The following is a 576,716-nucleotide window of genomic DNA, read 5'->3' as shown; positions in this document are numbered from 1 at the left end:
ATCTACCCGAACGAAGGATCCCCAGGTGCACCTCTCTTCGTGTAGTTTGCTTATATTAGTATCATGGGTGTGTGGAATGCTTGTTTTTCACTGTAGATAACCCCCACTGTACTAGGGTATTGACCAAAGACCCTAGGGGACTTTGTCCCTCAACAGAATTTGGTGACTCCACTATGGAAAACACTATTGTTGTCCCTAGTTTGGGTTAATTTAAGCTAATCAGGGCTCGGCCTTTGATTTTCTTGCTGTAACTAAGTTGTCTATTCCTATAAGAACTCAGACTTTAAGTCTGAACAGTTTCTTCAGACCCCTTTTTTTCTTTTTCTTGTGAACTGTTATGTACGCAGTTTTGCCCGGTTATAGAAGTGTATGTACGCAAGTTTCCCCATATGAACCCGCGTATATGTAGGTTTCTTTGGGCTGAATCGTGTATACACGCAACTGTGAATTGACACAGTCAAATATACCCTAATTTTTCAAGATTTTTGCAAATATTTCTTGTTCAGTAAATTTGTTTGCTAATCTGAGTACTCCCTGAGCAGTCAAGTTTGGTTGTCAGTCTCTGTTTTTACAGCAAGTTTCTGGTTTCGAATTCTCTCCGTTTGTGGAAATTTTTGGTCTTGTTTTGTTTTGTTGCAAGTGTCATCATTTGTGTTCAAGAACACAAGATTTCTCTCTGAGAATCTTGGTGGTTCTGGTCTTCCAGAACAGAAAGATTGGTTTCAATCTTTGTGGCAAACTTTATCTTTGTGACCTTCCTTCTTTGTGTCAAAACTGCATCTTGTGACCATTTGCTTTTCTTGCTTTTTGAAAGTTGTTGAGTGACGATTTTCAGAGTTGTCTTTCTTGATCTTTTTATCATTGTCACCAAGCTCTTTTTGCTGCTTTTTGGTTGTTGAGAGCATCTTGAAACACCTATTTTGTTGAGTTTGTGCCCATTTTGAGTTGATAACTTGCAAAGTGTTTTGGTCGCTTATTCTTCGATCTCAAAGTTTTCAATAGTATTTGGAGCACTTTTGAAAAATCATTTTTGTTTTTTCTTTTGAAGAAAACTTCTTGAAAATTTGGTTTTTGCATTCTTTGGCCTTGTTTTGATTTAGTTTGTTTTTTGCGAATGAAAGTGCATTTTTGTTTGTCTTGTGATTTGCTTTTAGTGGTTGGATGAAAATGAGCATTAGCAACTTATATTCTATCTAAACATCTTAAGTGGCTAATTAGAATTGATAATCAAACTACTTTCATTCTTTGATTTAGAGTAGTCTTAAGTTTTGCATCAGCATATACTCATTGCATTAGGATAAACTTGTGCATCTTTTAGGGCATCCATAGTTTTGTTAATTTTTGTGAGTGTGAAGCTTGAGTAAAAGAAAAGAAAAGAAAAATTTATTGCTTTCTTAGAAGTTCCTTAGAACCTAGTAGAAATTTATTTCATCGAAGAACAAAACGAGTGAATTTGCATATAGTTTGGTTTTTATTAATTTCTTTTGCGTCGAAAAACACCACAAGTCTCATTTCTACTTATCCCTTGACTTAAGAACATCCCATTTAAAAACAAGTGCTAATTAAAATATACTAGAACCTTTTTATATATTGTCAATTTAGACACACCAACAAGTTTTAGGATATTTTAGGGCCTTGGATTAGGTGTGTGGAGAGAAAACTCTCCAAGGCCATTTTAAACAATCAAACATAGAAGTTTGAATAGCGAGTGAAAATCCAATAGTGTTAGGGAGACCAAGAAAGCTCCGGATCTGGGAGTTAAGCACGAGGGTTTTTGAAGATAAGGAAGAGAGATACCCCCTCTCCTACTTGTCGGATCTTACCTCAAGACTGTTCCGCCTGGCTTCTGACACGAGTTGGTAACCTTAGTTGCTTCTCCTAGGGATCTACACAGGTGGCTGTGGAGGGGAATCCCGTGGCACCTGAGGTCGACATTGTATCACTCTCAACAATACTTCTGGAGGGCACCCTTGCGAAGCTTGGGGGCTTGCACCAGCACAAGCTATTGTTAGGAGGTCAGCGTAACTTCCTGTGTTACCTTCGCTGGTAGGATTGGGCTGTCATTATCCCAAACTATCTTCGGAAGGCCCCTTACTTCACTTTCTTGTATTTTGGTGTCCGGTCCTCATCACCCGGAGAAGAAATACTTGAAAGTTGTTTGACTGGCTAACATCTTTTAGGGACTTTTTAGTGTGTGCTCTATACTCTTAGTTGGCCTGGATTTTATTTTTTCTTGAGCCTTTAATTAGATCTTAATAAAAAATTCAAAGTGGTTGACCAATCGCCTAGATGGTCTCGAAGACTTCATGGCCTTTCACCACCAAATTTAGAACCTTCTCCTAGAAGGTGCAGAGGTAATACTATTAGTGGCTTTCATCCCATGGTAGCTGATGCATCAGGGATTGATCCTCCCCCCGGAGGCATTAGTGTTCAGGATAGGCTTGGTACTTCTATAGAACTAGAAAGGAACACCCCAATTCTTTCTCGAGTTCTCTTTCAATCGAAAGATAACATTGAGGTAGAAGAACTCCTAGAGTCGTTAGCAGCTCCGAATTCTCCTCTACCTTCTAGTCATCCAGACGTGTTACAATACGTTGGGACTTCGATGCATAGACCATCAAGTCCAGGTCATATTACGCGCTTACCTTCGATGACCACCATTGGAAGCATGGCTTCTACCACAAGTGCTACAACCATGCAGACTCCAACATCAATACAAGGGGGAGGAACTATTTCCATCCCCTCTGCATCTTTATTTGGGTCTTTTGCTAGCACATCCTTAGTTGGGTCTACCTCCATTCCTTCTACGAGTGGAAATTCCCAAGCCAATGCATCTAGTTTTGGATTTTTCCCGTTTGGCACCCATTCACAGGGTATTCCATCAGTTCCATTTAGTGCCTCCACATCCATGATGGGTGGGTCGGCTTCATTTCAGGGTTTTCCTTTTGGAAGTGGTCATATACCACATTCCAACCCGACAATAGGATCTATGCCTTTTTCTTCTACAGGACAAGGCAGCAATCCCTTTCAAGGTTGGACTAACCCTGCGGTTAGTGGCATAGGAACTGGGAATCCATTTTTCGGCCAACAAGGGAATAGGCCATACTCCACAGTTAGTTCATTTCAAAGTATTCCTCCCTTAGCTTCTGCTTGGAATCCTTATCAGGGGTTATCAACTCCTTATAATCCTTTGGGAGGGAGCTTCGCTGGTTATGGAGATTTTTTGGACAGATTTGGTCAAACTCTGAGTTTTGCTGGGTCACAAGGTTTGCCTTTTAGTTCAACTGGTTCTGCTGGTTACTTTGGGCAGCCTGGTGCCTTCCAAAATCCAGGCCATTCTTTTCAAATCTTTGGGAACCCCACCCAATCTGGGTGGAATTCCCAAGGTCCTCCTAGGCTTCCTTTTCTAGCAACATTGAATTTGCCAGATCTCACAAAACTAACAAATGATCCAATCAAATACAATCCGGCCTAGCCTCCTGTCCCAACCAAACTCCCTTCAGACATTCCAAATTTTGAGGGGAAGGGCAATGAAGACTCGGGTGACCATGTAACCACATTCCATTTGTGGTGCTCATCAAACTCCTTCATCGATGACTCGGTTAGGTTGAGACTTTTTCAACGCACCTTAATTGGCAATGCGGCCAAGTGGTATATAGAGTTTCCAGGGGGTAGCTTTACATCCTTCACCAATTTGGCTAACATTTTCCTAAATCATTTCCAGTTGCCCGTCTATTATGATGCCAGAACTGAACTTCTGGCCAATTTTCGTTAGGATATGGCAACTCACATTTCTGATCATATTCAGGAATGGAGATGGAGAAAGAGGCTCATTAAAGTTGAAATTCCTCCTGAATACTGTCTCAAATGGTTTTTGAAATCCTTACAACCAGAGATCTATAAGGATGTCTCTCTGTCCGGAGTCTATTCTGAAAAGCAAGCTATTCTTAGGGCCCAACAGTTAGAATTGATTTACTCTCAGTCTAGGATTCTACAAAAAATCTTTCCTGATGCTCCAGGGACTAAGGTTGATATAGCCAAGTTAAAGCCAGGTCCCCATGCGGATGGTATCATTGGATTCATAGACACAAATGCGGTGAACCTGTTAAGCCATTTGCAGCAGCTGTCTTTGCAAGTTGCTCCTACCAACCAGGTCACATTGTCTAACACTTCGTCTTCTCAACCCTCTTCTGTTAATGTCGTCCAATCTTCCAAACCCAAGGGAAATCAAAATTCCAATGGGAAAAAGAAAGGAAGGAGTAAGAAAAAGAGCCAAGATGGGAAGACTGACGTAAATAAACCTGGCAATAATGCTGGTGGTGGTGGAAATGAGTCTAGAAAGAAAGTCAAGTTTCCATGCAAGCCATGCAGTGGAGATCATTTAACTCATCTCTGCCCAAAAATTCAAGATGCTCAGCACTTGTTAGGGTAGTAAGGGACTTCTCACTCTCAAGCTGTGTTAACCAACCCTTTTCCCCAAGGGAAACAGATGCTTGCTGGCGCGAGTTCAAATCCTTGTACCTCGGCAGGGGCAACAAAGAAGGGGAAAAATCATCAAATGTTTTCATGATGGGTTCTAATGTCCACGTGGCCACTCAATCATGTGATTATGGTGAAAATGAAAAACCCAAGGACAAAACTGCTCTCAGAACTATCGACCTTGATATTGAGCGACCCTCTGTCGAGAATATACCATGGATACTGAAAGGTTCTGCTAAACATTCGACTATCAATCCTAATGCTAAGGCTACCTAGAATTACTCCATTGTTGAGGATCTAGCTCAGAGTCTATGCACTATGTCCGCTTTAGAGGTCCTCTAGTTGTGTCCAGCTCAACTAAGTGCTTTGCTTTCAGTGATAGGGGCAGTTGATCCAAATAACTCTTTAGTTCTCACTTTCGACATGCTTAATGTCAAAACGTGACTCCCTCATCACATGGCTTTTCAAATAAAGTCTACATACCGAAAAATTAACATTTCTCGAACTATTATTGATGAAGGAGCTTCCACATGCATCATGTCGATGTCATGCTGGAAGACCATTGTATCGCCTTCGACTGTTCTTTCACCTACCCTCTTGACAACATTTGACGGGCATTCTCATAAGCCGCATGGGATTATCCCGGCCTTTCCCATATGTGTTGGGGGAAAGGTCGTCAATATTGAAGTAGAAGTCATTGATGCTAACTTAGATTACAATCTCCTCTTAGGAAGGAGCTGGGTATACGAAATGGATGTCGTTGTTTCGACTCTGTTTCATGTCATTTGCTTTCCTCATGAGGGGAAAATTGTTAAGGTTGATCAATTGGATTATACTCTAGTTGATCCTCGAGTAACTTCAGACTTTACTATTCCCTTAGTGGATAACCCTCATCTGCCAATCGAGAATTTGGGAGTTGGGATGTATTCTTCACTAATGGGTACATTTGATTTTCCCTCTCCTATTGCTAGAATCAATGTCATTTCATCATCCGAGTCTTCACGGCAAGAGTTATTCCAGACTCATTATTTTTCAGACCCTTGGACCTTGCCTTCACCTACGACCACATTAGATGAAGGAAAAGTTGGTGGAATGGAATTTCCTATGTCTGCAGAGAGCTTAGATATCAATCTATCGTCAACTCTGCAGACAACCATTCTACTCCTTTTTCAGAGGAGGAGTTAGATGGTGATGTGGCCCTAGCTAGGACCCTTGATTCTATTTCCACTATGGAATGCTTAGATACAGTTTTACCATATGAGGAAGCAATCCTAGAAGTAATGATGGGTATAGATCGACCTTGGGAAGACTTAAACTATCATTCATATTTTCTTCCTCTGTTGCAAGAAGTAGAATCTAGGTTCTCCAGCACACTTTCGTGCCGAAGGTAATATGTTGGTGATTCAAAAACGATATCTATAAACATCTCTAGTAACCCTAATGTGACTGAGAATCTCTTCATTGGAGCTAAATGTTCCCCTGAAAAAATTGAAATTTACACCAACCTTTTTAAGAAGTTTCAAGATGTATTCGATTGGTCTTATGAAGAAATGCCTGACATTGATCCATCCATAGTTCAACATGAGATCAAGACGTATGAAAACGCTAAGCCGATTCATTAGAAGCTTCAACCGGTTAATACTAGGAAAGCACCAGCTATTAAAGCTGAAGTTGAAAAGCTGCTCAAGGCGGGTTTTATATACCCTGTTCCTCTTACGGATTGGGTTTCTAATCCAGTCCCTGTAGATAAAAAGCAAGGAACAATCCGAGTATGCATTTGTAGGTTTTAACCCTATACAGAAATTACCTGCATACGAATTCTTGAACAAAGAAAATAAACATTGCGAGAGCATAACACATAAAACACATATGCACAGAGATTTTCCCCTGGATCCCAAAACCGGGACTAGCAGCTTCATTTTTTCATTATGTTCCTTTCAATGTTACAATACATATTTATACATGCCGAAGCATCCAATACCATGGACCGAAATCCATCGCGTCCAATACCATGGAAAGTAAACCATCGCGTCCAATACCATGGACAGAAAACCATCGTGTCCAAAAATCATGTGCGAAAATCATGCACAGAACCATAGGTGGGTCCGCCCAACCTAACATAGGGTCCAAAACGTGGCCACGTGGACAAATCATCCAAGGGGAAAAATCATCAAATGTTTTCATGATGGGTTCTAATGTCCACGTGGGTTCTAATGTCCCGGACCCCATAAAGTGGGGTTATGGGTGTCCTTCAAACCCCCTATTAACTATGTGGAAAGAATATAACACAACCCAACAATCTCCCACTTGTTTTTTTCTTTCCACAGGGGGCCACAGGAGAGCTTAGTCATTTTTTAGGCTTGAGATGCCCATTGCTTCTCTACACCAAGAGAACTTCTCAGAGCTCATAGATTTTGTCAATGCATCTGCAGTATTCTTCAAAGTGTCCACCTTTACCAGCAACACCTTTTTGTCTTCTATCATATCCTTCACAAAGTGATACTGAACATCAATGTGCTTTGTCTTTGAATGATAAGCAGGGTTCTTTGCCAAGAAAATTGCACTTTGGCTGTCACAGTCTATTCTTATAGCTCCCTGTACTAACCCCATACTTGAACACAATCTCTGCAACCAAACTGCTTCCTTGCTTGCATGAGTGGCTGCCATGTATTGTGCCTCTGTAGTTGATAGTGCCACTACAGATTGTTTCTTACTCATCCAACTGACTGCACCTCCAAATAGGTTAAACACATACCCACTTGTAGATCTTCTCTGATCCAGATCTCCAGCCCAGTCTGCATCAACAAAGCCATGAATATCCAAAACTCTGTCCAATCTTGGTCTTCCTTGGTAGCACAAACCATAATCACTAGTGCCATGCAAATACCTGAAAAACCGCTTCACTGTTGTCCAGTGCTCCTTCCCAGGTTTTGACATAAACCTGCTTAATACTCCCACTGCATGTGCAATGTCTGGTCTAGTACAGACCATTGCATACATCAGGTTACCCGCTGCACTTGCATATGGAACACGGGACATGTCCTCTTCCTCTTCTTGTGTCTTGGGACACTGTTCAGCAGATAACCTCACACCTACAGGAATAGGAACCTTCACCGGTTTACTATCCTGCATATTAAACCTCTGCAGTATTGTCTCGACATACTTCCTCTGGTTTAACCAGAGCTTCCTCTTTGCCCGATCTCTTTTAATTTCCATGCCCAAAATATAGTTTGCAGCACCAAGATCTTTCATGTCGAATTTGGAGGACAATTGGGTCTTCAAATCCTGGATAATTTCTTTGTCATTTCCAACCAGCAACATATCATCCACATACAAGACCAGATAAATAACACGGTCACCAATTAATTTAAAATACACACAATGATCTGCTTTGCTTCTGGTGAAGCCAAGTCCCCGTATAAATGTATCAAATTTCTGATACCACATCCTTGGTGACTGTTTTAACCCATACAGAGACTTCTTTAACTTGCTTACCAGTTCTTTCTTACCCTTCACCACAAAGCCTTCAGGTTGCTTCATGTAGATTTCCTCTTCCAAATCCCCGTGAAAAAATGTTGTCTTCACATCCATCTGTTCTACCTCAAAATCAAAAGCAGCAGCAACAGATAAAAGTAATCTAATAGAAGTTACCTTGGCAACAGGAAAAAAAATATCACCAAAATCAATTCCTGGCACCTGGGAATAACCTTTTGCTACCAATCGAGCTTTGTATTTCTCCACCATTCCTTCTGCACTTGTCTTCTTCTTGAACACCCATTTGCTGCCAATGGGTTTCCTTCCAGCCGGCAACTCCACCAGATCCCAAGCTTCATTTTGTGCAAAGATGCCATTTCATCAACCATGGCCTCTTTCCAGAGTTTTCCATCCTCTGAATCCACTACTTCCTTCACAGTTCTGGGATCATCATCAGTAACAGACAAAGCAAAATTTGAACAGAAAGCAGATGGACTATACCTTTTTGGCTGCCTTCTTTCTCGAACTGATCTTCTCACAGCCGGAGTTTGTGGCTCTTCATCTTCTGATTCCTCCTCTGCTACAGAGTCTGATTCTTCCTCCTTTAGTTCAAACTCTATCTTCACAGGTTCCTTTGGTTGGACTTCATGTTTAATAACATCTTTCACCTCTCTGAACACCACATCTCGACTGTACACAACTTCCGTGTGACGGGGTTCCAAAGCTTATAACCCTTTAAACCATCTTTATACCCAATAAAGATGCACTTTTCAGATTTAATATCCAACTTGGTTCGCTTCTCCTTTGGAACATGTACATATGCATCACATCCAAAGACCCTCAGATGTGAAAGAGAGGGTTTCTTACCAGTCCATATTTCTTGTGGAGTCTTATCCTCCAACGCTGATGAAGGTGACATGTTGACCAGGTAACATGCAATATCCACCGCTTCTGCCCAGAATTCCTGTCCTAACCCGGCACCACTGAGCATGCTTCTTGCCCTTTCCATCAATGTCTTGTTCATTCTTTCTGCGACTCCATTTTGCTGAGGTGTATATGGAGTAGTCTTCTGCCGTGCTATACCACACTTCTTACAGAATTCTTCAAATTCCTTGCTACAAAACTCTCCACCATTATCTGTCCTCAGCACCTTTATCTTCTTCTCTGTCTGATTTTCCACCAAAGCCTTAAATTCTTTAAACCTGTCAAAGACTTCAGATTTCTTCTTAAGGAAATATATCCATGTATTCCTTGAGAAGTCATCTATAAATGATACATAGTACACAGAATTACCCAGTGATGGAACCTTCACAGGTCCAAACACATCACTGTGCACAAGCTCTAATATCTATTTCATCCTCTTACCACCAGAGGGGAAACTCACCCGATTCTGCTTCCCATATACACAATTTTCACAGAAATCAAAATTGAGAGAACTATTATTCATACCTTTACCATGAAGTATTCAAAGGCCCTTCTCTCCAATATGTCCAAGCCTTTGATGCCACAACATGGTCTTCTCTCTAGAGACCACTAGATTTTCTACTTCATTTTCAGGAACCATAGAACTATTGCACCCATCAACAACAGTGTTACCTTGCAACTTGTACAGAGTTCCAATCCGAACTCCCCGCATCAATATCAGTGCTCCTCGAACCATCTTGCAGGTATCTTTCTCGAACACTGTCTTTACACCTGCATTATCCAACTTGCTTACAGAAATCAAATTTCTGGCCAATGCAGGAATATGCAGAACACCCGGAAGTGTTCTAACCCTTCCACCTTGCAACTTCAACTTTACTTTTCCGCGACCAATGATTCTAGCCTTCCTATCATCTCCTAAGAAGACATCACCACCATCGTATTTCTCATACTCGCAGAACCACTCTCTATGGGGAGTGAAGTGAAAGGATGCACTTGAGTCAATCAACCATGCCTCATGATCTACATGCGTACTTGAAGAAGCCAAGTACACATCCCCACCTTCATCTGAGGTGGTTTTCGCCTCTGCAGAAGGAGCATCATCAGATCCCTTTCCTTTATTAGGAGCTTTAGATTTACAATCCCTTCTGAAGTGCCCTTCCTTTCCGCATTTCCAGCACACCACCTTTGTAGGTTTTCCTGGAGATTTAGATCTCCCTCTAGATTTAGATCTCCCACTCGATGACTTATTTTTGTTTCTGTTCAGGGACCGTCCTCGTACAGACAAGGCATCACCATTCTAGCTCTCCATATTTTTTCGTCTCATCTCCTCCGTCAGCAAGGCTGAGACTATTTCATCAAACTGCAAAGCAGTTGCATTGCTACCTATTGCAATAACCAGACTATCCCACGAATTTGGTAGAGAACACAACAAACTGATGCACTTATCTTCATCTGAAATTTTAATCTCAATAGATGATAACTGACTTACCACAGTATTAAACGCATTCAGATGCTCTGTCACTGAGTCTCCATCTTTCATCCTCAGGTTATACAACTTTTTCCGCAGGAACAGTTTATTCACCAGAGACTTAGATTGGTACAAAGTCCCTAACTTGTCCCACAAAGCCTTCGTCATAGCTTCCCCTGATACATTCAACAATACTGAATCTGAGACACACAATCGTATTGTGCTCTTTGCCTTCCGATCCAACTTCTTCCATTCTTCATCGGTCACTCCTGTTGGTTTAGTACCCAGATCTACCGTGATCCACTGATCTTTATCCACCAACAGATCCTCCATCTTGAGTTTCCACAACTCAAAACTCTGACCATTGAACTTCTCAATCTCTATCTTTCCACTGCTCGCCATCTTCTTTCACCACCAGAATCGATATCGCAGATCTCCCACTGAACAAGGTCTACCACAGGCCCGAGCAAAAAACCCCTTAGCAACAAAGGCGTCCCCTTGAAGCCAAAACAGCGCTGATACCAAATGTAGGTTTTATCCCTATACAGAAATTACCTGCATACGAATTCTTGAACAAAGAAAATAAACAATGTGAGAGCATAACACATAAAACACATATGCACAGAGATTTTCCCCTGGATCCCAAAACCGGGACTACCAGCTTCATTTTTTCATTATGTTCCTTTCAATGTTACAATACATATTTATACATGCCGAAGCATCCAATACCATGGACTGAAATCCATCGCGTCCAATACCATGGACCGAAAACCATCGCGTCCAATACCATGGACAGAAAACCATCGCGTCCAAAAATCATGTGCGAAAATCATGCACAGAACCATAGGTGGGTCCGCCCAACCTAACATAGGGTCCAAAACCAAAATTTTCTGGGGCACTGCCCCAGACCCCATAAAGTGGGGTTACGGGTGCCCTTCAAACCCCCTATTAAATATGTGGAAAGAATATAACACAACCCAATAGCATTGACTGTAGAGACCTAAACAAAGCTTGTCCCAAAGATAATTACCCCACGCCATTTATTGATGAGATTATTGATGAATGTGCAGGTAATGAGATTTTCTCCTTCATGGACGGTTTTTCGAGTTATAATTAGATCTCTATCCATCCTAAAGATCAGCATAAGACAACAATTATATGTCCTTGGGGTACCTTTTCATACAGAAATATGCCTTTTGGTTTTAAAAATGTTGGAGCTACCTTCCAGCGAGCCATGTCATATGCTTTCCACAACATTAAACATATCATCGAAGCATACTTGGACGATTTAGTTGCTCGTTCTTGAAAGAGAACTGATCATCCTAGTCACCTTCGATTGGTTTTTGAGTGATGTCGATTTTACTAGATCCAGTTGAATCCCAATAAGTGCATTTTCACGGTTACATCTGGTCGGTTATTAGGGTTCATAGTGTCAACTGAAGGGATTCAAGTTGATCCCTTCAAGGTAGAGGAAATAATTCAGTTGCCTCCCTCGTCCTCAATTCAACAACTTCAAAGTCTTCAAGGGAAGGCTAATTTCTTAAGAAGGTTTATAGAAAATTATGTTGAGATCACTAAAGGGTTTATGCATTTGCTACAGAAAGTAGTTCCATTCGTATGGGACGACTTTTTGTAGCGGTTGTTTGATGCCTTGAAAAAAGCATTAGTCTCTACCCCGCTTTTGAGTCCACCAGATTATGGTAGGGATTTCCTTTTATATCTCACTACTACAGAATCAACCATTGGTATGGTTCTCGTTCAAGAAGATGATGCTCTCATGGAGCATGTGATTTATTACTTGAGCCGAGGCTTGGTAGGTCTTGAACTTCACTATTCTCCTATTGAGACGTTGGCTTTGGCAGTTGTCCATGCTATCCAGCGGCTCCGCCATTATATCTTGCTATGCAAAACTTTTGTATTAGCGGTGGTCAATCCATTCCAATTTTTCCTCCGTAGGAGAGTGATTGGGGGCAACTATAATCGATGGATAGTCATTTTACAAGAATTCGATCTCCAGTTCTTGTCCGCCAAGTCTAAGAAATCTATGGTTTTTGCGGAGTTAATTTTCGAGCTACCTTATGGAGAGGATATTGTTTATGAGGAAATTTTTCCTGACGAACATCTATTTCTCATCTCTTCACTTGACCCTTGGTATGGAGATATCATTGTCGATCTCCAGACTTCGAAGTTTCCCTCTACTTTCTCTAAGTATGAACACCAAAAATTACATCACTTGGCTAAGAACTATGTCATCATTGGTGATACATTATATCGTCGAGGGGTTGATTCAATCCTTCAACGTTGTTTAACCTTAGAGGAAGCAGAGTCAGTGCTTAATGATTGCCACTGTGGAGCTTATGGTGGTCATCTTTTAGGGCTTGCTACAACCCAACATATCTTGCGTGCCGGCAACTTTTGGCCTTTGCTCTTCAAAGATTGTGTTGAAGCAGTCAAACACTGTCACCCTTGTCAAGTTTATACTCGGAAGATGCGTGCACATCCAGCTCCTCTTTTCCCCGTTGTCACTATTGGTCCTTTTACTAAGTGGGGTATTGATTTTACAACTTGTAATCCGTTTTCAATAGCAAATCACAAGTGGGCTGAGGCCATGCCCACTTATAAAAATGATAGTTAAACAGCGACATTGTTCCTTTTTAGTCAAATTATCTCAAGGTTTGGTATCCTGAGAGATATTGTCACTGACCATGGAAGTCATTTCCAGAACCAACTAATGTCTGAATTGGCTCTTAAATTGGGTTTCCGGCAAAAGCACTCGTCTCCATATTATCCTCAGGCCAATGGACAGGTCGAGGCAGTGAACAAAACCCTTAAGATGATCTTGCAAAGGATGATCGACAAAAATCAGTCCAATTGGCATCTTATGTTGTATCCGGCTCTTTGGGCTTACCGAACCTCCGTAAAGACTACTACATGTTTTACACCTTTTCAGTTATTTTATGGGATGGAATCGATCTTTCCTGTTGAATGTGAAATTCCATCTCTTAAGTTAGCTATTGAGCTTCTTCCAGAGACCTCTAGTCTCAAAGAGTGCCTCCTTCATTTGGAACATCTTGATGAGAAGCGTCGAGATGCTGCCACAATCAATGAGGCTCATAAGAAAAGGGTTAAAACTCAGTACAATAAAGCTATCCGTCCTCGAGTCTTTTCTAAAGGTGACCTTGTCTTGGTCTATGACCAAGATAAGGATGCCTTGGGGGCAGGCAAGTTCAAGCCTATGTGGTACGGTCCCTTTATAATTAAACGAGTTTTAGAAAAAGGGGCATATGAGTTAGTCAATTTTGAAGGAAACAAGTTGGCAGAGCCCCAAAACGGGCTCTACCTCAAGAAGTACTTTGCTTAAGTAGCAACTAGGCAATGGCTTCTTTGTACATTTTGTATTTTTGTACATATCTCATCAGGAGTTTTTGATATCAACACTTTTTGGCCTACTGTGGTAGGTGTTGATGGATGACTTGGTCTATTTTGGATGCACCGATGGTGCTAGTCAGCACACTCGGAACCTCGCTTCCGCAGCTTGGGTAATCTACTATCCAATTGGTCAGTTGATGGTGTCAAGGGGAGTACACATTGGTCCCGCTTTAAATAATATGGCTGAGTATACTACCGTCATTAATTTACTATCCGAATCAATTTCTTATGGAATCGATTCATTGGTAGTCTATCTTGATTCACAACTGATAGTGTCACAATTGAATAATATTTATTGGGTAAGGGATCCATGTTTATATCGCCAATATTTAAGGGTGAGGTTGTTGCAAAGATCATTTACTTACATTAATTATTTGCACATTCAAAGATCTCATAATTGGTTAGCTGATTCTATCGCTAATCAAGCATTACACTGGCACATCATTCATTCATCACAATAAAATCAAGCATCAAAAAGTCAAAACTGTATATATATATATATATACATACATACATACATACATACATACATACATATATATATATACATATACATATACATATACATATACATATATCATAAAATATCTCGAGTGTACATAAGTGTGTCCAAAATAATATACAAAAATTGGGACTCAAATGTGCATAATCATGTCTAGTACATCTAATACCCCAGCTTAGGATGAGCGGCTAAGTATGTGACTACTGCTTTGGCCACACGCCTAAGAGTGCGAACCCAGTCTCGTGGCATGCCACCCACATGACACTGCATGTCTATGGGGAGATCCTCTACAGCCTCCATCGGTACTCGATGAGTTAGTCTCACCAAGTTCCGCTGAATAGTGTGTAGGAGTCGCTCTGTGTCGGCAGTCGCCTCTTCAGCACCTCGGCCGCGACGTCCATGCCATGCGAACCCATCTAATCGTACTAGCCCAATATTTGGAACATGATCATCATATTAGTCATTTGAATCCTATCAAAAATATTTTTCAAAGTTCATTTTTATATTTGAAAAATCATAAAAAATCATAAAATCAAAAACATTTATTACCTATATTTCCCCATGCAGCGTCTGGTGGTAAAGCTAGATTAGGATCTCCTCGGAAGTCCAAACCGGCATAAGGGTAATCATCGACTGTGATGATCTGCTACTCCCACCAGGAGAAGAAGTCATCATCGAAAGCAGTCCATGGAACGTCCCCACCTCCTAGTCGTTTCATCAGGTCAGCCCACCTACCCATTCGTGGATTCCGTGGGGTGCTGATTGAAACTGATACTCTAGGACGGAGTGTTGGGACCCTCTCAAAGAAGAAAGAGCATAAAATAGATCCATATCCGAAGTTTTTGGTCTGGGCCTTCTTGATAGAAGTAAGTTGGCTCTTCAAGTTGGCGAGAAGAGGAGTACACCAATCAAATACTGTGGTGAGATAGTCTACCACCAAGCTCATGGCAAGTTATGAAGCCTGGTGTAAGGAAGTTGATCTGTTCACTCTAGCTATAGTGAACAGGATGATCCTCAATGATGAACTCTCCACGTGCTTGATTGGAATTTGACTTCCAATCTTTTCTAGATGACTTGGTCAATAGATATGCACATAGTCCTTGATAGAGAGGCTACCTCGTGATTTTCCCATGGAATGTACTACCTCTCCCCTCTGGGAAGGGGTAGTGATGAAATAAACATCCTCAATATCTATCTTGAGTGGCATTTGATCAATCATGAATGAGTCATCCTTGATGCTCCAGTAGTGAATAAGCATTTCGAGCAAGCATGTGTTTGCTTTCATGTTTGGCATTTTGAAGAACTTTAGCAAACCACATCCTCTTAAGGCTTCCAGGAAATTAGGATCGTTCATAACCTCATCATCCACTAAGGCATGCTCTCTTTCCCTCCAAGTGAGTGGCATCCTGAAGAAAAAACAAGTTTGGACCATTGGATTTTTTGTTTTGAAGTTTTCGCGGCGTATACGCGGGTCTGTTTCATACACAGTAGCGTCTAGGGCCTACGTATACACGGGTTGCACATAGCCAACCCACGTACACGCCGTGACAAATTTTTTGACATAAATTCAACGGTGAAACTTGAATTAAAAATTTTAAAACCAATCACAAATGAATGCAAGATGAGTTTAAGGGTTACCTGGTGATTTTGGGAAGATTTGAACGGTCGAATTTAGTGAATGGCAAAGCTTGCTCATTTTTTTCACTCCTTGTGCTCTCAACTCAAATGGTGATAATGGTGAGTCAAAAAACTATTTTATAAGCTTTAAAAATGTCGAATTTTTTCAAAACTTGATTTTGTTTTGTCTCATGTAACTTTTAACTTGGGAGCTTGGAATGTCGAGAATGGTTTTATTTTTAGGACATTTTGGATGCTTTTTTGACAGTTTCGAGACGGTTCCATGACTGTTGACTCATCATGGTAGGTATCGTTTTCTCACTGGCATATAGGTTAGGGAAGCCATTTTTTCGTTGCATTATGCATACTAGCCTCCATTTGCCGATACACTTGCCATAGGGTTGAGCCCATCGTGTTATGGTTCGTAAACCATCTTCACTCGCCGATTTTAAAAATCATGGCATGATGATACAACCATCCTTTTCATGGGCATCGTAGTTAGCACCTCACTGACATTTGTTGTCAATGCTACTTCGATTTGAGTAGGCTCGAGAGTCCTTTGTAGTCCTGCCATGACTTATGCAATGAAGACTCATTCCTCTTTGTTTCTTCATTTTGTTCGGGCCTTATAGCCTAGAGGCTCCTTCGTGTTGAGTTGTACTACTGCATTGCATTTTGACCATTTGCAAATTTTGGCCTTGATCTAGCTTCACTTGGACTCGTGTTTAAGCCAACTTGTGACCATGACATCTGTAAAATCCAACTTGCATCCCCTTGACTTATGCAACTTAACACACCCTGACTCGTGGAAGGAACACACCTTTGAGTGTCTTTGACCAGTTTTCGCCTCCCTAAATTAAGCATAGGATTGTTCCCATCCTAGGAAATAGATCATCTGTTTCACTGACACTCATTCTTTCCACTGTACTATAGCATTCTTTTATTCTTTTTCCAGCTTAAAGAAAAAGACAAAAAATTTATATATTCCAAAAAAGAGCGGGAACGAGACAATATTTCCACTTATTATGGGTAGTAGAGTTAGTTGTGTCGCCCTTGAACAAAGCACTCAAAATAAAGTCTCCTCCATTTGGACGGGATTTAGTTTGACTTAGGTACACCTTAACTGTGTTATTGAATCAGTTCTCCCTCAATTAGTTATCTCTTCCAATCATATGGAGGGTTTGTTCATGCCTCCTGCATGACAAACTTGTATAGAGTCATCATATGCTGCCACATAGTCATCATTAAGTCGTGCTTTTGTTCAAGGGAAGTTAGCTTGAGTCGGCCTCTTTGCAGTGTCTCTTGACTCATTTTTCAGTTGGCCATCCCTGGTTGTCAGTGTCTTGTCTATCATCACATCAACTATATTGGTCCTTTACTCTTGTTGGTTTGAGAAGGTCCCTATTGGCTTCTTGTTGGAGGGTCTTGTCCTTATCGACGACGACATCTTGCTTTGAGGACAGGCCTAGAGCCGCACCCTAGCCCTATTTTCATTATTGATAGGTCACCTTGTGCTCAGCATCGATCAGTATCATGGGTCTTTGATTGAGTGGTTTCCCTTGTGTTCGACACCAGCTTATACTATCACACATTCGGATTCATGCAGTACCTTGGTTTCCATTTGACCCTATTGGTGGATACCTTACCTCTATGTTAGCTCTCATTATTGGTTGGTTCAAATGGTTTCTGTCGTGCGCTAGCCACATCTTGTGTACGCTGGAAACGTGCTTCGGTTGGGTTACTACATCTTTTTCGTTCGATTCCTTCCACATTATTGGCCTATAGGTTACACTCACACTAGATTGATGAAGGATGCCTTAATGCCTTCCTTCTAGCAGATCTTTCCCTATCGACTATGACTCATTGCTCTGGGGCAAAGATCTAGAGTCCATTTGTTAGTACCTTGGGGTTTGTAGTCATTAGTGGTAGATCCTTCGCTATCAACGGTGGGAAACCATCATTGTTTCCTGATTAATAGATTCTTACAGGTGTTCGACTCTAGCTCATCTATTCACACTTGTTAGATTGTACTGGGTACCTTGACGCTCATTATCACTATCAGTGAGTAGTTTCGTGTTTGTTAGTGGTATACATCAATGACCGGTAATCAAACGATTTCTCACATGGTCGACTTCAGATCATTTATTCCCATGGTGTAGAAATGTACCACGGCAATCGGTGAAGACCTTGGTTTGCATCAACATTTTATTGGTTCACTTGACAGTTACTCCTGTTGTGGCTAGTTGATACCACTCCACCTTATATGTTGCAGTCATTCATGGCGACATTTTATATGCTGGCGCCTGATTTTGTAGTGTAGTACCACCTTACCCCATCATGTTCATTTGGTACTTTTGGGATCAGTCTTTGATATCAGTGATCAGTTTCATCCTTCAGCATCATTGACATTCTTATATGCGATATTCAGATATGTACTTGTTTGATCGTGATCAAATGATCCATTATGTATTTTCCAGTCTTCCATACTTGTATACTTAGTGGATCCTCTTGTACTTGATATGCGGGCATGCTTTACTTTCTCTGAGCATGCGTATGCCCACCTCAGACATTGTTTCTTTCTGATCTCCTTTTGTGGCTTAGCAAGCTAAATTTTGGTGAAGTCCTTCTCAGTTTTTGACAGGTTTCCTTTCCATGCACTTACTTAATACATTTCGGCCATCATGTACCCCTTCTAACTTCATATATTAGGGGGCATTTGTTATAGCTCCAAATCTCACTCTTGATGTTTGTGATGCTGCACTCATGGCCTAGGGCAACCCCTCCTTCCAAACCTGATCCAGATACTTAAAAAACAGTCTTTTACTCCCTATACGCGACATTGCCCTGAGCTAAACGCGTGTGTACACAGGTTTGTGTATACCAAATTGCGTATATGTCTTAAAACACTTTAAAAAATTAAATCTCCTTAATTTTGGGCGGAGATCATAGGTTTTACGTGTTGATTAGCTATTAGTGTCCGTAGCCCAATTGTTCCCAACGAATTCCCAACTAAAAAACTACTTTGGGAGAAGTATAAAAATGCTTCAATGGGAAGGCCTAAGGGAGGAGAGAATAGAGAGAAAATCACTCTGCTGAGATTATCACTGATCAAGTCTAAAGATCCTTGTGCTTCCAACACTTCCCCCCATTTTAGGAAACTCTTATTTCCTTGAGCTTTGATGTTATTTCACTAGTTGAGATACTTTGGTATGAGTCATGGAAGGAGTTTGTTGAAGGTTTGAGATTGGATGGACCCGGAGGATGGTTCCGCTTGGAGCCAGCGAGAGGAAGACTCAGGTGAAATCATTCCTTATTGTATTTTAGTTATCTGCAATAAAGAAACACTTATCTCATTCCTGAAATTAATATTCTTCATGCTTATGATGTTAATGTTATGATTTGCATATGACAATAAACATGCACCAAAAGGATTGGGCTGACAAATTATTGGAAGCGTTGTGGGCCTATCGAACCACTTGGAGAAACAGCATGGGACACACACCATATGAGCTAGTGTATGGGAAACAAGTCCTCTTGCTGATAGAATTCCATATCAAGACTTCCAGGACTGCAGTCCAATTGGGGCTATATCTCTCTAAAGCACGACAACAACGCCTTCTACAATTAAATGAGTTAGATGAAATCCGAAGGGATGTTGTTCAGCAGAACATCTTGATTCAACAATAGTGCAAGAAGTGGCATGACAAGTCCATTTATAAAAAGCAGTTCCAACCAGGTGATTGGGTACTCCTTTACGATTCAAGATTCAAAAATTTTAAAGGAAAAATCCATACACGCTAGATGGGACCCTATGAGGTGATCAAAGTGTTCGAAAATGGAGTGGTAGAAATCGAAACTATTGATGGACATAATTTTGTGTTCCTAGTAAATGGGCATAGATTGAAGGTATATTTTCAGCCCCTTACTAAAGGAGATTTTATGCAGCAAGTCCAAAAACCATTTGAAAAGGAGTTGGTAGGTGATAATACCAACTTGTTGAAGAATTGATTCCTTCTTGTCCTTGTTGAAAAAATTAATCAAAGAAAAAAAATGACAAAAATAAAAAGTATAAAAAGAAAAAATTCCTGTAATTGTGAAAATCAGTTGACTGACATGATTGCATAAGGATCAACCTGAAAACCAACATGATGGTAGGAAGATCAAAATTCTAATAAAAAGGGAATGATTACTTGATTTTTAGATATGTTGGCTGCCACCAAGAAGAAGCAGGTTCACGAAACAAATCACTTACCCAAGTTTGGGGTAACTAGCATGGACATTTTTATCCAAGTAAACGCTTACTTCCTGATGCAGTTATTTTTTCCTGCACAAGTGCAGGCAGATTTCAAGGTAAAAATATTGTCTTTCTTCTATTTCCCATTTTGAAATTTCCCACTAAGTTTCTTTTCTAAATTCCCCATGAATTACCTTCCTTTTCTTCTAAGAGACTAACCTTACCTGATTTCGTAGAATCCCTCTCTTCCCTTGATTTTTTTTCCACATCCCATTTCGTTTATCCCTCTTGGTGATATTGTTTCTGAAATCCCTGTTGTAATATTCCTTCCCATTCTAAAATTTTTACCCCCTTTCCCACTTCTTTATTCCCTCATAAGTTGATTGCAGAATTTGATGCAGTCATTCAAAAGGCATGTCAAGAAGCACCAAAGGATGGTGAATAAATTTTTCTTGTATAATGAGGCAAATTTTTAAAAAAGTCTAGCTACAAAAGTATGTCCTATCAGATTCTTGTTTGGTAAAAGTCTCTAGTGCAAGCACAATAGTACAAGCAGGTCTAATGCAGAAATATAGTTGAATATGAAAGCAATTTACACAGTCCTTAAATGGTTTATCAAAGATTTATGGGCTTGTATTTTTCTGCACATGTGTTGATATGATATCTCATTCCATGTGTTTAATTGATGCTTTGTTTCATTAATTACTAATCCAGGAAAAAATCTTTAAAGTGCAAGATGTGTAAGGTTGAAATCTAATATTTTTTTTTAATGTATAGTTTCAAGTGGATTTATCTTTTATACTAGTCTATCCCTAATAAGAAATGTCTTCATGTTCCTAGATAAAACAACTCCAAGACTAATCACATGGCCAATTGGGGTCAAGGATAAATCAAGGTGAACTTTGGTGACAGTGGAAAAATGGATATGTCTACCTTCCTTAATGGTTAAAATCAAGAAACTCAAAAATCAAAGCGAAGGAATAATTCATCATGGTTTAATGTAACATTTTGATGCTTTGTAAATTTTAGCTTTTGTTAGATCGACAAACGTATAAGTGGAAGAATGTATATATTGTAGAATTTTGTTTATAAACTTCAAGGTTAAAATTATGTCGATAGTCATTGATACAAACTCCATTTTGACCATATCCACTGGTTTCAACTCACTTATATAAATCATTTATCTAAACTGATCTTTAACTTAATATCGTAATTGCCCCTCCCACATTTTCCCAAATTCACAAGCTTTCCAAGGTAAACATGAGATGAGTGTCACTATGACATGACCCAACCTCCAAGTTCCAATTATGGAAGTCGGGGCGACACACCGACAACTTACGAACATCCCTAAGGAACTACAAACCACTAAGGAGCCTGCACACCACCCCAAGTGATCAATCCCTGAGCTAGAGTTCTTTTCACAAGGAAAACTCCCCAATCGCATGCACAACATAGCATTAGTGCAGTTATGAGGTTCAACCACACCCATAAGGCCTGCTTCCATGCTGTTATGACCCAAAAACTCCAGTTTTGTGCCAACAGTTCCAAGATTTGATCCACATTTTCAGGTTAGCCTCCATACCACTACCCAAAACTACCTGTAACTTTCCATAAACATAAACAAGATGCTAAATATGCTAACTATTCAAAACTCAAGCAAGAAATTGACCTCGACATGCCTAATTCATGCTAGATTTTTCATTAAACATTTGGTAAACATGAAAGCTACAAGTCATGAATGCATATGTAATCATAAACTTCTGAATTTCATTTGAGAATCAACAAGAAGGCTCCAAGCACTTTCTAGCTAGTTGCAATAACACCTATTAGCCCATGCATTATTCAACCATTTAATGACTTATCAAAGCATGTTAAGAGTCATAGATAAAATGCATCATATAACCAACATATAAATAGAAGGGAAACCATGGGAAATCAACCATAAAATCACCATCATAATCACTAAAAATGCTCATAGATCACAATAAGAAAATATCTCATATTAACATGTGAAAATGCCAACCAAGTCAAGGACTTCCACATATTGCCCGACCATAGATTGGGATGAACCAAATCTCTTTTTCAAGCAATGACTCCTGTTCCATATTCCAAACATGAATGTGGGATTTCATGGGTTAAACCAAAACAAAACCAAACCAGGGCTTCCAGAGGCCAAACCAACTCAACCCTCAACAATGATATCACCTATACGGTCCAAAAATCACTAACATCAACCAAATTGGTCTCTACCCAAGTTTAATAGGGCTCCAGGAACTAGTAACTCAACCTACAACTAACTCAGGGCTCCAGATCGTTTGTTCCAACCCTGGCTCTAGGGACTAGTAACTCAACCCACAAGGCGCCAAAGCGTTTGTCCCAACCTGTAACTCCAGGAACTAGTAACTCAACCTAGTTGTTCCAGGGCTTCCAAAGCATTTGTTCTAACTGACAACTACAGGGAACCTGAGCACCAATCAGAAAAACAAGTGGGAAACCCACAACACCATGGCTATCTAGGAAATGGCAAGGTAAGACTGAAACCACTGTCAATCCAGGAAAGTCTCCATGTCAGTGACAACACATAATCAAGGAATCACATACATATACCATGCATTCAGAAATCAACAACAAAATCACACATGCAACCTGTTGCTTGCAAAGTATCTATGTTGTAGTTATTGATCCAACTGTCTCCTTGCACTTCCTTGCTTTCCTTTGCTTTCTTTCTCGAATCCAAGTGAATGCAAAAGTGCTCCAAAAATACTCTAAGTGTGCAAGAGTATGAAATAATGAAAGTAGAGAGCTAATATTGAACTAACAAAGGTTGTGAAATGATTCTCTGATGCCTTTTTATCATTGAGGTCTCATTTTTCTTCATTTCCCTTCATTTTTCATCTAATTACCCTTGCATGCAAATTTGTGTCTCTTTACCTTCCTTTTCTCTTTTTTTCCTTTATTTTCATAATTAAATACCAATTTACATATCCATTAATTAATCCACAAGTGATGCCCACTATCAAGGCCCCAAGTTGGCACCATGGCCAAACAGGAACCCATGACCACTGATAGACACTTAAAGAGTTAAAAAATTGAACCGAGTGGGCAAGTCGCACAATGAGCGCGCTCACACGAAGGGTGGGCACCCAAGGGCGACACACAACATGACTTGGAGGAGTTGGTGACGTGCATGCCCAAGTCACTCGAGCGAGCGAGGCGGGTGAGTGCATGGAAACCGAGTACGTTAGTGAGGGGTGAACCAATGTGCGATGTACTGACAAGTGCGCAAGTCGAACAAGCGCATGAGCACAAAGATGTGCATCGAGCTAGTTGGTTAGATGAGCGTGTTAGAGGAGCACACCTACACATAGTGGAGGACTTGTTGGAAAGGACATGCACTCAAAATTTATAGCAGTTGAGTGAGAGGACCCACGCCCACTAGCGTGACCGCACCAAGGTGGGGAGCCCGAGCATCGAGTCGTGATGGGGAAGTGATGAGCGAGCGACAACGACATGGCATGTGGGCAAAGGAACGACTGATGGCAGTGATGGATGGTTTGAGCGTGGAGCAACAAAGTTAACATGAATGCCAAGCAAGTGGCACGCCCACCCACAAGGGGTACTTGACTGCCCACTAGCAGGTCAGCCTAGGGCACGCCCAGCCACGGAAGTGGCATTCACCCACATGTTGGCAGGTCAGCTGGGGCATTCGAACAACATGTTATGTCGACTAACAAATGTGAAGGGACATCGACTAAACATGAGGGGCAATGTTAAAATTGGTAACTAGGGCCAAAATCCATGTGGGTCAGCTTATTTGTGGTAGCTAATATTTTTATTAGATCCCTCTCATCGAGAGGTGTAGGATTGATCTAAAGATCATTTGATTTTGATTAGTATTTATGAAGTTATGAATTTATTTATGTTATGGACAAATTGTTAAGTCAGCCAACAACTTATGTAGGCTCAAAAGCCCAACAATCATTTCTATTCAACCTCTACTTTTTAGTATAAATAGAAGAGGACTTCAAGTCATTTCTATACACACTTGGATCTCTTTCTCTCTCTACTTGTCTTTGGGTTTTAGTAGGAGGAGAGATCCTAAGGAAAAGCCAGAAAAGCCGGAAAAGTTAGAAAAGCTGGAAATGTTGGAACTATTGGAATTGCCGAAAAAGCCGAATAGCCAGAAAATTCGGAAAAGCTAGAACTGTTGGAAAAGCCAGAAAATCCAGAATTGCTGGAAAAGCTGGAAAAGCAGGAAAAGACGGAACTGCCAGAATAATTAGAAAACCTGGAAAAGCTGGAACTACTGAAAAAGCCAGAAAAGCAAGAAAATCCAGAAAAGACGAGAAAGCTAGAACTGTCGGAAAAGCCGAAACTGCTGGAAAAGTCAACACTACTGGAAAAGTCAGAACTGCTGGAAAAGCCAGAAAAGCTAGAAAATCCAGAAAAGACGGAAATGTCGAAACTATCAGAACTGCTGGAAAAGCTGAAACTGCCAGAAAAGGCGGAACTACCGGGAACTGCCGAAACAACCAAAGCATCTATCTCTGAAGGAAGGTAGCATGATGTATGAGATCATGGGTAGCATAATAAGCATCATGATGATATGAGCATAGGAAACATAATGATGCATGATGATATGAGCATGGGCAGCATAATGATGAATGAGATAATGAGCATGGGCAACTTGATGATGAATAAGACCATGGAAGATGCAGCATGATGAGCAGCATGAAGATGGGGGCAGCTCAGCCATCAAGGTTCAACACATGTGACAGTACAACAAGGTGTCACACGGTAATGTGCAGCAAATAGACGAGATGCAACACTATGATAGGTGAACGAGTCACCTTAGAGAATCAGTTGAAGCAATATGTCTTCAATTGATCTCATGACGATATCAAAAGTCAAAGTGATTGACTTCTATTGTAAATGTACTATCTCTCTCACTTTCTCGACTGAACTTTGAAGAACATAAAAGAAGAATTGATCAAGGGTTTCCCCACATTGTGGGGTTTGTCTCTGGCTAGCGCCACATCTTGTGTCCTCTTGTCTTGGCTTGTCTTCTGCGATTTATATTTATGTTCTATCTGCATTTTACTTTATATTGATATGATTGCTAATGTGGAAAAGAAATTGAAATAAATTTCTCTAGCGTAGAACATACCTAAAATTAACATGATATTAGAGTTGATGTGAAGACAATGCCCAAGCAAGAGTGAAAGAGCAATCACCAAAGACATTAGGGACAAGGATCAATGGGTTCCACATCTCTCTTCTAAGTTCACAAAGGGTGAAGTCGAAGCAGAGCATATTATTAGAATTGCACAGTGGAAAATCACTTCATTGGGAAGTTTAGATCTAAGGGTGGAAGGAAAGGTAGATGCCTTGGTTGCAATAAGTTTGGCCATCATGCAAAGGAGTGTCCGAATAGTAGAGACACATCCCTTGATGAAGGTAACAATCATTCCAGGGACATCTTCAATGATCAGAGGAATGATAAGTAATGCAGGTCATCAAGGAAATGGTTGACTCTTCAAAGAAAGCAAGGAACCCCAGAATCTCTTTTATGTACCTGATCGCAAGAAGAACCTGGTGTCCATCTCAGAAATGGAAGTTTAAGGTTTCAAGGTGGCACTCATTGATGGAAAGGTACGTGTTTGAAAATAGATTTTTCAAAGATGTTTTAGAGTTCAGGGTTGTATCAAGTCCACTGGGGACCATGTCCATTGACTCAGCATCGAAGGTATGTGAGTTAGATGGTGACCGCGATGCCTGAATTCAAAAGGAGCATGAAGGTACATCTCTAAGATGTACCAAAGGAAAAATCTTACAAGGGGACCATTCCCCTCATGTAGCAGGTCCACAGGTTTGGAACAACCCATGGAGTTTGAGATTCATGAATGGGAATCTCATGTATACAGGTGGAAGAAAGCCCTCTATGGCTTGAAGCAAAACATGCCGGGCGTAGTATGAGAGGATTGATAGTTGTTTGATGAAGCTGAGATTCACTAGGAGTGAAACCGATCCAAACCATTACCTGAAGGTTGTGGATGATAGACCTCTCATACTGGCACCTTATAAGGACGACCTATTTCTGACAGGTGCAGACCCTCTCATTTGCAGAAGTAAGAGGGAGTTGGATTTCGAATGTGGAATGATAAACTACAAGCCTGTGACTACCTCGAGGATATTAACTTTCAGAAGTTTTATGGTGGTAATGTCAGACCAGATTTGGGAAATGCCTCTGAGTTTCATAAACTCAATCACGTTGATGTTCTTGGTGAACTTCCATCTGGACATATGTTTTGCAGTTAGCATGGTGAGCTCATATTTGGTTGAGCCTCATTGGATTGGTGTCAAGAATCCTCTAAGATATCTTCGGGGCACAATCTCTCATGGATTGAGATACACTACCAGAAATATGAAAACTGCATGATTATTCGAATGCTAACTGGGCAGGCAGTGTGGAGGATCGCTAGAGCACTTCTCAATGCTGGTTCTCTTTGGATTCTACTTTGATATCATGGATGAGCAGGAAGAAGAAATTGGTTGTTATAAGTACCACCGAGACTAGATACATAACTACGAGTATGACCTCATATGAAGTTGCTTGGCTGTGGAAACTCTTCAGTGAGTACACATGATGAATACCACTGTGATTCTCTGTGACAACCAGAGGTGGGATTTAATTATTGAGGAATCTCGTATTCAATGATTGCTCTAGCAGATAGACATCCGATACTGCCTTATTTGGGATATGTGTGATGCAGGAAAGTGTTCCCTCTGTGAACAGAGGCAACCCCTCTAGCCCTAGAGTGGGTCTAGTCACAAACAAGGATAGATCAACAATAACTTTCCTTAAACAGTCATAGTTGGAGGCCTACCTCAACCGGTGGTCAATGGAGTTCCATTGCATTGCTCCAGCTTTCGCTTCCTTCTCCTCAATGAGTGATCAACTTGAAACAATGTAAAGGAAATACAATAAAGCACGTGACTGAAAAACAACAATGATCTATTTACTCACAAAGTCAAGAAGTCATTAGCTATCAAGTAAATTACATACAAGACATAGGAAAACATCATTGATTGCATTAATAATGAAATAAGAGAAAGCTTACAACCAAAGTCTTGACGTCGCAAGCCTTCTCAGAGGAATCCAGTCAGCATGTTCTTCAAGCATGCACTCTTTGAAGATGGATCTCCCAACACACAAAGTCTCTATCTCTCACTCATAAGTTTTACATAAGATCAAGGGCACTTCACAACCTTCCACAAGCTATCAACACTCTCACACTTGTCACACCCACACCAACTATCTATCAAACTCAAAAGCACTAACAGGCACTACTCAATCCAAGAATTTACCAACTAGCCAACTAGCCAACCATAGCAAAGGTGAGTGTTTAAATAGGAGAAGGAGTCTCAATGAAAGGTGGAAGAGAGAGCTTATCTCCAAGGAAGGTAGCACAATTGACGGAACTGCCATGCCAGAGAAGGAAGGGCGACACAAACTATGCCAACAACCAAGTTTGGAGTCATCCAGAAGGCTGACTGTTGGAACAAATTTGCCCAATCTGGATCATCGCGAGTACATAACTAAGCTTTAGCGCTGACATCGCTAGTGAGCAATGTAGCCAGTCAAACCATCGCTAAATATAATAAGTAACCTCACGCTGGAGCATGAAATCAGACCATCGCAGGAATCAGATGTACTTCTGCGCTAGCAGTGCGGCTGGACTATTTATGAGCGCCCTTCAGCGCGTATATTAAGTCCATAGTCACGATGAGGCAGATAACTTAGGAAAAGTGGGTCAATTGGCAGCATAAGAGAGCATTTGTTCAGTATGAGCATGTTTGACTTGGACACATGACACAGTAGATGGATTGGGATGAAGGTAGTGACAAATTACTGTGTAACAATATGGTAAGTCGATGAGCAAGGAGGCTCCATCACACTGAGATGATGTACAGGTCGCTACACTTTGTCAAAGCCCCGGGGAAAGATCAAATTTGTGATTTTCCCGAATGACTTGGAGTCATCGAGAGACGCTTGTAAAAGGGTTCTGCATGTTGTATACATTAAGTTCTGGGAGCTCTGGGGGCTTGTGGTTCTTATTGGAGCAACATACGACCATAGGATGATTCACCCTCCCTTGGTGGTGCGCACTGGGACAAGATGATTCGCTCTCCTATGGACAAGATGATTTGCTCTCCTATGGACAAGATGATTCACTCTCTTGTGGGACAAGATGATTCGCTCTCTTATGGGACAAGATGATTCGCTTTCCTGTGAACAAGATGATTCACTCTCTTGTGGGACAAGATGATTCGCTCTCTTGTGGGAAAGGATGATTCACTCTCCTGTGTAGCAGGATGATTAATTCTCCTGTGAGGTCTGGATGATGTGTTCTCCATGATGATTGTGTAGCAGGATGATTAATTCTCCTGTGAGGTCTGGATGATGTGTTCTCCATGACGATTTTGTAGCAGGATGATTAGTTCTCTTGTGAGGTCTGGATGATGTGTTCTCCATTACGATTGTGTAGCAGGATTATAGTTCTCCTGTGAGACCAGGATGATGTGTTCTCCATGGCGATTGTGTAGTAGGATGATTAGTTCTCTTATGAGGACAGGATTGATTAAGTTCTTCTGTTGAGGCATCCTACCCATGTAGATTGGGACTCATGGGAAGTACCTCTCATCTGATCAATGAGCAGGGAAATGAGGATAGGGACCATAGTAGTACTGATGGATGCATCGCTGTATCTACCATACTCCCTATGCTAGGATGACCTTCATTGATTTGGGATCAATGATACTGGTCTAGGACCAGTGGTAGGAGTTGTACCTACTATGGCGCTGACTTTGGGTTGGTTGAGATTGGTCTGGGACCAGTGGTACATGCTCTGAGACTGACTTTGGATCAGTGGAGGACTAGTCTAGGACCAATGGTAGGAGTTGTACCTACTATGATGCAGACTTCGGGTCAGTTGAGACTGGTTTGGGACCAGTGGTACAAACTTTGAGACTAACTTCGGGTTAGTGGAGGACTGGTCTAGGACTAGTGGTAGGAGTTGTACCTACTATGACGCTGACTTCGATTTGGTTGAGACTGGTCTGGGACTAGTGGTACATACTTTGAGATTGATTTTGGGTTAGTGGAGGACTAGTCTGGGACCAGTGGTAGAAGTGGTACCCACTATGACGCTAACTTTGGGTCGGTTCAGATTGGTTTGGGACCAGTGGTATGCACTCTAAGACTGACTTTGGGTCAGTGGAGAATGGTATGAGACATTCTCGATCAATTCTTCTTCTTCATAGTTCAACAAAGCTAATCTAAGCAGAGTAGAGCTGAGCAAAGCCAACAAAGCTGAGAAGAGCAGAGCAAAGCCAGCGAAGCTGAGCAGAGCAGAGTAGAGCCAGCAGAGCTGAGCAGAGCCAGCAGAGCAGAGCTGAGCCAACAGAGTTTAGCAGAGCCAACAGAGCTGAGCAGAGTTGAGCAAAGCTAGCAGAGCTGAGTAGAGCAGTGTAGGGCATTGATGGCATAGATAGTATAGTCGGACATATGGATCAACGGATGGAGTTCTCCCTAGTTGAGAGGGAGTGTTAAAATTGGAAACTAGGGCCAAACTCCATGTGGGTCAGCTTATTTGTGGCAGCTGATATTTTTATTGGATCCCTCTCATTGAGAGGTGTAGGATTGATCTAAAGATCATCCGATTCCGATAAGTATTTATGAAGTTATGAATTTATTTATGTTATGGACAAATTGTTAAGTCGGCGAGCAACTTATGTAGGCTCAGAAGCGCAACAGTCATGTCTATTCAACCTCTACATTTTAGTATAAATAGAAGAGGACTTCAAGTCATTTCAATGCACACTTGGATCTCTTCTTCTTTCTACTTGTCTTTGGGTTTTAGTAGGAGGAGAGATCCTAAGGAAAAGCCAAAAAAGCTGGAACTATCGGAATTGCCAGAAAAGCTGGAATAGGCAGAAAAGCCAGAAAAGCTAGAATTGCCGAAAAAGCTAGAAAAGTCGAAATTGTTGGAAAAGCCGGAAAAACCTGAAAAGCCAGAATTACCAGAAAAGTCGGAATAGCCGGAAAAGCCAGAAAAGCTGGAACTGCCAGAAAATCTAGAAAAGCAAGAAAAGCTAGAAAAGTCAGAACTATCGGAAAAGCCGGAAAAGTCGGAACTGCCGGCACTGCTGGAAAAGCCAGAAATGCTGGAAAAGCCGGAAATACTAGAAAAGCCAGAAAAGCTGGAAATGCCGGAAATGTCAAAACTATTGGAACTGCCGGAAAAGCCGGAACTGCCGGAAAAGTCGGAACTGCCAAAAAAGCCAGAACTACTGGGAATTGCCGAAACAGCGGGAGCATCTATCTCCGAAGGAAGGCAGCATGATGTATGAGATCATGAGCAACATAATAAGCAGCATGATGATATGAGCATGGGCAGCGTAATAATGCATGATGATATGAGCATGGGCAACATAATGATGAATGAGATCATGAGCATGGGCATCTTGATGATGAATAAGACCATGGAAGATGCAGCATGATAAGCAGCATGAAGATGAAAGCAGCTCAGTCATCAAGGTTCAACACATGTGACAATACAAAAAGGTGTCACACTGTAATTTGCAGCAAATAGATGAGATGCAGCACTATGATAGGTGAATGAGTCACTTTAGAGAATCTGTTGAAGCAATATGTTTTCAACTGATCTCATGTCGATATCAAAAGTCAAAGTGATTGACTTCTATTGTAAATGTACTATCTATCTCACTTTCTCTGCTGAACTTTGAATAACATAAAAGAGAATTGATCAAGGGTTTCCCCACATTTTGGGGTTTGTCCCTGGCTAGTGCCATATCTTGTGTCCTCTTGTCTTGGCTTGTCTTCTGCGATTTATATTTATGTTCTATCTGCAGTTTACTTTATACTGATGTGATTGCTAATGTGGAAAAGAAATTGAAATAAATTGCTCTAGCATAGAACATACCTAAAATTAACAGGTGTCAACTCAAACACGAGGGAGGCGACCAACTTGTATAAATATGAGTGGGACGAGTTGGAGGAGATCATCATCAACAAGTTCACACAAACATGAAGTCACAAGGTGAATCGTAGAACCATAGGATGAACAAGAAGGAAGGTCACACGACTTAGTAAAATCGCAGGTTGGGCAAACGACTAAAGGAAAAGGGACCAAACTTTTGAAGGGTCAAATTTCCACAAGAGGGGGGCAAGACTTGGTTACTTTTCGTGCAAATTTCTTGGGGTTTCATGTAGTGCGCTAATGACAGATTGGGCACATGGTTGGGTCACTTTTATAGGTGTGCACTGCGTGAGGGCATGGCACTTATGTTATATTTTGTAGAGGCAATGTGTTGCATATTGGCGTGACTGACCTATTGTAAAGATACTTTGTAACTTTAAAGATTTATAAAAGTTGGGGCAAACTACGTAGGGAGTTGCCCTCTCCCATCATATACTTGTATTCTTTGTTTACGATATCGCATTGTTGTTGAACTATTATGTTTATTAATGGATATCGCACATTGATGACTAGATGTAATATGAATTGAATTAAATGTAATTCCATTGCATAATTGAGTAAAAGAACACTTGTACAAATAATTGACTAAGTGTTGGAAGTTAGGCGTAGTCCGGGTAAGAGTAATTTGAAAATGTGAAATTGTGTCGGTGTCACACCATGCCCACGAGCGATCTTAAGGCATCATAGTTGAGGCCATGACACTCACTATACTATTTTGCCCAACATTCAACTTGGAATATGTCCCATAACATTATTCTTATTTTATTTACATGGAAAATCAACTATTACAAATATATTTTAATATAATAACTATCATCAATTTTTATTAAAAAATAAGTAAATAAATTAAATATTATTATAAAATACATAACTTTATTGCAAATAATCAAAATAATTTTACAATAATCAAAGTGAATATTATTTATGGTTTTTTTATTAACTTATTATTATTTAAAAAAAAAAAACCAAAACTTAAAACCTACTAACATTTATGAAAAGTGAAAGTCTTAGACCTTACCAATCATTAATAATTTTTTTTAAATAATTAACATAATTTTTTAATAATGATAAAATATCAATTTACATTAAAAGTAATACTTAATGATTATTACTCACCACTGAATTATAATAATAATTTTTTTTAAATATATATAAATGAATACACTATCTTAAATTTATTTCAAAAAGTTAATATCACTATTGTAATTAATAACAAGTAAATTGAAATACTAATTTATTTGTGAAATAAAAGCTATAATTTATTTTATCATTAATTATAAAAGCTATAATTCAACCAGTAAGAAACGAATCGTACAACGGTTATTATTTCTGGAGAAGTTGACCAAATCTGGCTATCCACAGAGGTAATAATGGAGTTGGAGTTGATTGGCATTCCACGGAAAACATTAAATCTCAAATTCAGTTGTCATAAAAAAGTAAAAAAAGTAAGGGAATCAGGGCAGCCACGTGACAAGTCAACTCTGATTGGTAACGGTAGTATTTTCATGTGTCCAACAGTTCATAACTGTTCAAAACATTCGCTCACATAACCCTAAAAGAAATGCTCCCTGCCGGTTCGGATGTTGATGGTAAAATCCAATACTCTGTTCCAAACTAATCCATATCGTAACTAGTAGCTGACACTGCGTCAGGAACGAACAAGACTCCCCAATGATTTCCTCCGATCTTGTTCGACGAATGATATCTCGAAAAGCCCTCCTGGTCTTTCTCTTCGATTTTACCCCTTTCCCCATTTCATGAAATAGCACCCATCGTTCTCACATGCTGCACGTTTTCAGAAGCAAAATTAGCACTTTAAGTTAAACACATAAGGTTGATTTCAGGGCAGCCAATATTTATTATGCTTTTGACCCATTAATGCCTAGCAGTTGTATATGCCCACAGTTGTGTTTACTTGGATTTAAACAAGTATATGTTTACTTGGATATGTTTGGATTTAAACCAGTACGTTATTAAACAGTCGACATATACAGGGCCATGCATTAATAAGTCAATAATACTACAAATATTTGTCATACAGAAATGTTGGTTGCTTGATTTCAGCTTCAGTGCTAAAGTTGGAGATCAAGCATATCCGTTTTATCCAGCGGACAAAAGCCTCAAATAGTAGCCCATGAGCATGATGATTCTAAAAATGAAAAAGGGAGTGAGATATTAGGGGCCTAGTATAATTTGTATTGGATTTCGTTTCCAGTAATGTATCCAATTGTACTCGGTAGTGGAGTATATGTAAACGTGGGCAGAGTTGGCGTTTTGTTCAGTACTCTTCTGGGAATTTGTGTGACGCTTATCGCGAGAAATCTAGATACTGCATATAGTACACGTTTGGATCTAGTGGCCTCTTTCCTTTTTCCTCCTGACTGAAAGCTGCAGATGCTGGTTAGCTTTGCTTGGGTATCTTATTTTAGAAGCCCCTCTCTAGTCAATTTTCTGGCCTTTGATGGTCTCCCAGCTGATTCCTTCCAGCCATTCTCACTGTCAGTGCTTTATTGATCCTGTTCAGGCAGATCAGTTCTGATTACACAATTGCAGAGAGCTCAAGGAGGTTCTGCGTTGTAAGTCCTGAGTTTGGGAAAGAGGAGCAAAAATGAGAGTAAGTCCAGACACTGAATTTAGTGCATATACATTGATAGGAGTCCCTAGAAATGATACCCATCAGCTCTTCTGATCTGAGATAGTGATGTTAATTATGATATGAACACTAATATCTAAAGCCCTGTTTGTATTGATTATTGGAGTTGAATATTGTTTTTTGACTCCCACTGGTTGGATTATCAAATGATATTTTTTAAGCAGCTGAGGAAATCCTCAAGGCCATGCAATCAAAGGACTATAAGTACTCTGCATGGTACACACCATGTTTAGTTAGCGCATTTAAGCATTCTCAATTATAATAGTTAATTTATTGCGTTGCATTGGCTGGTCCCATAGAAGCAAAATTTTCCGAGTGTAGTAATGTACCTCATATTTTAATGGTGATGTCTTTATAACTTGTCGAATTATACTGTAATGTCTTTATTTGGTTGGTGATTATGATTATACTGTGACGAATTTTTCAATGCAGAGAACAATATATGGAGATTAGCATCCAGTCATACACTAGTTGTACATATAATGTCATAGTTTGTGGAAGTAAGATCGGATCAATATATAAAGCAGCATGCAAAATATCTATCAAAATCCCTAGGTTACTGGGAAATCTAGTAGGCTATATGCTTTGATCATAGGTCTACACTGACTGTTTGAAGCTACTATATTTATATTAACTCAATTTATGGGTGTGTTTTTGTCAGATCTTCAATTGGGTTCACAGAAAGTTTCGTCAAAATCCTCATGATTATACTGCCAAGGATTCTTTTAATGGTAAGAAGCTAATCTAGACCTCATATAAGTCAAATTGCTCCCTATAGAATTCCATATAGGCTTAGATTGGTTTTAGAAACCTATGAAATCTGTTTGACTCTTGAACTTATCAAAATTGTATTGACAGCAACATCTACTGATAGGTATTAGATTGAAAGCTGTGTTATTCTGCCTTTTTCAATGTGTGTATGTTACAATAGGATTAAGATATTTGGTTAAATAATTTATTATGTATTCATGTGAATCAGGACACTGGTCGGGTATTCTTCAGGACAGTCCACTGTCTTCAAAAAACTCTCTTGATGAAAGAGCCACAAGGGTCAGAATCCCACACGAAGATAAAATTACTGACTGCATTCAAATCGACCCCAACTGCTCTCTGAATAACAGTCATGATAATATCGATGCAAAGAACGAAGATACCGAGGCCTTGTTGGGTTCAAGGGACAGTAAAGTAGCAATGCTGTTGAGAAACTGGGAGAATGGCTTGCTTACCATTGGAACATTTGGGATTGACCAAGGAAACTGTTATGGGTCTCTGGATGGTGAGAATTTCGGAATCAGTGAAACAGATAATGAAGAAGAGCTTATTGATCCGATTGAAATGGAGGTTCTGGAAGAAAAGCTGGAGGAGGTGTTTGGGTCAGCTGGGAACAGTAAGATTAGTGACGATTACCATATGAAAGCTGTGAAGGCCCAGCAATGGGAGAACAAAGGATATACTATCACAGACTGCAACAAAGAATGTTCCATCAAAGATTTACTAAACTCTGGCCATGGCAATAACAGTGACGATTATAATAACAACCATGGGAACAAGATTTATCCTTTGCAGGAATACTTTGAGGTTCCACTGTTAGCTGAAACGGTCAGAAAGAAAGAGCATAGAACCACCTTGGCAGATCTCTTTTCTCGAAGCAAAAATCAAGCCAGTTCTACTCATTATATATTGGATGATGGAGCCAAAATAGAATATGAGCGTTATTATGAGCAAAACAAAATCAAACAAGATGAGAAACATATGCCAAAGTCTGGTCGTTCGTTTGTGAAGAAGGTTTTTAAATGGAAAGGAGGAGGAGGAGGAGAATATCGTCCCAAAAAGGTACTGGACTCCATTCTCATGGCTTTCTTGTTATGAACTGTATCTCCTCATGGTTTTATTGTTGTTATCTGAACACTGTATGCTTTTAGATTTAGGAACCAAATGCACTCTTAAGGCATCATAGTTACTCTCAACTTATTCTAGCCAGATCCATTGCAAAGCATTTTATATTGATTGAAATAGGTTATAGTATATAGATTTCCTGCAACAGGTACAATTTATTCTGTGGTAAGATTTCAGTTTAAGTACACAGTACTTCTCTAATCACATCCTGGCCTTGAAAATTACCTTCTGATCAAATTGTACCCAGTTGCTCTGATATCCAGATGAAAGTTTGATTATTTTGGGCATAATTTTCACTTACCAGTTTCACTTTTGATGCTCTTTGCGTTGTTGGAAAGCTCTGGACGAGCTCTGCAGTGTGAAAATTCATCTTGACAACTATACTGTGGCCTGGACCCTAAAAATCTTGGTTCAGGAACTGAAATCGTCAATGTCTGCTGTACCATATGCAACCTTGGTAGGGGAGATTTCAAGTTTTGGTGGGTGGATGGAATGCTAATAAATGACTTATAATCTGCACTTACCAAAATATTAAGATTTGTATTTAAATTTTTCAATCTTAATAGGTGTTTAATAAATCCTAATAAATTTTATATTGTCTTGCGATACATTCTTGTATAACATGCTTGTGCTGGTGCTGTTCAGTGAGAAGCAGCGATGATAATGCGATCAGATTTTTGTATGAATTGTTAAGATCGGGACTTCTTAAATTATACTCAGACATTGCTTTAGAAATCATTATATTTTAATGAATGGCATTAATTATGGTCATATTATAACATTCATCAATAGTATTTGTTTGAAGTTAATAAATAGGGGAGCATTTATTTTGACTTGAAAATAGATTTGGACTGAGCTTATGTACTAATTATGCCACTACCTATAACAATAATTTCGGCGCTTCATGTTTGCAGTGGGTTATGAAAATGTTGAGGAAAAAGATCTACCCAGAAACTATAGATGATTTGCATGCCCGTGAACTTATGGATGGACATCTTGATATATCAAAAACCTTTGTAAATGCAACAAAGCTAAAGGAATTGCAAGACTCCGACAAGAACTCTGTCATGAGAAGCACAGATCCTAAAAGCATTTCGGCAAACCCAGATTATGAACTGGTTTCTTTGCTTCGTGACAGTTCTAAGGGAAGTCAGGAATGCTGGATCAAAACAGACTCTGAATGTAAGTTTATATGTATTTCATCACAATTGCAAATGCAAGGATGCAGTCTTAGCACACACTAATATAAAAATAAAAGTCTTTATGCAATCCTGATTTCTAATATTGAAGGCCAATTAGTAGTCTCAATACTTGCATCAAGAGGAGGTACACTATTCAGCCTGGGGTGGAAGAGATGAGTCCCCTTCGTCCTTTAAGAAAAATAAATAGAATGAACTCTTTTAAGCAGCGATAGGATTCACCCCTGTTTTTTGAATTCTTGATAGCTTTAGGTTTACGATTATCTATATTGTCGGAACCAAGGCTTCTGTGAGGAGAATTGAATTGAGTTTGATTTTCAGGATCCTTCACATTAAGAATTTGTTGTGCCAAAATTTCTAACCCTCAAACGTGGTTCATCATTTTTTGCCAGGATGATGAACCACATTTGAGGGTTGTAAACATGGCGCAACAAATTCTTAATGTGATGAATCCAAGAGATGAAACTCAAATTATCTATATTGATTTTATCTGATACAGAGATCATAATGTTTTTTGTTGGTTTGTTTTGAAATTCCTTGACAATTATATTTTTCTGATTTAAACTTCTGTCTAAGTGCATGCAGATAGATAGATACAGATATATCAATGTGCAGAACAACCATCTATAGTTAACCCACTTTTTGATTTGCAGATGTTGTGCTGGAGCTGTAAACTTTGGAGTTTAACAGTGAGCTCTAGTTTACAAAACTGTTAAGCAAGCATTCTATCACGAGCCAATCAGCCTTGGATGATGTTGTGGCTTTTACCTGCAAGTATTTCTAAATTACATTTCAGATTCGCTCATAATAAGGTTTATCTGCTTCAAGGCTTGAATAGTTCTGATATTCTTCCTTAACTTGCAGAGGCTGTTGATGAAGTATTGCTATCATGTTTATTATTGGAGTGTCCTCTCATCTCGTATTCAGACGGAAATTATCTAGTAAATTAGGCAGAGAACTAATCTGCTTTCTAATTTCAATAGCTATAGGCTTATAGACTTCTTTCAGGACATTGTTGTAAAATTATTAGCTAAACCCTAAACCTATTTGAGTCTATTAAATGTATTAGACACTTAGTTATTATGTCCCTGGTTAAATTCCATGCTACAATTTTAAAAATATATATATAGCTTTCCTACAGTCTTAGCACGCACTAGAATAAAACAAAAGTCTTTATGCTATTATTTATTACAAAAATCTTGAATTGCTTTCAATGGCATCCATGGTATCCTCCACTTAAGCTTGCTAATAATACATTGTTGAACACATGCTGTGATGCCATAGTCGATCATTTTCAAATGATTCGAGGATCTTGAATTGAACTTATGATTGAATGCTAGGGTTTTCAAACAATCTAATAGTTGAGTCAGTTCTGAACTTGATGAACGATAGGACTTGCATCTCATAATTAAGATGAATATATTTATGCAGTGTCCTCAATATCTGTATATTTAGTTTGCAGCCGTGTGTAATGTATCCATATATTTGTCTCCATATGGAATCAAGGTCGACTTAATTGTTCTCTTAATTGTTCTCGGACGTTAAGCTTAAGACCCTGGGAATTTCGTGTTTTGTTTGCTTCATCATCTGCTTGCTCGTTTTCTTTTGAAAGACGCCGAACGGAATCTCTGGCCAACTGCCATAATAAGATATTGTAAAGAATATATATGAAAGCGTTAAGATGAGGTTTGGTTTTTGTTTTGTTTTGTTTTGTGAGAATTCTCAGTTTGTTTGACATGTAATTACTAATAAATTTTGACATATAATTACTAGTAAAATTTTGGATTTTATGATTTGTCTTTCTTTCTATAAACCAAGTCATAACTTGATGATTCAAGTCGAGGATTTGAACTGTTTTCCTCCCATAAACTAAATCACAATTTAGAAATTCAACTGGGGCATTTGAACCGTATTCCTCTCCATAAACCAAGTCACAACTTCTAATAGAGATTTGAATTTGAAATCTCTTAATTTTCACAAATTTTATATTACTGAGATCACTTATTAAATTATCCCTCAACCAATCAATTTCTTATACATTATAATACTTTTTATTCATTATAATACTCTTGGAACAAATTTTCAAACCAATAAGTATTCTGATACATCATTTTATCTTTTACTTGCTCTTTGGTATCTGGGCTAAGTGCTCTTTGTTTGTCACTATGACCAAAGAAGGAAAAAAGAAGTTAAGTGAGCTTTTCCAAACTGAAATTGAAAGAATTTTACTCGTATAATTTTAGGGTATTATTGAAATGTGTGCATGGTATAGTTTTAAAGTATTATTGAAATGTGTCAGTGTTTATATTAAGTTTATTTTTGTTTTTTCGTTGTAATGATTTATAAATTATATTATCATTATAATGCTCACTCTTGTAACAAATTTTCAACCCAATAAGTATTCTGATACATCATTTTATCTTTTACTTGCTCTTTGGTATATGGGGCTAAGTGCTTTTTGTTTGTCAATATGACCAACGAACTTGCTCTTTGGTATATGGGGGGTAAGTGCTCTTTGTTTGTCAATATGACCAAAGAAGGAAAAAAAGAAGTTCAATGAGCTTTTCCAAACTGAAATTGAAAGAATTTTACTCGTATAATTTTAGGGTATTATTGAAATGTGTGCATGGTATAGCTTTAAAGTATTATTGAAATGAGTCGGTGTTTATATAAAGTTTATTTTTGTTTTTTCAGTGTAATGATTCATAAATTATATTAAGAGTTGTTATTATAATGTAAGAGTATGTTTAATAATTAGTGAGTTAGATATATGTGTTAATAATTTGTGGTTGAGAATGTATTTTCTTTTACAATTTTATGGTAATAAGGTAGAAAAAATGTTTAAAATAAAATATTGATGTTGCATTTTTTTTTATGTTAAACAAATGATTTTTACTTTTTCTTATTCTAAGAGAGGTTTAATGGTTATGGTTGAATTTAAAAAAAAAATTATTTAATTTTTTGAGAGTGTTTTAATTTAATTTTTTAGAGTGCTTTAATCATTAAGATTTACACATTGTGAACTAGATGTAGTTCTGTAATTCAAAAAATATTTTTTTCACCATTGCATTTTCATTATTTTTTAAGTTTTTGAATATGAATATGAAAGGGAAAACTATTTTTGGATATTCTATAGCTAGATATTCTCTTTAGTTTGTTATTAGGATTTGAGTCAAAGAGGTTTGGGAATGCCATGGTGGGAGGTGTTTGCATGCCAAAGTGTGAGGAGGGTTTGTGGGTTTGTAGAACTACCTTAGTAGTACTTTTCTACATGGGAAGAAGGTGCTTTTGTAGAATACAGTCCCCAACTCTTGTGTCTAGTTTGGGTGTAGTTTTTTGGCTTTACAATACAATTTTGGTCATTATTGGAGTGCATGTCTATGAACATTAATAGCTTTATCTTCCAGGAGCTCACATATTTTCTAAATCTTGGAGCTCATAATAGGATTTTTCTTTGTGTCACTTGAAAAATACCTTGAGGACTCTTTTTCCATTTAGGTTGGGATTGAGAAGATGAAATGGTCAATTAGATATATAAACCTTCTAAACACTTGCTTCTCCTATGGACCCTTAAATTTTTTGACCATTGTGTAATGGTCCAATGCAATCCTTGAGTGAATCTTGTTGCTTGGGAAAATTGTTATGTACCAAATACTTAAGATATTATAATATAAAAAAATACAAACAAATTGTAGACAAGCATGGAGCACAACCCCAAGATAGATAATAGCGAAGAGTTCCACAATTACTCTTAAAATAATAAACCTCCTCCAAAGTCCCCAATACATTCATATAACTAGATCACTTGTTCATCTCAAAAGTGGCTACATGGCATCTATATATACCTATTCACTCATTACCCACGTGGTTCTTTTATTAGACCAACCCTATCACATATAATTATTCTAACACTATATATACATTTAACCCCATTTATGGCATCCCAGGGTCTTCATAAGTCAAGTGCGAAATGGGCATGTGACTAAAAATGGAGATTATGGTGTTTGGATTGAAGTGGTTCACATGAAATCTCAAAATATTAGGCCTATTGTTGTTGTCAAAGTCCTTATGACCTCTAGATCTCATTAGAGCTTATCTATCATTGTGTTCAATGTTAATGTTGTAGTTCACCCTACACTATCATCCTCTTTGTGAAGGAGAGGACTATGAGTGCGATGCTTATCTGATCCAGACTTAAACAGGAACGCAACAAATTATAGAGATAACCATATACACAAGGATGCAGCGGAAATAATACTTCATTTCATTAATGGAAAATACTGAAATATGCTTACAACCAGAAATGGAAATAAACCAGTTAGGGCGATGGTAGCTTATCTCTAAGAAGAGATGTGTGGCTACATGCCTCTGAACTGTGTTACAATGAGGCTTGAAGGCCTATTTATTGTTGAGAAAGAATGGAAAACCCTTCACATTCCAAAACCTAACCCTAGAAGATGAAACACCAAATTGTGGGCCCCGTTTTTGGGTAAGTTGGTACATCAACTTCCCGAGGTCGCGAATTGGTCGTATTATCTCCGTTTGACGCGCATGATAGGCCGTTGGAAAGATCTCTCCGAGGACTACGACGGAAAAGATGATTTTTTTGACGGAAAAGACAAATTTTTGATAGAAAAATCGCTGGCGGTAGATTTCAAAAAAAACGTTGTTTAGGGCCTCAAAACGGCTCCGGAAGTTTAGGACCCGAAAAACTGCTAAAAATAGTAAATTGTGCTACAATTTAGGAAACTGAAAAGACTAAAAGAGACAATTGTGGGGGTCTAAATGGGATAGATGGGTGGCCACCAACATCCACCTCGATCATTATCTCCTTTACAAAATCCTCTACCTAACAAAGAAGTCAATGGCCTAAATAAAAAACCAAATCCTATCAATTTGGGTCAATGGTTGTCATAGTCAAATGCCCTAAAATAGCAAACCCATATTGGGTGTTATATGTCATTAACAAAGATAATGTGGATGAAATGGACTATATCTATGCCTATTCTTATTAAAACTTGAATTATGGAAAGTTTGAGGGTTGCCAAACTTTGATAGAAAAGATATAGTCTTGCAATTTTAGAATCTTCTGAAGGATCTTGATATTATTTGCCTTCAATAAGTTAAATGTTTTTCTCTTTGAATGGCCTTATAAGTGATCCTATAAAGAAACATCTCTGTAGAAAATCCTTGAAATCTTACAATTGCTAATGAGAGCAAATCGATATGCAAAAGACACAAGATTTCATTACCAAAATTTTGTGTAAATAAAATAATGAATAGAAACACAATCACACAAAGAAATTTATTTGGGGAACCCAACTGGGAAAAACCCCTCTTGCTTGTATTATCAACTGAGAAATCTTATCTATTACAAAGAATCTACTTTAAGCTTGAAGCCCCTGCAATACTAATAAAATCTCTACAAGAATTTCCCGACACTTAGGCAGAAAAGGCCTGCTAGGAAGCTCTTATTTCCTAGCGCAAATCTGCCTCTAAAAAATAGGAATTTCTCTTACCAAGAGAAATTTCTTTCCTTAATCCTCAAGCCTCTTTCTCTACTTTCTTCTCAAGATCATGACCACAAATACTTGTGTATGAATAAACAGATATGTGCCTTCATCCAGTCTCAATAGTAAATTCCAATTGCATGACCTATTAGGGCTAAATTTAGTAGTTGCAACTAGTTAATTGAGAGTTAGTTGAGTTAGAAAAAGTCGGACTACTTAACTAAACTCAAGAACTCAAGTCTATCTCTATTCTAGAACTAGAGATTAGTTAACTGACATAAACTAGAGTTTAACTCCACTAGATAGCTAAATTTTACCTATCAACTAGTAAACAACTCACTAAAATCCATATAACTCGAATTAAATGACAAAACTAGTGATAGACCACATCACACATGTTAACTGACAACTAACTCAAGTATTTATGAGACTAAATTCGAATTAACATCTTTGAATAATGCACAAGTCAAAGAACCTATTCCTTGCTACATTTTCAAAACTCCCTCTTAGCGAGGAAGGACATATTGGAAGAACCTTGTCCACTTGGATCTATCTTCAACTCTACCAAGTTCTCTATTGCTGCAGCTGCTCCCTCTTAACTAGGAGCCATGTACCCTATGTACTTGGGTTTTTGCTTCTTGATGCTAAGAGACTCAAATCTCTTCTGGGCTCCCTTAACCATACCCTCTGCCCACTTGGCTCAAAATATCCTTATACTAAAAGTCTTTGATTGGTCCTTATCATCATCCTACTGTTCATCCCAAATGCCAACTAGCTTAGACTGAAACTAAGACACTGGCTAGGGCTCCATCTTGAGAGCTCTATCCCACTCTCACTCAACCACCACATCTCTACTCTAAGGACTCTCTGCCTTGGTTCTTAAGGATACACATGCATCTACCTCTAATTTGTAGAGTCTCTCGATCCTAACACCAATCTGCTTGACCTGAACTAAAGAAAAATGCTTGAGGTAGGTCTTCCCTTTACTAAATACTAGATCATACCCTTTGTCTTCAATCCACAATTTTTTGATCAAGGCAAGTGTTTTGGAATCACTGTTACTTTCAAACAGATCAATAAGGGCATTCCACCTATGGAATGGTGTATCCTTTCCATGCAACTATGGAACAATATGGTCCCTGAATCCTTCCAAAATCATCCTCCTATCTTTGGCACTAACCTTCTTCCATTGAGTCAACTATTGTGCATCTGATGTAGAAGGTTTAGAAATATCAATCTTGATTTATTCCAAAACCCCATTATCATCTAACACAACCTCCATTCTGCCCTTACATGCATAAAAATTCGAAGTCCCTTCTAGGGTATGCTCTGTCTTCAAGCCATAGTCTGGCATGATTCATGCACGTGTAGAATTACCACACCAACTGACCTCTTCTTCAATGTGCTTTCAATCTAAACAAGGAACTTGGTATCTATCTTGTTTTCATCTATGATACCATGTAGAAAATCCTTGAAACCTTACAACTACTAATAAGAGAAAAATGATATGTAAAAGACATAAGATTGCTCAACGAAAATTCCATGGAAAGAAAATAATGAATATAAACACAATCACACATAGAAATTTATTTGGGGAACCCAATTGGGAGAAACCCCTCTTGCTTCTAATATCAACTAAGTAATTTGATCTATTACAAAGAATATGCTTCAAGCCTAAAGTCCCTGCAATACTGATAAACTCTCTATAAGATTTTACCAACACTTAGGCAAAAATGCGTGATAGAAAGCTCCTATTTCCTAGCGCAAATATGCCTCTAAAAAATAGGAATTTCTCCTATTTCCTTCCACAATTTCCAAGATAAATTGCTCTGCTTGATCTTCAATCCTCTTTCTTTGCTTTCTTCTCAAGCTCTTCACTACAAAAACCTGTGTTCAATGAATAGATAGATTTGTGCCTTCATCCAGTATTAAGAGGAAATTTGAATTGGCATGACCTACTAGCACTAATTTTAGTAGTTGCAACTAGTTAACTCAGAGTCAGTTGAGTTAACAAAAGTAAAACTATTCAACTAAACTCAAGAACTCAAGTATATCTCTATTCTAGAACTAGAGATCGGTTAACTGATAGACACTAGAGTTTAACTCCACTAAATAGCCAAATTTTTGCTATCAACTAGTACACAACTCATTGAAATCCATACAACTCTAATTAATTGAAAATAAATTAGTGATAGGCCACATCACACATGTTAAATGATAACTAACTCAAGTATCTATGAGATTGAATTCAAATGAACATCTTTGACTAAGGCACAATTTAAAGAAGCCATTCCTTCCTACATTTTCAACAATCTATTTGTTTTCAAACTAGAAGTTTGTGAGAATTCAATAGGGCAATGTCTATGTTAATTATCTTTAACTTGATAATTGTTTGTGTTACCTTTTTACTTATTAGCTTTGATATTTATTATTCCAATGTGCAATACATCAAAAAACTACCAAAACAATAAGAACAGTGACACAATATATAGGATGCAATCCAGGGCCAAAACCCCTCCTATTGAGGGAAAAACCCAAAAATATCTTCTTATCTTTTAGATCTTTCAATTGACGAATACCTTGTCCTAGACTCAGACAAACACACTCCAAGATCAAGTATTCCTTGGCCTCCAGCTGCAATATCTTCAATCTCCTAGTAGATTCGAAATTCTACTCCGTAACAACTATTGTAACTGTTGTTGTTTCTTAAGGAGACTTCGATCTCCCTCTAACTTATTTTCCCTTAACTTCACTTGCCTTGTTTTGAGTCCAAGGACTAGTAGGAAACATTAAGATAACTTCTCTTGCCTTCTTTCCATTCTTTCTTTCAAATCAAACTTTAGACTTTCCCAGTGCAGAAACCCTAACTTCACACTTCCAAAAAAATTTGCTACTCAGACTTTACACTACCCTAGAAGATTATGCTGCCCAGATTTCGAATTGCCCCAGAAGATTCTGTTGCTGCCTTTTTCGCATGAGAGATTAGTGAATGAATGATCCAAATGTAGGACGAGTTCCTCTTATATATAGGCTCCTTCAAGGGTGTATGTGGCTCTTCATGTAGGCTGATGTGACAACTCATTAGGTCGACTTGATCTTGGAGGTATTTTTGACATTTTCAAGACAAAATAAATTTTCTTTTACAATTTACAATGTGCCCATAGGGTCTTTCATATATGACAATGAATCATATACCTAGGACAAACCCTAGAAGCACTCAATGGGTGCTTGACCTATAAAATAAATTCCTTGGGCAAGAAACCCAAGCTCAATCATAATAATAATAATAATAATTTATTTTTCATTTTATATATACAAGAGTACATTTCATAATAATGAAGACCAAACCTAGTTACACATTCTTCAACACTCCCTCTTAACTAGGGAGGTATTCATAAGAGGTACATGGCTATTCTCAATATGAAGAGATCTCATAAGAAGAGTCAGATTGGTAACCAATTTTTCTAGCATCTTAATAAACAACATTGTCACATAGCAAGGCCTTAACTAACAACTCTATCTCTCCACAAGATCAGAGCAGAATGTTGATGACACTAATGATGTATAGACACCATCATCATTGTCTCTCCAAGGTACATACTCCACTTAGGTGTTCACAGAATATGCCCTCTCGTTGGACTATTCTTATCATGGGTAGCTAATCCTCAAAGAATATCGGTCCATGACTACACTTATCTTGAATTCCCTACCACATTCTCAAAGAGCATCGAATGCCATATGGTTACCAAATCCTCCATTCTTTCTTCCCAGGTGAAGACAAAAATGTTGTGTTTATCTCTCCCTCTCAATTAGGGAGGACAAATTCACCAAACCAAGCTTGTCCCTTAAGTATATAAGCTTTTTGTTTGGAAGTGATTTCGTCAATATGTTAGCTACCTGCTCATCAGTGGAGATATACCATAGATGCACCACACCATTTTGTACTAGTTCTCATATAAAGTGATACTTGTAGTTGATATGCTTTGTCTTCCCATGCAACACTGAGTCCTTAGACAAACAAATACAACAAGTGTTATCACATTGTATCACTGTAGGGTTCATTAGTCCTTTAAATAAGTCAGACAACAACTTCCTTAACTAAACTGCTTCCTGACTAACTTCACATGTTGCAACATATTCTCTAGTTTCCTTTTCATGTTCATGGCCTCCTTATCTAGAATCCCTCTTAATCTTAGGTATATATGTTTTATTCATGCTTCCTCTGGGAGATCAATTTCTTCCTTTCGACATCGAAGAATCTTTCATGGCTTCAAACCATTTCATCAGAGTTATCATCATCCCCATCATGCCTATCACATCAATGAACATCTTCACCAAGTTGATGATTGTGTACCTGCACAACTTTAATCTCAAGTACAACCAATTCTACAAAAGAATGATGTTAGCCATATTAGAATCATGGAAACATTTCAACTTTACACATATCAGATACCTAGACTTAATTATGAACAAGAGACATATAATTGTTAACATCTTCGCTAGGGAGTCGTCATAACAACATTTCATTCCGTCTAGGGTTTAAATGTTTCTTCCAAAGGTATGACATACCTTACTTCAACATTTAGCAAATCCTAGAAAATGTTTACACAAATATAGATATACAAAGCATCTAACAACATTTCAAAATACATATGTTAGACTTATCACTAGGGATTCATACAAATCCTAGATTTCATACAAAAAGGATCAATCAAATTCAGCTACAACTTAGTCACTGACCAACCTCCACTAGGGTTAGCTCCAAATCCCTTAGATTTTCAATCAACCATTAATGAATCACTAGGGTTAGTTGCAAACCCTAGATTTCCGAGAAATCATCAATCTCAACCAAAAAATCAAATTTCAACACATCTCAGGTTGAGATATGAGTTTTTATGTGTTTTATGTGGATGTGTAACAAGGTTTCATGTAGGCTTGACATGAAATAAGAACCCAAGGGCTAGTTGTTGCACACCCTAAGTAAACATATAAATAGAAGAGAGGAGCAACCTCATTTGACACATCCAAGAAGCAACACATCAAAGGAATAAAACTATGAACTATATGAAGATCTAAAAGGAGCTCAAGTGAAGGAAAGGAGGGAAAAGTTTGGTGTCTTCTCAAGACTGTTTTGAGGGCTGAGTAGGATAGAGTGAAAGTCGAGGCTAGTAGAATATTTTCTAGGTATTTATGTGCCAAGTTTAGTGGTTATATTTCTTATGAATAAGGTTTGAGTTCTCTGAAGCATGCCCTAGTTATAGGTTGATACCTATAAGTGTAATTTTGGATGGCCAAAATTTTTCAACAGTGAGCTAGCAAGAGGATTAAGGGGTAGCGGAGGAAGGGACTTGTAGAGGAAGGCTAGTCGTAGCATTTAAGAAAAATTTGTCCTTAATTATGGGGTTGTGACTATATTTATAGTAAGCCCTAATTAGAGGGCCATGATTAGAGAGTAAAGGAACATAGGCCAATGTCAAGAAGGGTAGAAGTACTAAGGAACAAGGTTTGTTTATCCTTTTTGAATTGATGTTTTTCTAGTGAATGAATTGCCCTAGTTTAGGACATTTTGTGATGGACATCCAAAGTTCTATAAGAGGGCAACAGTAAGGTGTTCTATGCAGGTGTATATCAATTGTTAAAAATGAAATTAAAAAGTGTAATAAAGGTGAAGTAAATTGGATTAGTGGTTGATCCCTTCAAGGAAGAAGTGGCAACCTAAGGGGGCTAATGAATCAACCTTAGGTTGATGGTTGTAGAAGGAAATTTGACAACCATACTGGGAAATCCCCCATGCCCTATATTTTCCTCATGAAAGTAACATAGCAAGGAAATAGTGGGAAGAAGTCCCTAAGAGCTGAGGACTAGCAATGGGCAGTCAAAGAGTTTCTCACAAATGTAGTTGTGACCAACTCACAAGAAGACCCTATGTGTTGATTCGTTGAAGGACTAATGACTAGCTAGAGGGCATATCCATGAACCATGTTCAATGACATAAAGGAGTAGGATTAGTTGATAGCGACATAGATACACATTGAGAGGAATATGCCTGATATATGCATTTAGGACAGATGGACTGTAAGGGTTGAGGGGCACCACATCAACAAGTAGGTCAAGAGTTGTCTTGTTCAAAGCAGATTTGTTGTCAAAGGACTGACACCAAACCCTAGTTTGTATTCCTTGTATTAGTGATTGTATGAGGGCCATGATCCTTGGTATGGGAGCCCTATATTTTTGTATTATAGATTGATAATATAACGAAGTTGGGTTATTAAAATATTGTAATAAAAGTTATCTATTTGTGCACGTGTTGATTTACTACTATTTATATTCCACTATGAAAAGTAGTTTGTTGTGCCATTTGAGTTTGTAGTGTCAGAGATTCTAATACCCTAAACTAGATTTTATAGTCCCATGGAATCGTAGCTACTTTCAAGGGCCAGTGAATGAATGTGCATAACAAAGCAACTCAGAGGGAGCTACGATTGTATAGATCATGGAGCAAAGGTTTGAAATGAATACATGGAGATGTGATCTTGAATAAATTGGAAATGGGATAGGCTAGGAGTTTTGGTGGATTGGTTGTGAGCCTGGTGAATAACCATTTGTTGTGTGGTAGATTATTGTTCATGGAATTCCTTTAACTTGCCATGGATCATTGGGAAAAATCAAAGATTGGTTTGGTATGGATGAGACGAGTATGATTGAGATAGCTTCATGTGATGGACATGATCTTGCATGCTAGTTTATTATTTAGGAAGTGATTTTGAATATTCAATATTGAGAGGGAGCATCCCTATGGAAGTGTTGATGTATTCAAGTAAATATAACAAGAGGTAGAGGCACTATTGAGATACATGGTTCATTCTACAGAGTATGCTGCAGTGGTGGATGCTAGATGGGCAAGTGTCATCGGTGACAAGATATTTCCTAGTGTTGGAAGTACCTCCATCACTAAGATAAAGTGTTGATATTGGTGACTTGAGATGTACTCCAAACCCTAGTTTACTAAGTGGTGGAGGAATTGGAACCACAAAGTCACTTGTGGGCTAAGAACCGAAGCATGGGTGTTTTGAGCCCAAATTTGTGGGTGTGAATCCATAAGTATATTTGTTGACTTGGTGTTGATCAGTGGCTATCATTGATGTCAACCGAAGTAGCACCAGGGGCTACCACGATCTTGCATGGTTATTTTGACTTGACAACTCATATTATTGTGTATCAAAGATCTTCTTGATGGATTCTACTCATTAATATGTTTCCGTTGATATATGGTATGCCTCCCAGTTCTTCAAGGTTTGAGAGTTTTTTGCATTTGATGTTGGAAACTCCCATTAGTGGGCTAAAACCCCAGGGGTTGAGACATCACCTTATTCCCCAACGATTGTCAATATATGATAGGGATTCTCACCGTAATTTCACCTTGTATAAGTTGAATATATTGAAAATCCAAAGGCAATGAACCAATCATTGAATGAATACGCTCATGTGTCACCTACATCACACACCAAAAGGGTTAGTGTACAAATTCCTTAGAGCTTAAACAAACAATTTATCAAAAACTATTAAATTAAATTAATTTTATTTAAAAAAAGAAAAAGAAAAAAATGAAGCCCTATCCAATAATTATGGAGCCCATATTTTCTCTCCAACATTCACCTCACATCCCCTCCTAAATGTTCAAGTGATAAATTACATCTCTATAAAAGAGACCATGAAATCCTCCTAAGGAAAATGAAAAATTTAATGAAGATTTGGTGAATATATAGCTCAAAATTTTCATTAACCCTCGAGCTTCAACGCTGCATTCTTCGTGAGGGTTAGGTTTTCTGTCATCTTGTCTTGGGTGATTTGTTGGCATTTTTGGTGCAATATGTTGTAGCATTTTTTGGTTTTGGTAAGTTAGTATCAATTAGTCAAAAAATGAAAATATATTTCAAAAAATGTTAAGTTAGGATATGGACAAAAAGAATATTAAATAAAAAATGTTAGGGATATTTTTATGAATGAGTCCATATCGAATAAAATGTTAGAATAGATGCCCTAAAAAATGAAGGCAAAAATAAAATGTTAGGCTAGAAAGAAAAAACAATAAACTCTGAAAGTGTTGCAAATCCAAATGCCACTACTCTTAGTCAATTTTATTTTTGCAAATAAAAGTTATGTGCAGATTGTTTAAATGCCACACTCAGTTCATACAATCCAATTGTATAGTTTAATCATAATTGGATTTAATTTAAATTGTTTGTCAATAGGTAGAAAATAAAATTGGATCAATAGTTTAATCTGAGCTAATGGAGGAAATAAGGGATAGATGTAGACTGGTCATTAAAAGGAAAATATTGAGTTGCTAGCCTAAATGCACTCAAAAAAACTAAGTGAGAAAATGTTAGGAAAGATAAGGGTAGGTAGACAAATGAAATACTATTGGAGCATGAAAGGATTTTATCCTAAGTTATGAAATTCAAAAGATGTGCATATGGTATGGGATTTAATTAACCATAATCCTAGATCGCGCATACTCCCCCGAGATCTGATGGCTTACATCGCTCCTCGGCCCTCTTTTTCCGTCTGAACTCTATTGGCGAGGTGCGTAGGGTGGGGGGTGTGGTTGTGGGGGGGTCTGGAGTGGGCAGTTTTGGAAACCACCCGCTTAAACCACTTTTCTCTCATTCTAGTCTTTCGGGACTTAAAATCCCGAAATATATTACCACCTCAAGTTGCTCCTGAATGCGGTTTACGTTTGACCATTTACTGCCGCTCCAACGTCACTGTCCACGTCCGCTCCATGTCACCTCCTCTCTCCAATCAACCGCCGCCTATCCGTTATTCATTTAATTCGCAGTCCTGTGAATTTATGCCCCATAGACCTGTTTAATAATCCCGTTGGGTAATTAATGAATACTTAGTCGTTCATTAAACAATCTCGCTCCATTTTTTCCATTATAAGCCCTTTTCCTTCATGAAAATTGTTACACGATGCATTTCTATAACTAAATTGATCACTGAAGAGTTCCTCCTTATAGCTCAATGACCATTCGACACTTAAGCAGTCACTTTGTCCTATTCAGAAGAAAGCCGACATACAGGTCCACTTGTCTCTTTTCAGTCATATTGTTTTTACTATTATCACTCAATTTCAAGCCAATTTTTCCATTTCCATCACTTTCAGTCTACAATTCATTTAACAAGATGCCTCCCAAGGGAAAAGAAATTGTAGAAATCCCAAATCCTCTTATTCATCCACAAGTTGACTTCCATCATACTCCCCCGGTCAATAGAGATTGTAAAATCATTGAGTCTTCTTCTCAATTTGATTTATATGAAATTTACTGCTGGATGGAGGATCGATTAATTGATCAGACAAATGAAGTAGGACTGTGGGACTCCCTCCTTCCCCACTACATTTTCCCTAAGATACATTGAGCACTGGAATTTGTCAGAAATGACATGAGTCCTATGATCCCATTCAAAGAGCAATCATTTCACCCACAGGAGAAATCCTTTGTTTAATCAATGTTGAATCCATGAATCTCCATGAATCAAGCATAAAAATATTCAAGAAAATATTTTTGGCCTAGAAAAAAGGAATTAATTCCTAGGAAAATCGATTTCTTAATGAAAATCGAATCATGGTTCAAGTTGGTTAAGAGAATGGGGGTTTTTCGAGGAGAAAATGTCAGAAAAAATATTTTTGGACCAAGAAAAGGGCAACATCAAGGAATTCACATTTTCTCTCAAGCAATCAATGGTGGAGCTCATTTTGACATGGATCAAGCATTTAATGGTGCACTTTCATGGAACTAGCCGTTATTCACTTGGAAGCCTCTAGAGCTCTCGTTTTTTCTATATAAGGAAGCATATGCTCCTCATTGTATCATCTCTTGATGTTGTGCTCTGGCTTTTGGTCTTGAAACTTTCTCTATTTTGGAATAATAATACACAAGTCTTTGGGGTGAAAATTTGTGGCTTTTCTCTTATGGATATGTAATGAATTCTTGAGCTTAATTTCCTACTCGTAATTTTATTTGTTACTTCATATGCTTACATAGAACTACTAGTGTATAGCTATCTTACACTGGTAATTAGATCTGGAAAATATTTTAGGATTGAAAGTGGCTAGTGTGCTTTCGTTTAAGTTGCTAGAATTTTCTTCCATTATATTTTTCATGTCTCATCTGAAGCTAACAAAATATTTCTGAGGTCTATAGAGAATATTAAGTTGAAACAGATCTCAAGCGTAAGGGGATGTTTTTTCTTAAGTTAACCAACTCTTGAGTAATTCAGTAGGAGAGCCCATTTTATTTCACCTGAAAGATTTATCTGACGAATTTGTTGCAGGGTCTCTAGACCTTAGCTAGAGGAAAAATTTATTTATCTCATTTATCTCTTTTAAAATTATTGTGCTCAATATAACAAATCTGCTATTTAAAGAGCTAGTTACATTGTAAATGTTTGTAAATGATATTCGAATTATTTTTGTTTTAAATTTTTTGTAAATATAATATTTGTAGGTATTTTACTTTAGTCTTTATAAATATTTCAAACTTCATAAAAAAAAAAAAATTAATAATTAAATAAATAATTAAACAAATAAAATAACAAAACAAAAAAAGGAAAAAAATAAAAAATAAAAAAATTATTAAGTTTTAGTTTTTATTTGACAGTTAATTGAAAATTTGTTATTTAAGAAGCCAATATTATGATAGCCTTGTAATTTTTGTGAATACATTTTTCTATAATCATTTCTACCCATAACCATATTTATTTATTGTACATACATGCTATCTATTTTGTTTTCCTTGCATGTTTAGAGAGAGCGTGGAGACTTTATTTTGTTTGTAGGGTTCGAAGAGGAATAAATGAAATTTATGAGGGCTGTAATAAAATTGAGGCCCTTCTCTTAAGCCACAAACCAAAATTTGCAGGGATTTATGATTTCGATTCTGGAATTGAGAAGGCTGTGTTGGAAATATTGAGGTGGGGGGCTGAATCAGTATTTCGTTTTCAATTATTATCTTTAAAAGGAATGAAACATTTATATTTGGAACACAGAAATAGATAACAAGAATAGATGCCTTTATTAATGTGATCTTTGAAATAAATCAAGTACATATATATATATATATATATATATATATATATATATATATAGGTTCAATAAGTTGCCAAGCACCAACTTGAACTCTTTGTGAGGCTCCAACCTCTAGAGCACCAACTCCCAGGACACCAATCCTTTCAGTTCTGAGGCACCAACCTCAAGGGCTCCAAATCTCTGCTGTAACTGTCTGGATCTGTTTGGTTGTAATTCTTTGCTCCCAACCTTGCTGAGACTATGACTTACTTCTGACCTCCTGTTCCTTCCATTTCTACCAGAGCTTCGACTTCCTTTATTTTCTTACAGTTTTCCAGTCGCACTAAACTTTCCTTGTTCTCTATTTTATATTACTGATACCCCTAACCTTTGGCTTCCTTACTCCGCTGGCTCTTCGGCTTCCCCAACGCTCGCTTGATATTTCAGCTTCCTCTAGTTCACTCTTCGGCTTCCTCTATCTCTTCAAATCCATCAATACACACAGGACACGTTAATGTGGAAGACAGGACGAATTACAATAGTGTTTCATATTAAAAAATATCAGAGAGACCCTTTTTTTTAATATTCATACAATATACATTAATTGTTCACAAAAACCATATAAGAGAGACTATAGCCATATAGAGGCCCCACATGCCATGTCATCCTTTTATCAGAATCGAAAGTTCTTGAGGTCTTTTATAAGTCGTGCCCAAAACATAGCTGATGGCTGATTCCCCTTCTGGATGCGATATTATTATAAACTTTTTTTAATAACTTCGTCGTGTCCATCTATATATATATATATATATATATATATATATATATATATATATATATATATATATATATATATATATATATGTATATATATATATATATATATATATATATATATATATATGTATATATATATATATATATATATATATATATATATATATATATATACATATATATATATATATATACATATATATATATATATATATATATATATATATATATATATATATATATATATATATATATATATATATATATATATACATATATATATATATATATATACATATATATATATATATATATCACAATCGTATATTTAATGTGCCATCCCTTTATAAATTATGATATGATATTAAGCGGTATTCCTCAACGATTCTCCACTGTTGATCTGCTCATGATTTGATGGTCAACACTTAACCCGATCAACCCAAAACCGTCTGTTGATCCTTCACTGTCGATCAACCTGCGCTGGATCCAACAGCCTGCATGAATTTCGGGTGAGCAATTTGCAAGGGAAATAACCACCCGAAAAAGTGGTTTTCTCTCTCCACTTGAGTGCTACGTGTCACCCATTGAATGGAATCAGGCACTCTCCTCTAAATACCACTTACCACCTAGCGTCCGCCCGAAAACCACTGCCACTATTACAAACCCGCCTTTTGGAATATAACCACGTGCATTCACTCTTCATCCGTCTTCTTGATTTCTGCCGATATTATATACTCCTCCGCTCTTTTGGCTCCTCTGTTAACTTCTTTGGCATATATTACATGCGATACTCCCGATATGGCCCCTCCTCAATCTCCCGCTCTTACACTTACTTGGATTTCCTATGGCTTCCGATACTTGGATTTCCTGTGGTTTTCTCTGCTTTGATAGCTCTGCTCATAAAGCTCCTATAACTTCCGATATTCTCTTCAATTGCTTGACTTTCTTGGCTTTCCTTTGGTTTCTCCTCATGGCTTCTTATTCTTGTTTCTTCACGGATCTGTTCTACTTCTCCTTGGCCTCACATCATTATTTACTCATCCAAAATATTGCCATATTGACATCAATGATAATCTAGGTCAACAATATCCCCCTTTGTTATTGATGGAAATATTCTTCTTCTCTCCCCATTTGACATCAATGGAAAAGGAGTGCTCAGGGACTCCCCCTATCGAACTGATTCCCCTATCCTGCAACACCTTTATGAATCAACTTAAATGATGCTAAAGAGATAACTCCCATCTTTTGATGAAGATGTTCAAATGCTTCTCGAGGAAGAGGTTTTGTGAAAATATTAGCTATCTGCTCCTTAGTATTGATATATTCCAAGATGATGTTTTGTTCAGCTACTTGTTCACGAATGAAATGATACTTGATTGGTATATGTTTGGCCTTTGAGTGCATCACTGGATTTTTGCTGAGGTTGATCGCACTTGTGTTATCACAATAGATGGTAGTTGGTTGATTTGTACCTATGTTGACATCTTTTAGAGCTTCCTTCATCCATAGTATTTGAGTACAACAATTTGTAGCAGCTATATACTTGGCTTCAGCTGTAGATAGTTATATGGATGTCTGTTTTTTGCTGAGCCAAGATACTAAACAGTCTCCCAGGAAGAATGCATTTCCACTAGTACTTTTTTGATCATCAACACTTCAGGCCCAATCAACATCGGTGTATGCAGTCAAAGTAAGAGTCGAGCTCTTAGGGTACCAAAGACCGAAACCAGGAGTTCCTTTTAGGTATATGAGAATTATTTTCATAGCCAACAAATGGGATTGTTTAGGAGCTAATTGAAATCTTCCCACTATTCCTACTGCTTGCATAATGTTGGGTCTCATAGCACTTAAGTACAAAAGGGCTCCAATTATTGACCTGTAATGAGTTGCATCTACTAGAGGGGACTCAACATTTTTGCTCAATTTTCAACTTGTGGTCATAGGTGTGCTCATGGGTGCACAGTGGTCCATCCCATATCTTTTAAGCATGTCTTTAAGATATTTGGCTTGAGATATAAACATGTCTGCCATGGTTTGAGATACTTGTAGTCCAAGGAAGTGAGATAACTCTCCTATCATTGACATCTTGAACTCTTTTGACATATTTTGAGAAAACTCATGGCTCATCTCATCATTATTACCAGCAAATATCAGATCATCAACATAAACAAGTGTGACTAGTAACTTATCCTCATCTGTCTTTATGTAGAGATTACTTCCTGCCACCCCCTTCTTGAAGCCTTGTTGTTGTAGATAGTGATCCAATCTTGTGTACCAAGCTCTAGGAGCTTGTTTCAACCCATATAATGCCTTTTTCAACTTACAAACAAAGTCTTTTCCTTCTGTTGGATTAAACCCTTCTGGTTGCTCCATGTAGACTTCTTCCTTGAGTTCCCCATCCAAAAATGCTGATTTTACATCCATTTGATAGATTTTTAATCCTTTTGATCAAGAAAATGCCAAGAACATCCTGATAGCTTCCACACGAGCTATTGGTGCAAATGTTTCTTCAAAGTCAATTCCTTCAATTTATGAATAGCCTTTACAAACAAGCCTTGCCTTGTTTCTAATTATTTTTACATCTTCATTCATTTTGTTCTTAAACACCCACTTGGTTCCTATTATGATTTTGTCCTTTGGACGATGTACCAGCTCCCATGTCTCATTCTTCTCAATTTGAGACATTTCTTCTTTCATGGCTTTTACCCAATGAGGATCCTCACTTGCTTGAGTAAATGTTTCTGGTTCTATCATGGATAGAAGAGCAATATTATTTTTCTTTGGTGTATTTATCATCCTTCTTCGGGTTTGCATCCCTTCATCTATATTGCCAATAATCTACTCTTCCAGGTGATATTTTTCGAGAAGTTTCATTTTTGAAGGAGTTGGAGATGGTTCTTTTTCCTTGGGTATTTCTTGATTTTTTTCTTTTCTTTAGGTTCTTCTTCTTCACTGAGAGGATCAACTTCATGTTCTTCAATTTCTTTCTCTGGAAGTTCTTCATTAATTTTCACATCAATGATTTCCACTATTTTCTGTAGTCGGTTATTGTAGCACTTGTAGGCTTTGCTCTGTGTAGAATATCCAAGGAATATCCCTTCGTCAACCCAAGAATCAAACTTTCCTAGTGAGCCATCATTGATTTTTATGAAGCACTTGCTTCCAAAAATCTTAAAATATTTTACTGAAGCAGGTCTTCCTTTCCATAATTCATAAGGAGTCTTTTCATTCTTTAGTCTTAATTGAGTTCAATTCAGGGTATAGACAGCTCTCCCGACTGCTTCTCTCTAGAATTTTGGTTGTAAGTCAACTGCTATTAACATTGTTCTAGCCATTTCTTAAACTGTTCAATTTCTTCTTTCAACTACCCCATTTTTCTTGGGAGTTCTGGCAGCAAATAGTTCTCTTTTAATTCCATGTATTTTACAGAATTCATTAAATTCTTTTTATGTGAATTCTCCCCCTCTATCTGTTCTGAGGCACTTAATATTTGAATCCTTTTCATTTTCTACAAGAGCTTTAAGATTCTTCAAACACTCAAATGCTTCGGATTTATATTTTATAAAATATATCCACATCATTCTAGTATAGTCATCAACAAATAAAGCAAAGAACCCTTCTCCTTGGAGTGCTAGAGTTCTAGTTCGTCCACATAAAGCAACATGGATGATCTCCAAAGGCTTTGATGTAGAAAACTCCTTGGTCTTGTCGCAAGTTCTGGTTTGCTTTCCATGTTTACATGGACCACATATTCCTTGATTTAGTTTGAATAACTTTGGAATGTCTCGTACTGTTTTAATCTTGCTGATGTTGATCAAGTTATCGAAGCTTGTACGTCCAAGTCGCTTGTGCCACAACCAAATTTCATCTGTTTGACTTAAGTAGCTTTTGTCTTCTTGAATATTGTTCAGAATGTAGATGTTGTTTGGTGTTCTAACCCCTTTTGCCACAAGTTCCCTTGAGGAAGAGTTCCTTATTTCACAGTATTTGGTGCTAAAGACAACATTATTTCCTTGATCATAGATTTGGTTAACACTCAGGAGGTTGTGTTTGAGCCCGTTTACTAGCAAAGAATTTTGAGCTTTTCCTTTTCCATTTATAAGAGTAACAGTTCCTTTTCCAACAATTTTGGCAGTTCCACTTCCAAAGGATACATTTCCTTCCTTTTTGTTCAATGAGAAAAACTTCCTTTTGTCCCCTGTCATGTGTCTAGAGCACCCACTATCCACAAACCAATGCTTTTCATCATTTTGAGCACATAGAGCTAGGCCACATTTATTCGTGTTGGGATTCTCACTTCTTACTTTTCATCTTTTGAGTGGGAAATTTTTTTCATTGTGTCCATTATTGTTACATAATGAGCAAATCAGATCAAATTTGGCCAAGGGATCAAAAGAATTGTAGGTTTTGGTTTTTCCTTTCCCTTTGGGGCCATATGGTTTGTTTATTTGATCATTCAGTTTTGATGTCATTCTTACGAGCCATGCAATGTATAACTTGATGACCAAAATTTTACAATGAAAACAATGCCCAAAAAAGATAGGTTTGTACCTGTTGTAATAGCCATGATTTGAATCAACATTCTTCCTTGGAGTTACTCCCGCATTATTCTTTGCATTTGAGATGGGCCTTTGATGAAGTATTGTTTTGTATCTATTGTAACATCCATGATTTGAATCAACATTCTTCCTTGGAGTTACTCTCTCTTCATTCTTTGGATCTGGGATGAGCCTTTGTTGAAATAATCTTTCTTCTTTTGTGTTGTTGGAAAGTGCGTCAACATATCTTTTTGCATTATTCTTAGCACTTGATGATTGTCCTTTAAAACCTATTCCATATTTGTCATGTTGAGGTTTTTGATTATTTAGGATAGTGTCAAGTATTTGAGAGCTTTTCCAACCCTTTTTAACTTGCTCCAATTCCTTCCTCAAAGATACTATTTCAGCTTCACGTTCTTCGAAAGCTTCTTCTTTTTCTTTTAGCTTATTTTTCAAGAGATCTTACCTTATTTTTAATTCCTCGTTTTCTACCTTGAGAGAAATGATTTTATTCCGTAATTTCTCATTTTCTTCAATGGCACTTATTAACAGTTCATCTACATTTCCATCTAGCCCTGAGTCATCATCATTTGTGAATGCCATGAATAATACTTCTTGGCTTCCAGCATGATCATGTTCTTCATCTGATTCTTCATTACCTACTTTGTGGTGAGGGAACTGGTTAGTTAATTTCTTTTTTATGACTACAAATTCATCTTCATCAGACTCATCTTGCTTATAAAGGAAATTCTTCTTATTGAACCCTTTCTTTTTGTAGACCATCCTTTTAGAATTTTCTTCATCATCACTATCATGCTTATGAGGACATTTTGCAGCATAATGACCTATTTTTCCACATTTGAAACAAATAAGATGGTATTTACCTTTTAGCTTAGATCCTTTCTTCAGTCTTCATACAAATTATGCCAATTCGGATTCAACATCAGAGTCATCACTACTGCCATTCCTTTCTTTCCCCTTTTTTGATTTTGAGGCCTTGAATGTTGCATCTTTGGAACTTGGGCAACCTTTTCTCATCTCATAGACAATGAGGATTCCATGGAGTTCATCCATCTTGAGAGTATCTAGATCCTTCACTTCTTCTATGGCACTTACTTTGGAGTCAAATCTGTCTGGGAGAGATCTTAAGACCTTTTGAACAATGGTGCTTTCTTCAATGTTTTCGTCCAATCCTTTGAGAGAGTTGACCACTTCAACTACTCAGAGAAAGTATGATGCAATATCTTCTTCATCATCTATTTTCAAACTTTCAAATTTCCTTCTATGAGTTTGAAGCTTTGCCTTCTTGACTTTGGAGTCCCCGTCGTATAAGCTAATTAGCTTATCCCATCTTTGGCAGAGTTACAATTGATGACTTTTGCAAATTCAGAATCAGTGATTCCACTAGTGATGGAGTTTAAGGCTTTTGCATTTGCAACGTAGACTTTCCTCTCATCTTGATCTATTGGAAGAGTGGAAGGAGTTATGTACTCATTTAAGACCGAATGCCAAACTTCAGGTCCAAGGGACATTAAGTAGTAGGACATTCTCTTTTTCCAGAAACCAAAATTTGTGCCATCGAACAGAGGAGGTCTTCCTCACACTTCTTGATTTCTCATCATGACTAAGAATCCTTCTTCAAGCTGTTAGGCTGATATGAAGAAGCCTTCTCTAATACCAATTGTTGGAAATACAGGGGGGGGGGGGTGAATCAGTATTTCTTTTTCAATTATTATCTTCAACATGAATGAAACATTTATATTTGGAACACAAAAATAGATAACAGGAATAGATGCTATATATATATATATATATATATATATATATATATATATATATATATATAGTTTCAATCAATTTCCAAGCACCAACTTGGACTCTTTGTGAGGCTCCAACCTTAAGAGCACCAACTTTGTCTTGTCAAGGCACCAACCTTGAATTTAGGAGCACCAACTCCCAGGACACCATTCCTTTCAGTAACCTCAAGGGCTCCAACCCTCTGCTGTAACTGTCTGGATCTGTTTAGTTGTAATTCTCTACTCCCAACCCTGCTGGGCCTATGACTTACTTTTGTCCTCCTATTCCTTCCATTTCTACCAGAGCTTCAACTTCCTTTATTTTCTTACAGTTTTCTAGTCACACTAAACTTTCCTTGTTCTCTATTTTATATTCCTGATACCCTTGACCTTTCGCTTCCTTACTCCGCTGGCTCTTCGGCTTCCTCAAAGCTTGCTTGATCTTTCAGCTTCCTCTGCGCTCACTCATCAGCTTCCTCTGTCTCTTCAAATCCATCAATACACACAAGGCACGTTAATGTGGAAGAGAGGCCGAATTACAATGGTGTTGCATATTAAAAAATATTAGAGAGGCCCTTTCCTTTTTTAATATTCATACAATATACATTAATTGTTCACATAAACCACATAAGAGAGACTATAGCCATATAGAGGTCCCACATGCCACGTCATCCTTTTATCAGAATCACAAGTTCTGGAGGTCTTTTATAAGTCGTGCCCAAAACATAGCCGATGGCCGATTCCCCTTCTAGATGCCATATTATATTAACTCCACAACTTTATCGCAATCGGCAAATTTTCACATAACATAGCCAATTCCCCGATACCCAGATGCGATATTATTATAAACTATTTTTAATAACTCAGTCAAGTCCAGATATATATATATATATATATATATATATATATATATATATATATATATATATATATCGCAATCGATGCTTTTAATGTGGCAAGGCTTTACAAGAGGCTTGCGATATGCAACGGATGAGATAATATATTAAATCATATTGCAATGGTCTAGTCGGGTCCGTATACATGTTGCAATCGACACTTTCAATGTTGCAAGGCTTTACAAGAGTCTTGCGATATGGCAAATGCAATGTAACATTAAAGTGTATTACAATGGAATCCTCGGGCCCGAGTATTGTATCGCATCTATATAATATTTATATATATATCGCAATCGCATATTTAATGTACCATCCCTTTATAACTTATAATATGATATTAAGCGGTATTCCTAAATGATCCTCCATCATTGATCTGCTCATGATCTAATCGTCAACACTTAACCCGATCAACCCAAAACCATCCTTTGATCCTTTGCCGTCGATCAACCCGCACTGGATCCAACGCCCTACATGAATTTCGGGTGAGCAATTTGCAAGGGAAATAACCACTCGACAAAGTGGTTTTCTCTCTCCACCCGAGTTCTACGTGTCACCCATTGAATGGAATCGGGTTCTCTCCTCTAAATACCACTTACCGCCTAGCGTCTACCCAAAACCACTGCCACTATTACAAACCCGCCTTTTGGAATATAACCACGTGCATTCACTCTTCATCCATCTTCTTGATTTCTAATGATATTATATACTCCTCCACTCTTTTGGCTCCTCTGTTAACTTCTTTGGCATATATTACATGCGATACTCCCGATATGGCTCCTCCTCAATCTCCCGCTCTTACACTTACTTGGCTTTCCTATGGCTTCCGATACTTGGATTTCTTATGGCTTTCTCTGCTTTGATAGCTCTGCTCTGATAGCTCCTATGACTTCTGATATTCTCTCCAATGGCTTGACTGTCTTGGCTTTCCTATGGTTTCTCCTCATGGCTTCTTGCTCCTGTTTCTTCGCAGATCTGTTCTACTTCTCCTTGGCCTCACATCATTATTTACTCATACAAAATATTGCCATATTGACATCAATGACAATCTAGGTCAACAGGTTGTAGCCTTAGATGCCTTACATTTCTCTCCAAAATTGAATATCTGACAGGGTAGCAACGGTTTTATTACAAATTTGTGGCTTGAGATTATTTTGACATCATTTTTCTTGAAGTTGCAGGGTTCTGAGTCACTTTCTTGGTCTCAAACGGATTTCTATTTGAGTTTTCGATTTTGTTAGCTTCCTAAAATTTTCGTGCAAAGGTTATCATTTAAATTTGGGCAAGAAAATTTCCTTTTGCAGGCTTGTTTCATCAATATTCTTTTAGAGAAAGCTGCATTCCTACCTGTGAATTGTGATATTATATGCTAACCCTTGATTTTTTTTTTTAAGCATTTAGGGATTCACCATCAAAATTTCTGAAAATCAATTTCTGAGTTTAAATTTGTGCTGACCGTAGGCATCAGAGAGTTTCTTTCCAGATTTTAAAATCAAAATTTCTCAAAGGTTTATCACTTGTTTAGGCATTAGAGGCATCATATATTTACTACAATTAATTTTTTCAAAGCTAATATTCTTACTGCATGCCTGAATTCATTGATTTTATGGGTTTTTCATCAGTTTGTTTGGCATAAGTCTCATTGATCTAACTGAGTTTTCTTTGCAGAGGTCAAGAGCCCTAAGAGATAGCTTCCTCTCTGACTTTTTGAAAAATTTTGTTAACTTCTGAGGGCTCTTCCATAAAAATTTCAAGCTTACCTTTGTAAATTTTCCTCATTTTATTTCCTGTTTAAAATTGTGTTTTTGCTTTCCAGTGTGGGGGTTGCTCTTATTAAAGGCCAAAATCCTTGAAAGCCTTATCAAAATCCCTTTGAATTTTTTTTTTTTTTTTTTTTTTTTAATTTTGGGATATAACCATGAGGGTTTAGGGCTATTTTCTCTATGTCCTTAATTGGTTTCTAGAGCTGTAATCTCTGTTGACATAGTTTGTCATTGATGCCAATATGGCCATATAAGAAGAACCAAGAGGAGCTGCAAGAGGAGCCATATCGGAGGAGCATTGCTTATAATACATGCCCAAGAAGCACCTACAGGAGCACTGCCTATAATATATGCCAAAACAGAGCTATCAGAGCCATACTTATAGACCATACATATGTGCCAAACAAGAGGAGAAAACATAGCAAACAGAGCCATGGAGGATGCAAACAGAGCCATCGGAGAAATGGAGGAAGCAGACAAAGGTTTCGGGAGCAGATAGGGCATATTACACTATCGGGAGCACATATCATATATATGCCACAAACTCATGTATCAGCGGCAAAAAACATATATATATATATATATATATATATATATATATATAGATATATAGATATATATATAGATATATTTGTGTGTGTGTGTGTGTGTGTGTGCATTCACACTATCGAAGGTAGAAAGACTTGTATATATATGCATTTACCCGTCAGCGGTAAAAACAATACATATATGCGTTTAACACTATCGAAGGCCAAAGCATATATATAAGCAAATACACTATCGAAGGCAGAAGACTTGGCTGTATGGAAAATACACTATCGGATGCGGAAAGCGGACTTGAAAACTTTATGCACAGGAGTGTTGAGTCGTATCGGGTCCGACACACAATATTATATTGCATAGGCACTTCGGGAGCGGGAGTTACAATGTGTCAAGCGGTCCATTGCGATCACCGATAGTGATTATCGATGTCGCATCGGACCTCTGCCAAGGGCAACCCCCGATTGCGATACATATACACGCAGACCCGCCACAACATTGTGTTATGGGTTAGTAATGGATCACATCCACCCATCTCTATGCTATACAGAGGGTTGTCCGACTACAAGCGCCGATTGTGATTATACTGAGGACCATATACAATATAGATGCGGGTGAGAAAACAGGAGCACTGTTACAGTTTGTGGAATATGTGTCCTCTGCATATGACTCAGTCCTCGCCATTTGAATCAACGCGTCTCAGGAGTGCTGGTGAAGCACGAAGAGATAGAGGAAGCCACAACAACCAAGGAGAGAAGGAAAGATCAAGAGAGTCAGAGGAAACGACAATTACTGAGGAGGAAGCCAAAGAGGCTGTGGAAAGCGGAAACGAAGATTCAAAGGCATTTGAAATACTTAAAAATAGAAAAGCAAGGTGAGATGGGTATTGATGCGTGATCTGAAATTGATCTAAGACAATTAATAAGGTATTACAGACTCATGTGCATGGATGTGCCTATGTTATTTTATGCAACGGATTGATAAGATTGTGAAATACACAGGTAATGAAGCAGTTAAAGAAACATAACAGGAAAACATATAAACACAATAAGTTTAATAATGAGTTCACCCAATACTATTGGGCTACGTCTCTTGGTCTAGCCTTTAGTGGTGGCCTCTCTATTATGTTTTCGTAGCAGAGTTTTTACAACAATGAGCTCAATTTGAGTCTCACACAATAGGTATAAATCAGTAAGACTTTACTTGGATCCTCCAAGTCTCTGGAGTACACAGACCCTCCTCACTGACTCTTGACCTCTATTGGTCATGGTAGTATGAGCCCAATTTGAGACTCAATACATGACAGGCATATACAGAGGAGTTCGCTTGAACCTCTCAAGTCTTCTCTGGAGTACATAGACTCTCTAACCCTCTCTGTCTCTGTCCTAATCCTAGCTCGATGCTCCCTTTGCTTATGTAGGTCAGCTCCACTTCTTCTCTCTGCTTTCCTGTTCTTCACTTTTTTCCCTCTCTTGCAGTTCATGGCTTTTAAGACAATCTTCTTCCTGACTGTTCATTTCCGCTTCTTGGCTTTCCAGATCCCCTGCCTCTATCCATTTGAATCCCTTTGTCCTGCATAATCAGTCACTGTATAATGCCTCACAGGGAGATGGCCACCTATTTCATAACGGATGAGTGTCAGTTCTCTTGGACATATTTGAAACAAACGTTTTTTCTGTTAAGTCCAAGAATGCCTGCGAACCACAACCTTCTGTCAACGCATCATCCATATCGAACTTCAAATCCTATGTGATCTTGCTTTATAATCTTATCAAATCTAGTCATCCATCGGAACGCGTCTCCGTCGTTGGTCTGGGGGCCCTAGATCCTATGGTTGTCGTTCATATCGGGTGGTTAAGTAGCATGATGTTTACTCGTCTGATGTGAGCGGTTCTCTCTCTCCCCTACAAGACGCGTGGCGATCGCTATGTGGAATCAGGTGGAACTCAGTCGAAACTGCTTACCGCTCAAAGCCCATCCAATATCCTACCAATTTTGTGGAATCATGCTTTGACGGAACCGAAACAATATTTTCCACATTTTATAATTAATTTAGGTCCAGATGCTTGGGGCTTCTCTTCACTAAGAGGTTTGCCCTACGATATGCGAATCGCATATCGAAACTACCTCTACTGCTTAAATTTGTCCCTGCATTTGCTGGTTGGTGTCAGCGCTTGTTACAATGGTCCGCCGCTCTGCGCACTAGATCGACGGCCCTCGTTGATCCACATCGATCACCATTGCAACTATCTGAGGATTCCCTTTGATAGCTTGATCTTTATAAGACTTTGAATCTTTGGTATAATTTTTAGAGAGTTCATGAAAACTTAGAGAGTGCTCTAGGATCCATTTTGGATTACGCCTTCCCACTAAAAAAGCTTTTGGACCACCAAAAGTTGGTTTTTAAGCATCAACCAAGTGAGGATATAGATTCCTTGCTTGCCCAATTTCTATCCATCTTGCATTGCTTAGTTTTGAACCTTTGAGTCCAATCCTTAGATACTCAACATCTCCTCTACGCGTTGTCCTCACCTTCCTGTCCAGAACTATATCTTCTTGCAGCTCATTGAGGTATTCAGGAAATAGATTGTCAATGGAAGGCAATTGACTTTCTCTTCAAGATCTTCAATTAATGAAAGTTCAAACAATCTTAAATTTTCTGAATTCACTATTGAATAGATGTGCATGTAAGCTGGAAAATCAAGGCGAAAATCATTCTCACCTATTTTCTCAAGTATCTTGAAAGGTCCATACCTTATTGGCTTCAACTTCTTACCTTCACCTTGCATTCTGTCTTTGTTGATATACAACCAGACTTGATCACCAACTTGGAAACTATGCTCAATTTGATGCTTATCATGCCTTGCCTTGTACTTGGCTTGGCTCTTTCCCAGTTGTTCCTGCACTACCTGGTGAATTTCTTGGATTTGTTCAATGAACTTGGTTGCCTTGTCCACATCACTATGTCCATCAACTGCTATGTCTTTATTAAAGACAAAATCCAAAGGAGACCTTGGTATAAAACCAAAACAGGTCTCAAAAGGAGATCTTTGTGTAGAATAATGTTTAGCACAGTTGTAAGCATGTTGCACATAACATAAATGTTCATCCCAAAGCTTGGGATACTTGCTGCAATAACCCCTGAGCAACTGGATCACTGTCCAGTTGACTACCTCTTCTTGGCCTTCTATCTGTGGATGAAAGGTTGTACTTTTCTTTAGTCTGGTGTCCATTAACTCCCAAAGACTTGACCAAAACCTCCCAAAAAATCGGGAATCTTGATCAAATACAATGGAAGTGGGTAATCCAAAATGAACCCATACATACTGAAAGAACAACTTCGTTGTTTCTTTAGCTGTAATTTATTTGTTACAAGGTATTAAAATACACATTTTGCTAAACCTGTCCACAATAACATATAAATAATCACGATTGTTTCTAGATTTAGGCAATCCCCCAACAAAGTCCATGGAAACACTTTCCCAAGGACGAGAAGGGATTGGTAATGGAGTGTACAAACCTAGTTTTCTATTGGTGGGCTTGTTGTTAGCACACATGGTAACCCTCTTACATATTTAGAAACCGTTTCATGCATTTTTGGCCAATAGCAGTATCTTTATAGTTGCATAATTGTTTTGCTTACCCCAAAATGACCTGATATCAGAGAAGTATGTGCTTCCCTAATTATGTTAATTCTCTCTGTTTGTGGAATGCATAGCTTTCTCAATGATACAAGAGTCAGTCCTTAATATATTAATCCACTTCTTCTACCTTTTTTCCATTACTTAAAGCTGCATATACATCTTTAAAGTCTATATCTTGATCATATTGTTCAATGCAGCTCTCATGCATCATTGAGCTATGCTTAAGTATAGTATATGCATTTATGATTGGTCTGGACAACATATCTGCAACTTTATTGTGTATGCCCTTTTCATATCTGATGACTAAATGAAACTATTGTTGGAAACCCATCCACCTATAGTGTCTTGATTGTTGCAACTTATTTTGTGAGTATAAGTACTGAAGTGGTTGATGATCAGTATGTATTACTATTTCTTTGCCCATTAAGTAATGTTTCCACTTTTCTACACTCTGAACTAATGCATACAATTCTTTATCATATGTAGGATAATTAACTACTGTAGAATTAAAAGTCTCAGAATGGTAGCATATGGGTTTACCATGTTGCATCAACACTACTCCCATGGCATAGTCACTGGCATCTGTTTCGATCTCAAATGTTTGTTGAAGATTTGGTAATGCTAGTACTCGTGTTGTACTAATTTTTTCTTTCAAGGTATCAAAGGCTTTCTGTTGTTTGCCTCCCCACTGAAACACCTTGTTCAATCCTGTCAATGCATGTAAAGGAGCTGCAATTAAGGAAAAGTTAGCAATAAACTTTCTCCAATATTGTGTTGCCCCTAGGAAGCTTCTAACTTCAGTAGCAGACTTGGGTCTAGGCCAGTTTACAATGACTGCAACCTTAGAGGGATCTATCTTCAATTCACCACCCCCTACTATATGACCTAAATAATTCAAAGATGTTTTTCCAAATTCACATTTTGATAATTTAACATAGAGATTTTCCTTTTTTAGAACATCTAGAGTCTGGTTTACATGCTGCAAATGTTCTTCCCATGTTTTACTAAATACAAGAATATCATCCAAATATACAATTAAAAAATCGTCAATAAAAGGCCTGAGTACATCATTCATTACTCTCATGAAAGTGGCAGGAGCATTAGTTAAGCCAAAAGGCATAACTAGCCATTCATACAGCTCTTGCTTTGTTTTGAAAGCAGTCTTCCATGCATCTTGTTCTGCTACTCTGACCTGATGATAACCACTACGTAGGTCCAACTTGGAAAAGTAAACAGCCTCTTTCAGCTGATCCAATAGACCATCTATGCAAGGAAGGGGATAGTGATTCTTGATCGTTATTTTATTCAGTGCTCAGTAATCAATGCACATCCTCCACAAACCGTCCTTCTTTCTCACCAACACGATTTGAGATCTGCATGGTGATGTGCTTGGTCTTATGAACCCTTTCTCGAGCAGATCCTGTACCTGCTTCTTGATTTCTGCATTCTCTAAAGTGGATAACATGTACATTCCAACGTTAGGCAATGGAGCATCTTGCTACAAATTAATATCATGTACAATTTCCCTTTTTGATGGCAGACCTTTAGGTTCTTGAAATGCTGTTTAGCATCGCAACCTTCAAATATATTGTTTTTTTCAGGTTTCTTTTCCTTCACAACCATCAGTAAAAATTGCTTGCATGAATTTACAATCCTTTTCATCTGCCCTGAGTTTATGAGAGTATAATTATTTTTGAGTTTGTGAGGTCTTACAATATATTCTATTCCGTCTTTAACAAGTTGATACTTATTTTCTGCTCTATAGAAAATTGCTTTTCTATCATACAAGTAAGGACTTCCTAAAACAATTCCCATTATATCCAAGGGAATTACATCTAACTCAACCTCATCTATAAATGATGAACCAATAGCAAACCTAAGTTTGCATTGTCTAGTCACTTGTAGCTTTGTTTTATCACATAACCAACCCAATGGATATGGCTTTTTGTGAGGTGTGGTTAGTAATCCCAGTTTCTTTACGATTGCTTCAGAGATTAAGTTTATGTGTGAGCCACTATCAAACAAAGTATCAATCTTTTGATTCTTGGAAATAACTCTAATATGAAAATTCTCATGTCTTCTTCTCTCATTTTCTTCACTATCAATAGTTTGGGCAGAATTAATAGAAGATGCTTCAGAATTTTTACCTTGTATACTTGTGGCTGTGATGGTTGTTTCATCACTTGAGTCTGACCCCAAATCTCTCTCAACAGTAGTAGCAACCTTCTTCTTCTTGCCATTGAACTTTTTTGGTTTCAGCTCTGGATGCAAAGACCAACAATGTTCATCATCATGTCCATCCTTCTTGCAGTGAGTGCATGAAGGTTTGGTCTTTTGTACAACATTGGCCTTCCTCTCTTTCCATTTCTGCTTCCTCTTTTCCTTGTTCTTGCTTGCAGTGGGTTTGGATGATCCCCCAACCTCTGGGACCACATTCTTGCCTCTAGCCTCTAGATGGGTAGCTTGAATAGATACCTCATCTATGCTAGTAGGGTTAAACATGAGAATGGTATGTCTCAAATAACTATGTAGACCACCTATATACTTCAGCAAAGTTTCAGGTGAGTCTAAAGAAATGCCTAGAATCAAATCTCTTTTTCTAAATTCTTGGGTGTAACTTTGTACACTTTTCCCTTTCAATTGGCGAAGAGTTTGCCAACTCATCATGGCTTGCTGCATATAAGCTAGTGGATAAAATTGTTTTTTAATTGCAGACACAAATTCACTCCAGACAGAAAGAATTTTACCATGTTTCTTCAAGTCAGCTTGTGTTCTGCCTTCCCACCATACCAAGGCAGTTCCTCCAAGGCATAAGCTGGCTAGCTAAATTTTACTACTGTCTGAATCAATATTCTACACCCTGCAATACACATCAATCTGTCTGATCTAGTTATCTAGCTTCTTTGCATTCATCTCTCCATCATAAACAGGCAAATCTAATTTAATCAAAGATGATTTCTTCTTTTTATTTTCAGGACTATCAGGAGGTGTGAGATGCTTTTCTTCTTTCCATTTGCCTTTAGAATGGTCATTTAGGAGAGATTCTTCTGCTCCTTTGTCATGGGAAGTTGAAGAATATTCATTTCGACCTTTCTTAAATTCTCGATACATTTCTTCTACATTGGCTCTCATAGTCATGAAACTATCCATGAATTGAGAGTTTGATTCCAAGGGAGTTTCTTCTGACATTTTCCTCCTAGTATAGACTCTACCAATTTCTAGGTTAGATTCAACCAATTCTCCTTCTCCTAATTTAAGCTTTGACCTAGTTAGCATTCATAAACAGTCCAGCACAAGCTTGTCTAACCTTAGCAACCTAAAGCTCTGATACCACTTGATGCAAAATTGATCTAAGACAATTAATAAGGTATTATAGACTCATGTGCATGGATGTGCCTATGTTATTTATGCAACGGATCGATAAGATTGCAAAATACACAGGCAATGAAGCAATTAAAGAAACATAACAAGAAAACATATAAACACAATAAGTTTAATAAGGAGTTCACCCAATACCCCTGGGCTACGTCTCCTAGTCCAACCTTCAGTGGTGGCCTCTCTATTATGTTTTCGTAGTAGATTTTTTACAACAGTGAGCTCAATTTGAGTCTCACACAACAGGTATAAATAAGTAAGACTCTACTTGGATCCCCCAAGTCTTTGGAGTACACAGACTCTCCTCACTGACTCTTGACCTCTATTGGTCACGGTAGTATGAGCCCAATCTGAGACTCAATACATGAAAGGCATATACAAAGAGTTCACTTGAACCTCTCAAGTCTTTTCTGGAGTACACAGACTCTCTAACCCTCTATGTCTCTGTCCTAATCCTGGATTGATGCTGCCTTTGCTTCTGTAGGTCATCTCCGCTTCTTCTCTCTGCTTTCCTGCTCTTCACTTTTTTCCCTCTCTGTTAGTTCATGGATTTTAAGCCAATTTGCTTCTTGACTATTCATTTCCTCTTCCCAGCTTTCCGGTTCCCCTGCTTCTATCCATTTGAATCCCTTTGTCCTGCGTAATCAGTCACTGTATAATGCCTCACAAGGGGGTGGCCACCTATTTCATAATGGATTAGTGTCAGTTCTCTTGGACATATTTGAGACAGTCGTTTTTTTGTTAACTCCAAGAATTCCCGTGAAACACCACCATCTGTCAATGCATCTTCCATATTAGACTTCAAATCCTATGTGATCTTGCTTTATAATCTTATCAAATGCAGTCATCCATCGAAATGTGTCTCCGCTATTGATTTTGGGGCCCTAGATCCTATTGTTGTCATTCATATCAGGTGGTTGAGTAGCTTGATGTTTATCCGTCCAATGTGAGTGGTTCTCTCTCTCCTTGTCGGGACGTGATCGCTGTGTGGCATTGGGCAGAACTCGGTCAAAAGCTCTTATTGCTCAAAGCCCATCCGATATCCTACCGGTTTTGTGGAATCCCACTCCGATGGAACCGAAACAATATTTTCCACGTTTTATAATTATTTCGTGTCCGGGTGCTTAGGGCTTCTCTTCACTAAGAGGTTTGCCCTTGTCGCTAATCGCATATCGGAAACTACCTTCGTTGCTTAAATTGGTCCCTGCATTTGTTGGTTGGTGCCAGTGCGTGTGACCATGGTCCATTGCTCTGCGCGATAGATCGACAACCCTCATTGATCTGCGCTAATCACCATTGAAACTGTCTGAGGATTCCCTCCGATAACTTGATCTTTATAAGACTTTGAATCTTTGGTATAATTTTTAGAGAGTTCATGAAAACTTAGAGAGTGTTCTAGGATCCATTTTGGATCAATGCATGTATAATTAGTGAGAGAGGAAGCTGAAGAACAGGGAAGAGGCAGGAGAGCCAGAGAGATAAGAGAACAGGAGAAAAGTAGAAGCTCAGCAGGCTTGGGAGCAGAGAACTACAGTAGAACAATTTATTTCAGGTTTGGGTTGGAGCCCAAGAGGTTGGAGCCTCAGAACTGAATAGGATTGAAATCCTTGGGAGTTGGTGCTCCTAAGTGCAGAACTATTGCAAGACAGATTTGGTGCTTTGGAGGTTGGAGCTTCACTGAAGTCCAAGTTGGAGCTTAGCAATTAATTGCAACTAGTTATATATATATATTGTATTTATTTCATTGCATTGTTTTGTGTTAATAAAAGAATTAATTCCAGCTATCTATTTCTGTGTTCCATATATATGTGTGTGTGTGTGTGTGTGCTTTTGGTAACAACAAGAACAACAAAAAAGAAATATTGATTCACCCCCCATCAATATTTCAAAAAATTGGTGTCAGAGCAGGCTTCTTCATATCAACCTAACAACTTGAAGAAGGATTCATATCCATGATGAGAAATCACGAAGCATCAAGAAGACCTCCTCTATTTGATGGCACTAATTTTGGCTTTTGGAAAAATAGGATAACCTACTATTTTATGTCCCTTGGACTTGAAGTCTGGCATTTCGTTCAAAACAAGTACCAAATTCCTCCCACTCTTCCAATGGATCAAGACGAGAGGAAAGCCTACATTGCCAATGCAAAATCCTTGAACTCTATCACTAGTGGAATCACTAATTCCAAGTTTACAAAAATAATGAATTGTAACTATGCCAAAGAAATGTGGGATAAGCTAGTTGGCTTATATGATGGAGACTCAAAAGTCAAGAAGGCAAACCTCCAAACTCACAGAAGGCAAAGTCTGAAGATGGAATATGAAGAAGATATTGCAGCATACCTCCTCCGAGTAGTTGAAGTGGTCAAATCCCTTAAAGGATTGGATGAAAAGATTGAAGAAAGTAAAATTGTTCAAAAGGTATTAAGATCTCTTCTAGACAGATTCAACTCCAAAATAAGCGCCATAGAAGAAGCAAAGGATCTAGATACTCTCAAGATGGATGAACTCCATGGAATCCTCACTACCTATGAGATGAGGAAAGGTGGCCCAAGCTCCAAAAATGCAGCATTCAAGGCTTCAAAATCAAAGAAGGGGAAAGAAAGGAATGACTGTAGTGATGACTCCGATGTGGAATCCAAATTGGCTCAATTTGTACGAAAGCTGAAGAGAGGATCTAAGATAAAAGGTAAGTACCCTCTTATCTATTTCAAATGTGGAAAAATAGGTCATTGTGCTGCAAAATGTCCTCATAAAAATGATAATGATGATGAAGGAAATTCTAAAAGAATGGCACACAAAAAGAAAGGATTCAGTAAGAAGAACTTCTTCTCTAAACAAGTTGAGTCTGATGAGGATGGGTTTGTATTCATCAAAAAGAAATCAGATGAGGAAAGTGACCATGATGAAAGCCAAGAAACATTATTCATGGCTTTCACAAATGATGATGACTCAGGGCTAGAAGGAAACATAGATGAACTGTTAATAAGTGCCATTGAAGAAAATGAGAAACTTCGCAATAAAATCATTTCTCTCAAGATAGAAAATGAGGAAACAAGAAGAAGATAATATCTCTTGGAAACAAATCTAAAAGAAAAAGAAGAAACTTGTGAAGAACATGAAGCTGAAATAGTATCTCTGAGGAAGGAATTGGAGCAAGTTAAAAAGGGTTGGAAAAGCTCTCAAATACTTGAGACTATCCTGAAAAGTCAAAAACCTCAACATGACAAGTCTAGAATAGGTTTTAAAGGAGAATCTTCAAGCACTAAGAATAGTGTGAAAAGCTATGGCGATGCACTTTCTAGCAATCCAAAAGAAGAAAAAGTATGTCATAAAAGCTCATCCCAGATCCAAAGAATGAAGAGCGAATTACTCCAAAGAAGAATGTGGAGTCGAATCAGGGATACTACAGCAAATACAAACCAGTGTTCTACCAAAGGCCCATCTCAAATCCAAAGAATGAGGCGGGAGTAATTCCAAGGAAGGAAATCGACTCAAATTGTGGTTGCTACAATAGGTACAAAACTATCTTTCTTGGACATTGTTTTCACTGTAAAAAATTCGGTCATCAAGCCAGACATTGCATGGCTCACATAAGTGAAACACAAAAGCTAAAGGACCGAAGAATCAATTCATATGCCCCAAAAGGCAGGGACAAATCAAAACCTTTAACTCATTTGATCCCTTGACCAAATTTGATTTGATTTGCTCATTATGCTATAATAATGGACACTTTGAACAAAACTGCCCACTCAAAGGAAGAAAAGTGACTAGTGAGAAACCCAACATGGATAAATGTGGCCTGGCTCTATATGCTCAAAATGATGAAAATCATTGGTTTGTGGATAGTGGGTGCTCCAGACACATGACAGGGGACAAAAGGAAGTTTTTCCCATTAAGAAAAAAGGAAGGAAATGTGTCCTTTGGAAATGGATCTGGTAGAATTGCGGGAAAAGGCACTATTACTCTTATCAATGGAAAAGGAAAAGCTCAATATGCTCTGCTAGTAGACGGGCTCAAACACAACCTCCTGAGTGTCAGCCAAACCTGTGATCAAGGACATAAGGTTGTCTTTAGCATGAAAGATTGTGAAATAAGGAACTCTTCCTCAGGGGAACTTGTGGCAAAAGTGGTTAGAACACCAGACAACATTTACATTCTGAACAAGATTCAAGAAAATAAATTCTACCTGAGTCAGACAGATGACAGTTGGTTGTGGCACAAGCGACTTGGACATACAAGCTTTGAAAATCTGATCAATATCAACAAGATTAGAGCTATACAAGACATCCCAAGGCTATTCAAACCAAATCAAGGAGTATGTGGTCCATGTCAACATGGAAAGCAAACCAGAACCAGTCACAAGACAAAGGAGCTCTCTATATCAAAGCCCTTGGAGATCATCCATGCTGATTTGTGTGGACCAAGTAGAAATCAGGTACTCCAAGGAGAAAGGCACTTTGTGTTATTTGTTGATGACTATACTAGAATAATGTGGATATATTTTATAAAATATAAATCTGAAACTTTTCAGTGTTTTAAGAATCTAAAAGCTCTTGTAGAAAATGAAAAAGGCTAAAAAATTAAGTGCCTCAGAATAGGCAAAGGAGGAGAATTCACATCAAAAGAGTTTAATGAGTTTTGTAATATTCATGGAATTAAAAGGAATTCTCTGCTGCCAGAACACCCCAGCAAAATGGGGTAGTTGAAAGAAGAAACAAGACAATTTAAGAAATGGCAAGAACAATGTTATTAGCAGCAGACTTGTAGCCAAAATTCTAGAGAGAAGCAATCGGGACAGTTGTCTATACCCTAAATCAGACTCAATTAAGACCAAATTGTGAAAAAACTCCTTATGAATTATGGAAAGGAAGACCTACTTCAGTAAAGTACTTCAAGATCTTTGGAAGCAATTGTTTCATAAAAATCAATGATGGCTCACCAGGAAAGTTTGATTCTCAAGTTGATGAAGGGTTATTCCTTGGATACTCTACATGGAGCAAAGCCTACAAGTGCTACAATTTTTGACTAAAGAAAATAATGGAAAGAATTGATGTAGAGATTGATGAAGACCTTCTAGAAAAAGAAATTGAAGAACATGAAGATAATATTCTCATTAAAGAAGAAGAACCTAAAGAAGAAGAAATAGATCAAGAAGAAGAAGAAGAAGAAGAGGAAAAAGAACCACCTCACACCCCTTCAAAGATGAAGTTTCTCTAGAAATATCATCAATAAGAGCAGACTATTGGCAATAGAGATGAAGGGATGCAAACCCGAAGAAGGATGATAATTACACCAAAGAGAAACGTTATTGCTCTTCTATCCATGACAGAACTAGAAACATTTGCACAAGCAAGTAAAGATCCTCATTGGGTAAAATCCATGGAAGAAGAAATGTCCCAAATTGAGAAGAACGAGACATGGGTGCTGGTACATCGTCCAAAGGAAAAAAACATAATAGGAAACAAATGGGTGTTCAAAAATAAAATGAATGAAGAAGGACAGGTTATTAGAAACAAGGCAAGGCTTGTCTGCAAAGGCTATTCACAAATTGAAGGAATTGACTTTGAAGAGACATTTGGACCAGTAGCTCGTATGGAAGCTATCAGGATGTTCTTGGCATTTTCTTGCTCAAAAGGATTCAAAATCTATCAAATGGACGTAAAATCAACATTTCTAGATGGGGAACTCAAGGAATAAGTCTACATGGAGCAGCCAGAAGCGTTTGATCTAATAGAAGGAAATGACTTAGTCTATAAGTTGAAAAAGGCTTTCTATGGGTTGAAACAAGCTCCTAGAGCTTGGTATGCAATATTAGATCACTATCTACAACAACAAGTCTTCAAAAAGGGAGTCGTTTGAAGTAATCTATACATAAAGATAGATGAAGGTAAGTTACTAGTTACTCTTGTTTATGTCGATGATCTGATTTTTGCTAGCAATAATGATGAAATAAGCCATGAATTTTCTCAAAACACGTCAAAAGAGTTCTTGATGTTAATTATAGGAGAGATATCTCACTTCCTTGGACTACAAGTATCTCAAACTAGAGCAGGATTGTGTATATCTCAAGCCAAATATCTAAAAGACATGCTCAAAAGATATGGAATGGAGGACTGTGCACCCATGAGCACACCTATGACCACAAACTACAAATTGAGCAAAGATGATGACTCCCCTCCAGTAGATGCAACTCATTACATGTCAATAATTGAAGCCCTCATATACTTAACAACTACAAGACCAGACATAATGTAGGCTGTAGGAATGGTGGGAAGATTTCAATATACTCCCAAACAATCCCATTTATTAGCTGTAAAAAGGATTCTCAGATATCTGAAAGGAACTCCTAATTTCGGTCTTTGATACCCTAAGAGCTCAAAGATGACTGTAACTACATACACCGATGCTGATTGGGCCAGAAGTGTAGATGATCAGAAAAGTACTAGTGGAAATGTGTTCTTCCTAGGAGACTGTTTAGTATCCTTGCTCAGCAAAAAACAATCATCCATATCATTATCCATAACCGAATCCGAGTATATAGCTGCAACAGACTGTTGTACTCAAATACTATGGATGAAGGAAGCTCTAAAATATGTCAACATAGGTACAGATCAACCGATTACCATCTATTGTGACAACACAAGTGCTATCAGTCTCAACAAAAATCCAGCGATGCACTCAAGGACCAAACATATACCAACCAAGTATCATTTCCTCCATGAGAAAGTAGCTAAAAAAAATATCGTCCTAGAATTTATCAGTACTAAGGAGCAGATAGCTTATATTTTCATAAAACTTCTTCCTCGAGAAGCATTTGAATATCTTCATAAAATGATGGGGGCTATCTCTTTAGCATCACTCTGTTAGCGCTTGAATTTGGCCTCAGGCTGAAAAAGACAAAATCCAAGGCAACATCAAACCACTTAGCCTCGTAGCTAGCCCTACGGGGACAGGAGAGGGATCTCTCCGGGTCTATCTCGGCAAAAGGTCTTCAAAGGGCTGAGATGACCAATAAAGAACACTGATTTTAGGCTAGTAAATTGATTAAAAAGGGGTTTTAATAAAATGATGGGGTTTTTCTGGGCTGCATGGGGCAAAGAAACAGCTTGAACAGAGAAATATAATCAAAAACACAGATTATCTCCTGAGGCAAGGTAGGCAAGAAAGTTTAACATCAAATTGAGTTTAAATGGAATGGAAAGACTGCTGAGGAGCTCACAAGGGCATAGAGGATGAATCCTTGTCAAACAGAAGAAAACATTAAATATGAACAAACTTAAAGGCAGAGCATACAAAATATTAATTCTACCTTAACACTTCATTTGTTCAAATGGAAATGATCATGAAATGACATGAACACATAACAGGCTACATATGAAACAAAAGAGGACACAAATGTTAATTTTCATACCACAGGAATCTCAGGGGTCAGAGCTGCATTTTTTAATTAAAATCTTTGTCAAAATCTGTGCAATGAAAGCTCTGTTCTCTCTCCTCCACCAGCGCTCAGAACTCTCTCCCCCAACTCTCTCCTTACAAAATGTTTTTTAATACAAATAAAAAGCTCAGGAGAAAACTGATACATGAATAGATGGAACTGTTTCAACTGACATTATGAAAAATAGTAAAAAGCCACTCATCGGTTCCTAAAGAACAACACTACATTTTCTGTGACCAATACAAAGGCGGAAGCCGTAGTGTGAACCCCCCAAACCATAACTGAAGACTAGGATAAGCAATATGTCCCTATTTTTCTGCTCAGGTTGATAATTTGTGTTTAATCTAAGTTTGACTTTACTCTGCCTTTGAATAAGAACTAATCTTTAATAAAAATAGCGCAATATCTTCTCCAATATCAGCGCATACATATCTTGTAAAATAACTGAAGTGAAAACTGTGTATTTTCTATCTCATCCATCATGATTTGCAAGACTGATGAATAAAACAAGCCCACCATCAATCCAAGTTTCTTGTTTCCGTGGGTTAATTTGTACAAAGCGAGATGGGGAGTTGAAGGTTGAAACTCTCACCTCGTTCCACATAATTTGACACGTTATATGTCTGCATTAAGATGTCATCTTTTGCAAGAAACTCTTTAGTGTTTCTATAGTTCCTAATTAAGCCACTAAATCAATGCAAGAGCTGACTTCCTACGTGCTTTCTGAACTGCATGTCTTGGGCATCAAAGCCACTTCCATAGCCTTGATCATGACTGTCGTGGATATTATAATGGTGATTGGAATCTGCTGCTGCATCATCTCTAGATATATAAAGACCATTGCTATACTTCTCTTGACCTCCACTGTGGCACAGGCCCAACGTTAAAGACACGCCAGCACTCCCAAATCGAGGTGTGAAATCCTCATGTGAATACCTTCCACCCATGGCGGAGCTATGGTTGTATGAAGAAAAATCAATTGTATTTTCAAATCCTAGAAGCTTGTTTCTCTCATCATTCCTAAATATTTTGGAGCCGTGATGAAATTTGGAACCTCCGCCTTCAGTAGCAGATTGCCTATCTGACCCTCCAAGGACGTAAAAACATGCTCCACCGATGCATTGATGAAAGGAATGGTTCTATTTGGTTGAGTGCCACTGCCTGCTCCACCCCATCTCCGTGATAAATATCAATATCGATATAAAGCACTCGTTGATGGACCTTAAGAATTTCAAGAGTAGCCAAGAAAATGTCATTTACATAACAAAAGCCAGATGCCTCACACTTTTTAGCATGGTGGAGACCACCAGACCAATTAATGGCAATATCTTCTTCCTTGATCTGCACTAAAATTAATTCCTGCAGTTTCATTGGACTCACCATTTTCCTTCTTCTCTGAGTTCTTACCATCATCATCCCTAATTTGTAGTTTAGTGTCCTTGTCTAAGGATAAATCTGTTACCAAAATATTACTATTGTCATCATTAGCAATTCTGATCATTCTGTTCCGCATATTACAGCTCTCCATACTAGCACTTTCATCTATAGTCTCTTTAAGGCTACCAATTTTAGGAGTCTCTTTGCAATTGTATATAGCAGGGAGTGGATAAGGAAAATCCTTTAATTGTAATAATTGCTCAGATTCAGAAGCAAGCCCAGTTGCTGCTATTTCCTTCTCGTGTTCCAAAGAAATGTCACTTTCTATAGATGAAGCTATTGTTGTTAATCGATAAATCAATGCTCCCACATCAATTCGCATTGATGAAAATGAAGCAGCTCCAACATTTTTCTCATGAGGAAACTGTGTGGGGTGAGATTCCTCAAAAATTTGTTGTGGCACTTGCCCAAATTCATGAATCTAAACTTCAAGCCCAGCACGTTTGATGGGATCGTCTATCTTCTCCAAATCAACTGTACCCTCATATGATAGAAAATGAAATAAGTTATCTGCCACCAAAGCAGCCATTCCACGCTGCTTATAACCAAAAATGAGGTCTATCCATTCATGCAGATGTTGAGAAACATGCTCACATTCCAGAGCTTCTCTATGTTTAATAATGAAATCATCTGCATCATTTGCCCATGCCCAATGTTGCAATTTTCTTTGCTGCATAATCCATCCAACCCTCAGGCCGAGCATCCAGGTACTCCCTTGTCAAGACTGTGGTCATGTTGCGATACTGCTCCTAGAGCAATATGGTCTCACAAACATCAAATGGGTACTTCAGTGGTTCATAAAATTTGAATTGTTCATTATACCAGGTGTTGTTTGTGCCTTCATGGTATGCGAGACTAATTTTACAGTGGTCCACTATAGTTGCCGTAAGCCCCAAACCATTCCTTTTCATGCATTTTTTGACTTGTTTCTGGAAGTCATAGAAAGTCTTCGTATTGTTTGTTTCATGCAATCCACAGTTTCAACATTGTGCTTAATCAAAACCAAAGTTGACACTTGTTTCAACTGTTCGCTCTGTCGTTCTGGAAGAAACTCCAGCAATGAATTTAACAGTCTTTTTATGCTATAGCGTTGATCTGAAACAGAATCATGTGTTGATGTGAAATCTATGTTCTTTGTGTTTGTGTTTTTGCAGGGATAGGAGCTGATGAATCCTGGCAAGGTGACCAAGGCCTGCTTTGACATTCTTCATGAGGGCAGACTTTTAAAAATATACTTATTGCAAACCACTAATTTGCCAATTTCTTCTCCAAAACAGGGTTTTGGAGAAGAATTATCTTTGAAACCTTTGAAATAATGAACCTTCTTTTGGCTTTTCACATGTTATTGAAACATTAGCTCTGCAAACATCTAAGTTGTGGTTGGTGAACACTGGTTGACGTTAGCCTGCATATTTGAACTGAGATTTTGACAGCCACCTGTCAATTTGACTCTGACAGAGAGCTTTGAGAAGACAAAGTCTAACATTGGCTCCAATTGGGATGGCAGCTGCCACTTCGTGGAGGTGCCAAGAACCGCAGAACTTTGGGAGAGCAGACAGTGCCTCCATCCATTGGGCAATGGAGTCCATTATTTCAACAAATCGACACAAATCTTGACTTAATTTTCAAACTGAAACTGAACTCAAACTGATTCGGTCTCAAGACTGAAATGACTGAAAAACTGGCTTAACTAACTTCAAACTAAAACTGTAATGAAACTGGAACAGAATGCTGCCTTTTGGCTGCTTATTTATTTACAAAATCTACCCTACTTTGCTGTAAAAATAGTAAATCAGGTAATATTAAAATGCCAGATCAACCATTCCAGTAAACCTGAGAATGATGCCGCTTGAAAATGCTTCCACCAGGACACAGATGTAATTGCTGGCAACCCTTCATGCACGTAAGGAGCCTGGTCACGTACAAGATAGCCTGATCTATCAATCAAACTTAAAAACATTTCCATGTATTTTGCTATTGGATCGCGGAAGCCGGACCCTGTTGGCTGCCCCAACTCTGCAATACATACTTCCAGCTGCACACTGTCAATGTAAACATCTGTAGGCAAGTCCGTTATTTCTTGTTTCAATGGAGGAAGGATTTCCAAGAACTTTTTAGGGTCTTGGAAATCATATTACTGGATTTGCTCATCTAAACATTGAATCTCCTTTTCGATTCTTTCAACAACTAACTCACAAAATCTAGTTTTAATTTCAAAAGGGAACTTTGGAGATTTCAACCAATGAAGCACGACACTGAAAAAATATTCATCAAATTCAGAATCTGCTAACTCATTTCTTATTTCTTCTATAGCTTTACAATGTGCAGGGTTTGTCACATACCCCACCATTGCATGAATGGATCAGCAAGCACTGGAATGTCTGGATCGAATTGGAGTCGCCAGGTGAATGGTTCAGCCTGCATATGTGTCTGACTGCTGTGCACGATAAGCATCAGATCTGCAATTTGATTTCATGTACTGGGACAAGACAATCAACAAGTCAAATGTTCTCCCCAGTATGGTCGCCAATATGTTAGCGCTTGAATTTGGCCTCAGGCTGAAAAAGACAAAATCCAAGGCAACATCAAACCACTTAGCCTCGTAGCTAGCCCTACGGGGACAGGAGAGGGCTCTCTTCGGGTCTATCTCGGCAAAAGGTCTTCAAAGGGCTGAGATGACCAATAAAGAACACTGATTTTACTCTAGTAAATTGATTAAAAAGGGGTTTTTAATAAAATGATGGGGTTTTTCTGGGCTGCATGGGGCAAAGAAACAACTTCAACAGAGAAATATAATCAAAAACACAGATTATCTCCTGAGGCAAGGTAGGCAAGAAAGTTTAACATCAAATTGAGTTTAAATGGAATGGCAAGACTGCTGAGGAGCTGACAAGGGCATAGATGATGAATCCTTGTCAAATAGAAGAAAACATTAAATATGAACAAACTTAAAGGTAGAGCATACAAAATATGAATTCTACCTTAACACTTCATTTGTTCAAATGGAAACGATCATGAAATGACATGAACACATAACAGGCTACATATGAAACAAAAGAGGACACAAATGTTAAATTTCATACCACAGGAATCTCAGGGGTCAGAGCTGCATTTTTTAATTAAAATCTCTGTCAAAATCTGTACAATGAAAGCTCTATTCTCTCTCCTCCACCAGCGCTCAAAACTCTCTCCCCCAACTCTCTCCTTACAAAATGTTTTTTAATACAAATAAAAAGCTCAGGAGAAAACCGATACATGAAAAGATGGAACTGTTTCAACTGACATTATGAAAAATAGTAAAAAGCCACTCATTGGTTCCTAAAGAACAACGCTACATTTTCTGTGACCAATACAAAGGTGGAAGCTGTAGTGTGAACCCTCCAAACCATAACTGAAGACTAGGATAAGCAATCTCTCCCTATTTTTCTGCTCAGGTTGATAATCTGCGTTTAATCTGAGTTTGACTTTACTCTGCCTTTGAATAAGAACTAATATTTAATAAAAATAACGCAATATCTTCTCTAATATCAGCGCATACATATCTTGTAAAATAACTGAAGCGAAAACTGTGTATTTTCGATCTCATCCATCATGATTTTCAAGACTGATGAAGAAAACAAGCCCACCATCAATCCAAGTTTCTTGTTTCCGTGGGTTAATTTGTACAGAGCGAGATGGGGAGTTGAAGGTTGAAACCCTCACCTCGTTCCACATAATTTGAGACGTTATATGTATGCATTAAGATGTCATCTTTTGCAAGAAACTCTTTAGTGTTTCTATAGTTCCTAATTAAGCCACTAAATCAATGCAAGAGCTGACTTCCTACATGCTTTCTGAACTGCATGTCTTGGGCATCAAAGCCACTTCCATAGCCTTGATCATGACTGTCGTGGATATTATAATGGTGATTGGAATCTGCTGCTGCATATTCTCTAGATATATAAAGACCATTGTTGTACTTCTCTTGACCTCCAATGTGGCGCAGGCCCAACATTAAAGACATGCCATCACTCCCAAAATGAGGTGTGAAATCCTCATGTGAATACCTTCCACCCATGGCGGAGCTATGGTTGTATGAAGAAAAATCAATTGTATTTTCAAATCCTAGAAGCTTGTTTCTCTCATCATTCCTAAATCTTTTGGAGCCGTGATGAAATTTGGAACCTCCGCCTTCAGTAGCAGATTGCCTATCTGACCCTCCAAGGACGTAAAAACATGCTCCACCGACGCATTGATGAAAGGAACGGTTCTATTTGGTTGAGTGCCACTGCCTGCTCCACCCCATCCCCGTGATAAATATCAATATCGATATAAAGCACTCGTTGATGGACCTTAAGAATTTCAAGAGTAGCCAAGACAATGTCATTTACATAACAAAAGCGAGATGCCTCGCACTTTTTAGCATGGTGGAGACCACCAGACCAATTAATGGCAATATCTGCTTCCTTGATCTGCACTAAAAGTCATTCCTGCAGTTTCATTGGACTCACCATTTTCCTTCTTCTCTGAGTTCTTACCATCATCATCCCTAATTTGTAGTTTAGTGTCCTTGTCTAAGGATAAATCTGTTACCAAAATACTACTATTGTCATCATTAGCAATTCTGATCATTCTGTTCCGCATATTGCAGCTCTCCATACTAGCACTTTCATCTATAGTCTCTTTAAGGCTACCAATTTTAGGAGTCTCTTTGCAATTGTATATAGCAGGGAGTGGATAAGGAAAATCCTTTAATTGTAATAATTGCTCAGATTCAGAAGCAAGCCCAGTTGCTGCTATTGCCTTCTCGTGTTCCAAAGAAATGTCACTTTCTATAGATGAAGCTATTGTTGTTAGTCGATAAATCAATGCTCCCACATCAATTCGCATTGATGAAAATGAAGCAGCTCCAACATTTTTCTCATGAGGAAACTGTGTGGGGTGAGATTCCTCAAAAATTTGTTGTGGCACTTGCCCAAATTCATGAATCTAAACTTCAAGCCCAGCATGTTTGATGGGATCATCTATCTTCTCCAAATCAACTGTACCCTCATATGATAGAAAATGAAATAAGTTATTTGCCACCAAAGCAGCCATTCCACGCTGCTTATAACCAAAAATGAGGTCTATCCATTCATGCAGATGTTGAGAAACATGCTCACATTCCAGAGCTTCTCTATGTTTAATAATGAAATCATCTGCATCATTTGCCCATGCCCAATGTTGCAATTCGCTTTGCTACATAATCCATCCAACCCTCAGGCCGAGCATCCAGGTACTCCCTTGTCAAGACTGTGGTCATGTTGCGATACTGTTCCTAGAGCAATATGGTCTCACAAACATCAAATGGGTACTTCAGTGGTTCATAAAATTTGAATTGTTCATTATACCAGGTGTTGTTTGTGCCTTCAGGGTATGCAAGAATAATTTTACAGTGGTCCACTATAGTTGCCGTAAGCCCCAGACCATTCCTTTTCACGCATTGTTTGACTTGTTTCTGGAAGTCATAGAGAGTCTTCGTATTGTTTGTTTCATGCAATCCACAGTTTCAACATTGTGCTTAATCAAAACCAAAGTTCGCTCTGGAAGAAACTCCAGCAATGAATTTAACAGCCTTTTTATGCTATAGCGCTGATCTGAAACAGAATCAGGTGTTGATGTGAAATCAATGTTCTTTCTGTTTGTGTTTTTGCAGGGATAGGAGCTGATGAATCCTGGCAAGGTGACCAGGGCCTGCTTTGAAATTCTTCATGAGGGCGGACTTTTAAAAATATACTTATTGCAAACCACTAATTTGCCAATTTCTTCTCCAAAATAGGGTTTTGGAGAAGAATTATCTTTGAAACCTTTGAAATAATGAACCTTCTTTTGGCTTTGCACATGTTATTGAAACATTAGCTCTGCAAACATCTAAGTTGTGGTTGGTGAATGCTGGTTGACATTAGCCTGCATATTTGAACTGAGATTTTGACAGCCACCTGTCAATTTGACTCTGACAGAGAGCTTTGAGAAGACGGAGTCTAACACACTCAAGATCATTCATAAAGATGTTGTAGGACAAGGGGAGCAGTTCTACAGGGGGAGCAGTTTGACAGGGGGAGTCCATATGCATTCCTTTGCCATTTATGTCAAATGGGGAGAGCAGAAGAATATTGCCATCAATAACAAAGGGGGAGATTGTTGACATAGCTTGTCATTGATGCCAATATGGCCATATAAGAAGAACCAAGAGGAGCTGCAAGAGTAGCCATATCGGAGGAGCGCTTCTTGTAATACATGCCCAAGAAGCACCTACATGAGCGATGCCTATAATATATGCCAAAACATAGCTATCAGAGCCATAATTATAGACCATACATATATGCCAAGGAAGAGGAGAAAACGGAGCAAACAGAGCCATGGAGGATGCAAACAGAGCCATCGGAAAAATGGAGGAAGCAGATAGAGGTTTAAGGAGCAGACATGGCATATTAAACTATCGGGAGCACATATCATATATATGCCACAAACTCATGTATCGGCGACAAAAACATATATATACGTGCATTCACACTATCGAAGGCCAAAAAGACTTGTATATATATTTATTTACCCATCGACGGCAAAAACCGTACATATATGTGTTTAACACTATCAGAGCCACAAACAAAGGCCAAAGCATATATATAGGCAAATACACTATTGGAGGCAGAAGACTTGGCTGTATGGAAAATACATTATCGGAGGCAAAAAGAGGACTTGAAAACTTTATGCACAAGAGCGTTGAGTCATATCGGGCCTGGCACACAATATTATATCGCATCAACACTTCAAGAGTGGGAGTTACAATGTGTCAAGCGGTCCATTTCGATCACCGATAGCAACTAGTGATGTCGCATCGGACCTCCACCAAGGGAAACCCCCGATTACGATACATATACACGCAGGTTTACTGCAACATTGTGCTATGGGTTAATAATGTATCGCATCTACCCATTGCTATGCTTCACAGAGGGTTGTCCAACTACAAGCATTGATTGCGATTATACTGCGAACCCGATACAGTATAGATGCGGGTATAAAATTTCTTGAAGTCCGCCTTTAGCTGTTTTTGCTTGTTTTGCTCATATTTCCTCTGTAATTGAATGTTTGGCTTACATAGCATTTGGAGGTGGAAATACACTACAGAATTCTCTCGATAGTTTAGGAGGCTGCACTAACACCAATGGGATCACAATCAGGACGTGGCAGGTCTGTTAAATGAAATAATCTCTGTGTATGCCTGCTATCATGAGAAAACAAGAGCATTGTTACAGTGTTTGGAATATGTGTCCTCTACGTATTACTTGGTCCTCGTCATTTGAATCAACGTGTCTCAGGAGTGCTGGTGAAGCACAAAGAGACAGAGGAAGCCACAACGACCAAGGAGAGAAGCGGAAAGATCAAGAGAGTTAGAGGAAACGAAAACGACCGATGAGGAAGCCAAAGAGGTGGTGGAAAGTGGAAACGAAGAGTCAGAGGCATCTGAAATACTTAAAATAGAAAAGCAAGGTGAGATGGGTATTGATGAATGTATAATCAGTGAGAGAGGAAGCCGAAGAATAGGCAAGAGTTAGGAGAGGCCAGAGAGGCAAGAGAACAGGAGAAAAGAAGAAGCTCAGCAGGTTTGGGAGCAGAGAACTGCAACATAACAGTTTATATCAGGTTTGGGTTGGAGCCCAAGAGGTTGGAACCTTAGAACTGAACATGATTGAAATCCTTGGGAGTTGGTGCTCCTAAGTGCAGAACTATTGCAAGACAGATTTAGTGCTCTAGAAGTTGGAGCCCAACTAAAGTCCAAGTTGGAGCTTGGCAACTAATTGCAACCAGTTATATATATATATTGTATTCATTTCATTGCATTGTTTTGTGTTAATAAAAGAATAAATTCTAGCTGTCTATTTCTGGGTCCCACCCTAACCCCCTTATTTATGTCATGGGATCACATCATAGTCAAGAGTCAATAAAGCCCATATTAATATTTGTAAGTGGTTAACCCACAATTAATGACGGGACCACAGTTAGTTGCAAATGGGCGGTAGTATTAGATAGATGGTAAATGGGAAGTAGTATTAGATAGATGGTATTAATAAAACCCACGGTATTGGCCCGTGGTATTGCATGTATGAGTCATATGTAAAGGATAGAGACTCCCTGAGGAGTATCGTGTCTTGTTTTTGTGATCGAGCTCTGCTCTATTGGAGGTTGCCCCCTCGAAGAGGCCTGTGAACATTTCTCTCTGAATAATAAAATCATTGCTATTCTGTGTTCTGGGTATCTTTTCTTCGTATATTCTATGTTCTGGGTATTTTTCTTCGCATATTCTGTGTTTGGGTATTACTTTGCAAGTTAAGAGCATAACAAGTGGTATCAGAGCACTTTCCAGGGCTCGGTGGGATCTCCAATTTTTAGCAAATTTTTTTTTGGCTAGAGATGTGTTCCGGCGTCTTTAAACCACGGGATCTGTCGTTAAGCGCATAAACCTGCGGATTTGGGGAGGCATGCACGCAGGAAATACAAGAGGTGGTCACGTCTATTGGACTCCCTTGTAACCTCTGTGGGTACCCCTTCGAGTAGTAGCGCATTAGACAGAACCGCGCACGGACTGTCTTCCACGTACCCTCTGGGTATATAGGAAGCCCCCTAGCTACCTTGAAGCCTCACCATAGATAAACCTTCGGCCGTCTTGTGGCTACAGTACACCGAGAACAGCACTCGGAGAGATTACTCGCCCGTACGATCGGGTAGTCGGGTTGTACGGCTAAGGGTACGGTCGATCCTCCTTAGTTAGAGCCCTGAAACATTGGGCCGAGTACTACTGTCAGACCCTTATGTATATTGCGATCTGTAACACCTGACACTCCTCAAGACCATAGTTCCCTTTCTATCGGGGGATCACACCTCATCTATTCTAGATCAGCAAGGGCAGCAGCAACAGACATCAGTCCCGCAACTCTATCAGATCAGCAGCCGCAGTGTTCCACCATTCAGATATCTCAGATCCACCAGATCAGAGTAGTTGTGAAGGGTTCCTGTACCTGGGTATCAGATCAGCAGCAGCAGTGTTCCACCATTCAGATCTCTCAGATCCACCAGATCGGAGTAGTTGTGAAGGGTTCCTGTACCTGGGTATAATTTTCGCAGGACTTTTGGCGGCATTGACATTTTGAGGATTTGGCGACTGCAGTATTGATCAAGAAGGAGTAAAAATCCGTTAGGAGTTTTCCAAAAAAAAAAAAAAAAAGTCTGAGATCTTCCGAAGTGCTTATTTGTGATCTAGCCCATCAGCATTAGGACAACGAGCTGAGCACGGTGGTACCATTCAATTTCTTAGAAAAAAAAAAAAAATTGGCGGTCCCAATTTTTCATCAAGTTGGTGTATGGTAGAAACTAGAGCTCAAGCAATGGCCAATGAAAGACTGGACAAAATTGAAACAGATATGAACGAGCTCAAAAATACGCTTGATGGACTATCGAGCCTGGTACGGCAAGCACTCAATAAGGGCAAGGAGCTAGCTCTCGAGGAACCCTATAATGACCATATACACCATGAGGGTGAGTCTAGCCACTCTCCTCACGTCTGGCACACCCATCCACCACCCAGTCAGTGACCTCCCAAGTTGGATATGCAGAAATGTGATGGTTCTAACCCGTCCGCATGGCTAGCACAAATGAACCAGTATTTCAAATTGAATCGTCTCCAAGATGATTGGACTAAGATTGGAGTGGCGACCATGTACTTGGACAATGAACGATGGCAATGGGCGGAATGGCATCAACGTCGCAATGCACCTTTTTCGAGTTGGGCCCAATTTTCCAAAGCTCTTCAAGATCGCTTTGAACAGGGAGACTCCTTTTTGGGCTGTCTCACTAAGCTCCGACAGACGGGTACAGTGGATGAATATATCACCGCTTTTGAAGCCTTAGCCTTCCGCACTCAGCATCTCTCAGATGAGTTCTACACGGAATGTTTTATCAGTGGTCTTAAAGAAGCCATCAAAGCTCAAGTTCTACTCCACCACCCTCCCACATGGACGGAGGCTTGCCAGGTAGCCCGTAAGGTGGAACGTGCCATAACAGCCCAATACAGCCGCCCCAATTTCCCCACTAAAGGTCGTCCCCCACAAGCTCATACCACGACTCAGACACTTAAGGTCCAAAAGGTGTCACCTTAGGAAATGGCCGAAAGAAGGAAGCAAGGAATATGTTACTAGTGTGATGAAAAATATTCCCCTAGTCATAAATGCAAGGAGCCCAAGTTTTTTCAAATAGATGCCACTGACTACAGCTCCACCGAGGAAGATCCACCTCTTGAGGAACCGGAGGCAATCGAAGAAGACAGCCAAAAGGAGATTGTATCTGATGACCCAGTTATTTCGCTCAATGCGTTGGCAGGAATCTCTTCCCCTCAAACTCTCAAAATCAGGGGTTTTCTTAAACATCGCCCAGTAATTGTCCTGATTGATAGTGGAAGTACCCATAATTTCATCCATCAAAAAATCGCCGAAGCAGCGCACTGTTTTGTAAGGGTAGTTTCTAACTTCCAAGTCCAAATTGCAGATGGGGGCACAATGAAATGTGAAGGCCGCTGTGAAAATGTCAAACTTCAAATGGGGGATTATCAGTTGAAAACCCACATGTTTGCCATACACATGGGGGGATGCGACATTGTCCTAGGTGCTGAATGGCTCCACACACTTGGGCCAATCACAATGGATTTCCAGGAGTTATATATGAGTTTTAAGCAGAACAACTCCACACATACCCTCCGTGGCCTCCAGGTGGGAGCCCCCTCGGTCATCAGCTCGCATCGGATGGAAAAATTGTTAAAAAAGGGCCATCATGGAGTGGTAGCGCAATTTAATGCCATCCAGGTAGTCGAAACCAGACCTCTGCCAATTCATCCTGAGATGCAGCAGATTTTAAATACCCATCGGACGGTCTTTGACAAGCCTCATGAGCTTCCACCCTCGCGAGGGGAACATGATCATAGCATCACATTGGTTCCAGGGGCTCAACCCCCAAATGCGCAGCCATACCGATATCCGTTCACTCAAAAGAATGAAATAGAAAAAATAATCAAGGAATTGTTGGAAGCAGGCGTCATTCGTCCCAGCATTAGACTTTATTCATCCCCAGTGGTCATGGTCCTCAAGAAAGATGGGGAGTGGAGGATGTGTCCCGACTTCAAGGCCCTCAACAAGTTGACAGTCAAAGATAAATTTCCCATTCCGGTGGTTGATGATTTGCTAGACGAACTCAATGGGGCTCAATTCTTCACCAAGTTGGTTCTTCGCTCCGGCTACCACCAAATTCGCATGAAGGAAGTCGACATTCCCAAGACGACTTTCAGAACTCATGAAGGCCATTATGAGTTCCTGGTCATGCCATTTGGTCTCTGTAATGCCCCTTCTACTTTTCAGAGTCTTATGAATCACATCCTCAAACCATATCTCAGAAAATTTGTTCTTGTCTTTGTTGGTGAGGTAAATCCCCTCTGCGGACAGAGGCGATCCCACTAGCCTAATACAGAACTAGCCACAAACAGTCCGCGCTGCCGCGCAAGTTCCTACTTATATATTAAAAGTGAGTTGAAGGGACCAACCTTTAGTCCACGCTATGGTTGAAGCAGTTGAGTTCGTATCCCCACTCCCTCGTTCCGACAAGTCACAGTCCTCACGATCCTTGTAAGTGAGCTCCTGAACAGGCAAACGAAGAAACAGATACAAGCATACAATTCACTGATAATAACAAGTATACTTCAGTTGGAAAGGAAATAAATCACGTTACTATGATAAATAACAAGATTGGAACTATAACAGCAGTCGCTCATTTATTAATGATAGAAAGGAAAAATTACAACCAAGTTCCAACGCTGTGAACTTTCCCTTTGACTGGGCGAGCAGCTATATGTCCTGCAGCAGCATTCTCCCTCTCTCAGAATCTCGGCAGCATAACCCCTCTAGCATGACTCTGACAACTCAATATCTACAGCACTCTTACTCCAGAAGCATTCCAAACTCTAGCTTGTCTTAATGGACAATGACAAGCTCGATGTACAAGGACACTCTGATCCATGAAAAGCTTCAGATGGATAAAGCTCGACACTGACTTTTTATCCTCAGAAAAGCTCATGTAATGAAGGAAACAATAGTCGGACGTGCATTAAGGCAAAAAGCATGACTAAATTTGGTTGGCGTGACTGTTGCTCTAAGACAGGGCGCCAATGGTCGCGCCCTCTTTTGAGGATTTTCATCATTGGCGCGGGTGTAATACTGTGAACTGGCGCCAATGGAAAAAGATCACTTTCCAGGGGTAATCAGCAGAAGATGTCTTCAGGGAACTTGAAATACATGCTCAGGGGAACATAATGCAAGCGTTTTTAGACTTTGTCACTTCTTATAACTCCTGGGATGGGTCCTCCAAGGTATGACAAGAGGAGCAACAGGGATGGTGACAAATTACTGTGTAACAGATGCCCCCCAAAGCATGAGGCCCGAGCGAGAGAGAGGGGTGAAAAGCTTTGCAAGAACATATATAGCCGCTGCCGAGAACCTGTACTGATAACCCAAACATATGACGTACGTGGCATGGTCGCAGCCATCCATAAGAGAGTACATAACAAAATAGATCCATAGCATGGACGCAGCCATCTAATGAGGATCAATGAACTGACTCAGGTATGGTCGCAGCCATCCAGTGAATGAGTCAAGTACCAAGAATCACGCCTGGATTACAACAGACACAATCCAGGGTCTTGCGCTCCATCTCGACCCGAACAAGAGTACAAGTCCAAGCATGTGAATATACGAGCTGAAGTCGAACATGCATGAACATCGCCTGATTACCAGTCAATAATGGAAACTGTTAACAGACGCGAGAGGTACCACCAATAATGACAATGGCCCTCAAGGTACTATAGGTACAATCTACGGCATGTGAATTAATGAGCTGAAGTCGAACACCCGTAGAATCATTCGATCGGAGGCCAACGATGAAAAACTCACGTCGAACACGAAGAACCTGCCATTGAGGCATGCAGGCTCCAAGGCACCGAAAGGGAGTCTCTAGGTCAACTTCCTGGATAATGAGCTGAAGTCGACAGGGAGTGACCTTGATCGAAGGTGGGCCATAATGTTTCCCACATCATCGACACGAGACAGAGACAGAAAGTTGTGGAATCAAGATGGTGTGAACTATCAGAGGGAGATTGTTTTTCCAGAGGTCAACTTCTCTTGAACATATCGGCGGCACATCAACGGAATTGGCAGTATTTGACATCAATGTATCAAAGGTCATTATGATGAGGCAATGAGTGAATGAGAGGTCAAATAGGGTACCCAAATCCATGGAAGCAAGTGAACGATATGAGATGAGATATTCCCACCCTGGACACGAAAGCAAAAAGTGCCATGTTCAAGAGCGACATACTGCCGTTACGGTAATAATTACGGTTCCAAAAATTTTATTTTCCCCCACCATTTCTGGCGAGTACCCCAGTTATTTTTGACAAGCTTGATGGGGATAGCATATGCTTGTGTTGGGACAAAATCCGATGTCATTAAGTTTTAACGAGTCTGACAAAGGAAGAACTCGGCGTCTTTTCACGTTTAGAGAGTTTGAAAAGACCGCAAAAAGGAAACTCCAGGGGTGTCCTTTTTCGTAAAGTTGTGTCTCTCGGGCCCGAAAAAGTATAAAATAATACCTGAAAGAACCGCCCGATCATTGCAATCGAGGAGTACTTTTCGTAAATAGTGATTTTGACCCGAAAAAGTAAAAAAGCGGTCAAGACCACGTCGCTTCATGACCACTAACGAGTTCGAAACGACAAAACCCGGTAATCTTTTTAAGTTTTAACGGTCGACAAAAAGAACTTAAAACGACCGCCCCTTATTAACATTTAACGAGTCAAGAGGGAAAACTCGGCAATCTTTTCCTCTTTAAATGGTCAGAAAAGAGCTGAAAGCGGACCTCCATTTTTATTTTCTTTAACGAGTCAAAAAGGGAAAAATACTCAGCAATCTTTTCATATTTTACGAGTCAGAAAAGAGCGTAAAGGTGACTCGTCCTGAAGGAACGAGTGGTATAAGGGACAGCAACTGGTTCCGGTAATGGTGGAACTTTACTTGAAACACGTAAAGGTTAAGAGGCTGGCTAATAAAACCACTCACTGCTGCGGTTCCTCAGGAAAGGATAAACAACCAAGTGAAAGCATATGATCAGCCAAAGAGATGGTGGCGATGGAATGAAACAACCAAGGCTCATCTAGCAGAATTTAGCAGATAAAAGGAAATCACGGGATGTAAATCAGGTATAGGTTCATTTTTACACAAGCTTGAACCATAGAGAACTTTGCTTGGAAGTAGTTTCATTTTTACACAAGCTTGAAACAGAAAAAAACTGTGCTTGATGCCCCCTAAGCGTAACTGCTAGAGTGCGTGCCCCACAGTTTTATTTCATTCAACCAGATGGATGAAATGAAGGTTCATGAACGAGATCGTTTGAAAGACCCGACCTAAACTATAAGAAAATTATGCAAAACTAACTACCCTAAATACTCAACTTAACATTTAAGATCTAGTCAAACTCTCGATTCAAGTAGAGGAGGATTTGTTTCATTTTTTAATGAGCTTGACACAGGAAAAGAACTATGCTCGGCTAGACCTAGTTTCATTTTCTAAGGAGCTTGACATAGGAAAACGAACTATGCTCCGCCACCTAATTTCATTTTTTAAGGAGCTTGACATAGGAAAACGAACTGTGCTCCGCCACCTAATTTCATTTTTTAAGGAGCTTGACACAGGAAAACGAACTGTGCTCCGCCCGAACTTCATCATAATGAACAGGAAGTCGGTGCTTCCAAGAGTGCCACTCCCGGTGGAAGGACAACATCTCAGAAGTCAAGACCCAATGCCCCCAGGACACTATGCACGACGGTGGCATCGCTGGATACAGGCACGGGATAGGTGGCCACGTAGTTGACCTGCGGTGAGGCAGATGCAACTGGTGGATGAACACCAGGAGGGGATGACGACTGCGCAGGGGGGGCCCGTGGACTAACGAACGATAATTGATCGATAGTCACAATTCGTCCATTGTGTGGAAAGCAAACCACATGGAAAAGTGAAGAAATAAGGGCCCCCATGGCATAAACATAGTCACGACCAAGGAGAAGATTGAAATCTAAAGCACCTTGGGTAACCAATACGTCTATATAGACGGTCTTGCCTCCCAAAGTAATAGGGAACTTTGGAAGGATCCCTAATGGTTGGCTATTTCCTCCATCAAAAGCAGTCAGATTCGATGCTACGGGCACAAGCTGTGGGGAACCCAACGCTTGCCAAGTAGTAGCAGACATAAGACTAACAGATGCACCCTCATCCAAAACAGTGCCAGGTATTGCCTTGTCATAGGCATGTACCATGACCCAAAAAGGCACATGAGACGGGAGGCGGAAGGTAGTCAAATGCCTCCAATCGAAGGAAGCGACTGAACTACTTGGTGGGGGAATCGTATGATTGCCCCCCTGCTCGAGGGAGAGCGCAGTAGGACTCTCAGATGTAGGGGTATTTCCAGATGTAGGAGAATCTGAGGAGACGAGAAGAACATGAGTTTGATGCTCTTCCGAAATAGAGTGGTCGGCAGGTGGTGAACTCGAGTCGACGCTCTTTCCGACCAATGGTTGGTCTGGAACAGGCTTGGCAGAGCCAGATTTTGGAAGAGGGGGCTGGACAAGAGAGGAATCTTGGTTGATTTCTTTGTCAGCAGGGGAACGTTCTGCAATTGCAGAAAGACGTTGATAACCAGTAGGAAGTTGGGTTGAGGGAGCTGTAAGACTTTCCAATACAATAGAGGCTCTATCCATGAATGGACAAAGGTGAAGGGGATGATTGCCTTCACAAAGTTTACAAGGGATTCGAATCTTCTCTTTTCCCTTACCGTTTCCAGGTGATAAGGTAACATCGCCACGATCTACCGAGGACGATGCAGGGCGGTCTGGATCATGAGACCATACTTCTAAAACCCTGGGAATGCCAGGACAATCACGGAGAAGGTGGTCTTCCTTGCACAACTTACAAGGAAATTTGACCTTCCGCGGAGGAGCACAAGGTGGCTCGACTTGGGTTATACCTTTAACTTCTGGTTTAGGAGTCTTCTTCTTCTTGGTCTTCTTCTTCTTTTTCTTCTTAGCCACCTAGTTACTTGAATCCAGAGTTTCACCAGGCAAAGTAGAAGATGAGGACGCATCAGTAGGCGAAGAAGGGGAAGGGTCCACCTTGGAATCAACAAGACGTTGTTCGAGTGGAGGAGGTGGTGGTGGACCCGAACTGAACGAAGGAGCACTAGAGGGTATCTCAGGCTCCTTCCCGGTAGATGGCGGGTAATCTTTTGTTCGAGTACTGATATTGATGGGTATCGTTCCAGCCATAAACACTTGAGAACCAAAGGAAGAGGGAGGCTGAGATAGGTCAGCCACCATTTGAGTTTTTTGAGTGTGTTGGGTGGGAAAGGGCTCTTTGAGCACCGCAGGAGTCCCCAGGGTGCCTTTTAACAAACGACTAACTTCGGACCACCTCAGGCAATCCTTGGTATAGTGATCCTCATCGCAGATAAAACAAGGATACTTGGGTTTGCGTTTAGTGCCGTCCTCAGGTTGAGGTTTTGGGGCTTCCTGTTTGGGTTGTTCTGGCTTATTTTTCGGTTTCCCTTTCTTCTTTGCTTTCGAGGCTTTGTTTTCCGTGGTGGTTTGGACGGCATTGACCTCGGAAGTAACATTTGAAGTGGGTATTACCTGGGAGGTGGGTTCATTCAGAGCAGAATTTATCACACTTGAGACCACCGAATTTGAAAACAACCATACAGGCAAACCGATGGTTAACCCAGGCAAAGACAATGTTGCGATATACTAAACACCGACATTTCCAACAGAAGGAAATGGACGAGGGTTCCCATCAGGAGGAATACCTTGGCCGGTGGGTGCCGGGAAGGCTGCCATCGAACGAGAAATAATCCTACTCAGGCTAACGCAATCAAAATCTAATTGGGTAGATGTTATCGTGGCCAATAAATTTTAAGACACTAAACTTAACCTTTTCATTTTTTAAGAGTCGAGAAAAGGATAAAAGATGACTCTAGTCTCCTTCGAATGTTTAATGAGCACGAAGTGACAAGACGCTCACAGGCACCTTTTCGTTTAGGGAGTCCGAAAAGGATCAAAAGTGACTGCTCTGGAATTCTAGGTAGAGGGTGTGCCAAACTTTTCGCAAAACCACAGAATACTTTTTAGGGTACGGGTGGTCGATCTTCGTGAATGCTGTGTTCACTGCATTGCGAATCGTAGGGCGGCTGACACGGCTTCCTATGGATAAAGGCTTTATTCCTATAGGGGCCTCCCAATATATACTCGACGGTACGTGGGAGCACAGTCCGTATTGGCAGCTACCGTTTCACCGTGGAGGAATCACCCAACCACTCGACGATAAACCACCAGGTTTAACGACGCCGGAACACGTCTCTAACCTATACCTCTAGAGTGTTTGCGTTATGTTCCAATGCGTTGTTATGTTCATTGAGTTCATTTTAAAGTTTATCTTTAATTATGTCTCTGTTTCTGGTCCTACCGTATGTGGTCTCCCCAAAGTTCCTAAATGCAATCTATATGCTGTAATTATACCGTTTTGTTCGATGAATCCTACGTACAGAAGAGTAGAGATCTTTTTCAAACAAAATGATTATCAAACAAGCACCACAGATCCTAATGCAGCTACTAACAGGAAATAAAAGTTTTTCTTTTTCCTTTTTCAAAAGCAATAAACAATAAGAAAAGCTAACTAATAATGCAAAAAGCTCTTTTGTTTTTTGATTTTTTTTCAAAATGGCATGATGCATGTAAACAAACTTTTTAGGAGATATCCACAAACACAAACACAACTTAGTCAATGGACACAGAACCGATTCAGAAACAAGAAGACGAACTGTCAAGCAAAGGAACACGAAGACGTTCAATCAAGTCAAGTAAGATCCAAGCAAGATAGAGGTAACTCACTCGAAAATATAGGATATCAAATTCCAACAACTACCAGATGTGCGCGGGAAACAAATGACCAACTGACTCGATAATCGACATGTAAAGCCACACTAAGGTCCAGCACACTCCCAGAAGCAGGAAAAGATATGAAAAGCAGAGTTTGAAGGGCTGTCAAGTACTAAACAAGCAAAATTCACAGGGTTGGCGCGACTGTGAACCTGCAACTCGCGCTAAGAGGGAATTGGCGCTGGTGTATGTGGAGCAACCTGCGCCAACTGGCGCAACTGTGAGAAGAAAAACCGCGCCAGGCGAGTTGACTGAAACAGGAAGTAAATAGGACAGCCTAGGGTCTGACTGATAATGACCAGAAGATTCACACAGCAAGTAGAAACCTCAGAATCGACCCAGAAGGTTTATGACAAGCGAGAAAGACTGACATGCAAGGCATAGAACGACTGACATGCGAGACACGGAACGAGTCCCCACCGGAGTCGCCAATTTGTTGGTGAGGTAAATCCCCTCTGCGTACAGAGGCGATCCCACTAGCCTAATACAGAACTAGCCACAAACAGTCTGCGCTGCCGCGCAAGTTCCTACTTATATATTAAAAGTGAGTTGAAGGGACCAACCTGTAGTCCACGCTATGGTTGAAGCAGTTGAGTTCGTATCCCCGCTCCCTCGTTCCGACAAGTCACAGTCCTCACGATCCTTGTAAGTGAGCTCCTGCACAGGCAAACGAAGAAACAGATACAAGCATACAATTCACTGATAATAACAAGTATACTTCAGTCAGAAAGGAAATAAATCACGTTACTATGATAAATAACGAGATTGGAACTATAACAGCAGTCGCTCATTTATTAATGATAGAAAGGAAAAATTACAACCAAGTTCCGACGCTGTGAACTTTCCCTTTGACTGGGCGAGCAGCTATATGTCCTGCAGCAGCATTCTCCCTCTCTCAGAATCTCGGCAGCATAACCCCTCTAGCATGACTCTAGCTTGTCTTAATGGACAATGACAAGCTTTTATAGTTGAAGGTGGTAGAAGGGTTCGATGTACAAGGACACACTTCTGTGAATGGGAAAAATCCATGAAAAGCTTCAAAAGCCATAAAGATGGATAAAGCTCGATAAAAGACTGACTTTTTATCCTCAGAAAAGCTCCATGTAATGAAGGAAACAACAGTCAGACGTGCATTAAGGCAAAAAGCATGACTAAATTTGGTTGGCGCGACTGTTGCTCTAAGACAGGGCGCCAATGGTCGCGCCCTCTTTTGAGGATTTTCATCATTGGCGCGGGTGTAATACTGTGAACTGGCGCCAATGGAAAAAGATCACTTTCCAGGGGTAATCAGCAGAAGATGTCTTCAGGGAACTTGAAATACATGCTCAGGGGAACATAATGCAAGCGTTTTTAGACTTTGTCACTTCTTATAACTTCTGGGATGGGTCCTCCAAGGTATGACAAGAGGAGCAACAGGGATGGTGACAAATTACTGTGTAACAGTCTTCTTCGATGACATTCTCATCTATAGTGGCACCTGGGCAGCACATCTTCAGCATGTAGATCTACTCTTGCAACTGCTCCGCAAGCATAAATTATTTGTCAAAATGTCTAAGTGTGCGTTTGGCATGGAAGAAGTTGAGTATTTGGGCCACATTGTGGGGCGTGAAGGTGTCAAGGTGGACCCCAAAAAGATCCAGGCAATGCAAGAATGGCCTCAACCTAAGACTTTGAAGAGCTTGAGAGGATTTTTGGGTCTCACAGGCTATTATCGTAAATTTGTCCACAATTGTGGCCGCATAGCGAAGCCCCTCACTCAACTCTTAAAGAAAAATTCCTTCTTCTGGACCGAGGAAGCACAATAGGCATTTACCGCGCTCAAAAACGCCATGTGTACCACTCCAGTCTTAGCACTACCTGACTTCACCAAATCCTTTGTCATTGAAAGTGATGCTTCGGGTACAGGTATTGGGGCGGTCTTAATGCAGGAAGGGTGACCATTGGCCTTCACAAGCCAACAACTCAGTGGGAGGAATCTGGGCCAATCTACCTACGAGAAGGAAATGATGGCCATCTTACATGCAGTCGAGACCTGGCGACCTTACTTATTGGGGCGACGTTTCCAAATCCGCACAGATCATCACAGTCTTAAATATTTTTTGGAGCAACGCCTATCCTCCCCACAACAAAACAAATGGTTAGCCAAAATGCTGGGATATGATTATGAGATCATTTACAAGAAAGGGAAAGACAACAGGGTAGCAGATGCATTATCGCGCCAATTTGAGGAGGAAAGTACTCTGCTCACAATTTCCCTTCCCATTCCAGACTGGATTGAAGAGGCTCGCAGGGAATGGTTTTCACACCCAGGGCTCTCCCAACTCATTTCTCAATTGTAGGTAGATCCTAATTCCAGCACGGGCTACTCGTGGCAGAATGATATTCTTCGCTACAAGGACAGAGTCGTCATATCACCAACATCTACCCTCAAAAGTTGCCTTTTGGCAGAATTGCACTCATCTCCCATTGCAGGACATTCGGGCTTTCAGAAGACGTATGCTCGCACCAGAAGATCATTCTTTTGGACAGGCATGAAAAAGGACGTCCTTACTTTCGTAGCCAAATGTGATGTCTGTCAACGCCATAAAGGGGAAACCGTAAACACACCAGGCACCTTACAACCATTTCCCATTCCGGCCTCAATTTGGACGGAGGTTTCTATGGATTTCATTACAGGTCTTCCAAAGTCAGGGAACAAGTCAGCCATCATGGTGGTTGTGGACTGACTGTCGAATAATGCTCATTTCTACACCCTACCCCACCCGTTTACACCAACCTTGGTTGCTCAAACTTTCATGGATCAGATCTTCAAATTACATGGCATGCCCACTTCAATAGTGTCCGATCGCGACCCGATCTTCACCAGCAATTTTTGGCAGGAACTCTTCAGACTACAAGGCACTCAACTCAAACTCAGTACTTCATATCATCCGCAAACAGATGGTCAAACCGAAGCTGTCAACAAATGTCTAGAAACCTACCTTAGATGTTTCACTTCAGAAAAGCAACACCTTTGGGCACAGTGGTTACCTCTGGCTGAATGGTGGTATAACACCAACTATCATGCTACCACCAAAATGACTCCCTATGAAGCAGTATATGGTCAACTTCCGCCTTCCCCTACTTCTTATCTCAAGGGATGCTCCAAAGTACAAGCAGTGGATCAACTCCTACAACACCGCGCAACCATGCTCGCCCATCTTCGCGAGAATCTTCATCAAGCTCAGAACCGCATGAAGCAACAGACCGACCAACATCGCTCAGAGCGCCAATTTCAAGAAGGGGATCAGGTCTTTTTGAGGCTGAAACCATATAAGCAAACATCACTCAAAGATAAGGGTTGTCAAAAGCTCTCTCCAAAATTCTACGGACCATACCAAGTACTTCAGCACATTGGAGAAGTAGCTTACAAGTTGGCTTTGCCACCTACGGCAAAAATCCATCCAGTTTTCCATGTATCGTGCCTCAAGAAAGTGATTGGGAACAATTGCCGAGTTCAAACCAGTGTACCTGAGTTAGACGAAGAAGAGTCAATCTGGCTTCAACCTGAACAGGTTCTAGACACTCGAGACAAGCACCTGCGCGGCCACATGATTAAGGAGGTCCTCGTCAAATGGAAAGACACCTCTCCGGAAGATGCAACTTGGGAACCAGCCACTATTCTTCAGCAGTTTCCGCAGCTTCAGCCTTGAGGACAAGGCTAGTCTTAAGGGGGAGGGCATGTTAGGGTCCCACCCTAACCCCCTTATTTATGTCATGGGATCACGTCATAGTCAAGAGTCAATAAAGCCCATATTAATATTTGTAAGTGGTTAACCCGCAATTAATGACGGGACCACAGTTAGTTGCAAATGGGCGGTAGTATTAGATAGATGGTAAATGGGCGGTAGTATTAGATAGATGGTATTAATAAAACCCACGGTATTGGCCCGTGGTATTGCATGTATGAGTCATATATAAAGGATAGAGACTCCCTGCGAGGAGTATCGTGTCTTGTTTTTGTGATCGAGCTCTGCTCTATTGGAGGTTGCCCCCTCGAAGAGGCCTGTGAACATTTCTCTCTGAATAATAAAATCATTGCTATTCTGTGTTATGGGTATCTTTTCTTCGCATATTCTATGTTCTGGGTATTTTTCTTCACATATTCTGTGTTTGGGTATTACTTTGCAGGTTAAGAGCGTAACATATATATGTGTATGTATATATATATATATATATATATATATATATATATATATATATATATATTTATATATACATATATATATATAATAAATATAAGAAATACTGATTCACCTGCCCTCTCAGTATTTCCAACAATCTCATTGTCTTGTAGGGATAAATATTAATACTTGTGTGCAGGACCTTATATCACTGTTTTTTTTCTTCTTTTATAGCAAAGACCCGATACACTTGTCACCTATTTCATTTGAAGGGAGCTGGAATTTTAGTCCTCCTATTTGGAAAAGGTCTCCTCCCAAATGTGCAAAATTCTGAAAAAAGGAAGATTTATAGTGATTGTTTTGAAGGATTTCTTAGTAAATTCACCTTAAAACTTCAATAATTTCAAGACTAAAGCTTAATTAATTTCTTAGAAATTTTCTTGACAGACTATGAGCATTTGAGCCCGAGCCCTTGCCTACTTCTAAACCCCTGTGGAGGCTCGTTCCGCGAGGCTGCACTTCAAGGCGGCCTCCAATGTTGTTTCTAAAATTGATAAATTAAGGAAGGACCCATTTGAAATGGATCCTATCCAATGAATGATTAAGATTCCTATATGATCTTATGCAGTCATAGGTTCCATCGTTTCATAGCTTCTATCTAAATGCCCAGGTCTTCCCTCCGCAATTTTTGTTCTATGTTTTGGGCTGAAAGCATTTTCAGCATTGGTGCAAGGGGACTACATATAAGTTTCAAGCTTTGGGAGCATTGAAATTTTCTTTTGAAGATGTTAAAGGCTTGAATGACTTGAGAAAATCACTGTATTTTTTATTTTATTTTATAGGGTGTAGGGTTTCAAAAGTTTGGGAGAAAGTCATTTGTTGTTAGAATCTATCACCTATTGACTTATAATCTTGTTTTTTGGGTATACTGAGGTTTGAGGAGTGATTGGTCATTGTAAAAGAACTGTCATTCGTAATTCTCCTCAAGACATCAAAAGGCATTTGTCTCTATCAAAAGGCTTATGCATATTTGTAACTCTCATTAATAAAAGTTTATCTTTCTCTTGGGGAGCTTGGGATTTTCATCCCATGGCATCTTGTTTCTCCTTGTTTAAAAAGGAGAGTTTGTGTTTTGTTTTGTAACTCACTAAGCTGTTCTTGCTCATGCAACTCATCTCTTTAGCATGCTAGATCTAACTTCAATATTTGCATCTAAGTGTTTGGTATATTTCTTGTCTCTATTTTAGATGCAATTGTAGATCTAAGTGGTAAGTTCTTTAATTTCATGTTAGCAATCTCATCTGCCATAATTTGCTTTTGTTTACATCATATAAGCTAAGTGAAGAACATCTTTAACTAGGGTTTCTTAGAAGCATTCTGAGTTTTTCTCTAAGTCAGCATTGTCCTTGTTGTTTCATTGATCATTGTCATTAACAAGTAACCTTGTGCTTTGAAGAATTTAGCTACTTTGTGATTACAAATTTATTGGCATTTTACTTTCCTTGAAGCAACATTGTTATCATTGTAGTCCATTGAAAATATTGCATTAATATTTTCATTCTAAAGTTAGATTTTTCCTTCCACTTAACTTAGTTTGCATCCTTCTATCTATCTTTGTCTAATTTTGCATATTGTTATTTTGTGAGCACTCTATCTTTACTTTAATTTTCTTTCTCATTGTCCATTGATATTGTTACATTTATTTCAGCATCTCTTTGAAATCGAAGTACAGGTTTCTTTTATTCTTGCAAGGTAGATTTTCTGCTCATCTTTTAATATTGTGTCATTTCCAATACTAATACTTGTCTTGCAACATTATTTATCTTGTGAATTGAAATATCTTTCAAGTGTTGAATCTATTCTAAGCATTGTTACAAGGCACTAGTTTATCATTGTACCTAGTCATTGTCTTATTTATCTTATTGGGATTGCCCTATTAAATATTTACTTTGCTCTTTTAGTAATCAATCTTGCTAAATAATTTTAATCAAGTTGCTTAGATAAAGAATTGCCTTTCCCTTAGTCTCCTAGACTTGTTGTTGCAACAAGTTTTCCCTTTCTAACTATCCTTAGCGACTACCCCCCTTAGCTTTTCTAGGAGAGATCTTAAACGGAGTGTGTAGGGAATAGGTGACAGCCCCTACTCAGAGGGTTGTGCCTTAAAGATTATACCTTGTGGGGTTAGAAACGTTTCCCGCACTTAGGTGTACATCTTAGTCGACAACATTTTTTGGCGCCATTGCCAGGGATAAGTTTACTTTGACTCGGTTTATTCACTAACTTTCGGTTCTTAGCATATTGGGTTTTTAGAGTTAGGTTCTTGTTCAATTGGCGGTTCCACTTGTTACATTTTCTGCAAGGATCTCTACTAGAAGGAATCCAAGTATTTTGTATAATCCTATTCCAGATCCTGAAAGGGTTCTTAGAGTTCAATTACAAAAGCTTCTTTCTCGTAGACTCCTTGATAATCTTGGATAGGAAGCTATCCCTGATATCCATTTGCTTTTTCTTGATTTGGTTGAACAGGACATCATGGACTTGTTTGCCCCTTGTAACTTTGCTAACATTCAAGGTTATCTGAATGATCTTCCAGATAATGTTCTTGACAAATTTCCATCTTTTCAAGGAAATAATGTGGTTAGTGTTAAATCTCATCTCAAAGCTTTTAGCTCTTGGTTGGGAAAATATGCTAGAGGTCCCGAATATAATCATGAAGATGTGAAGATGAGCCTCTTTGTCCTTTCTTTGGAAGAAGATGCTTTGGATTGGTTTACAGAAAATCCTGATAATTCGTTTGATTCATTGCAATTGATTATTACTGCCTTTAAGGATAAGTATGGAGATAAAAAAGAAGAAAGGCACTTACTTAGAGCTATCAACACCATAAAGAAGAATGCAAATGATACTGTGGAAGAATTTAATAAAAGGTTTAATGGTATTGTTAGAGATTTACCTCAAGATTATAAACTTATTGATAAGTCTCTTTTAGAATATTATCTCGATGCATTTAACAATGATACATCTTATGAGCTTATACATGCTAAACCTAATGATTATAGGGCTGCACAAACTTTGGCTGAAGAAATGGAACAATGTACGAAAGCATCTAGGAAATCTGAGATTCCAGGTTTTGATAGGGGTCCAAGTAAATATCGTGATTCTAAAGGAAAAGAAATTAAAGAAGTTGATCATGATCCTATTAAAGAATTGACGCAAGTGATTAAGAACATGGAAATTAATCAAGAAAAAATGATGTCAAATCATGCTAAAGAAATTAGTGCCATGCAAGCCAGGTTGGTTCAAATGGAAAGATCGCAAGCACAAAATATCAAAACCTAGGAATCATCAAAATGATAATACTTGGCAAAAGAGGGGCCCAAATGAGCAGAGACCGCCAAATCCACTTGAGTTTGCTCATCTTGTGGAAGAAGCTCCTCCTTATTGTAGAGCTTGTGATGCCCTTCATGATGAGTCTACTTGTCCTACTGTAAGGAGAATTATGGATAGTGGAATGATTGGGACAAGTAATCAAATTAATATTGTTGGTGATGAGCATCACTTATCCATGCAAGATTGGATGGAAGTTGTCGAAAACATTCATGATGTGAAAAATATTCAATCTTCATATAGTATTAATACCTTTAATGATGAGAAGGACATGATATCTGAGCTATTTGGTGAAAATCCTTCTTCGGAACAAATCTTGGAGATCACTCGAGATAAAGGATTAACTTATTAGCGGAGAAATAAGGCGCAATGTGAAAATCAAATTACTCCCAAAGTTACTAACCCTGGTTTGAATTCTAACTCTAGATTGAATTATGATTTGGAAGTTGGATCAATAATGCTAAGATCTTGGTTCTTGTCACAGAGATAATAAATATTCCCTCCCAGAATACTAAGTTATTGAAGGTTATTGTTGCTCCTCGTGGTGATGTTTTACATGAAAAGGCTCCTGAAGTTGGTTATCAAGATGCTCCGGTATATTTGCAAAGTATGGAACCAAATAATAAAGATCATCAACCATTCTATATTACTTTACTTAATAATGGTTTTCGATTGTATAACTGCATGTTGGATTCTGGTGCATTGGCGTGTGTCATGACCAAAAGGGTCATGGAACAACTCAAGGATTTCTAGACCTTATCACAACATTTATGCCATGGATTCTAAGAGAATTGAAGTGCATGGTTTAATTAAGGATTTACAAGTGCATTTATTTATTTATCCTGATATAATGATTTCCATGGACATCGTTGTGATTGATGTGCCTAACGCTTGGGGCATGTTACTATCTAGAAAGTGGGCTTCTGATCTAGGAGGGAGTATTCAAATGAATTGGAATTATGCTTACTATTCCTTCTCCGAAGGCAATGGTTTTGTAAGGCTTGATAGGGAGGTTGAAAGAAGATTTCATGTGGAAGACCCCAAGAGGCCTCATAGTGAGATTATAACAGAACAACCTAGCCTTCCGAATTATGCTACTTTGTCTAACTCCATAGTTCCCTTGGATGAAAATATTGTTGATTTAAAGAATCAAGTATGGTATATGTATTTTAATGGTGCATCTTCTAGACATGGCAAAAGTGTTGGAATTGTGTTAAAATCTCCCCTTGCTAATATTTTCAAATTTACCTATAGATTGGATTTGAAGCTACTGACAATGTAGCTGAGTATGAAGCTCTACTATTGGGTCTCCAATTGGCAAAGGATTTAAAGATTAAATTGCTTAGTATCAAGGGAGATTCAGATTTGGTCATTATCCAAATCAAAAACAATTTTTCTTGTAATAATAATAGACTCAAGAGATATCGAAATGCAAATTGGGACACTATGTGTTAGGCCCCTATACTACTAGTGTAACCCCTTATTGGTATTAGTACAACCCACTTATTATATTTATGTACCCATGTAGTGCCCATATTGTTACTATTGTGCCACATAGAAGCCCACTATTGTTATTATTGTACCCTTACATTATTATTGTTATGTCAGCTCTGATTATGTTATGTCCCCTTAGACTCCGATATATAGAAAGGAGGTCTTTTCATTTGTATCATCCAAGAATTGTTCATTTATGTAATGTAAAGGAGGTTTCCCCCTCGAAGAGGCTAAATGTTAAGGCGTTGATCTATCTTTTCTATCTTTTTCTTGAGCTGGTTTCATAACATTTGGTATCAGAGCTTTGGATTCTAGGGTTTTGCTGCTCCAAACAGAGCATCGTGGCATTTTCGCTATAAATTTTTTCTGCGATGTTTCAGAAGTTGCAAAAAAAACCCATTTGATAAGAAATCTCGTTGAACCTCGGGTCCGAATTTCAGTGCTTTTCGCGCTATATTTGCGGTGATATGATCTGAGGAAGTTGGCCTTTTTTACAGACTCCTGAATTACATTCCAAACAGGTGACCTAGGAAAATCATCATAACTTTCTCTCTGGGGATCGGATTGAAATTTCGTAAGAAGGTATAGAAATAGGACGGACTTTAGTTTCTTGTATGCATTTTTTAGATCCAAAGGTCGAAACAGTGACTCGTGGCACGTCATACAATTTCGCTCTACTAAACTAGTCTATAATCAAGTCACTGTGGGAGATTTTGCATAACTATTTCTTGGAGAATCCAATTTGGATTACGTTGGTGGCATTAGAAAGAGGACATAGAGGGCTACTACAGGTCGTAATTTCATAACTTAAAGTGTGAAAGTACAGAGTTACATTTGTTTCAAGATCGAGCTCCTAAAATCAAGAAAAAGCAAGATGAGGAAGTTTGATGGCAAGGATCCAGTAAATTGGATACTTCAGATGGAGCAATATTTTGATCTACATGGTGTACCACTATTACAAAAGGTATGCATTGCATCTTCATATTTAGAACCAGATCAATTTTTATGGTATGAAGGGCTTTTTTCTCGTAAACAACTTGTTACGTGGTCAATTTTCACGGAGGAAATGATAGCACATTATGAGGATACAAAGAGCAACACCTTCTTTAGAGCAACACCACAATAATTGGAAAGAGTAAAAGGGCTTTGTGACATAGTGGAAAGAAAAATTATGGAAACCAGGAAGCATACGCCTCACAACTATAAATATGGAAGTGTTGTTTCTCCTAGCCTTCCACAACCTACAAGGGTTACACCACAACAATTGGAAGAAAAAAGAGAAAAAGGGCTTTGTTACAATTGTGATAGCAAATGCACTAAAGGTCATAAGTGTGCTGAGAAGAAATTATTTTACATAGAATATGAAGAGGAGGAAGAAAAGATCAAGAAACATCAAAAGAAGAAGATATACGCCAGGACCCCACCCCAGAGAAAGAAGAAATTAATCAAACCATATCTTGTAAAGCATTGGCAAGAATTACCACTCCTCAAACTCTCAAGATAGAAGGGCATATCAAGAAGAAAAATGTGCAAGAAGTGAAAGATCACATCGAGAAAGAAGAAACGAATCCAACCATATCTTGTAATTCATTGGTCGAAATTACCACTCCTCAAACTATCAAGATAGAAGGACATATCAAGAAGAAAAATGTTTAAGAAGTGAAATATCACATCGAGCATCAAGAAATGAAGCTGACGATATCTTGTAAAGGATTGGAAGAAATTACCACTCCTCAAACTCTAGAAATAGAAGGACATATCAAGAAGAAAAAGGTTCAAGCAAAGAAAGATCACATTGAGCATCAACAACAAGTTCTCCAACTTTTAAAGGATAATTCCACTTCAGTGCAAAATCAAACGAAACAACAGGTAGATCAACATCGTAGTGAAAAATGTTTTGATGTAGGTGATTTAGTATTTTTACTGCTACATCTCAAGCAAGCTATTTATGAGAAGGAAATGTTGGCAATACTACATGCACTTAAAAAACAGCGACCTTACCGAATGGGAAGACTCTTCAAGGATGAGGATGTGGAAGCATTGTTTTGTGCTATTTCTATTATCCAACTAGAGTGTATAAACGAAGCAAGGGATGAATGGAAGAAGGATGAAGAAGTATGGCCACCTATCAAAAGTTGCAAAAGATCCCAATTCAAACAATATTGCTAGAAATTAAAGAGGAAGGAAAAATCATATTGGAACCTGGAGCAGTCATAGAAACAAGAACCCGACAGCTACGAAATCGATCAATTTCAAAGTATCTCATCAAGTGGAAGAACTTACCCACTGAAGATTCCACATGGGAGGACAAGAATTTTACGTTAGGATATTTAGACACATAGGAAATAGTTAAGTACAACTTGGTCTAGTATAGAGTTAGGTATAGAGTTAGGTAAAGTGTGTTTCTTTACCGTTGTACATTTTGTAACTTACAATCCGATGGTCACGATATGTAGTGATCCGACGGTTCATTCTCTCCTCGGTATTACCGACACTTGATCCATGGCTTGACACCCGATTGGTCCATGATTTCTATTTAAAGCGCATGGAGGGTCATTTGTAGGGTAATCCGTGCATCAGAGAAGCATATGTAAATTTTCATTCTTTTATTAATAAATTGCCTGAAGTGGCCACGTTGGCTCAGGTAGTGGACTGTTTCCCTCTTTGAGGGTTTTAACCACGTCAAAAATACTGGTGTATTGATCTACGATCTGGTTGTGAGTGGTGTCCTTTGGTGTTCTATCTGAGGAACTTACCCTGTAAATTCCTACATGGTATCAAAGCTATTTAAGGGCCGCGTCCATTGGTGATCCAAATCTGAAGGCGGTAGAACTGCATCCGACTGTTGTTTCCTAGATCTGTTGTTTCTGACTGCTTTTGGGCCGAGAGGACTACTCTGTTGTGTTGGGAGCATCTGTTCTAGTGAGGAACCCCTTTCGTTTCACGCGAAAAGGTTTCCGGTAGCCCTAGCTGCGTCATTTTTAAGATCTGGAGGTATATAATGTTTATTTGTAGTTTACTGTTATTTTCTCTCTGTTTATTTCGGTTTCGGTTTATTTAGCCTTTTTTTATTACCAAATCTATACCTTTCATTTCTGCGTATGCTCTTTGCCCTGCGACTCTGTGCGATCTGGGCAAATCAGAAACAGAAAGGAAGGATTTTTCTCATGCGTATGCTCTTTTCCCTGCGCCTTAGGGTGATCTCGGAAAATCAGAAACATTGAGGAAAATATTTAGTTTTCGGCCAAAGCTAACTTTGAGCCGCAAGGTTCATTTTTGAAAATATTTAGCTTTTTGGTTAAAGCTAACTTCGAGCCGTAAGGTTCGTTTTCTTTGCATGTCCGTGTTGGGTTTTGTGTTTTTTGTTTTGTAGGGAAAAAGAGCCTTCTCAAACCAAGCACGCAACCCAAAGCATCAAACCCCCCTCTCTCTCTCTCTCTCTCTCTCAAATTTTTTGTATAGCTCAATTGGTTCAAAGCTATTCTAAGAGAGTAGAGGTCTTGGGTTCAAGTCTCCATTTTTGGGGGGCGGATTTTTTCATTTCCGCACATTCCCGCACTTCGTCGGCGACTTCATCAACGTTTTTCAAAAAGCCATAACTTCTTCATCTGGAAGCTGTTTTCAGAGCCGTTTTTTTTTAACCAGCCTAATTTTTCGAGATCTATCCATTGGAACACTTATTTTCAACATCTTTAGCTTCAGTTTCCATTGAAATGGAAAGTCAATACCAAGCTACCCTTGATAGCACCAACTACTTCCAATGGTTTTCCTACATTGAGGATTTACTTAGAAGTAAAGGTCTCTACCGAATAGCCTCAGGACAAGAAAAAAAACCAAAGGATGAAGATAAGGCTGCTAAATGAGAAAATAGGCAAGATCAATCACGTGGATTGATAGGGATGTCTATTTCTCTAGATCTTAGATTCCATATTGCAGAACTTGATACTCCTGATGAAGCAATGAAACAAATCAATAAAGTTTTTGGGATTAAAAATGAACTTAAAGCCCATCAACTTGAAAATGAGTTGCTTACATTGGACCCTAATAATTTTTCTTGCATTGAAGATTTCTTGTCCAAATTCAAGACCCTTAGATATCTCTTGGAAGGTGTTAAAGTTAAGAAAGAAGATAGTAACCTTATCTATTCCATTCTTACTAAGTTGGGACCAACCTACTCTGTGTTTGTTTCCACCTTCCATTCTACAAGAGAAGCCTTCATTTCTCAAGGAACAGACTACAAGCCCCCTTCCTTTGACTCTTTTTGTGATTCTTTAATAAGAGAACAAGAAAAACTCTTACACCTTGGTCTTCTTAATCTTGGAAACTCTTCCAAGAAAGCGTTAGCTGCCCAGCAGGAACCAAATTCAAAGAATCCTAATAAGTCATATCCTAAAAAGAATGGTCCTAAACCAAACAAGGGTCCTAAGAAATTTCAGCCCCAAAATGAAAAATCATTTCAACAAAATGATAAGACAAATAAAAACAAAGGGAAGAAGACTGATAGACATTGCAATTTTTGTAATCGAGATGGCCACTTAGAATCAAAATGCTTTAAGAAGATGGAAGCCTTGGAAGCAGCAATGAAGAAGCATAACATCCATTTGGGGCAATCTTCAACTTCAACTTCATCTTCAGGAATGGCACTTTCTGCATGTGGTTGTCAAGCATCTCGGTCTGGCTATGCATTAAATGTATCTTCTTCTTCTCATTCTCATGAGTGGCTCATTGATTCTGGAGCTTCTTATCACATGGCTAAAAACAAAGCCATGTTTTCTTCTTTAAATGGTTGTAACACAAAAAATATATATGTTGGTGATGATAGATCTCTTAGTGTTGTAGGGACTGGAACTGTTCATCTAGACAATGGTCAGTTTAATGATGTATTATGTGTTCCAACCTTATCCTGCAACCTTCTATCTGTATATCAGATAACTCATTCAGGTGAAGGTAAAATCATTGAATTTTCACCTCATGATGTTGTAATCAAGGACCTAAGAGATCCTAAAAATATTTTAGCTACTGGCATTGCTGATGATTCTACAAGGTTGTATAAGTTTCACAACTTTGGGTCATCAAATCTTCCCTCGGTATTTGTTGCTCATAACGATGAAGTGAGCAAACTTTGGCATGAGTGATTTGGTCACTTAAACTATCGCTCCCTTCAGCATCTATGTAAAGAAAATATGGTGACAGGTCTTCCTATGGTATCTTGCAGAGATGGTGTTTGTTCCGGATGTGTACTCGGAAAACATCATCAGGACAGTTTTGAAAACGTGCCTCTTGGCACGCCTCAGCCCCTTTACAGCTCGTGCATAGTGATTTATATGGTCCACTTCCTGTTGTTTCATCCTCTGGCTGCAAGTATTTCTTAACTTTCATTGATGATTTCTCGAGACGCACTTGGGTATACTTCTTAAAACTCAAGAGTGAAGTATTTAACACATTCTTGGCCTTCAAAGCCTTTGTTGAAAAACAATCTGGACATCAAATTCTTAAGCTAAGATCTGATAATGGCAGAGAATATGTTAAAAACACATTCATCAACTTTTTCACTGAGAATGGAATACAAATGCAACATACTGTTCCATATACTCCACAACAAAATGGTGTAACTGAAAGGAAGAATCGCACCTTAAAGGAAATGGCTAATTGTATGCTACAATCTAAAGGACTTGGTCTTAGTTTTTGGGTAGAAGCAATTAACTGTGCAAAGGACATAATAAATCGCACTCCTACTAAGGCTTTAAAGAATATCACTCCAGAAGAAGCATGGAGCTCAATCAAACCAGATGTAAGTCACTTTCGTGTTTTTGGAAGTGAAGCATGGGACCATATTCCAGATGAAAAGCATAAAGCTTTAGAACCTAAGAGTGAAAAATGTACTTTTGTTGGATATTCTGAAGATGTCAAAGGCTATAGACTTATTCCATTTAAGTCCAAAAATGTTATCATTAGAAGAGATGTAAAATTTGATGAAAATATATCGGCCTGCGAGCCTAGTCCGACGGTTGTGCCACCTCTCCCTATCTCTTCTACTTTTGAAAACATTTCTTCTTCAGATGATGAAAGTGAGGATGACAATCCTCCCCCACCATCTCAGGATCCTCCTTCAGCCCCTCAGCTTCCAAAATGGGTTTGTGCTACTCGAGATGCAGCAGGTGATCTTGCCAGTGATCCTACAGATCAGCGACGTACACGTTCTCAGTTCGAGAGAGCCTCTTCGTACACGTTCTCAGTTTGAGAGAGCCTCTTCTTTACTGGCTCAAGCTCCAGTAAATTGTGATATTGACACCTTTGCAGAAGCTTCAGGCCATCCAGATTGGGAAGCAGCTATGAATGAAGAATATCATTCATTGTTGGAAAATGATACATGGGATCTTGTTCCTTTACCAAAGGGACGAAAACTTGTTAGATGCAAATGGGTTTACAGAACCAAGTATGGACCAGATGGGAAAGTTGATAAACATAAATCTCGTCTTGTTGCTAAGGGTTTTTCACAGGTTGAAGGCATTGGCTACACTGAAACCTTCTTCCCTGTTGCCAAAATTAACTCTATCCGCCTTGTTCTTTCCCTTGCTGCCTCTTTCAAATGGGAAGTCCATCAGATGGATGCTAAATCTGCCTTCTTGCATGGGGACTTGCATGAAGAAATCTATATGGAACAACCCATTGGCTTCATACAAACAGACTCCAGCCTTGTATGTCGACTTAAGAAATCCCTTTATGGTCTCAAGAAAGCTCCTCAGGCTTGGTATGCCAAAATGGATAGATTTCTTTTAGAATGTGGCTTTTCTAGGTGTCATTCTGACAATACTGTCTACACCAAGAAAGTGGGAAACTCTCTTATCATCCTTGTTCTTTATGTTGATGATCTTATCCTTACTGGTAGTGATCCCAACCTTATAAACCATGTGAAGTCTAGCCTTAAAAGGAAATTTGAAATGACAGACTTAGGACACTTACACTATTTTCTCGATCTTCAAGTCTTGCAATCCAAGGAGGGTATTTCCCTTTCCCAGTCCAAGTATGCTTGTGATATTCTACATCATTTTCACATGGAAGACTGTAAGCTAGCCCCTTCTCCCTTTCATTCTTGAGTCAAACTTTCAGTCACTTGTACTTCTCCTGAAGTTGATGCTACCTTATACCATCAACTTGTAGGAAAACTCTTGTATCTAACTCATACTCGTCCTGACCTTTCCTTTGTTGTTGGTCTTGTTGCTCAGTTTATGCAAAACCCACGTGAAAATCATTGGAAAGCAGCTAAAAGAATACTTCGTTATGTTTGAGGTACAGTTCAGTTTGGGATTCATTACAGTGCTGAAGCAGCTCCTCTATTGGTTGGTTTCACTGATTCTGATTGGGCTGGTGACCCTGATGATCGGAAGTCTACTGCCGGTTATGTGTTCACTCTTGGTTCAGGACCTATTACATGGGCTTGTAAGAAACAAGCTGCCATTTCTCTTTCATCAGTAGAAGCAGAGTATCATGGTGCTGTAGAAGCTAGTAAGGAAGCCTTGTGGCTTCGTCAGATCCTGTCAGAGTTTGGCTTTCAACAACAGCAGCCGACTACACTTTGGTGTGATAATCAAAGTGCCATTCAGCTATGCAAAGATCCAGTCCAACATCAGCACAGCAAACACATTGAACTGCACATGCACTTCATCAGAAAGCTCATCCATGACCATGTTCTTGAAGTGCAATATTGTTCTATAGATGATCAAGTTGCAGACATCTTTACAAAGGCTCTCACAGAGGCGAAGTTCACTAAACTTCGATTTATGGTTGGAGTTCAGGAAGTTCTCACTAAGTGGGGATAGGCTCTAGTGCCTCCTTCCTTCTCCTATTGTGTCATATTTGTAAATCCTTCAATCCTATCCCAAGTTGTTCTTAAGGGGGGATGTTAGGATATTCCGACACATAGGAAATAGTTAAGTACAACTTGGTCTAGTATAGAGTTAGGTAAAGTGTGTTTCTTTACCGTTGTACATTTTGTAACTTACAATCCGACGGTCACGATATGTAGTGATCCGACGGTTCATTCTCTCCTTGGTATTACCGACACTTGATCTGTGGCTTGACACCCGATTGGTCCATGATTTCTATTTAAAGCGCATGGAGGGTCATTTGTAGGGTAATCCGTGCATGAGAGAAGCATATGTAAATTTTCATTTTTTTATTAATAAATTGCCTGAAGTGGCCGCGTTGGCTCAGGCCGTGGACTGTTTCCCTCTTTGAGGGTTTTAACCACGTCAAAAGTACTGGTGTATTGATCTGTGATCTGGTTGTGAGCGGTGTCCTTTGGTGTTTTGTCTGAGGAACTTACCCTGTAAATTCCTACATTTTATACAGAAGCATCAAGAACTACTCAAGCATTGAGGACAACACTTTTTGAAGGAGAGGGGCATGTTAGGCCCCTATACTACTAGTGTAACCCCTTATTGTTATTAGTACAACCCACTTATTATATTGATGTACCCATGTAGTGCCCATATTGTTACTATTGTGCCACATAGAAGCCCACTATTGTTATTATTGTACCCTTACATTATTATTGTTGTGTCGGCTCTGATTATGTTATGTCCCCTTAGACTCTTATATATAGAAAGGAGCTATTTTCATTTGCATCATCCAAGAATTGTTCATTTATGTAATGTAAAGGAGGTTTCCCCCTCAAAGAGGCTGAATTTTAAGGCATTGATCTATCTTTTCTATCTTTTTCTTGAGCTGGTTCCATAACACTATGGAACTTTTTGATGCTCTTGATATTCAAGCCATCCCTAGAGAAAAGAAGATCCATGCTGATCAAATTGCAGTGGCAGAATCTACTTTGAAATTATCTGATGAGTTAGTAAATGATCAAGTCAAGATGGAAGTTATTTTTAGGCCTTCAATTCTCGATAAAGTTGAGCATTAACAAGTGTTTAATGATGATAGACAAGTAGTTCACTTCTTGAATAATTTAGAAGAATTTGAAGATTTAAACATTGCTTATATGGAGGAAGGATGCAATTGTGTTAATGATGATGTGATGAATCCTATCCGTAGGGGACAACAAGCATTAGAGCGACTTTTTGATAGGCATGATGCTACAAAGAAAAGAGAAGAGAAAAATATTGATCCAGGGGAAAGATTGATCCAGGGGAATACATTGAAGTAAATATTTGTACCCCTAGGGATCCAAAAATTGTGAAAATTGGTAGGGGTACCACGGAGGAAGAAAGGAAGAAGTTAATTGATTTACTTCATGAATATAGAGATGTTCTAACATTTTCTTATGATGAGTTGAAAGGTTATAGGGAAGATGTCATGTAACACACTATCCCTTTAAAATATGAAAATGCTAAACCCTTTCGTCAAAAACTTAGACAAATGAATCCTAAGTTAGCTCCCTTGGTTCAAAAAGAGATTCAAAAAATGCTAGCAGCTGGACTTATTGTGCATACTAGGCATTCATCATGGTGTTCTAATTTGGTGATTGTTAGGAAGAAAAATGGAACAATTAGACTTTGCGTAGATTTTAGAAACCTTAATCTAGCATGTAAAAAGTACAATTACCCTTTGCCTAACATGGAAACCATGTTGCAAAGAGTAACAAGTTCAGGAATGATGTAATTTAGATGGTTTCTTGGGTTATAATCAAGTATGGGTAAAGAGAGGATCGTCATAAGACAACTTTCACCACACCATGGGGAACATTCGAATACATAAGAATGCCTTTTGGATTGACTAACGGTGGAGTGAATTTTTAGTTAGCTATGGACTATGCCTTCAAAGGGCTAATTGGTAAAATCATTGAAATATATCAAGATGATCTTACGATTTCTTCAAAGGATGGTATTGGTCATATTGATCATATCAGGCAATTTTTTAACAGGTGTAGAGAATTTGGAATTTCTTTGAATCCCTCTAAATCTGTATTTGGAGTAACTGAAGGTAAATTACTTGGTCACATCATTTCTAAGGATGGGATCAAGATTGATCCTGAAAGAGTTGAGGCCATCCAGAACATTCCTTTGCCTCATAACCTTAGGTCCCTTCAGTCTTTCCTTGGAAAGATCAATTTTCTCAGGAGGTTCATTCCAAACTATGAAGAAATTGCTAAGCCTATTCAAAGTATTTTAAAGAAGGATGCAAAGTTTATATGGAAAGATGATAGTAAGAAATATTTTAAGGAAATCAAAGGTTCTATCAATAAAGCTCCTGTTTTGGCCAGCTCAAATTATTCAAAGGAGTTCATGATGTTCTCTTTCGCCTCAGAGGATACTATAGCAGCTGTTTTGCTTCAGAAGAATAAAGAAGGCCATGAGCAACCAATTGCTTTTATGAATAGAGAACTTCAAAATTCCGAATTAAATTATAGTACCATGGTCAAGTCTCTTAATGTTAATATTAGGTATGTTCTATGCTTAGAGAAATTTATTTCAATTTTCACATTTAGCTCAATATATTTTCTAGATTAGCAATCACATCAACATTAATGTAAACTGCAGATAGAACATAAACATAAATCACAGAAGACAAGCCAAGAGAAGAGGACACAAGATGTGGCGCTAGCCAAGGACAAACCCCACAATGTGGGGAAATCATTGATCAATTCTTCTTTTATGTTCTTTAAAGTTCAGCAGAGAAAGTGAGAGAGATAGTACATTTACAATAGAAGTCAACACTTTGAATTTTGATATCTACAGAGATCAGTTGAAGACATATTGCTTCAACTGATTCTCTAAGGTGACTTCTTCACCTATCATAGTGCTGCATCTCATCCATTTGTTGCACCTTACCGTGTAGCACCATCATGCTGCATCATGCATCATCATGCTACTCATGATCACTGTGTTGCCCATACATCACGATGTCCATGATCTCATACATCATGTTGCCCATGCATCATATTTCCCATGATCTCATCTATCATGCTGCCTATTCATCATGATCTCATACATCATGCTGCCCATGATCTCATCTACCATGTTGCCCATGATAATTATGTTTCCCATGCTCATGATCTCATTCATCATGATGTTGTCCATGCTCCATGATCTCATACATCATTATGATCATACTACTTTAGATCCTTGTTATCTTGATACTAGATCTGAATATAGTAATGACTGTTGAGACTGTATGTCTCCTTTTACAGGTATGAGAAACACTGAAACTTATTGAGATGACACCCAATGTAATCCTCATTAGTGTTGTTTACAGTGTCCTCATCACACCTCCTAGGTTAGGTTACGACTGTACCTCAGAGACATCCGAGACTGATAACCAAAGTGACCTTGTTGCTGCCTTAATTCATTCAAGAACAACAGATCAGGTCGGTTTGTGTGTTACCATTCATTGACTGCGTTGTACAACATATAAGGTCTCCTCCATTTGTTGCATATATGAATCTTCATGACCTGTCAATATATGTATATATATATATATATATATATATATATATTGCTACATATGCTATGCATATATATCTTCTGTGTAAGGTCTCCATCTATTAATTGCATAAGGTCTCCCAGTTGTTCATACATATATTGCTTCATGACCTGTGCATATATATATATATATATATATATATATATATATATATATATATATATATATATATATATATTGCTACACTGTAATATATTTATCCATGACCTGTGCATCCAGTGTATTAGGCCTCTCCTACCAGCGTATACAGCATATAAAGTCTCCACCATTTGTTGTGGATATGAGTCTTCTTTTACAGCATGTAAATTTCTTCCTTGACCTGTTGCTAAGTGTCTCCATTACTGCATTGGATTAGGGCATCCTTCATTAGTGTTTCTCCTTCTGCAAAAACCCAAGACGTGGAGAGGAGATCACATGAAGAATGTGTGTCTAAATGACCTCAAATCCTCTTCTATTTATACTAAAAAGCAGATGATGAATGGACATGACTATTGGGCTTCTGAGCCTACATAAGATGCTGGTTGACTTGACAATATGTCTTATAATACAAATAAATTCATAACTCCATGAATACTTATCAAAATTGGATGATCTTTAGATCAATCCTACACCTCTCGATGATAGGGATCCAATAAAAATATCAACTGCCATAAATAAGATGACCCACATGGAATTTGCCCCTAGTTACCAATTTTAACACTCCCTCTCAACTAGGGAGAACTCCATCCGCTGATCCATATGTCCGACTATATTGTCTTTGCCATCAGTTCCCTGCACTGCTCTGCTAATCTCAGCTCATCTCTACTGGCTCTGCTATGCTTTTCTCAGCTCTACTTAGCTCTGCTGTCTCTGCTCTACTCTGCTCAAGTCTGCTTAGCTCAGTTGGGTTTGCTTAGCTCTGGTGGCTCTGCTCTACTCAGCTCTGCTGGCTCTGCTCTGCTCTGCTCAACTCTGTTGGCTCTGCTCTGCTCAACTCTGCTGGCTCTGCTCAACTCTGCTGGGTTTGCTCTGCTCTACTTAGCTCTACTCTGCTTAGCTCTGCTGAACCATGAAGAAGAAGAATTGATCGAGAATGTCTCATACCATTCTCCACTGACCTGAAGTCAGTCTCAGAGTATGTACCACTGGTCCCAGACCAGTCTCAACCGAACCAAAGTCGGCGTCATAATGGGTACCATTCCTACCACTGGTCCTAGACCAGTTCTCAACTGACCCGAAGTTAGTATCATAGTAGGTACAACTCCTACAACTGGTCCCAAACTAGTATCATTGATCCTAGATCAATGAAGTTCATCCTAGCATAGGGAGTACGGTAGATATAGCGATGTGTCCATCGGTACTACTATGGTCCCTAAACTCATTTCCCTGCTCATTGATCAAATGAGAGGTACTTCCCATGAGTCCTAGACTGCATGGGTAAGATGCTTCGATAGGAGAACTAATCAATCCTGTCCTAACAGGAGAACTAATCATCCTGCTACACAATCGCCATGGAGAACACATCATCCAGGCATCACAAGAAAGCTAATCATCTTGCTACATAATCATCATGGAGAACGCATCATCCAGACCTCACAGGATAACTAATCATCCTACTACATAGTGGTATCCAAACAGCTCACTGAAGAGCTTTTGTAACCAGACTGCCTCTCAGGTAGCCATGCTAGCAACAATATACTCTGCCTCAGTAGTGCTCAAAGCCACCGACTTTTGCTTCCTGCTCATCCAGGATATTGAAGCAGATCCCAAGGAGAACCAGCACTGAGAAGTGCTCTAGTGATCCTCCACACTACCTACCCACTCAACATTTGAAATATTTCAGGAAGTGTATCTCAATCCATGAGAGATTGTGCCCTGAAGATATTTTAGAAGATTCTAGGCACCAATCCAATGAATCTCAACCAAATATGAGCTCACCATACTAACTACAAAACATATGTCTGAATAGAGGTTCACTAAGAACATCAAGGCGAATGAGTTTATGAAACTCAGAGGCATTTCCTAAATTTGGTCCGACATCACTACCATATAACTTATGAAAGTTAAGATCCTCGAGGTAGTCACAGGCTTGCAATTTATCTTTCCACATTTGGAATCCAACTCCCTCTGTCTTCTACAAATGAGAGGGTCTACACCTGTCAGGCATAGGTGTCGGTATGAGAGATCTATCATCCACAACCTTTGAGTAATGGTTTGGATCGGTTTCACTCCTAGTGAATCTCAACTTCATCAAACAGCTGTTGATCCTCTCATACTATGCCCGGGGTGTTTTTCTTCGATCCATAGAGGGCTTTCTACCACCTGCATACATGAGATTCCCGATCATGAATCTCAAACTCATCAGGTTGTTCCAAACCTGTGGACCTGTGGCATGGGGGGAATGGCCCCCTTATAAGATTTTCCTTCGATACATCTCAGACATGTACCTTCATGCTCTTTTTGAATTCAGGCATCCCTGTCACCATCTGACTCACAGACCTTTGGTGCTATGTGTCAATGGACATGGTCCCCAGTGGACTTCTTGCAACTTGATACAACCCTGAACTCAAAAACATCTTTGAAGAATCTATTTTCAAACACGTACCTTTCCATTAATGAGTGCCACCTTGTAACTTTTGACTTCCATTGTTGAAATGGACACTAGGTTGTGAAATTAGGTACATAAAGGAGATCTTTCCCTATGTCATTTTCGGACTAGGTGGCATTGACTCCAAGTATAATCCCATGATTATCTATCTGATGAAGTGCCTGGTGTTCCTTGCTTTCTTTGAAGAGTTGACCATTTCTCCTTGATGAACTGTATTACTTGTCATTCCCTTGACCTTGGAATCATTTGCTTGTCTTCATCAAGAGAAGTGTCTCTGCCATTCAGACACTCCTTCGCATAATGGCTGAACTTATTGTAACCAAGGCATCTGTCTTTCCTTCCATCCTTAGATCCGAACTTCCTAATGAAGTGATCTTTAGGTAGGCCATCAGAACCCTCCACTGCGCCATTCTGATAATATTCTCTACTTCGACTTCACCCTGGGTGAATTATGAGGAACCCGTTGATCTTTTTGTCTTGTCCCAACTGTCTTTGGTGATTGCTCTTTCACTCTTGCCTGGGCGTTTTCTTCACCTCAACTCTAATACCATGTTAAGATTAGGTATGTTCTATGCTTAGAGCAATTTATTTCAATTTTCACAATTAGCTCAATATATTTTCTAGATTAGCAATCACATCAGCATTAATGTAAATTGCAGATAAAACATAAACATAAATCACAGAAGACAAGCCAAGACAAGAGGACACAAGATGTGGCGCTAGCAAGGGACAAACCCCATAATGTGGGGAAACCCTTGATCAATTCTTGTTTTATGTTCTTCAAAGTTCAGCAGAGAAAGTGAGAGAGATAGTACATTTACAATAGAAGTCAACACTTTGACTTTTGATATCTATAGAGATCAGTTGAAGACATATTGCTTCAATTGATTCTCTAAGGTGACTTCTTCACCTATCATAGTGTTGCATCTCATCCATTTGCTGCACCTTACTATGTAGCACCATCCTACTGCATCATGCATCATCGTGCTGCTCATGATCACTATGCTACTCATACATCATGCCTCCCATGCATCATGTTGCCCATGATCTCATCTATCATGCTGCCCATTCATCATTATCTCATACATCATGCTGCCCATGCATCATGCTGGCCATTATCTCATCTATCATGCTATCCATGATCATTATGCTGCCCATGCTCATGATCTCATTCATCATGATATTGTCCAAGCTCCATGATCTCATATTACTTTAGATCCTTGTTATCCTGATACTAGATCTTAATATAGTAATGACTGTTGAGACTGTATGTATCCTTTTACAGGTATGAGAAACATTGAAACTTATTGAGATGACACCCAATGTAATCCTCATTACTGTTGTTTACAGCATCCTCATCACACCTCCTAGGTTAGGTTACGACTGTACCTCAGAGACATCCGGGATTGATAACCAAAGTGACCTTGCTGCTGCCTTAATTCATTCAAGAACAACAGGTTAGGCCGGTTTGTGTCTTACCATTCATTGATTGTGTTGTACATCTTATAAGGTCTCCTCCATTTGTTGGATATATGAATCTTCATGACCTGTGCACACACACACACACACACACATATATATATATATATATATATATATATATATATATATATATATATATATATATATATATTGTTGCGTATGATGTGCGTATATATCTTCTGCATAAGGTCTCCATCTATTAATTGCATAAGATCTCCTAGCTATTCATACATATATTGCTTCATGACCTGTGCATATATATATATATATATATATATATATATATATATATATATATATATATCTATATATATTGTTGCATATGCTGTGCGTATATATCTTCTGCGTAAGGTCTCCATCTATTAATTGCATAAGGTCTCCCAGCTATTCGTACATATATTGCTTCATGACCTATGTGTGTATATATATATATATATATATATAGATATTGTTGCGTATGATGTCTCAATGACCAGTGTATTAGGCTTGATGTCACTGCGGCTAGGTGTCTTCCATGATCAACGTATATGTTATCACCTGCATGTATATATATTGCCACGCTATAATATATCATTTCCACACTGTAATATGTATTTTCCACGTTGTAATATATTTATCCATGACCTATGCATTGAGTGTATTAGGCCTCTCCTACTAGCGTATACAGGGTATAAAGTCTCCACCATTTGCTGTGGATATGAGTCTTCTTTTACATCGTGTAAATGTCTTCCTTGACCTGTGGCTAAGTGTCTCCATTACTGTGTTGGATTAGGGCATCCTTCATTAGTGTTTCTCCTTCTCCAAAAACCCAAGACATGGAGAGGAGATCACATGAAGAATGTGTGTCTAAATGACCTCAAATCCTCTTCTATTTATACTAAAAAGTCGATGATGAATGGACATGACTATTGGGCTTCCAAGCCTACATAAGATGCTGGCCGACTTGACAATATGTCTTATAATACAAATAAATTCATAAATCCATGAATACTTATCGGAATTGGATGATCTTTAGATCAATCCTACACCTCTCAATGAGAGGTATCCAATAAAAATATTAGCTGCCATAAATAAGATGACCCACATGGAGTTTGGCCCTAGTTGCCAATTTTAACACTTAAGCATTTTAGGAGATATGTGGGATATTTTAAAGTTATAGCCTTTGTCCTGCACTCTACTATTAAAGTTATATTAACTCAAACTGGTTTCTTAGGGACTAGAGCTAGGTGGGTCACTAAGATTCAAGAGTATGATTTGGAAATTAGACCCACTAAGCTTGTTAAAGGTCAAGGATTGGCCCAAATGTTGGCTGAAGATAATGAGAAGGCTTTAGGCTTGATTTGTCGAAATAATTCTTCAACTTCAGCTAAGCTTCAAATGTTAGGAGAAATTGAATGGTACAAGGACATTATTTATTATTTGCAAAATCTTACATGTCCTAACCATCTAGTTGCTCATAAGAGAAGAGCTCTAAGATTGAAAAAAACTAAGTATTGCATCATGAAGGGTGGCCTTGGATGGAGGAATCCTAAAGGAATAATACTTAGGTGTGTTAACGAAGTTGAATCGAAAAAGTTTATCGCTGAATTTCATTCAAGATTTTGTGGTGGTCATTAGCAAAGACTATTGCCCACAAAAACCTTAGAGTTGGTTACTATTGGCCTTTGATCTTTTCTGATGTGCACAAGTATGTTAGATGTTGCCAAGCTTGTCAACTATTCACTGGGAAGCAAAAGTTAGCAGCCTTGCCCTTATAGCTTGTTATTGTTGAAGCTCCTTTTCAACACTAGGGCCTAGATTTCATTGGGAAATTCCATGAGAATTCTAGTAATGGCTATATATGGATCTTGACTGCTACTGATTACTTTACCAAGTGGGTTGAAGCTATTCCTACTAAGAATTCCACTAAAAAGGTTGTTATGGACTTTATTGAAGATAAAATCATTACTCGATTTGGTGTCCCTGCTAAGATTACTACTAATAATGCCAAGGGTTTTAGTTCTTCAGAGTTTTCATCATTTTGTTTTAAGTATGGCATTGTCTTGTCTCATTCATCTAACTACTATCCTCAAGGAAATGGTCTTGCAGAGTCTAGTAATAAATATCTTATAACCATTATCAAAAAGATAGTAGGAGACAATAAACGGGCTTGGGATAGCAAAATAAAGTATGCGCTGTGGGTAGCTAGGATTACAAAGAAGAAAGCTACTGGTAAAAGTCCCTTTGAATTGGTCTATGGATTGGATGTAACTCTTCATGTGCACCTTAAATTTCCAGCTTATCAACTACTTCAACATTTATCTATTGACAAAGATGTTGTTCAATACAGAATTGATCAAATCGTGGAATTAGATGAAACTCTTAGAGAAGCTTTTGATAATATGTGTAAAAATCAATCTAATGTTAAGAAAATTTTTGATAAATCATCTCGAGCTAGATCTTTGCAGGTTGGAGACATGGTGCTACTCTGGAATAACATGAATGAAAAACCAGGATGTCATGGAATGTTCGACAACTTGTGTCTAGGACCTTATATCATCAGAGGACTTGCTGGATCAAATTCATTTCATTTGAGCACATTGGATGGTGAACCACTAGACTTACCTGCAAATGACCGGATGCTCAAGTTGTTCTACAAAGATGACATTTGATGTCATAAGGGCATCTTCTGTATTGTATTTCTAACCTTATGCCTTGTTATTTTAGATTTTGTTTCAACATTTTTGTTTTTTTCCTTTAAAAAGATTTACTTTTCATGTCACAAAAATATTTTGGAGCTTCTATTTCATGTGCTTAATGTTATATGATGATTTTTTTATTATATTTGGATGGATGCTACTTATATGAACTTGTGTGCTGCTTGGGTGCAGATTCTGGATTCTCACATTCCTTCAGTGAAGCAACGTGTCCCAAAGTAGAGACAGATGTTGACCACTTTGTGTCAACTACCCTGTAGCAGTGCACTTTTTTGCAAAGGAATTCCTTCATTTTTGAGCAGTGAAATATCCAAGATTCGTCAATCATCAGTGTATCAGAGTTATAAACCCATTCTGCAATGTTTGTAATGTAAATGATTCTAGTAAGACCATATACGTATGTAACAACCTAGGTAAGCCTATTATTTTGATGATAATTTTCATCCTAGGAGGTTTTTCGTCTCACTGATTCATCCTTATTAAAAAAAACAGATGATCAACAGAGTTTTCCCGTCTAGCCTCACCCCAAAGCTAGGGTGGAATTTATCATCAAGGTCTTAGGTAAGTCCTAGTGTTCTAGTCGAGTATTTTGTAAAAGTGATTTGGGAATAATTTAAGCTAATTGGCTAAATTATTCTGTTACAAGTCACTTAGTCCACTAAATCATATTGGTCGCAAAATTAGCATTAAGGGTCTATGGCTAAAGGTGTTTCCCCCTTTCAAGGATTGAGTTAGTTCTAATATCTTGATGTAAAAATATTTTGGTGCATGGTCCCTCATATTTAGACACCATGGCTTAAATATTTAAGGATGGAATAAATTATTAATACCCTTTAGTATCAATCAATTAATTTTTCTGGCCAAAATAAATTAAAATTCTAAGCCAGAAAATCAATTGATTTTTATTTTTGGTTTTCCAGCAAAAAAGTGGTTAAATAATTAGCCAGAATTTGGTCACAAAATAAAAATGAGAGAAAAAATTATCTCCAAGTGAAAAATATTAAAAATGAATGTGCACTTTTCAAGAAGGAAATCTCCACAAATCAAGCAAGAAAATATTTTTGGCCTAGAAAAAAGGAATTAATTCCCAGGAAAAACAATTTCTTAATGAAAATTGAATTCATGGTCCAAGTTGGTTAAGAGAATGGGGGTTTTTCGAGGAGAAAATGTCAGAAAAAATTATTTTTCGACCAAGAAAAGGGCAACATCAAGGAATTCACATTTTCTCTTAAGCAATCAATGATGGAGATCATTTTGACATGGATCAAGCGTTTAATGGTGCACCTTCATGGAACTAGCCGTTATTCACTTGGAAGCCTCTAGAGCTCTCATTTTTTCTATATAAGGAATCATATGCTCCTCATTGTATCATCTCTCGATGTTGTGCTCTGGCTTTTGGTCTTGAAACTTTCTCTATTTTGCAATAATAATACACAAATCTTTGAGGTGAAAATTTGTGGCTTTTCTCTTAGGGATATGGTAATGAATTCTTGAGCTTAATTTCCTACTCGTAATTTTATTTGTTACTTCATATGCTTACATATAACTACTACTGTATGGCTATCTTACACTGGTAATTAGATTTGGAAAATATTTTAGGATTGGGAGTGGCTAGTGTGCTTTCATTTAAGTTGTTAGAATTTTCTTCCATTATATTTTTCATGTTTCATCTGAAGCTAACAAAATATTTTTGAGGTCTGTAGAGAATACTAAGTTGAAACAGATCTCAAGTGTAAGGGGATGCTTTTGTTTAAGTTAACCAACTCTTGAGTAATCCAGTAGGAGAGCCCGTTTTATTTCACTTGAAAGATTTATCCGAATTTGTTGAAGGGTTTCTAGACCTTAGCTAGAGGAAAAATTTATTTATCTCTTTTAAAATTATTGTGCTCAATAGAATAAATCTGCTATTTAAAGAGCTAGTTACATTGTAAATGTTTGTAAATGATATTCGAATTATTTTTGTTTTGATTTTTTTGTAAATATAATATTCGCAAGTATTTGACTTTAGTATTTGTAAATATTTCAAACTTCATAAAAAATAAATAAATAAACAAATAAAATAAAATAAAAAGGAAAAAAAATTATTAAGTTTTATTTTTATTTGACAGTTAATTGAAAACTTGTTATTTAAGAAGCTAATATTACGACAGCTTTGTAATTTTTGTGAATACATTTTTCTATAATCATTTCTACCCATAACCATATTTATTTATTATACATACATGCCGTCTATTTTGTTTTCCTCACAGGTTTAGAGAGAGCGTGGAAACTTTATTTTGTTTGCAGGGTTTGAAGAGGAATAAATTAAATTTGTGAGGGCTGCAATCAAATTCAGGCCCTTCTCTTAAGCCGCAAACCAAACTTTTCAGGGATTTATGATTTCGATTCTGGAATTGAGAAGGTTGTAGCCTTAGATGCCTTACATTTCACTCCAAAATTGAATATCTGACAGGGCAGCAAGGGTTTTATTACAAATTTGTGGCTTGAGATTATTTTGACATCATTTTTCTAGAAGCTGCAGGGTTTTGAGGCACTTTCTTGGTCTCAAATGGATTTCTATTTGAGTATTCAACTTTTTTAGTTTCCTAAATTTTTCGTGCAAAGGTTATCATTTAAATTTGGGCAAGAAATTTGTTAGGTCCCTATAATACTAGTGATTACCCCATTACTATTGTAGTTGTATCCCTTATTAATATTGTTGTGCCCCTATTGTCCCCATATTGTTATTACTGTGCCCCATAGAATCCCTCTATTGTTATTTTTGTGCCTTTATATTATTATTGTTAGGTCGGTTGGGTTATATTGTGACTCCTTAGACTCCTATATATAGAAAGGAAGTTTTTTCATTTGAATAATCAAAGAATCATTCATTTGTGTAATGTAAAGGAGGTTGCCCCCTCGAAGAGGTTGGATTCTGAGGTGTTGATCTATCTTTTCTATCTTTTTTGCGAACTGGTTTCATAAAATTTGGTATCAGAGCTTTGGATTCTAAGGTTTCGCTGCTCCAAATAGGTCATTGTGACATTTTCGCTATAACTTTTTTCTGTGATGTTTCAGAAGCGAGAAAAAACCCATTTGAGATGAAATCGCATTGAATCTAGGGTCCGAATTTTAGAGCTTTTAGCGCTATATTTTTGGAGATATGAGCTAAGGAAGTTGGTCTTTTTGCAGACTCCTAAATTACATTCCAAACGGGTGACCTGGGGAATATCGTCATAACTTTCTCTCTGAGCATCGGATTGAAATTTCGTAAGAAGGTATAGAAATAGGATGGACTGTAGTTTCTTGTATATATTTTTTGTTGGCTGCTCGAATTGTTTATTAATTAAACAGTCGAGTACCACATCAAATTGTCAACCTGGGAAAGTCCTTTTGTTTCAAAGGTGACCTCGTACTGTATGCACTTAATTCTAAAAGCATTAAAGGCTATAATATAAACAAATCTACTTTCTATCAAACCCTTACTCTGTGTTACAGCAGTTATGATCTATTGCAGAAATGAAATGAAAACAGTGAACTAAAGGTAACAAATCTGCAAAAAGAAATGATGGCTGTCTTGTAACAGAGGATCAGGACCCTATCCTTAGGGTAAGGATGTTCAGCACCTGCCCCTGTGACCAATTTGCCAATGCACACTGCAAATCCTAATCACCGGTGACACACTCTTTTACAACGCCAATTGATTAAGAAAACAAAGTATCAGCAAAAGTAAATATCATTAGAAGCAGTAACTATAATGTAAATAGAAATCACACACACACACCACACAACAGAAAGAAGATGGGTGAATCTTGTGATGAAGGTGGGCCCTGTCCCTCTCACAAGATTCCCCAGAACAAAATTGTATTCATCTGCCAATAAACCATATTACAGAAAGAGATTCAGTCTCATTGTGTAGGGAAACCCTTTGATCAAATCTTAATTTATCTTCAATAATTCAGTAGAGATAAATAGTACAATAAATCTGATTTATATCAGCAGTAGCAAACCCTAGATCAGCAGCATCAGCATTAGCAGCTTCATCATCAAAACTAGGGCAGTCGATATCTCGCAAACCGACCGTCGGATCAGCTTGATTCCACCAACAAAATTTTTGGCCTTCAGAGGAGGTCCAGATGAAACTATAGTGCAGTTTAGAAGAGGAGGTTTGATGGTCCACACTAGTCAAAGTTTGGATCTGCAGTTGCAGCTTCAGTTTCAGCAACTTCCTTCAAACTAGGGCAGTCGATATCTCGCAAACCGATCGTCAGATCGGCTTGATTCCACCACCAAAAGTTGCAGCCTTCAGAGGAGGTCTAGATGAACCTATAGCGTAGTTTAGAAGAGGAGTTTTGATGGTCCATGCTGGTAAAAGTTTGGATCTGCAGTTGCAACTTCAGTTTCAGCAGCTTCCTTCCACGTGTGAGAGAGAGACACTTTTCTGCGCAGTAGAGAAGAGCCTCTTTTCTGTGTAGAAGAGAGAGAGAGAGATGTGATGATATGAGTGAGTGCAAATGAGGAAACGTCCTCCTTTATTTATACACAATTGTTGATGAGGAATAGATGCAACTGTTGGGCTTCTGAGCCCACATGAGTTGTAGGTCGGCTTGATAATAATTCCATAATCAAAATAAATTCATATCTCCATGAATACTTATCAGAATCAAATGATCTTTAGATCAATTCTCCACCTCTCGACAATAGGAATCTAATGAACATATTATCAGCCATCAATAAGATGACCCACATGAAGTTTGGCCCTAGTTTCCAATTTTAACACTCCCTCTCAACTAGGGAGAACTTCATCTACAATATGTTTGTTAGTCGCTACTATTCATCCATCAAATGCACTGCCCTATACAGCCTAACCCTTGCCCTACTCTACTCCATTTTGCCTATTCTGATTTGTCTTGTTCTACCCTATACTGATCTGTAGGGCTCTGCTCTGTTCTGCTTTGTTATTTTCTTCTCTGCTTTGTCTGAATTATGAAGAAGAAGAAATGATTGAGGATCTATCATACTCACTCAAAGTCAGTCTCAGAGTATGTACCACTGGTCCCAGACCAGTCTCAACAAACCCGAAGTCAGCGTCATAGTGAGTACAACTCCTACCATTGGTCCCAGACCAGTATCATCCTCCACTGACTCAAAGTCAATCTCAGAGTGCTTACCACTAGTCCCAGACCAGTCTCAACCAACCCAAAGTCAGCGTCATAGTAGGTACCACTCTTACCACTGGTCCCAGACCAGTATTGCAAGCTCAGAGAGTATACCACTAGTCCCAGACCAGTCTCAACCGACCCAAAGTCAGATTCATAGTATGTACCACTCTCACTAGTCCCAGACCAGTCCTGCATTGACACGAAGTTAGTCTCAGAGTATGTACCACTGGTCCCAAACTAGTCTCAACTGACCCGAAGTCAGCATCATAGTAGGTACCACTCCTACCACTGGTCCCAGACCAGTATTGCAGGCTCAAAGAGTGTACCATTGGTCCCAGACTAGTCTCAACCGACCCGAAGTCAGTGTCATAGTATGTACCACTCTCACTGGTCCCAACCAGTCCTGCACTAACACGAAGTCAGTCTCCGAGTATGTACCACAGGTCCCAGACCAGTCTCAACCGAACCGAAGTTAGCGTCATAGTAGGTACAACTCTTACCACTAGCCCTAGACCAGTATCATTCATCCCAGATCAATGAAGGTCATCCTAGCATAGGGAGTACGGTAGATACAGCAATGCATCCATCCGTACTACTATGGTCCCTAACTTCATTTCCCTGCTCATTGATCAGATGAGAGGTACTTCCCATGAATCCTAGACTGCATGGGTAGGATGCCTCGACAGGAGAACTTAATCAATCTCGTCCTCATAGGAGAACTAATCATCCTACTACACAAACGCCATGGAGAACATATCATCTAGGCCTCACAAGAGAACTAATCATCCTGCTACATAATCGTCATGGAGAACACATCATCTAGACCTCACAGGAGAATGAATCATCCTACTACATAGTCATCATGGAGAACACATCATCCGGACCTCACAGGGGAACCAATCATCTTGCTACATAGTCACCATAGGGTTTACCTGTACACAACCAGGGGATGGTGAATCACCTTGTGGTCATATGTCACTCCAAGAAGTACCCCACTATAGGTTTTAACCCTATACAGAAATTACCTGCATACGAATTATTAAACAAAGAAAATAAAACAATGCAAGAGCATAACCCATAAAACCGGGACTACCAGCTTGATTTTTCATTATGTTCCTTTCAATGTTACAATACATATTTATACATGCCGAAGCATCCAATACCATGGACCGAAAAACCATCGCGTCCAATACCATGTGTGAAAATCATGCACAAAACCATAGGTAGGTTCGCCCAACCTAATATAGGGTCCAAAAAAAAATTTCCCGGGGCGTTGCCCCGGACCCCGTAGAGGGGAGCTACCCGCCCCCCTCAAACCCCCCGGACAGGGGGGGCTACCGCCCCCCTCTAACCCCCCGTTTAACTACGTCGGTTAGTCGTGGAAAGAATATAACACAACCCAACAATCTCCCACTTGTTGTTTTCTTTCCACAGGAGAGCTTAGTCATTTTTCCAGCCCTGAAACACCCATTGTTTCTCTACACCAAGAGAACTTCTCAGAGCTCACAGATTTTGTCAATGCATCTGCAGTATTCTTCAAAGTGTCCACCTTTACCAGCAACACCTTTTTGTCTTCTATCATATCCCTCACAAAGTGATACTGAACATCAATGTGCTTTGTCTTTGAATGATAAGTAGGGTTCTTTGCCAAGAAAATTGCACTTTGGCTGTCACAGTCTATTCTTATAGCTCCCTGTACTAACCCCATACTTGAACACAATCTCTGCAACCAAACTGCTTCCTTGCTTGCATGAGTGGCTGCCATGTATTCTGCCTCTGTAGTTGATAGTGCCACTACAGATTGTTTCTTACTCATCCAACTGACTGCACCTCCAAATAGGTTAAACACATACCCACTTGTAGATCTTCTCTGATCCAGATCTCCAGCCCAGTCTGCATCAACAAAACCATGAATATCCAACACTCTATCCAATCCTGGTCTTCCTTGGTAGCACAAACCATAATCACTAGTGCCACGCAAATACCTGAAAACCCGCTTCACTGTTGTCCAGTGCTCCTTCCTAGGTTTTGACATAAACCTGCTCAATACTCCCACTGCATGTGCAATGTCTGGTCTAGTACAGACCATTGCATACATCAGGCTACCGACTGCACTTGCATATGGAACACGGGACATGTCCTCTTCCTCTTCTTGTGTCTTGGGACACTGTTTAGCAGATAACCTCACACCTACAGGAATAGGAACCTTCACCAGTTTACTATCCTGCATATTAAACCTCTGCAGTATTGTCTCGACATACTTCCTCTGGTTTAACCAGAGCTTCCTCTTTGCCCGATCTCTTTTAATTTCCATGCCCAAAATATAGTTTGCAGCACCAAGATCTTTCATGTCAAATTTGGAGGACAATTGGGTCTTCAAATCCTGGATAATTTCTTTGTCATTTCCAACCAGCAACATATCATCCACATACAAGACCAGATAAATAACACGGTCACCAATTAATTTAAAATACACACAATGATCTGCTTTGCTTCTGGTGAAGCCAAGTCCCCGTATAAATGTATCAAAGTTCTGATACCACATCCTTGGTGACTGTTTTAACCCATACAGAGACTTCTTTAGCTTGCATACCAGTTCTTTCTTGCCCTTCACTGCAAAGCCTTCAGGTTGCCTCATGTAGATTTCCTCTTCCAAATCCCCGTGAAGAAATGTTGTCTTCACATCCATCTGTTCTACCTCAAAATCAAAAGCAGCAGCAACAGATAAAAGTAATCTAATAGAAGCTACCTTGGCAACAAGAGAAAAAATATCACCAAAATCAATTCCTGGCACCTGGGAATAACCTTTTGCTACCAACCGCGCGTTGTATTTCTCCACCTTTCCTTCTGCATTAGTCTTCTTCTTGAACACCCATTTGCTGCCAATGGGTTTCCTTCCAGCCGGCAACTCTACCAGATCCCAAGCCTCATTTTTGTGCAAAGATGCCATTTCATCAACCATGGCCTCTTTCCAGAGTTTTTCATCCTCTGAATCCACTGCTTCCTTCACAGTTCTGGGATCATCATCAGTAACAGACAAAGCAAAATTTGAACTGAAACCAGATGGACTATACCTTTCTGGCTGCCTTCTTTCTCGACCTAATCTTCTCACAGCCGGAGTTTGTGGCTCTTCATCTTCTGATTCCTCCTCTGCTACAGAGTCTGATTCTTCCTCCTTTGTCTCAAACTCTATCTTCTCAGGTTCCTTTGGTTGGACTTCATGTTGAATAACATCTTTTACCTCTCTGAACACCACATCTCGGCTGTGCACAACCTTCCGTGTGACTGGGTTCCAAAGCTTATAACCCGTTAAACCATCCTTATACCCAATAAAGATGCACTTTTCAGATTTACTATCCAACTTGGTTCGTTTCTCCTTTGGAACATGTACATATGCATCACATCCAAATACCCTCAGATGTGAAAGAGAGGGTTTCTTACCAGTCCATACTTCTTGTGGAGTCTTATCCTCCAACGCTGATGAAGGTGATCTGTTGATCAAGTAACATGCAGTATCCACTGCCTCTGCCCAGAATTCCTGTCCTAACCCGGCACCACTGAGCATGCTTCTTGCCCTTTCCATCAACGTCTTGTTCATTCTTTCTGCGACTCCATTTTGCTGAGGTGTATATGGAGTAGTCTTCTGCCATGCTATACCACACTTCTTACAAAATTCTTCAAATTCCTTGCTGCAAAATTCTCCACCATTATCTGTCCTCAGCACCTTTATCTTCTTCTCTGTCTGATTTTCCACCAGAGCCTTAAATTCTTTAAACCTATCAAAGACTTCAGATTTCTTCTTAAGGAAATATATCCATTTATTCCTTGAGAAGTCATCTATGAATGATACATAGTACACAGACTTACCCAGTGATGGAACCTTCACAGGTCCAAACACATCACTGTGCACAAGCTCTAATATCTGTTTCGTCCTCTTACCACCAGAGGGGAAACTCACTCGATTCTGCTTCCCATACACACAATTTTCACAGAAATCAAAATCCAGAGAGCTATCATTCATACCTTCTACCATACCTTTACCATGAAGTATTCGAAGGCCCTTCTCTCCAATATGTCCAAGCCTTTGATGCCACAGCATGGTCTTCTCTCCAGAGACCACTAGATTTTCTACTCCATTTTCAGGAACCATAGAACTATTGCACCCATCAACAACAGTGCTACCTTGCAGTTTGTACAGAGTTCCAATCCGAACTCCCCGCATCAATATCAGTGCTCCTCGAACCATCTTGCAGGTATCTTTCTCGAACACCGTCTTTACACCTGCATCATCCAACTTGCTTACAGAAATCAGATTTCTGGCCAATGCAAGAATATGTAGAACACCCGTAAGTGTTCTAACCCTTCCACCTTGCAACTTCAACTTTACTTTTCCCCGACCAATGATTCTAGCCTTCCTATCATCTCCTAAGAAGACATCACCACCATCATATTTCTCATACTCGCAGAACCACTCTCTATGGGGAGTGAAGTGAAAGGATGCACCTGAGTCAATCAACCATGCCTCATGATCTACATGTGTACTTGAAGAAGCCAAGTACACATCCCCACCTTCATCTGAGGTGGTTTTCGCCTTTGCAGAAGGAGCATCATCAGATCCCTTTCCTTTATCAGGAGCTTTAGATTTACAATCCCTTCTGAAGTGCCCTTCCTTTCCGCATTTCCAGCACACCACCTTTGTAGGTTTTCCTGGAGATTTAGATCTCCCTTTAGATTTAGATCTCCCACTTGATGACTTATTTTTGTTTATGTTCTGGGACCGTCCTCGTACAGACAAGGCATCACCATTCTGGTTGTCCATATTCTTCCGTCTCATCTCCTCCGTCAGCAAGGCTGAGACTATTTCATCAAACTGCAAAGCAGTTGCATTGCTACCTATTGCAATAACCAGACTATCCCACGAATCTGGTAGAGAACACAATAGACTGATGCACTTATCTTCATCTGAAATTTTAATATCAACAGATAATAATTGACTTACCACAGTATTAAACGCATTCAGATGCTCTGTCACCGAGTCTCCATCTTTCATCCTCAGGTTATACAGCTTTTTCCGCAGGAACAATTTATTCACCAGAGACTTAGATTGGTACAAAGTCCCTAACTTGACCCACAAAGCCTTCGCCGTAGCTTCCCCTGATACATTCAACAATACTGAATCTGAGACACACAATCGTATTGTGCTCTTTGCCTTCCGATCCAACTTCTTCCATTCTTCATCGGTCATTCCCGATGGTTTAGTACCTGGATCTACCGCGATCCACTGATCTTTATCCACCAACAGATCCTCCATCTTGAGTTTCCACAACTCAAAATTCTGACCATTGAACTTCTCAATCTCGATCTTTCCACTGCTCGCCATCTTCTTTCACCACCAGAATCGATCTCGCAGATCTCCCACTGAACAGGGTCTATCACAGAGCCGAGCGAAACCCCTCAGCAACAAAGGCGTCCCCTTGAAGCCAAAACAGCTCTGATACCAAATGTAGGTTTTAACCCTATACAGAAATTACCTGCATACGAATTCTTAAACAAAGAAAATAAAACAATGCGAGAGCATAACCCATAAAACACATATGCACAGAGATTTTTCCCTGGATCCCAAAACCGGGACTACCAGCTTGATTTTTCATTATGTTCCTTTCAATGTTACAATACATATTTATACATGCCGAAGCATCCAATACCATGGACCGAAAAACCATCGCGTCTAATACCATGTGTGAAAATCATGCACAAAACCATAGGTAGGTTCGCCCAACCTAATATAGGGTCCAAAAAAAATTTTCCCGGGGCGCTGCCCCGAACCCCGTAAAGGGGGGCTACCGCCCCCCTCTAACCCCCCGTTTAACTACGTGGGTTAGTCGTGGAAAGAATATAACACAACCCAACACCCACACCCCCCCAGAGCTCCCAGAGCTTAATGCATCATTACAGGACCCTCACCGGAGGGTCTTTGAACAACACCAAGTTTTTCTCGGAAAGTCAGGAATTTGACTTTTCCTAGGGGCTTTGTCAGAATGTCGGCAACCTGTTCATTTGTACCGATATATTGGAGCCTTATAGCTCCCCACTGCACCATATCTCGAATATAGTAAAACCTAATATCGATATGCTTGGAGCCATCATGAAATATAGGATTCTCTAACAAATGAATCCCACTCTGGTTGTCACATAGGATCACAGTGGTATCCAATGTAAATCCAAACAGCTCATTGAAGAGCTTTCGTAACTAGACTACCTCACAGGAGGCCATGCTAGCATCAATATGTTCTACTTCGGTGGTTCTCAAAGCCACCGACTTCTGCTTCCTACTCATCCAGGATATCGAAGTAGATCCCAAGGAGAAACAACACCTGGAAGTGCTCTTACGGTCCTCCAAATTTCCTGTCCAATCAGCATCAATATATCCAAGTAGTCTCACATCTCCGGCAATGTATCTTAACCCATAAGTAATTGTGCCACGAAGATATCTCAACAAATTATTGGCACCAATCCAATGTATGTGGTGAGGTTCAACCATATGTTGTCTCAATGTGTTGATTGCAAAGCATATGTCTGGACGGGTGTTCACTGAGAACATTAATGCTCCAACGAGTTGCTGATACTCGGTAGCATTTCGTAAACTAGGTCCAACAGCACTACCACTTAACTTCTTGAAGTCAAGCTCCATCGGGGTAGTTACAGGCTTGTAGTCTACCATACCAAATCTTTCCAATATCTTCACCACATATTTTCCTTGAGATAGGAAAATTTCCCCTAGCTTCTGTCAAACTTCAAGTCCTAGGAAATAGTGCATCAGTCCTAGGTCCTTCATTTCAAATTCAGAAGCCAACTCCCTCTTACATTTGTGAATGAGACAGTCTACACCTATTAGAAAGAGGTCATCCACATACAGCACTAGTATGAGAGGTTTTTCATCTTCAACCTTAAAGTAAAGGTTAGGATCGGCTTCACTCCTAGTGAATCCCAGTTTCATTAAGTAGCTATCTATCCTCTCATACCATGCTCTGGGTGCTTGCATCAGCCCATAGAGAGCCTTCTTCAACCTGCATACATGAGATTTTCGGTCATAAATCTCAAGTCATTCGAGTTGCTCCACATAGACCTCTTATTTGATCGAACCATGCAAGAACGAGGTCTTGACATCCATCTGATGTAGGTTCCATCCTTGTGAATCCCCAAGGGCTATGATTGAGCGGATGGTCGTATATCTGGCAACAGGTGAAAATATCTCATCATAGTCTATACCTTCCTTCTCGAAGAAGCCACGAGCAACAAAATGAGCCTTATACTTTTTTGTACTTCCATCTATTGCATGCTTTATCTTGTAAATTCATTTAGGAGTGACAACTTTCTCGTCTGGGGGTCTGCGAAATACTTCCCAGACATCATTCTTCATAATAAACTCATGTTCTTCGGTCAAAGCATCCTTCCATGTTTGATGTTTGACTGCATCTAAGAATGTTGAAGGCTCATTTTGTATGATCATGCTCATGATGGTCAGGTATCCCTGATACTTGTTAGGTTTCTTACTTTCATGGAAGGTTCGTCGGGGTGCAGCATGTCCTTCAGCATCATCAAGTATCCCCCTAAGCCATGAAGGTCTCTTCCTAGAAGAGGAAGGCTCAGGTGGATAAATAAGATCCATGGGTTCCTCCACATTAGGCATTGTTACATTATCTACCCATAGAAACTTAAGAAGTCTCTGGACAAGTTCCATAATGATATTGTTCTTCCTTTCTGCCACACCATTATGCTCAGGAGTATGTGGAGTAGTAGTCTCCCACTTAATGTCAGCCTCATTGTTAACGGGAAAAGTGTTTATTCAGAACGATCCTATCCCACTGAGGTGTGACAGTGACCTCATAAACAAACAGGGAAAACTACTTTTGTATTCTCCTTTATGAACTATAAACGAAGAGGAATAGGAATGAACCAACCTATGTATTGCGCTAGTCCTTTGATCCAATCTCTCTCCTCTTTGACAGCTTCCAGCTACCTGCTCCCTTACTTGCCCAGCTTCAACAAGTTCCTGTAAGATCACAGAAGAAGGAAACTACACAAATACATGGATTTATATTCATAAATAGCTTAGGATCAGATTTAATCTAAACATACAAATGTAAACAACATCAATGATATACAAGCATGTAGGAGAAACTCAAATAGTTTTATTGATAAAACAAGAAGATCCAGGAGGAGTTACAACCGATGATTCTTGATCCAGCATCAACCTCCCAGCATAGAATCCCCTCTTCACCTCCAACAAAGCATAAATCACCCAATACTCTGATATCTATCTCAAAACCAACAGCAATTCTATGCAATGTACAAAATTCCAGCCTCTGGATCTCTTGGATGAGGAATCCATATATAGATGTATGCAAAGAGGATGAGTCATCTCATGAATTGATTAGTGGCTTCTCTCTGTCAATTCTTACTTCCACTTGGAGACTGAGAGCCTCTTACTCATCACTGGTCGAATTCAGTGAGGCAAGTGTCATTTGGGAAGATTCTGGAAGCTTCCATTGTCTCTCCACCTCGTGGAATGACTCTGCCACTTGTCATTTCCCGCTCAACACACCCTGGTAGTGCATTTAGGTGCGTTGCAACGCACTTAGATAGTGTATTTGGGTGCTTTGCAACACGGCTGGCTAGTGGAGCAGCTGAAATGATCGTGATTTGACTAGTTCTGAGCAGTTTCTGGTGGAGAACTTCTGGGAGAAGCTGTAATTTGTTGACCTTGTTCCTTTAGGAGTAATAACAACACTTTTAAGGACTTAGGAGCCCTTGGTTTATGGACATTTCATGCTTGGAGATATAAGGCACAAAAATGTCTATAACAGTTGCCCCCTAAAGTATGAGGTCGTTTATCGGGTGAAATGCTTTATTAGGAGGATCCGAAGTTCTTTCAATGCTGGGAGGAGACCTGTAATAAGATACAATACAATACATTATCTTCATACTGTTTTCATGATCTAGCTGAGGAGGGCATTCCCATGCTCAGCTTTATAAATTCATTTTCATGTACATAGGACAGACAATCGTCTGATGGTAGACTGATGATTCTGATGGAGTCATCATCCTTTTGGTAGGATGATTATCTGTGCTGCAATGATGTACATTTCAATGTCTTTATTTTTCCTGAATATATATATCGCAGCCCAGATGGATGAAACTAGATCCGGGGTCTTCAATCTCGTCCGATCTTCACTCGAAGTACAAGTCGATCCATGTGAGAAATGTTTTGAAGTCGAACATGGAAAGACATCGCTTGCTTACCAGTCAATGATGTAAACTGTTAACAAGCGCGAGAGGAATCACCGATAATGATAATGACCCTCAAGGTACTGCAGTACAATTCACGTGGTGTGAATAAAGGACTTGGTGTCAAACACCACGCAAAATCTTTCGGTCAAAGGTCATTGATGTATACCTGTCGCCAGAAGTGAGAAAATTGCCATTGAGGCATGCAAGCTTCAAAGTACTGAAGGGGTTGTTCCTATATCAACTTCTTGGATAATGCGCTGACGTCGACAAGAAGCGATCCGTCAAAGGAGGGCCTTAATGAATCCCACATCAATGACACGGAATGGAGCAAATGATTTTGATGGAGGCGAAAACGATCTGATGATATATGGTTCAGGGTGGCGGTCATGAAAGAATGAGGTATAATGTATGGTAGTGGATGGGACACGGGTGACTTCTCTGGATGACTTCTCTTGAACATGTCGGCGACACTTATGTGATGGATTGGTAGCATTTACCCCAAATGTGGATGGTATGGTGTGACCATGGTGATGTGACCAGTAAATGAAACAACCCAACTCGACTCAGGCACGGAGTGGAAGTGTCATGTTCAAGAGCGACTTGCTACCAATAAAGTTTCTTTGAGTTTTCTTCCCAATTTTTCCCCAGTCATTGCTGACCAGTACCTCTTTATTTTTGTCAAGCTTGAGGAGGATAACATATGCTTGTTCAATAATTTTCCCTTCGGGCAAACCCATTGCTATGTTTTAACGAGCCTAGCGATAGTGAAACTCGTTCTCGCCTAAAGACAAGTTTGTCGCTATTAATCTTTTTAACGAGTCTAACGACAAAGATAACTCGGTCCTTTTCATTTTTAGAGAGTCTGAAAAGGTACATAAAGGTAACTCCGAAGTTCCTTTTTCGTCATCTAATCCCTTAAGTCCGAAAAAGTATAAAATAATACAAAAGGGGTGAATTTTCGATAGTTTTAACAAGCCGAACAAAACAAGCGCTCGATCTTTCTGTGCAATAATCCCTCAGGTCCAAAAAGATTAAAATCTAGAGGAGGGATAGCACTTCCGGTCGCTTTAACGAGCTGGAAGGCCAAAACTCGGCAATCTTTTCATATTTTACGAGTCAGTTGAAAAGAGCTTAAAGAAGACTCGTCTTTTGAGGAACGAGTGATAAAATGGGTAGCAGCTGATTCCAAGTAAGGTTTGGAATTTTCCAATCACGGCAATGTCACAAGGATGGCTAGTGAAATCACTCTTCGCAGCTGTTCCTCAAAATGGGTAAACAATCAAATGGAGGTGAATGATCGGCCAATGGAAAAGTGGAGGTGACGGTGCAAACACGACCAAGGATTTAATGGCTGAAAATGCTTCATTCACGGTGGTTATTTACCGGGGGATAGTTCATTTTTTAACGAGCTTAAACACGGGTGGAAACATTTACTCGATCTTATGTTTATTTTTTAACGAGCTTGAACTATGTGCTAAAACTGCTCGATCTTATGGTCTTGCTTTGATTTTTTACCATAAATAGCTTTGTCCTTCCAAAGATAGTACTGTATTTTTCAACTGCTTCATCAAACTAGTTAGAAATGAACAATATTTTCTTTGAAAATGAGATTAAACGCTAATATTTTACTTCGAACTACGCAAAAGTAATTAAAAAGTGTTTTTTACCTCTCATTTTACCATTTCATTTGAACTTTGTTTGTTGGAGCTTTGGAGGTGTTTTCCCCTTCGATTTTCATCAGTTGATTTCGGGAGATTCTGTGGACGATTCTCAGTGCCGTCTGGACCAAGTAGGAGCTAAACCTGAGCTCTTTCATTTCATGGTTTCCTTTTTGCATTCTGTGCTTTATTCCCTGCTTTTTTGAGTCCCTGGGGTTTGATGGATCCGTTCTGCCATCAACGCACCCTCAGCACATCGAAACCTGCGTTGAATGCTGGCCTGTATGAAGGCAGTTTTACATTCAATGCACCTGGAACACTGCTGCAGGTGCGTTGGGCGCAAAAAGGGAATTTGTTGCACAGTTTTTGATGGAATTTTTGCCTGTTTCTCATCAAAATCAGGATCTAACTCCTCTCTTGTTTGTTTTTCAGAGATCTTGGAGCAAGATGACCCTTACATGGCGAGAACGAGAACATGAAGAAGAGGACATGATTGCCCTACATGATCCTGTTACAGTGAACGCGCTGCGGAATTGTGGCTTGCTGAAGTTCTTCCGCATCTCTAGCATGAGACAGCAGATTAACTTACTGAAGTATTTTCTTGATGCCTGGGATCCTATCAACCAGGTTTTCCAGATTAGGGGCAAATCTATCCCCTTGACTTCAGTAGACATCTATTTCTTGACTGGCTTGTCGAGGCGGGGTGCTCCCATCTCTTTGTCAGGTTTGGCCCAAGGAGGCGATTCTGTGAGAGATTATGTCCGCCAGTATTGCAGGGAAGGATCTCAGCCGAGTAAAGACGGCAAGATCATCATCCGTGATGTCACTGACAAGTCCCTTAGGACTATCCTATTTACTTTTGGTAGGATGGCTGGTAGTGCGTCTCTTCATGTAGCCAACAGATCCTATATGCAGCATTCCTTGGAATGCCTCCAACCGAAGGTGTTCAACTGGTGCGACGCAATACTTCTTGTGATGAAAGAACAGTTGACCAAGATAAAGAATAGGATGTTGAAGAACTTTGGGTTCGGTTCTATTTTGACCGCCTTTGCCTTGGAGAAGATACCACTGATGCAGCCGCAGTACATTGCACTCGATTTACCTTCTCCTACTGAACCATGTATGCAGAGATGGGTTGACCATATGTCTAGGCATGCTGGCCAGTCTAAGATTTCATTTTCTGATACCTTCTTCAGGTGGTTTGATCGTCAAGAGATGGTTTATTCCGAGTATCCATATGCTGGCATGGACTTCCGAGGTGATCCTGATTTGGTACTGCCGGATGGCGAGCAGTGGGGTGCTATTGGTAAAATCTCTGACCATATTGTTGTTTACTGTTTTTGTTTATAATGTCCTTGTGCTTTATTCTATCAAGACTTTTAATCAAACTCATGCGTACATGCAGATGTTGGTCCTGTTCATCCAGTAGTTCGCCTGAGAGTACCAGTTGTTGCCCCAACGAGAGAGGTCGCCGGAAGGGTTATTCTTCACGACCTCGATGTGGCGGAGACTCTCACAGCTGTGCAGGAGCAGGTTGAGAGCCTTACTCTCGGTATTCCAGATGTGAGGATCGACGAGCTACCTTTGCAGTTACAGCGGCACACTACTGGTGTGCCCAGACGATGGACTCGTCTCTTACGCATGATCGCACAGGCTGTGACTTGCTATCACGAGCATCATTAGACTAGGGTGCCCCCTAGCATCTTGAGTTTTTGGGTCGCGTGACCGATTTTTTCTTGGTTACAGAACATTATATGTAAACCATAAACAGCTATATATATTTTTGATTTTCGGAGTTTTATTCTGGTTGAGTTATGTGATCCACATGTAAAACATTGATGATGTGTTTCTTTTTATAAATGTTGCAAATGTCTATCTAACACATAGTTTGCTAATGAGTCGGTTAATGTGTTTAAGTTTCTGGAAATATGTTGGTATTGAATAAGATCAAACTGTCTTTCCAAAATCTTAACCCTTAGGAACATGTGATAAATAGCTGGGTTTCGGACGGAATATATACCATTGAGTTGTAGTATTACGAGCTGTGAGTCTAGCCTGACGATTAGTCGAAGTATACCATGAGTGATGGCATCAGAGAGAAGTTCTATCAATGCGTTATATTCAGCTATATTGTTCGTTGATCGACCAATACATACACCTCTGAAACTTACTAACTCGCCGCTTCGATCAAAAATGGCCCAGGCTGCGGAGGACAGGTTCCGCGAACTACGACTCACTCCGTCGGCATATCCAACACATGGCTCCAATGGGTTTGACATCTGCAATAAATGTAAAAAGGTGGATTACTAGACAAAAACAAACACTCTAGCGAAAACAAAAATATAACAAAAGCATATTGGTTACTACTAGGCGTAGTAACGCTTGAGGTACAACCCGTTACGAGGTTGCGCCAGTGGAATTCCATCGTAATCCATCAACTCGTAGGCTCCTTTCGCTAACACCCGCTTAACAATGTAAGGGCCCATCCATAAAGATTTAAATTTACCTGCGCCCAACTTATCGGATTCTTTGTCGTAAAGCAGGACCAAGTCACCTTTTGAGAAGACACGGAGTTTGACATTTTTGTCGAACTACACCTTGACTCGTTTCTTATGGGCTTCGTTAGCCAACACAGCGTCACGATGGGTTTCATCCAATTGGATTAATTCCATGAAACGAGCTTCTTCTTCTAAAGTTCCTGGGAGGAGATCAATTGTGAGTTTGAGAGACGAGATTTCACACTGGACTAGTAAGACTTCTTCTAGGCCATATACCAGTTGGAAGGGTGTGAACCCGGTTGCATTCCTTACCGATGTTCGGTAAGCCCACAAAGCTGAGTACAAGATTAGGTGCCATCTTCTTTTGTGAACTCCGATCATCCTTTGCAGCATGTGCTTCAGGACCTTGTTGATCGCTTCAACTTGTCCGTTGGCCTCCGGATAATATGGAGTAGAGCTGTCGTGGGATAGCCCTAGTTTGGCAGCTAATTCAACCATCATGTGATTGTGAAAATGCGATCCGTGATCTGTGACTATAGCCTGTGGTACGTCGAATCTGGCGACTACATGATTGAAAAAGAAAAGGGCAGCTGTTTCACCAGTATTATCTAATGTAGGCATCGCCTCGGCCCATTTGGTAAAATAGTCAACTGCAACTATGATATACCCATGCCCCCCGGTCGAGGTGGGGTTACATGTCATGAAATCAATGCCCCATTTGGCGAATGGCCCAACAGCAACTATTGGCTGTAGAGGTGCGGGTGGTTTTCTGGTTTTGCTATCAAAAATTTGACAAGCATGGCAACTTCTGACTGTGGTTATGCAATATTTGAACATTGTTGGCCAAAAGTATCATGCTCGTAAGATTTTTTGTGTTGTAGCATATCTAGATTGATGCCCCCCACACGCGCCTGAATGACACTCATTCAGGGCTTTTTCGGCTTCCTCATGGGTGAGGCACCTTCTCATAACCGTATCAACACCACGACGGTAAAGCGTATCACCGACGATCATGTAGTCTTTTGCTTGGTATCAAATACGTTTTTGTTCAGAGTGAGAGGTGTTTGGCCTGAATTTTTGGGTTTGGAGATAAATGATTATATCCCCATACCACTCATTTCTTGTAGATATCAAAAACAAACTTTCATCCACGATTGATTTTTCGGATGTTTCATCGTTGGACGACGATGGGAGATCGCATAATAATTCTGCGAAAACTAGAGCTTTCTTTGACTTGGATTTCACAAATTCCAGATCAAACTCTTGAAGGATTTCTATCTATTTTGAATATTTGCCCCCCAGCAACTGTCGCGACAATATATAAGTCATGGGGTTGCAATCTGACAGAATGGTAGTTTTCTGAAAGAGGATATAGTGTCGAAATCTTTGTATCGCTTGAACAGCTACAAGCGCTAGTTTTTCAACATAAGAATATTTGCTTTCTGTATCATTTAAGTTCTTACTTAAATAATATATAAGATGTTCAATTCCATCGACTTCTTGAACTAAAACCATTGCGATGGTCGTATCTGCTGCAGCCAGATACAAGTTAAAATCTCTTTGATAATCAGGGGCATACATTAATGATGCTTTCATTAGGTAATATTTTAAAGCATCAAAGGAAGCTTGCGCAACCTGATCCCAGACAAAGGGTACCCCCTTTTTCAAAAGACGTGTATAACCTTTAGCAAGTTCAGCGTAATTTGGAATGAACCTCCTCAGAAAGTTCGCTTTCCCTTGGCGTTTCTGAATCTGAAGCAAATTGGAAGGTGGAGGCAAATTTATGATTGCCTGGACCTTACACGGGTCGAGACGAATCCCATCCTTGGAGACTACAAAGCCAAGTAAGCGACCAGAACTGACGCAAAATACACATTTGTGCGGATTGAGTCGTATCTTGTAGTGTCGGCAACGTAGAAATATCGCTCTTAAATGTTGCGGATGATCAGTCCTCTTTCGTGAATGAGCCGGAAGGTCGTCGAGGTATGGTTGAACGATGTTTTTGATGTCATGGAAGGCATAATTCATTGCCCTCTGAAACGTCGCCCCTGCATTCTTTAAACCAAAGGGTAATTTTCGATATGCGAATGTGCCCCACGGACAAATGAATGCAGTCTTTGACTGGTCCTGTGGGCGGATATTTATTTGATTATACCCGGAAAATCCATCCATAAATGAAAAGATTTTTCATCCAGCGCATTCATCAATTATCTGGTCAATGAAGGGTGTAGGGTAGTTGTCTTTTGGACAAGCTTGATTTACATCCCTATAATCGACACACACTCTAATTGTCCCCTGTTTTTTCATAACAGGGACAATATTCGATACCCAATCGGTTAGAGGAACCGGGTAGATGAAACCAGCATGGAGAAGTTTTTCAACTTCTGCCTTAATGGCAGCGGCTTTTTTGGGGTGCACCTGCCTTAGCCGTTGTCGTACTGGTTTGACATCTGGATACATCTTAATTTCATGTTCAACGATACTCGAGTCGATGCCTGGAATTTCATTGTATGACCAAGCAAAGACATCTCTGAATTCGTGAAAAAGAGCGTTATATATTTCCATTTCTGAAGGAGAACAACATTTGCCAACATAAATATTCTCTACAACATCTGTTTTAGTCGAGATATTTATGGCTATAGTCTCTTCAATGTTGGATAAGTTTCGCTCGGAATCCACCGTATTTACAGTATTTGATAGAAAATCAAAAACTGAAGGATGATAAAGTTCATTTTGAGTCTCTTCTTCACAATCCGAAAGAAGGGAACGATGGTGGGAATCATTCCATGGTGCTCCTTCAATTACCATAGCTTGGAGAATTCCTTCGTCGGTGACATGCACTTGCGACCAAGGATCTGAAGGAGTACCATATTCTCTAGACCTATCTATCCAAACGCTTGATGAGCGTTGATTTGGGTTTGCCTCCCATGCCAGAAACATTGATTGCTATAATATTTATATTGGGCTCGTGGGCAAAACCATTGCATGATCCATGTTGATATCGTTTTCTGAGATCTTTGTAGAAGATATCATGTTGCAGGTTCCTATTGATGCTACTTCCGCCAGATTGATTGGAGGTGGAAGAGTGAAAGTTCCCATTAGTATAGGATCTTTTAGTAGGCCTACTCCGATATTCTGAAGTGAATGGGGGCTTCCATGGATCATGGGAATGCTTCCTGTAACTTGAGAACCATTGGGGAGGAAGTTTTGCTGGTCGACGATTGTAATCCCTCCTTGGAAAGGAAATGCAATATTTCTAAAATAGGTCGACACAACTGCCGCCATGGCATATATCCATGGTCGTCCTAGTAGGATGTTGTAATCAAGATTCCCATCGATGACTTCAACATCTATTTCTACTGTTTTCCCTCCTAGTTCAACTTTCAAGTTATTTAGGATACCGTATGGGGTATATGTCCTTCCGTCGAATGCTTTTAATGTTGTCGCAGATCGCGACAAGGTTGGAGATCCTAAAGTTTTCCAGCAACTCATCGACATAATACATGTTGATGCCCCCTCATCAATAATCATTCGGTGAACAGTTTTGTTGAGGGCTTTCACTTGAACAAGGAAAGCTAATTGAGCTGGTAACTGAGGATCGTACCCTTTGTGGTTGAAGGATACAAGATTTGAATCCTTTGGATCGATCCCACCAATGGCTGATAACAAAGCCTGCCTTTGGGATGGGCAATTTTGTAGTACTTCAAGAGTCGATATAGCGGATGGCGATTGGGCCAAATCTTCCACTATGTTATAATGCTGCGCCACTCTAGCGCGGGGATTAAATGTCGACTTGTGTACTACTCCCTTCGGCGGTTTTATTGTCAATTCAGGGATGGTGGGTGGTACAACTTCTGTCGAAGTTGTTGTCGAACTACTTGGTTGATCTTTATCCTTGTTGTTCGACAGCTGTGGATTCCCGTAATCTTTGTTCCTTGTCGAAATCAAAACATCATTCTGTTGTTTTGAAATTGACAACATTAGCACTTGAGACGGGGAAGCATTTTCACTTTCAACCAGATTCGTTCCTGGATTCGGAAACGGATCAGTTAACACCGCTGAGGTTTTCGAACTCTTAAAGAATTTCTTAAGCTCAGCTTTGTATGGACATTGTGAGGTCCAATGATCCTCATCGCATATCATGCATGGATTTTTTGGTTTCCTATTTTCAGGAGGGTTTGAAGAAGATTTGTCAGGAGATGACTCATCCTGTTTCTTCTTCTTCCCTTTGCCTTTCTTCTTGCTTCCTGGTTGTTTGGTTTCTTTGCCCTTATCTGTCGATACGGCATTTACTTCCAAAGCAAGAAGTTCATCTTTTGCATTTTGACCTAAAATCTTACGGGCTTTCTTAGATGTAGCCTTTGTCGATTTCGTGTCTGTCGTGCCAATCACGCCATCGCCAGCATGAGAGTCATTGTTCGATTTAGGAGGAGGAGGAATTGAGAATTCTGGTCTAGGGGCGTCAGGTATTTTGTCGTAGAGCGTGCCGGACTGAGTGTAAATCAAATCCAGATATTTTGCACGAGCGATCACTTGCTCTTCTGTTACGACTCCCCCCTTTGCCACATCTTCCGTGATGGAAGGCAGTAATGACTTGATAAACCATTCAACTAATAGATGATCGGGAACGTACATTTTTACCATCCTACGACGACGTCGCCACTCATGTATATGATCAGATATGTGAGTGGCGGTTGTCTGTTTAAAGTTGGTAAGCAGTTTTGTTCCCGTTTCATACCTTATTGGTAATTGAAAATGGGTTAAAAAGGTTGTGGCTAAGGTACTGAAGTTGTCGAACGAAGCTCTAACAAATTCAATGTACCATTTTTCCGCTGGACCCGTTAACGTCCTCTAAAAAAGGCAAAGTCTTATCGAATCATCATTTAAGGTGTTTGATGAACACCATAGATGAAATGTCATCACGTGATTCGATGGATCTTCACCCGGATTTCCATTAAATTTAGGAATATCTGATGGAAGTTTATGCGGAATCACTGGCCACCAAGGGGCGTAAGCAATTGGATCGTTTGTTAACCGGTTTAAATCAGGTAACTCTAAAGTTGCCACGAATGGTAACTGTTGATTCAGGTGAGGTGAAGCATACCCAGGATACGATGGAATCGCTTGAGCAGTTGGTCTTTGCATACTGGCATAATGCATTTGATGCTGGTATGTTTGGTAAGGTTGGTGGACTTGACCATTATAAAATGGTTGGTTTTGACCGTTTTGAATGTACGGTTGTCCACTGTTTGCAAAGATTTGTTGCTCAGTACCTTGGTATACTTGCTAGAATTGTGGTTGTTGGTATTGCACCAGCCACGGTTGTGAATCCATGTGCTGTTGCCCGATACTAACCATTTGACTAAGGTGAGGGGTAATTGTACCCGTCTGGGCCTGTGTCGCCCCACTAGTCGGCGATTGTGGTTGAGTCGCAGGGTCAAGGGGCTGTTGCATTACAACCTGAGAAACCTGAGGTTGGCATACAACAGGCATCGCTTGAACTTGCGATACCATCACAATATCTGGCGTAGTCGGTATGTTCGACACAGGTACGCATTGTTGCATTAAATATACAACTCTTGGTTGTTGAGGTAGTATAGGTACCCAACAACTTGAGTAATTCCAGTATAACCTGAATGCTGTTGTTAACTCCCGTATGGATATCCTACCGGAGGTGATAATGAAAGGGCATACTGCCCCCCATACGGTGGTAATCCAGAACTCAAGGGAATTGTTCGTCCTAGGGGACCAGACTGCCCAAACTGACCTCCAAATGGATCAATTTGTTGAGACTCAACATAAGAGTTTCCGGATATAATTCCAGATGAACAAACAGGAACGGACCAGACTGTCGAAATAGCCCCTGGATGGGCTCCTTCTAGCGGTTATGAGCTAGTCGGGACAGATGGTATGCCGGCGAACATTGTCGGAGTGACAGCAGGGAGTTCTGTCGTCGCTGTGTCAGAAGACACAGTCCTAGATGTTGACGGTTGTTCAGACATTTGTAATCTATCCAAAAGATTACCTAGCGATTCTACAGGAACTTTTGCTGGTGGTAGACTAACTTTTGATGTCGAAGGAAATAGAGTGATCCCGACTCCAAAGTGCGTTGGAGTACTTGCTTGAGGATCTTCTACAATTTCTTCTATCGCAATCAGACCAGGTGGAAGGGGAAGACCGTCAGGTCTGTAAAATATTTCTGGTGCCAAAGAGGCAGCGACAGATGTTTGAAGAGTAAGACTCTCTGAACCGGTTATAGATGGAACTGGTTCAGTAACACAAGTGTTTATTCTCAAACTAGGATCAGTACCACTGTCCTTCTGTGGTTGTTGAACTTCTTCTGTTGAGGCAGGGATTCCAGAAATGTTTGGAGTAACCGGAGTCTCTGATGTCGTTGGAACACTTGTTCTAACTTTGATAGGAGACTTGGATCCGGTTAAACGAGTTCGCTTTGTCCGTACTGGTTTCGCTTCCGGAGACAAAGACGGTTGACTCGTAAGCCTCCACGAACAACGGGGTTTCAATTGACTTTCTTCCACGATTGCGGATTACTCGATCAACTAAAATAAAAAGGGAATTATGTTTCCGTATTAAATGAATTTTAGACGCTTTTGACACAACTTGTTTTTTCAGTTTTTAAGAGTCGAGAAAAAAACAAAAGATGACTCTAGTCTCCTTCGATTTTTAATGAGCCTGAAGTGACAAGTGCTCAGATCGACCTTTTCCGTTAAGGAGTCTGAAAAGGAATGAAAGGGACTGCTCTAGAGATCTAGGTAGAGGGAGTACCAAACCAATCGCAAAACTGCAGAATACTTTTTACGGTACGGCAGTCAATCTTCTTGAATGCTGTGTTCGGTGCATTGCGATCAGTAGGGCGGCTGACACGGCTTCCTATGGATAAAGGTTTTATGCCTATAGGGGTCTCCCAATATATACTCGACGGTACGTGGGAGCACAAGTCCGTACTGGCACTTATCGTCTCAAAGTGGAGGAATCACCAAACCATCAGTGAGGACAACAGTTACCAGGCTTTACGACACCGGAATACGTCTCTAGCCTAGACCTCTAAATGTTGTGCGTTAAGTTACAAAGCGTTGTTAAGTTCATTGAATTTATTTTAAGTTGATATTTCTTATGAAGTTTTCCTTTTGGGTTCACCACGAGATGTAGATGTAATTCCTAAAATACAATCTAAAGATGATAAGCAATCTTTTATCTCTTTTCAACAATGAAAATCCTAGCTACAAGGGGAAAAGAAAGACACAATCTTTTCTCAAAGAGCAAAGAGCAAACTGTAAATGCACTTTTCCTAAATCAAGCCAAACAGACTGTCAATATGCAAATGCACATGTGCATGTATTTTTTTTTCACTTTCTTAATATTGATGCCTAAAAAGAAAGTTGTTGTACAAATTTGAATTCGTTTTCAAGTGAAAAACACAAACAAGCTTCTTTTCGAAATCAAAAGGTAGATACGATTACGACACTTTATGATTTTGAAATAAACACTTGTTTCGACACTAGAAATTCACAAATTCAAGCCAAAGGCAAAAGTAAAAGCATAATCAATTGTCAACAGCAAATAAACTTTCTCCTAAGATCAAAATCGACACTTACGACAGATCTAAATCAAAGGACGACAGTATGACTATTCTACTTTTGCAATGGGAAACTGTAAATGACGTAACAAACACACAAAAACATATACAGTTTCTTTTATACAACTGAGGCGGAATTAAGGCAAAGAAAAGGGGTTTTTAAACAGACACACACATTGATCACAGGCTGCAAAAATCAGAGACAAAACTGAAAAAATTGAGCAAAGAACCTCAGCTGCATAAGGATAGGCTGATCAACGCACCTGCTACACAGAGAAACTGGATTTCAACGCAGGTTTCCCTCTCGAGAACTGCGCTGAAATGCAGGAACTCTTCACAGCACCTGTGCTGGGGCAGAAACGAGAATTCTATCCAGGTTCTGGGTCATGGTTTGCAGTTTAATCTATGGTTTTTGGGCGAGTAAAAGCAATCAGTAATGCACAATTAGAGGGTAGATTTAAAAGAGGTTTAAGAGCTATCACAAAGGGTAATCAGATCATTTTTGAATCAGCTGTTCAAATCATAAACAGATCCAGTGAATGGATTGAAGTAGCAGATGTCTACTTTGCACTTGTTAATGGCAAATGCAGTTCAATTCGCTACTTCTAAGTTTATGAAACAAACAACAAGAGAAACACAAACAAACTAACTAGACACGATCCCCAGCAGAGTCGCCATTTTGTTAACGGGAAAAGTGTCTATTCAGAATGACCCTATCCCACTGAGGTGTGATAGTGACCTCAAAAACAAACAGGTAAAACTACTTTTGTATTCTCCTTTATGAACTATAAACGAAGAGGAATAGGAATGAACCAACCTGTGTCTTGCGCTAGTCCTTTGATCCAATCTCTCTCCTCTTTGACAGCTTCCAGCTACCTGCTCCCTTACTTTCCCAGCTTCACCAAGTTCCTGTAAGATCACAGAAGAAGGAAACTACACAAAGACATGGATTTATATTCATAAATAGCTTAGGATCATATTTAAGCTAAACATACAAATGTAAACAACATCAATGATATACAAGCATGTAGGAGAAACTCAAATAGTTTTATTGATAAAACAAGAAGATCCAGGAGGAGTTACAACCGATGACTCCTGATCCAGCATCAACCTCCCAGCATAGAATCCCCTCTTCACCTCCAACAAAGCATAAATCACCCAATACTCTGATATCTATCTCAAAACCAACAGCAATTCTCTGCAATGTACAAAATTCCAGCCTCTGGATCTCTTGGATGAGGGATCCATATATAGATGTATGCAAAGAGGATGAGTCAGCTCATGAATTGATTAGTGGCTTCTCTCTGTCAGTTCTTGCTTCCACTTGGAGACTGAGAGCCTCTTACTCATCACTAGTCGAATTCAGTGAGGCAAGTGTCATTTGGGAAGATTCTGGAAGCTTCCATTGTCTCTCCACCTCGTGGAATGACTCTGCCACTTGTCATTTCCTGCTCAACACACCCTGGTAGTGCATTTAGGTGCATTGCAATGCACTTAGCTAGTGTATTTGGGTGCTTTGCAACGCAGCTGGCTAGTGGAGCAGCTGAAATGATCCTAATTTGACTAGTTCTGAGCAGTTTCTGGTGGAGAACTTCTGGGAGAAGCTGTAATTTGTTCACCTTGTTCCTTTAGGAGTAATAACAACACTTTTAAGGACTTAGGAGCCCTTGGTTTATGGACATTTCATGCTTGGATCTGTAAGGCACAAAAATGTCTATAACACTCAGGTATGCCTGAGTGAACCAACTGTAATATATCGGAGGTCTTGCTTTGGCTTGAGGGGAATGGTCCCCCTTTTGAGCTTTCCTTTGGCACATACACCTTCTTTCTCTACTCAGAATTCGGGCATCCCTGTCACCATTTGTCTTACGTCGAGTAGAGCTTTATAATGAAGGTGGGCAAACCTCCAATGCGAAAGTTCAGACTGAAGAGATGTGTCATAAGACATGATACCTAGCGGACTTCCATCGACCTGATATAATGAATCAACACGAAACCTAAGAGTAAAGGCATCTTTAATATTATTTTTCCATATACGTACCTTGCCATCGTTGAAGGTTACCTTGTAGCCTTTGTCTTCCATTACCGAGATGGACACCAGGTTCTTTTTTTAGGTCAGGGGCATTTAATACATCCTAGAATTTCTAGCCTTCTTGAATGGTTGTTCTCTTCCTTGATTCCCAACACTCCCCTTACCTTTGCTATTGAATTTTTCATTTCTTTGATTGCCATCAGAGGATTTTGATCATCGTCCCAGTGTGAGTCCTTTCGATTAGGGCACTCCCTTTCATAGTTACCTACTTTATCGCAAATATAACATTGTCCTTTTCTTCCACCCTTAGGTCCAGCCTTTCTTTTTGATTTAGACCCGGATTCTTTCTTTTCTTAGCATGAGAAGAAAAAGTAGCAGGAGGACCTTTAGGCATGGACATTTCTTGCTCTTCAACCCTTGTTTCTTCTTGAATGCATCTAGCCATTAATTCCTTGAAACCAGGAATTACATTATTGTTCAGAAGAGTAGTCCTGAACACATACCATTCGGATGGTAATCCTCCAAGAGTTGTGAGTGCCATTTCCCTATCAGTAATAGTCTCCCCAATAGATAGGAGATCATTCCTCATCTTGGTGATTCTTAAGAAATATGCTTGCATGTTCTCATCTTTACCCTTATGAATTTCCTTCAGCTTATTTCTAAGAAACAAAACTTGATTTGCATCATTAACTTTAAATAAACTCACCATTCTATCGTAGATTTCCTTGGAGGTGTTCAGATATGATGTAGGCCACCAAGCGCTTGTCAATAGAGTCCCAGATGATCTTCTTTGCTTTAACTTCTCTAGTCTTCCATTTGTTCTTGGCAGCAGCAGATGCATTTGATGGAGGCTCAACAATATTGCCTCTCACATGGTCCAATACTCCTTGATCTTCTAGGGTTAGATCGATAGACATCTTCCATCCGTCTTAGTCAGCTTTCTCACAGAGCTTGTCCTCAGCGAGAAAGAGTGATGAGGACCCCATTGTTCTTTTAGGATAGCCTTGCCAATCTTCTCTTCGGTGATTGCTCTTGCTCTTGCTCAGGCTTTTTCTTCACCTTAGCTCTGATACCATGTTAAGATATGGCATGTTCTATGCTTGGAGAAATTTACTTTTCTTTCTTATTATTATTCATAGATTAGTAATCACATGTGCATAAGTAAAGAGCAGATAGAACATTAAACGATCAACAGAAAACAAGCCAAGACAAGAGACACAAGATGTGGCGGCTAGCCAAGGACAAACCCCACAATGTGTGGGGAAACCCTTTGATCAAATATTCTTTTATATTCAATAATTCAATAGAGAGAAATAGTACAATAAATATGATTTATATCAGCAATAGCAAACCCTGGATCAGCAGCATCAGCATTAGCAGCTTCATCATCAAAACTAGGGCAGTCGATATCTCGCAAACCAACCGTCGGATCGGCTTGATTCCACCACTAAAAGTTGCGGCCTTCAGAGGAGGTCAAGATGAACCTACAGCATAGTTCAGAAGAGGAGGTTTGATGGTCCACACTGGTCAAATTTTGGATCTGCAGTTACAGCTTCAGTTTTAGCAGCTTCCTTCAAACTAGGGCAGTCGATATCTCGCAAACCGACCGTCGAATCGACTTGATTCCACCACAAAAATTTGCAGCCTTTAGAGGAGGTCCAGATAAACCTATAATGCAGTTCATAAGAGGAGGTTTGATGGTCCACACTAGTCAGAGTTTGTATCTACAACTGCAACTTCAATTTTAGCAGTTTCCTTCCACATGTGTGAGAGAGATACTCTTTTCTGCACAATAGAGAAGAGCCTCTTTTCTGCGTAGGAGAGAGTGAGAGATGTGATGATATGAGTGAGTGCAAATGAGGAAAATTCCTCCTGTATTTATACACAATTATTGATGTTTGAATAGATGCGACTGTTGGGCTTCTGAGCCCACATGAGTTGTAGGTCGGCTTGATAATAATTCTATAATCAAAATAAATTCATATCTCCATACTTATCGGAATCAGATCATATTTAGATCAATCCTACACCTCTTGATGAGAGGAATCTAATGAACATATTATCGGCCATGAATAAGATGGCCCACATGAAGTTTGGCCCTAATTGCCAATTCTAACAAAGGGAAGCATATTATTGATGTGGAGCCCCGTGCCACCCTTAGCACTCTTGTACCTTAAGAAACCAATTTCCTGTTTGTGTAGAAATTGTGCTTAAGAAATTAATGTTTATAATTAATACCACTTGTTTGTCACTTAATTGTATGTGGCGTTCTCAAATGAAGGACCTGAAAGACTTGTTTTTGAACCCTCAATACTTAGGTGACATGAAAATATCCTAATGCCATTTGATTGTTGAATATAAATGATGAATGAAGAAAGCTTGAAGAAATCAGAGAGAATATGTTGTTTTACATAGAATCTACTATCTGTGACACTTGGATAAGTTAAAGATAATATGTTGTCTTACACACGAACTACTATTTGTAACTTAGAAGAATTGCAAAGGTGGGAACTTCAAGTATAGGACCACTCTTTTAAGTGATTTTAACTTCATTTACATAAGAAAATAAAGATCTGTAGCTTCATTACCATACTTAAAGGAAGAAAACATTTGATTACACGTAACAGAGAAGTCACAAAATCATACCCAACAATGTATGGAAAACTTGTGATTCTTTCATTAACGAACAGGTGTATCAGGAATACAGTGGCCTAGTCTTCAGATTCTCCAAAGTTCAAACCTCTTCTCTATAAATTTTCCTCTTTTTATACATTATGAGACAATTGGTGATCACCAAAACTGTCAAACTACTTAACTATTCTCCTAACTGTCTAAAGTAAAATTTATTACAAAATATTATATTTGAGGGTAAAAACACCTTCTCATGCATTTCCTCTGCAATAAATTCATTGTAATTCAAAACAACAGGTTTCTCACTAGTGGTAAAAATTGAGAGGAAGAGGACAATCGCCTCATCAACCCATTGATCAGAGTGATAACCAAGTAGGTATGAGATGATGTTATGATTTGCATGGAGGGTTTGTTTTAGGTAATTGGGCATCTTTAGGAAGAAATATTTCGAATACTTTCACTCTTTGAGGGTTAGTTAAGTTCTTGTAGAGCTCTATGAGAGAGTCTACTGAAAGTGGCTTAGAAGACTCTGGAATTGTCACTTGGAGTATTTGAGATATGGCTTCGATTGTGATGGTGATCAGAATTTTACCATTTTGTCCCATAATTGCTCTTTGTGAGGGTACATCACTAAAATGACACCAGGAGACTAGTTCAGGGAAGTGATGGGTCTGTGGGAACATGAATTGAGGGAGGGTAGACTCCCATAGATTAAATTCATCACTTTGATCTAAGAATTTCTTCTTCAACCAACTGTAAAGTTTGAACAATTTGAATTCATAGTTAGTTTCAGCGATTTTATACTGCATATCAACTAAGGGTAGATGATCCAGATCAATAGGAGGGGGTAGCATGGGATTTTCCTTTGGCTTCTTTTCCTTGTCCTTAGGGGTTCTAGTGTTAGGAGGCATTGTCAATATTTAAAAGTAACAGCAGGGGGACAACGACACTAGGATTACCTAGAACATAAGGTTAATTGCACAATGTTGGAGTGGGGTCTATAAAACCGATTGGATCACTGCCACTGAGAAATTGTCTGGTTACCACGACAGCATGGAAGGTTAAAATCTTGTACAGGTCATGCAAATAGGAGAAAAACAATTTGGTTTAACTGTGCTTAATAAGGTAATTTTTAAATTACCATTTATTTTTTCACCGTTATAGGAAGTGGATCCGTTACAAAGGGAGTAGGAGAAATAATGGGTGTAATGCTTTGCTGACGTGGGCAGGGGAGTGCCAGATGGCAGTCTATGATTGGGAGAGAGAGGAATATCCAGACGATTTTAACGGAAAGGAAGGTAATGGGAGTGGGATTTGCTATGCTAAGGTGGCGGATGGTGAGTGGGGTCGAGAAGGGTGTCATGGCACATAGGGATTGGTGTGGAAACAAATGGTCAATGCAGCACAACTTTTCAGTGGTGGGGTGCGAAATTATGTGGGGGTGACACGTAGCAGGGCTTTTGGACCCCCCCCCCCCCCTCCCACCATGGATAAAGTGGAATGGAGCTTGAGGGGGGCGAAAACACTTCCCCGTCGTTGATATATGCGGGGACTTCTCGACCATTACTTTTCCACAATAAATAATCCCGTCGACAAAACTATTTTTTTGGACATAGATTGTCATTGATGTCAATATGGCAATATTCGAGGAGCAGATAGAGCCAAGAGGAGAACACAGAGCTATCGGAGCCAAGAGGAGGAGACAGAGCCACCAGAGGAGCAAACAGCGCAAAGAGTAGACAAAGCCAATGGAGGCATGCAAATAAGTCATCGGAGAGCTTATATGCATGCAGATAACAGCTATCGGGAGCCATAGGAGAAATGAAGGTAGCAAGATCTGTATACGCATTTAATGCAAACAGAGGCAGAAAGACTTAGGTATATAGACTTAACACTATAGGAGGCGAATTGAAGACTTGAAACCTTATACACAGGAGCACTAAGAAATGGAGTGGTCTACGTTAACACCAAGCTTTGACCCTGTGCGACTTGCGATCATCGATAGTGATATCGCATCGAACCTCCGCCAAGGGCAACCCCCGATTGTGATGAACATATGCAGACCCGTTGCTACATTACAATATGACTTAACCTGTCATCGCATCCATCGCAGATCACAAGCCGTGAAGCCTTGCCATATGAAAGCACCGATTGCGATAAAGCTGTGGACCTGACGGGCATATAAACCATGGTTTAATACCATATCGCATCTGATCCATCGGTGCAGTGGAGGATCGGCCGTCAGCCATCGACAGAGTCATGGTTCCGATATATAAAGGACCCCAGGAGTCATGAATCGCCGATTGTGATTTAAGCAGCGGACCCGATACAGGAATAGATTGAACATCAGGTAAATGGGGTGATTCATGGTAACACTGATTGCGATTGGACGTGGTTGTCCATTAAATAAATCGGAACTCTTTGTATGCCCGACATCATTCCCAAAAGGAGAACTTCTATGGTAAACAAGGAAGATGTGTTCTTCGTGGATCATTTGGACCTGTCCATTGAATCAGCATGTCTCAGCAGTGCAGATGAAGCACGAAGAGACAAAGAAAACCACAGAGACCAAAGAGGAAGCCGCAACGATCGAGGAGGAAGCCTAAGTGGTAGTGTAAGTGGAAATGAAGAGACAGAGGCATGGGGAATGAATAAATATAGTAAAAACAGAGAACTATAGTTGTTGTTGTTGTGGTGAAGAACGAATGTGTGAGGTAGCAGAAGCAGCAGAGGCTGTAGAGGCAGCAAAAGTAGTAGAGGTAGGAGAGCATGAGTGAGAGACCCTCAGCTAAACAGAGTTTAGCAAGCATACGAGTTTACACCAAGGTTGGGTTGGAGCCCAAGAGGTTGGAGCCTCAGAACTGAACAGGATTGAAGTCTTTGGGAGTTGGTGCTCCTAAGTCCAAGATTGGTGTCTTGGGGAAACAGAGTTGGTGCTCTGGAGGTTGGAGCCTCACTGAAAGTCCAAGTTGGAGCTTGGCAACTATTCACAATCAGATATATACTTATATTGTATTTATTTCATTGCACTATCTTGAGTTTTAATAAAAGCATTAATTCCAGCTATTGAATTATGTGTTCTGTGTAGACATATACATATCTATATATGCTTTTGGCAATCACTAGAACAATTTAAAAAGAAAAGGTGAGAAATATTGATTCACCCCCTCTCATTATTTCCAAAAATTGGTGTCAGAGAAGGCTTCTTCATACTAGCCTAACAGCTTGAAGAAGGATCCGCAGCCATGATGAGAAATCACGAAGCATCAGGAAGACCTCGTTTGTTCAATGGCATTAACTTTGGTTTCTAGAAGAAAAGAATGACTTACTACTTAATGTCCCTTGGACCTGAAGTCTGGAATTTTGCTCAAAATGAATACCAAACGACTTCCACTCTTCCAACAGACCCAGATGAGAGGAAAGCCTACATCGCAAGTGCAAAGGCCTTGAACTCCATCACCAGTGGAATCACTGATTCCAAGTTTACAAAAGTCATGCACTGTACCTCTGCCAAAGAAATGTGGGAAAAGCTAGTTGACTTGCACGATGGAGACTCAAAAGTAAAAAAGGCAAAGCTTCAAACTTACAGAAGAAAATTTGAAATTTTGAGGATGGAAGATGAAGAAGATATTGCAGCATACCCCCTCCGAGTAGCTGAAGTGGTAAATTCCCTGAAAGGATTGGACGAAAAAATTGAAGAAAGTACCATTGTTCAAAAGGTATTAAGGTCTCTTCCAGACATATTTGACTCCAAAATAAGCGCTATAGAAGAAGCAAAGGATCTAGATACCCTCAAAATGGATGAATTCCATGGAATTCTCATTGCCTATGAAATGAGGAAAGGTGGCCCAAGCTCCAAAGACGCAGCATTCAAGGCCTCAAAGTCAAAGAAGGGGAAAGAAAGGAATGACTGTAGTGATGAGTCAGATGTGGAATCTGAATTGGCTCAATTTGTACGAAAGCTAAAGAGAGGATCTAAGCTTAAAGGCAAGTATCCTCTTATTTGTTTTAAATGTGGTAAAATAGGTCATTATGCAGAAAAATGTCCTCATAAACATCACAGTGATGATGAAGGAAATTCTAAAAGAATGGCACACAAAAAGAAAGGGTTCAATAAGAAAAATATCTTCTCCAATAAAGATGAGTCTGATGAGGATGAGTTTATGGTCATCAAAAAGAAATCAGATGAGGAAAGTGATCATGATGAAAGTCAAGAAACATTATTCATGGCACTCGCAGATGATGATGACTCAGGGTTGGAAGGACATCCAGATGAACTGTTAATAAGCGCCATTGAAGAAAATGAGAAACTACGGAACAAAATCATTTCTCTAAAAGTGGAAACCAAGGAAATAACAAGAAGAGAAGATTTCTAGGAAGCAAAGCTTAAAGAAAAAGAAGAGACTTGTGAAGAACGTGAGGCCGAAATAGTTTCTCTGAGAATGGAGTTGGAGCAAATCAAAAAACGTTGTAAAAGCTCTCAAATACTTGAGACTATTCTGAAAAATCAAAAACCTCAACATGACAAGTCTGGAATAGGTTTCAAAGGAGAATCCTCAAGCACTAAGAATAGTGCGAAAAGCTATGTCGATGTACTTTCCTGCAATCCAAAAGATGAAAAACTATGTTATCAAAAGTGCATCCCAGATCCCAAGAATGAAGAGAGAATTACTCCAAAGAAGAATGTGGAGTCGAATCATGGAAACTACAACAAATACAAACCTATACTCCACCAAGGGCCCATCGCAAATCCAAAGAACGAGGGAGAAATAATTCCTAGGAAGGAAATCGACTCAAATTGTGGTTGCTTCAACAGGTACAAAACCATATTTCTTAGACACTTCTTTCATCGTAAAAACTTTCGTCATCAAGCCATACATTATATGGCTCGCAAAAGTGAAAAGACAAGGCTAAAGGATCGAACAATCAACTCATATGCCCCCAAAAGGCAAGGAAAAATCAAAACCTTCAATTAACTTGATCCCTTGACCAAATTTGATCTGATTTGCTCTTTCTGCTTCAATAATGGACACTATGAACAAGACTTCCCACTCAAAGGAAGAAAGACGAGTAGCAAGAACTCTAGCATGGACAAATGCGGCCTAGCTCTATATGCTCCAAATAATGGAAACCATTGGTTTGTGGATAGTGGGTGCTCCAAACACATGACAGGAGACAGAAGGAAGTTTGTATCACTGAGAAAAAAGGAAGGGAATGTGTCCTTTGGAAGCGGATCTGGTAGAATTGCAGGAAAAGGAACAGTTACTCTAATCAATGGAAAAGGAAAAGCCCAAAATGCTCTGCTAGTTGACGGACTCAAACACAACCTCCTGAGTGTCAACCAAATCTGTGATCAAGGACATAAGGTTGTTTTTAGAACCAAAGACTGTGAAATAAGGAATTGTGCCTCAGGGGAACTTGTGGAAAAAGGGGTGAGAACATTAGACAACATTTACATTCTAAACAAGATTCAATAAAATAAATTCTACTTGAGTCAGACAGATGAGAGTTGGTTGTGGCACAAGCGACTTGGACATACAAGCTTCGAAAATCTGATCAATATCACCAAGATCAAAGCTGTACAAAACATCCCAAGGTTGTTCAAACCAAATCAAGGAGTATGTGGTCCATGTCAACATGGAAAGCAGACCAGAACCAGCCACAAGACAAAGGAACTCTGTACATCAAAGCCCTTGGAGATCATCCATGTTGATGTGTGTGGGCCAACTAGAAATCAAGGACTCCAAGGAGAAAGGTACTTTGTGTTATTTGTTGATGATTATACTAGAATGATGTGGATATATTTCATGAAGTATAAATCTGAAACTTTTGAGTGTTTTAAGAATCTAAAAACCCTTGTAGAAAATGAAAAAGATTCAAAAATTAAGTGCCTCAGAACAGGCAGAGGAGGAGAATTCACATCAAACGAGTTTAGTGAGTTTTGTAATATTCATGGAATTAAAAGGGAATTCTAGACTGCTAAAACACCTAAGCAAAATGGGGTAGTTGAAAGAAGAAACCGAATAGTCCAAGAAATGGCAAGAATTATGCTATTAGCAGTAGATTTACAGCCTAAATTCTGGAGAGAAGCGGTAGGCACAGCTATCTATACATTAAATCGAACTCAATTAAGACCAAATTGTGAAAAAAACTCTTTATGAGCTATGGAAAGGAAGACCTACTTCGATGAAGCACTTCAAGAACTTTGGAAGCAAGTGCTTCATAAAAATAAATGATGGTTCACCAAGAAGGTTTGATTCTTGGGTTAATGAAGCGATATTTCTTGGATACTCGACACGGAGCAAGGCTTACAAGTGCTACAATTATAGATTGAAGAAAATAGTGGAAAGAATTGATGTAAAGGTTTATGATGATCTTCCAGAAAAGGAAATTGAAGAACATGAAGATGACTTTCTCATTGAAGAAGAAGAGATAGATGAGGAAGAAGAAGAAGAGGAAAGAGAACCACCTCATACCCCTTCAAAGATGAAATATGTCGAAAGATATCATCCAGAAGAACAGATCATTGGCGATAGAGATGAAGGTGTGCATACCCGAAGAAGGATAACAATTACACCCAAGAGAAAAGTCATTGCCCTTCTATCTATGATAGAACTAAAAACATTTGCAGAAGCAAGTAAGGATCCTCATTGGGTAAAAGCCATGGAGGAAGAAATGTCCCAAATTGAGAAGAACAAGACATGGGAGTTGGTACCTCGTCCAAAGGACAAAAACATAATAGGAACCAAATGGGTGTTCAAAAATAAAATGAATGAGGAAGGACAGGTTATCAGAAACAAAGCAAGACTTTTCTGCAAAGGATATTCACAAATTGAAGGAATTGACTTTGAAGAGACATTTGCACCAATAGCCCGTATGGAAGCTATCAAGATGTTCTTAGCATTTGCTTGCTCAAAAGGATTCAAAATCTATCAAATGGACGTGAAATCAACATTTCTAAATGGGGAACTCAAGGAGGAAGTTTACATGGAGTAGCCAGAAGGGTTTGATCTAGCAGCAGTAAAGGACGTAGTTTGTAAGTTAAAAAGGCTTTATATGGGTTGAAACAAGCTCCTAGAGCTTGGTATGCAAGACTAGATCACTATCTAAAACAACAAGGCTTCAAAAAGGGAGTGGCTGGAAGCAATCTATACATAAAGACATATCAAGGTAAGTTACTAGTTGCTCTTGTTTATGTCGATGATCTGATTTTTTCTAGTAATAATGATGAAATGAGCCAATTCTTAAAACATGTCAATTTGAGATGTCAATGATAGGAGAGCTGTCGCACTTCCTTGGACTTCAAGTATCTCAAACCAAATATCTAAAAGACATGCTCAAAAATTTTGGAATGGAGGATTGTGCACCCGTGAGCACACCTATGACCACGAACTGCAAATTTAGCAAAGATGATGACTCCCCTCTAGTAGATGCAACTCATTACAGGTTAACGATTGGAGCCCTTCTATACTTAACAGCTACACAACCAGACATAATGCAGGCAGTAGGAATGGTGGTAAGATTTCAATCTGCTCCCAAACAATCCCATTTATTAGCTATAAAAAGAATTCTCAAATATCTGAAGGGAACTTCTAATTTCGGTCTTTGGTACCCAAAGAACTCAACACTGACTGTAACTGCATACACTGATGTTGATTGGGCTAGTATAGATGATCAAAAAAGTACTAGTGGAGATGCATTCTTCCTAGGAGACTGTTTGTTATCCTGGCCCAGCAAAGAACAGTCATCCATATCATTATCCACAACCGAAGCCGAGTATATTGCTGCAGCAGACTGTTGTACTCGGATACTATGGATGAAGGAAGCTCTAAAAGATCTCGACATATGTATATATCAACCAATTACCATCTATTGTGACAACACAAGTGCTATCAGTCTTAGAAAAAATCCTGTGATGCACTCAAGAACCAAACACATACCAATCAAGTATCATTTCCTCCGTGAGCAAGTAGCTGAACGAAACATCGTCCTAGAATATATCAGTACTAAGGAGCAGATAGCTGATATTTTCACAAAACCTCTTCCTCGAGAAGCATTTGAACATTTGCGTCAAAAGATGGGAGTTATTTCTTTATCATCACTCAAATTCATTCATAAGGATGTAACAGGACAGGGGGAGCAGGTTGACAGGGGGAGTCAGTATGCATTCCTTTTCCATTGATGTCAAAGGGGGAGAGAGCAGAAGAAAGTTGCCATCAATAACAAAGGGGGAGATTGTTGGACACAGATTCATTGATGTCAATATGGCAATATTCAAGGAGCACACAGAGCCAAGAGGAGCACACAGAGATATCGGAGCCAAGAGGAGGATACAGAGCCACCAGAGGAGCAAATAGCGCAAAGAGCAGAGAGAGCCAATGGAGGCATGCAAATAAGTCATCGGAGAGCTTATATTCATGCAGGTAACAGCGATCGGGAGCCATCGGAGAAATGAAGGCAGCAAGACATGTATATGCATTTAACGCAAACAGAGGCAGAAAGACTTGGGTATATAGACTTAACACTATCGGAGGTAGATTGTGGACTTGAAACCTTATACATGGGAGCACTGAGAAATGGAGTGGTTTGCGTTAACGCCAAGCCCTGACCCTGTGCGACTTGCAATCGCCGATAGCGATATCGCATCAGACCTCCGCCAAGGGCAACCCCCGATTGTGATGAATGTATGTGGACATGCTGCTACATTACAATATGACTTAACCTGTCATCGCATCCGTCACAGATTGCAAGTCGTGAAGCCTTTCCATATGAAAGTGCCGATTGTAATAAAGCTATGGACCCAACGGGCATATAAACCATGGTTTAATACCATATCACATCCGATCCATCGGTGCAATGGAGGATCAGTCGTCGACCATCGATGGATTCATGGTTCCGATATATAAAGGACCCTGGTTGTCACGAACCATCGATTGTGATTTAAGCAGTGGACCTGATACAGGAATAGACTGAACGTCAGGTAAATGGGGTGATTCATGGCGACACTGATTATAATTGGACGTGGTTGTCCGTTAAATAAAGTGGAACTCTATGTATGCCCGACATCATTCCCAAAAGGAGCACTGCTACGGTAAACAGGGAAGATGTGTTCTCCGTGGATCATTTTGACCTGTCCATTGAATCAACATGTCTCAGCAGTGCAGGAGAAGCACGAAGAGACAAATAAAATCACAGAGACCAAAGAGGAAGCCGCAACGACCGAGGACAAAGCCTAAGCGGTAGTGTAAGTGGAAACGAAGAGACAGAGGCATGGGGAATGAATAAATATAGTAAAAACAGAGAACTATAGTTGTTGTTTTTGTGGTGAAGAACGAGTGCGTGAGGTAGCAGAAGCAGGAGAGGTTGTAGAGGCAGCAGAAGTAGCAGAGGTAGGAGAGCATGAGTTAGAGACCCTCAACTGAACAGAGTTTAGCAAGCATACGAGTTTACACCAAGGTTGGGTTGGAGCCCAAGAGGTTGGTGCCTCAGAACTGAACAGGATTGAAGTCTTTGGGAGTTGGTGCTCCTAAGTCCAAGATTGGTGTCTTGGGGGAAACAGAGTTGGTGCTCTAGAGGTTGGAGTCTCACTGAAAATCCAAGTTGGAGCTTGGCAACTATTCACAATCAAATATATACTTAAATTGTATTTATTTCATTTCACTATCTTGAGTTTTAATAAAAGCATTAATTCCAACTGTTGATTTTTGTGTTCTTTGTATACATATACATATCTATATATGCTTTTGAAAATCACTAGAACAATTAAAAGAAAAGGTAAGAAACACTGATTCACCCCCCTCTCAATATTTCCAACAATTTTGTCGCCATCGAACTTTATTACAAACCTAGAAATGCTAAGGTACAATATACACCATTACAAAAAATTAATCATGTTCGACCTCATGATTAACTTACTCAAAATAAAATTAACTAATTTAAATATAATTAATCACATCTAGTACGCAATTGATTTTGCAAGTTCATTTATTCATTTTTATAAGTTTTTATTTTTATTTTTTCTATGTCAATTAACCATGATTAAATGGTGTGATTAATTGCACTAATCAAACTCAATGATGATTACACTGTGTGATTTATTTATTCACTCGCCTAATTAAATTTATTTTAAGACTAATCACGTTTAAACTTTTATGCGATTTTGACTTTTCTTGGTAGCATTTATACTTTCTCACCTAGGGGGACATTTTCATATATTTTTTCTCTTTTTGTTTTTTCTTTCCTTTTCTTTCGTTTCTTTCTTTATTCTATTTTTTCTGTCCCCTACAATTTATTTTTCTTTTCCTTTTTCTATATATATATCATTTTCTTTTGGAAATAAATTTCAAACATGAAACATTATTTACATTTTTTCAAATATAAATCATCAAGTCTAAACAACTCATCCTATGAAATATAGGACCATAACAGTGGCTCCAACTGGGGATGGAATCCTCCTTGCGAGGTGCCAAATAACATCGTAGATAAGTAGCCTTATCCATTGGGCCAATTTGAAAAAAAAAATATTTCACCTTAATTGTTATACCTATGAATTATTCATACCTATGGTAACACACCATTAGAAGCTTAGGGCCTTCTTTGCGGGCTTCAACTTCTGCTGAGAGTCACCTGCACTCTTGCAATATAAAAATGAAATGATATTTTACAATGGTGATAAATGAATTGATCTAATTTGGTGGGAAATAATGCTTTAACTGTCTTTCATTCACTAGTCCACCTGGAAGTTCTTCTCCTTTCAAATATGACAAAAGGAATGCATTTTTACCTCTGAAAGCATCAATCTTAAAAGGTCCTTTCCATAGGTTGTCAAATTTACCATGTTTTCCCTTATCCTCATTTTTGGAATCCCATTTCAAAACAAGATCATTGAGTTGAAAATCATCAACTTTAGTCCTTCTATCATAAATCCTTGTAATATTTTCTTGGATGACATGAGTTTTATGATAGATTTCTTCCCTTGATTGTTGTAACTAGATAGTTTGGTTTATCCTTCTTTGCATATCATTGGTCTCCACTTGTGTTTCCTGTAGAAGCTTGAGTACTATAATTCCCAAAGAATTTGGGAAAATTGCATCTATCCCATACACTATCTGGAATGGTGACATTCCAATGGACTTCTTGGTAGTAATCGATTAGCCCATAGTGCATTGATTATTTTTTTGTGCCATGATTATTACAGACTCATGTGTTGGTGTGTGTATATGTCATTTTAGGCAATGGATCGATCAGATTACGAAATACACAAACACTGGAAATATGGAAAACATCAGAGAAACACAGTAAGCAAACACAAGAAAACAACAAATTAATAAGGAGTTCACCTTAAGGGCTACGTCTCTGGTCCAGCTATTAATGGTGGCCTTCTTTTATTGTATCTTTAAAGAAAAGAATTACAATGAGGAGCTCAATCTGAGTCTCTTGAAACAGAATTGCTTGGAAGGGTGGTTCTTGGATTCCCCAAGCCACTAGAGTTCACAGACTCTTTTCCTTACCAGCTCTTGACCTCTCTGGTCTTCAATAAGAGGAGGCCAATGTGGTGCTCAGTTCCCCGACAGATCCTCTCAGGGATGGCTCGATGCTGCCTTATTCTGCAGGTCGGCTCGACTCTCTGTCTTTCTGCTCTTTGCTTCACTGTCTCTTCATTCTCTGTCTTCGTCTTCTTCTTTCTCTGATTCTCCCTCTCGGTGTCCTCTCTCTGTGTTCTGTTTTCTGTGTGTTCATGGCTTAAAGCCACTCTGGCTCATGACTGCTCGATTATGCTTCTGTCCCCCGTTGGGTCGCCTGCTGCTGCTTGCTTGGAGTTCCCTGTCTCTGCGTCTTCATCAACGGATCTCAGAGAGTGGCCACTTATCCTCCTACAACTGCGCCAGCTTTTCCTCATCGGTTCGGTTCTTTGGTTATGTCAGGAAATGACTCGTCTGCTACCTCAGCAATCAAATCGGACCTCAAATCCTTGTACATCGCGGCTCAATCCCCTGTCAAATTTGGTTCTTTCATCAGGCATGATCTCAGTCGTTAGATCTGGAGGCCCCCAGATCCGACGCCATTCTCTCATTTCACACGGTTTACTTGCTCGACCATTAGCGCGCGATGAGCAGTGGTTTTCTCTCTCCTCCACCTGCCACGCATTGGGCAATGAGTGGAATTGCTCTTTTTCTCCAAATCCACTTACCACCTAAGGGTGCCCCCAATAAATACCGTCGGTTTTGGAGCGTGGGTCCCGCCTTTAGCCTTCAGCACTTTCCCCACGGTTTTCTCAGCTCTCATGCGACCGAGCGCTCGAGGCCTCTCCTTCTCGAGGGGTTTTGCCCAGCGATGCGCGATTAGTGCTAAGCACTAGTTGCGCATTAGAAACTGCCTCCTTTTCCTAATCCGGGCTTCCCAGGGGCTAGTTTCGCCTCCTGCGTGGTCTCCATGGGCCTCGGTCAGCGCGCTTTGACCGAGGTCCTCATCGTTCCTCATTGGCTGCCAACTGCCACTGTTCAGAGGTCTTCCTAATCGCTCTGTGCTCTTGAATTCGAAGTTTTGTCCTGACTTGATACAGTCATGGTGCTTTGATCATTCTTCATGGATCCAGTTCGGATCATGAAAAATCTCCTTAAATGGAGCAAATGTTCCTCATTTATCTTTGAGAAGACAATGCTATCATTTAAATAAATGACTATAAACCTACCATATTCATCTGCAAAGGCAAAATCAATTTCTCTTTGGAATGTAGCACCAACATTCATTAGACTAAAAGGCATTTTCACATACATGAAAGTGCCCCAAGGTGTTGTAAATGTTGTTTTTTGTTAGGACCCTATACTACTAGTGTAACCCCTTATTGTTATTAGTACAACCCCCTTATTATGTTGATGTACCCATGTAGTGCCCATATTGTTACTATTATGCCCCATAGAAGCCCACTATTGTTATTATTGTGCCCTTACATTATTATTGTTATGTCAGCTCTGATTATATTATGACCCCTTAGACTCCTATATATAGAAAGGAGGTATTTTCATTTGTATCATCCAAGAATTGTTCATTTGCGTAATGTAAAGGAGGTTTCCCTCTCAAAGAGGCTGAATTCTAAGGCATTCAACTATCTTTTCTATCTTTTTGTGAGCTGGTTTCATAACATTTTCTCTTGGTCATCTGAAAGTTCTAGAACCTGGTTATAACTAAAAAATCCATCTAATTATGAAATTATTGCTGATCCAACAACCTTCTACAAGATGTGGTCCATTTTGGGCAAAGGATAGTTGCCTTACAAAGAAACTTTATTGAGATTTCTAAAATCAATACCTAGTATAATCTCCCGAGTCATTTTCCTAGTAGGAACTAAGTTAGATACCCATTTTGAAAACCATAGGGGTACAACGATTTTGGCATCACACAACTTTTAAACTTCTTTCTCAACTAGGGGCAAAAGCATTGGGTTGATCCTTCTGAGTTTTTGTTTAAAAGGATTATGGTCTTCTTTTATAGGAATTTTATGTTGTATAATGCTAGTGTTGTAAGACTTTAAATCCTCATAACTCCGGGAAAATACATCTATGAATTCTTTGAAAATCTCTATATGCTTCTGATTTTCAATATAAGGAAAAGATTCAGACAATTTAACTATTTTAGGCTTTTCTTCGGTTCCTATGTTACATTCTTCCACATCGTCTTCAGTACGTTTTATTTTAGGCTTTTTAGCCACATCATTAAAATCAAATAACTCCTCCAAGGAAACTAAACCTCTCAGAAAAGCTTTATCCTTCAACTACAAAATTTCTTACTCTTCTTGATCTTTATCTAATTCATTCAATTCTACTTTATTCATCTTCTTATGTACATTATTATCTACATCACAATCCATGTTTATATTGGCACACTCGAATTCATCCTTTGACTGCAAAAAAATTTCAATCTGTTCATCATTACCAAAAACTTGCCAGTACCTAATATTATCCGAGACAACTGGTCTGTTTTTAACTTCAATTGTGTATTGGTGACTTGGGCGATAGGGAATTTTGCAAGTACTAGCTAAAGTGGCCAGACCATTGAATATGATGTTTTGACCTCTTGCAACTATAGATAACTCATCTCAACAAAACGTTCAAGGAAATCTAAAACAATATTCCTATAAGCCCTTAACCTTGGATGTTTAGCTAAATATTCCCCTTTGATTTGTTTAATTATGAGTTCAGAATCTCCATGAACTGAAATTCTTTTGGCACCTAATATTTTCAAAAGCTGAAATCCTAGGATTAAGGCTTCATACTTAGATTATTGCTACATTGAAAGTTCAGTTTATATGAATTTCCTTTGGATTTTCTAATTTGTGAATTGAAAACCCACACACCTGCTCCTAATCCTTCCTTGCTTATAGCCCCATCAAAATTCATGTTCCATAAAGGCTCATTTTCTCCATCGAGTTTTACAAGGTCTGTTTTGTTTTCTTCTATCTCACACAAATCAATTTCTAGGTTAGGGAGTTTTACTTCTATACCTCCACCATTATACAAGATAAAAGAGTCTAGGTCTGAATGGACTGAATACAAGGGATGGTTTTTTGGTCTATCTTGACTGCTAACCATGATTTCATTAGGGTTTCTCTGTAAAGTCTCCTAGGCTGACCAAAAACAGGTATGGTAGTAGTACTCATATCCATTTGCAGGGTGCTTTGTAATTTTTCCTCCCATGATCTTGAGACTAGCATTCCATACTATGGGGGTATGGATTCCACTATGATATCCATAACTATGCTTCTGGAAAAAATTTGAGCCAGGGTGACACAGAGGTATTTAATGAGACCAAGGTCCTTACCTTACTAGACTTTATATGGCCTAGTAATGTCAAGATTCGATTTCTCCACTATGGCTCTAGGAATTAAATTGTGTAAGGCACCAGAGTCGAGCATGGCATTCTGAAGAATTTTATCAAGGATATATTGACTGATATAGAAAGGGGGAACATTTCCATATTAGGCTTTACCTTCTACCTACAAACTAAATAGCAGTGCAGGCTTGTCATCAGCAAGGTTTACAGTATCTGTTCCTTCTCCTACTTTTAAGGCTTTCATTAGTTGTGTCCTGTATGCATTTTTATTCATCAGTTCAGTGAGGGGGATTGAAATTTTAACTTTAGCCAATTCATTTTCTATGTTGAAAGAGGTTTTTGGCTTCTTTGTTTCCTTGATGTTCTAATCCTGTTTTTTAAGGTTTTCTTTTTTAGTATCTTATTTGGATTGACTAGAGGAATGAACATCTTTAGTTTGACTAGAAGAAGGGATATCAGTCTAAGTTTTCTTTGGTTGATTATCAACAGTATTTTTGGAAGGAGTATCAGAGATTTTCTTCGGAGGAGTATCAACATTCTTTCTACTCTTGAGGTTATATTGCCTATGCACTTCCATTATGGCATTTTGATAACTTTGTCTGTATTCTTCAGACTCTAATGGAATTGTTTATGGTTGTGAAAGAATAAATTGATCTTTCTCTTCTTTAGTAAAAAAGATACGATCAATTTTGTTTCCCCAAATAAATTAATTTGGTTTTCCTCTAAATATTCTTCTGGTTCCACTCCTCCTTCGGCATAGTTTTCCTGAAAAGGAGGCCTAGGTTGCTAATCGTTAGGGTCCTTATGTTTCCTTTGTTTTATCAGAGGTGGATTTCTCCAGAGATTCTGATTTATGTTTTGAGAATTTCCTTAGTTATCCCTTGGAGGGGTTTTATCAACCATTGTCATTCTCTCCATCATTCTTTCCATGGTTTTGACTAGGTTGTCTATTTTTAAGTTTGATGAAGAGAAGGATGGTTCCTCCTTGATGGTAGCCCTTCTTTCAATTTTAAGCTTTCCTTTTTTGGCCAATAAATTAGCCTCTACTTTGACAACATTACTTTATATTTATTCAAGTTTGGTAGGGTCTTGTTCTCTTAATTGGTAGGCCATGCCAATATCAAATCCTTCAAGGAAATGAATGAGGCCTAACCCTTGTGGGGGCTTTATGGTAGCTGGAATGGAATTATAGACTCGATTAAACCTATAACAATATTCTTCAACAGTTCCATGAGGCCCTCTTTTTAGATTTTTATATTCATTTCAAACCTGGAGGGGATTCTTTTTAGTTTCCCATCTATTGGGGAAAAACTTATGGAAGACAGCAAGGTCATTAATGGTAGCTGTTGGTAAATATTTAAACCATTTTCTTACCTCTCCATTAAGGCTTTGGGAAGAAAACCTCATCTTCACATCATCTTAATCAACCTCCTAAAGGTCAAAGTATTTTCATTTTATCAACATGTTGTGCAGTGATGGCCCCATTGTCGTCAAACTGAGGAATCCTACTTTGATAGTCTTGAGGCATGTTATGTAGTTGGATGGGTAAAACTAGGGGAGCATATCGAGCTACTCTGACTGGTATATGGGGGTGAACAATAAATGAACCTGTGTGAGGAGTAGATGTGGAAGGGATTAAGATAGTTTGAATTATAGTCTGTGATGTTGATGGGGAGGTAGTGAAAATTGTTGAGGAGATGGAACTAGTGGAAACATGATTTAAAGATTGTGTGATGGGAGAAGAAATAGAGAATGATAGGGATGAAAGTTCAACTAATTCTTGAATGTAATATTTGTGGATAGCTTGATCTAGGTCTGTCACTAGGTCTTCTAATTTTTCAAACTGCTGAAGAGATTGTTTGTGAAAATCCTGGTCTACAGACTGATGTTCAGATATGTATGGTTGTAACACCGACTCATTAATGACAGTTTCACCTACAAAGCCTTCAAACTTGGTTTTAAACAAAGTGAGTTCAAAGGGTAGATCAAATTGAATATTTTCTATGGTAACAAAACTCTTTGTAAAAGAATTGGCTCTAAATAGAGGACTGTTACTCCCTTGACTTTTGGTCAAGATTTTCTTCCTTATAAATTTCTCAGGATTATCTAGGATATTGGGAGGATTCGGATCTGGATGAGCTTTGGTATGAATTATTTTAGGAGCCAGATCTATATAGTATTAAACACAATTTGAAATATGTACAAATTTTACAACCTCAAAACATTTATTTCTGAAAAATAAATCTTAAATGTTGCTAAAATAAAGTTTTTCAACCAAAGAAATATAATTTCAAATGAAGATATGTTCATTCCCCAATATGGTCGCCATGATGTTATCACTCCGTAATTTTTGAGGTTGTATAAAAAATCACAGAGGTAGCCACGAAACCGCTTTGGAAATGGGGAATATAGCCCTTCCAGTTTGAGAGAGGGATATCTCTTTATGATTTAGCATTGTCTCACTGAAGGTATTAGGTTAGCTATTAAGTTCAGGTTTGGGTTTTTTGTGTTGTTGGGTTAAAAATGGGAAGAAAGGGCATTGGAAAAGTGGAGTCACAAGTTTGGGATGATCAAATACAGAGTTTACAGGCTAAACGTACATGGAAGCTTAGGCAAATTCATTGGATCCTTTAAGATCTATGGTGTGAAGGAGAGGAAAAGATTTAGAGATCCAATTAAAAACAGAGTATTTAAGAATTCAGATTTTAATCTTCAGTTGAAAACATAAAAATTACTCTTAAGCCAGAGACAAAGTGTACATTCAAACAAATTTCTCTTTATCTTCTTAGAATAATTCAGATTCTAGAATCACATATGTTAATAAAGAGAAAACAAATTAACAAAGAGAGATGCACTTCACTAATAAAAATGACACAAGAATCCTATAATGATTACACTGTATTACTGAAAATCTGATCAATGGTGGCTTTGGGAGCTGCTTTACAATACAAGTCATTGTCTTGAGAACAAGTCCCAACCCTTCATAATTGATATCCTTTGCAGGAATTTGGTTTATGTTGTTAAAGCAGGATGCATTGATTTGCAGGACACAGGTCTTGAACTTGTAGCTCTAGATGAATCTACATCGAATGATAATATGTAGAAGTGGCTTTGCAGCAACACTGCAAAATTTTCTGGCAATAATGATATACAAAAGTTGCAACTGGAGGCAATTTTAGCCCTAGCAGAATTGAAGCAGGGGCTCTCTATGTGTGGTTGTAAATGTTCTGTATGTTTTTGGCAATGTATTCTAGAGAAAGGCCATTCCTCTTATCACCCTTGTATGAGTAACCATGTTTGTGTTGAGAAGTGCACATATTGTTCTCTTGAATTAGATCAAGGAAATGAAGTGGAGAAATTCTCTACTCAATTTGATATGCTTGGCTTTGATGTGTAGATCATTTATATATTTCATGATGGGGTGAGCACAAAAACATTCATCATCAGATTGTTACAGTCTAGAAGGAAGGGAGAATTGAATATCTTCCCTCAGTTCAAGTTTGCAAGTATTTATGAAGCATCATAGGAAGTCTCAACACACTACAGAGGAGAATAAAAACATAGTTACCAATCAAACGAGAACAATTGCCTCAAAATGGGTACTAGAGCCCAAAAATCATAAACAAACATGAAAAAACAACCCAAAAATAAAAAGTGTTGATTCTGCATCACCATTTTTTTCAGAGTAAAATTTCAATATTTTTTTAAAAATAATATTAAAAACAATAAAAGCCATTTTGTTTGGTGCAAAAAACACCTTAAAATCGAAAAGTGTTGACGCTAGAATAACGTTTTTTTGTTTTTTTTCAAAGTACATTTTCAACATTTTTTAATAATGAAGTTAAAAATAAAATATCATGATCCTGAAAAACTTTAAATTTCCAACGATTTTCAAGCGCGACATTAACGATAAAATATCATGTCTTTCAAAAGCCTTAAAATTCCAACGATTTTTAAGCATAACATTAAATTTAAAATATCACTTCTTTGAAAAACCTTAAAATTCCAACAATTTTCAAGCATGGTGCTAAGAAAAAGTATTTATAATTGTTTTCAACCATAACATTAAAGATAAAATACCATGACTTAGAAAAACATTAAAATCTTCACAAATTTTCAACCATGGAATTAAAACCAAAAACTATGACTACAAAAAAATCTTAAATTTTCAAAATATTTCAAGCATGACATTATGGAAAATTTATGACTAAAAAACCTTTAAAAGTGAACCACTGAATGAAAGAGTTATTATACCAAAAGTAATTTTTTTAAATGCTAACTGTAAAGCGATTTTAAAATCTTAGCCTAAGACAATTTGATACATTTCAAAAAAAAATCAACTATCAAATTGACACGTAGTGTAGGTGAGGTCAACCCATAGTAATGAAAACTTAAAGACTAATCATAAAATTAACACACTGTAGGGCAGACTCAATTCATTATAATGAAAAATTTAAAATCAACTATTAAATTACACGTAATGGGATCGGGTTGCTAGACAAGCATCGACACAAATCCTACAATATATATATATATATATATAGATGAGAAAACAAAAATTCAAATATTGAAAAAAAATAATAATAATAACTAGTAAAAACAAAAACAAAAAAAACAAAAACACGACAAAAAAATCAAATGTAAAAAATATATAGTAATGACATAAAAAAAACTAATGTAAAAAAAATTAACCATACCATGTAAAAAAAATAATAATAATAATAATTAATAATTTTTTTATAATATAGTTATATCTTAAAAATATAATAAATAAATTATAATATAAAATTTGTTAATAACAAAATATTAGAATCTTTAAAAAAAATCAAATTCAAATTCATTTTTTTAATAATATAGTTATATCTTAAAAATATAATAAATAAATTATAATATAAAATATGTAAATAACAAAATATTAGAATCTTTCATTTTTAAAATTAAAATTCAGTTATTTATTTTTTATTTTAATAAATAAATTATAATATAAAATTTGTTAATAACAAAATATTAGAAGTTATCATTTTAAAAAATTAAAATTCAAAATAAAATAAATTAAATTTCAAAATTAACTAATTTGACTTTGGTCTTTTAACGTTCATTTAAAAAAAAAAAAATTAAAAAAAAAAAAAAAAAAAAAATTAACCATTGGGAATTTACCGTTATATCTCTAAAATTTATAAACATGTCAACCATTTGTTCTCTATGTGATTTCTCCAGAAAATCTGACCATTATATCATGAATCACATAAGCATAAAATCTGACAAGAGTAAAATAAAATAAAAACCAAATAAAAATACTACAAAAAAAAATACAACATTAAAAAAAAAAAACAAAAAAATCACCTGGCCAGCATGAGGCCCAACCTGGCCAAGGTTGGCAAGAGGACGATTCATGACAAAAAATAAATTAAATTTCATAAAATATATAATAAAAAAATTTAAAAAACAAAAAGATCATAAAAATGTAAAAATGTAAAAAAATAAATAAATCATAATTAACTTGTAAAAATGAAAAATTTAAATAATAAATAAATAAATATAAAAAACAAATATATATATATATATATATATATATATATATATATATATATAACTTATGAAAAAATAAATAAAAACCATTTTTTTAAGTTAAAAATAAAAAATAAAAACAATATTTAAAAAAAATGTTAAATAATTGCCAAAAAAAAATTCAAAACAATTATATATATATATATATATATATATATATATATATATATATATATATATATATAAAATTAAAATTTTAAAAAATAAACAATTAAAAGAAAACATATCCAATATTTTCAGGCAGTCCTTTAGCAGTCAAACACTAAGTAACCCATATGACGATCAAAGTTTCACTAATCAAAGAATCATATCCAAATTTTAAGGAGGAAAATCAGGCCAATAAAACAATTTCCAGAATTGAAGGCAAAAAACTTGCAACAGTTCCATATTTCCTGTGACTACTCAAGAGATATTACTTATTTTGATACATTATTGATATTTTTATTCCAAAAAAGCAGAAACATTTAATCTTGATTATTTTTCTATATATTGTTTCATTTTTATTGTAAAAAGGTTTCCTTTTGATGCCAAGTCTCTTGACTTTGTAATAGCTTCTATTATACTATTTCTAATTAAATCCTTTCGTCTCTAGTTTAAGACAGAGTTTGTGTTTCTAGTATGTTTTTTTTAGTATTTCCATACTCTTTTTCTCCGCATGTTCAAAGTATTACAGAAGATCTGGGTAAGAATAGATTGAGTTTCAATCTCTCTGAAATCCCCTGTAGATTAATAATTGTTTAAAGATATTAGTATATTGGATTGTCTGTCTAAGTTAGCTCTTCTATGAACTGATTATTGTTTGTCCTTCTATCTTATTCTGAATATGTTTTGTTGGGCTGTAAAAAATCTTCTACACGCATCCAAATTTCCCTAGTTGTTAAGTAGTCAAGTTGACTACTCAATTATTAGGAATCTCCTTACACTCTTCTATCATAATCCTTGAAAAGCTAAGTCATTCTGCCAGGCTGGAAGCTGACACTTTGAGAAGGGACCTTGTGAGAAAGGCCTTTAATCATGAATAGGGATTTTCATTGATCAACAACCACCCTCAATTAAAACCATAAATCTGGACATTATGCTTCAAAGGTTGTTGCTCAGTGACAGGTGAATAACGTTAAACAAAGCCTCATAACAACTAAGGGAGCCCCCTCTAGTTCAAGGGCCAGCTTGAACCTAGAGGATGGTTGAGTTGGTTTCCTAGCATATTTTTTGCAGCCAAGGACTACTTACGGGAAATACGTATAACACATGCCATCCAAAATGTCGCAAGCCTGCCTATCCTTGGAGTACTCAACCAATAGTTGAGCCTTCCAATCCTGTGTGACATCCATCAAAGACAGTGTTGTGGGTCTCCTAGAGAGGGCATCAGTTGCCTCTCCTCTAAGCACTGTTCTGCAAGGAGGAAGTGAAGACTGTTGTGATCCATCTTCACTTTGAATCGATTTCCCACTAAATACTATTTGAATTTGGCCAATGCATGCATCAATGCCAACATCTCCTTTCCGTACACAGAGTGCAACCGCTCGTGAGCCTACAATTTCCTACTCTCAAATGCAATATGATGGTCTCCCTGTGTCAAAACGGCCCCAATCCCTTCACGGGACGCATCACACTCCAGCACAAATGGTCGCATGAAATCCAGCAAGGCTAAGACCAGACAACTATTCATGACCCTCTTGAGGCACATGAAGGCCTCCTCTGCCACCTGCATCCATACAAAATCTCCCCTCTTAGTCAAATTCGTAAGAGGTGCTACAAGCTATGAGAACCCCCTCACAAATCTTCGGTAATACGTACAAATGCTTAGGAAACCCCTCAGCTCCGTCACATTCTTGGGTGTGGGCCAATCTAGAATTACATGAATCTTTTCCTGATGCACCTTCACTCCATCCTCCCCAATCACATGCCCTAAGTACGACATATTTGTTAGCCCAAACTCACATTTGGACAACTTTGCAGACACCTGTTGCTCCAGAAATATGCAAAGCACCTCTTCCAAATGTTGAAGATGCTCCTCCCAAGTTTTGTTGTAAATGAGTATGTCATCGAAGAAAACTAGGATAAAGCATCTCAGTTGTCTACGGAACATGTGATTCATATAGGACTAGAATGTGGCTAGAGCATTGGTTAGCCCAAAGGTCATCACCAAGAAATCAAAGTGTCCATAATGGCAGCAGAAAGAAGTCTTTGGAATATCCTGCTCCCTCATGCGAATCTGGTGGTACCCCAAATGCAAATTTATCTTAGAGAAGTATTTTGCTCCCCTAAGCTCTTCCATCAACTCATCTATCCATGGAACGAGGTATCTATTCTTCAAGTTTTTCTTATTGAGAGCCTAGTAGTCTATGCACATGCGTAGTGTCCCATATTTCTTCTTCACCAACACAACGGAAGAAGAAAATGGAGCTAGGCTTGATGTGCCCCAATCTCAACAACTCCTAAATGGTCTGCTCTATCTCATCCTTATAGGCCTTTGGGTGCCTATAAGGTGTGGTGATGACTATGTTCACCCCCTCCTCTAGCTCAATGGTGTGCTCAAATCCACGATCTGGCGATCTACCTGGTGGAACATCCCTGAAAACCCCATGGTGCTTCTCCAACAAGGCTAGTATGTCTGGATGTATGGCCTGCATCTTTGCCCCCAAATCAGAGAACCGTAGCTCAACTGCCCACTCCACATCTCCATGTCGCAGATCTGCCTCCATCCGATGGGCTGAAACTGTTTGAGGAGGATAAGAGTGCATTCCCCTCAACATAATCGGCTTCCCATATGGACCTTGGAACTCCATCTCAAGCTTCTACTAATCAATAGTGACCTTCCCCAATGCATACAACCACTGGACACCCAACACCACATTGGTTTCTAGGACATCAACCACAAAGAAATGGTCAGTGAGTGAGTAGTTCCCCATCTTTAAGGTCAGCCTGGGTACATACTTGGTACACTACATGGTCTAGTCTCTTGGTACCAAAACTGAGAACCCCTCAACTGTAGTTGTTTGGATGCCCCTATGCTCCACCATCTGGGCATCAATGAAATTGTGGGTGACCCCACTATCAACCAGGACTAACACACGTTGTCCCTGTATAGTTCCCCTAATCTTGAGTGTTAAATACTTCGACACATCCCGAAGTGAAGCGAGGGCTCCCCCAGTTGGGGCAAACGACCCTCCTCTAGGGGGTGGTGGTGGTGGCCCTCCTGATGATGGTCCTGCCTCATCTCCTCGCTCCTCTACTACCCCGACTTCCTCCTCCTCCGGCTCACTATCAAAGAACACCTCGATGAAATGGGCTTTTCCCTTGGTGCACTTCTGCTCCGGTGCCCAAGGCTCCCGGCACGTGAAACACAACCTCCTCCTCTTGAGTTCCCTACGGGTATCATCATCCAACTGGCTACATCCTCCATCTCTTTGTGGTGACCTCGCATCTATGTTCCCCTGTGGAACCATGGATCTCGTTGTTAGAGGGGGGATAGCTAGAGGGGGGGCGGAGCTACCCCTTCATTGCGTCGGGCACAATAGGGGGGTCACGGGGGGGTGGCAACCCCCACTGTCGGGGGGTTTGAGGGGGGTGGTAGCCCCCCGACGAAAAAAAATTGGACCCTATATTAGGTGGGCGAACCTACCTATGGTTTTGTGCAAGGATTTCGCACATGGTTTTGGGCGTGATGGTTTTCGATCCATGGTATTTTGTATATCTAGTCAAGGGAACTACAGTTCTGTTCTAATCAGGGTTGATGGATTGTGGTTTACAGATGCTTCGGCGTGTATATATATGTATTGTAACATTGAAAGAAACATAATGAAAAATCAATCTGGTAGTCTCAGTTTTGGGATCCAACGGAAATCTCTGTTTTATATGTTATGCTCTAACCATTGTTTATTTTCTCTTTTTAGAATTCATATGCAGGTAATTTTTGTACGGGGTTAAAACCTACACTTGTGGGAACAAAGGCCCGTTTCTTAGGCAGTACATTAATCATGTCCCGGGTCCTAGAAATGACATCATGTAGTGATGTGGGCTTGTAAGCCCTCACCCAGCCATGCAGAGGCTCATCTTCCCCTCCACAAACAACATGGTCAGTCGTGCCTCCGAAATATCTATCACCGTCACTACAAGTCTCTGGAACTCTGTAATGTAGACCTCTGCGCTGCCAATCTGTCTCAAGTGGGCCAGCTCTCGAAAGTGTAGCTCTGGATCCTTCCTTTCAAACCTCTCCAACAATCTCCTGGTGAACTCTATATAAGTGGTGATGTGAAGGTGCCCCAACGTGATCAGCCCATGATACCACCACTCTTGGGCATCACCTTCCAAGTGAAGGGTGATGAAACGTATGGCATCAGCGTCCCTCATGGGATTCAAGTGAAAATATGTATCAAGTTTTTAGACCCATGCCCTAGCTGAGCTCTTTGCTGACCCATCGAAATTTGGGAGTGTAATCTTCCCTAATACCTTATGCACATATTTGTTGGATGCTCCTCCCCTATAGTGGCCTCCAACGCCGTTAGTGCACCTCTCCTTGAGGTGGATGTACTCTCCAAAATACATCACCATCTTGATCTGGCCATCCAACCCCTCATACTCATCAATGCATGATGCAACAGAATGTACCAAGTCCACAACTGGGTCTATCTCTCTCTCTAGCTCAACCTCCTCAATGAAATGAGGCATTGTGGGGCGGTCAATGTGCCCATGTTGTGGGTTGTGTGGAGGCTGATACATACGACTACCTACTCCCGCTATGGAACCCCCTTCACCTTGAGGTTCTCCCTCTGGCCTTCCACCCATTTGTAGGCAATGTCACATGGTTCGGGTTCGAGTTCTGGTTTGACAATGATTAGGTTTGGTTTGAGTTCGAATTATGAGGTTCGCCATTAGGTTCATCTATATATATTAATTTAAAATTAATTATACGATAAAATAGTAAGAAATCAACATCAATAAACATAAAAAATGCTATCACAGACATGGAAACTGTAAGGATAAATTACAAGCTTGAGTTGTGATAGGCATTTATGAGTTTTGATCTATGGACTTAATCAATGGCTATGAGGTTCGATGAGGATCGCCGAACCTCAATTTTTTTTTAAGGTTCGCCAAAATTCGAACCTCAAGGTTAAAGTTCGACGAACCTTGTGCCATAGTTTGCAGGCCCATCACCTTCTACATCATGTTCATCATCAACTGCCCTTGCCTCATTATCTGTTGATTTGACCTTAGAAGTTCTTCTAAGACCTAGTTTGTGTTCCTCTGCCTGGGTTGCTCATTCTCTTCTTGGATCTCCATCCAGCCTCTGACGTTTTCCACTTCAGTGTCTAAAAATGGGTCTGGCCCCTCTTCTCTACCTTGACCCATGCCTCTGCCTCTACCACAACCTGTCTGGAAAACTAGTCCTTGGTATCTCGGTGGCATCACCCGCTCTTGTTCCCCACCCTGACCAAGAACATGCTATGATACCACTGTAATATTCCTAATGGAATATTTGCAATGATAATAAAGGTAAGTAATAACATTCACAATAAAATTTTATTCAGTGAGGAACATATGAACAGAAATTTCTTATCAACACCCAAATCGGCTCATTTTTCATTAAACAAATAAGTTGGAGTACAATAAAAGTTGGATGAGGTGCACCCAGGCTTGCACAAGGCAAGCTACAAGCCTAAGGTGATCAATACAAAAGTGTCCAACTACTGTGAATTTGTTGCTCCCAAAAACCTATGTTCTCCCCTCAAAACTACATCGTTGGTTGACTTTAAGTTCTGATTTACCCCTCAAAACAACCCAAAAATTTCTGCAACTTTGGGGATGTGCTCCTCTTCAAAAATCCAGAAAACCCCAAAAGGGTTTTTGCTGCTTTTGACCTGCCAAATTCGACCCCTTGGGGATTGGCCCTCCTCAAATACTGTAACTCACTACCTGTAACTGGAACTGTTGTAACTTGTTGCCACAAAGTCAAGAAAACTCCCCAAATCGGGCTCCCAACAATTTCCGCACAACCCAACTCCCCAATCCTCCTGTTAAGCCTCCTTCTAGGTGACCCCCACTAATGTCTGCCCAATCCTGAGTGAGGATGACACAGGCCCTTCAACCAGCAGCTCGACCTAGGTATTTGACTGGGCTTCCTGTTGTAATTTCTCCTCTCTGAACTAGCAAATCGATGTGAATACCTCCAGCAACCTTCCCAACTGAATTCCCTAACTCCCCTGCTCCACCAAACATGCAGTCTCTCCCACTGCATCCTGGCTAGCCAAGACAACGTACTCCACAGATGTGTGATCTTCTCTCTATGTCCAATGGGAAAGAAAACCCTCCTAGGCTAGCACTTGAAGTCCACCGAAGAGAGGGATGAGCTTCACTCCTTGGGAAGCTCTTATGTTAAAGAGCACTTGTAGCTTAGCTAAACAGCCAAAGCAACAATGAAATTCTCAAATCATCAAAAGGCCCCAAATGTTGCTCACGTCCTTCTATTTATGCTTGCTCCCTTGGGCCCCACATGGGTCCCATCAAATATTTCGATCCCCACTTAAGAAAATCAAACTGCCTCCCTAGGGTGCGTATTTTTGGTGATTGAGTGGCCCCCACAATCAACTAAAAGTCACATTGACCCCCTTTCTCCTAAGTTCTCCCATCAAAATTGCATTAAGCCAAAAATAACAAAATTGCCAAACAAAAAGATTTTCTCCTCACCTTAGGAAAATAATTAGGAAGGGACATTACATGAGCATACTTGTCTGGAATTGTTCTTGTGAGAACAAGCTTTGTATCTCCATTTATATTTCTGATTAATGCAATACAGATAAGCGAAGTTTTGAGCAGTGGCTTTCCCTAGAGAAACTTATTGTGTTATGTGCCATTGATTTGTCATCTTCTTGTTCATATTGTTTTCATTGATCTATTGGCTTTCGTTGGTTGAAAGTAGTAGATTCTTGTCTTGCTTTAGAACATTGCATGAGCTTGTGAATCTACAGGAAATTCTACAATGCAATGTGCCATGAACCTTCAATTGCCAATCATCGATATCGTCGATTGCTCCGATAATGCGATATGTGATGTGACTTGGACCTTCGATCACTGATACTGCAAGACCTCTGATCGCTGATTGCCGATATCGGCAATCACTCATCGCTAATGTGCTCCGACTTCCACTGTTGTTGCTTTAAAAAACTCTAATATGCAGGATCTAGGATTTATACTTTAGACATTTTCCTTTGTTTTTTGGCTTTGAAAGGAGAACTTTAATCTGCTCTAACTTTTGATTCTGGGATCCATTTAAGGAGTTCTATATACCATTCGAAAGTTGCTTCAGAGCACTTTCCAATGGAGAAAGTCCAATGTATGTTTTGAGTTCTTCCGATGCTTAAAAAAAGACTTCAAACTTCCCTGCTTATTTACTCAGATTTCTAAAGGAAATGTTTTACAGGCCTATTATTAAGCAATGTTCCCTATTTATTACAAATTTAAATACTAGCACTGAAATTGTCATCATTTTCCAAAAAAGAATTGAAAATGCGAAAATTTATTGTGATAACAAGTTCTTTAGCTAATAACAATATCAATCTTACACACGCATTCCATCTGTTACATTCCCATAATCCTCACTTCACTCTATCGGCTAATTCTTGATAATTCTAAATCAGTCATCCAAGGAGAAGTGAAAAGCTCTGTGGTTTTTAGTTTCATAGCTTCTTCAGTTTCAAGTTCTACCCAAAAGCCAATCCAAGTAAAAATTCTCAAGTCCAAAAATTTTGTGCTTTCGAAAGCCAAGTTACAGGTGTGGATCCTCGGTTATGTAGCTAACAACCATATCAATCTAATACTAGCACTCCATTTGTTACATTCCCATAATCCTCACTTCATTCCATCAGCCAATTATCGATCATTCCAAATCAATCAACCAAGGAGAAGCAAAAAGCTCTGTGGTTTTTAGTTTCAGAGATTTTGCAATTTCAAGTTCTACCCAACAGCCAATCCAGGTAAAAAAAATCTTCATTCTTTGAGAATTGAGTTTGAATAACAAGTTACTTTTAAAGAAGCCTTGTTTTAAAGATAGAAATGTGAGCTCTAATAGCCTCGTGAAAGATGGAGTGTGTTGGTAGATTATTGTGCCTTCTTAAAGAAGGTAAGGAATAGGTCCAACATGTGATCAAGGTGAAGTATGAGTTTATCAATCTACTGGCTCCTCCACTTGAGAAGCAAGAATTGAGTCTAGGTCCTATTAGAGAGAACACAACTTATCTAGCTTTGTTTCTATAGACACTTATGATGGGCCATTCGTCTTTCTAAGAAAAAATCTACACACCTGGAACATGACTAAACCATGATATCATCGGAATGTCATCCAAATCTCTACAGTGGAGGATGACGAATCTCTACAATGTCTCTAAGAAGAACCTCATAATAGAACACTTATCGGCATACTTATTATTTTTTAATTTATACTTGGTATAAAACATTCTGTAATTTTTTTTAAGTATTAATAATGTCTTAACAAAATCATTTTTGAAGAAAGTTGTAAGAGTATAAAAATCTTTTTAAAAAATATTTTTTATTAATTGAAAAAAACATTAATAAAAGTAATTTAATTAGATTATAATGAGACCCCAAAGAGAGTCGAAAGGCATACAGAGTAATTCAGGGTGTCATAGGCTTAAAAATAAAGCAAAAGATTAAATTTCGGTTGATTCGGGGTGTCATACGTTTAAAAAGAGAGCCAAAGGTTCCATTTCTGGTAGAGAGCGGGCTAATTCAAGGTGTCGTGGTTTAAAAATAGGGACAAAGATTCCATTTCTAGGTGTGTGCAATTTAGGAAGAGATGACATTTGTTCTTCTATGGCTTTTAAAATACGCATGTGCAAGAGCTTGTTTTCAAAGCAAGAGTTTGTATCCGATGCAATCACTTATTTGGAGTTGGTTGGAACAACCTCTTAATAACCAAAAACCACAAAATCACCCAATTTTTCCCTGTGTACTGCCAAACCGCAAATCTTTGTTATATGTTTTGCTTTTCTTACTGCAATTGAAATTAAAAGTGCAGTGCTATCGTTTTATTATTTTTTACAAAGTGTGATGCTATTTTGTACATAGCAATGATACACAACTTATCTATAAATGCAACGTTGATATTTGATAGATAAGACCTTCAAAAAATTCATATTTTGTAGATAAAGTCATCAACATGTTTTTTGGTTGGTCTAAGATAACGAGCAATCAAAGAGGCTTTTAGTTTTATTTTATTTTTTTATTTAAATTTGGTATAAAACATTCTGGAATATTTTTTTAAGTATAAATGGTGTCTTAATCAATTTGTTTTTTTGAAGAAAGTTGTAAGAGTATTAAAATGTTTTTAAAAGATTGTTTTTTTTAACTGGGGAAAAGAAACACACACACACACACATATAATGTAATTATACTATAATGTGACCCCAGAGAAAGTAGATAGGGTGTGCAAGTTGAGTATGAGTGTCGTGGGTTTAAAAATAAAGCAAAATATTCGATTTCTTGGAGAGGGGGTTGATTCAGGGTGTTGTAGATTTAAAAATAGAGCCAAAGATTCCATTTATAGGAGAGTGTGGGGAATTTGAGGTGTTACGGGTTTAAAAATAGAGCCAAAGATTCCATTTCTGGGAGAGTGCAAATTGGGCAAAGACGACATGTGTTTTGTGAAGGGACAACATTTGTTATTTTATGGCTTTCAAGATATGCATGTGTAGGAGCTTGTTGTCGAAGCACTAGTTTGCACAAGCGCTTGTTGTCAAAGCAAGAGTTTGTACCAGATGCAATCACTTCTTTGGAGTTGGTTGGGAGAGCCCCTTAAACACCAAAAAACACAAAATCACCCATCTTTTCCTTGCAAATTGCCAAACCCCACATCTTTGTTGTATTATTTGATTTCCTTACTGCAATTGAATTTGTGCTAGTGTTTTATTATTTTGTACATAGCAGTGATACCCAACTTATTTATAATTGTGAGGGTGATTTCCTTTTCTTATTTTGTACATCACCATGATACAACTTAATCATAAATGCATTGTTGATTTTCTCTTATTACTTTGTACATAACAATGATATTGAACTCTTACCAGAATCTTGGTTATGGTATCTCTCTTAGGTGTTAATACTATGGTGTTACTTTGGAATTCTACTCATGGGCTGAATTCTTTCGCTGGGCTCCAACCATAATCAATATTGAATTCACGCAGATTTGTTCAGCTAACCCAATTGCATGTTGTTGGCAATGGTGATGGTCAATGGTTTCATAAGGATGTACAATCCAAATTCGAGAGGGTGTTGTCTGAAGTTGATTTACATAACCCCTTATCAAATGAAAGTTAAGGAGGCTAGGGTTAAGGTCAATCTCTGGAACTTTGGAACTCTATAGAAATCTCTCTACGAGAAAAAAATTCAACAATGTCATATTGGATGAGAATCTGAATGGGGAATTTGAGGATTTTGATATTCAAATATCAATTGGGTTTCAAATCGTCAGAGACCCACAAGAGGAATATCGAGCAAAAAACATAACAATTGGAGCCCATGGAAATGAGGGGTCTTTTGTCTCTAGAAAGATGAATGATACATAGCAGTGATATGGTGCATTGTCGATTTTTTGTGATTTATGTTTAGGGAATATGATTTGGAATGAATGTTGAGTATGTGGTTTTCCCTTTTTTTTGGTTGGTCATTGCAATTTTTGTGAGAATTTGGTTTCTAGTTACCAAATACTATGGTGTTACTTTGGAATTCTACTCATGGGCTGAATTCTTTCGTTGGGCTCCAACCATAATCAATATTGAATTCACGCAGATTTGTTCAGCTAGCCCAATTGCATGTTGTTGGCAATGGTGATGGTCAATGGTTTCATAAGTATGTACAATCCAAATTCGAGAGGGTGTTGTCTGAAGTTGATTTACATAACCCCTTATCAAATGAAAGTTAAGGAGGCTAGGGTTAAGGTCAATCTCTGGAACTTTGGAACTCTATAGAAATCTCTCTACGAGAAAAAAATTCAACAATGTCATATTGGATGAGAATCTGAATGGGGAATTTGAGGATTTTGATATTCAAATATCAATTGGGTTTCAAAGCGTCAGAGACCCACAAGAGGAATATCGAGCAAAAAACATAACAATTGGAGCCCATGGAAATGAGGGGTCTTTTGTCTCTAGAAAGATGAATGATACATAGCAGTGATATGGTGCATTGTCGATTTTTTGTGATTTATGTTTAGGGAATATGATTTGGAATGAATGTTGAGTATGTGGTTTTCCTTTTTGTTTGGTTGGTCATTGCAATTTTTGTGAGAATTTGGTTTCTAGTTACCAAATACTATGGTGTTACTTTGGAATTCTACTCATGGGCTGAATTCTTTCGTTGGGCTCCAACCATAATCAATATTGAATTCACGCAGATTTGTTCAGCTAACCCAATTGCATGTTGTTGGCAATGGTGATGGTCAATGGTTTCATAAGGATGTACAATCCAAATTCGAGAGGGTGTTGTCTGAAGTTGATTTACATAACCCCTTATCAAATGAAAGTTAAGGAGGCTAGGGTTAAGGTCAATCTCTGGAACTTTGGAACTCTATAGAAATCTCTCTACGAGAAAAAAATTCAGCAATGTCATATTGGATGAGAATCTGAATGGGGAATTTGAGGATTTTGATATTCAAATATCAATTGGGTTTCAAAGCGTCAGAGACCCACAAGAGGAATATCGAGCAAAAAACATAACAATTGGAGCCCATGGAAATGAGGGGTCTTTTGTCTCTAGAAAGATGAATGATACATAGCAGTGATATGGTGCATTGTCGATTTTTTGTGATTTATGTTTAGGGAATATGATTTGGAATGAATGTTGAGTATGTGGTTTCATTGCAATTTTTGTGAGAATTTGGTTTCTAGTTACCAACATGTAACACAGACAAATATTTTGCAGCTTCATAAACCATATTACCATATTTAACAATTTAACAAAAAAAACAAAAACAAAAACAAAACAAAATCATAAAACTCATGGCAATTTCAACTCAAAGATAAAAGTTGATAAATATATTAAATTGTTAATTTTTCTAATAATCATCAATAAAAATTATCCTCTACCACCCAGATGGTAGTTTATCCCTCCTTTGTACAGAGTGGTGGTTTAATAAAAAAAATTGGTTTATTTTTTTGAAATTCAATTGCAACTTTTTTGAAAATTCAATTGCAACCTTACATATTTTAAACTGTGTATTTTAAAAATAAATAGCAAAAAAATTTAAATTATATAAACCAAAATTAAAACTATAAAATCTATTTTGTACAGAACTTCTATATATAGATATAGATATATATCAGTGCTTTAGCATTATTCTAATTAAAATTTTAATTAAATAATAATAATAATGGCCTAATGACCTCATCCAAAATTCTGCCCAACTGCACCTCTGACCACAAACCCATAAGTCTGGAACTCTCCGTGGATAGATTTCTTGGTCCCATTCCATTTAGATTTAGCCCTTTATGGATTCAGCAAGAGGGGTTCAATGAGGTGGTTGCTGAAGTCTGGAACCGGAAAATTCAGGGTTCCCCTTTCTTCGTGTGGGAAGAAAAATTGCGGGCTCTTAAGAGAAAGCTCAAGGAATGGGCAAAAGCTTTGAAAACTCCTGCTGCCAATCGAAAAGAGTCTATAGAAAATCTTGCTGCCCTCCAATCCTCAATGGAGAATTCAGATATTACCCAAAGTCTGCTCCAAAAAGAAGTTGAGTTACAAAAAGCCTTTCATAAAGCCAGTAGGGACGAAGAGGAGTATTGGAGACAGAAATCTAGAAACTTATGGTTACAAGCCGGCGACAAAAATACTAGTTTCTTCCACAAACATGCCGAAGCCCGAAAGCAATACAAAAATGTTTCAGAAATCCGATACCAAGATACAGTGGTTAATGATTTTGAGGGCATAAAGAGAGCAGCATTCTCCTTTTTTAAAGACCTCTATTCAGCTCCTGATTACCAGCCAATAGATCCCCAAGCATATCCGTACAATCTGATCCCCTTCTGTGTGCAAGAACCCGTCAATAATATGCTGACTGCCCCGATCAGCATGGATGAGCTCAAGAAAGCTTTGGATTGCATGGACCCGGATAAAGCGCCAGGGCCTGATGGGTTCACTGCCAGGTTCTTTCAGTCTTGCTGGTCAATTATCAACAAAGACCTTCTGAGAATGGTAAGGAAATCCCAATTTTGTACTAAGATAGGAGGCAGCACCAATTCAGCCTTCCTGGCTTTGCTTCCGAAAGAAAAAGGAGCTTCTGAGTTCAGTAGATTCCGCCCCATTTCGTTGTGTAATACTAGCTATAAACTTATTACCAAAATAATATCCATGCGCCTCAAGAATATATTGCCGGACATCATACCAGAGAACCAAGGAGGCTTCATCAAAGGGAGAAAGATACTGGATAATATTGTACTGGTTCAAGAGGCAGTACATTCAAGTGTCCAGAGAAAAGAGAAAGGAATGGTAATAAAACTAGATCTGGCTAATGCCTTTGACAGGGTGAGGCATGACTTTCTGTTTGCAGTTATGACAAAAATGGGCTTTTCAACAAAATTCACAAATTGGGTGAAAGCCTGCATCGCCTCTCCTTGGATTGCTCCGCTGGTAAATGGAAGATCAACTGAATTTTTTACAGCTTCAAGGGGATTAAGGCAAGGCTGTCCGCTGTCCCCGCTTCTCTATGCCATTCAAGCCTCAGTGTTGAGTTTCCAGCTCGACTACTGTCAGCAAATCCAAATTCTGCCAGGTCTCAGAATGGTGCAAAATGTCAAAGAAATAAACCATGCTCAATTTGCCGACGATACTCTGCTAATAGGTGGAGCGAGTATTATTTTGGCCAATTCTTTCAAAAAGGAACTGGACATCTATAAGGAAGCATCCGGCAGCAAGATTAACTACTCAAAAAGTACAATCTATGGCTGGAATTGCTCAGCTAAAAACCTTGCTGATATAGCTAGGCTTCTTGAAATGAAAATCTGTCAAGACTGGGATTCTTTCAAATATCTTGGGATCCCAATTTTCAGATCCATCCCCAAAGTTTCCCATTGGATGCCCCTTTTGGACAAGCTCAAACTCAGAATTAAGGCCAGGGGAGCCTCCTGGCTGAACACTGCTGGGAAAATTATCCTTATAAAATCTGTCTTAACAAGCATGCCTCTGTTTCAGCATTCCATTCTCCTCGCCCCCAAAACCTTTCTCAGTAAAATGGATGGTATGCTGAGAAGATTTCTGTGGGAAGGGGGAAAAAACAACGAAAGAAGGCTTCATTTAGTAAATTGGGATACCATTAAGAAACCTTTCATAGAAGGAGGTCTGCAAATTAGAGACTCGGCTGCCCAAAATCTCGCTCTTGGCTCAAAAATATTGTGGAATATTGTGGCAGGAAAAATAAGCTGGAGCAAGAAAGTGCTGTGGAAGAAATACTTTCAAGGTCAACGATTGAGATGTCTTGATCTTCCTCCAAAAAATTCCAAAGGCTCCCCAATATCCAAACTTTGTATCGCTGCTCTGAACAACTTCAGCCTCAACCTCTATTGGATCCCAGGTAATGGGAAAAAAATAAGAATTTGGAATGATCAGATTCTTGGAGACCAGCCTCTTCAGCATATAAAAGGCCTGGCAAATATTAAGCTATGGTTGCATTCCAACAACAAGGAAACTCTATGGGACATAACCAACTGGACGGAGGATGCTGAAAGAAGATGGGACAGCTGGAATCTCGGGGAGGTACCACACCATTTGCAATCTGAAGCTTCTTTACTGTTAGACAATCTGCAAGGGAAATCTCCATTATCAGCAACAGCCAAGGATAAAAGAGGGTGGGGCTCCCATACTGGCTCCTACTCGGTAGCTGAAGGATACAAAAGTTTAATTGCTGTCCCGAATGTCCCTCCAGACCCAACGCAATGGAAATTCATATGGAACTTTCCTTCTCTCCCTAAAATAGACTTTTTCTGCTGGACACTTGCTCATAATAGTATTCTCACAGGAGACAATCTGAGAAAACGGGGAATGGAAGGGCCCTCCAGATGTCCATTATGTATATCAGAGGAAGAAACAGCTGAACACCTGTTGCTGCTGTGCCCCTTTGCCAAGGCAGTCTGGAAAGGGGTCCTGAGTTCAAGGGCGGACAAGATTGAGCTACCAAGAAGTGTGCCATCCCTGTTCTACGAGTGGGCCAAGCTTCCTCCAATCTGCACCAACAATAAAAACCTCCTTAGGACTGCTTGGATGTGGACCCCTAAATACATATGTTGGAAATTATGGCTGGAAAGGAACAACAGAATCTTCAGAGGAGAAATCTGCACTGTAATCAATGTTATATCCAAAATTAAAGCTTTATTGGGAGAGACTTTGGAAGCTAAGCCAACCCTAAGGAATGAAGTAAAGCTGGACAATGAGGAGGAGCTGTGGCTAAAAGAAATCGTTCCAAATAATCAACCCATCTCTACTATTCCAACCACTTGCCATGCTAAGTGGGAAATCCGTATGGAAGAACAGGAATTTCTAAAGTGGAGATCGGCACTAGATGACCATTGTCTTTTCTTCGACGGGGCCTCTAAAGGCAATCCAGGAGCTGCGGGTGGAGGTGGAGTGCTGCTGAAACCCGATGGGTCTACTTTACTCAAGTACCATTGGGGTCTGGGAATCGAATCAAATAATAGAGCTGAGGCTCTAGCTTTGTGGCAGGGGCTGACTCTGGCTCTAAAACGGAACATTCAAACTTTGACGGTCTTCGGAGACTCTCGGCTCATCATTCAAGCAATGAATTCTCCTTCGAATCAGTGGCAGATTCATTTAGGCCGAATACTAAAGAAAATAAGACCCATGCTGGCTAAGTTTCAGAAAATCTCCTTCTACCACATTATGAGGCAGCTTAATTCTCAAGCTGATTTTGAAGCCAACCTTGGAGCTGCCAGAAGCCAAAGAACCCTATCAGTCAATTTGGAAGATTCTCTCTGCATCATCCCATAATCGGATTAACCAGTAATTCTGTTCTAACACAGAAAACCCAGAATTTGCTTGCTGGAAATGGTGTTCCAGCAACACAGTTATTTTATCAGTTGCTGAAACTGGTGTTTCAGCAACGCCGCTCGTGGTGTTTCAGCAACGCAAAATTTTGACGTCAGGCTCTGTACATTCAATCGGACAGCTGCCCATTTCGCACGGCTCTTTCTGCTCCAGGGGAAATTGCTTTGACAAAGCTCAAGCTGATTTTGAAGCCAACCTTGGAGCTGCCAGAAGCCAAAGAGCCCTATCAGTCAATTTGGAAGATTCTCTCTGCATCATCCCATAATCGGATTAACCAGTAATTCTGTTTTAACACAGAAAACCCAGAAATTTGCTTGCTGGAATTGGTGTTTCAGCAACACAGTTATTTTATCAGTTGCTGAAACTGGTGTTTCAGCAACGCCGATCGTGGTGTTTCAGCAATGCAAAATTTTGACGTCAGGTTCTGTACATTCAATCGGACAGCTGCCCATTTCGCACGGCTCTTTCTGCTCCAGGGGAAATTGCTTTGACAAAAATCAAGGCGTTGGAAGGTTAGAATGAAGACTAGAGATGGAAAACGATTTTCATACTCCCAAGTGGAAATAGCTCATATCCGATTCGCTCCTCTGGCAACAGAGTTAGAGGAAGGCTCCAGAAAGGCATACTCAGGTTGTCAGAATCAGCTGGTAACATCAAGGTAAAGAACCATCCGGCAGAGATACAGCGTTGCTTCTCCAAAAGACGACCCTGAATCAAAGATTGATCATGGAATCGTGGACTTCATGAACTCAGAGAGAAATGAAATTGAGAAACTCAATCCAATGTAAATGCAAGCGGCAGCTGTTTTGCCGCCTTTTAAATAAAAATCTAACCGTTAAAGTCAAAAAAAAAACAATAACAATAACAATAACAATAACAACAGCATTATATCACTGTTTTAGCTTTATTCTAATTCAAACAAAAAATAATAATAATAATAATAAATAAAAGAAAAACCTGCATTATATCACCGCTTTACCATTAATCTAATTAAAAATAAAACAAATAAAAAAACCCAAAAAAAGCTTTACCATTAATCTAATTAAAAATAAAACAAATAAAAAAACCCGAAAAAAGCATTATATTACTGCTTTACCATTATTCTAATTAAAAAGTCAAACCGGAAAAAGGTGTATATTTTCCTAAAATAAAAGTTTCAGGACTCCATCTTCAGTATGTACAATGTCGTTTCTGAAGTGGTTACATGGTCTTGTATGGCAATAAAAAATGCGCATTCAGAGTACACCTTTATTTAGACCGCTACAGTTTTCGGCAGATATTTTATATCCTACAAAGCCAGACCTGAACCTGCGACTTGGCATCTAAAGAACTCTATTGATTTGTATCTCATTAAAAAAACATCTCCAGTGACTACAACGAAGTGAAATTCTCGATGACTTTATTTTCGCTTAGAGTATGCGAGTTTTAAAAAACTTACCATAGCCACAATCACTGATCGAAAAACACTGGATCACTACTGTGTTATTGAGATTCCAAGCTTTAATTTTTTGCTTTGAAAAATGGGATTCCAAATTGAAAATTTCCAGTTGCGGTCACAATATGATATGATACCTTGAAGAAAAGAATGAACGAACGCAAATAATTCGATGATTTTGTGTAAATAAACAGACAGCGCATAAAGAGTTGAGAATCAAACAAACACCGCAAATACACATACGAATTCATGGTTCAATTAAATAATTACGGGAAGTGTCTTCTGAATGGCCTTCAACCAGTTATGACACCGGCCAGGACATCACTCTTTCCGCGTGCAAAAATAGTATACACAAGACGGATGGCATCTAGCCACCCATCCATTGCTTCCCAGGTGTCTGCAACCTACAATAGCATAGTCATTTACCAATGAGAAATAAGAGCATGCAATCTAGCTTTGCCAAAAGAGAGCAATTACAATTGTACCATCACAACAATGATATAGACTCATCGTGCCGAATATAATAAAACGTCAAAGGAGAATATTTGAACCGAACGGTTTAACTTCTTCTGAAATCATCAATGAACCTTATATTTTGCCTCTCTTTTATGGACATATCAGAACTACATTCACAAGCGGTGTTTGTATGGTTTGAACTTCAAAATCAAACTCATATCCCCTAAGAAAACAAGTGAGGTATATCATCACTGAATGGGCTGCACTGAATAAACCCATTCAAAGTGGAATGGGCTGCACTGAATAAACCCATTCAAAATGGAAGTACATAAAATATCTTATGCTAGGTGAAAAATAAATATCAAAGACCTGGAGAGAATTGCAGCCTCTGGAAAATATACTAGCAATAAAATCTAGGTGAAATAATAGTTACTTGTGAGTCAATAACCTATTTTTAATCCTCGCGAACCGTTCAGATCACGAGGAACACATTGAATAATTTATTCATAAAAACGGGGTGCAAGAAAGTTGGAACTGATTTGCGAAAAATACCATAAAAATAAGTAAGAAATTTCTCTAGTGCATGATAGAAATTCTTTCTAGTAAAACTTGGTTAGGAATGTAAAATATTTTGATTCTTTCTTAGTATATTTATACTAAATTCTTCCAAGCGGCATGCGAATTGCTGTCATTTGTTATTTTAATTAATCAACAACAATAGAGAACATAGAACTCCTAACACTGATCAGTGACAATGTTCGGTAATAACAACGAAAGACAAAAGATCATATAAAAGATTACGAAGCCATTGCAAGATGATAACTACTAGCTGCACCTCTTGAGTGGCTGTCAACCGAAAAGAATATTGCTTGTATTAAGCAGACAAGCAACTTTAAATTTTATTTTTGGAAAAGAATATAATGTTGAATAAGAATGATGACACAATAAGAGCAGGAGACTTACTTATATACCAAGCATCTCTTCATGGAGAAAGAATCATGCCACACTTAGACATGACTCTTCAACCTAATTACTAATTAACTAATAATTATTTATGGTTATTATCATTTACATTATTTCCTATATATTTATTTATAACATTGTTTTCCTCCTCAAAAAGCTTTGCCCTCAAAGCTTTGCCTTCAAAGCTTGTTAATGAAAAAGACTTGATCTCTTTTTCAACTTCAAATGTCTTTCTGTCTCGGAACAGTCATCTTCGTCGATACAAGTTTATATGATCGTCTAAGTGACAAACAAAATTGTCGCATTGAGAAATTATTAGACCATCCTAGATTAATCTTCTATGTAATTTTCTGATTGCTGGAATTTTGTAACAACTCGTCATCATAGCACTAGATTGATGTTACATCATTATTCTCTGCAACATCAGTGTGTTGTTTCTGTTCTAAATAGTACATACACGTAACTTGATTAAGTTGTCTACTCTTGTGATTCGGATACTGATATGGAACTTCTTTTTTTTTTACTTTCCCTTATTGGGCGTGTGGCAATTTTTTTTATTTTCTTCTGGTGAATGTTGTTGAGTTGGTTACGGAACATTCACTTGGGATGTTCATTGTTTGCACTGCCACATCTAAGTTTGTATTTTCTTCAACTCGCTTGTCTTCTTCCTAAGTTGTGATTTTCACCGATTCAGTGTCTGTTGTTTTTTCGTCAACTTGAATTCCTACATTTGATGCTTCGTTCTCGATAAGTTGTTGTACCTTGTTTTCTGATGACTTCTTATCCTTCTTAAGTTTCTTAATTTGAGTGAATATACTTTGATTATGGTTTCTCATACGTAAAAGTTCTTTGATTTCTGATTTATCAACCTTATTTTCAGTGTTTTGAATTTTAAGTTTTTCATCTTTTAGATCTTTGATTTGTTCTAATAAATTTTTAATGAAGTTCTTTAAACGTAAAGTTTCATCTTCATATTCTAATAACTGCTTTTCGAGTTCTTTCTTTGTGACTTTAGTCTTCTTCACTTGTGCAAGTAATTTTTCAACGTGGTCCTTGAGACGAGAAATTTCTTCATCCTTTTTCATTACTTCTTTGTAATGCATATCCACAAGATTTTTATGTTTGTGTTCTAATGTCTTCTTGTTTTGTTGAAGTTTGATCGTTTTCCCATTCTCTTGATCTTTGCGCTGCACTTTCTCGGTACACTAGATTACATTGTTTTGTGAGAGTGGTGATGGACATTCAACTTGCAATTGTGATTCCCATTTTTTTCTCTCCTCATTAAAATCAACATGTTGTCGCTCAAGTATTATCATTAATTGTTCTATATCTCTTGCAAATTGTTTTTGTTCATTACTTAGAGATTCCATTTCTTTTAATATTTTTTTTTAAGTAGCCCCTTTTATCCTTCAAAACTTTGAATTAAGCTCTAGGGGTTAATTATTTCTTTGAACCTCAATGATAAATTATTTTTCTTCTTCTTCTTTTTTTCCAAATCTTTGTAAATAAATAATGGACTTGAAAAATAATATATTCCTCCTTAATACTTTCACCAATACCCTTTTATGGGTTATAATAATTTGACTTTATAAACGATTTTTCCCTTGGTAATCTTTTATCCTTGTAAATATCTTTTTATTTTTTCAAAGTACCTTACTCAATAAGACACTTTATATTCTTCTCTTCATATATAATTAATCTTAATATGAAAGAAAATATATATATATATATATATATATATATGTTTTCCCTTGTAAAATATACCTTGTATTCAACTTATAATTTCCCTATTCCATTTTTTTTGGGACATTTAACTATGATTATATATATATATATATAATTTGTTTAATTGAAATACTATTATATTGGTTTAAGATTGTTGATTTGTTAACTAAATTTATTTGAGTTCAACTATTCCTTAACTTAACTTTAATTCAATTAGTCATATAAGACTTCTAATTTCAAAGAAGAGATACCTATGTGCAGTAGAGACGCGACCCTTTTGGAGATTCAAATTTTTTATGAGTTTAAGGGAATTGTGATCAGTTGGGCTATCAGATGTGATGTAGACAACAGGGGTGACAGCTTTACTGCATGAACAAGAAATATGGTGAGGCAGAGGGGTGTGCTGATCGGTAAACAACACAAGCACGGTGGTCATCTTTATTACGACGAACAGGGTGGTTATGGTTTGGGACAAGTGGCTCGGGAGAGTGCGACAATAATTTTTAGAATGTGGCTAGACCACTGTTGTGGGTAGAGCACAGATGCAACGGTTCTGACGGTTGTGGTTGGAGCGTGGATGCAACGAAAAGAACGTCGATGGTTGTGGGGTTGTGGCTCTGGAAACAGTCGCAGCCGCTGGAGTGAATGTCCCTGTGTGGACGTCAACAATGTTTGCCTGACCGAAATTGATGGAAAGAGGGCATGTTCGGTTGGCAGAAGCAGGTGGAATAAATTCGCTGCAGTGGCAGAACTCCGACGACAGCAACAAGCAGCGCAGCAGGAAAAATGAAAGGAAGCGGATTGCGATTGTCAAAGGTGGTGGCAACATGTGGTGTAAAAGAAAAGAAAATGGCTAGCATTTTTGACATTGGATAAACCAACTCTCCCCGTATGTTGCGTGACATGGGCTAACCGCCTCTCATGGATCTTTATCTCTGGCGATGACATCGTTGATTAACACCTGCAGGTTTTGGTCTAACGGCAATCGTGATTCCCAAGAAGTGGTATCAGAGCGTAGGTCACGAGTTCGATTCACACCCGACTTGCGTTGGGCGGCAGATTGTTGGACATTGGATAAACCAACTCTCCTCGTGTGTTATGTGACATGGACTAACTGCCTCTCGTGGATCCTTATCTCTAGCAATGTGATCATTGATTAACACCTGCGGGTTTTGGTCTAACCGTAATCGTGATTCCCAACATAGCAGTGGTAGCCAACGGTGGGGGTTGTTGCTAGGGTCGCGACAGCTGTGGGCACAGTGAAGACAAAGGATACATTCGCGAGAGTTTTAGCAGTGAGGACGGTGGTGTGAAACAAGTGCAGCGGCAACCCTTGGCTTCGGGAGGTCACAGTCGCAACTTTCTTTTTGTTGCTTCTTTTCTTTCTTTCTTTTTAACTCGATTTTGTATTTTTTTCTTATTATTTTATTATAATTTCTTTGATTTTTTTTTATAATTTTAATTTTTAATTTCTAAGAACCTTTTAAATGGCCAAAGGCATGATGACAAATCCAGTGGAATGGAGAACCTCCATAAACCTTTGTAGCGAAACGCTCCCAATCTCATGACGGCAACACAATTGACGATAGGTTGATGGCCAAAGGCCAGATCAAACGATGCTCTAATACCAAATAAAGCGAACAAAGTTCCTTCTACAGATTAATTACTCCAAAAGAACTTGGAATATAAAGATATCAATGAGGATACAAATATTATATATTAAATGTGTGAATAAGAATGATGATAGAATGAGAGCAAGAGGCTTGCTTATATACCAAGCAAGTGTCTCTTCATGGAGAGTCGTGTCTCATTTAGACATGCCTCTTCAACCTAATTACTAATTAACTAATAATTATTTATGGTTATTATCATTTACGTTATTTCCTATATATGTTTTCATGACATTATACAAGCATAATTGCTTTATATGATGTTAGAACAAATTATTCTTTGTACACATAAAGCAGAATAATTGCAGAGACAAAAGAGCCAAAAGAGAATGATAACTAATGTTTATAAAATTTGAAGGCTTTGTTCAAACTTTACACCAAGCCAAAACCAACCTAACAAGCACCCCGTTTTCGCTGTCTACTAGTTAGGCAAAGTGTCACATATCCTAGGGTTACCTAATTATTATAACCAGCAAGATGGCCAAACACTAACCTCAACAAGACATTCCACCACTAAGCATTTTTATTCAAAGTCCCCACTCTTTCTCAGATGATCATATATATTATTCAAGTTCATCCTAATATTGATTTAAACTTGATGTGATTCAAGATGCCCTGAGAAGGAAGTCTGAGTTCTACTAGAGATCAAGACATGATCCTAAAAGTTTAGACAAATATTAAAATATTCCCTTATCATGATATAAAAACATAAGACTTACTATTATCAAGCTTGCAAATTTGCATTGATAGTATTAAAAATTTGTACCAGTCAAGCATGCTCAGTGCATGCGGGAAGAGTAGATCAATTAATTAGTGCACCATGGTATGGATAAGCATCTTGTGCATGCATGAGAGACTTTTGTCAGAAAAGGCTCCTTTCTGATTACCCCTTTAGCACTAGGGACTCGAGTCTTTACTTACAAAAGAACCGTCTTCAGAGTTTTTAAGAAAGTCACTGTAGTTGATGACAAATTTCTTCTACAAATGAATCTTACCAATGGCTTATAGTTATCGTAGCTTCTGAAATCGCTATAATTTGCAAATGTGTCAAGTATTAGATTGATGATTATCTCAAAATGATAGGTTATAGAGGGCTCATTGTGTCGTTAAGGATGTAAGAATATAGAGGATGAGAAGGATGTGGCTAATATGGTCGGTGGTAAGGATGCACACAAAGATGCAAGGAAAAGGTTGGTGGTAGGACTTTGAAGAGAGTAACTAGCAAGAAGATTCCATGCATGAAGGGAAGTGTTGAAATTTGGGTAGCTCTGAAGGTATTTCTAAGAGGAGAAAACCCACAAAAAGGAGTTTGTTGAGCAAGGTACTAGTGTTGGGGTTTTGGACCCAAAATGGTGGGTTTGGAGCCAAGGGAATTAATATTACATTCTAATTTGTTGTTGACTGGTCAAACAAGGGTTTCTTGAAGGACAAAGAAGACCCCCAAGACACTCACACACAAATATAAATAGAGAGCCAATGCAGAGGCTAATCGCACATTGAGATGGACTTCATGTGTGGAGTGAAATAACCTTAAGAGGGTCGCAGATCTTAGAGAGAGGAGCCTAAAGTAGTCAGTAAGCCAAGCTAGGAATCCGGCTTAGTTTGTGAGTACAAGGACCTAGCCGTAGTCAATCAAGAAGGGTTGATGTTTGTTTGGCAAGGAGATTTGGCTCAACTGGAAAGGGTCGCAGTAGGGGAGGGTCTATTCAAAATCTACAGCCACAGGAGGTCTATCCTGACGCTGAGGCCTCGATCCGGGCCCAAGACTGGTAGGAAGCCTAGTTAAGGCTATCTGTTGTTGATTTTTGTAGCTTGGGAGGTACTCCACAACCCTGGGTCTTGGGTTTGTGTGAGTTGGCACAACAAAAGCACTTTGTGGACGAAGCACAAAACCCAAGGAGTGGGCTTTGCACCCAAAGTTGGGGGCACAAAACCAAACATAATTTTGGATGGTTTGACCATTGTTGCATGTGTTGCACCCTTAATGGAGTAAGGGGCAACTAAGGCAACCATGGAATATGTGATCAAATGAGAAAATAATTTTTTTATTTTATGTGGCGGGCTAAATAACATAATGTACACGTCGGCTTGACTTGAAGAGGTGTCTTTTGGAGGGTGGTTGTTGCACCTAGATCCCACATAAATAGAATAGGATAGAGACCTCATTTGAACACATCACAAGTGCAAAGACATACAAGAAAAAGGACCTCTAAACTGAAGGAGTCACAACCTCTATAGGAGTATTTCCAAGAGAAGAAGGATGAGTTGTTTGTGTTTCTTTGTATGCTTGGAGCAAACCAAGTTAGAGAAGTTTGCTGGCAGAGTTTAAAGGCAGATCTGTGCACATTTGGTTGGTGAAATTCTTTGTTCCACAGGGCCAAAGTTTTCTGTGCAATTGCAGGTTGGACGGATCTCTGATTTGGAGGCCCAAGAGTCCTAGAAGGAGCTGAACCTGGGTTGTAGTCACCAAGATAAACAGTGCAGGAATAGGACGCTTGAAGAGGAGGATAACTACAGGTTTTGAGGAGAAATGGCAGCAGATCTTGGGCAGACGTGACAGTGACAGAAAGCCCTAATCAGAGCGTTGAAGCTTTAGAGTTTAGTGCACAGGTCATGGGTTATTCGAGGACATAAATAAACGTCCAGAGCAAAGTATGTGTGCATTCGTATGTTGGTGTTTTTGCTAGGTTGATGTGTCCAGATTGGAGTGTCATGTCCCCATTTTTATCCTTCTTCATAGTATAGCCAGGATGGATTTCCAGCGCAAGGGATGGCCAAGTCAGTGGAGCAGGTTTATGTCATCAGGGGTCCCGATGGAGTTTTGAGGAGTTTTTATGGGATTTGATGGCATTCACTAGGGATATTCCATCATCCACACAGTTTGCCTTTCATTCCATCGCATTCCGACAACTTTCAAAAATCAACGTCATTATTGGGCATAACAGAATTAATTATGCTCGAGGTGGCATTCCGGGGAGATTAATTGATGGAACACCTCAGTGTAATAGCTCGTTGGAACCGAAACGAGAAGATCTATAGGATGGGGTGGTTAGATATGAGTTTCAGTGACCTGAGGAGAAGTGGCTGCCATTTTACCCTTTTCCAGCATTAAAAAGAGTATTTTAATTGAAATAAAAGAGAGAAAAGTGCTCCATGATTAAAATAATAATAAAAGAGGAGTCCATCAAATCTATAAAAGAGGAGTAGGAGACCATTGGAGGACATCTTGGTTTTGATATTGTTTCTTGTATGAGAGGTTGAGAACCTGGTTCCTTACTCCATTGGTAGCCTCAGAACGAAAACCCTTGGGTGATATAGAGAGATTGGGTGAGCACCCATCTCCCCTTGGTGGATTCATTCAGAATCCATAGGTGTAGTGATTGATTTCATGTTCAGTTGGGAGGTCGGTGTCAATATTATTACATATCTTGGACAACCATTCACAGCTATTGTATTAGCATATATTTCTATAATAAAGCTGGATTTTGTTGTTGCATTTCTCATTGTTCTGATAATCTTTTAATGAGATTTGTGCAATTTATGGATTTATGGTTTGGGTTTTGCATGAAAATCTTCTAGTAAATGCATGATAGTTCTATGTGAAGTGCCTATTCCAAATTTTCTTAATTTGGAACATTACAATGGTATCAAAGCTCAGATTCTGGCTCAGCCTAGAGGGTTCCAATTTTTATTGCGGATCAATTCAAAGGTTTCAAGATTTCTTTTATTTTGTCAAAGTCATTATTTTGCCAAAGAAATTTCTTTTTATAAAGTCGGGGCAAATAATATGTTGGCTCGGATACTCACTCAAAGCCATGTATTTCACTTTGGCCAAGATTCATTTTAAAGTGAGGCATTATTATAAGGGGCCAAACATTATTTTTTGAGGGAGTCGCAAACTATTATTTTAAAATCGGTTGAGTTCGTGAAAGCCGTTTTCCTTAGCACCTGAAGAGGGTCTATCTTTTTTTTGGCAGGCGTCTCCCATACGTAAAGAAAATTATTTATCAAAGGCCACATTCACCTAGCCTTTCAACAAGTGATTTTTAATCAAAGTATCGCAAGTCGAGTTTCTTGTTACCCGTGGAAAGGTCGGATTATGTCTTGTTGCAGAAGACGTGGACATAAATTTTGTGTTTATTGGTACATTGGTTCCTATAGAAGCTGAGCCCTGGGCCATTAAATGGGCGTATTATTGTATGTTAACCGAAATTGTTTTTTTTCCTAGTGGGGACCGTAGAGAAATCATTCCAAGGCAAAGTTGGACGAATATGGTTGCTTGTGGGCATGGCTCACTGTACGAGTTATAAGGTGAAGTCGTCGTATGCAATTTCTGGCACGATTCCATAATTTGCCGAAATTGTTAAATGTCGTAGACTTCTTCCCTCTTTGCAAAATCGAGATGGTATTACCAAGATCTATGCAAACTTGAAAGCAACAGATTGATTGCTCACTCAGGGGTCATAGGATTAGTCAACACTACAGGTCGTGGAGTTTTATGCTACAGCGCGTGGGAACATTATACAGGGCTACACTTCTCGTACGATCCTACAAAATGTTGAACATGCAATCACAAAGGTTAAATCATTGGTCATTGTTAAAATTGGAAACTAAGGCCAACTTCCACCTTAGGACAACTCATATGATGGAGATTATTATTGCATTGGATTCTTCTTTCCGAGAGGTACACTTTTGATATAAAGATCATCTCATTCTGACAAGTAGAAATGGAAATTTGAATTTATTCTTTCTCATGGACAAATTGTCAAGGTCAAACTCAGTGAAATGTAGGCTCATGAAGCCCAATGGATAGGTCTCCTCACCCTCAACGAATTGTATAAATAGGAATGCCCCTTCTCTCATTTTCACACTCACTCATCTCATACATCATCTTCTCTCTCCTCTCTTGATTGGTTTGTACTTTGTACACTGAGGCTCTCTTTCTCTTCGCACATGTGGAACGCTGGTTTCAAGAGGCCGAAATTTTTTTGATTAGGGCAACGTTGACTTGGGTGCTTTGACCAAGCGTTGACTTCTTTTTCTGGGCTAGAACTTTGATCTTTTTAGGCTGCATTCTTTGGCACGCAAATTAAGGAGTGGGGGCAGCGTGACCACATTGACTACAACATTAACTTTTTGGTTTGATAGCACAAATTACAACAAGGATTGTTTGGGTTGACCAAGTTGTTTTGGGTTGACTTTGACCCTCTTTGGAGGCCTTACTATTTTGTTGTTGACCGATCTTATTAGAGGCTGATTTGGCATCTCTGTTTTGGGCTTGTATTTATGATATTTGTACTCTCCCTCTCTCTGCTGAACTATTAAAGAATAATAGAAGATTTGATCAAAGGATTTCCCCACATTGGGGTTTGTCCCTAGCATCCGCCACATCTTGAATCCTCTTATCTTGGCTTGTTTTTTGCATGTGATTTTATGTTCTATCTGCATTTATTTTCAATGTTTATAAGTTAATGTGATTGCTACTAGATATAATTGGAAATTGTCATTGGGCTGCTAAAGGAACATTGAAGTAAATTGTGCTTAAGCATAGAACACAGCACTGTTATCTAAAATTAACATGGTATCGGAGCACAAGTGAAGACAAAGCCCAAGCATGAGTGAAGCAAAGAAATCACTAAGAGAATTTGTTGGACAAGGACTTGGAACTAGTCCCAATGACGACTACATCTTTCTTCAAATCTGAGGACAAGCTTAAGGACAAGTTCGACCATCATGCAAGGAAGATGACTTTGGATTTGACTTTGGAAGAGAATGATGCCATGGACTATGTCAAAGGAAGAATAGCAGAGCCTCCTTCAAATTCATATGTTGTTGCACAAACCAAGTGAAAGAAAGGTGAGGTAAAAGCTAAGAAGATTATTGTTGATTCCATTCATAAGCCTTTAGTTGCATATATTTCTGATTTGGAAACATCTAGGGTGATGTATGAAAAGTTGGTTGGGGTGTTCAAAGTAAACAATGCAAATCAAATTCTCTTTCTCAAGAACAAGATGAAAGATATCAAGAAGGAGAATCCATCCAATCCTACTTCATAAGGATTACCGAGAACAAGAACGATCTCCTATCTATTGGTGAAATCATTGGTGACCGGGAGCTCTCTCTTATTGCTCTTGGGGGCCTTACAAGAGATTGGAATGTGTTCAACCCTACCATTCTCAACAATGATAGGATTCTGGGATTTGATGAACTATTGGCCAGATGCACTCAAGAAGAAGTAAAGATGATGGAAAGAGACAAGCCCTCAAATGGAAGCAATCATATTGCTTGCTCCGCTCATTCTAAGAGAAGGAACAATGTTGGTCCAAGGAATCAAGGACAAGGGTTCAAGTCACGATTAAAAGAAGGAAGAAAAGGAAGGTGTTTCAATTGTAATAGGTTTGGCGACTTCGCTAGAGAGTGTCCTCACAAGGATACTCCAAGAGATGATGACAATAATAACAACAACTTGAAACACAATGGCAATCAAAGGAACAATGGGTTCAATAACAAAGGAAAATGGAATGCTCTTGCTGCTCGAAATAGAGGTGGTCGTCCTCCCAACAAGTCGAGAAACTCTAGGTATGATGAAGTTAATGTTGTAAAGAAAATAATTTTATCTTATTTCTGCCCTCTCCACCACCTCTCCTCCGGATACATTGGACCATTGGTTGATTGATAGTGGTGCCTCACCTCATTGGGTACAAGGAAGCCCTCTCTAACTTGGTCGAAAAGAAGACGAATATGGAGATTATACTTGGGGATAATGTCATTTATCCTGTGAAAGGAATTGGGGTTGTTACTCTCTACTTAAATCAAGGTTAAACCCTCCACTTACAACAACTACTATATATGTACCTATGTAACGGCGAAAAGTGGTATACACAGCAAAAATATTAAAATACTTCGTAGACAGAGATCCATGTAGGACAGTAATTGTAAATTGCATATTGTATAAAGAATTGATGTAGGATGATTACAATTGAGAATGAGGATCCTGTATATATAGCCGGGTAAGTACCCTTTCACAAACAGGGATGTCTCTAAGACATGCCTTTTCATTATTAACTAACTAACTATTAATTAATTTACTTATTATTTATTATTATATTTATATTATTATGATTATTGTTTATTATCTATTTTTATTTATTTTTACATAATTTATGTTCATAACATTGTCTTCTCCATCAAAAAGCTTTGTCCTCAAAGCTTGTTGATTCAAAAGGCTTGATCTTTTTTTCGCTTTTCGAATGTATTCTCATCTTGGTACTGTCATCTTTGTTGATATAACTTGATATTATCTTCTAAGTGATAAACAAAAATGTCACACTAAGAAGGGATCAGACCATCCTAGATTAATCTTTTGTGGAATCTTTGGGTCACTGGATACTTCATGTGAATTGTTATCACAAGACTTAATTGTAATGACATTAAAAGTCTTTAGAACATAAGTTTGTCATTTATGTTTAGATTGATTGTGGTGTCTATCGACGTGATTTAGATGTGAATAGAGGGTTCTTTTGGTTTGGTTTTCCCTTATCATGCTTCTAGAATTTTCTTGATTTACTTCAGAAACTGATGTTATTAATTTAATTATACATTCTTCACTTGAAATTTTCATCGTCTGAACTGCAACATCTGAATATGTTTTCCCTTCAACTAGGTTGTCATCTTCTTGAGTTCTGATATTGACTGAATTAGTGTTCAGTCATCTTTCTTCAAATTGGTCAGCTACATCTAAAGACCTCGATATGTTTTCCGTGTTGAATTCTTCTAGTTTGCTTTTCAATATTTTTTTGTCATTTTTAAGTTTCTTAATTTCCATCAATAATTTCTCATTGTGGTTCTTGAGGTGAGTAACTACTTCATTTTTGTCAATGATGATTTTGTCAATTTCCCTTTGCATATTTTGTATTACTTTTTTACTTTCTTGAGAAAATGACTTTTGCAATATCTTGCATATATTCTGATGTTATGGAATCTGGCTTCACTGTAACATCCTGTAATGTTATCTTTTTCTTTTTGTAAGAAAATGTCAGAAACTTCTTTTTCGTATTCAAGATCAAGGAACCAAGGGTTTCCATCCAGAGTGAACCTAAAATAATGTCACCGTGATCGCTCCATAGTGTTTGAACTGAGAATTGTGATACGAATGTGTAATCTCCAACGTTTAATTGTAAATTGGTTATGTCATATATTTTGTTGTTAAAACAATCATTTTTCAATAATATTTGACACAGGAATCACTAATTGGTTTGCGATTTTAGGTTTTATATAATTTTTATTTTCGGTTGACGACATAGCGATAGTAACATCTTTCCCACAATAAACACTTTAATTCTAAATAGTACTAAGGCATAGTTATATTTAGTTTCTGAAAATTTCCTTTCTCTTTCATTATAGACTCCATTCTTTTCTTTTCAATGATTAACTCCATATTCCTTTTCGTCCACAATTTTATTCAATGATACTAGGTAACTTTTGAATAATCCTTGGATGCTTCCAAACCTCCTTATAATTTATATATATAATTTGATAACTCCCTTTATAATACTTAGCCTCTATATAACTCTTTATAAATTTAAAATAGCTTCCTTTTGCTTCAAAACTCTTTTATTTAATTATTTCCTTTTAACTCTTGCAATAAATGTCTTATGGGAAAAAAAACATTTTACATGTTTATCATGCACCAAGTTGCAATATATCTAACCAAATCCATTGAAGCAGTTGCAATGGACTGGTGTTTATTTGTACCTTAATACGTATTCCCTTGCTAACTTAAGCAACATTAATTATTGGTACCTTTATTTAATTATGAATCAATGGGTATCAAAGGTCACACCAATTATATGGATGCTTAATAGTTACAATATGATATGTATATACCTTGCGAATAACCTATCACCGCAACTTTTATCTTGATTCAATTAGTGAAGTCTGTTTGCCCAATGTCTGATTAGATTAACATTTCAACGGTTGTGCCCTCATTCGAACAGGTGTGATTGATCGTTGGTTTAATGTGGTAAATGACACGCCTTGTTAAGGTTGCACGACCACTATTCGAAAGGCAACAAGATTGTACGCGGCAACAATAGACAACTATGAAACGACAAGGATAACGAGGGACAATCAGGAACTAGACAAGTAGCCTCAATACGAACAACAATGGTTCTGGTGTCGGAATTAAGGAGCGGTGACGGCTGGAGGTAGACGTTGTGGTTGTGCAGCGGTGGTTGTGCAGCGGTGGTTGTCGGTCGACTGACTGGCCAAACGGCAGCTCACACCCCGAGTGACAGTGTTTATGCGATGGGGCGGTTGCGGAAGTTGTGTGCGGCGGTTTCAAAATGGAGAGTAGCCTGGCGATGGCATTAGTGCTAGCTATGACGACAAGGTCAACCAATTGGTGGCTTGTTGTTGTTTCAATCAAATGTGGTAGCGGTGGTCGATTAGCTGTCGAAATTTGGAGTGCAACTCCGCTATCCTTGGTTTTTTTATATATTATTTTTTTATTTTTTTTTATATAACTCTTTTTCTTTAATTCCTTTTTTCCGTTTTTTTAAATCAATCTAATTTTTTTTATATAACCTCTTTTTTATATTTTTTATATTTTTCAATTTAACTTTCTTTTTATATCTTGATTTTATTTTATATATATATATGGCCAAGGGCCTGATGACAAGACCGAGAAACTCCAAATTGTCGCAAAACGCTTCAATCCTGATGGCTACAATGTTGACGAAACCTTGCTGGACAAGGGCATGGATCAGACATGCTCTGATACCAATGTAACAGCCAAAAGTCGTATATGCAACGGAAATATTAAAATACTTCGTAGACAAAGACATCCATGTAGGAGAGTAATTGTAAATTGTATATTGTATAAAGACTTGATGTAGGATGATTACAATTGAGATTGAGGGTCCTGTATATATAGCCAAGTAAGTATCCTTTCACGAACAATCGTGTCTCTAAGACATGCCTTTTCATTATTAAATAACTAACCATTAGTTAATTTACTTGTTATTTATTATTATATTTATATTATTATGATTATTATTTATTATCTATTTTTACTTATTTTTACATCATTTATGTTCATAACAACCTAATTTGAAAAAGAACTTGGTTTCTATTTCTGCAATGGAAGACAAAGGTTTTAAGGTGACATTCATTGATGGGAAGGTTCGTCTTTGGCAAAGGAATCCAAGAGATGCATTCATTATAGGATTCAGGGTTGAAGGTCTTTATCAGGTTGGAGGAAGTCCATTGGGAACAATGACTTGTGATACTTCTCTTCAATCCTAATTATGGCACTCAAGATTTGCTCACCTTCATTTCAAAGCCTTACCCGATGTAAGGAAGATGGTCACAGGGATGCCCAAATTCAACTTAAATCATGAAGCTGGAAAACATACAAGGGGACCATTCCCCTCAAGTGAGACTCAAATCACCAATATTCTTCAATTGGTCCATTCTGATCTATCGGGTATGATGTCAATGACATTTTTGTCGATGACTTCTCTCGCAAAATATGGATCTACTTCTTAAAGAAGAGGGATGAAGTATTCAAATGGTTTCGTTCCTTCAAAGCCTTGGTCATGAATAAAATAGGGAAGAATATTAAAATATTGAGGACTGATAATGGGACCTAATATGAGTCAAATGAATGCAAAGACTATTGTAGATAAGCTGGCATTAAGAGGGAGACTACAACTGCATATACTCCTGAACAAAATGGTGTTGCAAAAAGGAAGAATTGTACTATCATTGAAGCCATCCGGGCTATACTTCATGATCAAGGTCTTTCGAAGTTCTTATGGGGAGAAGCGGCCAACACCACTGTGTATGTCCAAAATTGATGCCCTCATCAAGCTTTGGACTTTAAGACACCCGAAAAAGTATTCACTGGTAAGATACCTGATGTTTCTCATTTTCATATTTTTGGTTGTCCAGTATACTTTCATATGCTGAAAGAGAAAATAAACAAACTAGATGCATTTGGGATGAAAGGAACATTTGTGGGCTATAGTGAAACTTCGAAGGCATATAGAATCTATGTGCCTGGTCAAAAGGAAGTGGAATTAAGTCATGATGTCACTTTCGATGAAGATTATGATCTTAGAAATATTAGAATATGTCTATTTAGTATTTAATGCTCAGTCTTCTAGCTGTTGCTAATTTTATTCTTTTAGCAGTTTCTTAGATGAAACTGTTTGTACATAGAAACCTGATGTTTCTATTATTGTAAATATCTTTGTATTATCATTGAGTCGTTTGCTCTTTGTGTAATTATCAATTCATTCAATATTCTTTTACATGAGTGTTTCAAACTGTTTTATGGTATCAGAGCACAGGAATTTTTTTCGAAATAATTTTTCATAGATTGAAAAATTCAGTAGTTCGTTTCGAAACTGCTCCCAGGGTCTGGAGATTTCTTGAGCTTCATTCCTTTCTAAGGTCGAGCCCTCTGTAAGCCAGGTAGCCTTCACTGAGTCTTCGCCTCGGCTTTGCTCATTGTGATAAAAGCTTACAGTCGTCAATCTCGATACAGAAAGGGATTCATCTCCTGCATTATCATTTTATGAGGATTTAAATTTGTGGCGGTGCTCAGAATCGCGAACAGTCTATTTGTTTTGAAGTCGTGTTTTGGAAGCCGTGCAGGACAGCCGACGTTTTTTGAAGAATCAAGATTCGAAACAGCTGCGGGGTCTGTTCTGAGGAGGGTTCTGTTCTGAGGGGTCTGTTCTGAGGAGAGATTCGAAACTTCCGACACTTTTCAGCGGCACCGAAACTCGACTTTGCCACACGGGAAAGTGGCATCACTCCCTTCGACACTACTTTCAATGTTAAAGCCATCACGGGTCGCAAAATCAAAATCAGAAGCGCTGTCGGACAAACGAGTGGCTGCCTCAACACAATTCGACGCACCATCCGAGCTCTGCCGTCACTGACTGGGCCCGACAAGCCGCCCATCAAAACCCCTCCTCGATTCAGCAAAAGTTTGTCGGACGTGATGTAGGGTCTCCACGGGACGTGATTCGGAGGTTAGCCGTAACTATAATTTGATTCCGGCACTTGATTCAGATCCGCTGTTGAGTTTTTTTTTTGCCGCGATCCGACCGCCAAATTCGTGAGCTGCTCCTGCTGAATCGTGAAGGACGTGCAGAACGGGATTAGAGCCTCCATATATTTGCTGAGAAATCAAATTTTTTTTACAGACCGAGATTCTTCATATAACGTGCCGGCAGTGTCACGTAAGTCACCATTTATTTGCAGAGAAATAAAGTTTTTTAACAGATCCGAGATTCTTCAGATAACGTGACGGCAGTGTTACATAAAGGTAGTTTCCAGCTTCTCGGTTTTTTTATTAGAAATTGGATTAAAATTTATTGTGATCTTATTTGAAGACAGTGGGACCAGAATAAGAATCACAGTAAATTTTTTTTTAGCGTGGTCAAACCAGCACCACAGTTTTTTTTTAAGTAAGCATCAAAAGTTATTTTTTTGAAGCAGCATCACAGTCAGTTTTAACAGTGGCGTGATCAGATCTGAGTAAAATTTTTTGTGTGCAAGACTATTTCTTTCACCACAGAATTTATTAACATTTTGGTACAGTCATCTTGAAAGAAGATTTTTAAGCAGGCAGCTACACTTTGCTGTGTATCAGACTTCTGTATTTAACTTTGGGAAAATGGCCACACTCACCAATCTGATGTTAGAAGGAAAACAACGCTTTAATGGCAGCAACTATAACATTTGGAAACAAAGAATGCTGACCATTTTTGAATACAAGCGTCTTGATCAGCTCATTTTGGGCAAAGAGCCTCGTCCCGGTACAGCTGGTACCGATCAAGATAAATTTGATGATCGAAATCGGGAGGCTGTTATGCTTCTCAAGCTTTCTGTCGCTGATGATCAGTTACCACAGATTCCCTCTGGCAAGATCGCTGCCGAAATCTGGCAACAGTTGAAAGAACTGCACGAGACATCTGACAAAAGCAGAGCATTTTTTCTCAAAAATCAGTTGTTTTCCATCATGATGGATGAACATATGTCTTTACAGGAACATCTCAACAAAATTAAAGACATTTGAGATCAGCTCGAAGCCATTGGTCGGACCATGGAGGAAGAAGATATGGTAGTCATTACTCTGAAGAGTCTACCAAAATCTTATGAACATTTCATAGAAACTCTCAACATTACAACCACAAATGTTGATCTGAAGTTTCCAGATCTATGTACCAAACTTCTGCAGCATGATCGGTGGAAACAGCAGTTTGGTAGTAGTACTTCATCAGTGTCCTCGGAAAATGCTTTTGCTGCAAAATATCAGTCCTCTCAGTCTTTTCAGCAGAAAGGTTCTCATCAGTCTTTTGATCCTGCTAGGAAGAAAAGTGTGCAGTGTAACTACTGTCACAGGTTCGGTCACATGAAGAAAGATTGCCGACAGCGGATTGCTTCTAAACAGAAGAAACAGGGAGGGCCAAATCAGACAGCGAATGTTGCAGAACATTCTGAGCAGACAGAGTCTGCCTTTTACGCCTTTATGGCTAAAAGGTCTTCGGAACATGTTCCTTCCTCTGCATGGTACATTGATTCTGGTGCATCACGCCACTTCTCTCACAGGCGTGACTGGTTTATTGACTTCTCACCTTTCAGTAATTCAGTGGTATTTGGTGGAGGTGAAAAGTACAATGTAGCTGGCAGGGGTACAGTTCAAATTCAGTCTGGTAGACGCACGCTCATATTTCTCAATGTATACTATGTTCCTGGTATGGAGATTAATCTGCTATCTGTCAGCCAGATTATGAGGAATTCTCCTCAGCTTGATGTTGTGTTCAGTACACACAAGTGCTCCATCATTGACAGGGAGACCAGTCTAACAGTTGCTGTTGGTCTAGAGGACCATGGTCTATACAGGCTACTTGACACCGGTGACTTTCCAGAAGTAGCTCTAGCAGCACGTGTCTCTCCCATCAGCACTCTATGGCATCAGCGATATGGGCATCTCAATATGCAGTATCTCTCTCAGCTCTCTCGGGAGGGACTTGTGTCAGGATTACCTAATATTCAGACTCAGCAGTTGGGGGTATGCAGCGCCTGTCAAGCGGGAAAGCAACATCGGTCTTCATTCAAAAATGGAGAATCTTGGCGCGCATCCAAGGTACTTCAGTTACTTCATGCTGATATTTGTGGTCCTATGAATACAGCTTCTATCACTGCTTGCAAATATTTTTTACTTATTGTAGATGACTTCAGTAGAAAGATGTGGGTGTATTTTTTAAAAAATAAATCTGATGCTCTTAGTACCTTTCAGAAGTTTAAAACATTAGTTGAAAAAGAATCTGGTTGTAATATCATGACCCTTAGGACCGACAATGGGGGGGAATTTTGTTCCTCAGCTTTTGCCAACTTCTGTGATATTCATGGCATCAAACGTCAATTAACCACACCTTACACTCCCCAGCAGAACAGTGTTGTCGAGCGTCGCAACCGCACGGTTGTTGAAATGGCTCGTTCCATGTTACAACACAGGAGTATTCCAAACAAATTCTGGGCTGAAGCAGTATTTACTGCTGTTTACCTTCTTAACCGATCACCTACTCAGGCTGTTAAAGGGAAGACTCCTGAAGAAGTGTGGTCTGGTCGTAAGCCTAAGATCAGTCATCTCAAAGTTTTTGGCTCAGTTGCATATGTTTGGATTCCATCTGCTAAGCGCTCTAAGTTGGATTCCAAAAGTCAGAAACTCATGATGACAGGTTACAGTGATCATCACAAGGCCTATAGCCTGATAGATATAGCCATTGGTCGCCTTAGCTTCAGTCGAGATGTAGTATTTGATGAAGACAGAGGATTCTTTCAGTCTTCTTCTTCTGAGCAGCGTTCTGAGGATCCGCCTCACAGTGTTCTTCTCCCAGTCAGTCCACCTGATGGGAGGGATGATGTAGCATCAGGATTTGATACTACTCTATCTGAGCTTCCTCCAGAAGCTAATCCTCCTCTTGCTGTTCCTATTGCTCTTGAGCCTTCTTCTCTTCCTCCTGATATTGGTTCCTCTAATCCTGATATTGGTTCTTCTTCTCTTCGGCCTAAATGGTGGGCTAAAACCATAGGTGATCTCCGGGATGATGAGCTCCTTGAAGGTAGAACTTCTAGACATAAGAACAGACAACAGTCTACAGTCAATTTTGCTCTTATGGCTAACCTTCACAGTATTTTTGAGCCTCAAACCTATTCAGAGGCTAAGGGTACATCTGAGTGGGAACAGGCTATGGAAGCCGAATTCCAGAGTCTTCAGAAGAATCACACCTGGACACTTTCTGATCTTCCTGCCGAAAAAAAGCCCATAGGCTGCAAATGGGTGTATAAAGTAAAATACAAAGCTGATGGAACCATAGACAAGTATAAAGCTCGTCTTGTGGCTCGAGGGTTCTCACAGAAGGAAGGCATCGATTATGAGGAGACTTTTGCTCCTACAGCCAAGATGAGTACCATAAGGCTTGTTCTTGCCCTAGCAGCTCAGTTCAATTGGAAAGTTCATCAGATGGATGTAAAGAGTGCTTTCCTAAATGGTGATCTTCAGGAAGAAGTCTACATGACGCAGCCTCCAGGATTCAAGGTTGCTGGTCAAGAACAGAAAGTGTGCCGGTTAGCTAAAGCAATCTATGGATTGAAACAAGCTCCTCGGGCTTGGTACATGAAAATTGATCAGTATCTGACAGATCAGGGTTTTCAGCGGAGCCCATCTGATGCAAACCTGTACATCAAGCATACTGGTGCTGATATCTTATTTGTTGTTGTCTATGTGGACGATCTCATCATTACTGGCAGCTCTGCACATTTGATCCATGGGATCAAACAAGATCTATGCAGAACTTTTGAGATGACAGACTTGGGACTTCTTCATTACTGTCTGGGGGTTGAAGTTTGGCAGACTGAAAATCAGATTTTTCTCTCTCAGTCCAAGTATGCCAACAATCTTGTGGAACGGTTCAGAATGCAGGATTGCAAACCGGCCACGACTCCTATGGAACCAGGGCTCAAACTTTCAGCACAATCATCCTCTCCTCTTGTGGATGAAACTTTATTCAGGCAATTAGTGGGCAGTCTCATCTATCTTACTGCTACCAGACCTGATATCAGTTTTGCAGTAAGCTACATTTCTCGCTTTATGTCAGCTCCTAAAGCTGATCATTGGATAGCTGCAAAGCGGGTGCTACGATATGTGCGTGGTACTTCTGATTATGGCCTCTTATATACTCGCAGCTCCAATCCTATTCTCAGTGGCTACACTGATTCTGACTGGGCCGGTTCGGTTGATGACCGTAAATCTACAGCTGGGTATGTGTTTAGTCTAGGATCTGGTGCTGTTACTTGGACTAGTAAGAAGCAACAGGCAGTGGCTCTCTCCTCAACAGAAGCAGAGTATCGGGGAGCAGTTAAGGCATCCTGTGAGGCAGTTTGGCTTCGCCGTATGCTTGCAGATATGCATGTTTTCCAGACAGGGCCTACTTCTTTGTTTTGTGATAATCAGGGAGTGCTCAAACTTGCCAAGAATCCAGTCTTTCATGAACGAACAAAGCATGTGGAAACTCATTGCCACTACATTCGCCAGCTGGTTGAAGACGGCTCAGTTCAGTTGCAATATGTTCCCACAACAGAGCAGCCCGCCGACATTTTCACCAAGCCGCTTGGTCCTGATAAATTTGTAAAATTCCGAGGGTCTATTGGTGTTGTAAATAGATTGAGCATTAAGGGAGGGTATTAGAATATGTCTATTTAGTATTTAATGCTCAGTCTTCTAGCTGTTGCTAATTTTATTCTTTTAGCAGTTTCTTAGATGAAACTGTTTGTACATAGAAACCTGATGTTTCTATTATTGTAAATATCTTTGTATTATCATTGAGCCGTTTGCTCTTTGTGTAATTATCAATTCATTCAATATTCTTTTACATGAGTGTTTCGAACTGTTTTAAGAAAGATTCGAGATCTTCCTATTCCTAGATAGGGCAATGATGATGCGGATGCAGAAGAGCAGGATGAATCTTCATCCAATAAACCGATGCCCAATGTTGAAGGTCCGATGGATCCCATTGATCCACCTCCTAGTGAACCCACTACTTCAAAAAAAAGACCTTTATGGCTCAAAGATACTCTTGAAGATGCCGAGAAACACATTGCACCGAGAGGGACATTTCGTGAAAGGAAGAAGCCGAATAGGTAACAAGGGTACCTAGCTTCCATGAGTACCATTGTACAATCTGAGCCTTGCACATTCGAAGAAGTCATGAAGCAACAAGTTTGGAAGGATGCGATGAACGAGAAGTATGAGTTGATCATGAAGAATGATGTCTAGGATTTGGTTCCAAGACCCAAGGATAAGTCCATGGTGTTGATTTGTGGTAGCATCAGATGTGCTCTAGCCATGAAATTTAGTGGAGAGGTTGGGGCACATGAGATCTCCAATACCCAGAAATGGTTTGGGCAAATTCTAAACAGTTCAAGAGATATTAAAATAATTAATATTTTTAATGGAGTCCCTAAGTCTAAACTTAGGGAAATTAAAATATTAATGTGGATTAATATAAAACTGTGTTAGAATAGTCCAAAAAACATGGATCAAGCCAAATCTAATCTTAGTCATTGATTAGGGACTTAATCTCGGTCGTTGATATGTCAATGAGAAAAGTATAAGAGGGGGCTTGAGGGTCACTTGGAGAATACACCAGATGATCAGTCATTCTATTCTCTAGAGCAGAGTTTGCTAAGAGAGATAGAATCAGTGATCGGAGTCGCAGCTGAGAGACATTGAGTACAGAGAGGCATAGAGGCAGAGATAGTGTCGGAAGAGCAGCGCAGGAGCCAAAGAGAGTGACGCAATAGTAGCCAGGGCTCACGCAGGGCCACGCAGAGGCAGCTAGGAGCTGCACAATGCTTCCGAGAGGCCAGCGTTGCTCACGCAGAGGGCTAGAAGGCTGACGCAGGGCCTCCTGAGGTTGACGCAAGGCCTCCTGAGGCTGACGCAAACCCATTCAGGGTGACGCAGGGCCTCCTGAGGTTGACGCAAGGCCTCCTGAGGCTAACGCAAACCCATTCAGGGTGACGTAGGGCCAGCACTGGGCAGAGAGGGGCTAACATAGTCCAGAGAGGCAGATGTTGGGGTTTCTGAGGCAAATTGGAGCTAAGGAGCTGCCGGAAGTTTTATCCGAGGTTTTATCTAGGACATTTGTCTCAAATTGAGAGGTACCACTGCCAAGGAAATTCTTTGTTGGGCAAGTTGGATTTGGCACCTAGATTGTACTCTGATATTGCTTAATAAGAAAACCCTCAGATGTTGCACCGGTTTTCCCACATTGGGTTTTTATGGAGACATTGGTCCAAATATATCGGTGTCATTTGGTGTGATTCTTTCTGTTTCCTTTAGTTGATGATCTATAGTATGTTGAGCATGCACTAGTGTTTATTTTCAATATTTACATTGTAAATAACTTGTTAAATAACGAAACAAGTAGGTAGGAATAAATCAATAAAGTGCATGGAGGGTTTCTAACTGGTAGATTTAGAAACTTCAACACATGGTCACTTTGAAATGGCTCTACAAGATCAAACATGGTGCTGATGGGAGTGTTGAGAAATTCAAGGCCAGTTTTGTAGCTCGAGGCTTCTCTCAAAAGGAAGGAGTAGATTACAATGAGATATTTGTACCAGTTGTCCGATATACCACCATTTGTTCGATCATAGCCCTTGTTGCCTCGCAAGGATAGAACCTACACCAGATGGATGCCAAAACTGCGTTCTTGCATGGTTAGCTTAAGCCGGAAGTGTATGTGGAACAACCTGAGGGGTTCGAGGTTCAACATCATGAAACACACGTATGCAGGTTCAAGAAAGCCCTCTATGGTTTGAAGCAAACTCCTAGGGCTTGGTATGAGAGAATCGATAGCTATGTTATGAATTTGAGTTTTACGAGAAGTGATGTTGACCCAAACCTATACTTCAAGTTTGAAAAGGACAAGCCTCTCATTCTGGTCCTTTATGTGGATGATCTCTTTCTCACAGTGAATGACCCTCCCATCCATCAATGCAAGAGGGAGTTAGCTTCTAAGATTGAGATGAAGAACCTAGGACTGATGCGTTATTTCCTAGGGTTGGAGGTCTGGCAAAATCAAGGTAAGATTTTACTTTCATAAGGAAAATATAATGTGAAGCTACTTGAGAGATGTAGGATGGTGGACTGCAAGTCTATGACTACTCCAACGGAACTCAACTTTAAGACACTATGTGGAAGTGTTGTTGGGCCTGGATTGGCGAACACTACCAAGTATCGTCAACTTGTGGGGGCACTAATGTTTTTGGTCAACTCCCATCCTAACATATGCTTCATTGTGAACACGTTAAGTCAATATATGGTCGAGCCTCATCACATTCATTAGATTGCTGCTAAGAATCTTTTGAGATATCTCTGGAGCACAATCCACTATGGACTGAGATACACAGTCGGGGATTTGAGACTATATGGATACACAGATGTTGACTGGGTTGGTAGTGTGGTGGATCGTAAGAGCACGTCTAGGTGTTGCTTCTCTTTGGGAACTACCTCTATATCTTGGATGAGCCAGAAGCAGAAAACGGTTGCATTAAGCACTGTCGAGGTTGAATACATCGCTGCGAGTATGGCCTGTTGTGAAACAGTTTGGTTGAGGAAGCTCTTCAATGAGCTATTTGCGCACGTGCTAGATACAACTGTGATCTTCTGCGACAACCAAAGTGGGATTCGTCTATCAGAGAATCTCGTGTTCCACGACCGCTCCAAGCACATTGATATCAGGTACCACTTTATCTAGGATATGGTACAGTAGGGAGCAGTTAGGCTCCAACTCATTAGGAGAGATGAGCAGATTGCAAACAATCTCACGAAGCCTCTTGAGAAGCTCAAATTCTTAACCTTCCGAGAGAGACTTTGATTCGTGGAATGACCCTCCTATGAGGGTCCCATATGAGTTGGATACAGGACTCTAGGAGCTCTTAGGGGCGTGGGGTACTTCTTGGAGCTAGCTATGAGCGACCTATATGGTGAGTGGTTCACCTTCCCCTAGTGGTGTGTTGGATACAGGGTGAGTGGTTCACCTTCCCCTGTGATACCCCATTATGGTTGACATGTGTAGGGTGAGTGGTGTGAAAATTTCTAAACTGAAATTCTACTACTGCAACAATTGATTTATTTCACCTACTTATTATTCACCATAAGTTATTTACGAAATCCCTTCAGTAAATATTAAAATAAATTCTGCTGCAGTTATCACACAATTACCCAGAGAAAAAAAATACATGCACAAGAACCAATCACATCAACATAGTTATTTTTGGATAATTTTTCCCAAAAAACCCAATGTGGGAAAATCAATGCAACAGATGATGGCTTCATCAATCTTCAGAAGCAATTTCTTTTACAAGGAATGATTTTACAAAGAAACTGAAAGAAAACACCTGAGACTTTCCCTTTGAGACCTTCTGACACTTTGGCGACCCTGCTCCCACTTCTATGTCACCCCTGCGTCACTCTGTGTGGCCCTGAGTGGCTCTGTGTCCCTCTGCGTTAGCCTACATAGGCTTTGTGTCTCTCCTCTGAACTGCGTCTATCTCTGCGTTGTCTCCCATTGTCCCTGTGTCACCTCCTCCTCTGTCACTGCCTGATGTTGATGCCCTCCTCTTCTTCCACCCTACAACTCTCCCTTTGAAATCGATCTCCTCTACTTGAGAATCAATTTTCCTTGAGATATTGAGTATCTATCATTGTGACTCCAAATCATCCTCAAATCTTCTCTTATACTTTCCCTGTTGACGAATCAACGGTTGAGATTAAGTCCCTAGTCAACGGCTAAGATTAAAACAAACTTGATCCTCGTCTCTTAGAAGCTTCTCACCCTTATCTTTATTAATACCCATTAATATTTTTATTTTCCTAAGTTTAGACTTGGGAACCCATTTTAAATATTAATTATTTTAATATCTCCTCATCCGGGTGGAATTTCTCAAAATGATTTATGGGTCTTGGAGATCTCATGTGCCTTAGCCTTTCCTCCAAATTTCAAGGCTAGAGCACATCCGATGCTACCAAAAATCAACACTCCCTCTTAGCGAGGAATGTGCTCTAGCAATGTTTCACTAAAAAAATATCACACTAATCTTCTGCATCGATACTGTGTTGATGCTTGGCCTACTGCCTCACATCCCCTGCACTATTCCTTCCTATACTATTGCCCATGACACTGCCACTGCCGCACCTGCATTGCAACTCCCTCTCAACACGCTGCATCATGCTGCCCATAGCACTGCCACTGCTAACTGCTGCATTGCAACTCCTGACACTTATCCATTTCTACTACTGAAATGGATTCTTTATCATCCCCATCTTCTCCCTGAAATAAAAAACTTTGTTCTTTCTAGGGCCTTGGTGAGGATATATGCCACCTGTTCTCCTGTAGGAGTGTATCTCATTTGTACAGCCCCTTGTTGAACACAGTCTCTGACAAAGTGACACCTGATATCAATGTGCTTTGACTGATCATGAAATATTGGATTCTCAGAGAGCTTGATGCAACTCTGATTATCACACATGATCCTAATCGCTTCCATCCTTCTCCTGAATAGATTCACAAGCAATTTCCTAACCCATATGGCTTCACACGACGTTGTGCTAGCTACCATACATTCTGCTTCAGCGGAGCTCAGAGCCACAGATTTTTGTTTCCTACTGCACCAAGAGGTCATTCCTGATCGAATGTGGAAACAGTACCCAGTTGTACTTTTCCGATCTGCTAAACTTCCAACCCAATTTGCATCAATGAACCCACTCAGCCTGATGCCATTGCCTCTGGTGTACAATAGTCCATGCTCAATTGTTCCTTGTATATACCTGAGAACATGTTTGGTTGTTTCCCAATGCGCCCTCTTAGGTTCCACCATGAACTCACTAAGGGTGTTGACAGCATAACAAATGTCTCGCCTAGTATTGACTAGATAAATTAGGAACCCTATAAGTTGTCTGTACAAGGTGGGATCAACGTTTTTATCTTTTGATGCATCAATCTTCTTCCAGTTGGTGATCATTGGACTAGCCATAAGTCTACAATCCTGCATCCTGAATCTCTTCAAGATTTTTGTAGAATATCTCCCTTGTCCAAGGAAGACCTCACCCTTCTGTTGCCAAACTTCCAACCCCAGGAAATAATGCATTCGTCCCAAATCCTTCATGTTGAATTATGTAGCTAGGTTCTTCTTGCAGTCTTTGATGAGCCTAGATGATCCTATCAGTAAGGATCATCCTCATATAACACTAGGATTAGAGGCACATTCTCTACAACTAGATAGTAGAGATTAGGGTCTGTGTCACTCTTGACGAACCCCATCTTCTGCAAGTAGCCATCAAATCGTTCGTACCATGCCCTAGGTGCCTGTTTAAGCCCATACAAGGTTTTCTTTAATCTGCATATATGATATTTCTTCTAATATGTCTCAAAACCTTCTAGATGTTCAATGTATACTTCCTCTTCTATTACCCTATTCAAGAATGTCATCTTGACATCCATCTGATGAATCTCCCACCCCATCTGTGCTGCAAGAGATATCACGGTTCTAATAGAGGTATACCTGGCTACTAGGGTGAAGGTTTCTTCATAGTCTATCCCTTCCTTCTGAGCATACCCCTTAGCCACAAGCATGGCTTTGTATTTCTCCACACTGTCTTCTACAGCATATTTGACCTTGTAGATCCATCTCGAACCTACCACTGATCTGTCATGAGGCCTAGGTACCACTTCCCAGACATCATTAACCATTATAGAGTTGTATTCCTCCACCATAACATCCACCCATACTTTACGTTGAACGGCCTCCTAAAAACTAGAAGGTTCCCCAACCTAAGCTACTAAGGTCTGGTATCTGTCTCGTTGTCTTCACTCCATTTTACTATTCCTGGGTGCACCACTGAAGTCTTCTGCATCCCGTAGATTCTGTCGGAGTTCCCCGCTCGTTCTTCCACTGGTAGTAGGCACATCTATCAACTCTTCCTCTTCCTGAGATTCCTCCTGTTCTGAAGCTTTGTCTTCGGGAGAATTCCTGGTACTAGTTTTCGATGGTTGAAGTGGTTTGACCAATGGCTTGTCTTTCGACTGCTCCTCGGAAGGCATTTTTTGGGATTTCCTGAAAGCTCTATCCTTCATGAACTTTACGTCCTGTTGAACTACTACCTTCTTACTCCCTGGAAGATAGACTCTATATGCCTTAGCATTCTCGCTATATCCCACAAGATATCCTTTCTCAACAGTTTGATCTAATTTCTTTCTCTTCTCTTCGGGTATACGACAATACGCTAAACTCCCAAATATCCTAAAACCACTCACTTCAGGTGTCTACCCAGTGAAGACCTTCTCTCGAGTGATTTTGTCCATTGCCCTGTAAGGAGTCCTGTTCTAGACGTAAATTGTCGTGGTGCATGCTTCTGCCCACAGGAATTTAGGCATATCCTGATCATACAACATTGCCCTAGCTACTTCCACAATAATCATTTTTTTCCTTTCTACTACTCCATTCTGCTACGAATTGTAGGGAGTTGTCCACTCTCTCCTGATGCCTTCCTTAGCGCAAAAATCAATTAAGTCCTTTTCAACATACTCTCCACCATTGTCTGAGTACAACACTTTTATCTTCTTCCTTGTCAGATTCTCCACTAGAGCCTTGAACTCTTTGAATCAACCGAAAACCTCATCCTTGGTTTTCAGAAAGTAGATCCAAGTTGTTACACAATAATTTGTCACTGCCTTCACCCCAGGCCTTCTACTATGTCATGTGTCCAGTGAAACATGCTCATATTGAACAAATGCTCTCTTATGTTGCCAATAAACCGTCTTTTCCTAAGTTTTCTGCCTCGTCACGAGAATCCCTTTAATACACACGACGGATCCCTGTCATAAACAATCCTGTCGCGACCCCATCGCGGAAGTACATCTGTTTCTAGCGACAGTCGGATTTCATGCCCCGGTGCGAGGGTATTAGCTATCTTTAGAGACGATCGGTCTGCTTACATTACTTACTAGCGATGTTGGCGCTGAAGCTTAGTTAACGACCTGCGACGATCCAGATTTGGTGAATTAGTTCAAACAGTCGGCCTTCTAGATGTTTCTAGAGCTAGTTGTTGGGTCAGTTTGGGTCGCCTTTCCGCCTCTGGGATGGTGGTTTCGCCTCTTGTGCAACCTCCCTTGAGGATAAGCTCCCTCTCCCTCATTTCATGGGGGCTCCTCCTCCTATAAAATCACTCACCATTGCTATGATCTGCTGGTTCCTAATTCTTGGATTGCGGGTTGCTAGTTTTTGTTTTTAGCAGAGTAGATAACTTTGGTGTGAGTGTGAACTTTGGTGTGAGTGTGACAAGTGTGGGATTACTATATAGTTTGCAAGAAGGTGTGGAGTGTCCTTGACCTTGTGTAAAGCTTGTGAATAAGAGAAAGAGGGAGAGGTATATTGCTATCTGGGAGACCCATCTTTGAGAGTGAATGCTTGAAGAAACATACTGGTTGGACCCTCTGAGAAGGCTTACGACATCAAGACTTGGTTGTAAGCTTTGCTCTTGATTTATCATTAATACAATCATCGATGATTTCCTATGCCTTGTATGCAATTTACTTGATAGCTCATGACTTCTTGAATTTATGAGTAAATAGATCATTGTTGTTTCTCGGTTACGTGTTCTGTTGTTTCTTTGTGGTGTTTCAAGTTGATCGCTCGTTAAGGAGAAGGAAACGGAAGCTAGAGCAGCGCAACGGAACTTCATCAACCACTGGTTTGAGGTAGGCCTCCAACGATGACTATTTAAGGGAATTAATTGTTGTTTTGTCCTTGTTGTGACTAGACCCACTCTAGGGCTAGAGGGGTTGCCTCTGTCTGCAGAGGGAACACTTTCCTGCATCACAAGTTGGCGACTCCGTTGGGGAGTCCTTTGCATGTTTCTTCTCTTGTTTTCTCTTGTTTTGGTTTTGATTTAGTGTCTCTTGAATTTTGGGGATAAACTATCAGTCTTTTGGATTACCTGGGTCAATCTAGGAAATCCCTTTATTATCTGTAGGATTGGCTGGTTTTTGTTTGGGAGTTTCTTGTTCATCTATCATTGTTTTTAAGATCATCGTTGAAGATAGCCTAACAGTCGCGACGACGTCGTTGATGTTATAGCTTTGTACCTGCGACTATTTGGCTTTTGTCTCAGGTTGCTAGTTTAATTCCCGCGAGGACTCTTGAAATTGGACTGTCGTTGAAAACGGGTGTACTTTAGCGATTGGGCTCTAGTTGTCAGTGTAACACTAGTGACGGTCTCTAGTTGTCAGTGTAACACTAGCGACTAGTCTCTAGTTGTCAGTGTAACACCTGCGACGATTCCTGTAAAGTTGTTTTTACAACTTTACCTCCTGAATTCATCAATCTTGTTTATCCCCTGTTGTTTCTTGTCTCTCATTAGCTTGTTTTAATTGCTTTTGGTTAGGGTACTGTCTCTTTAATTTCATTGAGTGAGTCTTGTGTTTTTAGACCATGTGACCTAGCCCTTTAGAAGTTTCGTCGAGAAACCATTTGCTTGGGTTACTTGTCTGTTCAAGGTTCATCCACAACTGTCTTGTGATTTGCTTGAGGCTTTTTCGCTGCTTGTTTTCTTGCTGGTTGATTTTTAGTGTCGATTATTGAACCAATTTTTTATGTTGATTCGATTTCTTCACTACCAAGCATAGATCACAATTGTTTGGATCGATCAGTTCACACTTGCTTGTTTGTCTCTTTAAATTCAAAACAAAAAAAATTAAGGGATTGCATTCATTTGATATACGAAAGTGAAAGTGTATGTGCATTTCAAATTTTCATGTTTGAGAAATTGAAAAGAGAACTCTAAATCTTTCATTAGTAGTATCGATGCATCGTGAGATTAGTGTATTGATGCATTGTGTTTCTTAGTGTTTGCATTCGCTTGTGTTTGTTTGGGGACGAACTTTCTACCCTCCTTTAAGTAGGTGTTCATTGAAGTAAAAGATGCTTTACTCATTCTAGCTGCATCCTAGGGTTTTTATATACATACGATAAGGCCTGAAAACTGAAACATAATTCAAGATCAACTCTAAAATGCATTGAATGAATTTAACAACACATTGAAACATAACGCACACTATTTAGAGGTCTAGGCTAGAGATGTGCTCTGACGTCATTAAACCTAGTCACTATTGTTTTCGCTTAAGGTTGGGTGATTCCTCCTTCTGTGACTCAATAGCGGTCTAGTACGGAATTGTGCTCCCAGTACCGTCGAGTATATGTTGGGAGACCCCACTAGATTATCATCCTATATCCCTAGGAAGCCATGTCTACCGCCTTGCAAACCGTAACGCACCAAACACAGCATTCGAGAAGATTGACTGTCGTACGGAAAGTCCTTGGTTTTCATATGACCGCCAAGGTGTATATGCAGTTTTATGGGTTGTTTGGTAAACCTTTTGCCTAGTTCTCCAGAGTAGTCACTTTCGTTCCTTTTCGGACTCCTTAAAAGGAAAGGTCCATCTGAGCACTCTTGAAACATGAAAAGGTCAAGTTTTGTTCCTATGTCATAAAATTTACTGCCCACGAAATATTCCTGGTAACAGTTCAACTTCTTAGTTGTGATAAGAGTGTTTCTCAGGCTCGTTCCTGATGGCAACATTCCCCGAGTCTACCGACCAAGGTCTTCCCCCAGATGAAACTCCTAGTCCGTTTCCTCCATTTGGAACTACCAGTGGTCCATATATGGAAACATTGTCTTTGCCTGGGTTAACCATCGGTCTGCCCATTTGGTTGTTTTCAACCTCGGTGGTCGTAGGCATCATGACTCCTGTTCCACCGTCTACCTCATTTGAATCACGACACGTTGATTCCAAGGTTGAGCCTGCGCCTTCTTCCCCTGTTTCTTCACCTTCATCTCCTCCTTCGCCTAGTGAAAGTTCCACATCTAGTAACTAGGAGACTAAGAAGAAGAAGAAGAAGATCGATAAACGCGAGGCCACCTGTGCAGCTATTTCCCCGAGTACATCTCAGGTCGGAACACCTTTTGCTCCTCCGCGGAAGGTTAAGTTTCCTTGTAAATTGTGCAAGGGTGACCATCTTCTTCATGATTGTCCTGGCATTTCTAAGATCTTAGAAGTATGGTCTCATGATCTGGCTCGTTCCTCGTCGTCCTCTGAAGCTCATGACAATGCTACCCTATCGACTGGCAGCGGTAAGAAGAAAGGGAAGATTCGATTCCCCTATAGACTGTGTGAAGGCAACCATCCCCTTCACCTTTGTCTGCTCATGGATAAAGCTTCTGCTATTTTGGAAAGTCTTACAACGTCTTCACCTCGACTCCCCACTAGTTATCAAAGGCTCTCTTCAGACCCTCTCCCCGTTGACAAAGAGATTGACCTAGATTCTTCTCTTGTCCATCCTCCTCTTTCCGAACCTGGCTGTGCCAACCCTATTACAAACCAACCATTAGTCGGAGAGAGTGTCGACTTGGGTTCACCACTTGTTGATCACTCTGTTTCGGAAGAGTGTCATGTTCATGTCCTCGTCTTGTCAGATTCTCCTAAGTCCGAGAACGACCCTCCTATCCTAGCTGATTCAGAGAGTCCTTCTTCGGTTCCTGTTGAGCATGGGGGCAATCATATGATACCCCCACCAAGTAGTTCAGTCGTTTCCTTTGACTGGAGTCATTTGAATGCATTTCGTCTTCCATCCTACGTGCCTTTTCAGATTACAGTGCATGCTTATGATAAGCTAATACCTAGCACTGTATTGGATGAGGGTGCATCGGTGAGCCTCATGCCTTCCACTACTTGGCAAGCTTTGGGCTCCCCACAGCTTGTGCCAGTCACACAGAATCTGTTGGAATTTGACAGAGGGACCATTCAACCTTTAGGAATCCTTCTGAAGTTCCCTGTTACTTTGGGAGGCAAAACCGTCTATATCGACGTGATGATTGTCCAACGTGCTTTAGATTTCAGTCTTCTCATTGGTTGTGACTATGTTTAAGCCATGAGAGCTCTTGTTTCTTCACTTTTCCGTGTGGTTTGTTTTCTGCACGATCAAAGAATGGTGACTATTGATCAATTGTCATTCTTTAGTCACCCGGTGCCTTCTGTACCACCATCATCCCCCATTGGTTCTCATCCACAAGCAGTACCTTCTTTGCCACAGGTCAATTATGTGGCTACTCGTTCCGTCTCTGCCTCTGTTGATGATCATGTAGATGGTCTCGTACATCATGTACAAGGGGCATTCGAACCTGATCTGTCATTGGTGCCTAATGACATGTGTTCCTCCCAGAGCGTGATTCTTCCCTCCAATGAAGATCTCTTGGGAGTCATGTTCGTGTATGACCCATGAACAGGATCCGAGGATAGTTTTGATCTTGTGTTGACCTCGTTAAAAAATGAAACAAGGTGTCCGAGGACAGTTCTTATCTTGTGTCAACCTCGTTAAAAAGTGAAACAAGGAGTCTTGAGGAAAGTTCTTGATCTTGTGTCAACCTAGTTAAAAAATGAAACAAGGGTTATGAAGATAGTTCTTTTACTGTGTCAATCTCATTAAAAAATGAAACACCTCCCTTTTCAAATCGAGTCTTTGATTAAGATCTTGTAAAATCTGAGTCGAGTCTTTCCAAGATCTCGAAAGTGAACCTTCATTCCATCCACCTCGTTGAATGTAATGAAGCTTGGGGGGCATGTACCTCGATTTGCGTTATTATGTTGGGGGCATGCGAACTTATAACAAGCAAAGTTTTTTGTTTCAAGCTTGTGTAAACATGAAACCGAATCCAAGCAGAGTTCTCCATAGTTCAAGCTTGTGTCAAAATGAACCCATACCTGATTTACACCTCGTGATTGTTGTTTTTTATCTACTAAATTCTGCTAAATGAGCCTTGGTTGTTTCATTCCATCGCCACCATCTCTTTGGCCGATCATATTCTTTCACTTGGTTGTTTTTCCTTTCTTGAGGAACCGCAGCGATGAGTGGTTTTATTAGCCAGTCTATTGACCATTACATGTTTTGAGCAGTTCCACCATTGCTGGAACCAGTTGTTACCATTTGTACCACTCGTTCCTCCAGGACTAGTCTCCTTTAAGCTCTTTTCTGACTCGTAAAATATGAAAAGATTGCCGAGTATTTTTCCTTTTTTGACTCATTAAAGAGAATAAAAATGGAGGTCTGCTTTCAGCTCTTTTCCGACTATGTAAACACAAAAAGATGGCCAAGCTATTGTCATTTCAAGCTCATTTTTTTGTTATGAAACGACGTGTCTTCGATTGATTTTTTACTTTTTCGGACCGGAGCCACTAATTACAAAAGTACTCCTTGATCATAATGGTCAAGCGGTTCTCTCGGGTATTGTTTTCTACTTTTTCGGGCTCGAGGGACACAAATCTACGAAAAAGGACCACCCTAGAGTTTTCTTTTCCATGTCTTTTTCAAACTCTCTAAACATGAAAAATACTTTGAGCTTTGCCTATGTCGGACTCGTTAAACCCTGACGACATTGGACTCGTCACCATGACGAGACTCGAGCTTCTCCTCCCTAGGGCTTGTTAAACCATTACTAGGTTGGATTCGCCCGAAGGACAAACTTATATTACAAGCATATGCTATCCCCTTCAAGCTTTGTTTTCAAAAATAATTGGGGTACTCGCCAGCAATGGTGGGGGAAAATTTGGAAGTTGTCATTGGTTACCTGTGGCAGCTAGTCACTCTTGAACATCGACACTTTTGCTTCTTGTCGGGTTGGGATGTCCATACATCGTCATTTGGTCTTTCGGGGTTTTGGGTTGCCATTTAGCCTCATTCCATCTGATCCATGCTGTCTCCATCAAAGCGTCTGATCCCTTGGTACCTGAATGTTGCCACCCTCCAAATTCGTGTCGCCAACATGTTCAAGAGTATAATATTTCTGCAGTTCACATCCTTACCTCCTCCTCTGATACTCTGCTTCACCATCTACCACTTGTTCCTTATCTCATGTCATTGATGGGGGAAACATTATGGCCCTCTTGCGACGGATCGTCTCTTGTTGATGCCAACTCATTATCCAAGAGACTGATCTAGAGATCCTCTTTGGTACCTTGAAGCTTGCATGCCTCAATGGCATGTTCTTCGGGCCTGACGATAGACTTTCTTCATCGGTCGTCGATTGGGTGATTCCACAAGTGTTCGACTTCAGCTCATTCTTCACACTTCGTGGATTGTACTAGACAGTACTTTGAAAGCCATTGGCATTATTGGTGGTTTCTCTCGCTCTTGTTAACGGTTTTCATCATTGACCAGTAATCAAGCGACTTTCTATCATGCTCGACTTCAACGCATTTGTTCGCATGCTAGAATTTGTACTATGGTCGGTTAGGTTTCAAGACCCCGAACTAAGATTACACATGTTCGGGCTGCGTGGAATGGTTCGTGATTACATATATGACTCTTTGATGAATGGCTGCAACCATACTTGAGTCTTCATGGATGGCTGCGACCATATCTTTATCATTATCATAGTCTTACTCGTTGGATGGTTGCGTCCATACCACAGACCTAGTTCGTATGTCTTTTGGATGGTTGCGCCCATGCCTAGACTACAGGTATTTCACTATCAAAGATATCAATTGTACTTGTGCCTGCAGGTTCTTCCCGATAGTGTTCCAGTTCAGATAGTTTCATAAAGCATTTCACCCCTCCCACTCTCTCGGGCTTCATACTTTAGCGGGCATCTATTACACAGTAATTTGTCACTGCCTTCACCCCAGTCCTTCTACTATGTCATGTGTCCAGTGAAACATGCTCATATTGAACAAATGCTCTCTTATGTTGCCAATAGACCCTCTTTTCCTAAGTTTTCTGCCTCATCGTGAGAATCCCTTTAATACACACAACGGATCCCTCTCATAAACCGTCCTATTGCGACCCCATCGCGGAAGCACATCTGTTTCTAGCGACGGTCGGATTTCATGCCCCGGCGCGAGGGTATTAGCTATCTTTAGCGACGATCGGTCTTCTTACATTACTTACTAGCGATGTCGACGTTGAAGCTTAGTTAACGACCCGCGACGATCCAGATTTAGCAAATTAGTTCAAACAGTCTGCCTTCTGGATGTTTCTAGAGCTGCTTGTTGGGTCAGTTTGGGTCGCCTTTCCGCCTCTGGGATGGTGGTTCCGCCTCTTGTGCAACCTCCCTTGAGGATAAGCTCCCTCTCCCTCATTTCATGGAGGCTCCTCCTCCTATCAAATACTCACCATTGCTATGATCTGCTGGTTCCTAATTCTTGGATTGTTGGTTGCTAGTTTTTGTTTTTAGCAGAGTAGATAGCTTTGGTGTGAGTGTGACAAGTGTGGGATTGCCAATAGTTTGTAAGAGGTTGTGGAGTGCCCTTAACTTTGTATTAAAGCTTGTGAGTGAGAGAGAGATATTGTTTATGTTGGGAGACCCATCCTTGAGAGTGAATGCTTGAAGAAACATACTGGTTGGACCCTCTTAGAAGGCTTGCGACGTCAAGACTTGGTTGTAAGCTTTGCTCTTGATTTATCATTAATACAATCAATGATGATTTCCTATGTCTTGTATGCAATTTACTTGATAGCTCATGACTTCTTGACTTTATGAGTAAATAGATCATTGTTGTTTCTTGGTTACGTGCCCTGTTGTTTCTTTGTGGTGTTTCAGGTTGATCGCTCGTTAAGGAGAAGAAAACGGAAGCTGGAGCAGCGCAACGGAACTTCATCAACCATTGGTTTGAGGTAGGCCTCTATCGATGACTATTTAAGGGAATTAATCGTTGTTTTGTCCTTGTTGTGACTAGACCCACTCTAGGGCGAGAGGGGTTGCCTCTGTCTGCAGAGGGAACACTTTCCTGCGTCATACAAGTCTTCTTAGAATGGTTATCGATGAAGGTGACAAAATATTCCGCACCACTAAGATCTTTTGTGGACATCAATCTGCAAATGTCTGAGTGTATCAATCCTAGCACACTCTTAGCCCTATTGTTACTTTTGGAAAATGTTGCTTTGGCATTCTTGCTAGAGAGCATCCTCTACATACATCATCTTGTTCTATACTTAGTTTTGGAACTCCTGATACGGTTTTCCTAAGAATTCTTAGAGTCCCATGGTGTAAGTGTCCCATTCTCCTGTGCCATAGTTCATTCAAATCTTTCTCTCCATTACTGCCTATTAGTGTCATTTGTGATTCTAGCTGCAACTTGTACAACCTGTTACCTCTAATTCCAATCTTGGCCTTCTTTTTCCAACTTGGGTGTTTGACATATATGTTGATTTGGGGAAGCATCGAACGTATTCTAGCCATGAAAATTGGTGGAGAGGCTAAAGCACGTGAGATCCTCCAAGACCTATAAATAGTTTGGGAAAATTCTACTCGATGAAGGATATATTAAAATAATTAATATTTTTAATGGAGTTTCTAAGTCTAAACTTGAGAAAATAAAAATATAAATGGGTATTAATATAAAACTAGGTTAGTCCCGGATCCTGGTGGCATCACCAACCTCATTGTTCTCCATGCAAGGAGTTAATGCCCAGTACTGCCAGCTGCAGAGCAGCGTGGCCTCCCAGGACGTAAACTCATGCGAGCAGGGAATGAGTATTAATGTTGGATCGGTTGGCGGATTCGCATTTATGTTCTGCGTTGATCGACGCAACATTCCTTCTGTTATAATCATGTTGCTCCATCATTCTCTCACCATGCCTTGTGCTCAGTCACGCAGTAATGGAACTTGGTTTGCAGAGGCTATTGGTGATGGTTTAAATCTGGTTCACTGTCGCGAGCTCAGGCAAGAGGCGGTTATGCCATGGAAACAGCGCCAGAACCTTTCAATCCCTCCCCCGTCCATGAAGTTGGGCCTTCTGTAGGTTCTGGTCGTAAACCTATCCCAAACAGTGCTTTCCAAACCACGCACTTTAAATTTCAAAGTAATTTGCATAGGCCCCTGGTCACTGCTCACATCACCATTATTCTCTCGGAAGAGGAAAACCTTGTCTCCCCTTTGGCCTGCATCGCCCCTGATCCTTCTCCAAGCAGTGAGCATTCCTCGGACAAAGACAGCATGGAGAATTGGAAAAAAGAGAAAGCTGAACAGGAGGATTTTCTCAAAAATCTTCCTCCCCTTGAAGATACAGGACCTGCAGCTGAGGACAGGACTCATGGCGAGGCAGACCATGCCATAGCAATCCCTGACAGCGATTTGAGCGACAATGAAGGTCTGAAGACTGGTGATATAGGTCTGGATGAGAAGAAGGACCATGGCCCGGCAAAGGAGAAGTAGCGCCACTTGGGTTTGTCTCTTTTTGTTTCGGCTTTTGTTTCAGGCTCGTGGTCAAGTTTCTATGCAATTGTCCTACTATTTTTTGGCTCCCAGATGGGTATTTGGCGACTCTTTATATGTTGGGTTGCAACATTTTTGTGTTTCTGTGCTGGCTCAGTTCTCCTTCTCGGCAACACATGTCACTCTTTATGTTTGTTATCTGGTTTCTTGTTCTTTGTAACTGGTTTCCCCAGCTTATGACTGTAATGGGGCAGTTATGTTCTGTCGAGTGCTTCCAAACCTCGATAATATGTAAAAATATTTTGCCTTTCAGTTAATAGAAGTTAGTATTTGCAGAGAAAAAAAATATATAAAACTAGGTTAGAAGGTTCTAAATGACATAGATCAAGCCAAATTTAATCTTAGCTGTTGATTAGAGATATAATCTTTGTCGTTGAAGACTCAATAAAAAAAGTATAAGAGGAGGCTTGAGGGTCAATCGGAGATACACCAAAGTGATCAGTCAGTTCGATTTTCTAGAGCGGGGTTTTCTAAGAGAAATCGAACCAGTGATCAGAGTTGCAGTGAGGGGTAGTGAGTGCAAGGAAGAGAGGCAGAGATAGTGTCAGTAGACTAGCGCAGAGGTAGAGAGGCAGACACAGAGCCAGCAGGAGCCACGTAGAGGCCAGAAGTGACTACACAAAGGGCCTGAGGGCCCACATGACTGACACAGAGGCAAGAGAAGTGACGCAGAGGGCCACAGAGATTGCGCAGAGCCTCAGAGCGCTGACACAGAGGCTTTCAGGCTAACGCAGAGGCCAGGAGGGTTGACGCTAAGCCTCAAAAAGGTGTTAGAGAGAGTTTTGTGGAGCAGATTTTCAAAATATCTGTTTCTGAAGAGAGGTATTACTACCAGATAGATTTCTTTGTCGAGTGAGCCAATTTGGCACCCAGTTGCACTCAAGAAAATATGCTTAATAATAACACCCTCAGAACTGTTGCATCGGTTTTCCCAAGTTGGGGGTTTTCCAGCGACGATTGTCCAAAAATAACAGTGTCCCTTGTGTGTTTATCTATTTCTTTCAGTGGATGATCTGTAGATGGTTGAGACTTCATTTTTCTTTATTTCAATATTTATATGCTTGAATAACTTGTTAGTAATTAAACAAGTAGGTGAAATAAATCAGATAGTGCAGGAAAATTTCTAACGGGTTAGACTTAGAAATTTCAACATGGTATCGAAGCATTGCAGATCACAAGAGAGCTGAAGACACCAGCTGAGACAGAGAATTTGTAGCAGAAACCATTGTCTCGAAAGACAAAAGTTGTTCCTAAGCAGAAAGCAGCAGATAAGGAGTGACACAGAGGGCCTACGTAATCATTTCGAGCTAGAGAGAGGCCAGCGCAAAGGCAGAGGAAGGCAGAAGAGGCTCACGAAGAGCCACATCATCCTGCTTAGACAGGTAGGAGTGGCGCATTTGGCCAGTAGAGCGATTCAACCACTACTGGGATTGCACAGAGCTAGGAGGCTAAGTTTCCTCAGTTGCTGGGACCTAGGGAGCTGTGGGAAGACTGTGGATTGTGACGCTGGTGGGTGTTGTTGTTGTCGAAGCATAACAGTACCTAACAGGATAGGACCAAGGTAGAGGGAGTCACTACCTAGGCAGATTTCTAGCCAAGAAATCAAGATCAGTGTTGCAGGAGCAAAGGGGATCGGAGAGGTGTAATTCGACTGTTGGCAGAAGGATTTCCAAGGGGAAATTGAGACTCTGAGGGAGTCTAGGAGAGAACTTCTAAGAGGGAAGTCAAGACTCAAAGGTTGCCCAGAAGAGGGACAACATGAGCAATGATGACGACTGTGCCATAAGTGCTCATGTACCTCTAGAGAAGAGGTGGGGAACATCGATTTGTAGTCACGAGGACTATAAGAGATGAGAGGCAGGATCCTTGAGGTACCCAAACTCTTAGATCATGTCCAGCTACAGGAGCCCCGAAGTGACAGTAGCAGGATGGCGGATGTTGGTACAAGTGGATGCGGATAACAGAGAGTGCTAGAGTGCAGGGATCTGTAGCAGCGCAGTGGGAGTTATAGCAATGCGAGAGGCACAGAGGAGGTTGTAGCAGTGCAGGAAGGCACAAAGAGGTTTGCAGCAGTGCGAGAGGCACAAAGTCATTATAACAACGTAGAGGAAGCATAGGATAGCGGCAGAGAGAGCTTCAGCATCACAAGGGTTTCTAGCTTGACAAGGATGTAGTATTTGGGTAGATAAGTTACCATCGTCTTAGTAACTGAGTTGCAGTGCAGCAGTAGCAGTGGTAGTGTTATAGGCAGCATGAGAAGAGAGGGTTGCAGTGCAGATGGAGTGTTGGGAGAAAGGACTAACAGTAGCATGGATGCAGAGGAGTTGCGGTACAGATGTAGCAGTGGCAGTGGTAGAGCCATGGGCAGCAGTACAGGATGCAGCAGAGCAGAGGATGTTGGGTAGGAAGGCCAAGCATTAGCATAGGTACCGGTGTCGGATGATCATGATGCTCAGTGGTGGAGTATTACTAGAGCACATTCCTCGCTAAGAGGAAGTGTTGATTTGGGGTAGCATCGGATGTGCTCTAGCCATGAAAATTGGTGGAGAGGCTAAAGCACATGAGATCTCGAAGACCCAGAAACGGTTTGGCGAAATTCTACTCGGTGAAGGAGATATCAAAATAATTACTATTTTTAATGGAGATTCTAAGTCTAAACTTAGGAAAATAAAAATATTAATGGGTATTAATATAAAACTGGGTTAGAAGGTTCTAAATGACATGGATCAAGCCAAATTTAATCTTAGTCGTTGATTAGAGATGTAATCTCGATCGTTGAAGACTCAACAGAAAAAAGTATAAGAGGAGGCTTAAGGGTCAGTTGGAGATACACCAAAGTCATCAGTTAGTTCGATTTTCTAGAGCGGGGTTTGCTAAGAGAAATCGAACCAGTGATCAGAGTTGTAGTGAGGGGCAGTGAGTGCAAGGCAAAGAGGTAGAGATAGTGTCAGTAGACCAACGCAAAGGCAGAGAGGCAAATGCAGAGCCAGCAAGATCCACGCAGAAGCCAACAATGACTGCGCAGAGGACCAGAAGGCCTGTGTGAGTAAGGTAGAGGCTGCAGAAGTGACGTTGATGGCCAGAGAGGTTGCGTAGAGCATCAGAGGGCTGACACAGAGACCAGGAGGGCTAATGCTGAGCCTGAGAAAGGTGTTGGAGAGAGTTCTGTGGAGCAGACTTTCAGAATATCTATTTTCGAAGAGAGGTATTACTACCAAATAGATTTCTCTATCGAGTTAGCCAATCTGGCACCCAGTTGTACTCAAGAAAATCTGCTTAATAATAAAACCCTCAAAATTGTTGCACTGGTTTTCCCAAGTTGGGTTTTTCCAGGGACAATTGTCCAAAAATAACGGTGTCCCTTGTGTGTTTATCTATTTCTTTCAGTTGATGATCTGTAGATGGTTGAGACTGCATTTTGTTTATTTCAGCATTTAAATGGTTAAATAACTTGTTAGTAATTAAATAAGTAGGCGAAATAAACTAGATAGTGCAGGAAAATCTCTAAAGGGTTAGACTTAGAAATTTCAACATGGTATCGGAGCGTTGCAGATCACAAGAGAGCTGAAGGCGGCAGAAACAGTTGTCTCAAGAGACAGAAGTTGTTCCTAAGCAGAAAGCAGCAGAGAAGGAGTGACGCAGAGGGCATGCGTCATTATTTCGAGCCAGAGAGAGGCCAGCGCAGAGGTAGAGGAAGGCAGAAGAAGCTCACACCACGTCATCCTACTCAGCCAGGTAGGAGTGGCGCAGTTGGCCAGCAGAGCGATTTAGCCGCTGTTGGGATTACGCTAAGAGGCTCAGTTTCCTCAGCTACTGGGACCTAGGGAGTTGTCAAAATATTATGGATTGTGACGTTGGTGGGATGTTGTTGTCGTCGAAGCAGAACAGTACCTAACGGGACAAAACCAAAGTACAGAGAGTCGTTACCTAGGCAGATTTCTAGCCAAGAAATCCAGATCAGTGTTGCAAGAGCAAAGGGGATCAAAGAGGTGCGATTCGACTATTGGCAGAAGGATTTCCAGGGGAAAAGTGAGACTCAGAGGGAGTCTAGGCGAGAACTTCCAGGAGGGATGTCGAGATTGAGAGGGAGTCCAAAAGAGGGGCAACATGGGCAGTGATGACGATTGTGCCATGAGTGCTCATGTAACTCTAGAGAAGAGGAGGGAGACATCGAGTTGTAGTCACGAGAACTATAGGAGATGAGGGGCAGGATATTTGAGGTACCCAAACTCTTGGATCATATCTAGCTACAGGAGTCCTAAAGTGACAGTAACAGGATGATGGATGTCGGTAGGTGTGGATGCGGATGAGGCAGCAGAGAGTGCTAGAGTGCAGGGATCTATAGCAGCGCAGTGGGGGTTGCAGCAGTGCGAGAGACACAGAGGAGGTTGTAGCAATGCAGGAAGGCATAGAGAGGTTTGCAGCGGTGTGAGAGGCACAGAATTGTTGCAACAATGCAGAGAGAGGAGAGGGAGCACAGGATAACTCCAGAGAGAGCTTCAGTATCAGGAGGGTTTCTAGTCTGACAATGATGTCAGTAGTTGGGTACATCAGGTGTCTAGAGAATCGAACAACTCTTATACCAATGTAAAGAACAAAGTCCATATACTTAGAGGAATGCTTTGATATCAATGTAACGAACAAAGTTTGTATACTTAGAGGAATGCTCTGATACCAATGTAATGAACAAGGTTCATTATAGCAGGATAAATACTCCAGAAGACTTGGAATATGAAGATATCCATTGATGATACAAATATTATATATTAAATGTATGAATGAGAATGACAATACAAATAAGAGTGAGGGTCTACGTATATACCCTAGGCAGGTGCCTCTTCATGGAAGGTCATGGCCCATTTAGACGTGCCTCTTCAGTACTAATTACTAATTAACTAATCATTATTACAATTATCATCATTATTTATATATTTTTTATTCATAACATTGTATCAAGGGTAATAAAGGACTATGATCCCTAGTATGAGAGCCCTAAGGTTTTCTTATTGATGGACTAATGAGAAATGTGATTTGGGCCATATTTCTTGTGTACTGCTATTGATTTCACTATTGATATATTCTGTTGTGAAAAGTGCTTTTAGTTGGGCATCTCTAGTGCATTTATGTGTTTGGCTAAGTCATAGATCAGATCTAAAGTGCACAGAAATTTCAACAAGGAGTTGGCAGCTTCATCAACTACATGTTATAAAGGCAGATAGAAAATGGAATGGCCTCACTTGAATCCTGTAGCAGAGAATGCAAACAAGTGGATGATGTAATATTAGTAGATGAATGCTCTAGAGATAAATGTGGGCTTTTGCATTGGCAAATGGCAGAGTATGAGGTGTTTTCTCCAACATTTTTAATGAGTTTCTAGAAGAAGACAACAAAGTTATGGGGGAGAACAATATGGAGCAAATTGCCATGTTGAAGGACAATCTAACTAGATGTCTAGACTAGAAGGGAATCATCAAACAAGGATTTACCATTATTGTTTGTAAGGCCTCCTATCATTTAAGTCGTGTACAAATGCATTTTATGCTTTATATCCTTGTAAAGTTGAGAAATAATAATTAAGACAGAATTTCAATAATTTGTAACATGTCCTAAGGTCCAAGGGTTGTTGAAGCCATAATCATACTAGTACAATCCTCCACTAATTTCTAAAAAGTTTAGATTACCAAATAAGAGAAACAAAGATACTTACAAGATAGCATGGTCCTTGAACAGTATCGATACAAAGACCAGCCCCTGGCGGTAGAGTAAGATCTGCGCATGGAGATACAAAGAGAATATTTGCAATCTCTACTCTGAGCAAAGATGACTTGTCATTATACACCATGCCACTTTCTGGCCTTCTAGGACTTTGCAAATATGGATGTTGGTCAGCTTTTTCAACCTGTATGAACAATGATCTATTAAAAAATGCAATTATCATTTACTTTCAAATGGTGTAACGTGCGTACCACTGAAAAATACAAAAACTAACCCAAAAGTTATAAATATCTCCCTTAAAAATAAAAGCCACACAAACAAAGATGAGAAAAAATTCATAAAATAATTACTGAAAATTCGGAAAACTCTTAAAATTAGAAGGAAGAGTGGATATAATTGATTCATACTAAATAGCTTCGAGTTTCTAAGCTAGGTTATTTCACAAAAAAATTGTAGAAATTGTGCTTCCATAAAAGAGTGTAGATATTAATTAAAGAATGGTTGTAACTTGTAAGAACATGCAAGCATTTGCCAAGTTTGAACTTGTGAGCAAAGTCATAGCCTTTCTTTGAATGGGAGCAAAGATAGTACCAGGGTCATTTAATATGTACATATTGCCAAATGCAAAATCTCTAAATATTGTAATAATTGGCTTTTGAAAACTATAGCACATATACTTGACAATTTATTTCAGTGCAAACTACATGAGTACGTTTTAGTTCCCAACAAATGACACAGAAATCAATCTAAGTTACTATCAGTGATACATGAAGACATACTCCTTGGGATTGGGGATGCACCTCCCCACACCTGTGAGACAGCAGAATTCCCTACTAAATGTTTTGTGATATCCCTCAAAAAAAGAAATGCGTAGCAAAATGTTTCTCTAAAAATGGGGGACATGTTGTGGGGTAGGCCTAGACACTTCCCTCAACAAGCAGGACGTCATGGGACTCCCCTGATTTCTTCCGTGAAAATTACAAATAAAACCAGATTCCTTAACCAAACTCACCTCAACCAACCTGGTCATCATTCAATATTTACTAATTGGAGGTATGATTTAGTTGGGGAAGAGCATTGTGACGGTATAAGTGGTTGTTTGAGTTTAAGAGGCGAATTTCAAGGAGATAGGATGACACCTACCAACCCTCATTTTGCATGATGCCTATTACCCACCAAAATGTGTAACCCCATAGGAGAAAACTTTTCTCCTACATTTGACAGCCAATTGTAGGCTCCATATCAAAGAAAAAACTCCTGACATCGAAGGAAGGAGCCCTACAAGCAGTTATTTGTCCCATGATCTCCACCTAAAGAGTTGCTGGAAACAAGTCCCTGGTCAAGAGGGAGCTTGGTAAAGTCCCTGATTAAGAGGGAGCTTGGGTACATTCCTTTTATAGGAATGGGTACATTCCTTCATTGGAACGGGTATATCCTTCCTAGTTAAGAGGGGGAGAAGACATATCATTCTTGTCTTCACTTGGAAGATAGAATGGAGGATTGGGTAAGCATCTGGCATTTGATGCTCTTTGAGGATGTGATAGGGCATCCAAGAGAAGAGTAGTCGTAGAGGAGCGATATTCTTTGAGGACTAGGAATCCAAGATAAGAATAGTCCTGATGGAACATAATCTGAAAGAACTTGGGTGGGGTATGTTCTGAGAGAGACAATGGTGAGGGTGTTTATAAATCATTGGTCTCGCTAGCATTGTGCTCTGATCTCGTGGAGAGATAGAGCAGTTAGTCAAGGCCTTGCTATGTGAAAATATTGATGATATGATGCTATACAGATGGGTTACCAATCCGACTCTTCTTATGAGAATTCTTCAGATTGAGAATGTCCAAGTACCTTGTATGGAATATGAATACCTCCCTAGTTAAGAGGGGGTATTGAAATATGTAACTAGGTTCGTTCTTCATAATGACATGTGTAATCATGATTTTATGTAATTAATGTAAAGAAGAAAAATAAAATTATTTTATGCTTGAGACATGGGTTTCATGCTCAAGGAATTTTATTTTTATAGATGAAGCTCCCATTGTGAGCTATTAGGATTGGTCATTAAGTCATAAAGTCAATTGAGTCTTTGTCATGTATAAGAGACCCTTCTTGGGCATGTTACATATGTATTTAAGTCATTGTAAGAGTCAAAAGACCCTCCAAGACCAAGTCCAAGCACTTCTAGCAAGTCGGCCTTCAAATGAAGCAATAAGCCTACTCCAAGTTAACATGTCGGCCTAGGATCAAGTCAAGTCAGCCTACAAGCATGAGGAAGAAGTCTATATATAGGGCACTCGGCCTCATTCAAGATACACCACATCACACACAACAAGTTCGAGTACAAGGATGAAGAAGAAGCCTCTCATTCAAGCGAAGAAGAGTAGATCAAGGTCGAAGGAAGAGAAAAGCAATTGCAGATCTGTTTTGGGCCATTTTTTGTTCACAGGGGCAACCAAATCAGAGGTTATATCTCTGCAATAAGACCGAATTACAGTGATCACAGGAGGGTCAAATCAATGCAAGAAAGAGATCCATATTGAAGGCCGAATTCATAAAGAAGCCAGCCCCAGTCAAGTGAAGGAAGAGGGCTTAAGTAGCCGTAATTCGTTCACACATGGAAAATTGCAGTCATCTATAGGTAGCCGAAAATTGCAGAGATAGAGGCTGAGAACTTCAGACTTGAGTTGCAGATCAAGGGTGAAAAAAGAAGGAGAAGTCGCAGCATCTACAAGTTAGGGTAGTCTTGGTCTTCGAATTCATCAATTAAAGATTCTATAAGAAGAAGAATTCAGTGGGTTATCCTCTCAAGCTTGGAGAGGTTTTGGCCTTGGCAAATAGTCTATATCTTGTGTCATTTGTCTCATTGTTGTTTATGGTTTAGTAGCTGGTTGATGAAGAGGAACACATAATATAATCAAGTAAGGAAGAACTCAATTAAGAAAAGCAAAAAGTCGTCTTCACAAGCAATTATCATTGCGAGAGAAATTATCTCATCTTTCTGTCCTAGATTTCCCAACACTGGGTAACTAGAACCTTTGCTTGATGGTGATGCTGATGCATGATGCTTTCCACATAGTTTTAGAATAGAACATGAAGTGGATGGAAACATTAACACAGCAGCCTCATTCAGACTTTTCTTGGGATGGAGAAACTGTTCAGCAAAGAGGACTTCTGAGGAAGTCAAGGAGAATACCTCCCTAGCTAAGAGGGAGTGTTGATTTTTGGGTAGCTGCAGTCGGTATTCCCCAACTACATATGTCGGCATTTGAAATAAAAATAAATTTAAATTTAAATTATAAATTATGGAGTCCATGCAGGCCCCAAAATGACAGGTCAGCCCCACCATGTGAACGGGGGTGACCCTTGGTCAAACCCACCTCCTTTGACCACTATATATATCAATTTGGCCTCTCTCATTTGGACAATTTGGATCACAAAAAATCATCTATTTTGTTCAGACGTGTGAAGGAGAGAGAGGAGAAGCAGACTGAAATTTGACCAGAAATTTGAACAATGTTTGACCAGCAGTTGACCAAATTTTTTCAGGTCAGTTTGACCTGCTTTTGATCAATTTTCTAAGGTTAGTTTGACAGAGTTCTGGGCAGTGTTTGACTGAAATTTCTTAGGCAGTTGACCAAAATTTCTGAGGGAGTTTGACCAAAATTTCTGAGACAGTTTGACTGGGCAGTTTGACCAAGCTTCTGGGCAGCAGCAGGAGGCTGAAATTTAGTCTGTTTCACTTAGGGTTGACCGAATTTGTAGGCAGCTGCAGGAGGCCAAATGTAGGCTTGTTTCACCAGGTTTGACCCATGTTAAGAGTGTTGATCTGAGTTGACCAAGTTTGAATTGAAATATCAGATTGTACTTCGCTGAACTAACAATTTCTCCAAAAAAAGGTTGTTGGGTTTTCTCTCGAGTTTGGGAAAAATTTTGGTGTCTACTGTGTATGGACTATGGCCTTTCTACTGTGATTTTTACTGTTTCCATTGCATCTACTGTTGAATTCTCTGAGTGTAATTGCTTAATGCTCTGAAATATGAAAAAGTAAGACTGTATATCTTTGAAAGTAATTATCTGTGGCAGAGAATTTTGTTTGTCTAAATTAGCACTAGAAAATCAAAACTTCTGTCTACATAAATACTTATTTCTTTTGGAGAATTTCTAGTAGTTAAGATTTTGAAACATGAAGTGGTCAATATAATAACTAACTATAACCCAAATGTTGATCGTTCAAAACATTTGAATGAAGAGACTCATCATGCATTGGACTACTCAAATGATCTCAAGTATCATGCTTCCATTATAAAAGGTCCTGTCCTAGAAATTATGGCATTGACACAAGAACCTATTATACTGACAAAACCTAACGAATTTCAATAAGAATTCTTTTCAAAAGTGTAATCAGGAATGACACTATAGCTGTTTCTGGTACCCACATTTGGAAAAAGTACAACGACAGGTTTTACTCTGATATTATCTGCACAAAGTGAGCTGGTTAAGATAGATATATATGTCAATTGTTCAATTGCGAAGATGTGCATCCAATGAAATTTTCTACAATTACAACAGAATTCATTGCAGTGTATTACTCATGATGCATAAAACTGACCTGGTAGAGGCCTTCATGATCAAGAACAAATTGTTGTCTTTTCCAATCACTATGAGGTGCCAAGGAATTCCCCGCAGGGGGGGCAGTCAAATATCCTGCTTTTAAATAGGGAAGAGGAAGCTGAAACATGACCAATGAAGAGAAAACTGTTCAGTCCAAAAATGAAAATTTAGTGAGAAGGAAAACAAGACAAAAGAACAGAAGGGGATTGTAGAATTTCTCTACAATAAAAATCTATAGCAAGATTGAATGCAATATTACTGCAGAAATACCAACCAACATCTGTATTGACTTATTCTGCCACACATTATATTTTAATCTTTCATTTGTCTTGTGATGCACATTATATTGAAGACAGAAGTGAGATTCTTGTTTCCTGAGCAGAGCTATTTTCTTTTGTACTAAGAATTTCAACATTCTTCCATATCAATCCTTAGAAACTTTACATTTTGTGAAACCCATTAGGTTCTGGATACCCTTTTTGGAGGTGAGTATGCATGCAGCTTTTGGTGATCATCAAAGAAAGTCAAGATTAAGGATTTCTTTAGAAATTCCTATACATGTGTGGGATTTTGCAGTGATCAAGATGCAAACCAAGAAATTTCATGTAACTTCAAGAAAGTGCAAAAGTAGGTCAAAACTAGGGCATAGTGTCTAAAAAATGACAGCAACAAGATGAAAAAGTTGTACTGGACCCATGAGTTATGTCTATGGTGAGTGTCAATTTGACAATTACCATGACCTGGTAGAGCAGCAGAATCAATCAATGAGGAAATATTTCTGCCCAAGGAAATCTAAACTATTTTTTTTGGAGTCTTACCCAATGTTTTTCTTCTGGACCTTATCTTGTCTATTTTCAGGCAAAAAGGGTGTGCTACACTTAAGCCTTATAATAGCCGCAGCAAGTCAAATGACAAATGATATGTGCGTCAAGTAGTGGACTATGGTGACTTCCAAGTGCAGTTTACCATGACCAAGTATTGTGGTAATTGCGTCATCAATTTTCAAACTCCTTTTCTTCCCATCCCCATCGGATAAAAAGCACCAATCAAAAAAACATATTGAAATATTACTTATTTGTTTTTTAATGTTATATCTGCAAGTTCTTGTTGCAAATCTGAAGAGGTTTATGCAGATTTGTGAAGTTTATATTGCATACATCAGCAAGTTGTTTGCGGATGTCGAGCATCTCTTTGAAAAGCAATTGCCCTAAATCACTAGGCAGACCCCCCTTGGATTGGCATGAATCAATCAGGAATCGAGAAGGAGTGTGAATTGGTGATAAGAACGGACTCCCTAGTTGGTTATCCCAACATCTTTTGATCCATTCTTTCAGGGGTATTTCTAGATTACAACAGGATAAAGATGGTCTCATTGATTGCCATATCCAACAAGAACATGTTATCCTAATTAACCTTGTGTGCTTTAGTTGATTTGCTTGGTCGTTCCATTCAAATATTTAGTGATCCACTGACACTAGTATAGATTCTTTCTTTCTTGGAGGTGAGAGCTGATTCAAAACAATTTTGTCAATATGTCTTTTACCATCTAATGTTTTATCATTTAGCGATCATATAAACCTAATAATTGATCTAATTTCATTGTAATTTTGCTACTTCCATGTCAGCAGATGCCTAGCTTGAATCCCTGTCAGTAAATTGCACTATTGTACATCAATGGGTTTATTAGGGATGCCATCTATGAATATGGGGAAGCATCCCTCGGATTTCACTGCAATGTTATCCTTGGAAAAAAACTATAAATTTCTTAGACTGGCTATTTTATGAAAATGTTATTTTTACATCTGAAATCCCACATCGCAAAGATTTCTTTAAAATTACCAAGGGTGCACATAAAAATATCTTGTGAATTTCTTGATTATGGGAACAACAGAAAAAAACAATTCCGCCAGAGCTAGCCAAGTAAGTTGTGTTCAAGAAGTAATCAAGTGCACCTTTATTGTGCATCCCCAAATTCAATCCCTAAACAAGAACATGGTGTCCCTCTAATGGGGCCAGATTGTGCTATGTTCTAATATATCATTTTTTCACTGAAGTTAGCTGCTTTGTGTTAGGTAATAAAGCAACAAGGAGAATTGCAAAGAAAATTTTGGCAGAACAGAAATCCATCAAAATGTTGTGTCTAAGACAGTTTTCTGGCATTAGAGGGTCTTGTATAAAAGGGTATTTAATCACCAAAAGAAATCAATTCCACCCTAGCTTTCCTGGTTCAATGATCAAAATATGCACATCGCCTTCTAAGTTGTGGTTTGCATACATACTATATGTCATCTTTGATGAGACAAAAAAAAAATGATATGCAACATATTTGCTAACTATATGATTTAAGTACAAGCAGCATGTTCAGTAAAAAATTAAATTCTCTCACCATAGAACGTACAAGGCGCAAGGCACTTCGATAAACCTACACAATCAAGTACAGTGTGATTAGAGGTGGAATTCAAATGGAATCAATAGTGAATACAAACACGGGGCACTGCAGTAAAATCACTTCTGTAAAGTAACAAAAAATGCATCTATACAACAAGCACTCATATCCAAAGAATCAACAAAAAGCATCAAACATTAACAAATGAAAAACAATATTGATTTTGATAGTGTAATATGTTTGCTTCATATCAATGCAATATTATATGAATAACAAGCCAAAAATAAACCAAGGACCGAAATTTGTCCAAAAAAACTAGTAACTCAAGTTTAGGCAAGATGAAGATTTACACGAGCACCAATCCAATTGTGACTCATTGCAAGACTTGACACTTTGATATGCTTGTGCAAAGGCATTGAATATGCTTGTGATAACGAAATATGACTCACTAATTAAGTGTCCAAAATACTTGGGAAATAAAGATATCCATTAGGATAAAATAATAATATATAAAAATGTATGAGAAAAATGATATGATTTTAAATACTATGTAGGAGGCCCTTTCATAATTAGTCATGTCTTTTCATAGAGACATGTGCCTTCATGTGTCTCTTTCAGTGAAGCACCACTCGCATAAGACCCGCTAGTACCCGCAGGTCTTGGTGGGTTCTATAGCGAGCTGGGTCACTCGCATAGAACCCCCACTTAACACCCTTACTCGGCCAAACTCGCATTAAACTTGTGTACTCATATAAGACCTGTGGTTTTGGCAAAAGACCCACATTGGAACCCTATAAGACCCATCGAACCTCAAATTGCAAATTTTTTTTATTTTTCTCTTTTTTATTATTTTTCTTTTCTTTTTTGGAAATGAGGTGGAGGAAAAGGGAAATTGGAGGCAAGAAAATGCTTTATAAGCACCTTTGTCCCTTCCATTTGTCATTTTGCGTGTTTGGCTCATTTCCATGAGTGCTCAGTGACTCCATTGCACAGTGAAGGAGCTCTTGGAAGAGGCTAGAGGCTTCATCAGATCAGACCCAGCTTCAGGTAGGCTTCATGAACCTTGTTTGAATGTTTCCACGTAAACTTTTTTAAATTTTTTGTATTCAATTTAATTTATTTTTGGTTTTCAATTTTTTTTAATTTACAAATTTTTTTGGGCTAAGGAGATAGTCCTCCTCAGCCCGCAAGGCCATGTGGCCAAGTTTCTCAGCTGCTCAAAGCCACTGTGGCTGAAAAACTCAGCCACAGGGCCCTGCGAGATGAGGAGGCCTCACAAAACAAGTGCAACCAAAGGATACAAATCCAATTTTATTGGATACTATTGATTTTGAGTTTGATTGGGTTGTGGAGGAGAAGTCCCTTGATTTGAGTTGGCTTGAAGAGACTGAGGATCTCTCTAGTTTTCCATCTCAAATGGAGACTCCAAATACACATGCCTCACAATTGCTTCAACCTTCCAATGTTAGCATTAGCTCCACGAGGGCTTATTGTAGGCGTGGTCCATGAGTGATGAGACTCAAGATTGTTATGAGACTACATTTATCATTTATGACATATGTATTTGAATTTTGAACCTGCTGACATTTTTTATTTCAATTATGGAATCGTGATTCCTTTTCTTATTCAGTATCTAAATGTTTTTCTTACAAAAATCGAATATGTTATGTTGTACTTTTATAGATATGAGATGATGTTATGAATAATTGCATATATTGAGGTTTTTATAACTTATAAGGATTAGAATCGTCATTAGTTTCTTTTTTGTGCTTAAAATTTACCATATTTTAAGGTTTTGTTTCATTTTGACGAGTCTTATACGAATTTTATACGAGTCATTCCCGAGTCTTATATGAGTCGACGAGTCAATAGCCAAACGAGTCTTGTACGACTACGAGTCATGCAACATTGGTCTCTTTATTAACTATTAATTAATTATTATTATTTAATTTAATATACATACACACACACACATAACAATGTCAAACCCCATGTTGGATACAAATAAGGAACTAATGTGGGAATTGTAGTGTCCTAAGGGTATTTTTTCTGTTAGCGTTTCAAGAATGCAAGTAATATTTTTACCAAATTCACAGTTACTCTCCAAAACCTTTGCCAATGACAACTCAAATACAATAATGAATAAATAAATAGCATCAACTGGATACACCAATTTATAGATCTCATGGCCTGAACTAAAACATTGGTCTATTAAAAGTATTACAAAGACATCATTGCAACCATTTTCAATTTATGAAATGTTGAAGGAAATGTAATTAGGTTTGGTCTTCATAAATGTGTTTTTGATATTTGTACTTATTCAAGAAAAGAAATATTATTTTTATAATATGTGTCAATGAGTTTCTTGCTCATTGAAGTAGGTCTAGCACATGTCAAAGTGTTATAGGTGAGTCAAAGAGTCAAGAGAATTATGTTGAAGACTTTAAGGGCATGTTACACCATGTATAAATATATATATTAAAGTAAAAAAGAAAACCTCCAAGCAAATTCAAGTCTACTCCTATGTTATGGCGCAATTAAGAAGCTCCTTCAAGCATGCTACACCACCATGGAAACTATCTGAAGTCTGCTCAACAAATCGACCTCCAAACAGCCTTCAAAGTCGGCCTACACACAAGGTGAGTAGTTAGCCTAAATGGAGGGGCAGACCTATATATATAGAGGTTGTCCACTCCTCCATAATGCATTCAAGTAAGCTCTAAAATCAGTGAAGAGATAAGCCGAGAGAAGGAAGGGAAGGGAAGTCTAAAGGGTCTCCAAGGTGCAGCGAACTAAGAAGGAAGGATGAAGCAGAGAACTTTAAGATACGCAGAAATTATATATAAATATTTTATTAAAGAGATGAAATTACAGATGATGAATGTTTACAATGGGTTGCCTGGCTTATATACCGCCATGGGCACCCCTTAGGAAAGGGCATGATCTTATGATCGTGCCCTTTTGTCTAACTAAACCTAAATTAAACAATAAACCTAAAATTAACTAATTTTTTACATAACATTGCCTTCCTCTCGAAAGAATGCTTTGTCCTCAAAGCATGCGCAACGACGGATGTTGTTGACAAAATGCTTCATTCTCCCAAGAAGCGTCTTCTTCGGTAAGTCCTTCCACTTGATTATAATTCCTAGATGATCAAAGTCCCACACTTTAAAAGGTCTTGGATTAATCTCTCAATTTCTGTTTTTTTGTGATGTGAATATCGGTATGGCTTGATGTTGACGGGGTCTGATCTTGCCTTGACTTCTATTGTATGCTCAATTTCCCTCTTAGGCGGCATCTTCATAGGTAGGTCTTGAAATACTTTTTCATGCTTCCAAATCAGATCTTGTATCTCTGGTGACTCTTCTCGACTCAGCTTCATCATCTGAGATGATGATACAACTTGATTTTCTGGTGCTTGGAATCCATGTAGCTTGTACTTCTGACCTCCCCATTTGAATTTTATAAATTGTACTTGATGGTTGGCAACATAAGTGCCTAAAGTTCATAGCCATTGGATACCTAGGACTACATCTACTCCTCCTAACGGTACTGTGAAGAATGGAGACTCTAGATTAAAGTCTTGAATCTGCAAATTGACCTTATGGCATTTCCCTACCTTTTCAATCTTCTTACCATTAGCTACCATCACTTTCATGTTTGGTAAGGGAAATGAAAAGATATTGAGTCTCTTTGCCATGGTTGCATCTAAAAAATTGTGTGTGCTTCCAGAGTCGATGAGAACCACTACGTTGTTCTTCTTTATGTGTCCTTTTAACTTTAAAGTCTGAGGTTGTGATATACCTGTCATAGCTGATAATGACACTTGCGGAATACTTCCGTCATCTAATTCTGGTGAGAATTCTGGGGCGTCTTCTGTGTCTTCTATGTCATAATCTTCACTGTTTGAATCATTGGTTGCTTCACAATTATATAGGTTCTTTGGTTCTTTACCTTTAGCACATCTATGTTTGGGTCCCACTTCTCACCACAGCGTTTACATTTACCCTCTTTTATCCTTTGCATTTCCACATTAGATTTTTCATCTGCACGACGATGTGGTGGAACATATCTTGTATTATTTGAGTCCACATACTGGGGTATCCTTCGTCTTGCATAAGCTTTTTCCGTTGTTGACCAAAATATTGGTTCGGATTTCTTTTCGGTTGTTTTTGCTTTTCGTCTTGCTACTTCTATAGATGTAATGTCATGCATCTCAAGTTCTGCTTGTAAATGGGTTTTGAGTCCCGAGATGTATGACTGAATTAGACGAGATTTTGATAACCCAGGTACTCGTGTTACTAAGGTCTCCCATTCTTGAGTGTATTCGTCCACACTTCCTTTTTGTCGTAATTTGATGAGTTTTGAAAAGAATTATTCTTCCTTTACACCTTGGAATCTTTTGAATAATGCATCTTTAAATTTTCTCCAGCTAATGACGTGTGTTGTCTTTTTCCACCACATATACCAGTTATATGCTTCTCCTTCCATTTTCATGGATGCATGCCTGAGCTTTTCGTCATCGTCATTGATGTCATATATCTCAAAGTATTCTTCTGCTTTATTTATCCATGCAACATTGTTTTTTTCGTTTCCATCGAATTTAGGCATCTCGACCTTTGCCCTTCGCTGGTATGTTGCTACTGGTTGAGTAAAAAAGGGTGTTGATTGTTAAAGTTATCCCAGAGTTGCTTGTTTGTAAAGGTTGTGTTACTCGCTTCTTGGTGGGGTGTCGCTGATTTTTTTGGGGATTCAACTTTGTCATGAGAGTCTGTGGACTTAGTTGAATCTGACGAGATGTGTTCTTGATTCTCTTCACCTTCTTTTAGTAGTTGTTCGGGTGTACAATTCGACCTTTTACACAGACTTTTCAGCATTGTTAAGACCTCTTTGATGCCTGCTTCTGTCTGAACATGGTAATTTTCCATCTTTATTTCTATTCGATTTGTCGTATCGCGAAGATTTTTTATTTCATCAGCTTGCTCCCCAAGCTTGATCTGGAATTCATTTAATCTTTTATTTACCTCATCATGGTTGCTATTTCTCTTATGCTCTGCATCCAACAATTTTTTTTGGAAATCCGCCATTGTCATTGTCGACATTGAGCGGGTTTGCGGGGGCGTGTATTTATTTGCCAGCGAAAATATTTTTCCTCTTTTTTTTTAATTAGCTAAAATAAATTTTATACATATAACTTTTAATTAATTAAAATAATTTTAATTAATTAAATTAACTTATATGTATATATATAATTTTTAGTTAATTAAAATAAATTTAATTAATTAAATTACATATATTATATATTATATATAATATAAAATATAATTTTATATATATATAGATTATATATAAATTAACGTTATATATGTAATTATAACTATATAATTAAAACTATATATAATTATATATATATATATATATATATATATATATATATATATAATTAAAATTACATAAAATTATAATTCATATATGTATTTATATATATAACGTATGCGTAGAGACGTGTAATGGATGGTCAAGTCCCACGGAAAGGTCACTTTTTGTTTTAATGTTCACCCTTCTCGTCCCTTTTCCGTGTTATTATGGCAAAGAATTGCCTGAACTTTTCGAACCGCAGAGCCACGCAGTTGGACAGGGAATATAACCCGTAAAAAAAACTTCTGATGCGTTGTGTTTAATTGTTGACCGATGGTTTCGAGCGGATAATCCGGTGGACACGTCGAGTGAGGAGCTTCCACAATCGAGCCAACTGCTGGTTATGATACCGGCGACGCTGTCACCGTTGTGGCTGTCGAAACCCATGTCGGAAATGTCGTTGTTTGTGACACTTTCGGTTTGGAGCCCCCGGAAACGCTACGGATTCGAAGCCGAGACCAGAGCCCCGTTAGTGGATTTAATTGAGGACGCAGTGGGCACAGACGGGTGAGACAATGATGACGGCAGCTCGATTTGGATGCTGATGACGAAGTCTGCGGGCCACGGAAAATACAGGGTGTGGAGAGTTACAGTGTTTTACGGGGAGAATGATGTGGTGTTGGACAGTTGTGGATGGAAATGGTGAGAAGCAGCAGGGAGAATGACGCAGTGTTGAACAGCTATGGTGGAGTATGGTGACGAGAGGCAACGGACACGATTGGGAGCAGCGAAGTGGATGCAGCAAAGTGGGAACAGCGAACAGATGCAGCAAAGTGGGAGCAGTGAATAGATGCAGCGAACGGATGCAGCAAACAGTAGAGTGGATGCAACGAACGGACACCGAGGATCGCTAAGCTCTGATACCAGATGAAGCAGAGAACTTTAAGATACGCAGAAATTATATATAAATATTTTATTAAAGAGATGAAATTACAGATGATGAATGTTTACAATGGGCTGCCTGGCTTATATACCGCCATGGGCACCCTTTAGGAAAGGGCATGATCTTATGATCATGCCCTTTTGTCTAACTAAACCTAAATTAAACAATAAACCTAAAATTAACTAATTTTTTACATAACAAAGGACAACGAAGGTAAAGGACTATTTCTAGGGATAGAAACAGTTACACGTGTGAGGAAGAGGAGGGGAAATCTGCGGGTATGATAACAAGGACAAACAGTCCATAATTTTGTGTTGTTTGGGTTTTACACTAGGCTCACAAGGCCTCCCAAGACAAGGGAAGAAGCCCCTCTCTCTAGAGAAGGAAGAAAGACCCTAATACACTAAGGGAACTCTTCACACGTGCGAGAAACTCGGGCAGTAGAATAGCAAAATAGACATATACTCAAGAAGAATCTCGGTTGGTCAAAGTTGAAGTATACTTGAGCAAGGGATAGAAGAGGAACACCTCATCTAGAGGACTGCTTCAAGGAAGGTCTATGTTAAAATTGGAAACTGTGGCCAAACTCCATGTGGGTCATCTTATTAATGGCAGCTGGTATTTTTCTTGGACTCCTCTTGTCGAGAGGTGTAGGATTGATCTAAATATCATCCGATTCCGATAGGTATTCATCGAGATAAGATTTTATTTGTGTTATATGACAATTCATCAAGGTCGGCCAGCAACTAATCTGCCCCCTCTTGTGCTCCACATTTTACTATAAAAGGAGGAGGTCTTCAAGTCATTTGTACACACACACACACTCTTCTTGTGATCTCTTCCTCTCCACTTGTCTTTGGGTTTTGGTGGGAGGAGAGATCCTAAGAGTATATGCTGGCCGAAGTCTTATGATGCCCTAGCCGCAGTAAGGAGGATGCCCTAGCAGCAGTCTGGCCTCTCACATGGTCCAACACTTCCTGCTTTTCTAATGTCAGATCGAGAGACATCTTCCATCCGTGATAGTCAGACTTCTCACGGAGTTTGTCTTCAGCGAGGAAGTGTGTTGAGGATCCCGTGACTTCATTAAGATTGCTTCAACAGCCTTCAGTGATTGCTCTAGCTCTTGCTTGGGCTTTGTCTTCACCTCAACTCCGATACCATGTTAAATTATGGTATGTTCTATGCTTAGAGCAATTTACTTCAAATATTTTTATTAGCCACTGTTTAGCAATCACATAAACATAAAGTAAAGTGCAGATAGAACAATCGACAGAAAACAAGCCAAGACAAGAGACACAAGATGTGGTGGCTAGCCAAGGACAAACCCCAATGTGGGGAAACCCTTTGATCAATTCTTCTTTAATCTTCAATAGTTCAGCAGAGAGAAATAGTACAATTCAGAATTCTGTAATTTTATAACAGCAGCAGCAAACCCTAAATCAGCAAAGTAAAACTTGGTCAAAACAACCTCGGATTGACTTCTAGTCAACTTAAAGAAATCGGTCTTCAACAGCTATCTTCAACAGCCCAAAACAGTCCACAATAATCAGTTAAAACAACAGCCAGAAGTTCAGCAATCTGCGGCAGCCCTAACCAGTCAACGCTGGTCAATTTTCAGGTCAACGCTCGTCAAGGCAACCCCTAAAAAGTCAGTGCATGTCTTCCCTTGGTCAGCTCTTGGTCAACGCTCCATAAAACAGACCAGCATTTGGTCAATGCAGCCCTAGAAATGTCAACGTTGCCCAAAAAGTCAATGTTTCCCTAAATGTTGCCCTAATTCAGTCAACGCTGCCCTAATTAGTCCTTTTTCTTGATGTGCGAGAGAAGCTACCCTAATTCGTCCTTCTTGCTTGCCCAATAAGATGAGTTGAGATGAGATGAGTTGATAATGAATCAACCTCACTTGTACTTATATGATTTGTTGGGCATGTGTGCCACACATTTAGTTGTTGGTCAACCTTGACAATTTGTCAAGTAAATACAAATAAATTCATATCTCCATAAGTACCTGTCGGAATCGGATGATCTTTAGATCAATCCTACACCTCTTGACAAGAGGAATCTAGGAAAAATATCAACAACCATAAATAAGGTCACCACATGGAGTTTGGCCCTAGTTGCCAATTTTAACATGTCTTGTGGTGGTGGGGATAATGATATGGCTTAAAATTAACTGGTGTTGAGTCTAGTTTTACTTCGATAATGTGTTCAATTTTCCTTTCCAGGAGTAACTTCATTGGTAGATCTTGGAAAACCTTCTCGTATCTCTGGATCAAGGATGAAACCTCTGATGGTTGATGAGTCCCTTCTGTCGATAATAATTCCAAGTGCTGACATTGTGCAACAAATGTTGGTGCCCCTTTGCGAATAAGCTTCTTCATCTATTGAGCGGAGATGACCTGCATTGGCAGTGTCTGAAACCCAAACAACTGATATTTCCTTCCATCCCATTTGAATCTAATGAACTATTTTATGTGATTTGTTGAATATGTGCCTAGTGTTCTTAACCACTGTACCCCCAAAACAACATCTACTCCTCCTAGGGGAACCATATAAAAACTGGACTCCATTGCATAGTCGCTTAATTGCAACTTAACCTTATGGCACTTGCCCACTCCATCTATATGTTTTCCATCTACTACCATAACTTTTAAGTCTGCTACCGAGTAAGCAAAGATGTTCAGTCTTTTTGCAACATTGACATCTACAAAGTTGTGCGTACTTCCTGAGTCCACTAGAACAATAACGCTTTGCTTCTTGATGTGACCTTTAAGCTTCAATGTCTGTGGTTGAGCTATCCCTGTGATGGATGCTATGGAGATTCATGGGATATCGTCTTTTGATTCTGGACTAGGGTTTGCATTTTCTTCATTGTCCTCTTCGTCAAAGTTGTCTTCTGAAGATTCCTCTTCTTGTCCAGCTTCACAGTTGTACAATTTTTGTGTTGCACGCTTGTGTCCTGCGTAATACTTGTCTCCGCACTTCCAACATTTGCCATCCTTTTTCCTTTCGACATTAGATTGTTGTTTTCCATCACTTCGTAATGGTGGTGGAACATACTTACTAGTATTTTCTGATGAGGTTTTACCTGCCTTCCCCTTGGAATAGTTGTTAATCATGTTGTTACTGGCATATGGTGATTTGTGAAGTTTATATTTCCGCTCGATAATTATGGCTACGTGTCTGGCCTCCTCAATGGTTTTGGGTTTATGCAATTTTAATTCTTCGCGAAGGTAATCTTTAAGGCCACAACGATACATTTTTAGCAACTCCTCATCTAAAAACCCTCTTTGCCTTACTGCTAATACTTCCCATTCGTGAGTGTATTCACTCACAAATCCTTTTTGCTTCAAGTGAACAAATCTCTCGTAGACATCATCCTCCCCCTCCTCATGAAACCTTTTTAACAAAGCGTTTTTAAGGTTTTGCCAATTGAATGAGCAACCCGTGCATTTAGACGACCACCACAAAAACCAATCGTACACTTCTGCTTCTAAGTAGTTGGATGCAGTCATGACTTTTTCTTGTTCGCCGAGCAGAGGGTTTGCTAAAAAAATTGCATCCATCTTATTTACCCATACAACAGCGCCTTTAAAGTTCTTACCATCATACTTAGGTAATTCATTTTTTATTTTAAGATGGTTCCGTCCAGAAGATTGAGTATAATATTGGCTTCCTTCGAAGTGAATTTGGGGTATTTGTTGCTTCTCACACCTCAAGAACTCATGCTCTAGAGAAGTCTCACCTTCCGGAGTCTTGGGACTTTGTGTAGCTGAAGGTGGATCGGTCTCTCTAAAGCGTCGGCTCATCAAGTTTTTTAAGTAAGAGATATCATTGGCCATCTGGTCCTGCTTACTAACTGACTTCTCGACGTTATCCAGGTGTTTATTCAGCTTGTTGATGTCCTCTTGAATCTTTTTCATCTCATCATTGTTGTTGGCCGCCATTTTATTTCATTTTTTTCTTGAAGACCTATTTTTTTTTTAAATAATTATTATTTTTTTAAATAATTATTATTATTATTATTTTCTTAAATTAAATTAAATAATAATTAAAATTTATAATTATAAAGTTTATAATAAAAAATTTATGAAAATTTTAATTATTTCTTGCCAACGGATTGGTCGCGTTGGTTCTCTGCAACCACGACCATTGACTAAGGTCACATCTGGTGGTCGTACTAGTCTTCTTGTGTGGCGGTGCAGAGACGGCCAATGGCCACACTGTCAATACGCTGAACGGTGCCCGGTGTCTGTAACCCTTACTCCGCAGCATAGCACGGCCACGCACCAGCCCCGTGCCTTCGATTTGTATGCGTGTTGAGACGAGTGAATCCGCTACGGCTGCAAATGAGGGAAGGAGGTGGACGACGGCAAAGGTGGACGTCAATGTGGTTGTGTGGCAGCGAATGGGGAGACAGGTAGAAGGGAGCGTGATGCGTAGGCGGAGGTGCAGGAACGCAGCAGAACACGGTCGCCAATCAGCGAGGGTCAATGCAGTGGCAGGGAAATGTCGAATTGGTGTGGAAGGCCCGCAGGGCCGATGGCCCACCGGGGGTGTGGTCCTGCCAGTCGAACGAACCTCTGATACCATTGTTAGCAATAAATTACTAAATTGTTGTAGACTGTAATAATACACCAAATTCACTGAATGTAATATATTTATTAATTGATAAAATTTGAATGATGCTTACAAGGCTGAGGCGGTGCTCCTTAAATAGGAGTTAACTGGCCATGCCTAATCAAAGAGACATGTCCCTTGGGACTGATGTCTCTTCATTTAATTAATTATTTGCTAATTAATTGATTATAATTAGTAAGTTATTTATTTAAATCATATTTTAATATTTTAATATTTATTTAATTGTTATGACTTTAAGTTCATAACAAAGGCGAGAAGAAGAAAAAACGACCTGTCAAAGATCAAATGCTTCAAATGTGGTGAATTTGGTCACTATCCCACCTAGCGTCCCAAGGGAAAGGACAAGAAGGGGCAGTTGCGACAGAGATAGATGAGTTGACCTCCAGATTGGAGGAGTTTCCATTGATAGTCGCTATACCTCCACATGGAGGAGGAGCATGATGCTTCAGAGTTGCAGGATCGGGCAGGGTCCGAGGATACACAATATGAAACAGGTGTTTCCTTTGGATCATTACCCTTGCTACAAGGGCCCACAATATTCAGTAGCAAGAGGATCATTGTCACCAAGCATAGCTAGGTCTTGAGGGACAGTGCAGAACTAGTTGCAGTCAGATATAGAGGGGTGCAGACATATTTGGGTGTAGTTAGATACTCAAAGACAAAGCAGAGCTAGTTGCAGTCAAAGATTCAAGGGATAGTTGCAGAAATTAGTTGCAAGGACATTAGTTCAGTTCCTAGTTGCAGTAGTTACAACAGCAACAGCAGCATGAGATCAGATGCAATGCAGGGACTGTTGCCAGCAATGCAGGAAGGCAGGGTGCAGTGTCAACAACAACGCAGAGCGGTTTAGCTACAGGTTAGCAGGTGAATTAGAGTATGTGTAGTAGCTTGGTGGACAGTGACAGTAAGTTGCAAATGTCAGACACCAACATCATGGTCTGACTACAAAGGAGAGATATGTTGTGGATAGATCATAGAACACCTTCCTCGTTAAGAGGGAGTGTTAGTTTTTGAATGATTTGGTAGCATTGGACAAGTGTTCTAGTCTTGATTTGTGTCTAAGAGGTTGAGGGACACAAGATCAAAATCCAAAAAAGGTTTCGCAAGATAAGCTACAAAACACCTTAATTAAATTAATTCACCATCATTTAAATATTTCCTAAATTTAACTTAGGAAAACTAGTTACTTAAGGTGAATTAATTAAGGAAATAGACTTATGCTATAGAGACTTCCAAAAAATAACTTGGATCAAGTCTGAGATGATCTTAGTCGTCGATAAGGATCTAATCATGGTCGTTGAAGTTCCAGGTAGAGATTGTAAGAGCAAGTGGAAGGAATGGAGATAGACACAAGGGGAGAGTGAGTTACCTTAGCAGATTGAGCTATCTAGTGGTAGTGATTCAGCAAGGAAGAGAGTTCGGGCCAGAGAAGGAGCAGCAAAGGAGAATTCTGGAGTGAAACCCCAGTGCAGTTTTCCAGTGCCAGAGAGGCAAGAAAAGGAAGGCCGAAATTATTCGGAAAAGAGGCTGAGTTGCCAGTGTGAGCAGCCAGAAACCCCAATGCGAGTGATGAAAAGAGGGTTGTTTCATTTGTTGAAGGTCAGGAGATCACCCAGGAAGCAGAGCGAGTCAATTCCAGAGGTAGAGGAATGTTGGACAGCTCAGTTAGAGCTGAGAAGCAGGCAGTACAAATTACCCAGGCCAAGCAGTGTGAATTCCAGGCACGTCGAGTTGCCAGTGAGAGTGTACGAGCAAGCCAAAGGGGGCTGAAATGTTTGTAGAAGGGAGAAAATTTCTCTAGTCAATTTTTCCAGATTATTTCTAGAGGATTGCCAATTGGGCATCCAGTTGTAATAATTTCCAATTTGCTGCATAATAAAAATAAACCCTCATTGACTGCATCAGTTTTCCCTTCGTGGTTTTTCTAGGGACGTTAGTCCAAAAATTATTGTGTCAATTTTTATTGTGTGTGCATCTATTTCTAATTCTTGGTTCTTGATTTTATTTTCTGCAGCATATTTTATGGCGGAGATTGCAATTGTGAATTATTTGTTAATTGCCATAAACAATTAAACTGCTAATAGTTAGGAGAATTATATCCAATAATTGCAATCAAGGAATTTTCACATCTCTGAAAAATGGCCATTAAATTGTGTATGCCTCCGAAGAAACCAGATGTTATAAAAGAACAGCTCTTCCTATTTGAATTAGGAGTTTATGAAGAGATCAGCATAGATATACTATCTCTTATGCCATATGATACCAAGTTGTTTGTTTTAATGTGTTCCAAGCATAGGAAGGCTGTTTCTAAAACTGAAGGTAAATTACTTGAATAATGCATTTATCTATGAAATACATTAAAAGTAATGATTTAATGGAAAACAAATTATACCGAATAATTTGGCCTCAAAGCATGTGCTGCAGCAATATATATAGCAGATTGACTGTAAAGCTCATTTGGTGTCATTTCCTTCATACTGATTTGGCGCCCACTTCTTAAACTATCTTCTGCTAAACCATACTGCCAAATATATGAGATTAGATAAAAGTTAAAACTACTAGCACAAAATTATTGTTAAAGCTCCTTCAAAATAAACAGGACAGGAATATAAAAAACAAAAAACAAAAGCATTTTATCACATACAGATGCATTCCTTCAAAGTCCCTCAGTTTCCAGTATAATCGTATCTCTTTTGTGCCCCTACTATAAAGAAGAAAAGCTAATTTTATTTATCTCATAGATAAAAATGACAAGAGAATACCAGTACAGTCCCCAAGTTATAAATAGCTCTATGAAAATCAAACTGCAGTTGAATTGCTGCCCGGAACTGTCATAAACAAAAGATTTAGCTGTAAGTCGAAATCTGCACTGTTGCTCGAAAACTGTATGCTTGCCACTAGAGAACAACATACAAGGATCGATATATAAAAGATATACCTTGCTTACAGCTGTTCTAACAATTGTCTGTTTTTCTCGTGCAGGAACAATAGCACTCAGCTCCTACATCACAGATGTGAGCAGCATCAGTTAACTGCATTTGAAAATATCCATTATTATGCTCCTGTTAAAAGCTAAGACTAATTGATGGGCATCAATTCTCCATTCTACCTACTTTCAAACGAAAAGTAACAGTTCACATGCTTAGATTTGAATTGTTTGTGAATTAAAATTTCTAGATGACATCTATTAGAAGATCATTAGGTATACATAAATTGTAAATGTAACTCATGAATCATAGATAACAAAAACGCACAGCAGCTATGAGCCATGAAAATATACACAATCCTGATAAATAACATTCATAGAATAAGCATAGACAACCTCCTGAACAGAAAATGCTAAAGAAAGGAGTTTTTCTCTTAGTGGGGTTCAGATCTGCATCGAATTCTACTGCAAAATTGCAAACCATTTTGGGTACCATGATTTGTCTTAGTTAGTTGCAACATTTTAGAATTCAGTTTTCAATTGTTGGAAGTGCTGAGAGGGGGGTGAATCAGTATTCCTTTTTGATTGTTATTATTTACCAGTTAGATCACTTAAAATTAGAACACAAAGAATGAACAATAAGAATAAATACTTTTATTAATTGTAACGACCACTAGTCATATACGCAACAGAAGTATTAAAATACTTCGTAGACAAAAACATCCATCATAGGATAGTCATTGTGATTCTATATTGAATAAAAGAATTGATGTAGGATGAGTACAAATGAGAATGAGGGTCCCGTATATATTAGCTAGGTAAGTACCCTTTAACGAACAGGGATGTCTCTAAGACATACCTTTTCATTATTAACTAATTAACCATTAGTTAATTTACTTATTATTTATTATTATATTTATATTATTATGATTATTATTTATTATCTATTTTTACATAATTTATGTTCATAACATTGCCTTCCCCTTCAAAAAACTTTGTCCTCAAAGCTTGTTGATGAAAGGACTTGAACTCTTATCTGCTGCGAATGTCTTCTCTTCTCGGGACGGACATCTTTGTTGATACAAGTTGATATGATCCTTGGAGTGATATATAAAATTGTCGTACTGAGAACGGATCGGACCATCCTAGATTGATCTTCTGCAGAATCAACTTTTGTGATGAATCGTTATCATAGGACTAGATTCTGCAACCCTCGGTTTTCCTGGAAACATAAAATTTTCGTTTATTTTCTGAGTGATACTAGTACATAGATTGATTGGAAAGTCTTCTCTGGTGATTCGGATGTCGATACATAGTTCTTTTGGTTGGACTTTCCCTTATCTTATTAGTGGATGTTTCCTAATTTTCTTCAAGCGCTATTGTTGTTGAATTGATTACTGAATCCTCATTCGGAGTGTTCGTCGTTTGAACGGTAACCTCTGAGTACATCTTTACTTCAGTAGGATTTGGATTTGCCTAAACTGTGAGATTAGTGGAATCGATGTTTATTTCTTCAACTTGGACTACTACCTCTAGAGATGTTGATTCTTCCTTTGCAACAAGTTCTTCATATCTATTCTTCAACGATTTCATATCAGTATTAAGTTTTTTAATTTGGTTAAACAGATTTTGGTTATGTTTTTTTAGACGTAAAAGTTCTTTTTCTAAATCATTGATCTCGTCGCTATTATCCTTCTCTTGATCTTTTAATTTTTTAATTTGTTCTAATAACCATTGATTTAGGGCCCCTTTAAACGTAACTTTTCTTCTTCTTTCTTTGATTGATTCTCGTTAAATTCCTCCTTAGAACTTTCATTTTCTTGCTTTAATTTTAGTTTCTTAACCTTGATCTTTTTAATTTGTGAAAGTAATTTCTCATTGTGGTTCTTTAAATGTCAAATTTCTTCGTTGCATTCTGTTGCTTTTGCATGAAACTGCTCTGCGAGATCTTTATATTTCTTCTCTGAGGCTTCGCTATTCTGTGGAAGTTTTGCTATTTCTTCTTTTAATTCTTTAATTTGCATCTAAGCGCTATACTAACATTTGGGACAAGGTATTGTGCGATTTTTATAAATCGATAAATACTGATCTCCTGCTCCACAAAATGGACATCTGATCCAAAATAGTGATTCTTGTTTGGAACTCATCTTGACTTCTCCTTTGCTTTTTCGAGATGAAGATGTAATTGCCTTCTTTTTTCTTTGATTGCCTCTCTTAATATAACCCTTTTTTTCATCATTTAATTAATTAATTAATTTTTTTTAATTAAATATATATATAATATATAACGATATATATATATATATATATATTAAATTAAATAATTTAACCGATTAATTATATTAACTTAGTTATGGTATTCTTTTATAACTATATGATAATATAATGTAATATGTATCTAACCCGTATTTATGGCTGCCTAACTTGTATTGAATTGTGGTATTAGCGAAAATATGGCCTTCTACCCGTACCATCAAATGACGTGACTCGATCAACCATCGCGATACGGACAGGAACGCTTCACATGGCTTGATACACCAGGTTACCACGTCTGGTGTGGGGTTCAAAGGCACAGTTGACAGTCGACAGGGCTTGGTGGCACATGGAATGTGACGAGGCAGTGTGTATTGGATACAGGGTGTCAACAGGAGCGGTTGTGGGACAGCTCAAGGCCGTGGAACAGGGATGCGTTGGTCAGGGAAAGCAGATGAAGCAAGGCTTGGGAAACACAGATGGAAGTCGACAGGGTGTGACAGTGGGCGCCAACGAATGCAACAGAATGGGAGAGCGAAGGAACTGGGCGGATGGCGTGGGTCAAGTTCCCTTGGCAACGATGTGCACGGGTTGTGGGTTGTGGACGGTATAATGGTGTGAACCCACTCACAATGCTACATGTTGCGGTTGGCTTCTAAGATGAAAGCTAGTCAGCAAAAGCATCCGATAATAGTGCCTGCGATTTTTTTTGGCAACCTATCAACGTATACAAAGGTTGTTTGCTACCGATTTTTTTTGACATATATTATTTTTAATAAATTTTTTTCTTAATATAGCTTTTTTTATATAATAAATGTTTATTTTTTATGTTTTCTTTTTATATTTTTTTTATTTGATTTTCTTTTCTATTTTTTTAACTAAATATTTTTAATGGCTAAGGGACTTTGACAAAAAAATCAGTGAAGGAGAAACTCCAAAACTTCTATAGCGAAATGCTTCGATTATGATGGCAACAAGGCTAACGAAAAGTTGATGGCCAAAGGCCGGTGATCAGAGAACATGGCTCTGATACCAATGTGACCACTAGTTCTATATGCAGTGGAAATATTAAAATACTTCGTAGACAAAGACATCCATCATACGATAGTAATTGTAATTGTATATTAAATAAAAGAATTAATGTAGGATGAGTACAAATGAGAATGAGGGTCTTGTATATATAGCTAGGTAAGTACCCTTTCACAAACAAGCATGTCTCTAAGACATGCCTTTTCATTACTAACTAACTAACCATTTGTTAACTTACTCATTATTTATTATTATATTTATATTATTATGATTATTATTTATTATCTATTTTTACATAATTTATGTTCATAACATTAATCAATGATGAGGACTCCAAACCTCTAATAAATTCAATACAATAATGTGTAGGGCTCCAACCCTAGAAGAAGACTCCAATCTTCAATCTCCCAAGCTCCAACCTATATATTGCCAAGCTTCGACTTGGACTTTCCAAGCCTCCAACCTTGTCAATTTTTGACGCTCCAACCCTATCTCTAGTGCCGATTCCACCCTGATTTTTTGAGGACTTCGAACCTCTAGCGCTCCAACCCTCTCTTCGGTGTAGGCTCCAACCTGATATATTGAGGACTCCTATCCTCTAGGGCTCCAACCCTCTCATCGGTGCAGGTTCCAACCTAATATAATGACGACTCCTATCCTTTCTTTGGTGCAGGCTCCAACCTGATATAATGATGACTCCTATCCTCTCTCCTCTGTAGGCTCCAAGCTAATATAATGAGGACTCTTATCCCCTGTCTTCCAAGGCTCTGTTTATTAATAGTTCATAGCTCCCAACGTCTTCTTCAACAAACCCTGTCAATCTTCAGCAATGTCTCCACTTAATCTCCACATTACTTTATCAATGACAACCTTGTCTTCACATGGAGTCCCCACAACTATTCATGTTACCCACACAGAGTCTGCAAAGTTACCTCATGATGATTTCAACAATGCATCATGATCTCCAATGATGTCTCCAAGATCTGTTGAAGCTTTTCAACAAGATATCTTCAATAGGTTGCGCTAAGCCTCAATGTCTGCACCAAACAATTCTCTGTTTCGAGCCTCAGTTCACAATGCCACAGTTACTCCTTCAGGAGTGACTACTTCAGAGGTTTGTGATATCTTTCTTACAAGGAAAAACTCACAAACACTTCAATGTTGATGTCATCTACTACTCCATTCAAACAATGACAAATGAACCTTATTTCTTTGGTCCGAGGTCATAGAGATCTGAGGTCATATCGATCTGAGAATTAATCTTTCCACAAATCCGAGATAATGGTACGGAACTTAACTGAGCTGCTAAGTGAACCTTCACAGAACTGTTCTGAAGGTCGCGGTCCACACTTCTTCTATAGATTAATTCATCATAGGTTTGAGCCTTCAAAAGATTAACCCAATCAAAGAATTTATTTTCCTGCTCAGCCTTCAACTTCCTTGCCTCTGTTCCTTCAAGTTCACGAGTTGTGAATTGTCTCAGCTTCTTTGTAATGGATGACCGATATCGATACTTGAGGTCAAGTATTTGACTTGTATTTATACGAGTTTCACCAATAAACGAAAAGACGCGTTCATTGGAGGAGAGGTCGATTTGTGCATGAGGTGGCATATTAAAAATATATTCGACGGGGGCCTTTTTTGTTAATAACCAAATATAATAGTCTTGTTCTTTACAAAAACCCCATAGCAACATAGGAGAGAATATACCCACATTACAATGGATGTTTTCAAGTTGTGCACATGTTCTATCCTCCGATATCAACATCATCGATATTCAAATATCGCCCCTACTTCCGATGTAGTGGATGCGATATTCAATAAACCCATTTTGATACTCCCAATCAAGTCCGCATCATGCTCTAACCATTGATGGATGCAATAGTATATTAAACTATTTTTGATAAATCAATCGGGTCCACAACTCTATCGCCATCGGAGGTTTTAACATGTCATCCCTTTGAAAGTTGCGATACAGCGAATGCAATATTATATTAAGTTATTTATAATGGAGCAATCGGGTCCGCAATACATATCGCAATCAGAGGTTTTAACATGACATCCCTTCAAGGCTTGCAATACGACGGATGTGATATTATATTAAGTCATGTTATGATGGAGCAATCGTGTCCGCAACTCATATCGCAAACGGAGATTTTAATGTGACGGGGCTTCAAAAACTTGCGAAACAGCGAATATGATATTATATTAAGTTATGTTATGATGGAGTAATCGGGTCCGCAACTCATATCGCAATCGGAGATTTTAATGTGACGGGGCTTCAAAAACTTGAGATACAACGGATACAATATTATATTAGAGGTGTTCCAATAAATTGATCAGGTCCACATATCGGTAATTCAGATATCAGATGTCCCATTCAAATCAGAGATTAGAGATCAAGGTTTCTAAGAGGTAACACATATAAAGCGCTAATATGATTTCTTGATATGATTTCTCCGCTAATGTGTTTCTCTTTGCTCCTTCGATATTGTTGTTCTTCCCTTTAGCTCTTTCTCTTGGGCATATGCAGCCTTCTCATGGATTTGATCCTCCTTCTCTTGTCGCTCCTGTGACTTTTGATAGCTTCTCTTTGATGGCTTCAATGGCTTTCAATGGCTTCTGATGAACTGCTTCTCTTGGATCTTGGTTTGTCGCTCTTCTTCTAGACTTTCGATGGCTTCCAATGGCTTCTAATGGCTTTTCTTGACTTCCGATGACTACTCTTTTATGGCTTATGATGGCTTTTCTCGTCTTCCCATAGCTTTCCTCCTTGGGATGCTCCTTGGGTCTGCATCTTTTACTCTATTTGTGTATATATTCAATCCATATGTTGTATTCAATCCTTGGGTCCTCCATCTCATCATATGATCTATACCATGTCATCATATGTCATCACGTCCTTCAGCAAGAATATCATAATATACATGAGGTTATGTCATCTTCATAACAACTTACATCATTATGATCATGTTATGTATAAAATATATAGGAAATAATGTAAATGACAATAATCATAAATATTTATTAGTTAATTAGTAATTAGGTTGAAGAGGCCTGACTAAATGAGACATGACTCTCCATGAAGAGACACCTGCTTGGTATCTAAGCAAGCCTCTCACTCCCATTGTATCAATCTTATTCATACATTTAATATATAATATTTGTATCCTTATGGATATTTTTATATTCCAAGTTTTCTGGATTAATTAATCTAAAGAAGGAACTTTGCTTGCTTCATTTGGTATCAGAGCAGTCGATCCTTTGGCCACTTCACAATTTCACAGAGCTCCTTCTCCGATCCAGGCCTTTGGCCATCAAACTTCGTCAACATTGTTGTCGTCAAAGTCCAAGCGTTTTGCTACAAACTCGGAGGTTCTCCATTCTGCTAGTTTCGCTACCAAGCCTTTGGCCATATCAAAAAAATACAATGTTCCACCAAGACTCCGGAACAGGGAGACGCAGGTGTGGGGAGACGCACAAGGGGGACGTGTGGGAGTACCCTCAAATTTTAGGGAAATTTAGGGGGGAAGGGGGGACATCAAAGTACATTTTTTTCCTTTTTTTATATATATATATATATATATATATATATTTCAAATTCATATTCAATAATGAAAGCATAAATACAATGATACATACATAATTGAATTAAATAATAAAATACATTGATCCATACTCATCATCCTTACTAATACATACATGATTCATCCATAGACCACGAGATTCAATAATGAAATACTCCAATCCATATTCATTATTCCTTATTCACCATTCTAGAATCTACATTGATTTAAAAATTAAATTCATCATTCATCATTGTAGATTCTAAATTGATTTAAAATTAGAATTCATCATTCATCATTCTAGAATCTAATTAGTACTAAGCAAAATAGACTATAATAGATACTAAAATCTGAATACTGGAATAGTAAATTGATATAACTAAAACTCAAAAACAATGGAGTGATAGGTCTAAAAGTCACTCTAAAGTACAAAGAGGGTTTGGTGCTCTTGATTAAATACAAATTCCATACCCTTGTACATGACAAAATGCAATGGAAACATTGCAATCCATCGAATCCTGAATTCCTGAAAAACTGTTAAGTCTACTGGATTTTGAGTGAGATCTAAAATTCTACTTTCTCCATATGAAATCCAATGAAGTCGGAACCACTCTCAAACATCCTGAGCCATTTCATGGTAATGTTAAAAATTTAAGTAAAAGGATGAAAATGAAAGATAAATGAGAATGTCACTTTTACTTGAGAGAAAGTAAAAAGTTAACAATATATATATATATGATGTTTACAAAAAAAAAAATCAATATATATTGAGAGAAAGTAAAAAGTCAATATATATATAGGAAAAATTATTGGAAAATAAAGGAAATAAAAATGAAAAAAAATAAACAAACAAACAAAAAATTCAAACAAGAAATTAAAAAAATAAATAAATCAAAACCAAAACTATATATATAACAAACTTACCTAGTCATCGTGTGTATCCGTTGTCAGCATCCATCGTTGGCTCTCACGATCGCCCTGTCGTCTGCAACTACTAACAACAAAACACTGCCAGCAAGCCGCCATCCCTGCGGCACGGGGTCCTTGTCCACCACTGTGTCCTTCGTATCACTGCACGACTACCACAACTGCAACACCCACCTAACATGCTCCGTCGTTTTGTCAAGTCCATCACAGATGTTGTTGTGCCTCCACCACAACCAGACACGACCAAGAGGTTTCAAACAATGCCATTGCTACAATTTATGTCGTCTGCACTTTCGCTCCCACTCTGCGCTCTCTAATCACATCACTGCCCAACCACTCGAAGCCCTTCTTCCGTCAATTGCGTTCCCTACCGACAGCACCCGACAACTACTACATTTCGTTGGTTAATTTGCCTAACAAGTCTTCATCGTCTTTTCGCTAGCCTCAACAGTCACAACTAAGCCATTGTCCTGTTGACTCCCTCCACAAATTGTAACATTTCGTATCTTATAAATTATATAACTTATATGTTTATTAAGTTATATAATAGTATATGACATATAATTTATTATATAGTCAACTTTATTTTAAATATATATATATAAGGATAAAACTATTAAAAAGGTGAAAAAGAAAGAGAGTTAAATTTTAAAAAAAAAGGGAGAGCTAGTCAAAAATTGAAACAACAAAATTCGTTACGGATTAAACTAAAGTCCGAAAGAATAATAAAGTTTTGAAGGTTTTCAAGAAAAAATTATATGTTTCTTTTCAATGTGTCCTTTTTGTTCAAAGGGATATCCTAATTGTCACGAATCATTTAGAAATCAAAATGTCGTCTGCACAAAATGTTACAAAACTTTTACCTTAGTTGAAATTCTAAGCGATGCACAAAGACAAGCAATTGCAACAGATATAAGACAATTAATGGCAATATATAAGCGATGATAAGCTGATTTTAATAAGGAAATGAAGAAAACAGAATCCGCATTGCAAGTTGAAAGCCCATCATCACTCGGAGGATCTTGGAGCAAAGAGAGCTAGGGTTTGTAGCAGAAGTTAAGCGTTGGGCACCATGGAGAGGCGAGAGGGGGGGTGTTCCACTCCCTCCTATAGTCAGGCAGTCTCCAATCGATTCAAGAAACCTCTGGAGGCTGAAATCGGGATTTTAGGAGAAGGGAAACATGACAACAGAGGTACACAGGGGCAGGAAAATACGCAGGAAGAAGTCAGAAAAGAAAAAAGAATAGAAGGAGAAAAATCAGAAAGTGGATACCAGAAATCGAACTGGACCATGCAAGCCTAGGGCAACTATCACACCCAGAGTGGTGTTAAGTGATCCAGCGCTACAGGCGCATAGAGAACACATGGCGACTTATGCAGTCATTTGTAAATTCATGGGGTTATGGCCAACGGAGAAGGCTTTACAGGCATGGATAAAGAATCATTGGAAACCTAAGGGGGATATAGATTTGCACCTTGGATCAAAGGGTTTCTTCACTGTTGTTTTTACAAACATTGAGGATAAAGATAGGGTGTTTGAAGGAGGGCCCTACTTCTATGTTGTTGCAGGCCTCTATATGCGGCCTTGGGTAATGAATTTTGTCCCGGAGCGCGAGACATTCACTTCGGTCCCGGTTTGGGTAAGGCTCTACTCCTTACCACTGGATTATTGGCAGCCAGAATCATTAAAAGCAATAGGAAATAAACTAGGGCACTTTGTTAAAATATTGGAGGCCATGAGGAAGGGAAAGTATACCTCCTTTGCCCGGATTTGTGTAGAGGTGGACCTCTCTAGAGCTCTACCGGATGAAGTTATTTTGGAAGTTTTTTATGAAGAATGGGTACAAGCGGTGGACTATGAGCACATTCCTTTCAGATGTCGTAAGTGCCATGAACATGGGCATCTATTCAGGGATTGCCCCTTAAACAAAATGGAACGCAGAACTAAAGCTACCCTAGGGAAAGAAACTGAAAGCTTTAGCAAAGTGGGAAACAGAGGTAAAGGAGGGAGAAAGTACCAAAAGAAAATAAATGAGAAAAAGCAGCAAGTCCGAATAGGTACAAGGTACTAGAAGAAGAAGAGGAGCACGATAATGCAATTCACACTCTGGAGGCAAGCTGTAGCATAAAAACTATGCTGAAGAACAAAACACTGATAGCTTGTAGACTTGAATGTAAAAATACACACAGGTATTTAAAAATAATAATTTATTTATATATATAAAATGTATAAGATGATATGAATGTTACAATGAGGCCCTGTTTTTATACCTCAGCAGGTGACCTTTCGTGAATGGGCATGTCTTTTAGACATGCCTTTTCACCTAACTTAATGACTATTTAACCTAATTAATATTTAATTATTTAATATTTATATTTATTTTATTTATTTAGTTGTTATGAATTATATTCATAACATAGCCCCTTCCTTCAGAAGCTTTGTCCTCAAAGCTTTAACGCTGGGGGTTTTCTTCACTTAGTGTATGTCGTCTTGATGTCTATAGTATTTGGATTCCTTCACACTAGTAATGTTTCTGGATCTGATCAACTGCTCCATTGGGATTCCTTCACACTAGTAATGTTGCTCGATCTGATCAATTGCTCCATTCACCTTCACAAGTTTGTGAATAATAGGGGTTTTATTGAAATCTTTTTTGTGTTGTTTAATCAAATTATGAAGCAACTGTAGACCGTTCTTATCTGCAATATCCATCAACACATTGCGTGATTCTGTTTTGAGTAAAGCATCCAACACCATTGAAAGATCTCTTGTACTATCAGACGCCTTGCTACTAGCATCACCCGATGCAGCTGTTAAAACCAAAAGTTTTGAATAATGCTTTGCAACATCTCTTCGCTTAGCGATTCCACCACTTCGGGAAGAGAATATGGAGGACACACAGGACAACAATCAACAAAAGGAGGATCTGCTGAACACAATGGAGCTCGATAGGGACCAAGAGATGACCCCGAGCGAGGTGGAAACAGAAGATCATGAGCAGCAGGATATTCTTGATAGGGAGCATCTAACTCTGGAAAAGTTTCTGGAGCAAGGAACCACCGGATTCGCTACCATAAGAGGAGTTCAATAGAGTGCAACAGCTATTCCTATGGAGAACTCAAGCAAAAGGTTCGGGAGTCAAAAGAAACCATGATAATCAGGACAACAAAGGGGTGAAAACAATGAAGGTAGCAACAAGACTAGCTCCTAGGAACCTAGGAAGGAAAAGAGGTAGGAAAAAACAGAACGAGTTGTTGATAGAGTGTGGAAAACTCATGATCGATTCAGGTAAGATGAAAGACCTAACCAGTTACTCATTTACAAATCTTTCTTAATGAAGCTCACAACATGGAGTATTAGGGGTCTAGGGAGTAAAAGGAAGCAAAGGAATATTAGCAATAGAATGAAAGAAGAAAAACCGGATATGAATTTTATCTAGGAAACAAAGTGTTCAATAGAAAAAATAAGAGAAATTCACAGCAAAAGGTTGAACAAATATGAATATCTAGAAGTCAAAGCAGATAAAACAGCAGGAGGAATTCTCACACTATGGAACCTTCAGAAAATAGAAATCCTAGATGCTTCATCAATGGTCATTCAACCTTTGGGGGATAAGGAAGTTTATTTAATCACAAATGTTTATGGTCCATAGAGGCCTGAAGACAAACTAAGACTTCTGACTTCACTGGAGGATTTAAGAGACAGACATTCAAGCATCCCCTGGATTTTGGGTGGGGACTTTAATATAATTAGGTCACTGTCAGAAAAAAAAAGGTGGAACCAGATCACTAGGCAGAGACTCCACAACATTTCAAAATTTTATAAACAATATGAGGCTAGTAGACACAGAGACAAGTAATGGCATATTTACCTGGAATAACAAAAGGGGAGGAGAGTCTCAGGTAGCCTCAAAGCTAGACAGATTTATTATCTCGGAGGACCTTATTCTAACAGGCCTTGACCTGTCAGCAATGATTCTCCCTTTTGGTGGTTCAGATCATTGGCTTGCTCAACTTGAAGCGTCCTTTATAGGAACTCCAAGAAACAGACCTTTCAGGTTTGAAAACATTTGGATCTCCCATCCGGACTTTATCAGCAATATTGAAAAATGGTGGACACGGGATATGCAAGTTCAGGGCACTAAAATGTTCCTCTTGCAGAAAAGATTGAAACATATCCAACGTAGGCTTAAAGATTGGAATAAGAAAGAGTTTGGCTACATTTTTTAAGCAAAAAAAGTGGCAGAACGAAAGCTACAGGAAATTAACCAAATACTCATTACAGATGGCTTCAACGGGGAAAGAAAGGAACAAGTTGACTACCATCAACAGGAATGGGAAGAATTATGCAAAGAGGAGATATTCTAGAAACAAAAACCAAGGGTACAATGGTTAAAAGAAGGAGAAAGGAACACAAGGTTTTTTCACAAATCTACCATGGATCACAGGTCTCATAACAGGATCTCAAAAATCAAAAACTCAAAAGGGAATCAACTCGACACCCACAAAGAAATAGAAGTGGAGTTGGTTAAACATTTCCAAGGAATAGCAGAGGAACCTCTCTTGGACAAATCACAATTCACCAGGGACTCTACAAGGCACATTCCTAAACTTGTGACACAAGAAGACAATTACAATCTAAACAAGCCTGTGAATGAAGAGGAGATCAGCGAAGTCATCAAAGAAATGCAAAATGGGAAGGCACCAGATCTGGATGGTTCTAATGTTGACTTCTTTAAAGCGTGTTGGAAAATTATCAAGCAGGATATCCTCAATGTGGCAGAGGACTCGAGAAAAAATAGAATTGTGTTGAAGGCGCTAAAGACCTCTTTCATATCCTTAATTCCAAAACAGTATAATGCTATGACACCAAATAGATTCAGACCAATAGCATTATGCAATGTGGTGAATAAAATAATTTCCAAAATTATAGCCAACAGGCTTAAAACCCTTCTCCCAACCCTAGTATCTGAGGAACAAACTGAGTTTGTCGAAGGCAGACAAATTCTAAACAATATCATTCAAGCACATGAGGTGGTTCACTCACCCATAAGTAATAGGCAGGCCGGAATGATTATGCAACTTGACCTAGAAAAGGTTTATGATGAGATAAGTTGGACTTACATAAGGAGAGTTCTTATAGCATATGGATTTGACCATAACTGGATAAGATGGGTGATGGCACTTGTAACTACCTCTAGTTTTTCAATCCTGGTAAATGGATCACCATCCAAGCCCTTTAATACGACGAGAGGTCTTAGACAAGGAGATCCTCTCTCACCCTTTATTTTTATTCTCATGATGGAAGGGCTGGGCAAAGCTATCAAGTCTGCCAAAGCAAAAGGTAAAATCCAGGGTCTCAAACTCACCATCAACAGAGATGCCTTGACCCATCAACAATTTGTGGATGATACTATGCTATAGGGAACACCTACGCTCAAAGAAGCACTAGCCTACAAACAAATCCTGAAAGACTTTGCAGTGGCTGCGGGCATAGAGGTAAGCCTTTCCAAAACAAAGATTTTCTTTTTCAATACTGACATTGTTATTCAGAGAAATATATCCAGAATTCTAGGCTTTCAAAGAGATATGCTACCTTCCAAATACCTGGTAGTTCTGCTAACTAACAAACCACTAAGCAAAAGGGTTTGGGAGCCGATGATTAATAAGCTACAGGACAAAATACGGAAATGGACAAGTAGGTCTTTGAACCTAGCAGGACGACTTGTACTAACAAAATTTGTCTTACAAACGGTCCCCATCTTTATGTTTTCAGTCCTTCCAGCTCCTAAAGGAGTCATGCAACTATGCAGAAATATCCAAAGAGATTTTCTTTGGGGTAAAGGGGAAGAGAAAAAAAATGGGCCTTGGTAGCCTGGGAGAAGATCTGTAAACCTAAGTCACATGGAGGTTTAGAACTAGATGATCCTGAAGTGCTAAACAAAGTTTTGGGGGCAAAACTTTGGTGGAGATGGCTAAAAGATTCAGCTTCCCCTTGGGCCCAAATTTGGAAACAGAAATATGTAAACAATTCGCAAGACAAGGATCACATTAGAATGTCAGGGATCATCAAAGGCTCGCACATTTGGAACAAAGCCTGGGAGAACAGAGACATTGTTCAGAAACACAGTTTCTGGGAAATTAGAGATGGAAATCTTGCATGATTTTGGGAGGATAAGTAGCAACAAGAACCCAAATTGCTAAGAGAAGAATTTGAAAATCTCAAGAACGATACTGATAACAAAAGGTTATTCAGAGTAAATGAATCCTGGGACCAGGAAAAAAGTGAGGGAAAATGGAGGATATGGAAGAACTTGGAATACAGTGATGACTCTCGTTTGAAGGCACAAGCAGAAGCTCTATCAGCTATCCTGGAATAGAGAAAGATACTGACATTAGCAAATTCAGACCAGCTGAGATGGGGCAATAACAATGAAGGCAATTTTAACCTCAAAGAGACTAAGCGCATAACAATTGGCTTGGCTTTCCAAACCATGATGGGGTATGGAAGGACCTATGGCAAAACCAAAGCTGGATGAAGATTAGACTATTCATGTGGTTAGTACAGCATAAGAAAATTCTAACCTGGGAAAATTTGAGGAAAAGAGGGGTAGTTGGTCCATCTAAATGCCAGCTATGTGAAGCACGAGAAGAAAGTATGGATCACCTTCTAAACCTCTGCCCATTCACATCCACATTGTGGAATTGCATTGCCTCAATATTCAGACAAACAGACAGAGACATGGGGAGTATTACAAGCACCTTAAAGAGGTGGAGGAAAAATTTCTCAAATAATGAAATAATCAACAAAGCTTGGGCTTTAGCTCCAAGCTTTCTAATCTGGAATGTCTGGAAAGAACGCAACAACAGAATATTCAAAAACAGGAAAGGTTCTTCCCAGTGCATCATGGAACATATTTTAAGACAACTCAATGAGACGGTAGGAACTCTCATTAAAAACCACCCTGAGAATCAACCGAAAGATACTAATGTGCAAATACTAACGCAGTTGGTAATGCAGGGGCTCACCTCAAAGGGCAAAAACAAAAAGGCAAATCATATAATTGCTGATACGGATTTCTGGCAACCCCCCCCCCCCCTCAAGGTTTTCTGAAATGTAATATTGATGCAACCTCAAAAGGAAACCCAAGCATGGCTGGTTATGGAGGAGTGATAGGGGATGAAAAGGGTCATATAATAATCATCTTTCATAGTAATTTGGGGAAAGCCACAAACAATATGGCAGAGCTCATGGCCATGGAGCAATGCTTCGAAATCCTGAGGGACTCAAATCTTCAGAACATTATAATTGAAGCCAATTCCGAAATGATTATCAATTCGGTCAAGAGAATTTGCTATGGCTCAGCTCTGGAAAAAGTTTTGAGACATTGGAGACTTCTGCAAATCTATCAAAGGATTCAATCCCATGTGCAGAACATGAGAACCTTGAGTTTCACTCATGTGCGCCGAACTGGCAACAAATTAGCGGACATCTTAGCTAATGAAGGCGTTCGTTGTGCTAAAAGCAACAATAAATATAAATGGAGAGAGATCCCCCAGGGTGGATTGCGGGAAGCTTGTCTTAGACAGGCGGACGCGGACCGGGAGTTGTATCAGAGCAGGAGATTCTAGCAAGAAGTAGTCTTCGGGTAATAGTTGAATGTTAGTCCACATGAATCAGCAGTTCAGCAATAGAAACGAAAAGAATGGCCATTCCTTAGGCTGGAATAGGTGCCCAGAAGCCTACAACCCCAAAGTTCGCGGGTGGGTGTCCATTAACAACTCAGGTATTTACCTGAATTTGAATCATGTTACAGAAAGCCTTTCCAGTTGCTATGCAGGGAGAATAGTTAAAGTACGAGCAGGTAGGAGAAATAGTAGCAATCGCAGCAATTCCGCGTTGAAAATTGCAAGACAGTTATCAAGGAAATCGGACGCAAAATCGACTTTAACAATAGCTTTATCTAGCTTCGGGTTTGAAGGCAATGTTAAACAGCGAGCAAGTGACGCAGATGGGTGGGAATCACATGCGTCATGCGGATTTCGGGTGGATTACATGCACGAGGGTTATTAGCCAAATCGGACCCAAAATTTTTATAGTGGTCTCTATAGGCTCATTGGGTCCAATTCAAGAGTTAAAGGGAGGGATTGTTATCGAACCGATATTGTTAATAACCGTCAGATCTCGGAGGGTAGATCGAACGGTCAGGGCTTCTGATGATTTGTTGTGGTTGCGTGGTCATGTTTTTGTGGGCCCTCAGCCCGGTGAGTGGGCCTTAGGCTTGGTTTCCTAGGCTTTTGATGGCCCACTTCTCTTCTCTTATGTACTTTTTGTAATATGGTTGTATTTTTAATTTGAATAGAAGGTCCAACTCTTAATTCAACAAAAAAAAGAAAGCCCATCATCACTCCTACAAAACGATGTAATCCAGTGTACCAAGAAATTGCAGCTAGAAGATCAAGAGAAAGGCAAAATAGCCAAACTTCAACAAAACAAGAGAGAGTTACAACACAACATAAAAAACTTTTGGATATGAATTACAAGGAAGTAATGGAAAGGGATGAAGAAATCTCTCACCTCAAGGACAACGTCGAAAAATTACTTGCACAAGTGAAGAAGAATAAGGTCACAAAGAAAGAACTCAAGAAGCGCTTATCAGAACAAGAAGAGGAAACCTTGCGTTTAAAGAACCTTAATAAAAATTTATTAGAACAAATCAAAGATCTAAAAGATGAAAAACTCAAAAGTAAAAACATTGAAAATAAGTGAGTAGACTTTGATTATGGTTTCTCGGACGTAAAAGTTCTTTGGTTTCTAATTCATCAATAGCCATTGTGTGCCCTCACTCATCTATTATGATAATATGTCTGAAGGTGGGCCTTCCAACCCTGAAGGTATGACTTTTCATTATGTAATTGAGTGGTTATGCTTGCTTTTCTTGGGCACATTTAGACATGGATTAGTGGTGAAATTCGACGAAAATAATGGGCTTGGACTATACTCTCCTTCCCTTACCTCCACTTGGGGGTTAATCTTTTATCCTAGTCCTGTGGGATTTCCTTTACTGGCTATTAGCTTTAGGAATGGCACTACATGGGAAACCCTAATTTTGGTTAAGTTACCACTTTCGGAATCGATATATCTCACTCCCCTCTGCATATGAAGAAGGGTGGAAACACAAAAGTCGAGGTAACTCATGTAACACGATTGCTCCCTTGTACATAGATATACCCAAGGTGTGGGCTTCAGTCATTCTAGCTCCCTGTGTACCATGTCATGTGGCTTGGAGCCTTCCCTATTACCCCACTTCATTTTATTATCATTTCACATAGCACCTACCATTTGATGGACATACCATTAACATGTCACTCCCTTAGAGGTTGAAACCACTTAATAGGGTCCTTTATTAACATCTCTTGTCAAGCAAGGAAACACCTATAGATTTTGAAACCCATTTGAAAGGGCATGCCACTATGAAGTGTCCACTTTTGCGCTTGATTAAACAAGCTTATTTACTCAATTGCACTAATGATTGGTTGTACTGGAAGGTGAGGAGACACATTGGACCCTAGGTTGCACGAAACGGGGAAATAGGTACGAGTTTCCGAAACAGGAATCGATACGAAACGCGAACTCCCCAAATTTTGGAAACGGGGAAACGCAAATATTATATATATATATATATTGAAAATATATATATATATATTGAAAATATATATATATATATATATATATATAATATATATATATATATATGTGTGTGTGTGTGCAACCATAAAGCACAAATGATACATTATAATTTATTACATTTAAACATTAAGATTTAATTTACATCACATTTACTCATGAATGATCACATAATGAAAATAAAAGTATCGGAATATCCAAAAGCAACATTTATTATATATCCAAATCTCAAAATCAGTGTTTATTTATATTAATATATGAGGCTGAAAGTACAATAAAGACTATAAGGCTGCAAGAGAGAGATCCAAATCAGGATTTTCTACATCCACATCCCATTCTTTAGAAGGACCACTATTGTATTGGGAGTCTCCTCGTACATAGTTGAACAACCTTAGTGCTCTTGATTAAATACAAGTTCATACCCTAGTACCCTACATGATCTTGATTATTGGGAGTTTCCCCCGCATAGAGGGCTTGGTTCTCTTGATTAAATACAAGTTCCATACCCTAGTACATGATAAAATCCAATGGAAACATTGCAATCCCCCCAATCCTGAAATCCTGAAAAACAAATAAGTCTACTGGATTTTGAGTGAGATCTAAAATTCTACTTTCTCCATATGAAATCCAATGAGGGCGAAACCACTCTCAAACATCCTGAGTCATTTCATGGTAATGTTAAAAATTTAAGTAAAAGGATGAAAATGAAAAATAAAGGAGAATATCACTTTTACTTTAAGAATTTAACATTACCATGAACTGCATATGCCTCAAACTTCCTAATGAACTGCATATCAACACTAGGGCAAAAATTCACTTTTATAACTTTAGACACACATCTAGAAGCAACTAGAAGTCACTAACATACCCTAAAAATAAATTAAAAAACAAATTAAAAAAAAAAAAAAAACACAAGTTAATGAGGAAACATGGGTCGTACGGCCGTGACCCTAAAAATAAATTAAAAACAAATTAAAAAAAAACACAAGAGGAAACGTGGGTCGTACGGTCGTGAAACGCGTTTCTGGCCGCACTGGCCACGTTTCTGTTTCGGGAAACATGGCAATACGGCCAGAAACGCGTTTCACGGCCGTACCAAACGCGTTTCCTCGTTTCGTGCCAGTTTCTGTACGGAAACGGACCTCTGTACCACGTTTCCTGCAACATAGATTGGACCTTATACAGCATTGCAAGTGGGTCTTCATCTTGGACTTGGTCTCCCTATACGAGGTCCAAGCCCTACAAAGGGTCATAATGGCACTTATAGGGTGAGCATTGAGAGCCATGGGCCTCCAGCCATGATGAACATTGATTACCACACCATGGGCATTGACCCATTTCAGATCCATTTGGAGCCCATAGAGCCACAGGGCATTGTCCATCTTGCCCTCACCCTCATTATTAGCACATGCCTCAACACTAGCTTCGGAGAGAACTTCGTATTAGATACAAAGATGACGATGCACTTGGACCACGTTACCCAATCGGCCACACATTTGCACTCGTCACTTGACAACTAATCTAGGGCCTAGATGAGGTTTTGTTTCATTCAAAGAGACATCGGAGGTCAAGGGTCATCTTCTAGCCCTCACTAATGGAGCATTGACTTGTTATGGAGCCATTTGGAGACCCATGAGATCCATTTGGAGCCCATAGAGCCTAATTTGGGGTTTGGAGATGTTTTGCAATATTTAGAGGGCATCCCCCTCTTGTCCATCATTTTTTAGGCCCTCACCCTCATTATTAGCACATGAGGCCTCAACACTAGCTTCGGAGAGAACTTCGTATTAGTTATGTGGGCTAAAAGACAAATAAAATAATAATTAATGTCGAAGCTATCTTTGTTGCCTTGTAACCAAGGGCTTGTTACTTGCTTTTGAACATTAGGGGCTTCTTCTTTAGAAAATCAAACTCATAAAACATGTATAAATATGAGAGTCTCACTCTCATTTCAAGCATCACACTTTGGATTTTCGGCCCTCTCATTAGAGAATTTCGGCTTGCAACTTTATGGAGGATTTTGGATAATTAAATGCATTTTGATGTATGGAAATATTTCGCTCTCTCTTGGAGCTTCTTGTTGGCAAATTTCTAGATGGATATACTCTTCTTTGTCTTGTAAGTGTTATTTAATGCTATATTTATGTTTTGATGAATGTCTAATGCATGGAATTACTTTCTTATTGTGAAATAATGTGCCCTAATTAAATTGTTGGAAGCATTGTAGCTATTGGAAATTTTTGCATGTGTTACTCATTGGACAAAGAATGAATGAATGTTCCTAGAGGACAATTTGCAATTACAACCTTGAAACTCCATAATAATTGCCATCGAAGTGTAAAAGTCTAAGGTTGTCGTGCAGTGGCATTCATATATAGTGAAGTTGCTTCTTTAGGCCTTCTTGAAGAGCAAAGTTCCCAATTCAAGATCATTTTGACTCTAATATTCCCAATTGCTAGGCATTGGTCCTATATCCATGGTGATTACATCAACTGTTATGAATTAAATATTCATAAACATCAATTAATAAATAAAGAGTAAATAACAAATATTCATAATACTAATAATTAATTAAAGTAATTAACATCCCATTAATTATGAAGGGACATTTCTCAAAAGATGTGACCTTTATTTTCGTGGCCAGTCAATGCCTATATAGGCACACTAACAAGAAGAATGGTAAACTACCATTCATTTTATGTAAATAATAAATTTGACTATTTACTATACGACACAAAGCCACACAAATACCTTGTCGTACTGGTTCCTTCATTTCAGTGGTATTAGAGCCATTCGATGTGGTAATGCACTACACCACTGATCATCGTTCCAACCAACCCACACCCACTATTTCGTTGTGCATCATTCCAATGAACACCCCGCAGCAATCAAACAAGCACCCCACAGGTATTGTCATTGCATTACCCATGTTCCGCCGCCCACACCCGTGTTCTGTTGTCTGCACTCGTGTTCTGTTGTCCGCACCTGCGTTCCACTGCCACAACCGTGTTGCATTGTTCGCATCCTTGTTCCTTTGTTACGCTGCAACACCTCACCGCACCATTCCACAGTCCTCGTCACCATTCGTTGTCTACCCTCAACTGTTGCATACACATTTGCACATCCATGGTTTGTTCTCGTCCGTTGTCTGCCCTCAACTGTTGCATACACATTTGCACATCTGTGGTTTGTTCCCGTCCGTTGTCTACCTTCGTCCATCCCCGTTCACCAACCATTTTGACCATCGTCTGACTGTGTGGTCAAATTGTTTCCCTATCACGTTGTTCCGTTTTTTATCACCATCCAACTCAATCCCAACACCACCTAGAAATTGTCCTCATGACCAGACCATTGGTCAATCCGTGGGCTTTGCCTCCGACCGTCCCTGACTAATTCTATGGTGACTATCCGTTGTTCGTCGGCACCGTATCACCAGTCCACGTTCAATCAACGTGGTTAACAGTGTGACCCATTACGTCTGTCCGTCGTGATCATTCAATCACATTTATTTTGAAACAAAAAAAATCACGTTCTTTTTTGTGCATTAATATCATTTGGAACTATATTACAATACTTTAATATAGTTTTAATGAATTCAATTAATATAAACTACATTATATAAATTTAATATAGTTATATATTAATTTTTTTAATTAAAAACAAAAACAAAAAATAAATAAATAATATAGTTATATACTAAGTCATAAGACATGTCCCTCAGGGTCTTGTGTCTCGTATTTCACGTGTTAGACACAAAACGTGCCCTAAAACGTGTGAAAACGAGACATGTGTTTTAGATGTGGTGAAAACATGCCCTAACATTTTTGGCTCTTAGGACACGTGTTCCACAAAAAGTGACATTTAAAACCTGTGACATGGTTTACTTTTGGATTTTTTTGTCATTGCTCCCACCGAAGTCGAGTTTGCTCGCCGCCGAAATTGAATTTGCTATGCAATGTGAGGAATTTCATTGGATGCGAACGCAATGCTCACAACTTCACACTAGGAGCGCAGTTCACAACTTCATATTGAGAGCGTAGTACACAAGTTCTTCCAAATTTCTAGTTTTATTTTATCAATCATGATATTTCTAAATTTCTAGTTAGCAGTTTCTTATGTGCTTGAACAATTGTTAATAACACAAACAATAAACATTGAACTGTGAACATCATTGATGTAGTAAATTAATAATCTCACTAGTAACTTACTAAATATTAAATACTAAATAGGTATCTTCATGATTCATATCTATAGATGTTCTAATTTCTAAAAAATATGGATCATGCAATAATAAATATATTTCAATATTTTTTTTAATATATATATATATATATATAACATGTCCCTCGTGTCCTATTTCTAAGTTCGTATCTCATGTTGAATACCCATATTTACGTGTCCTTCGTGTCTCATGTCCTCATGTCATGTGACTTAGGTTATATATTAATATATTTATTTAAAAAAAAAAAATGGGTCTACTAGAAAGAAGAAGAACAAAATGGGAAGTAGTAATAATGACGACAATTCGAGGAAATTTCAAGAAGAAATCAATAGAATGCGCCAACGTCTTGACAACGTCGAAAGAAAGAAAGATGAATTCGGGAAGAGCCAAAACCAAATGGCAGAGGATATCAAAGAAATAAACAACATGATGAACCAATTTATGGGAGGAGCCAATCCACCTTTTAATCCCTCAACTACACAAAGTCCAAAGACTCCAGAAGACAGAATTTTTCCAAGTCATGAATTTTCGTCGATGCACGAAAAGCCACGAGTACCACAAACACAGTTCGAAGGAAATCAGTACCATACAAAGTTTCTCGACAGAGGCTACCTTAAACTTAAAAGGGAATTACCTAAGTACGATGGTAAGAACCACAAAGGCGCCATTGTATGGGTAAATAAAATGGACGCAATTTTCAGAGCAAACCCACTAATAGGTGAATAAGAGAAGGTAATGACTGCATCCAACAACCCAGAAGCGGAAGCGTATGATTGGTTCCTATGGTGGTACAACAAATGTGCAATTCGCTCATTCAATTGGGAAAAAAATTTAAAAACACCCTACTAAAAAGGTTTCACGATGAAGAAGAAGGCAATGTTTACGATAAATTCATTCACCTCAGACAGAAAAGATTGGTAAGCGAATACACCCATGAATGGGAAGTATTAGATATAAGGCAAAGGGGATTCTCAGAGGAAGAGCTGCTAAAAATGTATTGATGTGGCCTTAAGGATTATATTCGGGAAGAATTAAAACTATATAAACCCCAAACCATTGAAGAAGCTAGACATGCAGCAACAATTACTGAGAGAAAATATAAGCTCAGAATGTCATCATTCAAGGAAGACGAAGATCAATAACACTAAGGGAAAAAAGAAACTAACAAATGTAGGTATTGTGGAGAAAAATGGACATAAAGACACAGATGCCTTAACAAGAAACTGTATACTTATGAAGTCAAGAAGGAATCAAACACTTCAAGTAATGAACCAGAAAAGAAAATTTAAAAAAAAAAGGATGAAAAGAAAAATAATTGTCGCAAATGTGGAGAAAATTGGACGTCGGGCCATAAATGTGAAGACGCATACTTGCACTACTTTAAAATAATAGATGGGAAGCGAATTAAAGTACAAGAACATGATGAAAGAATCGTTGTCACACAGAGTGAAGATTCAGATTCTGAGGAACTATCATTAGCTGCAATCTCATGTGACTGGAAAAACCTTGATAAAAATAGTAACTCTTTTAGAGATCAAGAACAACAAGCAACTGCAAAATACGTTCCACCACATCTTCGGAAAAAGAGCCAATTTCTAAGAAGGAACATTAAGCTTACTACAACGTCAACAAACATGAGGAAGAGACTATGTCCTAAAACCTTAAGGCTCAAGGGACTTATAAAAGGCAAAAATGTCAATATGCTTATAGATTCTGGTAGTACTCACAATTGTGTAAACAGTGATCTTGCTAAACAAATTGGTCTTTGTATATGCCCAATCAAGGACTTGACCATGTCTGTCGCTACTGGAAAAAAAAACAAGGAAATAAAAAAATGTCAAAGTTTCAATCCAAATAGAAGAACTAGAGCTACAAATAGATCTGTTTGCCCTACCACTCAAAGAAATAGATATAGTTCTAGGTGCAGAATGGTTAATACAACCAGGGAGCTATACTACAAACCTTGAAGAACAATTCATGGAGTTGAACTGGCAAGGACGACATTATAAATTAAATGATGTTAACACTCCTAGCTCCAAGGAAGGTACAATTACTTGTGAAGAATGCACCAGTCAATGAAAGGATGCCAGTCCATCACAACAATGTTCAACTAGAGGAAACCCTTCTGGTTGTGCTTTGAGGACAAAGCATCTCTAAAGGGGGTGGCAATGTTATGAATTAAATATTCATAAACATCAATTAATAAATAAATAGTAAATAACAAATATTCATAATACTAATAATTAATTAAATTAATTAATGTCCAATTAATTATGAAGGGATATTGGTCAAAAGATGTGACCTTTATCTCCATGGTCAGTCAATGCCTATATAGGCACACCGCCACGAAGAATTGTAAACTACCATTCATTTTATATAAATAATACATTTGACTATTTACTATACTACACAGATCTACACAAATACCTTGCCGTGTATTGGTTCCTTCGTTTCATCAACTCAACGAAGCATCATTCTTCTCACCTCTTTTATTCGTCCCTTTAAGGATAAAGAGGTTTTCTAGGGCTTGGTGCCAAATTTTAGGGAGGAATTTTGGGATTTCGTCCTGACAAATTTCTTCAATTATGTCTCCTCTAGGCATCCTCCAGTTTTGAACGAATTCCAATAATGGAATTTTAAATAAATTGATGCCCTAGCTATCACACCAAGTTGGAACCTTAGAAATTAATCCTTTCGATAGATTTTCACAAGCCAACTTCAGTTTGAGTGTACTCGCTCTATTGTGCTCAGTGTTGTCGTTGTATTGTCTGCAATTTCTTGAATTCAATTTCTAGATGCTACTTGTCCCCGTTGCCCAGAGCGTGAAGTGAATAGTGGTCGTGATTTGTGGCTTTTGGGTGCTCACTACTACTCATAGAGCTTTATTAATTGATTTTGATTTTTTATTATTCTATGTCATATATATATATATATATGCTGAAAAATATGTGTAGTCGAACTTAATGTCGAACCTCATAGGAACCTCATTGGAAAATTCAAATTCGAATCGAACTTAATTGTTTTCAAACCCGAACCATGTGACATAGAATGCAGATACCAAATCTTGTGAACTTGGCAATGCCCCTAAGGAAGTTAAAGCATGTGAAGCTAATTCTATCAAAAATAGGGCAATTGCTTTTATTACCAATGACAATCTTACTCTGGTATCATCTATGGATGATAATGAGAGACTCCAATTCAATATAAAGAGAACCACAGAGGTGGGAGCAGGAATGGTAATAGTAATACCAGAGCAATCAATTCGTAAGGAAGAACGAGACAACATCAATGCATATAATTCATCAAAGACAGAAATACAAGGATTTGTCTTTGATGCTCACTCCTTATTTTGTCAAGATGTTACTCATGACCAACTTGTTTAGGTAACAATAGGTTCTGTGAGATTGATTTTGTTGGCCATTGGAGGAATTCAGCTTGTCTACTTGGGAATTGGAGAAAGAACACTAATAGAAGTGAAATGTATGGCCATTGAGTTTGATGTATCTTGCTTGGACATAAATCATATTTGTGAAAATCCTAACCGGAGTGAAATGGCAGTTGTTGGATTGTGAGAAGACCATAGCATTAGTCTTTACTCTCTTCCTTGTCTGGAGTTCATTAAAAGGACCCACTTTGTGGAGAAAGTTCCACCCCGATCTGTTCACCTTTGTAATTTTGAGGAGATTTCATAATCTCTATGTGGTCTTGCAGATGAGCATTTATATAACTTTCCTGCATTGAATATGAACAACAAAAAGTTTTCTTATCAAGGGAACAAGGTTTCATTGGGTACTCACAGTGAATTTCACAGAAAAGATAAAATGTCAAGTGACAAGAATAGTTGGTTGTCCATGAATTCCTTCCATGGACTGCAATGCTAAGAGTTAACGAGAAAATTGCCAAATAGTTTATGGGATTACCATTTATATGCCTTCCTTGTATACGAAAAGATCACGTACTTGATCATAGCGGGTGACCTAATATGTGCTTTATGTCAGTGTTTTAAAATTCGACCGAGCCGACCAAGACATACCCCTGGCTGGTCTGGCTCGACAAAAAAACTAGTCCGGAGGCTGGTTTGTTACCAAACCGGTTGAGCCAATCACCGACTCGGTCAGTTCAGTGACAAACCGGTTGGCTCAGTCGAGCCCGAGTTAAACTAGCCAAACCGGCCATCGACACCCAAACCGGCCATCAACACCCAAACACGCCCAAACATGCCTATTGGAGGGAAAAAGGGACCCCAAACATGATTCTAATTTGGTTTTAGGTTATCTTTAAGGCCATTTACCTCTCCCAAGCCTATAAAAGCTACCCAACCCCCTCACATTTCCTCATAGTTATCTCATTGCATTTGTGTGAGAATTTGTGAGGAGTTTGTGAAGAGTTGTGGAGTTTGTTTTCGGAGCAACAGTAAGGAGTCTTGGCAATCATTGGAGCAACAATGAGAAGTTTCTTGGGCAACCATTGGAGCAACATTGAGGAGTTGGCTTGTTGGAGCAACATTGAGGAGGCGGTTTGTGCCTAGAGGCATTTTTTTTCACTTCTAAAATTTGTTTTGCTTTTTTTTGGTGCAAATTTGGAAATTGAAAAGAGTCTTTTTGTAAAAGAAATCAACATTAAAGCATTTTTTTTTTCATTTTCAGATTTTTTTCCTTTCATTTCCAAGTCCAAATATCAGAAAATGGCTCGTATAATGAAAGATGTTGCTTGGGCATATGCTGAAATGATTGATAATCAAATGCATTGCAAATTTTGTCATAAAAACATTAAGCGGGGTGGATGGGGCATTCATAGACTAAAACAACATTTGGATGGTGTTAGAGGCCAAATTACTCCATCTGAAACACCATCAGCACAAATTGGGGAGATTAGGAAGGACTTGCTAGATAACTTTGAGAAGTTTGAGCAAGAAAAAGTTAGGCAAAAAGAAATAGACGCTGAAATTGGGAGGAAGAGGAGTATACAACAAATGATGGCTTCCAACCCCAATTTTGATTATGAGGGCTCTTCATCTATCCCTTGCACTGAAGCATTCAACCCCTTTCACTATGTTCCTCGCTCTTTGGAGTCTATTCCAGAAAAGGGTAAGGTTAAAATGGAAAAGAAGGGTGATATCAAAAGTTATTTCACACCCTCCTCTCCCTCTGATAGTGCACATGGTCCTCAAGCTAATAGAAGTCATATGCAGCCCACTTTAGATGACCATTAGAAGAAAGAATTGAGAGAGATTGCTTGTGATTACTTAGCTAGATGGTGGTATGATGCTTATATCTCTTTCAATGCTTCTCGTTCACCATATTATGGACCTATTGTTTGATGCTATATTTGTTGTTGGAAAGTGCTTCAAAGGCCCTACTATCCATGAGTTAAGGGGATCTCTTTTGCAAAAAGAAGTCTCCTCCATTGATGAATATTTGAAAGATTTCGAAAGCTCATGGGCAAAAACAGGATGTACCATCATGTCAGATGGATGGAATGATCAAAGGAACCATACCATCAAAAACTTTCTAATATTTTGCCCACAGGGAACCATGTTTCTAAAATCAATTGATGCATCTGATAGGGTGAAAGATGCACACTTGTTTTTTCAGCTTTTGGATGAGGTTGTTGAAAAGGTGGGGTTGGCTAATGTTGTTCAAATCATCACAGATAATGCCTCTAACTATGTTCTCGTTGGTAAGATGTTAGAAGAAAAACACAAAACCATCTTTTGGACCCCATGTGTTGCACATTGCATAGACCTCATGCTTGAGGATATTGGCAAAATAGATTGGGTCAAGAACACTGTAAAGCATGCCAAAAGCATAACAAAATATATCTACAATCACTCATGGATTTTGAACCTGATGAGGAAACACAAAGGGGGCAAGGATATTATTAAGCCTGCCATCACTAGATTTACAACTCATTTTTTGACATTGCAATCTATGCTTTCCCAACATAGAAACTTGCAAAAGGTATTTTCCAATTACGAATGCAATGAATGTCAATGGTCTTGCAAACAGGATGGCAAAGATGTGAAAAAGAAAGTTAATGAAGAAATATTTTGGAAAAGGGCAGCAGAGGTTGTGAAGGTTGTTGAGCCACTGGTTAAGGTGTTGTGGTTGGTGGATGGGGCAAGATTGGCTATGGGATTCATTTATGAGGTTACGGATCAAGCAAAGGAGCAAATAAAGGCAGTATACAAGGATAGAGTGCCTAAGTATGGGCCCATTTGGGAAGTCATTGATAAAAAATGGAACAATCAACTCCATTGTCATATACATGCAGCTAGGTTTTTTCTAAACCCAAGGTATCATTATAAAGCTCTGGAGGCAGAAGCTTTGACTAGGGAGGTTAGAGATGGATTGATTGACTGCCTTGACTACATGGTCCCTAAGGAGAGTGATCAGCTGGAGATACACCAACAGATCACTTGTTTCGACAGAGCCACAGGTACATTTGGCAAGAACCTAGCAAGGATTGCAAGGGAAGCAAATGAACCACGTAAACAAACAATTTCAATTTTCAAATTCTTGTTTTGTTAAATTGTTTATAATTTGAAAGTTGGATATAATTTGTTGAGCTAACTCATTACACAACTATGTCTTTTGCAGCACAATGGTGGGAGGGATTTGGTAGCCAATGTCCTCAATTGAAGAAGTTTGCAATCCGCATTTTGAGTCAAACTTACAGTGCTACTGGGTGTGAGCGCAATTGGTCTGTCTTTGAGAGGATTCACACAAAGAAGAGAAACCGTTTGGAACAAAAACAATTAAATGATCTAATCTATGTCCAATACAACCTTTGGCTAATACGCAACCAATTGTTGAACAAAAGCCCTGATACAGATCCCATTGTGTTGGAAGATATTGATCCAACATCAGATTAGGTAGTGGAGAGTCATCCAGAAGAGTTTGATTCTGACGAGGATATTGGTATTGATTTGGATTTACAGACAGAGGCATTAGTTGAACATAATGTTCAGTTGAATGCAGATCCAATTGTCCTAGGCCCAGCCCCATGTCCTCCAGTTGCAGGCATTCCTCTACTCAGCCACAATGAAAGCGCATATCTCGTCTATCTCAGAGTGCAGCTATTGCGCCTGCCAGTGCTACTACTTCTACAGTTGCAGTTGGAGATGGGGATGAGGAGGAGGAGCCATGGGTTTCCCTATCTGACTCTGATTCAGAGTCTGAGCCAAATGATGTTGGCTTCTCTAGCAGTAGCCACTAGCACTGGTGACTAGTGATGTTTTACAGTTTAGTTTTGTTATAGAGGCCATTTAGAGCCTCCTTGGTTATGTGTTTCTGTTTTGATCTCTATATCATGTATGAATTTGACAATGCACTAGGTGCCATTTTGATATAATGGATATATTCATGAGCCTACTTTGATCATATATCTCTGCCTCTCTATTATGCACTCACTGGCCCTTGTTGCAACTCGGATCACTTGTTCAAATTTTCTCATCAAACCTCGCTCTAGAAAATCGAATTGACTGGTCAATCTTGGTGTATCTCCAACTAACCCTCAAGCCTCCTCTTATACTTTTTTTGTTGAGACTTCAAAAGCTGAGATTAAATCTCTAATCAACTGCTAAAATTATATTTGTCTTGATCCATGTCATTTAGAACATTCTCACCCAGTTTTATATTAATACCCATTAATATTTTAATTTTCCTAAGTTTAGACTTAGGAACTCCATTAAAAATATTAATTATTTTAATATCTCTCTAACCGGGTGGAATTTCCCCAAACTATTTCTAGTCTTGGATATCTCATGTGCTTTAGCCTCTCCACCAATTTTCATGGCTAGAGCACATCCGATGCTACCCCAAATCAACATATTCTAATGCTTTGTGTTTGAAAACATGAATGAAAATCTTTAAAATTATGTTTTTCATAAAAAATAAATATTTAATGTATTTTTTACAACGACCAAGTCATTGAAATCAAATCGGCCAAGTCAATACCGAGTCGGAGTTGGAGTCAACCCTCGGCTGGTTCCGAACCTGAGTGGGAGTTTTAATACATTGCTTTCTGTCATGACTATCTCATTCCATTCAGACGAGAGGGGAAAATCTCGCCCTCGACAGACAAATATGGTAAACATAATACTTGATTTGTCGATGGAGATTCAATCTGCCTACTACAATTCTCATAATAATTCACTCATAATGGTTGGTTATCATGAATCACTTCCTTACCTCAAGATTTTAAGCGTGAAAATCACATCTATAAAAGCAGGGTAAACTGACGAATACAAGGAGATTTATGCAGAAGAAGCGGGCACAAATATTTGGGATTTAGATATTTCAAAATATAGGGGCATAATTTATAATGAAGAGCAGAGAGTGTTGAAAGATTTTTATTTGAAAGAGTACAATCAGATATGCACCATACGATTTGAAAGAAACATAGAATGGTACTTAGAAAGTCAAGGAAATATGTACACAGTGAAGTATTTCCATGGAATGTTAGCATATAATGCAAGTGGCATTTCGTTTAGAATTTATTCCAATGAGGATGGAGAACTGTGTCAGGAAGCTATCGTTTATTTCAACCCTCGAATTCCGTTACAGTTTGCCACACTATGTGGCGATGATAAATATGTCTGGTGAGGTCCCTCAAGTAATAACAACAAATTTGGAAGTAATGGTGGAGCCTTACTATCTAGACAAATTGGGTCGTTCCCTGTGCTACACTACAAGCGGAAGGCTTCACATTTGTAATATGCAAGGTGACATTTTGATCACATTCGAAGACCTTCCAATGCATATAGGCGTCTTTACTGAGAACGAATTTTACAGGGATACTTATATTACAAGAGGGCAGGATATTGCCATTTTTGTTTGCGGTCCTGAGGATTTTGATGATTATACGATCAATATTAATAGCATTATTACAGGGGAATGTCTAGCAAATATCACAACTCAAGATGGTTCTCAAATCAGAGAAGTTGCATTGTCGGATCAAATCGTGTCACTCGCATACGACAAAAGAACTGGAGAAATTTTCACAGCTAATGAAAGGAGAATTTGTTTTGTGTGGTCAAAAAAATTTCGCTCTTTATAGTTTGTCGGCCATTCCGTTGTATCTCGTTCACGTCTCATTTGTTGCCACCCGACCACAGTGAACTGTGTTGCAGCCCTGTGCTCCATTGTTTTGCCTTCCCCAACAAGCTACAACCCATCCACCTCACACACATCCCACCGTTAAAATGTGCAATTCTATTCCCCGTCATCAAACATCACATCCCCCGCTCAAAAGACGTGACGTCGACAACATAATACGCTATTATATAGTTGTTATATAGGGTTCGGTAAATATAATACGTTACCACATAGGTTCCATTACACAACTACAATATAATAATTTAATTAATTTAATTATTTAGATAAATAAAATAATAATAATAATAATAATATTACTTTAATAAATAAATATCAAAATATAGATATATAAGTGTTACCAACAAATTATACAAGCTAAGGTACCAATGACGTCGAGATACATATGTCGAGATGACAAACACACGATGAAGGAAATTTTCAGCAATATAACTTTGAGGACAAAGTTTTGAAGGGGCAATGTTACGAATATAAATTATATAAAATAAAATGAATATAAATAAATATAAATAATAAATAATCAAAATAATGATTATCCTAGATAGTCATTAGTTAAGTGAAAAGGCATATCTAAAAAACATGCCCAATCATGAAAAGACACCTACATAGCTATATAAGCAAGGACTCATTGTAACATTCATCATCCTTGTACATTTCATATATTAAAAAATTATTATTTATAAATACATTTGTGTATTTTAACATTTTAAGTCAATAAGCTACAGTTTTGTTGTTTTGCACATTAAATCATTTTTAGGGTCTCCATTAGGGTAATTAGTCCATTCGAACTTGTGAGAGGCTCATATAAATTAAAGAGGAGCCTCATTTGTAACTCATCATCATTTGGGTTAGGATTTTCTCTTGTGCAAGAATTCGGACCTGCAATTGACGGACGAAATTGGATGTTATTGATGCATTTTGATATTTGGGATTTTTGCTATCTTTTCTAGGAGCTTCTAATTGCAATTGTGATGGATGGATATAATCACATTTCCTTGTAAGTGTGATTTTGATGCTATATCCTAATGTTGTTGCATGCCTAATGTATGGAATACCTTGTCATAATCTTGTTTTTTCCCTAATTTGATGTGAAATCATGAAAAGCACTGGATTATTGAAGTATTGCAATCACTACTCATTAGGAAATGTGAATGAATGTTACTAGAGGCTTACTTCATCTTGCGTCCTCAAAACTCCATCATTTCTTGCCAAGCGAAGTATAAACACCTATAGTGGCGGAATTATTGCCTCCTTAGGGTTAGCGAAAGCTACATATGATCTGAAAATGGAATGTACTTGTTTAAGGGTGCAAGGTATCCATTTCCAATAATTTCCACTGTGAAACATCACACCATAGTGCCACTGTTGTTCCGGTCAACCACGACATGCCATCAGCCACAATGCCACTCCTATTCCTTACGCAGTCGCTTTACGCCAGAGCTCTTTACTGTCGCCTCCACTACCACTTGTCACCCAACCAACCTACTCATTGTCACAACCGCACACAACAATTGTCATTGCAAAACCATCCTTGGTCGAACGTGTCCCTGCCACAACCTATTTTGTCACCTAGTTGTTATTTCGTACGTTGTCCATCTGTCGCAGATTGTCACTCCCACAACCCCTTCAACGTTGATATCTCGCTGGTTCAACCCGCCTTGGTTGCCCCTGCTTGCACTGTCATACACCTTCCACCCATGATCTTCCCAGTCCGAACTTCCAACAGAGGGATCCTTGCTCCCGTTGTTTCCCCTTCACCCCATGCTGTTGTCGCTGCTCCTCTATCCCCCGCAGCCCCTCGATGTCTCCACAACGTCGTCGCCCGTCTGCGGCGTCCAACTCTTGCTCCGTGACTTTCCACTACTCCGTGTCATGTTGACTGTCCACCATCGAAAGCGTTGTATTACAACCCCCCGACCCATCGCGTTTGTCCACTCGTAATTGCTCAACCACCTCGTTTTTTTTAAACGATCAAGTTTATTAAAATTTTGTTAATCTTAATATAGTTTGACTCAATTATTATCAACTATATTATATAAATTAATTTTAATATAGTTGCATATTGCAAAAATAAATAAACATTTAAAAGAAAGTACTAAAAAAATTATATTTAAAAAAATTATTAAAAAGGTGAAAAAAAAGGAATAACAATAAAAATTAATAAAAAAGGGAGATAAAATAAGTGAAGAAAAAAAAAGATGTTGTCCACAAAGGATAGTAGTTTCTTTTCAATATGTCATTTTTGTTTAGAAGGATACCCTAATTGTCAAGAATCATTCAGAAATCAAAACGTTGTTTGCACAAAATGTTACAAAACTTTTACCTTAGTCGAACTTCTAAGTGATACAGAAAAACAATCATTAGCAAGAAATATGAAACAATTAATGGCAAGATATAAGCAACAACATGTTGATTTTAATAAGGAAATGAAGAAAACAGAATCCACATTGCAAGTTGAAAGCCCATCATCACTCCTACCAAACGATGTAATCCAGTGTACCAAGAAATTGCAGCTAGAAGATCAAGAGAATGGAAAAATAGCCAAACTTCAGCAAAACAAGAAAGCGTTACAACACGAACATAAAAATCTTGTAGATATGAATTACAAAGAAGTAATGGCAAAGGATGAAGAAATCTCTTGCCTGAAGAAGACTAAGGTCACAAAGAAAGAACTCAAGTAGCACTTATCAAAACAAGAAGAGGAAACTTGACCTTTAAAGAACCTTAATGAAAATTTATTAGAATAAATCAGAGATCTAAAAGATGAAAAACTTAAAAGTCAAAATAGTGAAAATAAGGTTGATGAATCAGAAATCAAAGAGGTTTTACGTCTAAGGAATCATAACCAAAACCTCCTTACACAAATAAAGAAGCTTAAATGTGATAAGACATCACTTAAAGACAAGTTAGAGCAACTTACTCAAGAAGTATCGAAGTCTCCAGACGTAACAGTCCAAGTTGAAGATAAAGAAGTTAATACTGAACTAGTTGTTGTATCTCTGAGATGATAATGGTCAGCTATCATGCCAGGGCATCTAAGATATTTGTTTTGGGGGGTTTGTTTTAATTTTGGAGGACCAATGTATGAAACATGATTTAAAATAGTCATGCCTAACCTTTTCGAATAGTATTAATATTTAAACAGAGGGATGCCATTAAAATCCACACAGTGATATAGCTTGTCTGGTGATGAGCAGAAACTGAAAGATGATATGACTATTACAATTTTCAAATAGAAAATTAAACAGCCATAAGTAAGAAAACCTTCAAACAATGTTCAGAAAGTTTGACAGAATATACCTAAGATTACAAAAGATGTTGATGATTTCATGATTTAGAGGGAATTAGTTAAACAAACAATTTATATAATTCATTCTCTTTAAAGATGATCACTTCAAAAGCTTATAGGAGTAAATTGAAACACAACTATTCCTACCTGTTTATCTTTGTAAAACTTAAGAATATGAAGAAAGAACATAGTGAATGAAAACTGGAAAACTTACAGGGAACACAAAACTGTATGAATCAAAACTCAGAATCCTTTGCTTTGCTATTAATGATTCAGAAAAAGCCAAGTACATTTAATGCTTACAAATGTTTCTTCAAGGGTGCAACCCTTAATAACTCGTGGAAGGGAGTTATTTATACAATCTTAGAGCTAAGAAAATATCTTAAAGAAATTTACAAAAATAGATCAATACAAAATCAGGAATATAAACTAATAGTCGATCTGTCACTATTTTGGTGTTGAGTTGTTGATGACTGTTCCTGGAAAAGCTGAAAACTGTGAACTGTTGATGACTGTTCCTGGAAATACTGAATGTTGTTTGATCCTCCTTTCAGTCAAGTAAATCAATTAACTGTTCCCAGCATTTCTTATCTGGGATAGATAACTTAGTTACCCTTCGATAAACTTCATCCATTTCTATATATTTAGTAAAAGTGGGTTTTACTAAAAATATATGTCTGGTTTCATTTAGGATGAAAAAGGTATCTCTGAGTGCATTCAGCACAACCCTTGGTGTTGTTGCACCTCTTATGTTTGAAACTGAAGCTGCATTGGTACCTACCTCTGTAAGCTTTCGAACATAATCTTCAATGGGCATTAATTTATCGTTTATCATGAGCATGGAGGGCAAACCCTTGTTGGTCAAGGGTTCTAACCTGCTGAAAAATCATTGAACTATGACATTAACGTTGTTGCATTTTTCCTCCAACTAAAGGATGAGGTTTTTCTTTGTAATGATCTTCTTCACTTCCAGTATGGTTGATGTCCTATCATTTATACCTAATTCTTCAAGCTCATAGTCGTCTTTAGAATTCAGAAACTTGATTATCTCAGTGGCAACTTCTGGCATGTCCTCAATTTCCTTGGAAATAGTTTCAATCGCTTCCTAAGCTTTCTCCAACAAGTCTTTTTGATCAAAGATTATCTTGATATAAGGCCAAATATCCTTGATTGATTTAGTAATCTCTTCCCATAAAATCTCCTTTGCCAAACCCAATTTGTTTCCAAGGTAAGATTCTTTGATTTCTTTCTGCAATACTTCAATTTGGCTTTTTGCCCTCTACAACTCAATTGCATGTGAACTGTCGGCAACTATTTTCATATGGTGTAATTCCTTTAGTTCATCCTACAACTTCTTAATTTCTATTGTCTGAATAGACAGGTTCTGAACAGATTCAGCACGCTGTTCAACTCCTTCTGTTGTACCTGTAGTTGATTCTGTGCCTGAAGTAGAAACTCTGGTTATAGAGATTACTGAAAGATGAACTACATCCATTGGAATTTGAGCCCTTTTCACAACTTCCTCTTTCTCTTTGACCAATTTCTCCATTTGCTCCTCCATCTGTTTTATTTGCAGATTTTGTTCCATGATGAGATTCATCATGTCAGATTTCTGAGTCTCGGTTTCTTCAATCTCCTTAGTCATTGGGTCCTCAAAAGCTGGCAGTTTGAGCTACTTCCTTAATGCTGAGAGCTCAGCATTTTTCTTCCTGACAAGTTCTTCTGCATCATTTATATTTGAGGGATCATATCCCATCTTCAGCACCAAATCTCTCCTGCAACATCTGTTCAATAGACTAAGCATTGATGAAACAGAGGATTTCTCCTGTAGGTGAAATGATAGCTCTTTGACTGGGATCATAGGATTCATGGCATTTCATAATAAATTCAGGTGCTCTGTGTATCTGAGGGAAAAGGTAATGAGGAAGGTGGGATTCCCAAAGTCCTATTTCATCTGTTTGATCAACTAATTGATCCTCCATCCAGCAGTAGATTTCACATAAATCAAATTGAGAGGAAGACTCAATGATTTTACAGTCTCTGTCGACCAGGGGAGTATGATCATATAAATCAAATTGAGAGGAAGACTCAATGATTTTACAGTCTCTGTTGACCAGGGAAGTATGATGAAGTCAACTTGTGGATGAATGAGAGGATTTGGGATTTTTGCAATTTCATTTCCCTTAGGAGGCATTTTGTTAAGTGAATTGCAAGCTGAACTTGATGGATGTCGGCTTGGTTCTGAACAGAATTGAAAATTCAGTTGAATGATGAATCTGTCATTTTCGCTGCAAACTTCAAATATCCAGCAAATTATGGGAATGCACTGTGTAATGGTTTTTGTGAAAAATAGGGTTTATAATGAATAACATGAAGCGGGTCTGTTAATCAACGGTTAAATTGTCATTATTCTCCAAAGCGGCTTATTAACGGATCAATGGAATATTGACGTATGACCGGGAATGGGGAATTAAATGAATAACGGACAAATAGGCAACAACTGATTGGACGGAGGAAGTGACATGGGGCAGACGTGGATGATGATGTAGGAGCGGCGGTAAACGGTCGAATGAAAACCGCGTTTGGAAGTAAGTTTAGGTGGTAAGTTGTTTCAATATTTTAAGTCCTGAAAGACTAGGATGGAGGAAAAGCAGTTTCGGAGGGCAGTTTCCAAAACTACCGACTTCGGACGCCCCCCCTCCCGCCGATAAAGTTCAGGCGGCAAAGGAGGGCCGAGGAGCGATGTAGGCCGTCGGATCTCAAGGGAGTGTGCAAGATGAAAAATGTGTGAATGAGTTTTAATGTCACAGGGCGGAAAGCGATGGTGGGGTCCAAAGTTATGGCGGATGAATGAATAATGTTTGAATATCACAAATAACATTGATATTTACAATTTATGGTTAATTAAAACCAATCACCATATACACATGTATCCAATGTCCTGACTTAGGATAAATATCCTATCATACTCGAATTTCATTTCTCTACCTACCCTTACTTTCGTAACATTTTTTCAATATTAATCACCCGAGTGCATTTAGACTAACAACTCAACATTTTCTTTTTTGTTGATTTGGGGTAGCATCGGATGTGCTCTAGCCACGAAATTTGGTGATGAGGTTAGGGCACATGAGATCTCCAATACCCATAAAGGGTTTGGGCAGATTCTAAACAGATCAAGAGATATTAAAATAATTAATATTTTTAATGGATCCCTAAGTCTAAACTTAGGGAAAATAAAATATTAATGTGTATTAATATGAATCTGTGTTAGAATGGTCCAAAAGACATGGATCAAGCCAGATCTAATCTTAGCCGTTGATTAAGGACTTAATCTCGGCCATTGATATCTCAACAAGAAAAGTATAAGAGGAGGCTTGAGGATTACTTGGAGATCACACCAGATGATCATTCATTCTATTCTCTAGAGCGGGGTTTGCTAAGAGAGATAGAATCAGTGATCGGGAGAGCAGCTGAGGGGCATTGAGTACAGAAGAACAGAGAAGACAGAGATTGTGTCGAGAGAGCAGCGCAGTAGCCAAGGAGGGTGACGCAAAGTCATCAAGGGCTCACGCAGGGCCACATAGAGGCAGCCAAGTGCTGCGCAGAGCACCAGAAGGGCCAGCGTAGCTGACGCAGCGACTCCCAGAGTTGACGCAGGGCCTTGTAGGGCTGATGCAGGCCAAGAAAGGCTGACACATGGCCAGCATGAGACAGAGAGGGGCTGACACAGTCCAGATTGGGGAGACGCTGGAGTTGCAGGAGCAGTTTTGTGCTGAGGAGCTGCCGAAAGGGTTTTCCGGGGTTTCAGCCAGGAGATTTCTCTCAAACTGTGAGGTATAGCTGCTAAGGAAATTCTCTATTGGGTAGGCCAGTTACGGTACCCAGATTGTACTTTGATATTGCTTAATAAGAAAACCCTCAAATAGTTGCACCGGTTTTCCCGCATTGGGTTTTTCCGAGGACAATGGTCCAAAAATAATGATGTCATGTGGTGTGTTTGTTCTTGTTTCTTTTACTTGCTGATCTATAATATGTTGAGCATGCACTGGTGTTTATTTTCAGTATTTATTTTTGTCAATAACTTGTTAAAGAAAAATTAACAAGTAGGTAGGAATAAATCAGAAGAAGTGCATGAAGGATTTCTAAATTAAGTAAACTTAGAAACTTCAACATGGTATCAGAGGGTGATTGCAAATCACAGGAGGGCAAAAAGACATCCGCCAAGCAGAGCAATAGCAGCAGAAAACAATTGTCCCGAGTGACAGAAGTTGTTTCTAGTAGCGCAGAAGCCAAGAAGTGTGACGCAGAGCCAACCAGAGCCACGCAGAAGAAGTCAAGAGTTGTGCAGAGCCTCAGAGAGGCCAGCGTTGCTAACGCAAAGGGTCAGAGGGCTGACACAAGGCATCCTAGGGCTGATGCAAACCCATCTAGGGTGATGCAAAGCCAGCGTGAGGCAAATAGGGGCTGACGCAGTTCACAGAGAGGCAGTTGTTGGAGTCTAGAAGGCTGCAGAAATATTGCAGAGTGGAGCTAGTGAGGTACTATAGTCAGAACAGTACCTGACAGAGCAGGGCCAGAGGAGTTGTTACTGAGGGTTTCTAGCCGAGGAACCTGGATCAGCAGTGCAGTTACACAAGACGATCAGAGTAGGGGGCATCTCGACAAGCGGCAGAAGGATTTCCAGGAGGGGAATCTGGACTCAGAGGGAGTCCAGAAGAGAACTTCCAGACAAGTAGAAACTCAGAGGAGTCGAACAGAGAACTTCCAAGAGGGAAGTAGAGGAGCGTCATGGCACTTCACGGGGTAAGAGACCAAGATAGACTGGACAGAGCATTGAACTTCGTAGTCTGGAAGGCCAGAATCTTATCAGTGCTTGACAAGAATCATGTCAAGAACTTTGCCTTGAAGGTTATAGCTATCCTAGTCAACCCCAATGATAACGACAAGTATGAAGAGGCGATGGCGAGGGCCAAGTGCATTATCCTTGATGGGGTCAAAGATCATGTGGTACCACATATAGCCGAGAAGGAAACGGCAGTTGAGACATGGGAGGCTCTCAAGAACTTGTACCAGCACACTTCTGTGCAGAGAAGAATGTTGCTCGAAAACAAGAGGTCATATCAGATGAAGAAGGGTCAATCGATTGACTCCTTCCTTGAAGGACTGAATGAGATCCGAGATCAGTTGACTGCTATAGGGGCGATACTGGATCAGGAGCTTATGGTGAGGACAGTCCTGAATACTCTCTCAGAAGAGTGCGAAGTGTTTGTCCAGAGCATCCTGGGCAAAGGGACTCTCCTACCTTGGGGCGAGATGTGGGCAACTCTTCGCCAGGAAGAGATCAGACGACAGTCAAAGACAGGTAGCAATAGCAAAGGGATCAAGGTCAAGCAGGAGGAGGAGGATGTGGCCCTAGCATCTGAGGGAAAGCAGGAGGAGCAGAAGAAAAAGGATCTCTCCAAGGTCAAGTGCTTCCACTGTGGGGAGATGGGTCATTATGCGACCCAGTGCCCAAGGAAGAAGAGTAAGGGAGAGTCTTCCGAGACTAAGGCAGCCGCAGCACGGGCAGAGAAGGAAGTTTTGACAGATGATGATTGCGCCATGAGTGCACATGCACCACTTGAGCGGAAGTGGGGAGACATCGAGTTGTAGTCAGGTGGACTATAGGCGATGTGGGGCAAGATCCTTGAGGTACCCAGCCTCTTGGATTAGACCTTGCTACGGGAGCCTCGACGAGGAGTAGCAGGACTGGCTGAGTGGGTGGAGACGGATGCGGATGGAGCAGCAGAGCGAGCTACAGTGCAAGAGTCTCGAGACAGCGCAAAGCTAGCAGGCTGCAGCAGTGCGAGAGGCATAGGAGTGTTGCACGAGTTCAAGAAGGCACAGAGAGGTGTGAAACAGTGCGAGATGCAAGGAGTTGTTGCAGCAGCGCAGAGGTCAGAGAGAGGGAGCACTTGTCAGCAGCAGAGGGAGCTTCCGCATTAGTGGGTGTTTCTAGCCCAACAGGGAGGTCAGTTGGCAGATCAGTTACTTACTTCTCGGTAATTGAGTTGCAGTGCAGCAGTGGGCAGCATGATGAGAGGAGGTGCAGTGCGGATGCAATGTTGGGAGAAAGGACCAATAGCAGCACAGATGCAGAGGGAGCTGTCGAACAGATGCAGCAGTGGCAGTGGAAGAACCATGGGCCGCAGTACAGGAGGTAGCAGTGCAGAGGATGGTGGGCAGTAAGGCCTAGCATCAGCATAGTTACGGATGCCCGATGATCAGAGTAATACTCAGTGAGGGGTATTGCTAGAGCACAGTCCTTGCTAAGAGGGAGTGTTGATTTGGGGTAGCATCGAATGTGCTCTAGCCATGAAATTTGGTGAAGAGGTTAGGGCACATGAAATCTCCAATACCCAGAAAGGGTTTGGGCAGATTCTAAACAGATCAGGAGATATTAAAATAATTAATATTTTTAATGGAGTCCCTAAGTCTAAACATAGGGAAAATAAAATATTTATGTGTATTAATATGAATTTGTGTTAGAATGGTCCAAAAGACATGGATCAAGCCAGAGCTAATCTTAGTCGTTGATTAAGGACTTAATCTCAGCCGTTGATATCTCAACAGGAAAAGTATAAGAGGAGGCTTGAGGATCACTTGGAGATCACACCAGAGGATCAGTCATTCTATTCTCTAGAGCAGGGTTTGCTAAGAGAGATAGAATCAGTGATCGGGAGAGCAGCTGAGGGGCATTGAGTACAGAGGAATAGAGAAGGCAAATATTGTGTCGAGAGAGCAGTGCAATAGCCAAGGAGGGTGACGCAGAGCCAGCAAGGGCTCACGCAGGGCCACGCAAAGGCAGCCAAGTGCTGCATAGAGCACCAGAGGGGCCAGCGTAGTTGACACAGAGGCTCCCAGAGCTGACACAAAGCCTCCTATGGCTGATGCAGGCCAAGAAAGGCTGACGCATGGCCAGCGTGAGAGAGAGAGGGGCTGACGCAGTCCAGATTGGGCAGACTCTGGGGTTGCAGGAGGAGTTTTGTGTTGAGGAGGTGCCAGAAGGGTTTTCCGGGGTTTTATCTAGGAGATTTCTCTCAAACTGTGATGTATAGCTGCTAAGGAAATTCTTTGTTGTGTAGGCCAGTTACGGAACCCAGATTGTACTCTGATATTGCTTAATAAGAAAACCCTCAGATAGCTGCACCAGTTTCCTGCATTGGGTTTTTCCGGGGACATTGGTCCAAAAATAATGGTGTCATGTAGTGTGTTTGTTCTTATTTCTTTTAGTTGTTGATCTGTAATATGTTGAGTATGCACTAGTGTTTATTTTCAGTATTTACTTTGTAAATAACTTGTTAAAGAAAAATTAACAAGTAGGTAGGAATAAATCAGAAAAAGTGCATAAAGGGTTTCTAAATTAAGTAAACTTAGAAACTTCAACACTTTTCATGTTCAATCTACTTCTATCTCTTATTGCTTCCATTGTCTCAAATTATATTGTTGAGCGAATTTTATTTGCTACCCATTGACAAACAATTTAAATCAAATCCAATCATGATTAAACTGTACAATTGGATTGTATAAACTAGTGTGGCATTTAAACAATCTGCACACAACTTTTATTTGCAAAAAATAAACTTTGACTAAAAGTAGTATCATTTGGATTTGCAACACTTTCAGAATTTATCATTTTTTCTTTTCTCTCTAATCTAACATTTTTTTATTTTTGCCTTCCTTTTTTAGGCATTATTCTAACATTTTATTTGATATGGACTTATTCATCAAAATATCCCTAACATTTTTTGATTCAATATTTTTTTGTCCATATCCTAACTTAACATTTTTTGACTAATTGATGCTAACTTACCAAAACCAAAAAAAACGCTACAACACCAGTGAATAGCAAGACTCAAGAGGATCAATTAGTGGAAGAAAAAACACATTCACATGTTACAATCCAGATGATGAAAAATCCAAACAAAGATTATGTACCCAACTAAAAAACAATAGTACCTGAAGGAAATAAAAAAATTACCACACACCCAATAAGGGAAAGTCAAACCAAAAAGGTTCCCTATCGACATCTGAATCATGAGAGTAGACAAATCAACCAAGCTACGTTTCGGGACCATTCAGACCAGAAACAACAAACTGATGTTCCAGAGAATAGTGATGTAACCCAATCTAGTCCTATGATGACAAGTCATTACAAAATCCAGTGATCAAAATATTCCACAGAACACTAATCTAGGATGGTCTGATCCCTTCTCAGTGCGACAGTTTTGTTTGTCACTTAGAAGATCATATCAACTTGTATCAGTTTGTCTTGACTGTTGACTATTGCCAATCAAGGCTGTTTTTACTGTTGACTTTGACCAGAATTGCATATTTGACTTTTGAGCTCATCTCTTGGATATTGGTTAGTGGATTATTGGATAAGCCTAATTTGACTTTGCATCTTTGTTGATAAGTTGGAACATTGTATCTCTCTACTAAACATTTAATGACAATCTAATAGAAGAAAAATTTGAAAGGGTTTTTCCCTGGTCTTTGACCAAATCTTGTGTCTCTCTTGTTCTTGTTCTTGGCTGTCTTCTATTGCATTTGAACCACTGTTCTGTTTACAATTACTTTTTGCGATTGGAAGATTGAGTTTATTGAAAAGTGATTGCTAATTGAAGAAGAATTGGAATAAGTGATTGTGCTAAGCATAGAACAGTGGATAATTAACAGAGTGAATTTGCTTTCGCTGAATTTAGGTTGTAAGTACCCTAGCTGGTGCTTCTGCTGGATCTAATTCTCATTTACTAGAGTACAAAAAACTAACAGACATCTTTAACAACAATTTGAAAACCACAATTCAAAAGGTTCACAAATCCCAGCAGGTCAGAAACCTAAATTTTGTCTTCAGCTTTGCTGGATGTTGTCCCCACAGCCTACATCTTTCCAGGAATGAATTGAAGAAGCAATTCTACACATCCTCCCATCCATGTGTATTGGCAACATCTCTGGAGAACAGTGTATGAAGTTTGAACCCTAATACCATTTCCTCTGCGACCAGCTAGTAACCACGTTCCATGAAATCATATTTGAGAAGCTTTGTCATAGATTCTCAGAGGAAACTTTAAAAGTTGTAGAGGCAATTGGAAATTGTTTATCGAGCAGAATCTCAACTACATCAGAATATTTGAGACTATGAAAGCTTTACATTTGCTGCCTAACAAATTTGGCTTCAGGGAAATTTCCCATCATACAGGTGTCAATGTGTTGCTACATCAGAAGCAAAAGAAGTACTTCATTTTCTCTCCTATCACAATAGGTACAACATTGTTTCAAACTGTGTATGCACAAATGCAAACCAAGAAATTGCAGTACAGATTGTGTGAGGGATACTTCAAAATGCACCATCCAATGGGCTTGGTATCAATTCATCTCATCTCACAAGCCATGGGCCAGCCCTCCCATGGTCAAGAACAGAAAAGTGCTTTAAATTAGGAACAGTCTTAGACAGAATGAAGATAGCAGCTCAAAAATAACAGACATAAAAATCCACATTCTGTTCAATACCAAAAGACATAACCTACCAGCAAGGTAAGGCAGATCCACCTACTGGCAGAACTGAAATGGCTTACCAAGGGGAAACCCGAGAAAAAAAAAGGTACTACTGAAGGTGGCTCTGATCCCATGTCAATTATGTAACTCCTAAACATCTAACCTTTTAATCACTGCATTAATTACATTATTAGCAGCATCACTTTATTATAATAATACTAATTAAGACTTTATTACCTATCTATGACCATTGTATCTAACAGAAGCATGGTCATTAGTTGGAAAGAAATGTAATTAAGGCAGTGAACAGATTTCAATTAAAAAAGCATAGTAACCAAGCAGTTAACCATGCAGTCTATAAAGAAAAAGAGTAAACCAGCAGCCGCTACAATTTCTAGACGGCTTCAGAAAAGTATGTATTAGAGACTGGGAACCTTTGACACAAAATATAGCTATGTCCTTTAAGCAAGCATTATCATCAACCATAAAGCCCATAGACACAAGATCTCAATTCATGAAGGCCATATACAGTCAAAATGAAATGGTTGTGTTATATGAAATTCCCGAGTGAGAATGTGAGTTTTAGAATCGATATGAAAATCACCAAAACATATGACAACATGGGGTTTTCCAATATTAACTCCATAGCTTATGCTTGCATGTGCAGAACAAAAGATTTTGGAATGGAGTGCTGTCAATTTTAACCATTAACTATTCTTAGAAATTCATATCCAAAGAAAATGATCCAGATGACAGATTAGAACAATACCTGCAACGCAAGCCCCCAATTATTAAGTGCCTGTATACAAAAGTTTAGCATGGTCATAAACTAAACAACAAATTTTGCTTTAATAATGCAGTAAAAGAAACAAATACAAAAACTGAAGAATGCACTACAGCAAAATGAATATGAACACTTTTGCACGATAATTAGACGATCGATGCAAAACACTACTTATGTTCCTCCCATCTATGAAGCTTTTATTTTTGTTGCTTAGCAAATTGCAATGAGTATACAATACATTTTCAAAAAAACATCACTTATAGTCGTTGAAATTTGGTACCGGAGGACAGGTGGCTCCCTTAGGCTTTGATCTTTGCCCTAGGGAAAAGTGTCCAAAAGAATTTAATTTTTCTCCTAAAGTGACTTTATAATTTTATAAAGTTAAATCTAATTTAAAAGTGACTTTAAGTGATAAAGTTACTAAGTCTAATTTTATAGTGACTTTTATAAAGTCAATGAAAAATTAGAAAAGAAAAGTGACTTTGGAAATAAATGACTAAGTGGGTCTTTATTAAAATGGGGTGAATTAAAAAATAAAAAGTGAGATTTAAATGAGCATTTAATCTCAGCCATTGATCTAAACCTATTTCAGCCATTGGATTTAGAGATCACCCAAAAGTCACTTGGATCACCCAAAAGTCACTTAGAATTATATTAAGGGAGGAAAAGATCACATTCGATTCAATTCTTTCATGAGCAAATTGAGAGAAGGAGAGCAAGAGAGCAAGGGAGATTTCTGGGCGGTGTAACAGTTGCGGAGTATCAGCAACTGTGTATCAGCAACAGCAGCGGTGTATCAGCAGTTGTGTATCAGCAACAGCAGCGGTGTATCAGCAACAGCAGCGGTGTATCAGCAGCTGTGTATCAGCAACAGCAGCGGTGTATCAGCAGCTGTGTATCAGCAACAGCAGTGGTGTATCAGCAGCTGTGTATCAGCAACAGCAACGGTGTATCAGCAGCGATGTATCAGCAGCAGTGTAACAGCTGCGGAGTATCAGCAGCGGTGTATCAGCAAGGCTGAGATAAGTTGTAAAAGTCTGTTTGCTGATTTTTTGCTGAACATTTCTCCTACTGTAAAAAGGCATTTTCCAGAAATAAAGAAGAGCTCTCAAACTGGTTTTCCCCAAGAGTTGTAGGGGGTTTTTCCAGGGTCACATTGACCAAAAATATCAGTGTTTAAATGTGTTTTAATGGCTGTTTATTACTGCTGATTTTTATTTCTGCAATTTTCAGCATTCTGTAAAAATTTCCAGAATTTGTGTTTTCAGCAATATTTATTTTTTTCGGCTTGTTAAATGTATGGTTATGGGAAAGGGCATTTAACTATATGGGAGAAATAAGGAGAAACTGAAAACCGGGGTGGGAAATGAGAAATTTCTACATGGTATCAGAGCTTGAGTGCTGAAGGGCAGTTTGGGACAGCAAAAAGAAAAATTACAGTCGCTGATTTTTCACTCAGAAAATTCCAGCAAGCTGATTTTTCATAAACAGCAGTTTTATCTTTACTACAGCAGTGCTATTTTTCAGTTTTAGGACAGCAAGATGTCATTGGGATTGAGGGTGGAGGATAGGCTGGATGGGCATACAAATTACAGCGTTTGGAAGGAGAGAATGCAGAGTATCTTTGAGGAGGCAGAAGTCTGGGATATCATGGTGCATATCACACAGAACCCTGTTGTTGTGCCTACTGATGCTACTCAATTGACAGCTTATAATAAAAAAACAACAAGGGTAAGAGGTTGATTCTAGACGGAATCAAAGACCATTGCATTCCTCATGTGAGAGGAAATAGCAATGCCCATGAGATGTGGACAGCATTGTCCAATCTCTACCAGAGTACCAATGAGAACCGGAAGATGATCCTGAAGAAGCAGCTGAAGAACATTAAGATGGGTAATGATAGTGCAGCTGAATATCTCACAAAGATTACTAATGTGAGAGATGAGTTGGCAGCGATTGGAGAGGCCATTTCACCCACTGAGTTGGTGCGGATTGCAGTGAATGGCCTCCCCCGTTCATGGTTGAACTTTGTTGATGGGGTTTGTGCACGTGAGACCCTTCCCACATGGGAGAGGTTTTGGGATGATTGCATTCAGACAGAGATCAGGAAAGGTCAACTTGGGGCAACGAAGCCAGTTGAGTAGGATGAAGATGTAGCACTGGTGGCAGGAGGCAAGAAAGGCAAAGGGAAGAAGCAGGCTTCCACAAGCAGTGGTGGGGGCAAAGGCAAAGGTAAAGGTAAACAGGGGAACACACAGAAGGACTATTCCAAAGTGAAGTGTTGGAATTGTCAAAAGATGGGACACTATGCAATTGTGTGTCCGGAGAAAAAGAAGAAGGGGAAGAAATAGGACGTGGCAGCTTCAGCAGAGATTGAGGACTTTGCTGGTCGTTTTGACCGAGAGTTTGCATTCACTACGTGTGAGTCCTCTAGTGCAGGATCACCTGCCACACAGGTTCAGAAGGAGCATGCTTTTCCATCGATTAGCGGAGCATCTTCAGGTATCTTGTATGTGGACAGTGGGGCTTCACGTCATATGACAGGAGTTCGTGAGTACTTCTCAGAGCTTTCAGAGAGTGGCATTGATATTGAGGTAGTACTCGGTGATGACAGAGTTGTTAGCGCAGTCGGGGTGGGGACAGTGACATTTCAGAGGGAGTCCAAACCTCCCTTGAAGGTGTCAGAGGTTCTTTATGTGCCAGGGATGAGGAAGAACCTCATATCTGTCTCAGCTTTAGAGGACAGAGGATATGAGGTACTGTTCAGGGGAGGACAGGTGTTGATGTATCCCAGGGGCACTCCAGCTGATTCAGCTAGAGTGATAGGTGTACGCCATGCAAAGGTGTACAAATTTGCATTCCAACCCCTTTTGGCATTGAGCAGTAGTACCGACAGCAGAACTAGCAGTTATGAGCTGTGTGAGATTTGGCACCACAGGATAGATACATATTTGCAAGGGATGGGTTTCACAAAGAGTGAGGCAGATCCGAACCTTTACTTTATTGTGATTGGTGAGGAGCCTCTCATTCTGGTGCTGTATGTGGATGACTTGATCATTACAGGTGCAGAGAGACTCATACAGCACTGCAAGAGAGATCTTGCGACAGAGTTTGAGATGAAAGACATCGGCTTGATGCATTACTTTTTGGGTTTGGAGGTGTGGCAGGAGGAGGGGCATTTCTTCCTGGGGCAGGGGAAGTATATTGTGGACATCCTTAGCAGATTCCACATGGAGGATTGTAGACCCATGTCGACACCAATGATCACCAACTGGAAGAAGCTTCATGCTTCGGATTCCGAGTTGGTGGATCCCACATTGTACAGGCAGCTGATTGGTTCCTTGATTTATTTGGTCAACACTAGACCAGATATCTGTTTTGCAGTCAACACGATGAGTCAGTTTCTATGTGAGCCTAAGAAGGTTCACTGGGTGGCTGCAAAACACATTTTGCGGTACTTGCAGGGGACAGTGGATTATGGTCTGGACTACAGGCAGGGAGATGGAGTGAGATTGGCAGGATACACTGATTCTGATTGGGTAGGTTGTGCTTCTGATAGGAAGAGCACTTCAGGGTGTTGTTTTGGGTTGGGTTCAGCAGTAGTGTCATGGTTCAGCCGGAAGCAGCAGTCAGTAGCATTGAATTCAGCGGAAGCAGAGTATATGGCAGCCAATCTAGCTAGTTGTGAGGCTATCTGGCTTCGCAAGATGTTGTTTGGCTTATTTGGTCAGTCGTTGAGACCTTCAGTGATTTACTGTGATAATCAGAGTTGCATTAAACTCACGGAGAATCCAGTATTTCATGACAGGTCAAAGCATATCGAGATCAAATATCATTTCATCAAAGACTATGTTCAGAAGGGAGTTGTGAAGCTTGAGTATATTTCCACTGATGAGCGGGTTGCAGATATTCTTACCAAAGCCTTACCACGGGGCAAGCATGTCTACTTCAGAGACAAGATGGGTGTGGTGAGGAACACCTTCCTCAGTAAGAGGGAGTGTTGAAATTTGGTACCGGAGGACAGGTGGTTCCCTTAGACTTTGATCTTAGGCCTAGGGAAAAGTGTCCAAAAGAATTTAATTTTTCTCCTAAAGTGACTTTATAATTTTATAAAGTTAAATCTAATTTAAAAGTGACTTTAAGTGATAAAGTTACTAAGTCTAATTTTAAAGTGACTTTTATAAAGTCAATGAAAAATTAGAAAGGAAAAGTGACTTTGGAAATAAATGACTAAGTGGGTCTTTATTAAAGTGGGGTGAATTAAAAAATAAAAAGTGAGATTTAAATGAGCATTTAATCTCAGCCATTGATCTAAACCTATTTCAGCCATTGGATTTAGAGATCACCCAAAAGTCACTTGGATCACCCAAAAGTCACTTGGAGTTATATTAAGGGAGGAAAAGGAGGAAAAGATCACATTCGATTCAATTTTTTCATCAGCAGATTGAGAGAAGGAGAGCAAGGGAAATTTCTGGGCGGTGTAACAGCTACGGAGTATCAGTAGCTGTGTATCAGCAACAGCAGCGGTGTATCAGCAGTTGTGTATCAGCAACAGCAGCAGTGTATCAGCAGCTGTGTATCAGCAACAGCAGCGGTGTATCAGCAGCTATGTATCAGCAACAGCAGCGGTGTATCAGCAACAGCAGCGGTGTATCAGCAATAGCAGCGGTGTATCAGCAGCTGTGTATCAGCAACAGCAACGGTGTATCAGCAGCGGTGTAACAGCTGCGGAGTATCAGCAGCGGTGTATCAGCAAGGCTGAGTTTCAGCAAGGCTGAGTTTCAGCAAGGCTGAGATAAGTTGTAAAAGTCTGTTTGCTGATTTTTTGCTGAACATTTCTCCTACTGTAAAAAGGCATTTTCCAGAAATAAAGAAGAGCTCTCAAACTGGTTTTCCCCAAGAGTTGTAGGGGGTTTTTCCAGGGTCACATTGACCAAAAATATCAGTGTTTAAATGTGTTTTAATGGTTGTTTATTACTGCTGATTTTTATTTCTGCAATTTCCAACATTCTGTAAAAATTTCCAGAATTTGTGTTTTCAGCAATATTTATTTTTTTCGGCTTGTTAAATGTATGGTTATGGGAAAGGGCATTTAACTATATGGGAGAAATAAGGAGAAACTGAAAACCGGGGTGGGAAATGAGAAATTTCTACAATAGTTGCAAATTGGAAAATTAATCTGCACAGAATGATGAAAATTGGCAGCTGAAGGACGAATTTCCTTGAATAAAATTTCATCTTTGACTATTCTAGAGTGACTTTCTACAAATAGAAAGTCATGTCTATCATTGCAACCATGACTTTCCAAAATTAGTAAGTCACCTTGCTTCAATTAGTTTAATCATAAATGTTATTAATATTATTATTATTACACTTATGATACTATAATATCATCTAAAAAGGAATTTCATGTCATCTCTCCTACTCAGCACTAAATAATGTCACTTCACATCTCTCTCCTTGATGGCAAATCAAACTCTCTCATTCAATGATACATTACTCTCTCTCTCTTATCGGATTCATTCCCCTCTCTCTCTTTAATTCTCTTACGCACCTCTTACACTCTCTCACTGTTATGAATAAATATATAGGAAATAATGTAAATGATAATAAGCATAAATAATTATTAGTTAATTAGTAATTAGATTGAAGAGGCATATCTAAATTAGACATGACTCTCCATGAAGAGACGCTTGATATATAAGCAAGCCTCTCGTTCTCATTGTAAATCATCTTATTCATATTCACACATTTACTATATAATATTTGTATCCTGGTGGATATCTTTATATTCCAAGTCTTCTGGATTAATTAATTTGTAGAAGGAACTTTGTTCGCTTCACTTGCACACTTTAATGACTCGTCATAAAACATTCCTCTTACACCACTTTAATGCATATGATAGACTTCTCCTTAATGGCTCCAATTACTAAGGCATGTGTTCTCCTTTATGGCACAAGTCACTAAGGCATGTGTACTCCCTCTTGATGGCATCAGTTACTAAGGCAAGTGTACCTCCTTTATGGCATAAGTTACACTGCGATTTTGGCATATGTAACTTCTCCTCAAGACATGGGAGTTACTCCATGAATTCGACCTCCTTCCTCTTCCTATATATTTGTGCCTCTCATCCTCTCTACAACTCACTTGTGCATTGTGAAAGGAGAGTACGAACTTGAGAAAGAGAGAACTCCACAGACTAGAGAAGAATTGAGAGAGAGAGAGAGAGAGACTTGAAGAGGAAGAGCGGAATGTAATATTCCTAATTGGAAAATAACAATAAATACCAAAAACATGAACTAGGAACAACAGTTAAAATTAAAATCCAAGAACCCAAATTAGAACACCATAGAAAATAAGCACAATAACTGAGCCATTTTATTAATCTTGAGAATGATGAGTACAATGAGTAAGGAAAATGGAACCTATGCTTGTTACTGCAAGCTATGCAAAACCCAGGTGAGACAACTCTGATCTGGAGGAAATACTGGCCCAAACTGGTATTGCGCACTAACAAGATATTATTGTCGATGCTGCTAAAATGGGACTAAAGATTCTACTCTGAAGAATGAAGGAAACTAACACACATAAAATAAACTCAATAAAATAAACACTCAGAAATATAGAAACCAAACATGGCGGAAAAGGCCTTAGCCTTACAGCATCCCTCACATTCTCATTACTTATCAATTCAATGTACAAAGAATGATAATAGTACAAATAAATACATGAGGAAATTGGTCTCAAGATAGTACGTCTATCTTGGACACTATGGTTGAGAAAAAATCTCAACAACACACTAATCTAGGAGCCTAACTAGTTGGAGAGAATCTCTCAACCAACTAAGCCTAAATTGACTCCTAACCATGAGGACCAAACTCAATCTAGAAAGGTAGGATTAAATCCTAACTTTCATGATTTTAATTAATTTAATTATTTGGACATAGAATTGTTTTTAATGTGAGAGTGAGGCTAACATCCCCCCCTCCAATGATAAGTCCAAATTAAGAACCAGGAACCATATTCCAAGTTCTCATGCTGAAACTGTTGATCCTCAAAAAACATTTGCCTAAAAAACAGCCAAAGCTGGATGCTGAAGAAACTGCAATATGAAGAGACCATGAGTCAGCTGCATGTCTGATTCATCTCTGAATGTCGCTTGACAACTCCATCACGTGCCAAGCTACAAAAGGATCAAATTGTCCTTTGCTTGAAATCAGCATCTTGTGTCCACTAACAAAATTTGATGAACGCCCACTGGCGTATTTGTTTGTCCACTGACAAAAGTTGATGAACGCCCATTAGCTGATGGCATTGAAAAACAACTCACTGGCTCACTGGTGTACTCCCCCGTTCAAATGCACAAGAGTACGATCTTCATTTTTACTGTTGGCTGCAATATGTGTGGGTGAATTCGATTGTAAAACTTATACAATCTTCTAACCGTGGATGACCATTCCCAGGGATCAATCCATGAATAATCGATATTTAATCTGCTTGATTGTTGTTGTTTGTTGCATTATGTTGATGAATGATTTGACTTGCCACAATGGTGACAAGGATGGAGATCAAAACACTGATCTTCCAGATGACCGGTTCTTTGACAATGAAGGCATTTTGGTTTGACTGCAACTTCAGTTTGCATGTATTGTTGTTTGTCTTCAACTTTCTCATGGCTTGTTAATGTGATTTGATCAAGAAATCCTGCACTAACAATGTTAATGGGCCTTGAATAATTGGGATATGCAATTTGACGTTATATTTGACATATCCTAAGCCTCCTGGATTTCTATTACTTTGAATTTCTTCCCATGGCTTGATGATTGGTTTGGAAGAAAGTTGAACTAGATCAGGGACCATTTCGATACTTGAAGTTGGTTGGATCAATGATTTGGAATTAACATCTTTATCTTCATTTGTGCGGATGAAAGACATGGAAACATCACTCTTCTGTTGCAACTCATCTTTTAGAAGTTGCGACTCCAGTTGAAGAAACTCGATCATTTCATGTGCATGTTGTAGGATTCATTGAAATATCAACAAGAGTTGATTTGCTGATTTGCAACATGTCTTCAACAGTTGAGAGGATCAAATTGTCAAGAATCTTTAATAACTAAATGCTTTTCGCCATGTGAACTTGCTAGAACTCACGCTCGCTTGCTTTTAATACTTACTAGATTTTTAGAACTTGCTCGCTTGATGACGATCGCTTTGCTTGAATGCTTCACTAACACTTTGTGAATGCTTCAATCAACTTCACACTGGCTCGTTTGTTGTAGATGTCGTGCTTTGAACTTTCACACTTGATTTTGACATGCTCGCTTGCTTGGTTGTGTGAATGACACGCTTGCTTGCTAAACATTGGCTTGATTTTATGCTCACTTGAAGAATAGAAAACTAGAATTCACAATCGTTTGATGATGATTTCTTGCTAGATGGCGTGCTTGAGCTTGTTTGATTGATTACTGACACTTTGTGCTTTATTGAATGTACTCACTAAATGTGCTAATTTTTAAAAAATAGGGTGTCGAACACTATCGAAAATGCACCCAAGAGACAAATGACAAGTTCAATCTTGATGACTCAGTTGAAGACTTACTTGACTTAATGTATTCACCTTAACAATTCAAATTAGGGTGTCGGTTACAACCGAGAATGCACCCGTACAATTCAGTTAAAAAATGTTTATCTGCAAGTGATACAAAAAGTGTTGATGATGTTGATGTCGTCTTGGCTTGAAATGCTTGATTTTGTAGCGTCCTTAACTTGATTGCTTTGATTACATGATGTGAAATGTGCTTGCTTGGAAGATCATTTTATCAAGTTGATGATGTGACGCTTTGTGCTTGTGTACTTAAGCTTGATTACAAGAGCTTGATTAAGCGTTCTTATACTTAAGCTTGCTTATGTGCATGTAATTGTTTAAGCATAATACAAAGAAAGTATTTTGATAATCTAAACAAAAGTCATGCATACGCATTCATTGCACACGATGTACCTAAGATCCCCTTACTCAATTTCGGGCGGATCTAGGACACAAGCACCACAAAAATTATGATTTTATTAATTACTGAACTACATCATTCTTCAATGTCACAACTTTGTCTTGGAAACTTCTCAATGAGAATGTCACACTTGCAAACTTTGGAAGCAAATCGTCTTCAAAAAACTGCCTGCACTGACTCAATCGCTCTCAAAGTAAAAAAATTACTTTGGATTACAATAATGACTTTCACCCAAACAGATTCACTTATCGCTCCAAATATTACAAAAGGCAACTTATCACTCTAAAAAAAGTTATGCAAATTAAAAAACATGTCCTTATGACTCCATTAACTTTATCATGATTGGAAATCTTGGAAAAAAAAACTTTCATAACTTTATTTCTCCTATAATAAAATTTAATGCACCTAATGCACTAATCCTTTTTCTTTTGTCACTCCTTATATCTCCCAAAATTATCCACCACTCTTCCCTAGCAAAAAAAATGTGGTTCATCAACTCGATTTGATAACTGATTTGCTTGGCACACCCTCCCTAGAAGCCATCACAAGGGTTCGTAATGAAAAAACTGGGATTGCATACCCCAGAAGGCAAAAGCTGGGGATTTCTTAGTCGTGTGTACCCTGTTAGGCGTAGTTGAAGCAGGAATTAAAATCCTAAATTGGAAGGGACGAGATTTACAGAGGGAATAAGGTTCCTTCCTTTCTGTTAGAGCGCAAAATGGGTAATAGGGCAGAAGAAGGTCGAGAAGACAATTGGTATGGATGATTTTTGGCCTCTGGAGGGAAACAATGTAAACCAAGTTCAGATTGTTCCTATAAAGAAACAAGCGCAGGAAAAATATCCAATAGCCAGTGACAAAAAGAAACCTATTGTTCCATATATTGGGCACATACCACACGGATTTTTCGAGGACCAAATGAGAGGTTTTTTAGCCAGTTTGGGGCAATCAAACGATGTCGAATCGCCCGAAACAGGAAGACTGGAGGATCAAAGCACTATGACTTCATTGAGTTTGAGTCCCCTATCGTTGCTGAAATTGTTGTTGATTGCATGCACAACTACCTTTTATTTGAACACATACAAGTTCAGCTTGTTCCACCTGAAAAGATTCACCCACAGCTATGGAAGGGATCAAATCGCAAGTTTAAGCTAATAAAGTGGCAGAGGATTCAAATGAAACATCATAATCGGGAGAGAACAGCAAAAGAGCAAGATCATTTGATGAAAGCAATACTGAAAAGGGATGCAAAACGTTGCAAGAAGATCTAAGTTGCTGGTATTGAATATGACTATCCACACATTATTGATGGCTTTCCGCACGCTCGACATTCTGATTCCCAGTGTTGGCAACAACTTTGAGGCACGTGATTTCCATTCTGCGCCTCCTGGCTACAGTAACTACCTGGTGTTCAGTATGGTGATTGATATTCAATGTTCCGTCACCGCTTGATCGATTCGTGGGTGCAGTCATATCATCCATAACCATCCCATTATTGATTGCTTACCCATCTGTATCCTACTGCAAATCAGATAAAAATTGATCTCCTTCAAGGAGATTATAGCAATGAAATCAATCCCATAATGAAATCAAACTGCTTCAAACATGTGGGCATTATGCAGAGACTGAATTTCCATCAAATTTCTAAAGTTGGTAATCGTATATTCCTCTGATCTCTGCTTGCTCGGCGGCCTCTACCCAAAATCAACTGGCTTGAAACAATATGATTTCCAAGCTCCTTGGGTTGTTTTCTCAGCCTGACACTCTCTGCTTCCTCAAAACCTAATTAGAAACAATTTCTCTGCAACAAGAATCATAGGTTGTGATGATTTTTCAAGCTGCAGTAATGATTTTGAGCTTGTGGGCACCCGCAGATTGCTTTCTTCTCCGCTTCTTCGAAAGACCCAAAAAGAAACAACAAAATACTCAGCTGGATCTGCACCCAAACAAACTTTTGAAGCTGCAGCTATGGTTTGTGGCATGATATCTTCAGTGGCACCAAACAAGCAGCACATCGCTTGAAATTTTTATTCGGACTCTCAGATTTGAAAGCTGTCGAGCTGCATGGAAATCTCACTCAAGCACAACGAATTAATGCCCTTGAACAATTCAGAAAACAAGAAGTTGATTTTCTTATTGCGACCGATGTAGCAGCTTGGGCCCTGGACATCATCGGTGTTAAAACAATTATAAATCTTGGCTCTGAAAAAAGTCTGGCCAAACTCCCAATTTGGAGGCACAATGTTCCAGGATGTGGAGGTCTTGCGGTCACTGCCAGTTATTCTGAAGGAGAGGCTCTGCATATCCAGTTGGTGAAAATGAACATTTGTGTATTCTTCATCAACAACATAGCTCTGTATCATTTACATGATCCACCATGGGGGATGGCCAATGGTCGGCACTGTTTGCCATGACAGATTTCGACCCAATTGCAGAGAAGGTTAACAAAAATCAATGCAAAATAAACCCTGGGATTTGACCCTCATAACACAAAACACTCAACAACGCAGCTACAAATAGACCTTCTAGTTATCTTAATCCCAAGGGCAAACTGTGAGCTCTGATACCACATGAAGGAAACTAACACACATAAAATAAACTCAATAAAATAAACACTCAGAAATATAGAAACCAGACATGGCGAAAAAGGCCTCAGCCTTACAGCATTCCTCACATTCTCATTATTAATCAATCCAATGTACAAAGAATGATAATAGTACAAATAAATACATGAGGAAGTTGGTCTCAAGATAGTACGTCTATCTTGGACACTATGGTTGAGAAAATATCTCAACAACACACTAATGTAGGAGCCTAACTAGTTGGAGAGAATCTCTAAACCAACTAAGCCTAAATTGACTCCTAACCATGAGGAACAAACTCAATCTAGAAAGGTAGGATTAAATCCTAACTTTCATGATTTTAATTAATTTAATTATTTGAACTTAGAATTGTTTTTAATGTGAGAGTAAGGCTAACAAAAAATGCCTGGATCACCCTGAAATTGCAACTACGTGCTCCAATCCTCATACCCAGAAAGGGTTTGGCCCAACTCCAAGCCAAAATTGAACCCACAAAGTGATGCAAATTTACCAGCTAATCAGCAATACACCCTGTTATAAGGATGAGGATTTCGAGCCCGAGTATCACCCGGAAAATTCTGTAAACATAGCCAAGGACTCCTCTCAATAAACCCACAAAAACCCAGAAAGGTTTTGGGCTGAATCCACCGATCCCCGGTGACCCCCAACAAGTGTGAATTGCCCAATTTGGCTAGAAAACGCCCGACAACTTTGATACTACTGAATTGAGGACAAATCTACCACAAGAAATTTCTCCTAGCTCCAACTAAATTCTCCACTGAGAAATACATCCTATCTCCAGTCCTGATCTCTCTCAGCACCACTTCTTTAAACAATTGTGCAACACTTGGTCAAATAGCTTTTGCGCCCCTGCCAAAAGATAGAAAAAATGACCCAGATAATAGCCTCCAATCTAGCCCGGTGAAACGTTGTCCAAACTTCAGTCTAACAAATAGAAAAATCACTGCAAAAGCTCGGAGCCTCTAACCCACACGTGCCCCCAAGATATTATTGTTGTTGCTGCTAGAATGGGACTAAATATTCTACTAAAAAGGCTGACATCATACTCATTCAACCGTGGTTTATGGATTTTGGTACATTCATGTTAAACATAGAGAAACAAGTTTTGACGTTTCCTTATAAAGGGAAAATGGTCATGTTTCGAGACATAACAAGTAAATCAAAATCAATAAAATCTTCATTAGAAGACCTTGAGGATATCTCAGACTTGATGTTTCAAGATAACGAAAAAACTATATCAAAGAAGCAAAATAGCTTGAAGAAATCATCTACAGCAAAGACAAAAATTTCGCGCCTCAAAGATCACCAAGAAAAACTACTCAAACAAGTCAAGAAAGCTAAAGCATCAAAAAAGGAATTCAAGGAGCATTTATTAGAACAAGAAGAAGAAAATTTACGTTTAAGGAGCCTTAACCAAACACTAGTAGATCAAATCAAGTGTTTAAAAGACGAAAAGCGTGAACGCCAAAATGAAGTTGACTCGGAAAATGAGGAATGCTTACATCTCAAAAATCATAATCAAAATCTGCTAAAACAGATTAAAAAACTTAAGGACGAAAAGAAATCAGTGACGAATAGATTCAAAGAACGTGTCACAAAGGAAGCATCAAAATCTCCAAATGTAGCAGTCCAAACTGAAGAAACAAACATCAATACCAATAATCTCGCAGTTCAGGCAAATACAAACCCTATTGAAGAAAAACATACTCAGATTTTGTCGATCAAACAGAGGACACCCCAAATAAGGATCCAATAGTTAAGTCAACAACAACAATGCTTGATGGAAATCAGGAAACTACCACAAAAATGTTTAAGTAAGTTCAAACAAGAAAAATTCCTTATCTACATCTAAATCACAAGAGTAGACAGCTTAATAAATCTACAAATCTATAACACGCAAAACATAAATAACAAGCTTATGTTCCGAAGAAAATTGAGGTGAGCTCAATCCAGTCATACGATAACTATTCACCACACAGCTCCAAGGGTCAGAAGATTTCCCATAGGATTAATCTAGGATGGTCTAATCCGTTTTCAGTACGACAATTTTGTCTATCGCTCAAAACATCATATCTTCTTGTATCAACAAAGATGAAAGCTCAGAAATAAGAAGATATGTTGAACAACATAAGAGAATCGATCCTTCATCAATAAGCTTTGAGGACAAAGCTTTTTGAAGGGTTAGGCAATGTAAAGAACTAAATTTATATAAAAATAAACACAAATAATGTAAAAAACAACAAATAAGATTAATCATTAATTAGTTAGCAATTAATGAAAAGGTATGTCCCTAAAAGACAAAATCGTTAGTGAAAAGGTACTTACCTGGCTATATATACAGGACCCTCATTCTCATTTGTACTCATCCTACATCAATTCTTTATATAATATACAATTTACACTTACTATCGTACAATGGATGTATTTGTCTATGAAGTATTTTAAATATTTACGTTGCGTATATGACCCTTGGTCATTACAAAGCCCATGTCACCAAAGAAATGGAAGAAGTTGAAAAGAAGAAATCAAAAAAGAGGAAGTGAAATATCTCTACTATCACTGAGATAATCTCCTCCACCAAGTTCTTTTCAGTTTCAGATACCTATCATGGTAACATTATGAGCACAATAGGATGCATCATTTTAGGGATGACATCATAATAGCATACGATTGAAGCAAGAGCGCATGATATAATTATAAGAAGCTTGAAAGATAGTTGAAGTAGAAGTATATAGCAAGTCATCATAAGGAGGAAGGAGCTCTTGATAACCTCACTGAAAGCATAAGTAGTACTTATGGGTAGAAGAAAGTCATCTAGCATATAGTTCATCATACATCATCATCATTAGGAAGGAGCATTTGCAAGATGAGGATAATCAAGATCCTTTGTTTGAATCTTCATTAGAAGGTTCATCACTCTTGGGAGAAGCAAGTGTCTCGAATTCCATCTTGTATGGGCTTCATGGTTTAATAAGGATTATGGTATGGTAACAGAAGAATACAACATAATTGAAGAACTTTCAAGCAAGGAAAGGAAACAGTTGAATGAGGAAAGGAAGGAAGGAGGTATGTATGCATGTATTTGATTGAGTCATGTCTTCATATGGTTGCATGGGTAAATGCTTTATCTCATTAACATGCTCAAAGAAAAGGGATCTCTTCCTTTGGAAAGATGCATAAAGACATGGTTCACATATTGAAAAGATGAAATCAACATAATATGTCCTCATATGGAATATGAGGTGGTTGACAAAGATAAAGGAACTACGGATGGGAGTACCTGGGAAACAATATGTCAAGAAAGAAAGAAGAGATCATTAAAGATGCAACTACGATCACATAAGGAATCAACATTCGATGAATAGAAGGATTTGGTATGGTATATCCATGGGAAAGGTATGAAGACCTTGATAAAATCTGAAAAGAAAGAAGACACTGGACATTGGAAATTTTGGAGATATGTCTATGACTATGTAGGATATTACAAGAAGCAAATGTCATGATGAAAGGCTATCACAAAAAGTAACTTTGATTTGATGTTCATTTTTTTATTTTTGAACAACACATGGATGGGTTGATACAGGGGTGATACAGGGCTACCAAAGAGAGTTGTAGATGTCACCTACAACTAGCACTCATGTGGTTGGATGAAAGATCCTAAACGAAACATAACTTGGAAGAGGTAGTTGTCTGAAGAAAAGCTAGATGTGGATTAGAAGCTCACTTTCCGGTGAAGAAAAGGATGACATGACTGACATGGTTTGTGAAGGAAAGTGATGGATGGTCGAAGCCCTACAAAGAAGTCTTGAAAGATGAATGCTCCATAATGATAAAGATGAAATTCATGACATCGAAAGGAGGAGCTCTTCAAGCAGTTGAAGGTCCCATGATCTCCACCAAAGAACAAGTGAGTTGTTGAAAACAAGTCCCTAGTTAAGAGGGAGCTTGGACAAGTCCCTGGATAAGAGGGAGCTTGGGTACATTCCTTTATAGGAATGGGTATATCTTCCCTGGTTAAGAGGGAGAGATAGATACATCATTCTTGTCTTCATATTGTGAAGAAAGAATGGAGGATTGGGTAAGCATCTGGCATCTGATACTCTTTGAAGATGTGGTAGGGCATCCAAGATAAGAGTAGTCGAAGAGGACCGATATTCTTTGAGGACTAGGAATCCAAGATAAGAATAGTCCTGGAAGGACATATCCTATGAACACCCGGGTGGGGTATGTGCCTTGAGAGACAATGATGATGGTGTCTGTCAATCATTAGTCTCGCCAGCATTGTGCTCTTATCTTGTGGAGAGATAGAGTTGTTAGCTAAGTTGCATGAAACGCCAAGAAGTTTCGGAGTTTTTGAAACGGGAACATTTAGAAACGCCACCTCCCAAAAATGGAAATGTTGGCTGAAACTTCAACCGAAACGTCATATATGTATCTACAGATATATATATATATATATATATATATATATATATATATATAAGTGAATAACACATTATCATGTAAGAAAAAAGGGAATAAGACCCATAGATGACATTTTAGAAGGAAAAACAAGTCTATATTAACTCTCAGATGAATACATGATGGTCGAGTTTTGGCCGAGTTTCGACCAAGTTTCAGAGTTTCGGGTACGAGTACGGTTCGAAACGCTGGGTTCCAAGAAGTTTCGTGCAACACAGGTTGTTAGTCAAGGCTTTGCTATGTGACAATGTTGGTTGATATGATGCTAAACAAATTGGTTACCAATCTGACTCTTCTTATGAGAATTCTTCAAATTGAGACTGTCCAAGTACTTTGTATGGATTATGAATATCTCCCTAGTTAAGAGGGAGTGTTGAAATATGAAACTAGGTTCAGTCTTCATAATGATATATGTAATCATGATTTTATGTATTTAATGTAAAGAGAAAAATAAATTATTAATGTTCTCAAGGTATGGGTTTCATGCTCAAGGGAAATTTATTTTTAGGTCCAACACCCATTGAGTGCTCCTAGGTTTGTCATAAAGTCTATTGAGTCATTGAAGACCCATTTGGGCATGTTACATATTGTAAAGAAAATTTATTCGAGTCAAAATAAAGTCAAAAGAGCCTCCAAGACCTCGTTATGATGCAAGCAACAAGTTGGCTTAGAGACAGTTACAAGTCGGCCTACAAACATGGACAAGAAACCTATATAAAGGAGACTTTGACCTCACTTGAGGTCATTCACTTTGCTCACACAAGTTTGATCACAAGAGAAAGAAAGGTGCAAAGAAGAGAAATACAAGAGGGAGAAAAGAAAGTCAAGTTTTTGGGATTGGTTCTAGGTTATCTTTCTCACACGTGCGAAGTAGATTAGGGCATCTTTTTGCAGCAGCAAGTACCGAATTGTAGTCATCATCTAGGGTCAATTTTTGGGTCAAGGACTGTCTTGCAAAGTTGAATTATCAAGGAAAAGAATTCAAGTCAAGCGAAGGAGAAAGGAAGCAAATTCACCCATCTTCTAGCCACACGTGTGAACTAGGTTCTCTGCAGAAGAATTTGCTGGCCAGGTCGAAGTTGCAAAAGAATCTGCTAGGCAGGTCCAAGTTCCAAAAGAATTTGCTGGATAGGTCGAAGTTGCAGAAGAATCTACTAGGGATTGAAATTGCAGAAGTTGTTGAGGTCAACGTTGTTGGAAAGCAGGAAAGATCTAACTTGGTCTTACAACGTCTCAATCAAGGATCATAGGTCTTGGAATTCAGCAATTGAAGTTCTATAAGAAGAGAAGAATTCTTGTGGGTTTTCCTCTCAGTTGGAGAGGATTTAGTCGTTGCTAATTGCCTACATCTTATGTCCTTTGTCTTATTGTTCTTTATGGTTTGGTAGTTGTTTGATGAAGAGAATACTAATAATAATTACATGAAAGAAAAAAGCTAATAAATGTAAAAATACATCACAAACAGTTATGAAAGTAAGAGAAATCATCTACACTTGCTCCCCCTAGATTTACCAACACCTGTGTCTATTAATACAATGACATTTTCTTTCTTTATATCTTCCTTTAGCTTTAGGGTTTGTGGTTGCCTTATTCCTATGATAGCTAGGGAAATTCATGGCATAGCCTCTTCTTCCGAATCTATGTTTGGGGCTTCATTTTCCTCATTACTATTTGTCTGAGTCACTACTCGTAGCGTCCTCTTGTTCTACTTCACAATTGTAGAGTTTTTGTGTGTTGCATTTGTGTCCTAGTGAAAATTTGTCCCCACACTTTCAGCATTTTCCATCTTTCTTCCTTTCAAAGCTCGAATTTAGGTTACCTTCTTCTCGCAATTGAAGTGGTATATACTTGTTAGGCTTATCCAATGAATTTTTACTTGATTTTTCAAAACTAGTATATGATGACTTACTGAATTTATTTTTTTGTTCAATAAGCATTGTTGAATGTTTGGCTTCTTTGATAGTTTGTGGTTTGTACAATTTCAATTTTGCACAAATATAGTCTTTAAGTCCACATCTATATATTTTTAGCAGTTGTGTATCAGTAAATCATCCTTTTTGTGAAGCCAAAACTTCCCATTTGTGGGTATATTCACTTACAAACCCCTTTTGCTTGACATGAACATATTTGTGTAGACATCATCTTCTTCTTCATCGAAGAATCCTTTTAGCAAGGCATCCACGAAATTATTCCAATGAAAATAATGGGCATCACATTTGCCAAACCACCATAGGAACCAATCATATGCTTCTGCTTCCAAATTGTTGGATATCGTCATGATTTTCTCACAACCTTAAGGTGGGTTTGATTCGAAAATGGCTTCCATTTTATTAACCCAAACAATAGTGCCTTTATGGTCTTTACCATCACACTTGTGTAGCTCCTTTTTAATCCGCTGATAGTTCTTTTTTGGAAATTTAGTGTAATATTTGCTACCTAAAAACCATAACTCAGGTGGATTTGCAAGTTCATGCACATTTTTGTTTTCTAGGTTGGATTCTGGTCTTTAAAAAGTTGTTCGCTATGGTTGTCAAGTCTTTTGGTGGTTTCGTCAATTTTGTCATCTCTTTGTAGTATTTTCTCCATCATCAGCGTTAACTTTTCTTTCCCTTCATTAAATTTTGTTTGTGATTTTTCTAAGTTACCAACATGGTATCGCACGCTATTGACTTCATCCTTATAGCGGTTAACTTCGGCTTGTAACTCCTCGTTGCTTACCATCTTCTTCTTATTTTTCATGGTTGAACCCACTTTATATATATATATATATATATATATATATATAATTTTTTTTATTATAATTATATAATTAACTTTAACAAACTATGTAATATAACTTATATATTATATAAGTCACACAATGATATGAATGAGATTATAGGATATGGCGGTAGGCGAAAAGACGGTGGGAGTCGACAGCAACAATGGCAGGGGCAAAGCAATAACGAGAAGATGGCAGCGGTTCGGAAATGGAGACAACACGTGGTCAACAGGATAGAATTGTCAGAAAGGAGGCGGAGATTCGAAAGGTGGTGGTTTGCCTGGGATGCGACGGTTGAGCAAGAACAAGGCGGTTCAGGTGAAAACAATTACGCAGAAATTGGCTAGAATATGTGATTGAAATGATGGAGGAATGCAACAGATGGTGCGGGGAGCAAAACGGAGCAATTTTTGTGGCAACATTCATTGTGACTTCAGGATAATTTGGGTTGTGATCTTTTGAGGTTGGGCTGTGCAGATCAAGAAGACTTCGTTGACCTGGTTTAGAGACCTAATCTAAGAGTTGAAGCTCCTTGATGGCAGAAATTACTCAGCATCTATGGGCATTTGTCTGAAGCATATTTGGACCCTTTGTTTGATACATCTTGCAAATTGTCAATGCCAAATTTGTGGCAAAATCCTATTGTATTTGGTAGTTGAGACAAGCCTAATTCAAAGCAAACTATCTAGGGATTACTACAATCATATTTGATGTTTATTCTCTGAGGTTGTTTGATTGTCATGATCAGTGGTAGACATCTTCAAGCATATTCTTGCCATCAACTCAAGTGCACCTTCAGAACTCTTGGCCAAGTAAATCAGTGACATCTTCAGTAGTATATTTGGATCAACCGTTCTTGAGGTATGAAAATTATCATTGAAGGAATTCCAAGAGAAGTATACGTTGAAGAAGGCAAGATTGTAGCTTTCATCAGCATTACAAAAGGTCTAACTTGTAAAACCATTGCACTGCATTGTTGTTGGAGCTCTTCAATGTTGTGTTATATGATTGAATGCTTGTTAAGAAGCCTGTTCAAGTTGCAGTAAGTTAAATGTACTGGTTAGAGCATTGACAAGATATTGAGATGTCAAGATCTGTTACTACTAATGTGAATATGTATGATAGTTAGGGTTTGACAAAGTATGACTTAGCTATTGACAAAGTTGCAGCTTGATGACATGTGGGATATAGTGATATGGTTTGACAGTATCGGTTGTTGAAAAAAAAGGACAGAGGATGCGTTGCGCAGATTTGTATTATCAGAAGAGTTATTGTTGAATCTAGTTTTGACAGAAAGTGTTGAGCAGTGTTATTGGTCTATGTGGGAAGTTAATGAATGTAGTGATTCTAACTTGCTTGTTGAGCCAAGATAATATCTATAGGTTTGATGATAGCTTGATGCAACTTGAGCACAAGATAACTAAGTTTTTGAAGCTAGGGTTTGATGTATATATCGAGCAAAGGCGATTTGATTGAGCAGAGATCGTATTGCAGTTTTTTTTTTTGTATTGATATTGAGCACAGGTGGAATCAGTCTGAAAATTGTGAAATGTGGTTTGCTTGTTAAATAGGGTGTTAGGGTGGTACAAGGAAAGAGAGGGAAGTTTCCTTCAAGTCGAAGCCTGAGAACACTTCAGTGTAGCAGGGTGTTGCTAGGGCAGGTTGGACGTTATGCAGGGCGTTGGAGCGTCCTTCTAATTGGAGCTTGTAAACTAGGGCATTGGAGCGTCCCTCTAATTGGAGCTACTAAACTAGGGTGTTGGAGATGGTAAATCAGGGCGTTGGAGCATCCTTTAAGTTGGAGCCTCCTTCAGTTGATGCTGAAAATCTTGGTAGTTGGAGCTTCCTAGTTGATGTAAATTTTGAACACCTATATTAAGAACCATTTGGTGTTTCTTTTTAGTCGAAAGGGTTTCCACCTAAAAATCTCGTCTACAATTTTTGATATTTTGTATTCTTGAATGGTGTTGATGATTTATGTTTTGATCTGATTCTAATGTGAATTAATGCGCTAAAGATTAAACATTAACTATTTGAATTGAAATATTGATTCATCCTCTCTCAATATTTCCAACATTTTCATCACATTAGTGATATTGTTTACAGAGATATAGTTACACTCTAGTACGTACCAACAGAGGAGCAAACAACAGACATTTTAACCAAGGCATTGCTAGGGAACAAATTTGTTTCCTCAAAGAGAAGTTGGGTATCGTATAGAACAACTTCCTCTCTAAAAGGGAGTGTTGACTGGAGTAGAGAAGTATGGATTTTGCTTGCCTAGGTGCTCAAGCTAGTAGAGAGACCCACAAGACAACCACTTTAGCAGAATATTAATTTATTTAACGATTTCCTAAAATTAGACTTAAGAAAAAAATAAAATATTAAATTAACTTATGATTTAATCTCAGCCCTTCATCAAGATCTAATCTCAACTATTGAGTGTGAAATATGGGATGAAATGAACAAAGTCTTTCCTTCAAGTTAAATACTCCAGAACACTTGGAATACGTAAATCTTCATTTAGGATACAATAATATGTATTAAATATGTATGAATAAGAATTATGATACAATTGAGAGTGAGGGTCCTGTATATATAGCCAAGAAGTACCCTTTCACGAAGAGTCATGTCTATAGAGACATCCCTCTTTGTTTAGCTATTTATTATTTAATTACATATTATTATGATTATTATTTATTATCTATATTTATTATTTTTACATAAATTATGTTCATAACATTGCCTTCCCCATCAAAAAGCTTTGTCCTCAAAGCTTGTTGATGAAAGGACTTGATAATGTCTTCTCATCTTGGGACAGTCATCTTCATTGATACAAGTTGATATGATCCTTGGAGTGACATATAAAATTGTCACACGGAGGAAGGATTTGATGATCCTAAATTGATCTTCTATGGAATATTCTCATCACTGGAAATTCGTAACGAGCTGTCATCGTAGAACTGGATTGAGGTTATTTCAATATTCTTCGGAACATCAGCAACTTGTTTCTATTCTGAATGGTACATATACGTAGCTTGGTTGAGTTGTCTACTCTCATGATTCAGATGTCGATAGGGAACCTTTTTGGTTTTACTTTCCCTTATTAGGTATGTGGAAATTTTTTGATTTCCTTCTGGTACTGCGGTTGTTGAGTTAGGTACACAATCTTCGTTTGGAATTTTCATCATCATAAGACGTGACGAATGGTTGGTCATGTGGAGTGGAAAACTATTGGAAACGACACGAATGAACCTCTTGACCCTTCGGTGAATGAGCACTACTGCAAATAATTTTTGGTCCTCGAGTTTATGGTTTGTTGTAGAGAGATTGGTGATTTGTAAGAATGGTATGGTTGTCCAATTGTGAATGATGTGGACAATAGCGTTTAGATGGTAGTGCGATAGTGAAATGGAAAAGACACAGCAGTGGCTTGGAGGAAGAGACGTGTCACAACGAACAGAGACTAGCGGCAGTTTGGTCAGGCAACGACTATGTTGTTGAGTGTTGTGGTAGCGGACACTCCAGATAGCAGTGCAAACGGAAATGTGGGACGGCGGTCGACGGAACTAAGGAGAATGGCACATCGTGGGACTAACTTGCCATGGATCGTGGTGGTTATGTCAGTGGCGGCGGCTTGAATTACACAGCATCCCAGGTAAAATCATATAGACAGGGTTGTATGGTTGGGCAACGTCATATAGAAGACTTTCGGCTGCAAGTAAATAAAAATGAATATTATTTCTTTTTGTATTGATATATATATATATCTATATTATATATATATATAGATAGATAGATATATATATATATATTTAATAAATCCTTTGTATTTTGGTATATTTATTTTTTTCGCCCTTTTTTTAATATAATCCTTTTTTTATAATACTCCGTTTTTTTAATATATTTTTTTTTTGTCTTATTTATAAACTTGTGTTTTTTCTAATATTTTTTTTATTTTTATCTCTTTTAGTTTTTTCTATAATTTTTTTATGGCCGAAGGCCTCAGGAAAAATGGAGAATCTCCAGAACTTGTAGCGAAACACTTGAATTGCAACAGCAATAAAGTTGACGAAGAGTAAATGGCCAAGGGCCTGGATCGAAGAGCGCGACTCTCTGCAGCGGTGGGGCAGCCAAAGGATCAAACTTGGCTTTGATACCAAATAAAATGAACAAAGTTTGTTCTTCAAGTTAAATACTCCAGAACACTTGGAATATGTAAATCTCCATTTAGGATACAAGAATATATATTAAATATGTATGAATAAGAATGATGATACAATTGAGAGTGAGGGTCATGTATATATAGCCAGGAAGTACCCTTTCACGAAGAGTCATGTCTGTAGAAACATGCCTCTTTGTTTAGCTAATTATATTATTATTATTCAATTACATATTATTATGATTATTATTTATTATCTATATTTATTATTTTTACATAAATTATCAACTCATGGGTTTAGATCAAAATCATAAGAGGAGATAGAGTAAGTGGCCACTCAGCTGAGCACAAGCAGCGTGTTAGATTAACGAAGGGAGAGACTAGGGTTTCAGCAGATCGCAAAGCTTCAACGACTACGAAGAAGATTGAGTGAGGGTCGAGTTGCTCTTACAGCCTCAATGCAATTATTCCACTCGCATGTGTGCACAGGAAGAGAAATTTGTAGGTCGCCCATGTGCACAGATAGGTAGATATGTGCGGCCGTACGGCAAATTGAGTGCATAGTAGGGAGATTGATTTATTTTGGGAGTTGATCAATTTTTTCTTGTAGAGAAAGGGAAATTTTCCCTTGCTGTAAATTTTTTAAGCTTACCCTTTGGATGAAGATAGTAAAAAATACACAAACTTGTCGGTTTTCCTCGGAGTTGGGGTTTCTTGGGTATATATTGTGTTCTATGTGTTAAATGAGTTTGTCTTGTGATTTATTATTAATTTCCACTATGCCTACTAAGTTAGAAAACTCAATTTAAGTTTCCGGAACAGTAGTTGTTTGTATTTCTGGTTTTACGCTTAGAAATTTGTGAATCAGTTATAACTTATTGGGTTTTATGGAAATCTAACACAAGTTTCCAGCACATTTCCTTTTCAGAAACTCATACTCATTTCCCTGTATCGTGCAACTTAGACTAGAAGTATCTATCCACATATTTCTCTAACTGCATAAATGGCCATATATAATTTTCAACATTCTAAACAGATTTTTACGAGCATCCAACATCAGTGTTTCTATCCAACACATTTGGCCCTAGCAGATTATAAGTATGACACTTTAGTAAAGCATTATAGCCAGTAATGTCAACACAATAAGCACCAATCTTCAGCCCTTTCAACAGCAGTATCTGACTCAAGTTCAACCTAAAATGCAATAATAATCACAGCATCCTCCAAATAATAATAACAGTAACCGTTTGTGCAAGGACAGTGCAGTAATCTAACAGATTAATCTTACCTGAGGGCTATTCCAATTGAGCTGAACAGCTTTTTCATAGTTTTTGGTTGCCTGAAAACACCGCAACATAAATTAGATCATCTAATAGCAATAGCTCCTGTATATGTCCATTGATAGAACTACCTATGAAATATGTACCAAGGAAAAGGGCACACAATAATGTCAAAATGGATCATCTGTTCACAGCTTCACATGCCTCAATAGAAAATCTCAGCAATTTTTTTAACAAATGCTACTTTACATATCATTTATGTTCTCAATCCCCATAGAGAATGGTAGTTTCAGAAAGGCTCTCAGCATATTGCAATGCTAACTATAGATGCGTATCTCTGACACTGGATTTTAAATACCAGAACATCAAGAAAAGCAGCATGAGCTGCCGTATGCTTAAGACTATCTGTTGACTACTGTTATTGATATTACTACATTTCTAAGATAATCATTTAGGTAATAGATGTTAAATTTCAAAGTAACAATATACGCAAAATTCTCATAGCATTTGCATTTTGTTCTTGACCTCTAATTTGCATGTCAAATTTCTTATCTGTGAACTGAATATGGGCACAAGTTCTAAATATCTAGGTTATTCAGAATGTAAGAAAAGTTTAAAATTTTAGGAGAACCCACTGACTGAAGGTACATCTCGAAGATAAGAAGACACTTTTTGCCATCAAAATGGTATTTCAAGTGATCAATGTTGCACTTTTGATGTGGCAATAAACATACAAAATTGATCCCAATTTCCAACTATAGATAGAGAATCTTGAAGTACTCATTGAGATAGATATATATTATTTTATAGATGCATTTAAGATTAGCAGCTAAAGAAATATTCTGCAAAAAACGACAACCTTTTATTGTTAACTAGGAAAAGAAATGAGACCATTCATCAATCAATTCCCTGTTTCTCAGAGAGCATTATTATAGTTTCCATTATTTGTTGCAACAATGAACTATTTGTCTGGGGCAACACCCATTTGGAATTCTAGTCATTTTTGTATTCTAATGGTATTATAAGACATCCCTGGCACTAAATAAGATAGTTGCATAGGTGTAGGCATTGATAAATGAATATGAAATTTTTTATCCTCATCCATGTGAGTAAATATACTTAACCATGTGTATGCAGGAAGATCATGCCCATATCTTCCCATGATCTCAGTTGGGTAGACGTCTATTAATAGTGAGCCGATAGTCCTAAGGTCTTCCCACATATATGCATGGTGTATCAAGGTGTTGAAAATAGCTGTTTAGTGTAACATGATTTCCGTTTCAGTTGCTCCATGGCATTTGTGTCTGATAGATCGGCTCTCTGACACAACTTGCTCTACTATTAAGAATGTTTTTCATAAAACGTAATCGTCCAATGGTTTAGCAAGGCAAAGCTACTCAATATGAAATATTTTGAAAATCGGCAAATATTTAGTAGGATCTATGATAGAAAAATCAACAAATACTATGTTTAACATACATTATCAAACAATCGTAAAAGTACTGCAATCAAGCAGACTGCTAACCAAAACAATTGGAAAGAATAGAGATAAGCATTGCCTCTAAAAGGGAGAGAGCATACTTGCTTCCAAAGTTCTTCAGCTTCTTTTGTACGGCCTCTCATCTTAGCCCTATCAGATATTGCAATTGCCCAATTATAAAATGCCTGTTTTGACCAATTAAAAATTTCAGCATTAAATACAAAACAAAATTATAGTAAAATACAATTTTAAATGCATTGCTAAATAGAAGTATCATTTACATAAAAATATAGAATAAAACTGATTAGCAAAATGCCAAAATCAAAGAACCAAACAGATATTATGGAAATTTGTTTCACAAAACCTTAGTGCATTTACCATGAACAAGCATGTTGGAAATATTGAGAGGGGAGTGAATCAGTATTTCCTTTTCTTTTTACAATTGGTTAGAATAATTCATTTATTCAAAGCATTAAATATGAACACAAAAAATCATCATCACATTTATGACAATACACAGAAATTTCTCTCCAACAAGTGCTTTACATTATGTATGGTTACATACACAATTTTACCAGCCAAGCTGGAAGGAAGTATAGAACTCCCCAACTCTGAAGGTGTTCGCAGATAAAGTCTGCAGCAGTCTTCAGCGTCCCTTACAATCAACAAGTTGACCAATTACTACTGCTCCACAACTGCTGCCCACTGCTGCAACTGCTACTGCCATTACTGTAATCTTTGCTGCAATCATCGTCTCTGCTCTTACACTCACTATCCATTGTCCACGCTGCCTCTGCTGAACTTCACTGCTTTTTACTGTCTGCTGCTATCTTTGCTGCTTCTAACTACTGTCCAACCTATTGACGCATGCTGCCACACACTACCATAGATGACGTCATTCTGCCACGCATCTATATCACTATCATCATGAAATCTCTTCCATCTCAAGGTCACTGTGTATTGAGCAACTGTTATGCAATAAACTCAAGGTTGTCAAGTGCACCATTGTTATCCCATATCTCCAAGTCACTACCGCATACTTCTGTTGTCATGAGAACATGGTCATATAGCATTGTACTGTCATGTATATTGATGTTACTGTCATCAAGCTGCAATCAAGGATCCTAATCATACCTTCAGGACACAATCTTACTTGCTGCCATATTGAAGCTCTCTGCTATGTGAAATGCCTTGCTACAGGATCACTGCCATATCATAGTCAAGCCATGCAATAAGCCATATATCACACTACTATGGGTTATTGTAATACACTGCTGTACATGTGCTACTTCACTAAAGGTAACCTCAGTAATTCAAGATTACAGTCTTCGAATCACCTTATCTGAGCAGCTACTGTCATAATGTCATCATCTCAAGATCACTGTTAACAAGGGCCGTGTAACAAGGCTACAATCACATTAATGATATTTTAATGAGTGTTTCCACAGATATAACTGCTAGGTCATATACCAAGTTAGATAGATCACTGTTATAGTGTCAATAAGGTCATTGTCAACTCAAGTCACTATCTCAAGGGTGCTGTCATCACAAGAGCACTGTCACATACTGCTCCATAGTGTGTTGATACATCCATATCACTGTCATCCTCATGTAGATTTATCATATCAAAGTTACTGCTCTCCAGGTCAATATCACTGTCAAATGTTCTAGATCACTGTTATGTAACTGTCATATCATCTGAGTTTCTTCAGAAGTTTGTTACAAAGAATGATGAGAATGATGAGACAACAAATCTTTTGTTCAAGCTACAAGAATTCAGCAAACTTCAAGTCATAAAGACGTAATGATCAGATAGTAACATAGTGGGCTATTACCATAGCTCTGCAAATCAACACTGCTCCAGAATTCATAGACACCACGCAAGTTGTCTTAATGCACAGCAGCTCAATGACTAGTCAATGCACCAGGTTCCATGATATAATAATGCTTTCTCTTATGACCAGAGAAATAAATAATAATAATAAAAAAAGAAAAAACTTTTCAGCATCAGTCACAACAATTAAAGGGCCTTGGCTATTCGATGTTAAAGGAGTGCATTATATCCGAAGTCTACAGAGGTTAATGCTCTTCGCTGGTTCTGGAAACAATTCAAATCATAGATGATGCTCAGTATGCATGCCTGGAAATCTTAAATTACTGCACAAAAGATTGTCAGAAGTCTGCCCTAATAAATGATATGATTCAGCTTCTGTTCTATAGATCCGAGTTCCAAGATTTGGCTCAAACCCTGTGATTCCTCAAATCATGGTACATGAAAGGGTGATTCTTGTATTAAGTTGATGCCCAAAGAGGGCCACAAAGTTCAAATTTTCCTTCTACAAAAGATATTAAACTCCAAAATTGGAGATGCAAAGGGATTTCCAGACAATGCATAATGATGAATGGTGTTGGCCACAGGTAAATAATTCAGCATTGGAATTTTCACATGAGATCTATTTCTTCTTGGAAGATCACAGGGTCACCAATATATATGTAAGCCAGCGATCCTCCGTCAATTAATAAATCATGCCACAAAATTTACGAGCCATATAAATAATCTGTGTTCCAAAAAGCGAGCTACAGAGATGAGTGACAGATGTGTGCCACATCAAATAATGTGCATCTGCAAACAGAAATTTGATCCCAGCAAAGTTCAGAACCAACAAACCCCAGACCCAAAAAAATAATTGTGCCAAAGATTTGTTCAAGCTTCTCGCATTTCCCAAAACCGGATATCAGATCAGAACTGCCCATAGTTACGAAGGAACATGAGAGTGTTTATATAGTTTATTTTTATGAGCTTCTAGATGGATCAGCCAACCCAGGGATGGAGGGAATTTAAAAATAAATTTAAATTTGAACGCAATTCTTTCCTCTGATTTTGATTTATCATTTTTGAACCATGATAATTTGGGCATTATAGAATTATCCAGCTTCCTTTTATTAAATAAATTTATTTTATCACTTTCCACAACATTAAATTGTCTCATCATTTGACCAATATTTGAATAATGATATGATACCCCAACATCACTTTTTGGGATATTGACCAGGGGTTGGGTGCATCAACTTTGACTGAGCTTATACTTCAAACCATGAAGGCCCACAAAATGCTCCTCACATCAATGGCATCGGCATGACGAGGAGAATCTGATGGCAGGGATCTCCAAGGCAAATTCGGCAATCAGATTCCTCATAAAACTCCAACAACTCTTAGGCATGCTCAGCTTCTAAGGAAGCCAAACCCTAGAGCTAGGGTTTCATTGACCTGCATCATCCAGCTGCAACATCTTGTGGACATCAACGATGACGACCTTAACATATCATCAAGTTGTATCATCAACACTTGTACCATGGGTTCCAAGGGATCCAAACCCTAGGGTTAGGGTTTCTGCAATATCATCATCAAATTGCATTAGAGCTAGGGTTTCATCCTAGAGCTTCATCATCATCTGCATCATCATCCTGCACCTGCTTCTGTTGCATTTGTTGCCTGAAAGTTGACATAAATGACAACATACTCAACAAAGCAAATGTTCATAAACTTTCTTAAGAGATTTTATGACGATGGGGAAAATGACACCCATACCAGGTTCACCTATTTACAGAAAAAGGGAACAGTTAACAAATGGGAAACCACAGAAAACAGATTTCCCAGTCTTACAAAGGATCAACTGCTAAAAATTGGATATTTTGGTGTTAAAACCCAATTATCCACAAAGAGAAAATGTTATCAAGACATACAAATTTGGTTGAAGCTAGAAGTATTGCAAAAGAGATTGAGAGGAAGTTCATTATTCAACAACAGGTATATTTTGAACCCCCAAAGAAAACAACCAATTACAATGATACTAAATATCACCACTCATAAAGGACAAAAATAAGGAAAACAATTGTCATATATGTGGTAAGAAGTGCACTCCATGTTAGGATATTTCGACACGTAGGAAATGGTTAAGTATAACTTGGTCTAGTGTAGAGTTAGGTAAAGTGTGTTTCTTTACTATGTACTTTTGTAACTTACAATCTAATGGTCACGATATGTTCTAGATATGAAGTGATCCAACGGTTCATTCTCTCCTCGGGTGGCTTAACACCCGATAGGTCCATGATCTCTATTTAAAGTGCATGGAGGGTCATTTGTAGGGTGATCGTTCATGAGAGAAGCTTATGTAAATTTCATTTCTTTTACATTAATAAATTCCCTGAAATGGCCGCGTTGGCTCAGGCCGTGGACTGTTTCCCTCTTTGAGAGTTTTGACCACGTCAAAAATATTGGGGTATTGATCTGTGATCTGTTTGTGAGCGGTGTCCTTTGGTGTTCTATCTTAGGAACTTACCTTGTAAATTCTTACATGGTATCAGAGCTATTTGAGGGCCACATCCGTTGGTGATCCAAATCGGAAGCTGGTAAAACTGCATTCGACTATCGTTTCCTAGATCTACTGTTTCTAACCGCTTTCGGGCCGAGAGGACTGCTCTATTGCATTAGGAGCGTTTGTTCCAATGAGGAACCCCTTTCGTTTCACGCGAAAAGGTTTCCGGTAGCCCTAGCTATGTCATTTTTAAGATCTGGAGGTATACAGTCTTTATTTGCAGTTTTAGTTATTTATCTCTCTATTTATTTCGGTTTATTTATCTCTCTGTTTTTTATTACTGGATCTATACCTTTCATTTTTGCGTATGCTCTTTGCCCCGCGACTCTGTGCAATCTGGGCAAATCAGAAACAGAAAGGAAGGATTTTTCTCATGCGTATTCTCTTTTCCGCCGCACCTTAGTGTGATCTCAGAAAACCAGAAACATTGAGGAAAATATTATTTTCCAGCGAAAGCTAACTTCAAGCCATAAGGTTTGGTTTTTTTTATGTCCGCGTTGGGTTGTGTGGTTTTTTGTTTTGTAGGCAAAAAGGGATTTTTCAAACAAGCATGCACCCCAAAGCTTCAGTGACTAAAAAAAACCCCTTCCTCTTTTCCAAAATTACTAACCTTTTAAACTAACTCACTTGGTCCAAAGTTACTTTATAAGAATAGAGGTCTTGAATTCAAGTCTTTCTTTTTGTTGAGTTACTTTTTCAAAAAGCACATGTAGCTTATGTTTTAAAGTTACTTTATGTAAAAGTGTTTCACCCATTATAAAAAGTGAGTCACTTATAATTCTAAAGCCTCTTTATCTTTTATTTAAGTTACAATTTAGTGGGTAGCTCATAAAGTACCATTGTATAAATGACTTTCATTTATTTATAAAAGTGAGTCACATAAAATCTTTTTTTTCAAGTGAGCTAATTAGATTAAGTTTGGAAAGGGGGGGATTTTTGTTTAAATATAACATTATCATTCACTTCCGCACATTCACACACTTCGTCGGCATCTTCAACAACTTTTCATCAAAAAGCCATAGATTCTTTATCCAGAAGCCTTTTTCAGAGCTGTTTTTTTAATCAGCCTAATTTTTCGAGATCTTTCCATCGGAACACTTTTTCAGCCTCTACAACTTCAGTTTCTATTAAAATGGAAAGTCCATGCCAAGTTATTCTTGACAGCACCAACTACTTCCAATGGTGGTCATACATTGTGGATTTACTTAAAAGTAAAGGCCTTTACAAAAAAGCCTTAGGCCAAGAAACTAAACCTAAAGATGAAGATAAGGCAGCCAAATGGGAAAATAGGCAAGATCAAGCACGTGGGTTGATTGGGATGTCTATTTCTCCAGACCTTAGATTCCATATCGCAGAACTTGATATCCCTAATGAAGCAATGAAACAGCTCACTAAAGTTTTTGGAATTAAAAATGAAATTAGAGCCCATCAACTCGAAAATGACTTGCTTACGTTGGACCCCAATAATTTTTCTTCCATTGAATATTTTTTGTCCAAGTTCAAGACCCTTAGACTTCTCTTGGAAAGTGTTAAGGTTAAGAAAGAAGATGGTAGCCTTATCTATTCCACCTTCCACTCTACTAGAGAAGCCTTTATTTCTCAAGGACAAGACCACAAGTCCCCCTCTTTTGATGCCTTTTGTGACTCTTTAATAAAATAACAAGAAAAACTCTTACATCTTAGTCTCCTTAATCTTCGAAACTCTTCTAAGAAAGCATTAGTCGCCCAGCGATAACCAAATTAAAAGAATCCTAAGAAGCAGTATCCTCAAAAGAATGGTCCTATACCAACCAAGGGCCTAAGCAATTTCAGTCTGAAAATGAAAAATCAATTCAACAAAATGATAAGGCAAATAAAAACAAAGGGAAGAAGACTGATAGACATTGCAACTTTTGTAATCGAGATAGCCACTTAGAATCCAAATGCTTTAAGATGATGGAAGCATTGAAAGCAGCAATGAAGAAGCATAACATCCATTTGGAGCACTCTTCAACTTCAACTTCATCTTCAGGAATAGCACTTTATGCATGTGGTTGTCAAGCATCTCAGTCTGGTTATGCACTAAATGTATCTTCTTCTTCTCATTCTCATGAGTGGCTCATTGATTCTGGAGCTTCTTATTACATGGCCAAAAACAAAGCCATGTTTTCTTCTTTAAATGATTGTAACACTAAAAATATATATGTTGGTGATGATAGATCTCTTAGTGTTGTAGGGACTGGAACTACTCATCTAGACAATGGTCAATTTAATGACATATTATGTGTTCCAACCTTATCCTGCAACCTTCTATCTGTATATCAGATAACTCATTCAGATGAAGGTAAAACCGTTGAATTTTCACCTCACGATGTTGTAATTAAGGACCTAAGAGATCCTAGACAGATTTTAGCTACTAACATTGCTGATGATTCTACAAGGTTGTATAAGTTTAACAACTTTGAGTCATCAACTCTTCCCTCAATATTTGTTGCTCACAATGATGAAGTGAGCAAATTTTGGCATGCGCGATTTGGTCACTTAAACTATCGCCCCCTTCAAAATCTATGTAAAGAAAATATGGTGACAGGTCTTCCTATGGTATCTTGCAGAGATGTTGTTTGTTTTGGATGTGTACTCAGAAAACATCATCGGGATAGTTTTGAAAAATGTGCCTCTTAGCACGCCTAAGCCCCTTTACAGCTTGTGCATAGTGATTTATGTGGTCCACTTCCAGTTGTTTCATTCTCTGGCTACAAGTATTTCTTAACTTTCATTGATGATTTCTACAGACGCACTTGGGTATACTTCTTAAAACTCAAAAGTGAAGTATTTATCATGTTCTTGGCCTTTAAGGCCTTTGTTGAGAAACAATGTGGACATCAAATTCTTAAGCTACGATCTGATAATGGCGGCGAATATGTGAACAACAAATTCATCAATTTTGCCACTGAGCATGGAATTCAAATGCAACATATTGTTCCATATACTCCACAACAAAATGGTGTAGCTGAAAGGAAGAATCACACCTTAAAGGAAATGGCTAATTGTATGCTTCAATCTAAAGGACTTAGTCTTAATTTTTGGGCAGAAGCAATTAACTGTGCAAATTACATAGTAAATCGCACTCCTACTAAGGTTTTAAAGAATATCACTCCAGAAGAAGCATGGAGCTCAATTAAACCAGATGTAAGTCACTTTCGTGTTTTTGGAAGTGAAGCATGGGCCCATATTCCAGATGAGAAACATAAAGCTTTAGAACCTAAGAATGAAAAATGTATTTTTGTTGGATATTCTAAAGATGTCAAAGGATATAGACTTCTTTCACCTAAATCCAAAAATGTTATCATTAGAAGAGATGTAAAGTTTGTTGAAAATATATCGGCCTACGAGCCTAGTTCGGTGGATGTGCCACCTCTCTCTATCCCTTCACCAATAAGCTTTGAAGACAAAGCTTTTCTAAAGAGGAAGACAATGTTATGAATATAATATATCAAAATAATATAAATAATAATAATCAAAATAATAATTAGTTACTGAAAAGGCATGTCTTAAAAAACATGACTATTCATGAAGGGGAAACTACCTACGTATATCAATGGGCCCTCATTTGTAATATCTCATATCCCTTGTACATTTAGCATTTTTATATACATATACTACTTGTCCAATATTTGATATTTACATATTCCAGACATTTTGAATATTTTGCTGCGTATATGAATCCTGTTCATTATCTGCGTCATACCACCATCTAGCTATGTATTGAAAAGCAGCTTCTTTGCATTCTTTTTCCAATGGGTATCCAAAGTGGGTTGAGTAAGATTTGGTTGGGAGACAATGGCATTAGCAGAGGTAATGTCGCAGGCAGGTGTGAAATAACTCTTAATGTTCATCCTTTTTTTACCTTTATGTTCACTCTTAGACCCAAAAGGGAGAGGAACACAACGGAAGGGATCATTGACATTCGTGTAAGGGATAAAAAAGGAGTCTTGAAGGTCAGAATCATCACACCCACTCGCACCTTTCATAGCTTCTGCAAGTTCCCTCTTCCTTGCAATTTTTGCCTTTATAGCCTTTTCCCTAGCCTTCTTGTCCTCAAACTTCTGCAACTTTTCAAGGTATTTTTCCCTAATAAGGGCTATTACTGCGTTTAGTACTTCACATGGGAATACTTGGCCCGTTATACCAACTAAGTGTTGCTTCAACATATAAATACCCTCCCTTTCATTAGGCGTCTCCAATATTTGTAGAACATTTTGCCATCAACAATATTACAATGAATCCATTCGGCATCTTTGGCCTTAGGTGTTGAAATTTGGTACCGGAGGACAGGTGGTTCCCTAAGGCTTTGATCTTTGGCCTAGGGAAAAGTGTCCAAAAGAATTTAATTTTTCTACTAAAGTAACTTTATAATTTTTATAAAGTTAAATCTAATTTGAAAGTGACTTTAAGTGATAAAGTTACTAAGTCTAATTTTAAAGTGACTTTATAAAGTCAATGAAAAATTAGAAAGGAAAAGTGACTTTGGAAATAAATGACTAAGTGGGTCTTTATTAAAGTGGGGTGAATTAAAAAATAGAAAGTGAGATTTAAATGAGCATTTAATCTCAGCCATTGATCTAAATCTATTTCAGCCATTGGATTTAGGGATCACCCAAAAGTCATTTAGGGTTGGGTTAAGGGAGGAAAAGGAGAAAAAGATCATTCATTCTTTCATGAGCAGATTGGGAGAAGGAGAGCAAGAGAGCAAGGGAGATTTCTGGACAAGGAGGAGAAAGAGGCAGCAGTTTGGCACACACACCAAGGCAGCATTTCAGCAAATCTGAACAGCATAAAGAACAAGCAGAAAAAGGCAGATTTAGTGAGCAAAACAGTGAAAAAATTGATTTTCAGCACGAATATCGAGGAGGCGATTTTCTGCACGAATTTCGAGGTCAGTCCGTACGGCCGTCCGTACAGTCCGTACAGTCCGTACGGTCCGTACATTCGTACGTCCGTACAGTCCGTACATCCGTACGGTCCGTACAGTCCGTACAGCCATTTTCAGACTGTCTGTTAGCTGAAAAAACAGATAAGTTTGCTTGCTGGAAAATTTCTGTTTTTGCTGATTTTTGCTGAAAAATATTTTCTCTGTAAAAGGCATTTTCCAGAAATAAAGAAGAGCTCTCAAACTGGTTTTCCCCAAGAGTTGTAGGGGGTTTTTCCAGGGTCAAGTTGACCAAAAATCACTGAGTTTAAATGTGTTTTTATGGCTGTTTTAATTGCTGATTTTTTATTTCTGCAATTTCCAGCACTCTGAAAAATTTCCAGAATTTGTGTTTTCAGCAATATTTATTTTTTCAGTCTGTTAAATGTATGGCTATGGGAATGGGCATTTAACTATATGGGAGAAATAAGGTGAAACTGAAAACCGGGGTGGGAAACAGAAAATTTTACATGGTATCGGAGCTTGAGCGCTGAAGGACAGTTTGGGACAGCAAAAGGAAAAAAATACAGCTGCTGATTTTTTCACTCAGAAAATTCCAGCAAGCTGATTTTTCATAAACAGCAGTTTTATCTTTACCACAGCAGTGCTATTTTTCAGTTTTAGGACAGCAAGATGTCATTGGGATTGAGGGTGGAGGATAGGTTGGATGGGCATACAAATTACAGCGTTTGGAAGGAGAGAATGCAGAGTATCTTTGAGGAGGCAGAAGTCTGGGATATCATGGTGCATACAGCACAGCACCCTGTTGTTGTGCCTACTGATGCTACTCAGTTGGCAGCTTATAATAGAAAGAACAACAAGGGTAAGAGGCTGATTCTAGACGGAATCAAAGACCATTGCATTCCTCATGTGAGAGGAAAGAGCAATGCCCATGAGATGTGGACAGCATTGTCCAATCTCTACCAGAGTACCAATGAGAACCGGAAGATGGTCCTGAAGGAGAAGCTGAAGAACATTAAGATGGGGAATGATAGTGCAGCTGGATATCTCACAAAGATTACCAATGTGAGAGATGAGTTGGCAGCGATTGGAGAGGCCATTCCATCCACTGAGTTGGTGCGTATTGCAGTGAATGGCCTCCCCCGTTCATGGTTGAACTTTGCTGATGGGGTTTGTGCACGTGAGACCCTTCCCACATGGGAGAGGTTTTGAGATGATTGTATACAGACAGAGATCAGGAAAGGACAGCTTGGGGCAGCCAAGCCAGTTGAGCAGGATGAGGACGTAGCACTGGTGGCAGGAGGCAAGAAAGGCAAAGGGAAGAAGCAGGCTTCCACAAGCGGTGGTGGAGGCAAAGGCAAAGGTAAAGGTAAACAGGGTAACTCACAAAAGGACTATTCCAAAGTGAAGTGTTGGAATTGTCAGAAGATGGGACACTATGCAGTTGTGTGTCCAGAGAAGAAGAAGAAGAAGGGGAAGACCCAGGATGTGGCAGCGTCAGCTGAGATTGAGGACTTTGCAGGTCGTTTTGACCGGGAGTTTGCGTTCACTACATGTGAGTCCTCTAGTGCAGGATCACCTGCCACACAGGTTCAGAGGGAGCATGCTTTTCCCTCGATTAGCGGAGCATCTACAGGTATCTGGTATGTGGACAGTGGGGCTTCACGTCACATGACAGGAGTCCGGGAGTACTTCTCAGAGCTTTCCGAGAGTGGCACTGATATTGAGGTAGTACTCGGTGATGACAGAGTTGTTAGAGCAGTCGGGGTGGGGACAGTGACATTTCAGAGGGAGTCCAAACCTCCCTTGAAGGTGTCAGAGGTTCTTTATGTGCCAGGGATGAGGAAGAACCTCATATCCGTCTCAGCGTTGGAGGACAGAGGATATGAGGTACTATTCAGGGAAGGACAGGTGTTGATGTATCCCAGGGGCTCTCCAGCTGATTCAGCTAGAGTGATAGGTGTACGCCATGCAAAGGTGTACAAGTTTGCATTCCAGCCCCCTTTGGCATTGAGTTGTAGTACCGACAGCAGAGCTAGCAGTTCTGAGCTATGTGAGATTTGGCACCGCAGGATGGGGCACATGTCTCATGGAGCCTTGAGGACATTGCGGGAGATCACTACAGGTGTGCCAGATTTCAGTACTGATCACCATGATACTTGCAGAGGTTGTGCGATGGGCAAGTTTGCCAAATCCCCTTTTCCCAGCAGTGACAGCAGAGCGACGGGGATACTTGATTTGATTCATTCCGATGTGAGCGGTCGGATGTCTCATGTTTCCTTGAGTGGATATGAGTACTATGTCTTATTCATTGATGATCACTCCAGGAGGACCTGGATTTATTTCTTGAAGACCAAGAGTGAGGTCTTCAAGCGGTTTCAGGAGTTCAGAGCTCTTGTGGAGACTCAGACAGGTCGAAAGATCAAGTCCCTGAGGTCGGACAATGGAGGAGAGTACACCCTTGGAGAGTTTGTTGACTATTGTGCAGAGGCAGGCATTAGGAGGGAGTTCACTGTTCCTTACAACCCCCAGCAGAACGGGGTTGCGGAGAGGAAGAACAGATCCATCATAGGGGCTGCCAAAGCCATGTTATATGATCAGGGGTTGCCATTGTTCTTGTGGGCAGAGGCCTGCAACACAGTTGTTTACTTGCAGAACAGGAGTCCGCATCGTGCCTTGGGGCACATGACTCCGGAGGAGGCTTTCTTTGGGAAGAAGCCTGATCTTGGTCATCTTCATATCCTTGGATGCATTACATACTCCTATATACCCAAGGAGGAAAGGACCAAACTAGAGCCCACCGCAGAGAAGGGTATCTTTGTGGGCTACAGTGAGACCTCAAAGGCCTTTCGGATTTACATTCCTGCACAGAGGAAAGTTGTTGTCAGACGGGATGTGAAGTTCGAGGAGGACAGGGCCTTTAGGAGGTCACGGGAGTTAGAGTATCTGGATCAGCCAGACCCTCAGCAGCAGTTGAGTCAGTCGCAGGGATCCAGTGGGCAGGGATCAGGAGGATCCGGAGGTACATCTATGAGGATGTCAGGTCCATCAGTGAGCAGTGGCTCGCCGAGCCAGAGGGGTGGTGCTCCGGGCAGCATACAGAGCAGTTCACAGAGCAGTTCACTAGGGAGTCCACTGATGGACAGTTCACACGGTACCTCAGCTTCTACAGGTTCAGGTGCAGGCAGGAGGACAGCAGACAGACAGTCAGGAGTTCAGGCTACTGATGGGGATGAGGAGGAGGAGTTTCATTCTCCTATGGGAGAAGCATGCTCAGGGAAGAGGAAGCCCAAGTGGCTTCAGGACACCTTGAGAGATGCCACATCTGTTGCTGAGCCGAAGAGGCCGGTCAGAGAGAGTAGACCACCTGAGAGATTTTGTAGCTATATGGCGATGGTTACCAGCATCCTTGACTCTGAGCCTTCTAGCTATGAGGAGGCAGCTAGCCAGCAGGTCTGGAGAGAGGCCATGCAGGAGGAGTATTCTTCTATCATGAAGAATGATGTTTGGGAGGTGGTGCCGAGGCCTGAGGGCAAATCCGTGGTTACTTCCAGATGGCTTTACAAGGTAAAGCATGCTGCAGATGGCAGCATTGAGAAATTCAAAGCAAGGTTTGTGGCTAGAGGGTTCTCACAGGTAGAGGGAGTTGATTATGAGGAGACCTTCGCTCCCGTGGCTCGATATACTTCGATCCGCTCCATTATATCGATAGCAGCAGAGATGGGTTGGAAGATCCACCAGATGGATGTGAAGACCGCATTTCTCAATGGCTTCATACAGGAGGAGGTGTACATTGAGCAGCCACAGGGCTTTGAGGTGCATGGGAAGGAGTCCCATGTGTGCAGATTGAAGAAGGCCCTTTATGGCCTGAAGCAAGCTCCCAGAGCTTGGTACTCCAGGATAGATGCATACTTGCAGGGGATGGGTTTCACAAAGAGTGAGGCAGATCCGAACCTTTACTTTATTGTGATTGGTGAGGAGCCTCTCATTCTGGTGCTGTATGTGGATGACTTGATCATTACAGGTGCAGAGAGACTCATAGAGCACTGCAAGAGAGATCTTGCAGCGGAGTTTGAGATGAAGGACATCGGCTTGATGCATTACTTTTTGGGTTTGGAGGTGTGGCAGGAGGAGGGGCATTTCTTCCTGGGGCAGGGGAAGTATATTGTGGACATCCTTAGCAGATTCCACATGGAGGATTGTAGACCCATGTCGACACCGATGATCACCAACTGGAAGAAGCTTCATGCTTCGGATTCCGAGTTGGTGGATCCCACATTGTACAGGCAGCTGATTGGTTCCTTGATGTATTTGGTCAACACCAGACCAGATATCTGTTTTGCAGTCAACACGATGAGTCAGTTTATGTGTGAGCCTAGGAAGGTTCACTGGGTGGCTGCAAAACACATTTTGCGGTACTTGCAGGGGACAGTGGATTATGGTCTGGACTACAGGCAGGGAGATGGAGTGAGATTGGCAGGATACACTGATTCTGATTGGGCAGGTTGTGCTTCTGATAGGAAGAGCACTTCAGGGTGTTGTTTTGGGTTGGGTTCAGCAGTAGTGTCATGGTTCAGCCGGAAGCAGCAGTCAGTAGCACTGAGTTCAGCGGAAGCAGAGTATATGGCAGCCAGTCTAGCTAGTTGTGAGGCCATCTGGCTTCGCAAGATGTTGTTTGGCTTATTTGGTCAGCCGTTGAGACCTTCAGTGATTTACTGTGATAATCAGAGTTGCATTAAACTCACGGAGAATCCAGTATTTCATGACAGGTCAAAGCATATCGGGATCAGATATCATTTCATCAGAGACCATGTTCAGAAGGGAGCTGTAAAGCTTGAGTATATTTCCACTGATGAGCAGGTTGCAGATATTCTTACCAAAGCCTTACCACGGGGCAAGCATGTCTACTTCAGAGACAAGATGGGTGTGGTGAGGAACACCTTCCTCGGTAAGAGGGAGTGTTGAAATTTGGTACCGGAGGACAGGTGGTTCCCTAAGGCTTTGATCTTTGGCCTAGGGAAAAGTGTCCAAAAGAATTTAATTTTTCTCCTAAAGTAACTTTATAATTTTTATAAAGTTAAATCTAATTTGAAAGTGACTTTAAGTGATAAAGTTACTAAGTCTAATTTTAAAGTGACTTTATAAAGTCAATGAAAAATTAGAAAGGAAAAGTGACTTTGGAAATAAATGACTAAGTGGGTCTTTATTAAAGTGGGGTGAATTAAAAAATAGAAAGTGAGATTTAAATGAGCATTTAATCTCAGCCATTGATCTAAATCTATTTCAGCCATTGGATTTAGGGATCACCCAAAAGTCATTTAGGGTTGGGTTAAGGGAGGAAAAGGAGAAAAAGATCATTCATTCTTTCATGAGCAGATTGGGAGAAGGAGAGCAAGAGAGCAAGGGAGATTTCTGGACAAGGAGGAGAAAGAGGCAGCAGTTTGGCACACACACCAAGGCAGCATTTCAGCAAATCTGAACAGCATAAAGAACAAGCAGAAAAAGGCAGATTTAGTGAGCAAAACAGTGAAAAAATTGATTTTCAGCACGAATATCGAGGAGGCGATTTTCTGCACGAATTTCGAGGTCAGTCCGTACGGCCGTCCGTACAGTCCGTACAGTCCGTACGGTCCGTACGTCCGTACAGTCCGTACATCCGTACGGTCCGTACAGTCCGTACAGCCATTTTCAGACTGTCTGTTAGCTGAAAAAACAGATAAGTTTGCTTGCTGGAAAATTTCTGTTTTTGCTGATTTTTGCTGAAAAATATTTTCTCTGTAAAAGGCATTTTCCAGAAATAAAGAAGAGCTCTCAAACTGGTTTTCCCCAAGAGTTGTAGGGGGTTTTTCCAGGGTCAAGTTGACCAAAAATCACTGAGTTTAAATGTGTTTTTATGGCTGTTTTAATTGCTGATTTTTTATTTCTGCAATTTCCAGCACTCTGAAAAATTTCCAGAATTTGTGTTTTCAGCAATATTTATTTTTTCAGTCTGTTAAATGTATGGCTATGGGAATGGGCATTTAACTATATGGAAGAAATAAGGTGAAACTGAAAACCGGGGTGGGAAACAGAAAATTTTACATTAGGGGCCATGGCAGATGATGAAATTTCAAATTTTGACAAAAAAAATGCAACTAAGTAAAATGCAAACCAATGATAAATTTGTAAACAAAAACAAGGCTGGTGCAGCCTACAAAGAGGGGATATTTTTTACTTGAAAAGGAAAATAAAAAATAAAATCGGGACAGCAATTAAATCTGGAACATTTTAGGAGAGAAAGAATACCTGGGAATGAAAACCACCAGCAAAAGCCTCCTCCCAAAAAAGGCAACTTCATTGGACATCTCTAAACTAACTCCAAGATGACAAACAACCTCCAAACGTGCTGTTGTTAGACTGCTGCTGTAAAAATCAGTGTTGTTGCAGAACTCTCCAAGCTCACATATGCTCACAAAAATTCAAAATGAGAGGTGTAAGGCAAATAGGAGGGGAGCGCTGCTTTTATAGGCTAAGCTAAGGGAGCGCTGCTTTTATAGGCTAAGCTAAAGGGTCAGATTTTGGAGGGAAACAGCCCCTTGTTTTTCTAGAAACCATTTTAAAAACTGCCTGCAGGTCCTCCACATTGCCACACGTCATTGGGAGCAGAACCGACCAGTTCGTTCCGATCTGTACCAGTTGACTGGTTGGTAACCAACCACTACCAACCGGTCTCCAAACCATATTTTTGTGCCCATCATTAACTGGAGGTTTCTGACTGTCCAGTTTGACTGGTTACCAGTTCAAACCGACCAGTTAATAGAACTATGTTGACACCTCACATTTCCCCAACCCAAAGGTGAATTAGTTTTGGAATATTCTTTGACATCTGGCAATTCCTCTTCAAATGAAGCCATAATACTCTAAGGAAGTTGCAACAGTAAAAAATACTTATAGGTTTTTGTGAATCTTACAGAAATAGTAGCAAAAATTTTTATGTTCTTTGAGAATCTTACAGCAGCTATAAAACACAACTCAAGAAAATGAAACATTCTTCAACAGGCAGAAGTGAACAACCAAAAATATGCAGCAACCAAAATGTTGCGGAGTAAAGAAACTAGCAATATGTTCTTGCATAAAACTCTATTAAGCAGTTTTTGAAGTCCAATAAGGATCTCTTATAATATATTTATGCTATAAACTGCTCCATGCAATCGTATGTTCTGAGATTATAAGACCTCTGGAGACTCAGCTCTGTTTTTTATAATAGGAGGAGCTGGCTCGAAGGATGAAGTCATAAGAAAGAATCAGATGAAAAAGGCACATGTCATAGCAATGATTGTCCATGGGTGAAAAACTCCCTAATAAATAATGATGGGCACAACTGATCCTCATACTTAAAAAACATGCCAGAAGACCTATTTGATTCTCTGCTTAAACAACAGTATCCATCTTGAATTTCATATTAGATTGGCTATCAAAAGATGAAATGCTCCTTACTCTCACAATCCAAAAATAAAAGGGTTCTCATAAGATTACCATCAACATAAAGGTTTTCTAATTTTTCTGGTCGCTGTTTACAACTACACTACAATTTAATTACCTGATAACAAGGTTCAAGCATGTGAATCTGGAGGCAGAATTTAAAACAGTCAACTATTCAAACCAAATGACACAAATACTTGAAAAGCTCACAAGGAAAATCATGTGTGTGTGTATATATATATCAAAATGAGTTATGAGTTTTATGTTTACATCATGTAAAGTAGGACAAAGCCTCGTAGCCTCATCATATTTTTTGCAGGCTTCTTCCAGAAGAGTATCTTTTGAAGGAGAGCTAGAATCTGATCCAACATTGTCTGCACTTTCCTGCAAAGCATCATACACTAATAAGAGCTTTAGAAGTTGCAACAACAGTCTTTCTTTTCAGAACATATTAGTAGTTATTTTCTTAAAAATGATCAAAAATTTATACTATTTCATCCAAGCAAATGGTATAGAAACAACAGACAATTTGGATGAAAAGCTCCTCCTACGATACAAATTCCCAATGATAGATATTGCCTTAGCAAGACATGTTATAATAGGTAGAGACCAGAAAACTGAAACATACTTAGAAATAAGCACAAACCCTGTTGTTTGGAATCTGGATGCACTATTCTGCCCAAGAACAATGCTATGGAAAAAGAAAAATTTGATGTGTAGACTCTAAAGCATCTTCAATCTAGGTAATAATCCAGGCTGGTATACCATGTAGCAGTGTTGAAAATATCGGTGAGGTTCTAGAAAACATCTTATCGGCAATATCGGCAAGCATAAAAAATGCATAAATATGAATAAAGCACTAATACATCAAAGGCAATACCAAATCCTGCTAATCCCTGATAATTGTCCAACCAAGGACTCAAATGTGGAGAACCAATACAAAATAACATCACATATATAAAAGTATCTCATCATCATGAGTTATATGTAGCAAAACAAATAAAACTAGCAACTATCTATCTGAAATCACTGCCCTCTCCCCCTTTTACGGGAAAACATGATGGGCTGTTTGCCAGGCCTGCCCCTAGTAGTAGAAGACCCTGACCCTGCCTCTGCACCTAATGTCAAATAATGAGTGCTAGGTATGGAGTTGTGCTCTCCTATATTTATAGCAGATGGTGTTGATGCTAATGCTCCCATAGTGTCCTCCTCCTCCGCCTCCGCCTCCTCGTGTTGCTCCTCCTCCGAGTCCCCCTCCTCTTGTTGCCCCTGTTCTAATGGATCATCTGGCTCTAACCATGAAGGTGACTCCTCCAAGATGGGCTCCTCAGACTCCACCCTCCACTGAGACAATACATCAATATTGTCTAAGAAAATGGCATCTAGATCCATTGGTGCTTCTATTTGCTTCACTCGAAGTTGGATATTGTAATGCACATACACTAAATCATTGAGGCATGCAAACTCCAACTTGTAAGAGTGTCAAAAAAACTAATGACTCTTGACGCTTGACACTTGAAGGTCATATATTAAAAATTAAAAATTACAGTAAGTGTAATTGCTCAACTGAAGGTTGGAGCTCAATGTTATACATGTTGCGCTCTTTTGCATGTATTTTCTCAAATACACTCCAATTACGCTCACACCCTGAAGAGCTACATGTTTGATTCATGATTCTTATGGCCAATTTCTGCAAATTTGGTGCCCTTGCACCATAGCTTCGCCACTAAATATCTACAACAAAATAAATAAACAAAAAATTCAAAAACTTAAAACATAATTAAACTTTCAAATAAAAGTTACATAATTGAATTTTAAAAAACTAGAATTATAAGGAAATTCTAAATTGAAATTTCTAATGAGTGATGACTTGTCACTTACGTGGCATGAAGAGGGTTCTTTCCCTAATAGCATCATCAAAGCCAAATAGGCCAACACAATCCCAATAAAACTCTATCTCGCGATTGATTTTGCTACGAAGCTCAAGATCAGGTACCATCCTATGAATACAAGAATGGAGCCCTTCCATCACCTCGCAATCAAAATCAAAGCCGCATTTGTATGAAAATGTGGGGTTGAGGAAGAGTGTTGTTGCATGAAGTGGGCGATGAAGCATCTCTATCCACCGACTATCAATCACATCCCATAACATCATATGCCTATCAAGGCCAGCAAAACCTTTGTCTGCATAAATAAGAACGAATGGCCTCTTTGGCCCTATCCATGGCCTCATACAAATAAGCCATTGCATGCTTCTCCCCATCTACCAATCTCAAAACCTTTACTATAAGTTCACTAACTGAGCATGCTTCTTCTACTCCATGCCAAAACGTGTCAGAGTACACCATTTTTGCAATGGCTCTCCTGTCCTATCTCCTGTTGTATCTACAATTATGTCAGTCATCAGACACAAACATTTGCTTCAACTCGAACTAACATCGAAGCAAAGAGTAATAAAGTTTGTGGCAAAACATGTGATCGTAGGATGCCGCAACTCCTTGTTTCTAGTGAACCTCCTCATGAGACTAAGAACAAAAGCATGGTTATAAATAAACTTGGGGACGCTCCTAGAAATATCAACCACCTCCTTGATGAAAAAGAGTTTCCCCATATCCTCAAGCAGCAAATCGAGACAATGTGTTGCACACAGAGTCCAGAACAATTGGTCAGACTACATGGACCAATCCTCCCAATGGGTTGCGTCTAAAAATGGCCTTCGACGCGGAGCATTGCCTAGAGATCGGGGATGGGCTCATCATGAGACGCCAGTACACGTTCCAGCATTGGATGCATGCCCTTAGAATCCCCCTCAGGTAGCTCAGAGTTGGGTCTCACAGACTCCGGGTGGAGACAGATCACCACATCGATAGGGCAGATAGGATTTGTCAGCTCTGCCACTTACAGGAGATAGAGACAGAGACACACTTCATCTTCGGATGCCCTGCTTACTACGAGATTCGAGGTCGTTTCCATTGTCTCTTCAGGTCTTCTCAGACTTTGTCCAACTTCCTCAAATATGTTGATCCGAGATGCCTTGCACTTTATCTCCAAGAGGCCTTCAGATTTCGGGCCCGTTTTCTTCAACCCCCCACCAGATCGGACACCACGCAGAAGATCACAGACTTCTTTAGGGTGCTACCATCAGCGTGGGGCGCCAAAAGAACCATTGACCGACCCACAGACACTGAGACCAGATCGGTGCGGTCCCGGGGAGGCCGACCCACCAGACTGCACCAGCGCTCCAGGATTGGATCCACACCTAGGAAGCACCCTAGAACCTCCAGGTGACAGCAGCGACAGACCAGTATGCCCACAGGACAGCAGACTTTGACAAGGTTCTCTCAATTTTCTTCTCTCGACCTCGAACGTTAGGAGTAGGAACTGGACAGGAGACTCCTTTTTTTCTCCTTCTCCTTTTCTGCTTCATCACAGAGCTTTGTTCCGAAGCCGAGAGCTTCTAGCTTCTACATTTAAATTTACTTAGATTATAGATGAATTTTCTGCTCTTTAAATAGAAATGTTAAAGGGGACCGTTTGGTCCACCGGCTTGGCATGATGTAATCATTGTAGCCGACAGTCCCGTTGACCTATTATGGTCATTTGTTGGACATTAATAAATTATCCTATCCTATCCTCTCCATAAGCATCTTGCCGGTAGACACATAGTTAGTTGCATTGTTTGTTATGACTTGCACCACATTTTAAAATTTAAAGAGCATGGAGGGTCATTTGTAGGGTAATCATTCATGAGAGAAGCTTATGTAAATTTTCATTCTTTTATTAATAAATTGCCTGAGGTGGTTGCGTTGGCTCAGGCCGTGGACTGTTTCCCTTTTTGAGGGTTTTAACCACATCAACAATACTGGTGTATTGATCTGTGATCTGTTTGTGAATGGTGTCCTTTAGCGTTTTGTCTGAAGAACTTACCCTGTAAATTCATACATGGTATCAGAGCTATCTGAGGGTCGCATCCGTTGGTGATCCAAATTTGAGGTCGGTAGAACTGCATCCGACTGTCGTTTCCTAGATCTATTGTTTCTGATTGGTTTCGGCCCGAGAGGACTGCTCTATTGTGTTAGGAGCATCTGTTCGAGTGAGGAACCCCTTTTGTTTCATGCGAAAAGGTTTCTGGTAGCCCTAGCTACGTCATTTTTAAGATCTGGAGATATACAGTGTTTATTTGCAATTTCTAGTTATTTTCTCTCTGTTTATTTCGGTTTATTTAGCTCTTTGTTTTTTTATTACCAGATCTATACCTTTCATTTCTGTGTATGCTCTTTGCCTCGCGACTTTGTCCGATCTGGGCAAATCAGAAACAGAGAGTTAGGATTTTTCTCATGCGTATGCTCTTTTCTGCCGCGCCTTAGTGTGATCTCGAAAAATCAGAAACATTGAGGAAAATATATAGTTTTCAGGTAAAGCTAACTTCAAACCGCAAGGTCTGTTTTTTTTTATGTCCGTGTTGGGTTTTGTGTTCTTTGTTTTGTAGGGAAAAAGAGCTTTCTCAAGTAAGCATGCAGCCCAAAACTTCAGCAACTATAACAAAACAAAAAACATTAGAACAAAAAAACCCTTCCTCTTCTCCAAAAATTACTAACCTTTTAATCTAGCTCACTTGGTCCAAAGCTACTTTATGAGAATAGAGGTCTTGAGCTCAAGTCTTTCTTAGTCCAAAGCTACTTTATTAGATTAAGTTTGGAAAGGGAGCGGATTTCTTCTAATATAACATTATCATTCATTTCCGCACATTCCCATACTTAGTCGGCATCTTCAACAACTTTTCTTCAAAAAGCCATAACTTCTTCATTCGGAAGCCGTTTTCAGAGCCGTTTTTTCAGCGTACCTTTTCAAGATCTTTCCACTGGAACACTTATTTTCAGCATATACAGCTTCAATTTCTATTAAAAATGGCAAGTCCATACCAAGTTATTCTTTACAGCACCAACTACTTCCAATGATGGTCCTACATTGTGGATTTACTTAGAAGTAAAGGTCTTTACCGAATAGACTCAGGCCAAGAAACCAAACCGAAAGATGAAGATAAGACAGCCAAATGGGAAAATAGGCAAGATCAAGCACATGGGTTGATAGGGATGTCTATTTCTCCAGACCTTAGATTCCATATTGCAGAACTTGATACTCCTAATGAAGCAATGAAACAGGTCACTAAAGTTTTTGGAATTAAAAATGAACTTACAGCCCATCAACTCGAAAATAAGTTGCTTACATTGGACCCCAATAATTTTCCTTCATTGAAGATTTTTTGTCCAAGTTCAAGACCCTTAGACTTCTCTTGGAAGGTGTTAAGGTTAAGAAAGAAGATGGTAACCTTATCTATTCCATTCTTACTAAGTTGGGACCAGCCTACTCTGTGTTTGTTTCCACCTTCCATTCTACAAGAGAAGCCTTCATTTCTCAAGGACAAGCCTACAAGTCCCCTTCCTTTAATTCCTTCTGTGATTCTTTAAAAAGAGAACAAGAAAAACTCTTACACCTTGGTCTTCTTAATCTTGGAAACTCTTCTAAGAAAGCCTTAGCCGCAATGTTGCACGAAGCGCCCCCCCCCAAGCGGTTCCAAGCCCTGAAGCGCGTCCCGTATGGAAGCGCCTAGGAAGCTTGGCCCAAAGCGGCGCTTCCGAATTCGGAAGCGTCGCTTCCTATTTTTTAGCCGCTTCCTGGAAATTTGGAAGCGCGGTACGGAAGTGCCGCTTCCAGGCCTCCGAAGCGTGCTTCGTACGGCGCTTCTAAGGAGGAAGCGTACGCTTCCCATATGCTTCCGTACGCTTCGAGAAGGAGGCCGTGCGCAAGGCAAAAAAACATTTTTTTTTTTAATTTTTTTTAATTTATGTTAACTTAACATAAAGGGGGTGGGTTAGGGTGAGGTTAGAGTGAGAATAAGGTGAGGAATGAAAAGAATAAAGCCCCCATTCATTCCTCATTTTCTCACTTTGAGTTTATGAGAGTTGGAGAAGAGAAGAGAGGAGAGGAGAAGAGAAGAGAGGAAAGGAGAGGAGAAGAGAAGAGAGCTTGGAGGAGTGAAGGAGGAGCTAGGAGAAGGAGGAGGAGCTTGGAGCAAGAGCTTGGAGGACTTCATCTGCAAGAGCTAAAAAGGTAAGTTCAAACCCCAAGCTCCCTTATTTTTTTGACAATTTTTTTTGTATTTTTCTCCTCCCTCTCCTACTCTTTCCCATTGTTTCTACTTGCTCCTTCACTTACAGGTTGTCCACCACCTATATCCATATTCCAAGATGGTGTTCTTTTGGCTTCTATGTATCATTCCACTCTTGGTTTTAATGATGGCAAAGGGGAATAGGAATAGAAGGGAAAAAACACAAGATGACAGTGGTCCCAATATGAGTGACCCAATGTATGATGAGGAGGAAGGGGATGAAGAAGAAGGGGATGAACCTGAAGAGGACACTGAAACACAAGATGGCAAAGCTACATCAACACCCTTGTGGAACTACGTGACCAAATTTGATGGGGGAAAGGGTGGTGGATCTTACAAATTTGTGTGCCCTCATGGTTGTCATGAAGGAAAACCATATTTTGGTTCATATACCCGTCTGAGGAGGCATCTTTGTGGGGTGTTGGACAGTGATGAAAAAAAAGGTCTTGTGGGGGTACAAATTTGCCCAAACATTTCAACTGAAGAAAGAAGAAAATACATCCAAATAGAGATGGCTACACAACAAAAAAACAAGAAACAAAGAACTCATTCTGAATCAAGTGCAACCTCTAAATTGGTAGCTACTCATCTCCTCATGGTACTTCTGCAAGCTCTAGAGGTAGAAGAACAATAGGGGATTTCCTTAATGTTGTTGGGAGGGATGATGTGGCTGGAAAGATAGTCCGTTTTCTTTGTGCTTGCGATGTACCATTCAATGTGCTTCGCTCTCCCTATTGGCATGAAATGGTAAAGGCCATCAATGAAGCCCCAAAAGGATACAAGGCCCCCAACTATGAGAAAGCTAGAACAGTGTTATTAGAAAGAGAGAAAAAGCTAAGGTTCAAAGAGCTTTGACACGTTTTACAAATGAGTGGGTAGATTCTGGGGTATCCATTGTATCAAATGAGTGGACAAATATTAGAAACCAACATTTGATAAATGTTCTTGGTGTTTCTTCTAGTGGTGCAGTATTTATTACATGTCATGACTCCTCCTCCATCACTGCATCTGCACAAAACATTGCAGATCTCCTATTGAAATCAATCAAAGATGTTGGTCCGAATAATGTGGTTCAAGTGATCACAGATAATGCAGCAAATTGTAAGGCAGCAGGAGAAATTATTGAGCATACTCATCCACACATCTTTTGGTCTGGGTGCCTGATTCACACATTGAACCTTTTGATGCATGATATTGTGAAGCACAAAGAATGTGGGTGGATTACTGAGCTTTACAGGAGAGGGAAGCAGCTCATTAAATTCATCACAGGGCGTACAAGGGTAAACTACTTCTATGGCACTTACTCCAAGTTGCAGTTGGTTAAAATTGCAAAGACAATATTTGTTAGTTATTACCTCACCTTTAGGTGGCTAGTGAAGGTGAGACAAGCTTTAACTAATCTGGTGTGTGCTGAAACATGGGATGAAATTAACACTGACATAGATGGTGCTAATGCAGTCAAGGACATTGTTCTTGAGAGTTACTTGGTGCTAATGCAGTCAAGGACACTGTTCTTGACAGTTACTTTTGGTCACAGGTTAAATATGATTTGCAATTCACCAAACCAATTTATTACATGATCAAGTTTGCAGATACAGATTGACCAGTAATTGGGGAGGTGTATGAGCAAATGGATAGCATGTTGGGGCAGATTAAAGACATTGTTGAGCCTAGAGATACCACCTTGTACAATTATATTCGTGTAGAGGTGCAAAACCGATGGGAAACGCTAAATGTTCCATTGCATGCGTTAGCATATGTTTTGACACCTAAATACTATCATCCATCATGGCTTTCAACACCAGCACCTGGGGGGGAAGCAGGAGAAAACCACACCAAGATCAAGAGGTTCACAGAAAATATATGGCTGCATTGAGTAAATTAATCCCTGATGAGGAGGAGGCTGCACTGGTACGGAGACAGGTGAGCAACTATACGCTTAACACTGGTCCATTTGGGAGCATGCATGCAATTAAAGATCGAGAAACGTTTTCTTCTCTTGAGTGGTGGAACATGCATGGAGGGGGTACTCCACTTCTACAGGCTTTGGCATTGCGGGTACTATCACAGGTGGTAAACACTTCTTCTGCAGAGAGGTGTTGGAGCTCTTATTCTTTCATCCACAGTGTTAAAAGGAACAGGTTGAGTTTAGACCAGGCAGAGAGCTTGGTTTATGTTCATTACAACTTTCGATTGTTGTCCCATTACTGTGAAGATGCAAAGTCTAATAAAGACCTGTTGATTTGGGACAAGAATCCAGAGGAGCCCAATTTGGAGGATGGAGTGTTGCAATTAGTGCAATTAGAGGATGCTCTTATCCAAGTATGTCCATTGTGGTATGAATTTTCCAATTTTTCCTTATAAAGCCTTTCTCTAATTCATGTTTTTAATTTTTTTGTTAACTATTGGTTTTTTTTGCACGAATTTTTTGAGCGATTCCAAGATGATGATGATCGTGTTGATATGCCACCCCCACCCCCATCTGGTCCCTTGGTTCTTAGGTTCCATGGTTCAACACCAACAACAAGGGGTTCTTATTCATCAGTTTCAGTGCCACAACTTCCACCGGCACCATCTTCTTCATTGCCACCACGTGGAGGCCCCCGCCCGCTGACACGTTCTCTTCGTGGTGGAAGGAGGAGAGATTAGTAGATATATTCACAATCTACTACTTTTTGTCATAGATTACTCATTAGACTTGTAGGCTTGTGAATTTGAATTTTGAACCTTTTTTGTCTTGGCGGTGACCAAGTGACATATTTTGTAAACATTATTATTTGAATTTTGGACATGACAAATGTTGACAGTTGCTCACTTGCTAGATAAATCATAATATGCTCTATGTTTTATGTTTTATAATATGCTTAAATGTTTTATGTTTTATAATATGCTTAAAATTTTGATGTATGTTTGTAATAGCTAGAATATAGATGATTGTTGTACATACTAGTAACTACAATGGAATCATGGATGCCATATTTATCTTGATTTATGCAAAAATATGCATGTTTTCATGTCTTCTACAATTAATTTGCAATTTGGGATGTTTGTTTTGAGTATAAATGCAAAAAAATATAAAATATATATATATATATATAACAGACGCTTCCGCGGACGCTTCCGCTTCCTAGATTTTTGAAAAATGACGCTTTCGCGTCCCTGCTTCCAAAAAACGCTTCCGCTTCGCTCCCGCTTCGTGCAACATTGCTTAGCCGCCCAGCAGCAACCAAATTCAAAGAATCCCAAGAAGTCGTATCCTAAAAAGAATGGTCCTAAACCAAACAAGGGTCCTAAGCAATTTCAACCTCAAAATGATAAGGCAAATAAAAACAAAGGGAAGAAGACTGATAGACATTGCAACTTTTGTAATCGAAATGGCCACTTAGAATACAAATGCTTTAAGAAGATGGAAGCCTTGGAAGCAGCAATGAAGAAGTGTAACATCCATTTGGAGCACTCTTCAACTTCAACTTCATCTTCAGGAATAGCACTTTCTGCATGTGGTTGTCAAACATCTCGGTCTAGATATGCACTAAATGTATCTTCTTCTTCTAATTCTCGTGAGTGGCTCATTGATTCTGGAGCTTCTTATCACATGGCCAAAAACAAAGCCATGTTTTCTTCTTTAAATGATTGTAACACCAAAACTATATATGTTAGTGATGATAGATCATCTAGACAATGGTCAGTTTAATGATGTATTATGTGTTCCAACCTTATCCTGCAACCTTCTATCTGTATATCTGGAGATCCTAGACAGATTTTAGCCACTAGCATTGTTGATGATTCTACAAGGTTGTATAAGTTTAACTTTGGGTCATCAGATCTTCCATCAGTATTTGTTGCTCATAATCATGAAGTGAGCAAACTTTGGCATGAGCGATTTGGTCACTTGAACTATCGCTCCCTTCAGAATATATGTAAAGAAAATATGGTAACAGGTCTTCCAATGGTATCTTGCAGAGATGGTGTTTGTTCCGGATGTGTACTCGGAAAACATCATCGAAATAGTTTTGAAAAATGTGCCTCTTGGCACGCCTCAGCCCCTTTACAGCTTGTGCATAGTGATTTATGTGGTCCACTTCCAGTTGTTTCATTCTCTGGCTACAAGTATTTCTTAACTTTCATTGATGATTTCTCCAGACGCACTTGGGTATACTTCTTAAAACTCGAGAGTGAAGTATTTAACATGTTTTTGGCCTTTAAGGCCTTTGTTGAAAAACAATTTGGACATCAAATTCTTAAGCTAAGATCTGATAATGGCGGAGAATATGTTAACAACAAATTCATCAACTTTTGCACTGAGAATGGAATTCAAATGCAACATACTGTTCCATATACTCCACAACAAAATGGTGTAGCTGAAAGGAAGAATCGCACATTAAAGGAAATGGCTAATTGTATGCTTCAATCTAAAGGACTTAGTCTTAATTTTTGGGCAAAAGCAATTCACTGTGCAAATTACATAGTAAATCGCACTCCTACTAAGGTTTTAAAAAATATCACTCCAGAAGAAGCATGGAGCTCAATTAAACCAGATGTAAGTCACTTTCGTGTTTTTGGAAGTGAAGCATGGGCCCATATTCGAGATGAAAAACATAAAGCTTTAGAACATAAGATTGAAAAATGCATTTTTGTTGGATATTCTGAAGATGTCAAAGGATATAGACTTCTTTCATCTAAATCCAAAAATGTTATCATTAGAAGAGATGTAAAGTTTGCTGAAAATATATCGGCTTACGAGCCTAGTTCGGCGGATGTGCCACCTCTCTCTATCTCTTCTACTTTTGAAAATATTTCTTCTTCAGATGATGATAGCGAGGATGACAATCCTCCCCCACCTTCTCAGGATCCTTCCTCAGCTCCTCAGCCTCCAAAATGGGTCCGTGCTACTCAGGATGTAGAAGGCGCTCTTGCCGGTGATCCTACAGATCAGCGACGTACACGTTCTCAGTTCGATAGAGCCTCTTCTTTACTGGCTCAAGCTTCAGCGAATTATGATCCTGACACCTTTGCAGAAGCTTCAGGCCATCCAAATTAGGACGCAGCTATGAATGAGGAATATCGTTCATTATTGGCAAATGATACATGGGATCTTGTTCCTCTACCAAAGGGACGAAAACTTGTTAGATGCAAATGGGTTTATAGAACCAAGTATGGACCAAATGAGAAAGTTGATAAACATAAAGCTCGTCTTGTTGCTAAGGGTTTTTCACAAGTTGAAGGCATTGACTATACTGAAACCTTCTCCCCTGTTGCCAAAATGAACTCTATCCGCCTTGCTCTTTCCCTTGCTGCCTCTTTCAAATGGGAAGTCCATCAGATGGATGTTAAATCTGTCTTCTTGCATGGGGACTTGCATGAAGAAATCTATATGGAACAACCTACTGGCTTTATACAAACAAACTCCAGCCTTGTATGTCGGCTTAAGAAATCCCTGTATGGTCTCAAGCAAGCTCCTCGGGCTTGGTATGCTAAAATGGATAGCTTTCTTTTAGAAACTGGCTTTTCTAGGTGTCATTCTGACAATACTGTCTACACCAAGAAAATGGGCAAGTCTCTTATCATTCTTGTTCTTTATGTTGATGATCTTATCCTCACTGGTAGTGATCCCAATCTCATAAACCATGTGAAGTCCAGCCTTAAAAAGAAGTTTGAAATAACAGACTTAGGACACTTGCATTATTTTCTTGGTCTTCAAGTCTTGCAATCCAAGGAAGGTATTTCCCTTTCCCAGTCCAAGTATGCCTGTGATCTTCTACGCCATTTTCACATGGAAGACTGTAAGCCAGCCCCTTCTCCCTTTCAGTCTGGAGCCAAACTTTCAGTCACTTGTACTTCCCCTGAAGTTGATGCTACCTTATACTGTCAAATTGTAGGAAAACTTTTGTATCTGACCCATACACGTCCTGACCTTTCCTTTGTTGTTGGCCCTATTGCTCGGTTTATGCAAAACCCACATGAAAGTCATTGGAAAGCAGCTAAAAGAATACTTCGTTATGTTCGAGGTACAGTCCAGTTTGGGATTCATTACAGTGCAGAAGCATCTCCCCTATTGGTTGGTTTCACTGATTCTGATTGGGCTGGTGACCCTAATGATCGGAAATCTACTGCAGGTTATGTGTTCACTCTTGGTTCAGGACCTATTACATGGGCTTGTAAGAAACAAAGTGCCATTTCTCTTTCTTCAGCAGAAGCAGAGTATCGTGGTGTCGTAGAAGCTAGTAAGGAAGCCCTGTGGCTTCCTCAGATCCTGTCAGAGTTTGGCTTTCAGCAGCAGTATCCAACTACACTTTGGTGTGATAATCAAAGTGCCATTCAACTATGCAAAGATCTAGTCCAACATCAGTGTAGCAAACACATTGAACTGCACATGCACTTCATCAGAAAGCTCATTCACGACCATGTTCTTGAAGTACAATATTGTTCAACAGATGATCAAGTTGCAGACATCTTTACAAAGGCTCTCACAGAGGCGAAGTTTACTAAACTTCGATTTATGGTTGGAGTTCAGGAAGTTGTCACTAAGGGGGGATAGGCTGTAATGTCTCCTTCCTTCTCCTATTGTGTCATATTTGTACATCCTTCAATCCTATCCCAAGTTGTTCTTAAGGGGGGATGTTAGGATATTCTGACACATAGGAAATAGTTAAGTATAACTTGGTCTAGTGTAGAGTTAGGTAAAGTGTGTTTCTTTACTATGTACTTTTGTAACTTACAATCTGACGGTCACGATATGTAATGATCCAACGGTTCATTCTCTCAGTATTACCGACACTTGATCTGTGGCTTAACACCCGATTGGTCCATGATCTCTATTTAAAGAGCATGGAGGGTCATTTGTAGGGTAACCGTTCATGAGAGAAGCTTATGTAAATTTTCATTCTTTTATTAATAAATTGCCTTAAGTGGTCGCCTTGGCTCAGTCCGTGGACTGTTTCCCTCTTTGAGGGTTTTAACCACGTCAACAATACTGGTGCAGTGATCTGTGATCTGTTTGTGAGCGGTGTCCTTTGGTGTTCTGTCTAAGGAACTTAACCATCTAACAACTCACATACCATTGTTGCATCTTTGATATGTTTTGATGCATTCACTAATTTAATAAACATGGTACCTTTAGGACAATGTACCAAGAAATTTAGAAGGGTCCTACCCTTCCTATCTGTCCATTAGAGTTGATGTCCTACTTTTCTACTTGAATAATTGGCCCCCGCAACTCCTCATATGCAGCACTTCTGTACCCTGGGCCCACAACAGCAATAGCATCACACATTAGCTGCCAAAATGGATTGGTTTTGGTGATGCTGAGAAGTAAGTCGCTCCAGAAAAGACACCTCCCCATGACTATCTGCTTCTTGCTTCTCCTTTTTTTTAACAATTGATTTTATGCCAGGTTGTGCTCCATGTCCTGTTCGTGGAACAAAAAAAGATGACCTCGCACTAGCAGTGGCAGGTGATGTTGTGGAGCCCCTCCCACTACCCTCAGCATCAAAATCAGAAGAAGATATCCCGAAAGATCTACCTACACATTCAACCTTGTTTCTTTCTATCTCTTCTTTCTTTCTGTCTTTTTCATCAATTGCTTCAAGAGCTTTTTGGATAAGCTTCAGACTAAAAACTGGACAAATCCCAACATCATGTCTAGTTAGTCTAGCCAGATGGTATTTCAATCGCATAACCCCTCTTGTCATCCTAGTCCCACACAATTTGCATGATAGATATGCCTGATTTGTCCCACCATCAAGCTCCCCGCTTTTGGCATATTTGAATTTTGTAGTGAGCTAACTCAAACCTAGGGCACCAAAAAAATTTGGAATTAATAAGTAACAACCAGCTCATTTTACAAAATAATTTTTTTGCTACATTATTTGCACTGTGAATTCAATGAAAAATCATAAATGACAATAAGAGGGTGCATTTGAAAGTTTAAAAAAAAAATTGAGTTTGTTGTCCAAATATGGAGAAAACCCTTGCATTTGCTCATGGGCATGAAAATCATAGCAAATGGAAAAAAAATAGCAAAATGTTTGTAGGCAAATAGGCAAGCGAGAATAACCCTAAAACTATCAAAAAAATCATTAACATAGGGGTTTATTTGAACATACCTGTTAATGGAAGAAATGAAGATTGTCTCAATGTTCTTCAATCTTTTATCAACAAAATATTCTTTGTTGGCGGCGATAATGGCTATTCAACCCTCGAATCCTCCTTGGCAGCAAGCACAATGCTCTCCCCTTCCTTCTCCAACAATTGGAAAACAAAATGAATGAAAAAAAAAACGAATTCGGCCATTTCTAGCCGCAACGACGAATTTTTTTCTATGCATGACTATATTTTCCATCATAGCGTGATATTTTCCCGAGATATCGCCGATATTTCGGAAATATCGCGATATTTCCTCGGCGATATCTCATCTCCCCGAAAATATCGCGATATTTCCAAATATCGGCGATATCTCGTTGATATTGTCATCACTGCCACGTAGCACTGAAACTATGATTCCTTTGTTGATTCTTTGTGTAGCATCGCGAGGTATTCCCACATGCCAGCTAGGCCTACTAAATTACCATGAATAGCATAGCATTATTAGGGAAATATGGTCCAATACTACGTTTTCCCTGTCATAAATCATTGTTTACAAGCAAATTTAAGGGGGGACGCATAGCCCATTTTGAGGGGGGACGCCTAGGCATCCCCCTTTTGGGGAGTCGCGTCCCCCACACGGGGGAAACGTCCCCCCCGCATCTCCCCACGTCTCCCCAAAAGGGGGACATGGGGAAACGTTTCCCCAGACGTCCCCCCGTCCCAGGTGCGTGGCGTGCGAGGGATGCGCGCTCCCGACCCTGGGGGACGCGTCCCCGTGGAACACTACATAATACTCATAACCACCCAAAGACACATGAGACATACGACCACTAACATAAGTATGAATCACATCTTGTACACCTGTAGATCTGTTGTCGCTCGCTGGGAATGGTAACTTGGTGTACTTGCCCAAAGCACACCCTCTGCAAACCTCATAATGCTCGACACTGAAATCAGGAACTCTAGTAGTGATCTCCCTCAATACTCACAAAGCTCCATGATGCATATGTGCCATCCTCCGGTGCCATAAATCGCACAAGTCTCTATTGTTGGTGGTACTAGTGTGAGTGCTACCAGATGTGCTACTCACCAATGCTTCTGCCAACTGAAAATTGAACCTGTATAGTTTCCCAGAGTGAACTCCAATCTCTTTGGCCGAAGTGATTGAAGCTCCCCTGGGATGCATTAATACCTGTCGTCCTAAGAAAGTGACGTCAAACCCCTTCTCCTCCATAGTAGACACTGAAATCAAGTTCTTCTTTCCCGGAACATAAAAAACATCCATGACCTTCAAAGGAGGCAAAGACTCCCTCTCAATGGTCACAGTCCCCACACCAACAGCTCTCATAGTTCGGTCATCTCCTAGTACAATCTCAATATCAAGTGCCCTCAATGCAAGCTCTGAAAAGAACACCCGTGCACCTGTCATATGGCGAGAAGCCCTGATGTCTATGTACCACACATCAGATGATGTACTCCTACTAAATGTAGAAGTAATAAATGCAAATTCCTTGTCAAACTATGAAGCGAACTGCTCCACCTCTGTTGATGTTGCATCGTTGCAGTACCCTTCTTCCCCTTGTTCTTCCTCTCAGGACACGTAGAAGCATAATGTCCCATCTTCTGACATGCCCAACATTTGACTTTGGACATATCCATATCTTTCTTCTTCTTCTCCTCCTTTCCCTTAGCCCCCTCTGATGAGGCCCCTTTCTTGGCCTTCCCTTTGTTCTTCCCCCTGGCTGTGAAGGCTACATCCTCCTCATCTGCTATCTTCACCCCACCACTATCAGTCTTCTATATCTCATGTTGCACACAATCATCCCAGAATCTATCCCAATTGTGAAGATTCTCCCTAGACGTAACAACATCTCCAAAGACCTCCCAAGAGTTAGGAAGTCTCGCTAAAGCTATCCTGACTAACTCTGTGGGTGCAACTGCCTCACCAATAGCAATCAAATCATCACGTACCTGTTTGACCCTGCCAAGATAATGAACTACACATTCAGCCTTTGTCATCCTGATGTTCTTCAATTGTTCTTTGAGTACCATCTTCATGCTCACATTGGTACTCTGATAGAGAGTGGTTAGAGTTGTCCACATCTGATATGCATATGCGTTTGCTCTCACCTGAGGAACCACATGATCCTTCAAACTGTCCATCAAAATATTTTTTGCCTTTGCATTATTTTTTGTGAATTCAGCAAGTTCATCTGCAACAGGAGGTACAACCACTTGTCGCACTATGACCCACACTGTTGCCTCCTCAAACACTGTCTAAATTTTGTCCTTCCAAATGGCATAGTTGGATTTTCCATCCAGTCTGTCCTCCATCCTTAAGAACATGGCCATGACTGTTGTCCAAAATTTACAAAACCAAGATAATGGAGAAATGAACTTTCCAGCACACCTTGTTGTCCCTAAAGCTCAGTCTGTGTGAAATTTCACCTTGTGGTCCCAAAATATAAGTTTGTTTTCCAAACTAAGTAAATTCAGTTTGTTCTGCAAACCACTGTTTGTTGTCCCAAATACTCTCTGTTTTTCAAACTGCAATTTCCAGTCTGTAGCTCTGATACCATGTTGAAATTTGATGACTAAAAAGTTCCCTGCAATCCCAACCCAGTTTTAATTTCATCTTATCACTCACATTCAGTTAAATGCCCTTTCCCATAAACATACATTCAACATATAGAATTCTGGAAATGAAATTTTCAGATTAAAACACATGGGACTGTCAACACATGCTGAAAAATAAATATTGACATAAACAAACCAACGACACACATAAAATACACACAGATTTTTAGTCAACTTAGACCCAGGGAAAACCCCTTCAATCTTCTCCGGGGAAAACCTATTCGAGAGCTCTTCAAATTTATTTATCTTTCAAGTTCAGGAAAAATACATTTGCAGACAAAACAAAACAACAAAATACAACTTATCTCTGTAGCCCAAAATTCCTTGAAAACCATGCCCACTTTGTCTCGATTTCCATGCCCACTTGAAGCTGAAAATATGTATTGTACGGATACGAACTGCACTGTACGGATTCTTTCAAAAAACTCTCAAAAAAAACTTTACCATACGGATTTTTTCAAAAAAAAAACTCTCAAAAACTTCTCTCGAATGGTGTGCAGCTCACAGTATTAAATGTTGTTCGTACTGTACCTTACGTTGTCTTCTATGCCTTGATTTTTGTGCCTAGCTTTGCTTAGAAATCACTCCTTCAGCTTGCTGCAACAAATTTCTCCTTCAGAACTTTTCTCCAACTCTCAGCCTCCTTTTTCCAATCTGCTCATGAACAATGAATGTAGTCTCTCTTTTCTTTTCCCCCTTTTGTTTCCCCAAATGACTTTTGGGCAACCCTAAGATCCAATGGCTCAGATTCATTTAGATCAATGGATGAGAATAAATGTCCATTTATTTCTCACTTTCTATTTTTTAACTCACCCATTAAATAAAGTGCCCACATTGTACTTTATGTCTAAAGTCACTTTTCACTTTATAATTTAACATTGACTTTACCACTTGTCCAAGATACATTAAAAATCAACAACTTGAAGGCAATTTAAGTACCCAGCTCAGAGTCATTCTTTTTTTGGGTGCTAAATGAGTCCCTTTGCCTTTTGAACAGCGTATTGATAGCAAATGTGGGTTAAATAATTGTGGGGCCTGCATAAAGTCATAACAAGGCAGTGCGTACATCTCCTAGGCGGCGTATCAATTTTTGAGTCAGCATATCATTGGTGGGGACAATTCCTTGTGGTAACCGGACCCCACACTCAATTGTTGGACATGAGGGCCTCTACATTGTACTTGGGTATTAATAATCAGATTTTTTTGGATGGTTCGTGGGGCATTAAAGAATACATTAAATAATTACTTTTTAATTTTTAATGAAAAAAACTATTTTTAAGATTTAAAACCATGATTCCAAGCCAATAGAGACAAAATATGCAAAGTTTGCTCATTTATATACCATGTAAAGGTGAATATATCAAAATGGCACCGAGTGCAATACATATCATCGATAAAATACATAAGCAATGAGGCTCTAAATGGCCTATAAAGTCCGAAAACAATGCTACAAGCTATGAGGCCATTGGCCTACTACAAGTCTAGACTCTAGAGTCTACACATGATCAATCATCAAATTCATCACCACTACTAGACACATGATCATCATCATCAGCAAGAGCTACATAGACATCATCTGGATCAAAGTCTGAGGATGCAAATACAAACTAGCTTCCTCAACCTCCTCTAGAAGATGCCAACTCCACTGACAGCTCTAAACTATCTCCAAAATAGCTCCAACTCCAACTCCCAGCCTCCAAGACGACTACCCCAGCAAAATCTCAACACTCTCCAAGTTCCCAATCAAACTCACAAATACTACAAATGAGATGTGTGAGACAAATGAGAGGGAGAAGGTCCTTTTAAAGGTTTGGAGAGGGTGTCTTTGGAGGGAAAGAACCCTTATTTTCCCTCCAAAACACCGTACAAACTTGGAAAACAATGTTGTGTGGGTCCTTCGCAGCCTTGGCAGCTAACTGGCCAGTTTGACCACAAACAGACTGGTTTTGCCCTAAACCAGTCGGCTAGGACAAGTTTTACCCTTTTTTGGGTGAAATGAAGGGTCAAATCGGTTTTTTGTCAGTTTGACCTAGAGGGCTAGCCAACCGGCGGGTTTGACCGGTTACCGGTTCAAACCGGCCAATTTTAAAAACACTAGAGACTAGAGAGTCGCATTTCCTCTTCTAGGCCTGACTGTAATAACCATAACTCATGTTAAAAGGACGAGAACCTAATTAGTATATTGAGATCATTGTAACCTCATCTATCGAGTTGCGTATCATCACAAATCATTGGTTGGACAGTTGTTAAATATTAAATCTGGTTGGGGGTGAGTTAAAGGACGTGGTGTTGTTGATTGTAATATTCCTAGACTTAAAGGTGTGGTTGTTGCCCTCAAAAAGATTGTTGAGCTAAATGTGCCTTGCTGGTAAAAGAACCAGGTTCCCCTGACACTCCATTCTTTGATGTATTTTCTCAAAAGTAAATAAAGAAGTTGTTTCTAACATCTTTATTGTGTAAACATTACTCTATCAGCGCTGTCAACATTTCTGAGTTGTTAAATTAGTTATACAATCCACTGGGAAATGCTTGAGAGTATTTGTTATCTCTGCATGACATTCTTGATAATATATATATAAATAAGTGCAGCCACAACAGTGTTTCCCTTGAACTATTCAAAGAAATTTGCTACTATACTCGGTTACAATCCAGAAAAGTATTGAGAATTTACAATGTTATTTAAGTGAGAATATTACATATACAGAGAATACACCACCAAAAACTCGCATAAATAACTCAGACAAACCCTCCAAAAAGCTCAACATGCTCCTCTCCTTGCATCTTCCTAGTTGTCACAAGAAGTAGCCCTTAAACTTGCCCCTTATTCTCTTCGCTGAGCTCCAAAGTCTGCAACCCAATCAAAAGTCTGTTTTTATGAAATTTTGAACTAGGATGATGCCTTATGAGGTCTACAACTTCCTTTATTTATATGCCACTTGTGGTGTGACAAATAGCCCTTAAGGGCACTCCTTACTCCAGGTCGACTTGTCGCTTTTAATTGCAACCCCACAATTTAACATATAAAAATTATTTTCTCAACTTGTAGACCTCCTTTCTTGGTGCTTGAAGTTGCCCCTTGCTCCTATAAGGGTGCTCTTCCATCTCCAAGTGTCCAATGTCCAAAATCCTCTTTGCTTTCACACCCACAAGCTTTGGTGCAAAGCCCGCATGTTGAGTTTTTACCCACAAAACACTTTTGTGGTGCCAATTCCTCCACAACCCTGAACCCTAGGGTTTGGGGTAACCGATGTTGCACACATTTTGTCAAAATTCCAAGGAAGCAGTTGTACCAATTTTTTCAAAGGATCAAGATCATCAGCGATCAGTTATTTTGTCATTGTAAACCCATTCTACAAATTTTTAATGTAAATGATGCTAGTAAGACCATATATGTATCTAGCGAACTAGGTAAGTTGATTATTTTGGCAACGAATTTCATCCTAGGAGGTTTTTCTTCTCCCTAATTCATCTATGTTTCTAAAAATGGATGATCGGCAGAGTTTTTCCTTCCAACTTCAGCCTAAAGCTAGGGTGGAATTTATCGTCAAAGTCTTACGTGAGTCCTATTGTTTTAGTCAAATCTTATGTAAAAGTGATTTGGGAATAATTTAAGTTAATTAGCTAAATTATTTTATTACAAATCACTTGTTCTACTAAATCATATTGTGTCGCAAAATTGGGTAATTAATTAAGAGTCTATAACGAACAGTCATGTTGGAAATACTAAGAGGGGGGGTGAATTAGTGTTTCTTTTCAATTGTTACTTATACCAGTTAAATCAATTATATTTAGAACACAAAATAAGCAATAGGAATAAATTTTTTTATTAATATTATCTTTATAATGAATCAAGTACAATATATAGGGCTCCAACCCTTGAGAAAGACATCGATCTTCAATTCCCCAGGCTCCAACCTATTGCCAAGCACCAACTTGGTCTTTTGTGAGGCAACAACCTCTAGGGCTCCAACCTTTAATTTAATTTTGAGTTAAATAAAAATCAATTAAATAAAAAAATCGTTTTTTCTCAAATTAAATAATTTCGACAGTGATGATTAAAAATTAATTGAATATTTATGAACAGTCGAGATTAATTTGACAGGGATCAAGCCAACTAGCCGTTGGAGATTTTACCTATAAATTAAAGGTCAGTGTCAATATGTCGTTTCATCCGATCTTTGAATTATGTACTAAGCTCTCAAGTTCTCTTGTATACTTTTTGAATTAATGAAAAATTATTTGGGGTTTCAACGAGTAAGAATGTTCCTCTTCATGAATTTATGGTAACATTGTTTTAATTTTTACTTAATGTTATGTGAAAACTATCAATCAATAGCTCCATTAGAATAATCTGAATACAGGTACCTTCTTCAGTTTGTTGGATTTGGGGTAACATTCTTAATTTTGATCGAAGTAGCACGTATCTCTATTTCTTCAGAATTTCATTGTTGTTCTATTTCTCTACTTGGTTTGATGGTTGATCTAGTGTTTGCAGGAGATTCTTCAGGTTTCTGTGGAGCATTTGGGGATAGTTCTCGGTTGGACCAGCCAATTCTTAGCATATATTTTCTGAAGAGCTTACTTCACATAAGTTTCGGGACTTATCTTAAGATTAAATTTTTTTGCAAGGTGTTTTTGGGTTAATACCTCTCTAAAATTTCAAAAAAATAAATAAATATTTGTGGATAAATTGATAGATCTAGAGTCTTAGATTATCGAATCTGGGAGCGGAGTTGGACTCATACTCCTCAAATCTGATAGATCCACAATCTTTGTGCATAGATTTGTAAATTTTTTATATAGATCTAGAAATTTTTTCTAACTTGGGTTTCTGAAGTTTTATTTATTTTTGTATATCTAGGTTTTGGGTGTTTTTGTTTTTGTTTATGCATGTGCAAATCTGAAGGAAAAATTTTATTTGAAGCTAGATCTAGACCCTGGAGGTTAAAATATGGCCTCAATACCATTTTGCAGGGACATTATTCAAAGTTTTTTACAGTCAGAGGGTTTCAAAATTTAGATCTAGGGATTTCATGAGTTTTCCTGAGAGGATTTGAAGCAGGAATATATCATTTTAAAAAAATATAAATTTCTGGAAAGATTTTTAAAAATGTTTGGCTACCGTCTGCTTCCCTGAAGCGCCTGTTGTCGCACAAAGTGTCCAGGCACCGCGACAACGCTCAGAGTAAGGGTTGTCACTCTAATCCTTACTCACTCCGTTTAGACTCTCTCCTAGGCAAGTCAAGGGGGGTAGTCACTAAGGTGAATGGATAAGGGTAGCCTGTGGAACACGAACTCTAGGAGATTTTAAAGATGAACAACTTGATGAATTTAGAATAAGTCACGATCAATTGACATAGATAGACAATCACAAGATAAAGATGACTATAGACCAGTGCCTTTAATTTGAATTAACAAAAGACTAAATAAATGACAAGTTATCCTGAATAATTTTCCAATATGTGACGAATGGTGACAATCAGGTATGATTAATATAAACGCCCAAAATGTTAACTTGCAAGAGATTCCAGATTTAAAGTAATTTTCATTAACTGCCCAAATCTAGATTCAATTAACTTTCTCCAACCGTCAATATGATTTAAAACACTTATTGCACTTGACAACAGAGAAATATCAAAAACGCATTTAATCACCAGATAACACCAAGGAACTTTAGATTAGCGCTTCAATAATTCTTTAGGCAAAAATAAAGTAAAACAAATCAACGGGTTAATAAATCGAATTTTTAATGGGAAATAGACCACATTAAAAATGTTTAAACACAAATCCCTTAATTTATTTCATTCTTAATTCTCACGTCAACAAAAATTTAAAAAAAATTAGATTTTTTAAAATCTTTAGAATTTTTTTAATTTTTAGGATTTTTCTAGATTTTAAATTTTTTTTAATGTTTTTTAGATTTTTTTTAGAATTTTCATGATTTTAGAAATTTTTTAGAATTTTTATGATTTTAGAAATTTTTTGATGTTTTTTAATGTTTTTTTTTAGAATTTTTTTGATTTTAGAAAAAATTTAATGTTTTTTAATGAAAATTTTAAATGAAAACAAAAAATAAAATAAAAAATGAAAAGTGAGAAAATCGAATCAAACCACAAAATTAAAAATAAAAGTCAAAACAGAAAATCAAAATAAAAGAAAAAATGAATCTAACTAACGCAAATGATGAAAATGAAAAAGGGAAAGTCGAAAACAAATAAAAATCAAAAATCAAATTAAAAATAAAGGGGAAATAAAATCAAAAATCAAAAGTAAAATTCAGAAATCATAGTTAATATAAAATCGAATCTCAAATACAAAAAGGGAAAATATTCTAACCCCTAATTTCTACGCATATACACATTCAAAAAATAAAATAATCAGAAATTAAACTAACTAAACTAAATGAAAATAAAAACTAACCTAACCAAACTCATATATACAAATAAAAAGAAAATCGAATGTGTATTTCTCTGTTGTTTGTTTATGCAGGTGAGACGGAGGTGAGAGCAACTGAACAACGGCAAAGATGAGGTTGTGATGGACAACAAAATGTGCGAAGGGAGGGCGAGGGTTAGCAATGTGAGATAGCAGGTTAATGGGAAAGACTTGGACAGAGTCGTAGATAGTGAAGGAGTTGGGCAGAGGAGAGATGCAGCGAGAACGGAAGGAAAGAAAAAGATGACAGCAGGCAGCAGCGTTTGGAAGTTGCAAGTTTGCATGGAGAGGCAGCGTGGATTGATTGTGAGGGTTTGGACAGCAGTTTGACGTCAGAAGCAGAGAGGAATGGAGCAGCAACACGCAGCGAGGGTTTAGGCGAGCATTTTGATGGGAGAAATGTGGATGGGTAGCAAGACTAGGGTTTGCATATTTGTAAAGAATGTAGCAGCAACAAAAAGACAGTGAGCCTTCTAAAAAAAATCGAAATTGCACAATGAATTCCACAAATCAGGCCGCAAATCAAAGAAACCAATCAGCAAACTGGTGGTCCAGAAACCCCTTAAAAAATTTCCAGAAATCTTAATGATAAAATTTTTTGCTTCAGATTTTTTTATGAAACCCTTCAAAAAAATTCCAGATTATAAAAAAAAATTAAAAAATTAAAAATAAAAATTTAAAAATTAAACCCCTGGATTGCAAAAGTTGAATAATATTCCCTGCAAAATTATGCAAATAAAACCCCAGAGATCCAGATCTTACCCTCCAGGGCCTAGATCTAAACTCTACACGGATTTTTTCTTCAGATCTGTCGCTGCATGACAACAAGAAAACACCCAAACGATATATAACAATGGTAAAAAAACTAAAACCCCAAAAACCCAAGTCAAAAAACCAAAAAAATTTACAGATCTATGAACAAGAATGACAAATCTATCAAATCTGAGGAGTGTGAGTCCAACTCCGCTCCCAGATCTGATAATCTAAGGCTATCAACAGTCAGATTTATCGATTTAGCACAGAAAAAAATATTTTTTTTGAATTTTAAGGGAGGTGCTGAGCCCAAAACCCTTCATGCATCACCCATAAAAAATATCTTATGATAAGCCCGGGATCAAATTAAGTTGGGCTCTTCAAAAAACATGGATCAAAAGTTGGCTGGTCCAACTGAAAACTTCCTCGAACGCCCGATGATCTAAAAATCAAGACTTTCCTGCAAAACTCAATTCAGCCATCAACATAGAGCGAGAAAATGATAATAAAATTCAGATAAATAGAGATACCTGCTATTACATTCAAAATTTAAATTATCACTTAAACCCCAGTGACTGAGCAAGATAACTGTACTCAAATCACTCTTCAAAAGCTATTATCAATGGCTAAAAAATATTACACATGAAAAACGATACATCTTACAATATTTCCATGAAGAATAACACCGGTGAAAATTAACCCCAAAGTCTTCCTTTATTATTCAGAAAAAAAATATTACACAAGAGCTTTTCACTTAGCACACAACTCAAAGGTCGGATGAATTGACTGACAAATGACTTCCTATTTAAAGATAAATCCTCCAATGGCTAGTTCGAGTGATTCATGTCAAAGCAATCTCAACCGTTGATGAGTATCAAAATTTCTTTTAATCTCATCCATTGAAATTTTAAATTCTTGAGGAAATTAAAATTTTTCAATTAAATGCATTTTAATTAATTCAAAAATTAAGTTTTTTAATTAATTTCCTCAAAATTTTGACTTTGATTTAACCCCAGGGACCAAAGGCTTAAAATTTAGCAAAATAATTAATTTACCTTAGTCTCGGGACCTTTTAAAATTTGAATTTTAAGGACCGAAGAATTTTGCCTTTAGAGAATTTAAATTTACCTAAGACCTAGAATTAATTAAATTTCTGGCTTAGGATTTTAATTAATTTTTTGGCCAGAAAATTTAATTAATTAACCTATGAGGGGATAAATTATTTTTTTCCAACTCTCAAAACACTTTACATCATAATTTTCACATTTTTACATCATAAAGGGGAAAACCCAATTGAAAAAGACCCTCACAGACTACCCATTTCTGCTTCACAAATATAATCCAGTAGACCAAACAATTTGTAATAAAATAACCTAATCAAATAGTTAGGATTATTCCAGTGACAAAATCCATTCCGGCGTTGGGATAAGACTGAAGGAAAACTCTGCCGACCATCCGAGAATTGATCGATGAGACAAAAAAACCTTCCGGAATGTAGATCGTCACCAGAAAAGTTGGTTTACCTAGGCAATTACATACACGACACGGATCTGTTGAGATTATTTACATTTTACACATGCAAAAAGGGTTTACAATATAACATGATGATCAGGTTGATGATGATAGTTGGACGGCACAGACACGTCAATCAGGCGCTATCCCTTTTGCGAAAAAAAATGGGGTGTACTGCTATGGGCCGTTTCTCTTCCCTAATATCGTTTTTCTATTTCCCTGATGGTTGCCATCTACCCAAGCTTGCCCTTCCTCCTCATAACATTTCCATTCTCCCCGCTGCTCGCGTCCCTTATTTCCTTTCCCTTGCCTATGGGAGCCTCGCATTTCCCAGGCCTACATCTCTCTTCCACCAGTTTCATTCCCCTCGCTTTCCCTCGTCTCCCATATTCCCTCAAACCTATTGCAGCTCCTCTCCCTATCGTGAAATCCTCCTTCTCGCACCCTTGCGTATTCTTTCCTTTCCTCATTGCTCGCCCATCAACCTACATACTAACCCTCGTTGTTCGTTGCGATCTCCTCAGCTCCATCCTCCGTCGCGGTCAACCTGCAAAAGCCCTCACGATTTCATCTTTGATTTTTTTCCTTTAGCTTTTGTTTTAAATTCCGTTGAGGGTTAGATTTTTTTCGTTACACAAATAATTCGATATTTTCTTGAGTTTGCTTGTTTCACTTTTTTTTTTGAAAACTAGATTTTAATTTTTTTGTGACGTTGATTTCTTTTTAAATCGAAATTTTTTTTGCTTGCTTTTCTTTTTCCTTTTGTTTTGATTTCTTTATGGCACTTTGATTTTGTTTGATAAATAAAAAGTTATATATATATATATATATATATATATATATATATATATATATATATATTTTCTTTTTCTAATGTGACTTTCATATTTCTAAAGAATTAAATCAAAAAAGAACTTTGTGCTCTCACATTAAAATTTTAAATTTCTATGTTACCTTTGGCCCATTAAAATATTAATTTATTAAGCCTTTTGATTTTTTACTTTTGTCACATTAAAAAACTTAATTAAGCATTTGCCACATTAAATTTGTTTCATAAAACTTAACACATTAAAATTGCCTAAAGAATAATTAAATTTTTAATCTAAAGTTCCTTCTAGGCATTTTTGTGTTAGGAGTTTGGGACTTTAAAATTTAAAGCGGAAAATTTTGTCGTATTAAAAATTTATTTTCTCTATAGTCAAACACGCTTAAATATTTTTTAAATCGTCTATAAAAGATTCAGTATAGGAAATCAACAATTTTTTCTGGATTTGGCTCATTTAAGAAAAATCATTTTAATTCTGGAATTTATTAGAATATATCTCTATATCTCTATTTAGTAATGCTCAGTCTTTTAGATGTTTCTATTCTTATTCTTTTAGCAGTTTCTTAGATGAAACTGTTTTGTTCGATATTCTACATAGAAACCTGATGTTTCTATTCTTGTAAATATCTTTGTATTATCATTGAGCTGTTTGCTCCATGTGAATTAATTCATTGAACATTCTTTTATGGTATCAGAGCAAGGTTAAGAGATTCTTCTTGAACAGTAATTCTCTTTGCATCGTAATCTCTTGAGTCCTTTCTAAGGTCGAGCCCTCTGTAAGCCAGGCAGCCTTCACTGAGTCTTAGCCTCGGCTTTGCTCGCTGTGATAAAAGCTTACAGTCGTCCATCTCGATACAGAAATGGATTCTTCTCTTGCATGATCATTTTATTAAAGAAATAACTTTGTGGCGGTGACTGTTTTCGTGGAAGCGGGATTTTTTTTGGCTGGTCAGTTCTGCTTGGAATCACGGATCCGGCTATCTTCTTCTTCACCTGGCGGCTACTCGACCACACCGTGGAATTTCTCAGCATTCGTGATCCAGGTGTTCTACTTTCAAAACTCATTTGTTTGTTTGAAAATCGGAGTTGTGTTTTGAAAATCGATCTGCGAGCATCGGTCAAATTTTTTTTGCTGATTAAACGCTGTCAAACTTGTGGCTTATGTATCCGTGGCAATACATTTTGCATCCCGTGACATTCATTTGAAACCCGTGGCTCTATATATATATCACGCAACCTGTGTATTCATTATATATCACGCATCCTGTGTATTTTGCAAGCGTCCGTGGATTTATAAGTCAAACCACGTGGATCTGAAGCCCGTGGATTTATAAAGTCAAAACCCGTGGTTCATTGTATTTCACGTAACCTTTTTTTTTTGCAATCGCTGTATCTTGCAAACTCTGTTACGTAACCCGTGGTTCTCTGTCATACGCCTGTGATTTATTATAGCTCTGTCATACGCCCGTGGTTCTCTGCAAACTCTGTTACGTAACCCGTGGTGCTCTGTCATACGCCCGTGGTTTATTGTATTTCGCCCGTGGTTTATTGTATACGCCCGTGGTTTTTTCCGGCCCGTATTTGATAACCCGTGGCAGTTTGAAGTTTGAAAATCCGTGGTCCAGCCCGTATGTGATAACCCGTGGCAGTTGATTTTTGAAATCCCGTGGTTCATATATATATTTTGATAACCCGTGGCAGTTGAAACACGCTGAGTCGTTTCCAGTTGAGACGTGAAGGCTTGATAGCTCACGTGGGCCATCGTGGTTAGATCGTGGTTCATATATATATTTTGATAACCTGTGGCAGTTGAAACACGCTGAGTCGTTTCCAGCTGAGACGTGAAGGCTTGATAGCTCACGTGGGCCATCGTGGTTAGATATTGGGATTTAATTTATCAGCTTTACCAATCCGTGGTCTTTGCCGGAATTTGTTTTCCGTGGTTTTGGTTGCCGGCATTTTTATCAGCAGTTCTGGTTGTCAGAATTTTTTATCAGCGGATTTTTTTTGGTATCCTGTCAGCCTTCTTTACACAGCTATACACCTGTGGGTTTTGGTGCATGCTCCTGTGGGAAACTAAATTCTCAGAAATTTATATTTTGTGCTAGCAGGATTATCATTGATTTAGACTGGAGAGATACCTTTGCTGAGTAAATTTTTTTTAGCAGGACAAAGTTGGTCTTTGCTGGGTAACATTGTTTTTAGCAGGACAAAGTCTGTTCTCTAATTAACATCAGGATAAACAGTCAGCTACATTGTTCTTGTGTGTCATACTTTTGTATTCTCTTTGTGAAAATGGCCACACTTACCAATCTGATGTTAGAAGGAAATCAACGGTTTAATGGCAGCAACTATAACATTTGGAAACAAAGACTGCTGACCATTTTTGAGTACAGGCGTCTTGATCAACTCATTTTGGGCAAAGAGCTTCGTCCAGGTACAGCCGGGACTGATCAAGATAAATTTGATGATCGAAATCGAGAGGCTATTATGCTTCTCAAGCTCTCTGTTGCTGATGATCAGTTACCACAGATCCCTTCTGGCAAGACAGCTGCTGAAATCTGGCAACAGTTGAAAGAATTGCATGAGACATCTGATAAAAGCAGAGCTTTTTTTCTCAAAAATCAGTTGTTCTCCATCATGATGGATGAACATATGTCTTTACAGGAACATCTCAACAAAATTAAAGACATTCGAGATCAGCTCGACGCCATTGGTCGGACCATGGAGGAAGAAGATATGGTAGTCATTACCCTGAAGAGTCTACCAAAATCTTATGAACACTTCATTGAAACACTCAACATTACAACCACAAATGTTGATCTGAAGTTTTCAGATTTATGTACCAAACTTCTGCAACAAGATAGGTGGAAACAGCAGTTTGGTAGTGGTACTTCATCAGTGCCCTTGGAAAATGCATTTGCTGCAAAATATCAGTCCTCTCAGTCTTTTCAGCAGAGAGGATCATCTCAGTCTTTTGATCCTAACAGGAAGAAAAGTGTACAGTGTAATTACTGTCACAAGTTCGGTCACATGAAGAAAGACTGCAGGCAGAGGATTGCTGCTGAACAAAAGAAACAGGGAGGGTCCCATCAGACAGCGAATGTTGCAGAACATTCCGAGCAGACAGATTCTGCCTTTTACGCCTTTATGGCTAAAAGGTCTTCAGAACATGTTCCTTCCTCTGCATGGTACATTGATTCTGGTGCATCACGCCACTTCTCTCACAGGCGTGACTGGTTTATTGACTTTTCACCTTTCAGTGATTCAGTTGTATTTGGTGGAGGTGAAAAGTACACTATTGCTGGCAGGGGTACAGTTCAAATTCAGTCTGGTGGACGCACGCTCATATTTCTAAATGTATACTATGTTCCTGGTATGGAGATTAATCTCCTCTCTGTCAGTCAGATTATGAGGAATTCTCCTCAGCTTGATGTTGTGTTCAGTGCACACAAGTGTTCCATCATTGACAGGGAAACCAGTCTGACAGTTGCTACTGGCCTCGAGGACCATGGTCTATACAGGCTACTTGACACCGGTGACTTTCCAGAAGTGGCACTAGCAGCTCGTGTCTCTCCCATCAGTACTCTATGGCATCAGCGATATGGGCATCTCAATATGCAGTATCTCTCTCAGCTCTCTCGGGAGGGACTTGTGTCAGGATTACCTGATATTCAGACTCAGCAGTTGGGGGTATGCAGCGCCTGTCAAGCGGGAAAGCAACATCAGTCGTCATTCAAAACTGGAGAATCTTGGCGCGCATCCCAGGTACTTCAGTTACTTCATGCTGATATTTGTGGTCCTATGAATACAGCTTCTATAACTGCTTGCAAATACTTTTTACTTATTGTAGATGACTTCAGTCGAAAGATGTGGGTGTATTTTTTAAAAAATAAATCTGATGCTCTTAGTACCTTTCAGAAGTTTAAAACTTTAGTTGAAAACGAATCTGGTTGTAATATCATGACCCTTAGGACCGACAATGGGGGGGAATTTTGTTCCTCAGCTTTTGCCAACTTCTGTGATATTCATGGCATCAAACGTCAATTCACCACACCTTACACTCCCCAGCAGAACAGTGTTGTCGAGCGTCGCAATCGCACGGTTGTTGAAATGGCCCGTTCCATGTTACAACACCGGAGTGTTCCAAACAAATTCTGGGCTGAAGCAGTATTTACTGCTGTTTACCTTCTTAACCGATCCCCTACTCAGGCTGTTAAAGGGAAGACTCCTGAAGAAGTGTGGTCTGGTCGTAAGCCCAAGATCAGTCATCTCAAAGTTTTTGGCTCAGTTGCATATGTTTGGATTCCATCTGCTAAGCGATCTAAGTTGGATTCCAAAAGTCAGAAACTCATGATGACAGGTTACAGTGATCATCACAAGGCTTATAGGCTGATAGATATAGCCACTGGTCGACTTAGCTTCAGTCGAGATGTAGTATTTGATGAAGACAGAGGATTCTTTCAGTCTTCTTCTTCTGAGCAGCGTTCTGAGGATCCGCCTCACAGTGTTCTTCTTCCAGTCAGTCCATCTGATGGGAGGGATGATGTAGCATCAAGATTTGATACTACTCTATCTGAGCTTCCTCCAGAAGCTAATCCCCCTCTTGCTGTCCCTATTGCTCTTGAGCCTGCTTCTCTTCCTCCTGATATTGGTCCCTCTAACCCTGATATTGGTTCTTCTTCTCTTCGGCCAAAATGGTGGGCTAAAACCATAGGTGATCTCAGGGATGATGAGCTCCTTGAAGGTAGAACTTCTAGGCATAAGAACAGACAACAGTCTACAGTCAATTTTGCTCTTATGGCTAACCTTCACAGTACTTTTGAGCCTCAAACATATTCAGAAGCTAAGGGTATATCTGAGTGGGAACAGGCTATGGAAGCAGAATTTCAGAGTCTTCAGAAGAATCACACATGGACTCTTTCTGATCTTCCTGCAAACAAAAAACCCATAGGCTGCAAATGGGTGTTCAAAGTCAAATACAAAGCTGATGGAACCTTAGACAAGTATAAAGCTCGGCTTGTGGCTCGAGGATTTTCACAGCAGGAAGGCATCGACTATGAGGAGACTTTTGCTCCTACAGCCAAGATGAGTACTATCAGGCTGGTGCTTGCCCTAGCAGCTCAGTTCAAGTGGAAAGTTCATCAGATGGATGTAAAAAGTGCTTTCCTAAATGGTGATCTCCAAGAAGAAGTCTACATGACGCAGCCTCCAGGATTCAAGGTTGCTGGTCAAGAACAGAAAGTGTGTCGGTTAGTTAAAGCAATCTATGGATTAAAACAAGCTCCTCGGGCTTGGTACATAAAAATTGATCAGTATCTGACAGATCAGGGTTTTCAGCGGAGTCCATCTGATGCAAACCTGTATATCAAGCATACTGATGATGATATCTTGTTTGTAGTTGTCTATGTGGATGATCTTATCATTACTGGCAGCTCTGCACATTTGATCCATGAGATCAAACAAGATCTATGCAGAACTTTTGAGATGACAGACTTGGGACTTCTTCATTACTGTCTGGGGGTTGAAGTGTGGCAGACTGAAAATCAGATCTTTCTTTCTCAGTCCAAGTATGCCAAAAATCTTGTGGAAAGGTTCAGAATGCAGGATTGCAAACCGGCCACGACTCCTATGGAACCAGGGCTCAAACTTTCAGCACAGTCATCCTCTCCTCTTGTGGATGAAACTTTATTCAGGCAATTAGTGGGCAGTCTCATCTATCTTACTGCTACCAGACCTGACATCAGTTTTGCAGTAAGCTACATTTCTCGCTTTATGTCAGCTCCTAAAGCTGATCATTGGATAGCAGCAAAGCGGGTGCTACGATATGTGCGTGGTACTTCTGATTATGGCCTCTTATATACTCACAGCTCCACTCCTGTTCTCAGTGGCTACACTGACTCTGACTGGGCCGGTTCGGTTGATGACCGTAAATCTACAGCTGGGTATGTGTTTAGTCTAGGATCTGGAGCTGTTACTTGGACTAGTAAGAAGCAACAGGTAGTGGCTCTCTCCTCAACAGAAGCAGAGTATCGGGGAGCAGTTAAGGCCGCCTGTGAGGCAGTTTGGCTTCGTCGTATGCTTGCAGATATGCATGTTTTTCAGACAGGGCCTACTTCTTTGTTTTGTGATAATCAGGGAGTGCTCAAACTTGCCAAGAATCCTGTCTTTCATGAACGAACAAAGCATGTGGAAACTCACTGCCACTACATTCGACAGCTGGTTGAAGACGGCTCAGTTCAGTTGCACTATGTTCCCACCACAGAGCAGCCCGCCGATATTTTTACCAAGCCTCTTGGTCCTGATAAATTTGTAAAATTTCGCGGGTCTATTGGTGTTGTAAATAGATTGAGCATTAAGGGAGGGTATTAGAATATATCTCTATATCTCTATTTAGTAATGCTCAGTCTTTTAGATGTTTCTATTCTTATTCTTTTAGCAGTTTCTTAGATGAAACTGTTTTGTTCGATATTCTACATAGAAACCTGATGTTTCTATTCTTGTAAATATCTTTGTATTATCATTGAGCTGTTTGCTCCATGTGAATTAATTCATTGAACATTCTTTTAGAATTGTTAAGTGTTGTAGCATTTAAATTTCATAGTTCTTATGGTATTTAAATTTTCAAAATTGAATTGCTAAAGTATTTGCATGCTAAGGTTTTGAGCATTGTCTTATGCTTGGCATTTATTGAGATTGTTTGCCGTTGAATTAGCTCTAATTACTTGAATTATTTGATGTTTATTGCATGTCAAATATTTTGCAAATATTTCGAGTAATTATTAAAGTACTTTGCCATGGGATTGTGATAAATTGCATATCTTTTGTTTCCTAAGCTGAGTATTTTTTGAGCAACTGATATTAAATTGTGAAAAAGTTTTTGTTCTTTTAGCTATAATTGTAATGAAAAGATTTGAAGTAAACTTGTGGTTTAATTGTGATATGTTAAGGGGTTTATCTTTCAATCTTCATCTAGTAAAGTGAAATTTTCATTTTGGTAATTAAGGGCTTTGATAAATTGTAGCATAAGCGCTTCTAATCCTTGAATCTAATTTCATCTCATCTTCTAATCATCTCGTGCATTTGCATATTAAGTTAGTTTTGCATAAGTAAAATTTACTTCCAAGCATACTTCAGGAAAGGTATCGTTAATCACACCCTAGTGTGCTTCACCTTATCTTCTCTCTGCCAATACTTTAGGAAATGTATCGTTAATCACACCTTAGTGTGTTTCACCTTATCTTCTCTTTGCCAATTACAACGAAATCAGGCTCAATATAGAAAAGATTAAAGGGTTTAAACATAGAAAAGCATTTAACTAAAATTAACCAAGATTTCTGCATCTCACATTAGTTTTTGGATCTGCATTTCATATAAGATAGTCACTCATCCAAGAAGCAGTGGCAAATCAATTACTTGGTCCTAAATTTCCTAGCAAGATTGTTGACACCATAAGGCACTGGTATCAATCATTTGAATCTAATCAAATCTTATAAGTCTTGTTAAATCTTAATCAAGTACTTGGTCGCTTCACTGTGTCTCCCGAACTAGTTGGTTCCCAACTAATTCTCCTTCATCCCATTTCTGTAGGGTCTAGCCCCCTAGCCTGTTGTAGGGAGACAGCTTAAACGGAGAGATTGAGGATCAAGGTGACAGCCCCTGATCTGAGTCGTTGTCTCAGTGCCTAGACATTTTGTGCAACAGCATGCCCCAACAAGAAAACCAAGCTATCTCCAGCACTAAACTGAGGTGAGATCAAGGACACAATGGACCAATTCCCACTTTCAAGAGCAGAAAATGGCAGTACAAAACTTTATATATTCACAATGTTGTTATTTGAAACTTTGATATGATTAAAAGATATGGTCTTAAATACAGATGGACCTCTAACCTTTATTCTGTCACTGCACAAAGGCATGAAATCTCATTTGTGATAATTACGGTTTGAACATAGGTTGGTCCCTTATCTTGGACTTTGCCTTGACCATTCAATATATTTATTTGATTTGACAAGTGACATGATATTTTTTTGCTCTATTCTTATCAAACCATATTTGATCACCATGTTCAGAGTTGTTTTCAGCCCTTCCTTATACTTTTGTTTGCACAAACACTTCTTAAGCTCGACACCTGACTACATGATGTATTCCAACAACTAATGGTGATCACAAGTTGTCCCTTAGCCACTAGCAGTCACCTGCAAAATACCTTAAAAATAATAAAAAGTGCATAATGCACTCCTGTGAGCAGGGTTCAGGAATGTTAGACACCTGATCCCATGCCCCACCACATAAAAGGACGCAATTGAATGGGGAAAGAGTTACTTTGAATTGCTGATCGTGAATCATTAAACACGGAGAAATATTCATTGAGAAAGAAGTGCCCTGGTGCTACCAATCCCTGCAAAAGTATCTTGTTGGAAATCCTTTTTCAACTATACAGTCCCTTCCTCTAAGAGACTGAATTTCCTTGTTGAACTTGTCTCCTTTGCATATAAGAATTGTTGGTCGTTAGAGACCTGAGGGTGATTTCATGTGTGGCTGCAGTTGAACTGTCATTTGGGGTGAAGGAAGCCCTGACTCACATACTAAGATATACCATTGATTATTGTACTTTTACGGTCTCTATTCTTCACCCCCAGCCCCCACAACCCCCATACTCATTATTATATATGTTGGAAATCTTGATGAGTTGAATTATATATTTCTGTATTTGGTATATTTTGATTTCTTTGAATTGAATTATTATATGGCTGAAAGTATTTGAAGAAAGCTGTAGTTGTTTTCTTGTGTTCAGGGGCCTTAGAAATACAGTATGGCAACTTGCTGTGGTGAAGCTTACACAGAAGGAATAAGGATAAGCTATCTGATCTGGTGAGTTTCTTCATTGTCCTACTTTTTTCTCATTTCAGGAATTTGATTCAACAGATCGGGAAATCGTCTCCTTTAGTTTGTTTTACCTTTCAGTCTGTCGGCAAAATCCCAACACTTTGCTGGTGATCTCTGACTCGCACAGAGATGTAAAAACCTTTTAGACAGCCCCCTCTGAGATATTCCTCACCTCAAAAGGAATTATTTTAACAATCAGAGGGGTTTCTGCATCCCCAAAAGGTATAAAATCATAAGCCTGTCTATACTACCAGTTTGATAAGTTCTAACAAGATACACCCTCTCACCTATTAGTGCCAGTCATCCATTCATTGATAATTATACCATAATAAAATTCTACGAATGGAAACAGGCCTTTAACCATTCATTTAAACGTTCAGTAAATACCTGCAGAACCAAAGCCCAATTGTAAAGCGCATCATAGTCTTGTGGGTTCCTTTCAATTGTACTTGCATACCTGTAGTACATATGCAGATGTGCATAAACATTAAAAGTACACATTGATATAAATATATGTTGACTAAAAAATTACTTTCTCCATCCTGCAAAGCCTTTCAAAAAGTTACACATATTAAACTAGAAAAGCAATTTCCAAAATCTAAAACAGAAATGCAAGAACTATCACACCAGCAGAATTTGGCTGCTGGCATAACAATAGCTTATGACAAAGCATGAATTATGTTTCACAAAGACTGCTACAACGAAAAGGATTTACTTAGATGTAATACTTAAACATAAAATGTGAATGTGACTACAGTTAAAGTCTTAATATACCCAATCAAACTATCAATACTAGTATGGTATAGCATTGCAAACAAGATCATAGAAAGATGGAAACATTAGTGTTGGATAGAATATGACAATCTGCTCTAGAGTCCAAACCAAAGTTAACTAAACTTTGCATCTTGAACCTGCAACGTTAGAGAAGGAATCGCCTAAAGGAAAAGGGAAGGCCTCCCATTTTAATGAGAAAGTAATTGGATTTAGAAGGGAAAAGAGATTTCAGGCCAATAAGGAGCATTTTTGAGAACACCCCAAAAGATAACGAGCATCCATTGTCATCCCCCCATCACAGATGTTACAACTCCTACATTCAGCTCAATCACAGGAGATGTTTGTGCAACAAACAACAGATAGTCCCTGTTATCCACCAACCTGCTGGTGGGTAAAAGGTTCTCAAGGATGTTATCATCTGACTTTTGCACAAGTTGATTGAAGATCTGATAGGTTTTTGAAATAAAAGGAGGTACAGGATACCTTTGGACTCCAGGTTCATAAGAATTTGTTGACCCTCATGAGATCTGACAAACCTGGTCTACAAACTCGAAATATGCAAGGTAGATCATTCCGTTCCTTAACGTCAAGTTGGATTAAGTTCTTCACACTTGGAGGTTTGTACCCATACAAAGCTATAAATGGCATCACCTTAAATTACTTTCAATTTTGAATCACAGTCACAATTTCTTTTGGTAGTCCGTGTAATTAGTATACATTTTTAGAAAATATTTGTGCCATCTGTTTTGCTTTTAAGTTCTTCACACTTGGAGGTTTATACCCATACAAAGCCATAAATGGCATCACCTTAAATTACTTTCAATTTTGAATCACAGTCACAATTTCTTTTGGTAGTCCATGTAATTAGTATAAATTTTTAGAAAATATTTGTGCCATCTGTTTTGCTTTTATTGGACAGTTATGAAACATGTGCACCTTGTCAGTGTTAACTTAATGGTCATCAAAAGGCAATAGAGTCTTGGTTAGTGTCTTTATAATATAGTGACATAACTATGAGTTGATAAATGTAGACATTAAAAGATTATGTATTCGGGAGTTACATAACAATTCTCTTTACTACTATGTAATGAGACATTGAATCACTCAATAATGTATCAATCTACTCTCTCTCTCTTTCTTTCACTCTCTCTGAGTGCATTTCTGTTCATGCTCTTGCAAATATAAAAACTGAAATGGTATCAGAGCTACAAAAAAAAAGTTCCGAAGTTGGAAGCAGGGGAAGACCTAGGCACTACTTAGATCAGCAACAATGTAAGAAAAAACAATCACGCACAGTTGAACAAAAGCAAGGCAACTTGATTCCAGAAATAAGTTTTTTGTTGAAATAATACAAAATTTTATTTCTAATTCTACGTGGTAAACTTTGATGAGAAAGGTGTCAGAGAAGAACTATCATTTTTATGTGGTGAGGTTTGATGAGAAACGTGACCATGAAGAACTATCAGGCAACGCTTTCTTAGAAAGGAGACACATGTTGATCCGGATTTATGAAGGAATGAAATGAAAAACAGATTTCAAACAGAAACACAGAGGCACAGTGAAATTGAACTTCAATTAATAGATAGAAACGCTGAAATTGTTTACATGCAGAAAGAAACCAAACTAGCTCGAACTGTTGTAGCTTATCTCTGAGAAGAGATGTGATGGCTATGCGCATTCTGAACTATGTTGCAATGAGGATTCGAGGCCATTTTATCATTAAGAAACAATGAGAAACCCTAAACATCCAAAACCCTAAACAATGAATTTTCAGATCACCATGGGGAACAAGGCAAGGTGTATTCCAGTAGGGAGGGGTACCATAGTTTTTCTGAACTATGTTACAATGAGGATTCGAGGCCATTTTATCATTAAGAAACAATGAGAAACCCTAAACATCCAAAACCCTAAACAATGAATTTTCAGATCACCATGGGGAACAAGGCAAGGTGTATTCCAGTAGGGAGGGGTACCATAGTTTTTCAAACAGAAACACGAGAGCGGTTCCATGCTACCAATGTGTTGCATGTAGCAGGAATGGGGATGAATTTACTTTCTGTGTCGCAACTTCAAAGCAAAGGCTATGATGTTTTCTTCATTAAGGAGAAAGTATACGTCAAACACCCAAGCTAGAAAAAGAAAGTGCATATCAAGATCAAAAGTAATAGGTTGTACAGACTACAACTAGAATCACCAATGGCAATAATAGGCAGTCATGGAGACAAGGATTTGAACGAACTATGGCACAAAAGAATGGGACATTTGCACCATGGGGCTCTGAGAATTCTCAGAAAAATTGTGACAGGAGTTCCGGATCTTAGTACAGAATGAGATGATATATGCAGAGGATGTGCTCTGGGAAAGTACGCTAATACAGCATTTCCTAGAAGTAAGAACAGGGCTAAGAGTGTACTAGAATTGATACACTCATATATCTACGGACCAATGTCCACTAAAGCTCTTAGTGGTGCCGATTACTTCCTTACCTTCATTGATGACCACTCAAGGAAAACTTGGATTTATTTTCTGAAAACCAAGGACGAGATTTTCTGTCGATTCAAAGAGTTCAAGGCTCTAGTGGAGAATCTAACTGGGACCACACTGATTTTTGTGCTAAGAAGAGCATCAGAAGAGAGTGGACATCTCCTTACAACCCAGAGCAAAATGAAGTAGCAAAAATGAAGAACAGGACTATTGTAGAAGCAACTAGGGCCATGATGTATGATTAGGATATGCCAAAATTCTTGTGGGCAGAAGCATGCAACACAGCAGTCTATGTTTAGAACAAAACTCCTCATCGGGTATTGAGCAAGATTACTCCAGAGAAAGTCTTCACAGGAAAGATGCCTGAAGTTAGTCATTTTGGGATATTTGGGAGCTTAGCATGTTGTCACGTACCCGAGGAAAAGAGGAAGAAGCTGGATCAAACTGCAGAGAAATGATATCTAATGGGATATAGCGAGAAAGCTAAGGCATACAGAATATATCTTCTAGGGAGCAGGAAGGTAGAAGTTCATAGAGGACAGGGCTTTCAGAAAATCTCGAGAGATGCCTTCCGAGGAGCAGTCAAAGGTGGAGTCGTTGGTCAAACCTCTTCAACCAACGAATGTAAAGAATTCTTCCTCAGATCAGGAAGAATCACAAGATGAGGAGAAGATAACAAAATCACCTGTTGGCAGAGGAAGAACGAGTAGGGAACTTTGTCAAATTCTGCGAGATGCAGAGGACTTCATTGGTGTGCCAAGGAACAATAAGAGGGAGCAAAAACAGCCAGATAGATATCAGGCATTAGTAGCTCAGGATGGGGAGCCTGCCAGGTTTTAGGAGGCCGCTCAACATCAGGTTCGGCTGGATGCAATGGTAGAGGAGTACAACTCCATAATGGTGAATGATGTCTGGGAGGTAGTGCCAAGGCCTCAAGACAAATCAGTGGTAGGTTCGAGATGGATCTACAAGATTAAATACACTGCAGACCGCAGTGTTGAGAAATATAAAGCCAGGTTTGTGGCTAAGGGGTATGCTCAAAAGGAAGGAATTGACTATGAAGAGATCTTTGCCCCAGTAGCCAGGTATACATCTATTAGAACCGTGATATCTCTTGCAGCACAGATGGAGTGGGAGATTCATCAGATGGATGTCAAAATGGCATTTCTAAACGGGGTGATAGAAGAAGAGGTATACATTGAACAACCAGAGGGCTTTGATACACATGAGAGGAAGTCTCATGTATGCAGATTGAAGAAAGCCTTGTATGGGTTGAAACAGGGACCTAGAGCATGGTATGGTCGAATTGATGGCTACTTGCAAAAAATGGGATTTGTCAAGAGTGACGCAGATCCAAATCTCTACTATCTGGTTGTAGAGAATGAGCCTCTAATCTTAGTATTGTATGTGGATGATCTCTTCCTGACAGGATCATCCAGGCTCATCGGGGACTGCAAGAAGAATCTAGCCACGGAATTCAATATGAAGGATTTGGGATGAATGCATTATTTCCTAGGGTTGGAAGTTTGGCAGCAAAAGGGGGAGATCTTCCTTGGGCAAGGGAGATATGCTACAGAAATCCTGAAGAGATTCAGGATGGAGGACTGTAGACCCATGGCTACTCCAATGATCACCAACTGGAAGAAGATTGATGCATCAGAAGACAAGGATGTTGATCCCACCTTATACAGACAGCTCATAGGGTCCCTGATGTATCTGGTCAATACCAAGCCTAACATTTGTTACGCTGTCAACACCCTCAGTCAATTCATGGTGGAACCAAAGAGGGCGCATTGGGCAGCAGCCAAACATGTTCTCAGATATATACAAGGAACAGTCGATTATGGACTCTTGTACACCAGGAGTAAGGATATCAGATTGAGTGGATTTACTAATGTAGATTGGGCGAGAAGTTCATTGGGCGAGAAGTTCAATGGATCGGAAAAGTACCTCTGGGTACTGTTTCAACATTGGATTAGGTATGACCTCCTGTTGCAGTAGGAAATAGAAATCTGTGGCTCTGAGCTCAGCAAAAGCAGAATATATGGCCGCAAGCACAGCTTCGTGCGAGGCCATATGGCTTAGAAAACTGCTTGTGAAACTATTCAAAAGAAAGATGGAGGCGACTAGGATCATGTGTGATAATCAGAGTTGCATCAAGCTCTCTGAGAATCTAGTGTTTCACGATCAGTCAAAGCATATTGATATCCGGTGTCACTTTGTCAGAGATTGTGTCCAACGAGGAACTATACAGTTGAGCTACACTCCTACAAGAGAACAGGTGGCAAACATCCTTACCAAGGCCCTTCGAAGAACCAAGTTTGATTATTTCAAGGAGAATATGGGGATGATAAAGAATCCATTTCAGTAGCAGAAATGGGTATGATGTTACAGTGCAATAGCAGTCAGCAGTAGCACGATGCAACATGATGAGGAGGAGTTTGCAATGCAGTAGTAGTTAGCAGTTGCACGATGCAACATGATGAGAATGAGTTTGCAGTGCAGTAGTAGTCAGCAATAGCACGATGCAACATGATGAGAAGGAGTTTGCAGTGCAGATGCAGTTTTGGGAAGAAGGACCAGCAGCAGCACGGATGCAGAGGGAGTTGTAGTGCAGATGCAGCATTGGGAAGATGGATCAGCAGCAGCATGGATGCAGAGGGAGCTGCAGTACAGATGTAGTATTGGCAATGATAGAGCCATGAGCAGTAGTACAGGATGCAGCAGTGCAGAGGATGTTCCGCAAGGAGGCTTAGCATCAGCATAGGTACCGATGTCGTATGATCAGAGTAATGCTCAGTGAGGAATATTACTAGAGCATAGTCTTTGTCAGGCCAGGCAGTAACTCTCCAAAGGCAGAAAAAATTGATTCGTCTGATTATTCCATAGGTAGGTTATTGTTATATACATTAGGAGTGATTGTTCAGTTCATCTTCCGATGACTGTTCACATTCCTGATTTATTTATTTACAAATTCCCCAATCATGAAGATTAGGTGTCAACATTCCCCCCCTTAATCTGAAGGGATGTTGGTGAGTCCAAGCATCATTCTGAATCGTTCAAGCTTTTCCTTTCCAAGTGCTTTGGTGAAGATGTCTGCAATTTGCTCATTTGTGGAACAATGACGGAGATGGATTGTTTTGGCCTCAACATGATGTCGAATCAGATGATATTTAGTATTGATATGTTTTGTTCGATCATGGAACTTTGGATTCTTGGCCAACTTTATTGCAGAGGTGTTATCAATCATGAGTGGAGTTGACTGTACTTGTTTTACCTGCAAATCTTCAAGAATTTTCCTGAGCCACACAATTTCTTTCGTTGCTTCAGCTTCTACCACGTATTCTGCTTCAGTTGTGGAATCTGCTGGAACTGATTGTTTGCGTGATCTCCAGGAGACAGCTCCTGATCCAAGACTCATAGCATATCCTGAAGTAGATACCCCAGTTTCTTTGTCTCCATCGAAGTCTGAATCAGAGTATCCAATCAAGCTGAAGTCGTCCACCTGTGTATACTTGATTCCAAGGTCTTGAGTTCCCTTCAAGTACCTTAGAACTCTTTTTGCAGCAAACCAATGTCCATCACAAGGCTTTTGCATGAACCTGGAGAGGATTCCAACAGTAAATGAAATGTCTGGTCTGGTAGTAGTGAGGTAGATGAGACTTCCTACAAGTTGTCTATATTTTGTTGCATCCTCAAATTCCTTTCCTTCAATAGATGTGAGCTTTAAGTTTTGTTCCATTGGAGTAGAAAGAGGATTGCACTCTGTCATGCCAAATCTGTTTAACAAATCTCCAATGTATTTCTTTTGAGAAAGAAATATGGATTTTGGATGTTGGGTTACTTCAATGCCAAGATAGTAATGAATATAGCCCAAATCATTCATTCAAAACTTTTCCCCAATTCCTTCTTTATGGATGCAATGTAGCTTTCATTGTTCCCTGTCACTAAAAGATCAACTACATATACCACAAGATACACAACTGTTTTGCCGACTTTCTTGACAAATAAAGTTGCATCATCAAGATCAAAATGATTGAAGTTGAGTTTCAGAAGATGCTCAGTTAGTTTTTCATACCAGGCTCGCGGTGCTTGTTTGAGGCCATACAAGGACTTCACAAGTTTGCATACTTTATGTTCATGTCCTTTCACAGCAAATCCTTCAGGTTGGGACATAAAAACATTCTCTTTTAGATCTCCATTCAAGAATGCAGTTTTTACATCCATTTTATGGACTTTCCAACCGTTCTGAGCTGCTAGTGCAAAGAGTGTCCAGATGGTGGCCCATTTTGCTGTGGGGGCAAAAGTTTCATCATAATCGACCCCTTCCTTCTGTGCAAAACCTTTTGCCACAAGCCTAGCTTTGTGTTTGTCAAGTGAGCCATCAGCGTTGTACTTGTTCTTGTAGACCCACTTGCCGCCAATTGGTTTGGTTCCAAATGGAGGATCAACCAGCTTCCAAGTGCCATTCTTTATGAGGACATCATACTCCTTTTGCATCGCTTCTTTCCATTCATCATGAAAAGCAGCTTCTTTGAAGGAAGTTGGTTCAAAATCTGTAGACAAATTCAATTCACAATCATAAGTAACATCCATATCAACAGGTGAATTAGAGTCATCTACATCACCTCCATTTTGTCGGTTTGAATTTCTGGTTCCTGTTTTTCCAATTTCATCAGGATGAACACTTTCAAGTGTCTTTGTCAGCCACTTTGGGGGACCTTTCTGAGATTGTCCAAGCTGCTCTGTTGATTGAGTTGGGACTGAATCAAGATTGAGTCTCCCAATTCTATCAATTACATCACTTAAAGCATCATCCGTCGTTGGAGTTTCATGCAGAGGAGATTGTTCTTCAGAAGAAGATTGCACATGTTGTTCTAGTATAGGAATCCCCCCTTCAAGATGTGGAATCTGATTATCAAACTCTTGAAATGATTTCGTTTTTGCGAATCTATCCAAGCGATCAAGTTGCCGCTCAACAACATTGTCAGATTTGGATGATTCAAGAAAAATTACATCTCTAGATACAACAAACTTTTTATTTACTTCATCATAGAGACGGTATGCTTTGGAGGTGTTTGAATACCCCAGGAAGATACACTTACGACTTTTAGCACCAAGTTTGTTTCTATGTACCTTTGGTATCAAAGCATAACAAGTGGAACCAAAGATCCTGAGATGTTTTACCGAAGGAACATGTCCATACCACAATTCATAAGGAGTCTTATTTCTTATAGCATTAGATGGACATCTATTCTTTATATATGCAGCACATAGAACAGCATCAGCCCAAAACATTATCTTTACATTTTTGAAGAAAAGCATGGATCGTACCATATTCAAGATTGTTCTATTCATTCTTTCTGCTACACCATTCTGTTGGGGATTATAAGGCATAGTTGTTTGATGTTTGATCCCATGTTGGCGAAGATAGTTTTCAAATTCATTGATGTATATTCTTTTCCATTATCAGTGCGAATAGACCCAATATGAGATTGTGCATCATTTTCAATCCATTTATGAAAATTCTTGAATGTTTGAAGAGCATCAGATTTGTTCTTCAATAAATAAACCCAACACATTCTGGTGTAATCATCAATAAATGTCATGATATATTTATTTCCATTTGCAGAAGGAACAGGCATTGGACCACATAAATCTGAATGAATGAGTTCAAGCTTCCTATGTGCTCTTGAATGTGAATCATGAAAAGACTGTTTGCTATGATGTCCTAGAATGCAAGCATCACATTGCTTATGTTTCCTAGGAATTGTAGGCAAACCAGCAACACCATTTTTCTTCAATAAGCGGAGACTGTCATAGTTTAAATGTCCAAATCTAGCATGCCATAATAAACTTGATGGAAGTGTACCTTCTTCATGATGAGAAATATATGAGAAATGTTGTGCATGAGCAGAGGTTCCTTGCAGTTTGAGAAGCCTTTCTTCTTCTATTCCCCTCATGACAAGTGAGTGGTCAGATGCTTTTCTTACCTCAAGCTTGCCATCAAACAATGAATGGAGTGACCTTGCTGGCGGATGTGGACCAAGGACAGCAAGTTTCTCTTGAGCTGTGGGAGATATAGAACATGATCCAGAAGAAAGTCTGGAAGACCAGGCAGTTTAAGCCTGATTGTGCCAAGCCCCGATGGCTTGATTTTTGACTGATCTGCAAAATATACTGCTCCATCAACATTGTCAGTGAAATCTTCAAAAAAATCTTTTCTATGAGTCATATGACATGTTGCTCCTGAATCAAGCAACCAATCATTTTTCGAAGAAGCAAGTGAAGCATTAAACAAATCTTCATTTACTCCAATGTTACATTGTGCCTCAATATAGTGAGCGGATTCAGGTGCTTTACCTTTGTCTGTATCATCAGTTTTGACTTTCTGCTTGTTTCTTTTCTGCTCAATTTTGTCCCATGGTAGCTTGCATGTAGAAGCATCATGTGATCCATTTTGTTTGCAGCGAATGCAATGCAGATCTACCTTTTCTCCTTGAGAATGTCTGCCCCCCCTGCCTCTAAAGTATCTTCCTCTTCCTCTGCATCCACCTCTTCCTCTTGTAGAATCTTGAGCAGGATGCTTTTCTTTATGAGCAAGGCACACAGTCTCTTCAGAAGATTCAGGAGTTGTCTTCTTTCCAAAACTTTTCTCTCTTTCAGCAAACTTTTTCACAAGAGAGTCAAAGGTTATATGATATATCTTTAAGATTTCCATTTGCTTGTAAAGACTCAAGATAATTGGAGTAGGTAGGATAGAGTGCCTTAAGAAAAGCAATAAGAGGGATATCCAGCTCAACCTTAGTGGATCTAATATCATGCATTATAGACTTTACTTCAGATGCAAGAGCAAGAGGATCATTATTTTTCAGTTCAAGAGTGAAGAGTTTAATCATGAGCTGAACAACTTCAAGTGCAGAATGTGAGTCATAGAGTTCTTTCAGCTTTGGTAAAGCTTCAAAGGCAGTTGAATATGATGAAATATGGCGACTTACTTCTTCATTTACAGATGCTGCGATTAATGCATAGGCTTTGTTGTTCTTGTTTTCCCAAATGACGAGCTCTTTGTCTGATGTAGGCTTCACTGGGTCATTGTCTCCTTCTCCGACACACACTCCTTTCCACAACTCATTGAAGATGAGGGTGTGTTTTATCATCCGGGACCATTCAGGATAGTTCTCCTTGCCAGTGAGAACTATTCCTACCATAGAGATGATTGAATGCATTCTGTAAAAAATACTTCTGCTGAGAAAAAAAAAACTTCTGTTGATAAAAAAAAAACTTCTGCTGATAAAAAACTTCCTGCTGATATACAGTGAAATTGTACTCAAAAGAGCAACAGATTTCAAATTCTTTATGCACTAAGTTTTCTTCAAATGTCTCCAAAATTTATAAAATATCCTCCCCTTTCATTTTCTTTTAAGCAAGAAAACCATTCAATATATATATAACTGGACCACAGACTTGGACAATATATATATACACCCACAGTGCTCAGCGTTAATACCCACAGTGTTTTCCCCGGATGCGCTCAGCTTTAATACACATTCAATACTCGAATATAGTGAGTGGATTCAGCTTTAATTCAACGGCGTTAATAATGCAAACGCATTCAAACATTAATAATGCAAAGGCATTCAAACGTTAATACGACTGCGCATTCAATATTCAAAACGATAATACCATTGCGCATTCAATATTCAAACGTTAATACGACTGCGCATTCAATATTCAAAACGATAATACCACTGCGCATTCAATATTCAAACGTTGTGACCTTGCCGTCAGCACTGAGAACTTATTTAAACTTTCAAAACTTGCGTTGCAGCCCACATTGGAAAGAAAGGATTATGTCCAGTTTTCAGCGGCGTACAAAGAGGCTTCTCAACCAGTCCATCCATGGTGCCGCCTCATATTCATGCATCCCGTCTTTGTGTTCTTCTCCATTCTGGAACTTCCACTTCCACTGGCGATAGCTATGCTCTCTTTCCGAAAAGCCTTCACCAATACGTTCGGATACCCTCTTCCTCAATTCCTCTTTCTCGGCTCTAGGAAAAAAGAGTTGGCATTCAGAGCGACAGTAGTGCTGAAAGTTTAAAAATGATGTACCTTGATTATGATGTCTCTGGTTGAAATTACCATAGAATAGCGTTCACATATCATGCAGGTCGAACAGGGCAATGAAATGACGATTTTTACAGCAAAGTAGAATGGTTTGGGCAAATGAAGAGGCAATTTTCATAGCAAAGGTAAATGTTATTGGAGATCTTGAGATCCCAATACCATACACCTTCAGTGTACAGCAACTCGGTCACGTGAGAGCGAAATGAGCTTGGACAGGTCTGCATAGAGGCACCAACGCATCTTTGGGCATGTCAGGCCATGGACAGAGGCAGAGCAGCGCTCAGGACTGCGGCAGTAGCAGACTATTTCAGGACAGAGGCAGAGCAGCGCTCAGGACAGAGGCAGTAGCAAAAATGAAGGGAGTTACAACTATTTTTAGAACTGGCTCTGATACCATGTCAGGTCAGGCAGTAACTCTCCAAAGGCAGAAAAAACGTATTCGTCTGATTATTCCATAGGTAGGTTATTGTTATATACATTAGGAGTGATTGTTCAGTTCATCTTCCGATGACTGTTCACATTCCCGATTTATTTATTTACAAATTCCCCAATCATGAAGCTTAGGTGTCAACAGTCTTCGCTAAGAGGGAGTGTTGATTTGGGGTAGCATCAAATGTGCTCTAGCCATGAAAATTGGTGGAGAGGCTAGCACATGAGATCTCCAAGACCCAGAAATGGTTTGGGCAGATTCTAACCAGTTTGGGAGATATTAAAATAATTAATACTTTTAATGAAGTTCCTAAGTTTAAACTTAGGAAAAATAAAATATTAATGGGTATTAATATAAAACTAGGTTAGAAGGTTTTGAAAGTCATGGATCAAGCCAAATCTAATCTTAGTCGTTGATTAGAGATTTAATCCCGACCGTTGAAGGACCAACAGGAAAAGTATAAGAAGAGTCTTGAGGGTCAGTTGGAGAACACACTGAGGGAGACCAATCAATTCAATTTCTGGAGCGGGGTTAGCTGAGAAATTCGAACTAGTGGTCTGGGGAGCAGCAGGAGGCACGGGTACAGAATAAAGAGTCGGGATGAACACCAGAAGACCAGCGCAGAGGTTGGAGAGGCAGACGCAGAGGCAGCAGATTGCGCAGTCACTGGAAGGCCTGTGTGGGTAACACAGAGAGGCCCAGTGCTGACGCAGAGAGGCAACAGTTGATGCAGTATGTCTGGGAGCTGGGAGAAGTGTTAGAGAATTTGTTCTCTGTTGGGTAAGCTAGTTTGGCACCCAATTATATTGAAGAATTGTTGAATAATAAAATCCTCCTCTGCTGCACCGTTTTCCCGCATTGCATTTTTCGAGGACATTTGTCCAAAATATCTGTGTTGATGTGTTGATTCTTGTGCATGTGTTTGTTTCTGTGTTATGGTATGATATCTGCAGCAGAATTTATTTTGATGTTTACTGAAGGGTTTTCGTAAATAACTTATTGGCAAATAAGTAGGTAAAATAAATCAGTTGTTGCAGTGATAGAATTTTCACAAGCAGGAACGGGAGCTGGGAGCGACATTTTTGAAAGCTCCCAGTTCAAAAGCGAATCAGGAGCGAATTTTTATATAATATATATTTTGATGCATATATGTCAACAAAAGCATGAAGAACGATGAATTAGATATAAAAAACATAAAACATGGATTGAACCATATAACATCAATCATCTACAAATTATAATCTTCATCAACCAAGTCCACAAGTTAGTAGCATACAACATATCGAGTCTCATGATTCATCAATCTTAAAGTTTCAAGCTTTCAAATTCAATATATAACATTTGTCACCATTTATCACTAAATTTGTACTTGTAACCATTACCCTTATGAAGTAACCAAACTATGAAGTAACCTGTCTCATATACCACATTTGTCCATATACCATCGCTGTCTCATGTGGTTTTAATATGTATCGTTGGTTTTTACCTCCCCTCCCATATTACCTTCCCCATATACACCCTCCCCAAAATACCACCTCCCTCAAATATACCTCTGCCATATATGTATTAGTATTATATTTTTACCACCAAGAGAGGAATTTTTTCTATATATTGCAACAGAGTACATTTTTACACAGTATACATATTTTAAATGCATTCATTGATCTCTATAGTTGGAGTAGTTCTCTGGGAAAGAGAACTATCCAGAAGGGTCGCGGAAGATAAAACACACTCATTTTCAATGAACTATGGAAAGGAGTTTGTGTAGGAGAAGGAGATAATGAACCTGTAAAGCCCACCTCAGATAAGCAATTCGCCATGGGAAAACAAGAACAGCAAGGTCTATGCCTTGATTGTAGCATCTATAAATGAAGAGGTGAGTCGTCATATTTCACCATTTTCAAATACTTTTGAAGCCTTACAAAAGTTGAAAGAACTCTATGACTCACACTCTGAACTTGAAGTTTTCCGATTGATGATTAAATTGTTCAGTCTTGAATTGAAAAACTATGATCCTCTTGATTTAGTATCAGAAGTAAGATCTACTATGCATGATATCAAAACCACTGATGTAAACTAGACATTCCTCTTATAGCTTTTGTCAAGGAACTTTATCCCACTTATTCAAATTAACTCGAGTCATTGCAAGCAAATGGAAACCTCAAAAAGATTAACTTTGACTCCCTTGTGAAGAAATTTGTTGAGAGAGAGAGGCTTTTGGGAAGAACACAGCTCCTCAGTCTTCTGAAGAAGCTATGTGTCTTGCACATAGAGAGAAGAATCATGCTCAAGATTCTTCTAGAGGAAGAGGTGGTCGAAGAGGAAGAGGAAGAAGAAATTTCAAAGGCAAGGGGGGCAAACACTCAAGGAGAAAAGTTTGATCTTCATTGCATACGTTGCAATAGAGATGGACATGATGCATCTACATGTAAGTTGTCTTGGGATAGAATTGAGCAGGAAAGAAATCAAGCCAAAGGTAAAACCAATGACAAAGAGAAAGGTAAAGCACCCGAATCGGCTCACTATATTGTGGCACATTGTAATATTGGAGTCACTAAAGACTTGTTTAATGCTTCACTTGCTTCTTGGAAAAATGATTGGTTGCTTGATTCAGGAGCAACTTGCCACATGACTTTTAGAAGATATTATTTTGAAGAATTTACTGACAATAATGATGGAGCAGTATAGTTTGCAGACAAATCAAAACTCAAGCTATCAGGGCTCAAATTGTCTGGTCTTCCAAACTTTCTTTTGCATGATGTTTTATATCTCCCACAGCTGAGGAGAAATTTGTTGTCCTTGGTCCACATCCTCCAGCAAGGACACTCCATTCATATGTTTGATGGCAAGGTTGAGGTCAAAAAAGCATCAGATCACTCACTTGTCATGACGGGAATAGAAGAAGAAAGACTTATGAAGTTGCAAGGTACCTCTGTTCGTGCACAAAACTTCTCATACAATTCTCATTATGATGAAGGTACATTTCCATCAAGTCTTTTATGGCATGCTAGATTTGGACAATTGAACTATGACAGTCTTCGCTTGTTGAAGAGAAATAGCGTTACTAGTTTGTCTACAATTCCTAGGAAACTTAAGCAATGTGATGCTTGGATTCTAGGAAAGCATAGCAAACAGTGTTTTCATGATTCACATTCCAGAGCACATAGAAAACTTGAACTTATTCATTCAGATTTATGTGGTCCAATCAATGTTTTAAAAACCGAAATCGGTGACCGGACAGGTCCACCTAATGAATCGGGTTTCGAATCAGCACTAGTCAGGTCTAAACGAACCAGTTTTATAAAAATACATTAAACAATTAGTTTTTAAAACTATTTTAAAGATTTAAAACCATGATTCCAAGCCAATAGAGACAAAATATGCAAAGTTTGCTCATTTATATACCATGTAAAGGTTAATATATCAAAATGGCACCGAGTGCAATACATATAATCGACAAAATACATAAGCAATGAGGCTCTAAATGGCCTATAAAGTCCAAAAACAATGTCACAAGCTATGAGGCCATTGGCCTACTACAAGTCTACAATGTACACATGATCAATCATCAAGTTCATCACCACTACTAGACACAAGATCATCGTCAGGAGATACATAAATATCATCTAGTCCAGAGTCTGAGGATGCCTCAGCCTGATTTGCAACCTCAGTATCAATGCCACCAATAACAATAGAAGTGGACCTAATGGAAGCACGAGTTTGTCAACCTGCACGACTAGTGCCTTCCATTGGTTCTTTGCCTTTCCTTGATGCCGCTACTGATCCTAGTTCTGATGTCGCCACATAATCTGCTTCATCCCCCGCTAAAGCCATGTCGATATCAAAATCAGCGTCAAACACAGGATCTTCAGTCTCCTCCACCCATTCCGATCTTGGATCAATATCGTCCAACACAATGGGATCTAGATCGGGTGTTGTGTTCATCATTTGGTTCCTCCTTAGTCGAAGGTTGTATTGCATGAAGAAAAGATCATTTAACCGTTTTTGTTCCAAACGGTTTCTCTTCTTCGTGTGTATGCGCTCAAAAACAGACCAATTGCACTCACAACCCGAAGCACTGCAAGTTTGGCTGAGGACTCTAATTGCAAACTTTTGCAATTGAGGACACTGGCCGCCAAATGACTCCCACCAATGTGCTGCAAAGAAAAAGACATTAATTAGTGACTTAGTTCATTTCATTACTTATTTACAAATTACAAGTATTTATAGATAATTTGAATTATAAATTTGTAAGCAATTTTAACTTGAAAAACAAATTGGAAATTGGAATCGCTTACCTGGTTGATCCACATCTCTTGCCATTTTTTGCCAAGTTTTCGCCAAAGGTACCACTTGCCATACTGAAAACAGTAAGTTATCTATGTCTTTCCAACTGGACTGCATGACTAGGGACCATGCGCTCCAAGCAATCAATCAATCCAGCTCTGACCTCCTCGTCCTGCAGATCTCCTAGCCAAGCTTTATAATGATACTTTGGGTTCAAAAAATACCCAGTTGTATGTATAGGACAATGGAGTTGATTGTTCCATCTGTTATCAATGATCTCCCATATACGGCCATATTTAGCTAACATGTCCTTGTAAGTTGCCCGTATTTGCTCCTTTGCCTGATCCATAGTCTCATAAATTTAGCCCATGACCAATTTTTCTCCATCCACCATCCTTAGCACCTTAACAAGGGGCTTGGTAATTTTCACAAGCTCTATGAACCTTTCCAAAAATAATTGTCAAACACTTTCTATTTTGTGCCTTTGCCATCTTGTCTACGAGCCCACCGAGATTCAGTCCAATCATCAAAAAAAAACATCTTCTGTAGGTTTTTATGTTGACCATTAGGACATTGCAATGTGAGGAAGTGAGTTGCAAATCTCGTAATTGCAAGCCTAACAAGCTCTTTGCCCCCAATGTTTTTCCTCATTAGGTTAAATACCCATAAGTGGTTGTAAATATTTTTTGTAACGCACTTGGCATGCTCTATAGTGTTTTTACCCACTCCACTTTGCATATGTCCTCAAGCATGAGGTCTATGCAATGTGCAACACATGGAGTCCAAAATATGGTCCTATATTTGGACTCAAGCATCTTTCTAGCACGAACAAAGTTTGAGGCATTATGGGTAATGACTTGCACAACATTTTGCTCCCCAATTTTCTGAATAATGTCATCCAAAAGCTCAAATAGAAGGGTTGCATCCTTCACCTTATCAGATGCATCAACTGATCTCAAAAACATGGTTCCTTGAGGGCAAGAAATAAGGAAATCAATGATAGTGTGGTTCTTTCCATCAGTCCACCCATCTGACATGATGGAACAACCTGTTTTGAGCCATGAATCTTTATACTCAGCCAAATACTCATCAATGGAAGAAATCCCTTTTTGCAAAAGAGCTCCCCTCAAGTCATGCATACTAGGGCCTTTGAAACCCTTTCCTGCAACTATAACAAAGTCCCACATAGCTTGGTAATAAGGTGAGCAACCAGCATTAAATGTATTCATGAGAATTTTCTTTGCAATGTTTTTTCCAATGTTGATCCAAAGTGGGTTGACGATTTGGCTGGGAGGAAGTGCGATTAGAAGAGGCAATGTTGGAAAAGGATGAGAAATAACTTTGGATGTTTGTTCTCTTTGTTCCTTTTGATAGTTGGCCAAAAGAAAGATGAACATGGTGAAAGAGGTCATTGGTGGAAGGGATAGAAGAGGAGTCTTGAATCTCATAATCATCATACCCACTCTCTTTCATGGCTTCTAATAATTCCCTCTTCCTTGCAATGTCATCTTGGATGGCCTTCTCCCTAGCCTTATCCTCATGAAACTTTTCAAGCTTGGAAAGGTATTCTGCCCTAATAGGACCTAACACTGCATTTGGTGCATCACATGGCTTTACTTGGCCTCTTACCCCAACCAAGTGTTGTTTCAATCTAAGAATACCCCCACCTCCAATAGATTTATGGCATAATTTGCATATCATTTTTCCATCAATCACATCACAATGAGCCCATGCACTGTCCTTTCCTTTTGGAGCCATGTTTGCTTGAAATAATTACAATCTGCAAAGAAATTTGCCATTTAAAAATAAATTGCAGCTAAGAAACATGGAAAACCAAAGCTAAATTTAGGAAAACAAATGCACATGTAGCCTACAAAATTTGATAAAATAGAACTAGAGATTTGATAGCATAAATGATAGAAGTTAGAAGTTTATAACACACAAAAAAAATTAATACATGGACAGCAGTCAATTGAGGAATTTTCAAGTGAAAATCCTAACCTGGAAATGCAAACTAGCTCCCTTAGCGTCCTCTTGAAGATGCCAACTCCACTAACAGCTCCAAACTATCTCTAAAATAGCTCCAACTCCAACTACAAGCCTCCAAGATGACTACTCCAGCAAAAACTCAACACTCTCTGAAGCGTAAAAACTTCAGGATAACAGAAGATATATAAAAAATACTTTATTAATAAAATGAATAAACAGATGATGCTGATTTACACTGGGTTGCCTGGCTTATATACCGCCATGGGCACCCTTTGGGAAAGGGCATGATCTTATGATCGTGCCCTTTCGCCTAACTAAACCTAAATTAATTAATAAACCTAAAATTAACTATTTTTTACATAACATTGCCTTCCTCTCGAAAGAATGCTTTGTCCTCAAGGCATATGTAACGACGGATGTTGTTGAAGAATGATTCATTCTCCCAGAAAGCGTCTTCTTCGGGTAAGTCCTTCCACTTGATCAGATACTCCAAGATGATCAAAGTCACACACTTTAAAAGATCTTGGATTAATCTCTCAATTCCCGCTTTTTGGAGATGTGGATATCGGTATGGCTTGATGTTGATGGGGTTTGACTCTGTTTTAACTTCTGTTCTACGCTCAATTTCTGTATTAGGCGGCATCTTCATAGGTAGGTCTTGAATCTCTGGTGATTCTTCTCTGGTCATATTTGCAGATAACATTTCTAATTGGTGACATTGTATTGCATAAGCAGGTGCTCTTCTTCGACTCAACTTCATCATCTGAGATGATGATACAACATGATTTTCTGGTGCTTGGAATCCATGTAGCTTGTACTTCTGACCTCCCCATTTGAATTTTATAAATTGTACTTGATGGTTGGCGGCATAAGTACCTAAAGTTCGTAGCCATTGGATACCTAAGACTACATCTACTCCTCCTAACGGTACTGTGAAAAACGGAGACTCTAAACTGAAGTCTTGAATCTGCAATTTAACCTTATGGCATTTTCCCACCTTTTCAATCTTCTTACCGTTAGCTATCATCACTTTCATGTTTGGTAAGGGAAATGAAAATATATTGAGTCTCTTTGCCATGGTTGCATCTAGAAAATTGTGTGTGCTTCCAGAGTCGACGAGAACCACTACGTTGTTCTTCTTTATGTGTCCTTTTAACTTTAAAGTCTGAGGTTGTGATATACCTGTCATAGCTGATAATGATACTTGTGGAATACTTCCATCATCTAGTTCTAGTGAAAATTCTGCGGCATCTTCTGTGTCTTCTACGTCATAATCTTCACTGTTTGAATCATTAGTTGCTTCACAATTATATAGGTTCTTTGGTTCTTTTCCTTTAGCACATCTATGTTTGGGGTCCCACTTCTCACCACAGCGTTTACATTTACCCTCTTTTATCCTTTGAATTTCCAAATTAGATTTTTCATCTTCACGACGATGTGGTGGAACATATCTTGTATTATTTGAGTCCACATACTGGGGTATCCTTCGTCTTGCATAAGCTTTTTCCACTGTTGACCAAAATATTGGTTCGGATTTCTTTTCGGCTGTTTTTGCTTTTCGTCTTGCTTCTTCTATAGATGTAATATCATGCATCTCAAGTTCTGCTTGTAAATGGGTTTTGAGTCCCGAGATGTATGACTGAATTAGACGAGATTCTGATAACCCAGGTACTCGTGTTACTAAGGTCTCCCATTCTTGAGTGTATTCGTCCACACTTCCTTTTTGTCGTAATTTGATGAGTTTTGAAAAGAACTCTTCTTCCTTTACACCTTGGAATCTTTTGAAGAATGCATCTTTAAATTTCCTCCAGCTAATGACATGTGTTGTCTTTTTCCACCACATATACCAGTTATATGCTTCTCCCTCCATTTTCATGGATGCGTGTCTGAGCTTTTCGTCATCGTCAGTGATGTCATATATCTCAAAGTATTCTTCTGCTTTATTTATCCATGCAACATTGTTTTTTTCGTCTCCATCGAATTTAGGCATCTCGACCTTTGCCCTTCGCTGGTATGTTGCCACTGGTTGAGCGAAAAAAGGGTGTTGATTGGTAAAGTTATCCCAAAGTTGCTTGTTTGTAAAGACTGTGTTACTTGCTTCTTGGTGGGGTGTCGCTGATTTTCTTGGGGATTCATCCTTGTCATGCGAGTCTGTAGACTTAGTTGAATCCGACGAGACGTGTTCTTGATTCTCTTCACCTTCTTTCAGTAGTTGCTCGGGCGTACAATTCGACCTTTTACACAGAACTTTTAACATTGTTAAGGCCTCTTTGAAGTTTACTTCTGTTTGGACATGTTGACTTTCCATTTTTATCTCTATTCGATTTGTCGTATCTTCCAGATTTTTGATTTTGTCCGCTTGCTCCCCAAGCTTGCTCTCGACTTCATTTAATCTTCTACTGACCTCGTCATGGTTGTTATTTATCTTTTGCTCTGCCTCCAACAACCTTTTCTGAAAATCCGCCATTGTCATTGTCGACATTGAGCGGGTTTGCGGAGGCGTGTATTTATCTGCCAGTTAAAGGGTTTTCCCTCCTCCTTATTTTTTTTATTTTTTTTAAATAATTAAATTAAATTAATTTAATAATTTAATTTAATTAATATTTTTTTTTTAATTATAAATTATAATAATTATAATTTATAATTATTATATATATATATATAACTTTTAATTAATTAAAATAAATTTAATTAATTAAATTATATAATTATTTTAATTAATTAAATTATATATAATATATAATTATTTTAATTAATTAAATTATATATAATATATAATTATTTTAATTAATTAAATTATATATATATTATATATAATATATAATATATAATATAATTATATATATATATATGTTATATATATTATATTGATTACCGTTATATATAATATATATGTATTGCACGTTATATATATGTTTTTATACATACACCGTCACGTCCGCTGGTGGAGGGACACTTCCGTTGACCGGTCGAATCTTCCCGTCGGACAAGGATACCGTAGATAACTAAGAAAACCTGCGCTTACAGCGTTATCACCACAACTGGACTCTCGGCGCACGACTCACCGCAGGTATAAAACAAACGCTGGAATTTAGTGTTTATCACCGCAGGTTAAGTCACACGGACCCGCAGAGATTTATTCGACGTAGTCACAGGCAATCGCTTTGGGTGAGTAGAGTGTGGATAATAGATGGCGGAGCTGGGGCGAAGTGATGGGGACGGGAATAAACCGATGCCTCCCTCTTTTCTCTTAAACCCCCCGTGAACTTTAATACCTTTCTACAGCGGCTTGAGAAGGACCGACTAGAATATTCGACAATGCCAGCAAGGATGTAAATTTGACTCCGGCGTTAGCGTGAAACGTATGGCATACAAGGCCCCAGGCTTTAACAAATTTGAAGGCGATGCGGAAGAAGGTGAAATTTGCAGCAGATTGCGGCACGTGCAGAGCACTGTGGACGGGTTGAATGAAACTAGCAGTAAACACAGACAACAGAGTGTACGAGGGGCGAACAAGAGCTGTAGCAGCGGTTGGCTCTGATACCAGATGAAGCGTAAAAACTTCAGGATAACAGAAGATATATAAAAAATACTTTATTAATAAAATGAATAAACAGATGATGCTGATTTACACTGGGTTGCCTGGCTTATATACCGCCATGGGCACCCTTTGGGAAAGGGCATGATCTTATGATCGTGCCCTTTCGCCTAACTAAACCTAAATTAATTAATAAACCTAAAATTAATACATGGACAGCAGTCAATTGAGGAATTTTCAAGTGAAAATCCTAACCTGGAAATGCAAACTAGCTCCCTTAGCGTCCTCTTGAAGATGCCAACTCCACTAACAGCTCCAAACTATCTCTAAAATAGCTCCAACTCCAACTACAAGCCTCCAAGATGACTACTCCAGCAAAAACTCAACACTCTCCAAGCACCCAAGCAAACTCACAAATACTCCAAATGAGATGTGTGAGACAAATGAGAGGGAGAAGGGCCTTTTAAAGGCTTCGAGAGGGTGTTTTTGGAGGGAAAGGACCCTTACTTTCCCTACAAAACACCCTAAGCACCTTGGAAAAATCACTACGTGGGTCCTCTGCTGTCGTGGCAGCTAACCAGCCAGTTAGGACTGATTAGGGCAAAAAAATGGCGAAATAATGGGTCAAACCGGGTGTTTTAGCCGGTTTGACCCGGTGGGCTTGCTAACCGGCCGGTTTGACCAGTTACCGGTTCAGACCGACTGGTTTTTAAAATAATGGGTCCAATGCATGTTCCTTCCGCAAATGGAAATAAATATATGATGACATTTATTAATGACTACACCAGAATGTGTTGAGTTTATTTATTGAAGAACAAATTTGATGCTTTTCAAACATTCAAGAACTTTCATACATGGATTGAAAATGACGCACAATCTCAATTTGGCTCTATTTGCATTGATAATGGAAAAGAATACACTTCAAATGGATTTTGAGAACTATCTTCACCAACATGGGATCAAACATCAATCAACTGTGCCTTATAATCCCCAACAGAACGGAGTAGCTGAAAGAATGAACATGACAATCTTAAATATGGTACATTCCATGATGTTTTTCAAGAATGTAAAATTGATGTTTTGGGTTGATGCAGTTCTATGTGTTGTGTATGTAAAGAATAGATGTCCATCTAATGCTATTAGAAACAAGACTCCTTATGAAATGTGGTATGGCCACATTCCTTCAGTAAAGCATCTCAGGGTCTTTGGTTCCACCTAGTTATGCCTTGATACCAAAGGAACAAAGAAACAAACTTGGTGCAAGGAGTCGTAAGTGTATCTTCTTGGGGTATTCAAATACCTCCAAAGCATACCGTCTCTATGATGAAGTTAATAAGAAGTTTGTTGTATCTAGAGATGTAATCTTTCTTGAATCTTCCAAAACTGACTATGTTGTTTAGCAGCAACTTGATCGCTTGGATAGATTCAGACATGCAAAATCATTTCAAGAAATTGATAATCAGATTCTATATCTTGAACGGGGGACTCCTATACTGGATCAGTCTGTGGAATCTTCTTCTAAAGCACTCTCTCCCTCACACGAAGCTCCAGCCACTGATGATACTTTGAGTGATATGGTTGACAAAATTGGGAGACTCAATCTTGATTCAGTCCCAACTCAGTCAACTGAACAGCCTGGGCCATCTCAGAAAGGTCCTCCAAAATCGCTGACAAAGACACTTGAAAGAGTTCATCCTGATGAGATTGGAAAGACAGGAACAAGAAATTCAATCAGTCAAAATGGAGGTGATGTAAAAAATTCTGATTTACCTATCGATATGGATGTTTCTTATGATTATGAATTGAATTTGTCTACAGATTTTGAACCAACTTCCTTCAAAGAAGTCGCTTCTCACGATGAATGGAAAGAAGCAATGTAAAAGGAGTACGATGCCTTGATAAAGAATGGCACTTGGAAGTTGGTCGATCCTCCATTGGGAACCAAACCAATTGGTTGCAAATGGGTCTACAAGTACAAGTATAAAGCTAAGTCACCAGACACAGGGATTCGGGATTCGACATATACATGGATTTGAGTATCGAATACGCACACGTTGAGCCCCCTGAACAAGACACGTTTGGATACGTTATATATTATTTTATATATATATATATATATATATATTAAAAATTAGATATTTCTTACACAAATTCTCATTAATGATACAAATTCATTGATTTCAAACATAGATCTTCATCTAGATGTAAGATTTACAAATTAACATTATGCATACAAATACAATTGTGACATAAATGATAAATCATAATACATATTCAATTCATCAATGATCCAATAGGAGAAAGACAAGATAGTAAGATAAAGATATTATAGTTTTCTCATTAAGTCATTAAAATCAAAATGTGTTGCATGGTAGTGCAATGCTAATGGCAAATAGAAATAGCAAATACAAAACGACTACAATCTAGAAGTATACAAGCCTCAAAGCAGTAGGTAGCTCATGACTCATGAGTCATCAATCCTCATAGTCATCATCAAAATCAGCATCGTTGTCCTGATCATCATGGTCACCGCTGCTCTCCTCTGTTGCATCCTCCTCCTTTGTATCCAAAGTCATCTCTGCATCTGCTGGTGTGGAGGATGACCCCTCTAAAGTATCACCATCATCAATCTGACAGGCTCTAGCACTGGATCATTGAGATCCAAATTGGCCAATGCCAATTCAACTATTGTCCAGACCCATATCATCAGGAAAAACATCCCACATCTTTGTCTTTCCCTTCAACCACTCATCCCTCTGCCTATAAATAAGATGACAGTTGGTGTGCACATACATCATTGTCTCTACCCTGGACTGCTCAAAACTACTCTTCTTGACACTATACAAATTCTCATACGTGCTCCAATTCCTCTCGCAACAAGAGGATGAGATAACCTTAGAGAGGAGCCTCATGGCTAACTGTTCTAGAGGAGAGCTTGTTGCCCCATGATTTGCCCAGCAAGAATAGGGCTTCTTAGCCCCCTGTCCCTAATCAAATCATACCTACAAATCGACCAGTGCAGTGGAAAACTCTGCAAAGGCATCCTCCACTTCATCAAGGGATGCTCTATCCTGAAAAACCCGCCTGAATTCCTCTTTCCTCCCCTATGAGATTTCACCATCCATGTGAGGAGAGAATCTACGGGAAGATCCACCATTCAGCAACTCATGGCTATAGTATTTTGGGTTCAATGAGTGAGCCAAACAATGTAAAGGTGTGCAATTCTTACCTCATCTGCCGACAAGAATGTCCTGTATAGTCGTGAAGAAGACCTCTGGTGATGTCTCATACTCGGGGCACTCACTCTATAGAATAATGTTCCTCACAGACTTAATCATGGAATCCCATCTCTCGTAAACGTCTCCTAGGATGGGTTGTTCTGTATCTACAAATCGAAGCAAAGAAATGATAGGGTCCATGATCTGAATAAGTAGATCTACCCTCTTCCACCAAGCATCATCTAACACTGTGTCCTTCACTCTTTTAGAGGTTACTTGATCTGTCTTTCTCCAAAAAGACCAAAACTCTGAAATAACCATGGCCCCAAGAGCAGTCTTGACCTCCTTCAACCTCTTCAACATGATGAACGAAGAGGTAAACCGTGTATCCGCAATCTTCAACAATGATAGATTATTGCACTCCTTGTAGATAGTGACAGCATTTGTATGATTTTGTACAAAGTTACAGATATGTTGTGCATCCTCAATAATGTTACCAATCCAAAGCAAATCAGAAGTAATGGATTTCAGTGCTAAGTTCAATGAATAGACAATGAAAGGTTTCCAAAACACTTGAGGGTATTTAGCTTCCACAATCATGCCAGTAGCCTTGCAAAAAGGTGCATTATCTGTAATGATTTTCACACAAGAATCACACCTACATCTTCAATAACTTTAATAAACAACTCACCCATATATTGTGCATCCTTATATTGTCCAAGTGCATCCACTGCTTTCAAGAAAACTGGACCATTCAAGGAAGACACCATGAAAATGATGAGTGGGTGTCGTGTTGGATCTGTCCATCCATCAAAAACAATGCTAACCGCAGATGTTGGCCATGATGCTTTAATAGGCTCAAGCATTTTTTCCACCTCTTTTTCTGCCTTTGCCAACAATGTGGTTCTAAGCTTCTCAGACCCATGAGGCACATACCTTGATGGAGCCCCTTGAGTTAGAGCTCAGCACATCTCAATAAATAGAGGTGAGTGTGCAACATTAAAGGATATGAAGTTTTGATAGAAAAGAAAAAAAGCAATGGTGAGATCAAGCTCTTCCCGTTTCTCCTTCTGAAAAATCTTGTCCATTGGACCAAGTGAAATTGCCTTTCTTTTTACTGCCTATCCCCCACCAGAACTCTCAAATGGGAATTTGTTGTTGTTTTTCCTCAAGAATAGAAGGGGGTCATCATTCTTGGTTTTTTTATTTTGCAGCCTTGTACTCCAATTCCACAACCTGATAGAGCCAACAAATGACCTTTCACACGGAAATATGTGCTCCTAAAAGTATTGTGGCAATAGTTGCATTTCCAACTCACAATGCCTCCTCTCTTCTCCTTGTTGGATGGCCCTTGCTCTTTTGTGACATATTTCTCAATGTTACATTGAGAAGGAAGTATTCCCTCAACATTACTTGCAATAGAGGGAATACTTGCAGCAGACTCTGATAAAATTGGGAGAGGAGGAGAATCTCGAAAGGGGACATTCTTCACCTTCCTTTGCCCATTCCCAGTTGCCCTTGATTGAGCCATGAATGATGTAAAAAAATGAAACAAAATTGCACAAATTTGTAAAAGAAATGCATATGCAAATTGTTGTAATAAAAATGCAAAAATAATAGAGAGCAAATGCACTTAATTGTTGCTTGAATCTCCTTGAAAATGCTCCCACGCTCTTTTCTCCTTGCTCCAAAACACCCACAACAACCACACACCAAAATAGACAAGTGAAAGTGAAAAGAAAAGGCAGCAAACTCACCTTTTAACACTGCGCGAGTTGCCTTTTTTCAGATTCGTGTCCGAAAATCGGGACACGATAAGGATTTGATCGTGTCCCAATTGGACACGACTTGTCTAGATTTTCGGACATGAATCGGGTCAAATCATGTATGATTCACAGGATTTGTGATTCGTGGGCCCTGGGGGACAAATCTGATTTTATAGGTATAAAGTCGATGGCTTACTTTACAAGCACAAAGCCAAGCTTGTGGCAAAAGGTTTTGCACAGAAGGAAGGGGTCGATTATGAGGAGGCTTTTGCCCCCACAGCAAAATGCGCTACCATCTGGACACTCTTTGCCTTAGCAGCTCAGAACGGTTGGAAAGTCCATCAAATGGACATAAAAACTGTTTTCTTGAATGGAGATTTGAAAGAGAATTTTTTTATGTCCCAGCCAAAAGGATTTGTTGTGAAGGGCCATGAACATAATGTATGCAAACTTGTGAAATTCTTGTATGGCCTCAAACAAGCACCACGAGCCTGGTATGAAAAGTTAACCGAGCATCTTCTGAAACTCAACTTCAAACATTATGATCTTGATGATGCAACTTTGCTTGTCAAGAAACTTGGCAAAACAATTGTATATCTTGTGGTATATGTAGATGATCTTTTGATGACAAGGAATAATGAGAGCTACATTGCATCCATAAAGAAGGAATTGAGGAAGGTTTTGAAAAACTGACTTGAGCTATGTTCACTACTATCTTGGTATTGAAGTAACTCAACATTTAAAGTCTATATTCCTCTCTCAAAAGAAGTACATTGGAGATCTGTTGAACAAGTTTTGCATCATCTTTCCCGGTTGTTCCGACAGTTCCGGCTTCTGCGTGATAGGCAGCGTTTCTGCTCTACGCTAGCCCTTCTAGCTCTGCATCAATGTTGCGTGGGCCCAGAATGGCCTAGCGTCAACTCCCCCGGCTACTACGCTGCCTCTCTGCTGGCTCTCTCCACCTCTCTGTCAGTATTATCTGGAAAGTCCTCTCGGATTCTTGAAGAAATTTCAACCCCCACTCTGGTTATCAGTTTTCCTTATCACTCCATTCATTTAGTTTTAAATCCAAGCATGATAAAAAAAATCCTAAAATCTGGAAATGACAATATTTTTCTAAAAACACAAATTTAGAGATTTCACAACTGCTAAAATTGCAGAAATAAAACACAACAAAACTATGACAGCCACACATAGAAAATAACACAGTGATTTTTAGTCAATGTGACCCTGGAAAAACCCCTACAACTCTTGGGGAAAACCAGTCTGAGAGCTCTTCTTTATTTCTGAAAATGCTTTTACAGAGAAACTGAAATACACAGTAAAAATTCCAGAAACCACAAATTACAACTTATCTCGATTTTCGTGCTTGAAATCTGCCTCGGAAATCGTGCCAATTAGCAAACAGTGAAAACAAAAATTTTTCCAACAATAAAACAGCGTTAAATGTTGTACGGCCTGCCTCAAAATTCATGCCCATAACCTAATGTATGGACTATACGGGCCGTACAGATTTCAACAGTACAACTGCCTTGAAATTTGTGCCCTTGTTGTTATCCCTCTTCCTCGATTTTTGTGCCTTTCTCCTATTGTACGGTTTTGTCTTGGGATGCGTGCCAATAAATGTTGCTGCTCAGATTTGCTGAAATGTCTTATTGTTGCTCTCCTTCACTTCCTCACTGCTCAGAAATTTTCTCCTTGCTCTCCCTTCTCTTTCTCTCAAATGCTCATGAAAATATAAATTGATCTTTTTCTCTTATCTTCTCATTTTACTCTCTAAATGACCTTTTGGGTTACCCTAATATCTAATGGCTGAAATTCATTGAAATCTAGAGATGAGAATAAATGTGTATTTAATTCTCACTTTCTATTTTTTAACTCACCCACTTAAATAAAGACCCACTTAGCCTTTTATTTCCATAGTCACTTTTTCACTTTCTAATTCTTCATTGACTTTAATAAAGTCACCTTTAAATTAGAATGTAACTTTACCACTTATAAAGTCACTTTTAAAATAAATTGTAACTTTACGACTTATAAAGTCACTTTTAAATTAAATTGACTTTACCACTTATAAAGTCACTTTAGGAGAAAAGTACAAATAAATTTGGACACTTTTCCCTAGGCCAAAGATCAAAGCCTTAGCGAACCACTTGTCCTATGGTACCCAAATTTTAGCACTCCCTCTTACCGAGGAAAGTGTTCCTCACCATTCCCATCTTGTCTCTGAAGTAGTCATGCTTGCCCCGTAGTAAGGCATTGGTGAAAATGTCCGCTACCTGCTCATTTGTGGAAATGTACTCAAGCTTGACAGCTCCCCTTTGGACATAGTCTCTAATGAAGTGATACCTGATCTCAATATGCTTTGACCTATCATGAAAAACTGGATTCTCCGTGAGTTCTATGCAACTCTAATTATCACAGTAAATTACTGAAGGTCTCAATGCCTGACCAAATAGACCAAACAACATCATATAAAGCCATATGGCCTCACAACTATCCAAACTAGCAGCCATATACTCTGCCTCAGCTGAGCTCAATGCAACTGGTTGTTGTTTCCAACTAATCCACGACACAACTGCCAAACCCAACCCAAAACAGCACCCGAAAGTACTCTTCCTATCTGAAGCACAACCTGCCCAATCTGAATTTGTACACCCTACCAGTCTCACTCTATCACCCTGTCTATAATCTAGACCAAAATCCACAGTCCTCTACAAGTAACAAAGAATCTGTTTTGCAGCCACCCAGTGCACTCTCCGGGGCCCACACATGAACTGAATCATAGTGTTAAATGCAAAACATATATCTGGTCAAGTGTTGACCAAATACATGAAACAACCAATCAGTTGTCTGTATAGAGTAGGATCCACCAACTCAGACTCAGAAGCGTGAAGCTTCTTCCGGTTAGTGATCATAGGTGTAGACATGGGTTTGCAGTCCTCCATGTGAAATCTGCTAAGAATATCCAATATGTACTTCCCTTGTCCCAGGAAGAAATGCCCCTCCTCCTGCCACACCTCCAATCCCAAAAAATAATGCATCAAGTCGATATCCTTCATCTCAAACTACGAAGCAAGATCTCTCTTGCATCCCTCAATGAGTCTCTCTGCATCAATGATGATCAAGTCATCCACATACAACACCAGAATGAGAGGCTCCTCACCCACTACAATGAAGTATAGGTTCGGATCAGCCTCACTCTTTGTGAAACCCAACCGCTGCAAGTATGTATCAATCCTCGAGTACCAAGCTCTGGGAGCTTGCTTCAGGCCATAAAGTGCCTTTTTCAATCTGCATACATGGGACTCCTTCCCATGCACCTCAAAGCCCTGCGGCTGCTCAATATAAACCTCCTCCTGAATGAAGCCATTGAGAAATGCGGTCTTCACATCCATCTAGTGGATCTTCCAACCCATCTCTGCTGCAATCGATATAATGGAGCGAATAGATGTATACTGAGCTACGGGAGCGAAGGTCTCCTCATAGTCAACTCCCTCTACCTGTGAGAACCCTCTCGCCACAAATCGAGCCTTGAACTTCTCGATGCTGCCATCTGCAGCATGCTTTATCTTGTAGAGCCATCTGGAAGTAACAATTGATTTACCTTCAGGCCTCCGCACTACCTCCCGAAGAATACTCCTCCATCATGGCCTCTCTCCAGACCTGTTGGTTGGCTGCCTCCTCATAACTAGAAGGCTCAGAGTCAACAATGCTTGTTACCAATGCCATGTAACTACAAAACCGCTCAAGTGGTTTACTCTCTCTAACCTATCTCTTTGGCCCAGCAACTGATGTGGCCTCGCGCAAGGTATCTTGAAGCCACTTGGGCTTCCTCTTCCCTGAGCATACTTCTCCCACCGGCGTGAAAGAATCCTCATCATCATCAAAAGCCTGAACTCCTGAAGGCCTGCCAACTAACCTCATGCCTAAATCTGTGCCTGTAAATGTTGAAGTACCATGTGAACTATCCATTAGTGGACTACCTTGTGAACTGCTCTACGGACTACCCTGCATGCTGCCCGAAGAACCACCCACCTGACTCTGAGAGCCATTGCTCACTGATGGACCTGACACTGTAATTGATGTACCTCTTGATCCCTGACCACTGGATCCCTGTGACTGACTCAACTGCTCCTAAGGGTATAGTGACTCTAGATACTCTAACTCACTTGACCTCCTGAAATCTCTCTCCTCCTCGAACTTCACATCCACCTAACAACCAGTTTCCTCTGCGCAAGAATATAAATCCGATATGCTTTCGAGTCTCACTATAACCCACAAAGATGCCCTTGTCTGCAGTGGGCTCTAACTTGGTCCTGTTCTCCTTGGGGACATAGGAATATGTAAGGCACCCAAAGATACGAAAGTGCCCAACATCAGGCTTCTTCCTAGAAAAAAACTCCTCCTGAGTCATATTCCCAAGGCACGATGTGGACTCCTGTTCTGCAAGTACACAGCAGTGTTGCAGGCCTCTGCCCACAAAAATAAAGGTAACCCCTGATCATGAAGCATGGCTTTGGCAGCCCCTACAATGGATCTGTTCTTCCTCTCTGCAACCCCATTCTGCTGGGGGTTGTAAGGAACTGTGAACTCCCTTCTAATGCCTGCCTCAACACAAAAATCAACAAACTCACCAAGGGTATACTCCCCTCCATTGTCCAACCTGAGGACCTTGATCTTCCTACCTGTCTGGGTCTCCACAAGAGCTTTGAACTCTTGAAACCGCTTGAAGACCTCACTCTTGGTCTTCAAGAAATAAATCCAGGTCTTCCTAGAGTGGTCATCAATGAATAAAACATAGTACTCATAGCCACCCAAGGATACATGAGACATTCGTCCACTCACATTGGTATGAATCAAGTCAAGTATCAGGTCGCTTTGTTGTCACTGCTGAGAAAAGGGGATCTGGCAAACTTCCCCATAGCACATCCTCTGCATACATCAAGGTGATCAGAACTGAAATCTGGCACACCGGTGGTGATCTCTCACATTGTACTCAAGGCCTCATGATACATGTACCCCATCCTACGGTGCCAAATCTCACACAACTCTGAACTACTAGATCGTTGTTAGCCCTGTCTCGGGTGCAATGTTGCAGGAAGCATCCCCCCCCGGTTCCAAGGCCCGAAGCGCGTCCGTGCGGATGCATCCAGGAAGCGTCCTCGAAAGCACGCTTCCAAAATTCGAAAGCACACTTCTGCCTGTTTTGGACGCTTCCTGGAAATTTCGGAAGCTTTCCTCCGAAGCGCGCTTCTGAATATCCGAAGCGCGCTTCGTACGGCGCTTCGGCAGTACGAAGCGTGGCGCTTCAGAGGGCGAAGCGTATGCTTCTCGTACACTTCCGTACGATTCCGGAAAAGCATTTAGAAAATCGTTTTTTTTCATTTATTTTTAATTTTAGGTGAGTTTGCTTGTTGGGGGTGGGTCCACCTTGGGTTAGGGTGAGGAATGAAGGCAAAAAATAAAAATAAAAACATAGCAGATGCTCCCTCATGGTAATGTTAAATTCTTAAAGTAAAAGTGACATTCTCCTTTATTTTTCATTTTCATCCTTTTACTTAAATTTTTAACATTACCATGAAATGACTCAGGATGTTTGAGAGTGGTTCCAGCCTCATTAGACTTCATATGGAGAAAATAGAATTTCATATCCTATTCAAAATTCAGCGGACTTAACAGTTTTCAGGAATTCAGGATCAATGGAATTGTGGCATTTCATTAGATTATATCAAGTATGAAGGTACGCGATTAGCATTTAATCAAGAGCACCAAGCCCTATATGTACCCTAGTGTTGGTGGTGTTAATTGTTGAACTCTTTTGTCATGCGGCACGCCTTTAGCAAAAAATTACCTTTCAATCAAGTCAAAATCATCGATCAAGCATGTTAAGCTTTTTCTACCATATTTTAAGTCTTGAATTAGGTAGTTTGATCAAAATTGGGCAATGTTGACTAATATCCCTAGACAATCGAGGTAGAGGCAAAGGCTAGACAAGAGGAGAAGAACCTAGATTCTAGATGGTTGATGCATCTAAATGGTTGATGCTCGAATAATTAATCATTAATGTACAATGGATGTTATATCTATCTTGATTTATGCAAAAATATGCATGTTTTCATGTCTTCTACAACTAATTTGGTATTTGGGATGTTTGCTTTGAGTATAAATGCAAAAAAATATAAATATATATATATAGCAGACGCTTCGCTTCCTAGATTTTTGGAAAATGATGCTTCCGCATCCCCGCTTCCAAAAAACGTCCCCGCTTCGTGCAACATTGCTTGGGTGTTGCTACTCAATGCCATCAGGGGCTGGAATGAGAACTCGTACACCTTGGCATGGCGCACACCAATCTCTCTAGCTAAAGAAGCTGGAGTTCCCCTAGAATATATAAGCACCTGCCCTCTCCTAAACAAAACATCATACCCTCTATCCTCAAGTGTTGAGACGGATATCAAGTTCTTCATTCCAGGCACATATAGAACATCTGACATTTCAAGGGGGGTTTGGGTCCCCTATCAAATGTCAATGTCCCCACAACGACTACTCTAACAATGCTATCATCACCAAGTACTACCTCCATATCAGTGTCACCCTCTGAAAGCTCTGAGAAGTACTCTCTGACTCCTGTCATGTGGCGGGAAGCACCATTGTCAACATACCAAATGCTAGAAGATGCTCTACTAGTAGCGAGGAATGCACACTCCCTTTGAACATGTATGGCAGGTGATCCTGCACTAGTGGCCTCACAAGCTATGAACCCAAACTCCCGATCAAAGCTCTCTGAGAAGCTCTCTATCTCTGCAGAAGCTGCCATGGGTTTGTCTTTCCCTTTCTTGTTCTTCTTCTCCGGACACACAACAGCATAGTGTCCCAACTTTTGACAATTCCAACATTTGACTTTGGAATAGTCCTTCTCCTTGTTCTGCTGCTTGCCTTTACCTTTGCCTTTGCCTCCACTGTTGGAAGCTTTCTTCTTTGCTCTACCCTTCTTGCCTCTTGCTAACAACGCGACATTGTCATCCTCCTCCTCCTGTTTGGCTGCCCCAAGATGGTTCTTTCTGATCTCATTCTGAATGCAATCATCCCACAACCTCTCCCAATTAGGAAGGTTTTCCCGTGCAACAATGCCATCCACAAAATTCTCCCAAGTCTTGGGAAGACCATTCAAAGAAATCCTCACCAACTCAGTGGGTGCAATGACCTTACCTACGGCTACCAACTCATCTCTCACTAAAGTGATCTTTGTGAGGTATGTTGTAGCACTGTCAGTCTTAGCCATTTTAATGGCCTTCAGTTTCTCCTTTAGGACCATTTTTTTGTTTTCATTTGAGCTCTAGTAAAAAGTCTAGTCAAGGTTGTCCACATCTCATGTGCATAAGTCTTTCCTCTCACATGAGGAATGACATGGTCCTTGATTCCTTCCAAAATCAATCATTTTGACTTAGCATTCTTTTTGTTAAACTCTACCAACTATACAGGGTCAGCAAATACTACTATTGGGTACCATAATGCCCCAGACTTTTGCTTCCTCAAAGATGCTCTGGGTTTTTGTGGGTTTATTGAGAGGATTCTATGCATAATTTTACAGAATTTTTTGGGCGATATTCTAACCTGAAATTCCAATTCTTATAGCAGGGCAAATTGCTAGTTAGCTAGGGAATTTGCACCATTTTGTGGGTTCGACTTTGGCTTGGAGATAGGCCAAACCCTTTCTGGGTTTTTCTGGGTTTTGGGCAAGGAGTGCTGATCCAGGTGGATATTGGTGGACACCTGCCAATTCCACTTGGACCCCCACCATTGTTTCTTTCAGTTTTTCAGTTTCCTTAATTGTAGCACAATTTACTATTTTTAACAATTTTTCAGGTCCTGAACTTCCAGAGCCGTTTTGAGGCCCTAAACGACGTTTTTTTGGAAAAACTGGGAGCAACATGTGTCCACGAACCGATGTTGCTCACTCAAAAGTTGTAGTCCTCGGATAGATCTTTCTAGCGAGGTATTGTACGCGTCGAACGGAGATCGTATGCCAAAGTTACGACTCCGGGAAGTTGATGTACCAATTTACCCAAATGGGGCCCATAGTTTGGCGCTTCATCTCCTAGGGTTAGGTTTTTGGATGTTTAGGGTTTTCCATTATTTCTCAACAATAAATAGGTCTTCGAGCCTCATTGTAAGACAGTTCAAAGGCATGTAGCCACCACATCTCTTCTCATAGATAAGCTACCATCGCCCGAGCTAGTTTATTTCCATTTCTTTTTGTAAGCATATTTCAGTACTTTACATCAATGGAATGAAGTGTTATTTATGTTGCATCTCTGTATTTATGGTCATATCTGTAGTTTGTTGCGTTCCAGTTTAAATCTGGATCAGCAGTATCGGAGCAGTCTGCACTTTTTCTGTTTTTCTTTGCATATCCCCAACTAGGTCGGGATATTAGGAGTTAGGGCTTGCGCTGGTCGAACCTTTGCAAGACCAGCCTCGCAAATCCCAACGGCCTCCCATGGCGAATGAAAAGAAAGACGAGGGGGCAGGAGATCTTATCAAAATCTTGCTCGAAGAGGCCCTCAAGCAACAAAGGAATGCTATGATGGACAACTTTGCCCAGATCCTTCAGTGGCTACCCAGGGGCGACACATCTACTTCCAACAGCTACTCTGGAAGCGCCACACTCTTTAAGGTACAAGTTAGCTATGACATTCCCATATTTGAGGGTCAAGTAAATGCAGACATTGTAAATAAATGGTTAAATCTGCTAGAAGGGTATTTTTCTATTCATGATTTTTTTGACCTGGAAAAGATTACTTTCACTCTTCTCAAAGCCGCCCCCCACGTCAAGGACTAGTTGGAAACCTACTGCAAGCAGAAGGATGAAAGTACAACCTCACTGTTTTCAACCACACCCACTTGGAATTCATTCCAAGCTGCCATCAAGGTGCAGTACTACCCTGTCGGAAGCTATGAGGATAAATACATAAAGTGGACCATGCTGCGATAGGGAAGGAACCAAGACGTGTCAGAGTTTACCAATATTTTTCATACCCTTTGCACACAGTTGGGTATCAAGGATTCTGAGCAGCATTTGGTACTCAAATACCGCGGCTGCCTACACAGGTACATCCAGGACAAGATGGAGTTCCTAGGCATCTCCTCACTCGACATGGCATACCGATATGTTGTCAAGATCGAGCAGAAGTTTAAACAGAAGAAGCGAGACTTTGGATCTGCGAATCTGAAGCAAGGGAAAGGTGCCCCCAAACCGCTGAACAAAGGACAAATCCAAGGCGGGGTGGCCCAGGACAACCCGCCAAAGCCGCAAGCAAAGAACAACACCGCGAAGCCGAAGAAGGACACGGGAAAGTGGTGTGAGTTCCATAAGAGCTCCACTCACAACACAAGTGAGTGTCGAGCCAAGCAGTCACTGGTGGTCGAGCTAAAGTCTTCGAAATCAGATGCATGTTTCGACTCTGAGTCAGAACCCGATAAGGGGAATGACAAAGGGAAGCAGATTATCGATGCAAAGCCCAACGCCATCGTTGCCACCACGAAGATTCAGAAGGAGGAACCCGAAGATCCAGAGGAGGAGGAGGGGCTCTTCCACTCCCAGATGTGGGTAAAGGGTTCCTCGCTACAGTTCATTGTCAACAGCGGGAGCCAAAAAAACCTCATTTCGGCAGAAATCATGACGCGGTTGGGCTTACCGACCATAACACATCCACAACCGTATACCATCGGGTGGCTTAACAAAGGATGGGATCTTAGCATGAGCCAGCAGTGTCACCTTCCATACAACATCAAGCCCTTCACACATGAGGTATTATGTAACGTTGCTCAACCATACTTGTGGAAGCGCCATGTTGTGTATGAGTCAAGGCTTCGTGTTGTTATTGTTGCTTTGGGTAATAAGTTGTACGGGATACGGAAGGTAGCACCGCCTACCACCATCTCTTTAGTTACTGCAAAACAATGCAATAAGTTCATTTCCAAAACTAGGAAATTTGTTTTCCTGATGATCCGCCCTCAAGGAAAGAAGAAGACGATGGCCACGACTTCCAGACAGGGCCCCTCTGCACGACAACAACAGATGGACAAGGTCATGGAGGAGTACAAGGACATCTTCACCTCCCCCACAGGGGTGCCTCTGTACTGTCAAGTCAAGCACTCCAACGATCTAACCCCAGGTGCACCACTGCCCAATGGACCAATCTATCGGCGCTCTGTTCTGAAGAACGACGAAATCAAGAGGCAGACTCAAGAACTGCTGCAGAAAGGTCACATCCGACCAAGTTCATAACCCTGTGGGAGCCTGATCATGTTGGTACAGAAGAAGGATGGGACTCGGAGACTTTGTATTGACTATCAGGCGCTAAACAAAATCACTATCTAGAATAGGTACCTGATCCCACAAATTGATGACCTTCTGGACAAGCTGAAGGGGCCAAAATATGTTAGCAAGATCGACTTGAAGTCAGGATATCACCAGGTACTAATCGAACCCTCCGATGTGTGGAAGATTGCATTCAAAGCCAAAGAGGGCCTTTTCAAATGGTTGGTTATGCCTTTCGAGTTGATGAATGCTCCTGCAACCTTCATGAGGTTGATGGATGACATCTTGCAACCATTCACCAACTCATTTGTAGTGGTATACTTGGATGACATCCTGATCTTTAGCCAGAGTTGGGAAGAGCAGCTCCATCACATCCGACAGGTTCTCCAAACACTGCAGCAACACAAGCTATGTGCAATATTGGAGAAATACACTTTTGGCATGACCCAAGTTCAGTATCTGAGATACATTATTGATGAACGGGGGTGCATGTGGATCTAGCCAAGATCCAAATCATTCAAGATAGGCCAACTCCAACCACTCTGACAGAGCTCCGCAGCTTTCTAGGTCTTGCCAATTTCTACTGTAGGTTCGTGTTGGGATTCTCTCATATCACTTGGCCCTTGAATCAAGTCACCAAGGAAGGAGCGAAAGCAAAATTCTTTTGGTCTGAATCTCAACAGAAGGCATTCATAGAGTTGAAACATCGCCTCTGCTCGGCACCAGTGCTCGCATTACCAGACTTGCAACAACCATTTGAGATTGAGACAAATGCCTCTGACTATGCTGTTGGGGCAGTCCTTACTCAACACGAGCATCCAGTGGCATATCACAGTGAAACACTTTCAAACACAGTTCAAAAGTATCCCACTTATGACAAAGAGATGTATTCCATTGTGCAGGCCTGCCGACACAGACCATCTGCCCCTACAGACCATCCACACAGACCACAGACCCCTACAGTTCATACAAACGCAAGGGAAGTTGCAGAGTGATCGCCATCAGAAGTGGTCCACATACCTGCAACAGTTCCATTTGAATATCAAGTATAAGGGCAACACCAATAATGTTGTAGATTGCCTCAGTCAACCACCAATCATGGCATTAACCATCGTGCTCAACTCTTGTGGGCATGAGACTTTTGATTGGCCACTTCTCTACAAAAGCGACTCAAAATTCGGCCACACATACTAAACGCTCTTGGAGCGTCAGCATGTTCCATATTTTCACCTCCAGGGTGCCCTGTTATGCCATCTAGGTCACCTTTGTGTTCCTTCAAGCGAGCAGGCCAAGATGATTTGGGAAGCGCACTATAGTTGGGTTGTTGGGCATTTCGGGGTCGAGAAAATGGTGGCAATACTGCAGAAGTATTTCTATTGGCCGAATCTTCGACAGGATGTCAGGAAGTACATCAGATCCTGCATTGCCTGCGCCATTGCCAAACCGACCATTAAGAAGCAAGGCTTCTATACTCCGCTGCCTACCCCTAGTCGACCTTGGGAATCCATCTCCATGGATTACATGTCGGGCCTTCCTTCTACTAAGCATGGAAACAACTGTGTTTTTGTGGTCGTCGACAGATTCTCGAAGATGGCCATTATGGCGGCCTGCAAGAAGAATATCACAGCATAAGCCATTGCTAAACTCTTCTTTGAACGAGTGTGGATACAGTTTGGGATCCCACAATCTATCATCTCGGATCGGGACAGCAGGTTCCTCAATACATTTTGGTCCAGTCTCTAGTCGATGTTGGACACCAAACTCACTAAGTCCACAGCTTTCCATCCCCAAACTGATGGCCAGACAGAGGTCGTCAACAGGATGATCGTACACATTCTACGCATGTACAACTCAAAGCATCCACGCACATGGGATGAGAGCCTCCCCTATGTTCAGCACAGCTATAACCCGGCTCTCCACAGCTTGACTGGCCACAGCCCTTTTCAGGTGGTCTTGGGATTCTAGCCCCTGTGTCCCATTGATGTGGCCATGCCATTTGCGGCTACTCAAGCAAATTTGGCTCATGTCCAGTCTGAAACCGATAAGGCAAACAGCTTCATTGAACACATCCAACATATCCGCCAGCAGGTCCACGACATTCTGGAGAAATCAAATGCCAAGTACAAGCAGTGACATGATCAACATCAGGTGCCACACAAGTTTCAAGTGGGCGACAAAGTCTGGTTGCATTTGCAAAAGGAACGCCTTACCGGAGCCTATCGGAAACTCAGACCACTCTGATATGGTCCTTACACCATTACCAAGGCTATAGGAGGCAATGCATTTGAGCTCAGCATTCCCCCATTGCTTGGCCTGCACCCGGTGTTCAATGTGGACCGCCTTCGGCCATACTTTCCACCATTACTAGACACATCCCACATTACAGAACATCTCACACCAACAGAATTCAATCCAGATTGCATGGAACATGCTGCAACTGATCGGATCATGGACACATAGATCAAGCACACTCGTCAGCAGAAGATCCAACTGTATCGAGTTGTCAAAGCAAACCAACTCCTTCACCAGTGCAAATGGCTCACCAGGGACCAAGTTCAGCAGAAGTCTCCTCATCTCATGGAAAAACTCAACGCAATGGGGACCATTGCTTCCTAAGGGAGGAGGAATGATCCAGGTGGATATTGGTGGACACCCACCAATTCCACTTGGACCCCCACCATTGTTTCTTTGAGTTTTTCAGTTTTCTTAATTGTAGCACAGTTTACTATTTTTAGCAGTTTTTCGGGTTCTGAACTTCCAGAGCCGTTTTGAGGCCCTAAACGACATTTTTTGGGAAAACTGGGAGCAACATGGGTCTATGGAGCTATGATGTTCACTCAAAAGTTGTAGTCCTCGGATAGATCTTTCTAACGAGGTATTGTACGCATCAAACGAAGATCGTATGCCAAAGTTACGACTTCGGGAAGTTGATGTACCAATTTACCAAAACATGGCCCATAGTTTGGCGCTTCATCTCCTAGGGTTTACGGTTTTTCACTGTTTCTCAACAATAAATAGGCCTTCGAGCCTCATTGTAAGACAGTTCAGAGGCACGTTGCCACCACATCTCTTCTCAGAGATAAGCTACCATCGCCCAAGGTAGTTTATTTCCATTTCTGTTTGTAAGCATATTTTAGTACTTTACATCAATGAAATGAAGTGTTATTTTAGTTGCATCTCTGTATTTATGGTCATAACTGTAATTTGTTGCGTCCCTGTTTAAATCTGGATCAAGCGCTCTCCTAATTTTATAGAACTTTCTGGGCACTCTAGAGTGGGAAAATTAGAGGGCGAAGTTAAGCAGCATTGCAATTTTGGAGCAGCAACGCAGTTTTCTAGAGGAGCTTGCTATTATAGTTGTTAAGCTTTCTTGTATTCATCACCTAGTGCTTGTTGCTTGCCTTCTACAAAGCCCAGTTGCATTTTCTCCAACTCATTTGTACCACAGCACTATTATTAATAAAATCTTGGTCAGTTTGTGGATTTGGAGATATTTCTAGTTTATGTGTATGCATTTTTTTAAAATTATGTGTTATTATCATTGCATGACTTTGTTATCATTGTAAAATTTCCATTAAGAATATTACAACACCAACTCAGTGAGTTAGTAAGCACCAATCCCTCAGCTAAGCACCATCTAAGCTTTAAGTTGTTCCTTAGATTTGTCGTCGACAACTTTTTGTCCTCAAATCTTCAGTGAGTAGTCATCTAACCATGCAAACCTCAAGTTTGCACCTTCAAACTTGATCACATCCACCTGTCCTGCTCTTGCCTTACCCTAGTCCTTCGCTTAGACAATTGAAGCTTCACTTTACTGTTACACGTAAGGTCATTATAGTTGTTGACTTTGAACTTTACTTGTTGCAGAATGCTTAAAGCTTCCTCACAAAGAACTGCCTCTTATCCTTTGCCCCTTCTTCTCTTTGTGCCTAAATACACAGGAAAGGCTTGCTCCTTATCCTTTGCCTTTCCTCTTACTGACAACAAATCACAACTCTGCTCTTTGGCTTGCACAGGACTTGCTCCTTTGATTTGCTATTTTTAAATCTTTTTAACAATCAAGCACACTGCGACTATCACTGTAACTTTCTTTCTAGAACTTGGGGTTGCTCATATTAATGCCTATGAACAGGCCTCCACACCCTTAAATGTTAGTTCAATTTGCACTTTAAAAAAGCTTCTTACAAGGCTGCTTCAGCCTCTACTAATCCCCGCAGCCTAAGCAAGTAGCGACTACGATCTGTCTATATTACAAAGTCTTCACAAATGAGCTATTTCTTCTCTTAGATAGCCTACAAGCCTGTAGTTTAGATAAGATAGAATTCGACTTTCAAAAGTTCTCACAAATATGCAACTAGAGTGCTTTGGGGCTCGGCCTACTCAACAGTTGTGATGCATTAAACAAGTCTGCAATTTCAACAATCTAGGACTCAAATAGGGCTTAGCCCTTGAATGGGCATGGCGTACTCCAAAAGCAGAGAAACAAAACTCAGTATAGTTGCATCCCTTGTACAGAAGGATAACTCTGCTCTATCATAGAATATTACCACAGAGAAGCACCAAAAATATACCAAGCAATACCTCAGATATGCAACAGTTCTCCATAGTCTTCCCTCAGCTCGCAAACTCATTCTATCTTAGACCTTCGCAAGACAGTCCCTTACATCACTGAGAACATTATGTTTCACCACAATCTTGTTGAAGAATGTAACTAGGTTCCTTCTCCATACTTGTATTTAAGTCATAATGAAATGTATTTATCTAAAGAAAGAAAAAGAATTTTTTATTATTATTATGACTTATTAAAGCATGGGTTTCATGCTTAGGTCATCATGTTTTAGGTCAAAGTCCCCAATGAGAACTTCTAGGTTTTATATTAAGTCATTAGAGTCATTGTCCATTTAATGATACCCTTCTTGGGCTTTTCAATCATGTAAAAAGAATTATTATTGAGTCAAATAAGTCATTTGTCACCTCCACACCAAGTTGGACCTTACCTGATCCAGTCGGTGTACACGAGGGTGATTCAAACTCTAGAAAAGGGTATATATACAGTGCAGATCGATTCATTTGGAAGAAACACTCGCAAGTTTGATATAGGAGCAGAAAAAGTGTGAAATTCCAAGATAAGAAGGAGAATTGTTGGAGAAGGATAAAAGTCGAAGTTTATGGGTTGTCTCTCTCTCTCTCACACATGTGTGAATTTGCTAGGCTACTACTGTTGGGTCGAAGTTCTGCTGTTGGGTCGAAGTTTGTTGTTGGGTAAAAGTTTTGTTGTTGGGTGGAAGTTCTGTTGCTAGGTCAAATTTCTACTGTTGGGTTGAAGTTTTGTTGTTGGGGAGGTCGAAACTCTGTTGTTGCATGTTCGAAGTGCTAGGTCATAATCTGCAGAAGAGGAAGAGTTGACTTGGTGATTGGAGGAAGTTTGTGCTTAGGTCAAGGAGTCTTGGATCATCTCGTGAAACTATTAAAGGAATAGTTGTTGATTGTGTTTTCCCCTAGATAGGGGTTTTTCCCTGGTTGTCTGCCTACATCTGGTGTCTTTGATCTTCGTGTTATGGTTATTGGTAATTGCTTGATGAACTAAGTTAAAAGAAGAACACAAGAAAGTTAATAAGAATATAAGAATATCATCTCGTGAAACTATTAAAGGAATAGTTGTTGATTGTGTTTTCCCCTAGAAAGGGGTTTTACCCTGGTTGTCTGCCTACATCTGGTGTCTTTGATCTTCGTGTTATGGTTATTGGTAATTGCTTGATGAACTAAGTTAAAAGAAGAACACAAGAAAGTTAATAAGAATATAAGAATATCACAAGTAATTATCAACATAAAGAAAATCTTTTTGCCTTTCTGATTTTCCAACATGGTATCAGAGCTAAGGTGAAGAAGAAGGAAAAAGGTGGCCTGAAGATCATAAAGAGTTATAAGAAGTTTGATTAAGGGTCATCAAGGAAAAGGATCATATAAGAAGTCAACCCTACTATCTGCAAGAACAATGTCTAACGCAATGAAGGGGGAAAACAGATTAGAAGGAGCATCTAATTACAGGGCATGGAAAAAGAGGATAGATCTCATCCTCAAGAAAAAAAAATCTTGATCTAGTCAAAGGAAAAGTAAAGAAGCCTACAAATGAATCAAGTGATGCAGAAAAGGAAAAATTCAGAGAAACAAAGATATTGCCCATGACCCTAATGGTGGATGGAATAAAGGACAAACTCATCCCATATATATCCAACATAGATTCCGCTCATGAGATGTATGAGGCCTTATCCAAATTATTCACAATCAAAACTCTTGGTGAAACTACAAGTCTGAAGAATGAACTAAGAACTATAAGGATGACAATGGAAGACATTGTGGCATCCTTCTTTATAAGGTATAGCTAGAATCGAGATGAACTCCAGGAAATAGATGAGATAGTACCTGAAAAGGAGCTTGTAATCACTGCACTTCTAGGATTACCAACATCTTGGAGTTCCTTTTCATCAGGTCTCAACAGTTGGAAGGAAACTCCTAAATTCAAATACTTATGAATGCATGTAGTCAAGAAGAAGTCGGAATTTCTTTAGTAAGCAACAAAGAGAATGAAAGGAGAAAGTTTCAAAAGCCTATTCCGCTCATTACAAGAACAAAGGAACCTTCAAGAAGTCTAAAAGGTCTAGAAGGAAGGTAGACCTATCCAAGATTGAACGCTACAATTGTCACAAGATGGGTCACTATAGAAGCGATTGTCCTGAGAATCCGAGAAATAGAAAGAGAAATAGGGATCAAGCAAATGTTGTCGAAGAAGGATCTCCAAAGAAGAACAAGACAGAAGAATCAGAAATAAAGGACGTAATTAATAAGTCCCTCTACTATAAGTTTTTGAATTGTTTTGTATTTTGATTTTTAGTACTTATAGGTTTAACATGCTTTGGAAAAACATTGTTGAATGTTTTGTTAAAGTTATAGGTATCCTTCAAGATTGGATTAAGAGGGAGCCCCCACCATTTTTCCAAAGATAAGTATCTTACTCCTTGTATTACTTTTTATATTTGGTTTTCCTTTTCCTATCTAAATGTGTTTGTAGTATATGCTAATAACATTTATTTTCATATTTTCCTTGTTTAGGAAAAACTTGTTGATATGCTCAAGGGATATGGAGAAGATCTCACAAGACAAAGCATGATAGAAGTTTTATTGATGTCCTATAAGGTTTCTCTAGAAAACAACTTAAAGGTATGTTTTAGACCATAAGCCTTGTTCTCTTCATGATAAAGGAATATTCATTCATTCAAATAAATTTGTTTTACATTACTAACAAGTGTTATGTCTAGGACTTTTGAATCTTAAAGATTCTTATTTGGGAGATTAATCATTAGATTAAATGTATCCTCGTTAAAATCATCATGTTTGTGGAACCCTAAAAGGTTCTTTGTAAAACCCTAACCTAAGGGCATGTCAATGCTAATGTGAAATATCCTAGCCTACTTAGGGTTACTAATTAAATCTAGAAAATTCTATTCTTTTGATGTTTGGGGTTTTGATGGTAATATCATAATTGAAGTTTTAGTATTGTTATAACAACCCTAGTCCTTTAGGGTTGTGTATTCCTAGACCTTGAGGCTTTGGTAAATTAGGGTTTATGAGTAAAACCGGTGTTTTTAAAACCGGAACTGGTGACCGGACCGGTCCACCTAATGAACCGGTTTACCAACCAGAACCGGTCTAACTGGCACTGGTTTGGTCTAAACTAACTGGTTTTAAAAAAATACATTAAATAATTAATTTTTGATTAAACAAAACTATTTTTAAGATTTAAAACCATGATTCCAAGCCAATAGAGACAAAATATGCAAAGTTTGCTCATTTATATACCATGTAAAGGTGAATATATCAAAATGGCACCGAGTGCAATACATATCATCGACAAAATAGCAAAATACATAAGCAATGAGGCTTTAAATGGCCTATAAAGTCCAAAAACAATGTTGCAAGCTATGAGGCCATTGGCCTACTACAAGTCTACAGTGTACACATGATCAATCATCAAGTTCATCACTACTACTAGCCACAGGATCATCATCAGGAGCTACATAGTCATCATCTAGTTCAGAGTCTGAGGATGCCTCAGCCTAATCTGCAACCTCAGTATCAATGCCACCAATCACAATAGAAGTGGACCTAATGGAAGCACGAGTTTGTCGACCTGCATGACTAGTGCCTTCCATTGGTTCTTTGCCTTTCCTTGATGCCGCTATTGATCCTGGTTCTGATGCCGCCACATAATCTGCTTCATCCCCCGCTAAAGCCATGTCGATATCAAAATCAGCCTCAAACACAAGATCCTCAGTCTCCTCCACCCATTCTGATGTTGGATCAATATCGTCCAACACAATGGGATCTAGATCAGGTGTTTTGCTCATCATTTGGTTCCTCCTCAGTCGAAGGTTGTATTGCACGAAAACAAGATCATTTAATCGTTTTCGTTCCAAACAGTTTCTCTTCTTCGTGTGTATGCGCTCAAAAACAAACCAATTGCGCCCACAACCTGAAGCACTACAAGTTTGACTGAGGACTCTAATTGCAAACCTTTGCAATTGAGGACACTAGCCACCAAATGACTCCCACCAATGCGTTGCAAAGAAAAAGACATTAATTAGTAACTTAGTTTATAATTTGAATTGTAAATAACGTGAACAATTTTAACTTGAAAAGAAAAACAAATTGGAAATTGGAATCGCTTACCTGGTTGATCCACATCTCTTGCCATTTTTTGCCAAGTTTTTGCCAAAGGTACCACTTGCCATACTGAAAATAGTAAGTTGTCTATGTATTTCCAACTGGTCTGCATGACTAGGACCATGCGCTCCAAGCAATCAATCAAATCCAGCTCTGACCTCCCCGTCCTGCAGATCTCCTAGCCGAGCACATAGTATGTAAATTCTAAGGTTTGTAACTAAGCCCTAGTATAGGCTTGATATTCTGAGATATGCTAGTAGTGTTTCCATTATCTAGGGTTTACAACAAATCCTAGTAGAAGTTGGTCATTTAGTTGAAACCTTAGTTTGTTTTGTGATTGTTTTTAATTATTGAAGCTTAGTGTCTCATGTATGGAATCTAGGGTTTGCATTAAATCCTAGTGGAAGTCTAACATATGAATTCTAAAGTTGTTGGATGAATTGTAGAACTATACTTGTTTGAATTGCTTCTAGGGTTTGCAATATATTATAGTAAAGATTGTCATCTCTCTGGAAGAAATATTGAGGTCCTAGATATAATGAGACTCATATCTTCATTGAGTTACTAATGTGATATAGGGGTTATAACCTAGCCCGACCAAGAAGTTGAGGTTTAAAAGTATGTATCTGTTGTTGCCTATGAACCTAGGTTAAAATTGGCAACTAGGGCCAAACTCCATGTGGGTCATCTTATTTATGGCAGCTGATATTTTTCTTGGATCCCTCCCATCGAGAGGTGTAAGATTGATCTAAAGATCATCCGATTCCGATAAGTATTCATGGAGTTATGGATTTATTTGTGTTATAAGACAATTCGTCAAGGTCGGCCAGCAACCAAATAACACCCACATGTGCTCAACGTTTTAGTATAAAAGGAGATGACTTGAGAGTTATTTCACACACACTTCTCTCTTGATTTCTCTCCACTCACTTTAGGTTTTAGTAGAAGAAAAATCTAGGAGTGGAAGCCCTAGACGTTGGAGGAAAGGAGGTTGCCCTAGCTGCAGCAAAAAAGACAAGCCAGCAAAGCTATGGAAGGGATCTATACGTTGACCTAAAGGAGCCCTTACCTTTGTCATGGATGAAGTTTAACGCAACTATGGAGGAGGCCTTAGCAAGCCCTAGCCGGAAGTAGCCGCAACAAGAAGAGGGCACCGAGTTGCTAAAAGGAAGGCCAAGTTGCTTGCTGGGAAGACCGAATTAGGAGACCTCTCTCACAACTCTGTTTGGGCACTGTTTTGTGGACAAAATTATTGTATGATGTTGGTCGTATGCTACAGGTGGATTGAGTGCTAGGCCGCAAGCCATAGCACCATAGTTAGGGTCTGCGTAGGGAGGATTAAGGGCTAGTATATGCCCAGAACAGCAGCATACTAAGTGTGAAGTCTCATGAAGGTGTGCCATAGTCTTTGAGGGTTGTATGTGGACTATTAGATGTGTTTGTAAGGGTTGTCGCAGCATGACCAGATGTCCTAACCAGTCACAGTAAAAACAACAGCAAAAGCAAACTTGGAACAACAATGTTTAAGGTATGTTGGGTCGTTGTAGGTTACAATGGGGCAAAAGCAAGCACTGTGCTGCAAACACAAATGGGACAGCAAGCAATCATAGGAGTAGCCGTCACTAACAGTGGGACAGTAGTGGTAGGAATGTGACAGCAAGGTGACCCATGAAGTTCGAATGCATGATAGTGCAGCAAGATGCATGGGCAGCATGATAACCACATTGGGGTTTGTCCCTGGCTAGCACCACATCTTGTGTCCTCTTGTCTTGGCTTGTCTTTTGTGATCTACGTTTATGTTCTATCTGCAATTTACTTTAATGCTGATGTGATTGCTAATCTAGAAAAGGATATTGAGCTAACTATGAAAATTGAAATAAATTGCTCTAAGCATAGAACATACCTAAAAATTAACACCCTAACTAAGTTTAGGTATTTGATGTCTAAAGTCTAACACTTCCATGATTCTGATATAGTTAAGTTCATGCTTCAATATATGTATTTGGTTGTACTTGCTATCTATGTTGTGCAGGGACATAATCTTCAAAATGTTGAAGATGTTCGTAAGGAAAGTTGATTTGATTGATAAGCATGATGAAGGAAATTATATGAATGATGATGATCAAGATGACTTTAATAAAAAGTTGAAGCCATGAAAGATTCTTCGATGCTATGGAAAAGAAGTTCAACTCCCTAAGTTAAGAGAGAGCCTGGATAAAGAAAAGGGTATATCTCCCAAGTTGATAGGGAAGGCATATGATAGTCGTGTTGGATATCTTGAAGAAGAAATTGGAGAATGTATATTGAAAGAAGGAAGGCAAGATCCAGTTGTAGAATATGTTGTTGCATGAGAAATAGGAAAGGAAGCTCTATAATTGAGGAAAATTCTGTCAAAATTTGTTTGGAAGCCTCTAAGTCCTACTATGATAAATTGTAAAGCAGCATCAAGATGATTGAAAGCCCCAAAGGTTTGTGTTTACCTATGTATCCTTGAAATTTTCTTACTAATTGGGGTTGTGATTGTTCAGGTAAATCTCTTGAAGTTTTGGGAGCATACTCGATGTCACTGATATGTTTGATCGGGAGAGATTTGATGTGTTGAGGCATTGTGTATGCCTGGGAGGACATCTAGTCAGCCTGTGTGTTGATGTCTAGTTCCTCAAGTATGGAGGGTGGCATTGGTCATAGAGCTTTGCCCTTGCATTATGCACCTAGTTCCCTGGGTTGATGGTTATTAAGTTTGATGGTATCTAGAGAGGCTGAAAGCTTTAGTCCATCTTAGTCCCACCCGAATAGATTGCCCTGGTCAGGAATCTAGTACGTGGCACCGTGAGTGCCTAAACTCTTTATGGTTCATGTGTTTTGACTTTTGAGATCTTCCATATGAATACATCCCTTGTTAAGAGCATAGTTTTACAAATCAGCTAGTTCATGTGCGACCAAGTCAAACCGGCACAAAAACCTGGTTTAGTCCTCCATTTCGCCCAAAAACCAGAAAAAGCGGCCCTAACCGGCAGGTTTATGGTCAAATTGGTCAATTTCATCCTAAATCGGTTGGTTCATTGCCAAGGCCACGCGCGGACCCACACGATGCGGTTTAGGAAGGTTCCAAGGTGTTTTGGAGGGAAAATAAGGGTTGTCTAAACCAAAAACACCCTCTTCAAGCCTTTAAAAGGAACTTACCCCTCTCATTTGTTTCACACATCTCATTTGGAGTTTTTAGAGTTTGATTGGGAGCTTGGAGAGTGTTGAGTTTTTGCTGGAGTAGTCATCTTGGAGGCTTGGAGGTGGAGTTGGAGCTATTTTGGAGATAGTTTGGGGCTATCAGGAGAGTTGGCATCTTCAAGAGGAAGCTAAGGAAGCTAGTTTGCATTTCCAGGTAAGGATTTTCACTTGAAAAAATTCTCATTTCACTGTTGTCCATTAATTAAATTTTTTTATGTGTTCTATGCTATCAAATCTCTAGTTCTATGCTATCAAATTTTGTAGGCTACAATGTGCATTTTTTTCCTAAATTTAGCTTTGGTTTTCCATTTTTCTTAGCTGCATTTTTTTAAATGGCAGATTTCTTTGCAAATTTTAACTATTTCAAGCCAACATGGCTCCAAAAGCCAAGGACAGTGCATGGGTTCATTGTGATTTGATTGATGGAAAAATGATATGCAAATTTTGCAATAAATCTATTGGAGGTGGGGGTATTCTCAAATTGAAACAACCCTTGGCTAGGATAAGAGGCCAAGTAAAGCCATGTGAAGCACCAAATGAAGTGTTAGGTACTATTAGGGCAAAATACCTTTCCAAGTTTGAGGAGAATAAGGCGAGGGAGAAGGCCATCCAAGATGAAATTGCAAGGAAGAAAGAATTATTAGAAGCCATGAAAGAGAGCGGGTATGATGATTACGAGATTCAAGACTCCTCTTCTATCCCTTCCACCAATGACCCCTTTCACAATGTTCCTCCTTCTCTTGGCCAATAATCAAAAGGAACAAAGAGAACAAACATCTAGAGTTATTTCTCATCCGCTGCCACCATTGCCTCTGCGAATCCCACTTCCTCCCAGCCAAGTCATCAACCCACTTTGGATCAACATTGAAAAAAACAATGCAAAGAACTTCTTATCAATACATTGCTAGATGGTGGTATGATGCAGATGTCCCATTTAATGTTTCTCACTCACCTTATTAGCAAGCTATGTGGGACTCTATTATAGCTGCAGGAAAGGGCTTCAAAGGCCCTAGTACAGGTGACTTGAAGGGAGCTCTTTCGCAAAAAGAGGTTTCTTCCATTGAAGAGTATTTGGCTGAGTATAGAGAGTAATGGCTCAAAACAGGTTGTTCAATCATGTCATATGGATGGACCGATGGAAAGAACCGCACTATCATTAATTTCCTTGTTTCTTGCCTTCAAGGAACCATGTTTCTGAGACCAGTTGATGCATCTAATAAGGTGATGGATGCAACCCTTCTATTTGAGCTTTTGGATGACATTATTCAAGAAGTGGGGGAGCAGAATGTTGTGCAAGTCTTCACAGATAATGCCTTAAACTATGTTTTTGTTGGAAAGATGCTTGAGTGGAGTGGGTAAAACACATTGTAGAGTATGCCAAGTGCATTACAAAATACATTTATAACCACCCATGGGTATTTAACCTAATGAGGAAAAACACTAGGGAAAAAGAGTTTGTTAGGCCTGCAATTACGAGATTTGCAACTCACTTCCTCATGTTGCAATGTCTCAATTCTCAACAGAAAAACCTGCAAAAAAATTGTTCTTCTGATGATCGAACTGAATCTCGGTGGGCTCGTAGACAAGATGGCAAAGACACCAAAACTAAAGTTTTGACAATTATTTTTGGAAAAGGTTTGCAAAGCTTGCCAAAATTATCGAGCCCCTTGTTAAGGTGCTAAGTATGGTGGATGGGGAAAAATTGGCAATGGACTACATATATGAGGCTATGAATCAGGCAAAGGAGCAAATATGGGCAGCTTACAACGATAGGTTAGCTAAATATGGTCGTATATGGGAGATCATTGATAACAGATGGAACGATCAACTCCATCGTCCTATAAATGTCGCTGGGTATTTTTTGAACCCAAAGTATCATTATAAAGCTCAATTAGGAGATCTGCAAGATGGGGAGGTCAAAGCTGGATTAATTGATTGCTTGGAGTACATGGTCCCTATCCATGCAAACCAATTGGAAATACATAAACAACTTACTCTTTTCAATATGGCAACTAGTACCTTTGGAAAAAAAATTGGCAAAGATGGCAAGAGAGGTGGATCAACCAAGTAAGCAATTCCAATATGTTTTTCTTTTCAAGTTAAATTGTTTACAAATCTACAATTCAAATTATATACAAATACTTGTAATTCGTAAATAAGTAATGAAATTAACTAAGTTACTAATTAATGTATTTTTCTTTTAGCACATTGGTGGGAGTCATTTGGCGGCCAATGTCCTCAATTGCAAAAGTTTTCAATTAGAGTCCTCAGCCAAACTTGCAGTGCTTCAAGTTGTGAGCACAATTGGTTTGTTTTTGAACACATACACATGATGAAGAGAAACCATTTGGAACAAAAACGATTAAATGATCTTGTCTTCGTGCAATACAACCTACGAATAAGGTGAAACCAAACGATGAAGAGAACACCTAATCTAGATCCCATTGTGTTGGACGATATTGATCCAACATCAGAATGGGTGGAGGATATTTACGATCCTATTTGGCACAAACAACTTAGATATTTAGAAAATTCATATTTTTTATTATTATTAAAGATATAGAAGATGATTACAATTGTGGGAGACCCCTGGCTTTATACTACCTTTGGGTGACTCTTGGTGAATGGGCATGATCTTTGATCATGCCCTTTGTCGAATAACTATTAATTAAATAATTTTTTATATAACATTTCCTTCCTCCCAAAAAATGCTTTGTCTTCAAAGCATACATAATGACGGATGTTGTTGACGAAACGCTTCAATCTCCTAAGAAGCTTCTTCTCTGGTAAATCCTTCCACTTGATCAAGTATTCCTTGATTACACAAGGTCGAAGCTTCTTTTCCCTAGTGGATATTATACCTTCTGGTTCTCAAATGACCCTTCCTTCATCATCGAAGGATAGAAGCATTGTTTGTGTTGATTGATGGTCACCCAGTGCCCTTTTAAGGCAAGATACATGGAAGACGTTGTGGACACGACTTTTATCCAGAAGACTTAAACATTATGCAACTTGGTTGATCTTTTTGTTGGTCTGGTATGGTCCATAGAAATTTGGTGCTAATTTATTTTTTCCTTTTTGTTTTGAGGGCAACTGTTTGTATGGCTGGAGCTTGACAAATACCCATTCTCCAACTTCAAATTCTCTCTCAGTTCTGTTTCGGTCAGCTTGTTGCTTCATACAGTGTCTTGCATTATTTAAATTTTCTTTTAGGGTTTGGACAATTTTTTAGGTTTCTTCTAGTTGGTTTTTAACAACTAGTAGATTTGTCTGGACGGTAGCTAGATCCTTCCATTTCGGAGGTTCGTACCCATATAAAGAGTGGAATGGGGTCATTTTTGCTGACATATGATACGTAGAATTATACCACCATTCAGCAAGATGCAACCACTGAACCCACCTATTTTGTTTTTATGTAGCATAACAACGTAGGTAGGCTTCCAAACATTTATTGACAACCTTTGTTTGTCCATCTTTTTGAGGGTGGTAAGCGGAACTCATATTTAGGTAGGTTCCAATATGGTTGAACAATTCCTTCCAAAATTTACCCTTAAATTTGGCATCTCTATCACTCACAATGACTTTCGGAAAACCATGTAATTTATGAATATTTTTGCAAAATATCTCAGGGACTTGTTTAGCTGACTCTGATTTCTTCATTGCAATAAAGTGAGCATATTTGGTGAGTATGTCGACTACTACGAAAATCTTATCCTTGCCTTCATATACAGGTAATCCCTCAATAAAGTCCATCGATATTTCTTCCCATTTCTGATTCGAATGTTTAAGGGGTGAAGTAATCCAGGTGTCGTAATATTTTCAATTTTATTTATTTGACATTTGTCACATTCTACTACATAATTCTGAATATCGTGACTCATCCCCTTCCAAAATTGATGTGCATTGTAGTAAGTTTTAAAGAATCCTACATGTCCGACTAACGGTGATACATGTGACTCCTTGAGTATCTTGGATTTAAACTTGGAGTTTGAATTCAGATAGATTCTTCCTTTGTACCATAGAATATCATTCTTGCATTCAAATTTTGGGTTGTCTGGAAGGTTATTGATTATCGCAATTATTTCTGGTCCTTGGCATACTCACTTCAAATCTCATTAAGCCATTCAGGAACAACAACCGAGACTGCAAGTAATTCTGGTTCTTCGTCCTTCCTAGACAAGGCATCTACTACTACAATGTCTTTTCCCTTTTTATGTAGTATCTCCATGCCAAAAGCGACAATTTTTTCAATCCATTATTGTTGTTCTTCAAAAAGTGTTTTTTGTTGAAGGAGGTGTTGGAGACTGTTATGGTTTGTTCGAAAGGAGAACTTACTTCCCAAAAGATATTGTCTCCACTTGGCCAGTGCGTGCATAATAGCAAGCATTTCCTTGTTGTATGTGGACTTAAGACATTCTCGTTTATTGAGCTTCTTGCTTTCAAACGCTATTGGATGCCCTTCTTGCATTAACATTGCACCTATACCGAAACCGGAAGCATCACACTCAATGATAAATGGTTTAGAGAAATATGGAGTTGCTAATACCAGGGCATTAGACATAACTTCCTTCAATTCTTCAAAACACCTTCCTGCTTCTTCATTCCATTGAAATGAATTCTTCTTTAAAAAGTTTGTTAGAGGTGTAGTTATATGTGCATAGTTTTTAATAAATCTTCAATAATATAGAGTCAATCCTAAGAACACTCTTAGCTTGGATATATTCACTGGCTTGGTCCATTCCTTTATAGCTTTGATTTTATTAGGGTCCACTTTTACTCCTTCATGGGATATTATGTGTCCGAGATATTCTACTTCTTTCCCAAAGGTGCATTTGGATTTCTTGGCGTAGAACTGATGCTCTTTCACTAGTATAAGAACTTTATCCAGATGTTGTAGGTGCTCCTTCCAAGTTTTACTATAAATTAAATATCATCAAAGAATACTAATACAAACCTCCTAAGATATGGACGAAATAGCCTGTTCTTAGTGGCTTGGAATGTTGTTGGTGCATTGGTTAACCCAAAGGGCATTACTTTAAATTCGTAGTGACCTTCGTGTGTTTGGAACGTCGTTTTTGGTATGTCTTTCAACCTCATTCTGATTTGGTAATAACCTGACCTTAAATCCAATTTTGAGAAGTATTTTGTGCCATGTAGTTCATCCAACATTTCATTGATAAAGGGAATTGGGAATTTGTTTTTAATCGTTATTTTGTTTAATCTTCTACAATCAATGCATAGCCTGAATGATCCATCCTTCTTCCTTACCAATACCACTGGAGCAGCGTACGGACTCTTACTTTTCGAGATGATCCCACGTTTTAAAAGGTCTTGGATAAAACTCTCAATTTCAGTCTTTTGGTGATGTGGATATCGATATGGCTTAATGTTGACGGGGTCTGATCCTACTTTGGCTTCTATTGTATGCTTGATTTACCTGTTAGGAGGCATTTTCATGGGCAGGCCTTGGAATACTTTTTCATGCTTCTGAATTAGCCCTTGTACTTCTCGTGACTCTTCATTGATCACGTTTGCAAATAATATTTCTAATAGGTGACATTGTACTACATAAGTTGGTGTTCCTTTTCGAATCATTTTCATCATCTGGGATGATGACACGGTTTGATTTTATGGTGCTTGGAATCTGTATAACTTGTACCTCTGCCCTTCCCAGTTAAAGCTTATGAACTGCTCTTGATGGTAGGGAGAGTAAGTGCCTAGGGTTCGTAGCCATTGGATACCTAAGACCACATCTACTCCTCCTAATGGTACAGTGTAGAACAGGGATTCTAAACTAAAGTCTTGAAACTGCAATTTGACCTTATGGCATTTCCCTACCTTTTCAATCTTCTTACTGTCGACGACCATCACCTTCATGTTGGGCATGGGAAATGTGAAAATGTTGAGTCCCTTTGCCATGGTTGAGTCTAAAAAATTGTGGGTGCTACTGCAGTCAATGAGAACCACTAAGTTGTTCTTCTTTATATGTCCTTTTAATTTGAAGTCTGGGGTTGTGATATACCTGTCATAGCCAAATCTAACTCTGGAGACAATTCTGAAGCATCTTCTATTCCTTCTATGTCTAATTCATCATTGTTTGAATCATTAGTTGCTTCACAATTATATAGGTTCCTTGTCTCTTTTCCTTTAGCACACCTATGTTTAGGGTCCCACTTTTCGCCACAGCCTTTGCACTTGCCTTCTTTCATCCTTTGCATTTCCACGTAATTTTTCACCTTCACGAAGATATGGTGGAACATATCTTGTATTATCCGTATTCACAGACTAGGCAATTCTTCGTCTCAAATATATTTTTTTCCGATTTTGACCACAGTATCTTTTCAAATTTCTTTTCAACAACTTTTGCTTTCCGTCTTGCTACTTCTATCAACGTAATGTCATGAAGCTCAAGTTCTACTCGTAGATGAGTTTTAAGTCCGATGATGTATGGTTGAATTAGACGAGATTCTGATAACCCAGGTACTCATGTTGCTAAGGTCTCCCATTCTCGAGTGCATTCATCCACATCTCCTTTTTGTCGCAATTTGATGAGTGTTGAAAAGAACCCTTCTTCCTTTACACCTTGGAATCTTTTAAAGAATGCATCCTTAAATTTTCTCCAACTAATAGAGAGTGTCGTCTTCTTCCACCACATATACCAATTATATGTTTCGCCTTCCATTTTCATGGAAGCATGCCTAATTTTTTCATCATCATTGTCAATATCGTAAATCTCGAAATATTCTTTTGCTTTATTCAGCCACGCAACGTTGCATTTTTCGTTACCATCGAACTTGGGTAGCTCGATTTTTGCTCTTCGTTGATATGTTGCTAACGGTGGAGCAAAAAGGGAGTGTTGATTGGTGAATGAATTCCAAAGTTGCTTATTTATAAAGATGGCATTACTATTTTCTTGACGGTGAGTGGATGATTTCATGAGAATCTGTTGAATTTGTTGAATCTGATGAATTGTGTGGTTGATTACCTGCATCATCTTGGAATAGTTGTTCGGGTGTAATCTTCATCCTCTCACACAAAACGGTCAGCATTGTCCTTGTTTGACTATGGTTCATTTCGATTTAATATGGTTCTCCCCGAGCTGTTGTTCTATCCGATTTGTCGTATCCTGAAGCTTCTTGATATCCTCGGAATGTCCGGTAACATTGCTCTTGAGATCGACTAATCTTTGGTTAAAATTATTGGAATGGCTAGTAATCCTATTCTCAAGATTAATCAATTTTTTGCTGAAATCAGTAATTGTCATCGATGACATTGAACAGGTTTGTGGGGGTTTATATTTGTCCGCCAACTTAAAGTTCCTTTCTTAACTTGAACTAATATTTTTTTTAAAAATAATAATAATTATTATTATTAATTTATTTTTTTAAACAACTATGTTATGAAATTATATTATATTTAACCAATCGAAGGAAAAAAAATTGTTTAAATGGACTGACGGGTTACTGTTTATGAAATCATATGTATTAAAAATACGACTTTTGATACCCTGGAGGCCACATGAAAACGGCGGAGAGGGAGTACGCAGACAGCCCCATTGGGAAGTTTGGTCGAGGAGACCAGCCGATGAGCAGCGGGGACAGTCGTATGTCAGGTTTTATGATGGCAGGGGTATAGCAAACGCTCGATGGAGAATGGGTTATCTAACAGTCTCAGGTTATCTAAAGTTTAATTATGGGTTTTGTTGTGATCTGTAAAGGATTTTAATGCTTGGACCATGGAATCCTATCCCTATGTGGCTAATTTGGAGAAGGTCAAGATCAAACCCAATCCTTTTCAGGAGATGATCCATAACTACAACATCAGTAGTGAAACTGATGATTCATTGTAAGCAATATTTCTCTTGGCTTAAGGAATACCGCGGACGCACATTTCTGAGGCGGACCCAGAGATGTCGTCCAGGAGGGACGAACTCCATAACAAACTTTTGGTATTATGTTTTTATTATGTGATTGATGTGGAATTAGTTAAATCTAAACATTCATAGATTTATACTTAAAATCATTTCATGTCTAACAGTTAAATCACATAAACGAATAACTGTTCCAGTAACGCTTGCATTCCATTTTGTACAAGAACTAGAAAAGATCTTGGTCATTTCCACATTCAGATCAAGTGGTATCAGAGCAGTCTAGCTCTTTTTCAGGTACAATATGGGTAGAAACTCCCGACAGCAACTAAGGCTAAAAGAATTGGAAGAGTTCAATCAGCAGTATAGGCAGGAAAATGCTGCATTATGGAGGATGGTGCAAGCGCTAGAGAGAAACAAGCAAAGCTTGCAATCTGAACTGGAAGAATTGAGGAGGAATCAAAGAGGAAACAGTCCTCTCATGAAAGATGCAGCTTCTAATAGCGAACAACCTACACCTTCTCTTCAACAGGAAGATAAAAGTAGTTCTTCTCTTTCATCCTCACCAAAGTCAGCAATGGAAGCCATTGGCTCTTTTTCCAAATCATTGGTTGAGGAAAAGTTTGATTCACTAACATCATCAGAAAGTGAGTCTGATGAAGTCTCTAGTCAGAAACCAATTGTGGTTCCTGAAAGCAAAGGCTTATCCATGATGAAAGCCATGGGATACCAAGAAGGTGAAGGCTTGGGAAGAAATGGACAAGGGAGGCTTCTACCTATCAAGGTACAAGAAAGACCTAAGAATCTGGGTCTAGGATGTGATTTGATGAAATGTGACTATTGCGGGAAGCTTGGTCACATCGTTGACCAATGTTGGTCAATGCATCCTGAACTATTACCAAAGAAGCTCCTAGATAAAGAAGGTAAGAAACCGCAATCCTCTAGCAATAATGATTCTCATAGTGATTTCTTTTATCGGAATAGGGTAATAGAAACAGTTAAGAGAATATATCCATGTACATTTTGTAGTAGTTCTTGGCACTGTGTAGAGCAATGTTGGAAACATAAGGTCTACAGCAAGAAAATTGGAGCTACAAAAAGTCAGCCATCAGAAGATGACAAGACACTTCAGGTAAAGAAGCAGTCAGGAAAAATTTCGCTTCAATCTGCAAAAGAAGCACCCAACTCTGAAAACTCAACAAGTACAAAGGAGAAAGTTTGTCAAAAATGCAAATTGTCAGGGCATGTCAAAGGCAATTGTCCAATCCTTCCAAGTGAAACAGCATCGACACCAACAGCCCAGGATGTATCCAAGTCACCTGCTGGAGAATAATCAAATGCCAAATGGAATTGGGCAAATTTTATGCCATATGCTCTGAGTTTGTAAGAATTGTCTAGATCTAGAAAAGATGTAACTAGGTTCTAGAATTAAAAATTTTTCTTCAAAAAGCATTGTAATAAAACTTTTGGAGAACCAAAAGTTCTTTTAGTTGGGAGGTGTGATCCAATTTTGGATTCTCAAAATTTCATCGAAATTACCAAATGTCCAAGATGGTCATGTTGAAATAAGTAATTATCGATAATGTAATAAAACAGGTGTTTTCGACCAAGATGGTCGTCGACTTAAGTTTAGTTCAACATCAGTTCGCCATCAGTGTTGACATTAGTTCGACATCAGTTGACATCAGTTTGACATCAATTCGACATTAGTATCAACATCAGCATCGCGTCAAAGCAAGTCGTCATCAGTGAATATGGGTGTCGTTCAGTGTCGTCATCGCTTCAGTTCAACTTTGACAGATCGACAAGTGATGGTTATGATCAGTGATGTTAGTGGCATAGAGTCATCGTCCGAGTTGGTGTTGCAAAATACTTGGATTCAATGATGTGGGTTGTCGTCATGGCAAAGTTGGTGTCTTCGTTTGTCGATGATGTGTATGGGATAATTGTCGCACTATGACAAAAGATTTAATATGGATTTTTTATTCTAGACCCTAAAAATCCTAATCCTACCTCTTAGTCCTTTGTACTAAAAGCCTATGCCTAAAACCCTAGACCTATGCTAAAGCACTTAACCCTAAGTCCCATTCTATCTATGGGACCCCATGGTCCAAATCAAAATACATTTTATGTATTAAACCTAAGTTCTATCCACCTATCGGACCCTCATCCTAATGCAATACATTCATTTATGTATTAGATTAATACATTAAAAACTATTGCTATTTAAACATTTTATATGAAATACAATATAAAACTATTGTAAATACCATATATTAGTCTGACCGCACAAGGACCGTATGGCATAAGAACGCAGTTATAAAAGCCGCCAAGGTTAGATCACCGTCCAGTCAGGGGTTATAACCGTAGCTTCAAACCGCAGCGGGAGAGCAGTTAACATGTGAGCAGCAAGGTTCAACCGTCGGGGTTTCAGAACCGCAGAGTTAGCTGCAACAATAAACTGCGCAAAGTTAGCATGTGATCAGAGCACGTGGCCACAGCGCTAGCCGAAACTGCCGAGATGACTGTCATCCAAACCCTGATTTCAAGCGTGCACATGTAACGGACAGTGCCCTCCGCCTGGTTAGCCTGACAACTAACGGTCTCGGTTATCCAAAGTTTAATTATGGGTTTTGTTGTGATCTGTAAAGGATTTTAATACTTGGACCATGGAATCCTATCCCTATGTGGCTAATTTGGAGAAGGCCGAGATCAAACCCAATCCCAAGAAATCAACAGTCATACCAATCCATTTGAAGACCTCGAAATGTACTTAGAGGCCTTTAAAAGGCATGAATGATCATTGGAGAAAGTGGGGAGAGAGGGACTTAAGAGGAAAAGAGATGGTTTTCTCTACTTCAAGATGAAGTGATCACTCTTAAAAAAAACTCAGATATAAATTGGTGGAGAGTTTCTTTTTGCAGGTTATTGAAGGAGCAAAGGACATCCTTACTTGCATAGTTTCAGTGTCGAAGTACGTTGATGATTGACGAGATCCACTTCGACTTTTCAAACTCTGTTCAGCCACCATACAATCAAAGGTCCATCAAGCTTCAGTTCTTCTGTAATAGTGCAATTCATCCTCACCCTTTCTTAGTTGTTGAAGGATAAGAATTTGTATTCAAGTAAGCCTTTTCAGGAGATGATCCATAACTACAACATCAGTAGTGAAACTGATGATTCATTGTAAGCAATATTTCTCTTGGCTTAAGGAATACAGCGGACGCACATTTTTGAGACGGACCCGGAGACGTAGTCCAGGAGGGACGAACTCCATAACAAACTTTTGGTATTATGTTTTTATTATGTGATTGATGTGGAATTAGTTAAATCTAAACATTCATAGATTTATACTTAAAATCATTTCATGTCTAACAGTTAAATCACATAAACAAATAATTGTTCCAGTAACGCTTGCATTCTATTTTGTACAAGAACTAGAAAAGATCTTGGTCATTTCTGCATTCAGATCAACTGAGGTTGCAGATGCGGCTGAGGCATCCTCAAACTCTGAACCAAATGATGTCTATGTAGCTCCTGATGATGATCCTGTGTCTAGTAGTGGTGATGAATTTGATGATTGATCATGTGTAGAGTCTAGACTTGTAGTCTTGTAGTAGGCCAATGGCCTCATAGCTTGTAGCATTGTTTTTGGACTTTATAGGCCATTTAGAGCCCCATTGCTTATGTATTTTGTCGATGATATGTATTGCACTCGGTGCCATTTTGATATATTCACCTTTACGTGGTATATAAATGAGCAAACTATGCATATTTTGTCTCTATTGGCTTGGAATCATGGTTTTAAATCTTAAAACAGCTTTTTCATTAAAAATAATTATTTAATGTATTTTTTTTACCAACCCCGATTTGACCGGTTCCGAATTCAAACCCGATTTATTAGGTAGACTGGTCAGTCACCGGTTCTGGTTTTTAAAACTATGGTTAAGAGGGAGTGTTGAAGAATGTAACTAGATTCGGTCTTCATACTTGTATTTTAGTCATAATGAAATGTATTTATCTAAAGAAAGAAAAAGGAAATTTTATTATTATTATGACTTATTAAAGCATGGGTCTCATGCTTGGGTCATCATGTTTTAGGTCAAAGTCCCCATTGAAGACTTCTAGGTTTTATATTAAGTCATTAGAGTCATTGTCCATTTAATGAGACCCTTCTTGTGCTTTGAATCATGTAAAAAGAATTATTATTGAGTCAAATAAGTCATTTGATACCTCCACACCAAGTCGGCCCTTCCCTGATCAAGTCGGCCTACATGAGGGTAATTCGAACTCCAGAAAAGGGTATATATACAGTGTAGTTCGATTCATTTGGAAGACACACCCTCAAAAGTTCAATATATAAAAGAAGCAAAAAAAGTGCAAAATTCCAAGAGAAGGAGAATTGTTGGAGAAGGATAAAAGTCAAAGTTTATGGGTTGTCTCTCTATCACACATGTGAATTTACTAGGCTACTGTTGCTAGGTCAAAGTTCTCTTGCTGGGTTAAAGTTTTGCTGCTGGATCGAAGTTGTGATGTTGGGATGAAGTTTTGTTGTTGGGACGAAGTTCTACTATTGGGTCGAAATTCTATTGTTGGGGAGGTCGAAACTCTGCTGCTGCAAGATCGAAGTGTTAGGTCAAAGTTGTAGCGGAAGGTCATAATCTACAAAAGGAAGGGTTGACTTGGTAATTGGAGGAAGTCCGTGTGTAGATCAAGGAGTTTTGGATCATATCGTGAAACTATTACAGGAAGAGTTGTTGACTAGGTTTTCCCCTAGATAGGGATTTTTCCCTGCTTGTCCATCTACATCTGGTATCTTTGATCTTCGTATTATGGTTATTGGTAATTGCTTGATGAACTAAGTTAAAAGAAGAACACAAGAAAGTTAATAAGAATATAAGAATATCACAAGTAATTATCAACATAAAGAAAATCTTTCTGGCTTTCTGATTTTCCAACAAATCTCTCTTTACCTCAACCGCAGAGCACATTTTCCAAAACCACAGAGTTGATTGGTCATTAAACTAGTTATACGTATGGCAATTTAGATGCGTTTAAACATTATCATTTTGCTAGAGGGTCGACCTATCTTTTGGTTGAACCGACATGTCCACTAGATGTGATTTTAATGCTAACTTCAAAAATTCATTTCTCCTCAATCGTGAGGAGTTAGGAGGCGTGCCACCTACCGTTGGAAAGGTCTCGTCAAGGACTACGTGATGATGCAGCTTTCCTTTGTGTTTTTCTTTGACTTTGACCACTTATTTGTTGATTTTCTTGAAAGGCTTCTTCTGGCTATCATCTTTGCCTTTGAGGGCTTAAACCCTTTTGCAACACCTCTTGCTGGATTCTTAGGGCTCTTAAGGCTTCTGCTGAACTGTTATCACATGCTTTGACATTCCTTCTAGGGCTTTGACATCATTCCAAGCTCTTTGCCATCATTCCTAGAGCTAGGGCTTTATTCCTAGGGCTAGGGCATCAATCATAGGGCTTTGACATCAATGATAACTTTACTCAACAATCTCCTCCTTTGTCATTGATGGCAACAATCCTCTCATTTCTCCCCATTTCGATATTCTCCACCCTTTGACATCAATGGCAAATGGGGTGCTCCCCCTGTCTACATCTTCTCATCACTTCTTGACATGTGCTCCTTCTGGAATCTGACATCCATAATACATATCCAATTTAGGATCATCAGCATTTTCTACCATTAGCATCACAATGTCAATGGTCCCTTCATGTCATATAAAAACATTGTTCGCAGCAATAACTTCTTTTCCTTCCTTAGGGCTTGCACTCTGAAGTTCTGAACATAAGTCTGAAGAGGCAGGCCGCAGTGCATAAGGAGCTGGCACAGGTTTAGGGCTGCTAGGGAGGTTGAACAAGAGTGGTTTAGGGCTGCTGGAGCAGCACACAAGGCAACAGGAGCATCCGCTGGTGAGATCAGGGAGGCCAAGGCCTACACAGAAAGCTGGCTGAGGCTGGTTGATCATGCCGAGGACAGATCTGAGTTGGCAGAAGATACGGCAGCTGGCCGAGGAAAAAAGAGAAAGGCTGAGTGAGCTAAAGGAGCAGTCTGCTAGTCAAATCAAAGGAGACCGAAGTGCTCTTGTGGTATTGGGAGCCTGACAGAGCTACAGATAGACGACTGTGGGCTAAAGGAGCGAGCCCAGGTAAGTAGTTTGCTGATAGTTTGAAGAGACTAAACAGCTGTAAGTATTTTGTATTTATTTGGGCAGATTAGAGCCTAAAGGATATGGCCTCAGCCCTAGTTGTATTAGTCAAAGGACAGACTTGTACTGGGATTTGTAAAGAGCCATGATCCCTGGTATGGGAGCCCTATTGTTTTTCTATTGAATGACTGATAAAGAACATGTTTTACACCATAAACACTATGTACTGTTATTGATCTCATAGCTGTTATAGTCCGCTGTGCAAAGTTGTTTTTGGTTGGGCATTTTCAGTGTGTTTATGTTCCTAACTAAGGCATAGACCAGACCTGAGGTGCATGGAAACTGCAACAGTTTTTCATCCAGATGTTCAGCCGAGCTGGTCCTAATCTCACAGGTTCTTCAGAATATCATCTTTCTCAGCACAAAGGTTATTGGGATTGAGTGTTTACAGCATTTACTGTTTACTTCTGCCTACAGCTATGACCAAGGAAACAAGTAAAATTGTATTCTTGTTACAAATTTATTTTCTGAGTAAAAAAATCACACATGTAAGAGAAATTTCTGTCCCATATAGCTATATGAAGTATCAAATCTGTCCTTTCCAAAATCCTCTGTGCCTCTGGCTGCTTTCCCACAGAAAAAAGCTAAAAATGAAGCAGTATGCTTCAACATAATTGGTTGCTGAATCAAAATAAAATGTTTCCAAAATGTTAGTAGTATTGTATTTATCTTAATTAGCCATATGGGTAAACTAGATAAGATTAAGATAACTATAACTTATTTTTAAAAAATCATTCTTACTTCAGAAAAAACAAATACGTCAACATGCATTGAAAAGCTAAAACCCTTACTTTGGTTTCCCAAAAACAATAAAAGTACAGTGGGAAATTAAAATTATATTCACATTTTATAGGTTTCAAGTACAAAGGTTATATGTTCAGTAGCTTCCCTGGAATCAAAGCTACATTACAGACATGGTGAAATTTGAATGCAATAAAAGATAAGGCAATACAGCAAGTACAGTGTATAATTTGCATTAACAATGGTGAAATTAAAATGTAATAAGATATAGAAGTCAATAAATCACTACCCTCGTTAGCACTTTAAAATCTGCAGCAAGTCCACTGTGTAGTTTCTTTTTTAATGCAGTTTAGGACATCAGGTAGACCTTGAAAAACTTCATGGCATTTTGTAGGAAGTTAGGAATTTCTTAGGTTACCGTTTCGCAGCAAAAGAAAGGATCCGCTGACGGGACCGACCCTCTTCATCCCCAACAATGACATTGTTAAGAAGATCTGCTGCCATATTTTTCTGACTTGTGGATTGTTCAATGATATTTTCCTGGCTGAAAAAATGCAAATCAAAACAAAGTTAATATTAGAAAAGTATGTCTAAATCCTAAATTTGCATTTACACCCTGAAGGGTGAAAACTTTGTGGTATCAAATAGTCTATATGAGAAAAATCTATATATATAAACACCAGCCTAGTAAACTTAAAAACTAGCATAAAGCTATCTTAACCCAGATCTATTAAGTGCACCTTGTGGTTGTTTAATGATAATCCCTCTTGTTGCTTAAATTCAGGGTTGACATGGATCTATGCTAATTAATTGATACCAGGGATATAATTGCTCAGAAGAATTATATAACTAACTGAAAACAACAGCTGAAAATTAGCAACATACTCTGGTGCAAAGCACGGGATAGATAGTAAATATAAAGAACAAAAATGCCAAGTAACAGTAAGAAATGAAAAGAAGCTTAACAACAATGAACAATATGTTCTAGTTGGTTAATCTACTCTTAGACAAATTTTGAATTTTCTTCGTGAATCTGATGATGAGTTAGGTCCTCTAGATGCTTGATTTAGGTCCTGTGAGTCAAGAATTGGTATAATAGATGACTTTCCTTGGAAGGAAATTTAACTTTGGTTAAGTCTGTCCTTAAGGCAATCTCTGTCTATTGGATTTCAATGGCATTTGAATCTTATCCCCAGGATAATCTCAGTCTGTCCTTAAGGCAATCCGTGTCTAAAGATGGTATAGGGAATGAGATGATCTCTGATAGATTCCTTCAAAATCTTTTGAGCCTTTAGATCCCTTTCCATGTGTTCTTCAGATAGCTTGGAGACCTTTCCATGGACATGATCAATGGCTTCATTTACTTCAAGGACTACGTCTATCCTTCTTTTCCATTCAAGCAAGTTTGATATCCCAACCAGCTTATGGTTCTCCTTGAAACATGAAGTTATTTTTACTAGATTAGATTATAAGAAAAAGGTACTTACTTGTGAAGATAGAATCTTCAACTTGATAATGATGACGAACTTGATGCTTCAGATGATCCTTTTAAGAGGGTTCCTACTTTGACGAGGGAAGATTGCCTTCTTTAGGATGATCTTCTTCCAAATGAGATCCTTGCTTCAATAAAGAGAGGATTGCTTTTTGATCTAGCCTTCCTTAGTTTTTGAAGAGCTTCCACTCCTTTGGTGATGAATGAGTGATGATCTCAGAAGTGCTTCTAGGGTTTTGGTCTTTCTTCCTGCTTCCTTCTTGAAGATAATTTCAAGTCTCTTGCTAGAGTATATTATTTTGATCTAGGGTTTTGGTATGATGAAGATCTCGGTTTCTTGCTTGGTGTTCTTCGACTTGCTTCTTTGATCCTTCTTTGAAGCTTGATTCTCGTGTGTCTTCTTGCTTGAATGCCCCTTCTTGACTTCAGCACCTAAGCTCTGATACCATGTTGAGAAATCAAGGGCATCGATGATTAAGAGATTTCTCTTCTTGATTATTGCTTGTGATATACTTTTACTTCTTGGATTATGATCTTCTCTTCGTTATATTATTAATGTGTTCTTTGCATCAAGACAATTACCAAATAAACAATACAAGACAAGAGACACAGTATGTAGGCTTGTTATCCAGGGCCAAAACCTCTCACTCTTTGAGAGGAAAACCCAATCAGAAATTCTTCTTATAGATCTTCAATTGACGGACACCAAGACCATGACAAAGACCCTTGACTTTAGTGTCCTCCCAAGACCCTTGTCACTAGCCTCCTTGATGCTTTACCTCTTCCCTTTCTCAACTTCCTTCTAGAGTCTCGAACTGCTCTTCTCCTTCTTGCTCTCAGCTTCCTTGATCGCTTCTTCTTCTTCTTGGTCTCAGCTTCCTTGGTCCTCAGCCTTCTCTTGTAGTCTAGTAGCCCTACCACCGAAACTCTAATATATTCTTCTTCGGCTCCTTCTAGAGAGGCTTTATACCCAAAAAATAAGCAGCAGCTACTTCAACTTCTTCTGGATACCTTCGGATCTGCTTTCTTCGCACATGGGAGGACAAACTAACCCAAAACCGAAACTAGAATATCATCGTTCTTCTTCCCTTTGCTTCGTTGATATGGAGACTTCTTCTAGAGGCTATCACGCACTTCTTTTTTACTTGCTTGATCGAATTCATGCCTTTCAAAGGAGACCGAGTATGGGTATATATACAATGTTGTTCATGTCCCTTAGGCCATCATGATCTCTTGCAGGGAAGCCGACTTCATCTTCTAGATTCTTCATTCATTGTAGGCCGTCTTGAAGAGAGCTAGTGACAAGGTCTTGGAGGATTACTTTACATAGACAAGTGTGACTCTTTACAAATGTGTAACATGACAATGACTCTTGTATTCTTTTATGACTGGATGACAAAATTCCTAAAGGCTCTCAATGGGAGCGTTGACTCAAAAATAAAATCTCTTGCTCATGAAACCCATGATGAAAGCATTACAATATTTTATTTTTCTTCTTTGCATCTCTTTACAGAAAATCACAATTACATGTCATTATGAAGACCGAACCTAGTTACGCTTTTCAACGTTTCCATCATAAATACAAGGTCCTCCTTCCATTTGGAGACCTTACAGGAAAATGGTAGGCATGAATACCACGTATATTTATATCAAATATTTTTGGACAAAATCACATTTAGATTATAAAGTCGACGTGTTTCGAACCACTTATTGTGGTTCATCATTAGGACATATGATCGTATATTATCGTAATCACATCCATTAATCTGTAAGTGTAGTTATCATTATCCATCAAAAAGCAAAATTTTAACATAACAATTTGGGTGGAACTTAAGTGTTTTGTGGATACAGGAATTTACACTCCACCTTGAGAAAACTCAGGTTATAATTTTCTAAATGTCTACCATAATATTATTGTAGAAACCTATTATGTCTATTTCAGTAGTTTTTAAGACACCAAAAATATATATAAGCATAAAATCACAAGCCTGCCTTAACAAAGCATGTGGGATGAGAATGTAGCGCTTAAATTGTGACCCATTTTAGTTTAAGCATTGTTTATCATATGCTCATTTAATGCCTAATATCAACAAATAACTTATACCATATACATGCATTGCAACTCTTACCTTTCCTCGATCAAAATCCTAAGATGCTATAAAATATTTCATCAGTATTAAGTATTAGCTTGATCAATCATGGACATATTGGATATTAGTACCACAGTGACTAGTCACATAGCTGGTCTAGTTGGCAACAATTGCCAAGTTCTTGTCAGGATTGCTACAAATCAAGTCAAACTTTCTTGATTTGGCACTTTTCAATAGCACACATCAAAATTTACCAAGTTTAACAAAACTTGTCCCTCAAATTCATCCTCCAATTCAACCACATCAAACTGTCCCGTCAACCCTTTCAAAAGCAACGTTTCACTCCTTGTCAGCACTTTCACAAATAATTTTTGTTCTCCATCATTTAAATGTTCTAAGAGAATCTTAATTGCAATCAACTCAATATTCAAGCTCCTTGAAAGATTTGAAAAGAAGAATGATTCAAAAAAAGTGGCTTTTCAATTTATATCAGAGCTTTAACCTTTCAGTTGCAGCAGGCATTTGTAGTGCCATTCTTGGGCAAGAATTTGTTTAATCCTTGGATGGTTAATCCTCCTAGACTGAAGCCACCTTTCTCAGGAAGACTGGAGTAATTTTAGGATATTTCCGTAATTTTCCTTTGAGTGTTTGTGCATTGTATTAAGTAATTGCAAACTGTCTATCGTCAGCTTAAAGATTAAACTAACCACGTGTGTTATAGTTTCAGACACCTGTATAGCATATACACAAACAGATCTTTATTTGGAATTTATTTGGAATGATGGACTTCAATTTGTGCTGGAATGGAATTCTCTTCTTTCTGTCAATCCTATAAGAAAGTGTGCATATTAAAACTTTTGCCCAGCTGCAAGTTGACTCTTGGATTTTGCACAGATTCCCATAACTGATGATAAATGGGATGAATACCATGACCTCAAAGAGCAATGAAAATCATGTACCATAATTCAGTTTACAGCAACACAGATCCACCTTAACCCCAAATCTATCATGCACCATGAGGTATCAAACTGCATGAAATGCCAATCTCAATGTTTTCAAATCTACTTGGTGTGGTTAAATAATATTTATGTTAGCTACTTTTCTCTTATTACTATTGGCATTACGGGGTGCAGGCACACACACAAATGGTTGATGGATATCCCCTGTCACAATGCACCTCTTGGTAAAAGAAATGCAGTTCTAAATTTTCAATTCTTGACACTTGTAACTATGAATGCAATTCTATAGCGTTTTGGTTTTATAACTAGAAAATGTGTTTGCATTACTATTAGCATTACAGGGTGCGGGCACACACACAAATGGTTGATGGATATCCCCCGTCACAATGCACCTCTTTGTAAAAGAAATGCAGTTCTAAATTTTCAATTCTTGACACTTGTAACTATGAATGCAATTCTATAGCGTTTTGGTTTTATAACTAGAAAATGTGTTTGCATAGATTCAAATTTCCAAAAATAGAGGTTGCGTTTCCAATTTACTGTAAAAAAATTCCCAACTTAGGCTTAGTTAGCATTACTGTGGATTAGACTAAATTCAGTTACCAGCAAATCCATGAATTCCGCTCCTTGCATTACAAACTGTGAAGCAATTTTGTTGAGATTTCACTGGTGTACATGTATATTACATCTATATTTAAAACACTTCAGTTCCACCCTCATTATATCACTAAAGACCTAAAGGCCATTTAGTTTCACCCGTACATTTTTCTTGAATTCATTTTCCGATTCAGATTATGCTCCCTCAAATGACAGCATAAAGCACATGTCAATTCCAGGGCTTTGACAAAGCATACGTAAACAGGACTACAGACTTGCGGTTAAGGTTTCATCTTCTTGAAGTCTCCTTCCATTTCAAATCAAGTTCTCAAATCAAGCTTTCCGAAATGATAACTCGAAGCACATAACTTGAGTCGCTTTTCAATTCCAGGATTTCAAGAACAAACGGGACTACAGACATACAGGTAAGACAATATTTTAATGAATTCTTCTTCTCTTTCAAATTAAGCTCTACAAAATGATAAAATAGAAAGCATTTCTGAAGTTGGCTTTTAATTCCAGGGTTTTAATAAATAATAACTAAAAGGAGTGAGATTATTTTATTTTATTTATTATATTAAGCTCTCCGAAATTATCAAAATAAAGCACAAATCTTCAATCGATTTTAAATTCCGAGATGTTTACAAAAATTAAGTGCAAGACTTACGGGTAAGACGACCTCGCATCTCGCCTCTCGTCGTCATGAACAATTGTTCCTCTGAACAGTCCGCCATTTTCCTGTTCACTTGCTTCCACGATTCCATCACCGATCCTTTGAATCTCATCTTCGTTTTCTTCGACAGTTCCGTTCTCTTCTACTCCATGCGCCGCTTGCGACTGATCATTTTCAGTTTCGTCCAAACGATTTATTAGCTCCCGCATAGTAAACGTTTTATTAGATTGATCTTCATTTTCATTAAAGTTCTCGACCTTCTTTATAGCGGTTTCATCATTCTCATTTGAATTTTCCATCTTATTTATAGTAGGTTCGTCGCTCTTATTTACGACCTCCTTGACAACATGTTCGGCATTTTCATTTAAAATTTCCACCTTCTTTACAGAACTTTCCCCTTCAAAGCCCTCCGATCCGCCCGTTTCCTGCCTCTGTCGTTCAGCTAATACGCTGAAATCTGCAAAATCTTGTTCGTCTGCATTCACGTTCTCGACCCTGTGGGGGTCGACTGTAGCACCTTCTGGCGCATTTGCGGATTCGTATCCATTTCCTGGCATGGTTTTGGCTGAAAATTCTCGATCTGTGGCTTAGTTCAGCAAAATTGAGCTCAAAATGTAATATTAGATGAAAAATGGAGTATTTGAGTTCATCTAGCTGCCTAATCCACCTCTAATAAAGGAAACTCGTCTTAACTGAGTTGGACTCGATAAATAGCGGACTCTGCGGTTCCTCCTTGGCTCAGGCGTTCAGGGATTCCCTGCTTACGATATCATGTAATGGAGAAGCTAACATTTCAATAAGTTGTTTGATGGGACTTGATTTCTAAAACCCTCTTCGATCCCGGTTTTTCGCTTCTCTTCGATTGATCATGAGCGGTATTTGGCACATATGTTCCACTTTCTTCCTTTGGCTTTAGCCTTCTAAGGTCATTTGGAAAATTTAAATTAATATTAATATTTAAAATAAAAATGAAATATTAAAAAACGCAAAAACCAATTTTCGTTTGGGGTTAAAGTGCGAAGAGCAATCACGAAATGAGTCGCATACGGTTTTAAATATAAATTTAATTATTAGAATTAAAATTAATGCGTTTAGTTTTATTTTAATTTTGGAATTTAATTATTAGAATTAAAATTAATGTGTTTAGTTTTATTTTAAATTTTGATTTATCGTGTTTAGAGGGATTAAATTTCTCTAGAACCAAATTTTTATTTCGAGTGTAAAATTTGAATGGTTTGTACGTTGAGATATTTGGTCCTTCTGAAAGCTTGATAGATATGGAAGTTAAGATGGATCTAAGTTGTTTAATTATTAATTTTATTTTTTTAGTTTAATTTTTATTTTTATGTAATTTCACTAAAACAAAATGTTTTAATTAAATATTTTCATTTTTTAATGTAATTTGACTCGGTCAAAATGTTTAGATAACATAATATACATTACAACATATATATGGTCCCTCCCATAATAGGGAGGCTTATTGGGACAGACAACTTAATCATAGGAGACCTAAATTTCTCTTTGGGTTGTATTGAATCTTAGGGAAATAGGGCATAGACTAACCCTTTAACGACATATTTTGAATATCTGATGAACTCCAATAACCTCATGAACATTGATTCGGCCAAGATTCTATCGACTTGGAGGAATATGAGAATAGGAGAGGATGCTTTGGCTAGAAGATTGGATTGTTTCATTATTAAAGCACCTATGTTGGCTAAGTTGGATAGAATTCGACAATGGGTGGGATCGGGGGGAATATCTTACCACTCCTCGATTTATTTGGAAATTATGAACTCTAATCACAAGCCAAACTCCCCATTCAAATTTAATGCCACTTGGCTTGCTAAAGCTGAATTTCATAAATTAATCATGGAATTCCTGGACTCACTGTGGTCATGACAACATCTCTTCTCTGGCTGAAGTGATTGCAAGCAATTTAGCTCGTATCAAACACAAAACCATTAGATGGGCCAATGAAAAAAAAGAAAAAGGATGAGACCACCATTCAGAAAATTGAATCTGACATTTCGGAGCAGGAAAACATGGGTATTGCAAGTTATACATCCTGTGAAACAAAGGACCATTTGGTAAGATTGGAAACAAAAAGATTCGTCTCTTGAGACAGCAAGAGGAAGCATGGAGATTGAAGACTAGAGTGATTTGGCTAAAGGTTGGGGACAAAAACTCAAAGTTCTTTCAACAGTGTGCGAGGGGGAGGAAAATAAGTAACACAATCTAGACTGATCTGGAATTTATCTAGGATAAAGAATGAAAGGTATTACAGACTCATGTGCATGGATGTGCCTATGTTACTTATGCAACGGATCGATAAGATTGCTAGAATACATAGACACTGAGGCAAACAGAGAAAACGTAAGAGTCAAACATGTAAAGAAAACAAGTTTTATAAGGAGTTCACCCAATGCTCTTGGGCTACGTCTCCTGGTCCAGCCTTTCAGTGGTGGCCTCTCTATTATGTTTTCAAGCAGAGTTTTACAACAGTGAGCTCGATTCGAGACTCACTAAACAGAATGGAGTCAGTAGGAATGGAGTGCACAGACTCTCCTTACTGAAACTCGACCTCTGAGGGTCAGAGTAGTATGATAGGCCTATGCCAAGGAGTTTACTTGAACCTCTCAAGCCTTCAATGGAGTACACAGACTCTCTGACTCTCTCTGGCTCTGTCTGGCTCAATGTTGCTTTCAAGTCAACTCGGCTTTCTACGTCTCTGTGTGTTGCTTCTCTGTATGCTTTCCTATGTATGCTCTCCTCTTCTACTTCTGTCAGTTTATGGCTTTAAAGCCAGTCTGTTCTTTTGACTGTTTGTTTCCGCTTCTTGGCCTTCTGGTTTCCTTTCCTCTGCTCTGCGTCATCATCACCAGGTAACGCCTCTTAGGAAGGTGGCCACCTGTTTACTAACGAACTAGGTGTCAGATTCCCTGAATCATACTCGGATGGTCGTTAAATCTGTTTGCTTCAAGATCGCCCGCGAACACAAATCGTTTGCCAACTCATCATCCACGTTGGACGTCAAATCTCTGTAATCTTGCTTTTTGACCTGTCAAATCTGGTCAACCATCGGGACATATCTCCGCCGTCAATCTGGACCCCCCAGATCCTATGGTTGTCCTTCATATCGGGCGAACAAGTCGCACAGTGTTTACCCATCCGATGCGGGCGGTTTTCTCTCTCATCCGCCAGACGCATGTCGCTCGATGTGTGGCATCGGGCGGGACTCAATCAAAACTGCTTACCGCCTCGAAGCCTTCCGATATCCTGACGATTTGGGGAATCCCACGCTACGAAATCGAAACAATTGCTTTTCCGAATTTTAAAGCAATTTTGGGTCCAAGCACTTTGGGGCTTTCCTTCACTGAGGGGGATGCCCTACGCTAGACGCTTAATCATGTATCAGAATCCACCTCTGTTTCCCGAATTAGCCTCTGGTTTTGCCAGTTTTGTGCCATCGCACTTTACCATGGGCCAACGGTCTGCACGCTTGACCAAGGGTCCTCGTTGCTCCGCTCTGGCCATAACTGCAATTGTTATGAGGATTCCTTCTGATAGCTTCGATCTTTTCTAGGAATTGAATCTTTTAGCATAATTTGAAACAGTCATGAAAACTTAGAGAGTTTTAGGATCCAATTCGGATCACGGCCTTCCCACTAAAAAAGCTTTTGGACCACCAAAAGTTGGTTTTCTTTCAAGCATCAATCAAGTGAGGGTATTGCTTCCTCGCTTGCTCAATTTCTATCCATTTCGCACTGCTTGGCTTTGAACCTTTGAGTCTGATCCTGAGGTACTCAACATCCCCTCTGCATGTAGTTCTTACCTTCTTGTCCAGAACTGTATCTTCCTGCAACTCATTAAGATATTTAGGTAACAGATCATCAATAGAAGGCAATTGACTCTGCTCTTCGGGATCTTCAATTAATGAAGGTTCAAATAGTCTCAAGCTATTTGCATTAACAACTGAGTAGATGTGCATGTAAGCTGGTAGATCAAGGCGAAAATCATTCTCACCAATTTTCTCAAGTATCTTGAAAGGTCCATACCTTATTGGCTTCAGCTTCTTACCTTCTCCTTGCATTTGGTCTTTGCTGATATACAGCCAGACTTGATCACCAACTTGGAAACTATGCTCCATTCGATGCTTGTCATGCCTTGCCTTGTACTTGGCTTGGCTCTTTTCCAGCTGTTCCTGTACTGCCTGGTGAATCTCTTGGATTTGTTCAATGAACTTGGTTGCCTTGTCCACATCACTGTGTCCATCAACTACTATGTCTTTACCAAAGACAAAATCCAAGGGAGACCTTGGTGTGAAACCAAAACAGGTCTCAAAAGGAGATCTTTGTGTAGAAGAATGTTTAGCTCGGTTGTAAGCATGTTGCACATAACATAAATGTTCATCCCAAATTTTGGGATGCTTGCTGCAATAGCCTCTGAGCAACTGGATCACTGTCCTGTTGACCACTTATATTTGACCATCTGTTTGCGGATGAAAAGTTGTGCTTTTCTTCAACCTGGTGTCCATCAATTCCCACAAACTTGTGATCCGGATTTGAACAGGAACGCAACAAATTACAGAGATAACCATATACACAAAGATGCAGCGGAAATAATACTTCATTTCATTAATGGAAAATACTGAAATATGCTTACAACCAGAAATGGAAATAAACCAACTAGGGCGATGGTAGCTTATCTCTGAGAAGATATGTGGTGGCTACATTCCTCTGAATTGTTCTAAAAACTGTGTTACAATGAGGCTCGAAGGCCTATTTATTGTTGAGAAACAATGGAAAACCCTTCACATCCCAAAACCTAACCCCAGAAGATGAAACGCCAAATTGTGGGCCCTGTTTGGGTAAATTGGTACATCAATTTCCCGGGGTCGTAACTTTGGCATACGATCTTTGTTTGACGCGCACGATAGCTCGTTAGAAAGATCTATCCGAGTACTACCACTTTGGGAGGCAACATCGGTCCATGGACCCATGTTGCCCCAGATTCCCAAAAAAACGTCGTTTAGGGCCTCAAAACGGCTCCGGAAGTTCAAGACCCGAAAAACTGCTAAAAATAGTAAACTGTGCTACAATTTAGGAAACTGAAAGAGCTGAAAGAGACAGTTGTGGGGGTCCAAATGGGATAGGTGGGTGGCCACCAACATCCACCTGGATCAACTTGACCAAAATTTCCCAACAAATCGGGTATCTCGATCAGATATTATGGAAGTGGGAAATCCAAAATGAACCCATACATGCTAAAAGAACAACTTTGCAGTTTGTTCGGCTGTAATCTGTTTGTTACAAGGTATTAAAATACACATTCTGCTGAACCTATCCACAACAACATATAAATAGTCATGACCTTTCCTAGATTTAGGCAGTCCTCCAACAAAGTCCATGGAGACACTTTCCCAAGGATGAGAAGGAACTGGTATTGGAGTGTACAAGCCTAGTTTTCTATTGTTGGGCTTGCTTTTAGCACACATGGTACACCTCTTACATATCTAGAAACTGTCTCATTCATTTTTTGCCAATAACAAAATCTTTGCAGTTGTGCAACCGTTTTACTTACACCAAAGTGACCTGATATTAGAGAAGTGTGTGCTTCTCGAATTATCTTTACTCTTTCAGTTTGTGGAATGCATAACTTCCCAAAATGATACAAGAGTTGGTCCTTAATATGATAATCCAATTCTTATACCTTTTTGCCTTGACTCAAAGTTGCATATACATCTTTAAAATCTATATCTTGAGCATATTGTTCAATGTAGCTTTCATGCAATACTGAATTATGCTTAAGTATAGTAGATGCATTTATAATTGGTATAGATAACATATCTGCAACTTTATTGTGTATGCCCTTTTTATATCTAATGACTAAATGAAACTGTTGTAGAAAACTCATCCATCTATAGTGTCTTGATTGCTATAACTTAGTTTGGGAGTGTAGATATTGAAGTGGTTGATGATCATTATGTATAACTGTCTCTTTGCCCATTAATTAATGTTTCCACTTTTTCACACTCTGTACTAATGCATACAATTCTTTATCATATGTAGGATAGTTAACTACTGCGGAATTAAATGTCTCTGAATGATAACATATGGGTTTACCGTGCTGCATCAACACTACTCCCATGGCATAGTCACTGGCATCTGTTTCAATCTCAAATGGTCTTTGAAGATCGGGCAGTGCTAGTACTGGTGTTGTACTAATCTTTTCTTTCAAGGTGTTGAAGGCTTTCTGTTGTTTGCCTCCCCACTTAAACACCTTGTTCAATCCTGTTAAAGCATGTAAGGGAGTTGCAATTAAGGAAAAGTTAGAAATAAACTTTCTCCAATATTGTGCTGCTCCTAAGAAGCTTCTAACTTCTGTAGCAGATTTGGGTTTAGGCCAGTTTACAATGACTGCAACCTTAGAGGGATCTATCTTCAATTCACCACCCCCTACTATATGTCCCAAATAATTCAAAGATGTTTTGCCAAATTCACATTTTGAGAGTTTAACATAAAAAATTTCTCTTTTCAAAACATCCAGTGTCTGCTTAACATGCTTTAAATGTTCTTCCCACGTTTTGCTAAATATAAGAATGTCATCCAGATATACAATAACAAAATCATCAAGAAAAGGTCTGAGTACATCATTCATTACTCTCATGAAAGTAGCAGGAGCATTAGTTAAGCCAAAAGGCATAACCAACCACTCATACAATCCCTGCTTTGTTTTGAAAGCAGTCTTCCATGCATCTTGCTCTGCAACTCTGACCTGATGATAGCCACTATGCAAGTCTAACTTGGAAAAATAAACAGCCTCTTTCAACTGATCTAATAGATCATCTATGCGAGGAAGGGTTAACGATTTTTTATCGTTATTTTATTCAATGCTTGGTAATCAATGCACATTCTCCACAAGCCATCTTTCTTCTTCACCAAAACAATTGGAGACCCACATAGTGATGTGCTAGGTTTGATGAACCCTTTCTCGAGCAGCTCCTGTACTTGCTTCTTGATTTCTGCATTCTCTAAAGCGGACAACCTATACATTCCGATGTTATGCAATGGAGCATCTTGCTGCAAATTAATATCATGCACTATTTCCTTTTTGGGTGGCAGGCCTTTAGGTTCTTGAAACAATACATCATATTCTAAAACAACTTTTTCTAAATCAGCTTGCTGTTTAGCATCACAGCCCTCAAATACATTGGTTTTATCAGGTTTCTTTTCCTTTACAACCATCAGTAAAAATTGTTTGCATGAATTTACAATTCTTTTCATCTGCCATGAGTTTATGAGAGTATAATTATTCTTGAGCTTATGAGCTCTTACAATATATTTGATTCCATCTTTAACGAGTAGATACTTGTTCTCAGCTCTATAGAAAATAGCTTTTCTATCATACAAGTCATGACTTCCTAAAACAATTCCACATGTATCCAAAGGAACTATATCTAACTCAACCTCGTCTACAAACGCTGACCCAAAAGAAAATTTAAGTTTACATTATCTAGTCACTTGTAGCTTTGCTTTATCACACATCCAACCTAATGGATATGGTTTCTTGTGACGTGTGGTTAGTAATCCCAACTTCTTTACAATTGCTTCAGAAATTAAATTTACTTGTGAGCCGCTATCAAACAAAGTATCAATCTTTTGATGATTGGAAATAACTCGAATATGAAAAAGCTCGCGTCTTTTTCTCTCATTTTCTTCATTATCAGTAGATTGTGCAGAATTACTAATAGATGCTTCATAATTTTTACCTTTTATACCTATGGTTGCGATTATTGCTTCATCTCCTGAGTCTAACCCCAAATCCTTTTGAATAGTTGCAACAGTCTTCTTCTTCTTGCCCTCGAACTTCTTAGGTTTCAGCTCCGGATGCAGAATCCAACAGTGTTCATCATCATGCCCATCCTTCTTACAGTGAGTGCATGAAGACTTGTTTTTCTGTACAGTGTTTGTCTTCCTCTCTTTCCATTTCTGTTTTCTTTTCTCCTTATTTTTGCTTGCAGTGGGTTTGGATGATCCCCCAACTTCTGGGTTCCCATTCTTACCTCTTGCTTCAAGATGCGTAGCCTGAACGAATATTTCATCTATACTAGTGGGATTAAACATGAGGATAGTGTGCCTCATGTAGCTGTGTAGACCACCTATATACTTCAGCAGAGTTTCAGGTGAGTCTAAAGAAATTCCTAGAATCAAAGCTCTTTTCCTAAATTCTTGGGTGTAACCTTGTACACTTTGCCCCTTTAGTTGTCGAAGAGTTTGCCAGCTCATCATGGCTTGCTGCATATAGGCTAGTGGATAGAATCGCTTTTTAATTGCAGAAACAAATTCACTCCAGACAGAAAGAATCTTACCATATTTCTTCATGTCAGCTTGTGTTCTGCCTTTCCACCATACCAAGGCAGTGCCTCCAAGGCGTAGGCTGGCCAGTTGAATCTTACTCTTGTCTGAGTAAATACTCTGCACTCTGCAATAAACATCAATCTGTCTGATCCAATTATCCAACTTCTCTGCATTCAACTCTCCATCATATATTTGTAAATCAAATTTAACATCTAATTTAATCAAAGATGTCTTATTTTTATTTTCAGGGCTATTAGGAGGCGTGAGAAATTTTTCTTCTTTCCCTTTGCCTTTTGAGTGGTCATGGAGGAGAGATTCTTCTACTCCTTTGTCTTGTTTGGAGCTTGATGAATCTTCGTCTCTATGTTTCTTATAGTCCCTATACATTTCCTCCACCATGGATTTCAGGGTCATAAAACTATCCATGAACTGGGGGTCTGATTCCAAGGGATTTTCTCCTGACATTTTCCTCTTAGAATAGACTCTTCCAATTTCCGGGTTAGTTTCAGCCAATTCTCCTTCTCCTAATTTAAGCTTTGATCTAGTTAGCATTCAACAACAAGATCCAGCACAAGCTTGTCTAACCTTAGTGATCAAGAGCTCTGATACCACTTGATCTGGAATTTATCCAAGATAAAGAATGAAAGGTATTACAGACTCATTTGCATGGATGTGCCTATGTTACTTATGCAACGGATCGATAAGATTGCTAGAATACATAGACACTGAGGCAAATAGAGAAAACATAAGAGTCAAACATGTAAACAAAACAAGTTTAGTAAGGAGTTCACCCAATGCTCTTGGGCTACGTCTCCTGGTCCAGCCTTTCAGTGGTGGCCTCTCTATTATGTTTTCAAGCAGAGTTTTACAATAGTGAGCTCGATTCGAGACTCACTAAACAGCATGGAGTCAGTAGGAATGGAATGCTTAGACTCTCCTTACTGAAACTCGACCTCTGAGGGTCACATTAGTATGACAGGCCTATGCCAAGGAGTTTGCTTGAACCTCTCAAGCCTTCAATGGAGTACACAGACTCGCTGACTCTCTCTGGCTCTGTCTGGCTTGATGTTGCCTTCAGGTTAGCTCATCTTTCTACGTCTCTGTGTGTTGCTTCTTTGTATGCTTGCCTCTGTATGCTCTCCTCTTCTGCTTCTGTCAGTTTATGGCTTTAAAGCCAGTCTGTTCTTTTGACTGTTCGTTTCCTCTTCCCGGCCTTTTGGTTTCCTTTCCTCTATCCATTCGAATTCCTCTACTCTGCGTCATCATCACTGGGTAACGCCTCGCAGGGAGGTGGCCACCTGTTTACTAACGAACTGGGTGTCAGATTCCCTGAATCATACTCGAATGGTCGTTAAATCTATTTGCTTCAAGATCACCCGTGAACACGAATCGTTCGCCAACTCATCATCCACGTTGGACATCAAATCTCTATCATCTTGCTTTTTGACCTGTCAAATCCGGTCAGCCATCGGGACATATCTCCTCCGTCGATCTGGACCCCCCAGATCCTACAGTCGTCCTTCATATCGAGCAGACAAGTTGCATGATGTTTACCCATCCGATGCCGGCAATTTTCTCTCTCATCCGCCGGATGCGTGTCGCTCGATGTGTGGCATCGGGCGGGACTCAGTCAAAACTGATTACCGCCTCGAAGCCTTCCGATATCCTGCCGGTTTGGGGAATCCCACGCTACGAAACCGAAACAATTACTTTTCTGAATTTTATAGCGATTTCAGGTCCCGACACTTCGGGGCTTTCCTTCACTGAGGGGGACACCCTGCTAGCGCTAATCGCGTATCAGAATCCTCCTCTGTTTCCCGAATTAGCCTCCGGTTTTGCTAGTTTTGTGCCATCGCGCTTTAACATGGGCCAACGGTCTGTGCGCTTGACTGAGGGTCCTCATTGCTCCGCTCTGGTAATAACTGCAATTGTTATGAGGATTCATTTTGATAACTTTGATCTTTTCTAGGACTTGAATCTTTTAGCATAATTTGAAACAATCATGAAAACTTAGAGAGTTTTAGGATCCAATTCGGATCATAGACTCTAAGGGATCAGACTGGTAGGGAAGCTAGCACTTTCAACCAACTTGCAGATATGGGTGTCAGACATTTCTCACAAATGTTCAAAGCGCCCAGGGAAACTACCATTGTTGAGAGACTCTGCATTGTTGACTCGTTACCTAGATTTGTTGAGGTAGACGATACGGAGACTCTAAATGAACCGGCGACTTTAGGGGAAATTGAAGCTATTCTGAAATGGTTCAAAAGGGATAAGAGCCTGGGACTTGATGGATGGCCTATGGAATTCTACCTTACCTTCTTTGAACATTGGGCCTGATCTCCTTTTGGCTATTAAGGATTGTCGACTTTCTGGTCTGATGCATGAGGGTTTCAACTCAACCTTTATTTATCTCATTCCCAAAGCCAATCACCCTCAAACCTTTGATGATTATCGTCCCATCTCCTTATGCAACTACATATACAAAATAATTTCAAAAATTATTGTTATTCGCATTAACCTATTTTATCCAAAATGATTTCCAAGGAACAATTCGCTTTCCTAAATCAGTGCCAGATACATGAAGCCATTGGGACAGCACAAGAAGGTATCCATTCAATCAAGCTTAAGAATATTAAGAGTATCATTCTAAATATTGATATATCAAAAGCATCTGACAAAGTTAGTTGGACATGTCTCTAGCTTATTCTTACCGACATTGGCTTCCCTCACTCTTTCATAAAATGGATCGTGTGTTGTTTTACATCTCCACCATATAGCATTCACGTCAATGGAGTTGCATCTAAGTTTTTCCATGATGAACATGGTCTGCGACAAGGATGTCCATTATCACCTTTGTTAATTTTTTATCATGGAGGGTCTAAGTAGACTATTAACAAAAGTCTGTACTGATGGGTCTTTGGGTGGTGTAAATATATCTCAAGTTTCCTATCTTTCACATCTATTATTTGTAGATGATGTGCTTATATTTTTAAATGGTTTTATTCGTGATACCACTTGTTTCAAGAATATTCTATCCCTGTTTTGTAAAGCTACAAGTATGGAGCCCAACTTCAACAAATCCACCATCTTGTTGGTGTCATGCTTACAAAATGAGCAAAGACATGCTCTACATCATTTTCACTTTGTTAGACAAGAATTGGAGATGGGTCTCAAATACCTTGGATTCAGGCTCAAGCCAAATGGTTATCGTATTGCAGATTGGACATGGCTTATTGCAAAAATTGAAGGGCACATCAACGTATGGTAGCAGAGATGGGTTTCCAGAGTGAGCAGGCTCACTCTTATCAAATATGTATTGGAGATCATCCTAGTATATTGGATGGCCCTTGCCTGGATCCCAAAAGGCATAATCAACAGAATTCAACATATTTGTAGTCGATTCTTATGGCGGGGGAAAAATGTGGGGAGGACTTTTGCCTGGGTTCATTCGGATAGAATTGGGAAACCAAAAAATGGGATGGATGGGGTATAAAGGACATGCACTTATTTGCAAAGGAACTCGTCATGAATATGGGGTGGAGGATTATCACATCGAATAGTCTATGGAAAGAGGTGGTTTATTTTAAATACATTCACCCTCTATCTGCTCTGGACTAGATTCGCCGACCGGCCCATAGCATTACTGGTGCATCTATCATCTAGAAGGTTATCGCTCAATCTATCATTGTCATTAAGGAAGCACTGTTTGGCGTATTGGAAATGGCGAGCATCTGTGGCTGGGTATTGATGCATGGTCAGGATGTGGTAATGCACACATCCTACCACTAGAGCTCCGACAGATCCTTGCAACGGATGGCATCACCTAGCTCTCTCATATTGAAGATGTTAGAAACTCTATCTAGATCTTACAGTAATGGTTTAGTGCACTGGATTTCGAGATTCCGGGAAGACGGAGCACGGTGTGGCATTGTTTTATTAGTGCATTGGAGGAAGCTCACATTAGGATTACTTTACAGGAAGATGAAATCATTTGGGCTACTGCACCACATGGTCGATATACCCCCAGGGATGGACACGCAACACTAATTACTACACTGGATCCGGTGGAGGTGAGCTAGTGGTGGTGCCCGCTACGGAAGCTTAAGGCTCCTTCCAAAACCCGCCTCTTTATGTGGTGTATACTATCGAATAAAGTGCCCATGGAGGTCAACCTAATGCATCATGCCTTTCATGGTCCTTCTAGATGTTGCCTTTACAAAGAGAATGCTAAGGATATTGATCACCTATTCCTTCATTGCCCAGTGGCTTATCAAGTGTGGATTCAGATCACTGCCTCCCTCAACATTATACTCAGATGGGATGGGCCTCATTTAACTGATGCCTCGTAAGGCTAGTGGAATGTTGCAGCTGCACAAAAAATCAGAAACCTCTCCTGCTTGTCTGTTGGGGTATCTCGCTGACCAGGAATCGCATTATTTTTCAGGATGCACCAACTCTTTAGCCGACCACTTGCAACTATATTGTTGTTATTTATCAATTGATCCCTGAGGAAATTGGACACCATCCCGCCTGGGTCATCATCCCGGAAGTAATTGATAAGACTATCCCCTAGGCATACTTTGATGGATCGGCGCAGATCACTGGATGTGGGGGGTGGGGCGGTACTTCACATTAATGATTCGCATTATTTCAAGCTCAAATTGGGTTTAAGGAGAGGCACCAACAATTATGCTGAACTAAATTGTCTCAGATACCTAATTTTTGCTCTGGAACAAAACTGCCACAGAATTCAGATCTATGGGGACTCAAAGCTTGTTATTAATCAAATCAAGTTTGCATATCATTGTCACGTGCACACACTCAGGGGTTTACTAGATGAAGTCATTACTTTAAAATCACATTTTGATTTTATTGTATGCTCTCACATATATAGGGAAAGGAATTCGGTCGCTAATTTTCTTTCCAAGGAGGCCGTGCAGCAGCACAGGGGACAGTGGTTGATTCAAGAATTCCGAGACCAGGAGTTCTATTAGTTTTTCCACCGACCATTCAATGAATTGGATGGGTTTATATCTGAATGATTTGCATTGATCATTCATCATTTTTGCAGTCTTTTTTATCTATCTCTATGCACTAATTAGACAACTATTTTTTTATGTGTAAATATTGTGTCTTTTATTGTAAATATTGAGCTATATGACACTGTACTGGATAGAATGGTTAGTTCATTTACCGGTGATTTTGCATTTCGCACATGCCGATGATACAATATGTAATTTTCTCATTTATTAATGAAAATTACGCTTTATATATATATATATATGGATGAGTATCTATGGTTAAAAATCTTGTTATATTGTAAGTATTCTTTTGATTGTGAAATGTGAGATGGTTTTTGGACATGTGGCTAGAAAATTGGGATAACTATCTTAAAAAGTTGTATGACTCTACCACCTTAAACACTCCTATTAAGGATGATATTTTCTTTGGAAGACGTTGAGTTTGGGATTAATAAGGTCACTAATGGGAAAGCCAAATATCTTTAAAATGGGAAAACCTATCCTCATTCCTCATCTCCACGAGCTTCTCAATATGGTTGTAAAGCATGGCTTCCCTAAGATTTGGACGCATATCCTTATGTGCCTATCTTCAAAATTGGGACAAAAGTGTTCCCTCTAACTACAGACCATTATGATTAGCCACATCCGAGCCAAGCTTTATGGGCTCATTCTGGAAAAAAAACTTAGCCTTTGGCTTGAGAACTAGGGTAAAAGAGCTAAAGGGCAAGTTGGTTTTAGGAGACATCACTCGACCATTGACCACCTTGTCACCCTTAAGATCATCACAGAGGAATGTCGCAATAGTAAAATTGATCTCTTATGTTGTTTTGTGGACTTTAGAAAAGCTTTCGACACTGTCCCCTGAGATAAGCTCTAGGAGAGGCTTGAAGAGATCATGGCTCCTCTCGAATTGAGGATTGTTGTGATCTATCTCTATGAGACTTTAAGACCAATGAAGGATGGTCTAAAGATATTAAATGTATTATTGGGGTTAAGCAAGGTTGTCCCCTTTCACCACCCTTTTTGGTATTTACATTGATAAACTAGAGGAGTGTCTGGACACTACGGGTTGCAAAGGCATCGAGCTTGCTAGTATTATCATTACTCTTCTCCTTTATGCTAATGATATCGTTCTTCTTGCAAGGAGCCATGATGACCTAGATAAGCAACTTGAGACTCTTCATGTCTACTACTCCAAGATGGATATGATAGTTAATACCGACAAGACTAAGTCATGATATTAAATCCAAAAATATCACCCATGGTAGTTTTGTCTATGATAACCATTGCCTTGAGTAGGTTTATTCTTATAAATATTTGGGTATTGACTTTCCTCATCAGCTCAACTAGAATTATAACATCGAGAAAAGAATTATTGGAGATTGGAAAGCTTATTATGAGCTTGAAAACAATTGTAAGCCAATCGATCTTTACATTTGGAGTAAAAAAATGTTCATTTTTAAGACTCTCGTCACGTATGTTATCTTATATGGATGTGAAGTTTGGGGGTGCAGTATATCTAGGGAGTCGTGGAGAAATATTGAGATGATCCAAAAGCAATTCATAACCTATAACCTCAAGATCAAGGGAAATACTCCCTACCCTATCCTCTTGATCGAAGTTGGGTTGTCCCCCATTGAAAGTGCAGCTATGTTTAGATATATGATATATAAGAAGAAGCTTCACATTATGGAATCCAAGAGGCTCCTAAAAATTGCTTCTAACTTTAGTCAAAACCCCCACCTGCGCCTCAAATGCAGGTGGCATCAGGATGTTCAATCTTGGCTCAACCTTTGGGGGATTAAGGAGGAGATCATCATGGGAAGCAAGGACAATATCAAAGATACTATTACCTCGAGTTTTAAGAACAAGATGTGGGATGTTATGGAGTTGGAGGGTAAAAGGAAGCTAATGTACTATAAGGAGGTGATCAACCCCACCCTCGATAACCAAAATTATATCTCTGTGTTGAATAGCACTAAGAAGAAAATGAACATCACTAGTATTAGAACTAACTCTCATGAGCTTCGGAGTGAGACCGGGCGGTGGTCTACTCCCAAGACTCCCTCAAACGATGGAATTTGTCAAATTTGTGATACTAAAAAGGTGGAAGATGAAAAGCACTTCCTTTTAGACTACCCAACTCTTGCCCACATCTGCTCTCAATTCCCTATCATCAGCCACACCTCCAATCTTCTTGACTTATTAAGCCAACCAAACTATAACGATCTTGGAACGCTTCTTTCCATACTCTTTGATCACATAAACAAGATTTTGAAGAATGAAACTTAGACTCTCTTTTCTTAAAATATGACAGACCACATTAGTCTTAGTGGACATTAATCATCATGGTATGGTATGGTTAATAATATCTATGGTAAAGTGGGGTTGAATATTCATGATTAAAAATCTTGTTATATTGTAAGTATTAAGTTTTTATGTCCTTATTAATGAAATTGAAATATGGTTACAACAATATTATTTTAATTTAGGTGATAAAATGAATCTTAATTTATAGCTACTATTTATACTTTATATATTTCAATGTAATAGAGGTGTAGATATATCTCAAAAGTAATTATAATTTTTTTAGATTTAATAAAAAATAATGTCAAATTAATTATTTATAAAATATTTGATTGTGAAATGAGAGATGGTTTAGGTATGTTGTATTGATGAGCTATCGTATTGGCCCATGGTTTTGTAACAAAGTCTATTTACAAGTTAATAATATTTATGGTAAAGTGGACATGAATGTCTAGGGTTAAACATATTGTTATATTGTAAGTATTAAAGTTTTTACGTGCTTATTATTTAAATTTAAATATGGTTACCTATTTTATAAGGTTAAATGAATCTTAACTTATTGATGCTACATATATATTTTATCGTAATATGTATATTATGATAAACATGTAAACTAAACGTAAATGTAAACATTTAACATCTAATGTTTAACATTTAACATTTTTAATCTAATGTCAGCCCTATTTAAAAATCAATCTAATTATTATTATATATAAACACAATATGAACTTAAAATATAAAGAGGTTTACCAACACTCAAAAAAGAGTTATGATAAATAAATAAAAATATAAATAAACTCGAGGTATGATAAATAAATAAAACCTCTTTTTATACTTACTCCAAATGTATGGTAAATAAATAAAAATATAAATAAACTAGAGGGTATGGTAAATAAATAAAAATATATCAAATAGGATTAGAAATCAACATCTAAACTCCTAGATCTAGCCTAGATCAAAAATACCATGGGGCAAATACCATGGTAAATAAAAGAGGTATGGTAAATAAATAAAACTAGCAATTGCACCAAATGTTACAAAGGAAAATGCATAATGTATAAGAATCATGACATATAAAATATCAAATTTTTGAGACAGGTTTTCGGGGATAATTACATCAAAATTCATTGACGCTTTTCGAACCAACAAGTGTGGTTCATCGTTAGGACAAGATTTTTTAGACAAGTTTTCAGGGATAATCACATCAAAATTCATTTGTCGACGTGTTTTGAACCAACAAGTGTGGTTCATCTTGTCCTAACGATGAACCACACTTGTTGGTTCGAAACGCGTCGACAAATGAATTTTGATGTGATTATCGCTGAAAACTTGTCTCAAAAATTTGATATGGATCACAAAAGCCTCAATTCAATAATATAAAATATCATTGACGATAAAAATTAGTAAATAAAATGCGTTTCAAAGATAGAAGATAAATAGAAATCACTTACATTATGCCAAATTAACACTTGTTTCTATTGATGGGTTACTATAATGAGTAATGAATTACCATTTGGAAAGAGTTATGCATTCAAGAACTAAAAAATGTGGATCCTAATGAAGTACCGAAGGGATTTGAGCCTCAATATTATTAGTTGCTACAATGAGCTCAACATTGCCTATGTACATGGAATCTAGAGGTGTGGGGACCTACATGGTTGCATTCTCAGCCTAGGGGCTCAAAGGCATGACTAACTCAAGTGACAATACTTCATCCAATATTGTCTTCTTGAAAGCTGCTCGGGCGGATGCTGTAACCAGTTCTCCTCCCTGCTTGGCCATCTGTAACTTAGCCATTCGCTCGTTCTATGGTTGCATTCTCAACTTAGGGGCTCAAAGGCATGATTGACTCAAGTGACAATACTTCATCTAGTATTGCCTTCTTGAAATCCGCTCGGGCGGATGCTGTAACCAATTCTCCTCCCTGCTTGGCCATCTGTAGCTTAGCCATTCTCTCGTTCTCTACTATCAGAAAGCGAACACTTGAGCTAGTAGCTTCGAAATATGCTATGGTAGCATCGACTAATGCTACTGGATGCTTGTGCATGTCAGACACGATCACTCGTTCCTCAAATTGTGCAGGAGATGTGTGATCATCTGGAGTAGACACTCTACGAGATTGCACAACTCTATGTTGCAACTCATCGAATGATATGTTGTGCATCTCTCCTTCCGGATTGTCTCCAAGGATCTCAGTGTCTCCTTGGTTGCTTGGGACTTGCTCTGCTTCCGGATCCGGTGAAGCTGGTGGGTTGACCTCTTAGTGGTAAGGCATGAGGTCGATGTCTTTCTCTAACTCCTATTGCTCCATATCCGTATCCATCTGCTCAAGTGCTTGTTCAATCTCTTGAGAAAAGTCTTGCTCCTGCGATTGCTTACCCTGTCTACTTGGTGCTAGCTGTTTCGATGAGTCGACTACCTATACGGGCACAGTTTCATCTGTCTGTACATGTTGCGCCCCCTGTTGTACCTGTTCCTGTTGCGCTTCCTTGTCCTGTTTTTGCAGCTCTTGTTCCTTCCGGAGTTTCTCCTTCAACTCATGCAACTCCTTATCTGTTTCCTCCATTCTTCGTTTTTATCTCTGCCTTTGCACGTTCCTCTTATCGCGTTATTTCCTTTATTACCAAAGCTGCTTTCTGCACAAGTGGGTTTGCTTGGAACTTGTAGCTTTGTTCCTCCTCCGTACTGTCAACAATCTTCCTCTTTCCTTTGTTGCGCGCCGGTATGTTTACCTCTATTGCTGTTGCTCTTGGTGCTCTCCTGGATGTTGCTTCATGCTGCTTTTCTAGCCATTCCACAATGATGCTGACCGATTCATTGGGCTTGGAGAAGCTATAACAATATCTCCATGGGTCTTCCTTCACCTAATGACATGCCTCGTGGATCCACTGAAACTTTACTCCCGTGCAGTGATCTTTTACAAAACAATGTGGGTCATACGGATTGTAGCTTCGGGTGTCAAAAGGATATTTCTTGATCTCCTCTGCTTCGACATCCACATGCTTGAAATTTCGTATCTCGTATAATCCAATCCGCAATAGAAGAGCAGGCCAAGGTGCCTTCTTCTTCCGGTGTAACCTGGATGATAGTCCTGCCAAGATGTGGTATGATACTTCTTGCATGATGAGCTTGTCTAAGGCAAACTTCGACAAAACATGTGGAGGCTTCTCCATGTTGTACATTCGTATGAAGGTGCCGGATGGTGAGGCATATCCGCTATGTCAATCAATGCCTCCATTGTTGCCTTCAACATGTAAAGTGGATCCTACTCAAATATCATCTTGTACACCGGGGTGATAAAATGATCTAATAACAGTGTGATAACTCCTCTAAAGCTGCATTTAGACAACATTTTACAATAAGTATTCACAGAGGTCTTCGTCGATGTCCATGCCCAATTCAAGCCCGGGGAATCCTGACGGGCACAAATTGCATTCAATATGTAAGCGGACATGTAGATTTCTAGTTGCTGACCTTTGGGCAGCTGTCGAGATCTTGTACATGTTCCTTCAACATGTGAGCCAACATGTCGGACTATTTGCATGCTTTGCCTTCAATAGCCAGTTGGTCCAACGCGATCACCCAACTCTGCGGAAGGTTTCCATGCTTTCTTGGCCATACAAGCGACATGCAAAGATGACCAAGTATTGATACGCCTTTTGCAGTATCTTTGTCTTGTAAACCTAGTTGGGTGTCATCCTGAATTTGGCCGGCTCCTTTACCCAGTTCTTCAAGATATCCCTGGAGTTGGCATTGCTGCTGGGTATGCTGAAGGGTGTCTCCATGGTGATCACTGGCTTCAACATATGGTACATCTGTTCATAATCCTATGCCCTGAAGGTAGCAATATCCATCTTGTTGATGCTACTCAATGTCATCGTCTTAGGATCAGTGTGTGAGACGATCCAATGTATCATGTCCGCGCATGGGAACACGAGATACCTGCATACAAGCCGGACTCATGAATGTTCACATAAACTTGGCGGACTTCAAGGTCTTACCCAAATGTGCCTGCAAATGCATCATTAACCTCTTGCCATTGCATCTTGATGTCCTTGTATACAATCAACTTGGTGTCTTCATAGATCGACAAACTTGTAGACACTCGCTCAACTACTGCTCCATTTGCGCTTCCATCAGTGTCCTTTGATCCTACTCTCTTGGAGGCCATTGATCCTGAACTGCTGAGAGGCGGACGAACACTTGCTAGATCTGGAGACATGGCGACATGCATGGCAAGAAATCTATCAGCTAAAACCAAAGCAAACTTGAGGAACAACATGCAACATACTTGGGGATTGACTGGAAAGGATTGCGCAATTTTTCCTGGGAGGCTGGGAGACTGGTTGTCGGAACTGCGCAAAAGGCAGTCCGGACTGCTGGGAGGCTGCTGGAATTATGCAATCCAGACTAGCATGTTGGCTGTTGGGATTGTGCAATGCGCAATTTCAGCTGGCAGGGGTTGCAGGCCCAGTGACTGCATTGCGCAATTTTCTCGGCCAACAGTCACTGCCTCTTAGAATTGTGCAATGCAAGACTGGAGGATAGTCATTGGGCAGAATGCGCATTTTCTGGGGGAAGGCTTTGAGGAAGGTAAAGCCTTCCCTTTCAGGATTGCGTAATGTCATATTGGTGAGGCAAAGTCCGGGCCAAGGTTGCCCAAACCTGCTGACGGGCAACTAAAAGCAAATGGGGATGTGAATGCATGACGATACTAAGTGTAACCAGTAGTGAATGATTGTGCATGAATGCAAGATTTAGAAAACAGAACAACATGCTTGTGTGTGAAGTGAGTCACCGAATTGACGACCGTTCGTGCAAAACAGTGGCATCCATGTGACAACAGTGAGATGCTAACGAAAATTGAAACAATGCTAGTACAAGCTAATATGCATGAAAACAACAACAAACGTTCACATAAATCAAGCAGACAACACTCACACAAGCCAAAACACAAAAAGCGACAAAAATGTTGCAAAAGACAAGTTAGGCGGACTTACCTGGAAATAACTGAGTTAGATGTGCCAAAGACTCTTGGTTGTGTTGCGGGATGTCAGAGCTCCAAGATCAATGTGAAGAAGTGATCTCTGAAGCATTAAATAAATAAGTTTGAGGCTCATGAGGCACATGCCACAAATCTAGGAAAAAGCGACACTTGGAGGAAATATTCTAAGACTATATTTGCATGTAACCTTCATGATCCGAGTTTAATCAAATTCCAGATTTAACCAAGATCCTTTGATTCCATGATGTAGTTAGAATTGCATTTTATAAGAGCATCAATGAACATATATGCATTGTTAAGCAAATGGAAGCATAATGACGATTATCAAATCATAAACAAGAGACATTGATAATGGAGTTCGTCTAGTGTGGACTACGTCTTCAAGCCCGATGTCAAGATGGTGTTAGACGCTTCATTCAGTGCTAGAAATGGTGAATATGTACATGGACTATGTTTTCTGTCATACAAGGACATGTGCCCTCTACATGAGTGGCAAAGTATCTCCATGAGACGTTCCACTACATGAACTATCACTCACAATAGACCTCCTATCAGCATGACATAATATTACACATGTTGACAATGAGTATCCCGCCATCATGGCATCAAACGGATCTCAACCAAAACACGCATGGTGACAATGAGTATCGCACGATCATGGCATCATAGGGATCTCAATCAAAACATACATAACAATCCATGATGAATACATCTCACATGAAATAGACACAAAGATTCTGCATCATACATCAAGCAGGAATCGAAACAACATAATACATCTCACAGCAAATGATCAAAGAAGTACATGACACAACACTTCATATACCTCAACTCTACTTCTGGCTGGAGATTAGCATACTCAACTATTGGGTCTGAATGCACCATCGAAATCGTGGCGTTGCATGGCATATGATCAACTGTCCACACTCTGAAATCTGACATCGTCACTCCAATCTGGAAAATAGTCGAAAAATAAAAGGCTCAACTGCAAAAGATCATTACACCACTGAATTTGTGTCGTCGAGAGGTGTAAAATCGACTATCCATTTTTTGAATTATGACATCGACAAAATCTGGGCCTGTAGGAATCTTTTAGATTCCCTCGCGATTCTCCAAAGATTCCCTCCTCTAGGTTGACTGGAGATTTGTAACTCAAATAAGAAAACTTATCTCGCCATTGAGATCCTTGGAAATTCTGAGAAGAATGAGTATAAAGTTGGTTGCATTTTGAATCTGGAAAATTTCAGCCTCCAAGGAATCTAGAAGATTCTCAAAGATTTTCCTTTGTTGGGAATTTGAAAATCCGCTTCTCAAAAGGAGAATCTGACCTCACCATTGCATTCCCTGCAAAAATATAAGAAAAATGACTGTAAACTTGATTACATTCTGACAAAATGATTTTTTACCTCCCAAGGAATCTTTTTAGCATCTTAAGATTATCTGCAAAAATTCTGTCTCGAAAAGTGTGCCATCGTGGTTCCACTTCTCATCCGTTTCTTTGTTCCCCATTCTCCATTCCCTGTTCGGCACCTCCATTCTCCACTCCTCCCGTGCAAAATGAATTGAAGGTTTTTAAATGTTTGTGGGTGGAGCCACCAAGGACAAGCCTGATGGCTCAACAGTGGCGGAGGAGTCTAGGAGGGTGGAGGTCACGGTGTCGAACCCTTCACCTCTCCAAAATTGTCGGGCCATTGTGTTTTAAAAAGGCACGGTTATAATTTTTTCCAAGGAAAAATGCGTAACTTTGATTATATGAATAACAAAATTACATGTTTATACCGGCTAGAAGCAGCATCATCAAGTCAGAGACCAAATGATAAGCAGAGACATGCAGAAAAACAAGATAAAATACATGGTGGGGGAAGTTATGCTTTCTGCCCCTTCTTTTTCTCTACCCTGCGCCATTCCCCTTGGAATGACGTTGAAGAGACAAGAGAAAGATGGTTTCCTGTCTCCAATTTGGCGTTGTCCTTGTCAGAGTCTGAGTTATCTGATGTGTGGAAGCACTTGTTCCCATTGATGTCCCCCTCGTCAAGGATCAAGACGGCCTGCACCTTGTGATTCTTAGCTTCTGATTGGTCTTGTGGAGATCCCCCTTGTGTATCAAGTTCCATAGGAATCTGACTTTCCTCTTGTGGGGATGGTTCATCTGGATCTTCTTCCTCCTCCTCTTCAAGTTCAGGTGGGGGGTATTGCCAACCTTTGGGTTTTTTCCCTAGGTTCTTTTTCCTTCTGGTATCCTTTTTGGCTTCTGGGCACACATTGTGCAAATGTGCTGTTTGTCTACAATTCCTACATTTGAAAGTTGTGTTCTCATAATCCAAGCTCTGTGTCCAAATTCGCTTATTGTGAATTAATCGAATGCTGTACGGAAGTCCTTTGCTGAGGTCTACATCTACACATATGCATGCGTAGGTGAAAATCCTTTCCTCTATTCTTTGGGAGTCCTTTTTTATGAACTGTCCAAGGTTGTTGTCTATACCAGCTAGAACTCTGTCCTCCCAGAAATGAAGGAGGAGGTTGTGCATTCGGACCCAGACAGGCATTCTGTACATGACCATGGTGTTTACGTCGAAATCGGGGAACCAGGGAGTGGTAAACAGGCCAGTTGAACCCCAGAACCATGGTCCTTCCTGTAGAATTTTTTCTCTAGCTTCAGGGGATGGGAATTTTACAACAAAGAATCCTTTGGAGCAGAGGTGGATGTCACAATCTAAGGACCAATTTGTTAAAATCCAGTGGAAAATATCTACTGGTTTATGACAGAAACAGTTAAATCGACAGATAATCGCTAGAGATTCAAGGGAGGCGCATTGCTCATCAGATTCTGGCATATCAATATTTAATTCTGGGTTGTTATTCAGCTACTCCACTATATAGGGGTTTGGAGCATTTCTTGTCTGTTTGGATGGTTCAGAGGCTGTCTTTTTCCCCTGAAGAATGTGCTTGAAAGATAGGCCCTCATGAGCTTGCTTCTGTTTTGATCCTGAACCTAACTGTGTGCTGCCTCCCAACCCTATTTTGCCCTTGGTTGCAGCCCCCCCACGTAATCTCAGGTTGAGTATAATGGTGGAGTTAGCATGTATGTGATACTCCTTCAAGGGTTGGTGGTCCTGTAGTATTTTTCCTTCAAACATCAAGATCTGTGAATGGCCAGGGTATCTGTGTTTCCCCATGATGCTTTGCTTCAAGTCAAGAACTTTGTTTGTGTTTTTGACCCAGAGTAAACTAGAAGCCCTAGCAGGAGATTTTAAAAAGATTTGAAAGCAGTTTAGGGTTACCTGGTTCCCATGTTCCATCTGAATCTTCCAGAGCGAGGGGGCAGCTTCCTCTTTAGAAGCAGAGGTTATCCATGCTGCAGGGGGAAGAACGTTCGTCGCTAAAGGTTGGACAGAACAGAGTATGGTGAGTCTGGCCATGCGTGTGATTGCTGAAAGTCCAATCCTGTGTGGGGAGGGGCAAAGTATCAGGCCAACTGCCAACACAGGGATCATTAGTGCGGTGATCTCATGGAGAATAAAAGGGCCGGCTTCTTAACGGCCGGGTTTCGAAATCTGGGGGAGCGTTTGGTCAGAGTACTTCCCCATAGTTGTAGACCCATCCTAGGTTCTCCGCATATCACCTTGTAGCCTGCCAAGGACAAATGATAAGCAAGCCTCGCTGACTATGCATTCGCCGAGCAAAACCTCGTCTGGGTTTGCCTCCTGAGTTCGAGTCCGTCCAAAGAATGAAGTCTGCTACAGTCGCCGAGGGGCCGCAAACTGCAGGGACGGCGGGCAGATATACCAGGATAAAATGGGGACTCGTTCTGTGATGTGGCCATGGGGAGGGTCAGAGAGAGTAACCGCACAGGCCCATGCCAGCCCTGGCCTCCAAAATAGGGGCTCTTCATGTTTGTTCTTCGAGCCCTCTAAGGAGTCAAGAATGTCGGCTGAAACCAGGAATTTCTTCGCTCTGATGAGGAACCCTAGCTCCATGATTCGCTCTCTAGCTAGCATCCAGCAAGTTTTTCAGTTGAAAAACCAGACACGGTTATGATTTTGTTTTAACATGGTGCGGAATTTGTAACCGATTGTTGTGTTACAACGACATTGTTTGGTGTGGCAGTTTGGGTTGGTGTGAGGGCACCCGGGAGGCGGGTCGGCCACATCGGCCGAGAGGGTTCAAGCCCTACCACCCTAGGAATGCTCAACACATGGCAAGGGGAACGGTCGGGTCCATCGGTGGCGGCCCGCCTTGTTACATCGTTGCAATTATACATTTTTGGTCGGACATTGGAGGGTCGAGCGGGGTCATGGCTGCCGACCCGTTTTAATATTTTTAATACATGCGGGTATGGTGGATGGAGGTTCTGCAGGACCATGGTCGCCTACCTATTTTTAATATAAATTTCGTTTTTAAATATATAGTTGGGTCCGATGGAGGTGGCGGGGGTCATGGCCCGCCACCTATTTTAATATATATTTTTTATTTTTATTAAATATAGGTTACATTTTTTATTTTGTCTAATATAAGGGATATTAGAAAAATTAAAGAGGCAACAATTTCACCCGCTCTCGGGAGCTAAGTTTCCACGCTGGTTGACTATGAATTTGTAGGACACTTAAACCTTGCCCACTGCCCAACCATGACCAAAACTTTGACTATCTCTATCTCCTCCATACGAGCTCATATTTGAGTGTTGTTTGCACCATTGGACTCAGGGCGACGAGCACTTCGATCTAGTGCTAGTTTGCAAGCAATATGACCACTTTGAATTTTGACCCTTTCTGAGTCCTTTGAGACTTCTGCATGTGTCTGGAGCCACCTAGATAACTCCAGCTGCTAAAAATAGCTCCATAAAATCTAGGGATGCTTTTTTTTCTATTTCGGGAAAGAGCAACCCATACATGCAAGTCAAGTTTTCTTAGTCCCGGGTGGAACTGGTCAACCCAATGGCACATGCAACAGGCTACCTGCCTGAGGGAGAAATTTTCACATTTTTGGGAGGGAGCTGGGCTGGCTACCCAGAGGGATTGCACACTTTCTGGGAGGAGCAGTTGCCTGCTACCCAGAATTGCACAATTTCTGGGCTGAGCAGTCCTGCTGGACCAGATTGCGCGGTTTTCTCTGGGAATTTTGATTGATAGGATTGCACAGTTTCTGAGCCCAGCAGGCTTCTAGTCAGGATTGTGCAATTTCTGGAGGGAATTATGGTTCCCCTCTAGAATTACGCAATTTCTTGAGGGAGTTGCTCAGCTTGCAACTGGACTAAGTCCGAAGAAACAACCTGTGAGGGGAATGAAATAAGCTATCATGCACAGGTTGGAAATTTTCTAGAAAACCACTATAGCTCTGCACTTAACAATGCAAGACATGCTGCTGAGGATGCTTGGTAGGGAGGCTCCAAAACGAAGCTAAGGAAAATTTTTGGATGGTGGTTGTAGCCGCTACAACAAAATGGAAGTTGTAGATGCGAATCTCAATTACAACCTTCTTCTTGGGCGAAGTTGGACCCATGCTATGTTTTGTGTGGTTTCTTCTTTGTTTTGGGTGCTTTGTTTTCCTCACGAAGGAAAAATTGTCACCATTGACCAACTGCCTTCTGCTCTTCCGGTACATCAAATGACAATGTCCCATATGTGGGAAATACCAAAATTCCTTATGAGGTTGTGGGGGCGAGTCTTTTTAAAGATTCTCCTTTAATGGGTATTTTTTCTCTCCCACCTCCAAATATCACTTCAACCAATATGATATATGTTTCTACAGATCCTTGGATTATTCCTACTCTGGATCATATTGATTCATTTGGTGATTCTATGTCGTTAAGTCCGTTAGAATTAGCTTATCAAGAAATTGTCTCGGCTTCAACGGCTGCTTCAGGAAGTCATTTTGTTTTCAGTATGAACCTGGACACTTATGCGCAATATCCTTAGCTTCGTTCTTGGGATTCCCCAGATCCTTTGAATGAGACATTCCCCACTGACAAGAGTATTGTTGAGGTTATGTCTCTGGACAAAATGCCCCAGAACGATCTCCATCATCGTACTTCGTTTCTTCCACACCTCAGTGAAATTCCTTCGTGTCTTAAAGCTTTCATTTCTCATAACCCGACGCATCCACTTCAAACACCTGTTTGGTGCACGAAGCCCTATCTGAGGGTAATATGGGAAACATTACTGCAACCATGCCTCTTGACATTTCTATTAAACTTGGAATTGTTGAGAATGTTCATATTGGGGTTTCTTATTCTCCTGATGAGATCAGGGTTTACACCGAACTTTTCAAAGAATTTCGTGATGTCTTCGCATGGTCATATGAGGAAATTCCTGGTATTGATCCAACAATTGTGGTGCATGAAATACCCATGTATCCTAGTGCAAATCCTGTTCGTCAATGGCTTTGTCCTGTGCATCCTCGGAAGGTTGCTGCTATTAAAGTAGAAGTTGAAAAGCTTTTAAAGCTGGTTTCATCTATTTGATCACATTGACAGATTGGGTGGCTAACATTGTCCATGTTGCTAAAAAGTAGGGCATGATCCGAGTCTATTTTGATTACTGTGACATCAATCGCGCATGCCCGCAAGAAAAATATCCCACTCCATTTATCGATCAGATCATCGACGAGTGTGCTGGGAGTGAGATTTTCTCTTTTATGGATGGTTTTTTTGGTTACAACGAGATCAACATCTCACTTCCTGATCAACACAAGATGACCTTTATCTGTCCATGGGGAACTTTTGCCTATAAGAAGCTTCCTTTCGGCTTAAAAAACATTGGCGCTACCTTTCACAGAGTAATGTCCTATGCGTTTCATGATATTTGACACATTGTTCAGCCTTATCTCAACGACTTACCAGCCCATTCTGCTAAGCGTCATGATCATCCGGATCTCCTAAGATCCATCTTTCTGCGACGTCGACACTCTAACATCCATCTTAATCCGCATAAGTGCATTTTTTTATGTAGAATCTGGTTGACTCTTGGGTTTTGTTGTGTCCCGTGAAGGTATCCGGATAGATCCTCTAAAAGTTGAGGCTATTGTAAACTTACCCCATCCTACTTCATTTTTTCAATTGCAAAGTTTGCAAGGAAAGGTTAACTTTCTTCGTCGTTTCGTTCCTAACTATACTGAACTCGCTAGGGGTTTTACTCGTTTGCTTAAATAGGGGATCCCATTCATTTGGGATGAAATTTCCCAAAAATCCTTCGATGCCTTGAAAGACATGCTCATCAGTGCTCCTTTACTACATCCCCTTGATTATTGACGCGATTATTTCCTATACTTGGCTGCAAATGATAGTACCATTGCTATGGTGTTAGTTCAAGATGATGACGATGGAAAAGAACATGTGGTTTATTATTTCAGACGAAATCTCCTTCACACTGAAACTCAATATGCTCATGTCGAGAACTTACCTTGGCAACAGTCCATGTTGTTCAAATATTTCGTCATTATATCCTTCTATGGAAAACCACGGTGATTTTCGATTGCAACCCCATGACCTATATTTTGACTCGTTAATTACTTGGGGGAAAATAATCCAAATGGATTGTTATCCTGCATGAGTTTGATTTGGATTTTACCACCGCCAAGTCAAAGAAATCACATGTTTTTGCCGAATTGATATGTGCCCTTCCTTTTGGGAGCACTTCTACCGATTTTACTGAGCATATTCATGATGAAACTTTATTTCTCATAAGTACTCTTGACCCGTAGTATGGAGATATTATCATTTATCTTCAAACCCAAACCTTTTGATCCGAGTTGTCTCAATCTCACCAACGCCGCATCCAGCATCAGTCCCAACCCTATCAGATTCTTGGTGATACAATGTATCGAGTTGGTGTTGACTCTGTTTTTTGCAGATGTCTAACACTTGAAGAGGCTGAGCAGGTCTTGAATGACTGTCACTCTGTGGCATGTGGTGGTCATATGTCAGGTTACGCCATTGCTCAAAAAATCCTCCACGCCGTTATTTATGGCCTTCCATCTTTAAAGATTGTATTATAGCTATTCAGAAATGCCATGAATGATAGATTTTTAACTGCAAGCAGCGCGCTCCGCCAACACCCTTACACCTAGTAGTTACTATTGGCCCATGCGCTAAATGGGGCATCGACTTCATGACATGTAACCCTCGCTCAACCGTGGGGCATGGCTATATTATCGTCGCCGTTTACTACTTCACTAAATGGGCCAAGGCAAAGCCCACATATAATGTTGATGGTATCACTGCTGCTCAGTTCCTCTTCAACCGCGTCATAGCACATTTTGATGTTCCTCAAGCCATTATAACTAACCATGGATCACATTTTTGTCAGTACATGATGGCAGAGCTGACTGCTCAGTTGGGCCTTCGTCATGATAGCTCAACTCCTTACTATCCACAGGCCAATGGCCAAGTCAAAGCAATTAATAAAGTTTTGATCACTATGCTTTAACGAACCATTGGGCATCTAATGCTATTATCAGCTCTCTGGACCTACCAGACTTCAGCTAAGACGACCACTGGATTTACTCCATTCCATCTAGTTTATGGTTTAGAGGCAACACTCTCGATTGAATGCGAAATCCCTTTGCTCAAATTAGCTATCGAACTTCTTCCTAATAACTTGCCTGAAGAGGAGTAGTTACTCTACATTGAGAGGCTTGATGATATCTGTTGCATGGCTGCGATGGTAATCGAAGCCCAAAAGAAATGGGTCAAAGCTCATTTTGATCAAACTGTTACCCCTCACACTTTTTCTGACGATGACTGGTCCTCCTTTATGATCAGGATAATGATAAGTTGGGTGCTGGAAACTTCGAACCTATGTAGCATGGGCCATATATCGTCAAATGTGTCTTGTAAAAAGGCACCTATGAGCTAGTTGGTTACAAAGGAAATGCATTGCCACAGCCCCTCAATGGGTTGTACTTGAAAAAGTGTTATGCGTGAAATTCGTGTAATTACTTTTGTACATTAGTGTGTGAATCCATTGGTGTGCGCTTTTTATTTTTCGGTGTGTTTGTTTGCTTTGCAGACATGTGTTTTTCTGCTTACCTTGTGTTCTACTTGTTTTGCAGATGTTGTCAAATCATTGTCATTTTTGCTAATGATTCTTGTCGTAGCACACAAAAATTTTCTTCCATAGCTTGGGCACTCTTTGCCCTTGATGGCGAGTTGGTTGATTTGCAAGGTATTTGCCTAGGACGAAAAACTAACAATACTGCTGAATACAGTGCAATTAGAAACAATTGCTTTTGGTTTTAGTTGTTAAGTTAGATTCACAACTCGTTTTGTTACAATTGAATAATCATTACTTAGTAAGATATCCACATATTTTGCGTATGTATCTATGTGTTCGATTACTGGAAATAAATTTTGATTTTATCACATATCAACATATTCCTTGCAATTTGAATACATGAACAGGTGTATTAACAAATTATTTTTATGATAGACATTTCGTAATTTATAAACCCAATCACATCATCATGACACACAGACACATAAGTAGAAAATAAAACATGCATATGTATATATACATATGTACACACACACACACACACACACACACACACACACATATATATCGCGCCTATAAGAGTGTTTAGACATCAAAATCTCAAAAAACAAAGTGTTCTGAGACACGTCTTTCAAAGCCTACATCATGTGCAAAAACAACTAGAAAAGCTATGCGCCTGCATGGTGCTCGCGATAACATGAGACTACCCTAATCACTCGGCCTAACAGCCGACGGAGTCTCTCAGATACCCCTAGTGTGTGCCTTTGGTATCGCAATGGCACGTTATCTATAGCAACGTACTATGGAATCCCTCAAGTGATCACATCCAAATTACTTTCTATCTCTCTTATGGGTTTGCTCCTTCCTCATAGGGGGCATCTGCTACATACTGGGCTACTCGCCGTGCTATTGGTGACATGGCAAGCGGCCTTTCCAGTCCAACATCTGCACATTTATCACAAGTTCAGTCTCAGTTACACTTTCATAAAAAAATTCATAAAACTTGAAAAATCCAAAAACAAGTTTTTACCTGCATCAATCCATTGTTCACTCGGTGGCAGAGGTAGATCTGAGTCCCATCTAAAATATGTCCCTGCATAGGCATATTCGTCCACAACGATCAATTGGTGGTGCAGCCAAATGAAAATCTGCGGTGGGAAATGCATCTGTTGACCCCCTCCTCCTCTAGGCATGATTTTACTCCATCTGACTAGTCTCAGATCTTGTGGATTGGGATTTGGTACCTCTGCCCACTGATACCAAAACAAAGGCACGCACTCTAGAAAGAAAGTAACCAAAATCGAACCAAAGCCAAATTTTTTTAAGTTTCCATGCTTACCCTTGGTTAGTTGCCTCTTCATATTGGCCAGTAACCTCGAACACCAGTTGAATATTGTTGGAGTGAGGGATTCTATTGCATACTGGAATTGGGATTTCAAAGTCTCGTGCAAAGCTTGTGTCCCAGCTATGCGAGCTATGGTGAATAGGATCATCCTCAGGGGAAGATTTATGACTGTAGCTATCTTCACCTTCCCACCCATTGTCATCTTGGCACCCGGGCAATGTCTCACAACTAGAGTACTGGTGCTCTCACCTCCAGGATGAGCCCGAAGAGTTGAACTCTTTCTCCTCTTCTTGACAATCCAGTGATGAAATAAATATCAGTTTCCTCCAACTCCAACTCCTGGTCTCCAATGATGAAGATTTCTCGATCAATGTCCCATAGGCTGATCAAGTAGTGTAGCAGTTCATTTTGAGCTCTTAGTCCTGTAGTCCTGAAGAACTTCAACAACCCACAGTTCCTCAAAGCATTGATACATTCTGGATCTTTGGTTGCCTGGTCGTCTTCTGTCTCATGGCCTCTTTCCTTCCATTCTAGAACCATGATTGGCTAAAATCTCCTGCAAAACATCATTACACAGTAATTAGATGCCTTTTATGGAGTTAAATCCAAACATTTTGCTTTAAAGAGGGTTTTTCCTTCAAAAAAATCCACCCCGGAACCATCTCAACTATTTTTATTAACAGTGCGATGCCATCACGAATGTTTATATTAACAGTGAGATGCCATCGTGAGGGTGTTTTGGTTCGGGGGTGATCATCGTGGGTCTAATGAGAAAACCCGCGATGATCACCTGCATGGTTAAAAATGAGAACCCTCCTATTGGCAAGGAAAAATCCATTTAAAATGCATGAAAATGTAATAAAATACAAGAGAAAAGACATAGATATTACATGTTGCTGATGACTCGAGGAGTGATGCCATGGATCTCCCACACCATTCGCCTGAAAATCAAAGGAAAAAGGGTAAAATGCACTCTCAAAACTTATTGAAGTGAAATGGTAAAAATATTTTAACTTGTGGTCTATTTATAAGTTTTAATTTCATTTTTGCCATTATTTTATTAATATTTTATTATTTTTCTCGATATCAGTGATCGGTGGTTATTCTTTTGCAGTTATAGGTACTTTATGTGAACATATGATTATTATTGACTGATTCTAGAGAGTTTTTGTTTTATCTCTTTTTCAGTCTCATTAAAAACAAACGAAAAAGGAACCCCCTTGGAGTCATCTTTAAGCTCTTTTCTGACTCTCGAAACATGAAAAGATCATCGAGTACTTGTCTTTTCGAACTTGTTAAATTAAATGAATTGACTTTGTCTCAGTGTACATTTACCCATTTTCGAGATGAGATTGACTATTTACGAAAAATGTACACCTTGGTCGATATGGTGAAGAGGTTCTCTCGAATATTGTTTTCTACCTTTTCGGGTTCGAGGGATAAATTACAAAAATGGACATGATGGAGTTTTCTTTTTCATCTCTTTTCAAACTCTCTAAATATGAAAAAGATACTGAGTTATTCTTACGTTAGACTCGTTAAAATTTTACGAAGAAAAACTTGTCACCATGATGAGACCGAGTTTCTCCTTCCTAGGGCTCATAAAACTTACTAGGATGGATTTATTCGAATAATGAACTTACATGACAAGAATATGTTATCCCCTTCATGTTTGCGACAAAAATAGTTGGGGTACTCACTAGAAATAGTGGGGATAAATGAAAATGAAATATCCATTGCATAGGCAGCGCGTCGCTCTTGAACATGATACTCTTCTACTTCTTGTGTCAGTTTTGGGATATTCTCACTCACTCACTTGTCCTCCTTGGTTTTGGTGGTCCATTTTTGCCTCTCATCTGACTATTCCTTTTCATCATCATGACCTTTAGTCCTATGTTGAGTCAAATGCTACCACACTCCGGATTTGTGTCACCAATTTTCAAGAGAAGTCCTATATGTAGTTATTTACCTATACATTGTCTGACCCATTGTTACAGTATTGGATATTATTCACTTCATTCCATTTTATTCCTTGTTTCATGTCGATGATGGGGGACTCATCGTGGCCCTCCTTCGACGGGTCACTTCCTGTCGACTTCAGCTCATTATCTGAGAAGACGACTTAGAAACTCCCTTTCAGTACCTTAGAGCTTGCATGCCTTAATTGCAAGTTCTTTGCATCCGACAATAGGTTTTCGTCACTGGCCTTCAATCAGGTGATTCCACGAGTGTTTGACTTCAAATTAATTATCACATTCATGGATTGTATTTTCGTACCTTGAGAGCCATTGTCATTATTGGTGGTTTCTCTCGTGCCTGTTAATGGTCCACCTCATTGGCTGGTAATCAGGCAGTTTTCTAGCATGTTTGAGTTCGACACATTCATTCACATGTTATAATTCATACTTTGATCGGGTTGGGATGAAGTGAAAGACCCTAAGTCTTGTATAATATGACTCAGGCTGCGTGGAGTTATGTGTTATCCATGATTGTACACATGTTTCGGCTATATGGATGGCTATGACCATACCATGGGACTTTACATTTATGATGATCCTTATATATTGAGTGGCTACTTCCATACCTTGGATCTTAGATTTACAGATGATCCTTCTCATTTGGATGGCTGCGCCCATGGCATGGATCCTTTCATATAGTCCTTATTATCCATATGGTTGCATCCATACCTTGGATTCATGTTTTTATATCAGATATGTATATGTATATGCGTCCTTAATTTGCAGGTCTCCCAACAATGTTTGTTCTCATCCTTGCAAAAGCTTGTAAAGCATCTCAACCATCACTCCTCGTTCTGCCTTCAAGCTTTAGGGGGCATCTGTTACACAATATTTTGTCACACCTCCTCCACTTCCCTGTGACATACCATTAAGTGCCTAAAACATGACCATCATGGAGTGTACTCATTCATATATACAGCTTAGATCCTCCCTAAGACATTGATTGGAAAATGCCTTAAGCTTCTCTTTAAGGAAATAGCCCTAAAACCCTAATTTGAGAATCATCGCTCTTATAAGACTAAAAACAGCAATGTTCACCTATTGCACTATACCAGACCCACGATGGCATCTTTTTGTTTGCTTGTATACCCGTGATGATCCCAAAAAGGAAATTTTCCCAAAGAGGATGAGAAGCTTCATGATCTAGAAGCTTCAAGAGCGACGAGATGGAGGTTGTTTGGCATATATTAGGTCGAGTTCTCCGAACTTGAGCTCTTGGTATTATCCCTATGAGATACCTCCTTGAGATGAGGGCCTAATCTTATCTTTGGAGAGATCCTATCTCCCTTTCCCTACCTATATATTCATCCTTTCCCATTCCCAAATGGTTGGTCTTTGTCTATTTGCACCCTTATGCTAAGATTGTGCCTATATGCTACTCATTTGGCTTGGAGAGCCTAGCTTGGAATTGGACATTCATTCAAGGAGAGCCTATTGACATTAAGGCTTGGTTGTATGCTTCCTCCTTTATTTTACTAATATACAACTGCTGGTTCGTTTTCCACAAATGTGTATGTTTATGTATCATTTGTCTTAACGCTCCTTGATCTGTTAAGTAGGTTACTTTTGAATATGCTATTTGTATTTGCATGCCTTTTGTGCCTTGATCTCTTGTGCAGATGCATAAATGCTGTGAGCAGCAGGAACGAGCCCATGACACAAGTGATTCAAGGTCTTCAACAAAGGAAGACGTGGTAGCATCAGAACAGGGTAGGCCATCTTCTTCGTCTCTCTTTTCAATTGTAACTTAAGAAAGTGTCAAGTAGATTGTCACGTAGGTTGCTAGTCCCACTCATTGGGCTAGAGAGATCGTCTCTATCCGTAGAGAGGATTTACTTAGAAAACACCCCAACAAGGAGCATGTTGTTGTTGATTAGTGTTGGTGCAGAAAGGAGCAAGCTGCTGTTGAACGTAGGTCTCTAAAGGGGAAGGGTGTGTTGGGGCTTAAAAGCATTGATTTTTGGCAGTTAGACCCAAAAACTCAGTTATTTGGAAAGGTCATTCTTAGGGATTTGTGTAGGGATGATGCTAATATGTTCACAAATTGTGATTGATCCAGTGTTATGAAACCAGCTCAAGAAAAGATAGATCAACGCCTTAGAATTCAGCCTCTTCGAGGGGGCAACCTCTTTTACATTACATAAATGAACAATTCTTTGATGATTCAAATGACAAAACCTCCTTTCTATATATAGGAGTCTAAGGAGTCTTAATATAATCCAGCCGACCTAACAATAATAATATAAAGCCACAAAAATAACAATAGAGGGATTCTATGGGGCACAGTAATAACAATATGGGGGCAATAGGGGCACAACAATATTAATAAGGGGTATAACTACAATAGTAATGGGGTAATCACTAGTATTATAGGGACCCAACATGCCCCTCTCCTTCAAGAAAGTGTTGTCCTCAACGCTTGAGTAGTTATGGATACTTCTGCATAAAATTCTCATCCTCCCATGTGGAATCTTCAGCGGATAAGTTCTTCCACTTGATAAGATACTCTGAAATTGATCTATTTCATAGCTGTCGAGTTCTCGTTTCTGTGACTGCTTCCGGTTCCAATATAATTTTTCCTACCTCGTCAAGTTCTGGCAATATTGTTTGAACTGGGAGCTTGTCGCCTATAACCTTCTTTAAACATGAAACATGGAAAACTGGGTGCAATCGAGAAGCTGCAGGAAGCTCCAATTTGTATGCCATAGTACCAATCTTTTGCAACACCTTGTACAGACCATAATACTTTGGTGATAATTTATTATCCTTCTTAGCTTGCTTGAGGGACATTTTCTTATATGGTTGTAGCCGTAGGAATACCCAATCACCTACATCAAAACTTCTTTCACTGCGATTTTGATCTGCCTATTTTCATTCTATTCTATGCCAACACGAGGATATCCTTTAAGAGTTGGAGGACTTGTTGTTGATGTTCGATGTGATGTTCCACTGCCTGAACCTTAGAATTTTCTCTTAAATATGATGTGATGGATGGTGGTTGATACCCATAAAGTGCCATAAATGGGGTCATTTTTGTTGTTGTATGGAAGGAAGTGTTATACCACCATTCAGCCAGAGGCAACCATTTGACCCATTGTGTCTGTTTATTAGATACAAAGCAACGAAGATATCTTTCCAAACATTTGTTTACTATCTCAGTTTTCCCATCAGATTGAGGATGATAAGATGAGCTATGAGCTAACTGAGTACCAAGACAAGAAAATAATTATGTCCAAAAATTTCCAGTGAAAATGGGATCTCTGTCACTTACAATAATCTTTGGGTTTCCATGTAGCTTTTGAATTGTTTCCATAAATGCAGTAGAAACTGTATTGGCTTTAAATGGATGTGATAATGCACAAAAGTGTGCATACTTGGTAAGTCTATCAACTACCACCATGATGACACTCTTTCCCTCAGACTTGGGTAAACCTGTGATAAAATCCATTGAAACCTCCTCCCAACATTGGCTTGGAATGGATAAAGGTTGTAATAGACTCGGTGTCTTAATTGTTTCAACTTTATTTTGTTGGCAAACCAAACATTCCGCCACAAAATTTTGAATATCTGATTTAAGGCCATCCCAAAAACATTCCTTCCTAACCCTGTGGTAAGTTTTTAAAAATCCCGAGTGCCCTCCTAAGGGAGAAGTGTGCACTTCCATAAGAATCTTTTGTTTTAGCTGGGAATTCTTACAGAGGTATAAGCGATCTTTGTACCATAACGAATCATTTTGCCAGCTAAATGTATCAAACGTACTGGAATCTTATTGTAACTTTCGAATAAGTGCCCACACTTCTTCGTCATTCTTCCATTCCTCCCTTGCTTTGTTTATCCAATCTGGTTGGATAATAGAAATGGCGCACAACAATGTTTCCACATCCTCATCCTTTCTTGAGAGTGCATCTGCCACCACATTTTGCTTCCCTTTTTTGTAGATGATTTCAAAGTGATAACCCAACATATTTGTGACCCACTTTTGTTGCTCTTCAGAGGATAATCTTTGTTCTAAAAAGTATTTAAGGCTATCATGATCCGTTTTTACCTTGAAGTGTCTTCCCATTAGGTAGGGTCGCCATTTCTTAAGTGCATGGAGTATTGCCAACATTTCCTTCTCATAAATAGCTTTGCTTAAAAACTTTCCCTTGATTGGACGACTTTCAAAAGCAATGGGTCTTTCATCTTGCATTAGAACAACACCAATTCCATTTCCTGAAGCATCACATTCCACAATAAAGGTTTTTGTGAAGTTCGGTGTAGCTAAGGCCGGTGCTTGGCACATTGCCTCTTTAAGATTTTCAAAGGCCTTTGTTGCTTCCGGAGTCCATGAAAATGCATCTTTCTTCAATAATGTTGTTAGAGGTGCTGCTATTCTCCCATAATTCTTAACAAACTTGCGATAATACCTTGTCAACCCGAGAAATCCTCACAGATGCTTTATGGATGTGGGGATTTTCCATTGCTTAATGGCTTTAATTTTGTTAGGGTCTACCTTAACTCCTTCATGAGATACAATATGACCCAGATATTCCACCTCCTGGACTCCAAAGAAACATTTGGATCTTTTTGCATATAATTGTTTCTCCTCCAATAGTTGTAGCACCCTGTCAACATGGTCAACATGATCCTTCCAAGACTTGCTATAGATTAGTATATCATCAAAAAATACTAACACAAATTTTCTAAGGAATGGTTTGAAAATTGAATTCATCAAACCTTGAAATGTTGAAGGTGCATTGGTAAGGCCAAAAGGCATGACCAAAAATTCATAATGACCCTCATGAGTTCTAAATGCTGTTTTCGGAATGTCTTCAATCTTCATTCTGATTTGATGATATCCTGAACGAAGATCCAACTTGGTGAAGTATATTGATCCATGCAATTCATCCAGTGATTCATCAATGACAGGAATGGGGAACTTATCTTTAATAGTGAGCTTGTTGAGCTCCCTATAACCTGGACACATGTGCCATGATCCATCCTTCTTGTGCACCAATACTTGTGGAGCAGAGAAAGAAATTTGACTCGGTTGAATTATACCAGCCTCTAGAATTTCTGCAACCATACGTTCAATTTCACTCTTTTGGACATAGGGATATCTGTACGGCCTGATGTTTGGAGGAACACTTCCTGGAATCAGATGAATAGCATGATCATGATCACGCATAGATGGGAGACCTTTGGGAGTCTCAAATACCTTGGAATGATTGTCTAGGACTTTTTGGAGATCTGGAGAAATAGATGATTCCGATGTGGAAACATCTAGCGAACATAATTGTGCAATTACACCTCTTTGCTCATTTTTTAGAAGCTTTGTCATACCATTAGAGCTGATTATCTTTCCTGGTTTCCCTGCAATACCCCTTAATTCAACTTCCTTTCCTTCTGTAGAAAATTTGATGAAAATTTCTTGAAAATTAAAAGCTATTGTACCCAAGGATTGTAGCCATTGGACTCCTAGTACAACATTAGCACCTCCCATTGGAATGGAAAGCATTGGGCTAGTCAATACATATTCTCCCATGGATAGCTTGATATTATGGCACTTTCCAGAGCAATTTATTGTTCCTCCATTTGCAATCATCACTTGACACTCTGGTGCTGGATATAGGAAGCAATTCAATTCTTTTGCTACCTTACAATGAATAAAATTGTGGGTGCTTCCTAAATCAATCAACACTATTACCTTTTTCTTCTTGATTTGTCCTTCTATCTTGATGGTTTGAGGAGTGGTAATTCCTGCCAATGCATTACAAGATATGGTCGGATTTATTTGTTCTTCATCTAGGCTTTGTTCCTGGAGTATATCCTCTTATTTTGACCTTTCTTGCTCCTTTTCTTCTTCCTCTTCACAATCTATATAGAATAATTTCTTCTCAGCGCACTTATGACCTTTAGTGTATTTGCTATCACAACTGTAACAAAGCCCTTTTGCTCTTTTTTCTTCTAATTTTTGTGGTGTTAACCTTATAGGTTGTGGAAGACTAGGGGCAACAACACTTCCGTCTTTATAGTTGTGAGTGATATGCTTCCTGGTTGCCATAATTTTGCTTTCCATTTTTCTTGCTAACCTGAATGCCTTCTCTAATGAATCAGGTTCCCAAAGGTGAACATCATGTTGGATATTATCCTTTAAAGACCCTATGAACACATCAATCCTATGCTCCTCTGGAATATCTTTTACCCTTATGTTCAATTTTTGGAACTCCTCAATGTGCTCCATTATTGAACCCTTTTGTTTGAGACTTATCAATTGGCTAAAAAAAGTGTTGCTTTTTGTATCCTCATAATGTGCTATTAATTCTTTCATAAAAATCGCCCAAGTGATAAATTGTTTACGAGAGCAAAGCCATTGATACCATACAAACTGATTTGGTTCCAAATATAAAGTTGCCATACGTACCTTTTGTGTGTTTTGCACATTATTGAGATCGAAGAATTGCTCCATCTGTAATATCCATGTGGCGGGATCCTTGCCATCAAACTTCCTCATATCGATTTTTGGAACATGGTGAGTCTTCGATCCAACATTAGAGTCTATGGAATCATGATTAACATTTCTTTTGTTCTCATCATGAGTTTCCTTTAGTACCATTTCACCCTTAGTGACCATTTCTTGTAGCAACTTATTCATATTTATCTTCAATTCTTCCATCTTATCATCCATGCCATCAATTTTAGCGTCCATGCCATTCACCTTAGCTTCCATGCCATCCATCTTAGCTTCTACGCCTTTCTTTAAACCATCCATCTTAGCTTCTACATCTTTCCTTAAACCATCCATCTTAGATTTTGTTGCTTTTTGTGAAAGTGACACTTGCTGCACTTGTTCTTGTAATTTTGATATATCATATAGCATTTCTTCTTCTTCTTCATGAGTCATGATAGAGCTTTCAGGTTCCTTACTAGGTGTTTGCATTTTCTTTCCTCGGAGCATCAGTTACCAATAATAATTCTCTATTATGCCCTTTGAATTCCTTCAAAATAAATTTTCAAACCAAGCTTAAGCAAAAATTTAAGAAAATCTACACACCTTTTTTCACTTTGTAGGAGCTCGATATTGCCTCTGATGTATCTCTGTACTTTTCGATCATCTAGTTCTGAATTTGTGACCTGCAGTAGCCCTCTGTGTCCTCTTTCCAATGCCACAAGTCTGACCCAAATTGGATTCTCCAAGGAAGAGTTATGCGAAATCTCCCACAGTGACTTGATTATAGACTAGTTCAGTAGAGCGAACTTGTACGATGTGCCACAAGTCACTGTTTCAACCTTTGGATCTAAAAAATGCATACAAGAAACTACAGTCCATCCTCTTTCTGTACCTTCTTACGAAATTTGAATCTGATCCCCAGAGAGAAAGTTATGACGATTTTCCCCAGGTCACCTGTTTGGAATGTAATTCAGGAGTCTGCAAAAAGACCAACTTCCTCAGATCATATCTCCACAAATATAGCGCAAAAAGCTCTGAAATTTGGATCCGAGGTTCAGATTAATTTCTTCTCAAATGGGTTTTTTTTGCAACTTCTGAAACATCGCAGAAAAAAAGTTATAGCGAAAATGCCACGATGACCTGTTTGGAGCAGCGAAACCCTAGAATCTAAAGCTCTGATACCACATGTTATGAAACCAGCTCAAGAAAAGATAGATCAACGCCTTATAATTCAGCCTCTTCGAGGGGGCAACCTCCTTTGCATTACATAAATGAACAATTCTTTGATGATTCAAATGACAAAACCTCCTTTCTATATATAAGAGTCTAAGGAGTCACAATATAATCCAGCCGACCTAACAATAATAATATAAAGCCACAAAAATAACAATAGAGGGATTCAATGGGGCACAATAATAAAAATATGGGGGCAATAGGGGCACAACAATATTAATAAGGGGTATAACTACAATAGTAATGGGGTAATCACTAGTATTATAGGGACCCAACATCCAGTTTGGAGGCTTATTGACTAGATGCGACAAAATGGCCTATAACACCTATGTCAGGTTAACTGTCGGTATTTGTGCCATATCGTGTATAGATTGATTCACTTGCATTTGAGGTATAAATTGACCAAGCGGTGGAGTTTGTAAGGTACCTTGAAGAGGATGGGTAACCGAGTTTTGAGACATCCCAGAAACCAGTGGGATAGGTTGTGTTTGAGATGCATCTTATATAGGTTGACTTACTTGAGATAAAGATTGGAAAGTAGGAACATGGTGTTGGTTTGTGTTATATTCTTTCCACGACTAGCCCACGTAGTTAACTGGGGGGTTAGAGGGGGGTGGGAGCCCCCCCTTCGTTGCGCCAATTGTGCAGCAAGGGGCGGGTAGCCCCCTCGAGATTTTTTTTTTGGACCCTATATTAGGTTGGGCGGACCTACCTATGGTTTTGTGCATGGTTTTCACACATGGTTTTGGAAGCGATGGTTTTTGGTCCATGGTTTTGGACGCGATGGTTTTCGGTCCATGGTATTGGATGCTTCAGCATGTATAAATACGTATTGTAACATTGAAAGGAATATAATGAAAAATCAAGCCGGTAGTCCCGGTTTTGGGATCCAAGGGAAATCTCTGTGTATATGCGTTTTATGTGTTATGCTCTCGCATTGTTTATTTTCTATTCTTAGAATTCATATGCAGGTAATTTTTGTACGGTGTTAAAACCTATATTTGGTATCGGAGTTGTTTTGGCTTCAAAGGGACGCCTTTGTTGTTGAGGGGTTTCGCTCGGGCTTGTGGTAGACCCTGTTCAGTGGGAGATCTGTGGGATCGATTCTGGTGGTGAAAGAAGATGGCGAGTAGTGGAAAGATAGAGATTGAGAAATTTAATGGTCAGAGTTTTGAGTTATGGAAACTCAAGATGGAGGATCTATTGGTGGATAAAGATCAGTGGATCGCAGTAGATCCAGATATTAAACCAACAGAGTGCCTATGAAGAATGGAAGAATTTGGATTGGAAGGCAAAGAGCACAATATGATTGTGTATCTTAGATTCAGTATTGCTGAATGTATCAGGGGAAGCTACGATGAAGGCTTTGTGGGACAAGTTAGGGACTTTGTCCCAATCTAAGTCTCTGGTGAATAAATTGTTCCTACGGAAAAAGTTGTATAACCTAAGGATGAAAGATGGAGACTTGGTGATAGAGCATCTGAATGCATTTAATACAGTGGTAAGTCAGTTATTATCTGTTGATATTAAAATTTCAGATAAAGATAAGTGCATTAGTTTGCTGTGTTCTCTATCAGATTCGTGGAATAGTCTGGTTATTGCAATAGGTAGCAATGCAACTGCCTTGCAGTTTGATGAAATAGTCTCATCCTTGCTGACGGAGGAGATGAGACAGAAAAATATGGAGAGCCAGAATGGTGATTCCTTGTCTGTACGAGTACGATCCTAGAATAGAAACAAAAATAAGTCATCGAGTGGGATATCTAAATCTAGAGGGAGATCTAAATCTCTAGGAAAGCCTGTAAAGGTGGTGTGCTAGAAATGCGGAAAGGAAAGGCACTACAAAAGGGACTGTAAATCTAAAGCTCCTGAAAAAGGAAAGGGATCTAATGATGCTCTTTCTGCAGGGGCAAAAACCACCTCAGATGAAGGTGGGGATTTGTACTTGGCTTCTTCAAGTACACATGTAGATCATGAGACATGGTTGATTGACTCAGGTGCATCCTTTCACTTCACTCCCCATAGAGAGTGGTTCTGCGAGTATGAGAAATACGATGGTGGTGATGTCTTCTTAGGGGATGATAGGAAGGCTAGAATCGTTGGTCGCGGAAAAGTAAAGTTGAAGTTGCACGGTGGAAGGGTTAGAACACTTCCGGGTGTTCTGCATATTCCTACATTGTCCAGAAATCTGATTTCTGTAAGCAAGCTAGATGATGCAGGTGTAAAAATAGTGTTTAAGAAAGAGACTTGCAAGATGGCTCGGGGAGCACTGGTATTGATGCAGGGAGTTCGGATTGGAACTCTGTACAAGCTGCAAGGTAGCATTGTTATTGATGGGTGCAATAGTTTAGTGGTTCTTGAAAGTGGGGCAGAAAATCTAATGGTCTCTGGAGAAAAGACCATGCTATGGCATCAAAGGCTTGGACATATTGGAGAGAAGGGCCTTCGAATGCTTCATGGTAAAGGTATGGTAGAAGGTATGACTATTGATTTCTGTGAAAATTGTGTATATGGGAAGAAAAATCAGGTGAGTTTCCGCTCTGGTGGTAAGAGGGCAAAACAGATATTAGAGCTTGTGCACAGTGATGTGTTTGGACCTGTGAAGGTTCCATCACTGGGTAAGTCTGTGTACTATGTATCATTTATAGATGACTTCTCAAGGAATACATGGATATATTTCCTCAAGAAGAAATCTGAAGTCTTTGATAGGTTTAAAGAATTTAAGGCTCTGGTGGAAAACCAGACAGAGAAGAAGATAAAGGTGCTGAGGACAGATAATGGTGGAGAGTTTTGCAGTAAGGAATTTGAAGAATTCTGTAAGAAGTGTGGTATAGCACAGAAGAAGACTACTCCATATACACCTGAGCAAAATGGAGTTGCAGAAAGAATGAACAAAACATTAATGGAAAGGGCAAGAAGCATGCTCAGTGGTGCCAGGCTAGGACAAGAATTCTGGGTAGAGGCGGTGGAGACTGCATGTTACCTGGTCAACAGGTCACCTTCTTCAGCGTTGGAGGATAAGACTCCACAAGAGGCATGGACTAGTAATAAACCCTCCCTTTCACATCTGAGGGTATTTGGATGTGATGCATATGTACATGTTCCAAAGGAGGAAAGAACAAAATTGGACAGTAAATCTGAAAAGTGCATCTTTATTGGGTATAAGGATGGTTTAAAGGGTTATAAGCTTTGGAACCCAGTAACAAGGAAGGTTGTGTAGAGCCGAGATGTGGTGTTCAGAGAGGTTAAAGATGTTATTAAACATGAATTCCAACCAAAGGAACTTGAGAAGATAGAGTTTGAGCTAAAGGAGGAAGAATCAGACTCTACAACAGAAGAGGAATCAGAAGATGAAGAGCCACAAACTCCAGGTGTGAGAAGATCAGTTTGAGAAAGAAGGTAGCCAGAAAGGTATAGTCAATTTGCTTTCTGTTCAAATTTTGCTTTATTTATTACTGATGATGATCCCAAAACTGTGAAGGAAGTAGTAGATTCATAGGATGGCAAACTATGGAAAAAGGCCATGGTTGATGAAATGACATCTTTGCTAGAAAATGAGGCATGGGATCTAGTGGAGTTGCTGGTTGGAAGGAAACCCCTTGGCAGCAAATGGGTGTTCAAGAAGAAGACCAATGCAGAAGGAAAGGTGGAGAAATACAAAGCTTGATTGGTAGCAAAAGGTTATTCCCAGGTGTTGGGAATTGATTTTGGTGATATTTTTCTCCTGTTGCCAAGGTAGCTTCTATTAGATTACTTTTATCTGTTGTTGCTACTTTTGATTTTGAGGTAGAACAGATGGATGTGAAGACAACATTTCTTCATGGGGATCTAGAAGAGGAGATCTGCATGAAGCAACCTGAAGGCTTTGCGGTGAAGGGTAAGAAAGAACTGGTATGCAAGTTAAAGAAGTCTCTGTATGGGTTAAAACAGTCACCAAGGATGTGGTATCAGAAATTTGATACATTTATGCGAGAACTTGGCTTCACTAGAAGTAAAGATCACTGTGTGTATTTCAAATTAATTGGTGACTATGTTATTTATCTCGTCTTGTATGTGGATGATATGTTGCTGGTTGGAAATGACAAAGAAATTATCCAGGATTTGAAGACCCAACTATCCTCCAAATTCAACATGAAAGATCTTGGTGCTGTAAACTATATTTTGGGTATGGAAATTAAAAGAGATCGAGCAAATAGGAAGCTCTGGTTAAACCAGAGGAAGTATGTCGAGACAATATTGTAGAGGTTTAATATGCAGGATAGTAAACCGGTGAAGGTTCCTATTCTTGTAGGTGTAAATTTATCTGCTGAACAGTGTCCCAAGACACAAGAAGAGGAAGAGGACATGTCCCATGTTCCATATGCAGGTGCAGTCGGTAGCCTGATGTATGCGATGGTCTGTACTAAACCAGACATTGCACATGTAGTGGGAGTATTGAGCAGGTTTATGTCAAAACCAAGGAAGGAGCACTAGACAACAATGAAGCGGGTTTTCAGGTATTTGTGTGGCACTAGTGATTATGGCTTGTGCTACGAAGGAAGACTAGGATTGGATAGAGTGTTGGATATTCGTGGCTTTGTTGATGCAGACTAGGCTAGAGATCTGGATCAGAGAAGATCTACAAGTGGGTATCTGTTTAACCTATTTGGAGGTGCAGTGAGTTGGATGAGTAAGAAACAATCTATAGTGGCACTATCAACTACAGAGGTAGAATACATGGCAGCCACTCATGCAAGCAAGGAATCTACAGGGAGCTATAAGGATAGACTGTGATAGCCAAAGTGCAATTTTCTTGGCAATGAACCCTGCTTATCATTCAAAGACAAAGCACATTGATGTTCAGTATCACTTTGTGAGGGATATGATAGAAGACAAAAAGGTGTTGCTGGTAAAGGTGGAAACTTCGAAGAATATTGCAGATGCATTGAAAAAATTTGTGAGCTCTGAGAATTTCTCTTGGTGTAGAGAAACAATGGGCGTTGCAGGGCTGGACAAATGACTAAGCTCTCTTGTGGCTCCCTGTGGAAAGAAAACAACAAGTGGGAGAATGTTGGGTTGTGTTATATTCTTTCCACGACTAGCCCACATAGTTAACTGGGGGTTGGTGCCCCCCCTTCATTGTGCCGATTGCGTAGTGGGGGGGCGACAACCCTCTTGTTTAAGGGGTTTGAGGGGGACGGGTAGCCTCACTCTACAGGGTCCGGGACAACGCCTCAGGGAATTTTTTTTGGACCCTATATTAGGTTGGGCGGACCTACCTATGGTTTTGTGCATGGTTTTCGCACATGGTTTTGGAAGTGATGGTTTTCGGTCCATGGTATTGGATGCTTCAACATGTATAAATATATATTGTAACATTGAAAGGAGTATAATGAAAAATCAAACTGGTAGTCTCGGTTTTGGGATGCAAGGGAAAATCTTTGTGTATATGTGTTTTATGTGTTATGCTCTCACATTGTTTATTTTCTGTTCTTAGAATTCGTATGCAAGTAATTTCTGTATGGGGTTAAAACCACATGGGGTGTAACTGGAACAGGTTGAGAAGTTTGGAATTGATTCAAAATTGAACCAGGTTGAATGAGAAACGTGGGATACCAAGGATTAGCATCCATTCTAGAAATGGAGGACTCAAACAGGATATAGCATCATATTTTTGTATTTACTCAGTAGATGGGAACATTCCAGCAATACGTTTCCCCCCTGCTGAAAGATATGGGGAATATGGAGGCAACTACCCTCTGTGAGGAGGGTACCCAATGTAAGGTGGAGTAGGTTGTTGTAGATGTCTAAATCCACTAACATATGAACCTTATTGCTGCTCCACTGAAGGTTGGGGTGTAATAGGAGGAATATGTTGCATGGCACTCATCTAAGAGGTGCTATATGGCATTGTGGATGAGAATGACAAGGGTGAAGTCCATGGACTGCTCGATGCACCAGAAAAGGTTCCAGATAGTGATAGGTAACCAGGTGGAACTAACGAAACACCATATAAATACATTTTTGGTTAAGTTGTGTTACACAGTAATTTGTCACTGTCTTCACTCCAGTCCTCCTTCTGTGTCATGTGTCCAAGTCAAACCTGCTAATATTAGACAAATGCTCTCTGATGTTGCCAAATGACCCACCTTTCCTAAGTTATCTGCTTCATCGTGACTATGGACTAAATATACGCGCTAAAGGGCACTCTTAAACAGTCCAAATGCGTTGCCAGCGCAGAAGTACACCAGATTCTAGCGATGGTCCGATTTCATGTCTTAGCGTGAGGTTACTTATAATCTTTAGTGATGATCTGACTAGCTACATTATTCACTACCGATGTCAGTGCTATAGATCAGTTATGCCCCCAAAATGATCCAGATTGGGCAAATTTTTCCAACAGTCGACCTTCCAGATGACTCCAGACCTGGTTGTTGGCATAGTTTGTATCGCCTTCCTTTCTCTGGCGTGGCTATTCCGTCATTTGTGCTACCTTCCTTGGAGATAAGCTCACTCTTCCACCTTTCATGGAGACTCCTCCTATTTAAACTCTCACCATTTCTATGCATTACTAGTTTTCTGATAGTTGGCTAGTTGAGCAGTTCTGTTAGTGTTTGTGAGTTTGCTAAATAGCTGGTGTGAGTGTGACAAGTGTGGGATTGTTGATAGCTTGTGGAAGGTTGTGCAGTGCCCTTGATCTTATGTAAAACTTATGAGTGAGAGAGATCTTGTATGTTGGGAGATCCATCTTCAAAGAGTGAATGCTTGAGGAACATGCTGGCTGGATCCCTCTGAGAAGGCTTGTGACGTCAAGACTTTGGTTGTAAGCTTACTCTTATTTCATTATTAATACAATCAATGATGTTTTCCTATGTCTTGTATGTAATGTACTTGATAGCTTATGACTTCTTGACTTTGTGAGTAAATAGATCATCGTTTTTTTTTCCGGTTACGTGCTTTGTTGTATTTCCTTTGCATTGTTTCAGGTTGATCACTCATTAGGAGAAGGAAGCGGAAGCTGGAGCAACGCAACGGAACTCCATCGACCACCGGTTGAGGTAGGCCTCCAACTATGACTGTTTAAGGAAAGCTATTGTTGATTTGTCCTTGTTTGTGACTAGACCCACTCTAGGGCTAGAGGGGTTGCCTCTGTCCGTAGAGGGAACACTTTCATGCATCACAAATTGGCGACTCCACTGGGGAGGCTTGGCCTTTGTTCTTCCCTTATTTTCTCTTGTCTTGATTTTTGATTTGGTCTCTTTTGAAGTTTGGGGATTAGTTATCAGTCCTCTGAGTTTCCTGGGTTGATCTGGGAAGCACCCCTATTTGATTGAAGGATTGACTGTTTTTGATTTGGGAGGTTTGGTTCGCCCTTCATTGTTTTGAACATCATCGTGACTTTAAATTTAACATTCGTGCTGTCATCGTGCTCACCCTTTTGTAATATACAATGCATCGCGTAATTACGCCTCACAGTCGCGACGGGTCTGGAAATCCGACCATCGCGGAAAAGCTGTGTACTTCCGCGCTGACATCGCTCTGTTGCTATGGCTAGTTCCTTATCAGCACTTGTTGCTTGTGTATTACCCGCGCTGATTGCTGTAGAATTGATTTTCTCAATTCTGCCTCCTGAGTCCATCAGTCCTGCTGGTCCCTTGCTTTTCTCACTTGCTTGATAACTTGTTTTTCACTGTTCATGGTTAAGGCACTCTTTTGTGAGCTTTGTTGAATGAATCTTGCTTTTTTTCTTATGTAAACTAGTTCATTATTTCAAGTTTCTTGAATCAGTTGGCTTGGTTGCTCAAGGTTCGTTTGCAGCTTCTTGTTGGTTTGATTGAGCCTTTCCCTTCGCTTGTTTTTGGTTGATTGTTTAGTGATTGTTATTGAACCAATCGTTGGCATTGATTCGATTTCTCTTCACTACCGAACATAGATCACAATTGTTTGGATCAACCGGGTTTTTCCACTCTTGCTTGTTGCTTATTGGTTTCTTCTAGATTTAAAGACATCAAAATCAAAAGGATTGCATTTATTTAGTGTACGAAAGTGAAAGTGAATTTTCATTTCAAGTTTGCATATTGGAAAGCGAATGATAAGATCTCTCATTAGTAGTATCCGTGCACTTTAGGAATTGATGTCCGTATGCATTGAGTGACTGCCTTTGTTGTCTTGGTTTCCTTGGTTTGGGAATGATCTCTCTACCCTCTCGTAGGTAGGTGTTCATTGAAGAAAAAGGATATTTTTGCTCATTCTAGCTGTATCCTAGGATTTGTTGTATACATACGGTAAGGCCTGAAAACTGAAACATAATTCAAGATCAACTCTAAAATGAATTGAATAAACCTAACAACTTATTGGAACGTAACACACACTGTTTAGAGGTCTAGGCTAGAGACGTGCTCCGACGTTGTTAAACCTAGTCACTTTTGTTTTCACTCAAGGTTGGGTGATTCCTCCTTCTGTGACTCAATAGTGGTCTAGTACGGAATTGTGCTCCCATGTATTGTCAAGTATATGTTGGGAGACACCACTAGGTTATCATCCTTTATCCCTAGGAAGTCGTGTTTGCCGCCTTACAAACCGTAACGCACTGAACACAGCATTTGGGAAGATTGATTGCCGTACGGAAAGTCCTTGGTTTTCATATGACTGCCAAGGTGTATATGCAGTTTTACGGGTTGTCTGGTAAACCTTTTGCCTAGTTCTCCAGAGTAGTCACTTTCGTTCCTTTTCGGACTCCCTAAAAGAAAAGGTCCATCTGAGCACTTGTCACTTCAAGCTCATTAAATATTCGAAGGCGACTAGAGTCATCTTTTTGTCCTTTTCTCGACTCTTTAAAGATGAAAAGGTCAAGTTCTGTTCCTGTGTCTTAAAATTTATTCGGCCACGATTCACATTTACCCTGTTAGATCTTGCTTGCGTTAGCTTGAGTAGGGTTCTTTCTTGTTAGTTTTCCTAGGATTTTTGAGTCGAATCATCTAGAGGAATCACCGATCCCGTCTCCCGTTCCAAGTGACCAAAGGTCTCCCTCTTCTGTTGCTCCTGAGATACCAGTTGTTAGTGATACTCTCCTTGTTATTCCAAGTATCCAACTGATTAACTCTCGCGCTCCAGAAGACGAGTCATACGATATTCACTGGAACCCAATTTGGGAGCCTTCCGAAGAAGATATTCCCGGCACTCCTCCTTGTGTTTCGGTCCCAATGTCTTCTTCTGATATGGATGACACATCCCCCATCACGAGTGAAGAATTTATTGTGACGAGCGGTGAAATTCCTATCTCAACGGAAACTACACCCTTCCGTGTCACCCCTCTCGGTGTCACGCTGCCTTTATGCTATAAAGCTTTGAGGGATGTTATGGGTTCTAGGACCTCCCTTGCGAGTTCCATGTGGTCTCATACTGTCACTCCGAATTTGGAGTCTTTTATTCCTCAAATTCACAATGTTTCTGTCACCTCAGTCCCGACTATTCCAACTGTCTGTGTGGCTTCTTCAACCCCTGTTGTTGGTGCCGTTACTGCATCCTCAGTTGTGACCACTGTTGTTGGACCTCCATTCGGATCTGCGAATAGTGGCCCGTCAACATCTACATCTGGACTTGTTGATCCTACGCTAAATGCCCCACCTTTTTCTGGTTCCATTCCAGCAGGGGGGGCATACGATCAATATTTGCACGCTCTTCAGAATCCTGACCCCCAAGATCCATTTCATTATTGCGATTCTCGAGGGGCTCATATCTATTACCCCAGACCTTTGCCATCTCAGCCGGCGGTTGAGGTCTCGGTCCCGTTATCTGTTGCTTGGGGTACCACCGGTTATCATGGTGGCCAAGTACCCCCTGCGAATTTTCAAGGACCACCTTATCAAGGTCAGCCGTCTTACACGCAACCCTCCTATGGGTAGTAGTATTATTGATAGCCTTATCTAGGGCAACCTGGAGGCCCACAAGGACAACCCTTCCAAGGACAACCTTCGGCCTCTGGTGGTTCATCTTTTACCTATCTCGGGCAACCTTCTGGTAATCCAGGACAACCTTACATGCAACAAGGTCAACTTGGTGTCCAGTAAGGCTACCCTTCTGGGAAAGTCGGTTAGCCCTATGTTCAGCAAGGCCAACCCATTGTCCAATCTGGTCAACCATCTGGACAAGTTAGTCAGCCTCAAATCCAATCAGGTCAACCAACTGTCCAGTCTGCTCAGCCATCCGGTCCATCAGGACAACCCTCAGTTGTGCAAGGACAACCCAATACCCAACAAGCTCAACCTTCTGGGCAAATGGGTCAATCTCAATCTCAACTAGGTCAACCTTTTGGCGAGGTGGCTCAGCCTCAGTTCTCTCAAGGACATCCTTCTGGGCCTGCTCAACCGGGCACTCAAATGATTGTTGCTTCTCAAGCTCCACCCAGTTTTCAGCCCCATTTTGGGCTCCGGACCCAATCCAGTCTTCAAATGCAGGTTGGATCCCAATCTCAACCTGCTTATCAGATGCAACCTGGCTCCTAGGCTCAGTTTGGAGCCCAACCGCCTTATGGTTTCCAACAATCCCAAGGGCAAACCCAATTTTCCCCGTACCAAAATTATCAACAATTGCAGGTGAGTCCTTATCAGAATTACCAACAACTGTATGTTGCTCCTGCAGGCCAAGTTGGTAATCAATGGAATGCTGGGGGGCAAATCCAGGGTCAACCATCCAGTTATAACTATAACCCCTATGGACAAAATCCCTACAGACAGAACCCTGCTGGGCCAAATCCGTCTGGACAGAATCAATGGGGGAAACAAGCAGCTGGTTGGAACTCTGGTGCTACCTCCTACCTGCGGCTTCAGATGTCCTTTAATCCTCAATTACCCTTTTTAGCAACGTTGGAGTTACTGGATGTGTCCAAACTGAAAAATGATCCTATCCTTCATAATCCATATTGGCCACCAGTTCCAACTAAGATCCCCGGTGATTGTCCCAAATTTGATGGTAAAGCTGGAGAAGATCCCCAAGCCCACGTTATGACTTATCATCTATGGTGTTCGTCAAATTCATGGCTTGATGATTCAATTCGGCTCCGCCTTTTTCAAAGGACCCTCATCGGCTCTGCTGCTAAATGGTATATTGAGTTAGTTCGCGGATCTTTTTAGGATTTTAACTCGTTGTCTATGACATTTTAAACTCATTTTTAGTTGCCGATTCGGTATGAAATGGGCACACATCTCCTGACATCCTTAAAACAAACAATGGCTATGCATATCTCTGATCATATCCATGAATGGAGACGGCATCCCCATTTGATTAAGTTTTGGATTCCCAATCAGCTCCTGACTGACTGGTTCATGACCTCATTTGTCGGTCCGATAGCGCGGGACATTGCTATGGGGGCATGTGTAACTGAAGAGCAGGCTATTGCGCATGCTCAGTACCTTGACTTGGTTTACTCCCAGTTCGATACACTATATGATTATTTTCTTGATTCCCCAAGGCCCAGAATTTCCAAAGCCTCGCCAACACCATCTATTGACGGTGCCATTGGTTCTGTTAATCTGTCCTCTAAGAAATCTTCCGCGAACCCTGGGAAGCAAAATTCGAATGCTCCGAATAAAAATACTTATAAGGCGGTATCCAATTCCGGTAATACTTCCGAGGTTAATGCCGTCCAGTCCACCACGATGGACAAAGCCTCGAAAGGAAAGAAGAAGGGAAAAGGAAGGAATTAAGCTGATCAACCGAAGCAGGATTCCCCTAAACCTCCACTCGAGGAAGGTGCCAAACACAAGCCTAAGTATCCTTGCCTTATCTGTGACGAGGATCACTATACCAAAGACTGCCCGAGGCGGTCTGAAGTTAGTCGTTTGTTGAAAGGTGCTCCCGGGACTCCTGCCGTGGTTAAAGAGCCTTTTCCCTCGCAGCAAATGAAAATGGTGGCTGATCCATCCCAATCCTCTTCTCCCTTTGGTTCTCAAGTGTTTAAGGTTGGGACGATTCTCGTCCACATTAGTACTCGAGCAAAAGAGTATCCGTTGCCTACCAGGAAATAGCCTGAGGTCCCCTCTAGTCCTCGTCCGTCTAGTTGTGGTCTGCTCCATATCGAGAGACCTAGCACTGAGACGCCCATCCGACCCCCTCCTAAAGGTGTACTCCGGAAATCTTCTTACAACCCTGATGCTCGTGCTGCTCAGCACTATTGCATCGTTGAGGACTTAGCCCAGGTTCTGTCAGTTATGTCCGATTTAGAAGTTCTCTAGAGCTGCCCCTCTCAGAGGAAGTCCTTGCTATCGACCATCGGTGGCATCAACCCGGCTGACTTGGATTTGATCACTTTTGACCTCGACAGCCATATACTGAGACTACCTCACCAAATTTCCTTCCTTATCCAGGTCATCATCAATTCTAAAACGATTCATCGTACCGTCATTGATGAAGGCGCTTCGACTTGCATAATGTCTGTTGCTTGTTGGAAGGCTATCGGTTCTCTGACTCTGAGCCAGTCTCCTACGACCTTGGAAGCCTTTGATGGGAGAGAGTCTCGCCCTTATGGTATACTCCAACGCTTGCCTATTACTTTGGAAGGGAAGACGGTCGAAGTGGAAGTTGAAGTCGTTGATGCCAATCTAACTTACAACCTCCTCTTGGGATGAAGCTGGACATATACCATGCGAGCCATGGCTTCATCTCTATTTCGTGTCATTCATTTCCCTGGGAAGATCATCACGGTGGACCAGCTGTCTTTCTTCGCCTCCTCTTCCGAAGGCAACATGCCTTTCGTGGAGCATACCTTCATTCCATATGGGTGTTTTTTCGCTCCCACCTCCCAACATCGCTCCTATTAATATGATTTCTGTTTGCTCTGATCCTTGGGTTCTTCCTCCCGCTGATCAGATAGAATCCTAGGGCGATGAGATGTCGTTGAGTCCTGCCGAGCTCAACTACGTCGAAATTGTTTCTACATCGGCTCCCCCTCCTGAATCTGCTCCTTCGAGCAGAGCTCTCGACTCGTACGCTCGTTCCCCTTGGGTTGGAGATGATGCTTCTTCAGACCCTTTAAAGGAAATATTTCTTTATGATGAAGCCATTATCGAGACCATGTCTCTCAAGGAAACCCCCTTGGTCTGATCGTCACCATCGTTCCTCGTTTCTCCCTGCCCACTGGGAAATCCTTACCTGTCTCGAGTTGTTTTCTCCTTGTCTCCCATCCCAACCCCTTCAAACACCAATTCAAGTTTATATAGTGTCTTCTGAAGGGAACATGAGAAACATCATGCAAACCCATCCAATCGACATCTCTGTTAAACTAGGGATTGTCGAGCATATCCATGTTGGAGTAACTTGTACTCCGGAGGAGATTTAGCTCTATACTGATCTTTTTCGCAAATTTCGTGATGTGTTTGCTTGGTCTTACGAAGAGATGCCCGACATCGATCCTAGCATCGTGGTGCATGATATACCTATGTCTCCAGGTGCTAAGCCTGTTCGGCAGCGTTTACGCTCCGTGCACCCCCGAAAGGCTGCGGCTATTAAAGCAGAAGTTGAAAAGCTCCTTAAAGCTGGTTTTATTTACCCCATCCCACTCACAGATTGGGTCTCCAATATCGTCCCTGTGACTAAAAAACATGGTACTATCAGGGTCTGTTTTGATTACTGTGATATTAATCGAGCCTGTCCCAAAGATAACTACCCCACACCCTTCATTGACTAGCTCATTGATGAGTGTGTCAGGAGTGAAATGTACTCCTTCATGGACGGGTTTTCTAGTTATAACCAGATTAATATTGCGCCGGCTGATCGGCACAAGACTGCCTTTATCTGTATGTGGGGCACTTTCGCATACAAAAAGCTCCATTTCGGTTTGAAAAATGTCGGTGCCACCTTCCAACGCGCAATGTCTTATGCATTCCATGATATTCGACACATTGTGTAACATTACCTGGATGACCTGCTAGCTCATTCAGCAAAATCCCAGGACCATCCCGCTCACCTTCGCGAAATCTTTCTCCACTGTCGACACTATCGCATCAGACTTAATCCACATAAGTGTGTCTTCTGCGTTGAGTCAGGCAGACTTCTCAGGTTCATCGTCTCTCGAGAGGGCATTCGTTTGGATCCCCTTAAAGTTGAGGACATTCTGAATCTCCCTCCCCCTGCTTCTTTGCAGCAATTGCAGAGTTTTCAGGGCAAAGCGAATTTTTTACGACGATTCATTCCGAACTATGTCGAAGTGGCAAAAGGTTTTATGATGTTATTGAAGCGGGATACCCCTTTTCTTTTGGATGCCACTGCTCAAGAGTCCTTCGAGCGCCTCAAGGTTCTCCTTGTTTCCGCTCAGTGTTGCATCCTCTTGATTATCATCGTGACTACACTCTGTATTTGGCCGCTGCCGATACCACTATTGGCATGGTTCTCGTTCAAGATGATGACGATGACATTGAGCATGTCATTTATTATCTCAGCCGCAATCTACTTGATACGGAAACTCGATACGCTTACGTCGAGAAGTTGGCATTGGCTGCCATTTGTGCCGTTCAACGTTTCCGCCATTATATCTTATTGCGCAAGACGACAATGGTTTCTGATTGCAACCCGATGACGTACATCCTGTCACGTTAGTTGCTGGGGGGCAAGTACTCGAAGTGGATTGTTATCCTCCAAGAGTTTGACTTGGAATTCACCACCGTCAAGTCTAAGAAATCCCTCGTCTTTGCTGAGTTGATTTGCTCTCTACCATCTCCTACCGCGCCCTCTCGGTTAGAGGACCATATTCTAGACAAAAATCTGTTCTTAATTAGCACCCTCGATCCCTGGTACGGGGATATCATTGTCTATTTATAGACGTCCTCTTTTCGTCCCGATGTGTGTAAGGATGCTCGTCGATGGATTTGCCATCAGTCTCAGCCCTATCGTATTATTGAGGACACCCTGTACCGTCTTGGCGCTGACTCTTCTCCGCCAATGCTTAACATTCGAGGAAGCTGAGCGAGTTTTAAATGACTGCCATTCTGGCGCCTGTGGTGGTCACATGTCCGGATATGCTACTGCTCAAAAGATCCTCCGTGCTGGTTACTTTTGGCCCTCCATCTTTAAGGATTGCATTCTTGCCGTCCGCTCTTGTCACGAGTGCCAAATCTACCAGCGGAAGATGCACGCGCCCCCTGCTCCATTGCACCCTGTTGTTACTGTCAGCCCTTTTGCAAAATGGGGCATTGATTATATGACCTGTAACCCTCGCTCAGCTGGGGGGCATGGGTATATCATCGTTGCCGTTGATTACTTCACAAAATGGGCCAAGGCGATGCCCACACTATCTGAAGACGGTCACACAGCGGCGCAATTTTTGTTTAATCATGTTATCTCACGGTTCAGAGTCCCTCAGGCTATCGTCACTGATCATGGTAAGCATTTCCATAATCATATGATGACTGAGCTAACAACCCAGCTAGGCTTGCGGCATGATAGCTCGACTCCATACTATCCTCAGGCCAATGGCCAAGTAGAAGCCATCAACAAGGTTCTAGTTACGATGCTTCAACGCACCATTGGCATGCACAAGTCTAACTGGCACTTGATGTTGTTCTCTGCCTTATGGGCCTACCGAACTTCTGTGAAGGATGCCACCGGTTTCACTCCGTTCCAATTGGTTTACGGGCTGGAGGCTACCCTTCCCATTGAGTGCGAGATCCCTTCTTTGAAATTAGCTGTCGAATTACTCCCCAACACTACTCCGGTAGAAGAACACCTTCTCTACCTAGAACGGCTGGACGAGACTCATCGACTAGCCTCTCTAGCTATTGAAGCACAGAAGAAGAGAGTGAAAACTCACTTCGATCATACTGTCCATTCTCGTTCTTTTGTTGAAGGAGATTTAGTCTTGCTCTACGATCAAGCAAATGATAAGTTGGGGGCAGGCATATTCGAGCCCATGTGGCACGGGCCTTATATTGTAAAGCGAGTTTTTCAGAAAGGGGCCTATGAGCTGATTGATTATGAAGGGAATCCTCTGGATAAGCCCCGAAATGGGCTTTACTTGAAAAAATATTATGCGTGAATTTCATGCACTCTGATTTGTACATACATGTGTTTTTAGCAGGTGTGTTGTGTGTGTGTGTTTTCATGTTTTGGCTTGGTGTGTAGGCATGATTGCCACTTATTGTGTCTTTTGCTTCTTGTGCAGATGTTTGGTGCACCTTACATTGGTTTTGCTGATGGTGCCTGCCGCAGTACTCACAACCTGTCTTCTGCGGCATGGGTGATCTACGATCCTCATGGTGAGTTAGTAGACCTTCAAGGTGTTTGTCTAGGTTGTACCACAAACAATGTCGCTGAATATAGTGTTGTTATTGAGTTACTGACCGAGGTGATCAATATCGGTATTCGTACATTGGTTGTGAACCTGGATTCTCATCTTGTTGTCCACCAGCTCAATGGGCGATATTCCATCAGAGACCATCGGATTTTAAGGTTGTATTTACGTGTTAAATGATTAGAAATGAATTTTGATTTTATCACATATCAACACATTCCACGAAGGTTAAATATGTTAATTGATGCATTGGCAAACCATGTATTAGACATAAATTTGCATAACATGTAATCAAAACAACATATAAGAAGCATGTAAAACACAATAATGAACCATAGGAATATGTGTGTATATATATATATATATATATATATATATATATATATATATATATATATATATATATATCTCGTCTGGCGCACGGAGGCGCTCAAAAAATAAGTGTATATGTCCAAATAGAGTCTGTGTTCTCCATACATCCGAGACACATGTCTCTCAAAAAATCATCAGCAGGAAATGAAACCTAGGCGTATACTGCGGTGGGTTATGCTCCCTATAGCACACCACCGCTCGTGCCACCCGCCTCAATAGGTGGTGCATCCTGGGTACCACTCCTATTGTGTGAATCTAGAACGCTATAGGGACCTCCTTGATCCCCATGTAATCAGGGATCCTCGCCGTCAGACCCTCAAGGTTTCGGGCCACTGTCTCCACCGGATCATCAGCTGGGGGAGCCAAGGCTAGCACTACAATTCCCTACGCGTCCCTTCGTGCCTCTGGAGCTAGCCCGACAGGTCTCACTGGTCCCACATATGCATACCATAAAGTTAATTATTAGGACATATACATGAAAAAATCGAAAAACATCATAAAAAGTAAAATGCAAAATAATGTGATCAAGTGTCTTACCACCATCATCCCACTGCTCTCCAGCGGGTAGCTGCATGTCAGAATCTTCGTGGAAGTCCATGCTAGCATATGGCCAATCCTCAACGAAGATCGTCTGGCGCTCCAACCACTCTCGAAACAGTGTCCCCCACAACACTGGTCGTCTGCCACCTCCTTGAGGCATAACATGTGCCCACCGTGGGGCCCTAGTCTCATGTGGTCTGGGCAACTCCAAATCGATGTCCTGTAACTGCAATGCGGGCACTCGCTCCAGCATAAGCGGGACTAAGATGGACCCGTAGCCAAACTGCTTTATCTCTCCTCGACGACAGTTGGTAAGTTACCTCTTCATGTTGGCCATCACTACTTCTGCCTAGTTGAACATGGTTGGATTGAGACATTCGAGAGCCAGCCGGAGATGGGTCTTCAATGCCTCGTGTTGGGCTTGGGAGCCTGCTGCCCGTGTCACCATGAATAACATAGCACGAAGAACTACGTCTTCCACTGTCAGGATTGCCACCTTCCCACTCCTCGTTTTGCGTGCCCGTGGGCACACTTGAGCCATCAGCATCTCTAGAGAATCACCCCCGGGTTGCTGCCCCTCTAGAATGGGCCTCTCACCACGACGGGATAGCCCGGTCAAGAAATATATGTCTGTGGCATCAAACTTGATGTCTCGGCCTCGGATGATGAATTTCCCATCTGTTGGATTCTAGGCTCGGATCAGTAGCTCCAGTAAATCGGGTTGAGACCGAAGGTGCGGAGTAAGGAAGAATTTTAGCAATCTGCATGCCTGTAATGCATTTCGGCACCCAACATCGGCAAAAGCTTCCGCATCGTTATCATCATGCGTTCGTTCTTGCCAGACATACACCATTATGTTCTACATGATGAGAAAAAATGAATTAGAACTTCGTTTGCAAAATTCAATACGTAATTTGCACGAAAACATAATTTTGCGTCGCCATCGCGTCTGTTTTTAAAACAGACGCGATGACGCGAGGTTTCCAGTTCAATTTTCTCGCAGTCATCGTGGAAGTACATCACTTTCGCGCGATGATCAGGGTGCATTATGTGTAAATATTTTCGGTCATCGCGGACCCCAGTGGTATACCCGCGATGACCGAGCGGCGGAGCCTGACTAAAAAAATCTGCCTAAACTAACACATCTAATGTAAAAATGCTTAAAAAAGACACTGAATTGAAGCGCAGGAGGAAGTCTATTTACCTGGAACCAGTTTTAGGGTGAATGGTGGACAAACAAGGCCGAAATTAGCTCGCCAACTTTGGTGCTCCAAAATTCTCCACAGTGAAATGAACAGTACCAATGGTAAAAATAAATGAATTACCCCCTTTTTATAGTAATTTTTGAAAATTAAAAAATTATATTTTATTAATGTGGGTTTTTTCTCATTTTTTGTCACATGGTTAGTCAAAATTTGGCTTTTTAACTATGTTTTTACGTATATTGTTCATTTTATGTCGGATGGGTTTACGTTTGACATGCTTTGTGCAGAACTACAGGTAGTGGAGTTATGTCAGCTTCGTGTACACTTGATCCGTAAAGTCGTCTTTAACGCTCTTTTCCGACTTGAAAAATGAAAAGATAGCCGAGTTGTTCCTCTTGACTCGTTAAAAGTAATAAGAGGTGGTCACCTTTAAGCTCTTTTCTGACCATGTAAACACAAAAAGATTGCCGGGCCTTTGTCGTTTCAAGCTCGTTATTGGTTACAAAACGACGCGATTTCGATCGCTTTTCTACTTTTTCAGGGCGAAGTCACTAGTTACGAAAAGTACTCCTTGATCGTAATGGTTGGGCGGTTCTTTCAAGTATCATTTTATATTTTTTCGGGCTCGAGAGGCACAAATCTACGAAAAAGGACCCCTCTGGAATTTTCTTTTTAGTGTCTTTTTCAAACTCTCTAAACATGAAAAAGACTTTGAGTTTTGCCTATGTCGGACTCATTAAACCCTGATGACATTGGACTCATCACCATGAAGAGACTCGATCTCCTCCTCCCTAGGGCTCGTTAAACTATTACTAGGTTGGATTCGACCAGTTGGACTTACATTACAAGCATATGCTATCCCCTTCAAGCTTGTTTTAAAAAATAACAAGGGTACTCGCCAGCAATGGTGGGGCAAATTTGGAAATCATCATTGGCAGCTAGTCACTCTTGAACATCGACACTTTTGCTTCTTGTTGGGTTGGGACATCCATACATCATCATTTGGCTTTCCGCGGGTTTGGGTTGTCATTTAGCCTCATTCCATCTGATTCACGCCTCTGATCCCTTGGTACCTGAATGTTGCAACCCTCCAGAGTCGTGTCACCAAATTGTTCAAGAGTATAATCCTTCTGCAGTTTACACCCTTGCCTTCTCCTCTGATACTCTGTTTCGCCATCTACCACTTGTTCCTTATATCGTGTCGTTGATGGGGGAAACATTATGGTCCTCTTGCGACGGGTCATCTCCTGTCGACATCAACTCATTATCCAGGAGATTGATCTAGAGATCTCCTTTGGTACCTTAGAGCTTGCATGCCTCAATGGCAAGTTCTTCGCACCTGACGGTCGACTTTCATCATTGGTCGTCGATTGGTTGATTCCATGAGTATTCGACTTAAGATCCTTCTTCACACTTCGTGGATTGTGCTAGCTAGTACCTTAAGAACCATTGGCATTATTGGTGGTTTCTCTCGCGCTTGTTAACAGTTTCCATCATTGACCGATAATCAAGCGACTTTCTATCATGCTCGACCTCAGCACATCTATTCGCATGCTAGAATTTGTACTATGATCGGTTGGGTTCAAGACCCTGAACTCAGATTACATGTGTTCGGGCTGCGTGGATTGGTTTATGATTACATGACTCGTTGATGGATGGCTGCGACCATACCTAAGTCTTCATGGACGACTGCGACCATACCTTTATCACTATCATGGTCTCATTCGCTGGATGGTTGCGTCCATACTATAGACCTAGTTCATATGTCTTTTGGATAGCTGCGCCCATGCCTAGAATAAATGTACTTCGTTATCAGAGATATCAGTTGTACTTGTGTGCAGGTTCTTCCAGATGGTGTTCCAGCTCAGTCAGTTTCGTAAATCATTTCACCCCTCCCACTCTCTCGGGCTTCATACTTTAGGGGGCATATGTTACACAGTAATTTTTCACTGTCTTCACTCCAGTCCTCCTAATGTGTCATGTGTCCAAGTCAAACCTGCTCATATTAGACAAATGCTCTCTGATATTGCCAAATGACCCACTTTTCCTAAGTTATCTGCCTCATCGCGACTATGGACTAAATATACGCGCTGAAGGGTGCTCGTAAACAGTCCAAATGCGCTGCCAGCGCGAAAGTACACCGGATTCCAGCGATGGTCCGATTTCATGTCTCAGCGCGAGGTTACTTGTAATCTTTAGCGATGATCTGACTAGCTACATTATTCACTAGCGATGTCAGCGCTATAGATCAGTTATGCCCCCGCGATGATCCAGATTGGTCGAAAATTTAACCATCACTGAGTTTGACATGGTTTCTCAGCCAACATTTCAATTATGAGCAAGAAAACCAACATTGTAGCTACTTCCATGTTTGTAACTTGTGATGCAGGAAAGTGTTCTCTCTACGGACAGAGGCAACCCCTCTTGGCTCCCTGTGGAAAGAAAACAATAAGTGGGAGAATGTTGGTTTGTGTTATATTCTTTCCACGACTAGCCCACGTAGTTAACTGGGGGGTGGAGCCCCCCCTTCATTGCGCCAATTGCGTAGTGGGGGGGCGACAACCCTCTTGTTTAGGGGGTTTGAGGGGGACGGGTAGCCTCATTCTACGGGGTCTGCCCAGGCAATTTTTTTTGGACCCTATATTAGGTTGTGCGGACCTACCTATGGTTTTGTGCATGGTTTTTGGACATGGTTTTGGACGCGATGGTTTTCGGTCCATGGTAATGGATGCTTTGACATGTATAAATATATATTGTAACATTGAAAGGAATATAATGAAAAATCAAGCTGGTAGTCTCGGTTTTGGGATCCAGGGGAAAATCTTTGTGTATATGTGTTTTATGTGTTATGCTCTCACATTGTTTATTTTCTGTTCTTAGAATTCGTATGCAAGTAATTTCTGTACGGGGTTAAAACGATATGGGGTGTAGCTGGAACAGGTTGAGAAGTTTGGAATTGATTCAAAATTGAACCAGGTTGAATGAGAAACGTGGGATACCAAGGATTAGTATCCATTCTAGGAAATGGAGGACTCAAACAGGATAGAGCATCATCTTTTTATATTTACTCAGTAGATGGGAACATTCCAGCAATAGGTTGCCCCCGTGCTGAAAGATATGGGGAATATGGAGGAAACTACCCTCTCGAAGGAGGGTACCCAATGTAAGGTGGAGTAGCTGTTGTAGATGTCTAAATCCACTAACATATGAACCTTATTGCTGCTCCACTGAAGGTTGGGGTGTAATAGGAGGAATATGTTGCATGGCATTCACCAAAGAGGTGCTATATGGCATTGTGGATGAGAATGACAAGGGTGAAGTCCATGGACTTCTCGATGCACCAAAAAAGGTTCCAAATAGTGATAGGTAACCAGGTGGAACTGACGAAACACCATATAAATACGTTTCTGGTTAAGTTGTGTTACACAGTAATTTGTCACTGTCTTCACTCCAGTCCTTCTACTGTGTCATGTGTCCAAGTCAAACCTGCTCATATTAGAAAAATTCTCTTTGATGTTGCCAAATGACCCACTTTTCCTAAGTTATCTGCCTCATCACGACTGTGGACTAAATATACGTGCTAAAGGGCGCTCGTAAACAGTCCAAATGCGCTGCCAGCGCAGAAGTACACTGGATTGCAGCGATGGTCCGATTTCATGTCTCAGCGCGAGGTTACTTGTAATCTTTAGCGATGATCTGACTAGCTACATTATTCACTAACGATGTCAGCGCTATAGATTAGTTATGCCCCCACGATGATCCAAATTGGGGGAATTTGTTCCAACAGTCGGCCTTCCAGATGACTCCAGACCTGGTTGTTGTCATAGTTTGTATCACCCTCCTTTCTCTGGCGTGGCTATTCCGTCTTTTGTGATACCTTCCTTGGAGATAAGCTCACTCTTCCACCTTTCATGGAGACTCCTTCTCCTATTTAAACTCTCACCATTGCTATGCATTGCTAGTTTTCTGATAGTTGGCTAGTTGAGCAGTGTTGTTAGTGTTTGTGAGTTTGCTAGATAGCTGGTGTGAGTGTGACAAGTGTGGGATTGTTGATAGCTTGTGGAAGGTTGTGAAGTGCCCTTGATCTTGTGTAAAACTTATGAGTGAGAGAGATCTTGTATGTTGGGAGATCCATCTTCAAAGAGTGAATGCTTGAGGAACATGCTGGCTGGATCCCTCTGAGAAGGCTTGTGACGTCAAGACTTTGGTTGTAAGCTTACTCTTATTTCATTATTAATACAATCAATGATGTTTTCCTATGTCTTGTATGTAATGTACTTGATAGCTCATGACTTCTTGACTTTGTGAGTAAATAGATCATCGTTGTTTTCTGGTTACGTGCTTTGTTCTATTTCCTTCGCATTGTTTCAGGTTGATCACTCATTAGGAGAAGGAAGCGGAAGTTGGAGCAGCGCAACGGAACTCCATCAACCACCGGTTGAGGTAAGCCTCCAACTATGACTGTTTAAGGAAAGCTATTGTTGATTTGTCCTTGTTTGTGACTAGACCCACTCTAGGGCTAGAGGGGTTGCCTTTGTCTGCAAAGGGAACACTTTCCTGCATCACAAGTTGCAAACATGGAAGTAGCTACAATGTTGCTTGTCGTGCTCATAATTGAAATGTTGGCTGAGAAACCATGGCAAACTCAGTGATGGCTAAATTTTCCAAAGAGGGTTGTTGAGGGAAACTCAAAGGTGATTTGAAATGAGGAGTATCGGGTGAAGGATATTATATTGAAGTATGAGGAGTAGTGAAAGGATAAGGTTGATAAAGATGAGTCCCTCTTAAATGGAGAGGAGGGAGGGTCGAAACTCTTTTTGGGGAATTTCATCAATAATCAAAAGATCAGGTGGAAGTTGTTCACCATAAGGACCAAGATATACGAGTTGTGGTTGAGTCAAAGACATATGAGGAGAGGAAGAAGACCCTGAAGTAACAAGTGTAGTTAACTAAGGTTCTGTTGTTCCTCTGAGATAGTAGTAGGTCAGTCTACCAATGCTAGAGCATCTAAATAATTGTTTTGGGGTTTTTGGTTTTAGTTTTTGGAAGACCAATGAAAGAAGACAGGTTTAGAATTGAAATATTTAATCCTTTGGATAATATTAATATTTCAGCAAAGGGTCGCTATAAAGCTTTACACAGTGATATAGGTCAAAAATAGTGGTGAGATGAAAACAAAAAATAATATGATTATCACAGTTTCCAAACTGTAAATCAGAACAATCATAAGTGTGAAAACCTTCTAAACTACGTTCAAAAGATTCAAGGCAATATACTTAAGCTTACACAAGACGCTGATGATTTATTGATTAGAGGGGATTAGCTACACAGAAAGTTGCATTAATCCAATCTCTTAATAGATGATCACTTCAGGGGCTTATAGGAATCAATTGAAACACAAATTATTCCTACCTAGATATCTCTGTAAGTCATAAGCATATGATGAAAAACATGATGATTGAAAACTGGAAAAACATTCAAGATAACACAAACTGTGTAAAACCAGATTCAGAATCCTCTTCTTTGTATTAAGGTTCCAAAAAAACCGAGTACATAAAGTGTCTGCAAAAGCTTCCTTCAAAGGTGCAACCAAGTTCAAAGTAGAATTGACATTCAAGACTTAACAAGCAATGAACTATGAATCTTGAACTCCAAACCCATAACATCTTGAGAAGAGAGTTATTTATACAATAATAAACTTAAGAAATATCCTAAAACTGATTAAGATTTATTCTAGGAAAGGAAAAGATCTTCATGCAAGAAGATAGGGGCAACTATTGAACTGCTTCTCGCTGTCCCCTTTTATTCAGGTTGTGCTCGCTTTTTGTATGATATTTTGCCCTTTTGGCTGATCGATTGTTGGTATCCTTCATGTTGGGAGATTGACTCATTTAACCTTTTTACTTGATACTGCTTTAAACTCTGTGTAATATGCTTTGACCTGGTCGAGTGACCTTTACTGTGCTCATTTCTACCTTTACTGTGTGCTTCAGGTTTTTACTGTGTTTTTCAACAGTGAAACGGTTTTGTTTGTCTTCAAGCTGTTACGCAGGCTTTTTGTTTGTAAACCTGGAAGAACAGTCTTTACCTGCAAAACACAGAAATTATTAAGAGAAACATGGCATCAGAGGAGGTCGTTTAATGGCTTTGCTGAGCTTGAAAGTAGATCGAAAGGAGTCCAGGGCATATTCGGAAGGCAAAATGATGGTTTTTTGGCTGCAGAGGTTTATGCAGGCTTCACTGTGTGTTATAGACATTTTTGGGCGCTGCAACCCCATTCATAAATGTCCATAAACCAAGGGCTCTTAAGTCCCTAAAAGTGTTGTTCCAACCTCTAAAAGAACAAGGTCAACTGATTACATCTTCTCCCAGAAGTTCTCCATGAAAAACTACTCAGAACTGGTCAAAAATGGACCATCTCACCTGCTCCATGGTCAAAGTGCGCTGCATCCGACCTAAATACACACGAGAGGTGCGATGCATACTGAAAAGCCCTTCTATGGGGTGCGATGGGCGAGAGTGGACAAATGGCAGGGTCAATCTGCAAGGTGGAGGATCATGGAATCTTCCAGAAACTTCTCCTGTGACACTTGCCTCTCTGCATTTGCCCAGGGATGAGTAAGAGATCATCAATCTCTAAGTGGAATCAAGAACTATCAGAGAGAGGAAACTAATCAAATCTCAAAAGTTGACTCACCCCCCTTGCAAACATCTATATATGGATCCCTCATCCCAGAGATCCAGAGGCTGGAATTTTGTATCTTGTAAGGAAGTGCTGCTGGTTTCTTGGTGTAACATCATAGTGTTGGGTGATCTAAGCTTTTCATGAGGTGAAGAAGGGCTTTCTTGCTGAGAGGATGATGCTGGGTCAGAACAATTGGTTGTAATCCTCTTTTCTATTCTTGATTATTAATAAAGCTATTCAAGTTTTCCTCCACATTCTTGTATGATTGATGATTTATGCATTTGTGTGGTCAATATATATATGGTCCTATATTGTTTATGATAGTAGATCTATGTTCTTGGATAGTATTATGATGCTTTGATACTACAGGTGCTCTTTGAAGCTGGGTAGACGAGGAAGCGAGTGGCAAAGATCTATCAGAAGGGAGAGGAATCAAGCAAGGAGTCAAGCGCAAGACAGAGGTTGGTCTCCTTCTTTCTCCTCTTATCTACTTCTCATAAAGGAAAACGAAAGTGGTTTTAGTTTGTTTGTTTCTAAGGTAGCTACCAGCCTTAGTGGGACTAGCAGCTCTGCATAAACACTAGATTTCCCGATAACAAAATGGCGACTCCACTTGGGGATCAAATAGATTGTTTGTTTGTCTATATTTGTTTACTTTATAAACTTACAGACGAACCCTGAAGTCAAGCCAGCTAGCCTTCGAACTGCATTTTCTATGCAAGTGCAGAGTAGATCAATACTGCTTCAGTCTATCTTCGGGTTTTGTTTATAAATTGAACAATCGATTCACAAGCTCTCTAATTGCCCTTGTGGTGGCTCTAGTAACCTCCTTAGATCTACCCCTGTGATTTATTTACTGATTACCACTTGCTCGGCCTAAATCTCTGAACTAAGCTGCAAACTGTGATCCGGAACCCAGTTGAAGTCTCGTCCCTGGACCATCGCATTGTCTCTTCGTTGGAATCTGGATGCATCACACTTCCCGAGTGTAGTAGGTGTGCTGCATCTCACTTTCCCTGTGTTACAGGTGCGCTGATCAGACAAGACCCCTTCTGCTCTTAGATTTTGGTTTCTATGTTCACTCTTTTCAGCTCTATTCAGGAGTTTTGCTGTCTGTAGTCAGTATACCTCTGTTGAAACCCCCTTCCTTACCATTATTCCGCCTCCATTGTGCAAAGAACTGTAAATGTTTTTATGTATTGTGATCCATTTTCAGTTCTCTTTACAAAGAAGTAGGGTAATTGAACTGTCGTTTCTTGAATTGAAAGTGTCACAAGTGTCGTTTTCAGTCATAGAAGAGAATCCGATTGTTCTTGATAGTCGATTACACTGTTACTCTTGTATTTGATTTGAGTTAGTAGTTTTTAAAGTGTCGAAAGCAAGTTTTCAATTCCAAATCGCAAAGTGTCGTCATTGTCTTCATTTTGTCTTGAAGAAACTTGTTAGTAATGTCGCTTTGAAAAATAATTCAGATTTGCGCTTAGCTTTCTTTTTCATCATTCACACATTAAGAAGGCTGAAAACAAGTACATGCATGTGCATTTGCATTTAGACTGTTTGTTGGTTTGATTCAGGACAGTGCATATAGTGTGTGCTCTCTGCTCTATGTTGGAAGAATATCATCTCTCTTTCCTTAGTAGCTAGGATTTTCATTGCAAAAAGAAGATTAAATGATTGTTTATCATCTTAGATTGCATTTTAGGAATTGTACATCTACATCACGCGGTGAACCTAAAAGACAAATTTCTTACGCAAGATCAACTGTAAAATAAATTTAATGAATCTAAAAATGCTTTGGAACCTAACGCAAAACATTTAGAAGTCTAGGCTAGAGACGTATTCCGGCGTTGTAAAGCCTGGTAATTGTTGTTTTCATTGTTGGTTGGGTGATTCCTCCACTTTGAGACGATAAGTGCCAGTACGGACTTGTGCTCCCACGTACCGTCGAGTATATATTGGGAGACCACAATAGGCTTTATCCTTTATCCATAGGAAGCTGTGCTTGCCGCCCTATCGATCACAATGCACTGAACACAGCATTCGAGAAGATTGACTGGCATACCGTAAAAAGTATTCTGCAGTTTTGTGATTGGTTTGGTAATCCCTCTGTCTAGATTTTCAGAGCAGTCTCTTTCGTTCCTTTTCAGACTCCTTAAAGGAAAAGGTCCATTTGAGCACTTGTCACTTCAGGCTCATTAAAAATCGAAGGCGACTAGAGTCATGTTTTGTTTTTTCTCGACTCTTAAAAATTGAAAAAGCAAGTTGTGTCAAAGCCTCTAAAATTCACTTAATTCGGAAACATATTTCCCCTTGATTTTTAGTTGATCGAGTAATCCGCAATCATGGAAGAAAGTCAATTGAAACCCCGTCGTTCGCGAAGGCTTACGAGTCAACCGTCTTTGTCTCCAGAATCAAAACTGTTACGGACAAAGCGAACTCGTTTAACCGATTCCAAATCCCCTGGTAAAGTTAGAACAAGTGTTCCAACACCATTGGAGACTCCGGCTACTCCAAACATTTCTGGTATCCCTGCCTTTACAGAAGAAGTTCCGCAGCCACCAAAGGATAGTAGAACTGACCCTAGTGTGAAGGTAAACACTTGTATTACTGAACCGACTCCATCTACAGCTGATTCAGAAGGTGTTATTCCCCAAACATCTGTCGCTGCAGATTCTATACCTTCTTCGGCACCAGAAATATTTTACGGACCTGACGGTCTACCTCTTCCACCTGGTCTGATTGCTATAGAAGAGATTGTGGAGGATCCTCCATCTAGTACTCCATCGCAATTTGGAGTTGGGATCACCCTATATCCTTCTTCATCAGAAATTAATCTACCGTTATCAGAAGCTCCTGTAGAATCGCTAGGCAATCTTTTGGATAGACTAGAAATGTCTGAACAACCGTCGACATCTAGGACTATGTCATTCGACACAGTAACGACAGAACTTCCTGCTGTCACTCCAACAATGTTGGCTGGCATACCATCTGTCCCAACTAGCTCTCAATTACTAGAAGGGGCCCACTCAGGGGCTATTTCGACAGTATGGTCTGTTCCCGTTTGTTCATCCAGAATAATATCCAGGAACTCTTATGTTGAGTTTCAGCAAATTGATCCTTCACGGTGTCAATTTGGGCAGTCCAGTCCTCAAGGACAAACAATTCCTTTGAGTATCGGATTACCACCGTATGGGGGGCAATATACCCTTTCATTGTCTCCTCTGGGAGGACAACCATACGAGAGTTCACAACAAAATTCAGGTTATGCTGGAATTACATCTAGCAGTTGGGTGCCAATACTGCCTCAACAGCCAAGAGTTGTATATTCGATGCAACAATGTTTACCTATGTCAAACATACCAACTACGCCGGCTATTGTGACGGTGTCGCAAGCTCAAGCGTTGCCTGTTGTATGCCAACCTCAGGTTTCTCAGGTTGCAATGCAACAACCTATTGTCCCTGTGACTCAACCACAATCGCCAACTAGTGGAATGACACATGCCCAAACGGGTACAATTACCCCTCATCTTGGTCAAACGGCCAGTATTGGACAACAACACATGGCTTCACAACCATGGCTGGTGCAATACCAACAACCGCAATTCCAACAAGTATACCAAGGATCTGAGCAACAAATCTTTCTGAATAATGGGCAGCCGTATATTCAAAATGGTCAAAATCAACCATTCTACAATGGTTATACCCATCAACCTTACCAAAGTTACCAGCATCAAATGCATTATGTTGGTATGCAAAGACCAACTGCTCAGGCGATCCCATCTTATCCTGGGTATGCTTCGCCAAACCTGAATCAACAATTACCCTTCGTGGAAACTTTAGAGTTACCGGATCTAAATCGGCTAACAAACGATCCAATTGCTTACGCCCCATGGTGGCCAACGATTCCGCATAAACTTCCGTAAGATATTCCTAAATTTAATGGAAATCCGGGCAAAGACCCGTCGAATCATGTGATGAACTTTCATCTGTGGTGTTCATCAAACACCCTAAACGATGATTCGATTAGGCTTCGCCTTTTCCAGAGGACGTTAACTGGTCCGGCAGCAAAATGGTATATCGAATTACCTAGAGCTTCGTTTGATAACTTCAGTAACCTAGCCACAACCTTTTTAACCCATTTTCAGTTGCCCATAAAGTACGAAACGAGAATAGAACTCCTTACCAATTTCAAACAAACGACGGCCACTCACATATCCAATCATATTCATGAGTGGCGACATCGTCGTGGAATGGTAAAAACATATGTTCCTGATCAGCTTTTAGCTGAATGGTTTATTAAGTCATTATTACCTTCCATTACAGAAGATGTGGCAAAGGGAGGAGTCGTCACTGAAGAGCAAGTTATTGCTCGTGCACAATATTTAGACTTGATTTATACTCAGTCTGGCATGCTCTACGATAAAATACCTGACGCTCCCAGACTGGAATTTTCCATTCCTCCTCCTCCTAAATTGAACAATGACTCTCATGCTGGCGATGGTGTGATTGGTACAACAGACACGAAATCAACAAAGGCTACATCTAAAAAGGCCCGTAAGATTTCTAGTCAAAATGCAAAAGAAGAACTTCTCGCCTCGGAAGTAAATGTCGTCTCAACTGATAAAGGCAAAGAAACCAAGCAACGAGGAGGCAAGAAGAAAAACAAAGGGAAGAAGAAGAAACAGGAGGAATCATCACTTGAAAAATCTTCTGCAAACCCTTCTGGAGATAAGAAACCAAGTCGTCCATGTCTTATATGTGATGAGGATCATTAGACAAGAGATTGTCCATATAAAGCTGAGCTTAGAAAATTCTTCAAGAATTCAAAAACCTTGGTGGTATTGATTGATCCGTTTCCAAATCCAGGAACAAATCTGGTTGCTAGTGACAATGCTTCCCCATCCCAAGTGCTGATGTTGTCGGTTTCGAAACAACAAAATGATGCTTTGATAACGAAAAGGAATAAAGATTACGGGAATCCATAGCTGTCGAACAACAAGGATAAAGATCAACCTAGTAGTTCGACAACTTTGACAGAAGTTGCGCCGCCCATCATTCCAGAGCTAACAATAAAACCGCCAAAGGGAGTAGTACACAAGTCAACAATTTAATCCGCGTGCCAGAGCAGCACAACATTATAATATAGTGGAATATCTGGTCCAATCGCCATCCACTATGTCGACACTTGAGGTACTGCAAAATTGCCCCTCCCAAAAGTAGGCTTTATTGTCAGCAATAGGTGGGATAGACCCAAAGGATTCTAATCTTGTGTCCATTAATCACAAAGGATATGATCCTCAGTTACCAGCTCAACTAGCTTTCCTCATTCAAGTGAAAGCCCTCAACAAAACTATTCATCGAACAATTATTGATGAGGGGGCATCTACATGTATTATGTCGATGAGTTGCTGGAAAACTTTAGGATCTCCAACCTTGTCGCGATCTTCGACGACATTAAAAGCATTTGATGGACGAGCATATACCCCATATCGGATTCTAAGTAACTTGCAAGTTGAACTGGGTGGAAAAATAGTAGAAATAGATGTTGAAGTAATCGACGAAAGCCTCGATTACAACATCCTACTGGGAAGGCCCTGGATATATGCTATGGCTGCGGTTGTGTCGACATACTTTAGGAAGATTGCATTTCCTTTCCAAGGAGGAATTATAGTCGTCGACCAACAAACATTTCTCCCCAATAGTTCCCAAGTTACGGGAATCATTCCGATGATCCATGGAAGCCTGCATTCACTTCAAAATATCGGAGTAGGCCTACTAAAAGACCCTATATTAATGGGGACTTTTGCCCTCCCGCCTCCAATCAATCTAGCGGAAGTGGCGACTGTAGGAACTTGCAATATGATATCTTCTATTCAAAAGATCTCAGAAAACGATATTAACATGGATCATCTGCAGGTATTGCCTCCAAGCCCAATAGAAATATTGTAGCAATCAATGTTTTTGGCATGGGAGGCAGACCCGAATCAACGCTCATCAAGCGTTTGTATAGATAGCTCTAAGGAATATTTCACCCCTTCAGATCCTTGGTCGCAAGTGCATTACACCGACGAAGGAATTGTTCAGTCAATGATAATTGAAGGGGTACCATGGGAAGATTACCACCATCGTTCCCATCTTCCGGATTGTCAAGAAGATACTCCTGATGACCTTCATCATCCTTCAGTTTTTGATTTCCTATCAAATACTGTAAAGACGGTGGATTTCGAGCGAAACTTGTCCAATATTGAAGAGACTATCGCCATAAATATCTCGACCAAAACAGATGTTGTAGAGAATATTTATGTTGGCAAATGTTGTTCTCCTTCAGAACTGGAAATATATAACGCTTTTTTTCGCGAATTCAGAGATGTCTTTTCTTGGTCATATGATGAAATGCCAGGCATTGACTCGAATATCGTTGAACACGAAATCAAGATGTATCTAGATGTCAAATCGGTACGACAACGGCTACGACAGGTGCACTCCAAGAAAGCCGCTGCCATCAAGGCAGAAGTTGAGAAACTTCTCTATGCTGGTTTTATTTACCCGGTTCCTCTAACCGATTGGGTATCGAACATTGTTCCTGTGATGAAAAAACAAGGAACGATTAGAGTGTGCGTCGATTATAGGGATGTAAATCAAGCTTGTCCAAAAGGCAACTACCCTACACCCTTTATTGCCCAGATAATTGATGAATGCGCCAGATGTGAAATCTTTTCATTTATGGATGGATTCTCTGGGTATAATCAAAGAAATATCCGCCCACAGGACCAGTCAAAGACTACATTTATTTGTCCGTGGGGCACATTTGCATACCGTAAATTACCCTTTGGTTTAAAGAACGCAGGGGAAACATTTCAGAGGGCAATGAATTATGCCTTCCATGACATCAAAAACATCGTTCAACCATATCTCGACGACCTTCCGGCTCATTCGCGAAAGCGGACCGATCATCCGCAGCATTTGAGAGTGATATTTCTACGTTGCCGACACTACAAGATACGACTCAATCCACACAAATGTGTGTTTTGTGTCAGTTCTGGTCGTTTGCTTGGCTTTGTAGTCTCGAAGGACGGGATCCGTCTCGACCCATGTAAGGTTCAGGCAATCATAAATTTGCCTCCACCTTCAAATTTGCTTCAGATTCAGAAACTCCAAGGGAAAGCAAACTTTCTGAGGAGGTTCATTCCAAATTATGCCGAACTTGCTAAAGGTTATACATGTCTATTGAAAAAAGAAGTACCCTTCGTCTGGGATTAGGTCGCGCAAGCTTCCTTTGATGCTTTAAAAGAATCCCTAATGAAAGCATCATTAATGTACGCTCCTGATTATCAAAAAGACTTTAACCTGTATCTGGCTGCAGCAGATACAACCATCGCAATGGTTTTAGTTCAAGAAGACAACAGAATTGAAAATCCTATATATTATATAAGTAGGAACTTAAATGATACAGAAAGCAAGTATTCCTATGTTGAAAAGCTGGCTCTCGCAGCTGTTCAAGCGATACAGAGATTTCGACACTATGTCCTCTTTTGAAAAACTACCATTTTGTCAGATTGCAACCCCATGACTTATATATTGTCACGACAATTGCTGGGGGGCAAATATTCAAAATGGATAGCAATTATTCAAGAGTTTGATCTGGAATTTGTAAAATCCAAATCAAAGAAATCCCCGGTTTTCGCAAAATTACTATGATATCTTCAAGCAATCCGTGGTATGGAGATATAATCATCTATCTCCAAACCCAAAAATATAGGTCTAATACCTCTCGCTCGGAACAAAAACGTATTCAATACCAATCAAAAGACTACATGATCGTCGGTGATACACTTTATCATCGTGGTGTCGATACAGTTCTAAGGAGGTGCCTCACCCATGAGGAGGCCGAAAAAGTCCTAAATGATTGCCATTCAGGCGCGTGTGGGGGGCATCAATCTGGTCACGCTACGGTGCAAAATTTTTTATGAGCAAGATACTTCTGGCCAACAATGTTCAAAGATTGCATAACCGCAGTCAGAAGTTGCCATGCATGTCAAATTTTCGATAGCAAAACCAGAAAACCACCCGCACCCCTGCAACCGATAGTTGTTGTCGGGCCATTCGCCAAATGGGGCATTGATTTCATGACATGTAACCCCACCTCGACTGGGGGGCATGGGTATATCATAGTCGCAGTAGACTATTTTACCAAATGGGTCGAGGCAATGCCTACATTAGATAACACTAGTGAAACAACTGCCCTTTTCTTTTTCAATCATGTAGTCGCCAGATTCGGCGTTCCACAGGCTATAGTCACAGATCATGGATCGCATTTTCGCAATCACATGATGGTTGAATTGGCTGCCAAATTGGGGTTGTCCCACGATAGCTCTACTCCATATTACCCGCAGGCCAATGGACAAGTTGAAGCAATCAACAAAGTCCTGAAGTGGATGCTGCAAAGGATGATTGGAGTCCACAAAAGGAGTTGGCACCTGATCCTGTACTCAGCCTTGTGGGCATACCGAACATCGGTAAGGAATGCAACCAGGTTTACACCTTTTCAACTGGTGTATGGCCTAGAAGCAATCTTACCAGTTCAGTGTGAAATCTCGTCCCTCAAACTCGCAGTCGACCTTCTCCCCGGAACTTCAGAAGAGGAGGCTCGTTTCTTGGAACTAATCCAATTGGATGAAACCCGTCATGATGCCACTTTGGCTAACGAAGCCCATAAGAAACGAGTCAAGGCGCAGTTCGACAAGAATGTCAAACCCCGTGTCTTCTCAGAAGGTGACTTGGTCTTACTTTACGACCAGGAATCCGATAAATTGGGAGCAGGTAAGTTCAAGTATTTGTGGATGGGCCCCTATATTGTTAAGCGTGTATTAGCAAAAGGAGCCTACGAGTTAATGGATTATGATGGGATTCCACTGGCGCAACCCCGTAACGGGTTGTACCTTAAGCGTTACTACGCATGATTCAGTGTGGTAACCCATATGCTTTTGTTACATTTTTGTTTTCGCTAAGAGTAATTGTTTTGGTCAAGTAATCCACTTTTTACATTTGTCACAGATGTCGAACCTATTGGAATCTTTTGTTGGATATGTCGACGGGGCGAGTCGTAGTTCGCAGAACCTATCTTCTGCGGACTGGGCCATTTTTGATCCAAGCGGCGAGTTAGTAAGTTTCAAAGGGGTATGTATTGGTCGATCAAAAAATAACATCGCTGAATATAGCACGTTGATAGAACTTCTCTCTGATGCCATCACACATGGCATAAGCCGACTTGTCGTCAGGCTAGACTCATAGCTCGTCATACTACAACTCACTGGTATCTACTCCGTCCGAAATCCAGCTATCTATCGCATGTTCCTAAGGGTCAAGATTTTTGAAAGGCAATTTGATTTTATTCAATATCAGCATATTTCTAGAAACTTAAACACATTAATAGATTCATTGGCAAATTATGTGTTAGATAGACATTTGCAACATTTATAAAAAGAAGCATTTCATCGGTATTTGCATCAGGATCATGTAACTTAGCCAAAATAAAACTCCGAAAATCAAAAAAATATATAACTGTTTATGGTTTACACATAATGTTCTGTAACCAAGAAAAAATTGGTCAAATGACCCAAAACTAAAAATGCTAGGGGGAACCCTAGTCTAATGATGCTGGTGATAACAAGTCACCGCCTGTGCAATCATGCGTAAAAGCCTAGTCCATCGACTCGGCACGCCGGTAGTGTGTCGCTGTAACCTCAGGGGCAGCTCATCGGTCCTCACGTCCAGAATACCAAGAGTGAGGCCTTCGACCTGATCCTACAATGCTGAAAGAGTCTCGACCACATCAAGGTCGCAAAGGATAGCCCTTCCCACAGCCTCTCCTGCTGGAGCGGCAGCTGGCACTCTCAGGCGTACTACTGGCCGGACTGGTCCAACATCTGCATGAGCACATGAGTTTTGATTAGTCCTAATAGAAGAAAGCACAAGAACATTATAAAGAGAAATGATAAACAAAGATATGGTCAGAGAATTTACCGATGACACCCCATTGCTCGCCAACTGGCAGTACCAAATCTGGATCACCTCGGAAATCCATACCAACATATGGATACTCGGAAAAAACCATCTCCTGACGGTTGAACCACTCGAAAAAGGTATCAGAAAAGGAAACCTGGGACTGACCAGCATGTCTGGCCATAAGGTTGACCCATCTCTGCATCCGTGGCTCAGTCGGTGGAGGTAAACCAAGTGAAACATACTGCGGCTGCATCAGCGGGATCTTTTCCAAGGCGAAAGCTGTCAAGATAGAACCATATCCAAAGTTCTTCAATCTTCCATTTTTCACCTTGTTCAGTTGTTCTTTCATCACAGAGAGTACTGCGTCACACTAGTTGAACACCTTTGGTTCAAGGCATTCCAAGGCGTACTGCATATAAAACCTATTGGGCACGTGAAGAGCAGCACTACCAGCCAGTCTAGCAAAAGTAAACAGAATGGTCCTCAGGGGCCTGTTAATGACATCTTGGATATTGATCTTGCCGTCCTTACTCAGCTGAGATCCCTCTCTGCAATACCTGCGAATTTAATCTCTCACAGATTCACCCCCATGGGCCGAACCTGATAAGGAGATAGGGGCACCCTGCCTCGATAAGCTGGTCAAAAAATAGATGTCCACGACAGTCAAGGGGATGGACTTGCCCCTAATCTGGAACACCTAGGTGGTAGGATCCCATGCATCGAGAAAATATTGCAAAAAGTTGATTTGTTGCCTCATGCTAGAGATGCTGAAAAACTTGAACAGGCCACAGTTCCGCAGTGAATTTACCATAACCGGATCATGTAAAGCAAGCATGTCCTCTTCTTCATGATCGCGTTCTCACCATGTAACAGGCATTTTGCTCCAATGAATCTCTGAAACAAACAAGAGAAGAGTCAGGATCATGATTTGGTGAAAAACAGGCAAAAATTTCCATGAAAAACTATGCATAAATTTCCCTCTTTGCGCCCATCGCACCCCCAACCGTGTTCTAGGTGGGATGCATTCTGACTGGCCAATGGCCAAGCCAGCATACATCACACCTTTCGATATAGAAGAGGTACGATGGAGCCAGGGCGAGTTTTTCAAACCCCAGAGGCTCAGAAAAACCAGAAAACATGCACAGAATTGAAAAAGGAAAGGGTGAAATTGAAGAGCTCAGGTTTAGCTCCTACCTGGTCCAGACGGCACCAAGAATCGTCCACAGAATCTCCCAGAATCAGCTGGTGAAAATCAAGGGGGAAAGCACCTCCAAAGCTCCAACAAACCAAAGTTCAAATGAAATGGTAAAATGAGAGGTAAAAAACACTTTTAAATTACTTTTCACGTAATTCAAGTAAAATATTGGTGTTTTAACTCATTTTTCAAAAATATATTGTGCATTTCTAACTAGTTTGTTGAAGCAATTGAGCAGGCAGTAAAACCTTTGAAAGAACAAATTTGTCAATGGCAAAATCAAGATAATCAATGACCATTATATCGAGAGGTTTTAACGCAGAATTCAAGCTCGTTAAAAAATAAACATAAGCAATGAGAAAATGTTCCCCCAGAGTTTAAGCTCATTAAAAAATGAACCAATTTTCGGTAAATAACCATCGTGAATGTATTATCATCAGCCTTTGAAGCCTTGGTCGTGTTCTCATCATCACCTCCACTCTGTATTGGTCGATCATTCACCTCCATTTGATTGTTTACCCCTTTTGAGGAACAACTGCGAAGAGTGATTCTGTTAGCCATCCTTGTGACACTACCGTGATTGGAAAATTCCAAACCTTACCTGGAATTAGCTGCTACCGGAACTTATCACTTGTTCCTCAAAAAACGAGTCTTCTTTAAGCTCTTTTCAACTGACTCGTAAAATATGAAAAGATTGCCGAGCAATTGGCCTCTCCAGCTCGTTAAAGTGATCAGAAGTGCTATCCCTCCTTTAGATTTTAATCCTTTTGGACTTGAGGGATTATTACACAAAAATATCGAGCGCTTGTTTTGTTCGGCTCGTTAAAAGTACCGAAAATTCATCTCTTTTATATTGTTTTATACTTTTTCGGACTCAAGGGATTATATGACGAAAAAGGATTATGGGAGTTTTCTTTACGTCCCTTTTTCAGACTCTGTAAAATTGAAAAGGACCGAGTTATCTTTGTTGTTAAACTCGTTAAAACTTAATAGCGACAAACTTGTCCATACAGACAAGAACGAGTTTCACTATCGCTAGGCTCGTTAAAACATAGCGATGGGTTTGCCCGAAGGGCAAATTATAGAACAAGCATATGTTATCCTCCTCAAGCTTGACAAAAATAAAGAGGTACTGGTCAGCAATGACTGGGGAAAAATTTGGAAGAAAACTTGAAGAAACTTTATTGGTAGCAAGTCGCTCTTGAACATGACACTTTCACTCCGCATCCGAGTCGGGTTGGGTTGTTCCGTTCACTGGTCATATCACCATGGGTCCATCACACCATCCACATTTGGGGTTAACGCTACCAATCCATCATGACAGTGTCGCCGATATGTTCAAGAGAAGTCGCTCAGAGAATTCACTTGTGTCTCATCCACTGCAATACATTTACGCTCCATTCTTTCATGACCGCCACCCTGAACCTTATATCATCAGATCGTTTTCACCTCCATTAAAATCATTTGCTCCGTTCCGTGTCATTGATGTGGGATTCACTAAGGCCCTCCTATGACGGATCGCTTCTTGTCGACATCAGCTCATTATCCAGGAAGTCGATCTAGGAACAACCCTTTTAGTACTTTGAAGCTTGCATGCCTCAATGGCAAGTTTCTCACTTCCGGCGACAGGTTTACATCAATGGCCTTCAACCGAAAGATTTTGCGTGGTGTTCGACGCCAAGTCCCTTATTCACACCACGTGAATTGTACTGTAGTACCTTGAGGGTCATCATCATTATCGGTGATTCCTCTCGCGCCTGTTAACAACTTACATCATTGGCTGGTAATCAGGCGATGTCTTTCCATGTTCGACTCCAGAACATCTCTCACATGGATCGACTTGTACTTTGAGTGAAAGATCGAACGAGATTGAAGACCCCAGATCTAGTTTCATCCATCCGGGTTGCGATATATATTCAGGAAAATAAAGAAATCAAATGTACATCATTACTGCACAGATAATCATCCAAACCAAAGGATGATGGCTCTACCAGAATCATCAGTATGCACTCAGACGATTGTCTGTCTTATGTACATGAAAATGAGTTTATAAATCTGAGCATGGGAATGCCCGCCTCAGCTAGATCATGAAAATATTATGAAGATAATGTATTGTATTGTATCTTATTACAGGTCGCCTTCCAGCTCGAAAAAACTTCAGATCCTCATGATAAAGCATTTCACCCGACATTAACGGATTAATGATCTCATGCTTTAGGGGGCAACTGTTATAGACATTTTTGGGTGCTGCAACCCCAATCATAAATGTCCATAAACCAAGGGCTCTTAAGTTCCTAAAAGTGTTGTTCCAACATCTAAAAGAACAAGGTCAACTGATTACATCTTCTCCCAGAAGTTCTCCATGAAAAATTACTCAGAATTGGTCAAAACTGGACCATCTCACCTGCTCCATGGTCAAAGTGCGCTGCATCCGACCTAAATACACACGAGAGGTGTGATGCATACTGAAAAGCCCTTCTATGGGGTGCGATGGGCGAGAGTGGACAAATGGCAGGGTCAATCTGCAAGGTGGAGGATCATGGAATCTTCCAGAAACTTCTCCTGTGAGACTTGCCTCTCTGCATTCGCCCAGGGATGAGTAAGAGATCATCAATCTCCAAGTGGAATCAAGAACTATCAAAGAGAGGACACTAATCAAATCTCAAAAGCTGACTCACCCCCCTTGCAAACATCTATATATGGATCCCTCATCCCAGAGATCCAGAGGCTGGAATTTTGTATCTTGTAAGGAAGTGCTGCTAATTTCTTGGTGTAACATCATAGTGTTGGGTGATCTAAGCTTTTCATGAGGTGAAGAAGGGCTTTCTTGCTGAGAGGATGATGCTGGGTCAGAACAATTGGTTGTAATCCTCTTTGCTATTCTTGATTATTAATAAAGCTATTTAAGTTTTCCTCCACATTCTTGTATGATTGATGATTTATGCATTTGTGTGGTCAATATATATATATGGTCCTATATTGTTTATGATAGTAGATCTATGTTCTTGGATAGTATTATGCTGATTTGATTCTATAGGTGCGCTTTGAAGCTGGGTAGACGAGGAAGCGAGTGGCAAATATCTATCAGAAGAGAGAGGAATCAAGCAAGGAACCAAGCGCAAGACAAAGGTTGGTCTCCTTCTTTCTCCTCTTATCTACTTCTCATAAAGGAAAACGAAATTGGTTTTAGTTTGTTTGTTTCTAAGGTAGCTACCAGCCTTAGTGGGACTAGCAGCTCTGCATAGACACTAGATTTCCCGATAACACTGTGAAAACAGGCAAAACAAAGGAAAAATGGTCATTTTGGCGTTTAAACGGGAAAAGCAGTTTTCCTTTGAAATATGGCGCGATAGTGAATAGTAACCATTTGTCGTTTTGCGGAAGGTGGTTTTAATCGCACCGCTTATAAAGCGTGGGCGATTTTGGGAAGGGGTCACCCGAAATGATCTGGGTTTGATGCGTATCAAGGGAGGACAGTGGAATACCACTTTTCGGGTGGGTAATGTCGGTATAGAGAGTCAACCTGAAATTTGCCGAGGGCCGTTTGATTTGAACGCCTTAGATCGGATGGTGGAAGAAGGAGTACGAAGGGTACGAATGATAAAAATGGCGGAAATGGTTGTATTATGGCTTAAAACCCAGATTAGCAGTTTAAATGAAGTTTAAGGTTAATTCTTTGTTAAAATCATAAAAATGTTTTAAAAAAGAAAACCTTCGCAAAAACATATACAACGGACTTGAAACTTTATTAAATCGGGTGGATATCGGCATCGGGTTCGGGCTTATCGCTTATCGCAATTGGAGTTGGTTCTTTGTTAAAATCATAAAAACGATTTAACGAAGAAATCCTTCGCAAAACAATATATGGCAGATTTGAAACTTTATGGAATCAGGTGGATGAATGTCGTTGGGTCCAGGTCCATCGGATATCAGATATTGCAAAGGTGGAGGATGTATACATTGGACAAGACTTGCGATGAGAACGGATGCGATATGGCAATAGACTGTGATATATATTACGTCGGGTTCGGACTTATCGCGCATCGCATTTTGCAATGGCGGAGGGGAATGCTTATTAGCTGGACTTTGCGATGGAGGCAGATGCGAAATGGTATGAATTGTAATATATATATGAGTCGGGTCTGGGCTTCCCATCGCATATTGAAATCGGAGTTCGCAATGCAGGGAGTAATGTATGTATGTTTGAAGGGCTTGCGATGCGATATTTATGAATTACATAGTTTTTTATAAATCTAAGGGTTTCATGATATTTAATAAAAAGGAGTTAATAATACGGGAAAGGGATTTTTTCAAGGATTTAATAATATATGTTAGTATTAATATAAAATATGAGTGGAAAGTTCTGTTAGAGTCGGTCTAGTAGCCCTCCATCAGCGATCAAAGCTCTTTGAATTTGCATAAGTAGGTGTCTCATCAGTGTCATCTTATTGCATTCCATTAGGCATGCCATAACCCTGATGGAGGGGCTTGTGTCATTTATTCCCCTCTTGGCATTGCTGGATCAAGTTTGTTTCAGTGAATAAATTCCTTACAGGGTCATTGGTCTTGTCTTGAAATCAAGGTCCTAGGTCTAGGGTTTAGTCCAATTTTGTCTTTTGAGGTCAAAAAATGCCCAGCAGGCCAGAGGGATGTCCAACAAAGCATCACTTCAAATGATTTCATATTATACAGCTAATTTTTACCTTGAGTTCAAAAACCATGTTTTTGAAGGCAAGGTCATTTTCTCATTTTTTGTAAAAATGTGTAAAAAAAAATTCAAACTCTCCAGAAGTTGGCATGCAGCCTTGGTCTCCTTTGCCAAGACTCTTCAGAAGCTATCCCTGCAAAAATTTGCAAGAAAAAGCATCATTTCAACCAATTTCATGTCAAAAAGGAAACCACAAGTCAGCAGCAATTAGTTTCAAAAAGTGTCATTTTATAAACATTATAAAGTGAGTTTGAGGGGAAATAAATTTAAATCAAGCTTATAAAAGCCCCTCTCTCTTCATTTTGTCATTCATTTGCCTCCAAGACTCCAAGATCAAGTATGAAAGGCGATTTAGTGTGAAACTGGGTGAATTGAGAAACAGAGCCTGCGCGCTACGCATCAGAGCCCGCGCGCTACGCGTTGGGTTTCACCTACAGCAAATTGCCAACAAGCTTCAAAACGACCTCAAATCTCTTAAGTTTTACAGGTAGGCCTCAAATCATCAATGTTTTTTGCTTGCTAAATAAAAATGAGCATGGAAAATGTGTCAAATGCCATCAAGTGTGAAGCATGAAATTCATATATATTATGTTTAAAAATTTCAAATTGCAAGTGAAGCTAGGGTTTTGAGTTCGCTGCCCAAGGTCATCTTTTTCACTCCCTCATTTCCCCACATTCCCATTATCACTTCCCTTGTCACTTTCACACAATTTCCCTAACAAAAATCTCATAAGCCCTAAAACCCTACCCCTATCCCTAAAATTCAATAAAATCTCCCTAAATCCTACCTCCTATCAAACCCCGACAAATTATGATTATGTGATGATGTATGTGTTATAATTCCTTCCCTAAATTCCCTTTTTTATATATGTTTTCCCTAAATCCCCTCAAAAGTCCCCCTACCTAACATCTCCCTTGTGTTTTTTGTCGCCTTGGAGCAGCATTCAAACAGTCAAAACAGCAGGTCATTTGTGCAGAAGCACCAGTACATTTCAGCCATTTTGCTCTTGAAACCATGTCAGAAACCGAAATAGACTATGAGCAAAGTGATGACCGTGAGTCAACACCGGAGGTTGAGGTGCCAAGGAGGCCTCAGAGGGGTGGTAAGGGTGGTGAGCATGTGAGAGAGGAGCCCACCTCTTTGGCCTATTTGCAAGCTTGTTCACTTGCAGTCACATGTTTCCGTCATCAATCATGCTATGGATATTGCGAGAGAATTTCCCAAATTCAGCACCACAGGGAATTGGTCCGCTTGTTTGTTTTGCATTTGCACAACGTGCATGTGAATCTTGCAGGGGTGGATTTTACATTGTCACTTGAGATTGTTGCTCAAGCAACAGGGATACCCAATGTTGGAGAAGAGTGGAACAAGCGCCAGCTGTTGCACAAATTCCAGTATGAGCCCTACATTAAACCTGTATATGTGAGGCACCTAACTGGTGTGTTTCCTTTCAGATTGTTGAGGGATGAGTATGCGCCCTTGATGAGGCTCATCATTCGCTATTTCACCTGTGAGGGCAGATTTTCACGTTTGTATTCATATCATATCCGCTTGTTGATGCATTTCACACGGGTACGGATGATGAACATTCCTTTCTTCATGTGCTGGAATATTGAGAGGATGGTGCCCTTGGTGCAAAGAAAGAGCCCAGCACAGCAACACAGGAGCATCTACCATTATGCTTTGATCAAGATTGTGGTCATGCATCAGTTGGCCCAGCAGGGTATTCCATGGGAGGATTTCATCTCTCGAGATTTCTTCATAGCGCCACCACCCCCTGAGGTTGTTCATGAGGAGGGAGGACCTTCACAGTAGTATGACATCCCTGAGCCCAGACATGTCAGCTCCCCTCCATTGGTCACATATCAGAGAGGCCACAGGGCCTTATTTGCATAAGCTCGGCGAGTATTTTCTCCACATCAGGTGGAAGGGGTCTCGCCTTCTTCATTAGCACCGCGAGTGTTATCTCCACACCAGGTGGAAGGGGCCTCGTTTCCGACAGCAGCACAGGTATCAGAGAGGGGCAAGCAGCCCATGATTGAGGAATTGTCAGGTGATCCAGATATTGACATCATTGATCTTGACACCCGTTCTCCTAGCTCGAAGCTTAAGGAGATCATTCAACAACGGGAGGCTGAAAATCGCTTGTTGCAAGAGAAATTAGAGAGGGCACAATGGACAATCACATATTTAGAGCAGCGCAACAAGAAATTAGAGGATGAGCACATTCTCGATGAGTTGCGGAGGATCCATGAGGACCGCAACTTGGCTCGTAAGAGACCCATTTGGTACCCATTGAGCGAGAGGCTATGCTTCTCCGGGTCAATGCTCATTTGGAGAGGTTGCTGGCCAAGGCTAACAAAGATAAGGACATGCTCCGGAACATGAAAAACCATTATTGGGCTCGAATGCACGTATGTAAGGCAAAAATGAAGGTGCTCAAAGGACGGTTGGCCAAGGCACTAAAACAAAGAAAAAGGCCCGATCCCCTCCACATCTTGGCTGAGGCTTCCTTGAAGGAGCATGGTGCTAAATGAATTACCTTCTGCACAAATTTCAAATTTTGAGCATTTTTGGTCATTTGTGAATTTTTTGGGCAAAAAACAGGTTTTCTTCCCCAACGCGTAGCGCGCTACCCTGAAGATGGGCAACTCCTTTTCATGAAAACTCAGCATTTTTGGATTTGTCATGAAAAAACACATTTTCTCAGCAATTTCCAAGAAATTTCACCAAGTTTTGAGCCTCCAGAAGGTCAAAAAACATGCAAAAAATGACTTTCTGCCACTTTTTTGACACACAGGAAGCAGTCTTGGGAGATTGCAATCTTGGAGGGGCAAATGGTCACCAAATTTAGAAATTCCACTTGGGTTGGAAAGTAAACATCCAGACCTTTCCAACAAGCCCACTTTTTCCTCATTTGGATTCCAGGAAGTGCCTCAAAATTAGGCCCAAAGGCGCGCTACGCGTTGAGATTCAGGGCGCTACGCATCAGGCTATTTTCACAGAAATGCACCTACAACTCAGCAAAACGCAGTTTTGACTAGGTTTGACTTTTTGGAGTGGGTTTTGATCCTCCTTGATGTAAATGATGTAATTTTATGATACTTTGACACTTATTTATCTCTTCTAGAAGATTCATTCATGAAATAGGAAAAAATTTAATGAATGAATTGGTTTCCTAGCTTATAGAGGCAAGTTGTTTTGACTGCCTAGATTCTAGTGCTCAGTTTGGAATTGGTTGAAACAGCTCCTAGGATAGTGAGCTTGACTCCTAGAGGCAAGGAAAGATGTTAGATTGCCTATATTATGTACTTTCTTGGTCATTTTCATGGTTGGACTCTTGAGGGATAAGCTTCTATTGTATTACACTTTGTATCTCTGCAATTTTGGCAAAGGAAAGACCAGGGTTTTGCAGCATTATTTGGGATTCCTGTGGTTATTTGTTTTGATGGTGTGCTTCTATCATGTACTTGTAAGATTTGTTATGTGTATCAATTTCCTATTTCTCTTTTCTGCACATTAAGTAAATGAAGTGTTAAGGTAGAATTCATAATTTATATGCTCTGCCTTTAAGTTTGCTTAATATCTATGTTTTCCTCTGTCTAAAGAGAACTCTCGATGGTTTCTTGCTCTCTTTAGCTCCTCACCGGTCATTCCTATCCATTCACTTAAATCAAAGGCATCAAGACAATCTCCTACCTTGCCCCAAAAAGACCTCTGCAAAAGCTGTGTCTCGTCCCCGCACCCAAAATTGCTCTCCCCCTGTTTTCCACCAAAACCCTAAAAATTTAAAATCAAACCTTCTCTATCAGTTTACTAGCCTAAAATCAGTGTTCTTTATTGGTTATCTCTGCCCTTTGAAGATCTTTGCCGAGATAGACCCGGAGAGAGCCCTCTCCTGCCCCGTAGGGCTAGCTACGAGGCTAAGTGGTTTGATGTTGCCTTGGATTTTGTCTTTTTCAGCCTGAGGCCAAATTCAAGCGCTAACAAGTTCCATTCAGAAAGTTAAACAAATTCATAGTAAATGGCTAAATAGATTTGAGTTTTTAGAAGTTAAAGCTGAAAGCACAGCGGGGGGCATTCTAACTCTTTGGAATCCCCAGAAAATCAGTATTATAGATGCTGAAGCATCCAGAAATTACTTATCAGTGGTCATGCAACCAGTGGGGGTTTTGGAAACCTTCCTGGTCACAAATGTTTATGGCCCTCAAAAAATAGATGACAAACTTAAATTGATAGACTCCCTAAAAGATCTCAGGAATAGACAGGATGGGATTCCTTGGATCTTGGGAGGTGATTTCAATATGATCAAGTCTCTTTCGGAAAAAAAAGGAGGAACCAGAGTGCTAGCCAAAGACTCTTTAGCATTCCAATCATTCACAGAGGATATGAAGTTGGTTGATGCAGAATTGAGCAATGGCCTTTTTACTTGGAATAACAAAAGAGGAGGTGAGGCACAGGTAGCCTCTAAATTAGACAGGTTCTTGATTTCGGAGGAGCTGATGATTATAGACAAAGAAATAACAGCGAGAATCCTTCCCTTCGGAGGGTCCGATCACTGGCCGATTCAACTGGAAATCAAAGGTATGGCTTCTCCCAGAAATAGGCCCTTCAGATTCGAGAACATCTGGCTCTCCCACCCGAATTTCATCAGTAACATTGAAAAATGGTGGTCTGAAGATCTGCAATTACAAGGATCACCAATGTACCTCCTTCATAAAAGACTAAAACATGTCAAGTTCAGACTCAAAGAATGGAATAAGAAGGATTTTGGAAACATTTTTGTGAACAAAAGATCTTTGGAGATCAAAATTCAGGATCTCAACCAGGCTTTGATCCAAGAAGGCTTTGACAAAATTAAAAGTGAACAGGCAGACAAACATCATCAAGAATGGGAAAATTTATGCAAACAAGAGGAAATATTTTGGAGGCAAAAGTCTAGAGTTCAATGGCTCAAAGAAGGAGAAAGGAACACAAAATTTTTCCACAGATCCACCATAGCTAATAGAGCACACAACAGAATCTCTTCGATAAAGAACGAGAATGGGGAGCTTCAGAACACTCATAGGAATATTGAAGCTGTGCTTGTTCAACATTTCCAAAACATCACTCGGGAAAACAATCCAAACAGGGATTATTCCATCAAGGAAATGATAAGGCATATCCCTAAGTTGGTTTCGAGAGAGGACAATTTTAACCTCAATAGACCTGTTACCGAAGAGGAAGTAAGCGAGGTTCTCAAAGAGATGCAGAATTGTAAAGCACCAGGACCGGACGGTTTCAATGTGGATTTTTTAAAAACTTGTTGGCATATTGTCAAACAAGATATTCTGAATGTGGTGGAGGATTCCAGGTGTAGCAACACCATCCTGAAAGCCCTCAATACCGCCTTCATCTCTTTGATCCCCAAATAGGATTCAGCGCAAATGGTAGATAAGTATAGACCCATAGCCTTATGTAATGTAGTTTACAAGATAATATCCAAGGTTGTTGCCAATAGACTAAAACCTCTCCTTCCTCACTTAGTATCAGAGGAACAGGCAGGCTATGTGGAGGGCAGACAAATTTTAAATAACATTATCCAAGCCCATGAGGTGGTTCATACGCTTACCAGTAAAAAGCAGGTGGGGATGATCATGCAATTGGATATTGCCAAAGCATATGACAAGGTGAATTGGAATTACATCAGGAAGGTTCTCACTGCTTTTGGTTTCGATCACAACTGGGTCAGATGGGTCATGGCTCTGGTAACTTCATCCAGCTTTTCAATTTTGGTGAATGGCTCTCCCTCAGAGATCTTCATTCCTTCTAGAGGCCTCAGGCAGGGAGACCCACTCTCTCCCTTTCTTTTTATCCTCATGATGGAAGGACTAGGCAGATCCATTAAACATGCTAAGGATTTGGGCAAAATTAAAGGTCTTCATTTATCTGAGAATGGTCAAGCTCTGACTCACCAACAATTTGTAGATGACACCATGCTACAAGGAATCCCCACAGTCAAAGAAGCTTCAGCCTACAATCAAATCCTGAAGGAATTTGCCATGGCTACAGGTATGGAAGTCAATCTCTCTAAATCAAAAATCTTCTTCTTTAACACTAATATTGCTATTCAGAGAAATATCTCAAGAATTCTTGGCTTCCAAAGGGATTCCCTCCCCACAAAGTATTTGGGAATCCCACTCACAGCCAAACCTATGCACAAGAGTACCTGGGAACAAGTGATTAACAAGATGCAGGACAGAGTCAGAAATTGGACCTTCAGGGTCTTGAACTTAGCTGGCAGGTTGGTTCTGACAAAGGCGGTTTTACAATCCATCCCGGTTTTTATGTTATCAGCCCTCCCAGCTCCCAAAGGGGTTTTAGAACAATTTAGGAATATACAAAGAGATTTCCTCTGGGGTAAGGAAGAAACAAAGAAGAAGTGGGCCCTGGTTTCTTGGGACAAAATCTGTAAACCTAAGAGTCATGGGGGTCTGGGTTTGGATGATCAGGAGATTCTCAGTAAAGTGCTTGGAGCCAAGCTTTGGTGGCGATGGGTTCAGGAGCCAACAACACAGTGGGCAAGGATATGGAAAGAGAAATATGCCAACTCTTGGCACACTAATGAACTCATAAGGATGTCTGGGAATTTAAAAGGATCTCACATCTGGAACAGAGCCTGGGAAAATAGAAGCCTAGTTCAAAATCATAGTTTTTGGGAAATTAGAGCAGGAGATCTTGCACTCTTTTGGGAGGACAAATGGCAACAAGAATCTATGCTGTTAACAGAGGATTTTTTAAGCCTCAAGCAGAAAACAGATTTCCAAGGGTTAAACAAAGTTAAGGATTTTTGGGATCCTACTCAGAACTCCGGAAAATGGAGAAGATGGAGGAAAATTGAAGGCAGAGATGATAGCCCCATTAGAATAAAAGCAGAGGCGTTGGAGAACTTGCTGAAACAAAGAATGATTTTAGTAACAGAGGGGCAGGATCAATTGAGATGGGGCAATAACAATAAAGGCACCTTTAATCTTAAGGAAGCTAAAGGTATTCTTCTGGAACTTGATTCCAGTGCTCCAGAAAATACCTGGAAGCACCTTTGGAAGCACCAAGGTTGGATAAAGATCAAGCTTTTCATGTGGTTGGTTCATCATAAGAAAATTTTAACGTGGGACAACATCAAGAAAAGGGGGGTAATGGGGCCTTCCAGATGCCAACTCTGTGAAGAGAAGGAGGAGACCATGGAGCACATTCTTAACAGCTGCTCCTACACCACCTGGTTGTGGGATTCTTTCTCCACCATTTTCCATCAGACAGACAGGGACATAAGAAGTATCAAAAATACCCTAAACAAGTGGAGAGGAAACTATTCGGAGAATGAGTACCTTAACTTGGCCTGGGCCTTCATGCCAAGTTTCATTATCTGGAATGTTTAGAAAGAAAGAAATAAAAGAATTTTTAAGAACGAAAAGGTTATTCCTCTAAGACTTTTTGATCTGATCCTAAAACAGCTCAGGGAGACTGTGAGTATCACAGTTCACAATCTCCCTAAAAATCCCCCCTCTGAGATTGAGCTCAGAACTCTTAGACAACTGGGAATGGAAGGAATTATTCCCCAAGGACTGAGCAAGAAGAACATAATTATTGAGACAGAGAAGGACTTCTGGCATCCTCCTCCGAAAGGCTATCTGAAATACAATATCGATGGGGCTTCAAAAGGCAACCCGGGAACAACAGGTTTTGGAGGAGTTTTAAGAGATGATAAGGGCAGTATCATCTTTATCTTTCACTGTCATTTGGGAAGAGCCACAAATAATATGGCAGAATTAATGGCTATGGAACAATGTCTTGAGTTTCTGATCCAGCACCATGATTCAAATGTCATTGTTGAAGCGGACTCAGAGATCACCATTAACTCTGTGAAAAAAATCAATGGCGGATCTCGACCAGAGAAAGTCTCTACACACTGGAAATTAATACAGGTCTACCAAAGAATCCAAGTTCACCTCCAGAAGCTTCGAATGGTGAGTTTCAATCATGTTCGTATATCGGCCAACAAACTTGCAGATCTTCTTGCCAATCAAGGGGTGAATAATACTGATGGCGAATGGCAAAAAAGTGGCAGGAAATACCACAAAACAGATTAAAAGTTCTCTGCGAAGAACAAGCCACAGAAGATAAAGAAACATTTAGAAATCGGGCTAGGTTTACTGGCATGGATTGAGTTCTCTGGTCTATTTTGTTTTTCCTTCCAGCATGTACTTGTTTGAAAGGAAAGCAAATTTGGGTTTCATTTTACCCTGGAGGCAGTTGAAGGGGATTCTCAGTTCTTTGATTGAAAAGGTGCAGGGTCTTTTTCCACAAAAGAACCTTTTCGGAGTCCGGTTCTGTAGCAGGGATATACAAATTGCGGGGTCTGTTTTTCTGGCAGCCAGATTTCTCCTCCTTTTCCGCTTTCGGGTTTGGCAAACATGGCTTGCACGGTATTCTAGTGATCGCGCATTTCATTAGCAATTAATGGTTTTGTTATTTCGGGAGCGATTCCATAGAGCTTGTTACACATGGTAGGTGGTTGACTTTGAAACCACCTTCGATCGGGAACTATCCCTCAGTAGTGCTTGGCCGTGCAATTTGATTTCCGACCGTTGGATTCGGCAGCCTGGATCAATGGTTGTGATTGATCACGCTATTGTGGGGCCAGGCGGGTTTTGTCCATTCTTTCATTTTGGCGCGTTTTCCCACTCTTTAGTGGTGCGTGGTATTTGGGCGGTCAGTAGGGTCTAATATTGTTGGTGGGCCCTGAAGACTTTGTTTTTTCCGTTAGTTTGAGTGTGGGCTTGTCTTGACTTTACATGATCATTTCTCAAAATGTAAGTTGATCACCATAGCAGCTTGGGGGATCTTGATCTTTGATAGGATTTCCTTTTCCCGTATTTTGGTTAAGGATCGGGTTTTGTACAATATGTAATTTTTCTGTTGATTTAATGAAATGGAAGGATCAGCGCTTGCTTCAGCAAAAAAAAATAAAATATGAGTGGAAAGGGAAATGCGACTAAGTATAATGCTTTTCATGGTTTTTGTTTTTCATATATGCATTAATACTTAGGGAAAACATCATTTTGTGGGTTTTTTAGGTAAAAGGGATTTTACATGTGAAAAGGGATTTTACATGGTAAAAAGGGATTTTCCATGGTAAAAAGGGATTTTACATGGGATTTTTACTTTCCTAGGCAAAAAGGGTTTTGACCTTAGGAAAAGGGGTTTTTGTGGAAAATGAATGAATATGAATATATGAAGGTAAGTAGGGGTAATTAGTGAATATAAGGATGAATGGGAAGTTAATTAATCTATGTTGTAGACCTTCTTTTGCTTTGTGTAATTGAATCATGGACATAGAAACATATGGTGAAACATGATAATGTACCTTTAGTCCAATGAATATCAAACTTCTGCAACCTTTCTCTACTTACCCTTTGCTTATCCTATCATTTTTTCTTCACTTAATGGGTGCATTTAAGCTAGCAAAACCTTATCCATTTTCTTTTAAAGCAGGAGACTATCTAGTTCTAACCTTATATCAATCCAAGGGCTCAGATTAAACTGATGAGCACCTTATTATTCTCTACCTAACTACTGATCTGCCAAGATTAAATATTTTGGCCAGATCTTTATTCACTAACTATAACATCAAATTTAAACCATGAAGCAGTTAAGATTAAACTGTTTGACTGTCATGGGTTGTGGCATTTAGACAAGCTGCACACAACCATTTTTTTGCAGAAACAAAGTAGTGGCATTTAGACTTGCTCACTTTCAGAGTTTATTTGTTTTCTTTTCTTTCTAACCTAACATTTTCTTTTTGTCTTCATTTTTTAGGACGTCTAACCTAACATTTTCTTTGATATGGACATCATCATCAAGATATTTTCTTTAACTAACACTTTATTCACTATTGTTATGTCCATATCCTAACTTAACATTTTTTCAAATATTCTATCTTATCAAAACCTAAAAATGCTACAACATTGGCTCCAACTGGGGATTGCTTTCTCCTATAGAAAGCAGAGAACCTGCAGATCCATGTGCCTTCTGCTCGGGCTATGGTGTCCTTGCTGTAAGGAAATCGCACTGACATCTTGAAAAGTAAAGAAAACTGGAGTATTTACAATGAAATTGCTAAAGGTCCAAACCATAGATTGTCAAATTTGCCATGCTTCCCTTTCTCTTCTTTCATGGAATCCCATCTTAGAACTAAATCACCTTCCTTAAAGTCTCTTTCCCTGACTCTTTTGTCAAACAGGGTCTTCATTTTGTTATGATATTTATTCAATTTGTATTGAACTTCATCTCTGTTTTCATTAAGTTCAATAATCTAATTTATCCTTCTTGAAAAATCATCAGGTTCATCTGTTGAATCTTGCAGGAATTTTAAAACAGGGAAGGTCAAATTGGTAGGGAATATTGCATCTTTACCATACACTAATTGAAATGGAGATTTTCCAGTTGATCTCTTTGGAGTGATTTTGTTTGCCCATACTGCATAAATCGAATGTGAATCCCAACTCTTCTTATGATCAGCTAGAGTCTTTTTTATTATCTTCACCAGGCTTTTGAAGGATGATTTTGCAAGGCCATTACCTTGAGGGTAGTATGGAGTTGAATGATGTAACAAAATCTGATATTTTTGGCAAAAGTTAATCAATTTAACACTAGAAAAGGATGTTGCATTATCAGTGACAACTTGAGTTGGGAAACCAAATCTAGATAAGATATTCTCCTCAATAAACTTAATTACTACTGCATCAGTAGAATTTATGACTGGAATTGCTTCCACCCATTTAGTAAAGTAGTCTGTTACAGTGAGAACCCATCTATGCTGATTACTTGAAGTGGGGTGAATTTCTCCAATTTGAGAAAAAGGTTCTAAAACTATTGATGGAACGAGTGAAAGAGTTGCTAATTTTTGTTTACCAGCGAACATTTGGCATGGAACACAACCTCTGACCTTTGCCCCTACTTGTAAGAACAATGTGGGCCAGTAAAATCCTCCCCTCGGAATCTTGTATGCTATTGCTCTCCAAGCATAATGTCCCCCACAAAATCCTGTATGAAACTGATCAATGATTCCTTCAGTTCCTGATTCTGTTAAACATAATAACAAAATATTTAGTGGATCTTTCTGGTATAAATTTGCATTTATAATGCAATACTTGATTGATTTCAACTTAAGGGTTTTACACTGGGTTTTGGAGAATGATGCTGGACACTCAAAATGAATCAAGAAATTTACAATATCTTGATACCAGTTTGACAACAAGAATTTTTCATCAGCGTGTATAGGACTGATCTGCTTAGAAGGTAGAGTGTTGTAGGGAAAAGTATCCGACTCGGATGACCCTATCCCACTCTAAGGGTGATAGTTCCTTAGAAACAACTGTAAAACAAACTACTTAAGGTTTACTTCTTTATGAAAGCAAAAGATAATGGAGAAATGCACTAACCGTTGCCTTGCGCTTAATGTCAAATCCAAACTCTTCTCTTTGGCCACTTGCTCCTAGCTCCTTGTTCTTTTGCTTGCCCAGCTACAATGAGATCCTGCAAAATAACAAAGAAGGAAACTACAAGAGGCATGCAATCATAACTGGTTCATGGATTAGTGTAAACCAAACATGCAATCATCACAATATATTATTGAAACAAGAGCACATAGAAGAACCTCAATAGTTTTTATTAATGAAGAAGTAAAGGTTCTGAGAGTATTACAACCATTGAAGGCTCCAACCCAGCAACACCTCCCAGCAGAAAGAATTTCTCCTCTTCACCTCTCTCAAACAATCACCCAATAGTTCTATAGTGAAACCAACAGCATATCATTACTTTGCACAAAATTCCAGCCTCCTGAGCTCATAGGAGAGAGCTCAATATATAGATGAATTGAGAAAGGATGAGTCAGCTTGCAACTGATGTGTAGCTGCCTTGTGTCCTCTCTCTCTTCAGTTAATCTTTAGTTGATCTTCAGTTCTTGAGTCCACTTGGAGAACCTTGCTTCCACTTGGAGAAACAGAGCCTCTGACTCATCACAAGGCGAAATACCTGATCCAAGTGTCATTTTTGGAAGATTCCAGAGCAATGACTCAGTGTGCCACTTGTCCCATCTCGCTCAGTGCAGGTGGCCTTTGTTCCACTTGCTTTGCAACGCAGGTACACCATGGAGCAACTGAGTTTCAGCGCAGAAACCTAGTGGAGCACCTGCTTTGATTTCAGGATTGCTTGTTTTTGAGTGTTTTCAGGTGGAGAACTGATCTGAGAGCTGTTGGTTTGCTGACCTTGTTCCTCTAGGGGTAGGAACATCATGTTTAGGGAACTTTGGATCCCTTGGATTATTGACAATTCATGCTTGTTGCTGTAAGGCACAAATTTGTCTATAACAGATGCCCCCTAAAGTATGAGGTCGTTTATCGGGTGAAATGCTTTATTGAGAGGATCCGAAGTTCATTCAATCTGCTGAGAAGTGTCCTGTAATAAGATACAATACGATACATTATTTTTCATACATTTTCATGATCTAGCTGAGGCGGGCATTCCCATGCTCAGCTTTATAAATACATTTTGGTACATAGAACAGACGATCGTCTGATTGTAGACTGATAATTCTCTGCTGAAATTATCATCCTTTGAGAAGGATGATCATCTGCTGCAATGATGTACATATCAAATGTCTTTATATCCTGAATATATATCGCAGCCCGGATGGATGAAACTAGATCCGGGGTCTTCAATCTCTTCCGATCTTCACTCGATGTACAAGTCGATCCATGTGAGAATTTCTTGAAGTCGAACATGGAAAGACATCGCTTGATTACCGGCCAATGATGTAAACCGTTAACAAGCGCGAGAGGAATCACCGATAAGGATGATGACCCTCAAGGTACAGCAATACAATTCACATGGTGGGAATAAAGGACTTGGCGTCGACCACCATGCAAAATCTTCTGGTCGAAGGTCATTGATGTATACCTGTCGCCGGAAGTGAGAAACTTGCCATTGAGGCATGCAAGCTTCAAAGTACTGAAGGGGTTGTTCCTAGATCAACTCCTTGGATAATGAGCTGATGTCGACAAGGAGCGATCCGTCAAAGGAGGGCCTTAATGAATCCCACATCAGTGACACGGAACGGAGCTAGTGATTGTGATGAGGTGAAAACAAACTGTGATGTATGATTCAGGGTGGCGGTCATGAAGCAGATGAAGGATAATGTATGGCAATGGATGGGACACGGTTGACTCTTTGCAGAACCACATCTCTTGAACATATAACGACACTGATGTGATGGATCGGTAGCATTACCCCAATTGTGGATGGTGTGGCGAGGACCATGGTTATGAGACCGGTGAATGAAACAACCCAACCCGATGTGATACGGAGGACAAAGTGTCATGTTCAAGAGTGACTTGCTACCATTAATGCTGTGAGGTTCTCCCAATTTTTCCCCAGTCATTGCTGACCAGTACCTCTTTATTTTTGTCAAGCTTGAGGAGGATAACATATGCTTGTTCTATAACCTGCCCTTCGGGCAAGCCCATCGCTATGTTTTAACGAGCCTAGCGATAGGGAAACTCGTTCTCGTCTAAAGACAAGTTTGTCGCTATTTAATGAATTTAACGAGTCTAACGACAAGGATAACTCGGTCCTTTTCATTTTTAGAGAGTCTGAAAAGGTACGGAAAGTTAACTCCAAAATTCCTTTTTCGTCTTCTAATCCCTTAAGTCCGAAAAAGTATAAAACAATACAGAAGGGATGAATTTTCGATTGCTTTAACGAGCCGAACAAAACAAGCGCTCGATCTTTTTTGTGCAATAATCCCTCAGGTCCAAAAAAGATTAAAATCTAGAGGAGGGATAGCTTTCCGGTCGCTTTAACGAGCTGGAAGGCCAAAACTCGGCAATCTTTTCATATTTTACGAGTCAGTGAAAAGAGCTTAAAGACGACTCGTCTTTCGAGGAACGAGTGATTAACAGGGCAGCAGCAGATTCCAGGTACAGGTTGGAATATTCCAATCACGGCAGTGTCACAAGGATGGCTTAGTGAAATCACTCTTCGCAGCTGTTCCTCAAAATGGGTAAACAAACATATGGAGATGAACGATTGGCCAAATGAACAGATGGAGGTGAGACTACAAGAACACGACCAAGGGCTTTAATATGGCTGTCAAAGGTTACATTTACCAAGGTTATTTACCGGTTCATTTTTCTGGGTGAGCTTGAACTCTAGGGGAAGATTGCTCACAACTTATGTTTATTTTTTAACGAGCATGAACTATGTGCTAAAACTGCTCGGATCTTGCGTTTATTTTTTAACGAGCATGAACTATGTGCTAAAACTGCTCGAATCTTGCGTTTATTTTTTAACGAGCATGAACTATGTGCTAAAACTGCTCGAACATACCAGTCATAATACAAGAAACGCCTCAGGTGAGGTAGTCATATTTAAGGAGCTATACCTCACTAGTTACTCCAATTTGGAAAGTTTTAACTTTTGCCCCACATCCTTTCTTTATGCAAGCTGGAAACGGCTAATCCTACGAGTTTAACGGGTTAGACCTACAGGTTTAAAGGGAGGACCTAAAAATTTAAAAAATAAATAGTCGTCCCATGCTTGCACTCCAAAAGGTTTGCATGCCCCCAGGTATAAAGTATAATTTTGAGGCGCTGCCTCTTACTTATTATCCGAAAAATGGTTTTGCTTGCTGCCGCAAACTAAACTCTCTTTTCGGCGGTGTCTATCATTAGGTTGCTAAGGATGGTGACTACTTGTTGTAGCAATTTCATCTCTTTCTTTGAAGACTACCCCTACTTATCCTTCAAAACATATTGTTTTAATGGGTGAGGCTTGACATTCAAAGATGGTGGCTACTTGCTGCCACAAATGGATCTCCTCCTTAGGAGAGCCTACTTTTTTAGACAAAGGGAGACGATCTTTTCACTCACATAACTTTGACAAAAGAATTTTATCCTAGAACAACCCTCTCTTCCTTTTTCGGACGGGGTACGGACTAGTCTATTCTTCTGCGGAAATTAACTTTATACCCAAGGTTTTCTCTGCCCAAGGCAGGCCAGGGTGCATGCCCCCTGGGTCCCAGTTCTTTCTTTCCGAATTACTCGCATTCATCGAGAAGTAGAACCGGGGGTGGAGGCATTTCTTGAGTGAATAAGCCGTTTAGGGTTGGTATTTGACTATTTGCGATGCGAGATCCCGGAAATGAAAGTTGGTCTACGAGCTTGACCATCTTTCCTTCGTGTGGAAAACACATTACTCTAAAGAGTGAGGAGACTATAGCTCCCATGCAATATATATAGTCCCGTCCAAGGAGTAGGTTATAATCCAAGGGTCCTTGGACGACCATGACATTCATATGAACTGTCTTCTTCCTCAATGTAATGGGAACATTGGGGAGAATCCCTAATGGGCGACTGGTTCCTTTATCAAAACCCGATAGATTTCTCATCTCAGGTAAAAGCGCCGGGGAACCCAGTGCTTTCCAAGAAATAGAGGAAAGGATACTCACAGATGCCCCTTCATCAATGATGGTTCCAGCCATTACCATTCTATAGATTTGGACAATGATTCTGAATGGTATACTGGCTGGTAACCGGGGTCTGCCTAGTTGGTTCCAATCAAAGGATACAACCAGGTTGCTTGGTGGTGGGACCGAATACACGGCCAGATACGACCCTGACGATATTCCTTCCTGCGATAAAGGAATGGGCGCATTGCCCTGATGCTCATCAGAGTCTGTGTTGATGAAAAGAATCTGGACGGTGTCATCCTTATTCTCTTCAGTGAGGGTGTCATTTGAAGATGAATCTTCAACGACGGTGTCATTTGAGGATGAAACCTCCGAAGGAAGAACCGGGTCAACTGCCGTTTCGACCTTTAGACTTTCGTCTGGTCTGGATTCAGTTGGTTCATTCTCAATGACCGACACTTCAGCTGACCACTTGAGCGGGCCAGCTGGATTTTCAACTATCGAGGGATTAGGCACGAGTTTTTGGTATCCAGGAGGAAGTCGTAACGGTGATACCGGACGATCTTCCAAAACTCTTTTCGCCTCATCTAAGAATGGACATCGGTGGATGGCGTGATTGCCTTCACACAACATACAGGGTGATCTTGGTCTCCCTTTTCGTCCTTCACTCTCGCTAGTTGACGGATTGCAATCAACATGACTACCAGAGGTTGATGCTACCGGATTGTGCAACCTGGGGGACCAGTCCCTTAGTATCCGGGGAATACAAGGACAATCACGATGGAAGTGGGTCCCTTTGCAAATGACACATGGCGATTTAGGCCCGGTCGGTGCAGTGTGTGGATTTTTGTCAGATGTCTTTTGCTTGCCCCCAGTCGCCTTCGCCATAGGCCCCTTCTGCTTCTTTTCTTTCTTCTTCTTTTCCTTCTTCTCCATGGGAGGCTGACTTTTGCCGGCTCTACCTTGTGAAGATGAAGGATCAGAGGAAGAAATGTAAGAAGTGGAAGGCTGGTGGGCAGCTCTAGACTGGTCTAACTGTTGATTCGACTGCTCAGGATTTGTGGCGATTTGAACTACATTAGTTGAAAAGAGCCATACAGGTAGGCCAATTGTCAATCCTGGAAGTGACAATGTGGCCATATGAGGCGCACCAACATCTCCCCAAGAGGAGAAGGGATTTGGACTTCCACCAAGGTTACTTCCTTGGTTGGTGGGCTCCATACTTTTCAACTGAAAGATCAACGTGGGAATAAGAGGTGATTATGTTCCGTTTAAAATAAATTTTATTAACGACGCTTTTAGACACAAACTTGCTTTTTCATGTTTTAAGAGTCGAGAAAAAGCTAAAGATGACTCTAGTCTCCTTCGATGTATTAACGAGCCCGAAGTGACAAATGCTCGGATGGACTTTTTCAGTTATAGAGTTTGAAAAAAGGCCAAAAGAAACTTCTCTAGAGTTCTAGGCAGAGGGTGTGCCAAACTTTTCGCGAAACCACAGAATACGTTTTACGGTACGGGTGGTTGATCTTCGTGAATGCTGTGTTCACTGCATCGCGATCAGTAGGGCGGCCGACACGGCTTCCTACGGATAAAGGCTTTGTTCCTATAGGGGTCTCCCAATATATACGCGACGGTACGTGGGAGCACAAGTCCGTATTAGTGCCACCGACTCTCAGGAGGAATCACCCACCTTCGTAGAGATCGACAGTCACTATGTTTAACGACGCCGGAACACGTCTCTACCTAGACCTCTATTTGTTTGCGTTATGTTACAAAGCGTTGTTATGTAAATTGGATTTATTTTAATGTTGATCTTGCTTAGCAGTTTGCCTTTAAGGATCACCACGAGATGTATGTAACAAATTCCTGAATGCAGTCTAAGATGAGAAGTAAACTTTTCAATCTTTCAACTTTGAAAACCTTAACTATTGAGGGAAAAGAAAGGCAAATCTTTTCACACAGATCATAGAGCACACACTAAATGCAAATTTTTCCTAAATCGTCAAGCAAACAGTCAAATGCAAAATGCACAATGCATGTATTTTCTTCTCCCTTTCTTAATGTGGATGGGTTACAAAAAGAAAGTTGTTATATAACTTTGATTTCGATTTAAAGCGAAAGTAAACAAGCTTGTCCAAAATCAAAAGACACCTTAAGATTCACTTGCTTAATCACTGGAAATGCATGAAATCAAACCATAATGGCGAAATTAAATGACTAATCAGCTATGGACAGCAAACAAGCTAACTCTTTAGACCAGCAAAATGCCTAACACAGGTTCAGATCTAAGAGGCCAAAAGCAAGACTAGTTTACTCTTCGTTATGGGAAATTGTAAATGAGTAAGAAATACAAAGAACAAGTACAATTTCATTATATAACAGAGGCAGAATGATGGCAAGTAATATTGGTTTCAGAACAGGTGCAAGACTGGTAACTGGCAGCCAAATCAATAGTGAAAACAGGCAAGAGAAAAGGAGGAAACCCCAACAGCACTAGGCAAAATTGGGCCAACGCAGGTGCTGCACAGCCAGTCTGGCTCTCAGCCCAGGTAGCCCCTTCGGGACCTGCGTTGAAAAGCAGGTAGCCTGTGTACTACCTGCTTTGGAAAACGAAAGTTGCGTTTTCTCAGTTTCTGGGTCACAATTTTCTAAAAAATGCACAGTTTTTGCTCAAATCAGAAGCAATCAGTCAAGCACACTCAAAGGGATGATTAGGAAGGTGAAAAGCTATCACTAAGAGCTTACAAGGATCCTTGTAGATCAGCTCTTCAAATCATGAACTTGCTCAGAAATGAGTCAGAGTAGCTGCCCTCTACTTCGCTTTTGATATAGTCAAAAGCTTTTCGATTTGGTACTCTCTTGTTCAGGAAATGAATAGCAAAATACTACAAACACAATCAAACGGATACGATCCCCAGCGGAGTCGCCAGTTTGTTGTAGGGAAAAGTATCCGACTCGGATGACCCTATCCCACTCTAAGGGTGATAGTTCCTTAGCAACAACTGTAAAACAAACTACTTAAGGTTTACTTCTTTATGAAAGCAAAAGAGAATGGAGAAATGCACTAACCGTTGCCTTGCGCTTAATGTCAAATCCAAACTCTTCTCTTTGGCCACTTGCTCCTAGCTCCTTGTTCTTTTGCTTGCCCAGCTACAATGAGATCCTGCAAAATAACAAAGAAGGAAACTACAAGAGGCATGCAATCATAACTGGTTCATGGATTAGTGTAAACCAAACATGCAATCATCACAATATATTATTGAAACAAGAGCACATAGAAGAACCTCAATAGTTTTTATTAATGAAGAAGTAAAGGTTCTGAGAGTATTACAACCATTGAAGGCTCCAACCCAGCAACACCTCCCAGCAGAAAGAATTTCTCCTCTTCACCTCTCTCAAACAATCACCCAATAGTTCTATAGTGAAACCAACAGCATATCATTACTTTGCACAAAATTCCAGCCTCCTGAGCTCATAGGAGAGAGCTCAATATATAGATGAATTGAGAAAGGATGAGTCAGCTTGCAACTGATGTGTAGCTGCCTTGTGTTCTCTCTCTCTTCAGTTAATCTTTAGTTGATCTTCAGTTCTTGAGTCCACTTGGAGAACCTTGCTTCCACTTGGAGAAACAGAGCCTCTGACTCATCACAAGGCGAAATACTTGATCCAAGTGTCATTTTTGGAAGATTCCAGAGCAATGACTCAGTGTGCCACTTGTCCCATCTCGCTCAGCGCAGGTGGCCTTTGTTCCACTTGCTTTGCAACGCAGGTACACCATGGAGCAACTGAGTTTCAGCGCAGAAACCTAGTGGAGCACCTGCTTTGATTTCAGGATTGCTTGTTTTTGAGTGTTTTCAGGTGGAGAACTGATCTGAGAGCTGTTGGTTTGCTGACCTTGTTCCTCTAGGGGTAGGAACATCATGTTTAGGGAACTTTGGATCCCTTGGATTATTGACAATTCATGCTTGTTGCTGTAAGGCACAAATTTGTCTATAACATAGAGGTTCTTGTGGATTCTCCCCTTTAAAAGGAAAGGAAGGTTCTTGTGGATTCCCCCCTTCTGCAAGGAGAGAAGGTTCTTGTGTATTCTTCCCTTGAGGATGAAGGGAAGGTTCTTGTGTATTATTCCCTTGTATTTCTAAAACAAAATTGATTCCAAGTACTTTGTAGTTGGATTTAGCTAGAAGCTTGGCTAATCCTTGACCTTTTACTAGCTTGGTAGTCTTGATAGTTAGATCAAACTCCAAAATTTGAGTGATCCATCTACATATTTTCCCATCAGTGTCTGGTTGGGTTAGAACAATTTTCACAGCACTATTAGGAACATAAGCAGTAATAGGTGAATGTAAGACATACATCCTGAATGACTTCAAGGATTGAATGAGGGCATAGGCTTGCTTCTCAATGACGTCATACTTAAGCTCAACATCTCTCATAACCTTGCTGAAAAAGGCTATGGGTTCGTCATGGGAATCTTCATTTTTCTGTAATAAAACATCAGCAAAGGTTGTTTCGGAAGCAAAAGAGAAAATATTAAATGGCTTAGTATAGTCAGGGTTGCCTAAGGTAGGGGATTCAGAGATTGCCCTTTTTATTTGTTCAAATGCATGCCTAGAAGAGGGAGTCCATTTGACTTCATGTTCCTTTCAGAGCATGTCAGTTATATCTTTTACATTCTCTGCATAATTTGGAATAAACCTCCTTAGAAAATTAATCTTGCCTAGAAAAGCTTGAATCTCCTTCCTGTTTCTAGGTAAGGCCAATGTTTTAATGGAAGATACTCGTTTGGGATCAATTACTACTCCCTCCTTTGAAATAATATGGCCCAACAATTTTTCTTCTTTGACATCAAATAAGGACTTCTTTGGGTTCAATGATATTCCAAATTGTCTACACCTGTCAAAAACCTTCATCAAGTGCTTTAGATGTTTTCGATCAGATTTAGAAAAAAACAGTTACGTCATCAAGATAAATAACCACAAATTTATTTACCTGACCCACAAAAGCTATGTCCATAGCTCTCTAAAATGTTGCTCCAACATTGGTCAAGCCAAACAACATCCTTGCGTACATGAATGTACCCCAGGGTGTAGTAAAAATTGTTTTCTCTCTGTCTGCTGTATCAACATTCACCTGATTATAACATGAAAAACCATCAAGCATAGAAATTCTTTGTGCTTCTGAAACCATTTGCAATAACTGGTCCATTTTGGGCAAAGGATAATTATCTTTTAATGATGCCTTGTTCAGATTTATAAAATCCACACAGAGTCTTATTTCTCCATTTTTCTTTCTAACAGGAACTAAATTTGCAACCCAATTAGAATATCTAAGAGGGAGGATGATCTGAGCATCCAGAATTTTCTTAATCTCCCTTTCTACAGTTGGTAGAAGGGCTGGATTTATCCTTCTAAGCTTCTGTTGATAAGGTTTTGCTTCCGGCTTCAAAGGAATCTTATGCTGTATCAATGAAGTATCAAAAGTATTTAAATCAACGTAAGTCCAGGCAAAAACGTCCTTATAATTTTTCATCAACTTAAGATATTGAGCTTTGATCTCAGGATCTAGAGATGCACATAATTTGATGTTTTTGATATCTTTCAACAGTTCCAATGTTAATCTCTTCTACGTCATCTTCTGAAGAAATAGACTGCGGGTTTCTGAATACATCATTTTGATCGAATAATTTTTCTAAAGGAATGAGTCCCTTTGGAATAAAATTATTAGATAATTGGATAACGTCATGATTAGCAATCTGGGCTTTAAAATTTGAAGTATAGTTTCCTTCTGTGTTTTAATTTGTTTTAGTTCTGTTATCATCAATTTGCAGAAATGAAAAATCATCTATTACCCGGAGAAATAATTTCAACTATTCATCGTCTTCGAATATTTGCCAATGTTTCAGATTATCTGGGATAGATGGCCTATATTTGACTTGAATCTGATAAAGCACATCAGTATGATCATGAATTTTAAAGCTGCTAGCAGAGACAACTAAAGCATCTACGTGAATATTCTGATCCCTGGGAATATAAGTCAAATTAAAAGCAGCGAACAGGTTTTCAACTGAATCCCATACCTCATTTTGGTAAGGCCGAAGTCTAGGGTGCTTGGTCTGGCAAACATTCTTTACTTGCTTAACAATAAGCTCAAAATCAATAAAAACACTCAAGTTTTGAACTTTTAAACTTTTGGCTAAATTCAATCCTAAAAGGAAAGCTTCGTATTCAGCTACATTATTAGTGACTTCGAAGTCTAATTTACATGATTGGGTTATATTTTCCTTTTCAGGTGAAATAAAAGCTACTCCAACTCTTGCCCCATCTTTCGTGCAAGAGCCATCAAAGAACAGTTTCCAAATATCGATTTGGTTTGGTTCAGAACTCTCAACTACCTCTTCAATTTTGACTTGAGTTTTATGTTGTTTTGAAGTGAGTTGAAAACAACCAAAGTATTGATCTATTGCACAAATTGGATGGTTCCTTGGCTGGTGAGTTTTACAAACAGTATTATAAATATTACCTCTATATATAATCTTAAATGCTCTCCTCCATAAACAAGAATAGTAGCATATGACATGTCCGTCTGTAGAGTTCCCCCTAGTTTGGCACAACAAGACCTAGAGAGGAGCATTCCAAACTTGGGAGGGATATCTGTAACAACAATATCAAGCACTACACTTTTCACTGGATTTTGGGCAAGGGTAACCACAAAATCTTTGATCAATCCTAAACAGGGCACTCTTTTAGAATCAAAGGTGTATAGGTCATGGTAGGATTTAGTGATGTTGAGTTTCAAATGGTCCATGATAGATTTTGGCATAAGATTGTGTGATGCTCCTGAATCAAGCATACAATTGTATAACATGGAGTCATTTGTTTTAAGAGTTACATAGAAAGGAGGCACTATCTCATTGATCATGTCTGAACTAGGGCCAAAAACTACTGTTGGTTTTTCATCTTGTAGACTTATGACATCACCTTCTGCATCAACCGAGGTATTTTGAATCCATTTTGTCACTTGGCTTTTGTAACCAGGGTTTTTAGAAAGTTCTGACAATGGAATTGGGATCTTAACCCTCTCTAATTCTTTTTCAACATTAAATGCAGTCAAAATGTTTTTACCAACTTGGGTAATTGACTGATCTAATGGCTAAATAAGAGTGGTTTGAGCTTCAACAGTTTTGGTACATGGTTCAATTATTGGAGTTTCCTTTGGAGGTCTCCCAGGACCAGGCCTAGGCCTAAGATCATACCTCTTGTTTAATTCTGCAATTAAAAATTCAGAAAAAGCATGATATTTAGATACCTGTGCAGCGTCCCGATCTTCTTGAACCTGATTCTGTTGTGAGAGAGGAATGATGGCTGTTTGATTGGAAGAAGAATCCACACTATTAATATCTTTAGTAATTGTCATAATATTATCATTAGGTTGTTGGTCATCTATCAATAGAGGAGTAGGATCCTGTTGATCATTGGTAGGTCTCTAAAGAATTTGTAGTGGTTGGTTTCTTTTATACTGACCTTGATTTTGGTTTTGAGGTCTAGTAACTGTTTGTTGTATTATTCTAGGTTGGGTCTCAATCTTTGAAATCCTATTTGATAGGTTTCTAAGAAGAGATTTTATTTCATATATTTTTGAGTCTTCTGATTTAGTCTTAGAGGAACTAGAGGTTTCTTGAACAGTTTTGAGCTTTCTTTGGGCCTTTTCTTCCTTAAGTTTTAAAGAAGTTGAGGCTGCCCTATTCGCTTCTACTTCTATAACGTTTGTTTGCATATCTTCAAGAGTTCTTGAATTTCTCTCTCATAGCATAACATCGAAGTCATCATCAAAAGCTTTAGAGAATCTAGATTTAGTCACTGCTACAGGAGGCTTACAATCAGCAGGAATTTTGTGATAGAGTTTATTGAATCTTTTGATAAAATCTGATACTGGTTCATCGAAGTTCCTTTTAAGCTGTTCAAATTCTATGAGGAAGTAAAGAGGATCCTTTTTCACACCCCATTGATTTTTAAATATGTTTGTAAGCTCTTCCCAATTTCTAATGGTAGCTGTTGGTAACTGTCTAAACCAAATCCTCACATTTCCCTCAGGTGGCTGTACAAACAATCTCATATAAACATTTTCTTGTTCAATATTCATGTTGTCTGCAAAGTCAAGGAAAGCTTGAAGATGGTCCTCAACTGAGGGACCAGTTTCTCCATTGTACTTGGGCATCAAGGTTATTAGGTAAGACTAAGGCGACATATCTAGCTTGTACAATAGGTCGGAAAGCCATGACAACAGGTGGTGTATGAGGTGCTTGAGGTATATGAGGTTGTTGATGTGTATGAGGTTGTCCAAGTGGAGTATGTGGTGTTTGTGTGGATGTAGAGAATAAAGAATAAGTAGAGGAAGAAGACGGTGATTCGGGGGTTGATGGACTAGTTGGAGGTGAAGGAGGAGATGAAGGAGGAGATCTCCTGAAAGACTTCAAAGGAGTCCTAAGAAATAACTTTGGGACCTGTAAAGGAATACCTTCTTTTGTTTCAAAGAGAGGATTGGAATATATAGAAAAGGCCTCCTAAGATTGTTTGGAAGAAGAAGCTTCAGGTCGGTCAAAAATGGAAGGAAATTGATAGGTGGTAGGGGATATGAAATCTGTGGGTTTATATTTTGGTAGATTGACACCCAAATCAGAACCAGTTTCAGGTGACCCTGATGGTAACGTGGGTATTGGATGAGATTCTAATGAATCGATAAGGTAGGCTAACTTAAAATCAACTCCTTTATCTAGAAGTTCAGCAACCCTAGGTGATAAATGGGAGTAATAAGGATCAGCTGGGATATTACTATAGGGGTCAAATGATTCTAATACTTCTGACTGCAAGACTGAAGAAGAAGAAGAAGATGATTGGTGTCCCCTTTTAAAACTGGCTTTTCTCAGAAGCCTTTAAGGGTCTGACAGAGGTTTAACTATGTCAGCTTCTGATCGAGATCTAGTATGTTTATAAGGTGCCAGCTTGAGAGTGTGGAGTCGTCTATGTTATACAGTAATTTTTCACTTCCTTCATACCAGTCTTCCTACTGTGTCATGAGTCCAAATCATTCATGCTCATGCTCTCTGATGTTGCCAAATGACCCACTTTGCCAAAGTTTTTCCATCATCGCGACTGTTGTAAAAATAAACGTGCTGATGAGCGCTCCAAAACAGACCGAACGCGCTGCCATCGTGGAAGTACACGTGATTCTCGCGATGGTCGAATTTCATGAGACAACACGACTATTGCTTATATTTGATTGCGCTGACATGACTTTCTCCGTTATGCAGTGAGGATGTCAGCGCTCCAGTATAGTTATGTACCCGCGATGATCCAGTATGGGCGAGTTTGTTTTAACAGCCGGCCTTCCAGATGACTCCAGAACTGGTTTTTGGCCTTGTATATGTCGCCCTCCCTTCTCTGGCATGTTTGTTTCGTCATTTGAGCCACCTTCCTTGGAGATAAGCTCATCTTCCCACTATTCATGGAGACTCCTTATCCTATTTAAGCCTCCACCATTGCTATGAGCTGCTAGTTTGGAATTCATAGTGTTTAGAGTGTTGCTGATAGTGTTGTGAGCTTGATAGGTAGCTGGTGTGACAAGTGTGCGATTGTTAGAGAGCTTAAGGAAGGTTGTGAAGTGTTTTGATCTTGTGTAAACTTGTGAGTGAGAGAGTTTTGTCTTAGGAGATCTATCTTCAAGGGTGAATGCTTGGGGAACTTGCTGGCTGGATCCTCTTGAGAAGGATTTGACGTTAGAACTATGGTTGTATTCTTCTTTGTTTATCAATAATAGATGACTATCATTATGGTTCCACTCTTATTGTCTTTATAATGGTGATTGAGTTATATCCTTTCTGACTGATATATAGTTGCATCCATTGGATTTTATGCTTGTGTTATTATCGTTCTTTGCATGTGCAGGTGTCTTTTCACGAGGATCGTGGGGATTGTGACCAGCCGGAGCAAAGGAACGGGAGCGTCGACTCTTCTACAAGTACTAGTGTTGGAATCCAGGTAGGCCTTCATCATCGGTCTTTAATTTGCAATTAGGAACCCGCGTGTTAGCATTGTTTGATTGTTGTTAGACCCTACTTGGACTAGTAGGGATCGCCTCTGTCTGCAGAGGGGATTTACCTCCATAACAATTTGGCGACTCCGCTGGGGAGGTAAATCCCCTCTGCAGACAGAGGCGATCCCAACTAGTCCAAATAGGGTCTAGCAACAATCAAACAACGCTAACACGGAGGTTCCTAATTGCAAATTAAAGACCGATGAAGAAGGCCTACCTGGATTCCAACGCTAGTACTTGTAGAAGAGTCGAAGCTCCCATTCCTTTGCTCCGGCTGGTCACAATTCCCACGATCCTCGTGAAAAGACACCTACACATGCAAAGAACGATACAAACACAAGCATAAAATCCAATGGATGCAACTATATATCAGTTAGAAAGGATATAACTTAATCACCATTATAAAGACAATAAGAGTGGAACCATAATGATAGTCGTCTATTATTGATAAACAAAGAAGAATACAACCATAGTTCTGACGTCAAATCCTTCTCAAGAGGGTCTAGCCAGCAAGTTCCCCAAGCATTCACCCTTGAAGATAGATCTCCCAAGACAAAACTCTCTCACTCACAAGTTTACACAAGATCAAAACACTTCACAACTTTCCTTAAGCTCTCTAACAATCCCACACTTGTCACACCAGCTACCTATCAAGCTCACAACACTATCAGCAACACTCCAAACACTATGAATTCCAAACTAGCAACTCATAGCAATGGTGGAGGCTTAAATGGGAGAAGGAGTCTCCATGAATGGTGCGAAGATGAGCTTATCTCCAAGGAAGGTGGCTCAAATGACGAAACAGACATGCCAGAGAAGGGAGGGCGACATATACAAGGCCAACAACCAGGTCTGGAGTCATCTGGAAGGCCGGCTGTTAGAACAAACTCGCCCAGACTAGATCATCGTGGGTACATAACTGTACTGGAGCGGTGACATCGCCACTGCACAACGGAGAAAGTCATGTCAGCGCGATCAAATATAAGCAACAGTTGCGCTTTCTCATGAAATTCGACCATCGCGAGAATCACGTGTACTTCTGCGATGGTAGCGCGTTCGGTCTGTTTTGGAGTGCTCATTAGCGCGTTTATTTTTACAACAGTCGCGATGATGGAAAAACTTTGGCAAAGTGGGTCATTTGGCAACATCAGAGAGCATGAGCATGAATGATTTGGACTCATGACACAGTAGGAAGACTGGTATGAAGGCAGTGACAAATTACTATGTAACAGATGCCCCCTAAAGCATGAAGCCCGAGAGAGTGGGAGGGGTGAAATGCTTTACGAAACTGACTGAACTGGAACACCACCGGGAAGAACCTGCACGCAAGTACAACTGATATCTCTGATAATCAATTACATGTAGTCTAGGCATGGGCGCAGCCATCCAAAAGACATACGAAATGGGTCTGTGGTATGGACACAGCCACCTAGCTAACGAGACCATGATGATAATAAAGGTATGGTCGCAGCCATCCATGAAGACTCAGGTATGGTCGTAGCCATCCATCAACGAGGCATGTAATGATCATAATAATCCACAAAATCGCAACCTGGATCTCAACAGACAAAATCCAGGGTCTTGCGGTCCATCTCGACCCGAACAAAGTACAAGTCCAAGCATGCGAATATAGGAGTTGAAGTCGAACATGCAAGAACATCGTTTGATTACTAGTCAATGATGAAAACTGTTAACAGACGTGAGAGGTACCACCAATAACGACAATGGTCCTCAAGGTACTATAGGTACAATCTACGACATGCGAATCAGTAAGTTGGCATCGAACACCAGCAGAATGTTCGGAGGCCAATGATGAAAACCTCGCGTCAAACACGAAGAACCTGCCATTGAGGCATGCAGGCTCCAAGGCACCTGAAGGGAGTCTCTAGGTCAACTTCCTGGATAATGAGCTGAAGTCGACAGGAAGTGACCTTGATCGAAGGTGGGCCATAATGTTTCCCACATCATCGACACGAGACAAAGAAGGATAAGATGTTTTGTGTGAGGTGTCAGAGGGAGGTTGAGTATTCTGCAGAGGTCAACTTCTCTTGAACATATCGGCGGCACGACAGTGGACTTGGCAGTATTTGACATTAAATGATCAGGGGTCATGGTGACAAGGCAATGAGCAGATGAGAGGTCAAACAGGATAACCCAAACCCATGGAGGCAAGTGTAAAAACAAGATGAGATGTCCCCACCCAGACACGAATGCAGACAAGTGCCATGTTCAAGAGCGACATACTGCCGACACGACAATGATTGTGGTTCCATTTTCCCCACCATTGCTGGCGAGTACCCCGGTTATTTTTTGATGACAAGCTTGACGGGGATAACATATGCTTGAAAGGCGTCATTTCGACAGAATCCGATGTCATTAAGTTTTAACGAGTCTGACAAAGGAAGAACTCGGCGTCTTTTACTGTTTAGAGAGTCTGAAAAGACAGCAGAAAAGTAAAATCTAGGGGGGTCCTTTTTCGTAAAGTTGTGTCTCTTGAGCTCAAAAAAGTATTAAACAATGCTCGAAAGAACCGCCCGACCAGTGTGATCGAGGAGTACTTTTCGTAAGTAGTGATTTCGACTTGAAAAAGTAAAAAAGCGATCGAAATCACGTCGTTTCGCAACCGATAACGAGCTTGAAATGACAAAGCCCAGCAATCTTTTCGCATTTATACGGTCAGAAAAGAGCTAAAAGCAAACCTCCATTTTTGTTCTCTTTAACGAGTCAAAAAGGGAAAATACTCGGCAATCTTTTCATATTTTACGAGTCAGAGAAGAGCTTAAAGGTGACTCGTCCTGGAGGAACGAGTGGTATAAAGGGTAGCAACTGGTTCTGACAATGGTGGAACTGCTCAAAACATGTAATGGTCAAGAGGCAGGCTAATAAAACCACTCATCGCTGCGGTTTCTCAAGAAAGGAAAAACAACCAAGTGAAAGCATATGATCAGCCAAAGAGATGGTGGCAATGGAATGAAAACAACCAAGGCTCATCTAGCAGAATTTAGCAGATAAAGACATCAATCACGAGATGTAAATCGGGTATGGGTTCATTTTTACACAAGCTTGAACCATGGAGAACTCTGCTTGGATTCGGTTTCATGTTTACACAAGCTTGAAACGAAAAACTATGCTTATCATAAGTTTGCATGCCCCTAGCATAATGATGCAAAATGAGGTACATGCCCCCCCAAGCTTCATTACATTCAACAAAGTGGATGGAATGAAGGTTCACTTTCGAGATCTTGGAAAGACTCGACTAGTAATCTACGAGATCTTAATCAAAAGACTCGATCGGGAAAGGGAGTTGTTTCATTTTTTAATGAGGTTGACACAGTAAAAGAACTATCCTCATCACCCTTGTTTCATTTTTTTAACGAGCTTGACACAAGATCAGGAACTATGCTCGACCAGACCCAGTTTCATTTTTTAAGGAGCTTGACATAGGAAAGCGAACTATTCTCTGACCAGACCTAGTTTCATTTTTTAAGGAGCTTGACACAGGAAAGGAACTATGCTCCGACCAAACCAGACCTAGTTTCATTTTTTAAGGAGCTTGACATAGGAAAGGAACTATGCTCTGCTCGAACTTCATCATAATGAACAGGAAGTCGGGGCTTTCAAGAGTGCCACTCCGGGTGGAAGGACAACATCTCGGAAGTCAGAACCCAATGCCCCCAAGACATTACGGACGACGGTGGCATCACTGGATACAGGCGCGGGATAAGTGGCCACGTAGTTGATCTGTGGTGGGGCAGATACAACTGGTGGATAAAAACCAGGAGGGGATGACAACTGCGCAGGAGGCACCGGGGGACTAAAGAACGATAATTGATCTATAGTGACGATTCTTCCGTCGTGTGGGAAACAAACCACACGGAAAAGTGAAGAGACGAGGGCCCCCATGGCATAAACATAGTCATGGCCAAGGAGAAGACTGAAATCTAAAGCACCTTGGACAACCAACACGTCTATATAGACAATTTTGCCCCCCAAAGTAATAGGAAACTTTGGGAGGACCCCTAGAGGTTGATTGGTTCCTCCGTCAAATGCTAACAGATTCTGCACGACTAACACAAGCTGTGGGGAGCCCAAAGCTTGCAAAGTAGTGGCAGACATAAGATTGACAGATACACCCTCATCCAAGACAGTGCCAGGTACTGCCTTATCATAGGCAAGTACTGTAATCTGGAAAGGCACATGGGATGGAAGGCAGAATGTAGTTAAATGACTCCAGTCGAAGGAAACGACCAAACTACTTGGTGGGGGAATCGTATGATTGCCCCCTACTCTACAGGAGCCGAAGAAGGACCCTCTTGATCAGCGACGATAGGGGGGTCGTTCTCGGACTCAGGAGAATCTGACGATATGAGAAGAACATGAGCATGATGCTCTTCCGAAACAGAGTGATCGACAGGTGGTGAACTCGAGTCGACACTCTTTTCGACCTGGTCTGGAACAGGCTTGGCACAGCCAAGTTCGGAAGGAGGAGGATAGACAAGAGAAGAATCTAAGTCGATCTCTTTGTCCACAAGGAGAGGGTCAGAAGAGAGCCTCTGATAACCAATAGGAAGTTGGGGTGAAGAAGCTGTAAGACTTTCCAAAACATCGGAAGCTTTATCCATGAGCGGACAAAGGTGAAGGGGATGATAGCCCTCACATAGTCTACAGGGGATTTGAATCTTCCCTTTCTTCTGAATGTTGCCAGTTGATAGGATGGCATCGCCATGAGCTTGAGAGGACAATGAGGGATGAGCCGGATCGCGAGACCATACTTCAAGGATCCTGGGAATGGCAGGACAATCACGAAGAAGGTGGTCATCCTTGCACAATCTACAAGGAAATTTGAACTTCCGCGGAGGAGCAGAAGGTGGCTCGACTTGAGTTGTACTTTTAACCTCTCGCTTAGGAGACTTCTTCTTCTTCTTATCCACCTGGTTACTTGAATCCAGACTTTCACCAGGCGAAGTAGAAGATGAGGACGCAGAAACAGGCGAAGAAGGGGAGAGGTCCACCTTAGAATCAACATGATGTTGCTCAGGTGGAGGAACTAATTGACCAGCAGTTGAGACGATAGGGACCAGAGAGGTTGAGAACAACCAAACAGGCAGCCCAACAGTTAACCCAGGAAGGGACAACATTGCCATGTAAGGAGCACCAACATTTCCAAAAGGAGGGAAATGACCAGGATTCCCATCAGAGGGGATGCTTGGGTTGGTAAACTCCGGAAAAGTTTCCATCGCAAATGAGAAATAACCCTACTCAAACTAATACAAACAAGATCTAACCGGGTAGATGTGAACGTAGGCCGAATAAATTTTAAGACGCAAGGACATAACTTGACCTTTTCATTTTTTAAGAGTCGAGAAAAGGACAAAAATATGACTCTAGTTGCCTTCGAATGTTTAATGAGCCTAAAGTGACAAGTGCTCAGATGGACCTTTTCTTTTAGGGAGTCTGAAAAGGAATGAAAGTGACTACTTTGGAGAGCTAGGCAAAAAGGTTTACCAAACGAATCCGTAAAACTGCATATACACCTTGGCAGTCATATGAAAACCAAGGACTTTCCGTACGACAGTCAATCTTCCCAAATGCTGTGTTCGGTGCGTTACGGCTTGTAAGGCGGCAGACATAGCTTCTTATGGATAAAGGATGATAACCTAGTGGGGCCTCCCCATATACTCGATGGTATGTGGGAGCTCAAATCCGTGCTAGACCACTATTGAGTCACGTAAGGAGGAATCACTCAACCTTGAGTGAAACAAAAGTGACTAGGTTTAACGATGCCGGAGCACGTCTCTAGCCTAGACCTCTAAATGTGTGCGTTATGTTCCAATGCGTTTTAAGTTCATTCAGTTCATTTTAAGGTTGATCTTGTATTAGGTTTCAGTTTTCAGGCCTTACCGTATGTAATCTCTCAAAATTGCCTAAATGCAAACTATATGCCAAAATATGTCATTTCATTCGATGAATGCTAGTTGCGAGAGGGTTTGAGGGCTTTCATGCAAACGAAATGATCACAAAACAACAAATAACCTCCCTAATGTAGCTAATGGAAATTAACAAACTTTTCTTTGAGATCACTAATCACTAATCAAAATGAAAAGCTTCTAATTCTCATTAACTAATACAAAGCAAAAGAGATTTTTCTTTTTGTTGATGGCAAAGTGCATTAAACAAACTTTGAGAAATGATAACAAACAAATGTGGAAAACCGGTTGACCCCAAACAACTGTGATCTGTGTCTGGGTAGTGAAAAGAAATCGAAGCAATGTCAAGATTGGTTCAACAATGATCACTTAAACAACCAACCAAAAGCAAGTAAAGAGGAAGGCTCAATCAAACCAATAACAAGCAATAAACGAACCTTTGCAAACGAGTAACCAAGCAAAGCTGATCCAACAAACTTGGAATAATAAAACTAGGTCACAAAGCAAAAAGGCAAGATTCGCTCAACAAAACTCACAAGAGAGTGCTTCAACTTCCAGACAGTGAAGAACAAGTCATAAACCAAGTGAGAACAGCAGGGGATAGCAAGACCAACAGGTTCAGGAGGTAGAATTGAAGAAATTCAATTCTACAGGAATCAGCGCGGGTGATACACAGCAACAATGCGCTGATAAAGAACTACGTGTAGCAACAATGCGATGTCAGCGCGGAAGTACACGCCTTACCCGCGATGGTCCGATTTACAGAACCGTCGCGACTGTTAGGTGTATTAACGCGATGAACAGGAGGTCACAGAAAGGGTTGCGCGATGACAGCGCGACTGTTTAATTATAAACCGCGATGATGTTCAAAAACAACCACAATCAAGCCAAAAACTCCCAAACCAAGACAATCAATCTTTAAACAAACAAGGCATTTCCCAGACCAAACCAGGAAACCAAGAAACAGAGAACTAATCCCCAAATTTTTAAAAGAGATCAAAAAACAAACTCAAGGAAAGAATGAACAAAAAGGGACAAAGGCCAACTCCAAGCTGTTCAGTTCGTAAACCAAACCGAAGATTGATTGAAGTGGCGTTGATCTACTTCGCTAATGCAGAGAAACAATGTTTCGAAGGCTATCTGGCCGTGCTTCAGGCTCCGTCTAAAGCTTACAAGTCAAACAACAAGGTAAACTCCCCAGCGGAGTCGCCAAATTGTTGTGGAGGTAAATCCCCTCTGCGGACAGAGGCGATCCCTACTAGTCCAAATAGGGTCTAGCAACAATCAAACAACGCTAACACGCAGGTTCCTAATTGCAAATTAAAGATTGATGATGAAGGCCTACCTGGATTCCAACGATAGTACTTGTAGAAGAGTCGACGCTCCCGTTCCTTTGCTCCTGCTGGTCACAATCCCCACGATCCTCGTGAAAAGACACCTGCACATGCAAAGAACGATACAAACACAAGCATAAAATCCAACGAATGCAACTATATATCAGTCAGAAAGGATATAACTGAATCACCATTATAAAGACAATAAGAGTGGACCATAATGATAGTCGTCTATTATTGATAAACAAAGAAGAATACAACCATAGTTCTGACGTCAAATCCTTCTCAAGAGGGTCCAGCCAACAAGTTCCCCAAGCATTCACCCTTGAAGATAGATCTCCCAAGACAAAACTCTCTCACTCACAAGTTTACACAAGATCAAAACACTTCACAACCTTCCTTAAGCTCTCTAACAATCCCACACTTGTCACACCAGCTACCTATCAAGCTCACAACACTATCAACAACACTCCAAACACTATGAATTCCAAACTAGCAGCTCATAGCAATGGTGGAGGCTTAAATAGGAGAAGGAGTCTCCATGAATGGTGGGAAGATGAGCTTATCTCCAAGGAAGGTGGCTCAAATGACGAAATAGACATGCCAGAGAAGGGAGGGCGACATATACAAGGCCAACAACCAGGTCTGGAGTCATCTGGAAGGCCGGCTGTTAGAACAAACTCGCCCAGACTGGATCATCGCGGGTACATAACTGTACTGGAGCGCTGACATCGCCACTGCATAACGGAGAAAGTCATGTCAGTGCGATCAAATATAAGCAACAGTCGCGCTGTCTCATGAAATTCGACCATCGCGAGAATCACGTGTACTTCCGCGATGGCAGCGCGTTCGGTCTGTTTTGGAGTGCTCATCAACGTGTTTATTTTTACAACAGTCGCGATGATGGAAAAAACTTTGGCAAAGTGGGTCATTTGGCAACATCAGAGAGCATGAGCATGAATGATTTGGACTCATGACATAGTAGGAAGACTGGTATGAAGGCAGTGACAAATTACTATGTAACAGTCTAGGTGAATGATTTTAACCTTTATAAACCTTTAATCACATTTAAAGGAAAAAATGAAAGAATATCGTTGTCCCTAGGGAAACTTAAATGAAATTCGAATCCCCGGCCATGGCGCCAGTCTGATGTTGTTCCTCTGAGATAGTAGTAGGTCAAGCTACCAATGCCAGAGCATCTAAAATAATTGTTTTGGGGTTTTTGGTTTTAGTTTTTGGAAGATCAATGAAAGAAGACAAGTTTAGAATTGAAATATTTCATCCTTTGGATAATATTAATATTTCAACAAAGGGCTGCTATAAAGATTTACACAGTGATATAAGTCAAAAATAGTGGTGAGATGAAAATAGAAAATAATATGATTATCACAGTTTCCAGACTGTAAAACAAAACATTCGTAAGTGTGAAAACCTTTTAAACTACGTTCAAAAGATTCAAGGCAGTATACTTAAGCTTACACAAGATGCTGATGATTTATTGATTAGAGGGGATTAGCTACATAGAGAGTTGCATTAATCCAATCTCTTAATAGATTATCACTTCAGGAGCTTATAGGAATCAATTGAAACACAAATTATTCCTACCTAGATATCTTTGTAAGTCGTAAGCATATGAAGAAAAACATGATGATTGAAAACTGGAAAAACTTACAGGATAACACAAACTGTGTAAAACCAGATTCAGAATCCTCTTCTTTGTATTAAGGTTCCAGAAAAACTGAGTACATCAAGTGTCTACAAAAGCTTCATTCAAAGGTGCAACCAGGTTCAAAGTAGAATTGACAGTCAAGACTTAACAAGCAATGAACTATGAACCTTGAACTCCGAACCCATAACATCTCGAGAAGAGAGTTATTTATACAATAATAAACTTAAGAAATATCATAAAACTGATTAAGATTTATTCTAGGAAAGGAAAAGATCTTCATGCAAGAAGATAGGGGTAGCGATTGAACTACTTCTTGCTGTCCCCTTTTATTCAGGTTGTGTTGGCATTTTGTATGATATTTTTCCCTTTTGGCTGATTGATTGTTGGTATCCTTGACGCTGGCAGATTGCTTCATTTAACCTTTTTACCTGATACTACTTTAAACTCTGTGTAATATGCTTTGACGTAGCTGAGTGACCTTTACTGTGCTCCTTTCTACCTTTACTATGCGCTTAAGGTTTTTAGTATGTTTTTCAACAGTAAAATGCTTTTATTTGTCTTCAAGGTGTTACACTGGCTTTTTGTTTGTAAACTTGGAACAACAGTCTTTACCTGCAAAACACAAAAACTATTAAGAAAAACATGGTGTCAGAGGAGGTCATTTAATGGATTTGCTGAGCTTTAAAGGAGATCAGAAGGATTCCAGGGCGTATTCAGAAGGAAAAATGATGGTTTTTTGGCTGCAGAGGTTTATGCAGGCATCACTATGAAAACATGCAAAACAAAGGAAAAATGGTCATTTTGGCTTTTAAATAGGAAAACTAGTTTTCCTTTGAAATATGGCGCGATAGTGAACAATAACCATTTGTTGTTTTGCGGAAGGCGGTTTTCATCGCACCTCTTATAAAGCGTGGGTGGTTTTGGGAAGGGGTGACCCAAAATGATCTGTGTTTGACACATAGCAAGGGAGGACTGTGGAATTTTCGGGTGGGTAATGCCCGTATAGAGAGTCAACCCGAAATTTGTTGAGGGCCGTTGGATCTGAACGCCTTAGATCAGACGGTGGTGGATTAAAGAAGGAGTATGGAGGGTACAAATGATAAAAATGGCAGAAATGGCTGTATTATGGCTTAAAACCCAGATTAACGGTTTAAATGAAGTTTAAGGTTAATTTTTTGTTAAAATCATAAAAATGTTTTAACAAAGAAAACCTTCGCAAAAACATATATGGCAGACTTGAAACTTTATTAAATCAGGTGCATATCAGCATCGGGTCCAGGCTTATCGCTTATCGCAATCAGAGTTGGTTCTTTGTTGAAATCATAAAAACGATTTAATGAAGAAATCCTTCGCAAAACAATATATAGCGGATTTGAAACTTTATGGAATTGGGTGGATGAATGTCTTCGGGTCCGGGTCCATCGGATATCGGATATCACAAAGGCAGAGGGTGTATACATTGGATGGGACTTGCGATGAGGGCGGATGCAATATGGCGATAGACTGTGATATATATTGCATCGGGTCCGGACTTATCGCGCATCGCATTTTGCAATGGCGGAGGGGAATGCTTATTAGCGGGACTTTGCAATGGAGGCGGATGCGAAATGGTATGAACTGTATATATATATATATATATATATATATATATATATATATATATATATATATATATAGATACGGGTCGGGTTCGGGCTTCCCATCGCATATCGAAATCGGAGTTCGCAATGCGGGGAGTAATGTATGTATGTTTGAAGGGCTTGTGATGCGATATTTATGAATTACATAGTTTTTTATAAAACTAAGGGTTTTCGGGATATTTAATAAAAAGGAGTTCATAATACGGGAAAGGGATTTTTTCAAGGATTTAATAATATAAAATATGAGTGGAAAGGGAAATGCGACTAAGTATAATGCTTTTCATGGGTTTTTGCTTTTCATATATGCATTAATACTTAGGGAAAACATAATTTTGTGGGTTTTTTAGGCAAAAGGGATTTTACATGTGAAAAGGGATTTTACATGGTAAAAAGGGGTTTTACATGGGATTTTTACTTTTCCTAGGCAAAAAGGATTTTGACCTTAGGAAAAGGGGTTTTTGTGGAAAATGAATGAATATGAATGTATGAAGGTAAGTAGGGGTACTTAGTGAATATAGGGATGAATGAAAGTTAATTAATCTATGTTGTAGACCTTCTTTTGCTTTGTGTAATTGAATCATGGACATAGAAACATATGGTGAAACATGATAATGTACCTTTAGTCCAATGAATAATCAAAATTCTGCAACCTTTCTCTACTTACCCTTTGCTTATCCTATCATTTTTTCTTCACTTAATGGGTACACTTAAATTAGCAAACCCTTATCCATTTTCTTTTAAAGCAGGAAACTATCTAGTTCTAACCTTATATCAATCCAAGGGCTCAGATTAAACTGATGAGCACCTTATTATTCTCTACCTAACTACTGATCTACCAAGATTAAATAGTTTGGTCAGATCTTTATTCACTAGCTATGACATCAAATTTAAAGCATGAAGAAGTCAAGATTAAACTGTTTGACTGTCATGGGTTATGGCATTTAGACAAGCTACACACAATCATTATTTTGCAGAAACAGAGTAGTGGCATTTAGACTTGCTCACTTTCAGAGTTTATTTGTTTTCTTTTCTTTCTAACCTAACATTTTCTTTTTGTTTTCATTTTTTAGGACATCTAACCTAACATTTTCGTTGATATGGACATCATCATCAAGATATTTTCTTTAAATAACACTTTATTCACTTTTTGTTATGTGCATATCCTAACTTAACATTTTTTCAAATATTATATCTTATCAAAACCAAAAATTGCTACAACAGGTTCCTCAGGTTGTATAACCTCAGATTGTAATGTATCTGAATATGGAAATTCAGGTTCATTGAACTCAGGTAATAAAATTTCAAGGGCTTCAGTGTCGATTGCGTCAGACTCATGAACTGTTAAAGAGGTGATCTATGGTTCATTACTTATGGGAAGGGACATTTCTAGTTGGTTAATTTTAGATGTAGGTCCAGAATGGGTATCCTCTAAATTACCATATTTAGTAGTTTGCGTCTTTTTGTTCTTTTGATGACTAGGAGTTGCCTATGGAGGTAAAGGAGGTAATCTTTGAATTCTATGTGAAAGACGGGGTTTTTATTCCATGATGGTTGAATAAATTTTAGAAATTAACAACAAAAAATATATCAAAAGGGGTAACTAGGCAAAAGGGTTTACCAAATAACTGTGAACTACGAAACATTGTTTCTAGTACATGTAGGAAATCTCTCAAAATGTTGTGTTTGGTGTATCACAGTATACAAGACAGTTGACTCAGTTATCTAAGGCATGATCACAACCTATAAGGGACTTCCAAAATATACCCGGGGGTACGTGGAAGTGCAGTCTGTGGTAGCGCTATCTAATGTGCCCTGTATGATAGGAAGTATTTTGATATACTTTTAATATAGGGAGGGCCATCCAATATACCTAAAGGTATGTGGAGAACGATATGATATACTTACGTATGTGGAATACCGACTACCCCAAAATGTAATGCAAACAAAGAATGACAAATCCTACGTTTAAAGATGTCAGAACACGTCTCTAGCCTAGACCTCTATGTTTATTGGTAAATGTTACAAATTCTCCTTAGATTGATTCAATAATTTTTAGAGTTGATATTTGATTATGTTTCAGTTTCAAGGCTCACCACATGTTCACCTAAATTCCCTACAATGCAATTTAACATGATAGTAAGAACTCTTTAATTTTTATTGAAAATCTATCTATGGGAGGGAGGAAACAAAGAATAATGGAACACACAAAGCTTCCTAAGTAGATATGTTAATGTAGCTGTTTCAATTTAAATTCAAAACCATATATGATGAAAATAATGAAAAAATAATCAAAGTTATCCTTAGAGAGATTGGAATACAGAAAAGGAACCTACTTCGAATTCATAGCGAGTCCTTCTCTCCTCTTCGCTTGTAAGCTCCAATCCCAACTCCATGCACTATAAATGGAACTTGCAACAATGACTAAAACAAGTAAAGGAACTACACTATTCACATAGCATAATCCAATATCTGTATTCAATGAGTCAACATGACATTGAAATACAAGAGCATAAGCATAACACAAGTATAGGAAAATGAGATGCTTTTTGAATTAATAAATAAATGAGAGAGTTACAACCATATATAGAATATGAATTTGTAGATGTATCCCCAATTGACTTTTCCTTCCTTACCACAAAGCAAACCTTCACACTCAACCCTAATGCAAATGGATGATGATTACTTGAGCTCAAAGTGACAACATGAGGGCACTAACAATCTCCAAAAGCCAACCCAAACTCCATGGGAGGCAACAAATTTATAGGGTAAACATGGTAGTTTAGGATTTACCAATCTAGGATTGATATCCACTTATGAGGGAGGATAAGCTAAAGGGATAAGAGATAAGATCACTAGAATAGGATCATATAGGAATTTGAGATCTCTATCCATGGTAAATAATTAAAACCACCTTAGAAGCATTTGGAAGGAGAAGATTGGAAATTGTTTTTTAATTTTCCCAAAATTCTAGAATCAGTGCACCTACATAATGGAGCAACCTACACTGGTCAACGCTAGTGGTCAGGCATGTAACTTGCACCCAACTTTGGTGGACAAGACGAAAGAGTGTGTTGGGCCTAAAAATATGGTTTTTGAGCAGATAGACCTAAAAACTCAGACTTCTTGGAGAAATTAGGCTTAGGGATTTACAAAGGAATTATGACAAAGTGTTCATGGATGTTGATTGATCTTGTTTTTAGGCCTTTTGGATCGATGTGACAAAATGGTATGTAACATATATGATTCAAGATTGTTTTTTGTTCAAAGACAATAAGCTTTGCATAAGGAAATGCACAATGAGAACCAATTTAATAAAGGAGAAACACAATGGACGATTGTCAGGACACTTTGGGACTAATAAAACCCTTGCCTTGCTAAGTTCATTTCATTATTGGCTAGGTATGTAAGCTAAAATAAGACTATTAATTGAAAAGTGCATATTGTGCTAACATGCCAAGGGAAGAAGTTAGTTTATAGTGTTGTACCAGCCACTACCCATTTGAAGTAGGCCTTGGGATTCCATGAGCATAGATTTTGTTTTGAGATTTCCTTGAACCCAAAGGGGCAATGATTCTATTTATGTGGTTGTGGATAGGTTTTCTAAAATGGCTCATTTTATTCCTTGTACAAAAACCATTGATGCAACGAATGTTGCAATTTTTTATTAAAGAGGTTGTAAGGTTGCATGGTTTTCCTAGAAGCATCGTTTCAGATCATGATGCAAGGTTTGTAGGCCATTTATGGATGACCTTGTGGAAGAAACTAGGCACCAATTTAAATTACAATTCAGCTTACCACCCATAGATAGATGGAAAAATAGGGGCAGTGAATAGAAATTTGGGAAACATCTTGAGAAGTTTGGTGAGTGAACATTCTAAATAATTAGATCAAGTGCTTTCCAAAGTTGAAGTTGCTTAAAATGAAACACCTAACACAAGAATAGGAATGAGTCGATTTCAAATATTGTATGGAATGCGCCCGAAGAGGTTGTATGAACTAATAAATTTATGAAAGCAAGAACTCAATAGTGTAGATGGTGAAGAATTTGTAGTGAGTATGCATGAGTTATAGGAAAGAATTAAGCAACAATTGCAAGAGAACAACAAATATTAGAAATAGAGAGAAAACATAAAAAGAAGACAATGGAATTCAAAGTTGGTGAATTAGTGATGGCATATCTTAGAAAGGAAAGGTTTCCTGTTGGGACAAACAACAAACTTAAGCTCAAGAAAATTGGTCCATGTAAAATTTCAAGGAATTTTTTTCTAATGCTCATGAATTGGAACTCCCTAAGGACATTGGAATATCACCAATTTTAAATGTAGAAAACCTATACCCTTAAAGGAACTAAATAATATTACCATAGATGCACTTGTATTTGATAAATATCAGACCATTAAGTTGCAGAAGCAACTACCCAAAGCATTTCATAAAGAATTTGAAGCAATATTGGGCTAGAAAACAATCAAGAAAACCAATGGTAAAGAGTATCTTCAATATCTAGTTAAATGGAAACAAAAACTAGTAAAATATGCTACATGGAAGACATCAACATATATTATAAAGTGTTTATCAAGTATGGTACAAGTGTTGAGGAATTAATGGTCAATTCTTTTCTTCCCCAAAGTCTGATGTAGGAGCATCTACCAACCAGAATTCATCTTTGACCTCTTTAGGTTAACCCATTGTTACCAAAGGGAGTTGGTTCCCTCATGTATTTATTTAAATTTATAATATTTCTAAAATGTAATCTAGAAGTATTTTTTTATTGTTGGCAAAGATACGACGAGTGTCATTAGATAGCTATATTAAAACACAATTATATAATTTAGGGATTCTATTTGATAATTATGGAAACATGATTAAGTTTGTTAGATTGAGAACAAGAGTATATGGGTTTTTTTGTAATTTGAAAACAAAAGAATTAGCAAGAGAGATATAACAAGAGTGTTGAGTGAGTGTGTGTAAAGAAAAGGAACACTGGGCATGTAATTGATTTTTTTTTGTAATCTTCTTGAACATAAATGATTAGATCTTGTATCTCTTTCATACATTATGTAATTAATTTTATGATTGATTTGTATTTGAATCGAAATAGACTAGTTTTTCTTATTTCCTGTAAGTATAATTCAATCCTTAAATGAAATTGAAGTTTAGTAGGATTAACATCAAATCTGGAGTCACACGTTTGAATCAAAGCAAAGGCAAAGAAGAGTATCTAGATAATGACAATAGATATTTGGACCTATTTCAATCTAGCTTGAATTCATCCAACTCAATCAGGGTTAAGCAAATAATTTTGTAACTAAATCCATCAATAGACATAGTTGTGGACTGTTCCGTAGAAGAAGTCTGCTACCCTGACTTAAGGATATATTTAGATCTTTGCATATATGACTCAACCAAGTATGCAACTAAGGTTTTAACTATATCCCTGGATGGATAGATCAAATTTTGATTAAATCCATTTGATGTAGGACCCACATCTAGGACATCACACGGTAATCCGGGCTGAGCCAACTTTGGGCCTTTGAATGGTTTGTCACTCCAAAAACCTCTAGATATCAGATCATTGGATTGATGATCCACTTTCATTATTCAAACATATTTGGGCCACAATGAAGTATAATACCCTGGATTAATTCAGACCCTGATTGCCTAGATCAAGGGGAGTGCGCAAATATATCCATATGCAAGAGGTTATATCTAGCCATGCCTTGAGTTATATTTGGATCATATCATATCTAGGTGTGAAGGCTTGAGAGTAAGTCTGGGGCATATGTATCCTCTAGATACTAGATATGGATAATTTGAGGTTCAAGTTTTATTTTGTTTTTAAAGAATTTTGGGATTTCCACCTTTTTATTATTGGCCAAATATTCAAGATGAAATACAAAAATTTATTGAAAAGTTATTTTTCATAGGGTTACATTGTTCTTTGCTTTGATAATTTCATTTCTTTATTAACACATTAAGTTCACCCCATAACATTATAACATTATTCAGATTTACATTATTATTCATTAGCATATGCAACTATGTAGAAAGAATAATATCATCATCAATGCAAAGTAACATAAAGGAACAATATAAGAAAAGCATGCGCACATAGAGACACCAAGATTTTTCGGAAACCAGGGAAAAACCCACTATGGGGAAAACCCTTGCAAATTCTTCTTCTTCTTAGATCATCATCAAATGATTTAGCAAAAGGGAGTACAATGATCCATATATTTGTAAATGAAACAAAACAACTAGAACATCCATGACATGACCCTAAACATGCTTGTATTCGAAACCCTGATTCTGAGGGTTGTAATGCACTATCACTGACTATATTCAACTGCTGAATATGGTTTTTACTGAGCAGAATCTTCAGAATACTGATACTTCATCTTTTGGTCCCAGACGCATGTTGAGACACTGTGTGTGTACGTCTGAGACTGATTTGGACACTCTATGGAGAACTTTGATAAATGCGTTTGGGGACCAAACTGAGTTGCGGAAAACCTAACCTCCCGAACACTCTATTAGACACTGGGTGCGAGCATTTGAGACTGATATGGATGCTCTCTAGAGAATTGGATGCAAGTGTCTGGGATTGAGCTGGACTGAAGAAATCCTAGCATCCCATACACTCCCCTAGACACTGTGTGCGAGCGTATGAGACATCTTGGACATTCCCTTGACCATAATGTGCGAGCGTCTACAGATGAAAAGTCTTAGATATGAGCGTGCGTCTGAGACTCAGAAACCATAGACACATGCGAGCTTCAACCCTATAGTTTCAGACCCTTTGCATGATCTTTCCTCCATCATACATGTGTGCACCAAACAATAGAAGAAATAAGAGAGTATTTGATGATTGTGTCCAAATGAGGTTGAGGTATATTCTATATATAGGCTTCCATGAGGGTTCACTTGATGTTGAGGCCGACTTGTCAATTGTACATGTGTTTAGGGCTGACCTAATCCAATACATGAGTAAATAAATAAATCCAAAAACCAACACGGTTGCATAATTTTAACAAAGGGAAGAAGTAAGAATCCAGGATTGTACCAGCCACTTTCCATTCCAAGCAAGCCTTAGGATTCCATGAGTATGGATTTTGTTTTGTGATTGCCTCAAAACTAAGGGGAAATTATTATCTTTATGTGGTTGTGGATATGTTTTATAAAATGACTCATTTTATACCTTGTACAAAAACCACCGTTGCAACCGATGCCACAAATTCAATATTTGAAGATGTTGTAAGGTTGCATGGTTTACCTAGAAGAATCATTTCAAACCGGGTTACACAATTTGTAGGTAATTTTTGGAAGAACTTGTGGAAGAAACTAGGCACCAATTTAAATTATAATTCATCCTACTACCCATAGACAAATGGAGAAACAAAGGTGGTGAATAAAATTTTGGGAAACATTTTGAGAAGTTTTTGCGAGTGAACATCCTAAATAGTGGTATCAGGTGTTTGCTCAAGCTAAGTTTTCTTACAAGGAATTAGGTAAAAGAAGCAAAAGAATGAGTCCATTTCAGATATTTTATGGAATGCACCCCAAGTGGGTGTATGAACTAGGAAATTTGTGAAAGCGGGAACTCGGGAGTGAAAATAGTGAAGAATTTGTAGTGAGTATGCAGGAGTTATAGGAAAGAGTTAAGAAAAAATTGTAGGAGAACAAAAGGAAGTACAAAAAAAGAGAATAAATAAAAATAAGACATTGAAATTCAAATTTGGTGACTTATTGATGGAATATCTTAGAAAGGGCATATCTTAGAAAGGAAAGGTTTCCTATTGGGACATACAACAAACTTAAGCTTAAGAAAATTTGTCCATGTAAAATTTTAAGGAATTTTTCTTCTAATGGTTATGAATTGGAGCTCCCTAAGGACATTGGAATATCACCAATTTTCAATGTGGAATACCTATACCCTTCAAGGAACCATATAATATTACAATAGATGCACATGTAATGATAAAGATCATACCGACAAGTGGAAGAAGAAGCTACCCAAAGCAACTCAGAAATAAATTGAATCAATATTGGGTTAGAAAACAATCAAGAAGACCAAACGTAAAGAGTATATTTAGTATTGAGTTAAATGGAAACAAAAAATAGTAGAAGATGCTACATGGATGACAACAACAAATATTATCAAGTATGGTACAAGTGTTGAGTAACTAATGAACAATTATTTTCTTCCTCGGGAGTTTGATGCAAGAGCATATACTAGCCATAATTCATCTTTGACCTCTTTAGGTCAACCCATTTTTATCAAAGGAGTTGGTTCCCTCATGTTTTAATTAAATTTATAATATTTCTAAAATGTAATATACAAGGAATTTGTATTGTTGGAAAAGATAAGACGGGTGTCATTTGGTAGCTATATTAAAATATAATTAGATAATTTAGGGATTTTATTAAACAATTTTGGAATCATGATTAAGTTTGTTGAATTGAGAACAAGAGTGTATGGGCTTTTTTTGTAATTAGGGAAC

General features: G+C 39.4%; 2 protein-coding genes and 1 pseudogene across 3 annotated transcripts; 2 read left to right on the top strand and 1 right to left on the bottom strand.

The window, feature by feature from the left end:
- Positions 1-32,877: 32,877 nt before the first annotated feature.
- On the top strand, positions 32,878-38,078 carry LOC149211458 (uncharacterized). 2 transcript variants are annotated; one of them, XR_016250710.1, is made up of 6 exons: positions 32,878-33,804; positions 34,505-34,574; positions 34,823-35,676; positions 36,654-36,921; positions 37,592-37,708; positions 37,803-38,078. XR_016250710.1 is itself a non-coding variant. In XM_089391502.1 (5 exons), exons 1-5 carry the CDS (start codon positions 33,799-33,801, stop codon positions 37,609-37,611), a joined length of 1,218 nt encoding a protein of 405 aa, XP_089247628.1. In that variant the 5' UTR covers positions 32,878-33,798; the 3' UTR covers positions 37,612-38,078. The 2 variants fall into 2 exon arrangements, 1 of the variants encoding a protein (XP_089247628.1); XM_089391502.1 differs by having other exon boundaries at positions 37,592-38,078.
- Positions 38,079-194,012: 155,934 nt separating this feature from the next.
- Positions 194,013-451,263, bottom strand: LOC149211456 (protein HLB1-like). Its single transcript, XM_089391501.1, has 14 exons — positions 450,362-451,263; positions 444,975-445,100; positions 381,214-381,283; positions 345,792-345,905; positions 328,877-328,960; positions 327,304-327,354; positions 303,010-303,039; positions 258,623-258,685; positions 258,447-258,512; positions 258,077-258,205; positions 244,743-244,778; positions 242,355-242,474; positions 237,738-237,929; positions 194,013-194,207 (listed from the first exon to the last, which is right to left on the bottom strand). Exons 1-14 carry the CDS (start codon positions 450,922-450,924, stop codon positions 194,097-194,099), a joined length of 1,755 nt encoding a protein of 584 aa, XP_089247627.1. The 5' UTR covers positions 450,925-451,263; the 3' UTR covers positions 194,013-194,096.
- Positions 312,587-313,389, top strand: LOC149211457 (uncharacterized; annotated as a pseudogene).
- Positions 451,264-576,716: the final 125,453 nt, after the last annotated feature.

This window comes from Pinus tabuliformis, chromosome 1_1 (genome assembly GCF_031772625.1).
Source record: "Pinus tabuliformis cultivar Carrire ecotype Pingquan chromosome 1_1, CPIR1, whole genome shotgun sequence".
Taxonomy (NCBI): Eukaryota; Viridiplantae; Streptophyta; class Pinopsida; order Pinales; family Pinaceae; genus Pinus; species Pinus tabuliformis.
The sequence above is the reverse complement of the archived record's forward strand: the minus strand, read 5'-3'. Positions and strand labels throughout refer to the sequence as shown.

What these genes read in the sequence shown, in the direction of transcription:
- LOC149211456 (XM_089391501.1), bottom strand. Translation starts at nt 450,924, where the DNA reads ATGCCAGGAAATGGATACGAATCCGCAAATGCGCCAGAAGGTGCTACA. An exon ending in GATGCGAGGTCGTCTTACCC is followed by an intron (nt 445,101 to 450,361) that starts GTAAGTCTTGCA and finishes GCATTTTTTCAG; the next exon opens with CCAGGAAAATATCATTGAAC. An exon ending in ATTGGGCTTTGGTTCTGCAG is followed by an intron (nt 345,906 to 381,213) that starts GTATTTACTGAA and finishes GATGCTTTGCAG; the next exon opens with GAAAGTGCAGACAATGTTGG.
- LOC149211458 (XM_089391502.1), top strand. An exon ending in TGCCAAGGATTCTTTTAATG is followed by an intron (nt 34,575 to 34,822) that starts GTAAGAAGCTAA and finishes CATGTGAATCAG; the next exon opens with GACACTGGTCGGGTATTCTT. An exon ending in GATCAAAACAGACTCTGAAT is followed by an intron (nt 36,922 to 37,591) that starts GTAAGTTTATAT and finishes TTTGATTTGCAG; the next exon opens with ATGTTGTGCTGGAGCTGTAA.